The sequence below is a fragment of the Maniola hyperantus genome, chromosome 7 (genome assembly GCF_902806685.2).
Source record: "Maniola hyperantus chromosome 7, iAphHyp1.2, whole genome shotgun sequence".
NCBI classification, from domain to species: domain Eukaryota; kingdom Metazoa; phylum Arthropoda; class Insecta; order Lepidoptera; family Nymphalidae; genus Maniola; species Maniola hyperantus.
The window spans coordinates 4,501,658-4,950,243 of record NC_048542.1 but is presented as its reverse complement, the minus strand read 5'-3'; the positions used below and the strand labels follow the sequence as shown (position 1 = coordinate 4,950,243).

Sequence of the window (448,586 nt, the reverse complement as noted above, 5' to 3'; positions counted from 1 at the left end):
ATACTAATGAAGCGAATTACTTCTACATTTAGTCGAGTTTAAAATAAAATAAATTGTGATTTAATTAGCCAGTATTCACTTAATTTTACATGTTTTGTATGAAACAATTATCGGCATCAAATTAGGTTAAGCATTACAGAAGATTTATTTCTCTAGATCCGTAATAGCCTAGTGATTAAGACGTCCGCCTCATATTCGGGACTCTGGAGGTCGGTGGCTGAAACCCGGGCACGCTACACTTTTCGGAGTTATGTGCGTTTCAACTTTCAACCAATTAAACATCACTAGCTTTAACGGTGAAGGAAAATGTCGTGAGGAAACCAGCATGCTTGAGAGTCCAGAATGTTCTTAAAAGTGTGTGAAGCCCGCCAATCTGCACTGGGCGCCAGCGTGGCAGACTATGGCCACTTCCCAATCTGAACGGACAGCAGAGGCTGGAGATCACTCCAAATGCGAATGACTACAGTGAGATGTTAAGGTCAAGTATTACCTATAAGAATAATCATTAGTAGATAACACCAAATGGATAGAGAAAAACTCAAAGGAGAAAAGGAATTAGTACTTATGTTAGGTATACCTAGTATGTATACTATGTAAAGACTCAATCGTATACTTGAACCTCTGGCGCAGAATCGCAAGAGTTCGATTTCCTGTTGGGTCAAATTGTAAATTCATACTTAATTATTGTTTTTTTAGGTTTAGTCTAGTGGGAGCTCTCTAGCTATGGCTAGTTAGCGTACCTGCAAATATACTTATTAGGTAATATTAAGTACTATGCCAATCATATTTTGGTTTATATCACATAATATTCAAAATTAAAAACCGGACAAACCAATCGTTAAAATGTAGTAACAATTAATCACGATCCAATTACCTTCGTAGCGTAAATAAGGTGTTTAACATTCTTTATTATATTATTTTATCCTCCATTATGAAGATTTTTTCATCAGATAAAAATTAAATGCGTAAAATCAAGGGTTACACCGCTAATTTATTTTGTTATGTGACGCATTACAATGTTTGTTCAAAAATATTTTACACCGTTAAGATAAATCTAATTGATAGGCAAATTAATAAAAATTAATAAAATTACTTTTGTAACATGCGAATAGGTTCTGCAGAACGCTTCTGAAAATAATTTTTAAGGTTTTTTCTTTTTTTCAGGAAGGAAATGAGGAAAGCTAACAGTGAGAAAATTCCGAACTGTATTTAACTTACACTCTCGCACATAATTTGTTCTATAGATAACTACTTATATTTCTTTTCCTGAATAATATGTGGCCCCGCATTACAGTAAATGTGTTGAATCTATCTTCTTACACATTGAAAAGAGTACCAAGACTGACTGGGGGTCATAAGACAACATGAAACAGGCAGCAAGCGAACCGTGGCTTAGTGGTCAGAGCGTTGGGCGCGACCCCAGGAGACGCAGTTTAGAATCCTGCCGGTTCCGCAATTTTGGATATGCGTTTAAAATTATTTAGAAGTTTCCTTGAAGTGTAGTTAAAACACTATCTTAAAAATTATGAAATAAGATCTAAATTTTGCATTTACTTAGGTTTTCTAGAAGACAGGACTATTTTAAGAAAGGATTTTAAAAAACTCTTACAGGATCCTTGTAAAACTAAATTCATGCGGATGACTTAATGGGAATCAACAATTTTTTTTTAAATATTACAATCAAACTTAAAGCTAGCCTTATCTAATTACTATATAAATCATGACCGCGTGGAATGGTGCCTAGAATACTGGCTGCATTTCCGCGCTGGACAGCCAGGCTGATCCGTTGCGCAAAAAATGAGCCAGCCCTTCTGTCACCAGATGAGGCTATTAATCGCGGTGATTTTTTTTTGACAATTTAATTGAGTTTGTTTCAACAAATTCTCAAGGATTATTTTTCTGCTAAGATACCCAAAATTTTGGAGACAATCAAAGCCATTAGCGTCAAACAGTCACCATGAAGGCTCAGATTACGATGACGCAAATTGCGATAGTATCTAAATAGACACTCATTAATTAAGCGGCTTAATTTCCTTTATCTAAACATTAATTAAAATATTTTTTTATCTCAGGTTTACTTGGCTTTTAGGAGTGCCGATAACTGCTTAGTATGATACATTCATCCACATTGTAATATAATATTATAGAGATAAAGTTTGGGAGATTGGATAGGTTATTCCCGAAACTAATGATCTGATTTTAAAAATTATTTAAATTATATAAATAGCTACATTATTTCCAAAGGTTGAATTTATATCACGCGGACGAAGTCGAGGACAGAATCTAGTATTATTATAATAAAAAGCATTAAGATATTCTAGGAGTTTTTAAAATGACTGTTTAATTCGGGTACCTACGCACGCATTATGAGACCTTAAGAATTCCTGAACTCGCTTACCTAGGTATATATTTACTACAATTAAGTAGTATTTTAGTGTAACAAAACTTTATTTTGAGGATCAGTACGGTTTACAAATGCCTACTTATATGTAAAAAAATGGTTTTTAAAACATTTCTGAGAGAAGTATGCAAATAAATGTTAAGGTCATTATAACTCAATGTGTCAACTGTCATGTCAAAAGTACATTTTTAGTCCTTATTATAAGGTACGTACTTTTGACGTAAACAGTTGGCACATAGAATTAAAAAAACGAGTGAGAACTTAAAATGTACGGACTATATTCTATGTATGTCGGACATAAAAGTAAAATTGTATTCGGTGATCGGTCATACAAAAGACATCAACGAGCTTCAATTTTTCACGTCCCAAAATATTGTATACCTACAAATTGAAAAATAAGTACTAAACTTTATATGTAGCTTACGGCTATTTTAGGTCCTAAATAACTGTTTATCTGCATTTTCTGTCGGTAGATTGTGCTTTTTTTTTTTTTTTTTTTAAATTTGTTCGAATTTAAACAGCTCTATGACTGCTCTAGTGCTCTTACATGAAAATGCTTACCGTAAATCATCACTACTAATAATATTACTTATAGTTTGTTTAATGGTTTGTTGATTTATTGGTTTGTCCCCCAATCTCGTCGCAACAGACCTACGGATCGACGCGATTTTTGCATGGGTATTAGAAGTCCCTACAAGAGACCTATGTCCAGCAGAGGACGTCTATCGGTTAATGCTGATGATGATGATGATTAGTAAAAACCTGGAGGCCAACATAGGCTACTTTTTATCTCGGAAAATCAAAGAGTTTTCCCAAGATTTTTAAAACTTGTATCCACGCGGGCGAAGTCGCAGGCATCGGCTAGTATTTTATAAATAATTACAAAATATAATAATGATTGTATACAATAAAAATATTATGAATAGTGTTAATCAATCAATTATCTATTCTCTTTGTTATTTATTGCCAATTTATGTTAAATTTATATATTGTGCGTGTCATTTCAAGCCCATTCCTCATATTTATGTCATAACAATTTTATAATTATTGATTTATACAGTAAAGCTGTATATACACTATATTGATAAAACAAATCTAGTATCACACTCATGACCATTATCTATAATGGTCGAAAAATGCAATAATAACCATTTTTTAAACCTAATAAAAACCTTTTTATTATCCCACTTCTGATGGTGATTGTACTGTTTGTTTTAAATCCTTTATTGCACATTAAAAATAGATTTTTTTTAGGTGAATTTAATGCCTAGAGATGTTCTCTTCTAGTTAGCCTTTGGTAATATCTAATGGGGAAAGAGTGATAGAAATAGTGCCTAAATCGAGTGAATTAATTTTATGGGCAAGAAAATACCATAGGCAGCATTTTGTACAATTTTACTAACCAAGCTTATACATTGAGTAAAGAAGATGGTAGGCACATTTTCTTTCATTACCCACGGATAAAAAACAAGTTCCTACGATCTCATAAGCATTGGGAAATTAATAATTACATAGAGGAAATAGATGGCGTTATATATAGAGTTCTCAGGTCGACAAGAAGTGCAACAATAACACTTTCATTCAGTTATCAGAAAGGAAGGAAAGAACACGCCATAGCAAGAAAATGTATTATAAGAAAAACACTTTCTTTGTTAAAAACGCTAATACCAATATTTTACTTTATAATATCCTTGCATGTTCATTGTTCACCCTTATAATAAAGTAATGATTTTTCAGTCATATCATATAAAAATTCAACCTCAGATCAAATTTCTATTCATGTTACTTAGTATGGTGGCAAACCCCTGCCAGACATCTTTAAAGTTTAATAAATTATTAACGTTTGAGGGTATGTGGCGGAGGTTCCCACGACACGAAGTCTGGCAATGCATTATGTGATTTCTAATACTATGCTGAACAAAATATAAAAAAATTGACTTTATACTTTGACGTAAGATTTTTTACATCTTTATTGCCTGTTATCTCCCAAAGCCAACATGTTTCAAACAAACATCCAAACAAACGGTCCTCCCAGTGTTGGGGGCAATACGCAGAGAAACTTTCGGTTTTTATAAAATAACGAAGGCGGCCTGGCACGCGCTGACTGTTAGGCCATAACATAAATAAGTAAAAGGCGCTTTTTTTTTGCAAATATACTTACAACTAAACCATAATCTTTATCGAAGTAGACTCTACCTTCGCCGCCCTTAATAAAATCTTTGCCAATAATTAATAACAAAATGTAAATATAATAAAGCTCCTAAGTGTGACTTGTGAAACCGAAAAATTAACTTCTCGGCTACAGATTCGAATCTGCAATCAAAAACACAAGTTCACAAATAAAGATAAAATCGCAATGGACACGTAACCCGCAATGCAACAGTATTCTTAGTACGAGTTTTTTACAACTTGATAACGTTGACAGTTTTAACGTCACAAGTATTTCAGTTCAGTTGAACTTCAAAACAAAGTAAGTAGTCAAAGTCCATTTTACTTTATCGCTAACGTGTTTCGACACCCGAATTATATAAATTGTGAGATATAAAATCAACAAACTAAGCAACAAAGCTACTTACCTCGTCGGAAAAACCTCTTGGAGGTCCGCGATAGATGTGAACAGTTAAAGAAAACTCGATGTAAAAGAGAGAAACCTGAATTGTACCTACAAAAGAACTTTAATAAACTTAATTGCTGGACTTGTGTTATTTTTATGTTACCCGAGTGTTGATACTAACAGTAGGTACATACTTACTGACCATTAAGGCCACCTAAGTATTTCTATTTTCAAAATACATCTAAACTACATGCCACATGAGTAGTCTGTGGTCGAGCTGTGCAAACTCATACTAAAACAAAAGTACTGATAGAAGATTACGCGGGCTCGCGTGCCAGGCGTGACCACAGCAGAACTGGGTCGACACGATCGGTCAGACGAAATAATTTCAACTCCACATATTTAACACGCAAAACCTAAATATTGACGAAACAATGCGATATGTGTATGCACATACTTATTCAATTTTTTGTTAATAAAGGTCGTTTGCAGCATGATTTAGCGTAGCTAAATTCTTTTGTTCTTTGTTACACTGCTAAACCTTCGTTCTGAACCTTTGCTGAATATTATACTAGTTCAGTGCAAGCCGGACTATGTACGTCCTTGAAATAAATATCTCATATACTTACTTAGTATTATCCATACTAATCTATACTAAAATAATCATAAATCCAGAAGTGACGTGTCTGTTACCTTTTCAGGCACATCCGCTTAGATCCGTACAGCAATACTACGCGATCTAATCTACGCGGGCGGAGTCGTGGACATCTGAAAAAAAAAATACAGTCGAATTTTTTTGAAGTCAAAAAAATTCGACTGTAGTTTTTTTGAAGGCGGTTAAAAATTCAATCAAGTGATGGAAAAACTTTATTATCAATCGAGTTTCTTTTAAAATGAATAATAATATATTTAATAGAATCTTATCGGATGTTTTTCTATCTTAAATATGGCCTTGTATTTTTTTAAAGTAAAAATCCAACAGTAGATTTATAAAATATATGTGTTTTTTCAGACATTCACGTTTTTTCAAATTTGAATATAAGTATTTCAGTAGTAAACGCTTTTTCTAATGAGAAAAACATTTTTAATAAAACTACTTGAAAAGGTATCCACGTAGTAATGGTGTTATTTCACGTCCAGCCAGCGGTTTCTTGAGCGACCTCGGAATCTACTCCATGGACGGCGATGATGAGAGTTGTCCAGTTGACAAATAGAAAACATAGGGTGGTATGGTGGGTTCCTATATTATTATTTGATAGAATTAACAAGAGTCAAGAACCATAGTTAAGTGTAAGTTAGTTGAAGTTACAAGCTTTTTAGTTTTACACGACTACTCAAAAAATTAGTGTAATGTTTTCAGGTGTATATCATATATAGGTATGTATGTAATATAAGAGTTTCACCCACAAATAACTTTTAATATGTATATATATATATATTTAAATAATGCGTCACTTTGCATACGAGTGATAATTACCTACCAATATAATATTATAGACAATTTATAATGTAAGGTATGTGATGTCAACAGCAGCCATAATTATGTACCTATTTCCTGTACAATATTAAACGATTTTAATATTACAACTCTGTATATTATTAAGTACTTACCTATAAGTATACACTATACATATACGTTGATGGTTTTACTAGTTAGCTATTTCTTTTTAGTTATATTATATACCTACTTAGGTCTTAGAACATTATATATAATATAATATAATATTTCGTTATTAGACATGTCATGCATGTCACAGATATGCACCCAGGCGTATTGTGTTTAGGCTATGTCTACATGGACCGCTGGGCACAAACTATGTATAAATTACTAACATTACTTTATACCAATTATGAGGCGCGACTTCGCTCGGTAAATTCAATCAATTTTCTTTCGAAAGAAGGAGCATGAGGGCTTTGCTTATATGACTTGTATTGATGTAATTTTAAATTTTCAATCCAAGATTAGTGTTGTATATAAAAGGGGAGAAATTGAGATACAGAATAGTATAATTAATTAAACCATTGCTTTCATGATTAGGTAAAATTCTAGTAAAATATTTGTAAAATATTTGACTATGTACCTGAGATACAAAAGTTTTTCAAAATACAGTAAGTAAGTAATATTGATTTGATCCAGCCAAACCGTAAAACGAGCATTAGTGGCGTTCCAAAATGCTCGTATTACAGTTTTACAATTAAACTTATTGAACAACCTTACAAGATAACTACATCATAGTGTTTTAGTTGACAAAAAATGTAAATACATTGTACCTTTTTATATAGTTACATAGGTCGACTACATCGAAAGCTAGTTACCTACCTACTTCCGTCGCACTACCTTGAGTTTATTATTGCCATAAGTTGTAACGCGAAATATTATACTGTGTTATTGTTAAGAGACTCTTCCTAAGACTTAAATCATTCCAAGGTACATATAAACATAGTTTAACGTAGTACGCTCATTAAAAATAATATTATTCATGGTCGTTTTTATTTATATTCTGTGACAATCTATTGTGTGAAAATTGCTTTAAAGTTGCTTGAAATTTTGAATGCACCTTGATACAAAATAATGTGAGATTTAGGAATAAGGTAGTCAAGTCAATACAAAAGAAAAATCCAATATTTCTATTTGTCTAATATATTTGTATCCAAAAACCTTATCTATTGAGAATCAGACTCAATCCAGTGTATTTATTTCTATACCCTACTAGCATTCAGATTACGCCTAGGATTCAGAACCGAAAGTGTAACATTCATAAAAAAATTATGTAGGTAAGTATATATTAAAATTATAATTGAAACTCCATCATATAAATAATATAAAAATAATTTACTATGTATTTAATATCTATCAGCTAGCGGCATCTACTACCAAACGATACTGTCGTAATTAAGCTATAAACATATAATAATAAATCTGTAAAACATAACCCATTTAACATGGGCATATAAATATTGAAGAAACTATGCGATCATGCCAATTACACAGAATTACTATATATAAAAATGTCAGCACTTATCACAATTCTACAGGATTCCAGCATTCTTAGTGCGAGTTCAATACATTTGGAAACCAAACTCGGCGTTGAGTTAGTCAATACATTTACAACCAGCGCACGTAGGACTAGTGGAATCAGTGTCAGCCTTCTCAATTCCCTCAAAAATATAATATGGCAGCCGTTCAAGGTAAGATACACAAATCCGTCAATAGCGCAATACGTCGAGACGCCAATGTGTAGAGCAATTATAGAGGGATCTATTTGGACAGGTTTTCGCACTTATACGTTTTGATCTATTGTGCTTGCAGTGCAACTTCCCGCCGAAGTCCTCATTCCAGCCATCTAATCTTGCCGAGCGAGGGCTTCCCGTAGCGAGGCTGATGGATATCTCAAATAGCGCTCGCGCTAGCAGCATGTGCGTCGGTATTTCATCTGCTTCCATGCAGGCTCTGCAGTTCTGCGCAGAGGACTGTCGAGAACACCTATAACGATAAGGTGTTTGTTTTATGCGCTATGATGGGCAATGCCCATAGTTCATACACATTTGCCTGCTCATTTTCTCGCTACTACTATAAGAAAACAGTAAGTAAAAGTACTTACAGTGTTTACTGCTAATAGTCATGAAAACTATCTAAGTTTTCGAGATGTACCAACTGCCAACTCGCACTAGAGATGCTGCTGTATGCCTACTTGCATCTGGTGATGTAATGATGAGTTTCGTTAACGGATCTTGGCCGACAATTTATCTGGAAACTGTAGTAGGTAAATTTTTAAAAACCGCAAATGTCAAACTCCGGATCATTAAAGGCTACATTTTCGGCCTAATTTATTTATTTATCTACTGGAGAAGTTCAGAACAATAAATAAATGTAAGTACAAAAATGGTAAGTATGAGGTTTCAACAAGATTTAAATTTATTGATTTAATTACTATAAGAGTCCCCGCAGACCACAAACTTTTTATCTGCCGATAGTTTGGTCGGTTTCTTAATCAGTATGAAGATGTACCTAATCGTTATAATTTGCGCACTTACATACGTCATCTTCATACTGATTAAGAAACCGATCAAACTATCAGCCGATAAAAAGTTTGTGGTCTGCGGGGACTCTTAGTGTTGCAACGGATACTATATTACTATACACTAATAAACTACTAAAATACCTACCTACCTAATTACCTACAAATTTTCGGCCATGGGGCGTGGCTCTAGAATATATCTACAAAAATAATTAGATAAGGCTAACTATGTTAGTTAAATAAGTTTTTTTTTGTGTAATTTATTTGGATTTGGCTTTTTAAAAATTTTTAGTTATGGAATATTCTACAAAAATGGATTTCGCAATAATGAAATTTCCTAACAATATTAGATTAGATAGTTAGTAAGTAGGTATGTAATGAATAAGTATTTACTACATATTTGCAACATAAACTCTACAGTGCGCGGCCGAAAGTGATGAACATCGGCCTTTAGAATGACATTTCAGGTTTGTAGAGCGTTGTCCTGTCACTCATACCCATATGACGTGATGTCGTTCTCAACGACCGAGACAGTGCTCTACAAATCTGCTATCTCCTCCTAAAGATCGATGTTCATCACTTTTGGCCGCGTACTGTACTAAGTAGCTAGGTAATCTAACAAAATTAAAAGTTAACCTACTCCACTCCTGATCTGCTTACATATTATGCCTAGCTACTAAAAAATAATGAATTTACTGACACGTATCACAAAAACAAAATTATATAATAATAGATTTACAACATTTAGTTAGAATACATACCTCCAGCTACTAATTGTTAAACCATGTAAAACTCGTGTTTCAACTTCAAATTCACATCCTTACCCTATATTAAATGAAGCGTGTTTAATTATTCAAGTTCTACCCATAATGAGCCTTTATTATAATAAAAAAATGACGGTCAAGTGCAAAAAGGGCCCGCGCCTTGAGAGGGTTCCTATCATAAAATCATTAAAATCGAGATGTTTTGTGCGATTTCAACTTTCATGTTTTAGTGATAAATACTGTCAAGACTCAAGATACCTATCAGCTATTACCTACTGCATGAAATTACCTATGTTGCTATCAGTGGCGTAGCTACCTAGGGGCTAGACGGGGCAGTGCCCCGGGGCCCTAAAGCTTAGGGGGCCCTCGAATCCTTACCAGGAAATCTCGATAGAACTAAAGTTTTGAAAATTTCTCCCATTTTCAAAATAAATATGATATGTAATTCGAAAGTTACTAGGGAATTCCCTTAAATTCTTTCTGTGAATATATTTGTATATTTAATATTTTTACTTGATAAAACCTAACCAGTTTAGATAGCAGTGGGGCCCCATTTTTGATTTGCCCCAGGGCCCTTGGTTACCTAGTTACGCCACTGGTTGCTATCATTTAGAAATTACTGGCTGAAGCCCGCGACTTCGTCCGCGTGGAATTAGGTTTTTTAAAAATCCCGTGGGAATTTCCGGGATAATAAGTAGCCTATGTCACTCTCCAGGTCTTTATCTATGCCCATGCAAAAAATCACGTCAATCCGTTGCACCGTTGCGACGTGATTGAAGGACAAACCAACAAACAAACACACTTTCGCATTTATAATAAGGGTACTGATTTCCAGCATAGTACCACGCACGGCTTCGCTCCGCGAAAATATAGGTTTTATTCCTTGTCCCGTGGGAACTATTAACTTAGTAGATAGCTTAAATTTTAAGTTCGCGTGATAACAATTATCATCACTATATATATAATATCATCTTACAAATCCAACACCCGACCATCAGAAAGTGTAATTTAGTACCTATGTTGAAAAAATTATTTGTTTTAGCTTTGGTACTTACTTTAAGGATTTAAAGTTTCAACCTCAACCCATAAAATACCTTTGATACACGAGCAGAGCAGAATAAAGTGATGCTATAGGGGTTCCTTCTTCCGTTGAGATACGGAACCCTAAAAATATACATGTATGTATTTCGTAACACTTACTCGCATTGTTACATAGGCCGGATCAAATGGAGCGAAGTGCTTGCAGTTTAGGTAATAGGTGCCTAGGTAGGTACAGGTAGAGGTACTCGTACACCGGAATGCTATAATTGCTGTCCAATCAGCACTTGCGTAAGTATTATGTTGTATTGTATCATCAACATCATCATTATCAACCGATAGAAGATAGAACCAAATAGCTGTCTTTTGTATGGACTTCCACTCGCCACGGTATTGCGCCGCCTGAATCCGGCGTCTTCCTGCGACTTCTTGATGTCGTCTGTCACATAGTGGAGGGTCCCGGAGACAACACTATGCTCCCTCCACTGTTTGACAGACGACATCTAGCTACTTTACTTATTTATTTATGTTTGAACACTTGCACGTGTCTTACGTACACGTAAATGTGCAATAAATAAATTATTAGCATCTCTTGACGAGATAAAACTAAATTCTATTTACACCATCAAGTTGTTTAGGAATCTTGCAATTCACGATTTGACCTATCGTGCCTTCCGTGCGTTCAATTATAGAACGAAAGACATTTCGCTTCTGAATTCTGATATTTTGATACAAAGTACTAAAAACTAAAAAAGCTGTGATAGCCTAGTGGTTAGGACGTCCACCTTCTAATCGGAGGTCGGGGGTTCGATCCCGGGCACGCACCTCTAGCTTTTCGGAGTTATGTGCGTTTTAAGTAATTAAATATCACTTGCTTTAACGGTGAAGGAAAACATCGTGAGGAAACCTGCATGCCCGAGAGTTCTCCATAATGTTCTCAAAGGTGTGTGAAGTCTACCATTCCGCACATGGCCAGCGTGGTAGACTATGGCCAAACCCTTCTCACTCTGAGAGGAGACCCGTGCTCTGTAGTGAGCCGGGGAATGGGTTGATCATGATGATGATGACTAAAAACTTAGATACCTATTACCTTTTATCGTCATCCTCATCAACCCGTCGTCGTCCCACTATTGAGTACGTACTGGGTCTCCTCTCAGAATGAGAAATGTTTTGGCCATAGTCCACCAAGCTGCCCAAGTGCGCATTGGCAAACTTTACACACATTTGAGTAAACGTCAACGTAACGTAAGGGGTTTTTTGGGGTAGTAATGCGGTGGGCTCCCAAATCCTTCCACATTTCCCCTATTTACCTATTGAAATCAGTACCCTTATTATAAATGCGAAAGTGTGTTTGTTTGTTAGTTTGTTGGTTTGTCCTTCAATCACGTCGCAACGGTGCAACGGATTGACGTGATTTTTTGGATGGGTATAGATAAAGACCTGGAGAGTGACATAGGCTAGACTTTTTATCCTGGAAAATCAAAGAGTTCCCACGGGATTTTTGAAAATCCTAATTCCACGCGGACGAAGTCGCGGGCATCAGCTAGTTCCTATTAAATATTGAATACGGTATTCAATAACTGTTCCATAACATGAAGAGTGCTGATGCATCGTTCATCGGATGTCTATTGTTCTTCCGATGCTATTGTATTGAAAGTGAACTATTCTTCGCGACCAACTGATAATGATCTAAAGTCCATTCCACATTATCAAGGTTCGTGATATGAAACGTGAAAACCTAAACGACAATAACTTTCACGACACAGCTGCAGTAGAGAAGAGGCGTAATGACGTAGGTATAAGCTTTTTGCATGCAAAAAATCACGTCCATCGTTGCCCCATTCGTGATTGAAGGGCATTACCAACAAACAAACACACGTTCGCACATCCATACTAATATTATTAATGCGAAAGTCTGTCTGTCTGTCTGTTAGCTTTTCACGGCCCAACAGTTCAACCGATTTCGATGAAATTAGCTTACATCCCGGGGAACATAGGCTACTTTTTATCCCCGAAAATTAAAGAGTTTCCACGGGATTTTTAAAAAACCTAAATTCACGCGGATGAAGTCACGGGCATCATCTAGTTTATAATTGGGTACTAGTGATCGTAGATGATGCCCGTGACTTCGTCCGCGTGGATTTAGGTTTTTTTAAAATTCCATAATAACTCTTTGATTTTTCGGAATAACTAGTAAGGTACTTGATACAAATAAGGCCTATGCTCGAAAAAGGCCTACTCTCCCGAAAACCCGGTTAAATAAATGTAACATAAAAGATTCTTCACGCACATACACACTACGGCCCTATGATTAGGTACGAACTGCTCAGGCGCCCTGCGCCTATTCCCTGAGCTTGTTGCGCCGCCTTCTTTGTAGAACTTAGGTGTTTCGCGGCGCACTATAAAATTTTCGTAATAACAAGGCAAGTTATTACGTTTTATATTGACATTTTATATAAACTAATAAGTAGTTATAGTACCTTAGCCATTATATTAGATAATTATTGCTTTCATTTTCATAATTTGAATAATGGAACGAATTATGGAACTTTATATTTTATCTGGTACGGTACCAAATAAGGCACAAGGCCTTAATTGTAACCCTAGGCCTTAATATAAATCCCGCATTTTAATACGCATTTTGATGTCTAGCTCTCAAATACTACGAATAACTAAATCTAAAAAGGCTCCTAAACGTGTTACTTGGTCGGAAGAAAGCTTAGCAGCGTGCAGCGACAGTTTAGTGCCTTGTATACAGGAGTGCAATTTAATAAGGCCTATATTTTTTATAGTTTATTCATATTATTGTTAATATGAGAGCTTAAGTCTGACAAGCCATCTGTGTTTATAAATGTTTAATTACTGTAATAAAAAGCTTAGTTATCAAAATATAAAAGGTATATAAAAGCTGTGAAATAGTTATTTTTTAAATAAATAGATTTTTAACAAGATTTTATGACTTTAAAGTTTACAGGCCTTATTTGGTAGACGTAACTTATTATGGCCACTAGCTAAGGTTTTTGTATTGTTGATTTTGCCTTCATTTTATTAGATGTTATTAATGTTTTTCTCCATTAATTTGATATTAATAAACATCTAATAATAATTTATTGAAGTTTTTTTGATACGCAACTATATTTATTTTGTAATCAACGATTTAAATAAGGTAGGCCTTATTTGTATCAGTTACCTTAGATATCCATCTCCGAGATGCAAACAAGCTATCTCTGTACCGAATTTCATAAATATTGGTTAAGCTCAAGATCCAAAAATTACTTGGGAATTGGGACTCTTTAATTTTCCGGGTTATAAGCCTTCGTTGTCCTACGGGATGCAAGCTATATGTGTACCAAATTACCAGTCAAACTTTCATATTTTTACTATTAGTATGGATAAGTCTGTCTAGTTTTCTCTTCTTTTGAGCAAAAACAAAATATACTCTAGGATAGATTTCAGTCTAAGATATAGTAAGGGTACCTACTCATGACCATACCCACAAGCTTTGCACTTAATTGGAGGAGGTAATCAGAAGGTCGTCAGATTATAGCTGCTGTGGCAGAAAACAGGGATGGCGGAAGGAAATTCCACACGTTAGCGGTATATGAATTAGAAAGGAGGAAGCATCGCGCTTACGCATTGGTGTAATGTCAATCACATGAGGGTGAAAATCTTCACAGTTCACAGTGCCTTATGACATGCTAGTTGGAAGTAGGTGAAACTGGAACATATTGTCATTCCTTAGCATAGATGATCTCTGAAATACACCTCTGTATGTGCTAGATATAATCGAAGGATTCTGAACCAATGGTAGATGCATTTGACGATTCAATAGTATACTTGTAAAAGTTTAATTGAATCAATATCAGTTTTATTTATTTATTTACAGCAAGCAATATAATATGCCTATGCAATATTAATATTACATTACTATATTGCTTGGCATGCTAGTAGGTAATACTTATTGGCGAAACGTGTTGATCTCTGATAACCATCTGATAACCTGTGACATCTAATAATTATCTTGGTTCATGCTAGGTTCACGCACAATATTATGTATTTCATAAACTTCAGAATCTTCGTTGATAAATCTAGGTAATCGAGACTAAGTTTGTTAGATAGCTACCTACTCATTATGAGGACTGTTGACAGATGTGAAAACTTAAAACTATGAAATACCTAAATGTTTTTTTATTTAACTAATTGTAATTAGTATTAATTGTAGTATCAAAAATTAACATTTCATAAATTGCTAGTTTTTATACACAGACCACCACTATAGACCCCTAATAGCCGGACAACCCCTATCGCCAAGCTTGGACGGTAAGTAATTACTTAGCATAAGTCGGCCCTCGCCCGTCCGGTACCTTCATTCCGCACATTGTCTTGATTACGTGACTTTTGAGTCCACCAAACACACAAAAACGATTTTGTTGTCATGCAAAACCTTGTATGCGTACTATTGAGGTTGAATTCTCTGTTTTATATCTATCGGCACTCCAAGCCCTACAATATCATGCAACCTACATTATCATGTCGGTGACGCGATCTTCAAGTTTTTGCCCATCCTAAAATCGCCCAACGCGCCTAAATTAGATTTTACTTCCTATTTTAGCGTTATGACTATCGTGGGTAATTGTCCCATATAAATAATTATAAAATATAGCGTGATTAGTCGGAGTATGCCCGACCAGCCCCTAGGACTAGATACCAGGACGTATCCTGGACCGTATAAGATATTTACATTCGTATAAAGATACTTAAGTAGTTAGGTACTTTTGTATCTTTATGCCAAAAACCGCGTTAGCGTTTCTTCGTTGCAGCAACTTAGACTTCTTTCATCATTATCATGATCAAGTAATCGCCGGCTCACTACAGAACGCGGGTCTCTTCTCAGAGTGAGAAGGGTTTGGCCATAGTCTACCACGATGGCCAAGTGCGGATTGGTAGACTTCACACACCTTTGAGAACATTATGAAGAACTCGCAGGCATGAAGGTTTCCTCACGATGTTTTACTTCACCGTTAAAGCAAGTGATATTTAATTTCTTAAAACGCACATAACTCGCAAAATTTAGAGGTGTGTGCGAGGTAGACTTCTTTACATCTGTAAAAAAAGTACGTAAAGAAAAGTCTAATTTGATAAAGTTTGTTTGTGGGTGAAGCTTTACATCCTAATTGGCAATGTTCAAGTCATTCAAACTTGTTACTCATAAACGAACGTCTTACATACTAATAACAGAGGAAAAGCTGCGAAGAACGTACCTATGCCTAGGTGTGGACTAAAAAGTGACGACCGAGGCAGGTTATTTACATTGACCATCGCAGATCGCACCTCGGTCGTGGTCGTAGAGGTCATTACTGATTTCTTCGTGCAAAAAAAGCTTTGCGTTAGTCATCACTCATCATACTTGTTCATCAATGCCTTCTGTCGATCCCAAATCCAAAGATTTCATCATTTTAAAAAAATCATTTATTTTTTTATTGAGTTACAAGTTAGCCCTTGACTGCAATCTCATCTGGTGGTAAGTATGGCAGTTTTTATTAAACCCATGCCCCTTTGGTTTCTACACGGCATCATACCGGAACGCTAATTGCGCTTGGCAGCACGGCTTTACGGTAGGTTAGTAAGTAGCCACGGGCGAAGCCTCCCACCAGACCAAATCATCATCATGATCAACCCATCGCTGGCTCACTACAGAGCACGGATCTTCTCTCAGGAAGGAAGGGTTTTGGCTATAGTCTACCAAGCTGGCCAAGTGTGGATGGGCAGACTTCACACACCTTTGAGAACATTATGGAGAAACCTCAGGTATGCAGGTTTCCTCACGATGTTTTCCTTCACCGTTAAAGCAAATGATTTAAACGCACATAACTCCGAAAAGATAGATTTGCGTGCCTGGGATCGAACCCCCGACCTCCGATTATGAGGCGGACGTCCTAACCACTAGGCTAAAGCACAGCTAAGGCACAGCTGTTAAAAAATTTATACCTATCATATTATTATTTTTATATTAATTTTACACTTACATTAAAGTAGATAACATAAGTAGGTATAAATTAATTTGCTATTAGCACATGTTACAATATTGTTTACTGCATTAGGTCAAGATTGCTAACAAACAATTATATTTCATTAACCATTTAGCAAACACTCGACTCGAACTAATTACGCATTAATTGATCAGTCCAAAATGCCTTTTCGACACAATTGTTTAAAAACTTTATTCCTCAGTAGAACTATATGCTCGACACTTCTAATAATAGAGTTCATTATTGATAGCCAATAATTCCGGCGTCTTCACCCACTGTACTTAGTGAACCCACTAATTTCGTACAGTTTTCAACGTGGATAATTATAACTGGCTTGCGCTTGCGTAACCCCCCAGTCGCTTCTGTAGTCACGATCAAATCGCGAAACAATATAAACTTTACCGTTCATATCGAAGTTTCATTGAAATTTAAATTCTACGGTTTTTGTAATAAAGTCGCGGTTAATAAAGCAATTGATTCCAAGGATATTTCATAAAGTTTTTAGACACAAAGCAGCAAAAATTATATCAAAACTTCAAAGGCAGTGGTTGCATAACCTCGTCCCCAATATAATAATAATGGATGTCGCAGAAAAAAAACGAAAGTGCAAGAATTGGAGCGGACAATGGACACAATGGCACGGCAGACACGATTTATCTCAAAAAGATAACTTTACTGTCCTTTACACACCTGATAAGTATACTTCCATACTAATAAAGTGTGTCTGTCTATCTGTCTGTCTGCTAGCTTTTCACGGCCCAACCCTTCAACAGATTTGGATGAAATTTGGTACAGAGTTAGCTTATATCCCGGGGAAGGATATAGGCTTTTTATCCCGGAAAATTGAAGAGTTCCCACGGGATTTTAAAAACCTAAATTCACGCGGACGAAGTCGCGGGCATCATCTAGTAAGTAATAATACTTAGTCAGTGTAGGTATCTAAGTATTCTAAGTTAACATTAACTTTGCACAAATCGGCCAAAATTGGATGAAGATGCCATTTTTAGGGTGCCAACAGAACCCTATTTATAAGCTTCCGCTGCCCGTACTCTGTCCGTCCGTCTGTTTCTCAGCGGGCTAGATCTCGTAAACCGTATTAGGCAGGTAGTTGAAATTTTCACACAAATGTGTATTTCTATTGCCGCCATGCTATAACAACAAATACTAAGTTTTTTAAAAGGCCGCCATGAAAAAAAGTGCTATTTGTTGTACTATGTAGGTACAGTACGGTGCGGTGCGTTGCGCCGCGCTGCGTAGCGGTGCGGTACGCTGTGTTGCGGTACGCTGTGGTGCGGTGTGTTGCGGTGCGCTGTGGTGCGGTACAGTGCGCTGCGGAGCGGTGCAGTGCCGTGCGGTACGCTGCGGTGCGGTGCGTTGCGCTGCGGCTATCACAGTTTTAAATGTGTGGGTCGGGCTTATACTATTGGCTACAAGATACAATGTAGATATTTTTCTTGTCAAATAGGTTCTACGACGTAACCGGTAACAGATAATCTTCTGTCTCGCATTACCAGTTAAACCACAGCGCTGCCTGGCGTGACACAGCCTGTCCGATGGCCTGTTCAATTGCCTGTTCAGTCAATAATCAACAAGCTTCCTACCAGTTCGTTATATAACAAGCAGGGCCACGTAAATTGCCGTACCTAATGAATTCTTCAAATTAAAAGAAATTTCAATATCTGTTGAAAATGTAAAAAAAATCAGGTTTTAGAAAAACATGATTGATTCCTTTGCCTATATTTGTGATATTCCTTTTTGTGCTTCAGTTACGATTTACAAAACCCAATAGTTACCTACGAATTAAGTACGATCCGGGTACCCTATCTGATTATTGATATTAGATTCGATCGATAGGCAAAGGCGAGTGATCCTAAGCATCAACATCACTTTCCATAAAGTGTTATTGTGGTCAAGGGTGTTTATATAATGTAGTTTCAAAGAAATTACTAATTATATTAAATCGGTCAAGTGCGAGTCGGACTCGCACACGAGGGGTTCTGTACCATCGTACAAGGTATTTAAACACTATGTAGTAAGTACTAAATTATAATTTGCAAGGCGGACATGTTGAAATGTTTATTATTTTGTTGTTTTAAGGCAATATTAGGCCGCTATTGGGCAAAAATAAGTGCAAAATTTCTCAGTGCTTGAAGACCAAAGTCTTCGAACAGTGCGTGTTGCCAGTGATGACATATGGATACGAGACATGGTCGTTAACTATGGGCCTCATAAGAAAGCTCAGAGTCACTCAGCGGACGATGAAGAGAGCTATGCTTGGGGTTTCTCTACGTGATCAAATCAGAAATGAGGAGATCTGTAGGACTAGAGTAACCGACATAGCTCAACGGGCTGCGAAGCTGAAGTGGCAATGGGCTGGGCACATAGTTCGTACAACCGATAGACGTTGGGGTCCCAAGGTGCTGGAATGGCGACCTCGCACCGGAAGACGCAGAGTTGGAAGACCAGCCACTAGCTAGACGGACGACATCAGACGAGTCGCAGGGAGCCGCAGGATCCAGGCGGCGCAAGACCGTGGCATGTGGAAGTCCCTACAAGAGACTTATGTCCAGCAGTGGACGTCTATTGGTTGATGATGATGATGAGGTGCACACTGTGAAAATTTCAACTCTTCCTACATACCTGCTCATGTGCTTTACAGTTCATGAGATAGGTACAGCGCGCTGTAAAAATGTTATGGAGTGGTGATAATAAAAAGAATACCCAGCTGAGTTTGTTGTGGGCTCTTCTCAGACCTGGGCGCGTTTGGAACCCTCGTAGCTTTAGTTTCCGCGTAAAAATTATCAGCACTATATCATCTTACAAATGTAACAACCGACTATTAAAAGGTGTAATTTATTACCTGCTAGCTGCCCTGGCGAACTTCGTTCCGCCTAGCAGTCGATTCAAATTTTTAAAAAATTTCTCTCCGTAAGACCCATCCCCTTACTTCAAGGAATATTATAAAAAAAGAATTAGCGAAATCGGTTCAGGGGGTCTCGAGATTTGCGATGAGCAACACATTTATTTAGTGATTCATTTTTATATTATAGAAGATAGAGATTTTGAATACACCATTTGACAGTTCACAAACGCCCTAAAGGTCGATGTATAATATTTCTTGCCGGCTACGGTAGGTATAATATGTAGGTACCTATTATGCGTCTATTCACTTTGCGCTTGCCCTAGTAGGTAAATAGGTAGGTAGGCAACACTGTTCCACTTTCGCAATTTTTATGAGTGAAAACTTAATTGGTTTATGACATAATAAAGCGTGTTACCAATTATTATTATGGTCTATTGTTAAGCTTGTTTTCCAAATAAATTGGTCCAGTGACGGAAAGAGATCGAAACAGCTATTCACATTAATAATTTAATCAATTCGGATATCTCTAATGTGTCGATAAGTTACATTACCTACCTACCCGGCAGGAAATATTGCATATCGAACTTTAGAAAGAGATTTCAGCTTCGTAGAGCGTCGTCTCTGTCACTCATACCTACGTGACGTTTCATCGGTCTCAACGACAGAGACGGCGCTCTACGAAACCGTTATCACTTTCTAAAGTTCGATGTGCAATATTTTCAGCCGGGTACTGTAGCAACGTTTTTATTTGACAAGACTAGTTACCTGTGTATACAAATTTTTGGCAAATGCCAACTATAGTTACATAGGTATATACTGTATATAGGTAATATAATTATAGACGGGTTATAAAATATAGGTCAAACCTATACCTTCCAAACTCAATGGTAGGTACCTACTCTCGTACTTCCTAGGATTGGATTATTAATTTCGGCTAGTAGCGCATTCCCAAATCCTAGTTAAGTACGGTAGTTATTTAGTAACTTAAGGCATACTATTATATTATTCTGTGCTTAAGTTACGGTAGACGTTTAGGTGTATCCACTTCATATACTTAGGTAGTACTTACATAATATTATCATCATCATCTTGATCAACCCATCGCCGGCTCACTACAGAGCACGGGTCTCCTTTCAGAGTGAGAAACGTTTTGGCCATAGTCTACCACACTGGCCATTGTGCGGATTGGTAGACTTCACACACCTTAGAGAACATTATGGAGAACTCTCAGGCATGCAGGTTTCCTCACGATGTTTTCCTTCACCGTTAAAGCAAGTGATACGTCTTATTAATTAATTAAAACGCACATAACTCCGAAAAGTCAGAGGTGCGTGCCCGGGATCGAACCCCCGATCTCCGATTAGAAGGCGGACGTCCTAACCACTAGGCTATCACAGCATAATGTTATTATTATATTGTTATAATCTTAGCATGGCGTAATAAGTACCTTTAACCCTATTATAGTGAAAAACTTACATCATCTAAATATTCGCGATTTAATATAATTATGCTTTGATGGTGCATGAAATAAGATGTCCGACTTCCTCTAACGTAAAGAGTAAGTAGGTAAAGCCTTACATAAGAGCTTTCAATACTTAGATGCTTTTCGTAATTATTAAGCCAACAGCTAAACCAAGTGTAAAGTGTAAAGTGTAAGTGATTAGTTGTAAATAACAAGTTGTAATTTACATACAACTAGTCGGTAAACATAATGATAATACTTGTAATTAAGTTTCTTCTCAGAATGAGTTCTTGGGTTTTGGCCATAGTCTACCACGCTAGCCAAGTGTGAGGCTGAGGTGAGAGCATACCCGTGCTCTGTAGTGAGCCGGCGATAGGTTGATCATGATGATGATGAGAGAATAAAAGTCTATTTTAATTAATTAAGAGACTTAAAACAGTTGTAACTTCAAAGAGATTCGGAACCGAAGTTTAGTTACAAATCAATAAGAGTAACATGTTAGTTACCTATTTTGAATAAATCATATTTTGACTTTTGACGTTTAATAGTTTATTAATCAACTCTCTCCAGAGTACCCAGACCTCGGTTCAAGTGTCCCTACTCCCTGATGGTGGAAAAAGTTGACTCGTAACTCATTTTTTGTTAAAATCAGTTTAAAAGGTTCATGAGTTACAGCCCGCTGACAGACAGACAGACGGACGGACGTACAACGGAGGCTTAGCAATAGGGTCCCGACTCCCGTAGGGTACGGAACCCTAATACATAATAATGAATTAATGACTCCTGATTTTTGCCTGCAGAAAAGTAAATAGCAACACTACAATCAACTATATTGCTTCGCTTAACTTGTATGCAATCCCAAGGCGCAAAAATATAAGAATATAGGTAATGTACTATCTAGGCTAGGCACATTATGAACTTTGTCTAGGCTTTTCCGTTTTAACAATACTACATACAAGAAAAAAATTATGATAAAGTAACAACGGCTTTCAGCATCATACAGCAGCAAACACTCATGTGCTGCAGGCGCCTGCAGCCCGCAAGACCAAATCGCACCTTAAAGTTAGAATAATTTGAAAATCGATAAGGACGGGCGGGTCCAGTCCAGTCACGCGCCACCGCTGAGCGACTCGAATGTGAATGAACTCGCCCCGCCCTCGGCACGGACCGACAGCATGAGTCGACCGGTCGTTCACGGTTCATTCAGACGTCGATATTTTGTTGAGACCGAAGAGAATTCCAGTTTTTTATTGAAATCAGGCAAAATTCTGTTTTGTTTTGTAGTTCTCTGTTCGAATAGAAATGGAGACCGAAAACTGCTGGACTTTCGAAAAAGGTAACTAGGCAATAGCAGTAGATAAAATAAAATAAAAAATAAAAATCGAGATTACTTACCTATAAAAATGCCAATAAAATAAATAGTATCCCGCAAATTGCTATTGCGCTGGAACCACGTCTCATTAACAATTGGAATGACGTCAGCCGAAATAAAATATACCATCAACTCGAAACTTCAGTCTAGTGCTGACGTCACTAAAATGGCGGCCTTTAAAAAACTTATACTTTTTATCAAAGACATTTGTTATGCCTTTTTCAGATGAAATGCTAATCGAACTAGTGAAACAGAGGCCTGGTTTATACAGCATACAGTCATCTCACTATAGTGACCATGCATATAAGAAAAAAACGTGGAATGAAATTGAACAAGTGATACAACTGCCTTGTAAGTAATTCTCGACACGAAAGTTGAAAATAAGTACCTGCTAAAACTAAACCCTATTGTGGTGTGTGTTGCAAGTTGCAGCACATCGATTCCGGAAAACCTGCATCAATCATTATTACAATCGCAATTGTCGTGATTGGTTTGTGGTAACGAGCGAGCGTCAACCAATCCAGAGGTACATAATTGCGATCGTCACACTGTAGCTGTCATTTTACCGTAATAGAGCCCCAGTTGCAATCTGGCGAGACAGAGAGCGACGCCTCTAGGTAGGTATAGCAACTAGCAAGTAGATTCACCCGGTTAGTCTAGGATCTAACATAAAATTTTAGGACTCTGGATTCACTAGCTTGATCACCTTGAAGGTAAGAGGCTCTTGCTTTTGACGAGGTAGGTGCTTAACAAGACCACCCGGTTGCGTGTGGTAACGATAGATCCCATAAAAATTCTTTATCCAATATATGTAATAATATTTTATTTTATTTTATTCATTACAGCACCGAAAAACCGCTGGGAATCACTCAGAGGTCAATATAGAAAATATCTCGGAAAAATCAAAAAGAGCGGCCAAAAAGGTTTCAAAATTAGCAAATGGCGATACTTGGACCAGATGCAGTTCATAAATGATCATATAAACGTCGAAATACCACAACTACCTTTCACCGATGAAGAAACAAGTGTTGAGAATACTTGGTTTGGAGACAGAGCATCATTAAATTTTCCTACAGATAACAGTATGGAAGATCAGGTCATGCCAGAAGCTAATGATAGTGATTTGGTCAACGAACAAGTCAGTGATCCAGTCCAAACTTCTACTAAAACACCAGGAACAAGAAAAAGAAAAATTGGGTCAGCATCAATAAAGGAAAACACTTCAGCACTGATGAAATATTTACTAGAAAACCAGCAACAGGAGCGTTTAGTTCATCCGTTGGATCATTTCTTCAAATTAATGGCTGCAACTGTCAAAAATTTTAGCCCTACTGACCAGTATGTAGTTAAAACAACTGTATTCAATCTTGTCAGTCGACTGGAAGAGAAATATCTAAAGCAATCACAGCAAATGTCTAGTTTACGTCATTTTGATGCACATAATTCACATGACAGAGATGCCAATGTACAGCAAAATACTACGATAAGAAATCCTTCACAAACTGGAACTTCTGCAATGTCAGATGAAAATTTGAATGCTTATTCACCAAAGTACATGCCAACATCACCACAATATTCAGCAGTCAATCCTCGGTCACCAATCTACAGGTCATCATCACCAGAATATTCAACAGTCAAAGTAGAGTATCAATCAAATGATGAGTTGTAATATTAGTTGGTAGATTTATTTCAATGTCATACTGAGCTGAATACTGAAACAACAAACACTAGTAGCACAAAGTATTTATTAGTGTCTGATTTTTGATCTCCAAACAACTAATGTAAAAAAAAAAACCGGCCAAGTGAGAGTCAGGCTCGCGCAATGATGGTTCCGTAGTACAGTCGTATTTTTTCGACATTTTGCACGATTATTCAAAACTATGATACATAAAAATCTGTTTTAGAATGTACAGGTGAAGACCTTTCGTATGATACCACACTTGGTGAGAAGATGTAGTAAGAGTTAAGTCTGCATACAATCCTGCTTCATCAAGTTTAGTTAAATTTTGTATCTCTGTCATTTTCTTGATATGTAATTTTTTTTTTTTTTTTATTTCCACACAAACAGAAAAAACACTTACAATGTTAGTTTCTTCGTGCTTGTAAGCTCGTAATTGTAATCCCAGATCTTATTGAAAGTGTTTTGGTGCACTTATTTGTAATAATAATTATTGTTTTAGTTTGTGTAATAATAAATAATACAGTGACTGCAAAAACATTTTTAATAAGTAAATCAAATTTTTAGAGAATTATATTTCATCTTTTACATCCCACATCATTTCATCATACATGTCAATAAAGTGAGATAGATGTATTTTTCCACTTGTTTTTTTTAAACAGTTTTTGCTATTGACTGAATTTCAGACTATAATAATTTGCAAAATTAGTGTAAATTTGCCAATAGGTACTGGAAAAGTGACAATCACTATAATCTAAATATATAAAAGGAAAAGGTGACTGCCTAACTGAATTTGGCATGCAGATAGCTATTATGACATAGGCATCCGCTAAGAAAGGATTTTTGAACATTCAACCCCTAAGCGGGTGAAATAGGGATTTGAAATTTGTGTAGTCCACACGGACGAACTTGCGAGCATAAGCTAGTACACTATAGACTTCAAATTATGTTGCGTCAATAGCATCAAATTAAAGAGAAGCAAGACCAATCAATGATTGACAGCACATACTGCTGTGCATAAAATTGTGCATTACAACTCACATTGAAAAATATTAGCAAACAACAATAAGTAATATTATGATAAACATAAATCAATTTCCAAAAGCATGTTTCTAGTTTTATCATCTCTGCATAGTGGAGACTTGTTCGCTGATTTCTGTTAGCATTTGAGCGGACTTTAGAATGTTTTCATATTGGTAGCCCATGTGAACTGCAATTAGTTGCATTTTCTTTAAGTTCTCTTCGCTACCTAGAACTTCGTTAAGTCTGCATACAATCCTGCTTCATCAAGTTTAGTTAAATTTTGTATCTCTGTCATTTTCTTGATATGTAATTTTTTTTTTTTTTTTATTTCCACACAAACAGAAAAAACACTTACAATGTTAGTTTCTTCGTGCTTGTAAGCTCGTAATTGTAATCCCAGATCTTATTGAAAGTGTTTTGGTGCACTTATTTGTAATAATAATTATTGTTTTAGTTTGTGTAATAATAAATAATACAGTGACTGCAAAAACATTTTTAATAAGTAAATCAAATTTTTAGAGAATTATATTTCATCTTTTACATCCCACATCATTTCATCATACATGTCAATAAAGTGAGATAGATGTATTTTTCCACTTGTTTTTTTTAAACAGTTTTTGCTATTGACTGAATTTCAGACTATAATAATTTGCAAAATTAGTGTAAATTTGCCAATAGGTACTGGAAAAGTGACAATCACTATAATCTAAATATATAAAAGGAAAAGGTGACTGCCTAACTGAATTTGGCATGCAGATAGCTATTATGACATAGGCATCCGCTAAGAAAGGATTTTTGAACATTCAACCCCTAAGCGGGTGAAATAGGGATTTGAAATTTGTGTAGTCCACACGGACGAACTTGCGAGCATAAGCTAGTACACTATAGACTTCAAATTATGTTGCGTCAATAGCATCAAATTAAAGAGAAGCAAGACCAATCAATGATTGACAGCACATACTGCTGTGCATAAAATTGTGCATTACAACTCACATTGAAAAATATTAGCAAACAACAATAAGTAATATTATGATAAACATAAATCAATTTCCAAAAGCATGTTTCTAGTTTTATCATCTCTGCATAGTGGAGACTTGTTCGCTGATTTCTGTTAGCATTTGAGCGGACTTTAGAATGTTTTCATATTGGTAGCCCATGTGAACTGCAATTAGTTGCATTTTCTTTAAGTTCTCTTCGCTACCTTCTGTAAGGTGTTCTGTGGCAGCCATCTCTCTAGCTGACTTCATCAGGAGCTGTAAGTAAGTAATAATAATTTTTAACTGCATAGTTATCTCAAAACTTTACAATCATAGAGCTTCCACTCAGCCTAGGACAACACTAGATCTGCAGGGTTAGAACCATTGAGCTAGACCTCTAAATTGCAAAACATTGATTATTATCTATATAATATATATCAGTACATAAAAGGAAAAGCTGACTGACTAACTGATCCATAACGCACAGCTCTAACTACTGGACGGACTGGGGTGAAATTTGGCATGCATAAAGCTACTATGATGTAGACATCCACTAAGAAAGGTTTTTTGTAAATTCAACCCCTAAGGGGGTAAAATAGGGATTTAAAATTTGTGTCGTCTAAAGCTAGTAATTATATTTATACATATTTTAAATCTTTTAAGTGTTAGCGACATTGCTTTGCCTACAGTTGAATTTAAAAAAAGAATTAGGAGGGGAGGTAAAAATGGCGGCAATAAGAGCGGGAGCTATTGATTTGAAGCAGGGAAAATTAGAATTTATAATTATGTCTTGAAGAAGTTAATAGTTTAGAACTAAGATTGAAGTTTATTAAGTATTGTCTAAATGGAATAAAGTCAGTTCCTATAAGTTGAGGATATTTTTATTAGTTCCGAAGTGAAGATTACTCATCGCCCACAATTTTGTGAGTACCTATTTTTATTCGTTTATTAAAGTACCTATGTACTTTGAGTGTTAAATTGAGTTTTGATTTTGTCTCGACTAAAATGCAGAACATAGATATTATAATAATTTATATTTTAAAATATTCAAATGGACTTTAGGAAAAGTCCGGAATCATAAACAATAGAGTAGTATTATATTAGGGTATAGAGTTATCACTCGCGGAAAATATTATACCTACGAAACCATCAAGGAAATCAGCGCTCCTAGTAGTTGGTGTACGAACTAATTTTCTTAGATATACCCATAACTATGGTTCTGTTGTTCTGCTATATATACTTAGCCCTTATCCTACACCTATTGTTGTTATAATTTTTCGAGGTTATTTTGATACAAGTTTATCTCTTTCATTGTTGTTGCTTAATATTTAACATAGTAACAATGAAAGAGGTAAAACTTGTGTCTAAGTTGAGTGTGAACTATTTAAAACAAAAGTAATATCATCACAATATCTTTGTTTTATTAAACTTAATAAAGTATAACATAGCACTTTAAATTAAAAAAAAAAACCAGTAACGTCGTGTCTAGTGTTTACTGTCCAAATTCTGGACGAATCCGAATGAAAAATGTAGTAAAACACACCGACCAAAAAAAAGGGTAAAAAAAAAACTGGGTGAAACATAAAATAAAGGTTTATTTATTTATTTATTTTAGTTTACGGCCCTGGATAACAGTCCTTTAAGGCCTTTATTTATTAACTACACTTCATTGACCACAGATCGATAACTTTTTTTTACTGGTTTTACGGCTCTGGGTTCTAGCTCTTTTGAGCCTACCAATAACTTATAGGATAACAATATACTTAGTAGATAATCTATGGGATAACCTAACCCGGGAGAATCGGGAAGTGAGAAAAGTTGTATGATGTCAAACTAATTAATGTCGATTTATTATTTCATCAAAATGTAGAAATTTAATAATTTTAAAATGAATAGGGCATTAGGAGGCAATCAATCAGTTTATTGATTTATAAAATGTTTATAAGAATTTATATTACAGTCGAAATTATTAAAATAATACACTAGGTATATTTTGATTATTTTAACAAAAAAAAAATACATTTGCGTATAACGAAACGTGTAACGATTCTAGAGAAAAAGTATGCCGGCATTAAAAATAATCTTTGGTATTGCTACTACAAATATTATTAGCTGTTGATGTACAAACTACCTATATCAGTTCATATTTCCATAGTTTTGTTCGAAGTAAAAAGCACCGTGACATAAACGTCGTTAACACTTTTCCCGATGATAAAACAGTTTAAAACACTCACTAACGCCTTGTGGTCCACGAACAACATATCAAATATACCTACACGTAAAATTCATTCTTTTTATCCATGATTTAAGCAAAATTTTTATTAAAAATGAAATGAAAACAAAATTAAGATCCACAGAGTAAACTAAAATGCTAGTTTGACGTTTCGCATTCTTTAATTTCTTTAGACATTGCAACCACAGACGAAAAATGTATGAATGTTAGGGACCGTACACATCGATAATTCGTTCAGAATCGAAAATTGATCGAGTTATTTAAATCAAATTATTTTAATATAGCATTGTGTACAACAGAATCGGCCCCATTGTTTACGAACCATCAATAGATATATAAAGTTATTTTATATTGCGTTCTCGTAATAATGTTTACGGACTTATAAGTTTTGCAAGTACATAAAATGAAAATATAGGTAATTCTTTACATCAGAGTTAATTCATTCAAACGTCCACATTCCAATATAGTTAGTTCAGCAATAGCGCATCACTAGAGGTCAAGTCAAAATAAAGTCACGTGATCAGTATCGCCATTTTGTTATCTTTTTGGATCAATCATAAATTGGAATGCAGCTGTATAGGTGTAGTATGCATATTTCGATTCGTTCCTCGAAAAGGCAAAGGTCGTAGACCATGCAGCCTGGTGAATCGTAGATGACTTAAAATATTTTAATTGTGATATAATTTTTTGTAAAATTAAAAAAAAAATTACTAAACAGCACATTAAAAAAAATCTGAAAAAATATATATTTGCGCGAAAAATTATGCGCGGGAATCGTAATAAAAAAATTAATCTTTTACTCTTGAAAGTTAAACGTTTTTAAAACACGACAATTAACAATAATAAATTATGTACCACCTTTTAATGGTGATTTTGTTGCTGCTTTGTTTTTATTTCTGTTTCAGCAAGAATCTGTAATGATGATCAAGATGTAAATGCGGTACAATTTAAAGATCATAGTTTGATAAAGAGATTGATGTCATACAAGAAACAAAATTTATAAGCTATTGAAATATGCAGAAGATATTACTTATAGCAAAATGTGCCATGTTATTGCCAGGACGTTGTGGATAATATGATGACGATCACGATAAGACAATGAGACTATTAGTTTGCGGCCATCAGGTTGGTGAGCGGGCTACCATGGCGTAAATGATATAATTAATTAAGATGATGATTAAGATGATGATTAAAATGATGATTAAGATGATAAGAGAAAGAGACTATTAAGTTTGCGACCATAGGCTAGTGAGCGGGCTGCCATGGCGTAAATGATATAGTTAGTTAAAGATGACAATTAATAATAAGTGAGTATATCTCTTAAGTTACACTGCATTTACACATTTAAAGAACTCAGATACTGCTTAATTGTTTTTATTTTGTTCCTTTCAGGCATCATTGACGTAACGATCGTGGATATTTTACTGATGTCATGACGTTGTGGATATGATGACGATCACCATAAGAGAATGAGACTATTAGTTTGCGGCCATCAGGATGGTGAGCGGGCCACCATGGCGTAAATGATATAGTTAATTAAGATGATGATTAAGATGATGATTAAGATGACGATTAAAATAATGATTAAAATGATGATTAAGATGATAAGAGAATGAGACTATTAAGTTTGCGACCATAGGCTAGTGAGCGGGCTGCCATGGCGTAAATGATATAGTTAGTTAAAGATGACAATTAATAATAAGTGAGTATATCTCTTAAGTTACACTGCATTTACACATTTAAAGAACTCAGATACTGCTTAATTGTTTTTATTTTGTTCCTTTCAGGCATCATTGACGTAACGATCGTGGATATTTTACTGATGTCATGACGTTGTGGATATGATGACGATCACCATAAGAGAATGAGACTATTAGTTTGCGGCCATCAGGATGGTGAGCGGGCCACCATGGCGTAAATGATATAGTTAATTAAGATGATGATTAAAATAATGATTAAAATGATGATTAAGATGATAAGAGAATGAGACTATTAAGTTTGCGACCATAGGCTAGTGAGCGGGCTGCCATGGCGTAAATGATATAGTTAGTTAAAGATGCCAATTAATAATAAGTGAGTATATCTCTTAAGTTACACTGCATTTACACATTTAAAGAACTCAGATACTGCTTAATTGTTTTTATTTTGTTCCTTTCAGGCATCATTGACGTAACGATCGTGGATATTTTACTGATGTCATGACGTTGTGGATATGATGACGATCACCATAAGAGAATGAGACTATTAGTTTGCGGCCATCAGGATGGTGAGCGGGCCACCATGGCGTAAATGATATAGTTAATTAAGATGATGATTAAGATGATGATTAAGATGACGATTAAAATAATGATTAAAATGATGATTAAGATGATAAGAGAATGAGACTATTAAGTTTGCGACCATAGGCTAGTGAGCGGGCTGCCATGGCGTAAATGATATAGTTAGTTAAAGATGACAATTAATAATAAGTGAGTATATCTCTTAAGTTACACTGCATTTACACATTTAAAGAACTCAGATACTGCTTAATTGTTTTTATTTTGTTCCTTTCAGGCATCATTGACGTAACGATCGTGGATATTTTACTGATGTCATGACGTTGTGGATATGATGACGATCACCATAAGAGAATGAGACTATTAGTTTGCGGCCATCAGGATGGTGAGCGGGCCACCATGGCGTAAATGATATAGTTAATTAAGATGATGATTAAAATAATGATTAAAATGATGATTAAGATGATAAGAGAATGAGACTATTAAGTTTGCGACCATAGGCTAGTGAGCGGGCTGCCATGGCGTAAATGATATAGTTAGTTAAAGATGACAAGTAATAATAAGTGAGTATATCTCTTAAGTTACACTGCATATTTTACACATTTAAAGAACTCAGATACTGCTTAATTGTTTTTATTTTGTTCCTTTCAGGCATCATTGACGTAACGATCGTGGATATTTTACTGATGTCATGACGTTGTGGATATGATGACGATCACCATAAGAGAATGAGACTATTAGTTTGCGGCCATCAGGATGGTGAGCGGGCCACCATGGCGTAAATGATATAGTTAATTAAGGTGACAAGTAATAATAAGCATTATTGACGAACGATCATGGATGTTTTACTGATGTCATGACGTTGGGGATATGATGACGATCATAATAAGAGACTGAGACTATTAGTTTGCGGCCATTAGGCATCATTGACAATGATCATGAATATTAAACTGATGTCTATGTCTGTCTGATGTGTGAATGAGGACATTCTAAGAAAAGGATGGCCGAAACGAAATAATTGTTCGAATGTAACAATCATCCAAAGAAGTGGTTTGGTTTAAACAAAGATGGTGATTATGAGATTAAGATATAAGTATGAGTTTGATCAAATGAGAACCCCTGCCAAGAAAAGATGAAATTCTTCGAATGCATCAATCAACCAAAGAAACGGTTTAGTTTAAGCAAAGGTGATGATTATGAGATTAAGATAAAACTATGAGTTTGATGGAATGAGAACCCTTGTCAAGAAAAGATGAAATACTTCGAATGCAACAATCAACCAAAGAAATAGTTTGGTTTAAGTAATTATGTTTAGGTGATTATGAAATTAATATAAAGTTTGATAAAATAAGAAACCCTGACAAGAAAAGATGAAATTTTTCGAATTCAACCAAAGAAGTGGTTTGATTAATGAAAAGTTAGTGATCATGAAATCAAGATAAAACTATGAGTTTGATAGAATGAGAATCTCTTTCAATTGAGCCTGAATGTCTGAGGACAGACATGAAGTCAGAATGGCCGATTGTTAGCGACATTGCTTTGCCTACAGTTGAATTTAAAAAAAGAATTAGGAGGGGAGGTAAAAATGGCGGCAATAAGAGCGGGAGCTATTGATTTGAAGCAGGGAAAATTAGAATTTATAATTATGTCTTGAAGAAGTTAATAGTTTAGAACTAAGATTGAAGTTTATTAAGTATTGTCTAAATGGAATAAAGTCAGTTCCTATAAGTTGAGGATATTTTTATTATAAGTGAGAGCAAAATGTAGGTTGATAACATAACAGCTATGCTATTTGCAATAAACTATGTTACCTGAGAAAAAATATGACATATGTAACACCTTTCCTGCCTCCCAAGCTATCAGATAACAATAGAAACTATCAAAACAAGCAGCAAGTATTTATACCTCGTTAGATTTTGATCCTCGCTGAATTTGTCTAGCTAGTGAGGATATGTTATTCATATTCACTTGGACTCTCTCTGCCAACCGCTGCTTCGACTCTGCGAATAGGGACCGCGCACTGCTTGACGAAGCAGATGTCATTTTAGTAAATAAATATTAAATAACAAGATTAGTACATTAAATTGTTAATCTGATAGTATTATTTATTATTTATAATTATTTTAGAATTTATATTTTGAAAATTTTGACAAATGACACTTTCATTTTTTTACAACAAAGAACATGACTTGCATCACCGACCAGAAATAAAAGACTTGCATGTAGAATACTACTAGGCCAAAACCAAAACCACAGATTAATAGGGATCCTACGTATACCAAAACCCAAAGGCCAAATCATTCATAGACAAGTTTGTTATAATCAAAATTTTAAGTTGCTCTGTCTAAAAGCCAATAATTGGGAATTGAATTGAAGTTGCTCTGTGCATACATTTTGACAGCTTTCCATTACAAAAATTGCCAAAACGTACGATTTATTAGGATTTATTCACAGGGTTTATTGGATTTATCAGTGGATTTATCATAAATATTTTATTTGCTGATTGAAAAACCGGCTCATTAACTTTTAATCAAGAGTTAAAAATGGATATCATGAGATTTCTCTTTTTTAGTTTTTCTATAAACCGTTCTTTACAGATAATAAAAGCATGATAAAAGCAAATATTTGAGTGCACTGCTGTTTAGAAATTAGTCAATTAGGTAGATTAACTACTCTGTCTGTGATTTGTCTTTGGATCTGACATTTTCGCTCGTCACGGAACGTTTTGTGTTGGAAATTTCTGTAAATTTAATTAAATTATCACCCTATATTCAAAATGTGGCCCTTTAATCTTCTCTATCTATGTGTATTCAATTGCTTTGCACTTTCTCTAATCGCTAAAATTTAAGAAATGATTGTTTGTGAGACTTCTATGATTCAGTAGATTCTTGTTGGTATTTACGTATTTCCTTAGCTACAAAAGTGAATTTTTCGCAATGGACAAAGGCGTGACGTGTGAGCATCTAAACAGACTTGTTGATCATCTCGGAAAGGATCTATGGCAGTCGAAGGAGGTAAGGGTCCCCAATTTAATAACACATAACCTCGAAACGCAACACCAGTGTAATTGGTAATTAACATTCCTTACTTGTGTTCTCATTATGCAATGCATTGCCCGATGCCTTGCGAGTTGCTTAGATAGACGTTATCACTTGAACTGCTTATATACTATTATCATGTTCTCCTTGTACATAGTTAATTCCTTTTTCTTTTGAAGAGTTTCCTATGTTCAATAGGTATATTTATAAGACAACAACATTACTATGCTTTATGCATAAGTAAAATGCATTAATAATTAATTAATACAGTGGACACACTATTGACTTTAACAATACATATTTACACTTAAACATAAATTTATGTGAAGTGTGCTGTGTAAAATATATTTAAAATTTTAAACAATGCAAAAAGGCAATTCAGTTCAGTATTGATGTTTACTAAATGTATAGTAGAAGCATTTATGTTACTGTGGTCTGTATGTTACTGTACATACAGACCATAGTATTGTTAAGATTCAACACATATATTTATATATAAATGACTTTTGCTGTCAGAAATGTGTATTATAATTTATAATAGGCTTCTACCATCAATAATATTTAGACTTGTCAGTTTAGTTTAGTGATTGTGTACATTACCTACTCTGTTTTGATCTCAATATAATTTATAGACAAAGAAGCTTATGCTCGCGACTTCGTCCGCGTGGACAACACAAATTTCAAACACCTATTTCAACCCCTTAGGGGTTGAATTTCCAAAAAACCTTTCTTAGCAGATGCCTACGTAATAATAGCTATCTGCATGCCAAATTTCAGCCCGTCCAGTAGTTTGAGCTGTGCATTGATAGATCAGTCAGTCAGTTAGTCACCTTTTCCTTTTATATATTTAGATGTTTCTAAATGTAACAACATATATATTAGAATATATATTATTATATTTTTTATCATACTAGTATGTTACACCCAACTTACTTAACTTCATCGTCAGCATGATCAACCCATCGCCGGCTCACTACAAAGCACTCCTCTCAGAGTGTCCTCACTCTGGTTTTGGCCACAGTCTACCATGCTGGCCATGTGGGGTAGACTTCACACACCTTTGAGAACATTATGGAGAACCCTCAAGCAATGCAGGTTTTCTCACAATGTTTTCCTTCACTGTTAAAGCAAGTGATATTTAATTACTTAAAATGCATATATAACTCCAAAAAGTTATAGATGCGTGCCCTGGATCGAACCACTGACCTCCGATTAGGAGGCAGACATCCTAACCACTAGGCTACCAAAGCTTTTTTACTTATACTTACTAGATACTTTATATATCTGTATTAAATTGAAGTTACCAAAGACTGCATTCATTGTGGAATGTGATCTGTAGAGTCAATCGATTACAGATTTTTTTTAAAAACTTAAGCACCCTCTTCTTCTTCTTCATTCTGGGCTGGTTTCCGCACTTAAACGTTTCCGTCTGTTGTGCGTGCATCGCCCCTCCCCGCCGAAGTCCCTCTTCAGTTGATCAGATTTTGGTTAATGTGCAGCCAGCCTCCAACAAATCCATACTTATACAATATGTGAAAGTGCCTGTCTTTGTTTCAGACATAGCTAGTGCAATACTTGTTTACAAGCAAATGTTATTTTTCAGAGCCTGAGCTGCTTCGACTGCGGGTGTCTAGGGCCCAACCTCTGGATCTGCTTACAACCTGACTGCCATCATGTGGGCTGCTCCGAAGTTAAAAATGACCATAGCACTATACACCAAAAGGTAACTACAATAGATTTCATTTGTAACAAGCTTGGTTGTAACATCTTTTTAGTTATAGCGTTGGTGTTAATTCAAGTCCCTTGAATTTAAAAAATCTTATTAAATCAAAATCTTCTTCTTGTTTACACACAAGGTGGTCAGCATTTGTAATGATAAGCTTTTGTTTAAATAGGTTTAGGTAGGTAAAGTTAAATCTAAGAAGCAGAACAGATTTTTTTTAAATAATCATGGATTTTTAAGTCTGTAGACCTTAGCACCCTTATTAATAAAAAATGCTTACTTCAAGCATTATCCTAAGCTACACTTGGACTAGTTACTTCCAGGACCAACGTAGTATTAGCTTCGTTTTAACAATCTTATTAATAAACATGGAATAAGCCCGATTTAACAATGCCAGCCTTACGTCAGAATGACAGCGTGCACGTGTGGCAGCCCCTTTATTAAAAAGTAAAAGAGAGAGTCAGCGAACGGACTGAATGCTGTGTGACAGTGACAGACGATATAGACCAGCGGACCTATAACTGTGACAGTATTTTTTGTTGACATTGACTTCACAGCTGATAACTTGCACCGCCATTTTTGTTTGGGAATTTGGAAGTATTGATGGCAATTAATTACTCAGAAAACGCTTCAGTTTCACTTTATATTATCAATGAAATAATCTGAATTGATCTTGTAGGTAAGTACATTTCTAATTTGCGTTACAAACTTATGATATGAAAACACAAATATCATTAATCAAAAATAATTTTATTGATTATTATCATACACAACAAACATAAACGCTATGGCTGATGGTCAAAATATGCATACTTAGTGCGTAGATTATGCTTAGTCAGTCGTTAAACCATGTGGCACCGAGGAGTAAATTTTACACCGAGAGTAGAGTCGCATTATTTTACTTCCTCCTTACTCTATGTTTATTAATACGAAATGTAGCTACTGCAGACTTACAACTTGGAATAAAGTTAATACCGCTCTAGTCTATGTTTATTAATAAGAGTGTAGCAGTGTTAACTGATTTATGGGCTATAATTTATGAACATTTCGCGGAAATAAGCTGATGATAATTATGTATGTGCTCTTACAGATATGGGGTGAAGTATATTATGTAAAACTATTTATAATGGAATGACTTGTGACAATTTATATGAACGTTATATTTAAACTAACTCAAAAGATTTAGAAGTAGATAAGTGACCTAGCATAATTCTGTTTTCCTTGACATGATGCAATATTAAGTAAAATTGAGGCATCAGAGAAAGAACTGGTTATTTATTTTAAAAAAATGTAATAGAACAGGATTTATTTGTTAATTACTTGACGTTAGTAAATTAACATTCACTAGCATAATGTTTACATAGCCGGTCCACTACTGAGCATGGATCTTCTCTCAGATTGAGAAGGCCGGATGTGCAGACTTAAACGACTTTGAGAACATTATGGGGAATTCTTAAGCATGTCGGATTTCTCACGAGTTTCCTTCAGCATGAAAGCAAGTGACATTTCATTGCTTAAAATGCACGTAAAAAATTTGGTGGTGCGTACTGGGGATCGTACCCTAGACCCCCAAAAAGGAGACCAAGGTCTTAACCACTGTCCACTGGTTTATCACCGCTTAAGATTAAAATTAAATACACACACATCTAAGCAATATCTTCAATCATCTACTATAAATAAAATCTATGAACTTTTTAGATTCTTGTGTATTATTATTTGTTTTATCCTTGTTTTCTGACATTATTTATTATTATCATCTCCAAAGTGTTTTTGTAATAGTTTTAATCAAGTTATTAACACATACCTACTTGTATCCAAGAATTAATTTTCAATGTAAAATCTTTGTTATAATCTCGTAATTATAATCATAAATAGTGAACATAATAAACACATTTTTTTTTTTTTAGGGAAGTCAACATGGCTCCTATTTATATAAAGATTGGTTTAAGAGGTTAGGCATGATGCCAAGTGTAAGCATAATTGTGTTGGGAAAGGATATAGTAAATTGTAATATGACTTTACAAGTTTATAACAAACTTGTAAAGTCATATTACATGACAAATACATGTCAAATACAATTTTCCATTTACAAATGTGAAGAATAATTTATTATCAAAATTATAGGAGGTGTTCTCTTTGTAACATTACCTTACACTCTTAGATTGTCCCTGACAAAAGCATTTTTTTGTCCATGACTACATTAAATCTGTGATGCATTTGATGCATTTTCAGTAAGTACCTAGGTTTTAAATGTTGTCCTATTACCTTTTGTCCACATCTACGGATTGGAGCGGATTTAGGTTTCTTAAAAATCCTGTAGTAGTTCATCTTCCTTGAATAAAAAAAAACAACCTATGTTTAACAGTCAGCAGTTTAAAATCAATTGCAGAACAGACAAACAAATGAACAATCAGACTGACAAGTAAGCAAGTTAATAAAGCATGCTAGAAAACAAACAATTTCATACTTATGATACTATGATATTAAGTATTAATAGATGTTTTTTTGCTGCAGAATTACGCATCGCATTGTGTTCACATGAATGTGTCGACGGAGCGAATATGGTGTTATTTGTGCGAAAAGGAGGTCCACATCAGAGCAGCACTCGCACAGGCGAACGTAAGAGACCTCTCCAGTTTTTATCACATTAATATTTTCTTTTTCTGTTAATAGCATGTTCTTGAATGGCATTAAAACTAGAGGATGCCCGCGACTTCCGTGAATTTAGGTTGTTTTAAAATCCCGTGGGAACTCTTTAATTTTTTGGGATAAAAAGTTGCATAAATGTCAATTGCCGGGATGCAAGCTACATCTGTACCAAATTTCATATAAATTGGTTAAACGGATGGGCCTTTAAAAATCCCGTGGGAACTCTTTCATTTTCCAGGATAAAAAGTAACCTATGTCCTTCCCTGGGATGTAAGCTAACTATATACCAAATTTCATCAGAATCGGTTAAACTGTTGGGCTGTGAAAAGCAAGCAGACAGACAAACAGACACTTTCGCATTTATAATATTAGTATGGATTTAGTGTGCAAATTATATTTTGTTTGAGAAATCAATCTTTTATTGTCTTTGGTCTATGAAGTCTTTCTTGTAGAGTTGATATATTGGCTATAAACACGCACACAAGCAGCTAGATTGCCTTAAATAGCATATTGACTGTGAAATGGCAACCAGTATACTATCTCACTTTTCAGCATGAAGGAAAACACCTTCATCTAAATAGTGACAGCCTGCCAGTGTAGGTAAAGCCTCACTTGTGTATGCACTTTTTAAAATTTTTGTTCAATTCCAGTCTTGAACTGTAACACTGTGGAGTATGAAATAGTGTAAAGTGAAATCGTCAAAATTTTTAGATAGGAAATGTCGCCAGTTCATAGGCGAACTATGTACTATATAGGCGAATTATGTACTGGGAACTAGCAACATTTCTGAACCATAATAACTACTATTATGACATAATCTATACTTATAATATAAGTAATATTTCAGTTGGGGTCCGACTCGTCAATCGTGGAAGAGATGTCTGTGAGTATGCGGCTGGGTTCGGTCGGGATCAGCGTCAACTCGGACGAGGATCTCGATCCAGATGACATGGACTATGATGACGAGCAACGCCCTAGAGGTTGGACTATTACATTATTACGACAATATAAAGTAATATTTTAGTTGGGGTCAGACGCGTCAATCGGGTGAAGAAATGTCTGTAAGCACGCTGCTGGGCTCGTTCAGGAGCAGCGTCAACTCGGACGAGGATCTCGATCCAGATGACATGGACTATGATGATGAACAACAACCCTAGAAGTTGGACTATTAGATTATTACCACAGTGTAAATACATACCGTGTGACGACGCCCTTTATATTTAACGACCCGGCGGCGTTACCTCAATATTATGTCCGAGCAACCGATTCACTACTAAGGCAAATAATAAATAAAAAAATCTGTCGACTTCTGCTGGTCAGTACTATCCATCCTCATCTCCTCCCTGTCACCCTGTAAGATTGCTCTTATCTATACGCCTCCACCGATCGACTGTATGAAATGTCTCATGCTGTGCTATTACCATACCTTAGCGATTACTATACCTAACTGTAAAAGTTGGCTTTCCAAATTATTTGCTATTTAATAAAGGCATATTTTCCAGGTCTAGTGGGCCTACAAAATATGGGCAACACATGCTACATGAACGCGGCGCTGCAAGCGCTGAGCAACACGCAGCCGCTGACGTCATACTTCCTGGAGTGCGCCGCCGCGGTCGCTGTGCTGGCAGGGGACAAGAAACCTGGCCTTAGTCGGTAAGCGATTTGCCACTGTCATAGAGACATTTATTAATAACTAGCTTATGCTCGCGACTTCGTCCACGTGGACTACACAAATTTCAAACCCCTGTTTCACCCCCTTAGAGGTTGAATTTTCTAAAATACTTTCTTAGCGGATGCCTACGTCATAATAGCTTAGCTGCATGCCAAACAGCCCGATCCGTCCTGTAGTTTGAGCTGTCCGTCGATAGATCAGTCGGTCACCTTTTCCTTTTATATATGTATTTAGACTAGCTCTGTTACAAAGTGTTTGTTGGTACAACCAATAAACCAAAAAACCTGTTATGATACGTCAACGAAGTTTCACTTCTTCATTTTTGGTTGTTTCAGAGCATACCAAAAATTAATTAAAGAAATGTGGAGTCGGAGGACGAGAGGCTACGTTGTACCTAACAGTATTCTTTACGGGATACGAAATGTGAGTACTACACACTTCTAAACTTTCCCTTCTTTATACATACTATTTCCAATTGGGTATTTGACTCCAATTTTTTATTACTTTATTATAAACTAGGATAAAAATAATGACGAAAACTGAAAAAACTAATTAAATCGATCAAATAACAAAAAAGTTATAAACATATTTCTGATTAGACAGAGATAGCGATATAGAATTATGACGTCATTTTGACTAATGCCATAGTAGCTTCGTGTAGTTTCATACAAATTTTCGTTTCGCGAGAAAGGGATAGAAGACCCTCCCACTCCAAAATTAAAATGCCTGTAACTTTGTAAATCTTTGTTGGATTTTAATATTTTTTTCAGTTTACGTCATTATTTTTGTCCTAGTTTATAATAAAGTAATAATATTTATCAAATTCAAAAGTAGTAAAATACCAAAACTTTTATCCTAGTTTATAATAAAGTAATAAAAAAATGTAGTCAAATACCCAATTTATCTTTTTGCAGGTTCACCCAATGTTCCGCGGCTACCATCAACACGATACGCAGGAGTTCCTCAGGTGTTTTATGGACCAGCTTCACGAAGAGCTCAAAGAACCGGTATGTGAACATAGAAACACAGTTATAATAATAGGGGTGATGACTGTTACTCAAATCAGCGACCTTTTATCAAACGTCAAATCGCTCGCTTAGAAAGGGAGCTTGTTTAAAATACATACATGTGACGTCGTAATTTTTGACGTAATTTGACGTTATTTTAATTATCTAGTTGCTATCTGTCATTAGCTAGTTGTCAAATAAATCTGTATGTTGTAGGTGTGGGACAGCACATCAGACGATAAGCTGGCTTCAGAGGCTGAAGCGGAACAGAACAATCAGAACATCCACATACGGCGGAGAGCTGCTTCATCCGGAGGTACGTATCTTTTTATATTTTATTCGGATACAAGTTAGCCCTTGCCTAGCCTCACCTGATGGTAAGTGACGATGCAGTCTAAGGCGGGCTAACCTGGAAGGAGTATGGCAGTTTTTATGAAACCCATACACCTTTGGTTTCTACACGGCATCATACCGGAACGCTCAATCGCTTGGCGGCACAGCTTTGCCGGTAGGGTAGTAACTAGCCACGGCCGAGGCCTCCCACCAGACCAGACCAGAAATTTAGAAATGATAAAATTCCAAATCCCTGTCAGAAATCGAACCCGGGACCTCCCACTAATAAGACCACAGCGCTTACCACTGCGCCAGCGAGGTCGTCGAATATCTGCCATATTTCCTTTACTCTTTGAAACTTGCAATCCATAGACCATACTCCATACCAATATTATAAATGCGAAACTGTGTCTGTCTGCCTGCTATTACCTTTCACGGCCCATCCGTTCAACCGATTTTGACGAAATTTGGTACAGAGATAGCTTGGATCCTGGGAAAGAACATAGTCTACTTTTTATCCCGGAAAATCAAAGAGTTCCCGTGGGATTTTTAAAAACCTAAATCCACGCGGATAAAGTCGCAGGCATCATCTAGTTAGAAATATGTAATTCTTTCTCATACGGATCTGCTAACTAGATAATAAACATGGAGAGTTGGGCCTAGTTGCATGACAGGCATTTAAAGTTCATTACGGTTACTGTTAAATACTACTTCATCATCATTATTAACCAACGGATTTCCAGTGCTAGACATAGGTCTCTTGTAGGGACTTCCACACGCCACGGTCTTGCGCCACCTAATCCAGCGGCTCCATGCGACTCGTTTGATGTCCAACTCCCTGACTCCCTGTCACGTAGGGCTACACAAGTCAACCTCTTCAAAGTCAGCCTCGGGGGCGTACGGACTAACCAGTACCTAGTCCAACTCCACCCATCCCAACGTCATCCTAAGCCGTGGTCCGAGCCTCACAGGAGGCGCCCTTAGGAGGACGTTGCCCCCCGAGTTAGTGTTTATCTTGTAAATAAAGGAATCGTTTGTCGGCAGCCAGTGACGCGCCATATTTCGCTCGCATGCGACGGAAATCGCCCGCGCCGTCGTCCTACAGTGAAGCCAGGACCGACGGCTATTTGAGGTAAATACCTACTATGAGTACAGCTGTACGCGGCAGAAAGTAATGTACATCGGCCTTAAGAATGACATTTCGGCTTTGTAGAGCGTTGTCGCTGTCATTCATACCTATATGACGTTTTGTCGGTCTCAACAACATAGACAATATTCTACAAATCTGCTATCTCCTTCTAAAGGTCTTCTCGGCCAAGAAAGCGCTTGGAACCGTCGTAGTTTTAGTTTTGAGGTACGGTATCCATAAAAAAACCGGCCAAGTGCGAGTCAGGCTCGCGCAATGAGGGTTCCGTACTACAGTCGTATTTTTTTCGACATTTTGCACGATAATTCAAAAACTATGATGCATAAAAATAAATAAAAATCAGTTTTAGAATGCACAGGTGAAGACCTTTCATATGATACCCCACTTGATATAGTTATCTCACTTCGAAAGTTGAAAATACTAATTATTAGTTCAAGACCACAATTTAATTTTTTTTTTGTGTGATCTAACCCTAAATTCACGGTTTTCAGATTTTTTCCCAAATGTTATAAGATAGAAAGCTGTAAGATGTACCTACCTGCCAAATTTCATGATTCTAGGTCAACGGGAAGTACCCTGTAGGTTTCTTGACAGACGGACAGACAGACAACAAAGTGATCCTATAAGGGACACGTTTTTCCTTTTGAGGTAGGGAACCCTAAAAATTTATTCCAAGGCTAAACTTTAAATTATCAATATATTTATTATATTTGCAACTGATATACATATTGGTTTTAAATATAAAATTGTTTGATTCGATAGGGTGCAGTCCCCATCAGAGGGGGTGTCGCGACATCGGCGGTCGGCCAGTTTCGCGGGAACACACTTCGCCTATAATGTGATCACACATCAAATTAACGGTAAAAAACAATGCACTCATTAAAAGGCTCGGTATCCACCAAAGCGGAGATGGACGGAGGTGTGTTTAGCAGACCAATCAGTTTATTGATAGACTAGCTTATGCTCGCGACTTCGTCCGCGTGAACTACACAAATTTCAAACCCCTATTTCACCCTCTTAGGGGTTGAATTTTCAAAAATCCTTTCTTAGCGGATGCCTACGTCATAATAGCTATCTCCTTAACTTTCAGCCCGATTCAGTGCGTTAATAGATTAGTCAGTCAGTCAGTCAGTCGGTCACCTTTTCCTTTTATATGTCATTTAGATGACGTGATAATTTTTTCACGGACTCTGCTCCGCTTGCGAATACTGGGCCTTATGATTGTAGTTTTTATTGGCATATCTGCAGACTATCGGGGTTTGCTTTTTTTTATTTGAACTAGTCTACCCGCCCCGGCTCCGTTTGAAATTTGCAGCAGTTTAAACTAGGTGCTCGATTGCGGTAGAATAACAGCTACAATGTCAGATACTGTATTGACTAAGAATAGAAATCTAGCCAATCAAAAAAACAGCAACTGTGGTTGTAGCAATGTAATAACCATAAATTTTGGTTTAAGGAAGTCAGGTTAGTAAAACATGTGTTTTTAAAGGTAATCCAGAAACAGCACAGCGCGACGTCGGATCAGAGTCGGAGCTGTCTTGTTCGAGTGAGGCCGAGGAGAGATATGAGACTTGTTCTAGCGGAGCCAGCGACGCGCCCGACCCTAGGCCTGAGCCCGCGCCGTGAGTTTGACTTATAGCACTTATTAGATCCCCTTTTATAGGTTTTGGAGAGAAGAGAGAGTTCTTTACATACTACCCTCTCCAGTTACTGCTGAGAGGAGGCCGCGCCTTTTTCCGAAATTGACACCAACCAACCAAATTTTATTTGCTGAGTTGTTTTATGTACTTATACATAGCTATAACTACCAACATTATCCAGAGCCAATTGTGAAATTAGTATATTATTACGCCTGGCACTGTAAAATCTAAAACCCTCAGCGTATAATGGGAAGCTCCGCATTCTCCGAAAAATTCGCTAGTTGCTCCCTTGCACTATGCTTTCTACAAAAAGAAAAAAGATTCCGACGAATTGAGAACCTCTTCCTTTTTTTGAAGTCGGTTAAAAAGAAAGATAACGGGCGTTAGAACGCACGTTGGGTTCGTCCCAAAATGATATTCTTCTTCACCATGAAACTATCTTTTTTCTGCCTGACTGCTTCGTCCAATATGATGTCTTTAGTGACACTAGATAGGTCATTCTGAAAAAGATTTTTTGCGGCGTGCAACTGGTTTTTGCTTATGTGTCTTACTTATATTGCCAGCTTCTTCGAACACGATTTTTAATATGCGGAACTAGCTGACGCTCGCGATTTTCGCGAAAATGATAGTTGACACATAGAGCAATTTTATGTGTAGACCCCCCTCCACTGTCGTGTCGACACCTACCTTCTCCCGACCCTTTTTCAACAGACTCTTTTTACCTGAAACCAAGTTTAAGCATCCCGGGCACGCACCTCTGACTTTTCGGAGTTATGTGAGTTTTAATTAATTAAATACCACATGCTTTAACGGTGAAGGAAAACATCGTGCGGAAATCTGCATGCCTGAGAGTTCTCCATAATGTTTTCAAAGGTGTGTGAACTGTGAAGTCTACCAATCCGCACATGGCCAGCGTGGTAGACTATGGCCAAAACCCTTCTCACTCTGAGAGGAGACCCGTGCTCTGTAGTGAGCCGGCGATGGGTTGATAATGATGATGATGATGAAGCATTGTTTTAGCAACAACACATGGAGTGCGGGCGGTTCCGGCGGCGGCGGCGACGGCGGCAGCGGCGCGCGCTACCGCAGTATTATATCCGACGTGTTCGACGGGAAGCTGCTCTCGTCCGTGCAGTGTCTCATCTGTGATAGGGTGAGATCTATGTCTTATTGAGATACTTATTCGTTTGTTCATGCTTAACCCATTAAACTATAAACTTATTACAGTGAATATACCTGGCAGTGAGTATTACACATCTAACTTTAGAAAGAGGTGATCACCAGCTTCTGTCTGTATCTGTCACTCTGTAACGTAGCAAGGAGGTTGAGACTTGCAACTTTCTTACTACGTACATAAGACAGGAATTTCTACATGAACTATCAGCTAATTCGGAAGTTTCTTAAAAGAAACACTGATCGCACACGAATAAATGTTTATGCACCCATGCTTTAAATCCTCTATAAAAGGTTCTGAAATAGTTAGCTTATTGCTAACATTAAAACATCCAATGTCCTAATTACCATTATGTTATCATCCAAACGGGTGATGTAATGGCGGTTCCTATACACGCAGGAACTAATAACTTAATATGTTTGTTAAATTGTCTAATGATCCCAGGTGTCGACTCGAGTGGAAACGTTCCAGGACCTGTCTCTGCCCATACCCTCCAGAGAACACCTGGCCATGCTGCGGTGCCAGCAGCCTCCGCTCAATCACCACGCGCCGCACGGCTCGCAGGAGTCCTGGGTAATATGGTATTTTACCCCTTTTTTGAAGATCCTAAGTAATAAACTACCAAAAAAATTACACAAATTTTATTTGATCGATAAGTGCAATAAAAATTCATTTAAATTTTGTGTTTCAAATTTCCTCGTGAAAAAGCTAACCGCTATTTTGCTTAGGTTCATGAGCTGTCATGACGTCACACGGATTGGTAAACAACGAACGGCATTTTCTGAAATACATTACAACTACAATCCATGTGACGTCACAGTAAGAGTTCACCATGGCGGCTACAGTTTCGTTCGTTTCGAATATTTGTAGAACTGTCTTAATCTTTTGATTGCCCACTGACACTTCTAGCTTTAAATACCTTATGCTGGTTGGTCATTACCAGATCTGGTGGCTCCTAAGCTGGCTGCGGTCGTGGTTCTACGGACCAATAGTTTCTCTACAGGATTGTCTGGCCGCATTCTTCAGTGCTGACGAACTCAAAGGCGATAATATGTACAGGTGGGCACCAATATCTCAACTGTCTAGATGGTAATCCCTCAGGAAAATTTTACCTGACATTTTAAACTTTAGTATTTTCAAATCCCTCGTTTGTAATCGAATTAGGAATTTTTAGAATATAATCAAAACAGCACATCAGATTTTTTACATTAGCGCTCATACGCATTAGCGGTTAACCGCGTGGCTAGCCACTTTTATATTTTTATATGAAACAGCTCATTTTGTACGCACTAAACCGCGACGAAATTCCAACCGCGGCGGTTGAACGGGATGCGGCGGCCCGATTCGCGGCTGGCCGCCATCTTGCCTATGCGCACTAGGCGGTAAACCCCTAAGACGAACCGCCTGGGCGGCTGACCGCTAGTTCGTATGAGCACTTATTGGTAAATAAGAACCTGTGAAACCTCCCAACAATATGTCATTTGCCATACAAATTGTAAAAGTAAAATTCATCCTTAATATGTGTCACAACACAAATGATATCTACAAAAGTGCGTTCAGAACCCTAAAAATTTACAAGTTGTTTTACTTTCAGTTGTTCCCGGTGCAATAAGCTGCGGAACGGTATAAAGATGTCAGGCGTGATCCGTCTGCCGGAGGTCCTTTGCGTGCACCTCAAGCGCTTCCGCCACGAGCTCATGTCCAGTGCCAAGGTCGCCGCGCGCGTGTCCTTCCCCATCGTGGATCTGAATATGGCGCCTTATACGCATAAAGGTAAACTGATCACATACTGTGTACCACATTAAGTTCGTACGCAGTTCCTTTACGGCACCGTCCGGAACATGAAATCATTTGACAGAAGTGAAGTAACATTTTTTTTCATAATTATAGCTAGCAAACGAGCAGGCGGGTCACCTGATGTTAATTGATTACCGCCGCCCATGAACATTTGCAGTACCAGAGGAACCTCCAATGTGTGCCTTTCAGGAATTTGTACCATATTCTACTTGAACTGCTGAATCACCAAAGTAGTAATCTTTAATGGGTCAATTTGTACTACTCATACCAAAATTTTTGTGGAGGATTGTGATCGTCACATTATAGCCGGCTTTGGGACTTCTGCCACAGTTTTGTTGTCATTAAATTAAAATAAAACTTTTGTCAACAGAATGCACGTCAAAAATCACCCGCTACTCCCTATGTGCTGTGATATGCCATGCCGGCACTGCGGGGGGAGGTCACTACACGTGCATGGCGAAGGCGCCTGACGGCCGCTGGTTCGCGTTCGACGACGCGGCCGTCACTCCCCTGCCTCCCCACCACCTGGCGACGTGTGAGGCCTACGTGCTGTTCTACAGGTAACTGTCTTCATCGTGACGTCACATCACGCGGGCTCAGCGGGGGAGATGCATGACGACGAACATTATAAATACTGACCCTCTCATTATACTGTTTCTTCTTTGCTCCTATTATGGATCCTTGAGGATAGACCGTACATCTGCTGCTGCTTTCATGTTCTGTTGTGTTCTAGTTGTGAAATGAAACTGTTCATTCGTAGTTTATGTTTACTCAAGTGACTCTCATTTTGTTTATCACTTTTGATTCATTTTGTGTTCATACATTTCGTTTCGAGTGAAAGATGCCAAATCAAAGACAGAAAAAAATACCGTCTGATATCACCATTATCAAAAACTTCTGGCTAGCTTATACTCCTGATTATTATTCTGTGAAAATTATAAATGCACCTTCGCTACATTTGAACATTTGAAAATCTGTGCATATTTTAATGTAACTTGTTTACAGTTTAATCTTTCGATTAAACTGCCAACACACATGCAACTCAAGTGTTTGTGTTACAGAAAAGTAAATCCTCAGATGACAATCCTACGGCAGAAAGCGGCGGAAATTTTAGAATCAGCCAGCTCCGAGCCTAACGATATCAAGTTTTACATCTCCAAACAGTGGATCAATAAGTAAGTTATTTTATCTTGTTAATTTTTTTCCTACATATTATGTTCTCAATATATTTCTTATCCACTCTCGATTGGCATTTCGATATTTTAAATCGAAACACAAAGTAAGGTAACAATTTAAAACTTCATTCGAACTCTATTATGGATGGCAAATGAAAAAAATGCGAGGTAGGTTTTTAGTTCAGTTTTACGAAACATTCTTTTTTTTCAGTTTATTGAAAATTTCCATGTTTTAGACAATCGCAAAAACTACATTTTGCTTTTTAGAAATAAGACGGCAAAATACTGGATTGTTCATCTAATTGCTGCCTAAAAACATTTTGCAACTAGTTAGCTACGCTCAAATGATTAATTATTGTTGATCAGATTCAACACGTGGGCAGAGCCGGGGCCCATAGACAACAGCGACTTCGTGTGCATCCACGGCGGCGTGCGGCCCGAGCGCGTGCCGCACCTGCCCGCGCTCGCCGCGCGCCTGCCGCAACCGCTGTGGGACTTTCTACATCGACAGTGAGTTGTACAGCTATTAATTTTTATTTTTTATTTTTAATGTGTCATCATCATCATGATCAACCCATCGCCGACTCACTACAGAGCCCGTATCTCCTTTCAGAATGAGAAGGGTTTTGGCCATAGTCTACCGTGCCGGCCATGTGCGGATTGGTAGACTTCACACACCTTTGAGAACATTATGGAAAACTCTCAGGCATGCAGGTTTCCTCTCGATGTTTTCCTTCACCGTTAAAGCAAGTGATATTTAATTAATTAAAACGCACATAACTCCGAAAAGTTAGAGGTGCGTGCCCGGGATCGAACCCCCAACCTCTGATTAGAAGGCGGACGTCCTAACCACTAGGCTATCACAGCTGCTGTGTATTAATGTGTATACTAATACATTTCTTGGTGGCTTTTCTGATTATACAAACGTACGGAACCCTAAAAATGTAAATGCAGATGACCTTCCCACGAACATCCGAATTATTCAGAAAAAAAGTTAATTAGCAAGAAACCTTATTCTTTTTTTTTAATCTAAATATATGAAAGGAAAAGATGACTGATTGATTTATCAACGCACAGCTCAAACTACTGGACGGATCGGGTTGAAATTTGGCATTAAGATAGATAGCTATCCGCTAAGAAAGGATTTTTGAAAATTCAATCCCTAAGGGAGTAAAATAGGGGTTTGAAGTTTGTGTAGTCCACGCGGACGAAGTCGCGGGCGTAAGCTAGTTTTCACTATCGTCACGTCGTATTTCACGTCGTTTCAGTTTCGGCGGCGGCCCGGCGGTGTCGCACGCGCACGAGTGCGGCGTGTGCGCGCGCGCGGCGCAGCGCATGCGTGCGCGGCGGGCGCGGGAACTGGCTGCCTTCGCCGACTTGCACGCTCTCTTCCAGGTAAAGCAGGAGTATTACTCCCGAATATTCAAAAGCATCTTGAATCTTTGTTTGCCGAGTTTGTTGTTGGTTATGTTGTATTTTGTCGCTTACGTTCCAGGAGCAAGAGCGCCCCCTGGCAGTATACGCCATCAGTATGGCGTGGTTCCGGCAGTGGCAGGCCTTCGTGCGCAACAAGGCGCGCCGCCCGCCGCCGCCCGTCGACAACCGCAGCATTATCACTGAACAGGTAACGTGCCAGGAGCGAGAGCGCCCTCTGGCGGTGTACGCCATCAGTATGGCGTGGGTTCCCCTTCAATTTGTATCAACAATTTAATCGTTTCGCTCACTGCGCAGGTTCAAGGCAGTTAGGTGCATTTTGAGTGATACCACCGTGCAATAGTACTCGTCATGAAAGTAAAAAGTTCTAGGCGACTGCGTCCACGAAGATTTAAGTTTAATTGCAAATCTCGTAGAAAGCTTTGTGTTTTCTCAGGGTAAAAATTTATATACCCGTCCTTGCGTACCCAGAACGTATCTGATATGCACGCATATTTTCAGTAAGCTAATACAAAAAGCGCTTACTAAAAATGACATTTTACAGGAGATCGACGGTAAAACAACGTACATGCTAAAACCTGGTTCCGATCACGCCCAACTCAGCGAAGAACTGTGGAGGTTCTTCACAGATATATATGGGGGAGGTCCAGAGGTGCGCCTCAAGTCTCCCGCCTCGCCCCTTCCCGACTCCACGCAACCTGCCTTCACTAACACTAGGAAACTGTCCCGGAAATACTCCGAGTCCGATAGAGAGGACTACTGTACCAAGTCGACATCAGAAATGAACATCCGAGATTCGATCCCAGGGTCTCTCCAAAAGAACCAGTCCCTACAAAACATCAACCGAAGATTCAAACCGGCCAAAGCTGACTCTGACGAAGAAATAACCTACAGACACTTCCAATACAAACGGCACGAGCCTAACGGAAACTACGACTCGGACGAAGACATGGACATCAGCCCCACCCAAAGTTACACCAACACGGTACGCATGGAGAACGGAATAGACAGCTCCGATCACGATGCCAACGATAACCTCGTGTTCGTTAAAGATAAAACCGGACACACGGACACGGAATTACCAAATTTAGATAGTATATCCCTCAAAAATAAGGCCTCGAAAGGGGGTAAAGTGAGAAAAATTAAAAGACGGACAGTGAAATGATTCTATCTGGCCCTCCAGTTTGTTCACAGACTGACGCAGAGGTCCGCGGCCGCGGCCGAGGCCGGACACTCCTTGACCGGTGACTGGTGTTAATACAATGCATTTATCGGGTTGTTTCTAACCTAAAAACATTGGTGTTCTTATCTTGTATGGAAAATTTTAATATTTTTCTATAGATATTATTATACGTTGGGCCCCATTCGCGTTTCGCCGTTCAGTTGCCACACTCGGCCCTGACTCCCTGTGACATCGCGTGAATAATGCATTTGTGACGTCATACTTGACAATGTGGCTAATTCTCTTGTACACAATCTACAATCTCCAAACTAAATTGATAAGTTTATATATAGTGCTATCCTTTACCGCAGGGAGCATTATGAAAGGGATAGCAATATATTTAGACCTCTCATTTTGGTTTAGTTTAGACTTTAGAGATTGTGTACAACAGAATTAATTGACAGGTCTAAACAGTGGCGTGCACAGTTGAAGCCAGGGTAGGCATTAGTTAGGTAGGAACTTGTTTACTGACAGGTCATAATGAAAAATATGCATTGAGCTATTACAACTGGGGTAAGCAGTGCATTTATGTCCCCTAGGGTAGGCATTAGTCAGTTAGGTTACCTATTTAGAGGCTGTCATGATGAAAAATGACCATTGAGCCATTCCAACTTGGGTAAGCAGTGCTTTTATGCCTCTATGACCTGCACGCCACTTAAAGTAATGCTATCCTTTTCCGCACGGTGCGTTGTTCAAAGGATAGTACTATACCCTATCCGCGGAGTGAAGATAATATAGAGTTCTCTCTGTTTAGCGCTATCATTTGTGTGGGTACGTAACAGAGAGAGTGCTATACTAACTTATCCGTGGAAAGAAGTTTAGCGCTCACTCTGTTTTTATATGGGACTAGCTTATGCTCACGACTTCGTCCACGTGGACTACCCAAATTTCAAACCCCTATTTTACTCCCTTCACAAGTCAGTCACCTTTTCCTTTTATATATTAAAATTAGTACTTACTTTCCAAAGTTTCCACAAACTCAAGTTAGACGTCATCATAAATTGCTGTTATAACCAGCGCTAATAAAGAAATAAATTGAAATTGACGGCTTGTAATGGCAATTCTTTTTTGTGTATAATACGGACGTGGGCGAGTAAAGACAGGTATAGTGTGCGAGTGAGAGGGCATGAGCGCCGCCATTTAAAATTCGTTTCTATAGTGGTGCGGGTTATACACATTACGATTTGAATGTCATAGTGACAATGGGCCCCGATCCTAAGCAACAAATGTTGATTATGACATTGCGATCGTCGCATTCTGAATATATATCTTTAAAACAAGAGTGAATAGGCATCTTCTAGGTAAACGCGTACATCTTAGGCCACATCATCACTTTTCATCAGGTGTGATTGTGGTCAAGCGTATACCTATGATGAATTAAAAAAAAATGTTAAAGAGAATATGGTACTTTTGTTGCAACTGTATATGTTGCCAATAGAGAGAATATCAGTAGTTGACTCTGACACAGTTCACGACAAAGGGAACTTCTAACACAAAGTTGAGGCTTCGACGTCTCTGGCAGGCGTCAAATGTTAGTACATTTGACGCAGGTAGCCCTAAAGTAGCCTTATTTTTTCTTTGATTTTACGTCACCATATTTGATATACCGTCGATTCAGGATCAAACTGCGATCAAACTCTAGTTGACTCTGGTATCACAATGTCGTTATCAAAGTTTAGTGCTAGGGGTACTCTTTGTCTATGATTGCTTACCGAGCCATTAATGACTTGAACCGACTAGGATGCTAATACAATGGAGTGTAGAGGTAAGTCCAGTTATAAACACTAAATAATAGTTCCAAAACTCGAAATGGCGCTAGCGTGGGCAGAGGTATTGGTATGAATGTACAGTGCGACAAGGCTATCTTGGCGCGTGGCGAAAATCGGAACTCACGATGCCTTATAATGCCTGATAATGCCTGATAAGTGTCCTTGTTTGAATCCTAAGCTTGTGTCCTAAGTATTCTTGTTTGAATATTCTAAGCCTTTGTTCTCCAACAGCGCCCCCCTGTCAATGTCATTCAAGTGCTTAGAGAGCCTTGTCGCACTGTAGCAGTTGTTAACGGAGTGAAGTATGCCGAGCTAGAAAATTTAACGGATTGAAGTTTGCCAAGTCAGGAAATTTAATATTTTTAGTGACTACAGTACTTAGTTAGTCCAGTTTATCATACCTCAACGATTTACGTAGTTATTAACGTAGTTTATTTATCTATTTAAAACTTAGCGTTGTTTTTAAAATTTACCCGCTGGCTACTGTAGCGCCAACCTTAGGACGTTTGTGCACTCATCCGTGAAATCACGGATTCCGTAAAAATACGAATCGAATGAGTACATACTTGTATGACGGCCACTTCAAAGAATCACGGATACGAACCGAATACGGATGAGTGCACAAAGACCCTTATTTAGCACATTTTACACGGAGATCGTGATCCTTACCTCTTCACCCCATAGCTAATACAAAATAGCATATTGACAGGTCTAAGAGCAGTGCCGTCCCTGTCCGCAGGGAAGATTGTGAAAGAAATGCCACTAGTATAACGCGTAAAATTTAACTCCTCACGCGCCATTTTAACTTTTTATGTCTAATTTCATGTCAAAAATACGATTTTAGTCCTTGTTTTAAAGGTAAACCGTACTTTTGACTTGAAAGTTGAGCCATAGAGTTAAAATGGCGCCTGAGGAGTCATTTTGTTCGGACTATATTTTCAAACCTGTCAATTTAGAGTTTAGAGGTTTGCATAACCTAATGAGCAACCTTTTCGTTCATAACACATACCAAAAACCTTTAGAGTAAAATTTAGAAAATTAGTAGGTACTCTACGGGTGTGTAAATATGATTGTTACTGTATTTTCACAGTTTCTACGATAGAGTAATTCTATTTATATTAGTATTTATTACGAAATAAATGTGCATGTTTATATTTTTTAATTTTATTTAAATCTATTATTGATTAATCTCTTAATAATAATAATCTATTATTGATTATTGTTATATATTTAAATATAATATCTAATATTTATATATTTAAATTTTGAGGAACATTCCATGAAAGCTTGGCAAACTCTATACAAAAATGTTTACTCTGTTAGCAATGTTATAGATAAAAAAATCTATAACATTACTAACAGAGTTTAGAATACGATCTTTTTGTTGAAGGTGTTTGAACCTAAAATATTATAATATAATAAATATGCAATGCGAATTTAGCCTTTAAAGTTGGTCGCACACTTAACATGCACCGAACGCAACGCAAAATTCTAATTACGACAAATAATAATTTATGTAAGTCGTTCACTAGGTTTAGTACAGCACATCTCGACAACGTTGATCACATTTCGATTCTATAAAATTTATAAATTCAAAGTAAAATGGACCTAAATCTAGTCGGTATAAGGTTTGAATTCATATGCATCCATCGCTAGCGCCAAGCGTTAAACAAAAATTTGGTAGTATTGAAAAAACTACTTTTAAGACAATCTGCAATACGTCCATTTTACTCTGATATACCGTATAGAGCTTCGATGTATGTTCTATTAGCGCCCGGTGAAATGTGCGTAGTTGTTCTAAGCGTGCAGAAGTCGGTTGCAATTATCATTCAAAACTGCAAAATGTTTTCATTCCAAGACCACTGAAAATGCTTCCTGGCAATAGCAAAGTCCAAAAACAAGTTGATTCAGTAGTGCATTACGATACGTGTGACTTAGAAATCAATAATATTGCGCGGCGTATGCTATACGTCGTGAATTAATAGACTCCCTCAACTCAAGTCACGAGTATCGCATCTTATAGTTCGTCTGACCTAAACCCACAACGTTTATCCGTGACTTTTGAGGTACTTACTTAAATTATTTTAAACAGCGCTGGGTTTTATTGTCTATGAATTTCGTACATCTTCCTTTACTTGCATTGTTTATATTATGTGAATGGGGCCTTAACCTGCGGTCTCACACCGCTCGGGGAGGTATTAGTATTTTAGTACAATTTTAGTTCAAATTCAGGTATAGCAATAGGTACCTACTGCTGCGTTCGGAGTAAATTAGGCTGCTTCAAATCAAAACCTTATTCAAACTAATCAAGCCTTTACTTTTACTATTATTGTTAGGCCGCCATTACACCTGTAAGTTTTACTCACCTAAGTAGCTTACGTAATTAATTGACGCCAAATTTAGTGACTAACTGATTGACTGACTGATCTATCAAAGCACAGCTTAAACTACTGGACTGATCGAGAAGAAATTTAGTTAGCTATTATGACGTGGACATCTTGTAAGATGTCTTGAAAATTCAACCCCTAAGGAGGTAAACTAGGGGTTTGAAATTTGTGTAGTCCACGCGGGCGAAGCAGCTGTGCGATTGCGGGAGAATGACAGCTACAATGTCACGATCGCAATCATCTCTGATTGGTTTACGTTCGCTCACTATTGGCTACAATGCATTGTTGCAACAAGAATCGCACAAATTCAGCCAATCAGAACAATTGAGATTGTAATAATGATTGATGCAGGTTTCCTGCAATCGATGTGCTGGTTTATTTATAAATTTGATGAGTCCTATACAAATAAGTCAATTATGTTTTATTCAAAATCATATTTTTATTTTATTTTAACTAATTAACACTAGTAGCAAGATGCGATTTTTGCTTTTTTTTGATGCGATGAAGCCCATTTTTGAATTATATAATAGATAACTAAGTACCTGATAGTTATTTTAAACTTTGTAGGTACCCAGTGCTTACAAGTCGCAAAGTTATTGTTGTCAGGTAAAATAATACTAGTAAATATTAAAATAGTTTTGATTTGATGCAGCTAATCTGTATATTTACATAAATGTATATCTGTCTAAAACTTTATGATATTATAACGTTGTATAAAAATTGAATGTTTATAGTCTTGTATTTCCACCTGCATTTGTTTCATGTACCATGGATGGGTTAGGTATTTATTTTGTTATTACTGGTTCTAAGTCTACGTGTTATTTGTTAATGAATTGATCAGCAATAAAAATATATTTCATCAAATTTGCGGTCTTCTTTCTTAAAAAAAACCCGACCAAGTGCGAGCTAGAGTCGCCCACCGAAAGTTCCGTAGCTTGGAAAGAAACTTCCACCTCAAAAACAAATCACTTGTTTTGGGGTCGCATAACTAAGTTTTTTTTGTAAAGGTAATTTTTAGGGTTCCGTACCCAAAGGGTAAAACGGGACCCTATTACTAAGACTTTGCTGTCCGTCTATCACCAGGCTGTATCTCATGAACCGTGATAGACAGTACAGATGATGTATTTTTGCTGTCGCTATAACTGCCGTGTCAAAAGTACGGTTCACCTACCAGCGATACCTAGCGAGTCAATACTCGCAGCAGTGCCTGCAGTGCAGTTTACAGAATTGCAGTGGCACACGACCAACTTCGCACGCACCTCTTTACGTGTGCAAAGTAGGTAGGTACGATAAATAAACCGTCATATTTTTGACTTGACAGTTGACGAAGCAAATACAGCGAGTCCTTAGATTCCGAGACGGTCAAGCGACTTGACGTCAAGCAAGAATGATTAATAAGCAAACGGCACTTTTCTCATATCTAGAACACTGTCCGAAGTCGCGTCAAGCAAAAATATAAAATCGCATTAGTCACGCGTAAAGCAAGTAAATGCTTGACTCAAGCATCAAGCAAACATTGTAAACGGTCAAAATGCTTGACTCAAGCAAATATCTTGACCGTCTCCGAAGTCCATTAGGCGAGTCCTTTCTCAAAACGCAATAAACACAACTCACAAGGCCCGTTCTAAGCGGTTATCAGTGATGACCTTTCCAGAACGGGCCGTGCACTTGCCGATCAACTATTCTGCTAGATCTGCGTAGACGAGGGACTATTGCCCGCGGAGGACTATAGTCCCTCCTCTTTGAGTACGGTGTTCCGCCCATAGATAACAGCTATGGTTCTATATCATGTGTATAATATTATGATCTAAGGTTTTGCCGTACTATTAATCCATCGTGTAGAATAAGTTATGCGATGCAATTCAGTCACAGAGTAAGGATACTAGTACACATCTACTCATGTGGTTCAGTAATGCATTTTGTCACGTTTGCGCAGGCCGTTACCTGCCCGAGCTATCTATGTATGGCGGCTCTAAGGACCGGTTTCCACCTAAGCGGTGATAATTCTATTCACGTCATTTAATAAGAATGTGTTTGGTCGACTGAACGCATCTCCGCTCCGCTTAAATGGAAACCGGACCTTAGTCAAAGAAAACAATTTTTTAAGAACAAAAAAAACAGTACGATGTCCAAAATATTTATTACAATGAAGACCAAAAATTATTACATTATAAACCAGGTACAATGTTTATAATTATATTTATTTCATTTTCCTGCGAGGGTACTTTCGGTTTACATGTTCAAAGGTTCTTTAAATATTTTTGTTAGTAAGTACCTACTTTAATGTGAAGCTATAATGAATATATTTTTACATTCGTGTTTTTTTATCTCCAATTTGTTATAAAATCTAACATTTTTTTATATAAATATAAGGCCCCACAAACTTGGCTGCGTCCAATCATTACCTCAGAGTGATTCTTTTAACGTTAATTGTTGAAAAAAATGTGATCTTTGTATTGAAGCAGGCGTTACTTTGCGAAAGTCCATGATATACAAAGAGCCATAATTTGCTATAATCCGCTAAAACTTAGTTTGAGCTTATGGTTTCTTGTTATATAAATGTTTTAAACTTATAGGTAGATAGAAAGGTAACCTACCTAAAGCTACCTACCTACCTTAAAGCAGTTCTCAAGCAAAGTTTACTTTAGTTTCACTGGTTTAAAATTTGTTATTGGCTACTTACCAAGTATTTATTATTTATTTAATTAAGAATTTAGATTTTTTGATGAATTAAGTACATACTTAACTTTGTACTTTATATTAGAATAGTTACGACCTTAATAAGGCCAATTCAATTAATTTAATCAATTCAATCTCTTTCAAATTTTTTTCTAATTTATTTGAACAATTCGCGCGCCTCCATTATGCACGTACCTACCTACGTATACCTGCGGCGGCGGCTTGGGGCCCTGCGCCGTTTGGAAGGCCTGCGTGAACGCCGGCAACCGCTGCTGCACGCGGCCCTCCTCGCCCGCGAACGGCTCGCTGTCTTCCAGCAAGCCCAGCATCTGACTCGACAGCCCTGATGGCCCCTCGCCCGGGTCCATCAGGATAGACTGCACGTTGCCCGAACTCAGCAGATGCACGTTCAGCGGATCCGCTATGGGCTGCGTCGTCATGTAAGGCAAGTCGGAGGGCGTCGGTGAATAAGGAGGTGGAACTATATATACAACAGGGTAGTCGAGGATTTCACAAGTGGGTGATGGTGGAGCCTCTAGTTTTATTTCTTTAACTGGCTCTATCTTCTCTGGTATTTCAACAATTAGATCAGGATCCGGCACATCCTCCTGAACCTCCTGCAATTCTTGTTTGGTACTATGTTAGCCAAGGGTTGCTTTTTTCCATAAATATTTACTTTATAAAACCTTTCTTATTGAGTCACAAATTAGGCAATTGCGTCTCACAAATTATTTATTTAATAATTTGCATCTATTAATGTTTAATAATTAATAATTTATAATATACAACAAAGGTATTGGTAGTAAATTTGTTTAATATCTATAATGATTACATAAAGGATCTGAAGAGAAAGTGTATGGAGGCTGTGAGGGCCCGGACGCAATGTATGTGAAGCTGGTGTCCTCGGATGGCCACGAGTTCATTGTTAAGAGGGAGCATGCCCTGACATCAGGCACTATTAAAGCTATGTTGAGTGGCCCCGGACAGTTTGCAGAGAATGAGGCTAATGAAGTCAACTTTAGGGAAATTCCGTAAGTTGCTATGTTTACTTACATTTGATTACATTGTTCATATATATTACGAACAAAAAGTCTACAAAAGACGAAAAATCTTAATTTATAGGTTCAATTTTTCGAAATTTCCACTGGACAGGGAATAAAGAGGGTTTATATTTTAATCTTAACTCATTCTCAAGGCCTACCTCTGCAGGCCTCGAGAATGATTTATGAACTGGATTATAAATCTTGCTATAGTTTATGGGAGTGCCTTAATATTACAGAGAGTCAACAAAAATTTTGCACTAAGGCTTGAGAGTTGTTATTTCTCATTGTTAGGAGTTGTTGTTTCCTGTGAGGATGCAATAAATCAAAAGCCTGTTTTTATATACTTTGCAGATCACACGTCCTTCAAAAGGTATGCATGTACTTCACATACAAGGTGCGTTACACAAACTCTTCCACTGAGATCCCAGAGTTTCCCATCGCCCCAGAGATCGCCCTCGAACTTCTCATGGCTGCCAACTTCCTCGACTGTTAGTTGATATTAAACAGAAAATGTGTTACAACTGAATCCTCATGTATCTTTTTTGGCTGCTGACTTGTTTCAATCTCTGTGAATTGTTAAATAAAATCACGATCACACAAATAAAATGAATTAGTAACTAATAAATTTTGGTGGTATGTCCCACCAATTTCAACATTTTGTACAAAAAATAGGTAAGGCTGTGGATACACCTGTAAGTTTTAATCACGTAAGTAGCTTACATGATTAACGTACGACAAATTTACGAATGTGATATATGTATAAATTTACTAATGTAAACACTCTTATAAGTAAATTTACATTAGTAAATATTTTGACGTGAGTAAAACTTACAGGTGTAATCGCGGCCTAAAATGTTGGTGTTACTGTGTTACACAACAACTCCAAAAATTGTCTAATACAAAATACTTTAAGTTAATTATTATAATACTATGTAGTTCTTGAATAGGTATTTTTTCATTTATAAAAAATAAGCATTTTCTGCTGAGCTTTTTTGCAATAAAAATATTAATGCATCCAACATCATCTTGGTTAACCTATCGCCTCTCAGAATAACAGTACGCGGCCGAAAGTAATGTACATCAGCCTTTAGAATGACATTTCGGCTTTGTAGAGCGTTTTCTCTGTCACTCGTACCCATATGACGTTTTGTCAGTCTCAACGTCAGGGACAACACTACAAATCTGCTATCTCCTTCTATAGGTCGATGTACATTACTATCGGCCGCGTACTGTAAAAGGATTTGGGTATAGTCCACCACGCTGGTCAAGTGTAGATTGGCAGACTTCACGTATCTTTTAGAACATTATGGAGAATTCTCAGGCATGCAGGTCGCCTCAGGACGTTTCCCTTCACTGTTAAAGCAAGTGATATATTTTGATTGTTTAAATTAAAACACATAGCTCCGAAAAGTTGAATGCGTGTTCGGGGTCGAAACCCGGAGCCCTAGGAGGCCGACGCGACGATTAGGCTATCACCGCTGTTTTTATATTAAGTAATCACTAATAAAGTGTTCGTCCACAAAGCTTTCAAACAGCGCGAGTTTCGCCGACCTTCGGACAAAATTATTATTATAGTTTAGCCAATTTAGACAAATTACACCTCAACCTTAAAGAATCCATCTATCCGTTGGTGAAAGCTACATTAAAATCCAGGCAGTAGTTTCCGAGTTTAGCGCGAAACAAACTCGGTTAATAATAAGTACCTAGCTAGTGATATATTTTTTACTACGAGTCAACATAATTACAGTCCTTTAACAGCGAATTAGTTTTGTCACTAATGTTTGTAACTAGAGATTTTTTTAAATAAATTATAAACTTGACTGTTGATAGTTTTTTTTCATTTCTTAATTACTTACCTACCTTTTTACCGCCGCCCTACCGCTTTATTACATTTTAACTTTAAGCTTGGCGTCGTGAATCAATTGGATGAGTTATAGGTATTTAGAATGTCCAAATAAAACGAAAAATTTAGACCTGTCCTTTATTCAGTTTAATGCATAAACAAAATCCGGTCCACGTCATATAGGATATTTAAAATAATCTCGGGCAGCTCAACTACGATACATGGACGACACTACGAGCCTGCTTACATACCATACACTTTGGAATGAATCCTGCTTACTCTAAACACATTACTAAAACAACTTTACAAATCAATGAAAACTCATCAAATAAATAAATTCTGATATAATAATTAAATTGTACAACTAATCAAATCAATCTATCTCTACAAAATTCCATCTTGAGATCTACGCTTATAATAAAACTTTGGATAAAAATTAAAATAATTAATTATGGACAATCGATTAGTTTTGTACATTTTTACAAAGAAAATATTATATTTCAGCACTGATTGTTTATGTACAAACAAACTATGAGTCATCTAAAAGTAAAAAAAAAAAAAAAATTCCACAAATATTAATTACTTATAAGTACCTAGGTATATTGTTACTGCCTTCAATATTGAAGTCAGTGAAATGAACGGATGAGCGAAATTATCGATGCAAATTTTAAAATGAATTACTGTGAATTTTATAGTTTGTTAGTACATAAATACTCAATGTATTTTCACTAAATACTGAGTACGAATTTGTCGAGAAACTTAAATGCACAGTTGTGACAATTGTACGCAGTTAACTAAAATATTATATACCTTTAATACAGTAAGATTACAAAATAATACTTTTATGATAAACATTAAATAAATATAAGTAATACGATTATATTAATTGTTTTGAGGCAGATTTGATTCTGTTTCCAACAACAACCTATCTTTCTGGATAGCAAGGAGAGCTATTAAAATAATATGTTATTAAACTTTTTTGATATTCTGCTAAATTTTACTGCACCTAGTGAAGAACATTTTTAATGCAAAATAATTCAAAACTTTTAAAATTCTTTTAAAATATTTTCAAAAATTGCAGTTCAAACTTACAGTAATTATTTTTAGTTAAAGCATTGACTTTATCCAGAAAGATCAGTTTACCATACATGAACATTTACACATTATGCCAAAAATATAAAATTTGTATGAAAATAATTGCGTAACCTACATTATTAGGTGCAAATCGTGGAATGCGTTTATGCTTTACACGTGCGATCGAGAAAATCTTAACGAGTAAACGGTACTAAGTATACTAATAACTGCTTGGATAAAATCTAGCCGAAATTCGGCACCGCGGAATTTTGCGAGCGGAATCCTACTCCAACCACGCTGCGACAAATCTGAGCGGAAATTCCGCTTCAGTTCTAAGACGTTGACTAAAGAAGTAACAGTTGCACTAGGTTGGTAAACTTAGCGAATTTTCGCGCCAACCGGCAGTTTTGCGGACGTGCGAAAAAACGCATGCCGACGGGCGTCTTGTTCGCCCAGATATGGTGCAGTTAGTCTTAACCAGGGTTGGCATTGTAACTTGTTTTTAAATATGAAAACTTTTTCAACCCTGATTTTAAACGACATGTACACGTAGAACTCCGCGTGCGCCTTTCCTCTCGGGAAGATCCGCGTGCGCCTTTCCTCTCGGGAAGATCCACCAGTTTGTCCCCTGGCCTAAGGTCATTTATTGGCAATAATATCACAAATCAATATTATTATTATCAATCGGTTACGAGGCAGTCTGAGAATGATGATGAATATAGTCGATATTTAATGTGATTTAATTAAAAATTAAATGTTTGATGATACTTAGACGTTCCAACCTTGTATGAAATAAGGACTGAATTAATCCTTATTTTTCTAAATAGCGGAAATGAAGATATGATGCAAAATAAAATATCACTTTTGTGACATTAATCTCGAAAATTTGACTTGGTAATTTGCGCTAGTGTATTATATATTGCGCAATATATTGAACATGAAGATAAACAATCAAAAATTCTTCTTTAATGTTATGTTTAAAGAACTTTAAACTGGAACCAATTTTTGAATAATTGAACTTTAGCTGTTCCTCAATTCCCTTAAGCAAGAATTTCCATTAAGCAACAAGGGAGTTATTGAATACTCGTAGATAGTTTGCAAAAAAGTTGAGTTTGTAACGGTAACCAACCAATGAGGGTTCAAATTCGCTAAAACTTTTTGTTTTATCTGAGAAACATTGTAGAAGTAGATGCCTAACGTCTTTGCCATCTATAGCTTCAACGACATAATTAAATATTTAGATATGTAGAACATCTGGACACGAAGCAAGAGCTACACTACAATAATAATATTATAATGATTTATTATGGATTTATTCGAAGCGAAACAATGCCGATGATATGTTAGGATTTATATTATGTATCAATAAAATGTTACTAATTTTGCACTGGGAGCATTGCAGAGCATGGAAATTATTATACTTGCATCCTAGAAAAGATGTACGAAAATGCAATATGAATCAATGAGTATCTTTGAAGTGATTCTACATAAAGGTCAAGCCGTTGCAATGCGCCCAAATTTACGTTGATTTTGTGTGAATCTTTTGTAGGGAATGTAATACAAAAAATTGTAATCATCTTTGTAAAAGTTCAGTTAAATTTTCTATGTAATTTATGGAAGACAAGATTCGGACCGGATATTGCAATTTGAATTTTAAGATTTCTGCCACTAATGCATCGAGTATCAAACTACCTAGAAACTATGTTGTTTTGTTCGAAATAAACTAACAGATTTACACAAAATCAACGTCGACCAATATAACATACACGAATAAACTCCGAAAGTCCAATAAATAAATACACAACAGATATAAAGTTAGAGATTTGGCTCTTTAAATTATTATCAAAATTTCGCTACAGAACATTGAGCAATCGAATGTCTTTTAAAAAGCTAAGATTGCCTACGGTAAAAAAATGGAAGCGACTTGTTACAGTAAAATAAATGCTTTCCGGTAAGTACTAAATACTAAAGATGCAAGCACATCGCTGTGTTGTGGTGTGTCGTCACGCGACACGAGGTGATCGCGTCGTGCATTTTATGTGAAGACGTGCACACTTGCCTCTCGTGGTGCTCTAGCTTGCTGAGGCTAGAAGCACTGTCCGACTGGTCGAACGCACCACGACACAGTATTGTGTCTGCAGTTTAACACCTCATAGCCTTGCCACAGTAAAGCTTTTCAGAAAAATATAGGCGTAGCTAGATTACTTCCGTCACAGTTCTTTTTAAGAGTTTTCTAAGATCTTCATTCTTTACCAACCGAAGAAAGTTGTGGGACAATGAATGTAAAATGTTTCAGATAATAACCATGTCTATTGAAAAGAGGTTTCTAAAGCAAACTCTGACCTTGTTTAAGTAATTAAGCAAAACGACCTTGGCAAATATAGGAATACTATCCCAGCTACGCCTATTCCAAGAACACCGTCAAATCAACACTTACTACAAGCGAAAACAAAACTCCAAAACTGTTTCGACATTCATCCTTGATCGTGTCCAATATTCTGATCGACTGGAACCATCTTCTTGGTCACCGAATAAATCGTTGGCGAATCGATTTTCCCCGATATCGCTTGAACGCGACTTTTTACCGACTCGATGGGTGCTAAATCGACTTTCGAATCATCGCAGGATTGCGAGTGTTGGAAGGAAACTCCTTCGTTTCCATATATGTGCTGAGGTTCTCGGACGTTTCCGTATAAGTTGTAATTGTGGATGAGAGTCGATACTCGATTCGTTGGTAAGCTGTTGTGTTCTTTAGGAACGTGGTCGGAGAGATTGAGTTGGGTTGTCACTGTGGTCACTGGTTGGTTGATTTTGAAGTCGGGCTTCGGCGGCGCTTCGGTTTCTTGGGAAGACTGGGTGCTGAGAACTGGGTTTTGTGGTGTTAGTGGTTGGGAGGGGAATACCTGGGTTTGTGAGTCGAGGTTGTGGGGCGGTGAGGGCGAGGAGGTTTGAGGCTCGTCGTCGAGCTGGAGCGCGGATTTCCAGTCGATATGAGGATGTCTCTCGCGGATGCAATCCACGACGTCCAGTAAGTTCTTCGCATCCATTGCTAACACGTGCGCAGCGGCTAGCATGCTCCTGGAAAGTAAAATTGTTTGATAACGCGCGGTGCTCCTTTTATAATTTTATTAACTAGCTGACTAGCTCCAAGTTCGCTCAGGTAGAATTTCTGAGTCTACTTTATGAAGAAAACCTGCTACAAAATCTTAAGTTTTTAGACCCAGTGGTTTGAGCTGTATGTTGAATTATGTCAGTTCTTCTAAAAATAAGGTATTTTTCAATATGGGTTATGTCGTATGCGGTACTCACTTGGTGTAGTCGTGGTGTAGCGTGGTGCGGCAGTAGTGTATGGCGAGGCGCATCGCTTCCACCAGAGCAGCCATGTCTTTGCTCAAAACCTGGTGCGCCATTTCTACCTCCCTGCAAAGAAAAATTTAAATCAATAATTGGAACTTCATTTCGGCTTCATTTCACATCGGAACCTTTTAATGTATTATATAATTTGGACGACTAGCTGACTCCCCGGATTTGCACGTGTTATGCTGACCAGGTGCATCACGCAGTGGATCACTGGTGTAGTAGCTCCATATACTACCTCTTGGGTTGTGAAAGCCTAGTTACCTTTTGGCCTTACACTAAAAGTAGGTGGCATATTATATTACAGCACTTGCCGCACGCGCCGAACATTTCCATACTAAGAATGACGCCACGAGTTTTATTTCTTTCCGATGACAGTTTCAGTAGTGAAGCTAGTCGCGTATTGTCAGCATACCGCTGGCACCATAAACTATGGTACATTGAACTTACCTCTGTGCATTGGGCGGGTAGACGCGCACTAGGCTGTCCACGGTCGCGCACAGGCCGCGGAGCGCGGCGCCGACCGCCCGCACCGCCTCCAGCAGGTCGGGCGGCGCGGGCGATGCGGTCGTGGCCACGCCGGCCAACCGCATCACGCAGCGGACTACCGACGTCGTCGCTACGTACACTGGCTCTTGGTTCGTGGAACCCTGGGTAATTCGGTACACTGGTGAGAAAAAGATCTGAAACCCTAGTATAGCTTTTAAGCTTTGGTTCGTGGAACCCTGGATGATTCAGTAGACTGGTAAGGAAAACATCTGGAACCCTAGTGTAACTTTTAAACATAAGGCAGCGATCACACCTTTAAGTTTTACTCACGTAAGTAGCTTACGTAATTGATTGACAAAAATAATTTACTAATGTTAATGTACTTATAAGAGTGTTTACATTAGTAAAGTCTTGAGTTTGAGTTTGAACCAAAAATATATGTATTTTCTTACCTTATCTTCACTGTGTGTCCTGCTTTCTTTGGGTTTAACTGTATTCGCCGGACTTGTTTCCGCCGAATTTGCCGCTACGGACAAAAACATAGCAGAAATTTAAACTAAGCAGAAATAATCTTTTTAAACACGTCTAAAAACAAATTTATTTTTTATCATCTACTTTCGCCATTTCCATCAAGAGGCATCATAAAATAGGCATAAATAACCTTTTGGGAAGAAGGTCATAAAAAATCATAGTTGCTTACCGGAATGCGGTTGACTAGAAGATTTGTTTTCTTGCGTGCTGGTAGTTTGTGTGACGTCGGGTTTGTCTGCGTTATCCGCGTCGGTAGGAGGCGCTAGCTGCACGTTCGATAGACGTTTCTGTAAGGTAATCTAAAGATATTCCAGCAAGAAAATAGATAACCTAAGTAATAGCATATACAGATTATACAGTTAGAAAGCTAAGATGGCTTCCCCTAATGATTAAACTGCTTAGCTTGATACGTCCGTCCAGCAACATGAGCCAGCAAACGGCACATTACTCGAACGCCACCAAACAAAAATATAAAGTCGCATCGATTACCATCAAATAGGTAAATGCTTGACTCAAGCATCAAGCATAATTATGGCTCAAGCAAAAATCTACGTGCTTGAGCAATCATCAAGCCGCTTGATCGGCTAGGTAACCCTTTAGGTACCTATAACGAGTGATGTGTAGCAGAACTTACAAAATAAACGGTTTCCTTTCTTTCTTTTTCTACTGACTTTAAAAAACTAGGTTATGTATGTGATCCGTACGTAATGTGTACCTATGCATGGATGGCCGCGATTATCTCCAAGACTAATAAACTGATTTTTTAAAAATAAGTCTGTTCTAAATTGGTACAATAAAACTTTTCACTCGTGAAATATTTATCTCATTCTTTTTTTGGTTCATATTTTTCATGTCTACCTAACTAGAACTAGAAGATAACTAACTGTTTAACATACATTAGGTATATCAAAATCGGATTAAATTGATGGGTCATGAACGATGTCCTCGGAAAGGACTTACCAAATTGTCCTCTTGCATTTGCAACCATCTTCTGTCCTCCTCACTCTGGTGTTGCTGTCTCGCCAATTCGGCCAACAACCTCCTCTCCACCGCTTGTTCCGTATCGAACTCCGGACTCTATCGTGATATACATAAGGATTAATATTGTGTAAACTAACGTCGCAGTTAGTAAAACTGTCACCGTTTTATACACAAGTTTGTACAAACATTCATACCAGTACATTGCATAGATCGGTTGTTGCAGTTAATTTTTACCCACTGTTAACATTTGCACAAATATTTGTCACCAAGATTGTATCACAGTAATTATTTTGTCCCTCTATTACCAATATTTGGAAACATTTTTACCAACCACAAAGTTAGTTCAATATAATGGAAATACTAAAATGAAGAAATCACACTTGAAATTGCTCACACCCAAACCTATCAACGCTTTTTATTTATAGCAAAACTAGAAAAAAACAGTCGCAAAAACAATAACATCTTTTTAGACAACAGAGCATACTTTCAAATATACTTAGCGCCAAATAAAACAAAACTTGCCTCATGATCTTTGCTAAAATTATAATAATACTGTCACAATATTATAAATAAGGTACCAATGAATACTTCTGCTGAATATGATGCAAAGCTCAGAAACAAAAATAATAACTCGAAAATGCTATTTCATATGTGATTTCTGAATATAAAAAAAATATAAAATTTAACCAATTCTACCGGAGTACCCAATGGACACAATTATTCTGGAAAAAAAAAATAGGCACTTATACTATAAAATTGGAACCATGGGATGTGGACAGTAATAGGAACCGGAATAGGGAAGTTTATTTACATTATATCTTTTTGTTTAAAAGTTCAGTTAGGGGAGATCTCAGGTATTAACCGTCTTTTGGGAGCCATATTTAGGTTTCTATGGTTATTTTCCATAATAAAAAACGTGACCGTCGGAAACGGCGCAGTTATCCATACAGCCCATCGAGCTCCACCAGCGAGTGAGAGGATACTTATATACAAAAAAAGAAACTCAATGACCACAACAATTCCGGGAGATATTTGAGCATGCGCAAAACAAGAATCTATCTACTGAACCATTTGCAAAACAAAAAATAATAATTTCGAAACGAAAATTGCCAATTCATGCTGGTGCAATATGATCAAGTCACCTGCTTCGCTATAGGCGGCGCGGGCGAGCATTCTTGGCGAGATACGTATATCGGCGCGTCCGTTGCGGGCGCGGGCGAGGCGGGCGCGCGCGCCTGCGCTGGCGAGCCGGCGACGGACGCGCACTGCGCCGACACTTGCGGCCGACACGTCGCCTGCGCGCCTTGCGAGCTGTGCGAGTACGCTTGCTGCACGAACATGGGCTGCACGACGCCCATCGGGGACGAAACCTGCAGCGGACTCGCCGAGCGGAAGCCTCCCGGAATTTTGGACACCTGGCCCGATTTCGAAGTGGGAGAATACGGGACGCCCTGAACGACCCCTACGGGAACCCCGTAGGCGGACGGATGGGACGCGGCCATCCCGGATACGACCGGGCGATACGGCTGAGATTTCGATAGACCGGCCTTCTGGGCGGCGATAGCGGCGCAGCTCTTGACGTTATCGCCGCCGAAGTCGTATATCTCCTCCACGAGGGGAGGTTCGGGCTGCTGGCGCATTTTGTTCATGACGCTCATGGCGAGCTGGGCGTTGATGCCGCCCTGGACTGAGAACTGGCCCACGTCCTGGTCGCGGCGCGCGCGCGGCGGCGGGGAGGCGGGCACCGAGTGCTGGCGCGTGAAGGGCGGGATGGGGACGGGCGAGCCGCGCTGGGACAGGCCGCCGCGGTTGCGCTCGAGCGAGCCCATGCGGAGTGGGCCACGCTCGACGGGCGCGCGCGGGTTGCGCTCGAGGGAGCGCACGCGGCTGGGATAGGGCTCGGCGTCGGGCTCGGGCGCGGGCGGCGCGGCGCACAGGTTGTCGCAGCTGTCGGGCGCGGCGACGGTGCCGCTGATGGCGGGGGCGGGCGGGTCGAGGCGCTGCAGCTGCGTGGCGGGGATGGGGCGGGTGTGCAGGGGCGGGTCGGGCGCAGAGGGGTCGGCCAAGTCGACGGCGAGCGTGTTGAATACCGAGGCGGGCGTGGTGTAGGCGTGCGGGTCGGCGCGCGCGGGGTTGTCGCGCAGCAGCTGCGCCAGCACCGCGGGGCTCTGCGCCACGATGTACGTCTGCGGCCCGCCGGACTCCACCGCTGCCAACATACAAAATCTACATCAACAAGAATCTTTCTGATAAAAGACAGTTACAGGAAAGTAGCTTGCAGGATTTATTGCACATATGAAGTAATGAAATGCTAGCATACCGGCAGTGAGGTTGGTGGAGGGCCGCGACGGCTTGGGCGGCGGCTCATCGCCCCACGAGGCGGCCGCCACGCGCCTGTTCTCGCGCCGCATCGTGTCCCACGCCGTGTTGCGCTCCTCTTGCAGGATCTCACTGAAATAAACAATAGTTCATTACCGTCCAGGTCGGAAATAAAGCAATTTAGGGCCACCCCGTCATTCCGCAGTGATTTTAAAACGACGAGGCGCTAGCCGAGGTCTTTTAAACTAAACAAGATTGTTGATTGCTATTTCGGCCGAGACTTGTATAGGTATGGTCCGCGACAGGTCAAGATGACAATCGAGGTATGAGGCGGGGGGAATGCCTTGCACACCCGCACAGCCCCCGCGTTATCCCGGTGCGGGCGAGCGCGAGTGACGTGCGGGCATGCGGGCCGTCCCCTCTTGACCAGTCGCGTACTATATAGTACTTTTATTTCATTGCAAAGAAACAATAAACAAATGAATAGGCTACTTGACTCATATCTAATTTCGTCCAATAAATGATTATTTATTATAGTATTTTGCTTAAGACAACGAAATATATCAATAACAATTATTAAAAACGCAGGATGGATATATAAATCCAATTTAAAAAAATACAGTTTTTATTTTTATTTGAAACGCAGAAAACGCTGTCAGCCATGATGTGACGTCATTAAATATGTAAACAAAGAAATGTCATCCCTATGTCACGCGGGGACTAACGTAGTATCCATATATATAAAATTTCAAGTCCTGACTAACTTATATATCAACGCACAGCCTAAACATCTAAACAGCTGGTCCTAGATACATGAAATTTGGTGGGTGTGTTCTTTGTAGGTAAAGAGAAGGTATCCACTAGGTAAGGATTTTTTGAAATTCCACCCCTGAGTGGGTTAAATGGGGGTTTGAAATTTATGAAGTCCACGCGGGCGAAGTCACGAGCATAAGCTAGTTTTTATATATTTCTAAAAACTCATAGTAAACGTAAAAAAATATCGTTTTCACTTTATAAATTGAATAAGTTATTAAGTAAGACTTACAACAAAGTGATCTTTGCAAAAATAAATTTGGTTTGCAGTCGTTAGTGATATAGGATCCCTTTAAGCAAGTCTTCGCGTGTTACGTATATTTATTTCACTGGGCACTCTAATCCACAACTTTCCTGTGGTCTTTATCGATGCGTTTTTACATTCTCGGATGATACAATAACGATAATTACTATATTTTTCATGTAAACTAGTATAGAAGTCATGTTTATTAAACTTTGGGAGGTTATACTGTTGTTTACAAATGCATGACGTCAGAGCACAGATAATCTATCGGCCAAACATGGCCGACAGTGTTTTCACCTGTCTAAGAAAAATATATTTTTAAATTAAAGTTTTACGGTTTTTAGGGCGCAAAAAAATATAGTGTTAATTTTTTTGATCTAATAGGACAAATATTAACTATTTAAGACCTACTTAAAAAAAATGTCAACTAGCCTATTCAAGAAAAACTTACATTACAGTTTTCGTGTTGGAAATCCATCATCCGTGGGTCTTTACAATTGATTCGTATCAGAACAAGGATTTACGGAAATAGAATGAGGCTATTTTTTGTAAAATTAAAACGAACATAATCTTCTATATTCTGTACTGGGGAGCAGAAAACCTTAATTTGGAAGGCAGAAACAGGCCTTTCAAATTACTGACGGGACATATAAAATACTTACAAGAGTGTTTCTTTCAACTGGTGGGCAGTGGGTCTCTGGGACGGTTCATACGCCCAACACCGCGACATGACGGAGTAGAGCCGCGGGGGACAGCGGGGAGGCAGCGCTAGTCTTTCCCCATTCTCCAGTTTGCCGATCACATCGTTATTCTTTACTCCACTGAATGGTTTTACACCCAGCATTAATATCTCCCACATGCAGACGCCTACAAAGAATAAAATTAAGTAATTATGTAATTAGAAATATTATGTTTTATCGATGTCAATAACATATTTTTTTGCGCGTTTTTGGGATATATCCGGTGGCAAATATGCTGCAAGATTGCAGGAAATTACGAGGAACTTTTGCAATGGGGACCCACAGGCAAAACTGATACTGGCCCTCAATATGGTGACCTGTGCAAGTTGAAAAATTTGCGCGAGTCAGATTTTTTTTTTAATAGAGATAGCGAGCAAACGAGCAGGCGGGTCACCTGATGTTAAGTGATTACCGCCGCCCATGAACATTTGCAGCAAGCACCAGAGGAACCGCCGATGCGTTGCCGGCCTTTTAGGAAATTGTTGGTCCACCCCTTGAATAACCCCATGTTGTAATCTAAAGGGAACACCGCCGAAGGGAGTTGATTCCACAGTTTGCATGTGCGTGGAAAAATGGATCTGGCACAACGGGTGGTCGAAGTGCTCCAGAAACCCAGGTGGTGAGGGTGGAATTGATTGCGGTGGCGTGCGGTGCGGTTGTAGAAAAATGATTAAAGATAAATGATTAAAGATTCTTTGAATGCACAGCACATTCTTCTTAATTTTATATTAATAAAATAATGGTGGGCTAAATAGGGCTATTTATAAAAAGAAGGCAGGGGTGTGATTGAGATCTGTTTTCGCAATCCAAAAATCTCAAGGTTAGATAGTGACTTTGTATAATATGTATGTAGTGCATTTTGCCTAAGGATGTGGTTATGTCAAGTTCTGTTAACCAGTTCAAGAATAAATTGGACAAACATTTGGAAAACTCGAAACACTTCTGAAATAGACGCATCAGCGTAAGCTGCTTAGTCTATTAAAAATAATAATAATCTAATTAATTTACCAAACATCCAGCAATCCGATGCGGAAGTGAATCGCCGGAAGTTGATAGATTCTGGCGCCATCCATTTTATGGGCAACTTTCCCCTTGACGCTTTGTAGTAAGATTTATCTTCCACCATCTTTGATAGACCGAAGTCTGCCAACTGGAAACAAATTATACCAATGTTCTTAAAGGTGTTTGTGCACTCATTCGATTCGTATTACAAAATACAGTTAATAATAATAAAAATAAAGTTTAAAAGATTAAGGGTATCTGCCAGGGGGTTGCCATGATACTAAATGTCTGGCAATGCATGACACGATTTTAATACTATTCTGAAGAAAAATAAAGCCCTTTATACTTTTACGTAAATACACCTTTGTTACCTTCCAAAGCCACCATGATACAAATTTCATAGACCTGATCGTTGTGCCCTGTGACAATACGCAGATAAACGTTCAGCTTTAATAAACTAACGAAGGTCCGGCCCTCCTCGTTAGTCCATAAGCTTTGAATATCTCTAGTACTGATAAACTAATCAGCAGAGCACACAACACTTATGAGCGTGCGTACGATGCATGCAGTTAAGTTGACGTACAATTTGTATGATTAATCGAAGCGGGTCACTTTACCGACCGTGCGTTTCGACCCTACTTAAAATAAAATCTAAAGAACCTATTTTAATAGCCTACTTGATTTCAGGGAAAAAGAAAGAAAGAAAAGCTGTGCCACAAATTACCAGTTATATCTACGGGTTTGGTATCCCGCTATATAGAAAATGGTATAGTTTTCCTCAAGAACAAATATTAAGTTACCTTGACACAAGTGGGAGTGGAGACGAGCACGTTTCTTGCGGCGATGTCTCGATGCACGAATTTCTTGCTCTCCAAGTAGCTCAGCGCGGTTGACAGCTGGTAGATGTACAACACTAGCGTGCACGTCTCTAATCTGGAAATAACACGGATCCACTGAGTCCGGAGCTTTGTAATAGGCTTTAGTAGTAAGAATCTCAGAAAAATTATAAAAGAGAGGTCGATAAATTAAAAAAAAAGTGTTCACTGATTTTTCAGAGGTTTCTGGGCTGACTTGCAGTGATTCTGATATTTCTTCAAATGAAGTAAACCTGAAGTAGGCCATTTAAAAAAACCGGCCATGTGCGAGTAAGGTGTCGCGCATTAAGGGTTCCGTACTCGGGTAATTTTTGATGACATGCGGGTGCGAGAACTGATGCATGATGTCTGGAAATGATGATAAGTAGGTATATGCACGTTACCTGTGTGAGTTCTGCTGCAAGTACGCCCTCATCTCGCCGAGCGTGGCCAGCTCCATGACGATCCAGATCGGCGGCGAGCTGCACACGCCCACCAGCCCGATGATGTGCGGGTGCGAGAACTGTTGCATGATGTCTGGAAAATAATAACAAAGTGTTCACTAAAAGGCTTTAAAATCGTTCGCACTTTGTTCGTGATGGACAAAATTTGCCCCAGGCCCATATGCCTATCATGAACTTAATGCTACGACTGCAAAACAACATGCGACTTTTTTTTTTTTTTTAAATAGAAGATTTTTACTATTAAATGGTAGATATATCATCTCTGTACATCCATACAATTTTTGTCCATCTCCATCATCAATTTGTGTCAGTAATTTTACAGTGTTTTCTTCACTCCAGCGACACATCATTTTACGCGTGAAACTCTCGACTAAAACGAAACGTTCAGACTTGTAACAGGTGAACCAGTGTGAAATACGCGTGGTGGCAAAAATAGAACTTTTGGTGTTCAGACACATTTAGTTACTAAATTACTCGCTACTCGACCAAAATACTAATGTATTCCGAACTAGGCATAAGCGGACGATGTAGAGAGCTATACTTGGTGTTACTCTACGTGATCAAATCAGAAATAAGGAGATCACTTTAGGCTTCACACTACGGCGTGCATCCGCGTGTTACTTTTGTATCTGACGCCGCAAAGACGACAGGTTTGCTGACGTCACAATACACCATTTCATCAGTAAAAACCAAAGAAAGAGACTCACAAGCTTCTTCCAGAAACTTTTCCGCGGTATCGAGATCAGCATCAAGCTTGCACGTCTTCACGGCTACGGGCAATACGCACTCGCCTCCCGCGTTGCTTTTGCCTTGTTGCCTTTGTAGTGCCAACTGACGTCGCAATGAGGGGTGGTTTGCTGACGTCACTTTGCATGTACCTAGACAGAAAATATTACACTAGATGATGTCCGCGACTTCGTTCGCGTGGATTTAGTTTTTAGCCATGGGAACTCTTTGATTTTCCGGGATAAAAAGTAGCCTATGACCTTTCCCGGGATGTGAGCTAACTCTGTACTAGATTTTCAAAATCAGTTAACCTGTTGGGCCGTGAAAAGCTAGCAGACAAACAGACAGACAGATAGACACACTATTGTGTGTCATATATATATATATATATATATATATATAGTGATTATAAAACGAGTAGTCCAATCCAAACACGAGGCATATGACTTGGTTGTATATGCGCAGATCGCCATGTTGCAACTTCAGATCGGACGACTTGTTTTGCGATCACTGTACCGTTCAAGTTTTCCTATTATGTTTCATATTGAATTAAGGTGGATAAGATTAAGTTGGTAAGGTGAATCTGTAATATTCTACTCTTCAAATGGTGAAAAAATGTATTAAATAGGTGCAACAGTTCCAGAGATTACCCTCCACATATAATATATGTTATATAAATTCATCCTCCATTATATAAACTCAGAAAATTCGTACTCTTTCTTTATCATATTAGTACACAAGTATTGATATTCTATACTTAATATACAATATATTACGAATTAATATTACGAATGCAATGCAACTAACCTTTATGCACGTCTCCAAACTGTCCTTCTCCAATGATACCGGTCAGTTCAATTTGATTACGCACCAATTCGTAGTCACGAACTGCAAAACACATGAATTATTTTTTGATTGCTTTACGTACATTTCTGTAAATTCCTCAGGACAGACATTTTATACTTGTATAATTTTTTTTTAAACTAATCACAACTTACAAACAAACAAGGTTTAGGGAAGGTACAAGCTACGCATTTTTTGAAAATGCGTGCGGGTGACACTTTTGTGACAAATTCATATTATTTACGACTACCTTATGCTCCCGACTTTGTCCGCGTGGACTACACAAATTTCAACCCTTATTTCACCCCCTTGGGGGTTGAATTTTCAAAAATCTATATAATAGCTAGCTGTATACCAAATTTCAGCCTGATCCGTCCAGTAGTTTGAGCTATGCGTTGCGTTGATAGATCAGTCAGTCAGTCAGTCAGCTTTTCCTTTTATATATTTTGAATCAGTACTCGTACCTGCTGGTGTTGAGTAGTCCGCATCGTCGTCGACGATTTCCGCGTAGTCCTCCGACAGAATCGTGGCGGTGTTGGCTTCCCACGAGCTCGTCTTGCCTTCCGACGAGCTGCTGCTCATCTCCGCTGCAATATCAGTACAAACATGAATTTTATTTTATTTTATTCTGATACAAGTTAGCCCTTGACTGTGACCTCATCTGATGGTAAGTAATGATGCAGTCTAAGATGGAAGTGGGCTAACTTGGAAGGGGTATGGCAGTTTCATTAAACCCATACCCCTGATCGGTTTCCCCACGGCATCGTACCAGAACGCTAAATCGATTGGCGGCACGGCTTTGCCGATATGGTCGTGCTACGGCCGAAGCTTCCCACCAGACCAGACGAGGGACAATTTAGAAAATATAAATTCCCAAATTGCCCCTGCTGGCAATCGAACCCGGGACCTTCCACTTATAGGACCACAGCGCTCACCACTGCGCCACAAATGTCGTCAAACATGAATTGTTAAGAATATTTAACGCCTGCCGTATAAATCAAATGGTTTTTGAGGTAAATGCGCGGGAGGGGTGGCAGTTGATGTTAATATAGTTGTGACAGTTGATGTTATAGTCGTGACAGTTGATGTTATAGTTGTGACAGTTGATGTTATAGTTGTGACAGTTGATGTTATAGTTAAGTCACCGTCACTGCACCGCGCAGCTATCTCGGGAACCATCTCAGTTAAACGGTAGGCCTATAAAACAACGTTTCATAATTTTCGTACAAACTAAATTATAAAGATAGCAAGCTGGCCTAACTGATGCTGGTTAAACTAAATGTGTACGATACAGTTACTGGGTTCATTATTATTAACCGATCTGGACATCTGTCCACTGCTGGACATAGCTGTCCTGTTGCCAAAAGTCACGGTCTTGCGCCGCTTAAATCGGGCGGCTCCCTACGACTTATATTCTTATCTATAACAAACTTATATACCTAAATACGATTTTAATCTTTTTTGAAGAGAACTTACTTTTACACTGACAGTTCAGTGTCTTCCAAATGGTTGCTTGGAAATAAATTAATAAAAATTACCATGTGACAAAATAATCAAGTAAATCAAATTACATCTTTTCATTGGATATACAACCCCAATAATGTATAAAAAAGTCAAAGATAATAATGATACTAATTCGGTTGTAGTCAAATCTGTAAAATAATTAATCTGATTGGTTTACAATAATTATTAGAGTTATCTATCTTTTTTACAACTTTCCCTGCGGAAAAAGATAGAACTATTTTAGACCTATGAATTTTGTGTGGGTCTTTTTCGTTTGGCCGCTACGGCCAGACGGGGGTACGGGCTTCGAGGCTTGGCCTCCTTACGCGGCTTTGTTTAGTTAAGAGATTAGTGCACAATAAAATAACCACCATTGGCTTGGCTAATAATAAAAGTGATATAGGTACTTACTCGTTCTATTCCAAAGCGAGGTTTGTGAATCTGTCACTAATCTACAATAGCCGTCTACTAAATCTGCTAAGCTTTCTGCAGCCTGAAATAAAAAAAAACATTGTTACCATTTGATAAAGTTCTTAGGAATTTTCAGATGAAAATATTTATCAAATAACAGCTTACCTCTACACTGCTGCACGTAATAGTTAACGTTTCCGTAGCGCCTTTCACTCTCAACTGTAGCGCCGCTTTTCCACATGAGCTCGTCTGAAATAAACATTTTAATTTTCATTTGAATATAATCAAATATCTATAGGTATAACTAGTATATCTATAAGTAGGTATAAAGAAGAAAGATGTCAGTACCAAGCTGACTTGCCTGCTTAATGCACTGGAAATGTTTTTAAATATGTCGATATTCTTGTTTTTATTTAACAAAGTAAAATAAAACTAATCGCACAATGGGGCCGATTCTTAACAGGTCTAAATCTAGTGCTAACAACGATGATTAACAGGTCTAAATCTAGTGCTATCCCTTTCTCGCAAGCAACATTATAAAAGGGATAGCAATAGATTTAGACGTGCCATTTTAGTTTAGTTTAAAGATTGTGTACACCGGAATTAGCCACAATATTTTAATATATAATATTTAAGCAAAAAGCACAAGGTTTGTTATGGTGTACATAGTCAAAAGCTTTACCTAATCCGAGAGTAACAAATAAGTATTATATTTGATAGGTACATTTTTTACCTGCGAATTTGACTGCTGCGTGCAATTGGATTTTAAGGTTTGAACCGCTACGATATCACTGAAAGACGCGATCTTCGTGTAGGTGGGAGGCTCGCCTGCTTTGTGCGATACGTATGATATATCTGCAATACAAGAATTGGCCATTAGTTATGAAGTTACGTTAGCATTTGATCTGTTATTAAATTTATTCTGGAAAGTGTGACATTAAATTAAAAACTAGCACGTTCACAAATGACTTAGAATATCAAGGACATGGTTGAATACCGAATTGCTATAAAGAAATTAGGTTACAAGGAGTTCGATTTCCCCTAATGAAGCCGTAAGCCGGAGATTTTTCGTATCGCTCTCAAAGTCTACAGCCACAGCGTGAAGTCAGTTGTGATTTGCCCTTTTTCGACAAATAAAACATAATAAACACGGTCTGTGTTTAAGCGTTTTCCCTAGAGACCTTTCCTGCATAATGTGGGGCATCCTTCAGCACGATAGAACGACGATATAACGATATAAGTCTGACAACCGGGTATAGTGACGCGGGAAGACCTATGTCCAACAGCGGATGTCTAAGGTTGACAAGCATTTGTGTTATACCTATTACTGTAGTAATCCTGCGACTCTAAAAAGGTTTCTTCTTTTTGACAAAGATTTGTCACTAAGGAAAGAAGAAACCTTTTTAGAACCGGGCGCGGAAGCAACCGGCTGAGCTTTCAGTTGCCCACAAGATGGTATGTTATTGGTGCATATTATAACTTTTTACGATAAAAAAAATAATTAAGGGGTTATTCAAGGGGCGGACAACAAATTCCTGAAAGGCCGGCAACGCATCGGCAGTTGTGGTGCGAATGCTCATGGGCGGCGGTAATCACTTAACATCAGGTGACCCGCCTGCTCGTTTGCTATATCTATAAGAAAAAGCAACTGGTGAATTTCTTGTCGGCTCTTCTCAGTAGAATCTTCATTTCGTACCGGTGGTAGAGACATTAGTTGTTGTCCTACATTAAATAAGTGAATTTTGATGTTGACTTTCACAGCCTTACCTATATCGGGTCCTATCGCCAGCTCGACAGGTATCGCCCAGCCGGAGCCGAGCGCGCCCGTGAACGTCTCGCGATCGTATCCGTAATGCGTGTGCATCGTTTCCAGGTACTTCAGCATGCAGTCAGTGTCACTTAAGTTGGCCACCTAAAAATAGATACATACCTATTGCGTTTTAATGTAATTTCCAATCGTATTTTTTACTACACAATGATAAGGAGTTTCTTGAATAAGTATATAAGAAATCGGAAAAAATAAAATGAGAATATTTTACTTAATCTTCCTCTGCAGTTCTCAAATTATACTGTAACCAAAGATATAGGTAGACAATGGGGCCGATTCTCTCGTACACAATCTCTAAACTAAACGAAATTAACAGATATAAATCTAGTGCTATCCTTTTCCGCAAGCAACATTATGAAAGGGATAGCAATAGATTTAGACCTGTCATTTTAGTTTAGTTTAGAGATTGTGTACAACGGAATTAGCCACAATGGCACCGATTCTAAGCACAACCTAATTTTAGAGTATTCGCACACCTCTTCTTACTATTGTAATATGAAAAGGACAGAAGCAGTTTGACATTTCTAAATTTAATTTTTAGATGGTAAAACCCGTGATTTTAGCACGCACTCGCGAACCTACTGTTTAAATTTTTATTGTGCACTAAAATTTAGAGTCTATAAATGTGAAAGTCATGTTCCGTTCCTTTTTTAGCATTAGTAAAAAGAAAAAGATGCAGATACTCTAAATTTAGTTTAGAGAGAGACTAGAGAATCGGGGCTAGTGGTGTGTAGTCAATTTTGCTTTTCCAAACAACATGCTTGTTAATTTTTTGGAAAAAGTGAAGAGGATAAATAACTCTCAATAGCTGTTAAGGTTTAGAGAGTAGGTAAGGGTAGATTGAAAGGTTTAATTTCCTATGTTGAACTACCGTCATACCAGTTCCTGGTACAAGCTTTTTTTTAGTTGTAGAGTAAAATGAGTATGTCAAACAGTCTTCTGTATATTCTTTGAAGAAATAAGGTACCTTTTTGAACTGCTGTTGTATCGCCTTCTTGAGCACTTTAGGCTTGATCGCGTCGAGCACGGACTTGGGTAGGAACTTGTGCAAACCAAACTCTTTCTCCAGGTACTCTATGTTGGACTTCTTGTCCAATGATATCTGCATATCTTTGCAGAAGTACCTGTAAAAGAAGAACCTAATGATTACAGTACTACCAATTTTATAAGTTAAGCCGATGCACCTGCGCAGAAATTTTATTTTTGAATGGCGCGAAAATATCTCAGCCATCATAGCACGCGTCCGTCCGCTATTGGTTGATGACTACACGCCATGTTTATGAGCGAATTACGAGCGAGATAGCACGAGTCTCTGTTGTTCTTATGTTTAAAATCCTAACGTCAAGCAATAAGGTCTGTATTTCATTGATGTAGCTTCATTCGGTTTTTGTCGGCGTTAAGTTGCGCTTTTTTGCGCAAACGAAATTTTTCCGATCAGACTCATAAAAATGGTAATGATGCAATTTGATAGCATAGAGTATTTGGAGTAGAAATACTTACTTTATTTCTAAACAACATATCTGTATCGCCAAATCTTGATCAACCATTTGGTGATTGGCATTGAGGTAGTCGTGTCGAACCTGAAAATAAGACCAATATTAGTTAACGAATAGCCTAATGAATATGGCAAAGGTGTCTGTAATTTGCCATTGGGTTTAATTAAAGTTGGAAATATAGACCATAGAATTAATGCAAAAATAATGCAAAATAAGAAGGGAGTTGTTAGGGACGAGGATATTCTAAAAAAAATTAACAACTGCCTATACAAATATTTTCCAGTACCCCTTCGTTTTCGCTCAGGCCTCTGTAATTTCATACTTCCGAGTCGAGCTCTCAAAACATTTAATTTGATAAAAGTGGGCAATTTTTGAAAAGCAAAAATGTAAGGTCTATTGTGTTTGTGTATCAATGATTTGATAGATTTCTACGACTAAACTATCATTATCTAACACTACATATCTATTTCTAAGGAGGCTAATCTCATCGCATCGTGTGAACAGGCCCATAACTAATCAAGAATACTTACTCCGACAAAAACCGTGAGTTTAGCTGCCTTATATAGAGTTGCTCCGACATAGCTAAGCGGGTTGTGAAGCTTAAGTGGCATTTGGGCAGATCACAAAATACGAACAGCCGATAGACATTGGGATCCCAAGATGCTGGAATGGCGACCTCGCACCGAAAAGCGCAGCTTTGGAAGACGCCCCACTGGACGGACCGACGACATGAAAAGAGTCGCAGGGAGCCGCTGTATTCAGGCGGCGCAAGGCCGTGGCGTGTGGAAGTCCAGCAGTGGATGTCTACCGGATGACGATTACGATGATATATAGATTACCTAGATATTTACCTGATCGTAATAATAATGGAAGGTGACGCGGTCCGAGTCGCAGAGGTCGCGCAGGTTGGCGGGCAGGTAGCGCACGCGCAGCTCCAAGCGCCATTCACTCGCCGGCCACTTCGCCAGCAGCTCGGATACTGGCGTGTCCTGGTGTATCCAACGGATCTAAAAAATATATCTATATTATTAATCCGTGTGGATTTATGTTTTACAAGATCTCGTAGGAATTTCTCAAAATTATTGCTTATTGCACCCCTTTTTTGTAAACGGGGGAGGGATGGGAAATCCAAAATCCTATATCGGATTTTTACCGATTGAAATATCTCAGTGGCCACCCTTAGCCCTTTTAAACTTAAAAAAGATTTTGGAGCGTGACTGGGAAAGTAGGTCAAATACCATCCGTTGGACTTTTGATGCACCTACTCCTATGTCCTAGCACAATTTTAACACTTAACTGGAGGGGAAAGGGTATATATATTTGTATGGAACCATACTCGTACCTATCCCCCCTATCGGCCTCGGGGGCGTACGGACTAACCAGTAGTCCAACAACTCCAACCATCCTAACGTCATCCTAAGCCGTGGTCCGAGCCTCACAGGAGGCGCCCGTAGGAGGACGTTGCCCCCCCGACCTCTCAAATTATTTCTTCGAGCCTTAGGGCTCACCCCCAGGCGGAGCTTCGCGTTCGCCACCCTCCCCGGTAACGCTGTAGCGGCCAGTAGGGCCTACGCAGCCTAGTCAATCCGAAACAACACAAAACTCGTACCTTGCCAGTAGTGAGCCTCCTCGCCCTGAGAGCGTAGCACGAAGTGTACACCCGGTCGCCCGCCGCAAGCCTGGCAGCGAGGCACCGTAGCACGGAGCGCACGTCCTCGTCGGCTGATGCCCTCACAACGTTAAAGCCTCCGTTCGGAAGGTGGACCTTTAACATTGACGGGTCTGTTGCCGCTCCTGCGGAATGAGCAAGATTGTTTAATCATTTATCTGCCACCACGGCAACTTCCTCTGTTGATTAAAAAAAATACAAATCGGACAAGAAACCTCGAAATAATCGGTATTGAGACCCACCTCCTTTTTGGAAGTCTGTTAAAAATATGATATCCGTGTTTAAGGTATTCCTATTCCATATCAATATTGGGGGTATGCCATTTAATATTAGATTTCATCTCACTAATTTGTAACGAAAAGTGTAATATTGTAGGTAGGTGTATGTAGGGTAGCTGCATAAAAAGTTACAGGTTTCAATAACAATTAAATCTGAATTCTGAATATATATAAGTAAAAGGTGACTTACTGACTGACTGACTGACTGATCTATCAACGCACAGCTCAAACTACTGGACGGATTCAGCTGAAACTTGGCATGCAGATAGCTATAAGGTATGACGTAGGCATCCGCTAAGAAAGGATTTTTGAAAATTCAACCCTTAAGGAGGTGAAATAGGGATTTGAAATTTGTGTAGTCCACGCGGACGAAGTCGCGAGCATAAGCAAGTTTATTATATAAATAACAGAGACCACATAGTAAAATGGTAAAACGCAATTGTCAATACAGCGTTACAGTTTTAATTATGCAACGTTGTCATGGCGGTAATCAAAGCGGTAATTAATTATGTACATCGTTAAAATGACGTCCTCATGCCTTATGTAGTTAATGCTTCTATTTCTACTGATAAGGATAACGTCACTGGGTAACGGAATTTTGTTATTCTCTATTAAGAGAGGAACCCTATATGGAATGCTAAACTTGTTTTGATAAATTTTAATATGCTTGATAATTTATTTTATTATTAATGAGACGTTAACTAACAAGGAAAATATATCATTAGGAAAAATCGCTTCACGGATATTTTATGCAAGTCATCTATACGAAACTGATGACGAAATTGAGACTGATTAAGAGATGAAAAACAGAATGGAGACCACGTACCGGAAGGAGAAACTTGGAAGACAACCATGCCGTTGGTCCGACGACATTATCAAGCTTGCGGAAAAACTTGGAGGAGGCTCGCTCAACACCGGGAAAAATGGCGTGAAGCGCGTGAAGAGTCTTATGTCCAACAATGGATAAATAAGGTCTAACAAAGAATAAGAACAGGAGATGAAACAAAATTATTCTTAGTCAATTATAGAGTTTGAGATTTTGATAGACATCCGTACCGAGTTTAATCATCAGTTTCGCCTAAGTGAAATGACGGGTCAAGCTCTAGTTATATTGGTCTACGATCGGTAAGACGGTAACGGTACAGTACAACAGTTTTTGAATTCTACTAACATATTTTGTATGCCTCCGATTTCAATCTGCTAAAGTTTTGGACTCGATCGGTTTCGTGACTTTGGATCCTAATCCTAATAATATTACAAATGTGAAAACCTGAATGTTTGTTACTCCTTCACGCCACAATGACTGAACTGATTTAGGGGGGAGACACAGGTTTATACCTTTTTTTTCGCTGGGAAAAGCTTTTACGCATCCTCCCCGGTAGAAACGCAGTTAACCACGTTTCTTCCGGGGAGGTATGTGGGACTCACTGTAAACAGGTTTATACCCTGAATTAGCACAAAGGCTGCTTTTTACCCCGGAAAATGAGTTTCAACGGGATTTTTAAAGAAACCTATACCTATCTACACGGACGTAGTAGTCGCGGGCATCATCTAGTAACTAATTAATGGATAAACTTCTGTAATAGTGTCTCGAGATCCTATAGGTACCAACTGCTACTTATTACTTGAAGTACAATTATAAACTACTAGCTTATGCTCGCGACTTCGTCCGCGTGGACTACACAAATTTCAAACCCCTATTTCACCCCTTAGGGGTTGAATTTAAAAAAAATCATTTCTTAGCGGATGCCTACGTCATAATAGCTATCTGCATGCTAAATTTCAGCCTGATACTTACCGTAGTTTGAGCTGTGCGTTGATAGAATAGTCACTCAGTCAGTCAGTCACTTTTTCCTTTCATATATTTAGATTAAAATGTATTGTGTCATAAGCACAACTCATTGACGAAATCCAAATATAAAGACACCGTCTTCCAAACTTGCGTAACTATTGTCCGGACAGTATTGTTGGAACTTTGAACTGTTACGATATTGCATCAAGTCTATAGCTCTTAGCTATGTAAATAAAAGGCGTGCCTATTTTCGCATACCGAGGTTCTTGGAACGTCGTCTCGTCGGCGTCAACTGTCGAGTCAACAAAAAAACTCAATTATCATTCAGCACCCACTTCAGCTATCCCGCGAACAAATTGTCTTGGAAGTATTTAAATGTCTTATTTATCACTATCTGGAAGCACATGATTCAAATACTCTACATGCAAAATACGAAGCTCGTTGAATAATCAAGCAGCCGTTTGTAAGTAGAACTCGGCTAAATAATGCACGGAAGGATTTAATGTGACACTTGGTAAGCGGAAAATCTTGTTGGGCGAATTTTACATGTTGTCGGAAAATGTGAGCAGTTGGGTTTCTTTGAAGAAATTAAAACGGCGACCTTACTGGTGAAACATAGTCGAATCAATTTCCTCCAACTCTTTACCAGTTCCGGAATGTGATACTTAATGAATATAAAAAAATTGACTAGAAAAGGTCCTTACTGCTCAAATTATTATTATTGAGCTGCAATTTATTAAAGCTCTTATACTCGTAGAGCATTAGAGTTGAGTATCACTACCCAGTACCCATAATATATATGCGAATTGCGAATGTGTATTTGTTTGTTGGTTTGTCCTTCAATCACGTCACAACGGAGCAACTGATCGTCATGATTTTTGTGTGGATATAGATAAAGCTTTAGGAGTGACACAGGCTACTTTTTATCTCGGAAAATCAAAGAGACATGAACTTCCATGGCAACTAATTTATTAAAAACCTAAACCCACAATGCCTGAAATCTTTTAGCAATAGGTAAGGTAGGCTTGAAAAGCACATTAAATAAGAGGGCTGATAAAGTGACAATTTTTAGAGGAAAATTATACTGAGCAATTCCAAAACTCCAAAACTTCACGCTGTCTGTCAGTCAGTTGTAAGAATTTTATAAAGTAGATGCAAGACATGATTAGAAAATTAATTCACATAGTTTTCCTTGGTATTATGGAAGTATGATAATTGAATGTGAATGAATTTTACCGATGACGTGCTGATAACGGGTAAAATGTTCTGGGAGTCCCTTCATTTTATTAAAATAATCTATATATATAAAAGGAAAAGGTGACTGACTGACTGACTGACTGACTGACTGACTGACTGAATGACTGACTGACTGACTGACTGATCTATCAACGCACAGCTCAAACTACTGGACGGATCGGGCTGAAATTTGGCATGCAGATAGCTATTATGACGTAGGCATCCGCTAAGAAAGGATTTTTGAAAATTCAACTCCTAAGGGGGTGAAATAGGGTTTTGAAATTTTGTAGTCCACGCGGACGAAGTCGCGAGCATAAGCTAGTTAAAGTATATATTATGAGCAATTAAGAAAAATTTGTATACAAAAAGCTTAAGCAAGTTGAGTTGGGTTGCGATTTCAGGCTGAATGTTGTAAGTAGAGCATTTCGTAGTCCGTATAACAAGCAATTAGTGTAATGATGGAAATTCTTTTCCGGCCATTTTTATGTTTTACACGACTTTGTAAGTAGCGCAAACATTTCTAAGGACACGAGAGCACGTAAATCGCGTCCAGAAATTTATCATATACCGATTTTAGGTTGTCGTACCTAATGCCTTTAAATATACCTACTATATAGTTCCAAATGTAGCAATCCAACTTTCGGCAAAAATCGAGCCTTTGCCGCCTGCGTAAGTAAGTTGTTCTGCAGTCGGATCAATATTATTTTTCAAAAGCAATATTAATTCATTAATTTCAAACAGATTGAGATCTATTTTTTACTGATTACCTAATCAATCTCTCCTCAAACCATATTCTGGTTCATCATTATTATCATCTACAAAAGATTTCGAAATCAAACGGTTGTGGTAATATCCTTAAACAAAAATGAGGTGATCCGTAGAAGAACCAGAGTAACTAACATAGCTCAGCAGATTGCGAAGATGAAGTGGCAATTGGCAGAACAAATAGTTCGAAAATCCGGTAGATGCTGGGCTCCCAAGGTGCTGGAATGGCAACCTCGCACTGGAACGCGCAGCGTTGGAAGACCCCTCCACTAGGTGGATGGACTACATCAATCGAGTCAGATCAGTTCAAGCGGCACAAGACCGTGGCGTGTGGAAGTCTCTACAAGAGTTCTATGTCCAGCAGTGCACGTCTATCGGTTTATGATGATGAATTTCCTTAAACTTCACGTTAGATCTTTACCTGGTAAAAACTAAAAAGCTCGAAAGCGAGAGGCGTAATACGAGATACTTTATGTGTAGTTCATGCAGGCAAAGCCAGACCGGGTTGATAGGCCATAAATTATGGCTATCAGTGCAGCACACCACCATGATTCGCTCATATTATGCATTCCGTCAGAATTATTCATGAGCATGTCCTTTTAGTGGACAGACGTAATCTAATATCAATCTTCTGTTTACAAAATAACTATTATAGAAAACTGTTGCGTTACTGTATGATTAAAAGGCAGACAACGCATAGCTTAAACAGTTGAAAATAGAAACTTGCGAGGATATATTTTAAGATTAAGTTGATTCATAATATTTAAAACTAGAAGGACATGTTATGACGCGATTAAAGTGATCTCAAGATTTTCTTCACCATCATCATTATGATCAATCCATAGCCGGCTCACTACAGTGCACGAGTCTAATCTCAGTATAAGAAGGGTTTAGCCATACTAGGCCACTACGCTGGGCTAGTGCAGATTGGCTGACTTCACACAACTTTGAGAACATTATGGAGAACTCTCAGGAATTTTCTTATGTTTAGAGATTATTAGAGATAGCTTGCATCCCGGAAAAGGACATACACTTAATCTCGGAAATTCAAAGAGTTTCCATGGGATTTTAAAAATCTAAATCCACGCGCACGGAGTCGCGGGCATCATCTAGTCTTCTAATATAATTGGTTTAAGAAAACAGCTAACCAATTTTCAACCCATTCCAATTCTTTTATTCAGATAGGTACATCCTTTTAAAACCTCATGTTTTGAGATCGTATAAAAGGCACATCTAGATTCTAGATTAATCTCCGCCAGAGCAAACGGAAAGTAAATAAAAAGGCCTTGAAGTGAAAGTGAAACTTCCCCGCGCCCACTTGATAAATCCACGTCGAGTTTTAATGAAGGCGCACTTGTCACTTTAATTTTCATGTCAAAGGTAATTTGATGACACTTTTTAGGGTTCCGTACCCGAAGGATGCCACCTATTACTAAGACTCCGTCTGTCCGGCTGTATGAAAATGAAAATGAAATGAAAATGAAAATCTTTTTTATTCGTATAAACTTTTACAAGTGCTTACGAATAGTCGGATGCATCTACCACTGGTTCGGAATGCATTTCCTCATGAAATTGTATCTCAGCGGGCTGTATCTCGAGAACCGTACCTAATAGGTAGAGAGTTGAAATTTTTATAGAATGTGTTGCCGCTATAACAACAAATAAATACTAAAAATTTCAAAATGGGCACCATGAAAATGAAAAAAACTGAAAGTGTTATTTCTTGTACGGAACAGTTCGTGTGAGAGTTCAACTCGCACTTGAACGATTTTTTGCTCACAATATCCTGGAGCGTGGTGTCAGGTACGCCGTGTGACCTAGATGCGGAAAGCGTAAACATTTAACGAGTGTTTTAAAAGCGACGTTGCTACGATCGGAAACTAGGTAATTACTCGTACCTTGTAGTTTGCTATCAAGTCTTCAAATCGGAATAGCTCTAAGGTTTTATTTGGGGACTTCCTTTAAGTTATTCTATCGGCAAAATGTACCGTCAAGTTTTAAGACTTCCGGTAAATGGCCCTAAATAAATTGCTAATAACGTATCAATCAATAGTCATTTGTTTAAAGTGAAATCTCTTAAGTTTATAACATACTCATTTCTCGGCGGATGTTTTTTTTTTTAATTTAAGCGGTTTCCTTTTTTATAATTGCAGGTAATTCCAGGTATCAATTTTAAAAGGATTCGACACAATATCAAGTCCAAAAGCAGCAGGCATTACTCACCATGCGCCGGCGCCGGTGTCGCATGCCGCTTGGGCGAGCCGCCCTGCGGCGTGGACTGCATCGCGCGAGCTAGCGGCCCCTCGCCGCACCGCCCGCCGCCTTCCGGCTCATGGCTGCAAACAACAAAAAATATATTATATAACTATTAAGTATCCTAGTGTAGGGTCCACTGGTAAAAGTTTATGAAATGTGCAAGCAAGTATAATATACCTACACTTAGTTACATATTATTATCACCACTTGTAATCTGTAATTGTAATTAATACTTATATGTACTTGTACCAATACTTTTGAGAAATAAACGATTTATTTATTATTATTATAGTATACTTCGATTCAGCATTTTTTTTGGTAGCTGAAAAGGGGCTGCGAGAGCGGGCCAGAGGCGAAGACAGTTACACCAGTGATCCTAACGCCTCCCGATCGCGACCATGGTCACAGTGGTCAACGCTTTACGTTATATTATATTCAACAATGCACACTACGCGACTGCAGCCAGGTTGGAAAGCTAGGGTCGCGATGACCCAGTGCGCGGGAGTCGAAACCGTCTTGCAACGCGCTGGCAACGCGACTTGTCAGCCGCCAATAAGTTTGGCCTATGACGAATTAACCACTTTTCACACACTCTACAAAGTGGAAATATTATGCTACGACAGTTCAAGGGGTGAGGACTGAACCTATCAAAATTCAGTCCGTGCTTATAGCTGAAGGCATCGACCCTACAGAACAAGGTTTTACTATTTTTCTATATCAGTAGGTAAGTTCAGTGGTTAGTTATGTTTGCGAGGAATGTTATATGGTTACTGGCATTTAGTATTTTCAGAACATAATATTATTTCAGTAGCAAATCCAGGTTAAGAATCATCAATCCTATATGTCAAGAATAGTTCAACTCTAGAAACTAATGCCCTTTGCGTATTCTTAAGAGTATAAAAGTGGAGATGCTCTAGATTATATTACCTTTGAGAGTTAAATCGCACGAAGCACAGAAGGAAATCAAACAAGAATTGCTAATTTTAGGAACATTTATGAGGCCATAAACCTGCTATTTTTATCACTTTACGCTTCCGTTTTAAGTGTCACTTTAATAAAAGTTGTGTCACTGCCAGGCTATTAGCTACTTGGCTTGGCTAGCAAACAATTCAGATCTTAAGCATGTTCTTTACGGCGCGAAACAATAAAGACGTGGATGCCGACAGTGTCGTGCAGAGGGTTTGAAGCCAGGAGAGGCATTAAATAAATCATATTTCTATTTCTGAAGTTACTAATAAACTACGATAAGCAGTGCTTTTATGCCTCTATGAGATATGAGCTGTATGCCACTCATGCGATGATGATGCCGTTCACGGAGTGATCTCCATCTTTCGCATGCCAGTGAGTGGCGGGCTTTAGAGAAACTTTGCTTTCGCAGATTTTGGAAAAGGTAGGTACAACAAGTCCTTGTAACACAACCCAATACCCAATCTAACTCTTAGGTTAGGTTGGTGGAAGATTTAGAAACATTGTCAAACGCTTTTGAGGTGATTGGATACACCTTCCAGGGCCGCAGTGCCAAGAGGTTTCTGATACGAGAAATGAAAATCAATACAGATCATGCAGAGTATAATATTTCATCGAAATTTTGTATGTATTTTATGCATTTAATACTATTGTATTAAATGCATAAAATACATACAAAATTTCACACATAAACGCCATTGTTCTGGTCAATACTCAATATATAGGCTTCGTTTTAATTATCCACAGACCAGTGGCTATGTGCACTGTGCAGCCACAAGTAAGGGATACGAGGGTGAACTCCCTCTCTCCCTGCTTACCCTTCTCCCGCCGCTGAAGGGGTAGCCCCCGGTCATCGATTGCTAGCATTCGGCGCATGCAAATGCACACGTGCATGTGAAACGACTGACAGCCCTTTTAGTGGTTTTTGTTAAAAAATGCCGCTATTGTGCGAAATGGACGCCGATAGTTAAATATTGGATGTCGGAACGATGCATCAGTAGGTACCTACCCCGATCGGTTTTACATAATCGATGTTACGGATTTGGATATATCATCTAAAAATCAGATGTCTTAATATCCTATATCTTCTATATATGTACATACATATAAAAACGGATTATACCTGATACCTATATATATCTTTAAAATATTATAGACCAGCGCATGGCTGCAATCAGACCTGGTGGCAAGTGATGATGCAGCCCAAGATGGAGCGCGCTTGCTTAGAAGATGCCTATTCACGGTTGACTTGATGGTACCCATATTATAATTGGAGGGAAAAACTGATGCTGGAAGGGTGTTCCAAATCTTAGCGGTTCGAATTAGAAATGAGGAGGTAAATCGCTTCGTACGTATCCGTGTAATTTCGACTACGTACGAGTGCAGACCTTGGCGATGCCTTGCGGTACGATAGTAAAAAGGTGAAGGAGGAACCAGGTCGAAAAGTTCTTCGGCACACTCCGAAATATAATATTTACTAGAATTGCATAAATGAGAAACTACAAAGGCACGCAAGAAGATAATAATATGGAATAACTTTTATCTGAATACAAATCGAGTAAATAACACATAATAATACAATGAATCAAGATTCAAAACTAAGAAAAAAAAGTGAAACTTATCATTTTTTAATGAATCAATATTCAAACTCAATACAACATTCACAATAAAAACTAATTTTATCCTGCTATAGAAAGAATGCGTCACTTACAAAAAGGAAATGGTTTGTATCTTGTTACAAACGTGAATTAAAACACGTAGGCAAGCTCACTCGAGAGAATCCGATTTATTTTATCGGATCAATGCTATACAATTTAAAAAAGTAAACAAACAGCGAAATACCGAAGGCGTAGGAGTGAGAGAGGTGAGCCGTGTTATAAGTAATTTGTAGCGCAAGCTTATACTTCTTAGATATGCAATGAATCAATAAACTTGGTAATGAGCTGATGAATGAGCGTGATTTTGTAACTATTGCACATTTAATGATCAACAGCAAAAATTGTAAAGTTGCTTCGCTTCTAAATGAAATAATATCACGTTTATCGGAAGAATAATCGGTAATTAGTTTAGCTATTGTGTGTTAGTGGTTAATTACTTTAGAATAGTTTTAGCTTTACAATTGTGTACCTACCTCATGTCGACGGCACTACGATGGTGTACAGAAAAACTTAAGCGAGTTTATGTTTACACCATAATCGTGATAAACATTGTAAATATATTATTTGTAAACAAAAAAAAAATAGAGCTTTCATATCATCATCAACCCACTGACGGCTCACTACAGAACACGAGTCTCGTCATAGTCTACAATGCTGGCCAAGTGTGAGTTGGCAGACTTTACACACCTTTGAAAACAGTATGGAGAACTCTCACGCTTGCAGGTTTCCTCACGATGTTTTCCTTCACCGTTAAAGCAAGTGATATTTAATTTCTTGAAACGCAGATAACTCCGATAAGTAAGAGGAATTCTAGAAAAGCTTTAATATAGAGAATCGAACGAAAAGAAAAAATACTAACTTACTAAGGTATAGTACGTGACAGGTTGAGATGCCTATCGGGGTATCAATCAATCAATCGGATAGTCCGGTACGGGATAGCACGGGTGATGAAGTGCGGGTGTGCGGGACATACCTCCGCCTCATACCCCTCATAAGCAAGAACAGTAGATGCAAATTTCAAACCTAACGTAGGTATTATGTAAACGATATCTGAGAACTACTTACGAGTACCTATTTCAGTTTAGTGGACTTAGTTAACGTTGTTTATCATAATAAGATCAGCACAAAGGTCGCAAAGGATAACAGGCATTAAGATTTCGATTGAAATTAGCACATGTGTCGTGGGTTGAGGACCTCAATATAGATCGCAGTGGAGATGATAACGCTATCGTGCCTACGACATGATGCGAGTAGGTAGTGTATAATGATGCAATTAGTATGAAACTATTGTTGGATTCATGTTGCACAAAAGCATGTCCTACTTTTTAATCTATTAATATTCAATGAGAATTAAGCTCAGATTACTTTATAGCGCTACAATAATAACAGGCATTAAATAATATAAAACAACTGTAGCAGTGTATATTGGTGTATCAGCATAGTTCGGATTAAATGCATTAGAATTTTTCTTCAGCATGTTGTAAGTGCTGGTCCTACCATTTCAATAGGTACGAATATGTTACATTCGTCCGCGACTATCCGTATGGGAAACCTGCTAGATTTGTTAAATTGCTTCCATTCCATAAATACATAGAGCGGAAAATGATATCGTAAAGTTAAATGCATTTTTATATGTATGTTTATCTAATATATGTAATAGGTATAGCTACAAAAAGATCAACAACGAAAATACGAAGCATACAAAAATTGCTTAAACTTCTACTTAAAGTTAAATTACAACTGGTCCCAGTACGTTGAACAAACAACCCCAAAACTAAAAATTACTGGTAGTGGAATGTTGAATGTGCTATTTCCCAGGACATTGTAACGCACTACGTTAGACCGCTGCTGTTACTGACATGGACATGTTATACACGCTGGAAGTGGTCTGCCATAAAAACCACAGTTATTTTATATGCCGATTCGAAGCGCGCCTTCGCGCGTACCGGGTATTAAAATAACACTTTGTTTCAAAATATGGTCTTCATGGTGACACTAAGTTGACAAATATCTCATCACTAACATTTAGTTCCGAGTACGCTCGCATGACGCTCACGCAGCTATCAGCGCGCAAATGGCGAAAATCAAGTTACCTACTACAAAAACAGGTCGGCAATCGCACGTCCAGCGTACTTCAGTAGAGGTCAGTGCTGTTGTACGCGTGTAATGCTATTTATCAGCCAATCTGATACGATTACGTAGATCCTGAACGAGTTTATATTGACAAATGTCCACAATCTGTGCGTCAGTATCGAAATTATTACCTTAGATTACAACCCATTAATCTGAACTACATACTTTGCTTATCAGTAAACCTATCGAAACTTTTGAATGAATTTATCGAATGCTTTATGCAGATCTAGGAAGTAAATAAATTAGAAGTGGTAGACCAATGGTTTGTCTTAACTTTAAGACGGTCTGTGTTGGCAAGAACCATAATGTTGAAATTCAATACAAGAAGTTCAGTTCAGTATCGACTAGCTAAACATAATTTTGATATTTAGGAAGTAGGGCATAGCACGAAAAAGCAAAAGTGTCCTTCCTTGTTTTTGATAAATTTTGATAATAAACAAAAATTATTGCTAAGAGCATCCAATGTAAACCAATTTGTAATTCCAAGAGGGAGCCGACGCTGTAGCAGACTATCAGAGTCTTTATTTTTAATTGGTTTGCATAAAGCTTCGCAATAATCGCTGTCACTGAATATTCATGATGCGATGTTGGTGCTTGGAGCTCGTCAATATGGCGGAGTTTGTGTATGCATAACCGCCACAGGCCGTGTCAGTGTAATAAATAGATACAACTAGTCCACCTGATTCAGGTAAGGACAAACCTATAGAGGACATTATCCTATACTACAGTACGCGACAGGTCGAGATGGTAATCGGGGAGGGAACGCCCCGCAAACCCACACAGCCCCCGCGCTAACTCGATGGTCCCTTCAGGGATTTGTGAGTTTCTTCTTTTCATGGAGCGTATTTGTCATGGTCTTTAAAAGCAATCTATTCCCGCAAGGCTACTATCGTCAGATTTTAGTTTTTGATATTTGAATAAGTTATGAATTTCGTGATGAAACAATTGTATTTCAAATATTTCTAACGAAAAAAGAACACGCATGAGAGCTTTTTTAGTCCTTCCGCATAATAGTTACATGGCAACGACGTTACAGCTAAAACGCATGATTCATAGCACTTTGATGTAATTTTAAATGTGAAATATGTTTTGAACTGATATATTTTGGAAAGTGTGTCAACGTTTGAGAGCTACAGAAAGCATATTTCGTATGATTCATTACATATATAAGTTGATCACATTAAGAGACGGGATGCACCATTTTTCAGTATTGAAAATGCAAATGACGACTTCAGCACGCGTAGCCCACGCTAAAGAAATTAAGAAATGTTGGCAGTAACATAAGCACTAAGCAGCCGTATTTCTTCGACGCATGGTAGGCAACAGGCATATCTATTGATAACGTCATTCCGAAGTTTTCAGTATGGGAAATGCGTTTCGTGCCAACGTAATGTGTGATCAGCATTAAAACATAAAGAGAGACGTGCCGCCGAATTGTTAGTACTGGTTAATTGCGTACAGTGACTTCCATTTTCCGTAAGTAGGTGCTGGTGGCGATTAATAGCGGTAACTACAGAGTCGTTAAGCTTTCATAATGAGGCTTATACTGACGCTTTTACTAAGTAAGTACTCATAAACTTTAAAGTGGGTAATATTATAATATCATAATCGTTAACTTTAAAACTTAATTATTATATTTATTATTCAAATACAAATAATCTTAAGTCGTTTAATGTATTCTGACGATAATAATAATTATCAAAAATCGTACCTACGTTTGATACAGGATACCTACTAGAGTTTACTGGAAAACTTTAAGCTTTTGAACGTAACACAAAATGTAGATACAGAAATCGCTATGGCAAAAAAAAACAAAAAATATCTTAAGTATTTAAAAATGTTGATGATGAACTGTATTAAGAATTTCAAATAACCAACATGTTTACAAAATCATCATGAATACAAATTGGCGACCTTAAAAAACAAACCATAAATAAAATTACGCCAGAGATAATGCGTATTCAAATGGAACACAATATTCGACAAAACTAACGAATTCCTTTACGGATGATCAATGGTCGAAGGCTTTAATTCCACCATGCAACCTTCGTAACGCCGCCCACTGCCGCCCACGGAGTTACGCAAGGTGGAGACATTTACGAGTGTTAAGGGAAAGTATCAGAATTAATTATATCCAGCCATCTGTAGCTTGATTGCGATACACTGTAATTAAATTATAAGTAATCGCTGCCGTATTTATAAGCGTTAGACGCGGGACCTATTCATAATCCCTGGTTTACGCCCACAAACAATTGTTTATCCTAGTTTCTATCGAAATATACTTAAATGCTAGTGTACAGACAAAACTGGTAAAATACATGTTTAGTACTTGTTACTCCAAGCACGGCGTAAGTAAGCCGATACAGATTCCATTTGCTACAGGCAGCCAATGTACTTCGAAATGTTTCTTACGTTATCGATGTTTTTAATTTGTACCTACTGTAAAATTATAGAACGTTTATTTTCTAATTTTTTCTAATTTATCGCATAATATCTATAAAATCATTTATCAATATCTTGGTCTTCAATTTCTAAAATAAGAAAAGAACTATCGTCCAAGTCAGATAATATTTTTTTTAATGCATGGAACTCACGCTGGGTTTAAAACATTAAATTGCTAGTTTTATTTTAAAAATAATTCACGACGTCGAATGAAATTTATTAAAATATGCATTATTCGAACGCCTGACACTTTTGCAGCCAAGATCAATTAATCAGATTACCTCTCATTTCTTACGGATCGGTTCAGTGGCTTAAGACGTAAAAATATCGGCTCTTGAAAGAATCTGCACATATAAGATTCAAAGTCCTGACTGACTTACATATCAACTCACAGCTTTAACCGTTGGTCCTAGAGACACGTAATTTCGAGGGTGTGTTCTTTGTAAAGAGTAGGTATCCACTAAGAAAGAATTTTTCGAAATTCCACTCCTAAATGGGGGTTTGAAATTTATGTAGCTCACGTGGACAAAGTCGCGAGCATAAGCTAGTACAAAATAAAATCACAAACCTCTTCGATCGGACTCTAGTGTATCTCCACGTGTTGCTGCTGTAGTGTCCAGAACTCGACGGACACAATAACAACTGAAGACTGTTTGGCCTTGGCTGCCTTTGTTTCTTTGATCTCAATTTAACCACTTCTTCTTTTTCTTTTTTCGTCTCTTTCACAGGTGGCTTCTTCGAGTCGACACTCCACCGGTACTTCTCATTTATGTTTTGTTTTCTCAATTCTACTTCATCATCCAGATCCAAATGACCTAGCTTATCATTAATGAAACTTCTAGATCGTAACAGATCTGGTGTTTCGTCAATTCTATCATGCTTCCGTATCTCGATCGGTGAGATCGGCGGTCGTCTCGGTTCAAAAACGACTTTTGAGTATTCGTTGCTTCGACGCCACAGCCGAGGCGATAACGGCCAAAAACGCCCAGCGGGCTGTGCGGACTCCATAACCATTTTCTGAACACTTGTGACAACTTTCTTATTTTTTGTCGACTTCACTTTGCGCACGTAATTACAACTTCCAATTAGCACTGACTTTATCGATGTTTATCACTGTTTAAACCTTAAAGTGTTACCAGCGATTAAAATAAGATCTTTAAATAATTTAAGCATAAATGATTGTAATGCAACACTTATCGCAAATACTGTCTCAGTTATTATTACACATTTAAAAGATAAAGGTATAAAAGATAAACGTGCGCGACATCCGAAAGCGATTGGTTGACTACATAAAGAAACAAGTAACGACATGTGCATAACAATCCCCCTCTACGATCAATCATGCGTTACGCCTTCGAATTCTAGATAAAGCAATGATACGAGAACCGAGTGATAGCACGCGCGTAAGGCATCGCAATAAGGCTATACCTACGCGTTCCGATGAATGGAAATAATGGCTTATCTGATACATGGAGCTACCGGAATTGCTGTTTGACGGCGGATATTGTTGTCGCTTTATTATAATATTTATTTTATGTACGTAGGTTTGTCCGGTTTATATTATTCAGTGCTCTACAACATAAAACGAGGGACGTGTGGCCTAGTTGTGAAAACGCATATCTTTAGATTGCTATTGTTAAGCATTGTTGACATATCGATAACTGGATAGGTGACTGACATTGAAGGTCTGAATTTGTGTCCTCCGTGCCTTGGAGAGCAAGTTGAACCGTAGGTCCCAGTTATTATCACTAACATTTGATAATTGTAAATTAACCTAAGAGTCGAAATCTCGTTATTTTAGTCGAGGAAGGAATTAGGACTCTCCGCATTATTATCCTTAGAGAGTTCCTATCATTATGTATATTGTGATTAATAGAAAGGGGTCACAATTCTCAGCAATGAGGAATACAACTATAAAGAAGAACAAAAAGACATAGTTTATAATTTTTTCAGAGGTGCATGAATCTCCGCAATTAGCGTTCTTATAGCGTCTTTTCTATAGTGGGTAAGTTTCATCTCAAGCGTAAGACATAATTTTTGAAATTGCTGAAACATTATTTTTGGAATAATTTCAGCCATACTTAATTACCAGAATAATTTATACATGAAAGTAGAAATTTGGGAATCGTAAGGCACCGGCACTTTTAATAAACTTACCTACTAAGTAAGGTAAAAGAAATTTATAAATCGGCGACATTCTGTAAGACGAGGAAAGTAGCAAGTATTAGCTAGTTTCAAACATTATTCCTATAAGTACCTGGCACATATTATTAATATACCGTACGGGTATATTACGTCCTGTCGTACGCTGCTTCCTGAGCGGCCGTTTAGTATGCGACGTTATTCGTATACATCCTACGGTGAGGCATAACATATCGCAGCGATTTTATGGTTATCCTTTTTTGATGCAGATGCCTTGGTTGATTGTGGGAAAGCAGCAACTCATTGCGCAGAAGAATAAATATATCGATGACATTCTTTAAAACAATACAATGCCGAAAAATTGGAAGCAGAACCACTGCTTCTTCCAATTGTTTGGCACTGCTGCAGTGGTGAAATCACTATCAATGTGTAAAATACAGTGATGATAATTATGTAGATGGTCTTGCTTAATTATGAAGATCAAAATACTCCATATGACCAAATAAGTGCGTAAGTATTATATCCTTTACGCTCGAATAAGTTTCAATGAGGTAAAAATGTAGCATCTACTTACCGTCCAAAACAACACATCCCTACAGAACAGTCAGTGAAATCACACATTCAAGATTTTTGTTGTCAACGTATGTTCACAAAAGAGCTGTTAAAAGCCACTAAAGTCAATCAACAACACTATCACATATTAGTGCATAGAACAATAATCCGATGATAAATGACCAACAAAAAAGACTACCTAATGTGGCGAGGGAAGCGGCTGAATCACAGGAAGTTATACCTATTGTATATAGAAATTATCATTTCGATGAGCTCCCTGACTCAGGCGACTCAGTTCTCGAAATCGATGGAGACATTATATGGAGACCTACGCAAGCATCGAAACATAATAGATAAATAACCGATTGCTAAATATTTTGTACCCACGAAGATAACGATATCATTTTAAATGCAAATATATATTACGTAACACCTACTTTAACAATTTCTATTGTTATGTATGATACGATATGAAGTGAACATTCTCATCATACAATAATTATAGTACGCGATAGGTCGAAATGGCAATCGGGGAGGGAACACCCCGCACACCTCGCACAACCCTCGCGCTAACCTGGTGCGGGCGAGTGCGGGTGACGTGCGGGTGTGCGAGGTGTGTCGCCTCATACCCTGATTGCCATCTCGACCTGTCGCGGAATATGCATTACATATCATATGATATAAAGATTAAATCGCGTTGAATAAGACGAAAACTAAGAACTTAAGGATTAGTCAAGGAACTTTTTTCTATGATTTATTTACCTATAGAGAAATATGAACTTCTTCATTTCCAAAGGATATGAACAATAGAAGTATATGAAAAAGTTCATGGGTTAGCTTTAAATTCGAAGAGCAGTATTCTCTCGAGGAATATACAAAAGCACAATATTTGAGATCCATCGTAGCCACTATTTGCCATTTTGTATTCCTTATTCATAATATGAAACTTAGGATAAATTACAGATATTTTACATATCCATAAAATGTAGGATAATAATTATCTTTGAAGTTTTATGAATCAGCATTTCACGAAATCCACGTCAACGTCGGAGACAGTATGGAGACCTACGGCCAAACAGATAAGGACAATTGAAACGTAAAAATTACACTTGATAAGGGCAAACTATGCTACGGATAAAAGCAAATTCTCTTGAAAATGAAACTAATCACAAAAATGCATTCTTATAAAAGAACTGAGAATAAAGTTTCATACTGAAAGTGATATAAACCTAAAGCCTACGAGACACGCAGTGCGACGGCAACTGCAATTTATCCACGGAAAGAAGTTAATATAGAGCTCTCTCCGTGGATAGATTATAATATTTTTTGAAAGGAAATAGAATTTACAGAAACTTTTTAGTAGAGGAAATCTCCGTACCTCATTTACAAAAGTTAGGAAAGATAATGTGGTAATTTTGACGCGTAATCTTGCTTGTGAAACTGTAATTCACAAAGCTACTTCAGAGTTCGTAAACCTCATAAACTGGAAATTATGTGGTTCAATTACTGCTTATACACGTGAGCCTGAACATAATAGCGCGTCACGTTTGTTTGATGACGACTCCACCGCACTTTTATGGCTTCAGTGTTTCGGTAGACATTCTCAGTAATCAATCAATGATATTTTTGTCTCGGCATCAGAACAAGGGAGGTACTTGCACACAATAGCCGGAACAGACGGTGAAGACAACCATACTGAATACGTCGGTACTCGGTATACCAGTTCCAAATTAAGTGCCAAGCCACTTTGGATCCTTCAACTACCATTTTACAGATCATATTACTTTGGAAACAATATGCTGATAATATATTGCACGCGTGGGACTCGGGAGGCGCTTAAAATGGCACACCTAATATTGTATGCAATGTGCTCGAATAACAGTTGCCTGGAAATTGGAAGACGGTACACATTTGCTTATACATGGAGAGTTGAGTTGAATTGAATTTTAATTTTGTTGACATTATAAGGAAAGCATATCACGAAGCATTTCCAGGGCCCAATTTCGAAAGTTTCTAATGCCAATGATGCAAACAAAATATAATGCAAAATATGCTTTTGAGTGCTTATCCTGGAGCCTAAGCTTGATGTCAGAATAAGTTACAAACAATTATATGAAGCGGTGCGTGTAATGATTGGAACGAAAAAGGAAACGGTTAATATTCTGATTATCATAATGGGTTCCTGATTTGTTCTTGAAGCTGAATGTTAAACGGCCATAAATGATAAATAGTTTTGTATTTAAAGCCTTCATTCCGCAAAACCATTTTTCACTTCCAAAATCCGTAACGGGCAACGAATTTAATGGATTATCCGATACAAATGTTGGATTGGCTGACGAATGTGCCAAAAGCTGAATGATTGTGCACGTCAATCATTTCGGAGCAGGATTTAGCTTTTCACTGCTGGCCCGACTGTTTGTGATAAAAGGATATTCCCTGATGTAATCCAAGTTATATTTTTCGCTATTTCGTCAACTTTTATAAGTGCATAAAAGTTGGAATGATGGTATAGTTTCAATTTAATACGACATCCAGAAATAAGTTTCCACGAAACAAAAGAAGATAATCACAATAGAAACAGAAAAGTAAGACAAGAAAACACATTGCATTCTAATCTAATAACAAAACTTTATTCTTCAGTTGTTGGAAAACTAGTAGTGTTTTTACAGGCAGTATTTCGCGCTGCAAAGTTTGTTTTCGATTTTGTAAAGTAAACTGGGAGCAAAAGCAAATAAGTTTCGCCCGGGACTTGTCTGTCTAGGAATTGTTACAGGATTTACGTCGAGACGACGAGAGAGAGTAGAGACGTCTGTTCGGATTTTTTTTTTGGATTTGTTTAACTTCGTAGAGAAATTCTATGTATTCAAAGGTATATTAACAATGTTAGGTAAAATAAAATTGAATATAACTCTTTGTGTATCAGATTATTGTGATATTTATGTTTTAGATACAACAGATGGAAACACAAACAACAATCATCTTGATCAAATCCCTGAGTTGAAATATGAATTTATTATAGCAATGTAAAAGGCACATGGCTTTCTTCAGATGTATGACGATTTAAAAATAAGAAATAAACTGCCAAAATCATAATGCCCTTCCTTTTGGTTTTGCCGTAGTCGGGTAAAAAAGCCAGTGGGCTGACTGAACTTATTATTTGTAAGAAATTAATTTATCTGTTATTATTTCTGAGAAATTAATGTTTGAAGTTATTGAAACGTAGGAGAAAAACCTTTATAATTTTATTATTAACATCACAGTGGTTTTGTGGAGCAGCGAGAATTTAAATGAAGTCAACTTGCGTATAAGTCGGGAAAAAACGGGTCGGTTAATTAAAAAGTTTTGTGAGATTTCATTCTCGGAAACTTTGCCGTTCTCTTAAGGATTTTTCAGTTAATTAGAACAGAATCATTGCTGCAGGCGGATTCATTAAGCAATGCATCTTGTAGTGCTGTTCGGTATTGTATTGTATTCTCACCATTCAGATTTATCGGAATGAATTTAAATTCATAATTCGCTTTATCATTTCTGCACTGTCAAACATTTTCCTTTGCGATGGATTTAAATGGTCTGGAAACACCGATAAAACATTTTTGTCAATATCCCAGGCCATAAAGAGACTTTCTGAAATACACATATAATAAAATTTTCTCGATTAAAAAGCTATAATAATGTTAATCTAGCCGTTAACCTACAGCGCTATTTTTACATCGACTTTTAGTAAAAGTATTTCCGCAGTGTGGGAAAGAAGAGTTACTCAAGGGCTATGCCACACATTAGTAAATTTCTAAAAAGTGATTATTCAAACTCAACGTTTACAAGTTTTATTTTGCTATAAACATAATATTTTTATTAATATTTTCCTTTTCTCGTAAAAGCAATGGTTGCTGACAGGCTTGACCGGACTAGTATAGTAAAACCTGTAAAGTAGATAGAGTTACGAAACCTTGAACTTTGGTTAATAGTACATTGCCTATAACAGAAATAAAATATAATTGACTAAGCACAAGTACTGAAAACACCGTTTTTATTTGTATGAAGAATTCTTCTGCGGTTACTGACGTCTAACCGACCAGTAAACATTTTAAACAAGTTAGTAGTGAAGCAAGGTAAATTCAGGTTATGCATAACTATGTGCGTTGTAAATGACATTATTTCAACCAAAAGCATTAATCATTTGGGACAGCCAACCGCAAGTTTCACTTACGTATTAACATTTCTCGAACTTACGTTAGTACCAATTTCCGTATAAATTATTTGGAGTGGCTATAAATATTTACTAGCCGACCCGCCCTGGCTTTACTCGAGTGGAATTTTAAAAGCGGGAAGATGAAATTTCCAAAAATTGGGAGTCTAAATAACAATTTTCAAGGATATAACTGGATAATTGATGGACTTTCATAAAAATATCATCCGCTATTTAGCCCCCTTAGGGGTGCAATATCCAAAATGCAATATCCAATATTTTCTTAGAGTGCCTAATGCCTATTGTTAAGAAATCTACTGTGAAAAGTTTCTAACTCCAGCAGCTTAGGGTGTGCGTTGTTAGGTCTGTCAGTCAGTCAGAAGTTCGGTAGAAGTCATTTTATATTACATAATAATATATAGACAGTTGTTTACAAAATAACTCTAGTTTTATTTGAAAACAGTATTTTTTTCTTAAGCCAAGTTTGTCCATTTAGTAGAAGTTTTAGTTAACGTTATTACCTAAGCGCAGCCTGTCGCCCTATTTGACAAGCTGTATATATTGATTAACATATTGTATAGTAATAAATATATTGTATAAAAACATGTGTTGCACCCATCGATCACAGGAAAACACCTGTCAGGGTGGGCCAATATTTTGAAATATATTCAACCGCAAGAGATCATTAAAGCAGGCGTAGTGTATATTATTTATTGTCGTTATTAGGCCCATTGGAGCCGCGCCAAAGGACTCCGATGAGTCAGGGATACAGGGAACTTCTGTGTCGCTGGCGACATTGATATTTTAGCTTCCGCGGTTTCAAGCCTTTTGTTTTGTTTCAATAAATCATCTTTGTTTGTATTTTTAATAAATTTTCTGACTGGTGAATATAAATACCAGTACACGATAAGTCTGAGATCAGGCTAAATTAAATAGGTACTAATGGAATAAAAATCAGTCAATCATGTTTCCAAGGATATTTTTGCCAAATGGCACTCTTTTTAATAAGGTTCGTTAATATTTTGCTGGTAAAAGAAATAGTTTTAATTTTTGGCGGAGCTATTTTTAACTCTTTAACTCTACAAAAGTGACTTCATCTTTTAACTATTCGACAGCCTTTGCAAATCCTAATATTTCACAAGTATTTTCATGATGACGTCATGTTCTCTTCCTTGATATATTAGGTATATAACTCATCCTCATCAATAGCGTTATGATCCTTATTGATACTCGTATCATAGATTATAGGTTCCGGCCTACTCTAGATTATTTCTCGAAGAATTTCGATATACCATTTTGGTTAACCCTCTACCCTCTCATTTGCCTACAGTTATTTCTCTAAATTAGTACCTACTAAGAATTCAAGCGCCCTTCAGCTTTCAGTCTGCCCACAGTCAGTTAGTAATATTTTTGAGATATTATTAGAGTCATCCATCTGCATGGTCTGTATAAAGCTGGCTCCATTATAATAATTAATATATATTGCAATTTACATAAATCAATTATTCATAAAATCGTTATTACGTCATGAGCCGAGACAGATTGTTGACCCCTGTAATGTCGGGTCAGAGGCGTGTCACAGATGTGGGCCACTTGGTTATATTGTGATATGACTAAGGCCTAAACCTTTGAATGATATTCACTTTAATGGACACGTAAATTGTGCCAATTCAATCTAAATTAAAGTAAGTCAATACGGTTACCCTGCCATATTGAATTTCAAATTTATACCCAGTGTCACTCGGGATGATGATGTAAGGATATCCCATCCAAATATGTCCAAGCATTCAGAAGTTATGGTAGAATAAGGAACTTTACACATACACATACCTACCTACCAGTGGCGTGCAGGTCATAGAGGCATAAATGCAGTGCTTACCCCAGTTGTAATAGCTCAATGCATCTTTTTCATTGTGACCTGCCAGTAAACAGGTTCCTACTTAACTAATGCATACCCGGGCTTCAAACCCTGTGCACGCCACTGCTACCTACTCGTAAATTAACCATGAAAACCTTACACTCCTTTTTTTGGCAGTCGTCTAACAAACTAGCTTTTTAAACCAGCTAATTTCAATTTCACGCTGAAATCCTTTTGTTTTTATAGCATAAGGAAGGGCTTTAAGCCTAGTTGGACTTGAATAGAATCTGTTCGAATATGCATGTGCACAGTAAACGTACAATGTGTTAATCATTTTATTAAGGTAAAGGCCATAATTACGAGGTTCACTGAAGTGAAATTAAGTATTTTTATGACACTTCGAGTGCTTAATTGGCCTGCCTGACATTTGTTTAAATAATAACCAATTTCTTGTCTGAGTTTAATTGTAAGTATGGAATATTTATATTAAAACGTGTATATATCAATTAGTAATAAAAAATAAAATAAAATCACGATTGCTTTTCCATATTATTTTTTCAATTTTGCCAGTGATGACTAAGAATTCTAACAATACCTACCCCATACATACAAATCTGTTCAGGCCTTTAGTAGTTAAGGTAAAGCAAAGCAACTGTCATGCATACATACCTACATACATGAACCCTGAAAACATTACACTCCTTTTTTTGGGCAGTCGCACAAACACGTAGTAAAAATAGGACATAGGTATAAAGTAAACAAGGGAACGAAACGGCAAAAATTCCGTTAAAGGCAATTTAGCTAATGGACGGGTCACTCCCCGAAATGGGAGTAACGACACTAACTACGGCAAATAGCACAAATTAGACACTATAAATACCATATACCTACTTACAGATGGAAAGCGTAATTGAACCAATAATGTTCAACCTTGTTGTAAATAGGCTACAATTTTTTTTTGTGACGTACGAATAGGAAGAGAATAGACATGCAGACTATACTGACGTGACGACCATAATCTTAAACAGGAACTGAATATGTTAAAACCCTTTGTTAAGTTTTTTTTTTTACCAAATTCAATAGATATAATCTGACAAAAGTTAGCTCTTAGCTGCAGTGTCACTTGATGGTAAGAAATGTTGCAGTCTAAGATGGAATCATCTAACCTGACAGGGCGATGGCAGATTTTTACTAAACCCATAACCCGAATTGGTTTCTACGATGCATCGTACCACAGCAAAGCACAGCACAGCTTTTGCCAGTAGAGCGATAACTAACCACGGCCGAAGCGTCCTACCAGACAAAGAGAAAATTCGTTAGAAGTGCTGCTCATTTCACCATATTCTCGCTGATTCTGACACTTTATGATTTTGTATGGGATAAAACCCATACGAAATATATTGATTCAATTTATACAGATATTTCTAGTTAGGAGACGTCACAATATGGCGGAAACTATTTCCCTTTGGTTAGTTTGGACGCGTTCTGAGTATGTCTACTGGTATTTAATAAAGAACAACTCGGCTAGACGTTGCTTCTTAACCTGTATTTTCTTAATTTACACTGTTGTAGGTACCTTAACCCGTGCATCTGGTAAGTATACCTATCCATCATGGTTTATTAGTTTTTGTTGCGCGTCAAAGTAATTAAGATAGCTCACGGTGATAAAAAACCTATATAATTGTTGGCATACCACGGTCCCTCGTAGAAAGTTATTCCAAACTGGTCAGACTTGATGCAAGGCCGTAAAGCTTCCCATGCACTGTCATCCTTCGTAACTACCATCGAAATAGCCTCTATTGTGGCGGCTGGCTTTTGAAGCATGTTTATTTTTAACTAGCTAATACATACAGCTTCAGAACCACTTTACTCTAATTTTAAGCACAGATTTTAACTGACTGACTGAGAAAATCTTTTCTGTAACGTGATAGGTATCATGCAAACTTAGGACTTTCGATCCTGCATTTCATTCTTGGTTTTGTTTTAGGAATAGCAATTTCTGCTAAATTCACTCTACTGATATAGATTAGGTTAGGTTACAATCGCTGAGATAGAATTCTTGAGATATTTAAATAGTTTAATCGCCACTCAAATTTTGAATTTGTTTCGAACCGCTCAGCATTAAGCATATTCCTTACCCGTTCATGATACCGGCAACCGGATATTAATCTTAAATTCATCATTACTTGCCAACCGCGGAGATTGCAAGAGTAAAACCTGCCGATTTAAAAAATAGATCGTTTTGCAACAAAACCGTCGATATTATATTTTTGCCATTTGCATATAAAACCGTTTATAATAAGTGGTTGTCCTCTGCAACAGCCTGACTGGCTGCCATTACCTTTCACTGCAGTTTTTGTTTTAAATCTTAGTTTAAATGTAAAGTGAAAGTACATTGCCATTTATACATATGGAACTAGCGTCTTTCTCGAATTTTGAGTGAGGTCAATTTTAATATTATCTTTTTATGCATTAGTCGCGCGTAGTTACCGGTAACGCTGAATCACCAATCTATTCAGCTTTTATTATGATACGCCTCTTTGGATATTATGCCTCAACCTTTCCATGTTCGTAATATCGACGGCCTCTTTGGCGCATTGGTAACTGTGTTCTTATAGTAAGAGATCTCGGGTCCGGTGCCGAGCTGAGTCAATTTGTGAATTAATAATTTCTAAAATATCTCTAGTATAGTCTGGTGGGAGCGTACACTGAAGGGAGGCTTCGTCCATGGCTACCACCCTATCGACAAGATCGTGCCGCCAAGCTACTTAACGTTTAGGTACGATGCTGCGTATAAGGTAGAAACCGATTAAAGGTATGGGTTTAATTAAACTTGCCAATTTCCAAGTTAGCCTGCTACGCTATATGTAAGACTGCATCATCATTTACCTCCAGGTGAGATCGCAGTCAAGTGCTAACTTGTTGAATAAAAAATCCAACGTACTGAGACCAGACAAGCAACAGTTCTATTGTTTGTATTCTGCCTTATACCTTTAAAAGAACCACTAGTTTCCACGAGTTTTATATTACCCACTATACTTAGTACTTAGACCACAAAAAACTGTTTTCCAATAAGTCCTGCCTACATTAGTGACTGACTACGACTGCATCGGCCACTTACCTTTACGGTGGCATCGCAGTAACGGGCTAACTAGTCGTCGAATAAAACTGAGAGCAGAAAAGCAATAGTTCTATTGTTTGTATCCGCCCTTATGGCTTCAAGAGAACCGCTAGTTTCAACGAGTTCCACATTACCCAGTACTAGAGCATAAAAACTGTTTGCCAACAAGTTCTACATACATTAGTGACTAAAAACTGCATCAGCCACTTACCTTTACGGTGGCATCGCAGTCAAGGGCTAACTAGTCGTAGAATAAAACTGAGAGCAGAAAAGCAATAGTTTCTTGCTGGTTCTTCTCGGCAGGAAAGGCATTCCGAACCAGTGGTAGATGCATCCGACTATCCGTAAGCACTTGTAAAAGTTTATACGAATAAAAAAGATTTTCATTTTCATTTTCATTTTCATTTTCAATAGTTCTATTGTTTGTATCCGCCCTTATGCCTTTAAGAGAACCGCTAGTTTCAACGAGTTCCACATTACTCGGTACTAGATCACAAAAAACTGTTTGCCAACAAGTTCTGCATACATTAGCGACTGACCTTACATGCTTTGCGTATATTTATTTATCAAAACTAAACCGTACGACCTTGAAAATACTAACAAAGATCATCTCCAGTGTTATTTTGGGTCAACAAGTACCAGATAATACGATTTACATAACAAGAGATTTAAATGTATAACAATTGTTACTTTTAAGTACATACTAATTTATTTTGGTACTTTACAAATTCAATTGCGTAATTAGTAGAGCTCAATATAAATTCATCTGTGTATGTCTTAGATATAGTTCGAACTGTTGTGTGGTACATGCATTGTTAGGAATATTGAGCAATCATAAATGAACGTCAAGTACCAAAAATCAAACTGAATAATTAAATCTTAACCAATTTAAAGAATCAACAATTTATACTATGTTTTAGTAGTTTGCAGGTATAGATAGTGCTTGGATACAAATAACACCAGTAGTAATACAGATACATGGCTGATTCATTAAGATATACCTACGTTTAACTTGCCTTGTCTGTGAATGTTAAAGGCAGGCAGGCATATAAGTCTAAGCGGCAAAAGCTTTAACTGGCGATCTCTCGCAGCTTTGCTCCCATGGGAACTTAGAAAAATCTTGCCTTATACCTTGTCTGCATCAAAGGAAACCTCTTGGAAAAATTGAAGCTTTCTAGGTCTAAAAATTTGGGCTGGGCGTTGATGAGTCAGTTAGTGAGTGAGTCAAGAGTATTCCTTTTACATGTATTGATTAAGGTTTTGGTTGTGCTACAGCAAAATACTCGTTTAAATAGCACAGGAAAAGAGGAGGCAAGAAAACTAGTGATTGACAGGACAACCTTGGGAAATAATGCGGAAATATGCAGAAAAAAGGGAGTAAGAAGTTAATGTGCGTCGCGTCCGTATCATTAAGCGCAGTGAAATTAGTGAGACGGATCAGCTCCTCCCCATTGACAGACATGGTTAATCACCTCACTTCCATATCATTCTTGTTCATGGCAAAGTTAATCACAATCAACGAAACTCAGGGTCCATTGGTTTTTTTAATAATAGGGAGGTGGTTATCAAGTTGTCGTATTTTGTTTACTTTTGGTGATATTACCTTACAATATTTGTTCAGAGTTACTCAATTGATTAAAATGTTATCTCCAACAAATGTTGGAGATAACATTTTAATCAATTGAGTTGGGTTAATTTCAAATGGAAAAAGATCTGATGAAAATCTTTGGAGACTGCTTGACAAAAGTCTTTATGGAAGTGAACAGTTCAATATATCAGTGCAATAGATTAGTAAACGACTTTTTAAGATTAGTATTATGAGTAGATATGACACATTAAACATCTGCGCCTAAAGTTTGGTAGGACTGGGAACTTGTATGATGAAAAGACCAAATAAAAGCTTTGAAGAATGAAATAAGTAATTTACTCGGTTATCAGGTCGTAAAGAAGTTCTGTCAGTCAGTTTTTATGAAAACACCAATTATTGTAATCGCGTCGATAAACCAGTTAAGTATTTTGTCCCAGCGAGTAGCGGTGACGTTATAAATAAATTTGTAAATATTAACATAAAAAATATCGTACAACAGGAAATACAACCATTTAATTTACGACTTAATTATATATATAAACGGTAGCAAAGTGTTTAAGTAAATAATACTATCTAAATTGACAACGTTGCAATAAAGTGAGTCTTTGCTGCGGAAAACTTTGTAACAATGAATAACAGCAAACTTCTAGGTGCTATATGAATGTTAAAAGTTTAAAAAATTATTAAATATTCGATATATTCCTCAGCAAAAATAAAATAAGATAGTGACATTGTAAATAATAATGGCTACTTACTAAGAGAAAAAAGTAAAATATGTTAAAAGTAGAGATTTAAGATGTATTTAAAGGCGTAGGTAAGTCTACTTGGTCTTATTGAAGACCTATGAAAAGGGTATTTCTTAATATACCAATCTAGAGGAAATAGAGTTAGTATAAATATAATCTGTGCTTTACGAGCGAAGTCGCAGGAATAACACGGTTATAAATAATATAGTATAATTAGGTGTCATAAAAATACAAGTATTTTTATTTCCTCTTTTTGCACCTACTTTACTTTCGAATAAATAACATATTGAATCATAAGGAAGCACACACTTTATCGATTTATATTTACCATTAATACCATAACATGTGAATTTGTAAATAAGACCAGTAAATAATAACTTTCCTATCTGCCCACTTACATGACGTATTAACTAAAGCAGATAAATAAAAAGATTCTGAATATCTCTACCTATTGCCAGTTGGCCTATATTATACAAGCCATCTCTGTATTTCAAATACAAGCAAACATTTTGCACATAAGAGTAAATGAGTAACGAATAGGTGAATCTGAAGCTCCAGAGATCTTTGATAAAACCTGTGAAGATGTGCCTAAAAAAGAACGAAAGATTTTGAGTTAGTGAAAGTACAGTGAGTGATAGTGTTTGTGCTACTTAACAAGAACATAAGAATCGAGTTTTTTTTTAAATTTTATTTGTACACATTGTCGAAGAGTATTGGCGACATTGTTGAATACACAAAGTATTACCAAGACCAGAGCCACACAAACAAGACAAGAAAGTAAATTTAAGTACATAAAACAGTAGGAGTTTACGTTATTCTTCAAAATACAGAAGAACATATGTACTAACAAATAGAAAGTTTGATCAAGTTTCAAAGTTTCAACGAAATAAATATAATCTAAGATTTTGAAACTAGTCCATTAATCGGTTACCTACTTAAAAAACTCGAATTTCTAATTTCATATTTTCCCTTTTCAACTCTCAAAGCATGTCTCCCTAATAAGACAGAAGTCAGAAACGACATCACTTCAGAAACTCGACACTTAACTAAATATACTCCAGAAAGCTGTTGAAGTTTGAACTGGATCCATGAATCAGCATGCGCCTATTTGTATAGGCGTATGTTTAACAACAGCCGCTGGCTGTCATGCGTATACGCACACTCGTAAATATCTTATGAGACGACTTGCCTATTCCTTTCGCGTTCACATTCCAACCGAGTATAACATCAAAGATAATTAGCGGCAGAAACGCTTTAACATTGCAAATATGGACGGAGTGAAGAACTGAGTAAGCTAAGTCGACCAAGGAGAACTTGATAGCACTAAAGCGAACTAGAAAATATAAACCAGACGTTCAGGTTCAACCTAAATCGTACGCAAAGTTTAACACAAAAATTTAAACGGGAGGCAATGATAATGGCAACTTGTTTGTGTAGAGATGGAGGAAACTAGGTCACTAGTACGTGCATATATTCAAATGAAATATGTACACAATGAAATGCCGTATGTAAACAACGAAAAAAATTTCATCCAATGCAAAAAGGTATTTGAGAAATTCAGAGCACATTCCAAGATTAATCTTTGTTCGTTCCCCTCGAGCTCTTTGCGGATCGTAGTAAATGGGTTATTACGACCGAACCCATAATTTCTGGTCGCTTGCGTAAAATATCTAGTATTATAGACGAGCGGGGATATATTACGACAGACATGTCTTTAAGCTTATATTACTGCATCGCGTATGTGGTCGTGTTTTCCGGGTATTATATTGTTACTAAGTACTACGTTTAGTACAACTGCTAATGATTGTGGTAATATATCTACTATTAATACCGTTATAATATTCAGCACAGCTAGGGTATATTTAGATATGCTAGATTTTGTTTAGTGAGAGCTGTATATTTTGAGAATGATTAATATTTTATCTTTTCCGTCACTTTGCACTAAGTCATCTACTTGTACATCTGGGTTAGTAAAAACTTTCATAACTATATCATGTAAACTTTGTGTCATTCCCGCCCACGAGTTAAACTTGATTAATAGGGGTAGCACTACAAAAAATATTTGCAAGTGGTTTTTGATGTTCTCCCAAAAACTTGGAACGTGAGTGACTATTGTCTCAGTCAGAATATATTTTCTCTAGCAAAATCATGGGTGACAAAACCACTGTCTATTTTGGATTAACTGATTCAGAGGTGGTTTACGGATGTATCAGTATTCAGGAGATATCTAGTTTCGTTGACTCAACTTTTTACCATTTTTTGAAGTGTCTTAATTTGATACTAAATGAAAGTGATAATAAACTACCAAAAAAAAATAGAAAAATGCATTTAAGTTTTGCATTTCCGCCGCGAGAATGCTACCCGCCATCTTTTTAGATTCATGAGCTGTCATGACGTCACACGGATTGGTAACGAACGGTCTTTTCTTACTGAAATTCATTACAACTTCAATCCATGTGATGTCACAACTGTGAAATCACAAGTTAATTCCAACTGGAATTAACATTGCGGGAGTATCATGCGTTTTGGATATTTGTAGAACAGACAAAAAAGTTAAATCTTATAAATTCATTCTATAATTTTATAAACTGAAATAAACACTTTTCGATTGCTTATTGCTAAATACTATCTTGTTTATACATTGAATGAAGTTGATTTTCTGTTTTTGTAAAGTTTGTTTTCATTTGAAAAACATTGTATTGAACTTTTATGAGGCTTTTGTGTTTACAGCAGGAAACATAAACCTTTTCTAAAATTTCTACCATATAGAGCAAACTCTATTTCCTGAAACTGCACCCAAACGCCGCCGTTCCATTAAATGAACTTTTACGGTGATTTTGAAACATTTAATTTCTTTGCGGCGAGTTCAACCGGTTTTTACAGCCGCTGCCGTGTCATGTTTAGGTTCACTTATAATTTGGCTATTGTTTTATAGGAATACAATGAAACTATCAGGCCAATTTTGAATGTTGGAGCGATTCCAAGTCTCAGCTAACAGTTCAATCGTCCCGTTGTCGAGAGCTATTCGGCATTCAGATTCAACGCCAGAAAGTTTTGCTACCTCTGGACATGTTTTCATTTCGAAATTTGTACTACTGAATAAATTTATATATTTTTGTTTTAATAGACATTTGGCACAGTGTTTGAATATTACGTTAATTTATTTGCTGTCCTATGGCTGTCCTACTTTTCCTTGACTATATTTTTAATAAACTTCATATTTATTTAAAACAATATTAACAATATTAGGGATTAATAGTAAGGATTTCTAAGTTTATAATTAAAATTCATAAATCCATAGTAATTTATGTTTACTTAATGGTAATATAATGAGGAAATATATAAACAAATGCGAGGTTGTTATTATTTGTTCATACAATTAAGTAGTTCTAGCTTTTCCTAGTAAATAGGTATGTTCCTTGAATTACAGAATAATTTACTGCTATTTATAGAACACTTATTATTTGTTTAATAGATAATTTGATAAAATAATGTCTTAATAGGTAAAGCATTTAAGTATTTGATCGGCATGTGCAAAACTATACTTTACGAATTATTTACTGCATTCATATTAACAAAAGAATTTGAAAGATTAGGTATGACTGATCATTAAATAGCAGAAAAATTTTAACTGATTATATTCGACATTAAATTTGACAATTTAGCAGATTTCCAATATAAAAACCATGAAAACTGTTACAGCATTAAATTCATTCCTCAGTTAAATATGTTTTAGCGAATGAAAATTCAGACTAAAATAACAACATATAGGTACGAATATTCTCTCTAAAATAATCATATACCTAAGTAAATTATATTTTAGAGCACACGCAGAACCCGTTATGTAAAGTTATATAACAATAAATAAATACTATTAAGCAGACGGTTGTAGTAAATTACTAAAGATTAATATTTTCATCACTGGTAACTCAAAAATATAAAATAAATAAACCACCATAAATCGTAACACTAGCAACACAATGGCAGCAAAAATTGAAAATAAAACATCGATAAACTTCAAATTTAAAATTTCGAATTCAGAACGCGTCAAACTCAATTCGACGAATTGGATAACGCGTTGTAACCGCGCGAACGGCAGCGTGCGCGCATCGAGACTGACCGGAGACTAAGTCAAGCATCACATCATTCACCTTTCAACTGCCATTCCATTTTAATTAACAATAATTCCTATATGTGTGAAAGAGAGAGCATGCATTTAACGATTTTTACAGATGATCTCCAGGTGTGCCACGCCATTGTTGATTCGCAAAGATTCGGGTAATGCTGATCGCAAATAACAAAACCGCACGTACATGACGTTTTACAAGCATTTTTCAGTGCTGCAAATGCAAACAACGCGCTAGCCTTTCCTCTCGCTTAGCGGGTTGTGTTGGGTCTCCTCAAGGGGCGACTCTCCATTCACAACGAGAAAATTCGTCGAAGAACCAATGTAAATGACATAGCTCTGAGGATTAGCGAGCTGAAGTGGCAGTGGGCCATGATTATAGCAGAAGCGTTAGAACAGACAGGAGTTCTGGAGTGGAGTTTCTTGCTGGAAGCCAGTATGGGATGACCTCCAATCCGTCGGAAAGGCAATTTTAAATAGATAGCAAGAAGTGGGCGGCAGAGGAAGGCGGAGGTCTATGTGTGGTGGCGCTCTCTCCAAAAAGCCTGTCTTGGACAAGGTGCATATGCGTAATATGGACTGATTTTTTGCTGTTCGTCATTCGCGTCGATTCGTTTCAGCGAAAAATGCATTGCTTAATCCGAATAGGTGTGTGCTAATTTTGCGGTGCTTGCTGTATGTGTGATCAACTTTATATATTTAAGACTTTAAGTCAAGGCCGATATCCATTCAGTTAAAACAACGTTGTTTGTGAAATATCAGATGCGCCTACATGGCACTTTACGGCGCGTAACAGCTGTAGGCATCGGTTTTATTTATAGCTCATATTAACACACACGTCGTATGAGATAATAGTGCTGCGAAAGTTTACGATCGAAATATTTAAGCTTTTGAACTATTAACATACACAAATTACGAGAATGCTTAACATCGATTACGTAATTTGGTTTTTACAAAATGAGTTATTTTTATGCCTATTCGAAGCGCCCCACCGAGCGAGAATTTAAACTGATACTTCGTGTCAAATTGTCTTCGTTTTGATACTATGTTAGCAGATTTCTCATCAGAATCACTTAAATTTAGTTCCGAGTGTGCCCATATGACTCTCACTACTGCGGATATCACTACTGCGAAAAGCAAAAATCAAGGTGCATTCGGTCAGCATTCGCCAAAAGTCCAGCCTAAGAAGTCAGTGGTTTGATATAAATCAAGACAGACACAAGATTCTACCAACTTTAAAGAAAAACGTTAATTTAACTGATCAACATAATTATTCTTGTTCTTATTATTTTGTTGTTGATGTTCTAAAATTATCCGCGTAGAATTTGTAACTAACTTAAACATTAACGAGAGGCACGGTATTATGTTTGGGAGATGACTGAATTAATTAGGGAGTTTTAATTGCTTTTTGCTGATCGTCGACGCATAAAATAAACATTTGTTTAATGTTTGCTGTATTTTCTGTTTATCTGTAAGGTAACCGGGGATTATGGACCCGCCTTTGCGAAAAGTTGCGGACATGAACCAGAATAGTTTTAAATTAAAGATAATATTGTAACCTTTCTGTAAGCATATATAAATATTTGATTCAAAATGGAATGGGGAGAAATATTATTGTATAAGTAAGGGTAAGCAGGTACCTACTAAGTGGTAGCATAAACATAAACGCATTATTAATTTTTATTGAAGTATACGAAGACAATGCGGAACAATCAGCGACGCGGAGGTCGTTGTACAAGCGGGCGCACGATCATGACTCATGTAAACAGTCTGTGCCAGTTTACGATGTGTACAGAGTAGGAGATCCAGGAGAAATTGGCATTTATGATTAACTAGCTGATAAAATCCCGTGGGAACTCTTTGATTTTCCTGTATAAAAAGTAGCCTATGCCACTCTCCAGATCTTTAACTACCATGCAAAAAATCACGTCAATATGTTGTTCCGTTGCGACGTGATTGAAGGACAAACCAACAAACCAACAAACAAACATACTTTCGCATTTATAATATAGGTAGTGATTGGTGCAGTAAGTGGTATTTTTTATTTATTTTTTATAGACTAACGCTTGGCTGCAATTAGACCTGTTGGTAAGTGATGATGGCATCAGTTTTCCTTTCCACTTATAATATAGCTTACTCAAGAGTGAATTCGCGACACGGTATTGATAGTGTGACACACCCCATTACCACTAGCCTTAGATAGTCATTAGTCAAAAAACTTCGCTGCACCACCTTATCATTCTCTCTTTCGTTTTCGATTTAACAGATAAATACTTTAAATGTACAAATTTTACCAATATCTTGACTTATGTAGATCTACTTGGCTTTGCTTGCTGTGAAGAATGATGTAGGATCAAAATGTTTGATCCAAACAATTTTATTGTAGCTAAAAGTTTTCGTAACACAATCTGTTATCAAGTTACACTGCACACTTCTTTCATTAGGGCCGGGTGCCGCGCGGACAGATCGTGAAGCTCGTTTTATTGAAAACATCAACACGATTAGAAGACCCAACCGAATTGAAACAAATAGTAGCAATGACATTCTAAATAGAGCCCTACTCTATTTCCTCTCAATTGGAGAAACTTGACTATGGTTGCGGTCGCTTAATTCATATTTAAACTAAAATATAAGTTCCCAGGACTACATCCGCGTGTATTTAAGTCTTTGAAAATCTCAAGAGAACTGTTTCCTTTTCCGTGATAAAAAGTAGTCTGTGTCCGTATCCAGGATGCAAGTTATCTCTGCACCAAATAGATGATGCCCTGCCCACGACATCGCCCACGTAAATTTAAGTTTTTTAAAAAGTCCGTCTAACTCTTTGATTTTCCGGAACAAAAAGTAGTCTACGTCCTTTCCCGGCATACAAACTCTGTAGGTACCTTTCGTCAAAATTGATTAGACGTATGGGCCGTGAAAACCTAACAAGATAAAGACATATTAGTTACTAGGACATATAGCAGGTATTAAACATGCATACTCATTACTCGTACATTACTGGTCATTTTCTAAAACTTATTTATATTTTATGCCATATGACAGACCTCAATATCGCCCATAAAATAGCGAAATATAATTATTACGATATCGATAATCGTAACAACAACGCCTCAGTCAATAATTGCGAATCAGGTACATAAACTTGGTATTTTATTGCACCGCTCTGAATCAGTATCTTTGCTGTTAACATTACCGCGTGCTGTTGCAACTTACAAGGTATCGAGAAATGTTTGACTGCTTCTTATCGCCCATTAGCGGCAAGCTTATATATGGGCGGCCTTGACCCATTATGGGCTTGAAAGTAGCTTAATGCTGCCGCCACACACGGATATTTTTTTTATTTTTTTTTTATTGCTTGATGCCTACTGGGCGATATGCCTGGTGCAGTTAAGCGATTTATTGCTTGCAGAAAAGTCCCCAGGCGGGCGACCGGCGATGCCGTATATATCTGCTTTATATTCAAGGAACTCATTTTCATTTGATTTCTGGAATGTGTATGGGTACCTACTGCTTGGCCCGATTGGCCGTTACAGCGGTACCGGGTGAGTTGGGTAAGCAAAAAGTTTTGCTAGATCTAGCATTACCTCGCGAGCTTCTGCGGTCACCACAACCTGAGGCCAACGCAGGCATCAGTGGCGACGAACAGGACGACACAAGGGACTGACGACACCACCGGATTCAACACTACACGGAATGAATTAATGATTTATTTATTCGATTCAAAAGAGGACATTACAATAAAATTTACGCCATAGAAAGCAGAAACCTTGGCCTTCAAGGTCAAAAATAAAGGGATCCAGGTAGCAAGGCGTTACCCGTAAGGGAATGCCCGGAGAAGGAGCCCCAACCTCGAGGGCCGCAGCCAGACTGATTTAGGTGCATCGAGAAGACCCATCTTAATATGCAGCTTGTACCTTGGCGATAGGTCCGCATAGGTTTGTTAAATCCGACTAGTCCGTATGCTTCCGAGACCGTGGTACGACTAATGACCCACGTCCGGGTGACGTTGAAATCGTGGACCCCGTAAGATTTTCTTTTACGAGGCCTGAGTTATTTAGAAATCGTTTAATATCTTTGCTTTATTTCCAAATCTGATTGTCCATATAACCTTATTACGTTTCGTTTCGACCATTAATGCAACAGGGAATATGCCTGACTATCTTTATTTCTCAAATTAATCATTTACATAATTAATCGTGTTCTTTAATACCAATTTATGGAGCTCTTGATGACGAGTTCATCAATTATCACGCTTTATTATCAATCAAGTGGTTCATCACATTGGCGTGTGATGAACCAGGTACATTCTCATAAAGCAATTCGGTAAAATCGAAAGTAACTACTTTAGTCGGCTTTCTTTTAGACAAGTTGGCTATAATCAAGACTGCTTTTTAATCAGCTTTATTTATAGAAGCCAATTAAAATAAAACAATCTTTCTTTTAGCTACATTAAATGTCTATGTAATTATGTAAACTCAAATACCAGTACATCTACTATCTATCTATCTATATCTGTAAATCTCGAGCGCTACGAGTAGTGAGTAGTGATCTAACAAATGCTTGTTTCGCGTACACTCCGCGTACATCGGGCGCAAGATCCGCAAGACCCACGGGAGGCGCAAAAGCCGCAATTTTAGGATACTGTCCCCGAAGGGTGTCAACGAGGCCCTATTACTTGAGCCTCCGCTGTTCGTCCGTTCGACTGTCTATCAGCAGGTTGTATCTCGTGAACCGTAATAAGCAGAGAGTTGATTTTTTCACAGAATTTGTATTTCTTTTGTTACTATGATAAAAAATTATAAATATCGAAATGACCGCCATGAAAATTAAAAAAAGGTTTATTTCCTGTACGATGGTACGGATCTCTTCGTGTGCGAGTTCGACTGGCACTTAACTGATATATTTTTTTTTAAATATTATGTAGACTAACGTTTGGATCCAAACACACATGTTGATAGATACTTGGTAGACAATTATAGAGCCAAGATGGAGAAGAATTAGGTGCCTACTCACTTTGGATCGAAGGTAACTGGTATGTTATAGGGAGTATTTTTGATACTTCAAGTAACGTCAACAGCATCGCGCGTGCCAAAATGCGTGAGCAAAGGTCATTTCAGCACCAACACATTCTGTTGACATCATAAGCGATAATGCCTGTTGCGACTTACCCTTTGTAGCTCACGAGTCTCAGCCACGCGCAGAGGTTGAACGTTTATATCGCTTGAACAGAGATCATTTCAGCGACAACATCAGCTCATGATATCATAAGCGATGAGCCCTTTGCGAATTACCCTTGTAGCTCACTAGTCTCAACCACGCACAGACGTAGAACGTTTATATCACTCGGGCAGAGGTCGTTTGAGCGCCCAACATCAGCTGTTGACATCATTAGCGATGCACCCTTTACGACTTACCCTTGTTGCTAACTAGTCTCAACCACGCTCAGACGTAGAACGTTTATATCACTTGGGCAGAACTCATTTCAGCGCCAACATCAGCTGCTGACATCATAGGCGATGCACCCTTTGCGACTTACCCTTTTTGCTTACTAGTCACGCCCATCCACAGACGTAGAACATTTATATATCGCTGTTCAGACGCAGTTCCAGTTTTTTTTTTATTCAGATACAAGTTAGCCCTTCACTGCAATCTCACCTGGTGGTAAGTGATGATGCAGTCTAAGATCGAAGCGGGCTAACCTGGAAGGGGTATATCAGTTTTGAAATACGAGTTGCGCGCGTCTTTTGCGTTCCTTGCGGGTCGTATCGTGGTGTGAAATTAACTTAAATAGTTATCGACTGATCAGATAAACGCTGGTAGGTATCACTTAAACGTAAAGGGACCACCGTTGTACCGTTCTGGCGCATGATGTAATGCCTCGCAGATATGCAAGGCTGTGAGAATTAGGTACGTTCAATGTACGCCGCGCCAGAGCAGGCTTTTATTTGTCTTAGAATATGAGCTAATAAATGCATTTAAGCCACCAAAATCCGTTATAAATTCGAAACGGTTCTTTTTACGTGTTCACGGAACTAGATACGTATAATCGCAAACAAAATGCAACGTATAGTCCGCGACAGGTCAAGTTGCAATCGAGGTATGAGGCGGGGGGACGCGCCGCACACCCGCATGTTACCCATGCTCGCCCGCAGAGGGTTAGCACGGGGGCTGTACTGGTGTGCGGGGCGCGTTCCCTCCCCGATTGCTATCTCGAACTGTCGCGTCCTATAGGTACGTTAGTATTATTATATCTTCTGTGCTATAGATATGTATAATCGCAAAGAAAATTTAACGTAGTTATTCAACGTACTGTACTAATAGGTACTTATTCATAGTCTATTTTCGGCACAAAGAAGACTTTTTTAATGAAGTAAAAGTTCTTTAGGCGCGATTTGAGAGATTGTTTCTCAGATATTTTTTCGGTGGTTGTGACGTACTCGGTACTACCTACAATCTACAAGTCACTTCAGCTGACAATGGTCGCCAAATAGATCAGAAAAAGAGGAAAAAGATAGAAAATCTATCTTTTTCCTAACATTACATAGCAGGAAAAAACATTTTTCGTTGGTCCGTCCATCGTTGGACGTAGCCGTTGGGTATAGCATGGCAAACTCATGTACACCAATTCTTCTGATGTTATGCTGGTCTCAGCAAAGTCTTGCCTACAAGTAAGCTGTCGTCGGACCAGCGGAATGTACCTATTGGTTGTCTAATATAAAAGAAAGTCGAAATAGAACAGTATTACAAGATTAGACTGACTCTTTGTACCTTTTGCATACTTTAACGGCGGCGGACTGGCTGATCGAATTCCATGCAATTTTTTCTCTCTACTAACCGCTACATATTTTATACCTAAAATAAACCACTCCAGCTATCGTTCTATGACTAAGTAATTAAAATAAAACTGCACTGTAACTCCCATATTGGGTCTAGTCGTGATGATTACAAAACCTATTAACCGCAATTTGCATACTAAAGGGCGTGACCGGCCTATAAATAATCGATATCGAACGAGACATCTATATCGAGAGACGGCTGGCGCAAATCGATTAATTAAAATTTATTAAAACGATCATCTAACCATATAAAGAGTAAGGTAAATAAAGTTCACGTCAGAGGTAACTTTTTTGAATTCCTGGAGCGGAACGTCACTCGATGAATTAATTGACAGTGGAAATGTTCTTCTTGTTCACTTTTGATTTAATGGCTTTCATATTATGTATGATCATTGGTGTGCAAAAATAATTGCGATTGTTACCTTTTGATAGCCATTCAATAAGAAAAACCAGCCAAGACAAATTTTATTTGTCAGGTGCTAAAATATTAACGCTTGTCAAATAATATAATTCGCGACCGTATACTGTGGTGTAGCTGTACTACACTCTGGACTTGAAGTTGTATGTAAAAATTACAGTTTTTGAAACAACGTTGAAAAATTGCATCTTATTTTTTATATTGTATGAGGGAAAAAAAACCTTGGAGTTTTAATTTCTGTGAAAATTTAAACTGACTACATTTTGCGGTTTAACCTGGGACCCCTATGGCGAATGAGTAGACGAATGGACGGATGGACAGACAGACAGAGGAGGCTCAGTAATAGTATTCGATTGGCAACTTTTGTGTATGGAGCCCTAAAAATTGATGATAGTCAAATAAAATTATTTTATAACATCTATTAAAACAATCACTACTCATCAGTACCCTTTTTATAAATGCGAAAGTGTGTTTGTTTGTTGGTTTGTCCTTCAATCACGCTGCAACGGAGCATCGGATTGACCTGATTTTTTACATGAATATAGTTGACTATCGTATGATGTAAATCTACGTGGATGAAGTCGCGGGCATCACTATGTTTAAAAGATTCCGATAGCCAAAAAACTGAATAATCCAGGAAAGATGTTTGTACAATCTCTTTATCCGCGAAAAAAGCAAAGCATATATGTGAATGAACTGGTAGCTTAGCTACATAGGAAAGCACTTTTCACGCCTTTGAGCTTAAAAGAAAACAATGCCTTTCTTTTACCAACAGGTATACATAGAGTTTTCACGGCTTAACTTTGACTGTAACATCTAATTTAACTCGAACCGTCCTAGAGCTCTGTAATGGCTTACCGTGGTCCAAACTATTCACAAATCGCTATTTTATGTCTCTGCAGGCCATTTGGCTGAGCTGTTATCGTGTCGCCATTCGTCGTGTTGGCCAATTCTTTCTGCGATGGAGATAGTTACTTGGATCCAAAAGATGTGCATCAAACATTTTTAGGTGTAGAGGTTTTGCAACTCTTACTCTTCACAACTGTTCAACTTATCAGCTTTAATCATAATCAAGAATTTATAATATTTCATGATCTAGAGCAAATGCCTGACTTAAGTTAATGTCTGGAATTACAGGAAAAACTTATCTTGAGATTTTATTAATAGCTGAAATAAAATACGAAAGTCAATGATAAATACTTGTCAGCGTACTTAAAGCGTAGAATACACTGTGTAGGATTAAATTTATTGCAGTAAGCTTTTAAAAGTTTATTCAAACTCCATGAGTCTGTTTATAGGTAAAGAATTTACTAACGGATTGGAATGTCTAAACTCTAAACTATTGAAGACAAGGATAAAAAAAAACAGAAGCCAAATTGTACATATACCTACTTTGTTTTGCTGTTTATGTTTTATTCTATGTACTGATTCATGTGGTATACAATAAAAGAATATTCATTCATTATTAAATTCATTTAACTGGAACTCTGTATGGCTTCATAGTTATCACAGAATGAAATAAAATTCTTCGCCGTTAGGTTGTCAGACGATGCAGTCCACTTAGCTCGTCGTAGTCGTTAATCGAATCAGCGTATTCAAAAACTGAATTAAGTTTTTTGGTTTTTCTGTTTTTCACTTGAACGATTTTATTGAGGGTTCACAGAAAGAACTTCATAAGCGCCGTGCATAGCATCGCTTACGCGTTTCAGCGATTTGTGAACTATTGGAAGGTGATATGTGTAACCTAATTACATCTTAAGTTAAGAAACAAAAAATAGCGTTCCATATTTTGTAAGTCTCTGTCACTCTCACGATTTGTTGTTATCGTTGTAAAAACTTAATGTCTTCTGGTAAACAATAAATTATATTTATTATTGATTGAGTTTGTTGGGTGATCCACCTCCTAATTATCATTATGTACCCATTATCGTAGCCAAGGAAAACTAAACCACATAAGTGCATACTAAGCTTTAATAACAGCCAATCATATTTCTAGCAAGTCTCTATTCCAGTTTCCATATACGGTTGTTTGATAACCGTGTGTTAATCATATTCGCATTGCCCTTAACAAGGTTACTTGATGACATATGATGGCGACAATATTAATATTTGACGAATACATTAATATTTGAATTAAATTACGGAAAGCGACTGATGCAGATGGATAGCCGCTTGCCTATTGAATGTCTAATAGCAATTCCGCAGTTCGTAATAACAGAAAATTGACAGGCTATCGGTTAATCAACCGATAGCCTAGAGGCAGTCTTTTTGCGGAATTCTACAATAATTAAATCTATAAGAATAAGATTTTTTTAATTCATTACAGGTAAACGCCTGACCATCATATATGTATGATATAAAGTACACACCGTGCAGCACACGTATGCACCATCCGCAGGTATTTCATTTTACATACTCGTAGAACACAATATTAGTATACGCCGAAAAATAATCACGTCACAATGGTGCAAGGGATCGACGTATTTTTTGCATGGAATGACTTGGGAGAGTGGCATAGGCTACTTTTATTCCAGGAATCAAAAAAATTTACACGGGGTTTTTAAAAATCTAAATCGCGGGTAACGTGTGTCTGTGCGGGGCGTACCCCGGCTATCTCGGCCTGTCGCGTACTATAATCTCTATATACAATTTCCTTCTTCCTACTTTACACTGACAAAGTTGTAGTAGTTTCCATGGTTTTAATAAGACTTCAATTTCAACTTTCATCAAGTCGACAACTAATCCCACATAAGATAATATAACAGTCGCAATTTATAGAAATGAAAGTGTACCAACGTCTGTGGCCTAGAGTCAGACATAATTATACGCCTACAAAATAGGAAGCGCTTGCTAGTTTCAAATAACTTTTTAAGGCTTTTCACTCGATTATTATTACTCTGAAGACGTTAAATCATGCATCATAATAAAAAAACGGTCCTATTAAGGTGCTTTTTTTCCTTTTGAGGGACGCAACCGCAGTATTATTTTAAGCGCTACTATCTGTCGATACATTTGCAACATTAGATAATAATTGTAGTAAATCATGATTATAAAGATAACGGGAAGTTCATTCACACCAATTTGTATCTACTCGTATCTAAACATACACTTAGCGAGAAGCACTTACAATAACAATGTTTACTTTAAACACAATGTTACGCAATATCTGATACCGTGGTTTCTATTTTTCTATGTCAATCCATTATGAACACACTAGATGATGCCCGCGACTTCGTACCCGTGGATTTAGGTTTTCAAAATCCCGTGGGAAATCTTTGAATTTCCGGAACTCTAGTAAGAACATAGGCTGCTTTTTATTTGAATAATAAAAAGTAGCCTGTCCTTCCCCGGGATGCAAGCTATCTCTGTACCAAATTTCGTCAAAATGGGTTGAACGGATGGGCCGTGAAAAGCTGCCAGACAGACTTTCACATTTATAATATTAGTATGGATAGTAGTGATATTAGTATGGAGAGAGTGCTCATAAAATTGTAAAGTTTTAGGGCCTGGACAAAGTAAACATACCATGCAACGGAACGACGTGCGACGCCAACGTATGCAACGCAACTCCAGCAGTTGTAAATAATATAAGGAACTGAAGATCATCATCATCATGAACAACCCATGGCCGGCTTACTACTGAGCTAGCGTCTACGGGTCTTCTCTCGAAATAAGAAAAGTCTAGCCATAGTCCGACACGCTGGCCAAGTGTGAATTGGCTGACTTCACCTACCTTTTCACGCAACCTTCACCACCTCGACGGTTTTTATTTGTGAACCAGAGAACCACCCGCAGACCGCAGAGCTGGGTCACCAAAACTAAATAAGGACATCAAAAAGTTGACTTAGTTTTTTTTTGTAAAAAATCATTCATTCATCGTCCAAACATGAATTATATTGAGCTAGCTACTGAGACGTATCAATAGATACATCTGGATTCTGGATTCTAGAGCAGGGTCAAAGCCCGATCAGGGTTATAGAGTATGGGATAGACTACAAAGCATGCAGTTTATTGGCTAGGTCTGTACAGCAGATGTTAACAATGGCGCGGAATAAAGTTTTTAATAAAATTGCCCGCTGGCTCCGCGCCAGTGATGCAACGCTATTAGTGCTATTGCTATTACGGAACAGGACTTGGCCCTTAGGAATACTTCGATGACCGAAGGATATTATGAATTGCTAATTGCTACGGTAATCGATTAGGTTTATTAACTGGAAGAGTATAGGGTAGACCGGCTTGGTCATAATCTGAACAAGGACAATATTAATATGAATGAAGTCTGATTGTACCAAGTTCAGTTTAAGTTGGAGAAATATCAGAAACTGATGAAACGATGAAGAGTGCCTTATAAACAAAATTTATAAAAATAGTAGTTATAAAAGGACTCAGTTTGTGCGTACATGCGTGCATTCGTGCGTGCGTGCCTGTATTTAAAAAAGTTATAACTATGAGAAATCATAGTTTGAAAGCCATCAATATCGTATTACGACTTACGTTTTTAATTTTATAGTTGATCCTTCAAACCGGATCACATGGTTTTCGAATCGATTCCTTAAGGACACCGCCTACACACGAATTCGCCTCCATCTCTGTCATATTATTTTTATTTATTATTCTTTTTAATAGCTTGCGATACAATTGTTGAATGCTTGGATTCCGCCACAGCGCAGCGTAGGCGTATCCCAGACGGCATGCATTGCCACAATATGCGAATATGTATGTACTTAAAAATAATGTTTTTAAAACAAAACCTGCAACTTAAAAGGTAAAGTTTTATATTTTTATAGCTTCTCAGTAAAAGCTTTTAAACAAGATATAAAAGTCATGATTTTATGTCAATTTTAACGACAGGTAAAATATGACTTAATTTGACTCTTACATTTAGAGCAGGTAGTCAAAATTTTCACCGGAAATTTAACATTTTGAATTAAGTGCCTACCTTCTTATTTATATTTCCTCATATAAAATAATAAAGCGATATTACTGTGTTAAGTGGACTGTACAAGGTAACAAACTAAATCGATTAAACAAATTATATAACTGTAGAAGAAACTGGCTTTACTCACGTATTGGATGGGTTCGAAACTAGTCGTGTTAACGTCGACTAAATACGTGAGTAAAGCCGGTTTTTTCTACATTTAGAATGGAAATCACTCACAATAGTTAAATTAAAACGCTAAAATTATATTAAACATAACGAGGGGAAGAGACTTAATATTTTCTTATTGCAGTACCTATGTTATACTTAATTTTCTGGCTCCTAAGATATGGGATGTTTTGTTTTGGGGTCAGGATTTTAATGTGTGGTATAAAGTGATGTAATGAGTTTCACTAATAAATCACTTAGGCCACAAAATCGATAGAAAAAGGAAAATGATAAATAATAATCAGTCAGTTTGATTCATTGACTGATTTTTTTTTTAAATACAATAAAGTAATTTATTTATTAATAATCAGTCAGTAATTTATTTATCCTAATATTATAAATGCCTAAATGTATGTCTGTTTGTAACCTTTTTAGTACTTAACTCCATTGCCAATCTATATCTTTTACATATAAGTACTAGAGACTACTTTTCCGCGCAAAAATTTGGGTCGCCCGCGAACGAAGTCGCAAGGTACTCGTAGGTCCTAGTATTTTATATAACACTTGTATAATAATAATATAAGTAACCGTACCTAATTTTTAATGGCTCATTAAAGCAAAAGTGGAAAAGATAATTTCTTTAATTAATATCATATAATTTTTTAATGATTGTAAGTAATTATTTATTTATATAGTATTAACTATCTCCTTGCTAATATTTTAAGATAAGCTGACATAAATGGCGCATTTAGCGGCGACTACAGAACTTAATGAGGCACAAAGTGTTGCTAAGTTACAACTTACAAGATGGTGTTCGAGTTTGAGCACAGTTTGCGGCTATACGGAATCGCTTTGATGTTTCCGGCATGAACTACTTAATCGACAAACAGATCTTGGACCGATCAGTGATCATATTAATATATTAGCAATCTGCATAGGTATCAACTTCTCGGAGTTATGTGCTTTTTACCCGACTACGGCAAAGCTAAAAGGAAGGGTTAGGATTTTAGCAGTCCATGTAGGTTTATATTTATGTGTGTAACACCGTAGCGCCTAAACTACTGAACCGATTTTGATGAATGAGGTGTCAATCGATTTGTTATTACAGTCCGGGTGGCATAGGCTACATTTTAAATGAACAAAATTAATATGGCGGATGTTGCAGTCATAAATAAGATGTGGGGGTCTCAAAAATTTTTTTTTGCTATCGAATCGAGTGTGGTGGCAAATTAAAAAAGAGAAAAATGTTGAGGTCATAAATATTAATATAGATACTACAATATTAAAATATACCGAGCGACAGAAATATAATTTTACTATAGGCATTCCGAACCAGTGGTAGATGCATCCGACTATTCGTAAGTACTTGTAAAAGTTTATTCGAATAAAAAGATTTTTATTTTTTTATTTTGTATAATACTTATTTCATTTTAGTCGGGTTTTAGTTGTCAACGTTATGACTAGTTAACTATTTAAGCAATTAAATATCACTTGCTTTAACGGTGAAGGAAAACCTCGTGACGAAATCTGCATACCTGAGAGTTTTCCATAATGTTCTCAAATGTGCGTGAAGTGTACTAATCCACACTTAGCCAGCGTGGTGGTCGACACTTACCAAACCCTTCTCATTCTGAGAGGAGACCCGTGCCCAGCAGTGTGCCGGCGATGGGTCGATCATGATGAATCTGCAAAGGTATATAAAAAGAGAAACTGACTGACTGACATTTTAACATGTAGCTAAAATTGCTGGGTTTAGAAACATCATTTGGATTCGTTCTGTGTAACGTAGACCCCCCGCTAAGGAAGGCTTTTCAGAAATTCCACCTGATCGAAGTAAGATACCTACTCTTATTCTGGAAAATCAAAAAATTTCGAAAGGATTTGCTAGTGTTAACGAGTGTGATGCCTAACTAACGACCTAATATGTACAGGAAACTGTATATATTAGGTACAAGTAATGCGCAGTCATATGCCTCGTGCTCTGATTGGACTACTTGTTTTGCGCGCACTAAACACTATTGACACATTTCCGTCCTGCATTGTGTCCGTCAAAGTCTTAAGATCTCATGGAAAAGGTTAACAATTCCACGAGAAGAGAAGGTAAATAGTTTATTTGAGGTTGTCACGCACTGAAACGGTCAATGGACTTTTAAGAACCTTCCTATAAAATTTAATGATTAAAGTGCTGCGAAGTAGTAAGTTGGCTTTCATGTGTGTGGCGATATTGCATTGCCTTGGTGCTTCCTGAATGTACTAAGCGACATTTAACGACACTGTAAAGATAGGCGCACACTGATACAGTTACGAGTGAAAAGGGTCATAAAAACAGTCATAAAATTTTGAGTGCAAAGTATGTTTCATTTAATTTATTATTTTTTAATCATTTTCGCACACTGTGTCCGACTACAAGAAATTTCGACATTATAATTTACTTCTCACAGCTTCATTTGTTCAGCTTGTGTTGAATATCTTTAAAATGTTCGTATCAAGTAGACTTCTAGAACATCAGGTCTTCTTGATATTCTGTATCTGCTTGTGTACTCTCTGTAGCCTGCATAGACTAGGTAAATAAAGATACACCAGAACTGTTGTCCCACTGTATATCCCAAGTATGCGACATGCTTCGCCCAGATATTTCTTAGTGCAAAATGCAAATCATAAACGACGTAGCGTTAAAGATAACCGCACGTGGTCGCAAGTGACAATTAAGCTTCAATAGCCCATAAAGAGGCAGGACAATTTGTGAGTGAACGTCCACGCTAAGTATTCGGTCGTTTACTCGTGTAGATTACGCGACAAATGACGCAGTCAAGTTAACGATGTTTTGTCGCCTCTCGACCGAACCATTTCACGTGTTATGTGACTAGAACTGTAGAACGCGACAAGTCGAGATGGCAATCGGGGTATGAAGCGGGGGGACGCCCCGCCCACCCGCACGTCACCCGCGCTCGCCCGCACCGGTTTAGCGCAGGGGATGTGCGGGTGTCCGGGGCGTCCCCCCGCTTCATAGAGTAAAAATGGCGCGTGAGGAGTCATTTTGTACGGTCTATTCATATAATATCGACATAGTAAACGTTGTCGAAGACAAGACTGTCCTACTCCTACATGACAGCAGTTAACAATGACATTTCAAGTCGATTCAATAGTCAATACCCCATTATAATATGTTTGGCTTTCGAGACAGCCTTTCAGTTGTGTAAACATAGGTGGTAGGTACACATTTACAACATGGAACGGAACTTATCTGCGAATCTTATATCTTACTTATACCTAGATGTTATTTTTTTGGAAGTTACGAGTTATTAGAAGATTCTTGGCGAGTTTCGTTGTATCATTAGAGTTTAAAGGAAGATGTAACATCAGATTTTTTAAATTACTTGAAAATTTTACAAAGATGTAGATACGGTGATGTGAGACTTGCGAAGGATAGAAGAGCACCCTATCTATCTTATAAAAATAGATTGATTTCTGGTAAAAACTGGAAGAAAATAATGAAGGCTTTTCTTTGAAATTGAAGTTATATCAGTTTATCAAACAACTATGTGATAAATGTTATGATAAAACGGCGATGGCTATCAGTATCACCAGAATCATTATATTTACTAGCTGATGCCCGCGACTTCGTCCGCGTGGATTTAGGTTTTGAAAATCCCGTGGGAACTATTTGATTTTCAGGGATAAAAAGTAGCCTATGTCCTTCCCCGGGATGCAAGCTATCGCTGTACCAAATTTCGTCAAAATCGGTTGAACGGATGAGCCATGAAAGACTAGCAGACAGACAGACAGACACACTTTCGCATTTATAATATTAGTATGGATGACATCACACTCTGATGTAAAGAAAACTCATAGACCTCAGTGTAAGATGGTCTTTACGTGGTCGTAACGAGCAAGATTATGATCAGCGATGTAGCGGTTACGAAATACCAACGCAATGAGGCTGAGCAGACAGACGGGCGGCTTCTCAATGATTATATTAATATTAACGACTAGCTGATCCCCGCGGCTTCGCCCGCGTAGATTTAGGTTTTTAAAGATCCCGTATAGCCTATGTCACTCAGGAATAATGTAGCTTTCTACTGGTGAAAGAATTTTTAAAATCGGTTCAGTAGTTCTAAAGATTACCCCCTACAAACAAACTTAACGACATTACCTCTTTATATAATACAACGGGCCGTGCAGCAGAAATCGTAATATTTTAATTTCGCCATAACTTCAAAACCAAACGTCCAATTTTAATCATTCAAAGACCAAATATTATCTCCATAAACTGTTCTTAGTGATGAAATCATTTATTTTGATAAGGCTTAATAGCATGAGTAAAATAAACGCGTTTAAATGTAGTCCAAAAAAAATTCAAGATTTTTAAATAAAAAAATGGTTACTGTGCCTCACTCGACATAGATGGGTGTGTCGCGGACTTTTTTGTAGATATTTATAAGATCTACAATTAATTAGAACATTTTATGGTTCTATCTTTTATAGTTTAGGCAGCGTACGCAAAATAAGTAACTTTTCTGGTTGATTTTTTACACCTTGTGTCCGAAAAACCCAAATATCTTACGGAACCATATTTTTTTCCAAAATAAAATATAGCCTATGTTACTCGTGGATAATGTAGCTTTCGAATGGTGAAAGAATTTTTAAAATCGGTCCAGTAGTTTTTGAGCCTATTCAGTACAAACAAACAAAGTTTTCCTCTTTATAATATTAGTGTAGATTGGAAATTCGATTCAGTTCCTTCATGTAAACATCTGTTCTTGCTTTCGTGGGCGAAATTTTCTTTGCACTAAATATAGTTTACGCATTGATTGCATACGGCAGCTAAACCTTGTAGGCGCACTCGTGCGGGGAGCATTTTTATACGACTACCTACAATAAGGAGTGTAATGTTTTCAGCCTAGAATAATCTTTCTCTTCCAACATCAATGTTTTCAGGGTTCATGTATAGTACTTGACAGGTTGAGATGGCATTCGGGGAGGGGACGCCCCGCACACCCGCACAGCCGCGCTAACCCGGTGTGAGAGAACACGTGTGACGGGCGTGTGTGCGGAACATCGGCCCCGCCTCATACTCTGATTGCCATCTTACCCTGTCGCGGACTATATGTATGTACAGTACGCGACGGAAAGTAATGTACACCGACCTTTAGCAGATTTGTAGAGCATTGTCTCCGTCGTCGAGACCGATAAAAAGTCATATAGGTATGAGTGACAGAGACAACGCTCTACAAAGCCGAAATGTCATTCTAAAGGCCGATGTATATTACTTTCTACCGCGTACTGTATGTGAGTTTCTTTGGTCCACTATAAGAACTAAATACCTGAACAGATTTAGATGTATCGGTTATCGTTGGAATCTTTTTTTTGAAAAAAATATATAGCGGCTTTATGGCACCATTTTCTAATGTGATTTTTTTACTTTTTAAGTAGTAACTACTGAAAATGCAAATATCGTCAGCAGCATCAGGAGCGCCGTTTAAAAGTGTGAGCAGAGTTGGATGTACCAACTGCCAAGTGCCAAATCGATGCAAGACTCGATAAATCTCCGCACCCGAAGATTTATTGGCCATCAATCACCAACGCAGGCGAAATTGCTCAATTTATAGCAAAATGCGCTTGATACGAACCGCTAAAGTGTGGAACGCCTTTCTGGCGTCCGTATTCCCTGCCACGTACACATAACTTACTGGAGTTCTTCAAATTTCAAAGCAGACGTGCTCCAACGTAGACCTCATCATTGCTTTATGCATAAGTTTATCCTGGCTACTGACGTTACACAGATTTTCAGTAATGAAAAATGCGTGATGCACGCTGCGATTTTTGTGGGTCGACTCATAGTATGCGACCCTGTTTAGAAACATATTATTGACAATATACGGGTCGGCGCGACGCATACAGACGGAATGTAGGGAATCCAAGCCTTTTTGATATCAACTTAAGCTTTATTTACTTCCGCATACGGATAAATTTGGTATACTGAAAGTAGGTATGGTCTAGCACGCTTCCAATCGGTATGAAAAAGTTAATAATACTTGCGAGTTTGAATTTTTTATCAAGAAATCTACGACTTCACTCCACTCCACTCGATTCTGCGGATGTACGTCACGCCTTATTAGTACTCTATATTATTATGTAGGCTTGCTTTCTTCTTGTAGTGGGAGGCTTTGCCTAAATAATGAGCGAAATATTCATTGTATACCTACCTACGTACGTACCTACAAAGGAATATATTGCCAAATGGGAACAGTATATTATATGACAATAGAGCTACTGTAGGCTTGCTTTCTTTTGGTGGGCGGGTTTGCCTGCATAATATTGCCATAGTTATGACTTGTAAATATCAAAAAAAAAAGTTTTTCTAACGGTTCATGGAAACGAAAGCCCTGTTGAAATATGAATATAGGGCATTTTGAAACATCTAAGGTATTAATTTACTAAGCCTATTAGCTACAGTATCTATGTACTTAATTACAATATATTTTCAACTTGCTTTGTGCATCATCCTCTTGTATTCTTAGTTTCATAAGCTAGAGTTGTCTTTAGCAAATCATTTTTAGTGATAAGGCCACCTTTGCACCCTAGCATAGTTGTCCTTCTTCTTGTTTTTATGCTCGGAATATGCATAATTGTATAAGTATGTTTCTCTGTGTATAGTCTAACTAGCTTATGCTCGCAACTTCGTCCGCGTGGACTACTCCTTTCTTAGCGGGTGCCTACGTCATAATAGCTATCTGCGTGCCAAATTTCAGCCCGATCAGTCCAGTAGTTTGAGCTGTGCGTTGATAGATCAGTCAGTCAGTCAGTCAGTCAGTCACCTTTTCCTTTCATATATTTAGATATAGAAAATAGCACAACATACCAAATAAATAATTACAATCTAACACCGTTACTAAAGAGACTGCTTGACCCTTTTAGAACGCAGTAAGCATAACATGTAACTCGATACAAGGGCATTTAATGCACGGTTTTAGAGGCAGTTAATCAAAGTGCCCTTGTAAATACCTTTAAAATTAATTCAGATATATATTTTACAGAGCCCTTAGTATAAATTTAATACAAAAGCCACCAATAAAAGGCTAATGATGGCACCGTACGATCGAACCGTATTCGCGTGGGCGATCATAGGGATGCTTGTTTTATCGATATCGTGGTAACACAAGCAGATACCTACATATTATCGTAACACAAGCAGATTAATATTGACATAACATAATGAAATACGTAAATAACGTAAATTCTAAGATCAATAATTGTGATGAAAACAAATAAAAAACATTATTTACATTCGATACTTGCGTTACATAATATTATACGACGTACCTACTTTAGAAAGATCGCGCATGGAAATTCGAAAACAAGAACTAGTTATTGGTGTTTTAGGTTTTGTTACAGAAATATCAAAGTAAGCGCAAATCATAACGTGAATCGTCTACAAAATCGCTACCTACATAAATGCGAAGGTATGTTTGCTTGTCCTTCAATAACGCCGTAACGGAGCAACAGATCGACGTATTTTTTTGCATAGATATACATATAGTTAAGGACCTGGAGAATGATATAGGCTACTTTTTATCCCGGAAAATCAGGATTCCTACGGGATTTTAAAAACATAAATCCACGCAGACGAAGTCGCAGGAGTTATAATATAACATATACAATCTATATATATAAAAGGAAAAGGTGACTGACTGACTGACTGATCTATCAACGCACAGCTCAAACTACTGGACGGATCGGGCTAAAATTTGGCATGCAGACAGCTATTATGACATCCGCTTAGAAAGGATTTTTGAAAATTCAACCCCTAACGGGGTGAAATAGGGGTTTGAAGTTCGTATAGTCCACGCGGACGAAGTCGCGAGCATAAGCTAGTTACCTATATAGGATACCTAGCTTATTAACGCGACGGACTACTACGTGGACTACACGCATTTCAAACACTTATTTTATCCCCTTAGGGATTGAACTTTCAAAAATTCTTTCTTAGCGGATGTCTACGTCATAATAGTTATCTATATGCGAAACTACAGCCCGATCCATCCAGTAGTTAGAGCTGTGCGTTGATAGATCAGTAAGTCAGTCAGTCAGCTTTTCCTTTTATACATATATACACATAGATATAAGTTAGATGATGAAATTAATCAAAACATCGAGAGCATCGATAAATTCCACGGACATCCCTATATTTACGCTATCAGCACCGCCCCAGGCCGTTCGTATCGAATGTATATCTCAATCTATCGAGGACGTATGATAATTGACGGCCTCTTGTTTATGGTGGCTGTTCAATTTTACAATTTATTGCTTACCATTACTTATTGAAGCTTTTGAAGCGTTTACAAAATCGATACATTCGTCTATCGTAAAAGCTAGTGATGTGTGGCCTAGAATCTAACGGTCTTATCAATTAAACACGATTTGAGGCAATAGCCTAAAGCTTAAGTAATTACAAGTCCATCATCTTTGTGATTTGATTTTTTATTTTTGGTAGCTTTTTTTTGCAATTTTTTATTGACTAACATAAATTTTTACGAGCAAATTCCAATATTGTGGCAATAGCTTAGGGCTATGGTAAATTAGGGCCGACGCATACACACAGAGTGGAGTATAGCCAATCGAGTCTTTTTAATATTAACATAATCTCAACTCTAATTACTTTGACAATCGGTTTCAATAATCTAGGTACAGTGAAAACAAACCACGGAGGAGACTCAAAAGACTCTTTTTTAGTAAAAAAAAAAGAAAAGCCGCCACTTTTAAGCCAAAGCAAATACAGCTCAGTGGGAGTTATTATCTCCCAGTGAGATAATAACTCGCGCAAAGCACACTCTGCGAGTGTGCTTTACGCCTTAGGGTCAAGGAATGTAATAGCATAGAAATATTATTTTTATTTAATTTAAATTTTTCAAGCACTTTTGTATCATCAAATGCATCTACCATTGGTTTGGAATGTTTTTCCTACCGAGTAGAACCAGCAAGAAATTCAGCGGTTGCTCATTTAGGTAGGTATAATAATATATATATAATGTTATTTTATTCTTGAGTGGATTCGGGGAATGAAACCAAGACTTAATTGCGTTTCTATACAATTACAGAAACAACATTTAAAGCCTTTATTTACGGTTTTAACAAATCTTTTCTAATTATAAACACAAAATATCCGTTTACTTCAAAACACCGACAAAACTTCAGTAGGGCGATTGTCTAAAACCTGCATCAATCATTATTACAATCTCAATTGTTCTGATTGGCTGAATTTGTGCGATTCTTGTTGCAACAATGCATTGTGGCCAATAGTGAGCGAGCATTAACCAATCAGAAATGATTGCGATCGTGACATTGTAGCTGTCAAACAACCGCGGTAGGGCCACTGATTCAATTGACACAACTGTCAGTAGTGACATTTGACAAGCTAAGTCCACAGACTTCAGGATATGTCTTTTATGCACCAAAGACAAAGTAATAAATTAAAGAAAAGCACTGAATAGGTGTCCATGGGTAAAGTGGTTTTCTTTACATATACATTATACATATTATGTACTTAGTGATTTTAATACTGCCATCGAACGCAGAAAGTCTTCAAAACGCGATGCAGGATCGATCCAGTCGTTTAATCGCCGATCATGAGAACAGAGCATCGTGTCTGATACGGCCCAAATGCCTTAAGCAAATGTCAACACAGCAAACTAGAACTAATAAGCTGTGTTTCTAACTAGTTTACCAAAAGCTCATTCTCTGTTTTGTACCAACGCCTTACCTAAATCCCTCCACCTCGATTTGTGTACTCATGCATTTCGGATTAATTTAGTCTTAGACTAAGCTGAAATCTTGTTCCTGTCTGGGATTGTCGAAGGCGCGCCGACTCAGCGTTCCGGAATAATATCCATCAAAGGCTAAGTCGATGAACCATTTACCACCGGAGAAGCCAAATAGAATAATATTGGCACCGATTCCGTTGTCTTTCTCTAAACTAAATTTAGAGTATCTGCATCCTTTTCTTTTTAACAATGCTAAAAAGGGACAGAACATGAACTTTACATTTAAAGACTGTAAATTTTAGTGCACGCTACAAATTTAAACAGTATGCTCGCGACTGTGCGCTAAAATCACGGGCTTTACCATATAAAAATTAAATTTAAAACTGTCAAACTGCGTCTGTCCTTTTCACATTACATTAGTAAAAAGAGGATGCGAATACTCTAAAATTAGGTTGTTCTCAGAATCAGTACCATTGTCTAAGATTTAGTTGGAAATTCTGATGAGGTTTGATAATAATTAGCTCTAACACAGATATGTAATTACACGGCCGGGCGGTGGTCTGAATAATCACGACGTCTCTCAAAACTCTGATTAGTCGACTAGACACCCTTTATCTCTGGTAAGCTCCTCATTTGACAGTTGCTTCAGCTAGGCTGTCTTTTCAAACGAAAAAATCGCTGCTGCTTTTTTATAAATACCCGAACCCATAGTATAATATACTAAGCAGTGATAGCCTAGTGGTTAGGACGTCCGCCTTCTAATCGGAGGTCGGGGGTTCGATCCCGGACACGCACCTCTAACTTTTCGAATTATGTGCGTTTTAATTAATTAAATATCACTTGCTTTAACGGTGAAGGAAAACATCGTGAGGAAACCTGCATGCCTGAGAGTTATCCATAATGTTCTCAAAGGTGTGTGAAGTCTACCAATCCGTACATGGCCAGCGTGGTAGACTATGGCCAAAACTTTTCCCACTCTTAGAGGAGACCCGCGCTCTGTAGTGAGCCGGTGATGGGTTGATCATGATGATGATCATCATGAACCCATAGTCAATATTTCAATAATCATTTACTCACTTCAGAGTTCAGGAGCTACGTTTCGATAATATGTCTGAGGCCTGAATGACTTTATTCCATTGTCCAGCCTCCACGAACGGAACAATGCTCGGTTTGCCCTCAATCACAAAGGCTTGTACACATAACTTATCAATTCGGATAACATTTTCGGGACTCAGTCCATTGATGGAGAAATTGGATGGCATCGAATTGGTCTAAGTAGGGCTACCAGTATTTTTGTAACATATTCGGGAAAGACCTGAAATCTTAACCTGATAACCTTAGTGACCTTCAGCAACGAAGCATACTACATAGAGATACTTCATTTATTTAATATAGGAAAACTAGTACAACTTATGCTACATTTGTGATTCTACCACTGCACCAGTTCGAAAAGTGGATTCAAAAGAGCTGATTTTATTGATTTATTGATTTATTAGGAAATATCCTCGGGATGCTTACAGCAATGCCAAATCGCATACCGAGTCAGAAGTTACATATAAGTACATAGTTTATAAGTAACTCAGCAATAGCTTTTTCCAAAAATAAATATATATATATCAATGTAACAATTCACTACACCACCTTGCGAGCAAATGAAAGCTATCAAATAGGTTTAACTTAAAACGTGTGTTTTTTTATTTACAATATTAATATGTTTTTATTCAGATACAAGTTATATCTTGACTGCAATCTTACCTGGTGGTAAGTGATGATGCATCTAAGATGGTAGCGGGCAAAACTGGTAGGGTTTCTAGTTCTTACACTTCAGGACACTGTAGACGCTGTATTGCCACTGTATTGGTACTAAGTAGTTACGTCTTTCATTCAGCCAATCCGCTTAAGTGGAAACAAGATCAAAATGAACCCTAACCTAGACATAAAAAGCTGAGTGAGCGTGGGGGAGTTATCGATTTTAATGCAATTACAGTTGCACTCCGTTACCCCTGTACCTAACGAGATATTGTATTTCCCCCAATTTCCCCCTCTTAGCCGCAGAATGTACACCTACCCATAAATGCATATTATTTCTATCACCAACTGGGGATGGATATGTTATATCCACAATAATTTGTTTTGATTTTTTATTACGGACAAGCCCCGGCTTTGTAATTTACTAGTGAAGAAAATGAGAACACTCCTCTTAGTGTATTGAGATTCTCGTACAAATATACAATCCAAATTTCAGACGTTTCTGGTGGATTTTCATAAAAAAATCTTTCATACAAACCTTGTCCTGATGGTTACGAACACAACAAAAAAGCAGCCACATCGGTCGAGCCATTCTAAGTGATGATCTTCATACACTCGGCAATTATGATTTTTTTATATAGATGAGATTAAAGGTAGTTATTTTGAAATCGAACGAATGTTTCAAAACGCATTTCGATGAAATTACCATAGAGACAGATAACCTGTCTTCGAATTAAACATAGCATACATCTATAAAGGAAGTTTATATGCTGTCATGAGCCGGTTTGTCAATAAATTCAAAATTACCATACCTATCAAGCAAATTTTTGATCATAAATCAATCAAATTCAATTACAACTTATTACAGCGAGCATATAAATAATCTCGTCGAATCGTGACAAAGTTTCACAGTCGGCCCTTAAAGGAAGAGAACAATTTCCTTGATATATTGAACACGACAACTTCTATGATATACGCAGACTTTCAACTATAAAAATAACTCTATTACAACGTGGTGAAGTTGTTATTTCAAGCGCACCAGTTTCAAGTATAGTTTTGTAATTCAATGTGAGTAAGATATTATAAGCACACTCATGTGTTATAACTAAGAGACAAATCTACAACATAATGTGTGATTCAACTTGACAGCTGGTTTGATAACATAAGCACAAATGCACACTGTTACCTATACCTACCTAATTTATTACATATATTAAATGCACACTGTTGTACCTGATAATATAAGTAAACTAGCTTATGGTCGCGAGTTCGTCCGCGTGGACTACACAAATCCCTATTTCACCCCCATAAGAGGTGAATTTTCAAAAATACTTTCTTAACGGATGCCTACGTCATAATAGCTACCTGCATGCCAAATTTCAGCCCGATCCGTCCAGTAGTTTAAGCTGTGCGTTGATAGATCAGTCAGTCACTTTTTCCTTTTATATATTTAAAATTATTAGGTACTACACTTTGACGATGTTTATCAATAAGCTCACGTCACGTATGTTGAAGATATCTTCACACCAAATCAAATATGCGTCATATTTATATGTTGCTGCTTCAGGCAGCGCAAGAACGTGTGGAAGTTCTTACAAGAGATCTACACGTATTTCCTGCAAAAATTGACAATCGGTTGATAACGACCATGTTTAACTGTGAACGCTGCATCTATCGAGACTTTTAGACATATTCTAGACACTTGCACTATCGTAAATATGTCAACCGCAAATCACAGTTTTTCTATCTAAAGACCACACCCATCAAAAACACCACTGACCAGACCATACTATACTAAAGAAAATTAAAACACATTTTATTCGGCCCAATTTTTTTAGGCATGACAACATTTGATGAGAAGTGATAGCCTAAGATTGAACGCGATTTTTGCTGAAAATGACCCACTACGCAAACTTTTATTGATGTGGAAATAGGTGCCATAATACGAAATAGGCGTACTGCCCGTATCAGTAGGAAAATGCAGAATTTTCAATTTTCACGACCTATGCATATACCGATATCAATCTTTAACGAAGAGTTGATTCAACGACGTATTTAACGATTACAAATCCATAATTAATTTATATTTCTACGTAAAAAAAATCCTATTTTCTGTGTAGGTAAAAGGAGGCTAATACTTTCCCACGTATGTCATTGTTGCCATACGAATGACATAATGTCCTAGAAACCATGTAGTCATCGCAATCATATGGCTTCGCTATGAAAATGAAGCTCATGGTGCAATAAAATGATTAGAAAACTCACGTAGAGTAATGACACTTTTCCCAGTTATATTTTTAGGGTGCCATACCTCAAAAGGAAAAAAGGAACGCTTATAGGATCACTTTGATGTCTGTCTGCCTGTCCATATGTCGTGTCTGTCAAGAATACCTACAGGGACCTAGAATCATAAAATTTGGCAGGCAGGTAGGTCTTATAGCACAAGTAAAGGAAAAAAATGGTGTTCATAATAGTTTTTGTTTAATAGGCTACTTGACAATTTTTTTAAGTTGGTCTTAAATGGTTAATATTTGTCCTATTATATCAAAAAAATTAACACTATATTTTTTTGCGCCCTAAAAACCGTAAAACTTTAATTTAAAAAAATATTTTTCTTAGACAGGTGAAAACACTGTCGGCCATGTTTGGCCGATAGATTATCTGTGCTCTGACGTCATGCATTTGTAAACAACAGTATAACCACACAGGGTTATACTGTTGTTTACAAATGCATGACGTCAGAGCACAGATAATCTATCGGCCAAACATGGCCGACAGTGTTTTCACCTGTCTAAGAAAAATATTTTTTTAAATTAAAGTTTTACGGTTTTTAGGGCGCAAAAAAATATAGTGTTAATTTTTTTGATATAATAGGACAAATATTAACCATTTAAGACCAACTTAAAAAAATTGTCAAGTAGCCTATTGTGCAAAATGTCGAAAAATACGATACTCATACCCCGATTGCCATCTCGACCTGTCGCGGACTATACATACCAAGTTTATATTATTATGTTAACACTAGGTACGTCTAATATTATGTGGGTCACGTAAAAGCTACCAAGAAGAAATTGATGGGTTATTCATGTACCATAAAACCACGCTTTAACACGTTATCATCCCTTGAGAGACATACATCTAGAAGTATAACAAGCGGAGGGAAAATCATGGCTGAATTTCTTATGTTGATACAATTTGGTATCTTTTATTAGATAGTTCTTTTCTACGTTTTGTGTTTGAGAGATAAGTACAAATTGAGGCAAAGACATGAGGTCACCAGTTTTTCGTTTCTCAACAATAATGTCGGGTCGCAAAAAACAATGTGGAAAAGTAGTGTCCCTAATTATCGAAAAAGAAACGCTATTACAGAGTTGGACTGATCTAGAACTCTTGACATACAGACAACGAAGTTATCCTATAAGGGCTCCTTTTTTCTCAGGAGATACAGAATCCTAAAAAGGGCAGCGATTTTCAGTTGAAACACTCTATTACTCTTTTTTTTACCTGAAGTAGAATAATAATTTGTTAAACAGCCCACCACCATTGTTAATAAGAATAGGCTTACCGATGGAAAGGCAGTACAAAAGTGACACGTCTACTTATCATGGCATGCAGTTAACAGCGGCGCCTTACCTGAAAGGAAAAAGACATTAATTAATTTGTATCCACAATGAGGATTAAAATAATTACTACATACATCATCGTGGAAAGAACGGATAAACGTAGATAAATAAATGAATAAAAATATTTTTTATTCAATTAAACTTTTACAAGTATTTTTGAATCGTCAGAGGCATCTACCACTCGGAGTACTACTGATTCGGAATGCCTTTCCTACCGAGAAGAACCAGCAAGAAACTCGGCGGTAGAGGTTCCATGGTGTAAGAACGGCAAGCTCACTGGAAAGCGCAGTGTTACCAGGCCGCATGCTAGATAGAGAGACGACCCCAAGCAAGTACCTAGCAGAGACACGTTAAATATAAGACTGAGGCCATACGATGCATATTTCCGGTGCGTTGCGGCGCTGTCGATTTGATTGTCGCTCCGGCAGATAGTATGGCATTGCAACGCACCACCCCTGACAGACAGACACACTTTCGCATTTATAATATTAGTATGGATAGTACCTAATGCTTGATGTTACGTTCACAAAGAATTAAGCATCGAGCATGTATGCAGGTGTAGATTTAGCACGCAAAAACTGAACCCATTCGCTCGGAAACGGTTGCACCAACAACGATGAGAAACAAAGCCATAAGTCAGTCTAACTTTTGGTTGTGTTCCACCGCGTTGGAAATGGTCCCGACCGCGTATATGGGTCCCAGTTAACTCAGACGTGATATATTTTCGTACAAAACAAACACTTTAATCGAGAGACTCGAAAAAAATGGGAAGTTCACTAAAGTTGTACAAAAAGAACTCTGACTTAAACAGGAGCTAGACAGAATTCAATTGTCAAGTTAAATATAGGCTTTATAAAAAACTAGACTGGACTTGCACTGATGGACGGGGCTACGTCTGCGTGGGTTTAGTTTTTTTAAATCTCGCAGAAACTCGTTGATTTTCCAGGACCAAGTGTTCCGGAATGCAAGCTATCTCTGTACCAAATTTCGTCAAAATCGGTTAAACGGATGGGCCGTGAAAAGTTGACAGACAGACATACTTTCGGATTTATAATAATATTAGTATGTATGTATGTTTTTCATTGAATCTAGCTCAGACCATTGTAACATGTAGCTACTTGTACTGTAATAGAGAAACAAAGTCATAACTTTTATTTTAAATAATAAAATGTATCATAACAATACATATTATTCTGTAATTATGTATATTCAAGTCATTTTAAATAAATACATAAATGAAACTTTTATTTTCAATCATCTTGTTACACACATACGAGTACATGGATTTGATTTGCGTGCTTGTTGGCGTAAGCATATACAAAAAAAATGTTACAAGATCAAGAACTGGCTATCGTAGCTAGATTTTTAGATCTGTGTTAAGGGTAAGAACTGCAAATTTTGCCGGTGCAACATTTGCAAATGCAAAATAAGCTCATATTTTTTAATACATTTTTCACGTAGCGTAAGCAGCTTTAACTTATTCACACAAACAAGTCACTCGACGAAAATCAACAGTTGTGAGAGAGCAGCTTCGGACTTCACAAAAAGAGCGCCCAAATCAGCTACAAAACAGAATTTTTGATTAACTTGAAAACGTGAAACGTAATTTTGTAAAACACTGAATTTTTTATGTTAGTTCTTCAGTGTTTAGTCGAATTGTATACTTTGTGTAATAAGGGCCTATACCGACACTATAGTAATATTATAATTATGCGAAAGTGTGTGTCTGCTAGCTTTTCACGGCCGATCCATTCAACCAATTTTGACGAAATTTTGTACGAAGAACTTCCATCCCGGTGCACAAATAAGGTATTTTCTATCCCAGAAAATAAAAAAGTTTCCACGGGATTTTAAAACACAAATTCACATACACTAACTCACGGGCATCATCTATTTTTCATTCTGGACACTGATAAAGGTTACCTATACTTTAAATCGAAGAGAAGTAGAGTAATAATAAAAGAAACAACTAAATTCGAAATCTTCATTTTAATTTAATTAATTTTTAATAAATTATTTGATTTTAAATACATATTATAAAATAAGATGTGTTAACAGCTATGAAGTCGCACTTAAATAGCTGAAGTGCGCACTAGGCTTTAGGGTGCGTCCACATCTGGCGAATGTGCCGCGAATGTGCAGCTCGCGAGCCGTTTGCGAGCTGCCCGCGAGCTGCCCGCGAGCTGCACGCGAGCAGTCACGGCAATGGTTTGGTGCGCCTCTAGCGCAACTCATGCAAGGCTCGTAAAAGGCGAGCGCGCGGCGCGCGATCTGCGCGCACTCAATTCTCGCGCTTACAGTTCCGTTTACTGGCTCAGTACTTCCGAAGATGTCGGACGACACTAGTGCTTTTAATATAATTGCTGCATCATTAGCTATTATATTACTGATAAAAAGGAAAAAAAAGAGACAACGGCGTTGGTGGCAAAATCCTATTTTTAAAAGAAAACAGAATATAGTAGCGGAGTTGAAAAGCCATCAATTAAGCGGACACTATGCCAATTTTTTAAAATTGTCACCAGAATTATATCAAAATCTTCTACATATGGTTAGTTTCAAGATTGCTAAAAAGGAAACGCATAGGCTACCAATTTCAGTTGAAAATAAATTAAGTTTGACATTACGATTCTTGGCCACTGGAGATTCCTACACAAGCTTGCAGTACCTTTTTAGAATTTCTAAGCAAAGTATAAGTATTATTATTCCTGAAGTGTGTTTGGCGATTATCAAGTGTTTAAAGGAAAACGTACGTGTGAGTATTTTTCCAATTATTTTTATTTAAAAATCAAATAGCCTTTTTTATAAGCAACATACAAGTTTACGAAAAGAAAGTATTAATATTGAAACAAATCATCGAGGCTGTCATTCGTATCTTCTGTCGAATAATTACTTTCCTGACTGTGCGGTCTGGACGTAGAAGCACTTTGAGAATAAGTTGTATAACCTTGCACATCTGGTTGATAATTATAGTACCCAGAATCGGCTTTCATTATGACATCAAATATTGCCTTTTGAACCATATTTTTTGTTAAACGTGAATAAGATTCCATTTTGGCTCCAATAAAATTTATAAATGAATGGACTTCTTGTGACAACTTGGAATTATCGCTCAATTTTTCTGTAGCAGTCTTTAAAACTTGTAGGGCTTCAGTTACGATTTTATCATCCGTCGATTTTTTCTTTTTGGGCGGCGGAGGTTCAATAAAAGACAGGTTGCTTTCGGTGTCAGTATTTATTCCATCATCTTGTACCTGTTCCTCATCCACTTTATCTTGTTCTGTATCTGCTTGTTCCTGTAATAATGTTTTTATATTTATATTATTATTATTCAGGTGCCAAGGAGACCAGATATATGGCTAGAAGTGAGTAAAGGATTCGAAGATAAATGGCATTTGCCCCATTGCATTGGCGCAATAGACGGTAAACATATAGTCATACAGGCACCTCCGAAAAGTGGAACTGAATATCATAATTACAAATCTACTTTTAGTATTGTTCTGTTTGCACTGGTAGACTCAGATTATAAATTTATGTTTGCTGATGTTGGTTGCCAGGGGCGTATATCTGATGGAGGGATATTCAAAGATACAGAGTTCTACAAGATGATGCAAAATGGCACCTTAAATTTACCACAAGAAAAAGCATTACCTTATAGGACTAAAGCGATACCCTACTTCTTTGTTGCTGACAGCGCTTTTGCTCTAGATAAACATGTGATGAAACCATACTCCGGTAACCACAGTAAAGGCACTCCGGAACGTATTTTTAACTATAGATTAAGCAGAGCTCGCAGAATTGTTGAAAGTGCATTTGGCATTGCATCATCCATTTTTAGGGTACTTAGAAAACCCATGATATTAAAACCAGAAGTTGCTGAAGTGGTCGTTATGAGTATTATTCACTTGCATAATTATTTGAAACTGAACGCCACCAATACTTATACTACTAATTCTAATATGTACATCAATCAATCCGTACCTAATTTCACATCTCTTTCAAATATTCAAACACCACAAATAAGATATTCCAGAGAAATAAACGAAATAAGAGATGAGATTGCTTCTTATTGTGTAAATGAAGGCCGTATTGCATTTCAAGATAAATATTGTTGATTTAATTACTTACAGTATTTAAACGTTTCCTTGGTTTATCCCGATCAGCTAAAAAGGAAAAAGCGTCGTAGGCAAACCATCTACTTTTGTAAGTCTCGGATGCACCTAAAAATATATGTAGAATAATATTAGTTACATAGTCAATTTAATTAATAAAATAAGACACAAAAAGTAACAAGTAGTTTTTACTCACCTTTCCCTGTCCCTTTACTTTTTTGACTTTTTCCTTTCTCTCTTCTAAAAGAAGATAAAAGACTTAACAGTTTGCTACGGCATTGTTCATAATCGCTTCCCATTATAGCACCTATTTCTTTCCACGCATCATTTTTTAGATTTTTTCTATAGTAATATTGATCTTTGGGATCCCACAAAACTGGAAATCTTTTATATGTTTCAATTAAGCGTAAACAATTTTCCTCCGTCCACTCCATGACAACACGTACTTAGCCTCCAGTAATCAGAAACGAACTGAGCGGAGGGGTGCGGGCCGCGGGGCTTGAGGCGCGGGCGGAAGGAAGACGCGAGCCGCTAGCGCGCCGCCCGCTCGCTGATCGCGTACGGCGCATAGGTTGCGCGCGAACTGCGCGCGGGCGGCGCAGGAGCGGCTCACGAACAAAAATGCACGCGCGCAGCTCGCGGGCAGCTCGCAAACGGCTCGCGAGCTGCACATTCGCGGCACATTCGCCAGATGTGGACGCACCCTTACATTTTTCAATGTCAGTCAAACTTCGCACACAAAAAGAAAAAATAAAGGGGAGTGCACCCTCGGATTTCACAAAAAGAGCGTCATTAAAACCGCCCTGAAACCGAATAGACGACAAACATTGGAACGTCAAAGGTAAATTTGATGTGCTGCCAAAAAGGGTGTAAAAATAATATGGGAAAGTTGAATTGGAATAGGAGCGGTGGCGTTTATACGGGTTTTAATTACTTTCATATCGCTCTTTATTTTTTTGCAGAATGCGAAATGTATGACTGAACCTTACACACAGGTAAGTAGAGGGTATATTATATGCTGAAGAGAATTTCACTTGTAAAAGCTTAGTAAGCTTTTTGTTTTACACTCATTTCTTCTTCAACTGAAGTAAAAATTTTAGCGTTTAAACTATCGTGAGTGATTTCCATTATACATAGTATAATTCTACGCGCGCAGTCTTAAACGCGACGCGACGCATGCACGAACTGAGCCCCTTGATAAAGGACCCCGGATGGGTTCGAAACTAGTCGGGCTAACGTCGACTGGATACGTGAGTATAGCCGTATAAATATACTATATATAATGATAATATGTAAAAATTGTACAAAATTTCGATTTTCATCTGATAGTATCGCAAAGAAAGAGTTCTCAAGGACATTTTTGTCTTCGTGCTTGACTCTACTTTATAACAGATAGGTATAGATTCAAATCTGACGTATGTAACTCCTCTTCCAGGTTAAAATAGGAGTTTAGAAACTTTGTAAACTATGCACAGGCGTTGGTACCTACTCTTAATGACAAGCCAACAATACTATTGCCTTAGGGATATCCTTCCCGCCCATTGTTCAAATAAAGTAAATGAGCACAGCCAGAGTTCATACTGCTGTGAAAATGTATGCAGATTGCAGAGTACTCTCACTTTGGTATATTATTATACTCTGAATATTCTTGTAGATCGTAAGAGCGATCACGCACTCATCCGATCCGAGTCCGTGAAAATACGGATATAAAAAACTCAGACCGAACTCAGTATTGCTTACGCACTAATCCGATCTCCGATCAATTCCAAGCTATTCATATGACATCTTTGGCATATTTACGTCCGTCATTCCTACGCAGAGCTTATAGAGAGAGCCAGCGCGTGCCAGACCTTCGTTATTTTATAAAAGCTGACAGTTTCTCTGCGTATTGTCCTCAACACTGGGAGGAACGTTTGTTTTGTATTGAAGAAAGTAGTTTATAAGATTAGCCCGAACAAACAGTACTCAACGCAGCGGGGAGTTTGATTCATAATAAACGCAGTGATTTTCACTGAATTGTCAATTAAAGCAAGAAAGGACCAACTTGACATCCAATTAAAAAACTATTAAAAATTCATGTGTATAGCAGGCACACGCCGTGTGCGCGAGCTTTAACAAACGGCAGTGCGACATCGACAGAGTGACATTCCAGGCAAAGAATAGTCGACAATACCATTGCCCCGAGGTATTTGCTTCCCCCGTTGTCCGTACAGTAACAGTATGATATATGAGTTTCATGTCCGAGTGTCTAGAAGATAACATGAATGGAATACCAAGCGTATCCAGTGTCTATTGCCCATGCGTTATTAGGGCTTAAAGAACTACTTTACTGTTCCCTCAGGCACGTAGCGAAACACAGCAGCCTTTATAATATAGCATCGAATAACGTAACTAAAACGTCTATTGCAAAAAAAATCCGACGTTGTCAAGGGATGTCCGACAGAAGCAATGATTCTACCAATCCAGTCCAAGATTAAGTCACCGATATTGGCGTCTTTTCTTATTTTATGATATAGGGCCTTTAATTATTTTTTACGGATAGGCGTATATATACATATATATATATATATATATATATATATATATATATATATGCTATAACTTGTAAATTAGGTAACTACATGCGTTTACTAAACATGATAATATAATATGTCTGGTCCCTTTCCATGAACCAGCTAATCCTAGAATTATTCAAATTCAAACTTGCGCAGTGCAGATAATTTTGTTCTTCTTATAATATAAGTTTAGTACATCTGGGTTAAACTCGGCTTAAACTTAATTCGACATTAAAGTGTCTTGCATGGCATGTTTAATATTATAATTGTCAATTAAATTAGCTGAGTTTAGCATTTAAGCTCGATATCACGAATTCTAATTTTAAGGAAAAATAATATAAGTGCCTGTTTGGTTTGATAATTTTTTTATAATATACAGCAAGTACAATTTTTTTTAACATTTCGGTGAAATAGCACCATAATTATTGGTTGTAAGTCGAAACGTGCGGCATTAATTAATATTTAAAATGAAGGTATAAAAAAGAGTATCTATAGGTGTAATGGGAACATTCCTAGCATGCTAGGAATCAGCAGTTATTACCGCTAGCACCAAACTCCAAAATTTAATATAAAATGTCCTTACGAATAGTTAGAAGAGTAAATCTTTGCTTCCTTAAAAAAGGTGAAGAATAAATAAAAATAGAATTAAAACTGTATAAAGCACCCAATCTTCTTAAACAAGTACTCCATAGCGCAGTCTTCGAGATGCCGGCAAAGGTCGGATGAAATATTGAAAACTTCGTGGATTTTGAAATTTCTTAGCGCACTACGGGAATGCAAACTAGGGAAATGGAAAACTGTTGGCACCAACTCGGTACAAATCAATACCATCCCTCTAAAATATTGAACACTTGAATAATGGCGTGGGCTCGTAACAGTTTTCTGGAATTGAATGGAGAATCTATAAATAATTCTTAAACGAGGAACTTATATCTATGGATCTTCCAAATCAGTTCATGCAAAATTAATTCTAATGCTATCATTATCCTTAGAAATGAGGCCCATGTTCAGAAGGACATTAACCGTCTTGATAACCAAATTTTACGCACTTCAAGTAGGTATGTGCATAAGTGTGCCCAATATCACTACTACGTAAATGTCCTTAGGCTGAACAGATTAATTTAACGTCGAACCTAACTATGCTCAATCTATTCAATAAAAAGACTTGTCCAGACTGACAGATTGATCTATCAACGCACAGCCTAAACCGCTGGGGTTAGAAACGTGAAGTTTAACCAGTAGGTTTGGCACCCACTAAGGATGGATTTTTGGAAATTCAACCCCTAAGAGGGCTTGCAGTTTGTATGAAAGTCCGTCATTTTTAAAGTTGTATCGATGAAAATTGGTATGCGAGCTTTCGGTTAAAATTAACAAATACAAGATTTTTGAAAATTCTACTCCCAAGGGGATGAAAGTTTGTATGAAAATCCGTCATTTTTCAAGTTATTTCCATAAAAATTGGTATTTGGGTTTTCGGTTACAAATGAAGACATACGTGTTTCAGGATTATTGGAAATTCCACCCCTACTAAGCTGATTTCTAAATTCCACCTGAGCGAAGCTGGGGCGGGTCAGCTTGTAATTCTATAAAATTGATGCTAGCTCGTCAAGCCTGTATCTGCCTTGAAACTTGACTCTAGATAGTTTGAGAATATTTTATAAGTGTTCCTCATAGCCGCTCTACGATTACGTAAATCTCCTCGGTCTGAACAGATTTAATAACTGAAAGAGTAAACCTAGCTCCGCAAACAGCTGGCAGCGGTCTCCGGTCCCCGCTACACAGGCAGAAGTAGTAAATTTTTAAAAAACTTTTATTACTACTTTCGCAAACTTGGCTTAAGGTGACGCAGGACGCTCGACCAAAATTGGCAGCGCACGTGGGTAACATGTTTGCTTTTCACTTGACATTGTATGAGAAAGTTGAGAGGCACGATGATTTTCACTGAAATCAAGCGCGCGAAAAGGGTTTAGGAAAAGTATTTTTGAGAAAAAACTGCTGAATTTATGTTTGCAAAGTAAAGTTATTTCAACTAATGAATAAATAAACAACGTCTAATGATAAATTGTTTTAGAATTTTCATATCCCTAATCTTATTTATTTACGCCCAAAGTTGTCATTAATTAAGTGATAAAATAGGAATCTTTTGAGCCTCGTAACTTTTAAATCAATATTTTATTCAATATTTTATATATCAATAAACCTAGATAATGACGAGATAAATCGATATAATTCTTAGTTTTGTGCGTACAATATCGAATATTGTTGTATTTTCCCTCCTACGTTTGTATGGAGAAAGCACCGAACTGAGCTACCTTAACTGGGACAGCTACTGAGTTTGCGAAGGATTCATTTACTGTTTTATGATTTTTTTAACTGGCTTATGTCGGTTACACTGTTTGTTAATAAATGGGCAATTAGGAAGGCAAGATACGAGTCGGTTTTTCACCTATACAAACAATGGCATACTGACAAGCTATTTAAAGCAAACATATAAGATGCAACGTGTAGTGTATCAAATCAAATCGTGGTATTCTAAGATCAGGATACTACCAAAACCCAGTACCAGTAGTTTGATAATTGATTATTTTTGTTCCCATAGCGTTCAGGGACGACGCCGTGTAGAGAAAAAAACATAAATACACAGTATACTCATGTCTACCATCCATCGCTGACATGCCACTACACCATAGTTATAGACATGAACATTTCTATAAAGTTGATTTTGTTACACATATTAGAAAAAAATGTAACTGAAGTAGCTACAGGAACTTGGGTAGCAAGCAATACAGATTTGAAATAGAACTTTACCACCATGTAATGTGCTGTTTCTAGACTTCCATCCCAAGTTCTCGCAGCCACATTTGGCAAAATGAAGTCCCTAATTAATGCATTCAAAGCAGTCACGTGGCGCAAATAGTTCGTGGCGTAGCCGCGAGCCAGACCGCTATTAGCTGAATGTTTGCCGACTAACGTTTGCTCTTAACTTATTAAATCTCCTTCTATACTATGAACGATAAGAGCATTTTATGTAGTCTAATAGTGGCATAATGGCAGTTATATTTCGTCCCGAAAGTTCTCGACAATTAACACAATTCCACAAAAGGCGTTTATACAATTTAAAGTAATTAGGTCATCATCATCATCATGATCAACCCATCGCCGGCTCATTACTGAGGACGCATCTCCTCTCAGAATGAGAAGAGTTTGGCCATAGTAGGTATATGAATTTTAAACAGAGCTTGAACTTCTGAACAGTAATATAGGAGCTCGCCTAATAAGCTATGAACGTAAAGATATAAACTACAAATAGAATAAAATTGATAATGTCTCAAATGATATAAAAATGCTGAAACAGAGAAGACCGTAAGAAACGTGAATAACAACAATAGCGATGACAATAAAAACGATTGCGTCATAACGAGAATGTTCCCCGTTTTTCCTTAATCGAAAAATGTCACAACAATAACTTCCTCGGTGGCACTCTAGCCTCTCCGAGAATTCTTAAACACAAAACCTCACACATCGGCATTGTAGGCATTGTGGTGCCATTGTGCTGGCAGTTTGGCAGTCGACAATGGAGGACTAACCGGTGTTACTGGCGAACCAGATGCATTGTTTCAGTGTTTATCGGGACACTTAAGTACAGTTACCTACACATACTCGTATATTGTGTATGTTGATTTTCTATTGAAGGTATATTCTGTAGGTGTGGTGTGTGCGTAACATTAATTCAATTGTATTCTAAGGGCCTGTTTCACAATCGCCAGATAAATTTTATAGAGAGAGAGCCAGCGCGTACCAAACCTTCCTTATTTTATAAAAGCTAAAAATTTCTCTGCGTATTGTCCCCAACACTAGGAGGAACGTTTGTTTGGATCTGTTTTGGATTTAAACATTTTCGCAAGACGTGATCTCAAGTTTCGTTTTCCAAAATACGTGAATCGGTGAATTCGTTGGTATTTCACAAATCGATCTGTGCTCAGAGGATAGGTATAGGTCCATACTCGACTCCAGCTAAGTTGGCCTTACAGAATCTGGTGACTTCCCCCTGCCATATCCAATGCATATGAATGAGCGAAGATTTGTCAAGTTATATTGGCTGATATAACTATATTATAAAACCTCAGTACGATTATTAGAAATGAATCTCCTATATCACTAAAGTCGGTAGCTGAATACAACGACTTTTATGGCTCGAATGTGTACTCATGCCATCCAGTAAACGGGTACTTGATTTTGAATGCACGAACACAGCTTGGTCTTAAATTATATTATGATAGTAAGCATAGCGGTAAATTGGAAGATAAGCTATCTAAATAATGCTATTGCTAAACATTAAAGCAGATTTTACTAAACACAAACTAAAACATATTCAGAATTTAAAAAATTGCAGCTGAAAATGTTCTTCGCAAAAGTAGGCTTTTGCTGACTTTACACTGACTAAAAAAAGATTCAATTTAAATATTCTGTCGATTTGTATAGATTTTTCGGCGAATCAATAAAAAACTTCTTTTTCTATTTCTAATATTTAGGTGAGTTCGCTTACTGTTTTGACTTATACACTTACTCCTAAATCTGTGGTTACTTTATCTACCATCTTTTAACTTTTTTATTCTTATACGCTTTTTTCCCTATCAATTTTTATTGTGTATTTTTATGTTAATTAGAAATAAACACGGTAAATCATTGTTCCTATAAAAACACTTTTTTGGGATGAAACTCTTGTTTCAAAACATCTGATCGCGATTTTGAGGCGAAAACTCTCTAACATAATATTGTTGTGATGTAAATTTGAATTTACTTTGTTATTACCAAATTATCCTTTCTTTCTAACGTATTTGGGGTGCATAAATCAGAGGGCGTGCCAACATTCGATTACTCGCGCTCCTTCGATGCCCACTGACCGTGCCGTTTCGTGGGCCGCGAATTCTTCTGCTCTATCGTACAAGAATTGCAGGCGTTCATGTGCTATTAATTTGAAATTTATGTGACAGAGTTTGATGTGGGTCTAAAATTTTTAAGTTTTCGATGTTGATACAAAACAACAGATTCAAGAATTTCATATTCCGATTTACGTAAATCACAAATATTTGCTGGAAAATGTTAATCAACCTTAATTGAACCCTATATATTTATATCGGCTTGTCTGGTGCTCTGGTTATAAAAACAAATAAAATTGAGACAAAATATTTTACAAATTGCAGTTTTAATAACTACAAAGTACGTTTACAATCGTACATAGGTACCTATATATAAAGAACTTCAATGTTGATAAAATCAAAATAACATTTGCTATCTTTAGGCAACAATAGGTTTATTTCTTTTATTCGAGAGGTTCTGAAAGAGCTGTGTGAGGAGGGATTCAATAGGATTCAATACATGAGTTCGTTGCAAAAGCATCCTTGCTATTCTATATTTACGACGGACCTTCGCCCAAACAGTTAGAGATGCCCTTTAGGATTATGTTTTAGAAAAGTCAGCAAAAATATTGTGAAAATTCACTGCAGCAAACGTTAAATCTACTAATGCAACTGATTCTTATGCAGATTTGCTAGTGACTATTTGCCAAGTTTTGGCAAAAAATAATTTTGCAATATTAAGAAAATGTTGAATTATAAAGCATAAGAGTTATGAGAAAAATTTGAAAAAAGTTCGCTATTAAACAACTCAACGCTTTTAGAAATATGAGACAGTTTTATGTATATTCAGAACGAATAACAGTAAACACAAATATTCGGTAAGTCTTCGTGAAAATTAGCAAGATCAAGAGAAATTAACGTAAGGATTACAGTTTAGGTGGATGACAAAGAATATAAAAAGATATATAATACTTATTTTCAACCAACAACGACGTTTTACAGTACCGTTTTATTTCATCGTTGTTGTGTGTTTGGAAACCTTTCGGTCGTATTCCCTCTTCAACTTTTAAAGTCTGTAAGACTTTGAATACGTATAGGTACACGTCTTTATTCCTAATACGCATGGCTACGATTTAGAATACCTTTCCGAGATCAGCTGTTTCCTGTCAATTACAATCTTAGCCCGATAATTAACAAATAACAAATAACATCTTCTAGGAAAAGGTGTCACATTTTCAGCCACATCATCACTTTCTATTAGCTATAATTATGGTCAAAAAGAAAGTCTTCAGAATCAATGCAACAACGTACGACGACGTGAATTTAGCATGCATGGAGTACCCATGCATTTGCCAAGCTTTCATAAAAGATTAGTAATATAGCAAGGAAGCCTCGACAAAGGGATAACAATGTTGGTGAATACTAAAGCAAGTTAAGATGAGATTAAACTAATTTCCCCTCTGCCAGCGTTTTGTTACGATCGGTCCGTGACGGTTGGACAACTTTAGAACTTCGAAGATTTAAACATTTGCTTACAAATTTTCCGGCTTCAGGAACAGGCTGTTTCGGCACAAGCGAAGCATCTTATTATCGTCACAGTTAAGATGGTATGAAAAGTCTAAATTCTAATAAAATAGAAGTTATGCTGAAAGAAATGAAGCACTTATCCTACCTTTGTGAATTGAAGGCGAAAATTTTTACAGTATTCATAATAGATGAGCAATTAATTAGAAAGTTGACGCAGGGCTTTTCCATTGTCGGCGGATAAGGAATTAAAACGGGATTATATGAATTTCCTCCGTCAACATTCTGTTAGAATGGTGCTGTGATTTAACTTTGGAGCTTGGACGGTTTAATGCTTGTTACAAAGTTTCATTGCGAAGGCCGTTTTATATAGTATACATTATTTTTTTTATAAAATAATAATCCCAGACCCTCGACTTACTTGGCTGTCAAGACATACTTTCTCAACAACTAGGTGTCAATCAGCATCGCTATTTATTGTCATTTTTATACATACAGAATAATAAGGTCTTCTTTTTAAAAACACAGTTTGTTACTAATATGTTTAAAAACCTAACGATGAGTAGCTTTCTGTTACTCAGATAGAAAATATTTCATAAGTTTATAGTGTTATATACCGTCTTCATTCCTATAGCGCAATACACCGAACTCCGAAGAACACTTTTCTCTCAGTTAATCTATATCGCGCGTATACGAGTAGTTTTCCTTAAAACTCAAGTCACATTTTATGCGCACTTAAGAGCTCTACTGCGTCTTAACCCTGCGAAGTCTCCACTTGCACACAGGTGTTTTGTATTCCATGAAAAGGAAAAAAGGTGTTGCTAGTACACAAAAGACATAGTTGGAGACTGCTATCGAGCGAAGGAAAAGGTGCGACGCAAAGGACTTTATCACGATGCTAAACATGCAAGGATGGATGTGAAAATAAAAGAAAAAATGTAACATGAGTGAAAATACATATAGAAATGTCTATTTTTATTTGTTGTAGAAGATAAAATATATCGAATCTGTCTATTTTAATATGATCCAATGGAATAGAGCCGCTTTTAAATATCAATTTGGCTCAAGCATCCATTAAATTAGACGATTATGGGTGATTTACTTAGCAGCGAATTATCCAGATATTTGTCATGCAAACATCCGCCACCGCATTAGACTGTAGATACGTCAGTTATCAGTAAATGTGGTAAATAGAGCTCAACCTAAGGTATGAAACATTATTTCCCAAAACGCCTTAAATCGTCATTAGTGACAAAGGGATGTGAAAAGTCGTGTTTTTACTTTTTAGTCATTCACTAATTGTACATACTTTTATTCGGTTAGTCGAGAATTCTGCAATTATAGAGTCTAAAATATAACACAGTGATGTACCGTAACTATACAAGCGAAAATATACTAAACTTATACAAAGAGTTTTGAAGCAGAGTGGCCGAAGAAGGGTGTGGTATAACAGGCTCTATCGCGATGTGGATATGCACTGCGAGTGTTGCCAGAAGATTAATGTCTCGGAAAATATTACCCGGGAAATGTACAGAGGAGAGGTATTTTAAGCGCACGCTTTTACAAATACGTGTTCAGTAAAACTTATTTTCATACAAGCGACTACGTCAAAGTTGCTGCATTAGGAGGATTGCGTGAAATTATATTGTATAGAGGTGAGAAATGTTACAAAATTAGTATTAAAGAACATAAGCTTTTTTCCCGGAAAATCAAAGAGTTCCCGCGAGGTTTTTAAAAACCTAGTTCAACTGGATGTGGTAGCGGGATAATCTCTTTGTACAGTGATAACATGCATCCCAGACTCAGATATAATCGGCTACTTTTTATCCCGGAAAATTTAAGAGTTCCTACGCAGTTTTGAAAACCTAAACGACGAAGGAAGAATATAATCCCTGTAACTATGATTCGATGATTTCATGACAACATTTTAGACAATTTGAATTTGGCCCTAGGAAATTAGGATTAACTGGCCTAAACAACTGTGTCTAGAAACATGAGATTTTACATACGTACCTAAGTACATTTTTCTTTAGCGTAAAGACCCACTAAGAAGGGATTTTCATAAATTGTACCCAAGCGACCCCAGGGCGGGTCAGGCCATATTATATTATGTGAAAGATTGCATCGGAAAATGTCGAGTACAAACAGCCGTCACGGGCTTGCATTTAATGGTGATCGTACAGTAGGTGCAATATACTTGCATTATAGGTAACAACTCCCATACATATTATTTAGGATTTACGAAGTGCGATAGCCTTAAGCAGCATTCAGCCCTGTAGCATGCTGTTTTGTAGCATGCTATAGGGCTGGATTGTGGCTGAATGCTACAATATAGCATGCTTCAATGTCGAACTGTATGGATCTGGCGTAAAGTCTGACATCAACAAAGGTCACATTTAAAGGTACACATGTTTACGTCGCGCCCACTGCTGCTGACGGCACTGAAGATTTTGTGTCTCCCGAGTCCTGCATGTCTTACGGCCGTGTGCGATCTCCTTAAAGGAGCGGCTCAGTCCTAGATAAACACTGAAATATTGAAATGTTAAAGCTCTGCGAATGTAGGACAATATTTTTCATGGAAAATTTTCCTTGAAAACATTTTGTGTGCGGAATCTTCAATATCACGAGAGTTTGGCAAATATTGTAATATTTTAGCATAGTTGACAAAACTAGCGTTGTCTGTGACTTTATACGTATGGTTTCTCTAATCCTTAAATTCCGTGAAATGAAAAGATGACATTCCGTCATCAGACACATTAAGCTTATTTTGCTACAATTCACTAAAACTAGAAAAAAATAGAGGATCATAGGAAAATAACCGCAAAGAAACGCCTACTTCTTTCGGCGAACATCGTGAAAACATTATGTCGGTACAAAAGAAGAGAAAAACTAATTTTGATGGCGAGAACATCAAGAAAAAACTTATTACAAAAGACTTTTTACCGGATACTGTGTTTGAAGACAAGTGTAACAGACATTTATCAACAAAAAGATCCGAAACGATCGCCCGAGGCCAGAGCCATTTTTCATTAATGCCAGTATAAGCAAAATGAGAAAAACTTTATCGAGACCTGTGGGAGACACTCACCCCCCATCGATCTATATGGAAGGGGTGACTCAATCTACATAGATGGTAAAATATTTAAATTGTCTGCCGCTAAATACTTAGCGATGTCATCAACACACATCCAAGCTTCCATTTGCGGAATGCAGCCTCCATACCGCTATTTAGATTTGCAGAATTTCAATTATTGTTGTGAAGTTTGTGAAGCTGAGGAGTTTTCAAGTCTTTAGGGCTTTTTCATTCGTTTTACGAGATGAAATCATGATAATAATATTTTTTCTGAAATGAGTAGGTACAGATTAAGATACTTACTTTACAAAAAGTTAAGAAAACAGATTTTCTATGGAACTATGTATAAGCAGAATTTCTCTGGCGCTTTGAATATATCAAACGCAGGTCAAAACCTAAGGGGTTATTTAGGAAATAGACCTCTCTTTTGGTTTAGCGGTTAGCCTAATAAAATAACCTATCATTGAATGTTCAAACGTGCCTACAAAAATTTCATTAAGTCTACTTAATATTCAAATATGAAACAAACTTCATTTGTATGGGGTGCGCTTGGAGAGAACTCCTCTTTCATATCTATTTAAGCAACCTCGACTTAAGACAACCGACATAACTCAACAGGTTGCGAAGCTGCAGTGGCAATGGGCAGGTCATATAGTTCGTACAACCGATAGCCGTTGGGGCCCCAGGGTGCTGGAATGGCGACCTCGCAACGGAAGACGCAGCGTTGGAAGACCCCCCACTAGGTGGATGGACGACATCAGACGAGTCGCAGGGAGCCGCTGTATTCAGGAAGCGCAAGACCGTGGCGTGTGGAAGTCCCTACAAGAGACCTATGTCCAGCAGTGGACATCTATTGGTTGATGATGATGATGACGATGATGACTTAAGACAATGAGGCTGACCAAATACGATTGCCGTCTAAATTAGCTTTCAAGTTACACGTATTTAGGTACACCTATTCGCACGATACTAAGCTCGGAAACTTTGATGCTAAGCATAAATCTAAAAATGACCGGCGTTGAAACGAAGCAAGCTAGCTGCTAGAGTTACGAGCAGTTTTTCATTAATTCTAGGATAAACAGGATAAAAAATCTGCAGGACCTGTCGGGGACAACCCACCCCTTTAGCACCTTCCATGAAAGGGGTAGCCTAGTCCAGTACACTTAGTACAAGTTTGTACATCTCGACAACGTTGACAGATTTCGATTCTCGTAACACTTTTACTTCAGAGTAAAATACACCTTAAACCGTTATTTAAAGCTACCATTATACAGTACCATTTTTATGAGTATATCACAAAATCTTTCTGTCAGTAGCATTGGCAGTAGATGTACGAATGACCTTAAAATAAAGGTATTAGGTAGGTAAACTTAACTTTGATTAGACGTTAATAACGTCATAGTTTTTTTTTAATAAAAATGGCGAGCAAACGAACAGGCGGGTCACCTGATGTTAAGTGATTACGTTATAGTGTTTCTACTCGCAATTTATTGATGTTGTCGTGAGGTGCAAACTCGTACTAAGCCTACTGATAGACGCTGAAATATTTAAATAGTCTGGTTTTAAACACTTCGTAATGCCTTGCCCATACGGAAGCTTTTATTCCCGGAATGCAGCTGCGAAATTTAATTCAATCTTCCGTATTTTCTATTTGCATTTCTGTGTGCGAGATAAAGATTTAATGTTGAATTTTTTACACAACCGCTGTCTTTTTCCTTTGATAGGATTCTACGTCTCTACGTGTTACGAAAAAGTAAAAAAATACATCGTTTCATTTTCCACATTATGCACGCTAACGAATCTGTGTGTACTTTGCACATAGTACTTAGCACACGCAGTCTAAAAAACTTTAAATCTATAATAACTAGGTATAGATAGAGGAGAGAAAGAGAGAGAAGAATTACTCATGTCTACCTCTATGCAAAGAATAGTACAATTTTGTAATTTTCGTTGCCAAGGTTAGTGATGGGAGGGAAAATTTTAAGCAGTTCTCCAGGTCGACAAAAACGCTTATTTTTGGAGGATATCTATAAGGGAGTGAATATGGTTTGAAAATTATACAATGCGGATCTTAACAGCTTTTCGCATAATATTGACCGCCAAACTAAAGTATGGCAACCGATGATGATGGAATGAGAAATGCTTGGTGCTCAGTAAAAAAGTACTGTCCGAAAATTTAATGGAATCAAGAAAAAGTTTGAGTTTTAAGAAGTCATTGCAATAAAAATGACATTTTATTAATATTGTCATATCTCATGATGAGATATGAAGTGCATGTGTGCTGCGAAGAAATCTGGAGGAAGTTAGGCGCCATAATTTATTTTAAAAACCACATGCAATATCATAAAAGTCATTTTTATAGCTTTATTAAGTCCAGTTACATAACGCAACCAAACATAATAAATAATTAGATCCGCGACTTCACCCGTTTGGATTTTATGTCTTTATGTAGGATTCGTCGTCCGCGATAAAAAGGTAGATGAAGCTTTAAAGACCATGTTGATAGTAGATATTAGTAGAACTACTGAAATAAGCAGCTCAGACAGACTTGATAGGTAGGTACGATATTGCTAAAGTAGCACTTTATAAAGCAAGCGTCCTGGGCGCGGACAAGATGCTGCGAAAACAAAACGTATGGTGATCTATGAACTGAAACAGGTGCGGGGCGGGTGCTTGCTGTATTTCAATCCATAGATTGCCTAGCGCCTATAGAGATTAGAAAAATACATTTTGATTTTTTGGACTAGTTATAACAAGCGCCCGCGGCGCACGTCTAGTGCGTTGCGTTTTGGGTACTTTTTATAACTGTATCAAGAACGGCAGCGTTTGATGTAATCCGTTTCATAGATACAATTTTAAGTCAATAAAAGTGGCCAAAATGCAGTGCACTCGGCGCGCTTTGACTAGTCCCTTTGTCTTCGCAGAGTTCCGTCCGGCCGCGTGCCCGCGGCGCTTGCTATATCAAATCCCAGTTTTTTTTAACATTTTGGTACGGAACCCTAAAACATATCGCAATAGTAGGAGGGGAGAGGCCAGTGGCGATGACTCTCATACAAAACGTTTTAAATGCTTCCGTACCTTCAATCGCGAGAACGGAATTGCTGGTATTTAATAAAAACGAAAGTTAGGCACCCGAAAATTTAATAACACGACACCCTATAAAAAGTTACCCAGAATTTCACGAAAACAGCGCAGTAAAAATAACCTTTTAGCGTAATCTTGTCGCATTTCGTCATGAAATATGAAGAAAATGTATTCTTCGCGAAGAATCTCGGAGGTTCGAGACTTTGTTATTTACTTTAAGGCGTGTACGGGATATGAGACATTTCTGTAACTTTTCGAGTCTACGTCCAATTTACGGAGCTCCTCATTGTTCGGTTTGTACAGGAACCTTAATTTAATAAGGAAGTTGATTACTGAGATCCATTTGTTTTGAGAAGTAAAAATTTTCCGACCATATTGCATATCTCTACAAAGCTCATTGACACGATTGGATGGACATCATGGTCGGCAAAAAGGTGCTTGTTGTGGACTCACCCTAAACCTCTTTTCGCACTGCCAGAGTGAACTAGAGTGAGGGAACTCTCGGTTTGATCCTGATTTAACGATATGTTAAATATTAGGTGACGTGAAATCAAAGAGTGAAATGTAGGAACATTTGACGCCTGCCAGTGACGTCGAAGCTTCGACGTTTTGTTACAAGTTCCCTAACTGTCGTGAACTGTGGCACTACATCCGATTCAAATCCGAGAATACGAGTTCGAAACTCTAAAAAGCTCTCACGGTGACACAATTTTACAATTTCAAAAATTTACCGAACTAAAATAAGGAATCGAACCCATGAGCTCACATTTACACCAGGAGGATCGTTAAAACATAATCGTATCGTGACCGTAAGCTATAAAGAGCATATCTGGGTTGCAATAACAGGTGTTAGATGTCAATTAGTGTTTGATACGGCTGGTCGGTTCGCAATCAACGAGGCGGTTGGATTAGCTGTGATATTCATATTGTGCACTCATTTATTACAATTAGCTGTGAAAAGGTGTTTCTGTTGTATTAATTATTATTAAGCATAGCGTATACCTACTGTATATATAAAATTCAAAGTCCTGACTGACTGACTGACATATATCAACGCACAGCCTAAACCGCTGGTCCTAGAGACATGAAATTTGGAGGGTGTGTTCTTTGTAAAGAGTAGGTATCCACTAAGAAAGGATTTTTTGAAATTCCACCCCTAAGTGGGTTAAATGGGGGATGGAAGTTTGTATGAAAGTGTCATTTTTGAAGTTACATCGATGAAACTTGGTATTTAAGCTTTCGGTTAAAAATAAAAAAATACGTATTTCACGATTTTTGGAAATTCTACCACCGAGGCGAGGGGGTTAAATAGGGGATGGAAGTTTGTATGAAAGTCCGTCATTTTTCTAGTTATTTGCATGAAAATTGGTATTTGGGTTTTCGGCAACAAATGAAGAAATATGTATTTCAGAATTTTTGGAAATTCAACCCCCACCTAGATTTTCTAAATTCCACCCGAGCGAAGCCGGGGCGGGTCAGCTAGTACTGTATAAATAGCCCAATGTTAATACAGTTCAGTTAATACTGTTGCAACCATTATTGTTCTTATATTGTTATTTAGGCTTATACATAATATAGTAATTGAAATAATTCAACATGAACAAATAAATTGTAATTGTAATATTGTACTTACCAATTTACAAGTTGAATAAGCCTTAATGATTGCCAACCTCCTCCGGTAGGAGATGGCACTTGAAGAAGAGAAGAAGTTGAATAAATTGAAATGCCTAGTAGTTAATGACTTCGGGAGGTTCAGGCTTTGATCCTAGACACCGGGCACGCACTGTATAACTTTTCAGTCATGTGCATTTTAAGCAATTAAAAATTACTTATTTTAACGGTGAAGGTAAACATCGTGAGGAAACCTGCAAACCTGGAAATTCTCCAACGGTGTCCTGTCCTGCATCCGTCATAGACTCTGGAACCATCTAGCCGATGTGTCCCAAAGCGATCGAAAGGCAATAATGCGAAGATGGTTTTAGTTGCATTAGTCAAGTTTTCTTTTAGCGTAGTAGCACAAGCCGGGTGTTCTCTAGTGTGTTATATAGCAGTCAAATATTCATGTGATGCATAACAAACACACATAAGAGCAGACGTATATAAATAAAATCTCTAAAAGTGAGTTTTATTCTTTTTATGGGTCACGTTACGAGCGACCTTGCGGACCTTCTGGGAATGGATGCCCAAAAAGTTCAACCGACCAAAGTCTGCAATATTAATAAGGATACGCTTCACTATGCAAATCATAAGGGCGAATAAGTCAAACAAAAAATGTTTAATAATATGATTTCTGCAATTTTTATCTAAATATATAAAAAGGAAAAGGTGACTGACTGAATGACTGACTGATGTACCAACACACAGCTCAAACTAGTGGACGGATCGGGCTAAAATTTGGCATGCCTATAGCTATTATGACGTAGGCATCCACTAAGAAAGTATTTTTGAAAATTCAACTCCTAAGGAGATGAAATAGGGGTTTAAAATTTGTGTAGTCCGCGCGGACGAAGTCGCGGCCGTAAGTAAGTTTATTCATAAATACACAATGTGGCTAATTCCGTTGTACACAATCTCTAAGCTAAACTAAAATTGCACGTCTAAATCTATTGCTATCCCTTTCATAATGTTGCTTGCGGAAAAAGATAGCACTAGATTTACACTTGTTAATTTAGTTTAGAGATTGTGTACAAGAGAATCAGCCCCATTATAAGTCAATTACAATAATTAAATTTCATTTTCTTAATACTTAATAACACAGTGTTACAATAATAAATTTTGTTAAAAATAAAAAATAAAATTAATTAAATGTTAATAATTTAGTCTTGGATATAAACTCATGTCGACAATTTTTAATATGATTTCCGCCTTATCAAATTTCGTGCAAGCGTATGTTAATGCTGTCAAAATGAAACTAATTAACATCTCATTAAATTACTTCAGCTCAGTGATTGTCTATTTAATTAGTACTTCCAACAGAATTTAATTATATTACTTTTGACCTCCCACTAATAAGATTGTGATCTTCACCACTGTGCGAGGGAGTTACGATAGCGGGCTGTTCATTTTTGCTTACAACTTGATGTCTAGTGCCCCGTTCTTAAAAATGAAGAAACGATTCTTCTCCGTCGATAAGTCACGTCCAGTGGCGTCCACAGACATTTAAGCCAGGGTAGGCAGGGTAGGGCAGGGTAGGTAAGGTAGGGTTAGGTAGGAACCTGTTTACTGGCAGGTCATCATGAAAAATATGCTGAGCTATTACAACTGGGGTACGCAGTGCATGTATGCCTCTATGACCTGCACGCCACAGGTCGCGTCTTATAAGAAGTTCTTTTGATTGAAGGAGCCCTTAATGCTGATGTGATTGTCGATTGTATTCGTGCATTAAATTGACCATAAACCCAAGCACCAGCGCCTATAACTACAAAAGCGTGACTATTGATAGAGTAGTACAAAGAACTAATTCCAACAATTCAGCTGCCAGGGAAAGGTGATGTTGGTCAGACATGAAGTGTTGCGTGAGATACGACAATAACTCGTTTATTCGTATTCCCAACTGCGTATAGTTCAGATCAACTCAGACATACGACGAGACCCCTGCTTACAACTTTCGTTTTGAAAATACGGAAAATAATAATTAACAAGATATTAGAGACCTGACATGGAAATAGCTTGAACAAACCGTAGATTATTTAATACTATTAGGTTGAAACGCTTAGCACCGAAATAAATTAAAACTTCAATTGCAACTCATGCGATCAAGAGTCAAGACGTCACTGCACGGAAAGTTAACCAAAGAATTGATAGACAGTCAATATAGGCACTTTCTGGCTCACGAAACTCCATGTAATAGGTGCCAAAAGATCATTATTATTACTCCGCCAAGTAGAAGAGCAGAAGACACCTTATAATATAGTACTATGATTAGGAGGAAGGATATTTATTTCCGATGTCTTAAGACAATCTTGTGGCGAGTATGCGTCAACCAAAATTTACTGACACTTGTTAACTCAACTTCCCCTCGATTCGCCGTAAAGCCCGATCTGGAGATAAAACCCAACGTTTTATTATCTTAGATAGCGGGGCAATATTAATTGCTCTGATTAGAAACACGATTACACTCTCTAATGTCAAGTACTGTTTGGATTTAATTGAATAATAAAAATTATTGTAATACAATTGTTGTGTGTTCTTAACTTCTTAACAATTTGGTTTAATATTTAATACTTTTATTTTATTTTATTCAGAAACAAGTTAGCCCTTGCAGTCTAAGACGGAAGTGGACTAACCTGGAAGAGGTAGACTGACAGACAGACAAACAGTAAAGGCAGACAGACAGACAACAAAGTGATCCTATAAGGGTTCCGTTTTTCCTTTTGAGGTACGAAACCCTAAAAACTGTAAAGGTCACCCAGAGCAAGCAATTTTATTTGATTTAAGGGTTAGCTGTGGTGTTAAACTCCACCCTTTTTGCATCTAGCTTAAGGCTAAAAGAAGAATAAAGCGTTTTTCTTAATAAAACAAGATTGTGTAACGCTGCTTGTGTAAATTGGAAGTGATGAGAAAAACTGTAGCGCTAAACAAAATTAATTTGAACTGTACAACTTTCATACTCAGTAGAAAAACGCTTATTTTGAAGACAAGAAGATTTGGATTCAAAGTCTGATTTACGAAACTCATGGTTATTGCATTGAGCTCATCATATTATCATCATCATCGTCAACCGGTAGACGTTCACTGTGGACATAGGTCTCTTGTAGGAACTTCCACACGCCATGTGTCGTGTGATTTCAAGGGACCTCAAGGACTAACCTATCAGTTAGTTGCACTGCTGGATATAGGTATCTTGTAGGGATCTTCACACGCCACGGTCTTGCACCACCTTATTCCATCGGCTCCGCGACTCGCCTGATGTCGTCTGTCCACATAGTGAGGGGTCTTCCAACGCTGCGCTTTCCGGTGCGAGATCGCCATTCCAGCACCTGCCAGCATCGCGTGCTTAAATCGCACAGAACTCCGCAAAGTTAACAGCTTCAAAAGCTTGATAATATGTAGGTAATATTTAAGTACTACCAGGTATTAGTGTGAACTGACTTAAAGCTGCCCGGCTAATTTGAATCAGCACTTAGTCAGTTTAGGAAAATCTAGATACCATTGTAAACTAAAATACTACATACTCGTTCTTAAGGACAGGACTGCATTCAAGTTCGACATACCCTGCTATAACATACGGGCAAGTATAAAAGCTCCTAATGGATAAAACTAAAATAAAAATACGGTAGAGCCCCATATAACTTGCTCCGGAAACTGAATGCATTCGAATAAGTTTCTAACTTTATTAAATCGAGCTTTTCGAGCTTTAAATTTAAATCACTTGACTGTAGTGTTTAATCCAATTTCAGTCGAAACATACGTTGCAACTCGCGTGAAATTGTATTTCGTGCAAACATACTGCACACGTTGAGGATAGTTAGACTTTAGTTGTGATGAATCTAGATTCTAGACTTTCCTGAGTTTCAGGATCCACTTTTCCTTGCGCATCTTGAAGAAGTCGATGGTCCTGGCTGGATGGAATAGAAAACAAAAATATTTGGAGACCTCCACTTTTTTGGTTGTAACATCTGTCGGATCTATCTTATCCGCATAAAATGTAGTCTATGTCATCCGGATCATAGTAACGAATCGATTGACACCTCATTCAGCACAATCAACTCTGTAGTTTAGGCGCTACGGTGGAACACACAAAGATACAAACATACATACATAGACTGCTAAAATCATAACTCTTCCATTTGGCTTTGCCGTAGTCGGGTAAAGAAAACTTCTCCTTATATCTTAGCGTCGCGTCGTCGTAATCTTAATTTCTGACGAGTGTGATCCTTTCCAGTAATCACATACAAGTAGGGGGAAATTTTTGGTTAGTGGGTAGTAAATAACAATACCAGGCAAACTTAAACTTTAAATTTTAGTAATAATAATAATAAACAGCGGAAAGCAAAGCACTTCTTTATCCTGCCCAATATAGCTTAGATAATAATAAATAGACCCTAATAAGGCGCTACGAACAAAAACATCCCTTTTATATCAGCGGTTAAAACAGCGTACGGCACTAAAGTATGGAGAGAGAAAGAATTATGGATCATTTTTCACAGTTACGAGGTCGTGACCCGCGAACTAAAGGCACACTTAAGGGTGCACCTACACAAATTCGCCCCGGCAATATTCGACATATCCAGGCACGTGAGGCAGGCAAGTATAAATGGAGTACATCAAAAGTCGACATCTGCTCTAACGCGAACTTTAACGACGAAAAAGAAGCACGCCTTGCAATGCAGATGAACTATGTATTAATACTGGCTCCATATGATTTGCCTCAATAACTGAAACATTATTAAAATCGGTTCGACTGTTCGTCATTGAAATTTTTAAATGCAAGTAAAACAGAACAGAAGACTCTAATGTAAATAGCCGATCGTAAATGGAGTTTTTCTGTTTTGTTTTAACCTGATATTTTGCGTGGCTTTTATATGTGACCTATATACCAACGCCATCGTTCGCGCCAGTCCGGATATGTGTGGAGGGACCCTAACGTTGTTTGTGGCGCGAATTGAAAGAGCGGCCTGAAACGAAATTAATGTCACCGTAATAGGCTTTGCGGATAATACTACGTTTGCGGAAGCGGCACAATGACTTTATGTTGCGTGACTTAGGAGGTAGAGTACTTCCTCACTTCAAAGTTTGGAACATCGGCGCAAAGGTGCCTATTCATCGATATTTTACAGGATATATTTCGGAGAGTGTGCCGAAGAACTTTTCGACCTGGTTCCTCCTTTACCGTTCTCCTATCGTACTGCAAGGCACCGCCAAGGTCTGCACCCGTATACGTAGTCGAAATTACACGAATACGTACGAAGCGATTTGCATCATTTCTAATTCGAACCGCTAAGATTTGGAACACCCTTCCAACATCAGTTTTCCCCTCCAATAATATGGGTACCTTCAAGTCAAGATTGAATAGGCATCTTCTAGGGCCTAGAATCTAGGCAAGCGCGCTCCATCTTAGGCTACATCATCACTTGCCACCAGGTCTGATTGCAGCCAAGCGCTAGTCTATAATTTTTCTACCACGATGACCACCTCGAGGCACGTCCACATTGACCAAGCATTGGCCCGCAAGGATGTCACGCGAGCACGTGTGCTCGGTATAGAAACATCCACAACTTCTCAAGAGTCAAAATAACACAGAGTATGAATCATTTTTCGTTTACTAACTTTATCATCATCATGACCAACTCATCGCCAGTCTACTACTTAGCACGGGTCTACTCTCAGAATGGGTTTATGGCATAGTTCGGCCAAGTGCGGATTGGCAGACGTGAGACGTCATACACCTTTGACCTTTGAGAACATTATGGAGAACTCTCAGACATGCGGTCCTCGTAATGTTTTACTTCGCCGTTAAGGCAAGTGATATTTAATTTTTAAAACACACAAAAATACGAAAGTTAAGAGGTGCCTGCTCGGGATCGAACCCTCACCCTTCCGATAAGAAGACGGACGTCTTAACCACTAGGCTATACCACCGTACACTAACTTACTTTCACGTTCTATTATAAAAGTTCTCAATTTCAAAAATATTTTCAGTAGATACAAAAGTAAATAGGATATATCTATATGATAAATCCTTCGTCCCTTTATCTCGTAATCCGAATATAAGCATGCCACTAAGTAATTACTTAGTAAACTTGGAGGAAATTTGGCAAAACGTAGCACCAAATATAGCTAATAGCTCATCTTCGTAACTGTGGGGCAATTTATATAATTGAGGCGCCATACGAAATAGGACGTACATAGGTTGTAGAATAGGTACAGTTAAGTAACTATGTAAGAGCTATTAGCGAAATTAATCTGTAGGTATATCGGAATACAAAGAGAAAAACAATAAAAGCATAAAATATTACTTTGTTAGTCTCAAAAACCGGTCAAGTGCAAGTCGGACTTGTACACGAAGGGTTCCCTATCATTGTACAAGATATACGTACCTAAAACTTTTATGTAGAACACTGCAAGTTAACGTGATTTAGTATGTAAATTAATTTTCGTGAACACATTTTAATATTTTTTTTGTTATGTAAATTCACGGTTGGTCATGAACTAATAATTAGTATTTTCAATTTTCTAAGCAAGATAACTATATCAAGTGGGAAATCATATGAAAGGTCTTCACCTGGGTCATTCTAAAACAGATTTTTATTTATTTTTATGTATCAAAATTTTTGAATTATCCTGCAAAATGTCGAAAAAATACGATTGTAGTACGGAACCCTCATTGCGCGAGCCTGACTCGCACTTGGCCGGTTTTTATTATTGGTAGAAACTTTTACATCTTCTTTGAACTTTATTAGGTACCACATAATTGGTTATAGTTTTGCCTTCGCAGTCTCCGGTAAATCGTTGACTTCCTCGCGTCGAATAACCTCAAATGAACCTTTCCTCAAATCTAAATATATAAAAGGAAAAGTTGAGTGACTGATCTATCAACACACAGCTCAAACTACTGGCCGGATTGGGCTGAAGTTTGGCAAGTTTGTAGGTAGCTATTATGACGTAAACAACCGCTAAGAAAGGATTTTTGAAAATTCAACCCTTAAGGTGACGCAGGACGCTCGACCGAAATTGGCAGCGCACGTGGGTAACATGTTTGCTTTTCACTTGACATTGTATGAGAAAGTTGAGAGGCACGATGATTTTCACTGAAATCAAGCGCGCGAAAAGGCTTTAGGAAAAGTATTTTTGAGAAAAAACTGCTGAATTTATGTTTGCAAAGTAAAGTTATTTCAACTAATGAATAAATAAACAACGTCTAATGATAAATTGTTTTAGAATTTTCATATCTCTAATCTTATTTATTTACGCCCAAAGTTGTCATTATTTTAGTGTTAAAATAGGAATCTTTTGAGCCTCGTAACTTTTAAATCAATTTTTTTTTCAATATTTTATATATCAATAAACCTAGATAATGACGAGATAAATCGATATAATTCTTAGTTTTGTGCGTACAATATCGAATATTGTTGTATTTTCCCTCCTACGTTTGTATGGAGAAAGTACCGAACTGAGCTACCTTAAGTGGGTAAAATAGGGGTTTGAAATTTGTATAGTCTACGCGGACAAAATCGCGGGCACAAGCTAGTATTGTTACGCGATCCAAAATTTTAATGATTTCAAACTTTGATGTTAAGTATTTAACAACATAATTAATTAATTTTACGCTGGTAGGTACTTACTACAAAGGTTGTTTGAGTTCATGATTTGTTAATATTTAGGTACAGAAATTAATTAATACTCCGTGTTGATTATTACCTATAAATTAATTTCGAGCACTAAATTAATATTTTATGAATAACGTGAAATAGGTCGTTAATGTAATTTGTGGTATACTTTAACTATACAATTATTTATTATTCCATACTAATACTATAAATGCGAAAGTGTGTCTGTTTTTGGGCGCCATTTTTCCAAGATGGCGGCGCGAGAGGCAAAGATACGAGGTGGCAAAATGAAAATTCGGAAAGAGCACGTCGAAATCTATGAAATCACAAATTTTCAAATCTCCCGGAAAACTTTCCAGGTGGGTTACCTTTTTGAGCACCAAATGACTGTACTAATATTAGAAGACCAAATTGCAAGAGATGCCCTGAACAGTATCTACTTTTAAGATCCGTCCGATACCTTTTAAGATTCGTCATTTGTCTAATTTTTCGATATGAACATCTATAACTTTTATGTACTACTTTACTACACAAGTTTTTCCTTCTTGTTTTTCTGTATTTTGCTGTAATAAAACTTTATACTACTACTTTTATTGTCTTTGAATGATCTTTACACCAATGCTTGAGAATGCCTCAAAGAATTGAATGTTTTTTTATCACCGACGTGGTCGCAGTCACCCAATAACCGAAACACCCATAAAATCACGCAACAAATCACCCGTGAAACCTGTCAAATGCCCCTCGTATCGCGCCACCCCCAGTTTATTTATTCTCACCCCTTGTACTGTTAATGGACTTGATACTTTCCATAGCGATTGTTTATACGAATAATATTTCATACCGAGCGACCCCTCGTACGGCCATATTGTGTCATGGTGTAAATTAATTAAGCTTGTTAGGGCAGATGTTTAATACTTACGTGTGTAAGCTGATAATTTTAGGGAGTGAGTAGATTTTACATGCAAATAAAATATTATATTATAAGCTTACAATGTATTGTAATGTTGTGCTGCCGCCATAAGACATATAGCTATAAAAGCATTATGAAAAGGCATGTCCTGACTGACTGACTGATCTATATTCTATACTGATTTACAAAGCACAACTTACACCGCTAGAGTTAAAATTTGATATCTTGACAGTAGGTTTCTTGTATATCCTAGGCACTTACCACTTACTTACTTGAAAATATCCTTAATGGGGTCAACGAGGGGATAAGATTGTTTGAAAATCCGTCATTTTTCAAGCTATATCCATAAAACTTAGCATTCGGTTAAAAATTAAGGAATTCGTATTTCACGATTTTCGGAAATTCCACCTCTTATAGGGGATTAATTTGGGGATGAAACTTTGTATGTAAATCCGTCTGTAACCAAGTCCGTCATTTGTAATAGTTATATTGAAAATTAGCATTTGGGCTTTCCGGTCAAAAATAAAGCACATGTTTCAGGATTTTTGGAAATTTAACGTTAACGATTTTCAAAAATTCCACTCAAGCGAAACTGAGGCGGGTCAACTAGCCGGTCAGTATTTGACAAGTTGGCAAAATTGTATAAAAAGTTATTTTATACATGATTTATGATGATTTTGTAGACGCATTTACTATAAAGTACATGACCACCTTATTCAACTTGATTCAGCGATATACATGCGATGCAATTACTTGACTTTTATAACGTGTGACGTATCAGTAATCATTACCCCTTGGGAAACCTCCCACGTGACCATACCGTAATTGAGAAAATTAATTAGTTCAAGGGTCAGAAGCAAAACTGTATAAGGCACTTATTGAATTAAGGTGTCGATTGTTATTGTTATAGGCCGACCATATGTATAACGTGGGGCGTTTTAGTTGATTGAATTCTAGAATGAGGGGAAAAAGGCTTTTTCAGTGAAACGATTTTTATTTGGAGATTTTACTTTTCTACTTTTGAGAAAAAGTCAAATCAGACTTGATACCTGTTCAATCTCTCATTTTAAATCTAATTAAAGTAAATACGCGAAAGTAGCCACTCTGGAAGTCAATCAGGAAGAAACAGCTGGACAGATTTTATTACGACGATTAGTGATAAACTAGTTGAGCTAGGAACTAGAAACATGTTGGCGAGCAACGAGAAGCGAGTGTATAGTTGGGATAGTTATTGAACGGAAATCATATATCAAATTGTATGTTTCTCAAGCGAAAAAATAGTCGATAGCTAGTCGCTTCCTCGTCGGCAGTGGGACAAGTGCCTTTTACCTAATAAAACCACCGTGGAAATCCTCAGCGCATATTGGGAAGCTCTTAATCGGCTCTAATGGTGTTGCCATTTCAAGCAAAGAAAGACAATAACTGTTTCGCACTGGCATGGAACTCTGTATCGACGTCTATATGCCTTCGACATTATATGACGCTCACAATAAGCTAGCGAGTTTCATAGATTATATCATCACTTTCCGGCAGGAAATTAAATTTGCGCCTTTATCGAATAAAGTCGTGTGCGGCGATAACAACAAAACTTTTTTGCATAAGTTTATTTATTCGACAACACAATAAAGTATTAATCTATGATTAATCATAGTGGATATAGTTTTATTTTAATTTTTGACATTTGTAACATTATCATTTAAATTTGTATTTTTTTGTGACTAAGTAGGTATTTAATTTGACTAATTTTATCAAAACTATGTACACGTTGTTCGGTATATCATAAGTCATAACATATTGCATGCTAATAGGCAGAATTTGGCTGTACCTTTTTGTTTTGTAATATCTGCACTCTTTACCCAATTCGCAATAAAGAAATTTGAATTTGAATTTGAATTTGAATTTGGATAATAAAACCTACTGTAGTAAACAAGACTACCTAGCTGTAAACTATAAGATATAAGCCGTAAACTAAGAAAAATACTATGCACCTGCCAGCCTGCCACCAGTCACTACCGTCCTTTCTCCAATGGTCTTCATTTCAAATTGGACAAACCTGTAGGACAACCATTTTGGAATCTACAATATTAATAACGGAAATATTTACTAAGCGCTATGAAAAACAACACCGTATAATACTATCCCATACATATCGTTAAATAATATTGAAAAATGTGACGAAGAAGAAAATTCAATTTTCTATACAAAGTACGACTAGGAAAAGTAAAACGGGTTAAAAAAGCCATTACGGAATCGTTCGTTTTTCTATTGCACACAACTCTTCACAAAGGAGTCAATTACGTCCCACCCCTTACTTTTTGAATAGCACATCAAAGTATTTTTGATGGTTGCAGCTCGCGACACCCGGGGGCACCCCATACATTGTACCGAACTAAAACATTAGCGACTGCGGCAGTGAAATGAGATATTTTATGAGATGAAATGTAAGTACCTAGGTACTTACTCTAATATAATGAACGATAATAAAGTTTTTTATTTCCAACAAAAAATACACATACTTATTGGTTTCTTCGTGCTCGTGCATATTTGTTAAAATATGGTTTACATTTACGAGTCCATCATACAAAAATAATCCATACAGGGATTGTATATCTTTACTTCTGTAAGTGTGTTTGTTTGTTAGCCTATGTTACTCTCCAGATCTATAACTATAACCATCACGCAAAAAATCACGCTAATGTGTTGCTTCGCTGCGGCGTGTTCGAAGGACAAACCAATAAACCAACAAACAAACAAACACACTTTCGCATTTGTAATAATATGGGTACTATGGGTAGTGATATTCGAGTGATCGTTACATAACGCAATCGTACATCGTTCATCCAAATGAGTGGTAACTTTGTACAATTATTGTTGTTAGCCCTTACGTGCGGGTTTCTGGCACAGCACCATCAAAACTTGCCAGACACTAGCCAGTTACCTATAAACCCTTTCAGTTTTGCCAATGATTTTCATCATTTACCTCTACACTTTACGAACAACAGTGTTACCTATTTTCTGAGAGTTGTTTGCCTGTAAACCCCCGGGGTAGATCGCATCTATCGATTATTCCCATAAATACACCCCGGCCCGGAACATTAGCGTCCCGCGGTGCTAACCACAAATTTAGGTATATAGAGAAAGGAAAAACATAAGGTACCTCGGTATTTTCTTTTGTAATTAGATTAGCTAACCCTCCCTCTTACCCGGTTTCCTTAATGTGGAATTTCTGAAAATCCACTCTTAGTCTACTTGATAAAGAGAACCTATAGTACGCGACAGGTTGAAATTATTTATACGTTTCGCGTTAATAATATTAGTATTATAGCATACCATATAGAAATGATACTACTACACAATATTACGTCACTTTTACTGTAGCTGCAGGTACAATAAATGTAGAGGAGTGACGTTTTGAGAGTACGGTAAAGAAATTACAGGGAAGCTCTATCAAAATGTTTGCGCGCAGCGAGCTCGGGTAAAGACCTTTTATTATGTTACCTTGGACCATTCTCGAAAGTATAAAATTTCGATGTTTCTAAAGAGAATGTGACGGAATTCTTAAAGCAATTTTCATGGATCATATTACGCTTAAAAGGAAAGCAAAAATGATGGATATTTTGAAGAACATTAAATTATAAATTTATTCTCAAAAACCAGACTTCCAAAGTAAAAAAAAGTTGTTTCTAGTATAGTACGCGACAGGTTGAGATGAAAATCAGGGTATGAGGCGGGGGGACGCCCCGCACACCCACACGTCACCCGCGCTCGCCCGCACCGGGTTAGCGCGGGGGCTGTCCGGGTGTGCATGGCGTTCCCTTCCCGATTGCTATCTCGACCTGTCCCGTACTATACGTATGTATGAAGTCGGGCGAGCATAGAATAAACAAGAAATCAAAGCATTACGTTCACCCGACTTCAACATAAGTTTCATACGGGATCGTACGTGTTTCAAATTCGTACGCAAACGCGTCCGAAGTGCGGTTAGCCTAAGTGATTCTCATGTGAAGCCACATGTACGAATATAGTGTGAAGCGCCCTACAGCTTGTTAAAGTGGCTGGATGAGAAAAGGTGAGGATCAGGGCTACTGCTGGTCATCCAACAGTGGATGTCCACAGTTTGACATGATGAGGAAAGTTATTTAGGGTTCAAGTGTGGCACGTCCAACAATTTACGTAACAGACTCAGAATACTCACACAAACGCAAAACTTAAGTTGTCTCGTCAAGTCAAGGACACACGTTAATATGTAGAAGGAGAAGAGAATGACTAGAATTGGCTAGATGAGCAATTAAGCTGAGTAAGAGTGACTCTCATCATTAAAGAAAGTCATCCAATAATGGATGACCACAGTCTGGCATGATGTGGAAAGTTACATGTTTACAGTACGAGGCAGAAAATAATGTACATCGGCCTTTAGAATGACGTTTCGGTTTTGTAGAGCGTTGTCTCTGTCACTCATACCTATGTGACGTTTTGCCGGTCTCAACGACAAAGACAATGCTCTACAAAACCGCCATTTCTTTCTAAAGATCGATGTACATTACTTTCTGCCACGTGCTGTAGGTATGTACTTAGGATTCAAACGCGGTACGTCCGACAATTTACGTAACGGACTCAGGATACGTACTCACACATAATCAAAACTCAAGTCTACTCAAGTCAACTGTACACATGTACTACTTCAACTGACGAATGTTTACATCATTTGTTTAAATCCAAAGAATAACAAATTAGTGAGCGCGTTAGAAAACACTTAACTCCCCTTTTGTGTGCTATATTTGAAACTGCGTAATGAAAACATCCTACCCCTTCTGGTTTATAAAAAGCACAATTGTGCTTATAAGCGCATCACTTGTTCAACAAGAATATGAAATTAACGACTGAAAAATATATATATTTAACTAGAACTAGATGATGCCGCGACTTCGTCCGCGTGGATATAATTATTATGTTTAAAAAATCTCGAGGTGACCATTTTACCGGGATAAAAAGTTGCCTATGTCAATTTTCGGGACGCAAGCTAACTCTGTACTGAATTTGATAAAAATTGGTTAAGAAGAGAGAATTTAAGAATCCCGTGGGAAATCTTTGATTTTCCGGGAAAAAGTAGCCTATGTACGTCCCCGGAATGTAAGCTAATTCTGTACCAAATTTCATCAAAATCGGATAACCTGTTTGGCCGTGAAAAGATAGAAGATAGACAGACTGACACTTTCGCATTTATAATATTAATATGAATTAGTAAAGATTAAGTTTCTTGCTGGTAATTCTCGGTAGGAAGGGAATTCCGAACCAAGTCCGCACTCCGCACCAGTGGTAGATTTACTTGACGAATAGAAATCACATTCGTAAAAGTTTATTTGAATAAAAACTTTTCTATAGAGTGAAAATAAGACGGATTTTATAGTGGTGTACAATAAAGAATAAACAGCAACAAAGAATAGTCACTCTATATCTAGGCTCTATATCTAGTACTTATATACATACTCGTCTATAAAAGCAATCTAAGTTTAGATCTACAATAAAGAGAGTAACGTTTGGGGACAGAAGCAGAGGGTCGAGCACTAATGTCTTTGTTCTGTCCGTTTTCATCAAACTTGCAGGACATTTAGCAGTGTTCGTTCGCTATTCACCCTCATATTTACTTCATACCGTAATTTCGCTGAGTTATTCATTTTAAATTTTTAGAGAACAGAAATCTGATAAAAGTAACAAAGCTTTCACAAAACCGGTCAAGTACGAGTCAGACTCGCACACGAAGGGCTCCATACCATCGTACAGACCTCGTACTTTTAAATTTTATTTAATTTACATGGCTGCAATTTTGAATTTTTTTTATAATGTGTTGTTATAGCAGCAATAGAAATACACATTCTGTTAAAATTTTAACTCTCTACCTATGGATTATCTACTACTTAAGAGTTCTTACAGGATTCCTTTTTTACTATTTCAGTACGGAACACTAAATAAAAAGAAGCGGCTTTATACAGAGAAGCTTTTCTAAAATGAACCCCAAGTTTCACTTTGAGGATGGTATGTGGGTAGTACCTAATAGGTCATATTATAGGTTCGATTATAACGCAGACATCCGATACGAGGGCGGAATCCCAGGCTATCTGTTGGTGATAAGTAATAAGTATCCCTTAAATTGGATGCGGGCATTTCGGCTAAATTGGATTTCGTCAAGGTTGCCGCGAGATCAAGTTCAAGAAATGAAGGTAAAACGACCTTGTTATGACTGACGTTTTATCTGACAGCTACTTTTATGGTGGTTAACGATAATTACAGTGTTGTTTTGATTAAACTGTCTTGTTAACCGCTTGTCATAATTTCTGATAGTGTGAAGGCGATCCTAAAATCAATGCCCACAGTAAAAAAAGGGAACAACTCAAATTCAACACTTTTCGGAAGTGACAGAAAATATAAATAATTTAGTTATAATATTACTAGCATATTCTCCCGCAATTTCGTTCGCGTGGACTACATACAATTCAAACCCCTATTTTACCTTTTTAGGGGTTGAATTTTACAAAATTAGCGGATGTCTACGTCATAATAGCTATGTGCATAACAAATTTTAGCCCGATCCGTCCAGTAGTTTTAGCAGTGCGTTGATATACCTATAAGTCAGTCAGTCAGTCAGTCAGCGGGAGTTTTATGCAATTCTATCTCACTAATATTATAAAGGCGAAAGTATGTGTGTGTGTGTGTGTGTGTGTGTATGTGTGTGTGTGTGTGTGTGTGTGTATGTGTATGTGTATGTTTGTTACTCCTTCACGCAAAAACTACTGGACGGATTTGGCTGAAATTTGGAATGGAGATACATAACACCCTGGATTAAGACATAGGCTACTTTTTATCCCGGAAAATCAAAGAGTTCCCGCGGGATTTTGAAAAACGTAAATCCACGCAGACGAAGTCGCGGGCATCAGCTAGTTAGTTAATATTTGCACAGCTCCGCTCCGCTCCTTTCTTCTCCACATTAGTAGACAGGCAGCCTTAAAATCTTTTGTTTAACATACCAAAGTCCCTTGAATAGATTGTGACAGCAAATTGCATCAAATTACACAATTTTACCTAGAACGTTATCCTGTTACTCAGTTCAAGTCAGAATTAGTTAATGCCTTGACTACAAACTATTCCGAAGTTTAACTGTTTCTGACACGCGACGTTACCAAAGCGAGTAACCAGGATGGAGTTTAATTCTTCAATCAACAGAATTAAGGTGACTACTTCTATAGGCACTTCCGCAATTTAAAGAGATTCGGGGTCATGTCTGTACAAAAATGAGTTAAACCCTACTTGTTAATAATATGTACACTCCTTTGCAAAAAAACGGGCACCTGTGCAAATTACGACGACCTCCCTGGCGCAATGATGAGCGCTGTGGTCTTATTAGTGAGCGGTCCCGGGTGCGATTCCCGGCAAGGGAAATTTGGAATGTTACAATTTCTAAATTATTTCTGGTCTGGTCTGGTGGAGGTGTCAGCCGTGGCTGACACCGTACCGGCAAAGCCCTGCCGCCAAGCGATTTAGCGTACCGGTGCGATGTCGCGTAGAAACCGCGATATGGGCTTTAATGAAACTGCCATACCCCTTCCAGGTTAGCTTACTACCATCTATTATAATATCATTAGACTGCATTTTCAGTTACCACCAGGTAAGATCGCAGTCAAGGGCTAACTTGTATTTGTACAGGAATAAAAAAAGTCCCCTACCATAAGAAGCGATTTTTTCAGTACGCACACTTTCGCATTTATAATATTAGTAGGATACAGGAGGCGATGGCACTGCTATCCTCGGACTTTCTCTACATGATCAAATTATAAATAAGGAGATGAAGAAGAACCAGAGTAACCGACGTCGAGTAGAGGAGTGTTTATAAATTAGAAGTAATTTTTTTTTCAAAGTTCCTACTTAAAACTGCAGTATAGGGAATACTTACGTTTCTAAATACTGGAACACCCTATAGACCGGCTTCCGAAACACCAGGAATCCGTCGCAGCGCTCCATGGTGCAAACTCAGCTCCTCACGAAATCCAAAACCTCTTCGAGTCACTCCCTACGAAACACTTGACACGCCATTTCGAGTAAAAAATTCGCACCACTATAACTATCTAGACACTAATCGGTAAAAAATTAAGGCGTTCGTACACTAATAAAACGGTTATAAAATTTTTGGTCCTTTAAGGTGAATTTCGTTCAGTTTAAGGCTTTCGGGTTACCCAGTTTGTGGTAAAGCACTTTAGTTCACTTCACCATGATTTTAACGCCAGGAGGCGATCACAGTTCAGTTTTTACTTCGAGCTTTTGGCAGATTCACTTCGTTGGATTCTTCTGGAAGAAAATTAATCTAATTTATTAAAGCACCATTTATTTTAATTAAATAATTGCACTTTTTCGAATAACAACTCATGCTTCCACACTTGTAATAAGCAATTTCACAAGACACCAGACCCGAAAATGCGCGCGATAATAATTCGACGTCCACAATTTTCTGCTGCAATAAATTATGACCGGGCACTTTGATAATAAATTGCCAGATAACGATATTAAAATTAATTTTTTCGAGCATCTGCCGCATCCGGCGATGGAATGTACTTCCGGTAGCGATAAAAAAAAGAGCAAAACCGAAATGCACTACCAGCGACAATAATGATGTTCACTATTCAAGGGTTCGTGATTAAATATCCGCTTGGACTGGCCGCGTAAGCACCATAGCCCACTAGCGCGGCAGTTCGCGCGCGACCTGTCGCAGACCGTCGCGCGTGTTCATACCTAATAGAATAGAATATATAATTATAAATAAAAAATTGAATATATTTTTATTCAAGTAAACTTTTACAAGTGCTTTTGAACCGTCAAATAATTTACCACTGGTTCAGAATGTCGCTCCTACCCAAAATAACTAGCAAGAAACTCGGCGGTTGCTCTTTTCAAGTGTTCAATTCACAATAATATTATAGCGTACTGTACAAGCAATTACAGCCACGTTTTTATTAACTCGTTTTCGTGTCGTTCTGTTTGTTTATTGGTCTGTCCGAAACAAATCTTGTAATCGATTTTAATTCTATGTATAAACCCTTGGCCCCTATTACCGCGGCATGGTCGACACGGTCATGGTTCACGGCCATGTTGCGGGCGGCTCGTATTTGAATGAGATAACGCGCAGGACTTCTCATTGTGCTGGCTCGAGTATTTGTATAGCATATATTGAAATCACCTTTTGTAGGATGTTCTAATATAGGTGTACCCAGTATCTATTTTTAGCTTGTTTGCGCCGGCGAAAGTAATAAAACAATAGTGCAGTACATAGTAGATCTCTTGATCTTCATTGACTGTTTTTTGCCGCGTCCTATCGCGTCTGTTGTCTCGACTCGTAAAAAACGCGCGGCTTGCAACACGCGACGTACCGCGCTAGTGGGCTATGGCTATAAAACATGCGTCAAATTAGGGCTGCCACATAGAAAAAGAACCTAATCTATCGGCTTGCCTCGTGTGACCGCCCACACACTGATGTCTCCACAATGCAAACTCTTTTGTATGTATTGCAGTGGGTATAAAACCGGAGTGATAAGTGATAACGAACAGTAGTACATTGATATTTTCATAAATATAAACATCCACAATGAAGTGCTTTTTTATTTTATGCCCGCTTTTTATGTAATTAGTATGTTAATTTATATATTTACTAGCATATGCCCGCAACTTCATCCGCCGTGGATTTAGGTATATAAAAATCCCGTGGGAACTCTTTGATTTACCGGGATAAAAAGTAGCCTATGTCACTCTCCAGGTCTTTAACTATACCCATGCAAAAAATCACGTCGATCCATAGCTCCGTTGCGACGTGATTGAAAGACAAACCAACAAACCAACAAATTCGCATTTATAATATTATGGGTAGTGATCACGTAGCGAGGTCGAGGGCATGACTACTAATGAATAAACAATACTAAGTATCAATATTATTATATGCATCAGTAAGCATACCGAATTATACTAATATGCGATACATCTATCGAGTCGTGCATTCAGTATCCCAAATATGCGCAGGCGCACGCGGCGGAAGGCGGGCGTCACGCGCGCCACCTGTCGCGTCGCGAATACCAACCACACGGAACAATGACCCGCCAGGCCGCCACAACAGTTACACGAGCTACACATGGTAGGTGGTACAAATAGCAACTCACCTGCTGCCGTATAGTATGGATACATTTGAAGATAGTTATAGGGGCTCACCTGTAGTAACAGGTCAAAATTATGGCAATCGGGGAGGGAACGCCCCGCACACCCGCAGGTGTGCGAATTTTTTTTTGGTGAAAATTGGTTATGAAGAACCTGAGTTATGTCTTAATCTGAAATTGAATATCTTGTACTCGAAGCTGAGCATAAGCTGTTATACTTATGAAAAAGATGTACTTCTTTATAAGCCTATATCTTGGTCAAAAAATATCATAGGTAGTATATATTAATTACTAATCTGTTAAGAGTTTAAATTTGATTAACGGTAAATTGACCACACTAAAGTTTCCAACAAAGTAGGTTCAAGAAAAAACATTTTAATAAAATTCTTATTTATTTATAAGTGTAGGCGGTGAAGTTATTTAAAGAATACGCAGTTAAAGAATAATTAGACAATGATAATTCTTTTCACACTACAACAATAGGTGTCTCTCGATTATGGTAATAACTCATTGTATCTTTTGGCTGCATACTTGAACGTTTTGTTTATGAATACATATGCGTATGAAACTGCATCATGTATTAAACATCCTACATTAGACATGAATATTCATTGGGCATGTACAAGTTTGACATCTTTGTCTGAGGCAAGTAATTCGTAGAGGAATACAACAGCTTACAGTACGCGCGGCGAGAGTTTGGCTTTGACCGTTATTGCGCAGAAATCAGAAATTGGGTATCAACGGGCAATTAGTGGGGTGCGGGGCGGGTGTGTAGGCGCACGCGGTGCTCTGATTGGCGCTCCACTGCTCCAGTCGTTCCCTGCCTCTCGCATCGATACGACGTACCGCGCACTCGTGTTGTACAATCACGTTCACAAGTGAATTGCTATTTTCGTTAATTGTTTATTGTTGTCGACAGCACCACTGGACCATGCGGTGATTTCATAGAAGGCGTTAAACCTTTAACTGATTCAGAATCTGAATAGCACTGCTGCTAAGACTTTTTTTTAATGTTAACTTTTGTATTTAATAATTATTTTAAGTTTTCTTTTGTTTGTATGTACCAATTTTACATGTATCTTGGAATAAATAATTTTATTAAAAAACAATTATTTAGAATTTTCATCGCTGTCTCTGTAAACTTTAAAAGGAAATAAACATTTTATATAAGTAAAATAACTATCAATAGTTTTAATAAATGAAGAAGTTTATCTATTTCGTATTATTTTCTAGCATTATTACCACTGTACATGAATTTTGACCCACTCAAATATCCAACCTGGTACATAAAAAAGGAAAAGTATTGTGTGCGTGACAGTACCCATGCGCAGTAATCCCCTCCACCCGAAGGTCAAAGCCAAACTCTCGCCGCGCGATCTGTACCTAATATTAAAATTTTGATTTTCATCATCAAGAGCATTCGCTTTCTGCTAAAATCGTAATTTTATCGAGAATTAGCTAACTCATCCGATATAGTATACATGAGCTTATACATAGACGCTATAGGATAAAATATATGAATGTGTCGTATCTTATACCTAGTGAAATTTCCTAAATGATAGTTAAAACCGCACTGACAACTACTTAAAAGCTCAGGAGTCATAAGCGAATACTCAGACAATTAATGTGGGATAGCTACAAAAAAGTTTCAGCTAATCGGAAAGGATGCGATCACATTGTCGTTGTCAATGTTCGGTACTAACAGTGCTGGGAATATGTATGAAAAATGAGGATAAGCTTTAAAAATTTGAGGCGTGCAATAATGATTTACGACAAGACTTAATCATAGATTGGAATACCAATGATACCGACAGCTTACAACATAGCCCTAACTTTGAGCACTCAAAATGCACAGTATTTTAAACACCAGTCACGAACACACGAATTTGCAAATCTTAATAAAATCAAGCCGCGCCAGGCAAGCGAAAACAAATTTATTCCGCTAGACACATCGAGTCATATTGCAGACTGAATTTATGTACGAAATTTTCGAAGTTAACGTTTAATGCAGAGTTTAAAACGTTGTAAGCCGAAGCTGTTACACAATATTATCTTAAAATGTAGGTTATAGTTCCCGAATGATGACATAGTACTGATACCTTTAATTCTTTCAGAAAATCTAAACAAACCAATTTCCTATAAAATAATCTAGGTACATACATACCTAGGATTAGAGCATTCATATGCTATGGAATCTGGATGCCAAAACTTCTTTGCTTTATTTGTCCTGGTGCAAATATCTTACTTTAAACCAATCCAATAGTGTAAGTAGCATGTTTTATCATTTCTCTTGAGTTTTGGCAAGCCATCTATCAGCTGTCTACGATCAGTAAGCACCAGACTAGTCTGACATGGAAGAAATTGGAAAAGTTGAAAGAACACGAATGTAACCAAAAAAACAGGAAAAAGACGTACCCGGAAAAGCTCATCATCTAAGTATTTCGTCCTATGAAAACGCAAAAGCTACAGTAACTTTTTATGGTATGTACTTTAAAAAAATCTGGATGGGGTAAATAAAAATATACCATAAACATACAGCCCATAAATTACAATTTCAGTTATTAGAACTACTATAATTGCAAAGAGTGAAAGATAAAAAAAATCCCCATATTTTACACTGGCTGTGTTCCAAATATTGAAAGAGCTGTCAAAATAAACAAAAATATAGGAAATTCATATTAGTAAAGGGGTATTGCTATTCTTCTTGGATTCCTGAATCTTAAGATTTTGTAAAAAACCAAGATGAAGTGCTTTAACCAAAATCTTGAATATCTAGCAAAACTCTAACCCTCTAACAAATAAACCTGGAATAGCGGTGGAATAGTTATACTCTGTTTTGTCTTTCTCTGTCATCAGTAATTTGACATTTGAAGGAAAAAGACAAAACAGAGTATAACTATTCCACCGCTATTCCAGGTTTATTTGTTAGAGGGTAAGTAGATTAAAAAGAAAATTGAAATAAAGCAAGAGTAAAAGTAAAGTAGAAACAAAATAATGATTTTTAGTGAAAAAAAATAGAAATACCTACTCAAGGAAGTAAAGACTTGTGAATTATTACCCATAACCACGCGAAAAAAATGCAAACGAAAATCAAACATTAAAATTATTGGATCGATTTTGTATCGATCCCATAATTTAAATGTTAACGAAACTTTGTGAATTGCAACAACGTCGAGGATACAGATAAAAATATATAGTAACAAATAAACTGTTTAACATCGCCATTGTAATAATAATTCTGAATGCTAATTATACTGATAACATGAACCCGGTGAGGTCATAAACTAGCCCAAATCGAGGCAATTAGACCAGTATAACTGCGAGAGAAAACTAACAATAAAAGCAAAGTTTCCCTATTGGCGGCGTTCCAACAATTGTTAGGTATAGTTGAAGAAATAGCTGATACAAGTACAAACTAGGAAAATATTAACATTCTCACGCGATCGCTGGTATGATTGACTATAGATTCAGTAAAATAACATTTTCGTTACTTGTGGAATATATAAGTTATCTTCTTTCTAAGCCATTAATCCACCGTTACACATGGCCTATGGTCACACCCACTGGTCACACCATATTTTCGTCGTTGTCGTGATGTCGAAAAAAATCGATTGACGTTTTTTTTATATGATTACAAGATAACCCTTGACTTCTCACCTGGTTGTAAGTGAAAATGCTAAATAACATGGAATGGCCTAGCTTAGAAGGGGTATGGCAGTTAATTCAATTTACCCCTAACGATGATGATATCAGACCATCGCTCGAGACGGTTAGTAAGACAGTTACAAACGCTAAGACACCGAAATCGGCTAGTTTAACCAATTTTTTAGTAAATTTAACTAAAGATTTTAACAACGATTATGATGCATAAGCAGAAATCAAGTCGGATGACAGACATAACATCACAGAAATCAATAATACAAACATAACCTTGCATGATGTTGTTACAACTGTATAATGTTATTGATGAGTTTATTATGTAGTTAAATCTAATTACGGATATGAATAAACACATCGCATGTCTATGTTTAAAGTATATAGACGTTGTAGAATAACAATAGCTAAAACTGAAATAATAGATCAAACATAAGCAAGTGCAGACGTGCAAAATATTACTCGTTAGCACGCGATCTCGTGACTTGACTGACGGTAGCTTATGATAATGAAAAGACTTAAAACACTCCAGTTATATTGATTTTATGAGCTTTTTACTACTTTGCTTTTTACTATTTACATATTACAAACTAGATGATGCCCGCGACTTCATCCGCGTGGATTTAGGTTCTTGAAACTCTTTGATTTTCCAGGATAAAAAGTAGTGTGCTTTCCCGGGATGCAAGCTATCTCTGTACCAAATTTCATTAAAATCGCATTAGTGGATGGGCCGTGTAAAACTAGCTAATTATTATTAGCTAGAAAGTGACATTTCAAAGTAAATTAATGTTATGATATTTAATTGAATTTGTCAGAATCCAGCATCAATCTTGATTTGACAATGTAGTTTATGTACTCATCTCAACCAAGCAATGGCTCAAATTGCTTTGACAGCCTACATCCTACGGTAATTTAAACAAGTCTAGTCAGTAAATCATCCCATGATGCGATGGGCGTGGATGATACGGTCAAAAGGATGTACTGGATGATTAACTGATTTATGAATCTAGAGTTTATAGGGTCACTCGTAATTCGTAAATATTTTGAATACATATATCATATAGAAAACACCACCCAAATCTTCCAAAACTTATTAAACGTATGCTTCACTTCGATTCCGGAGCATCTTCAGGAGATGTAGACTCCACAATGCACATTCAAGTATCGTAAACTTCTATCCAACAAAAGACTAAAAGAAAATTCATTGAGAGTGACGTTTGCGACGTCCCTTTAATTTGCAGCCAATCAAACTCCTCGCATTAATTAACGACTATTCGACCCCATTAACGTGAGTCGATGTAAACAAGACCCGCTGTCTGTCTAGTAATTAGGGTTCATTGAACTTTGGGCTAAATACTCGCTACAAAATTGCTACTTGTTAAGGAACCGCTACATTTACTTTTCTGGTCTTAAAGTGACATTTCACAAGGTCAAAGAATTGATGAAAATCTTTGTACTTATCAATTTTATGTAACTGTAAATTGTTCTACTATTAAGTACGTACGATACATTCTTTCCTTTCTTCCAGGTACTCATAACTTAAAGTCACTGGAAAAAATCTTTTTGATGCTTTAGTTGTGTCCTTGTTTGTTCCTTTATTCATTTTCTATAGTTCAAAAATAATCAACTATTCCGTACTTTATATTAATTATTATTCAAATGCATCTTAAAAGAAAGACTTAAACGATTGATTTAGACGAAATATGGTACAGAAACAGCTCGCATCCCGGACAGGGACATAGGCTACTTCCGAACATCAATGAATTCCCACGGAATTATCAAAACCTAAATCCAAGCGAAAAAAGTAGAATAATTTGCATTATTTATAAATGTATATTACATTGTACCTGATTATTGTTACAATGTTCAACTTATCCTGTTGATTACAAAAGTTCTCTAATATTTTGATGTAGGTAACAATGAGGTAAAACGTCTATAATCGTGTATTCTTTAACTTGAGTAGTTGTAAAATCACAGAAATTCTAAAAACAAGGAAAAAAAATAAGCATTGTACCTACTTAAATTGTGTTTCAACTAAGTACTTTAAATGTAAAATAATGTGTGAGTACCTTCCTAGCTACTAGAAAAATAGAATCTGTATATTATGTTTATTATTATTTTTCAGTCAATAAAAGGCTTATTTATTATCAAAAAATCCACGCGGACGAAATCGCGGGTATCATTTAAATAATACAAACATTCCACATCATTATATATTTATGTAGTTAACAATATAACATAACAATTCACGACAGCTAGAGAACTTCTAACAAAACGTCGACGCTTCGACGTCACTGGCAGGCGTCAAATGTTAGCAGTTAGCACATTTGACGCAGGTAGCACTAAGGTACAGTCCGTTCACCGTTATTTTACCTCTGACGTTATATTGGCACCATTGCTTTGTTTACTTTATTCCTTAGAGCTTAGGGTTTATTATTGTGGGATTTGCAATGGTGCCAAATATAACGTCAGAGGTATAATAACTGTGAACGGACTGTAGCTCTAGATTTCACGTTACCATAGCCGAATATTTGACATATCGTCGATTCAGGATCAAACAGAGAGTTCCCTCACTCTAGTTCCGTTGCGTAGTTCCGTTTGCGTAAACGAAATTATATTAAGCTCGTACATAGCAACCGATATCAAAATTGTTTGAAAGCTAATTACGAAACGGTAGACCATTAATTAACGCCAATTTTCTCTGCATTCAACTTCCCCGCCGAGTCGTGCGACGGACAAATCGATATTAGATGGCGACCCAACTGAACCCACTGATAACGAGATGGCCAATTTATACAACTCATCATTTTGTTACTACTTTGTGCCAGAACTTCGTTATTTTATACAAGCTGAAAGTTTCTCTACTTATTGTCCTCAACACTAGGAGGAACGTTTGTTTGGATGTTTGTTTAAATCATGGCGGCTTTGGGTGATAACAGGTAATAAAGGTGTAAAAAAAATTACGTCAAATTATGTTTATGTTTTTATATTTTCTTCGAAATAGTAGGTATCTATTAGAAATCACGTCATGCATTGCGAGACACGTGTCGTGGCAAACCCCTGCCAGACGCCTTTAAAGTTTAAAAGTTTAACAGCCGTACTCAGAGTCGTGTGACAGATATAGCTCTGTCTCGTTTAACTCAATCTTAAGTAACGATTAAGCGACTCTGAGTGCGACTGTAAGAGTATCTGGTAGGGTGTTGGCATGATACTTAGTACAATGCATGACGTGATTTCTAATACTAATCCAAAGAAAAAAAAATAGACTTTATACAGTAATGTATGTTCTTACTTATAGTACGGAATGACTGCACCAAATGGGACGGATATTTTTTTTACTAACCGACCTCAAAAAAGGAGGAGGTTCTCAATTCGTCGGAATCTTTGTTTAGTGTTCGCTATTGTCAGGACAAGGTTTGTATGAAATAATTGTTTTGGAAAATCCACAGCAACAGTTAATATGTCCTGCGAGACGCGGACGAAGTCGCGGGCAACCGCTAGTAAATAATAATATTTCATTTACAGTCGGTTAGGTAGTGGGTACCTTCTTAGAAAATTACACGAAAATACAAGATATCATGTGATAACAACCACAGCAAATGAGGCATCCGTTCACGTTAAAGACACGGTTTAATTACCCCCTACCTCAAGTTAAGCAATCCGATATGTGCCATAAAACGAGGTCGTTATTTTGCTTCTGCTTTTCACAATGTAACTTTAGGATTTTCTTTGCATTCTAGCTAAGCTTGCCATAGCACGAATCTCTTACCGGCTACACTACAAAATAACTTCTATGAGAGGTATTCCAATTATTTTTCACAAAACCACAGGTGCTTAACTTGGAAAACTTTCTTACCAGATGTACTATTTCAATGTTGTGAATAAGTAAATGAACAGCGAATCTAGCGAATCATTTAAAAATTCTAAATCAAATTGACGGATTAGTGCCAACTGTAGTTGTATCCACTCATAAAACAATTTTTTTCCTCTTTAACAGGCTAATGCCAGGATCCACTTCACTGTTAAATCGTTAATCCTTTGCACGGTATGTACATCAACTAGTTCAGACTTATCAATTGAAGGCACGTCGATGCCAACATGTCCGTTTACCGTGTGTGCGGCTATCTACGCTCTGGGTAGTGAATAGTCCACATTACTCATTCAAGCAGAGAAATCGATAGGTACCACATAAGATCGCATCATGGTCTGTGCACGTACAGTCCAATGGTATAGATATGTAGAACCCACCCGCGACTTCATCCGCGTAAAATTTCTGGTTTCTCATGAGATCTGAAATTTTCCCGCTGCAAAAGGCCTCACTTACCTACTCACTCAGTCTCACCTTAAGGCACGGAACCCAAAATACCTAAATGCCAATTTTCATATCTCTAACTTCAAAAACGTAGAACTCTCATACAACCTTCGACCCCCCCTTTCACACCTTTAGGGGGGGAATTTTTCAAAAAACGTTTCTTAGCTGACCCCTACGTCCTAGAAAGATCCTGATTACTCAGTCAGTCAGTGAGTGAGTGGTATTTCGCTTTTATATATTTAGATTTTTGATATTGGAAACGGCTGGTCTTTCTCCATTGTCTAAGAGAGCGCACGCACTGCGTCCGTAAATTTGAATTTAAATCTATTAAAATCTGGTGCGCAATCAATTCCGAAGTGGGTGCGCTTCTATGTATGTAGTTGTTAGTTGTATAGTGCACAGATTTTGCGGGGGGGGGGGGGGGGGGGGGGGGGTGTACGGAAATTTACCGCGTAATTTATTTTAATTTAAAAGTAAACAAACACACGCGCTGGTCTTAGATGATAATGATAATATCAATCGCATCATAGTTGATGGTGAAGTGATGAAAATAAAATAAACACTGATATAAAATTACCGGGTTTATGTTCTCTCAGGCCATTTTTACTATCAAGTCACTGTAGCAAGCAAAAGCCATTAACTCCTGTTTAGCAATTCAAATGCAGCCCGTCTGCCTTAGAATGACATGTCGTCTGTTCCTGACAGCCATTACATCCAGGTTCGGACGTAATTGCTCGAGTTCAACCGAGAGATAAAACAGAATAAAATGCTCTAGAACTTTATTCCATTGAAGTAAAAATCAAAACTAAACGATATTTTTTTAAAGCGGTCAGATGGAAGCGAAATAATCCAACAACTGTGGAATTTAAGGCATTCCCATTGTAATACAAACGTGTAGGGAAATCAAACATTGAATCGCCCTAAAACAATACAATAAATAAATCAAATCAACAATGAAAACCAACAATATGCCGTGGTTTACTTTATAGAAAATACCAACACACAATTATTATTTGATGATGCGATGTACATTCACACTATGACAATGGGCCGTATTTAAAAATCAATGATCACTATTATGAAAATGCAATTCACAACGGCAAATCAAATGTTTTGAAAGTATTGATTTAATCATAATTTCTGAGTAGTGAGTACTCTTAAGATATTTTGATTAAAAATAATACAAGCGCCTTTAAAAATACCACACAATATAAATAACATAATATACAGAATAGTATACATCAGTACCCTTATTATAAATGCGAAAGTGTGTTTGTTTGTTGGTTTGTTGGTTTGTCCTTCAACCACGTCACAACGGCGCAACGGATTGACGTGATTTTTTTGTAAGGGTATAGATAAAGACCAGGAGAGTGACATAAGCTACTTTACTACTTTATCTCGGAACACCAAAGAGTTCCCACGGGATTTTTAAAAACCTAATTCCACGAAGTCGCGGGCATCAGCTAGTAATATTAAAATAATAAAATCTATCGAAAATTCTATATTATAAAATCTATATTAAAGAAAAGCATTTCGAATATAACAACAGCTAGTAGTATCTAAGCGAATAGTAACAATGAAACATTCAGAAAAAAACATGCAGTCACTATAATATGAAACGGTACGAGTAAACGAGAACAATAAAATAAAATAGCATTGACAATAAAGAAAGAGCGCAGAACAGCGGGGACTGTTTTATCGAAAATATCAACACAATTACTTGGTGATGAAATCGGAACAAAAACTGAGCATTCACACAATGCCAAAGGACCGCTTTATAAAATTACTGATGATTATTACGAAAATGCAATTCAAAGAGGCGATGACGAATTAAAAGTTTTTGTAAATGGTTCTCCTTCCTCAAAGTTCTTAACGTCGCGCGTCGTCGAATAATGGACGTTGTATCGGCAGTAGAATTTCAATTTCAATTAGGTAAAGGTTTCTACAACGCGAATCTTTGCATATAATATGATAACTACAGATCGATACCTATATTTAACACTAATTACCGAGAAAAAATGTCATTTCAGTACGGGAAAATAGATTAAAACTTGTTTGTACCTACGCCGCTTTTAATCAACGAACGCTAGAAAATTACTTTTGATTTATTGTTTGTTTAAAAAATAACTTTCAAGTCGGCTTGACGCAATACTACTTAAGAATAGTGATTTCAGAGCGCGCTCCATACAAACCAAGTTAGATTATTATTCGAATATTAACCAAATAAAGCTGAATGAAATTATGTAGAGGTACTCTAGAAACTAATATGTTTGTCGTGGTCTGTCGGATTACCGCAAAAAAGTGTAATTTCAAAGCTACACGCATTCAAAGATTTGTATGTAAATATCAAACTTGAATTCGTTTACATGGGACGTGCTCAGGAGCATTCGAAGGAGACTACTCTTAACATTACCTACTCATTGAATTTATGTTCGAACTTCGAAGCACTTATTTATATCATATTTTGCAGATGAAATCACTTTTAAGTACATACATTAGTACGTAATATATAATTACTTTAGTACCTATATAACTAAAATATATAAAGCCGATGATCATTTCTTGCGAATCGGCAGTTATTGAGGCAAAGAGAGGTATAAAATTATACTCATTTTGTGAAGTTATCGAACATCCGCCGCGGGCTATGGTTTTATTGAAACCGAAGAAACTTTTGAAATAAATTAGATATCCGATACCAACAAAATACAATTTAATCAAAATGTAGAGATAAATCTGTACACATAAAAAGGTGTCAGAGCACACATACGGTAGAGTATAGCAGCCTAGTTTCTAAAATGTTTGACAGTCATTATTTCGAAAACGAATTTTTTACCAAAAATTGAGACACCTCATAATGCTTTTCAAATACCTATTTAACGAGGTATCATCGAAGGAGTAAACCGAAAAAAATCGGCTTCATGGTCAGGAGGTATTTAAGGTTTTTCGGTTCGGTTTAAAGAATTTTATTCTCATAAAAAAAAAGAACATACTGTTCACTTACATTAAGATTAATTATATATACATTTTTCTTTTCCAAAACTTTAATATGCTTCTGTGCAACAGTAACAGGATTTAATTAGACAACTGTAACAAAACAAAAATGTTTAAAGAGCTAAAATAAACTAAAAGATTTCGTACATAATACCCTAATTCCATAAAACATATAAAGCCAACGCGATACGGCACGCTGCTACATTTGTTACCAACATAATCCGACAGACGTAGATAACTAACACGAAACACGACGGGAAAGCAAATTATTTGATATATGAAAACTATTGGCGAAACACGAGTTAAAGCAGTCAGCCCAAAAGTTTTAGTAAGTATCGAAGAATCTCTTCGATTCAGGATTTAAAACCTTCCAGGCAAGTACGGCCATCATAGCCAAAGGCACTTTTCATGTGAATAGAAAATTCAGTAGCTCGTTTATATACGAGAACATTCTGAGAGTGCGAAGCCACTGAAATATTCGTAAGTTATATTACAGAAGCAGATAATAAATAAGATATAAATATATAAGATTCGAGGACATTTGTTGGATACTAAATTTTTTTGCCAGACGGAAACACATGAATGAACAAGTAATTTTTGATGTGGATATAGGTTTCATTTCAATAAGCCTTTGACAAGCGTTTTTTGTACTGGTGCTGAATGTATTGAATTCCTCTTCAGGTTCACGCGAAACGTCAATATTATATTATTGATAATAGGACTCTGAAAATGGGACCAGTTGTGTCCAATGAACACTTCACATTTTGAATTGATACAAGATATTGGACATGTTTAATGAAGTGGTAGATACGTTATCTAGTATATTTTATTTAACTTAGTTTGCTTAAAAGATAAATTAATCGATGAAACCGTCTCGGAGAAATGCGTAAGCGACGCGATTTGTCCGGTGTTTTAGACCTTCTTGAGTTAGGCTTTTCACTCGTATAATGATTTCATTGCCAGTTCGCGGTAACAAGGTCGTATGGGCCGCGTATAATGCGTGCCTCTTACGCAAGAAGATGCTTGTTTACTTTTTAAGTAAACTAAGGAAAACTAAAGTATAATTGGCAAATTGACACTATTAAAATTGATATTATACTTAAACATACTGATTCATTCATAAAGACCAGTAGGGCGATTGTCTAAAACCTGCATCAATCATTATTACAATCTCAATTGTTCTGATTGGCTGAATTTGTGCGATTCTTGTTGCAACAATGCATTGTGGCCAATAGTGAGCGAGCATTAACCAATCAGAGATGATTGCGATCGTGACATTGTAGCTGTCAAACAACCGCGGTAGGGCCACAGTTCATGGCTTTTACATTAAAGCTGGTGATAATGACTATCTCATGTTGGATAGAGAAGTTGTTATCAATTACTACTCTGATTGATGAAAAGTCAAGAGAGCAATGAAAAGTGCAATTAAGGACAACAATGGCAGCGCGCTCGGTTGTGAATTAAAAAGGCTCATCGTTATGTCTGTACTTTGTAGGCAACATTTCAGTGGAATTTTTAATCCACGACTAAACGAAATTCACACGACAAGCAAGTTTGTTTAAAAAATTTCAGACATCTGTTTGTTTAATTGTGGCAATGTAGTTTTCGAACGGTTGGTGGAATAGTTTGGAAGCAAATCCATAGAAAATATGCAATCTGAAAACTAGCTTATTTGATTTTTTTTTAAATAAAAATAGCGAGCAAACAAGCAGGCGGGTCACCTGATGTCAAGTGATTAAACGCCTCCCATAAACATTTGCAGTACCAGATGAATCGCCAATGCGTTGCCGGCCTTTCAAGAATTTGTTAGTCCGCCCCTTAAAGAACCCCATGTTGTTTTTAAAACACAAAATTTACGATATGAAACTTAAAAATCAGGGGAAAAGTGTAGTTAAGCATTTGAGGATAAAATAAAAACTATTTTAGCGTTTAAACTACCGTGAGTGATTTCCATTATAAATACTATCTGTCCCGGCTTACTCACGTGTGTAGTCGACGTTAGCCCGACTAGTTTCGTTTCGGGCTAACGTCGACTACACACGTGAGTAAGCCGGGACAGATAGTATTTAAAATAAAAACTATTAAAAAAATCTACGTCTAAAATTTTGTTATGCAATTTACTAAAATACAAACTACCAAACTCCTTGCATTTCAAATATGATGTTTCAGTATTGACTGAGACTATTCAGATTGCAGGTATATAAAACGTTCTTAAATGAATAAAGCATTAAATTGGACGTGATGAACGGAGCAAGTTTTTCAAAATGGCGCAATTGGCGCTGGAAGAACAATGGTAGCAATTTGTTGAAATTACCACCGACCGAGCAAATTGGCCTTTCGCACCAGGAGTCCCGCGGGAACAAATTAGAATGTCGTATGTCTATGCTTCATCCAGAAAATATAGTCTTGCCTGCTGACATTATCGGGATGTTATTATCTAATCTTTTCCGGGCGAGCTGCAATTTGTGTGGTTAAACGATATTATTTTGTTAGCCTTATCATGCCCGTGTGGAATGATGCAACGAATATGAATAATCAAGAATGATGATGGATGATGGAAGAAGGATAAGATATGGATAGGATGATAATGATTGAATCCTTTTAGTTCCCCGTGGAACTTGGGATGAAGCAGTAGTTTCACATGTTCTCCTGCCTTTGGCTACTTGCCTTGACATGGTTCTACGATTGTCTTACTCGTTTTAAGATCTGCTTCAATAGACCTCCTCTAGTGTTGGTTGTTGGTCGATTAGAGTCTTTCGACCGACAAGTTGCAATTGGAACGCCATTTGAGCAGCGTATCGCTCTCATATACACTTCAAATAATTGATCAAAAATTTAGATATCAAGTAACATAAGCAATTTTAATCAGGGTTTATTGTCATCATCATCTTCAAACCATTGCCGGCTCACTACTGAGCACGGGTCTCCTCTCAGAATTAAAAGGGTTTGGCCATATTTTACCACGCTGCTGGCCAAGTGCGGATTGGGAGACTTCACACACCTTTGAGAACATTATGGAGAACTCTCAGGCATGCAGTGTTTATTGTAAGTCGTGTAAATTAAAGCTCGACGAAGGGTTAAATAAGGTAGTGTAAAGTCTGTCCCAGCAAGGCTAGCACATCGCTCACATTCTAAAGGAATTAATTTCTCGAGAGACACCGCTGCAGTGCTCATTTGCCGTAGCGATGAGGTATAGAGCAAAAAGAAAGGGACTTTACTGTCTACACTTTGAATAATAAAGAAAGAAGTATTTTAAGACTTCATCCCTGTTATTAGCTTATATTGGCATCAATACTGTACAAATATGATTTCTTTTTACCGTATAATAATTTAATACTTGTAAGGATTCCGTGCTTCAAAAGGAAAAAGGAACCCTTCAAGGATCACTTTGTTGTCTGTGTGCCTGTCTGTTTGTCCGTCTGTCTGTTGTGTCTGTCAAGAAAACCTATAGGGTACTTCCCGTTGACCTAGAATGGCACGTAGGTAGATCTAATAGCACAGGTAAAGCAAAAAATGCTAAAACCGTGAATTTTTATGACTAATAGTTTTTGATTTATCGTACAAAATGTCGAAAAAATTACCCGAGTACGGAACCATCGTCGGTGCGCGAGTTTGACTCGCACTTGGCCTTTTTTTAAATATAATGTAACTTATCTGTGTAATTGTGTGGGCGGTTCCATAGCAAGTAAAGTAAATAAAATAAGCCAAAATTGTCGTTTGAGACCACACTTGTTAATAATATTGTCATAGAAAAATCCTGATAAAAACTTTTCCAAGTCGTTTGCAGAAGGGCCATAGCCATGCAATCAAGTCTCGACACGTCCGCTCTTTTGAATATGTATTTCGTCTGGTAAATGTCCATATAAAAACTTTTCAAGCCGTTAGCCAGAAGAGTATAGACTCGTATCCCGCCGGGTCCATAATTTTGAAATGTATTTCGTCTTATAAAACTCTTTATCGAAACTTTTCGAGCCATCGCTTAGCGTTTCTTAAATTTAATAAAATGGAGAGAATTTTAAACTTATATCATTTCAAATATTAAATTCAAGAGGTACGCCGAAAGAGTTAAAGTAAGATCCGAGCCATTCTTCAGATAACCGGAGTGTTCTCAACGGGTAACTCGATTCGCGACATCGAGTGGAACACCCTTAAACTCATTTCCTGAAACGATTCTGAGCCGTTACGAATCGAATACTTCTGAATCTGAAGCCAACTGAAAGGGAAAATAGATAACACTATCTGATACCCACTACTTCATCGGCGTTGATGTAGGTTTTTAGATAATCCCGTGGGAACTGTTTAGTTTTTTGGGATAAAAAGTTTCAAAGGAAATTCTATTTCCAACTTCAGGATGCAGCTGGTAGCCTAGCCTATCTCTGTACCTACCAAAATTTTCTCAAGATCGATTTTGCGGTTGAGCTCTGAAAAGGTAACTGACAAACAGATACCTAGATTTTCGCATTTATAATATTAGTATGGATAGTATGGATTTCGAATGAATCAAAAAGACATGTTCTTCGCTAAAACTAAGATTTTTAAACCAAAAACCTAATCGCGAATTGGGGTTCGCTAAATGTTAATAATAATGTGAGTGTTGTTACATTGTGATTATAAAAATTTACACTGGAGATATAAATTAATTTTTTTCAAAAGCTACAAAAGTCCAGGCGCAAACTGAGAAGCCGAACAAAATCGAAACTCTTAAAACCCACACCGCAGAGGCAACTACCGCAAACTACCCTCCCTCACTTGAAGTGAACACGTCACGAGCCAGCTAATGTTGCCCCAGCTGACCCGTTCGGAAAACTTGGCAGCCGAGAAAGTTGGAAAGCCAGGAGTGCCTTACGTAACACAAATATTTTACTGTATCTCCAAGGCTTTAACTAAATAAAATGCAGTGAAAAAAGAAAATGCAGTAACGGCGTCTTTAAAACCGCCGCAATTTGTGAACTGGATATTTCTATATTGAACATGATTTTTCAATCAATTCAAGCCAATGAAATGAAATACGTTCTACTGAATTTATCAGAGGTTGTATCTAGTTTCAACAACGTGCAATGGGTATCCTATAAAATGTTCTCGGTAGCATATTGTGCCAAGTGACACGATGATCGTTAAAGTTTCAAAGCCAAGTAAGGCTAGCTAAACAAGATTATGTAACAGCAGTAATATTGCTACGTACTACAACATTTACACGTACAGAGATTGCGCTTGGAAGATGTTTTATAGTTTTAGAAATAAAACACCGGCTGGACGGTAACAAAACTTTTATACGAAATAAAGGACCTGTAGTCTGAAGAAATAAATAACAATATGCCCGTAATAACATCATCTACTATACATCATCAAATATTGCAAAACCATTTCTAAAACGCGGAAGGCACTGGAGGCGGCGGTATCTACTTTATCATATTAATAAAGTTGCGTGAACATATTGTGACGGGATTAATCAAGGAGATAGACGTTCCCTCGTGGCTGAAGTTTATTCACCTCTTCGGTTCTGTGGTGTAATAGTGACGGAATTACGTTTATTATAATGTTCCGTAATCTTTCCTTGACATCATCTCAGCAAAATTAAACGTTTGACTCAAACATTAGGGCTATTTTTGATAAAGAACTAATTTCCATAGATTACCAAACTAATAACGCTTACTCAAAAGCAAACTATAAATAAAATCATCTAAGTGATAATATTTTATTTCAAAAAACGAATACCTACCTATCCCCAAATCAAATAAGCTGATTCCCTGTTCTGTTTCAAATACATAATTATATTTTGTTGTTTGTCCATTCTGACTCTGTATCGTACCTCTTTTCTGAGGGTTTCCTAACCTCCTTCCGCACGCGAATCGACTCTTATGATTTCAGGATTTAACAATTTTGTTAATATTAGATATTAGGCCATTTTAAATAATTATTTATATGAAAAAGGATCACATAATGAAAGATCATTCTGAAATTACATAGCGAAATTAACCTCAGTGAGAAATAAAAAGTAAAGCATAGTGTACAGTAAAATCAAGTATAAAACAATAGCCGATCAACTGGCGTTAACAACGCTTTTAGCTTTCGAGGCACAAGAAGAAATGGAAAATTATTATATTCCGACATTACTGCGTTATTATACTGAAAGCTTTGTTAACGTCCCGGCGGCTTGTACCCTTAATAAATCATTTCCTGTTCAGAAATACAATTTACATAATGCCCCACCGTGTTATGTTCAATCATTTGTTTTCTTTTATATTAACTTCCATTGTCATGATAAAAATCCGGGAGTTTTGTCAAGAGCTATTGTATTATTAAGTGGATATTCAAAAAAAAACTGTCGAAAAGATTAAATTTTCACTTGCTTTCCAATTTTTTTTAAATCAGCTATGACCATAGCTGATCCTTACGTCCTTTAATTATTTTTATTGTCGAGATGGCAATCGGGGAGGGAACGCCTCGCACATCCGCATTTCCCCCGCGCTAACCTAGTGCGGATGACGTGCGGGTGTGCGGGGTGTCCCCCTGCATCGTACCCCGATTGCCATCTTGACCTGTAGCGGACTATACTAAAATACTAAAGAATGAATCATTTAATTTAGCTAGTTAATAGAATGCCCGTGAATAGGATGATCAACAACAAACTGTACCTACCATTAACCTTTTTCATACAATATCGAATCCAGACGAAAATACCAAAATCATATTTATATTCCGCACCAAGCCTGTCTCCTGATACGAGCTTGGAACGGCACATAATACTCACGCTCGATATGATCGCCAAAGTACTGGGCGACGCGACGGCTTCACGTGGGAATGGAAGGCGACACAATTGTGGTAGATTGTATCGTTTGCGGACCAGCCACCAGATTTACTGGTCGATAAAACTGTTGTTCAGCTCGTTAGCTCCGTTTCTGGCCATCGATTCTCTTATTGCCAGCTCTAATGTTATTAGGATGTTATCGGTTCACTAATTAGAGTTGGGACCACACGAATGTATGTCTGTGCCGACTGCCGCATCTAGCAAGAGATCTACAGTGAAATATTCACTGTATGTTATGTAAGCCATAAATTTTATGGGACAGAAGATAAAATAACGGATGCACCTTACGAAATAAGCGTCTAGGGCTACTAGGTGGATTGTAGAAATTCCGCCATAATCATTTGTATCAACTAGTTGAACCGCCCCGGCTGCGCTAGGGTGGAATTCAGAAAATCTGCGTGGGGGTGGAATTTCCAAAAATTCTGAAATACGTATTTCTTTATTAATTGTAACTGAAAAGCAAAATACCAATTTTCAAGGAAATAACTTGAAAAATGACGGACTTTCATACATACTTTCATTCCCTATTTAATCCTCTTGGGAGTAGAATTTTTAAAAATCGTGAAATAAGTATTTTTTTTAATCGAAAGACTAAATACCAATTTTCATCCATGTAACTTTAAAAATTACGGGATTTCAAAAAACTTCCATCCCCTATTTGACACCCTTAGGGGTTGAAATTCCAAAAATTATTTCTTAGTCGGTGCAAAATTTTATGTTTCTAACCCCAGCGGTTTGGGCTGTGCGTTGACAGATCAGTCTGTCAGTCAGTTTATTTGGAAAGCCAAGTAAAAATAAATTTAAATCTTTTGGTACAGGTACTCATTTTAAGCAAATTGAGGCAATATAGGAAAACATTTTTTATCGTTAAAGTATAATATGTGCATGTTATTACACGCGTATCATTAAATAAAATCTGATCCAACATCCTGTCGTAGCCGCTCCAAGTCCAAAGGAATTATATCAAAACATTGTTTGAGAAGCGAATTATTTTAATGAGCTCAAGGGAACTCGGGATAATTAAATCGCAAAAGAATTGCATGGGGTCGTTGTTATTTATAACAAAAAAAAATACTTTATGTTAACGACAAAGAAAATTACTTGAAGATATACTAAGGCCTCATTTAGTGGTGACTGGTGGCAGTGGATGATGTACATAACATGGCAAATGATGCAAAACGATAGAGTTTTGCTCATAGTTATGTATATAGAACTTTTATTTCGATACGGTAGACTGGAGCTAATTTAGAAAATACGATTCTGTTCTGTGTTCTAAACATCCACTAACAGAATTTGGATAATCTTTTGCATAAGTTATTTTTCGTAATATTTTCATTAAAAAAAAAAGATATCTTATATTTTAATGAAAAATAATAATTTTTATCAAAGATATAAAAAGCGTACAGTTAATTTCGACATGTATATTATAAATCCAATTACGAGTAAAAATGTATGAATCTTTAGAGCCAAATTTTAGGAAGGAACACCCTCATTTAATTTAAAGCCATTAAAGCAAATTATTCAAACAACCTTAAGGGAATTTCGCACGAGCATAATTAACAAATCTCAAAGGAGAGAAGGACAAGCGGACTCATTAAGGGAATCGTTAGAGGACGGTGCAATAAACAAGATGGACGTTCCGGAACTGCCAAACAATCCTTTGTGAGAACGGAAAATGAGCTTAAGTAATTCTCACCTGCTATTGAAAAGAATAGTCGTTCAAAAAATGGTCTCCAATAAGCGTAAAACCTGCGTTCGCCTATTTCCTTTTGTGATGTCGATTTCGTTTGAAGTTTAATTTGGAAAGCTGGGAAATTGAAAAAACGGTTTGTCTATTTGTTCCTTTTGTTGCTCTCCCATCTTTTGTTATCGGCGGTGACTAGAAAATCCCTGTAGTGTACAAGTTTTGAAGTAGAGGTTTCACCTACGAGTGTAAAGAATAATGAAACTTTTAGTTTCGTCAGTAGTATACTTATTTTCATTCGACTCTTCTGGTAGAAAGAGAGTAATATATTTCTGCTATAACTTCGGAGAGATTTTTCACAAAATATAAATAACTCTTACGGTGCATCCTTTTTACAGAGTATATAAAATACACCATGTTATAATTTAAATAAACCATGATGTTACAACATGCGTCATGGTTTTATAACATTTTTCAGTAGTATGGATTGTGGACACGTGTTATGGGTAGGTATAACACAAACGTCGTCGGAGTTACAATGAATAGTTTAATATTATCATTACCTGCTACGCTAAACTTAGTTTTCGATTTAAATGTTTTAAGTAAGTAGACGTACTACAATTTAATCCCCTCCCGTCCAGAAACTGTACCTACCTAGTTCATTCAATATAAATATTCGATTCTGATTACTGTATACTCGAATTGGATACTGTAGGATTAGTATAAGGTTTTACATTCCACCAACGTTGATAGAATTCGAGCGCCGAAACATTTAAGCGTTTAAGTCAAATGGACCTTAACTGAACTGTTTTAAACTTAAGTACGTCCCTACTCCCTACAGCCAGCGCTTTGATCGGAAACTTTGCGAAGGTAAATCGGTGGTACCCACTAATTTTCCACTTTAATTCTTGTTTAGTTCCAATTCACTCTGACCTTATTGTGTTTCGATCCTCAAATACTATCACCTTTGGTGAGATGTAAAATCTCGTAAATATTGCAAATCGAGCTAAAGAAAGAGATAACGGTTTTGTAGAGCGTTGTTTCTGTTGTTGTGACCGACGAAACGTTACAGGTGTAATATCGATGTGCCATATTTACTGCCGGTACCTGTACTAAGCACAGTGGTTCCAAATACGTGCGGCATGCGGTTCGGTAAGTATTGCGTTTTATGTAACAATTTGCATGACAAGGGGCTACACGACTGTACGGACCAGCGTGGAATGCCGTTGAAAATGTGGAAATTTGATCTCAGTCGTTTTTAAGCCGTAGAGTTGTTTCAATTGGTAAATTAATGAGCATGACCATTTATATAAGACTCGTAAAAAATTACCTTACAAGAGATTTTATAAAATAACTGCACTGTAAATTTCATGAAGAATTCTGCCTGTAACCATCACAAAAAGCGGTGATAGCCTAGTGGTAACCTTAGCCTCCTATTCGGGGAATTCGCGGTTCGATCCCGGGCAAGCATGTCTAACTTTTCGGAATGATGTGTATTCTAAGCAATTAACTATCATTTGCTTTAACGGTGTAGGAAAACATCTAGAGGAAACCTGCATGCCTGAGATTTCTCCATAATGTTCTCAAAGGTGTCTCAAGGCTACCAATCTGCACTTGGCCAGCGTGGTAGACTATAGCCAAACTGTCCTCTTTTTGAGAGGAGACCTGTCTCAATAGAGAACCAGGCGATGGGTTTACCATGATGAACCATCAGACCTTTAAAATAAGCTCGCTTATCTCTTTGTCCATGTCTAAATTAGACCCTCAATAGCTCAACCGGTATAGGAGTGGACTGAAAACTGAGAGGTCGACGGTTCAAACCCCGCCCGTTGCACTATTGTCGTACCTACTCCTAGCACAAGCCTGACGCTTAATTGGAGAGGAAAGGGGAATATTAGTCATTTAACATGACTAATATTCTCTTCAAAAAAAAAAAAAAAAATATGATAATAATAGATTTTAATAATACAAACGATTTATCAGTAGGCGATCTAGGAGCTTTAAAAAAATGATTATATTTATCATTTACATAAGATGATATCTAGATGCAAACAATTTGCATGACAACGCAGGGACAAGCCCGTTGAATGGAATGCTGTTGTAATTGAAATTTGGTTGCCCTTCGGTGGCCAATTTTAGAATGAACGTGACATCATCCGCTAAATGCACCCATTACACTCATTTTGTCATATTAATGTTCTTTTTTAATCTATATACATAAAAGGAAAAGGTGACTGACTGACTGACTGACTGACTGTCTGACTGACTGTCTGACTGACTGACTGATCTATCAACGCACAGCTCAAACTACTGGACGGCTCACGCTGAAATTCGGCATGCAGATGCTATTATAAGTAGGCGTACGCTAAGAAAGGATTCTTTAAAATGCAACCCCTAAAGGGATAAAATAGGGGTTTGAAGTTTGTATGAAAGTCTGTCAGTTTTGAAGTGTCTATAAAGAAGTTTTGTAGTTAATATTTTGACATATTTTATTAAACTCATATGTTAAAATCTCATAGTTAAAGATCAACCCTAAGGGTGTAAAATAGGGGTTCAAAATTTGTGTAGTCCACGCGGACGAAGTCGCGGGCATAAGCTAGTTTTTCAATACGAGAACAACGAATAGGCTTGTTCGGCAGGCAATTTACATTTTTTTAAATTTGTGTTTCTTTTTCACAGCTTACGTGCTTCCATGCTGTATGTTGACTTGACGCCATAGCGACAATGCTAATCCAGAAGATACGTCAATAATTAAAGCTTACATGAAGATCTGATGGGGCTGGGGGTGTTCGTGTTGGACAAAAGTCCCATAAAAATTTAGATAATAAAAAAAAATCTTAGCGACTTACTAACTCACCCGCGCTAACTTTTGTATTAGTTTTTCTTGTCGCATTAAATATATGCTCAGTTTGATATTTTGTTGTGCACAGTTAGTATTTTTGGTCCATCATTAGAATATTTAGTTAAGCAATTAGTAGTATAGTATTTACAAAAGCGGAATTTACTGGCAAGCAGTTAAATATGGCCCCTTAAGTAATTTTCTCAGTCATAAAAATTACGAGACATGAAATGCAATTTTAATTCCCTCCCATAAAAAAGTATGATTACCTTAAACCCAGTCTATTTATATGCACAAGTATCAGCCAGCGCGAGCGCAAATGTTTACCGCGCGACAGCGTCCCATCAAAGCAGACGATAACTTTGTTTTTTTATTGCGTATAGCGTATTGACACGACTAGTTTAGAGATCTTTCACCGTAGAGTCTAGTGTGCTTTCGAAGAAACTTTCCAATAAGACACTTATACGTATAGGCCCATTACCCTTTTACGAAGTAATTTGACACAAATCATCAGCTTGCATTTATCCACAAATGGAAACGAGCCATTTCTGACTTGCCTTCTGCGATATTTTGTGGTAATTTTAAGATGCATTTTGTATTAATATAAACTTTACACTTACGCTTCTTTACTTTACTTACACTACTTCAAACTTTCATTCCCATGCCCTTCATGTTTCGTCATATTATAATAATGGGGCTGATTCTTTTGTACACAATCTATAAACTAAATTAACAAGTCAAAATCTAGTGCTATCCTTTTCCGCGAGCAACATTATGAAAGGGATAGATTTAGACGTGCCATTTTAGTTTAGTTTAGAGATTGTGTACAACGGAATTTTTCGAGATACATACCACATATAAGGTCATCATGATAATATTATTAAAAAAATTATAATATCGTTCTCGTCTTCTTCGTCGTAGCATACTCCCTAGATTGAACCAACCAGTTTTTTGTTATACACTGATCTTTGAGTCACGGAGAACAAGCAAAGCCAAATTTTTGACCACCACAATTAGTCTAGTAACCGACTTGTTTAAACTGATTGGCGCTGTAGCAGCTAAGATCAATGTCACCAAATCAAGTTTAGAAACAAAAAGGTACAGCTCCGATTTAAAGCTTAGAGTACATAAACTCTTTCATTTATGACTATGAGTTTAATCTCGCCGAACGAATTTGAAAGTACAACAAAAAGTATGACTAATTTAACCGGCGTCTATTTTTATACAATCATCTGCATGCGCCGGCGCAACTGTTTACGAGACTCTACTCGATAACATCCCATCATGGCGGTCAATAACATTCTGTGCAAGTGTATAATACGCAATGTTATTCGTGTTTACTACTGTTTTACTGCTATGAATGATGAAATATCTAGGGAACATCCAGGAAAAGCGTCGAAAGATACCTAAAACAAATAGTGATGTTATTAGTGATTTTGTGTAAAAACCCGTGAAATTCCTTCAGAACAACTACACCACAGTTTCCTCGTTACCACGATATGTGAAACTGGGTTAAAATTCGAAATATTTTTATTCAAATTTCATGTCAAAAGTTTTATCCTTTTTTTTAGTCCTTATTTTAAAGGTGGAGCCGTACTTTTGACATGACAGTTGACCCATAGAGTTAAAATGGCGCGTGAGGAGTTATGTTTTACGAACTATAATTACATTTTGTGAATGATTACTTAATTACAAAGACTTCAATAGCATAGAAATTATGTTCCTAGAAAGGGCAGTAACTAAGATCCAAATGACAATACCACTGGAAAAGTCAATACGTAATACGTATTACGTATATACTATAACTAACTATGCGTAAGAATAAGAATATTAATATAAGTGCTTTATAAAACGTGTTTACTCTTCACACAACCATTTAAAAAAAAACTTTCATAAAAAAGCTGTCCAATCAAATTATAATGTCAATACGACCGTATTTCTATTCGATGATCGTGATGGAAATGGAATATATATTCTACTACAAAATAACATCAAATCCAATACAAATAAATCCAATTAGTTTTTGTGGAGTATCACTGAACAACTACTGAACGAATTTTATAAGGTTTCTACTCGAATGAAAACGTTTAATATGAAAACGAAAGATAACTTATCGTAATTGATTCACGATAGAGACTGAATCAATTTTGCACAGAAATTGTAAGAAAACTATTTCGCCAGTGGATTCCAGTTACGAACAATAGGTTGAAGTATTTTCCAATCTTCTGTTAAGTTTACGAAGTCTTAACAGAAACTAATGATTTTAAACTGGAGTGTTCGTGAAGTTTAACGACTTAATTTTACATTATCTTTCATACTATAAGTTTTTCTGGTACGCTGCAGGTATATCTTACTAATTAAATATACAATTTTATAGTTATTTAATTATATATTTCGATTTGCGAACCGATAACATGGACTACATGTCGAGTCGAGAATAATTAGAGTCTTAAATTCTGGACATACACAAAGCGTCCAAAGTACGACGGCAGAATGTTACGCAAGTTACTGAAGAAGTACAGCACACTGCGAAGTGTGGTTGGATTTCTAAGCACACTCCAAAATGTGAACCTTCACACAGTTCTTGTTTTACAACTTCCAGCATGCGCGATGAGCATGGCAGTCGCACATGTGTCTGCTAAAGCTAAAGTGGTCAATAAATTACTTAGGCAGATCTTGTTGAAATTGATACAGTGAAACCGATTTCGATTATCGAATTACAATTGCATCGCTGCACCGCCGCCGGCCCCGTGGTTTTACAGCTCAAGAGAAAGCAGTTCCAATAATTGATTTGGCATAATGTACGTAATTAGTATGCACAACCAGGTGTGCTGTGGCTATATGTTCACTTGAATTAATTTTGACAACCTGGTTATAATGGTACCTTTTTCGAGTTTTTCGAAGTTATTCTTGACCTTAACTTTACATTTTATATGCTTGATAATGGATTTTTCAACTTCATTTTCTGCCTGTTCAGTGCCCGTATCATAAACAGTACGGTGAAAGAAAAAACTGTCCAAGTGCGAGTGAGACTCGCGCACCGAGAGTTCCGGGCTATAGTCGTATTTTTTCGACATTTTTCTCGATAAGTCAAAACTATTATGCATAAAAATAAATAAAAAATATTTTAGAAATGTACAAGTAAAGCCATTTCATATTATGATACCCCACTTGGTATAGTAATCTTACTTTGAAAGTTGAAAATACTAGTTAAGTAAGTATTTGTTCATGATCACATATTTTTGTAATGTAATCACAAAATCACGGTTTTCGGATTTTTCCCTTTACGTGTGCTATTACCTACTAACCTGCCAAATTTCATAATTCTAGGTCAACGAGAAGTATCCCCCCATAGGTTTCTTGACAGACAACGTCGTGATCCTACAAGGGTTCCTTTTTTCCTTTTGAGGTAAGGAACCCTAAAACACAAAAAATAACTATTTTTAATTATTCTTAATTTTGCTTTACGGTAAGCCGTTTGTCGGTTTCGAGCAAAAAAGATAAGGAAAACAGATTATAGTTCTTGACTAGCTTATGCTCGCGACTTCATCGGCGTGGACTACACAAATTTCAAACCCCTATTTCATCGCCTTAGGGGTTGAATTTTCAAAAATGCTTTCTTAGCGGATGCCTACGTCATAATAGCTATCTGCATGCCGAATTTCAGTCTGATCCGTCCAGTAGTTTGAGCTGTGCTTTGATAGATCAGTCAGTCACCTTTTCCTTTTATATATTTTTTACATTGGACGAATACCGTCTTAAGTTTTAAAATACTTACTTAGAGCTAATGAGAACAATCGACAATCCCAAACAATAGCGGGCAGGCACTACACCCTGGCCGCTGAGTGAATGATTCATACCACAATTGCAAACAAAGTTCACCTACTCCACTACTCTAGACTTGTGTGTGAGCAAGACATTTCCAACAATAGGTTTCGCAAATCAAAGTCATCATAATCATATCAAATCATATTTTTCGTAGTCCCACTACGAAAAATATGATCGAAAGCTTATTAGAAGAATGCATGTTAAAAAACTGTAAGCACGAAGAAGTTTTTAAATCTATACTAGAATATTATAAAGAGGTTAAGTTTGTAAGTTTGTTTGTAGGAAGTAATCTCTGGAACTACTAAACCGATTTTGAATTTTTTTTACCAGTATAGAAAGCTACTCTTGAGTGACATGGGCTATATTTTATTTTCAAAAAATTAGACATCTCTACGAAAATTGCAATAAACTACCCGTGCAAGCTGGGGAGGACGTATAGTATTAAACCATTTATTTAATACTATACGCTCGTCAAAGTATCAAAGGACATAAAGTTTTATTAAAATTTAAAAGCATGAAAAATCTATTTAATCTAACAATAGCAAAGTTCAAAGCCCCCCCAGCAGGGGTTAAGATAGCGAACATGATATCAGTTCATTAAAATTCAAACACGATGATGTATTAACTTTTTAAAGTGGACTTGTGCTGTGAATATTAATTATTATTTTACGATATGCTAGCTGATGCCCACGAATTCGTCCGCGTGGATCAGCTGGCGGTGGTGGTGGTCGTGGTTTTAAAAATCCTGTGGGAACTCTTTGATTTTCCGGGATAACAAGTAGCCTATGTCACCCTCCAGGTCTTTAACTATACCCATGAAAAAAATCACATCGTTCCGTTTCTCTGTTGCGACGTGATTGAAGGACAAACCAACAAACTAACCCACTTTCAATTTTTTATAATATGGGTAGTGATTTTATAAAAGTTTAAGCGAGACCAGTAGACGTACCTATCACCTGATTTAAAAGCCGATTAGAAACCAAATTGCCGGAATAAAACGGATCATATTACAGAAATCTGGGAGCAAAAAGACAGTGTTTTTCTGGAAAATTCGGTAAAATAATGTTAAGTGACCAAGCTTGTATTACACAGGAGAGACATCACATCAAATTCTACTTTTCCCATAAACGCAAATTAGTTAAATTGAGTTTGGTTTCAATTGTTATCAAAAATTAGTAAAGTTAAGAGACCAGACTAGCAGATCCTTTTATAGCAAAAGACTTGTAAGAATGCATGAAACAAATCAAAGATTCCTGGAAAAAATTACTGCATAAATGACAGACCAGCAGATACAAATCATACCAAAATCTTAACTATATCTTTTGTAGAAAGGGCAAATTACCAATACAAAACAATCCAAAGCTGGATACAATCATAACTCAGTTATAATTGACGCATTGTCATTGCACAATTATATCGCTAGTCTATATTTAGACTAACTGACCCACTGTATGACCGTATAACTGAGATAGGGCTGAGTGACACATGGATTTACAAAACGTGGGAATTACTGGCCTGTGGGATTCTGTACAATGTGTATGGTTGTTAGTGTTAGCGCTTTACTCTAGTCTGATGATAACATCGACCATAAAATTGCTTTACCACCCTTAGATTGAATGTAGTTTCTAACACAGAAACATAGAAATTAGTTTAGAAACCTGAACCGAAAAAGAAAACAACCGTCCCAGCAACAATCTAACAGGAAATCAAACGGTCACGGATTGTACAATGTTAAATATGAATAAAATGAAAATGAATAAACTCAAGAACCCTAGGTGAAATCACGATTTTCATAGAAAAGACATGAAAAGGCAATATAACAGCTGGCACTTTTGAAAGCAATGACAACTTTGTATAGTGAAGATCCAAGCTTTTGCAGTTATCTGCTTCGAATATACTTTTTATACATCTTTAGCTGGGGTTATCGCTGATGGCGATCTTCTCTGCAAAAATTATGTCCCCGAGATACTCTCAGACCTTTTCTGTGGGCGGCTATTGATGTGTACATTCTTTTCATCGCCATAACAACTTAGGCTGGGTTTACACTGAAAAGTATAGCGTCAGGTAACGTTGAGATCTATAGAGCGTAATTTGACTTCACTTAACTTAAGTTTCAGTTAAAACGAGGCGACTCCCTGCGACTCGCCTGATGAAATAAGTATAGAGGAACATTGTATATGTAAAATGTGCATCAGCCATTCTGACTATAGTCGTAAGTTTTCCCAAGAAAGAAAGGTTAGTTTTGAAATGTTGCATCGACTATATACTTACTTCTTCTTCTTCTTCTACTTCTTCTTATTCACTATATATATATATATATATATATATATATATATATATATATATATATATATATATATATATATATATATATAGTGAATAGTCGTAGCCTTATCAAAAATATATACTAGTACAAATTTTCAGTAATTTGTGAAGCCTTCACTAAATCTTCTTCTTGAACGAAGAAAATTTAGTGGAATACTTACTTTATATTTCGTTGTAAACCCATCCTATCATTTCTGACATCAGATAAATTGCCTAAACGCCCTGTATGTAGACGATACCTTAGTCACGACTCACGATCAATACGAGAATATGGGACTAAGGAAAAAATATCTTTAACCGATATTAGGTGCGAGGAAATGAAATTGACTAAATTGGCTATATTCAATAAGTAATGACTGGCGATGCGCTTTTTTACCTGGAAGGTATCATAACCTCCACTTACTCAACAGTGCATTGTTTCTCCTCCACCTTTCTACTGTCGTACCGCAAGACTTCGTCTAGATCTGCACCCGTACGTAGTCGAAATTCCACCGACACGTAAGATGCGATTTGCCTCCTCGTTTTTAATTCGAACCGCTAGGAAATGGAACGCTATTTACGGCATCAGTTTTCCTTTCCACTTTTAATACAGGTACATGCAACTCATGAGTAAAAGGCGTATTTTAGGCAAACACGCTCCATCTTCGGCTGCATCATCACTTGCCAGCAGGTCTGATTGCAGTTAAGCGCTAGTCACAAATTAAAAAAATGTAACGAAAAACTTAGTACCTAGTACAGATTTTCCCGTAATGCCTATTGCTCGTCTTCTACATTTTAAGAGAACCTCTTTTTTCAGTCATTCATTTTTTCATTTCATACCAAAAGTTTTGGACTGGGCGTCGATGACTCAGTCAGTAAGTAAGTTTCGGTGCGTTTTTATATGCACCTATTGATTATACTTTGAAGTACTTAAGTATATCCCTACCCATATTATAAATACGAAAGTGTGTTTGTTTGTTGGTTTATTGGATTGTCCTTCAATCACGTCGCAACGGAGCAACGGATCGACGGGATTTTTTGCACGGGTATAGTTAAATACCTGGAGAGCGACCCCAAGAGCTCCCACAGGACTTTTGAAAAACCTAAATCCACGCGAACGAAGTCCCGGGTATCAGCTAGTGTACATATAAAACAGATTTTCGTGTCGCTGAAGATTTATCGACGCAAATTAATTCATAACTTATAATTAAATAACGATGTCTGATAGGTACATCATTCAGATTTCCACTCAATTAAATATTTCCCAGTCACATCCGAACAAACCCAACCGTAGGAGATTCCACGAAGTGTCATGACCGGGGATCCTCCGTCAAATAAGCAATTAATTAAGAAAATACCGACGCTATACAGATCCCTGATATCGATGTGCTTGAAAATTTGATTTCGATTCCAGATAGAATAAGAGACGATGGTCCTTGGATGATCCAAAAAGTTGATTTGACTATAAATTAAATATGCTCTACATCTGTATATATAAAATTCAAAGTCCTGACTGACTGACTAAGTTATCAACGCACAGCCTAAACCGCTGGTCCTACAGACATAAAATTTACAAGGTGTGTTCTTTGTAAAGAGTAGGTATCCACTAAGAAAGGATTTTTCGAAACTCCACCCCTAAGTGAATTAAATGGGGTTTTTCATAGCCGTAACGATTACACAGGTTATTGGGCCTCCTGAAAAATAACCAATTTTATTTAATTTTTAATTCCATATTCGGTTGTGACTGTGAGTCAAAATTCTACACCAATAATGTAAATTTCAGATATGTAACGTATTCAATCTACGAGCTAAAGATCCGTGACATATGGACTGACAGACATACAGACTTAGCGACTTTTTACATTTTGGTATGAAACCCTAAAAACGCGTTAATACTTTGGATAACTTAATGCACATTTGACACTCCAGAAATAAACGTATGAGAATATCGGTGTTTCAGAGGAGTGATTCGCTAACTCAACGATCATCACAAAATGAAAGTCATCAAATGAAAAATGAAAGCCTCTGAAGTGCTTTCAGTTTCATGATTTGGCTGAACTATCCAAGAACAACCCAAATTGTGTAACCAGCAAAACTGTTTATAATAAAAGTATATTTTACCGTTCGTTACACCCTAGGATATTATGGTGCGCAATTGTTTTGTTCTCAAATAAATGGAGTTATAGCAAATTAGGTTTGCCATTTAGGACTCCTGGGAAACCGTAGTGAACTTTAAATTGTGGCTTAGATTTTCCTGTTATTGTAGCAAATGTTCCTTGTAACATTAACGTCGCATATAGGCGCTATGTGATAGCTCACATTGACATTGATTAATACAAGAGCGACGAAACCACTCATGTAAAGCTACGACATCTATCAAAACCGTCCATTAAGTGCACTCGTACCAATTTAGTTAAAAAACTGAATATTAAATTATGTATTTGAACGTCGAAGTAGTGGAAACACAAGTTGTTATTACGTTTACTTTAAATTTGGAAGCACAAACAAGACCTACAAAAACCACAAGGGGATTCATCAACAACACATTCAAGTTGAACACACTAAACAATTCTATTTACAAAAAGCACTAGGACACTCCCATTATCATATTCGGTAAAAAAACACACACTTCTACGCGAACGATCGCAATCGTAAACCTACCGCAACGCGTAGCACGTTATCAAAATACTGGCGTATAAAGACTGTATGACGCGGGCGTAAAAGCCGGCGACCGGCGCGGCACTGCGGGTACCGGCCGGCCGCGTGGATCCCGGACGCACCGAAAACCTTACGACATAACTCCATGTCCTGAAACCGAAACTCCTTCCTTAAAACGAGGACACATAAGAACTATTTTCGTTAGAACAGCGTCGAGAACGCCAATCGATGCTCCTGAAACAGGACAACAGATCTTTCCGCCTCCGCTCCTGTCCGCAGATACGATTTTTCGCTAACGCTTGGCTTGTAAAACAAAAATGTAATTTTATAAACAAATCGCCTGTATAAAAGCGTCAGTCGACCCGGGCTTCTCGAATTTCATTAGTGACTACGTAAATTGCGGATTCCTTTGCGGTCCGAAATAATAAACCGACGATGTTCATTACGAGCGGTTCACAAATAGGGTTACCCACACCTCAGTATTTGTCCTGACACGTTTGTCAAAGTGTCTGTAGCTTGATTGCGGAAAAGTGACAGCTACAATGTCACGATCGCAATCACCTTGGTTGACGCTCACTCACTTTTGGCTACAATGCAATGTTGCACCAAGGATAGCATAAAAGCCAATGACAACAATTGCGATTGTAATAGTGATTGATGTAGGTTTTTCGGAATCGACCTAAAGGATTGAGAATCCTTAAGTATTCAATGAAAACCTGGATCATTATTTATTACACGACTGCCCAAAAAAAGACCTAATGTTTTCAGGGTTCATGCAAACATAATATGTAAGCTTCTTTAGTCCACCATAACTTCTAAACGCCTGAACCGACTTGAATGTATTGGAAATCGTTAGAATCCTTACATCATCTCGAGTGATACTTAAAAAATGTGTTTTACATTTTAGTTCGTTTTTAGCAGGCCTATTGTTTTTTTTAATTAAATTTTTAGCTTGTTTAAAGGCATTTAAATTACTTTCTTAAAAATCACCTAAACAAAATAAGAATCAAGACACATATCTATCTTTCAGCAAAATATCAAAACTTTGCAGCAGAAATAAGGATTTCTGTCAGAACTTTAATTTTTACATTCTGGTTACCCTATTGCGGGTGACATTTTTGTCACTTTATGCCTAACGTTGCGCATAAAGTCGATTGAAATAATAAAGTAATATATTTGTACTTACTCGTATAAAATAAATACTCGTATAAAGAATACGTTAAGCCGACTTTTATTATGAAAGCAACTTAATACTTACATTGGAGCGTTGTTTAACAAACACGCCCTAACGAATATGATTCAGAGACGCTTCTCGAAAAACAAAGACATGAAACGTATAAAATCGGTGATATCTTTAAAATTCACATCGTTTTCAAAAGTATAACAGAGACTTAAATGTGGCATCATCAAAATCCAGGTTTACAACAACTCCGAATAAGGTACTGCGCAAAAGCGGCGATAGCATAGTGATTAAGACGTCGGCCTTCCAGTCTGGGGCCCTAGGGTCGATCCCGGTCACGTATATCTAATCATTTCGGAGTTGCATTTTTTGAGTAATTAAATATCACTTGCTTTACTGAAGGAAAACATCGTGAGGAAACCAGCATGCCTGAGAGTTCTACATAATGTTCTCGAAGGTGTGTGAAGTGTACCAATCCGCACATGACTATGGCCAAACCCTTCTCACTCTGAGAGGAGACCCGTGCTCTGCAGTGTGCGGTCGATGGGTTGACCATGACGACGATGATGATACGAAAAAGGGAATTTGTTAGGTACTAATTTATTTTTTTGCCAATTTATGGGTTGGTTCATTTTAGCATAGCTAGGTGTAATTGGAGCATATAAATCTGATACGCAGACACTGCATACACATTGCAAAATACATTAAAGCACCTATTCTGTTACCGGCAGTTGCTTGGAAGATGGTAATTGCATAACTCTAACTGCAGTATGTAATTAGCGAACGATTGGAGGACCATTCACTCTAGAACCCACTTGGCAAGCTAATCCCCCCGTAAGATCTCAAACTATTAAGGCTTAGTTCACACTAACCCGATAGATGCAAAGTCCTTTGAAAGATATCATCTTACTCGGCAAAGGATCATTAAGTAATCTGCATTATGCATACTTACCAAGAAAGAACTTCTTAGATGATTTAGCCCAAGATTTTGAAGTAAAGTTTCATAGTAATTTATGATTGTACATATTGTTGTAATGTCTATATACAGGGTTATTACAGGAAAATATGACACGATCCTGTTAAGGGGTTATAGTAGGGACATTAGCTATCAAACGAACCCTAAAGTGCTTATGCAAAAGTGTATCATTTTCGAGTTATTCATTTATTTTCTAGGTGGCAAACACCCCTTTAAAAAGTAAAAAAAGAAACAATGTACTTCATCAGATTTTTTTTTCCGAACGACTGCGCCAAGTTTTTGTTGCGCTTGTTATCAAGACAAGTACTCGTAATGTACAAGTTGCATATTATACAGGATGTAACCGGAACGCTGCAAAACCGAAGACAGGTACGATATGATACCTACCACAAAAAAACGCGGAAATGAAATATAAAAAATCCTATAAAATTTTGTAAGTTTCCGATATATTGCAAATAAAACATCTGACTGACGCTAGAGATCAACGAACTTTGCGTAAGTAGGCCACTCAGAGTCAATGCCAAGTCGTAGGCGGGGTATTGGCCCCAGTTTTGCATGAGTTTTGCATGAGTTTTGCATTGCGGGTTTGAAAAATACTAAATCACTAAAACTACAAAATGATGCAAATGGTTACTGGTATTGGATTGTGTTTAGGTAGTATAACAATAACGCTAAATTTTTGCTAGCGTTCTGGTTACACCCTGCATATTTACGCAAAAAATAACTCTTGACGGACTGTTCTACCTATTGTTTAGCAGTGTGTACCAGACTTTACTGAACGTCATAATATCTCGCGCGCACAACCCACCTAAATTAATAAACGGGTTTCAGACCGAGATAAACCGCCAATTTATTGACTTACTTAACCGCTTAAGCTAAAAGACGAAGACATTCGGTCTATTCACGGATTATGAACATTAAAGGGACGCTTTATACCCATTTGTTTCACTTCAAAGAACATTGCTTTCCTTTATGAGTGACGACTTGGTCCGCGTGGATTTTAAAAGTTTTTAAAAATCCCGTGGGAACTCTTTGCTTTTCTGGAATAAAAAGTAGTTTTAAACGTAAATTATAGAATCATCATCATCACCGGCCCACTACTGAGAACGAGTCTCATCTGAGTAGGGTTTAGGCCATAGTCTACCACGCCGACCCAGTGCGGATTGGCGGACTTCAAACACCTCTGAGAACATTATGAAGAACTCTCAGGCATGCAGGTTACTTCCCGATGTTTTTCTTCACCGTTAAAGCAAGCTTAAAAGGCACATAATTCAGAAAAGTTACCTAGAGGTGCGTGACCGGGATAGAACCCCCGACCTCTCCAATAGAGGCGACGACGTCTTAACCACTAGGTTATCACCAGCTACTTAGTATGTTAATAAAACTCTTTTTGCTTGTTGTCAAGCTGTCTCAGTAGCTGGAAGTCGTCTCATATTCGATGTCATATGATCCAAACGTTCCGATTGGTTGCTGTCATGGAACGCTTCGAGCTCCGGTCGCACCCATTACACTACACCCGACTCGCTATTCGATACTCGATAGGAGAAATAAATATCGATATAAATATCAACAATTATGTGATATGGGTCAATTTTGTTTCGCCGCGACGGCCTTCCTATTCGGGAGGTAGGGGACTCGATCACGGGCACGCACCATGTGCCTATTAAACAATTAAATATCACTTGCTCTAACGGTGAAGGAAAACGTCATGAGAAAACATGCATAACTGAGAGTTCCTCATAATGTTCTCAATGTTGTGTGAAGCCTAACACACCATATAGATCAGGCTTTCACAGGCCAGGCTTAGAGGAACAGTTCACACAATTTCCATCCTCGATCCATCCTGTTTCTCATAAGTATATATATTACACGTTATTCTATTGTTAAATCTGTTTCGACTGCGAATTCAGCGGCGAGCACAACGCTGGAATAACAGGACTGCAGCTGTGAGCTGATCCGTTGCATTCCCACGGCAGCAAAGTGCGTGAAGCGGAACGCAGTACGGTTGTTCTTTCAGCGAAGCTGCAATTGATTCGTTTCCCGGATGGAACCATTTACTTAGCATAAACTGCGACCGTTTACGTAATGACTATATTTCATTGTTGGTGAAATTGCAATAATTTGGTAGTTACAGAGAAATGAAGTCACAGGTCACTGACTTAAGTAAGGAACACGCACAGAAATGCTTTAAGTACTTGTGTAGGTACGACTTGATTTCTCAATTTCCGTATGTAATAAACCTTATTGAGCAATTATAGCTATATAACATTAGATATCAGGTACCAGATAGATTAAAAAAAACGGGCTGAATTGAGGACCACCTCCTTTTTGGAAGTCAGTTAATTAAACGCATTTTAGCCAGGTCAGCTGATAGCACTCAACATCATCTCAACCAATCGCTGGCCCACTAATGAACAGGGGTCTTCTCTCAGAATGAGAAGGATTTAGACCTTAGGCCGTAGTACACCGCGATGGCCAAGTCGGATTTATTCAAGCAAATGTTAACCTCAATATTTTATTCGTACCTATTTGGTATTTTCCCATTTTATATATATGTACTATACATAATATCTATACACCAAATGTCGACCCTGGCAGAAAACTAGTGCCACCAAAACTGATAATATGTAAACAATAAAAAAAGATTCCGACGAATTGAGAACCTCCTCCTTTTTTTGAAGTCGGTTAACAAGTAGAAGATGCCTGCTATCTACGCATAGTTCTAAGAACAACACGGAAAGGTTTTGAAAAACTTGCTTTGCATCCTGAGATAAATCAAGGCTAAAATACTGATGATATTATTACGTCTTACCGTAATTCGAGCAAAAAGTAGTCAAACAATTTAACACTAACTCTAGTAGAGGTCACTGGGAAAGGGGTATCTAAAATCTCACTAAACGGCATGGAGATACGGGCGCCGATCCTTAACATAATTAGTTTATCTAGCCCCCGTTAGATAAGAATCAAACGTTAATTATTAGCTCCCACATTGCGGCGGTAACACAATCACGTCATTTTGTTACTTTAACATTATGTACCGCAAACGTGTGAAATGAGACGCTCAGTTATAATATGATGATTATATCGTATGAAGGCAAAAAGCATGAGTCTCTCCTCGAGAGAAAGAAAGAGCGCGAGAAGCTATACGCAACGCTCCCCTTGGCAAAGTACCACACCACTGGGTCCAAAAATGGAGGTTTAAGTCACTACACTGCGACGGTAACACAATCATGTCGTTTTGTTACTCTTACATCTCGTACCGCTAAGATGTATTAAGTATGACGCTCAGTTATAATGATATTATAGCATTTGAGACCAAAAACATGATTTTTCTTTACTATATGGAGATAAGCTTATACAACGCTCCGTCGCATTCAGAAATAGAGGCCCATACTTCCATATTATATTGCGGTCGTCATTTTTATCGCAAAGACGTGTATAGTGGTAAAGCTTAGTCATATTTTAGCAGCTGTATACCTAGTAAAATAGTTTATTAAACTCATAAATCAGTTCCATTTTAAAATCTGGCTTTGCGGCAAGGCTATGCCGTTAAGATTGTTACTAGCTATGGCCAAAGCATATTATCAAACCTAATCGGAGTTACTTTAAAAATAGTAAATTTCCAAACTAACCCAGCTGGCATATTTTTTTCCCTCGCGTCTATCTCCCTTACCAATTCTTTCCAAGAGTTATTTTACCTTATTAGAACGTGTCTTCTCCCAGGCGAGCTACTTGATGTTTGCGGCTAACTGTTTCGATTTCAAAGCGGCTCGCGATACTATTATGGTACACAATAGATATACTGAAGTATCGAATAAATACACTTTATAACAAAGGCGATCGTAAATAGAAGCTGAACTTACCTACTGTTAGTTAATCATGCTTGTTAGTTGTTAACAATTATTGACTCCCCAGTACTTACCTTGTGTAGGTATACATACCTACTCGCACAGTTCACAGTCTTTTGACTTTACTGCTCAAGTATTAGAGGCGCCGGGATAACCTAACCCGTAGATTACTGGTAATGTTTGGCACAGCTTTAAAGTCAACGTTTTTTCTTTCTTTTCTTTATTTCTTCACTCTGACACTCGTATGGAGGAACAAAAGCCCATATATTTTTTTAGAAAATAAACCCAAAACTACACTGCTAGAGCCCAATGATTTCATGTGATGGTAACACTAGCACAGCGTCTTGGAAATATGCAAACGGCAAAAGTCTTTCGTTTAAATAATAAAATAATGAAAATTTACATAACCGTTTCGAAATCTATATCCGGACGGTAATGACGATAGATAGTACAAACTACCGTGATAAATCGTAGGTAGGTACAGTGTAAACTCTATATTGCAAACTTCTATTTAACGAAAATATTGTAAGGTTCGTTTGATTTACATCATTACTTTACTTATTTTTTTTTTTTAATTCAGATACAAGTTAGCCCTTGACTGCAATGGCAGTTTTTATTAAACCCATACCCCTTTGGTTTCTACACGGCATCGTACCGGAACGCTAAATCGCTTGGCGGCACGGCTGTGCCGGTAGAGTGGTAACTAGCCACGGCCGAAGCCTCCCACCAGAAAAAATCTTACTTTCCGCTTAGCGAAATCCATAGTCCATACTAATATTATAAATGCGAAAGTGTGTCTGTCTGTCTGTCTATTTGTCTGTCTGCTAGCTTTTCACGGCCCAACAGTTCAACCGATTTTGATGAAATTTGGTACAGAGTTAGCTTACATCCCGGGGAAGGATATAGGCTACTTATCTCTCTTATTTATCTCGGAAAGTTAAACACTTCTCACGGGATCTTTAAAAAACCTAAAACGACAAAGTTTCGTGCATCATCTACTTAGTCTTTTTATAACGCAACCCGATCCCTTCAATTTCGCTATATATATATCGCTATTATATATAAGTTGACGTGTGCACATGCCCTAAAAGTTTTATACATAAAACATTGCAAAGATTTTTCTAGTTATCAGCGTGAAATAGATACAATTAGAGAAAACTTCTCGTATGCAAAGGTTGTACCTACACAAGTTCCTGCTCGTTGGGGCTACTAAGTGTTTTTGACCTAGAAAGTCTATATCGACTGGTTTTCTGCGTAACTGCCCATACTTAGAATAACTAGCATTGAAGAGGTTGGCCGCACGATTTGCTCTTGGTCATGCGTATCCAACAAGTAGATAATTAGGTAAACGGCCACTTTTGATGAGCTATTTTTTAAATTATCAACATAAAGAATGTTTAACAAGTCCGCTACGGCAAAAAAAACCCACGAAGGTTTAGATGAAGTGTGTCATTCCGTCTACTTATCAATACATAATATATCAATATATAAATAATTTACTTTGTTTATAGAAGCACTTATTACGATTTTTATATCCAGGCAGCCATTACATTACAGAACCAAAGATATTATTAACCACAAGATAGACAAAGCTCGTACACTAACTAATAACCTATGCAGCGCAAGCTATGGACGTCCGCCTTCTAATCGGAGTTCAGGGGTTCGATCCCGGGCACGCAACTCTAACTTTTCGGAGTTATATGCGTTTTAACTAATTAAATATCACTTGCTTTAACGATGAAGGAAAACCACATACATGCCTGACAGCCTGAGAGTTCTCCATAATGTTCTCAAAGGTGTATGCAGTCTACCAATCCGGACATGGCCAGCGTGGTAGACTATGGCCAAAACCCTACTCACTCTGAGAGAAGACCCGTGCTCTGTAAAGAACCGTCGATGGGTTGATCATGATGATAAGCATAGATAGTAAATAATAAGATTATAACGAACAACCGTAACTTGTCTATTGGTTGAACTGAAAATCGAAATAGATTCAGGTTAATGACGGACGGACTAATAAATTAAATGCCAGCCTAACACAATTTAATTTGGTCTGTATTTAGTGTGATTAATTCAACCGCAATGGAAATCGATTGCGTAAATAGGCCTTGTTTATCTAATAAACTGGTATATTTAGTACATATTTAGATACCAGTTAGCATGGTAACATTGGAAGTAGGAAGATATTCGAAAGTTACTCGTATGTTTGGTTTGGGCTATTCAGGGAATCCGGGTTTCAAGTCAAATCAAATGGTTTATTCAAAATAGGTAATATATTACACTTTTGAAAGTCAGTTGTTGCATGTTGTTCAATCCCGACGCCCTAAAACTTACTTTCGGAATCCAGTGTGTTAGCAAATAGCAAAGCAATTAGATATCACGGATCGCCTGTTTTAACACGAACAGTACAAGAAAACATTGTAAGGAAAATTGCATGCCTAAGAATTCACCATATAGTTCTCAAAGGCGTGGAAAGTCTGCTATCTGCACTTGGCCACTATAGCCTAGCCTATCTCATTTTGAGAAGAGTCCCGTGCTCATTGGTGTGCCAGTGATTGGTAGAGAATAGAGATAGATGATGATGATTAAACGACAATCAGTAAAATTGAAAGAAAAGGTTTCCGACGGTAATTTCACGTAGAAATTACGTATTGTTTTAAAAAAGCTGTCAAGTGCGAGTCGGACTCGCACACGAGGGGTTCCGTACCATCATAAAAGAAATAACGCTTTTTAATTTTTTTAATGTTTATGGTGGCTATTGTGAAATTTTTATTATTTGTTGTTATAGCGGCAATAGAAATAAATCAAATCAAATCTAATCAAATGGTTATTCAAAATAGGTAATAAATTACACTTTTTGAAAGTCCGTTGTTCCATTTGTAAGATGATGATGATTTTAACGGTAGGTACTTACCACTAGGTGCAACTGGTGTATCCAAATGGATTGATAATCTGAAAGCATAAATCGATTTTATTTATTACAAGCTTATGCTCGCGACTTCATCCGCGTGGACTACACAAATTTCAAACCCCTATTTTACACCCTTAGGGTTGATCTTTAACTATGAGATTTTAACATATGAGCTTAATAAAATATGTCATACTGCTAATTGCAAAAATATTAACTACAAAACTTCTTTATAGACACTTCAAAACTGACAGACTTTCATACAAACTTCAAACCCCTATTTTATCCCTTTAGGGGTTGCATTTTAAAAAATCCTTTCTTAGCGTACGCCTACTTTATAATAGCTATCTGCATGCCGAATTTCAGCGTGATCCGTCCAGTAGTTTGAGCTGTGCGTTGATAGATCAGTCAGTCAGTCAGACAGTCAGTCAGTCAGTCAGTCACCTTTTCCTTTTATGTATATAGATTAAAAAAGAACATTAATATGACAAAATGGGGTCCTTGACAAAATACCCCCTTAGGGGTTGAATTTTCAAATATCGTGAATGTTTTTAAATAGTTAATGTCGTGAATAGTATTTTTATACCGTTTAGGTGTAGGAACCTTAAGCAACACAGACAAGCACAAATAAAATACTCTACGTCACTGTTTAGGTATATAGATATGAAAACGTAGCGTAAGCAACAATGCAACGCCCGAGACCGCCGGAAGTTTCGCGCGGGCGACAGTAGTGCCGCTTCCTGCGCTCTGAAAATGGGGTTGCCCATTCAATGTTTAGATATATCTCCTATATTTCTATATATTTTGCCACTATTGAATAAAGCTAGTATTTATAAACTTTTCACATAACATAATATAGAAAATATTAATTAATAATTATACTTATCATTATCTTACAAATTGAAGACGACAATCTTATTTATTTCTCCTTAAGTACGTTTATAGAGTATATATTAGTCTATTTTATTAGTATATTGGTATTATACATATTATTTAATTTTATTTTATTTTATTTTACTTTATTTTATTATAAAGGCACACAAAACAGGTTTCAGCTATAAATGGTCCAAATAAAAATAAAAAACAATAGATTAAATCTAAGCGGTAACCCTAAATATGTGTACACAACAATTCTTAAATAAATATATGCACTAACTAACTGATAAGATACAATTTATAAAAACACAGAAAAAAGAAATACAAGAAAATTAACTATGAAAAATATACTTAAAGTGGAGAAGATGCAAAATACATGTATTAGTGGTTTATGTATTAGTATGTATCAGTTATTTGAATGTATGTTTATTAGTATAATATTACACACCACCTGCAGTCTAATTTTCCTTTTACTTTCCAATCTTTAAGGTTGCCTGGTAGAGATCGCTAATTAGCGATAAGGCCGCCTTTTGTATCTTCCTTCTGTCTGTTTTTTATTCTTTAATGTAATCCTTCTTGTGGTTGTGCAAATAAAGTGTATTTATTATGTCGGCGCGAAGGCGTTAATAGTTAATCGTAGTCAATCAAAAGTTAAATATTACCTTGTTAACCAAGTACTAAAATAGCCTCAGAGTTTGTAAAGTTCATTAATCATAGTGAACAATTGAAAGTGATGACGAATTGTTATTGTGTGCGAGTGATTACGCATGTTTTGGTATAAATACAGGCGGGCGACGTCTCAGGAAGCATTATTGCTTGAGACGTCGTGCTGCTCGAACCTCTCGAGATTTGCAATGAAAGTAAAGTTCAAACGAGTATTGTGGTTTCATTCATAATGGATGAAGATACTGAACACAGTGACGTCAGCAATGCTGACGTCACGCTTTTTAAATATGGCTCTGAAACTCTTTAGCCGTCATCAGAAGTGGGATCGACCGCTATTCCACCAGGTCGATCATTAGATTTGCTGCAGCAAAACAACCTTGACGTCGAACCTCGAAATGAAGTAAACTGTCAGTCTATTGGTTGGGGTTCCGCCTCAGTTCTACATGCAAATGATGCAGATGATGCAGACAATGTCGGAACGTATGTGTGCCCCACCTACTGAATCAAAGATCAGGCAACAGAATAAAAACGGTGTGCTACCATAATCTAAAAACTTATTATCCAAAACCCTGTGCATGACACTACTCCTTCCCCATCCTCTACGAGATCCACGAGTTCTATCCACGAGTTTATCCACGAGATTATCCACGAGACTATCCACGAGACTATCCACGAGAATATCCACGAGACTATCCACGAGACTATCCACGAGACTATCCACGAGACTATCCACGAGACTATCCACGAGACTATCCACGAGACTATCCACGAGACTATCCACGAGACTATCCACGAGACTATCCACGAGATTATCCACGAGTTTTATCCACGAGATTATCCACGAGTCTATCCACTTGTTTATCCACATCCACAAATATCCACAATAAGTGAAATCTTTCACTTATTACCCAAAGACCAGAAACATAAAAGATGTGCTGGTTTACTAAAAACATAACTAAGCATCATCTGATGCTCACAGATACCAATCTCAAAAGAAAAATAATTGTTTCAGAATCAATATCAATCGTCAGGCTGGTGCAGAGCGCGCACCGCCTGTCAGTATGGCCGTGTCGGCGCGAAGGCGTTAATAGTTAATCGTAGTCAATCAAAAGTTAAATATTACCTTGTTAACAAAGTACTAAAATAGCCTCAGAGTTTGTAAAGTTCATTAATCATAGTGAACAATTGAAAGTGATGACGAATTGTTATTGTGTGCGAGTGATTACGCATGTTTTGGTATAAATACAGGCGGGCGACGTCTCAGGAAGCATTATTGCTTGAGACGTCGTGCTGCTTGAACCTCTCGAGATTTGCAATGAAAGTAAAGTTCAAACGAGTATTGTGGTTTCATTCATAATGGATGAAGATACTGAACACAGTGACGTCAGCAATACTGACGTCACGCTTTTTAAATATGGCTCTGAAACTCTTCAGCCGTCAATTATTATTATTATTATACTTTGGAAACTGTCAAAAGTAAATGGGAGCAAAGCAAGACTCAAGAACTCAAGAAAAAAGAAAAAGATGTGTTAATAATCTAAATATATAAAAGGAAAAGGTGACTGACTGACTGACTGACTGATCTATCAACGCACAGCTCAAAGTACTGGACAGATCGGGTTGAAATTTGGCATGCAGATAGCTATTATGACGCAGGCAACTGCTAAGAAAGGATTTTTGAAAATTCAACCCCTAAGGGGGTGAAATAGGGGTTTGAAATTTGTGTAGTCCACGCGGACGAAGTCGCGAGCATAAGCTAGTCAGTACTAAAATAGGCTAAAATGATTCTTGCTTTAGTACCTGAAGGCTATAGCTACTTACTAACCAATACTACTACTACTACTTCTGGTCCTTGGAGTACTACAGAAGGTATGATATTTATCTAAACTTCTAAACAGTTTTTATTATATAGATAGCAATAGTTAACTATGGTATGCAAAAGTAAAATTAACAGACTGCAGCAAGTGAAGGCGAAGGATAGCAGCAAGATTTATTAAAATACTTCTACACAAACTCCATTGTAGGCAATCTTATCCTTTACTCATGACATTGATGAGTAAGTATTTAATTAACTATACAAATAAATATGATGATGTCTGTGAGGCAATCAGTGTGATAATTGGACATCATTGATGTCACAATTGATATAACCTTGAATGAAAATATAATCGAATAGAACTCTTTTACCTTACAGTAAATATTTATTTTTATTATTAGCACACATTTTAATGCACAGATATGGACCTATATACAAGCACAAGTGCGCTAGATAAGCTGTGCCATACAAAATGGTGATAGTTAAGTTGCTTCAAAAACAGGTTGGCAATAGCAAGTCCTGCATACTTATATTAGTAGAAGTCTGTGTACCTAATGCTGTGAACTTTGTCAGTGTTATGTTTTCCTTGGTCCACAATTTTTCAATAGCAATCTATTACCCAATCCATCACAGGCAGGTTAACATGGAAGTTATATTAATCGCAATAATTGTGATTGACTCAGTTAAGGGACTATTCTAGACAATTATTCTAGAATCTAGATTATAACACATATTATCCTCTATTACACAATCCATCCATTTTTTTTGTTCTTCCTCTTTTCTTTTACCTTCCAGTTGCATATTTAACATTCTTCTAGTGAAATGAAGTTCTTTCCTCCATATGCCCATACGTTATGTGGCTAGTTCTGTTGTACACAATTTAGTAGTGTGTTTTAGTTTTAGTTTGTTAGTACAGTTTTGTAGCAATACATTTAGACCTGTCATTTCAATTTAGAGATTATTTATAACTGAATTAAGTTTAGTTAGGTATTTACATTATATGAAAATATTATACCTTAAAAATAGTATGTACTTAACTTATTATTAACGTAATATAATACCATTACACTTTATAAATAAGCCTTATTTCAGCGCATAATTTTAAATCAAAGACGTTACTGTCTGCCTTCTCTTCTATGCTAAAACTGGCAATAATTATGGTAGGTACCAAAGAAACCTTGGTTTATTTGATATCGCAAACTAAGGAATAATGTATTGACTATGTACGTGAGCTTTTGAATTTAAAAGTAGTTAGAAATACAAGTATTTCGATGACAATATATAAATTTCTTCGTGTTAGCATTTCGGAAACCGGTCATAGAAAGCTGCTGAGTGTTTACAATTTTAAATTTCAAACTAACCAAATTTAAGAGATAATGTAGTCTAGTTAAATTAAGCAGCAGATAAGACATTAAAAATTATGCTTTGAGGTCAAATAATCATACAAAATTCCATCTTAAAATTCTTCGTAAGGAAGACATTCAGAACAACAAGTTTTACATGATTTAAATATATTATTACTACATGGATAACTTTTATATAGCGGCATACCTTTTGTAACAGTCTACTTGCTTTGTCTTCTATTACAGGAAACTACTGATAACACTTTCCAATTTCACGATAATAACAACAAACATAAAATCGAAACAATAATCGAAACTATTGACACGATTGACACCCATTAGATACCATAGACAAAAAATGTTATAAAACCATAGGCTATGGTCTAACTTTAAATTTTAAAACCATTGTAATTTTAGTTGAAACGAGCGACGATGTTTTAATTTTGTTATTAAATGAATTAGAAAATAGAAAGGTATAGTTAGTAAGCAAAGTAGGTACAGCATAATGTTAGCCTCAGGCAGTGTTTCCATATGTAAATTGAGAATTACCGTGTTCAAGGGTTAAAATTACGGTGTTTCTAGATTAAATTACGGTGGATTAGCTAAAAGAATACCGTGTAAATTACCGTGTCATTTTTAAAAGAAAAAACGTCACGAATTAGCTTTTTAATCAGCTATTAATATTATTCTGAATCTGACTCTCCTAGCATAGCAATATCTTTTTCCTATACGGATTTATTCATATTAATATTTTGTTAAATCTCATTAGTTTTACATTTTACTCCTTCCTAATTGCTTGAATAAGGACGAAATACTACTATTACGCAGTATATTATGAATTTTTAACGTGATTTTGTATTACGGTGACACGGTCAAGGTAATGGCCATATTACCTTGACGGTAGATTAGGGCTGAATTACGGTGCATCTACGGTAATTACCGTGTACATGGAAACACTGGCCTCAGGTGTTGTTTTAATAGCATTTTTATTATTTTTCTTTTTTCAATATCCATAAACTAGGGAATGTGTCAATGTCATGATGACATTGATAATTGATATTATTGACGAAAGCCATAAAGCAAATTAAGAAGAAGAAGACATACCTATTTTTCCATTGTCGTTGATTCTTGTTAAAAGTTTGTCGAATTTGTGTCAAAAAAATTGTTTTCCTTTCCAATTTAATACAACGAGATTACATTAAGTCGCAATCGCAAACGCAAACAATCGTAGATAGGTAAAGTCGTGTGGTCGTGTGTACAGTTACTTTTCTCGAAAAGCAAAGTTTTCCTGTTACAAATTGGCATTGTGTATTTGTGTAACCCCAGAAAGCCCCAGAATGACTGTGAGAATGAAGTTGATTTTAGCAGTAAACGTGAACTTTTTACACGGAAAGTTTAGATAAAAACTTGCAAGTGTAAATTGGTGTACTTATCAAGTAGAATGAGTGAGCCAATGAAAATATTTGACGTGAACTCTGACCACAGCTTATCAAATGCTGGCGTAATGGGTTCGGGAGATGTGCCTTCATTCAGAAATCCTATACCTAGTGTATCCGGTATTAATAATGGTTTAGGACCACCTATGTTACCACCACGACCCGATATAGCGGTGCAACCAAGTTATGGGCTGAATAATGGAATGTCTTATGGTGGTATAGGAGGATATGGGATGGGTTATGGGGGGATGCCGGGGTATGGAGGGTACAGTGGGTATGGTATGGGAGGGATGGGGATGGGGATGAGTCCGTATGGAGGATACAACAGATATGGCCCAATGCATGGAGATATTGAAAACAGGTAAAGTTACAATTTACCTATGATTCATACTGTGAGGATAGGATTTATTATGTAGTGGATTTGAGTTTGAATTTCCTTGTTATTAGTTACCACATTAGTTAAATTATAAGAAACAAGTTTCAGTTTGTTATTTATTGTCCACTGGAATGATATTATATTATACTTATGATATCCATAGTAAAAAGTATCCTGTCCTCTACTATGTAGCACTTAGGTTCTAGTTTCAAACCTATTGAAATATGTTGAAGTTTTTGAAAAAGTTATTTCTTTTTGCTTCAGGCATAAAGTACTCAATTAAAATGTTACAATAACACTTACAGCTAACTTAAATAAAGGAAAAAGAGGAACTGCAAACTTTCTTGTAGGGTCCTCTCAGCATTCTGCTTTGCAACTTTGACTACCTGACATTAACTAGTAGAACTTGATAGAAATAGCAATGATTTTTGCTCAAATATACTCCCAAATTTTTTGCCAACTGTCGCATTTAAATATATATCTACCACTGGTTCAGAATGCCCTTTTTACTTATAAGAACCATCTAAATTGTAAAGTAACCATTAACCAAATATGATTTAAGAACTCATCTGAAGTGACAATGGGAAACTTCAGTTTAGTACAAATGGCCACTTTGGAAGAACCTATAGACCTTGAGGTTTTGGGATCCCAATTTGCTGAATGACTGCCTCACACTGGAAAGTGCGGCATTGACAGACCCCCCCACTAGATGGACAGATGATATAAAGTTAGTTATAGGAAATTGCTGGAAACAGGTGGCGCAAGATCATGGGGTGTGGAAGCCTTTAAATGAGACCTATGACTAAGCAGTAGACATAACTACTAAATTGTACATTTTTAATTTCAGATTTATTCAGATGGCAGAAGAGAACTCAAGACCAGCATTTGACTCTATACAGAGTGTAGTGAATGCAGTGGGCAGTGTGGCAATGATGCTTGAAAGCACTTTCTTTGCTCTGACTAGCTCATTTAGAGCTATTCTAGGTAAGTACATAAAACTTTCCAGCAGAGTTGTTCACATCTCTATATATAAAAATGAATCGCTGAATGTGTTGCTGATCACAAATCTCGAGAACATTTTAGGTTTTAAAAATCCTGTGGAAACTCTTTAATTTTCCAGAATAAAAAGTAGCCTTTGTCACTCTCCAGGTCTTAAATTATACCCATGCAAAAATCACTTGTATCTGTTGCTCCGTTATGGCGTGATTGAAGGACAAACCAACAAACCAGTAAACCAACAAACCAATAAACCAATAAACCAACAAACAAACACACTTTCTTATTTATATTAATGTACAGTACAGTACAGTAGTATGTTGAAATGAAATGATGTTTAATGTTTTCAGGCGTAGCAGAAAACTTTGGACGTTTGAGATCATTATTTGCACAGTTCTGGTCTACATTCGCTGTGGTTCGCAGCTTGAACTGGCTTGTGAGAAAACTGCTTGTTATGCTAGGAATTAGAACAGAATGTGAATTCAAGGTAAGTAAATCTTAAGGTAGTTTTACCTTATAAATTCCTTTACCAGCAATTTACCTCACATGGCCTTAAAACCTGAAACATACACAAAGCACGATGCAAATCTATCTATTTGCTGCACCTATAAGGAATTGTTTGAAGGTGTATAAACTTAATCATAAAATCTATTAATTACCACTAATTTAAAAAAATCTGCACTTTTTGAGATAACACAAGATCAACAAACAAAGTGTAATAGTAACTAGATGTATACGCATATAGAGATTTATGTACCTGCTCATATTTTTGATACCCAGTACATATATTTTGCTGAATAAATTACCATAATGTTAATATCTATTGTTTATATTCTTACTACACTTAATTATTATTCGAACAACTAGCAAGTACAATCAAAAGGTTATTGACAGCCCACCAGAAAAATCTAGAGTATAGTTGGGGATCAAACCAGGGTCCTAGATGAACAAAGGAGTCTCATAGACTCCATCAAAAAGTTCCATTGTAGTTTATTTGTGATTTACTTTCAGTAGTAAATCTTATCAAATTGATATAATATGGTAAAAAATAAGTGTATTTAATACTTATCTTGAAGTTGTTTGGAGATAATTTGCATACCTAACAAATTAATCTGACAAAGAGTTCTTATCACGAAGGAACGAACGAATATTATGTGATTTGTTTTAATCCATACTTCCATACTATTAATATTATAAATGCGTCTGTCTCTCTGTCTGTCTGCTAGCCTTTCACGGCCCAACCGTTCAACCGATTTGACGCAATTTGGTACAGAGATAGCTTTTATGCGGGGGAAGGACATAGGCTACTTTTTATCCCGGAAAATCAAAGAGTTCCCACGGGATTTTCAGAAGCATAAATCCACGCGTACGAAGTCGCGGGCATCAGCTAGTAATACTATAAAGAGGTAAAGTTTGTTTGTAGGAGGTAATCTCTGGAACTACTGAAAACTGGATTTTGAAAATTCTTTGGCCTCTTGAAGGCTACATTATTCCTGAGTAACATAGGCCAAATTTTATTTAAAAAAAATTGTAGTCTAGTTCAATGATAAATTAGCCCTTGCCTGTGATCTCAACTGGTAGTAGACATTAAGACTAAGGCTGAGATCTATAGAGCGTAGGTACTTTGACTTTGCTCAGACTTAAGTTTCTGTTAAAACGAGACAAATTTATGCCAGCTATACAGGGTGTAACCAGAACACTAGCAAAAACAGCTTTGGCTTCTCAACCCATTGAGTTATGTCGGTTACTCTAGTTCTCCTACGGATCTCCTCATTTCTGATTTGATCACGTAGAGAACTCCAAGCATAGCTCTCTCCATTGCCCGCTAAGTGACTCTGTATGTCGTGGTCTGTATTAGTACAACTTAAATTCTTTTTGCAGGCATGGGCTGAAGCAGTACAAGCCACTCAAGCTGGTTCCGCCAGTCCCGAGCAAAAGGCGAAGGGTTCCAGCTGGCCCATACTTTTATTCTTTGGAGTCATCGCAGCCGCGCCTTATATTGTTTTGAAGATGTTGAACGGACTTTCTACGAGTATAAATGAAAGATGTGAGTATTTTAAGAACAATGATGATTCATTGTATGGCTATAAAGTAGGTTTAAGCAGAAAATAAGTGTATGTCACGTCACGTAAAATAAGTTACGTCTTCAATAGAAATTCCATTTTAACAACATTTTAATGAATAAGTACATTATCACGCATTTATAATTTTCACTAATCAGGAGTATAAGCTAGCCAGAAGTTTTTGATAATGGTGATATCAGACGGTATTTTTTTCTGTCTTTGATTTGGCATCTTTCACTCGAAACGAAATGTATGAACACAAAATGAATCAAAAGTGATAAACAAAATGAGACGGTCACTTGAGTGAACATAAACTACGAATGAACAGTTTCATTTCACAACTAGAACACAACAGAACATGAAAGCAGCAGCAGATGTACGGTCTATCCTCAACGATCCATAATAGGAGCAAAGAAGAAACAGTATAATCAGAGGGTCAGTATTTATAATGTTCGTCGTCATGCATCTCCCCCGCTGAGCCCGCGTGATGTGACGTCACGATGAAGGCAGTTACCTGTAGAACAGCACGTAGGCCTCACACGTCGCCAGGTGGTGGGGAGGCAGGGGAGTGACGGCCGCGTCGTCGAACGCGTACCAGCGGCCGTCAGGCGCCTTCGCCATGCACGTGTAGTGACCTCCAAGTTTTACATCTCCAAACAGTGGATCAATAAGTAAGTTACTTTATCTTGTTAATTTTTTTCCTACATATTATGTTCTCAATATATTTCTTATCCACTCCCGATTGGCATTTCGATATTTTAAATCGAAACACAAAGTAAGGTTACAATTTAAAACTTCATTCGAACTCTATTATGGATGGCAAATGAAAAAAATGCGAGGTAAGTTTTTAGTTCAGTTTTACGAAACATTCTTTTTTTTCAGTTTATTGAAAATTTCCATGTTTTAGACAATCGCAAAAACTACATTTTGCTTTTTAGAAATAAGACGGCAAAATACTGGATTGTTCATCTAATTGCTGCCTAAAAACATTTTGCAACTAGTTAGCTACGCTCAAATGATTAATTATTGTTGATCAGATTCAACACGTGGGCAGAGCCGGGGCCCATAGACAACAGCGACTTCGTGTGCATCCACGGCGGCGTGCGGCCCGAGCGCGTGCCGCACCTGCCCGCGCTCGCCGCGCGCCTGCCGCAACCGCTGTGGGACTTTCTACATCGACAGTGAGTTGTACAGCTATTAATTTTTATTTTTTATTTTTAATGTGTCATCATCATCATGATCAACCCATCGCCGACTCACTACAGAGCCCGTATCTCCTTTCAGAATGAGAAGGGTTTTGGCCATAGTCTACCGTGCCGGCCATGTGCGGATTGGTAGACTTCACACACCTTTGAGAACATTATGGAAAACTCTCAGGCATGCAGGTTTCCTCTCGATGTTTTCCTTCACCGTTAAAGCAAGTGATATTTAATTAATTAAAACGCACATAACTCCGAAAAGTTAGAGGTGCGTGCCCGGGATCGAACCCCCGACCTCTGATTAGAAGGCGGACGTCCTAACCACTAGGCTATCACAGCTGCTGTGTATTAATGTGTATACTAATACATTTCTTGGTGGCTTTTCTGATTATACAAACGTACGGAACCCTAAAAATGTAAATGCAGATGACCTTCCCACGAACATCCGAATTATTCAGAAAAAAAGTTAATTAGCAAGAAACCTTATTCTTTTTTTTTAATCTAAATATATGAAAGGAAAAGATGACTGATTGATTTATCAACGCACAGCTCAAACTACTGGACGGATCGGGTTGAAATTTGGCATTAAGATAGATAGCTATCCGCTAAGAAAGGATTTTTGAAAATTCAATCCCTAAGGGAGTAAAATAGGGGTTTGAAGTTTGTGTAGTCCACGCGGACGAAGTCGCGGGCGTAAGCTAGTTTTCACTATCGTCACGTCGTATTTCACGTCGTTTCAGTTTCGGCGGCCGCCCGGCGGTGTCGCACGCGCACGAGTGCGGCGTGTGCGCGCGCGCGGCGCAGCGCATGCGTGCGCGGCGGGCGCGGGAACTGGCTGCCTTCGCCGACTTGCACGCTCTCTTCCAGGTAAAGCAGGAGTATTACTCCCGAATATTCAAAAGCATCTTGAATCTTTGTTTGCCGAGTTTGTTGTTGGTTATGTTGTATTTTGTCGCTTACGTTCCAGGAGCAAGAGCGCCCCCTGGCAGTATACGCCATCAGTATGGCGTGGTTCCGGCAGTGGCAGGCCTTCGTGCGCAACAAGGCGCGCCGCCCGCCGCCGCCCGTCGACAACCGCAGCATTATCACTGAACAGGTAACGTGCCAGGAGCGAGAGCGCCCTCTGGCGGTGTACGCCATCAGTATGGCGTGGGTTCCCCTTCAATTTGTATCAACAATTTAATCGTTTCGCTCACTGTGCAGGTTCAAGGCAGTTAGGTGCATTTTGAGTGATACCACCGTGCAATAGTACTCGTCATGAAAGTAAAAAGTTCTAGGCGACTGCGTCCACGAAGATTTAAGTTTAATTGCAAATCTCGTAGAAAGCTTTGTGTTTTCTCAGGGTAAAAATTTATATGCCCGTCCTTGCGTACCCAGAACGTATCTGATATGCACGCATATTTTCAGTAAGCTAATACAAAAAGCGCTTACTAAAAATGACATTTTACAGGAGATCGACGGTAAAACAACGTACATGCTAAAACCTGGTTCCGATCACGCCCAACTCAGCGAAGAACTGTGGAGGTTCTTCACAGATATATATGGGGGAGGTCCAGAGGTGCGCCTCAAGTCTCCCGCCTCGCCCCTTCCCGACTCCACGCAACCTGCCTTCACTAACACTAGGAAACTGTCCCGGAAATACTCCGAGTCCGATAGAGAGGACTACTGTACCAAGTCGACATCAGAAATGAACATCCGAGATTCGATCCCAGGGTCTCTCCAAAAGAACCAGTCCCTACAAAACATCAACCGAAGATTCAAACCGGCCAAAGCTGACTCTGACGAAGAAATAACCTACAGACACTTCCAATACAAACGGCACGAGCCTAACGGAAACTACGACTCGGACGAAGACATGGACATCAGCCCCACCCAAAGTTACACTAACACGGTACGCATGGAGAACGGAATAGACAGCTCCGATCACGATGCCAACGATAACCTCGTGTTCGTTAAAGATAAAACCGGACACACGGACACGGAATTATCAAATTTAGATAGTATATCCCTCAAAAATAAGGCCTCGAAAGGGGGTAAAGTGAGAAAAATTAAAAGACGGACAGTGAAATGATTCTATCTGGCCCTCCAGTTTGTTCACAGACTGACGCAGAGGTCCGCGGCCGCGGCCGAGGCCGGACACTCCTTGACCGGTGACTGGTGTTAATACAATGCATTTATCGGGTTGTTTCTAACCTAAAAACATTGGTGTTCTTATCTTGTATGGAAAATTTTAATATTTTTCTATAGATATTATTATACGTTGGGCCCCATTCGCGTTTCGCCGTTCAGTTGCCACACTCGGCCCTGACTCCCTGTGACATCGCGTGAATAATGCATTTGTGACGTCATACTTGACAATGTGGCTAATTCTCTTGTACACAATCTACAATCTCCAAACTAAATTGATAAGTTTATATATAGTGCTATCCTTTACCGCAGGGAGCATTATGAAAGGGATAGCAATATATTTAGACCTCTCATTTTGGTTTAGTTTAGACTTTAGAGATTGTGTACAACAGAATTAATTGACAGGTCTAAACAGTGGCGTGCACAGTTGAAGCCAGGGTAGGCATTAGTTAGGTAGGAACTTGTTTACTGACAGGTCATAATGAAAAATATGCATTGAGCTATTACAACTGGGGTAAGCAGTGCATTTATGTCCCTATGACCTGCACGCCACTGCCGCAGTGGCGTGCATAGGGTTCCAAGCTAGGGTAGGCATTAGTCAGTTAGGTTACCTATTTAGAGGCTGTCATGATGAAAAATGACCATTGAGCCATTCCGACTTGGGTAAGCAGTGCTTTTATGCCTCTATGACCTGCACGCCACTTAAAGTAATGCTATCCTTTTCCGCACGGTGCGTTGTTCAAAGGATAGTACTATACCCTATCCGCGGAGTGAAGATAATATAGAGTTCTCTCTGTTTAGCGCTATCATTTGTGTGGGTACGTAACAGAGAGAGTGCTATACTAACTTATCCGTGGAAAGAAGTTTAGCGCTCACTCTGTTTTATATGGGACTAGCTTATGCTCACGACTTCGTCCACGTGGACTACCCAAATTTAGAACCCCTATTTTACTCCCTTCACAAGTCAGTCACCTTTTCCTTTTATATATTAAAATTAGTACTTACTTTCCAAAGTTTCCACAAACTCAAGTTAGACGTCATCATAAATTGCTGTTATAACCAGCGCTAATAAAGAAATAAATTGAAATTGACGGCTTGTAATGGCAATTCTTTTTTGTGTATAATACGGACGTGGGCGAGTAAAGACAGGTATAGTGTGCGAGTGAGAGGGCATGAGCGCCGCCATTTAAAATTCGTTTCTATAGTGGTGCGGGTTATACACATTACGATTTGAATGTCATAGTGACAATGGGCCCCGATCCCAAGCAACAAATGTTGATTATGACATTGCGATCGTCGCATTCTGAATATATATCTTTAAAACAAGAGTGAATAGGCATCTTCTAGGTAAACGCGTCCCATCTTAGGCCACATCATCACTTTTCATCAGGTGTGATTGTGGTCAAGCGTATACCTATGATGAATTTTAAAAAAATGTTAAAGAGAATATGGTACTTTTGTTGCAAGTGTATATGTTGCCAATAGAGAGAGTATCAGTAGTTGACTCTGACACAGTTCACGACAAAGGGAACTTCTAACACAAAGTTGAGGCTTCGACGTCTCTGGCAGGCGTCAAATGTTAGTACATTTGACGCACGTAGCCCTAAAGTAGCCTTATTTTTTCTTTGATTTTACGTCACCATATTTGATATACCGTCGATTCAGGATCAAACTGCGATCAAACTCTAGTTGACTCTGGTATCACAATGTCGTTATTAAAGTTTAGTGCTAGGGGTACTCTTTGTCTATGATTGCTTACCGAGCCATTAATGACTTGAACCGACTAGGATGCCAATACAATGGAGTGTAGAGGTAAGTCCAGTTATAAACACTAAATAATAGTTCCAAAACTCGAAATGGCGCTAGCGTGGGCAGAGGTATTGGTATGAATGTACAGTGCGACAAGGCTATCTTGGCGCGTGGCGAAAATCGGAACTCACGATGCCGTCAAGTGTCCTTGTTTGAATCCTAAGCTTGTGTCCTAAGTATTCTTGTTTGAATATTCTAAGCCTTTGTTCTCCAACAGCGCCCCCCTGTCAATGTCATTCAAGTGCTTAGAGAGCCTTGTCGCACTGTAGCAGTTGTTAACGGAGTGAAGTATGCCGAGCTAGAAAATTTAACGGATTGAAATTTGCCAAGTCAGGAAATTTAATATTTTTAGTAACTACAGTACTTAGTTAGTGATAGTCCGGTTTATCATACCTCAACGATTTACGTAGTTATTAACGTAGTTTATTTATCTATTTAAAACTTAGCGTTGTTTTTAAAATTTACCCGCTGGCTACTGTAGCGCCAACCTTAGGACGTTTGTGCACTCATCCGTGAAATCACGGATTCCGTAAAAATACGAATCGAATGAGTACATACTTGTATGACGGCCACTTCAAAGAATCACGGATACGAACCGAATACGGATGAGTGCACAAAGACCCTTATTTAGCACATTTTACACGGAGATCGTGATCCTTACCTCTTCACCCCATAGCTAATACAAAATAGCATATTGACAGGTCTAAGAGCAGTGCCGTCCCTGTCCGCAGGGAAGATTGTGAAAGAAATGCCACTAGTATAACGCGTAAAATTTAACTCCTCACGCGCCATTTTAACTTTTTATGTCTAATTTCATGTCAAAAATACGATTTTAGTCCTTGTTTTAAAGGTAAACCGTACTTTTCACTTGAAAGTTGAGCCATAGAGTTAAAATGGCGCCTGAGGAGTCATTTTGTTCGGACTATATTTTCAAACCTGTCAATTTAGAGTTTAGAGGTTTGCATAACCTAATGAGCAACCTTTTCGTTCATAACACATACCAAAAACCTTTAGAGTAAAATTTAGAAAATTAGTAGGTACTCTACGGGTATGTAAATATGATTGTTACTGTATTTTTACAGTTTCTACGATAGAGTTATTCTATTTATATTAGTATTTATTACGAAATAAATGTGCATGTTTATATTTTTTAATTTTATTTAAATCTATTATTGATTATTGTTATATATTTAAATATAATATCTAATATTTATATATTTAAATTTTGAGGAACATTCCATGAAAGCTTGGCAAACTCTATACAAAAATGTTTACTCTGTTAGCAATGTTATAGATAAAAAAATCTATAACATTACTAACAGAGTTTAGAATACGATCTTTTTGTTGAAGGTGTTTGAACCTAAAATATTATAATATAATAAATATGCAATGCGAATTTAGCCTTTAAAGTTGGTCGCACACTTAACATGCACCGAACGCAACGCAAAATTCTAATTACGACAAATAATAATTTATGTAAGTCGTTCACTAGGTTTAGTACAGCACATCTCGACAACGTTGATCACATTTCGATTCTATAAAATTTATAAATTCAAAGTAAAATGGACCTAAATCTAGTCGGTATAAGGTTTGAATTCATATGCATCCATCGCTAGCGCCAAGCGTTAAACAAAAATTTGGTAGTATTGAAAAAACTACTTTTAAGACAATCTGCAATACGTCCATTTTACTCTGATATACCGTATAGAGCTTCGATGTATGTTCTATTAGCGCCCGGTGAAATGTGCGTAGTTGTTCTAAGCGTGCAGAAGTCGGTTGCAATTATCATTCAAAACTGCAAAATTTTTTCATTCCAAGACCACTGAAAATGCTACCTGGCAATAGCAAAGTCCAAAAACAAGTTGATTCAGTAGTGCATTACGATACGTGTGACTTAGAAATCAATAATATTGCGCGGCGTATGCTATACGTCGTGAATTAATAGACTCCCTCAACTCAAGTCACGAGTATCGCATCTTATAGTTCGTCTGACCTAAACCCACAACGTTTATCCGTGACTTTTGAGGTACTAACTTAAATTATTTTAAACAGCGCTGGGTTTTATTGTCTATGAATTTCGTACATCTTCCTTTACTTGCATTGTTTATATTATGTGAATGGGGCCTAACCTGCGGTCTCACACCGCTCGGGGAGGTATTAGTATTTTAGTACAATTTTAGTTCAAATTCAGGTATAGCAATAGGTACCTACTGCTGCGTTCGGAGTAAATTAGGCTGCTTCAAATCAAAACCTTATTCAAACTAATCAAGCCTTTACTTTTACCTACTATTATTGTTAGGCCGCCATTTACACCTGTAAGTTTTACTCACGTAAGTAGCTTACGTGATTAATTGACGCCAAATTTAGTGACTAACTGATTGACTGACTGATCTATCAAAGCACAGCTTAAACTACTGGACTGATCGAGAAGAAATTTAGTTAGCTATTATGACGTGGACATCTTGTAAGATGTCTTGAAAATTCAACCCCTAAGGAGGTAAACTAGGGGTTTGAAATTTGTGTAGTCCACGCGGGCGAAGCAGCTGTGCGATTGCGGGAGAATGACAGCTACAATGTCACGATCGCAATCATCTCTGATTGGTTTACGTTCGCTCACTATTGGCTACAATGCATTGTTGCAACAAGAATCGCACAAATTCAGCCAATCAGAACAATTGAGATTGTAATAATGATTGATGCAGGTTTCCCGCAATCGAGGTGCTGGTTTATTTATAAATTTGATGAGTCCTATACAAATAAGTCAATTATGTTTTATTCAAAATCATATTTTTATTTTATTTTAACTAATTAACACTAGTAGCAAGATGCGATTTTTAAAGCCCATTTTTGAATTATATAATAGATAACTAAGTAGGTACCTGATAGTTATTTTAAACTTTGTAGGTACCCAGTGCTTACAAGTCTCAAAGTTATTGTTGTCAGGTAAAATAATACTAGTAAATATTAAAATAGTTTTGATTTGATGCAGCTAATCTGTATATTTACATAAATGTATATCTGTCTAAAACTTTATGATATTATAACGTTGTATAAAAATTGAATGTTTATAGTCTTGTATTTCCACCTGCATTTGTTTCATGTACCATGGATGGGTTAGGTATTTATTTTGTTATTACTGGTTCTAAGTCTACGTGTTATTTGTTAATGAATTGATCAGCAATAAAAATATATTTCAACAAATTTGCGGTCTTCTTTCTTAAAAAAAACCCGACCAAGTGCGAGCTAGAGTCGCCCACCGAAAGTTCCGTAGCTTGGAAAGAAACTTCCACCTCAAAAACAAATCACTTGTTTTGGGGTCGCATAACTAAGTTTTTTTTTGTAAAGGTAATTTTTAGGGTTCTGTACCCAAAGGGTAAAACGGGACCCTATTACTAAGATTTTGCTGTCCGTCTATCACCAGGCTGTATCTCATGAACCGTGATAGACAGTACAGATGATATATTTTTGCTGTCGCTATAACTGCCGTGTCAAAAGTACGGTTCACCTACCAGCGATACCTAGCGAGTCAATACTCGCAGCAGTGCCTGCAGTGCAGTTTACAGAATTGCAGTGGCACACGACCAACTTCGCACGCACCTCTTTACGTGTGCAAAGGAGGTAGGTACGATAAATAAACCGTCAAATTTTTTACTTGACAGTTGACGAAGCAAATACAGCGAGTCCTTAGATTCCGAGACGGTCAAGCGACTTGACGTCAAGCAAGAATGATTAATAAGCAAACGGCACTTTTCTCATATCTAGAACACTGTCCGAAGTCGCGTCAAGCAAAAATATAAAATCGCATTAGTCACGCGTAAAGCAAGTAAATGCTTGACTCAAGCATCAAGCAAACATTGTAAACGGTCAAAATGCTTGACTCAAGCAAATATCTTGACCGTGTCCGAAGTCCATTAGGCGAGTCCTTTCTCAAAACGCAATAAACACAACTCACAAGGCCCGTTCTAAGCGGTTATCAGTGATGACCTTTCCAGAACGGGCCGTGCACTTGCCGATCAACTATTCTGCTAGATCTGCGTAGACGAGGGACTATTGCCCGCGGAGGACTATAGTCCCTCCTCTTTGAGTACGGTGTTTCGCCCATAGATAACTATGGTTCTATATCATGTGTATAATATTATGATCTAAGGTTTTGCCGTACTATTAATCCATCGTGTATAATAAGTTATGCGATGCAATTCAGTCGCAGAGTAAGGATACTAGTACACATCTACTCGTGTGGTTCAGTAATGCATTTTGTCACGTTTGCGCAGGCCGTTACCTGCCCGAGCTATCTATGTATGGCGGCTCTAAGGACCGGTTTCCACCTAAGCGGTGATAATTCTATTCACGTCATTTAATAAGAATGTTTTTGGTCGACTGAACGCATCTCCGCTCCGCTTAAATGGAAACCGGACCTTAGTCAAAGAAATCAATTTTTTAAGAACAAAAAAAAACAGTACGATGTCCAAAATATTTATTACAATGAAGACCAAAAATTATTACATTATAAACCAGGTACAATGTTTATAATTATATTTATTTCATTTTCCTGCGAGGGTACTTTCGGTTTACATGTTCAAAGGTTCTTTAAATATTTTTGTTAGTAAGTACCTACTTTAATGTGAAGCTATAATGAATATATTTTTACATTCGTGTTTTTTTATCTCCAATTTGTTATAAAATCTAACATTTTTTTTATATAAATATAAGGCCCCACAAACTTGGCTGCGTCCAATCATTACCTCAGAGTGATTCTTTTAACGTTAATTGTTGAAAAAAATGTGATCTTTGTATTGAAGCAGGCGTTACTTTGCGAAAGTCCATGATATACAAAGAGCCATAATTTGCTATAATCCGCTAAAACTTAGTTTGAGCTTATGGTTCCTTGTTATATAAATGTTTTAAACTTATAGGTAGATAGAAAGGTAACCTACCTAAAGCTACCTACCTACCTTAAAGCAGTTCTCAAGCAAAGTTTACTTTAGTTTCACTGGTTTGAAATTTGTTATTGGCTACTTACCAAGTATTTATTATTTATTTAATTAAGAATTTAGATTTTTTGATGAATTAAGTACATACTTAACTTTGTACTTTATATTAGAATAGTTACGACCTTAATAAGGCCAATTCAATTAATTTAATCAATTCAATCTCTTTCAAATTTTTTTCTAATTTATTTGAACAATTCGCGCGCCTCCATTATGCACGTACCTACCTACGTATGCCAGAAACTTTTGTGTAAGTGCCAACAACAACTGAACAAAGTTTCAACTTAATCGTATTAACAATGCGCGAATCCACAAAGACGGCGAATATAAAAACAATAAAAAATAATTAATTATAAAAAACTTAAGTAGGTAGTAAGTATCCAAAAATTGTCTTGTCATGTATCTACTGAGTTTTGAATTGGAGCAGCCAACTTTTTAACTGTAAAATAATTGACATAAATATTTTTGTTTGAATTTACTTAATATTTAATAAAAATGCCTTATCGAAAAAGCGTAACAAAATAGATTCTTTGTATTAAAATATCGTATTTTATAAAAATATTTTTTTTTGTTACGTTTCAAATTAGATTTTTATAAGGCCCCTATGTTATGTTTATGTACCATAATTACGTATAACTATGAATCCATGTCACTTTTTGTTCTACGAGTAAAAACGATTGTATAAGAAATATTAAGTAGGTATATATAAATATCGTCAACGGTGGATGGTAGGTAATTATTATAAAATCATTAATTTATGTAACCAACAATATTACGTTTTCGTCATCGGAAAAAAATGCATAGTTTCATACAAATTACGTCTTTTTAGGTTTATTGCGTTTATTCACCTTAAAACAGCTACCCTAGGACGTATACCTACTGTACTCGGAAACGTACGTGACCATCTATTCACCTCTATATTGTATATACACCCTAGTCTGTTAAACAGTTTTGGGGTGGATAAACAGAATAAGCCATTTTTTACATCAATTAATATTTACATTAACAATGCTGTCGATTACAATTTTAAAATATTTAATCAACGAGTTCTATGTGATTTTAGTCGATTATGTTTATTACCAAGATTTATCTAAAAATAATAATTCTTACTCGTAGGATTTTCGTTGCAGTTAACCAATCTTACATTTAATAAAGTTACATAAATAAAAAAATATTCGAACTCTTACAAGTGTAAACACAAAATAGAATTGTGTAATTATTTGCTATTACACAACATATTTTTAATTTAAAAAATGTATAATTATAACGAGTCACACTCATTAGCTGATCAAAAAACAAAAAAAACCTGGGATATTAAAGTAATAACAATAATTACGCGTAAAAATATTTAAAACAGAAAACTGAACACTTTGTGTTACAATAAAAACGAAATATATACATTTTTTTATCTGCTGCTCAATAAATAAATGCCAACTATTATGTACTCTAATATTACATATTGAAGAACAACGTCATCGGCGAACAACACAAGGTTATACAAGTCTTTGATATGTTAACATTATGATATATTTTTAATCTAAAACATACAAAAATATATTGCATATATCATGGTGTCTAGCTACCTATAGATGGGGAGCTAATTTCACAATATTAAAATTATCAACACAGTAAATTATTATGAAGAGTAAGAGTGGTGGAGTGTTTTTTGATAACGTATATACATTGAAAACAAAATATTTGTCAAGAAAGGCGGCGCATCTCGGCTCTGCCGATGTGCCTTGTTCTTTAAGTCATTTTTAGAACGTTTTAGTCATTGCTCAATCTAAAGCTCATTGACTTCTAAATAGTTTCAGCTGTAACTTACTATTTCAATATCAAAAATAAAAAAGGTTCATTTTAAGGGTCAGCAAAAAATCATTTTGTAATAAAATTTCATTTCATATAATTTATAAGTTCATTTTTTGTATCTACTATGTACCATCGCCACTGTACTCATTGGGCTCTAAGTGCCTAAAAGTAAAAATATCTTGTAAAGAACTTTTAGGCACTTAGAGGTCCGAATCAGTAGTACAAAGTACAGTAGCTATGGTACAGAAACGATTTCAGTAAGGATATAAAAATAAATTTCGGGGGACCCTTTTTTATTTCTGGTCTGTATTTATCAATAATAATTAATTATAAGCTCTATTGTAATTTTTAACAATATAAACAAAAAATATATCCTGCTAGATGATGCCCGCGACTTCATCCGCGTGGATTTAGATTTTTTAAATCCCAAGGGAACTCTTCGATTTTCCGGGATAAAAAGTAGCATGCGTCCTTCCCCGGGATGCAAGCTATCTCTGTATCAAATTTCGTCAAAATCGGTTGAACGTATAGGTCGTGAAATGCTAGCAGACAGACAGACACACTTTCACATTTATAATATTACTTAGATATATCTGAAGACCAACCAGCTCACCATCTAATAAGTATTTCTGATTCAATACTAAAAATATATTATAGATACTTAAGTTTAAAATTACATATTATCCTGCTGTGTAGTAATTAATATTTGTACTCTGTGTAGATCTGCACCTATTGTTCTGCTACTATGTCAAATATATTTTTTTTTAAATATCGATTTGTAAAATATCACTTCTTATTATTTGCCTATTAGAGAAATTATTATGTACTGCTGTAGAATGACTAGCGGTTAGACTGTTACGGAAAAACAAAAAGTTGGGCACCTGTTGAACTACTTACTTTTAAATAATAAAAAGACTACGAGGTTAAGGCTGACCGCATATTATCAGAAATTGAATATTGAACCACGCCAGATAGTACTGTGAAATCCCGAAGACTGTCAGAACTTTTCCGAACTTCTGCTTATGCTGCGCGAATGTTCGCGACAGAAAATTTATAGCATTATGGGATACTACTATAATTAAATTATCGAAATAACAAATTGCGTAAGAAAAGGATACGTGGAAAGATAAACCTCAGAGATATGGTGCATACTGGTCGACTCGCGACTTGGAATGGATCAATCCACCTCCCGTTTACAATCCCCGCAATGCAAAAATGTGCCTGTACGCGTATTCAACATACCTAGATTACGTACATTGGAAATTGGAACGCTAAGTCCGTACAAGTTTTAACAATTTCTGATAATATTATACTTAGAGCCAGTTTAATAAGTGTCCGCACCGCAGGGACAACACTTGGAAGTTATAATGTATCCAGGACATTATAACATCCAAGTGTTCCCTTTACATGATGTAGGAAAGAACCTGATTCTACGAATATGAGTAGGATTCAGGCGGTACAATACCGTGGCGTGTAAAGGTTCCTACAAAGGATCCTACATCCAACTGTGAACGTCTTTCGGTCGACGTCGACGACGAGTAAGTAGAGTTGGTTTAATTTGAAGGTATCAATGTTACTTTTACAAATATATATTTTTGTTAAAATATTAGCAAACAACTTTAAATATATATGTAATAATAATAATAGATTTATTTTTATTTATAAAATAATATACCTACTCTACATACTCGTAGTGTCTGTTTTTTCCTATAAGACTCCCAGTGCAATAGGTGTTTTACTTATTAGTTAAAGAAGTCAACAGTACCAGAATGTACAGTACGCGGCAGAAAATAATGTGCATCTACCTTTAAAATGAGATTTATGCTTTGTAGAGCGTTGTTTCTGTCACTCATACCTATGTGACGTTTTGTCGGTTTCAATGACAGATACAGTGCTTTAAAAAACCGCTATCTCTTTCTAAAGGTCGATGTACATTATTTTCTGCCGCGTACTGTAATTTTATTGTTCTTTGATGAATATCTATGAAGTACAACAGGATGCCAGTATCTTAAACAAGGTCTGTATGACGGTATTTTATGTACCAACTACTGTACACCCTACAATTTACCGCGTACTGGCCAACATCCGTACCTACCGGTCTGAGATAGTTGTTAGTTTCGGACTTTTACTAGTATTCACTCGGAAATTCCTAGGTTTTACCTCAAAGACACGCAAAAGTCTGAATAATAACTACTGTTTTTATAATAGGCTACCACAAGATTCGCTTTGTCTCGCCTCCATTCAGCTTCACCTACTCAACCTTTGTTTCGCGCCTCGTAGGCTCGCTTCACTCAGGACCTCTTTCGCCAGCTTAGGCTTTACAAAAATACTTGAGATGGAGGGAGGCGGCTTTGATTTAATTCTGGTTTAGTTATTATTCGGACTTTTATATTTCTCTTAGGATTTACCGAGTGATATGAATAGTTCGAACTTTTACTGTAACATCCTGATACACAAATATTTTAAATATTGTTTATATACAGATTTTTTTATATGGACATGGACAAATATGTCTAAAATATAATATTATACTTTCCGTATATTTTCTGTACTTCAAAATATTATCATTACCTATTACATAAACCTTTTTAATATGAATAAAATGAACACAATTATATCTTTAATTAAATTATACAAAATTAGCAATGGAATGGCCTAATCTATGAAAATATTTTTGTTTTTTCATTTTTATTTTAACAATTTATTTAAATTAATACGTATCCGATTGAAAATAGAACTCTGTTTGCTAAGCTCTCTCGCCATAAAGACGATTTCTAAATAAGCTTATAAAAAGCAGTGCTTTACGAATATTTTAAAAAATTATTCCGATACTGCACAATACACACAAACACTAGTGTAGGTACATGCAACTAAAAAGAAACAGAACATAGAAAAATAGAACGAATAGAAGTCGTGCATTAAATCGCAAGTTTGCAACTGTTTCGATTACTTTATGTGACACCAACAAAACTCGTTAGGTACGACATAAGAAGCTCCCGAAATTGCTCTCCAAAAAAAAATTATTTCAAACAATATAAAAAACTTATTTTATATTTTTTTTCTTCGTAAAAAAAGATTTTAGGTTCAATATGTTCCACAAAGCCGATCTCAATCGGCTGTTGTCAGTTACTTAAAATATACAGTAGTCACTGTTATTCTTCTCTGTGAGCTCTGTCCCTCATAGTTGACCAGACATTCGCACTAATGAATCGCTAGTGTTAAACATAAAACATAAACCAACCTGTGGTCGTCATATATATAGTTCTCAAATAGAAAAAAAAACGTTTCTTTTTCTCACTAACCTAGTATAGTAATTAAATTTCTAGACGTAAGAATAAGTTGCAATTGAGGTAGATTAAATTTTTTACAATCCTATTAACCTAAAAGATTAGAATTATTTACATATTCTATAATATGAAGCTTGTACAACATGGGATCTTTTTATTCTTTCCTGTTCACATGTCGCTATTACTAGACGCCCAACATTGATAATGATAAAAGTAATTGTTCAAAAAGAAACATTTTAACAATATTACGTATAAAGTAGGGTATCTAACAATTCGATCATTGTTATTTATAATTTTGTTCGCGTTATACAAAATTGGTGACCCCCTCATTCTGAAATAATTTTCATTTTTAATTACGATTAAGTGAAAATTGATTTATAGAAATGATGTAAATATCACAAAAATATTTCAGTTTAATGCAATAATTATTTATTAATTATATTAAAGCAGAAAAACGCCACCACACCAACTTTGATCTAAAAGGCGAGAAATTTAAAGTAAACTTCTGTTACCAATCCCATTTACGAAAAATCTTAATTTTGCGATGCTTTTCGTAACTTATGAAGTTATGAATAAATATGATACTAAATAAAGAAACTACCTACTGTTCCAAAAACACTTTTTGTAGTAAGTAAAGTATTTCATGCAAATGATAAATCCCCAAGAAAATCACTTTCATAATATTATACTGATGAAATATAGATAAATGTAAGGCATCTAATAATGCTGTAAACCTTTCTTGCAATTCAATCACACTAAAGTCGTTTGAATTCCTACTACATTTTTTACACACTTCTTGACACACTCACCTAGTCTCAAAGTGAAACTTACAACAAATTAAATAATTTGGCTCATACTCCTAAAATATGCTGAGACTATTCTTAAAGTTTCTCTTTTTTTTTTCGTGTAATACCAGTTTATGTAGTTAAAATTTAAATTGCCAACATCAATATCAGATTCTTTTGTTCGTTTGAGCAAAAGAATTATTATTGTTTAGCATTCAATCACATTTTTTTCTGTTGATAGTCCACAATCAAGTAATTTTGGCACATTATTTTCATGACCCTAATTTCAAACGCTGCACACATCGTTCAGCCACAGGCCCAACAGTCGATAGTCTTAATGCTAAGGAAGCACCTGGTGCTTCTGAGGTAAATTTATTGAAATGTTAATTAAACGGTTTCCAAAACCAATCTGTAAAATAGAATGATCCTGAATCCAGTATTAGATTAGTCTCAGTGGTTATTTATGATAATCGTTTTATTATTTACAGCAGATCTGATCTTGACACCATCCACAATATTGGATACACTTCCAACAGGAATATGCTCTTTCTTTTACTAGCTTCGCGTGGAAAAGCAGTACGCCTCTCTAAAACATATTATACAGCCTACTGCTTTCAAGAGCCACAAACCTTAACACAATTCCAGCACACTTAAATAACAGCCCTACAAAAATAATAGAATGCAACGAATGCACCGTGGACTATGCGCGCAAATGTTTCCCATCTAACAGCTTACAGAGTTGGTCCCATCTATACTCTATAAACGTCATACTTAAATGCTATAAATAAACAATTTACAATTCCGAAAGTACATACATGACTAGATAAAATATTCATGTAGAATTCGGAAAAATTTTGGTATACCTGAGACATACAATTTGGCAACTACAATCTGGAGTGCACTATTCTAGTATCCTAAAAATGCCATAGATATGCCAAAAACATCGCTACTGCACTGCCAGACTATACTTTACACTTAGACCAACCTTACATAATGAGGTAGCTCGGTATCGACGTAAGGTAGATGCGGCCCACGTGTCGCTAGTGGGGCGGCGGCGGCTGCGGCAGCGGCTTGGGGCCCTGCGCCGTTTGGAAGGCCTGCGTGAACGCCGGCAACCGCTGCTGCACGCGGCCCTCCTCGCCCGCGAACGGCTCGCTGTCTTCCAGCAAGCCCAGCATCTGACTCGACAGCCCTGATGGCCCCTCGCCCGGGTCCATCAGGATAGACTGCACGTTGCCCGAACTCAGCAGATGCACGTTCAGCGGATCCGCTATGGGCTGCGTCGTCATGTAAGGCAAGTCGGAGGGCGTCGGTGAATAAGGAGGTGGAACTATATATACAACAGGGTAGTCGAGGATTTCACAAGTGGGTGATGGTGGAGCCTCTAGTTTTATTTCTTTAACTGGCTCTATCTTCTCTGGTATTTCAACAATTAGATCAGGATCCGGCACATCCTCCTGAACCTCCTGCAATTCTTGTTTGGGAGTTTTCCATATATCAAAATCTGCACTTTCTATGGAAAATTCTGAATAAGTCTCCTCAAATGAAGACGTCTCAAGAGGAGGGTCCTTAGAAGTACCCACCGCTGCAGAAGTCCACGATTCTTCTGGATGGGCATTTTTAACATGTCGGACTAAATGGTCTTTACGTCCAAATTTTTGGGGGCAATGCGGACATAAGAAATCTCTTCTTCCTGTGTGTACGACTAGGTGCCTACGAACATCCTTAGCGGTGAAAAATCTTCTGTCACAATGATCACAGGTAAATTTCTTATCAGTCTCACTTTTAGGCGCACGACTCCCTGTATGTACTTTAAGGTGATTCACGATATCCTGTTTAGTACTGAATACCTCATTACAAATCTTACACTGCAAGTTTCCTTCCTCCGCAGAATGTAAAGCGGCATGTTTGCGATAGCTCAGAAGAGATGTGTATGATTTCCTACAGTCGGGCCGTTCGCACGTGTAAAGATTCTTGACAGGATTGTGTACCCTTATGTGATTAGTGAGATGATCTTTACGATTAAACGTCTTACCGCAAACCGTGCACGCGAAGGCCCTGGCCTCACTGTGGATGAGGTTGTGGCGCACCAGCTTGAACTTGGAGTTGAAGCCCTTGTCGCACAGGTCGCACAGGAAGGGCAGCTCGCCGGTGTGCGACAGTACGTGCTGGCTGAGCTTGCCGGGGCTGGAGAAGCGCTTGTCGCAGGTGGCGCAGACGTGGCGCTTGCCACGGTCGCGGCGCGGCCGGCGCTCGGGCGCGGCGGGGCCCGCGGACGGGCCCGCGTCCGCGTCGCGTCGGGGCGGCAGCGTGGGCACGCGCCGCGCGAACTTGACCGTGCGGAACGTGTGTTTGATACTGCGGCCCGAGCCTCCGCGCGCCACGTACTCCAGCTTCGACGGCAGCTCGGAGGCGGGCGGCGCTATGAACGTCTTCGGCGGGGAGGCCGCGCGTTGCCCGCCCGTCTCCTCCGGGAACTCGGGATCGCCCTCCGCGCCTTCACTAGGGTTCGGTGGTTGATTGGACATCTCGCGCTCATCTTTGACGCGATTGCCCTATATCTCGGTTCGTGTATGGCGCGTCGTCGCAGGGTTGGCTTCGCGGCAGCGCTGGCCCGTCGCGATGGCAGAAAACATTTCTGTCACATTGACGGTCTGGAAGCCCTTTTTCGTATTCGTGTCACATGGTTCTCGCGGAATTTCTGGAGTTCATCCTCGATTCTTACTCGCGCACGTGTCTCTGTAATACCCCTACAATATTATCCGAGCGAAAAAAGCGTAGGGGTGAAGGAAAACTATGAAAATATGACTTTTTTTTCAAAGTAGTTGACATCGAAATGTCAAAATAATGAAATGAAGCCAAAAAGCTATGCCTGGCTATGTCAAAAATTCCGCTGAATCGTCGACGGACGACGGCAGCTGTCGACAGTGATACCATAGGTAGAAAAATTATTATAGTTAGGTAGCATTGTTCTTCGATGCAAAAACTATTTACATGGTTCTAAAGTTACCCCTCGCCACTTTAATTCCATAACTAATACCTGTGACTAATACCGAAAGTACGATAGAAATGGATAACATTGGTAATTGGTCATAGTAATTGGTATTATAATAATAGATACTGAGAGTGGGGTATTTGTCTCACTGCCACACCACCACCACCTTTACTCTATGCACACCACGGAGTACAAACTATGGGAATACCGAGTAGTTACCCACTATTTTTGAAAAACTGGTCAAGTGCGAGTCGGATCTTCACACAAAAGGGTTCCGCACCATCGTACAAGATATTATATATTTTTTTAATTTAACTGACATGGCAGCCAATTTGAAATTTTTAATACTTTTGGTTATAGCGGCAACTCACCTCTCTAGGTCAGATTTCTACCTTCTCCGGTTTATGAGGTACAGCACGCTGACAAACAGACAGACGAACAGCGGAGTTATATATATCTATTATATCTACTTGTTTGAATAGTCAAGGTTTTAATACGTCTTATACCACAGATCATGGATCTAATATACATTCGTGCCACTGATATATTGTTCTGCTGAGACTTATACAACAAATTATCAACTCTGCAATTGACATTGACAGTTTTTAAAATAACCTTACTCATCTTTTATTATCGTGAAATCAATTTTCTTTATTAAATATAGCTATAATAAGTACATTAGTACAGTAAACATTTAAATTCGAAGTCACTGTTGTCGTTATCAGTGTATTTGATAAAGTAACTTCTGTGGTAAGTTTTCATTTTAAATCAGAAAATTCTAGCTTTTCTCGTTAAACACTAAAATGAAGCATGAATGCCGAATGCAGCTTCGTGCAGGCTTCCCGATTAAAGATAACAGCAATTTGCAAAGTACCCCTAAACCTAAGTAAACCTGCCTCATTCAAGCTATATTGGCTTGTCACTAGAACACCACACTGGCAAATCGTAGCTACTGTGAAGCAAAATCGTGTTCATGCGAATGCTGTGTAATTAGGAGTATTTCATAAACTGCCATTGCCACATCCAGGTGAATTTAGTCAACACTTTGTCAGTTCTCTGTTAACATACATAATATGCAAAATTAAGTACTTACAGTAATTAGCGACCCACCCTTGTTTTGCATTGCAATTTGTGTAATTTTTCAAAAAAAATATTTTGTACAAACCTTGTCTTGGAAATTATTAAAAAAAATCAGCAAATCTGTCAAGCTCTCCTCATTTCTCAAGTGATCTTTCATACATGCGGCAATTGATTTTTATTTAAGTACTTATATAGATTAAATACTTGGTTCCTATATTGTATACTAACTGACCCGGCGAACTTCCGCCTAAACACGTCACTCAATTGTTTTGCCTTCCCGGAACCCCTCCACTAACACCTAAACTTTTTGGACTTTTTCAGGCAATTTTTTAAATTTTTCTCCGTACGAACCATCCTCGTAATTCAAGGAATTATAAAAAAAGAATTAGCGAAATCGGTTCAGCTGTTCTCGAGATTTGCGCTTAGCAACACGTTCAGCGATTCATTTATTATTTGAAAGACTTAAAGAACAATAAGTAGGTAACAAAAAAATACAAAAATAATTCACCTAAGGAATTTTTCAATACTATATTTATAAAACAAAACACATAAATAGAAAGTCAGCCCATACTTATTTCATTTGAATATAAATTATTTTCAACATATTTTGTTGTCTCATACACATCTGACAAGAAACAAATATGTCCTATATATCTATCTAATATATCCTACAAATATTTAACGGTAAGTAGCACCACATCACTATTAAAGAGCTGTAAAAAACAGGCAACACTCAAATATCATTTTTGTCTCTGGGATAAAAAAAATTACTATGTTGTATTTTAGATATTTTTATGAAAGAGCACAGTAATTGTTTTCTGGTACAGAAACAGTTGAAACAGTTTTATTTTTAACTGAAGACCTTTATTTAGATTACAAATATAAAATTCTTTTGAGACTGTCTTCTCGAACTGTGGTTTCGTACAGTATTTTTCATTGCTAGTGGAGAGTAGTGGACAGTAAAGCAATTTTTATTGCTGCTGCAGTGGGGAGCAGTGGATGAAACCACATGTATTATTACTACAATTATTATTAAAATATTTTATTTAATGTAATATTTTTTAAACAGAACCATGTCAGAGCAGAATGTTGGATCAGCTCCTTCTGCCACAAGTGTGGCTGAGGAGCAGAGATCTGCCAGCATCACTGCAGGCTCTGGTGGTAAGTCAGTCAAACTTATTTATGGAAAAATAATCTATATATATAAAAGAAAAAGGTGACTGACTGACTGACTGACTGATCTATCAACGCACAGCTCAAACTACTGGACGGATCGGGCTGAAATTTGGCATGCAGACAGCTATTATGACGTAGGCATCTCCTAAGAAAGGATTTTTTAAAATTCAACCCCTAACGGTGTGAAATAGGGGTTTGAAGTTTGTGTAGTCCACGCGGACGAAGTCGCGAGCATAAGCTAGTCAAAATAATAAAAGGGAAAGGTGACTGGCTGACTGACTGATCTATCAACTCACAGCTCAAACTACTGAACGGATCGGGCTGAAATTTGGCATGCAGATAGCTATTATGATGAAGGCATCCGCTAAGAAAGGATTTTTGAAAATTCAACCCCTAAGGGAGTGAAATATTTTTTGAGCTATTGATGTAGCTTGTGATTATGTACTATGTTAGCCAAGGGTTGCTTTTTTCCACAAATATTTACTTTATAAAACCTTTCTTATTGAGTCACAAATTAGGCAAATGCGTCTCACAAATTATTTATTTAATAATTTGCATCTAATAATGTTTAATAATTAATAATTTATAATATACAACAAAGGTCTTTGTAGTAAATATGTTTAATATCTATAATGATTACATAAAGGATCTGAAGAGAAAGTGTATGGAGGCTGTGAGGGCCCGGACGCAATGTATGTGAAGCTGGTGTCCTCGGATGGCCACGAGTTCATTGTTAAGAGGGAGCATGCCCTGACATCAGGCACTATTAAAGCTATGTTGAGTGGCCCTGGACAGTTTGCAGAGAATGAGGCTAATGAAGTCAACTTTAGGGAAATTCCGTAAGTTGCTGTTTACTTACATTTGATTACATTTGATTACATTGTTCATATATATTATGAACAAAAGTCTACAAAAGACGAAAAATCTTAATTTATAGGTTCAATTTTTCGAAATTTCCACTGGACAGGGAATAAAGAGGGTTTATATTTTAATCTTAACTCATTCTCAAGGCCTACCTCTGCAGGCCTCGAGAATGATTTATGAACTGGATTATAAATCTTGCTATAGTTTATGGGAGTGCCTTAATATTACAGAGAGTCAACAAAAATTTTGCACTAAGGCTTGAGAGTTGTTATTTCTCATTGTTAGGAGTTGTTGTTTCCTGTGAGGATGCAATAAATCAAAAGCCTGTTTTTATATACTTTGCAGATCACACGTCCTTCAAAAGGTATGCATGTACTTCACATACAAGGTGCGTTACACAAACTCTTCCACTGAGATCCCAGAGTTTCCCATCGCCCCAGAGATCGCCCTCGAACTTCTCATGGCTGCCAACTTCCTCGACTGTTAGTTGATATTAAACAGAAAATGTGTTACAACTGAATCCTCATGTATCTTTTTTGGCTGCTGACTTGTTTCAATCTCTGTGAATTGTTAAATAAAATCACGATCACACAAATAAAATGAATTAGTAACTAATAAATTTTGGTGGTATGTCCCACCAATTTCAACATTTTGTACAAAAAATAGGTAAGGCTGTGGATACACCTGTAAGTTTTAATCACGTAAGTAGCATACATGATTAACTTACGACAAATTTACGAATGTGATATATGTATAAATTTACTAATGTAAACACTCTTATAAGTAAATTTACATTAGTAAATATGTTGTCAAATAATCACGTAAGCTACTTACGTGAGTAAAACTTACAGGTGTAATCGCGGCCTAAAATGTTGGTGTTACTGTGTTACACAACAACTCCAAAAATTGTCTAATACAAAATACTTTAAGTTCATTATTATAATACTATGTAGTTCTTGAATAGGTATTTTTTTCATTTATAAAAAATAAGCATTTTCCGCTGAGCTTTTTTTCAATAAAAATATTAATGCATCCAACATCATCTTGATTAACCTATCGCCTCTCAGAATTACAGTACGCGGCCGACAGTAATGTACATCAGCCTTTAGAATGACATTCCGGCTTTGTAGAGCGTTTTCTCTGTCACTCGTACCCATATGACGTTTTGTCGGTCTCAACGTCAGGGACAACACTACAAATCTGCTATCTCCTATAGGTCGATGTACATTACTATCGGCCGCGTACTGTAAAAGGATTTGGGTATAGTCCACCACGCTGGTCAAGTGTAGATTGGCAGACTTCACGTATCTTTTAGAACATTATGGAGAATTCTCAGGCATGCAGGTTGCCTCAGGACGTTTCCCTTCACTGTTAAAGCAAGTGATATATTTTGATTGTTTAAATTAAAACACATAGCTCCGAAAAGTTGAATGCGTGTTCGGGGTCGAAACCCGGAGCCCTAGGAGGCCGACGCGACGATTAGGCTATCACCGCTGTTTTTATATTAAGTAATCACTAATAAAGTGTTCGTCCACAAAGCTTTCAAACAGCGCGAGTTTCGCCGACCTTCGGACAAAATTATTATTATAGTTTAGCCAATTTAGACAAATTACACCTCAACCTTAAAGAATCCATCTATCCGTTGGTGAAAGCTACATTAAAATCCAGGCAGTAGTTTCCGAGTTTAGCGCGAAACAAACTCGGTTAATAATAAGTACCTAGCTAGTGATATATTTTTTAATACGAGTCAACATAATTACAGTCCTTTAACAGCGAATTAGTTTTGTCACTAATGTTTGTAACTAGAGATTTTTTTAAATAAATTATAAACTTGACTGTTGATAGTTTTTTTTCATTTCTTAATTACTTGCCTACCTTTTTACCGCCGCCCTACCGCTTTATTACATTTTAACTTTAAGCTTGGCGTCGTGAATCAATTGGATGAGTTATAGGTATTTAGAATGTCCAAATAAAACGAAAAATTTAGACCTGTCCTTTATTCAGTTTAATGCATAAACAAAATCTGGTCCACGTCATATAGGATATTTAAAATAATCTCGGGCAGCTCAACTACGATACATGGACGACACTACGAGCCTGCTTACATACCATACACTTTGGAATGAATCCTGCTTACTCTAAACACATTACTAAAACAACTTTACAAATCAATGAAAACTCATCAAATAAATAAATTCTGATATAATAATTAAATTGTACAACTAATCAAATCAATCTATCTCTACAAAATTCCATCTTGAGATCTACGCTTATAATAAAACTTTGGATAAAAATTAAAATAATTAATTATGGACAATCGATTAGTTTTGTACATTTTTACAAAGAAAATATTATATTTCAGCACTGATTGTTTATGTACAAACAAACTATGAGTCATCTAAAAGTAAAAAAAATAATAAAATTACACAAATATTAATTACTTATAAGTAGGTATATTGTTACTGCCTTCAATATTGAAGTCAGTGAAATGAACGGATGAGCGAAAATTATCGATGTAAATTTTAAAATGAATTACTGTGAATTTTATAGTTCGTTAGTACATAAATACTCAATGTATTTTCACTAAATACTGAGTACGAATTTGTCGAGAAACTTAAATGCACAGTTGTGACAATTGTACGCAGTTAACTAAAATATTATATACCTTTAATACAGTAAGATTACAAAATAATATTTTTATGATAAACATTAAATAATTATAAGTAATACGATTATATTAATTGTTTTGAGGCAGATTTGATTCTGTTTCCAACAACAACCTATCTTTCTGGATAGCAAGGAGAGCTATAAAAATAATATGTTATTAAACTTTTTTAATATTCTGCTAAATTTTACTGCACCTAGTGAAGAACATTTTTAATGCAAATTATTCAAAACTTTTAAAATTCTTTTAAAATATTTTCAAAAATTGCAGTTCAAACTTACAGTAATTATTTTTAGTTAAAGCATTGACTTTATCCAGAAAGATCAGTTTACCATACATGAACATTTACACATTATGCCAAAAATATAAAATTTGTATGAAAATAATTGCGTAACCTACATTATTAGGTGCAAATCGTGGAATGCGTTTATGCTTTACACGTGCGATCGAGAAAATCTTAACGAGTAAACGGTACAAAGTATACTAATAACTGCTTGGATAAAATCTAGCCGAAATTCGGCACCGCGGAATTTTGCGAGCGGAATCCTACTCCAACCACGCTGCGACAAATCTGAGCGGAAATTCCGCTTCAGTTCTAAGACGTTGACTAAAGAAGTAACAGTTGCACTAGGTTGGTAAACTTAGCGAATTTTCGCGCCAACCGGCAGTTTTGCGGACGTGCGAAAAAACGCATGTCGACGGGCGTCTTGTTCACCCAGATATGGTGCAGTTAGTCTTAACCAGGGTTGGCATTGTAACTTGTTTTTAAATATGAAAACTTTTTCAACCCTGATTTTAAACGACATGTACACGTAGAACTCCGCGTGCGCCTTTCCTCTCGGGAAGATCCACCAGTTTGTCCCCTGGCCTAAGGTCATTTATTGGCAATAATATCACTAATCAATATTATTATTATCAATCGGTTACGAGGCAGTCTGAGGAAATGTTTTATCTACAAGGAGGGACTTAGAAACAGATGATGGGCGGGAGGTAAGGGTTACCAAGTATCTATTTAACCACTCTCAGGGAGAGAAAATGAAACGTACAGGTGGTAGGGGAGATGCAGCAGATATTGTAAGATATGCGTTAACTTTAGCTCTATTTTTATCAAATATTGGTTTTGTTGTGCTTCACATTTTTCGTCGTTTAAAGTGGCAGACTTTACCAGATAAGGCATTAGACCTGTCATTATTACCTCAAGCAGAAGATAATGCTAATGTGCGTGAAGTACTTTGTGAGGTAAATGTCCAGGGTCATCTGGAAGTGGCTTCTGCAAAGAAATTCGAATCACTATATGCTTACTCATATTCTCATACTGAAGGTACTTTCACAGGAGGATTTTCAGAACAAATGGGTAACGTTAGCAACTTACATCAATTTGCAGATGAATTGATGAATGCTGAGCCTAATTTTGGTAATGATGGTAATGTTAATGGTGGGTACAGGGCTAGGTATGAAGCTTTATTTAATGAGATTTCTCGTCTGTTGTCTCCGTTATTAAATGGAAACCGTCTACTCTTGAACAATGAAGCTAAATTTCAGGCTTTGTTGCGTGGGATATTTCAAAGTTGCGATAATCCTGCCAAGGTAATTATTGAGTTCCAGCTACAGAGAGGAAGGAAAATAGACCTAGTATTATCAAAATCTGCGGAAAATGATGATACTCACCCAATTGGAATAGAGTTGAAGTATGCTAACACCGCAGGGCAAGTTGGACGAAAAGTGAGGAGGCAGATCAACAGTTAGGTGAATATGAATCTTGCAGAGGATGCAAGCGTATTACTGGGGGAGATGCGATGGTTTTATTGTACGCTATATTGAATACTGCAGCGCAAGAAGGGAATAATCTTATATCGATAGGAGGATTTCGTCAAGCATCTGGGTTTTCTAGGTAACCTTATAACTAATATAAGTACTAAAGATAAAGTGGCTTATGAGTAAAATTATGTATCAAGCTCTGATGTACAGTCCCAGAGTGTGATGGTATAATAAAATGTGAGAAAAAAATACCATCAAGGAAGGAATTATGGGACAAATATTACATGGATGCGCCAAAACAACAGAGACGATTCGTAGAGCAATACAAAATAGTAAAGAGAGCATAGCAAAGCTCTCTAAATACTATAACCTCAACCCCAAAATTATTGTGAAGTGGAAAAAGCGCTTATTTGCCAGAGATGCTGATATGGGTCCAAAGCATGCAAGATCAACTGTTTTAACTTTAGAAGAGGAGGCTATAATCGTCGCATTCCGTCTCTATTAGATGCCTGTCTCTACGCTTTGCAAACCTCAATCCCACACTTAACTCGCTCTAGTCTACATCGTTGTTTACAGAGGCACAGCATTAGCAGACTACCAGATGTTGATGGTGAAGTTAAACCAAAAAAGACATTTAAACAATATCCTATAGGCTATTTCCATATTGATATTGCTGAAGTTAGAACTGAGGAGGGCAAATTACATTTGTTTGTTGCTATTGATAGGACATCCAAATTTACCTATGTTGAGTTGCGTAACAGTGCTACAAAACCCATAGCTGCTGAGTTCTTACGTAATTTGATTAGAATTTTACCGTATAAAATCCATACTATTTTGACAGATAACGGTATACAATTTACAAACCAGAAGCGTCATAAGTATGCTTTCCAACATATATTTGATAGTTTGCGAAGATAATGTTATTGAACATCGTTTGACAAAAGTTAGCCATCCTTGGACGAATGGGCAAGTCGAGCGTATGAATAAAACTTTAAAGGATGCTACAGTTAAGAAGTATTACTATCAATCGCACCAGCAACTTAAAGAACACCTTTATAACTTTGTTATGGCTTATAATTATGCAAAGAGACTCAAAACTCTTAAGGGTCTTACTCCTTATGAATTTATATGTTATCAGTGGACACAGTCTCCAGAATTATTTATACTAAATCCACACCATCACACTCTGGGACCATACACCTAGGTCAAGAAAAAGGTAGACTAGAAGGTATCCAAATCGGTCATGAAAAAGGCAGAGCTGAAGGTAAGCAGGAAGGTAGGGAAGAGGGCAAAAAACAGGCTAAAATAGCTGTAATTAGAAACTTACTTAAAGCCGGCTTATCTGTTGACTTGATAGCCCAATCTATTGGACTTTCTAAAGCTGAAATTTTAAAACTCAAGAAAGAAATAGCTTAAAAATTTGGTGATCTTGTTAATTGATTATCTATTGTTGTATCACTTAAATAAGTTTCAGGATTATCGTCTATTACGTCATCAGTTTCTTGCCCGTTTTCGCTCCAGTTTACGGTACTCTTTCCGGGTTTTTCTCTTAATTTTAGAATCACCTTGTTGTAAACTACCCAAGTTTTGTTCTTGCTCCGTTTTACCGGATGAATTACTCGATGCATTAGTTACTTTGTCTCCTTTACTAATATTCTGTTTATCTAAGAAAATAGGAGAAGCTTTTTTAACTTGTTCATGTAATATATCAGATATCTTATAACGACCATTTTTGATGAGATTGTTTAAATATTTTGTTTTGTTTCCCTCTTTATCAAAACAAAGGTCATGCAATCTTTCAAAAATAGAACAAACATCAATTCCTACTCCATGTAGTATTCTAGATAAATCTTTCGGCGTAAAAAGCTTTTTCTCGGCCAAGAAGTGATTTAAATAATTTTCTTCATTAAAACAAACTTTATGAAAGTTTCTTAAAACAAATGTGGCATTATTTCCCGACATGGATAATATATTAGATAAATCACTTGGCGTAAAACCTGCCTTACGAAAGTTACCTAAAAGCTGTGTTTCGTTTCCTTTCTCATCAAAACAAACATCATGAAAATTTTTTAAAGCAGGGCAAATATTAGCTCCTGCTCCATGTAATATCTTAGATAAGTTACTCAGCGTAAAACTTTCTTTCTTGCTTAAGAAACGATTTAAGTATCTTTTTGTGTCTCCTATAAAACAAAAATCATGAAACCTCTTCAGACTCTTTTCTAGATTATTCTTTGCTCCACTCAACATACTACATAAATTACCCGGCCTAAAACCTACCTTACAGAAATCATCTAAAAGTTTTGTTCTTTTTCCTTCATCATTAAAACAGACATTATGCAATCTTTTTAAGATAGAAGAAGCACGAGCTCCTGTTCCACATAATGCAGAGGATAAGTTACTTGGCCTAAAGCCTGCTTTATAGAAATCATCTAAAAGTTTTGTTCTTTTTCCTTCATCATTAAAACAGACATTATGCAATTTTTCAAAGGCATATCTAGCTCTAGTTCCTGCTTTACTTAAAATACTGGATAAGTTTCTTGGCTTAAAGCTTTTTTCTCCACCTTTTTCCTCAATACAAAAGTGCTTTAAATGCTGTTTTCTATTTCCTTGCTCATCAAAAAAAGTATCAAATAGTTCTTTAAAAGCTTTAGAAGCATTAGCTCCTGCTCCATGCAAAATACTGGATATATTAGTTAGACTCATTCCGTCTTTTTCTAAAAATTTTAAATATTGAGTTTTATTTCCTTCTTCATCAAACCACAGATCATACAAACTTTTGAAAGCTGCTGCAGCATTAACTCCTGCTCCATTCAAAATACTAGACATATTAGTTAGGTTTATCCCTTTTTCTTCTAGAGTTTTTAAGTATTGAGTTTTATTTCCTTCTTCATCAAACCACAGACCATATAAGTCTTTGAAAGCTGTTACAGCATTAGTACCTACTCCATGCAAAATACTGGATATATTAGCTAGATTTATTCCCTCTTTTTCTAGGGTTTTTAAATATTGAGTTTTATTTCCTTCTTCACCAAACCATAGGTAATATAAATTTTTAAAAGCTGTTGCAGCATTAGCTCCTGCTCCGCCTAAAATATTGGACATATTAGTTAGACTTACTCCTTCTTTGTCTAGAGTTTTTAAACATTGAGTTTTATTTCCTTCTTCATCAAGCCAAAGGTCATATAAGTCTTTGAAAGCTGTTGCAATATTAGTTCCTGATCCACCTAAAATACTGGACATATTAGTTAGATCTATTCCTTTTTCTTCCAGAATTTTCAGATGTTGAGTTTTATTTCCTTTCACGTCAAACCATAGATTATATAAGTTTTTAAAAGCTGTTGCAGCATTAGTTCCTACTCCATGCAAGATATTAGACATATTAGTTAGACTTATTCCTTCTTCTTCTAGAGTTTTCAGATATTGAGTTTTATTCCTGTCTTCATCAAACCACAGATCATATAAGCCTTTAAATGCTTTTGTAGCATTAGCTCCTACTCCATGCAAAATACTGGACATATTAGTTAGACTTATTCCTTCTTCTTCTAGAGTTTTCAGATATTGAGTTTTATTCCCGTCTTCATCAAACCACAGATCATATAAGCCTTTAAATGCTTTTGTAGCATTAGCTCCTACTCCATGCAAAATACTGGACATATTAGTTAGATCTATTCCTTCCTCTTCTAGAGTTTTTAGATATTGAGTTTTATTCCCATCTTCATCAAACCACAGATCATATAAGCCTTTAAATGCTGTTGCAGCATTAGCCCCAGCCCCACTTAAAATACTGGACATATTAGTTAAATTTATTTTTTCTTCTCCTAGAGTTTTTAAATATTGAGTTTTATTCCCATCTTCATCAAACCACAGATCATACAAGCCTTTAAATGCTGTTGCAGCATTAGCCCCAGCCCCACTTAAAATACTGGACATATTAGTTAAATTTATTTTTTCTTCTCCTAGAGTTTTTAAATATTGAGTTTCATTCCCATCTTTATCAAACCATAGATCATGTAAGTCTTTAAATGCCGTAGAAGCTTTAGCTCTTGCTCCACTTAAAATACTAGACGTGCTAGCCAAATTTACTCCTTTTCTTTCTAGAGTTTTTAAATATTGAGTTTTATTTCCTTCTTCATCAAACCACAGATCATATAAGTCTTTAAACGCTGTGGGAGCTTTACCTCTTGCTCTATTCAAAATACTAGATATATTAGCTAGATTTATTCCCTCTTTTTCTAGGGTTTTTAAATATTGAGTTTTGTTTCCCTCTTTGTCAAACCATAGACCATATAAGCCTTTAAATGCTGTAGGAGCTTTACCTCTCGCTCCGCCTAAGATACTGGACACATTAGTTAAGCTTATTCCTTCTTTTTTCATGACTTTCAGATATTTTTTTCCTTCTCCTTTAATTAAAAAACTTAAGAACTGATTAAATGCAGGTGTTCCTTTTTTACCAACCACACTTTTAGCAAATTTAATTTCTTCATCAGTGTTTTTATTTTGAATTTTCTGATAACTAGATCTATTATTTTTTATATCTTCCAAAAGCTTTTCCATTATTCCTTTCGTAACAGGGTCAAATTCATGAGATTCTGACCAACGTAACGCTACTTCATGTAATTTCTCGTAATTATATGGAATATCAGACTTACCTATCTCATTTCTAATAACACTATTCAAATTTTCCCTATTAGGTTGGTTAACTGCAAGTATTAGTTTATCTAAAAATTTCTCTTTTATTTCTATTTCATTCTCATCAGAGAGTCTTCCTTTCTCTTCTTCTTTATGCAAAGAAGGTGGAAGCTTTAATAGACTTAAAAGTTTCTCTCTTGTTGTTCCTTCTTGCACAAATTGATAAAGACCATTCCCATTTATACACGAATAATTTCTTAAAATTTTATATCTTTTTTCTCGAATATCTATACTATCAAAGTTTAAAGGATAAGAATCTTTAGATTGCCCTTTTTTTAATTTTTTTTCTTCTGTAAGGTCTAGATCTGCATCAGTATAGATAATAAAATATTTTATATCCTTATCATTTTCTAATTTTTCAATGAAAAGAGTAAAACATTTATTAATAGAAAACGTATTCTTTCTTTCCTGTCTTTTGGAGGGAAATAACTGATCATAACCAATATTACTATCTGCATTATGAGCTTTTACATAAGTAACTCTATCTTTATAATTAATAGTAATATTATTAGATGTATCACGGCTTTTTTCCTCAAAACTCATGGAAAGCATGTTTTTATTCAAGAACATTTCATGCAAGAAGAGTATTAATAAATTGAATTCATATATAACTCCAGATATATAATTCTTAAGTTTTTTATCCTTTTCTGGAGCTGTTAAATCACACAATATTCTTTCTTGTAATGCTATATAATCGTCTTGAACTTTACTATTTTTTTTTATTTCGTTTTTAACGATGTTGCTCAGTTCTTCTCTATTAGGCTGATTAACTGCAAGTACTAATTTATCCAAAAATGCTTCTTTTGTTTCTTTTTCAAACTCTTGAGAAAGTTTTCTCCCTTTTATTGCTTTTCGCATAGCAGGAGAAAATCCTAATTGTCCTAAAAGTTCTTCTCTTGTTGCCTCATCCTGCAAAAATTGATAAAAACCACTCCCTTGCGTATTATCATTTGTAAACAAAAAGTCTTTTAAAATGTCACATTCCTCTGTATTTATGCTATCAAATTTAAAAGGATAAAAATTTCTCAACTGTCCTTTTTTTAATTCCTTTTTTTCTGTAAGATCCAAGCCTGAATTAGTATAGACAATAAGATATTCTACATTATTTGATAAACTACCTGATTTAGAGATTAGATGTTTAACAAAACTACCAAAGTAACTATTAATAGAAGAACTTCGTCTTTCTTTAGTAAATAATTTAGCATAGCTAATATCATTATCTATACAATATTCGTCTACATTTTCAATTCGTATATGAATAGACTTCTTTTCGTAACGAAGAACAATATTACTAAACATATCAATTTCAGAATCTTCAAACGCTAATGACAATGAAGGATATTTATGTTCATACGTAGACTTTCTAAGTGAGCAAAGCACTGACAAGTCTAATCGATACATAAGCCCTATCAAATGATGAGGAATGTATTGCTTAGTTTGACAAGTATTATCTAATTCATTCTGTTTAGGTTCATCTTGTAAATCACTAGGGAATTCTAAATCTTCATTACTAGTAACATTGACATCCATGCGCACCCTTTTTGGTGCTTTATTATCTTTGTCTGTGACAGAACGTCCACGTTTTTTACTCGTTTTATGATTTTCCTTACTTGGACTTCTTGAGCAACCACTTTGTTTGTATGTGGGGTTTTCAATATCTTGTAATGGTGTAGAAATGTAAGATTGAGAAATATTGTTTGAATTTGAACCTACCACATTACCGTAAGCTTGCTCTCTAGAAACTTTTATGCTTCTCCTTATATCTTTTTCAATATTACTAAGAAGTGGTACAAAATGGTTCCTGTAATTCACTATGTAAATAATATTATTACCTGTACCTACCTTACCTTTAGTAACATATAATCCATCTATCTCTTTATCTCTCAATTCTATAGTCCTAACTTTCACGCCATACTTTTCGCATATCATTTTTCCTTCAATTTCAGGTCTTCCCCATATAGCGTTTTCCAACTTTAGAATTTTTATTTCTGAATCAGAGCTTGTATTTTCAATGTCTTCTGCAGTAAATTCAATACGCGGAATATATTCACAAAGTTTTTCACCTTCTCCTTTTAAAGCACTACCCAGCCATGAACCTTTTTTTGATTGACTAACTTGTTGTGCATATTGCTTAAAATTTTCCCGCAAAGACTTTACACTAAATCCTTTACTACCTGCAATCAGACCTTTATCCTTTAGCTCGTTCAATCCTTGAGCTATGGAATCAAAGAAACAATCCCCTTCACCTATAGCAGCTCCTATCTTAAAGCCCTCAGGCAATTTCTTCCTTAGTGTCTCTAAAAGTTGATTAAGCTTCTTTTTTTCCTCTTCATTCTTTGCATTTTTTATCCCATTGAAAATGGAAATAGGTTCTCTAGTAACAAAATCTGACTTTTCTAGAGTGCTCTTACTATTAGGTGATTTACCGGACTCTTCATTCCCTGCTAACATATTGAATCGCTATACTAAACTATTTACATGATAGTTGAAAAAATCAACAAAGTAAAGTTATCTTTTTATGATTAATAACATTATTTCAATAGGTATATATTTCAATATTTTTTGTCATTAAATTAATAATATGGTCGCTTTTGTTTAATTAAAAATAATAACCGTGAGAACATTTTTCTTTGGGATGGGATGGTCTATCACTCAATACGTGCGAACTTTTCTATATAATAATTCTACTATACCATAAAAGCAGCTATATTAGCCTACTTTTACTACATTTACATATGAACTAACTTACCTAACTTTGTTGCAAAGATTGCAAGTTCCTATTTTCATAACCCTACTTTTACGTAGCTTGTTCTCACAAAGATACGATCTTTTTGGGATCTTTGAAGAAGTAAATAATTGAAATCTTTGTAATACTTGGTTGCAATGTTTTTTAGAGACAAAAGGTATTTTCCTATATCTGAATACAATAAATTTGTAATTCTGAATTTAATTAAACTGTTAAAATGTTAACAGTTTAATTAAATTCAGAATTACAAATTCTGATTCTTAAATTTTTTGATAAAATTTTTCGCATCGCTCTCAAAGTCTACAGCCACAGCGTGAAGTCAGTTGTGATTTGCCCTTTTTCGACAAATAATAGACCGTGTTTAAGCGTTTTCTCTAGAGACCTTTCCTGCATAAAGTGGGGCGTCCTTCAGCACGATGGAACGACGATATAACGATATAAGTCTGACAACCGGGTATAGTGGCGCGGGAAGACCTATGTCCAACAGCGGATGTCCAAGGTTGACAAGCATTTGTGTTATACCTATTACTGTAGTAATCCTGTGACTCTAAAAAGGTTACTTCTTTTTGACAAAGATTTGTCACTAAGAAAAGAAGAAACCTTTTTAGAACCGGGCGCGGAAGCAACCGGCTGAGCTTTCAGTTGCCCACAAGATGGTATGTTATTGGTGCATATTGTAACTTTTTACGATTAAATACGAAAAAAAAATTAAGGGGTTATTCAAGGGGCGGACAACAAATTCCTGAAAGGCCGGCAACGCATCGGCAGTTGTGGTGCGAATGCCCATGGGCGGCGGTAATCACTTAACATCAGGTTACCCGCCTGCTCGTTTGCTATATCTATAAGAAAAAGCAACTGGTGAATTTCTTGTCGGCTCTTCTCAGTAGAATCTTCATTTCGTACCGGTGGTAGAGACATTAGTTGTTGTCCTACATTAAATAAGTAAATTTTGATGTTGACTTTCACAGCCTTACCTATATCGGGTCCTATCGCCAGCTCGACAGGTATCGCCCAGCCGGAGCCGAGCGCGCCCGTGAACGTCTCGCGATCGTATCCGTAATGCGTGTGCATCGTTTCCAGGTACTTCAGCATGCAGTCAGTGTCACTTAAGTTGGCCACCTAAAAATAGATACATACCTATTGCGTTTTAATGTAATTTCCAATCGTATTTTTTACTACACAATGATAAGGAGTTTCTTGAATAAGTATATAAGAAATCGGTCCCGGTGTGAGCCAAGATGGCAGTGAATCTCCGTTCGGGGATCTTCTAGGGTATGTGAAAAGTTTTTCGTGCGGAGTAGCGTTTGTTGCCGTACACAGGAGAGAGCGGACACAATGCAATGCGTCCTTCATTCAGTACTATTTCCCAATTTTCAACCGATAATCCCTTTGACCGAAGGCTGAGTTGAATAGTTCGCCAGAGCGTTCCGTTAAGTCGTTCCACTTGGCCATTACCCTGGGGGTTATAGGGCGTCGTTCTGGACGAGGCTATGTTTGACTGCCGTAGAAATGATTTGACCTCTTCGGACATGAATGACGACCCTCTATCACTATGAATGTAGAGAGGTTGGCCAAATGTCAGAAAAAGATCTTTCAGGCAAGTAATGACGGTGGCTGAGGTCATATCCTTACATGCGTAAGCAAAAGGAAACCGACTGTACTCATCAATAATCGTAAGTATGTACTTGTTGGCTGTTTTAGAAGGCAGTGGTCCTTTAAAATCTATGTTGATCCGTTCAAACGGCGACGTAGCTTTTATCAATTGACCCTTGACCTTTAGAAACCTCGGTTTTATTTCGGCGCAGGTAGGGCACGAAGCGGTCATCTCCTTGACATCATTAGCTGAATAGGGCAAGTTTTTAGATCTTACCCAGTGATACATTCTGGTTACTCCCGGGTGGCAGAGTGCGTTATGTAGTTCTTTCAACTTGTTTATATTCATGTAGGCGCATACGCGAGATAGAGCGTCCGCAGCAGCGTTTTCAGCGCCTGGTCTATAAACTATATCGTACTTGAAGCAAGACAGTTCTAATCGCCAACGTTGGATCTTCTCATTTTTTATTTTACTGTTATGATTTTGATTGAACATGAAAGCTACCGATTGTTGGTCTGTTATAAGAAGAAAATGTCTACCAATCAGGAAGTGTCTCCATTTCTTTAGGCTCTCTACTATCGCACAAGCCTCTTTCTCGATTGAGGATTGTTTGCATTCCAAGTTATTCAACGTCCGAGAGAAAAAAGCAACTGGTCTTCCATGTTGAGTCAGCGTAGCCCCTAGCGCGAATTCCGAAGCGTCTGTTTCGACTGTAAACATTTCATTGTCGTTAATGGCTACTAGAGCGGCTGCCTTAATATCTTGCTTGAGTTCTTCAAAGCACTTGAGCGCATCAGGTGGCAACGGGAAAGTAGTCACATATGTAAGTGGCTTTATTTTTTCGGAGAAACGCGCAATCCATTTAGCGTAATGAGCTAGCATCCCTAGGACTCGTTTTAGTTTACTTGTTTTAGTTGGAGCGGGAAGCTCTAGAAGAGGTTTTAGTCTTTCCGGGTCAGGACTGATTGTATTATTTTCAACAGTATATCCAAGCAAGTTGATTTTAGTCTTATTGAAAACACTCTTCTGTTCGTTTAGAGTTAAATGAAATTTATTGGCGGCGTCCATAAAGCGTTTTAGATTGTGGTCATGATCCCTTTGATCTTTGCCGCAGACGGTTACATCGTCTAAGTAGGCGAACGTTCCTCCTAATTTCTCTTCTGTTATGATGAAGTCCAGAGTTCGTTGAAAAGCTGCAACGCCATTAGTCACGCCAAATGGAATGCGTGTAAATTGGTACAATTTGCCGCATGCTTCGAAAGCTGTATATATCTTTTCATTTTCTAAGATGGGCACTTGATGATATGCGCTCTTTAAGTCGATTTGACTGAACACTTTAAATCTTGATACGTTGCTCACGACTGATTCTATGCTTGGCAAGGGGAAGGCATCCAGTTCGGTGAATTTGTTTATTGTCCTGGAGTAATCAATGACAAGTCGTTTTCGATGAACTCCTCCTCCCGCTACGAGGACTTGAGCATATAAATTTCTTCGTGTTAGCATTTCGGAAACCGGTCATAGAAAGCTGCTGAGTGTTTACAATTTTAAATTTCAAACTAACCAAATTTAAGAGATAATGTAGTCTAGTTAAATTAAGCAGCAGATAAGACATTAAAAATTATGCTTTGAGGTCAAATAATCATACAAAATTCCATCTTAAAATTCTTCGTAAGGAAGACATTCAGAACAACAAGTTTTACATGATTTAAATATATTATTACTACATGGATAACTTTTATATAGCGGCATACCTTTTGTAAGTCTACTTGCTTTGTCTTCTATTACAGGAAACTACTGATAACACTTTCCAATTTCACGATAATAACAACAAACAAACAAACATAAAATCGAAACAATAATCGAAACTATTGACACGATTGACACCCATTAGATACCATAGACAAAAAATGTTATAAAACCATAGGCTATGGTCAAACTTTAAATTTTAAAACCATTGTAAGTTGAAACGAGCGACGATGTTTTAATTTTGTTATTAAATGAATTAGAAAATAGATAGGTATAGTTAGTAAGCAAAGTACAGCATAATGTTAGCCTCAGGTGTTGTTTTAATAGCATTTTTATTATTTTTCTTTTTTCAATATCCATAAACTAGGGATTGTGTCAATGTCATGATGACATTGATAATTGATATTATTGACGAAAGCCATAAAGCAAATTAAGAAGAAGAAGACATACCTATTTTTCCATTGTCGTTGATTCTTGTTAAAAGTTTGTCGAATTTGTGTCAAAAAAATTGTTTTCCTTTCCAATTTAATACAACGAGATTACATTAATAAGTCGCAATCGCAAACGCAAACAATCGTAGATAGGTAAAGTCGTGTGGTCGTGTGTACAGTTACTTTTCTCGAAAAGCAAAGTTTTCCTGTTACAAATTGGCATTGTGTATTTGTGTAACCCCAGAAAGCCCCAGAATGACTGTGTGAATGAAGTTGATTTTAGCAGTAAACGTGAACTTTTTACACGGAAAGATTAGATAAAAACTTGCAAGTGTAAATTGGTGTACTTATCAAGTAGAATGAGTGAGCCAATGAAAATATTTGACGTGAACTCTGACCACAGCTTATCAAATGCTGGCGTAATGGCTTCGGGAGATGTGCCTTCATTCAGAAATCCTATACCTAGTGTATCCGGTATTAATAATGGTTTAGGACCACCTATGTTACCACCACGACCCGATATAGCGGTGCAACCAAGTTATGGGCTGAATAATGGAATGTCTTATGGTGGTATAGGAGGATATGGGATGGGTTATGGGGGGATGCAGGGGTATGGAGGGTACAGTGGGTATGGTATGGGAGGGATGGGGATGGGGATGAGTCCGTATGGAGGATACAACAGATATGGCCCAATGCATGGAGATATTGAAAACAGGTAAAGTTACAATTTACCTATGATTCATACTGTGAGGATAGGATTTATTATGTAGTGGATTTGAGTTTGAATTTCCTTGTTATTAGTTACCACATTAGTTAAATTAGAAGAAACAAGTTTCAGTTTGTTATTTATTGTCCACTGGAATGATATTATATTATACTTATGATATCTATAGTAAAAAGTATCCTGTCCTCTACTATGTAGCACTTAGGTTCTAGTTTCAAACCTATTGAAATATGTTGAAGTTTTTGAAAAAGTTATTTCTTTTTGCTTCAGGCATAAAGTACTCAATTAAAATGTTACAATAACACTTACAGCTAACTTAAATAAAGGAAAAAGAGGAACTGCAAACTTTCTTGTAGGGTCCTCTCAGCATTCTGCTTTGCAACTTTGACTACCTGACATTAACTAGTAGAACTTGATAGAAATAGCAATGATTTTTGCTCAAATATACTCCCAAATTTTTTGCCAACTGTCGCATTTAAATATATATCTACCACTGGTTCAGAATGCCCTTTTTACTTATAAGAACCATCTAAATTGTAAAGTAACCATTAACCAAATATGATTTAAGAACTCATCTGAAGTGACAATGGGAAACTTCAGTTTAGTAGAAATGGCCACTTTGGAAGAACCTATAGACCTTGAGGTTTTGGGATCCCAATTTGCTGAATGACTGCCTCACACTGGAAAGTGCGGCATTGACAGACCCCCCCACTAGATGGACAGATGATATAAAGTTAGTTATAGGAAATTGCTGGAAACAGGTGGCGCAAGATCATGGGGTGTGGAAGCCTTTAAATGAGACCTATGACTAAGCAGTAGACATAACTACTAAATTGTACATTTTTAATTTCAGATTTATTCAGATGGCAGAAGAGAACTCAAGACCAGCATTTGACTCTATACAGAGTGTAGTGAATGCAGTGGGCAGTGTGGCAATGATGCTTGAAAGCACTTTCTTTGCTCTGACTAGCTCATTTAGAGCTATTCTAGGTAAGTACATAAAACTTTCCAGCAGAGTTGTTCACATCTCTATATATAAAATGAATCGCTGAATGTGTTGCTGATCACAAATCTCGAGAACATTTTAGGTTTTAAAAATCCTGTGGAAACTCTTTAATTTTCCAGAATAAAAAGTAGCCTTTGTCACTCTCCAGGTCTTAAATTATACCCATGCAAAAATCACTTGTATCTGTTGCTCCGTTATGGCGTGATTGAAGGACAAACCAACAAACCAGTAAACCAACAAACCAATAAACCAATAAACCAACAAACAAACACACTTTCTTATTTATATTAATGTACAGTACAGTACAGTAGTATGTTGAAATGAAATGATGTTTAATGTTTTCAGGCGTAGCAGAAAACTTTGGACGTTTGAGATCATTATTTGCACAGTTCTGGTCTACATTGGCTGTGGTTCGCAGCTTGAACTGGCTTGTGAGAAAACTGCTTGTTATGCTAGGAATTAGAACAGAATGTGAATTCAAGGTAAGTAAATCTTAAGGTAGTTTTACCTTATAAATTCCTTTACCAGCAATTTACCTCACATGGCCTTAAAACCTGAAACATACACAAAGCACGATGCAAATCTATCTATTTGCGGCACCTATAAGGAATTGTTTGAAGGTGTATAAACTTAATCATAAAATCTATTAATTACCACTAATTTAAAAAAATCTGCACTTTTTGAGATTACACAAGATCACAAACAAAGTGTAAAAGTAACTAGATGTATACGCATATAGAGATTTATGTACCTGCTCATATGTACCAGTACATAATATTATGCTGAATAAATTACCATAATGGTAATATCTATTGTTTATATTCTTACTACACTTAATTATTATTCGAACAACTAGCAAGTACAATCAAAAGGTTATAGACAGCCCACCAGAAAAATCTAGAGTATAGTTGGGGATCAAACCAGGGTCCTAGATGAACAAAGGAGTCTCATAGACTCCATCAAAAAGTTCCATTGTAGTTTATTTGTGATTTACTTTCAGTAGTAAATCTTATCAAATTGATATAATATGGTAAAAAATAAGTGTATTTAATACTTATCTTGAAGTTGTTTGGAGATAATTTGCATAACAAATTAATCTGACAAAGAGTTCTTATCACGAAGGAACGAACGAATATTATGTGATTTGTTTTAATCCATACTTCCATACTATTAATATTATAAATGCGTCTGTCTCTCTGTCTATCTGCTAGCCTTTCACGGCCCAACCGTTCAACCGATTTGACGCAATTTGGTACAGAGATAGCTTTTATGCGGGGGAAGGACATAGGCTACTTTTTATCCCGGAAAATAAAAGAGTTCCCACGGGATTTTCAGAAGCATAAATCCACGCGTACGAAGTCGCGGGCATCAGCTAGTAATACTATAAAGAGGTAAAGTTTGTTTGTAGGAGGTAATCTCTGGAACTACTGAAAACTGGATTTTGAAAATTCTTTGGCCTCTTGAAGGCTACATTATTCCTGAGTAACATAGGCCAAATTTTATTTAAAAAAAATTGTAGTCTAGTTCAATGATAAATTAGCCCTTGCCTGTGATCTCAACTGGTAGTAGACATTAAGACTAAGGCTGAGATCTATAGAGCGTAGGTACTTTGACTTTGCTCAGACTTAAGTTTCTGTTAAAACGAGACTAATTTATGCCAGCTATACAGGGTGTAACCAGAACACTAGCAAAAACAGCTTTGGCTTCTCAACCCATTGAGTTATGTCGGTTACTCTAGTTCTCCTACTGATCTCCTCATTTCTGATTTGATCACGTAGAGAACTCCAAGCATAGCTCTCTCCATTGCCCGCTAAGTGACTCTGTATGTCGTGGTCTGTATTAGTACAACTTAAATTCGTTTTGCAGGCATGGGCTGAAGCAGTACAAGCCACTCAAGCTGGTTCCGCCAGTCCCGAGCAAAAGGCGAAGGGTTCCAGCTGGCCCATACTTTTATTCTTTGGAGTCATCGCAGCCGCGCCTTATATTGTTTTGAAGATGTTGAACGGACTTTCTACGAGTATAAATGAAAGATGTGAGTATTTTAAGAACAATGATGATTCATTGTATGGCTATAAAGTAGGTTTAAGCAGAAAATAAGTGTATGTCACGTCACGTAAAATAAGTTACGTCTTCAATAGAAATTCCATTTTAACAACATTTTAATGAATAAGGTATCAACCAAACATATAAAACAAAACTTATCAGTACCTACCCATATTATAAATGCGAAAGTGTGTTGGTTTGTCCTTCAATCACATCGCACTGGAGCAACGGATAGACGTGTCATTTGCATGGGTAAAGTTAAAGACCTGAAGAGTGACATAGGTTACTTTTTATCCCGGAAAATCGTAGAGCTCCCACGGGGTTTTAAATACCTAAATCCACGCGGACGAAGTCGTGGGCATCAGCTAGTAAATAATAAATTACAACGTGGTAGTACAGGAACTATAATTTGTATGGTTGCATGGCTTTACAGCTAAGGAATTTCATCGTTAGCGAATAGCCCGAGTTAAGATGTGAAGCAAAAACCTTTGATTTACAGAATTATAAGCTTACAATTAAGTTATCATTTACCTTTTATTCTTTTTTATCAAATCTAGTAGCAACTGACAACTTTACAGATAACAGGAGATATTTATCAGTCATTCGCGCGTATGCAATAAGCGTGTCAGGTCACAAATACACAAATATTATATATTATTTAAAAGTAGGTATAAAGAAAGTGCTATTTTTAAACTAACCAGAAAGTCACACCGACGCGAAATATCAAGGATTGTCCTTGACACACTCTTTGTTTTTGTAGCATTAATTGTCTCGTCGATCTAGCGATTAGCATGTTCGACTGCAAATTACGGAGTCCTGGGTTTGATTCCCAGGTCAGGTCAAAAAATAGGTATTGGGTTTTGCTGTCAAGAAATTTTCAGTACTAGCCTCAACTAGGCCGGCTTTACCCTCATGAGACTATGAGAATAAGGGAATAGAGAGTGCACATGTGTCTGTGCATATCGTAGTGCACTATAATATCTCTGGCGCAGATGGCTAATCTCTGTAGAGATAGGCTGCCGTGGCCGCAATTTGGTCGGGAGGATTTTTGTTGCACTATTATAGGTCTCATCAACAAAACACTTTTTTTAAGCGAAGCTTGGGGATATTCGCAAAAAGAATCAGTTTTTGGGCAATATTACTAGCAAAATCTGTAGTATCTAAATAATATTTTGTATTTCGCAGTGCAAGATCCATCAACCTGGCAAAATCCCCTTCGTGCGGTCGCCCACCACGACTTCCAAGCAACATCCCCCCAAGAGATCAGCTTCAGCGCCAACCAAGTCCTCACCATCGCTCCACAACATCTTCAGGGTCACCTTTGGAACTCAGGGTGGTTGATGGCATCCACAGACAGACAGATAGCCGGTCTCGTCCCAGTTAACTATATAAAAGTTGTGAAACCTACTAACCAGATTGAGAATAATGTAGCAAATACAAATGTAAACAGTCTTTCAAATCCAAGTCCCTCAAACAGCAAACCTACAGAAAGTGTGTCAGATCCAGCGGTTGCAGCTGAATTGGAGAAAATTTATAGTAGTCAAGAACTTTGAAATGTTTACCAATTAATGAATCTTCGGGGTTGGCAATATAATTTTTTGCTACTTTTGCAATCTTCATGAATGAACACACTGTGTTAGAAATAGTCAAAAATAATGGGACTTACGTATAGGTGTAAATTATTATTATAGGTGTCAGCATGAAACTAGAGATATGACCTTGAATGTGCAGAATACCTTTGATCTGTATATACACCTTATCAAAGCAGAATACATTATGGGTCTTATGAGCGAGGCGCGACGGGCGCAGTCTGTGATTGGTTGGCTGTCATATCGTGTTATTATCTGCATCTATGGGAAACCGCACGTCTTCGTCTCTATACCGCGCACCCCAATCCTTTGAGCTAATGGGCGAGAGTACACGTGCGGAAGTATCCAAGCTCATACGATTTGTGCTGTTTAATTATTATAACTTGAATACAAGAGTGAATACGCATCTTCTGGGCAAGCATTGCTCTGTTTCTCAGGCATGATTGTCGTATCAGCATATCTCATATATATTTATATCTCACAATAAAAATACTTTTATTTCTGTTGCACACTTACCACAATACTGCTCTCTCTCTCTCTCACACACACAGACAGCTTAACATGCCAGTGCCAATGCAGAGTGCAGACTGCAGACCCTATTTTAAGATAAATATCTCCTAGTTTTGTAGCACTAGATAAACCACCTTTCAGATTTTGCAGTTTAGTGATTTGCCAGATTAAAAAAATATCAGTAAAGGTATACTACTGCATAGTCAATTAAGCATTTTTATAATCACAGTTTGTATATAAGATTTAGGGGAATAACTCTTGTTGGATAAACAACATTTTTCGCGACTACTTATTTAGGTATTAGATAGAATAATTTTACATGAATGCGCGAGACTATATAATATATTACATAGTCTTACTATTCCTAATACATCCTGTTCCACTTCTGTTTTTATTTACAAAAAGATTGATAACAAAGGATATCTGATTAAATATACAAGTCCTAGTTTTAGGATACGATAGAAGTAGGTAGGTACCAGGTTTGACACTTATAAATATTGGTATTGGGTTAGTTAGTTATCATTAATCACAAAATTATAGTTTTCAAAAACTAAAGAAAAACGCTCTTTTTTGAGTAGTACCCACTATAAGTTTAGAAAATGTCTGAAATCACCATTAACTTTAAGTAAAGTCAAACTAGGCTCTACAAATCCTAGTGGTACTGTTTGGTCGCAAATTAATAATTATTATCAATAAAATAATTATATTATTGCATATAGATTAGATTGTATATTAATGAGATTTTATTTGATTTTATTATTATTATATTAATTTTTAATGCATTTATTGTTTCTTACTTTGCCTTATTGTGAACACTGGATATTTTATGAAACTATCTTGACTTGTGATCGATTGACTGAATTTTTCTACAATAAAGGTCTGGAAACCAATATCATTTTTTGTTTTATTGTTTGAGGATTATTTTCGCAGTCATTAACTGCATAAAATAACTTTAACCTTGAACCTGCGCAGTGGGAGATTATTTTTTACGTCGTCGTCATCATCATCATCAGCCGATAAACGTCCCCTGCTGGACCTAGGTCTCTTGTAGGGACTTCCACACGCCACGGTATTATGCCGCCTGAATCCAAAAGCTCCCTGCGACTCTTCTGATATCGTCCGTCCACCAGTGGGGAGTCGCAATTCCAGCACTATAAGACCCCAACGCCGTCTATCGGTTTTTCGAACTATGTGCCCTGCCACCCGCTGAGCTATGTCGGTTACTCTGGTTCTCCTCATTTCTGATCTGATCACGTAGAGTAACTGCAAGCATATCTCTCTCCATAGCTTGCTGAATGACTCTTGAGCTTTCTAATGAGGCCCATAGATCACGACACCGGCCGATCTCGGATCCATGTTATTACCATATCATTGTGGGGCGTTTGTGCACTCATTCGTTTTCGTAAAAATACGATTCGTAGTGGCAGTCATCATACAAAATATACGTACAAATACGGATAAAATAGTGCAAAACATTATTTTATCCATATTTATAAGGATCCATCAAAATACGAAGCTGAGATTTGTTTTTAGGATTCCGTAACCGATGCTAACAGGACCTATAATAAGCCTTCACTCTCCAGTGTCCATCCCTCCGCCTGTCTTTTTAGCAAGCTGTGATGTATCTCGTGAACCGTAATAGAGTTGAAATTCCACAATATGTATATCTATTGCCACTATTACAAATCGAAATAGCTGCCATGAAGATCGAAGTTATTTGTTGTTCTATGGTACGGAATCCTTCGTGTGCGAGTCCGACTCGCACTTGACCGATTTTTCTACTTTACGCACCAGCTCACAGTATTTCGACTTTCGTAAAGATTTATTTATTTGCTTTCATGTACATTTACATTAATTGATGGTGGGTGCTTAAGGTGACGCAGGACGCTCGACCGAAATTGGCAGCGCACGTGGGCAACATATTTGCTTTTCACTTGACATTGTATGAGAAAGTTGAGAGGCACGATGATTTTCACTGAAATCAAGCGCGCGAAAAGGGTTTAGGAAAAGTATTTTTGAGAAAAAACTGCTGAATTTATGTTTGCAAAGTAAAGTTATTTCAAGTAGTGAATAAATAAACTACGTCTAATGATAAATTTATTTAGAATTTTCATATCCCTAATCTTATTTATTTACATCCAAAGTTGTCATTAATTTAGTGTTAAAATAGGAATCTTTTGAGCCTCGTACTTTTAATTCAATATTTTTTTCAATGTTTTATATATCAATAAACCTAGATAATCACGAGATAAATCGATATAAATCTTAGTTTTGTGCGCACAATAACGAATATTGTTGTAATTTCCCTCCTACGTTTGTATGAAGAAAGCACTGAACTGAGTCCTCTTAAAGCTAAATATAAGCAGTACATGAGATCCTGTCAGGGTAATTAATTACCTGTATGAGTTGCGTTTGGTAGGCATCAAAGAAAACCACTACCCTCAGTTCATGATCAACCCATCACTGGCTCACTACAGAGCACGGGTCTCTCAGAATGAGAAGGGTTTTGGCCAAAGTTCTATGTGTGCGTAATCCCAGCAAAATAATGTCGAATTTCTGGATTTGAGTTGGATAGATTTTTAGTGCGTAACGTCGTGTAATTGTGCGTGAAAGTTTGTGCGTCCAACCAATAAGTAGATATTCGAAAAAAACGCGTTTTGCCAGGAATACGTCATCCCAGCTACACATTTTTTTCCCAATGGACGTACGAGAAAAAAAATAGGTCCATGAATTAGTGCGTTTTAAGAAGTAAATGTGCGTGCTAAAATTAAATTTGTGCGTCATAACACTTCGAAGATATTCAGCAGGCCGATTGCGAATCGACTGCATCTATCATTTAATGACAGCATCAATGTCAAAATATGGTTTTCCTATCACGGTTCATTGAGACAGTCCACAAAGGATAGATGTGGACAAAAAAATGTTTTGACAGTTCATTTACACTATCGATAAAATTTATTGTATGAAAAATGCTATTGCGGACGCGTTTTGAAGTTTGATGTCATATAAGAATCTCGACAAATGTTACGTCAAATGAGGTTTTCATTGAATCAACTCGAGGGGTGTTTTTATCAGTGACATAAGCTATCCGCAAATCGTTTTACTACTCATATTAATTAAAATAAAGTTATTAAAGGGATTTAAAAAGGCTATAGTAATTCTTCTGCTAAATAAGAAATCAATTATTAATTTTAGAAGCTAGTATAATAGTATAAAAGCATTTTTAGATTAATATAAGTCTCATAAGTACTTTTAAAAGAATATGTGATGACTCTTTCATTAGTAGGTTTGATGCACAGAGTACATTAAATATAGAGGTATACTAACACTGAGAAATGAGAATCACAGAATACTTTTTCACACACCTATAACTTCTTGGAGTTATGTGCATTTTAAGTAAATAATTAAATATCATTGCTTTAACGGTGATGTAAAACATCGTGTGGAAACCTGCATGCCTGAGAGTTCTCCAAAATGTTATCAAAGGTGTGTGAAGTCTACCAATCCGCATTTGGCCAGCATGGTAGACTATGGCCAAAACTCTTCTCACACTCAAGAGACCCGTACTCTATAGTGAGCCAGCGACAGGCTGACCATAATAGTATACCTTTGACTCCTTTGAGAACAATATGGAGAACTCTCAGGCATGCAGATTTCCTCATGATGTTTCCTTCACCGCTAAATCAAGTTAAGTATAATTAATTGTTTAAAACGGACATAACTCTTAGAGATGCGTACCTAGGATTGAACCCCCAACCTTCAATTATTCAGAGGTGGACATCCTAACCACTAGGCTCTTCGGGGGACTTCTTCTAAAATTATTCCCCAAAGTAATGTCCAAAAGTCGAATCATTTTCTGATTTAATTGATTTAGCTTTGGAAATTACTTTGGAATTTAAATTATTTAGGCAAATAAAACAACAGTTTGATAATTTTTTATGTTTTCTTTTATTAAAGTAGATTAGATTCTGACATTTTAATTATATCACCATCTGCTTCTTATAAATCTAATCTGGCACCGTTCATTATTTTATTTGTCTCTGCACGGGGTCCAAGAGCTCGAGTTCACAACATATCCCAATCCATATCTTTGTCAGGATGAAGAAATGAATGCAGCACTGTATCACCTTTGCCTGAAAAAAAATTATGATAACTGAGTAAGTGACCACTGACTGTGTTGCTTAATCTATACCACTAGGCACTACCAGCTTCTGTTTAGGTATGACGTTGTCTGCGAAGACTTTAGAATCAGTGTATATGGTATCTTTGTTACTAATTTAGCTAATCCAAATTGTTTCTTTAAATATTTGTGGTGCGAAGGAGTAAGAAACATCCAAACTTTCATATGAAGAGCAACGTTTTAGGCAGCTCTAGATACATAAGGAAACATACTCGAGAAAGCACTTGTAGTGTGGAGGTACTTACTATGAAGTCATAACCACCAGTAGCAATGGACTCAATTTGTATAATAGGTACCTACTTTATGAAACGCTGTTAAAACACCTCTAACTTTTCGGAGTTTAATACCATTGTAACAACTAAATATCACTTGCTTAGCTGTGAAGGAAAAGGAAGATCGTGAGGAAACCCGCATGAGAGCCTTTACTTGTATTGAATGATAACGTTTGTTAACTTACGAGTTCTAACTTCTACCACACCTCGTCACACAACAACTTCTCGAAGCAGCCACAGTCCGTCAATAAGGGTCCCAATACTTAGGCAAATCAGTGCCCAGGCATTTGCGTATAAGTTCAGTGAGAAAAACTAAGTCTCCGGAGTCCGAGGAGCAAGCAAAGTTGCAGAATTAATCACAAAAAACAAACGGGTAAACTAAGGAAAAACAACAAAAATTGTACTCTGTGGTCTGGGGTTCTAAATAGTTAGGTACCACAGACTAACTACTTATTTGTAATAAGTAACGTAGCCAAATTTAGGAGACTGTTATGTCCATCTAAATTGCTAGATTACCAAGTGATTACCATAGATATTCGATTTAGTCGGGTTATAAATAGGTCCGTGCTACCAATACGTCATCAAAATGTCGATAATGACCAATTGCGATATAGTGCATTAGTCGTCCGCGATAGCAAATTTATCAACTGTAACGATCACGATTCTTAAGGATATTTCTATTGAGATGTCACATGTCAGTTTACGGCAATCGGCCTGCAGTTTTTTGCTGGGATGACGTTTAACCATTTCTTATATCTCTTAAACGGTTAAACGTATAGACGTGATTTTTTTTACACATATTGCTATGAATTTGTGCGTAATGTTTGTAAAAACAGAATTTTAAAAAAAATTACCGTTCAGTTTTTATAATTAAAAAAAAAATAACGTTATTAGGTCCTAGTACTTTAAATATGACCTCTAAAGATAAACTTATACCGTTGATTTGTCCCTTATAACGGCCCACAGTATCTTATCAAGTTTCATTGGAGTATTTTAAGTATTTATTGAATTATGAAGAAAATTACTACGACAGGACACGATATTTTTAGACATTTAATTGGTCGAGTTTTTTATGAGTTGGCTAATTAAAATTTTTACCAATAATTAGTGCGTCAGCTCATTTATCCATCTGCAAAAATATAGCCCAATACACAGATAAATTATAGAGATATAATCAAAAACCTATAAGATGCGCAATACAATGATAAACCGACAAAGTTTGAATAGCCACAAAAAAGCGACCGTGTCATATATCGTGCTAACCTTCCAAAATTGATAGTATTGTAAATTTAAAACTACTAACTAATTTAAAACCTTAACTAAGGCGTACGTCCTAACCACTAGACTATATCACATCTTTCACCCTCAGTTGCCTATCAATAAATCAAACAAACATATTTACGGTTTTTGTTTTATTGTAAAGTCATAGTCTAATTTTACAAGTAGGGTTCGGGGAACTCAAAGGTGACTTCGCGCCCCGTTAACTTCTTGTACACTGATTGGAAGGTGTCCACCTGTAAACAAACCAAAACTAGGAATTAGTCAACAGTAAGCTAATAATTATTATTACCCTTAGCTAGCACCACGTCTAGTGTATCCCGACAGGATCATAAGCGAACAGTACCCGTAGTACAAGATTTTACGTCTCACCAAACCAAACCAAATTCGAGAGTCGAAATACTTCCGCGTTACAGTAAAATGGACCTAAACAGCCTTGAATTGAAGTCAAATATTTAATGCCACTGATTTTAATTTCGCAATGTTTCCGCTTGGAGCGCTGGCTGTAGAAGTGTAGACAAACTTGAGCTTTAAAACAAGGCAGTTAAGATCCAGTTTACTGTAACGCGTTTGGTTTGGTGAGACGTAAAATCTTGTACAACGTGTACTGGCCATAGAGGTAAGTAATATCATAACATCAGTACCCTTATTATATATGTAAGTGTGTTTATTTGTTGGTTTATTGGTTTGTCCTTCAATCACGTCGCAACGGTGCAACAAATTGATGTGGGTATAGATAAAGACCTGGAGAGTGACATAGGCTACTTTTTATCCCGGAAAATCAAAGAGTTCCCAAGGGATTTTTAAAAACCTAATCCCACGGGGAAGTCGCGGGCATACTGATTCTGAGCACAACTAAATTTTAGAGTATTCGCATCCTCTTCCGACTAATGTAATATGAAAAGGTCAGACACAGTTTCGACGGTTTTAAATTTAATTTTGAGCTGTCAAATCCCATTGATATGATCTGTGCTTAAGCACCTTTAAAACTTATTATTTATTACTACCTTGTGTTCAATAGTTGTCTGTTGGTTCTTGTCAAGGTGCACTTTGATGAGCTGTGAGCCGTCCAGTTTCACCCTGATGCGCTTGCCGACTATCTCTGCAGGGAATACCAGGTCCTCCAGAATAGCATCATACACTGATGTCAATGTTCTAGAAAAGAGAAAAAAAATTATCATCATCCCATCACCATGATTAACCCATCGCTGGCCCACTACTGAGCATGGGTGTCCTCTCAGAATAAGAAGGGTTTAGGCCAATGTCCGCCACGGATACCCGCTACGGATTGGCAGACTTCACACACCTTTAAGAGCATTATGGAGAACTCTTAGGATGTGATAGTTTCTTTACGACGTTTTCCATTACCATTAAAGCAATTGATATTTAATTGTGTAAAATGTATAACTCTGTTAAGTTAGCCCTGCATCACAGTTCACAACAGAGGAACTTCTAACAAAACGTCGATGCTTCGACGTCACTGGCAGGCGTCAAATGTACTTGACACAGATAGCCGTAAAGTAGCCCTATTTTTTCTTTGATTTTACGTCACCATAACCTAATATTTGACATATCGTCGATTCAGGATCCTCTATCTAGTTTACTCTGCCAGGGTCGCGTTTGCATTGAAATAAGATTTCTGCACAGGTACATAGACCTATCTTATAAAAGTACAGTCATAGAAGTAAAACCAAAGTGTACCTAGATCTGGGCCTTTTCTGTTTGTTGGCGACGCGCGTCTTGTGGCTGGGCTTGGGCAGGATCTTGCGGTCTCCGATGAACACTACGTGCTTGCCGCTAAACTTCTTCTCCAGCTCACGGACCAGTCTGATTTGGATCTTCTGGAACGCCTTCAGCTTTGGCATCGGCACATAGATGATGATTGACTGGAAATTCATATAATAAAATTAAGGATTCATCCTTGATAACTTGAATACTAGAAATCTCGAAAGATTAGTTTTGTGCAGATTACCTAGAACTGCTAGTTATTTAAAAAGTAGTCATGCTATGTGTATCAAAATATTTAATTTGTTGCCTAGTGATATAAAAATGTTAACTCTTAAACGATTTAAGCGTGCAGGTGTGCGGAACGTCCCCACCCCAATTGACATCTCGATCTGTCGCATTCTATACTTGCATTGCAAAATTACAAAATGGTGAAGTTTGTTCATAATATTATGTAGGTATCTCAACTTTGACTAGATCATGGATTAGAACTTGTCACCTTTTCCTTTTATATAGTTAGATTGGTGAATGGTGATAAATCACTTATCCTAAACTGGAAAGGGAGCATATTTTCAGCAGGAAGCATGTCTATTCATTTAATCTAACTTTTATATTAACACCTTTACTATGTAAACAAACTACATAGAGCAAAATAAACTTCATTATTGGATTTTCATTTGGACACTTGATTTATCAAACATTCTGTACTTCAACCTTTGTATTGGTAAGTATCAAATTATGACTAGGTTTTAAATACTTCAGTTTTGCTAAATAATCTATACAAAACGCATTATACTGAGCTCTAGTACATACTTAAACCTTACTTTTTTATTGTGGAGTTCAATTTCTTTAGCCTTTGTTATATACAACTCCCTCAGTTGAGCCTTCAGGTCGGAGTTCGTCTCCAACTCCACCAACGCCTGCGAGATCGACGTCTCGAAGGGGTCAGGCTCCACAGCGCTCGCTTTGATAATCTTCGTACTCATCTGCGAACACACTCAATTTTTATAACTTGATCGTAATAGGTTGGAATCCAACCACTTTTCTCCTTTTCATAACCAAGTATTTATAACTAAAACACTGAAAACCATAACACTTTATACACAATTTTCACCAAATTAACGGAAACTACTCATTTTGCACACTTTTATCAATAAAAATAATGTTGGACACGGAGTATTAGAATTTGTCACCGAAAAATATCATGGTGATCTTTACCCTTAAAAAATATTTATGACAAATATATAATTGTCTGGTAATTGATTTACGTTGCGGAGGTAATATTTAGCAACCGAAACATTAAATTCAATATTTTTTCCAAAAACATTCGTAAAAATAACCACCTTGAACACTGAGCGGGAGCAAAAGAGACAGCAAAATGATAGCCAAAAGTAGAAAATGAAATGTCAAATTGTCATGCAAATGTCTAATAGCACTTTTTTAAAGTGGTTTTACAGCTCTGGGTTCTAGACTGTAAGACCCTACACTTAGATATGGATGAAGTATAAATCCAGACTGACCCTACACAAAATGGCAAACTTCCTCAGACTAAGTATGAAGGAGACTTGACATTAAAATAATAATACCTTGTTAAAGCAAGCTAGGTGTACAGAAAAGCTCTGAAGAGTGATAGAGACATAAACACAGTTTTTTGTCTTTGTCATAGTTTAGCTTTTTTTTGTTGGTTTTGTTTGTGCCCAAAAAACCACTGTGTTAGTAATTTATTGCGAATATTACGAGTTTTTATTTAGTTTTCTGTTTTAAATTTAGTATTGAAGGTGTGTAGAAGCCATTTATGGTGCATTGCTGTGTAAAAGTTGTAGCGAACGCAAATTATGAAACATAACCTTTCATACGTGAGTATTATTTCTTTTGTTGTTTTGTCCCTTTCGGGTATACGCGTCTGACAAGTCTCTTGATACTTAGTCTGAGCAAACTTCTAACGTTATGCTATAAGTCACGCAAATTGCTAATTCGCGTGACCACCATTTTAGTAACGTCAGCACTAGACTGAAGTTTCGAGCTGATGTGTTTTCGTGTACGACACCGGAGCATCCTCAGGAGATGTAGACCTTACAATGCACAATTGTCAAGACTTTGCAAATGTACATGAATGATACGTAGTGACATAGACTACAGTGTTTGGTCTGTGTTTGGCAAAGAACTTGGAAGGCCTTAAAAGACTGTTATCCAGGGCCGTAAAATAAATTAAAAAAAAAGAACTTAGATGTACTACTCATAGATAATATAAAAATACGTGTAGTGTAGTGGTACTAGTACTTGGTATTTTCTGTGGTTCTACGGCTTTTGAGATTGTTTAGGCCTTAAAGGACTGTTATCCAGGGCCTTAAAAAAAAATGAGATTGTTTTTGTTATTTAATTTAGAATATTAGGATATTTTCAGTTTATTAAATACCAATCAATTTTTTAAATGCAGTGTTTCGTGCCCGTCTGTAGTAATACGTCAAGAACACAGTCCGATTCTTCTGGAATTACTTTTCACAGGTACCATTATAATATGTTACAATTGCAAGTTGCATGCATCATGTTACTGTGAGTAAGAACTTTGGTAAATCTGTGATTTAAAATCACGTTGCATGCGTTGCGCAACTGATACATTGTAAAACTGTGCGTATATGTAACAATATGTATTGTAATAATGTACCTTTATGTACCTACATTCATAATTTTTGGAATAGGAAAGCCCACTCTTGTGAAGCCTGTGGGTCAACTATTATTAGGTAACTAGATGATACCCGTGGGCCGTGACTTTAAGACGTGACCACGTGAATTTAAGTTTTTTTAATCCAGATGGAACTCTTTCAGCGTTAAAAATTAAAAATGTCGGTTCCCAGGATGCCAACTACCTCTGTTAAATTTTGTCAAAATCGGTTACACTGATAATGGGCTGTGAAAACCAAGCATACAGATCTGATACACTTTTGCATTTATAATATTAAGTATTGACATGGACCTTTACTTTATTTTAAGTATTTGATTATTGTCATTGATAGCGTTTTTTTTGAAAAAATTAATTTGAATCTATATCATAATTATATGTAGTTGAATATAAAAATGAATAATGCATACTGTACTCATATTTTCTACACTATGACCGTTACAGGTTTCCCACCACACCCGGCGTCCGCGCGGCCTGGCTCCAAGCTGTCGGTAAACAAGGATCACCTTTGCCACGTGGCGCCGTAGTTTGCTCACAGCATTTCCTGACCGATGACTTCTGTGAAACAAGGAGTGGGTTGAAGAAAATTCGACTTGAAGCTATTCCTTTTGTGATAAATGATACAGAATCGACTGGTGAAAATCAGAAACCAACAGATGAACACAAACAGGCAGAAATAGACATTGCACATGGAGCACCAGACATTATTAAAATAAAAAATGAACAATCAGATGAGGCTATTTTTGCTATGGATAGTGATACACTTTTTAAACGGGAACCTTTAGATCAGGAAGTTATGGAACTACAGTTTGATAATATCTACGACGCAAACTTTGATGTGCTAAAGAATGAGGTATATGACAATTGTTTAGAAATAAAAAATAGTGACAGAAAAGATACACTATCTGCACTAAATTCAAGTCCAAGGACAGAGATGCTGGAATTACAAGAAAGGGACAAAAAAGGTAATAGTTTGGAAACTCCCTCAACTGCACATAGTGATAAAGAGGAACTAAAAAATGTAACTGCATTAAAAGATTGTAATGAAAACAAAAATCTAGCATTTCAATTTATTAGCAGGAATAGTAAAAGAAATCTGTTTGTTTGTGATATTTGTCAAAGGACTAGTAAAATTAGAAGTAGTTTAGTTTATCATATCATGAGAGCTCACACTGGGGAAAAGCCATATTCCTGTGCGCACTGTCAATACAAATGTGTGGATAAGGGGTCCTTAAGATCGCACTTGAGGATGCACACTGGTGAAAAATCTTTTACTTGTAATATTTGTGATAAAAAGTTTGCACACCAATCGAATTTGGTCACTCATAAGAGGACACACACTGGTGAGAAACCCTATGCATGTGAGCTATGTGATTTAAAAACTGGAAGTAGCAGTTCTATAATCAAGCACATGCAATGTCACAATGTTGAAAAACGTTACCATTGCGATGTGTGCCAGGCTCAATTAAAAACGAAATCTACTTTAAACAGGCACAAGAGAATTCACACTGGGGTCAAACCCTTTTCTTGTGATTATTGTGAATATAAATGTATAAAGAAATGGTCCTTGACTACACACTTAAGGAAACATACTGGAGAGAAACCATACTCATGTAAGATTTGTTCCTATAAATTTTCGAGTAACGCTGGTTTATTTTTGCACATGCGTACTCACACTGGGGAGAAAGCTTACTCGTGTCAGCATTGTCATTCAAAATTTTCGAGAAACAGTTCTTTGGTTATACACATGCGTGTTCACACTGGCGAAAAACTATATCCTTGTAAATATTGTGACTTACGATGTACAACAATAAGTGGACTCAAAATTCATACAAGGATTCATACTGGTGAAAAACCCTATTGCTGTAAGCTTTGTGAATATAAATGCTCAAGCTCAAGTTCCTTAAGAAGCCATATGAGTGTACATACAAAACACAAGCCAATTGCTTGTCAACATTGTCCAGCAAGATTCGTGCAAAAATATGGACTAAAGACTCACATGATGGTTCACACTGGGGAGAAACCTCATTCTTGTGAAATGTGTGGTTATAAGAGTTCATCTAAGTCCGGTTTAAAGAATCACATTAAGTGTGTGCATGAAAGAGAGAAACCTTTTTGCTGTAACTATTGTCAGTATAAAACAACAAACAATCATACTTTACTGTATCATATACGGACTCACACTGGAGAGAAACCGTATTCGTGTCAGCTTTGTGACTTTAAAAGTTCTTCTAAAAAAGGTGTAGAACTCCACACCAGGACGCACACTGGCGAGAAACCTTATCTTTGCAATATTTGTCATTATAAATTTGCGTCGAATTCTGGTTTAAAGAGGCATATGACAACTCATACTGGGGCAAAACCTTACACTTGTGACATGTGTCAAAGTAAATTTTCAAGGAAAAGCGATGTTAGAACACACATTATGATGGCTCACGATGGCAAGAAACCTTATTGTTGCAATGTTTGTCATAATGAGTTTACAATAAACGCATCTTTAAAGAAGCATATGCTGATTCACACTAGGATGGAACTTTACTGTTGCGACATTTGTCCAAAACAATTTACAAAGAAAATCAATATAAGAATGCATATGAGGACTCACACGTTTTAGTACCTATCTGAGTTTTCCTTTTGAGGTACGGAACACTAAAAACACCCGCTGAAACCCTTATCACTTTCACTTTGTTGTGTGTTTCTCTGTCAGTTTGTCTCGGGAATTATTAATATAATTACCTACCTACCTGCCAAATTTCGTGATTCTAGGTCAACGGGAAGTAAGTACCCTATAGGGTTTCTTGACAGACAGACAGACAACAAAGTGATCCTATAAGGGTTCCGTTTTTCCTTTTGAGGTACAGAACCCTAAAAAGGGGCCCCGGATGGGTTTGAAACGACTCTGCAAAACATCGACTTACACATGAGTAAAGCCGGGTGCAATATATGTACAAATTATGTTTATTTGAAAGCTGTATTTATACCTTACGTGATAAGTACCTTGAGTAGGTAAGTCTTTAGTTACTGAATGAAGTCTTATAATTATAAATAAAAACAATTTTCTCTGTTTATTTTATTTTAAACCTATTGAATTTCAAAGAAAAAAAGTAAGGAAGAAACTTAGGCTAAGATCTATAGAGCGCACTTCACTTTGAGTTTGCTCAGACTTAAAACGAGACAGATTTATAGCTATGTCTCGTTTTAAGTCTTAAGTCAGAGTGCGCTCATGGATGGCTCCAAGATACTCACCCTATATATTATAATACTCTTTGTACTCACCAGCGCGGCGAGTACCTAGAGTGGAGTAGAGCTACGAGCTACTTGTTTGGTTATGTTGGCAGTACTGTCTTTCTGTTCGTGTTATAATGTTGGTATTGAAGCATGCATTCCAGGCACATTTCCGGTTTTGTATGAAAGGGTCTAACCATCGACATAGGCAAAGAGAATATAATCACTACGTGGACATAGGAATACTGGTACCTAGTACTTCTAACTTCTTTGGGTCTAACGTAGTGATTACATACATACTCTTTGGTGCTTCGTACTCCGGTAGGTGGGTAAGAGTGTTCTGTGTCTGTGGCTTTCTGCTTCATTTTGATCACAGACCAATAACATATAGGATTTGATTTTGATTTGATGTGAGATATCGGCCGTAAAAAAAGATGTTGTGGTTTTGATATAAATACATATGAATTTTAATTATGCAGTGTTTCGTGCCTGTCTGTAGTAATAATACGTCAAGAATACAGTTCGAATCTCCTGGAATTACTTTTCACAGGTACAGGCTGAAGGCTCCGACTTACACTGGACAGCAAAATAAACTGGGCGACCCGCTACCTTGGAACTCTGATCCGATTCTCTCAAGTATAAAACTTACAACTATGAAAATTATACTTACAAAAAGTACGTTTCATGATGACTAAAATTAATAGAAACTCATTGGATGAATCCATTAAGTAAGTGTTTATTAAGGATTTTACAAAGAACAGTCGTTTCCCGCCGTGGTAATCGTTGGTAATCATGAAATGATAAACAAAATTAAAGCCAGAAACAAAAAAAAATTCAAAAAGTTTTTGGTCAGTATTCCCTCCCCTTGCTCGGATAACTGCCAGCATCTTATTCATCCACCTCACGATCCTGACAATGAAATCTTGAGGGATTGCATTACACTCCTCTTCAATTGCGAACACAGGTCTGGAAGCCTTGTTCGAGCAGGTACCCTGGGTCGAACCCGACGTTTCAGCTCATCCCATAAGTGTTCTATCGTATTCACGTCCGGACTTTGAGCTGGCCATGTACGAATTCCGTCATCTGATATCCAACTTAGTGTTCTGCGAAATCGCCGCATCAACACAGATCAAGACCAATAAAGTCTGCGTGATGAATGCGAAGTGGTCATAAGTTTAGATACCGTCAGGAGACTTGTTGAACGGAACCTGACATCAAAGAGAGTTGCAAGAGGCCAACCATTAATGGTAGCCTACCATCAAGCATGACTTGAATTTGCTAGAGAGCATAGGGACTGGACGTTAGGTCAGTGGGGTAATGTGCTCTTCACTGATGAGACCAGGGTGAGTCTTCATGTAAGTGATCAATGTCAGAGAGAATACCGTCGCCCTGGAGTGTTTCTCAGTGTTGCATCGAGGAAACTTGCATATGGAGGAGGATCTGTAATGGTCTGGGGCGGCATCTCGTTAACCGCATGTACGGCGTTAGTTTTCATCGAACCGACGGGCCCTACATGTGGATTGACATCTCCACATTGCTACATTGCTGAAATCCTCGCAGATCATGTGGTACCTTGCGCAGGATATATTGGGCAGAATATGCAGTTGATGCATAATAATGCACAGCCTCACGTTGCTCATGTGGTAACCCGGCCTTCGTACAATTGACTGGCCAGCTCGAAGCCTGGAGTTGTGTCTGATAAAACACTTATGGGATGAGCTGAAACAACAGGTTCAAGCCCGGGTACCTGCTCCAACAAGGCTTCCAGAGCTGCAAATCGCAATTTAAGAGAAGTGGAATGCAATTCCGCAAGATTTCATTGTTAGGCTTGTGAGGTGGATGAATACGAGGATGATGGCAGTTATCCGAGCAAGGGGAGGGAATACTGAATACTGACAAAAAACTTTTTTGAATTTTTTCTTTGTTTCTGGCTTTAATTTGTTTTTTCACTTCATGATTACTAACGAATAACACTGCTGGAAAATGATTCTTCTTTGTAAAATCCTTAATAAAGACATAAATTCCAATGAATTTCCATTCATTTAGCATCATGAAATGCACTTTCTGCAGGTAACAATTTTGATAGTTGTAAGTTTTATGCTTTTTGAGAAAATCAAATCAGAGTTCCAAGGTAGCGGGTGGCCCGGTTTATTTGCTGTCCAGTGTATTAAAATAATGCATGATTACAATGTCATGATGTTAGATAGATAGAAAGACTTTATTGCACACAAAACATGAAATAAACAAGACAAAAGCAAAGTAACTAAAAACAATTGTATGCAAAGGCGGCCTTATTGCTCAGAGCAATCTCCACCTGGCAGCCTTTGGTGAAAGGAGAAACTATTGGATAGTACTTACAGTGTTGAGTTGATACACCTAAACAAATAAAACTGTTTGAAAGGCTTTTTCATAGGCTTTTTGGGATTCCTGTATCTTTGAAAAGAACTTTTTGGGCTGAGCATAAAACTATTTTATTTTTTAGTTTACTTGCCTACTTACTTAGAAAATTGATGATTTGGGGGACTGTCAAATTCGCTATTTTTGGACGAGGACACTTTGAAACGTGCCGCACCGACAGGGGGGACGTAAGTCATCCCCTCTCTCACTCTCTCCCCTCACTCCCTTTGCCAGAAACATGATTTTTAAAATATTGAAATTGATATTGGTCCGTAAAACATTTAAAAAACGTGTCGCCTCGATAGGAGGACGGGAAAGGGTAGGTCTCAGCCCTCACTCCCTCCGCCAGAAACTTACATTTTTTAGGGTTCCGTACCTCAAAAGGAAAAACGGAACCCTTATAGGATCACTTTGTTGTCTGTCATAATTTTTATATTTCGCGCGCCAAGAAAGACTAATCGGGAGGCCGCATTGACCCCCACACCACCGCGCTTTACTTAACAACAAATAGATTGATAAATCTCTCACTGCGCAGGTTCAAGCTTAAAGCTCGCTTTCGTTACGCCAATTATAGGTGCTATGCATTTTTTATTGTGTGTACACACTACACACTGAATTAAATTGAAAAAATGAAAACAATTTTTTCAAATAAATAAATAAAACGTTTATTTTTCAATCATCTAGTTACACACATACATCGATTTGATCTTGAACAAATTTGCGTGCTTGTTGACATAAGCATATTATACAATATTGAAAATGGTACAAGATCAAGAACTGGCTATCCTAGCTAGATTTTTAGATCTGTGTTAAAGATAGCCAGCCCTCTCCCTCGGTTAACTAAAAAGTAAATAGATTTTTTAGATAAAGCCTTATCGAAAAATTGTTATCAAAACAATTTATAAAGAACTAATCCAGTTTCAATTTAATCTATTACATTGATCTGCAATTAATAAACATGAACTAGCTTAGCATAGCAGGTACTTTCGAAAAAGAATATAGCAAATGTACCTATAGAAAAGAAGCACTTGATGTTTGTCCGCCGCTTCCAACAACAAGGAAACAATCGGTCAAGCGCATATCAACATAAGCTAATATTCATCACTCCACCGAGCTTGTCTGCCTGTACACGCTTATCTTAATAACTACCTAGTACCTACCTACTGACGGGATTTTTATCTGGTTTTCAGCGATATGGATAGATTGACTAAGTTTTCTAAACTGTGTTTAAAATTTTTATGGTAAAACAGAGCATATATCCATACTTCCATACTAATATTATAAATGCGAAAGTGTGTCTGTCTGTCTGTCTGCTAGCATTTCACGGCCCAGCCGTTCCACCGATTTTGACGAAATTTGGTTCAGGGATAGCTGGCATCCCGGGGAAGGACAGGCTACTTTTTATCCCGGAAAATCAAAGAGTTCCCACGGGATTTTTAAAAACTAAATCCACGCGTACGAAGTCGCGGGCTAGTCTTTGAATAAGATAAACTCACAGATCAAAAATACAACCTGTCTGTGGAATTTTGGCTACCAAGAAAATCGGAAAGTCATATTTAAGACCTACGTATTCACAAGTTTAAAAATCTGTTAAAAGTAGACTCTTAAAAAAAGCGTCTTATACTTACAATCGATTATGTGCTTAAATGATAAAAAAGCGTAAGTAGATTTGACTAGCTCCAATAATTTGCGGAGCATGGGGGGGTTGCAATTGCTTATTCAATATGGCATAATATTGTTGAAATTGAAACATTTGAAAAGAGTCACCGCCAAGTTTCTTGCTGTTTCTTCTCGGTAGGAATGGCATTCTGAACCAGTGGTAAATTTTTTCGACGATTCAAAAGCACTAATTGTCAAAAGTTTATTTGAATGGAAATCTATTCTATTCTACCCGTGCGAATCCCGATTCGCACGGGTAGAATAGGGTATACTAGTATGTATCACAAAGGTCGGGCTAGTATCACGAATGACAGAACTATAATGTAGCACTCGACGACTTTGATACAAGCTGTGATAATGTAATCTCCTCGTAATACATTTTGATAACTCTGAACTCGGCAGGCGGCAGTGACCCGGCGGGCATTGGCAGTGACGCGCGCCTAACAAGTCAGTATTCCACATATATACATGCACAATTTTATCATTTCTTTTTAATTAAGTTTTATATTTTATTCTTGTATACCTTTTTAGTTATGTGATAGGTAGGTACACAGCTAAGCTGATTCAAAGTTCCGTAGGTAGGTAACTAAGTGCAGGATTTCGTATTGGCGTAGGTACATGCTATAAGTATTCTAAACTTACCAATTTTGTCTTTTAACCAACTAATCTGGGCTACGAACTAAAAGGCTAACTTCTAACAATTGTAGGGAAAAGAAACTGATTTTTTTTAATCTACCTACGTGAGTACTTTCTTTACTCTTCGATAAAAAAAATATGCTTTTACTACTTACTACATATATATATTTAAAATATCAATAATTTCAACCAGCCTTTTTATCGTGAACTTTACTCGTACTGTTGTAATCTATTTCCATACCTAGCTGTTACAATTTATAATAGCTGTTATGACGTCAGTATTCATTCCTTTCATCATACCTTTCAGCGAAGAGTGAAGACCAATATTTGTAAATGCCACTTTTAAATGTCCATTGCGAAAAAAATGATTAAGAGGATTAGTAGACTAGGTTTACTAATCCTCTATGTTTACTAGGACTAGGTCTATTTATGCCCTTTATTTTTATTTTTAGACTTACTTTTTCAGAATCTTAAATCTATAGAAATAAAAGGTGACTGACTGGCTGACTGATCTCAAACTACTGGACGGATCGGGCTGGGCATGCAGATAGCTATTATGAAAGAATTTTTGAAAATTCAAGCCCCAAGGGGGTGAAATAGGGATTTGAAATATGTGTAGTCCACGCGGGCGAAGTCGCGAGCATAAGCTAGTTCACTATATAGCGACAATGGAGCTAGTAACGAGATAATTAATTGTCTCTAAACTAATGACAGATCTAAAAATCATGATATTATCCTTTTCTGTGGGAACCATCATGATAAGGATAGCGCTAGTCTAGATCTGTCAATTTAGTTTAGTTTAGAGACTGCGTACAAACCTTATTAGCACCAATTGACTTATTACGCGACTGCTAAAAGGTCACCATGTCCATCCGTTGGCGGGGTCCATCCAATCTTCTAAATATACGCCACCAAAGGGAATATTTTGTCAATGGTCATGTCCGAAAATAATTTAGATTTTCTTTTCTTTTCGCGGTTTCTCCTGATAAAATTTGTCATGAAATTTTATTTTTCACGTGTAGCATTTTGTCTGGTCAACTTTTTTCGTATGAAATGTGTCACTCGGACCATAACAATGAATCAATTGACACCTCATTCATCAAAATCGGCCTAGTAGTTTAGGCGCTACGGTGGAACATACAGAATCTGATACAAAATGTGGATACAAACATACATACATAGACTGCTAAAATCATAACCCTTCCTTTTGACTTTGCCGTAGTCGGGTAAAAAGTGTTACATTTGTACCCAGTGTGACCCGGTATTCAATAAGAATGCAGTTTTTCAATAACCCACATTAGGGCTATACTGCAAGCCGATTGCAAAATTAGAGTTTTGATACCTATGAAACGGTAGCTAAGCAGTAAAATAATGAAGCCATATATTTTTATCATACTCGTAAAGTATTTTAATCAATGATTGCAACACTAATATAATTACAACCTATCATAAAGTTAACAAAATAGGTATACCTACTTACCTGTTTTTTATTGTAAAGTTATAAATATTTTTGAAACAATAGCAGCTATCTATATCCTTCCATTTATCATCATCATCATCATCATGATCAACCCATCGCCGGATCAGTACAGAGCACGAGTCTCCTCTCAGAGTGTAAAGGGTTTTGGCTATAGTCTACCACGCTGGCCAAGTACGGATTTGCAGACTTCACACACCTTTGAGAACATTACGGAGAACTCTTAAGGCATGGCGGTTTCCTCACAATGTTTTCCTTCACCGTAAAAGCAAGTGATATGTGATATATAAGAGTGCCCGGGGTCTTAACTAGGCTGTCACAGCTTCTAGCTTCCTTTCATTAGTAGTTGTTACCAACAATTTCTTGTTGAAAAGATAATAGAAATTGGCAGAGCACTTAAAATAAATCAACCCAATAAAATAGATATCTATTGAATAATTTAAAAGACTTTAAAGTGAAATAAAAAATAATATCCATGATATGGAATATTGAAGCTCTTTTATACATAGGTACTAGGTATAAAGGAATTAAAATATTTTGAAATATATAAGCTGATGCATTTTGTTTGAATTAATAAATACCTATCTACTAAAGTGTTAATACTATTATCTATGTGCTATTTAAGTATGATAAGTCGCGCAGGGACGTTACATAACTTAATGTGTTGACAGAGCATTTGTGAGCCTCAATAGTTCAACCGGTATAGGAGTGGACTGAAAACCGAAAGGTCGACGGTTCAAACCCCGCCCGTTGCACTATTGTCGTACCTACTCCTAGCACAAGCCTGGCGCCTAATTGGAGAGGAAAGGGGAATATTAGTCATTTAACATGGCTAATATTTAAAAAAAAAAAAAACAATAAAATAGATATTAAATTTACTTGAAAGTGAAAATAATTTCCATGTAAGTACCAACCCAGGCAGGTAACAATGCTGAAAGTGTAGGCTCGGTATTAGTATCAACATTACCGTGGTGTAGGTGAGTCAAGATAAGAAACTAGTGCTATCGCTCTAAATTTTTAATTAAGTAAGTAACAAAGTGTTATTGGACTGTTATTTAATTAACGAGTTATAATAATGCTATTAAAACATTAAACATTGCATTTATAACTCGTACCTAACTACCTACTTTAAAAAACCGTGTTAAAGAATAAACAATAATAATAATTAATATAGTTCTACCTACCTACAAAAGACACTTACCTACCTACTACTTAGTACTTACATAATATTGTTTCTAAACTCAACAATGTGCAGGCCACAGCAGTAAATTCCTGTGTATTTTATGGTTTAAACCATGAAATTATGCAACAAATTACATACTAAGCAAAACATGGTAAGCAATTTTCAGCTCTCTAGCGCTTGTAATAGAATTTAGATTACAAATTTTTCCTCCAGATTTATATGAAACGCTTGTTGTGTTTTCAAGACATAAACTGAAAATGTTTTCTAAACACAGACTTCGCAATTCCGCAGCCCGGCTTCGCACGGGTCTTACAGTACGCGATAGAAAATATTGTACATCGACCTTTAGAAAGAGATAGCGGTTTCGTAGAGCGTAATTGTCTGTCGTTGAGACCGACAAAACGTCACATAGGTATCGTGCAAAATGTCGAAGAAAATACCGTTCCTCCCCCCCTATTTTTCTGAAGTTTGCCAGTCCACAAATCTGAAATAATTATGGTCAATCAATAGAAGATTATGTAGGTATATTTTACAGAAAAAATAAAACTAACCCTATCATAGTTTTTTTGATATTAATATAAGTCTCTACAAACCAAGTCAGTTGTGCGGTTCGTTAACAAAAGTGATTCTTGCCGTTTTACTTCTTCTGTAGTACGGAACCCTCGGTGCACGAGACCAACTCGCACTTGGCCGGTTTTTGAGGGTCGTGACACTTTTCCATTAATCCCATGTGGAAAAGTCCTAGCTCCTAGGCTGTAGAGTTATGGAATTACACAACAATACACACGACACTATACTATACTGTATATTGTCTGTAAAACTCGGACGATAAAACAGTAGTATACACATACTAGGTACCTACATGTAATTGTGCACTTAAAACAAATAGGTCATAATATTACGTTACCTGTTACTGTAAACAGTTTGCTGACGTAAAATTATGTTTGTTGTATGACTGAAGTGTTTTTCAATCGCAAACAAGACAATACAGTAGTTACCTACTTTTTATTTCGAGAAATCAAAGAGTTTCCGCGGGATTCTTATAACAATCTGAAACCATACGGACGAAGTCGTGGACATCAGCTACTTGTTTGTAATTTTTTATGAATTTAAATCTGCAAAGTACGTAAGTAGTAGTAGTAGTACACAGTACTAAAAAAACGAATTGAGTACCTCCTCCTTTTTTGAAAAACGCTAGTCTAGTGTACATATTATTTGGTCTGGTGGTATTGTCTTCGGTCACATCAATCTACGCACCGGCTAGTCATGGTAGCGTTTGTACCGAGGTACTCGTATAAAGGAAAGAATGTATTGAACGATCTATAAAATAGCTGGAATAACCCTTCCTTGTTACAGAACAATCATGGCACCGGCGATATTAGTGACGGGAGGCGCGGGGTACGTCGGCTCACACACTGTCATGGCGCTGCTAGAGCGAGAAGACACCACGCACGAGGTCGTGGTGATCGACAACCTCATCAACGCTTATAGGTAAAACTCTTGCATGTGACCAATTAGACTATTATATCTTCTGTGACTGAGGGACTAGGTCTCAACTAGTACCTTTTTTGTGAATGATTTGATTACAGAGCTGACGGTGAAAAGAAACCGGAGCCACTGAAGAGGATAGAAGAGATGACAGGCAGAAGTATTCACTTTTATGACGTCGACATCAGAGATCGCGAGGGACTGAATAGAATTTTCGAAAATGTGAGTTTTGTATCAATTATTTCGTCCTCGAAACCATAATTGATAATTGATCCAACGATTTTGTTAAAGGTCATGACAGATTTTTGTTGGCCACTGCCATAGTATTTAAAATTGATTGATAGATTTTATTTAAAATGCATTAATCATGTGCACGGACGCCACACGTTGCAGCATAACCTGCTTCATCTAAATATATAAAAGGGAAAGCTGATTGACTGACTGACTGTTCTATCCACGCACAGCTCAAACTACTGGACGGATCGGGCTGAAATAGGGGTTTGAAATTTGTGTAGTCCACGCGGACAAATTCGCGAGCATAAGCTAGCGTAAAATATTCGTGATATTTTGTATCCGTTCTTCGTCCGCGCCTTGTACGTGGCACGGCCTGCGCCCGCCACGTGTGTATTTACAATATAATACAATACAATACAATATTTATATTTATTTATTTATTGGCATCCAAAACAGATTACAATAATAATTATAACCTAATTCCATAATACAAAGTTTCGTCCTTATTGTAATCCTAAATGGTTGCACAGCATAACCAAAGTTTAAAAAGCACGCAAATTGTAAATAACAATAAAAATAAATAATAGCCTAATAATTAATTATGTAAGTAGAAATATGTTACTAAATTAATTTAATTAATTTTCTAAAGATTGGAAATCTGTGATCAAAAATATCTATATCTACATCCAGCTTAACAAATTCATTATAAGAGCGACACATTCTTATGACAGGATTGTAATATGAGGTATTATTTTTAAAAATTTCAAGAGCAAAAGTTTTAGATACAATACAATAAATTACTGTGTTTTATTGTATATGTCAAGAGCAAATAATGTGTTTGTTCCAGCACAGCATAGACTGTGTGATCCACTTCGCCGCGCTGAAGGCGGTGGGGGAGTCGGTGCAGAAGCCGCTGGAGTACTACCAGGCCAACATCGCTGGAACCTGCACACTTTTTGAGGTGAAACCTTTAACCACTACATTAAGGTTTGATTTATTATTCAATCTTTAGCTAAACTGATTAAAGAAAAATAATATTAAAATTCCTCAATATATATATTTGGCGACTGAAAAATTAGTATTATTGAGATCACATCACATTATAGTTATATCCTTTTGGTTTGGTTTCCATAAGAAAGTTACTTTCAGAATAGAATAGAATAGAATGTTTTTTTATTTATGTAAACTTTTTACAAGTACTTATGAATAGTCAGGTAGTTTTAATTTACTACTGGTTCGGAATGCCGTTAAACGTTAACGTTTCACCATTTAGACATTCAATTTTTGTGTTGAGACTGAAGAAATATTCAGATTTTTAAAAATGTAAAAGAAGTATTACCTACAAAAGAACTTACACTTGTAAAATGGTCCTATTTTAATGTTTACTCCAAGGCGATGCGCAAACACGGGGTGTACAAGCTAGTGTACAGCTCGTCGTGCACCGTGTACGGGGAGCCAGAGAAACTGCCCTTAGACGAAGGCCACCCCACCGGGCAGGGCATCGCGAGCCCTTACGGCCGGTCCAAGTTCTTCTGTGAAGAGATCATGAAGGATCTGTGCAGGAGCGATCAGGTACGTGATAGATCATGTCTTTAACGTTCCGTATCTCAAAAGGAAAAAGGAAAAGCGAACTTTTCAATTGATGAAGTTGATTCGGCAAAATCGTAATTATGTATTCTTAAATCATTACCAACCGATAGATGTTCATTGCTGGCCATATGTCTCTTGTAGGGACTTCCACACGCCACGGTGTTGCGCTACCTGAATCCAGCGGCTTTCTGCAACTCGTTTGATGTCGTCTGTCCACCTAGTCTTCCAACGCTGCGCCTTCGGGTGCGGCGCTATTCTACCACCTTGAAACCCCAACGTCTACCGGTGTTTCGACCTATGTGTCTTGCTCATTGCCACTTCAGCTTCGCAACCCGTTGAGCTATGTCGGTTACTCCTGTTCTCCTACGGATCTCCTCATTTCTGATTTGATCACGTAGAGAAACTCCAAGCATAGCTCTCTCCATCGCCCGCTGAGTGACTCTGAGCTTTCTTATGAGGCCCATAGTTAGCGACCATGTCTCGGATCCATATGTCATCACTGGCAACACGCATTGTTCGAAGACTTTGGTCTTCAAGCACTGAGGAATTTTAGACAAGAAGAAGCTTCGTGAACGCTGCCCAACCGAGTTGGATTGCGCAGCTGACCTTTTTCTCGAAATTGGACCTACCCAATTGGATTGTGTGTCCTAGTATACTTGTCTACAATTTTGAGCTATTTATATAAATATTATGATTACAGAAATGGATGGTGATATCGCTCCGATATTTCAACCCGGTTGGCGCGCACCGCAGCGGACGCATTGGGGAGGACCCCTCCGGTCTGCCCAACAATCTCATGCCGTTCATAGCACAGGTTCGATTATCTTCTTTTTTAAGTCAATAATGCGGCTAGTTCTGCAGCTCGATTACGGTAGAGTGTCAGCTATAATATCACGATCGCAAAATCACCTCGGATTGGTCGATACTCGCTCACCATTGGCTACAATGTACTGTCGCAACAGGATTACCATAAATTCAGCCAATTACAATTGCGATTGTAATAATGATTGAGAACTTTGAGAACATCACGGAGAACTCTCAGGCATTCAGGTTTCCTCATACTACTTAAAACTAATACTAATATACTTAATTACTTACGCAATTAACTCTGAAAAGTAAGAGGTGCGTGAAAGTCACCACTAGGCTATCAGAGCTTCACTTCACATCAGCTGTAACTTTCCTATTCTATAAATTTTTATTATTTCAGGTAGCGGTAGGTCGTCTAAAGGAACTGATGGTTTTCGGCAACGACTATCCCACAGCCGACGGGACGGGGGTGAGGGACTACATACACGTGCAAGACCTCGCTGACGGACACGTCAAAGCGATCAAGCTATTCCAACAACCGGGCTTCAGCGGATTTCATGCTGTTAACTTAGGTAAGAAAAACTCCGTAGGAGCGGTGACAGGTAGTGACAGTTGCAGTGGACAGCATGGGAGTGAGGGACACTACATACACGTCAAGGCGATCAAGCTGCCGAATACACGGAACACCCGCTTAATGTGTAAAAGATTTTATTCGAATTTTGACATAAAAACGTTAAACCTAATGTTTCGTTGTTTGCAGAAAGGCGATCCTTAAGATTAATTGTTATGATACCTAGTAGAGCAATATTTAAAACAGTCCTCCGAAAATATTCTCGTCAGTGCCTTGCTGATTGGCGTGTCTCATGTATTCTTTTTTAAATTACCTCCAGGTACAGGCACGGGCTACTCCGTGCTCCAAATGGTAAAGGCATTCGAAAAGGCTAGCGGGCGCAAAATCCCATATAAAATAGTAGGCCGTCGGGCGGGTGATATCGCGGCGAACTACGCAGACGTCTCGCTCTCGCACCGGCTTCTTGGCTGGCGAGCGACAAGGACGCTAGACGACATGTGCCAAGACACGTGGCGGTGGCAAAGTGCTAATCCTGAGGGGTTCCAGAAGAGTTAATGCCTGATAATGGGAGGCAATTTGTTTGTAAATTTTTATGGTTGTATAAATAAAACTTGTTAAGTTTTATTAAATTCTATCCGATACCATGTGGTCGTATTAGGAGTAAATGAACCTTAAGTTTACACTTATCACGCGCTTCGCCATATAAACGTATTACGCTGATTATTCTATTTTTGTTATTCAACATCCAAAACTAAACCAAATATCGATTTGATAATAATTTTAAATATGTTTAGTTGGTTTAAAATACTAGTTAGTTTTGCAAGAATTAACGTATTATATAGCATGTGACTATCACGACTTGGAGCTATCGAACAGAGCCTTATTAATGTAGCTCAGAAACAGGCTAATAAGTATTATTGTAATTTGTAATAATTTTCTGAAAACGAGCCATGCAAGACCATAAATGTTATTCCTAGATTCTATTTAGAAATGGTAATGTATTAATAAGATTTATTTATACGACCTTTTTTACGACCTGTTTATAGAATTACTGTAAAGTTACAAAAAAAGTCAACTTGTTAAGTTGATTACTGGCAACTGTTTAGTCTTAGTAGCACGATGGATGTTGTAAATTAACGCAGGATAGGTTTTTTTTACCAAATAGTCTTGTTACCAAATTCTAGTTTAAAAAAGTTATATTTACAAAGTAGTTTTAAAAAAATTGTTAACTCCCGCTAGTTTTAGTATTTATATTTTATTTTTCAAAGGGTCTTTTTGAATATCGACTGTACTGGCAAAATGTCCTCTCATCTCAAAATTATAACGATTTCACTTTATGCTATTTCGTACTCCGCAGTGCCACAAAAATTTGAAAGAGCACACATACCCTAGCGAGGCTCCACCTACACTGGCAGTTGTATACAATCACTATTTAGCTGAAGGAAACAAGTTATTTCCTTCGTCCTGTAAAGTTCAAAGGCCATCTAGTAAAGTTGGTAAAATTTAGATTGTACCGGTTGCCAGTTCACTGTCGATATTTAAAATCGACATTTAAAACTGAGTTACATTTTATAGAAGCGACTAAATTTGGTTTTGTCAAAGTAATAATTTTATTAAAATTGTATTATTTTAAATAACTCGAAAATTAAAAATCCCTTTTACAGCAAAAAATGTTATAAACTTTTTACAAACAATCTAATGAAAAGCTACTTTCATTGTTCCTATTATTTTTGTGTTGCCATATTTTTTTATATTTTACTATGTACTAAGTATTTTAGTAATTTACTATACACGACCAAAGCAATTTCCAAAAAGTAGTTAAGTGATATTCAGTGATTACTTTATTTTATTAGTAAATTCACTGTAAGTATATTCAACTGTTGAATTTTAAATTATTGTCGTCGAACGACTTGGGTTATAATATAGTTACATCATATTGAAGTTCAAAGTATTTCACAATATGGCACTGGTGGAGTGCCAGATGTAAAAAGTCACTCCGAAAGTTATTATTTATCAAAGGCTATTAAAGCAAGTTTATTAGGCCTAATAACAAAATAATTATTGTATTTTTACAATATTGCCATTCCAAAAAATGCATTTTACTACCAAAAAATTCCAATTTTTTATTATATTTTAGGTTTTTATTCAATTATTATTAAAGTTATAAGTGTGGCTAATTCCATTGTACACAATCTCTAAACTAAACTAAAATGTCGCGCCTAAATCTATTGCTATCCCTTTCATAATGTTGCTTGCGGAAAAGGATGGCACTAGATTTAGACCTGTTAATTTAGTTTAGTTTAGAGATTGTGTACAAGAGAATCAGCCCCATTATTCTATTTATGTGGTGCTATTTATTATTATTATTTTTATATGTAATAGAAAACAATTCGAATATGTATATTATAAGTCAAATTGTTACGGTGATAGAAATAAACATCGTTTATTTATATGTCATTGTTTTATTTATGGTCTATTGGATGATGCCCGCGACTTCGTCCGCGTGGATTTAGGTTTCGTGAGAACTCTTTGATTTTCTGGGATAAAAAGTAACATTTGTCCTTCACCGGGATCAGAGCTATCTCTCTACCAAAATCGGTTGAACGGATGGGCAGTAAAAGGCTAGCAGGCAAACAGACACACTTTCGCATTTATAATATTAGTATGGATTATTAAATGTCTTATTCTTTCGGAAACAGCTGGAACGATGTGGCTGTGATTCAACGACTTCTATAGACAGATAGGTAACGGCATATTTTAAAGCATGCTCGTATGCCGTTTTGCCAGAGTTTCCTCGGGAATTCAGGGGTAACTCAATCGAATCGACAGACGATCGCGCCGGTACTAAAACTGATCAAAATAAACACTGTATACCGTAATTATAATTTTTTTATTTTTATTATTATTATCTAAAATTACAAATCTTTCATATTCTTTCAATCATTACAAACTAGTTCACGTGATTACTAAGTTTTTATTCAGCGCATTCAGTTACTCTGCCTAAAAATATCAGATTTACATTTATACAACTATCATTACGGTTTAAAGCCTGGGTCAAACACAACGCGCGACGGGACGTCACACTGAACGAGTGACAGCAGCGACGCGTCGTCGCAGTAACTAACTCTAGAGATTATAGCATCATTACTAGATAATGACTGCGGCGAGTCAAAAAGTGACTTGTCCGTCCCCGGGATGCAAGCTATCTCTGTACCTCGTTGTAATCGGTTAAGCGGATGGGCCGTGAAAAGCTAGCAGACAAACAGACAGATACATTTTCGCATTCAGTATTTACCTATTCGTATGGATCCAAGGACGCATACTACGGGGTGGAGTAGAGCCGAGGCAAGCGTGTATTGATAACAACTTAAACTCAGCTTTATTTGCTTTAATATACGGTTGAAGTTTGTAAAATGAAAACAAAACATGGCGGATACTCAAAGGCGCCGCTGCCACTATGATAAAGTAAATACAGGCAAGTTTAACAACTGTAATGATGATGATGAGATGTTGCGTTGCGTCATTGCCTCCACCACACTCAGCGTTGCGCCTATGAAATAAGTTATATCGCGGAGCACGACAACAGCAGCGCAGCTACACAGAGCGAAAGCCTCCATTCATTTCGTAAGAAATCTATATGAGCACCTTAAAAGTCGTCAATACTGTCGCGCGTTGTATGACCAGGCCCTAACATGAAGGAAGCTGGCTAAAACAAGACGAATAATGTAAGATTGAATCAATGAAATACACTAATATACTTATATTCACTAAATTAATTCACTAAAGAAAGGAAAGAAATAAAAAATCCACGTGTTGAACAAAGTAAACCGCATACAGAACGCGACAGGTCTAAATAGTAATCGGGGAGGGAACGGCCCGCACACCCGCACATCCCCCGCGCTAACCCAGTACGGGCGAGCGCAGGTGCGCAGGGCGTCCCCCCGCCTCATACACCGATTGCCATCTCAACCTGTCGCGGACTATAGGTAGGTACCTACTAATAAAAAAAATCCGGTATATTACGGTCTAGTGCGCGGAAAAGAAGCGCATCTGAACATGAGGCGTATGGTATGACTGCGCATTATACAAAAAAACCGGCCAAGTGCGAGTCAGGCTCGCGCAATGAGGGTTCCATACTACAGTCGTATTTTTTCGACATTTTGCACGATAATTCAAAAACTATGATGCATAAAAATAAAATAAAAACCGGTTTAGAATGCACAGGTGAAGACCTTTCATATGATACCCCACTTGATATAGTTATCTCACTTTGAATGTTGAAAATACTAATTATTAGTTCTTGACCACAATTTTTTTTTGTGTGATCTAACCCTAATACACGGTTTTCAGATTTTTCCCCAAATGTCAGCTATAAGATCTACCTACCTGCCAAATTTCACGATTCTAGGTCAACGGGAAGTACCCTGTAGGTTTCTTGACTGACAGACAGACAGACAACAAAGTGATCCTATAAGGGTACCGTTTTTCCTTTTGAGGTACGGAACCCTAAAAACTCTCAGCCGGGCTTGTGTATTGATTAATCTTTAGTGTATGAACTGTGCAAACTGCAAACCGCCATGATGCGACTTCGGATTGTACTCCTCGTTTTACGTGCACTATACTAACTTAATTATTTAATTACATTTAGATTTTTGATGATGATGCAATATTTTAGTTTACTTGAAAATTGATGAAAGTTTCGATCTCATATAAATTAGTTTTAAAATGTCATTGCACCATAATAAGTAAAAAATAAAGAAATTATTGAGAGCATTTTCAAGGTTAAAAAAAAGTTGAATACAATTTGTACTAAGTAAGTTTGCATTTTAATTTCACATTTCTTTTTGATATTATAATAATAATGTGCTAATGCCATTATGGAAGTTTGTATTGAGATCTATAATGGCGGCAGTGGATACGTATAAGTCCCGCAAATTGCTAATGCGCGTGGCCACCATTTTAGTGACGTCAGCAGTGACTGAAGTTTCGAAGTGAGGGTATATTTTTATTTCAGCTGACGTCATTTCGATGTTAATGAGACATGATTCCAGCGCAATAGCAATTTGCGTGACGTATAAAATTGCATATTTTATTTAAAAGTAAGTACTACGCGTTTCAAATAAGAAGAGTTCCGCTATACTTAAATGTTAAACCGTAAACATGTTATTCAATTCACATTATTAAATTGACATATATTTATTTTATTGTTCTACACAATTTTTCGTAACCCATATTGAAAACACTTAAAAAAAATTTATTTTTTTTGCTTTAGAAGCAAACATTTTAGTTGCTGGTGGTACAAGTTTGATTAGTATCACAATCGCAAGGATTAGTATCTGAGCTTCGAAATATCTAGCTGATGTTCTTATTTGAATCGCATAGTAATGGTAAGTAATATTTATCATTTCACTTCGTCTTAGATTTTTTATTATTTATAAAATATTATCATAAATTCCTCTGACGCCACAGCAGGCCTCCTTAAAAAAGTAATTACATAATATTATTATAGGTTTCATAATAAGAACTGGCACATACTCAAGCAATCAACATAAATCGAAAGTTTCACCTTACTCGAGGCTCTGTACTCTGTATGCTGGGGGGCCTCCAGCATTCTGGGCCCTTACGATCTAGAGGCTAAAAACGTTTGAACTAGCTCTCATTATATGACCTACATCTAAAACTAAGAAAATATTATAATTTTGACATAAAAACTTAAGCTTAAAAAATCAAAAGATACTACAGAAAGTAAAGTATAAAAAAAGTATTATGCTTTTCTTGAGCACGAAAGTTAAAATAAAAAAAATGAGTCTTATAGACATACGTCGTAATTAAATTGAAATGTAAACTATACACAGACAACAACACCTTACAATGATAACAGATATAGTTATTAAAACATTCCAATACAAACAGTCGTTCGCCTCGAAGGATCAGATATCATGTTGAAGATTATTGTAATGGAATGATAGATTGAATACTACATTTATTTCTCTGGGAAATTCTTAATTTAAGAAGAAATAAGTGTTTGTGAGAAAAGTTAACTAAATAGATCTTTTCTAAATAGAATTTATAGAATCAACATTTGTATTGGAAAGTATCATAAGGCATCCGTTGGTGGAGTAATCTCTAACAGACGTATATAAAACATGCTGGTTTTTAAAATTATTGGTTACCTAATAGTAAGTAACTTAACCAAAATTAAATATTGGTAGGTACTATAAGTTAATTAAACAAACAGATATATTATATTTTGTTTTTATGAACAAATTATATGCCAATCAAATGTTTGGTATATTTTTTCAAAATTGAAGTACCAGCAAGCATATTGTCTGTAGACATTTTGATGTGATTGCGAAGCAGACTTTAGTTCAAAGGTCCGGAGGTTATAAGCTAATACTTTGGTCATAAGGTAACTAAGATTGGAAGTCTAAAGTGTGCTGGCAACCACATCCGTCAGGGCCCTGATTCTCTAAATCATAATTATGCGCGAAATTAGTTTTTGACATCTTTTCACATAAGAACTGTCAAGTTATTGTTACAAATCAGATACAATTTGGATGTCATAGTGAAACAGGGCCCTGTATTAATCAGAGCGTAGTGATAAAACTTTTCTGTATACAAGTCACACAACGCTTTTACATTTAACGACAACGCAACAATGCATGTCGCAGGTGCCATACATTAATATTATTGCCATTTCATTCTATTATAATTAAATATAATATGAAACATAAGATAGGAAGGGATGGAGCGGCCCCCTATTTTAGGGCCCTGGTTTAGTTAGTAGGTACGAATTTCTCATACATTTATAAAAAACCATCTTAATGCCTGTGAGGCCCTTTTTAAAGATTTTAGGGGCCTCACGTAACTTGTTACGCAACTGTGTAAAATCTTTTTGTACATGGTATAAATATTATACTCAATGTAATAATTGTTTAGTACTTCATTGTATATACGATTGTTTTAATCTTAGATATGTGATGATGGATCTAAAATAATTTATACGGAGTCAACACTTAATCTAAGAATTTTGATAAGAAATCTCGTAAAAGTATTGTCTCCTTTAGTCTCCTTTTTCATGACGAATGATATATATTGATACATGAATTATTCCGAAACTCAATACTAGATAATGGCGCTGATTCTGTTGTTTTTCGCGAAACTAGATTTAGAGTATCTGCATCCTTTTCTTTTTAATATTGCTAAAAGAGGGCGGAACATGAATGACGAAACGGAACATTTAAATACTCTAAATTTTAGAGCACGCTACAAATTCAAACGATACGTTCGCGACTCGCAGCTAAAGTCACGAGCTTTGACGGCTCTGAATTAAACTTAAAACTGTCAAACTGTCTGTCCTTTTCATATTATATTAGTAAGAAGAGGATGTGAATGCTCTAAAATTTAGTTGTGCTCAGAACCAGTACCAATGCTTGCGACTTCGTTCGGTTTTAGATTGCTAAAAACCCTGTGGGACCTTCATAGTTGTACGAGATAAAAATAGTCTTTATGCGAGCGTCGCTGGGATCCAAGCTATCCCTGTAACATTGGTCAAAATCGGTCCAGCAGATCAGCTGCGAAAAGGTTACAGGAAGACAGACCCATTCTCGCTTTTATAATATTAGAATGGATATTGGAGAACGAAGGAGCGGTTCATTCTGCTTTAGAGATTCGCTATTAATTTAAAATCTATTTATTATTATTGCCTTAATATTTTTTAATATCCGCCAAGTTAGCATTCTACTGCCAACATATTATCGACAAACATTTTTTAAAAATAAAAAACCTAAAGTTTTTCGCCAAAGTGGTCACAATTATTGCCAAACTAATAAAAAAAGAGTGAAGCCCTAGTGTGAATCAGCCCTAATTAAGACAGGGGTGTCGAAAACATTGTCATACAAAAATACGTGTGTGGGTGTAACTATTGTTATTTTTACATTGGTGTTTGCGTTCACTAGAGTCTTTGACACTGGGCTACCCTTCCCGCTTGATGCTCGGCATCTGTGGTGGCGGTTCAGCTAGGCCTTTTACCTGGTACCAAGAAAAGAGGTTCGATTAAGATTTTCACGTACAACAGTCAGCAATGTCTAAGTTGTTTTTTTATTCAGACAGAAGTTAGCCCTTGACTGCAATTTCACTTGGTGGTAAGAAATTATGCATTTTAACATGGAAGCCGGCTAATCTGGAAGGGGGTATGGCAGTTTTTTACTAATTTTGCTTTGGTTTCTACACGCTAAATCGCTTGGCAGCAAGGCTTTGCCGGTAGGGTGGTAACTAGCTACGGCTGAAGCCTCCCACCAGACCAGACCAGAGCAAAAGAAATTATAAAATTCCAAATTTCCCCTACCAGGAATCGAACTCGGGACTTCCCTCTAATAAGACCACGGTGCCACGGAAGTTGTCAAAGTGCGGAAAGGAATCTCAGGAAGAGAAGGTTAGATAAGGCTAGGTTTAAGCTTAGCTAGTAATACTAGCTTATGACTTCGTCCGCGTGGACTACACAAATTTCAAACCCCTATTTCACCCCCCTAAGGGTTGAATTTTCAAAAATCCTTTCTTAGCAGATGCCTACGTCATAATAGCTATCTACATGCCAAATTTCAGTCCAATCCGCCCAGGAGTTTGAACTGTGCGTTGATAGATCAGTCAGTCAGTCAGTCAGTTAGTCACCTTCTATTCTTCCTTTTATACATTTAGATTTCATTTTACAAAAAAGAAGCAAAATGAAGTTACCTTAAGGCGGGCAGCAGTCTTGAGGAATGCGGGCAGTTGTTCCTGAGACACATTGACTTCTCCGGCGTACATGAATTCTAATATTGCCTGCAGGTGCAAGTATGACACATCTTTCAGGATTATGATCGGGTGCTTTGATGGGTTCTCCTGGAAATAAACGTGGAATTGACTCAGTCCATCAATTACTTATACAATATGGCATATTATCGCAAGCTGAACATTTGAAAAAGAGCAACCGCCGAGTTTCGAATTGGTTCTTCTCGGTAGTGATGACATTCTGAACTTGACATCATCAACCGATAGACGTCCACTCCTGGACAGCGGTCTCTTGTAGAGACTTCCACACACCAAGGTCTTGTGCCACCTGAATCCAGCAGTTCCCTGCAACTCGTCTGATATCGTCCGTTTATCTAGTGGGGGGTCTTCCAACACTGCGCCTTCCGGTGCGAGGTTGCCATTCCAGCACCTTGGGACCCATTGGGGAAAGTAAGTAGTCCTCACAAAATAACTTCTCACGGGCCATTTTAACTCTATGGGTCAACTGTCATGTCAAAAGTATGGTTCCTCCATGGTTCGCCTTTAAAATAAGGACTAAAATCATACTTTTGACATGAAATTTGACACATAAAGTTAAAATGGCATGTGAGAAGTAATTTTTTCACATTATATTAAGAACATTGTATAGACTTGCCTCTAATAAGCTTTTGAAGTAGGGACTACACGCTGATAGTACCATTTTATGTGCTTTACAGGTCTGTCCCTCACACGCCAATGTTACCTGAAACCGTGTATTTTTAACACTTGACATATGATTGATAGTTTCATTTTTCAATATTGCAATTCAAATTTATGAAAACAGCAATTGCAGCATTTATTTGCTGATTCTGAGAACAGTAGGAACATCATAATGAACCAGTGATTAGAATTCACTTGACAATCCATACTAATATTATAAATGCAAAAGTGCGTCTGTCTGTCTGCTAGCTTTTCACGGCCCAACCGTTCAACCGATTTTGATGAAATTTGGTACAGAGTTAGCTTATATCCGGGGAAGGACATAAGCTACTTTTTATCAAGGAAAATTAAAGAGTTCCCACGGGATTTTAAAAAACGTAAATCCACATGGATGAAGTCGCGGGCATCATCTAGTTCAAAATAATTTATAAAGTATTTGTGGATAAAAAAATCCTTTCTACAGTACGCGGCCGAAAGTAATATACATCGACCTTTAGAAGGAGATAGCAGATTTGTAGAGCGCTGTTCCTGTCGTTGAGACTGACAAAACTTCATATGGGTATGAGTGACAGACAACGCTCTACAAAACCCGAAATGTCATTCTAAAGGCCGATGTACAAAACTTTCGACCGCATACTGTACGTCTATTGCATATTTTCATGAAGCAGTATCGAAAGTGCAGATAGTCCTAATGGTTGCCAACCTCCAATAGGAGATGGCACTTCAAGTAGATGTCTATTGCAAAATGCTTTATAGATTATGTACAAGAGTAGCTTTTGTGTGAAAACCTTGTGGAAACTGCTGTTAACAGTAAGATACAATTCAAACCTCACAGAAAGGCCAGAGTTTAAAAAAAAAATTGTTTGACATACAAACCGACAGACGGCTCAAGCTCCTATTCAAAAAAATAAAGTAGAATAGACAGTAATAATATGCCATACGCCAAGCGCCAATATCTACTTCATATTTACCTATTCAATACAAGCTGATGCCCGCACCTTTGTCTGTGTGGATTTAGGGTTTTAAAATTCTTTGGGAACTTTTTGTTTTCCAGGATAACATACCCTATATCACCCTCCAGGTTTTTAACTAAGTATGCCCATGCAAAAAGTCACATCAATCCATTGTTCCGTTTCAACATGACTAGAAACCAAGGTTTTTTCAAGGATTACTTACTATTGTCATTGCTTTTATCCTTTGGTTAGTAACATGGGTATCAGAAAAATGTATAGCTGTTAGCTTTTAGAATAATAACTCGGTCTTATTTTGTACATGAAAACTACGCCTAGCATTCTAATGGAAGGGCCCGCCGTCCGAGAATTAAAAAATTACAAGAGGTTATAACCCTACATGAACTGTTTACTAATAAATAATAATAAACAACACATACTCACGTCTGTAAAACTTTTTTCGTCCCTCAAATGCCTAAAAGAAGTTACCATATTCGTCTGAAAGTCGTTCCATTTCAGAAAGAATTGTTGATCACCCATATTGAGTTTTTTATTCCTGCAACGGTTATAAATATAAACAAATGAATTTATCACCACTTCAAATTAACTTCACTATGTTAAACTGCTAATTGAGTGTCCCGTTACACAAAACAAAACATTATATTAATATGTCAGAAGAGTATGTAGTGCATTAGTTTTCTTTTTATGTACGTCACTATTTAATGGATTGCATAGAAAACAAGCTAAATTAGACACTTCTAAATTCAAATAAATAAACAATTTATGCATACCCCAGCTAACTTCGTTAATTGTTTAAGTACAACACGTATTATTTTATAATTCTCACTTTAATTATGGCAATCGCATCTGAAAATAAAGACGCCGTCTTGCAATTCTTTCCTATTTCTTCAAATTCCTTAATTCGACTATTCTGGGTTGCTATATTGAAATTCAATATTTCTCACAATGTTTTTATTTTTCTTAAACACCGTTTATTACCTATTACTTCATTCAAACTTTAGACTTAGCATTGTTTGAACTTGGGTTATTGAAAAATTGGTTGGGATTTTACTGTCTATTGCTATAATTTGATCTGCATTTGAAAGTTATTCAGATTTTCTTAATTTTTTCCCCTAAAAGTGTGGTATCTTTAGTAGCTGGTATCCCCAAAACAGGTACATAATTCGTTCAGTAAAAGTCTAAAGTCATGAGTTCGTGTGGCTAAAGTTGGAATTATTTTTTATCTAAATTGCTTATACCTATATGTCAGAATACTTACAAAATATCAATTATCGATAGTTATTAATCTTTAATAAATCAATTCATTTGTTTGTCTGTGGCCAAGATTTTAAAGGGGCGATATCTCCTTCATGAGCTACTGCCATCTAGCGGTGGATGGCAGTAGCTCATTTGAGAATGTATTTTATCTGAAATGGTTTGAATATCCTCTTTGATTGGCTAAACTAAAAGTACAGAGTTGTTTAATTCTAAAACCAATAAAAGAAGAATCTAAGGGTTTGTGGTTAATAAAAGCAAAATAGGTCAACTTAGATTAGTCGGTTATTCCGTGGACCCAATATTATTTATAATATTAATTATAACAACATATTAATGGAAGATAACTGTAGGTACAACATAATATATTTAACTGTCTTTGGGGAATTTTTTTTTTGACGCGTTGAATGAATCACAGATTCCGCAGTTGATTTCAAGCTCCTTGCAAGGGTTATCCTTGTTAAATTAAAACCATAAATATTAAAAGCAGTATCTCTTTATTAATCCACCATAATATAATATTTCACAAAAACGTTTTTAAAACGACACTCGTATTGCAAAAAAAGTAAGAGAGGCAAAAGTGAAACATTCAATACACATTCTATGATAATAATGAATAATAATAATTGTAATTACTACCATTTATCATGCATATACTTAATATTGGTAAATTTTAATTTATTTTAAACTGTAAACTTCTTAAATAACAGTAATATATTAAGACACACGAACTACTTTTGAAAGGCCAAGCGGTGTTGCCACATCTTATAAATATATCTTAATCTAAATAAGTACGAGATAATTTAATATCTAAACTTATGCTTTAAAAGTAATAATACGTTGACAATAATTATATTATATCTTAAGCACAGGTATCGTATATTTTTTCATCCGTTCGACGTTATTACTGACCGTAAAAGTAGGTACAGCAAATAAAACACGAAAATTGGAAAGAATAATTTACATAATTTGAAACATTTCCATTCCGTCTAACTATAATTGACATTAAGCAGGATATCGAAATTTAAAATAGCAATACTAATTATTTTTTATTACTTAACTATGTTATTAATAAAAATTAAACTTTATACTTCAGTGACACAATACAAACTCGTTGAATAACGACGATTTATTATCTAATTACAATATTATTGCTTATGCAAGAGACATTACATGTATAATATTATACTGACTTAATTAAAAATATGTAATGATAATATTAAGTCTGTATACATCATCAAAGTTATATTTTATATTTTGTATTTGGTATATAGTGTAGCGTCTTTTATGATACAAAGCGAAATTCGAACTTAGGTATATTCTAGCGTATGATTCGTCAATCCATAACAGGAGACTGAATTTAACTAAAACTAATTTTATTATATCGAGTTTTAAACCCATAACACAATAATAATGCACCGAAATATACTTAAAACTGAAATAAAATAACTTTAACTCTTCGAATATATCTAACAAACACATATTTATTTAAAAATATCAAAAACTACTTCGTTCTCGGTAAACAAAAATTTACCGACTCCTTTGGTTTATATTATTTTTTATTAGCTATACAAGTTTATAATAAAAGAGATCCTAAACTTTCTTACAAGCAATTAGTCTTTGTCATAAAGAAATGCCATGGATTTGAGCAAACAAAAGTTACCCTAATACGCAACCTATTTATTTATATTTTATTTACACAAAGGTATTAAGAAAAATATTTAGTATGTATATGAATATTTTATTAAATACATGCATTGACTTGAGTGAATTAGAAAGAACACCCGAAAACCGCTATTATACGAGCACAAAGAAATAATTTAGGTGCATTTTTGCAAGATTTATTACTTACGGTGGAAATAGAAAAATGAAAAGTTTAATACTTGCCAACCTAATTTTTTCGGAAGTAGGTCCGGTCCATCTATTTGATTTTTAATGACAAAAGAAAATGTGTAGAAAATTATGATATTGGAAAAGAATAGAAAACGTGTTTCTTTTATTCCTATCAAATCAATGCATTATAAAATAACTAATGCAGACAAGAATACTTAGTATACTACTCATTACTGCAATACAATAATTACAAAGTATCATATTGGGGCCGATTCTCTTGTACACAATCTCTAAACTAAACTAAATTAACAGGTCTAAATCTAGTGCTATCCTTTTCCACAAGCAACATTATAAAAGGGATAGCAATAGATTTAGACGTGCCATTTTAGTTTAGTTAAGAGATAGTGTACAACGGAATTAGCCACAACATGATATCAGGCTTATTAAATATCTATCGAACACTAAAGAACCCTATACTTAATTAGTGATTTGAAACTGACATAATGGTAATATTTAGGTCAATATTTTAAAACATTTTAAGAGAAAATTGACTAGAAAATTTTGGATTTGCGAAAAGTTTTTGGCTGAAATTCACAACTATGAAAATACGAAATGGGATAACGTGAATGAGTCATAAAACGTGAATACAATGGGACTAGATGAAAATGCAAACGTGTTATAGCTATTAATATTTATCTAGTTTAAATATTAGGTACCGACTACCGATGCATATTTTCGTCACCTATTAACTATAGAATTTATTGACACACCACAAGAAAATCGTTATTTAGACGTCATATTTTAAAAGTGACGGTGTACTTATAAAACTGGCACTAAAATATTCGTTGCTTACACCCACATTTTTTTCATAATATACAATACCTAAAAATAAGGCAGAATAGGACGGTTTACACTATATGAAGGCAGCTAAAGGCACCTATGTATCTTAAAAATAAATCTTATTTACAAAAACATTTTGTAGAATAAAATAGTATAATTTTAAATTTATGCGTTTAAAGTACATCAATTCGTTGGTAGACAGCGCTAAGCGGAAATACAATATTATCTATTCGTTGATAGATGGCGCTGTTTGTTCAATATAGTTAATAGTATTATCATGTATTGATAAAAATAAAAAATACAGAGCATAACTTTTATGCCTAAAAGACGTACTCAAATTGTACAAAACTAAGAATAGGAAAGTCTTTATCTATCAACTGTCACTTGGAAATAACGGTTTGCAAGGAAAATAATTATGTTGAATACAAAACGAGTTTTCATTACGGGTTTCTTACATTAAATACTAAGATATTGAAAATTTTGTGAAAAATAATATATTTCCAGCTAAGACATCACAATAACATGGCGGGAAATTCCTATTCTTAATTTGGACGCATTATTATTAATATAATATCTATTCATTGGTAGATAGCGGGTAGCAGCACAAAACTAAATTATTAACTTTTAATACAGCTATTCGTTGGTAGATGGCGTTGTACATGTCTTGTTTTCTTCAGTGTTAGGTTTTGTAATGGGAATTTTTAGTCCTCGCGGCGCTAAGATGAACCTAGCTGGTGCGACGAGGACTAAAGCGTACTCTCATTTTTTTACCCCAAGAAATTTGGCCGCTTCGTCAGCGGATGACAGGAGCTTGTTAATGATGGTCTTATCTGGGATGCCGAGGAGTTTCCCGATGAGGTCGCCGCCATTTTCGGGGTCATTTTCTGCCTCAGAGGAGTATTTGCGTGACGTCATATGTAGCTTGAGCTTCTTGTCGTACGGAGCCGCGGGGGGTGAGTTGTTATTGTTCACGTTGTTTGGGATCTCGTTACCGGAGTCATCTTCTTGGTAGCGGTACCTAGAAAAAAAATTATAAATTAATTGTTGACAATATTACGACAGCAAGTTTGCTTCTGGATCGGGACATCCCAGAATATAGGTGCGTTTACCTCAAGTCGACCCAATATCTCTTAAAATTCAATATAATATTGATGAACTTTAATATAGAAATTCCAATTTATTGGGTTGAGTCGATAATAATAGAATAGAATATAATAGAATAGAATAGAATGAGTCGATAATAATATGGTATGCGTAGGCTTTTACGTTGGTATACCTACTGAAAATTTTACAAGGGGCTCTGACTACAAGACAAGTCGATAAGTTTATATCCCTTACCCATTGGTAGCAGTATCCTCTCTGGGCGAGGATTCCTCGTCGTCGGTATCCTCGCGGTGCTTCTTCCGGTGCCGCAGCATGCTGTGTTTGAGGGTGAAGCGACGCCTGCAGAGGTCGCACGCGAAGGGCCGCTCTCCGGAGTGAGTCCGCATGTGGCGACGAAGGTCCTCGGCTGACCAGAAGCGGCGGACGCAGAAGGCGCAAACGACCTACGAAAACATCAGAAATATTTAATAGTTTAATGGTTGACTACTTACTTGCCTACTATATTATAAAAAGATAAAAATACCAGCGGACCCAGCCTGGTATCATGGAATCATCTCGCATGGAATTTCCCAAAATCTTTTCTTAATGGGGACATGCCAAATCTCCAGATCCCAGACCCAGCGGTATGTTGTAAAAACCAAAGAAAAAAACAGGGTTAGAGAACGTTCGTCAGGGGATATGAGAAAAATAATTTTATAAAAATATAACTCTAGTCGGTATACTTTGTCAAATTCCTAAAAAACTTAACTATGTATCTAACAAATACTGAAACTGTTACAGTTAGGTAAGTACTGAAACGGGTTTTTACTGAAACTTCTTGTATGGAGTCAACCTAATAGAATTCTTTACAACGGTAGCCTTTACGTAATAAAACCTACCTTTCTATTAGCGTGATCCGGAAACTTCCCTCTCTCGTCATCATCTGCACTCTCGCTGCGGTCACTGGGCGCGTCTAGAGCACCCTTGCTCACCAACTGCTCATATTCAGCCGAATGCGCCGAGGCCAAGTGCCCCAACGCACCAGTTCTGTCTCCAAAGGCAGCCTCGCACAAATGACACTTGAATACCAAACTCGCATCAGCTTCTTCAATTTCTGGGTTCGGGGAACTTGGCTGCGAATCGCCTGACCCGTGTCGAGATGACATGTGCTTCTTCAACGTCTCCATGGAAGAAAATGTGCTGGTAGGACACGAGGCACATTTGAAAGGCCGCTCAGGCACTGATCTGTCATTCTGAGGCGGATTCATATCTTGGATTGGCTCAGCTAATATGGCTTTTGCTGATCCCCCATGTTTTCTTAACAAGTGACGATCGCAGTTGGATTTGGTGGTGAACAGAAGAGGACAGTGAGGACATTTGAAGGGCTTTTGTCCGGTGTGCGTGAGGACATGTCGTCGAAGGGATGAGGACCAGGGGAATTTGCGGTGGCAATAAGGGCAGGATACTCGGTTTGGTGCTAGACTGTATGCGGACTTCTTTTTCGGTGGCTGGGTGCCGGTATCGGATTCTGATCTGCAAGAGACAGGCACAATATTTATAATAAGTTACTCGATAAAGAAATTTTCTAAAAATTAGTTCTGTTGTTTAGATAATTTTGTTTACTTACTTATTTTCATCGCTTCCGGAGATATTGCCTTCACTAGTTGACGCAACCAAGCCTTCCTCGTCTTCCTCTTCATCACTGCGTGTGGGCACAACAGATAAAAGAGGTTCCTGGCTTGGCACAGGATCCGTTCCTGTATCAGTCTTTTCGGTGGTGATTGGGATCGGCTTGTTTATAAGGTTTCCCGCAATTTTGAGATCGAAGTCCTTATAGAGTTCTTGCTGGCGTGAAGCCATGAGAATTTCCGCTGCAGCTCGATGGGCGGCTGAATTTTCATCTGGTTTTCGATCTTCCGGCTCCTCGTCAATGACCAAAGCGTCTTCTTCATCTTCCTCATTATCGGCCACTTCGTCTGAATCTCTTCTGATTGGAGACCGATCGGATTGTATCGGCCTTTCTAAATGACGAGCCAACAGGGCGTACTTGACTCGATCGGCTAAAGTGTCGGTTGAAGGGTAAGGTGGAGGAGGTCTCGGTGCTGGACGTCTCACGCTCCAGTGCTGAGGATGCTGCTGTTTGACATGACGTTCCATGTTTGATCTTAATGTAAACCGCGCCGAACACTGGGAGCAAGAAAACGGCCGTTCAGTGCGGTACCGCCTTTGTTTCTGTTTTGGCATGAGAACGCCGTTTTTTATAACCATTTTTACGGAATCGTTTTGAGGCACCAGGTTGTTGTTTAAAGGGCGTGGAGATTCAGGATGGGGCGACGGAGTCGGTGACGTGTCGACTTGAATAGGCTTTATGTCCTCTTCTTCTGGCTCCTGCTTAGGCTGAGCTTCAAGTTCATTCGTTACAATTCTACCACCAGACATACTTAAGCCACGTATTATTTCTTTCTGTATCCGTTGCTTTATTTCTGCTATTTCTTGTGAGTCAGTTGGGTGGGGGAAAAAAGAAGTTTGAAGAAAATAAGGGTTGATAGGAAATGAAGGTGGCAATGGCAAACTTGGTAGTCCAGGTACAGCACTGGCATAAAGATGAGATAATTGAGTAGCATAGTATGCAGGATCGATTTTAGGTAGAGAAGATTCGAAAAGTCTTTGTTGGGCTAGCAATAACCTAGTCTTTTCAAATGCTGAAGCAGCAGCCGTCGCAGCAGCAGCACTGTCAAATGCAGGACGTGGTGGGATTTTGGGCTCATCATCATCAGTATCACGTTTTTTCTTACTAAGATCCAAGACATCACAACTATTGTTGTCACTCGTGCTGAGATCTACTGGGGCTTCTTCGTTATAGCTTTCCAAAGGAATATCATTGGGTTTATATGATAGATCGGGCGGTCTGAACTCTGGTATTTGCGTAAGCTGCCCTATACCTTTAACCTTTATTCTGGGCATGGCTTGTTCAGCTTCTCTTGGGGTTAAAGTAGGCGTGTCTGGCAAAGCTTTTGTAAGAGATGTTACTGGATGTCTTTCAGTTATGAACGTGGGATTATAATGAGTCAGTGGAGTATTTCGACCGGTAGGTTCAATGCGCCTTTCAAGCTCCGGCGTGTGGAATGCCAGCGATCTTTTGACTTCTTCCCGTGCAAGTTTAGAATTGACTTCATCGTTATTTGGATCTTCGGATGGATGATAAATTATTGAGCGTTTGACATCTTCCCTCGTCACTTTGGCATGTCTATTCCGCAAATGGCGTTCACAGTTTGCTTTTGTGGTAAATGCATAATTGCACACAGCACATTCGTACGGTCTATCTCCATTGTGCGTACGCATATGCCGAACTAGAGCTGCTTTATCTAAAGATGCATGGGGACACATGTTGCACTGGTAAGGGCCAGGTCCGGTACCACTGAGATGCACTCTATTATGCCCTTTTAATGCTCTCAGGTTTGGAAATTTGGCAGGACAAAGTCTACACGGAAATTCACCACGCAGCTTCATACGTCTAAACTCTGCCGCGAAGTTATCCTGAGTTTCTTCTTGATCACGATCCTTTACTATGGTATCAGGTGGAGTAAGTACGGTACCTTCTAGGGCAACTCTAGTTCCTGTTAATCTCTCTAAGAGACTTCCAGCAGATGTTACATTTAAAATGGATTGTATGTCAGCTAAATCTCTGGCTGCATCGATATGTCTTATTCCATTTGAGAGGTGTCCATCATCGAATTTAGGTGTAAACCGATCCATCGGCGGTGTTAACGTTCCGGGGATGCCCAAAGATCTATTTCTAAGATCAAGTTTCGCGAAGAAATCCTCTCGGCGATCGCGGTCTGGGCTGGATATTCTCGATGCTGCAGTGCATGTTTTTCTGTGGATGTCTAAGATCTGTCCTGATGGGAAATCTCGCAAACAGTGCTCGCATCGAAACCGATGCTCCGATATTGAGATATGGGGACTGTGTATATCTCTGTATTTCTTCCCAGAGTAATCGATGTAATCGTCAAACCTGGTTCTGTTGTCGTCACCGTGCGCTGTGAATCGATGGAGATCGAAGGCGTTGATAGAGTCGAAACGCTGAAAGCACTTCGGGCACTCAAACCGCGCCGTTCTCTTATCCAATGGAATGGGAGAAGGCGATGTCGATGCCGCCCTTTTTCGGGCTCTTCTGCAATCTTCCTCCTCGCTCCTGTCCGAGCGGTTGTCGCTGTCGATGCTCGTCGTCCGCGTCGCTCGTGTCTCATGGTGATCGATCTTCATGTCTTCTCGGTCGGTGTCAACTTTGGCCTCGCTGATGTCCTCTGTTTTGATTTCTGCAACAACAAAGGAGCGTGTTACGATCCGCGGATCATGTTTGAATAACGCAGGGTGCTTTCATTTTCCTATTCCAAGAAAACCCGACAATAGGTGAGTCAGACGATTCACTTGTACCAATGTAGTTTTATTAGAATTTATATAATGAGATGTCGCTTATTGTGAATCAGTTACAATCAGCTAATAGATTACAGAAATGAAAACGTGATGTAAGCGATTTTACGCCGTAATTAATTACGCAGAATATCAATGTCGGCAATGCAGGAGTGGGTTGCAAAATTTTGTTAGTAAAGATTAATATTCCGTAGCAATATCGAATATTATGAGGTCTCTTGGCCGCAGAGATTTCCGAGTATGAATCAGCCGTCATCTATTGTCTCAAGAGCGGTAAACGTAAGGCACGTATCAAAACTTAAAAAGGATGCCGATAACAATCCTGTGACATGGTCTCCTTGAACAAGGAATTGCCATTACCTTACCATTTTATTCAAGTTTCATTACTTCTAATAGATCACATTCCTACCATACACTTATTACATAAATATCTGAACGATTGTGTTAATAACAACCTAATAAATCGCAATCAATTAGGTAGGTAGGTATATGTATCTACTCTTTCAAAAGTAAGAGATAATAGAGGTTTATGTAAAAAAACAATGTGATTTCGTGTAATAACAGGATAAAGGCTTTCACGTTGGTTCAGTGATGCTATATTGGATCGCGTTAGGTAGGTATGAGGTGTTTTCGTCGGCCGCTGGTTGGCTAGAGGAAAATCAATACTGACATCTAGTCCGCAAACGCATAGATGTACCTACCTAGTGGTATAGATGTAGCTTTGTGGTGGGCAGACTGCCTTTTTATTGATGTTTTCAACGAGCATTATTAAAAAACTGCTTATAGTCAGAAAAGGCAGATGAAAATATAGCCTATAAGTACGCGACAGGTTGAGATGGCGGTAATTGGGGTATGGGGCGGGGACGTCACCCGCACCGGGTTAGTGCGGCTGTGCGGAGCGTTCCCTCCCCGATTGCCATCTTGACCTGTCGCGTACTATAGGTATGTCCAGCAGTGAACGTCTGTAAGTTGAATCTGTAGCGGCTAATAGGTACCTACTCGAAGTTATACCTATGAATATTTAAAAACAAGTTTTAGATTCTAATAATCACCTTATATATATTTTGACGATTTAATAAATCTTTAACAGCTACTAATTACAAATATGTAGTATAGGTACTTGATAATATTCCTTCCTAAGACTATTCACTGAAGCGAAGATAGACTGAAATGTGATTTGCAACCATACAGATTATGTATTCATTTGTCGATAAAGCTGATTGGTCGTGGCTCATCGCGTTATTAATAATTAATCTGATTGGGAGAAACGCGGTTGAAAGCACACGTCTCCACTCCGATTCAATGGAAACACACCATACAGTTGTTACACCATACATCATACATACGGACAGTGGCGTGCAGGTCATAGAGGCATAAATGCATTGCTTACCCCAGTTGTAATAGCTCAATGCATATTTTTCATTATGACCTGCCAGTATACAGGTTCCTACCTAACTAATGCCTACCCTGGCTTCAAACACTGTGCACGCCACTGCATACGGAAATAATACGTTGTTTTATTATTCAATTAAAAATGAATTAGCCTTTGACTGCAATCTCACCTGGTGGTAAGTGACAATACAGTCTAAGATAAAAGCGGGCTAAGTTGGAAGGGGTGTGGCAATCTTATTAAACACATACCCCTTATCGGTTTCTACACGGCGTCGTACGTATATACCTACTATAAACGTACAGTGCGGTTGTGATGACAGGTTTACAGGTTTCGAATACTTTATTAATTCCTGATAGGTATAAGCACATACCCAATTATTTTTAATGAGGTAACTAGGGTACCTACGCAATAGATGATGCATGCTCTCAAAGCACGTTACAGTAAATCCCAAATGCTTCATTGAGTCATGTCCTACGTTTCGTCTACGTCATACAGATCAATGTGTTGTTAACAATATTATTATTGTTACTATTTAATAACTAGTTACCTACATACTTATTAAAATACTGTTTTAGAATTGTATAAATAAATAATTATTATAATAGGTAATTGTACAGACATGATAATAGCTGTCAGGGGAAATACCTACTATAGACAACATTAATTAGACAAAACAGTTTTTTTATTGATCTGTACTCTAAATGAAAACGGTATACCTACCTTATGATGGAATCACCTTGAAGTACTGTAATGTCTGTCAATGACGCTAGCTATACCTCATCATCAGCATCATCATCAACCATCTAACCATCAATAGGTCTCTTGTAGGGACTTCCACACGCCACGGTCTTGCGCCGACTGATTCAGCGCTGCGACTCGTCCACCTAGCGGGGGGTCTTCCAACACTGCGTCTTCCGGTGCGAGGTCGCCATTCTAGCACCTTGGGACCCCAACGCGTCTATCGGTTTTAAGAACTATGTGCCCTGCCCATTGCCACTTCAGCTTCGCAACCCGTTGAGCTATATCGGTTACTCTAGTTCTCCTACGGACCTCCTCATTTCTGATTTGAACACGTAGAGAAACTCCAAGCATAGCTCTCTCCATCGCCCGCTGAGTGACTCTGAGCTTTCTTATGAGCCCCATAGTTATAAATATTAATATTATATTTCATTTTTATAATAAGTTTATGTTTTTCGTTATGTTATGAATTTCAAAACCCTAAAAATATAACTGAAAATGCACGTATTACTAATCATTTCAAGGTATTGTTTTCAGTGAAAATAATAGGTACCTATACCTATAAAAATTATTATGCATCAAAATCATACACATACAAAAAGTTTTAAGTTTTAGAATTTCACAATTTCGTTACAACACGCGACCCAATTTTACAATATTCATAATATAGGTATAGGTACTAGGTAGATAGGTACATTATATTGTGTACGTCAGTACATTTCCTATGAAAAAGTTTCAATTTTCGATGACGAGCCACTACAGTGCTTAGGTATCTCAATAATTGGAAATTACAGACACCACAAAATAATATATTATGTATCCGTTTTTACGCTAGTTTAGATAAAAACATCCGGTCTTGGGTTAAGCGTCGAATTTCATTCAATTGGATGTAAAACAATTTATGATACATACCTACCTATCAAAGAAGAAAAACTTTGGTACAACAAAGAAGGTAAATTAAACTTGACTATTCATAAGCACTTTTAAAAAGTTTACATGAATAAAAAAACATTCTATTCTATTCTATTCTATTCTATTTGACACCAATAATTAATAAAGATTTCGGGCATCATCGGTATTATCAGATACTGATGCCCGCGACTTCGTCCGCGCGGTTTTAGGTTTTTGAAAATCCCGTGGGAACCCCTTTAATCTTCAGTTTTTTCCTTCAATTATAATATAGGTTACCTACCTTCAAGTCGACAGTGAATAGACATCTTCTAGGCAAGCGCGCTCATCTTATGCTGCATCATCACTTGCCACCCTGATTGCTGCCGAGCGCTGCGCGCTGGTCTATAAATTAAAAAAAAAAGTGTTCTCTACTTTGAATAAAATAAATTTAGACAAAACGATTCCTATCCGTTTGAACGCGATCATGCCAACTCAGTATAGTCTGTTGATTATAGTTCGGTGCCTATCGGATGTAGCAATTTATAATATTGTATTTGGCCACGTTGCAAAGGTTATTCCAGAGCAAAGTACAGAAATAATCAAAATATGTTATGTTCTGAGAAATATTTGTACCATCACGCAATCTGAAATTCGATGCGTTGATGAATCGACCGATGTCACACCGTGTTGCAACGACTTTCAGTTTCGATTATAAATAATATTATTATGTATACGCAAATCTACGTGATCAAATCAGAAATCAGGAGATCCGTATAACCAGAGCTACCTACATAGCTCAACGGGTTGCAAAGCTGAAGTGTGGGCAGGGCACCTAGTCCAAAAAACCGATAGACGTTGAGATCCCAAAGTGCTAGAATGGCGACCTTGCACCGGAAAGCGCAGCGTTGGAAGACCCTACCCCCCACTAAGTGGACAGAGACGACATCAAACGAATCACAGGGAACCACTGGATTCAGGCGGCGCAGGATTCAGGTGGCATGTGGAAATGCATACAAGAGACCTATGTCCAGAAATGCACGTCTATCGTTTGATAATGATGATGATGATATACTTTGGCTGAGAAAACAACTGATAATCTTCAAACGGTGTAATAGATTTTCATCAAACATAGTTCTTCGAATAAAAGAGGTTTCTTTCAAATCTTCGCATTCAAATCGGTTTAGAATAGCATATATCTTGGTTCGGAAATGGAATGCAGTTCCAACCGAAAAGAACCAGCAAGAAACTCAGCGGTTGCTCTTTTCGAGTGTTCAATTTACAATAATATTATGCCATCTATCTGTTTGACTTATCGGACATAATATTATCAACATACAGCTCAAAACCGTTGGGTCTTTAAACTTGAGATTTTACCAGAAGGTCCTATGACCTCTCCACTTAGAAAGACTACCTAAGTGTGTGTAAGTGTGGAAGATTTTGAAAAAATCCAAGACGACAAAACGAAGATGTAGTCGTGGGGCAAAGCTTGTTGACAATAATATTCTTTAAGAATTTAAGATAACAAAAACAAATTACGCAAATTAAGTAATTTTGTTGTACGTGGAAGTTGCGCATTCAAATTAGGCAGTCTGAATTCTGAGTAGATATTTATTCAATGAGTTTGGGAATGCATAATGAAAGAAATAAGAATTGATTAAGTTTTGTAAGCGATTTGGAGTTTTTCGGAATAAGAATGTGTGATACCTACTGATAACTGATGATAAGCATTGACGCAATTTACAAAAGAAAATTGATTATAATATGTACACCAGAATTTTGATTAAGTTATAATTATACGTTTACTTATACATGATGATGATAATAATTGTGTGGCACAAAGATGGTATAGTATTTTCTTTTTTCTTACGAACAAGGTCGTACGCTTCGGTGTAATAACGGAATCGTTTACGCAAACTAATTATTTCGTCGTACGCGGAAACTGTCCATTATTAAAAATATCGAAATCGGTCATTTAATTCATTCGTAGAATTATCTTGAAATGCACATTTCGGAAGAATCAATGAACTTTGGTAAGTAAGCGATATGCTGTAAAATTATCGGAACTAAACTGCGAATATTGTCTTGTAGGGCATTTTTTAAAAATTATTTTGTCAATTCAATCGATATGAAATAATGGCGAATACACTCGCAGCAGGCGTGACGTCACCTTTTTCGATACTGAAAACGCCGACCTTTGCTGACCATATCAGCATCCCTTCGATGAGCCTAATGAGGCCCACTCTTTTGCTTCAGACTTCATACGCATTTTCATTATTTATCCAATAGTGCGTTTCGTGCAGGTGTTATTTGTCGTGTGCAATCAGTGTGCAATAATCGAATAACCCATGAGGTTGGGTTATTCGATTATTTATTAATAGCTCTAATTAATAAAATTATTATTGACTAGCGACCCGCCCCGGCTTCGCATGGGTGCAACGTAGATACTAATGTAGGGTCATTGAGGTGTCATTCCCTCGGAAACTCTCAAATGAGACGATTTTTTTCCGACCTAATTCACATTATTTCAATTTCTCTAGGGATCTCTAATTTTTTAAGAATTAAACTATAGCTATAAACCTTCCTCTTGAATCACTCTATCTATTGGTGAAAACCGGATTAAAATCCGTTGCGTAGTTTAAAAGATCTACGCGTTCATACATACATACAGACGCGGGAAGCGACTTCATTTTGTACTAGGTAGAGATAGAGATGGACAAGTCAATGACAATGTATTGTGTGACTAATTCAGGACATTACGCGGCAGAAAGTAATGTATATATCGGCCTTTAGAATGACATTTCGGCTTCGCAAAGCGTTGTCTCTTACCTATATATGACGTTTTGTCGGTCTCAACGACAGAGACAATGCTCTACAAATCCGCTATCTCCTTCTAAAGGTCGACGTACTTTATTTTCTGCCGCGTACTGCACACAATCTTTAAAGTCTAAAGTCTGAACTAAACTAGAACTATATAGGTTTTAATCATAGTGTAGGTATAACAGTTCAATGGTTCTATGCCTTTCGTAAGTGCCTGCGGAAAAGTATAGCGCTAGATTTAGCCATGTCAATTTAGTTTAGAGATTGTGTACCTGTAACAGAATTAATCACATTTTCTGCCACTATCCTCGCTACGGGCGTCTTTTAGCAACGAAACCATGATTCGCCTAGAAATATGCTATCTGTAATTTTTTTTGGATATTTTTGATAGATCACTGCCCAGTCCGGGTTTCGAGTAGGTATACCTTCGCGAAAGTAGCAGCTCTCGTGAGGAATAAGATACATATTTTGGCTTTTTTGATTGTTTTTCATCTTATTTCAGGCCAACAGAAGTAGTTACAGTCATTAAATTCTCAGCAGAGTTCACTCAAGTTCATATACGGAGAAAAGGTGTGACATACATGCCTGCGCCGTGACTTCCTCCTTCCCGCTTATTCGGAATTTAAATAGACCTATCACCATCCAGACAATATCAGCTCCTTAGATTGCCACTACACGGCGTTTTGGCTCTTATTGCCACAGGTATAAGCGGTAACGCTATGAGTTTTGTAACGGTAATATTATAATTTGATTGATATGGTAGGGACGTCGCCAATACCGCTTTCTGCCACACTCCAACGAGCTCAACGGTACTGAATTACACCATGTATCTATGGGTGTCACCCGTGTCACCATAGACACTATCCGGCGATTTCAAAATTGCATCGGCAAAGGAATTTGCGTCCTACACTACATTATAGGAGCACTAGATGGTGCCCGCGACTTCGTCCGCGTGCCAAACGGCACAAAAAGTAGGCTATGTCAATCCCCGGGATGTATGCTATCTCTGTATCAAATTTCGGTTATTAAAATTGGTGAAAAACTAGCAGACAGGCAGACACAATTTAGCATATATAATATCAGTATGGAATATGGGTTAAGTAACTAATAAAACCTTTAAATAGAATTCACATTATTCATTAGGTACCTACTCTTTCGGCACAAAAATAAAATTTTCTTAGTTAGGTAGTCATCCAGACGAAAATTCGAACGCAATATTTTTTCTAGGTATTTATTATAGGTAGCTATGTATATTTTTTTAGTTTTGTGAGACGATATCTCGAAAAGTGTTAACGTTTAGACATTTTTATTTAAATAAACCTGAAATTGATAAACAGAAAATAACGAATTCGTGGTTTAATATGTCTCGTGGTACTTCTGATTAGGTACCTACTTGGGTAGGTAATTCACACGATACAATTAATGATTCGACGTGAACTTTTTATCTAAATCGAGATTGAGAGAATTAACGACGTTTCAAAAATAAATAATTTAATTTTTAATTTTTTTTGTTTGGATTTTTTTAATGGAATTTGGCGAAATTTGGTTGGCGAAAGCATTTTATGGTGGAATAATGAATGCAAGTCAGGAGGGCGTCTTCCGCGACAGTTTAACGGTTCCTTTGCTCCTACCATGCTGCCACCTGGTTATGATGCCGTGCCCACCATCGTTGGAGAAAGGGTGTCATGTTACAGCCAAAACTATTTTTAATTGAAAAAAGCCCGGCCAAGTCCGAGTCAGATTCGCGCATTAAGTACCCATCTATTTAATACGGAGATAAATTGCAACCTGGAAATGGATATGGCTACTTTTTAGGGTTCCGTACCTCAAAAGGAAAAACGGAACCCTTTGTTGTCTGTCTGTCCGTCTGTCTGTCAAGTAACCTACAGGGTACCTACTTCCCGTTGACCTAGAATCATGAAATTTGGTAGGTAGGTGGGTCTTATAGCTGGTATTAGGAGAAAAATCTGAAAACCGTGAATTTGTGGTTATATTACACAAAAAAAAATTGTGGTCATGAACTAATAATTAGGATTTTCATATTTCGAAGTAAGATAACTATATCAAGTGGGGTATTACCTCCGATTAACCACTAGGCTATCACAGCTTTTTTTTAATTTCGCGTGGAAAAAATCAGGACAAATATAAAAAGTCGCGGGAAACAGCCAGCAGTATAGCAGGCAGTCTGCTGTACATAAACGTCATGCATTTTATATAACCTATACCTACTGCCACCAAATCGAGTCGATGAAGTGCCAATAGCTTTCTCTCAACGGAAAACCGTTTCAATTAGTGCAGGCGCGAGTGTAGATGTGATAGAATGCTAATCACATAATAATATGCTGAGGGCTTCGGTAGGGTTGCCACAAACTTGTAACTTAGCAAAGTCCGAAGAGCTATTAACAAGGTACATTCAAAATTCAAAACTCTAAATAGAAGATTTGTAAATTTCACTGAAGTGTGGTGATTCGCTAACTCAGTGCCCATGAGTCCATCCGTCAGTCTGTCTGTCAGCAGGCTGTATCTCGTGAAACATCATAGGTAGGGACATGATATTTTCACAGAATATGTATTTCCATTGCCACTATAACAACAAATACTTACTAAAAATTTCAATATTACCACTACATAATTTAAAAAAAATAATTAAAAGTGTTATTTCCTCTAAGATGGTACGGAACCCTTTCTGTGCGAGTCCGACTCACACTTGATGGATTTTTTTATTGATTTATTTATTTACTTATGCTTTAGTAGTTGTGTGAAAAAATCATGTAAAATTCAACTAGATTTTTTCCCCATTTTCATCCATTTTATCGCTGAACATTTAAAAAATACTGCGGGTGACAGCCCTTCTCGAGAGATGGCAGGCGGTAAGAGGACGCGCGTGTGTACAATGCCTAATGATATGACACCTCTGGGTTTTAACTTTTAAGATAGTCCCATCGGACCATCGAAACCAAGTTGAATGACCGAGACGAATTTTTTCTTTTGTTTTACTTTTTTTGTCGTTTTTTGTTCCAAACACTAGATAAATGCAATGCGAAGTAGACCGATAGATACCGCTTCATTGTGAAACCCGAAACCTAAGTACCTAATTATAAAAATTGAATACCTATACCAGTATACCTACCTAGGTAGTAGGTAATAAGAACAGAGCCTGTTTGTTGTATGTTTTTTGCGACATACCCAGCGACATTATACCTTAGACCGCATGTCAATTATATTTCATTAGAATAGAATATAAAGATTTTCATCGAATAAACTTCGCTTTTGTATCGTCAAATGATTCTACCACTGGATCGGAATACCCTTCTAAAAAGACCGGCAAGAAACTCGGCGGTAGCTCCTTCTATTTGAAAGTCTTTGAACAAAGGTGGGAGATGAGTAGAATTTGGAGACGATTCATTAACAAATCCCGCACGTACTTCGTACTTAAGGTACTTTTACACGCATCGGGAAGGTTGTTTACCTTTCATGGGTCGAGAAACCTATTAATATGACCACATTTTTTATAAGGTGTCTCAAATATATTTATGACTAGCTGATGTCCGCGACTTCGTTCGCGTGGAATTAGGTTTTTTAAAAATCCCGTGGGAACTCTTTGATTTTCCGGGATAAAAAGTAGCCTATGTCACTCTCCAGGTCTTCAGGATCTATACCCATGCAAAAAATCACGTCAATCCGTTCCACAGTTGCGACGTGATTGAAGGACAAACCAACTAACAAACACACTTTCGCATTTACAATAAGGGATGACGAGTGGACGACTTTCATCCCAATTTACCTATTTATTTTAAAATACATAGACAGCTTTATCAATACAACTTGACGACCTCCCTGGCGCAGTGGTAAGCGCTGTGGTCTTATTAGTGGGAAGTCCCGGGTTCGAATCCTGGCAGGGTTTGGAATTTTATAATTTCTAAATGCCTGGTCTGGTCAGGTGGAAGCCTTCGGCCGTGGCTAGTTACCACCCTACCGGCAAGGCCGTTCCACCAAGCGATTAAGCGTTCCGCTACGATGCCGTGTAGTTCTTTCCGTTTGCTTCTCCTTCAGCCCACAATGACTGAACCGATTAGAGTTCCGTACCTCAAAACTTCAAAAGGAACCCTAATTTTTTTCATACCTTTCTATAGTTACTAAGCATTAGTTATTAAACTCAATACAGAATTTCTTTAAAGGTCCCCGTATCGTTAATCTTATCCGGCGGAAGTGACGTCATCCAACGTGACAGATACCTTTACTCATCTCGCCTATCGCGGTCCAATTGCCCAAATTTGCCGAAGCCCAAACAGGGCCCGGCGCGGCTTTGCCCCCTTATCTGATAAAATTCACAGTTACATTCCCTAATGAGTGATAAATTTTTTATAAGAGTCCTTACACACTAGCGTTTCTCTAGCGTAGACGTTCGTCAAACGTAGGTATATATGCGCAGCGAAAACGCCGACACAAGTCACAACACACGAGAAGCACTATAGTACGCGACAGGCTGAGATGGCAATGGGGGTATGAGCCGGGAGGACGCCCAGCACGTCACCCGCGCACTCTCGCACCGGGTTAGCGCGGGAGCTGTGCGGGTGTGCGGGGCGTTCATTTATCTCTTACATAACTCAATCTTATGTCTAAGCAAAGTCAAAGTGCGCTTTATAGAACTCAGCCTTAGAATGGGAGTAGGTCTGTATGCAAAGAAATTCAGAATTTTTCCTTCAATTTTACGATGCTAATGTTTTCCTACATCAAAGAGTGCGCGGAAGTTAAGTTATTGTAAAATTCAAAGATATTAAAAAAATTGCGTTGCGCACGATCAATTTTCGCGGTAGGTATGCGATTAATATCATGCAGCATGCCTCCTCAAATAAAATAATACGACCTGACGACCTTCCTGGCGCAATGTCTTATTAGCGGGAGGTCCTGGGTTCAATTCATAGCAAGGGAAATTTGAAATTCTATAATTTCTAAATTTTCTCTGGTCTGGTCTGGCGGGAGACTTCGTCATGCGATATGCCGCCAAGCGATTTAACGTTCCAGTACGATGCCGTGTATAGAAACCAAAGGGGTATGGGTGTAGAAAAGACTGCCATAGCCCTTCCTGGTTAGGCCGTTTCCATCTTAGACTACATCTTCACTTACCACCATGTGAGATTGCAGTCAAGGGCTAACTTGTATCTGAATACCTATACCCATATTATAAATGCAAAAGTGTGTTTGTTTGTTGGTTTGTCTTTCAATTACGTTTTTTTGTTGTTAAAGACCTAGTGACATAGGCTACTTTTTATCCCGGAAAATCAAAGAGTTCCCTCGGCGATTTAAGAACCTAAATCCACGCGAAGCGGGCATCAGCTAGTAAAAAATAAAAATAAAAATTCGTCTAGAAGCGTCTCAAAATATACTATACCTAGTGTATATAGGTAGGTGTAGGTACATAGGTAAATATGAGAGCGTGCGTAATCCTCCAAGATATGTGTGCACAAGTGCGCTGAGCACAAAAGGATGTTGTTCGCTCCCGAGAGATAGATCCTCAGCGGGCGGCTGAGCAAACCGAATTCCGATTGTCTTAATGAGGCTCTGATGAGGTATTCTTTTGAACAAACATTTGGTAAGTAATATTTGTTGTTATGGTAGGTACGAATACGTCAATATTTCACGGTTCTATGTAATTTTTTGTATAATAAAATCTAAAGTTTCTAGTAAAGTGAATCTGAGTTTGTTGTGGGCTCTTTTCAGTCCTGGGCGCGTTTGGAACCCTCGTAGCTTTAGTTTTAAGTTTGCGTAATAATTATCACAACTATATCTTACAAATCCAACAACTGGCAATCGAAAAGAGTAATTTATTACCTACCTATGTTGAATAAATCATTTGACTTTGACTTTGACTAAATATTATACCTGCCTAGTATGTAGTAAGTACCTATCATCAACTCATCGCCGGCCCACAATTAAGCATGGGTCTCCTCTCAGAATGAGAAAGGTTTAGGCCACAGTCCAACACGCTAAAAAGTGCGGATTGGCAGACTTCACACAACTTTGAGAACATTATGGAGAATTCTCAGGCATGCAGGTTTTCTTCACCATTAAAGCAAGTAATATTTAATTTCTTAAAAGCACATAACTTCTTCCGACCCCATGTATTCAGGGGGCCGTAGGTTCGACGGCCGTTTTGGCCACTAGTGACTAGACTATCCCCGCAGGTAGTAGTAGCAGGTTAGGTACTTCACCTGAAATTTTACATTTCCCTTAAAAAGAAGTCTTGTAAGCAGATATTTGTCTCCGCGTCCTTTTTTTCTCTGTATAGTACCTACCACGGGTACCTACCGTTTACTAAAAGATTGGAATTGGCGTCGATTAAAAATTAAAAAAAAGTAAAAACTCAACAAGTGGCAGACTAAAATTCGTAGTAGATACGTGTATCAGTGACAAAGATGCGAACATACACGTACTACGAATTTTTGTCTGCCACTTGTTTTTTAAATTTTTAATCGACGGCAGGTCCAAATTTTCAGTAAACGGGTTGTACCTATTCCTCATTACTGAGTGACCTTTCTTGGCTAATAGTGCGGTGGGTTTCCACTTCCTAGATCTTTCTCGTTAGTCGACTAAGAGTAGGTACTATTTCAATTCTTAGCTTTATGGATAAACAAAAGTCAGAGATCTGTGCTCTCCGAGGCACAGGGTAAACGAAAAGGCCAAAGTTGGGAATCCATCCCGTTACCGACTTTGGTTGCTTAAGCAGCGCGCAATCGACTGATATGCGATGTCGCAACTAGGCCACACGTGCCTCCGCGTCCACGAGAACTTAAATTCTTGAAAAATATAAAGAATGGATACGGTTTTTATAAAAATATATTTGTCAACCCTACAAACGATGCAGTAAAAATGGCTTAGTAAATTGTGTGTCAATTAGATTTAGATTTAAAACGCTTCTTCCAGTCAACGAGTTTCGCTTATGCAATAAGTTACATTTGGTTCAGCTACTTTTCAGATCATACCATGTAATAAACTGGTAGGTTATAGGTAAGTACTGGTTACACCTGTGGGCTACAATTTATAACTTAGGCACACCACTCATCGCAACATAGTATTAAAGCACGTAAGTACATACATACATCCATACTAATATTATAAATGCGAAAGTGTGTCTGTCCGTCTGTCTGTCTGTCGGTCTATCTGTCTGTCTGCTAGCCTTTCACGGCCCATTCGTTCAACCGATTTTACCGAAATTTTGTACAGCGATAGCTTGCATCCCGGGGAAGGACATAGGCTACTTTTTATCCCGGAAAATCAAAGAGTTCCCACGGGATTTTCAAAAACCTAAATCCACGCGGACGAAGTCGCGAGCATCAGCTAGTAATTAATATAAAGACAGCCCGTTTATTAATTAATACTTTTATTTTTTGCAGTTTACTTTTGACCTGAGACATAATATACGAGGTATACGCTAGCAAAAACTTAGCATTATTCTTTTACTACGTGAACACAATCCAATACCAGTAACGAGCCTTATACTAGTTTTATTATGATTAGTATTTTTCAAACCCGCAATCATCTCAGAGTGAGAAGGGTAGCCATAGTCTGCCACGCTGACCCAATGCTGAATGGCAGACTTCACACAACTTTGAGAACATTAAGAACTCTCAGGCATGCAAATGAAGAACTCTCACGACGTTTTCCTTCACTGATGTTAATTTTTTTTAAACGCACCTAACTCCGAAAAGTTAGTTGTGCGTGCGCGGGATCAAACCCCCGACCTCCCGAAAAGAAAGCGGACGTAGTACTAATCACTAGGCTATCACCGCTTCGTCTGCAATGTACCTATAGCTGTAACTCGCCCACTTACGTCGCAGCATTGACCCCGCAGCATCTATCTACGCAAAGTTCGTTGACCTCTAGCGTCAGTCAGATGTTTTATTTGCAATCGGCGCCACTATTGGCTTAAAATAATTGCGCATTAGCCAATACCGTTTACCTGGGCGAATCCGTGGCAGATAAAATCATACTTCATTTACTTTACAATGTTATCAATAAAATATTTTTTATCACTTTACTTTAAACGAGAATTTCAAAGATAAAACTCAAATAAACATGACACATCAATTACTTTGGCATGTATGAACAATTATTTTTATGTATATTCTTCTTATTGGCTGGCGGATAATAACTTAGTTATCAGCAAGGTAGGTACTTATAGAATTTACTGTAGGTATGTTGAAATTCTGCGGTAAAATCTCAAGTAGTTTTTATACATATGACTATAACTCCATAGAATCACTCACTAAAATGTAAGTGGATAGGTATATTACGTAAGCAAGTTTCAAACTTACTTTTTTGAGAAAAAAATATTTATCAGGATTAATTATACATAGTGAATATAGATAATAGTTTGAAAAAGTTTGGATGTTTGTTACTTCTTCACCTCACAATGATTAACCGATTTGGCTGTTAGGATTCGAGATAACTTACACTACAACAACTTACCTAACACATGGGTTACTTTTAATCCCAGAGAAGTTCCGGCGAGATTTAAAAAAAACCGGCCAAGTGCGAGACAGGTTCGCGCAATGAGGGTTCCGTACTACAGTCGTATTTTTTCGACATTTTGCACGATAATTCAAAAACTATGATGCATAAAAATAAATAAAAATCTGTTTTAGAATGTACAGGTGAAGACCTTTCATATGATACCCCACTTGATATAGTCACTCATTTCGAAAGTTGAAAATACTAATTATTAGTTCATGACCACAATTTAATTTTTTTGTGTGATCTAACCCTAAATTCACAGACTCAGACAGACAGACAGACAGACAGTCTGTCTGTCTGTCTCTCTCTCTCTAAAACTCTCGTCTAAAGCTGAATTAAGAGATTTCCCTAACTTCATGAACGCTACTACCTAGTACCTACCTACTTCCTATGAAATCGAAACTGGGACCATTTATACGTCTTCTTAGAATAACATACGTCTTATACTTATCAAGAAATGTTATTTTCACAGTAGGTATAAAGGAAAAGATAGACAGTAAATAAGAATACCTAACGAACTGAACTGTTCATGAACTAATAATTAGTATTTTCAACTTACAAGGTAAGATTACTATACCAAGTGAGGTTATCATATGAAAGGGCTGTACATTCTAAACCAGACTTTTATTTATTCTTAAGCATAATAGTTTTTGTTATCGTGCAAAATGTCGAAAAAATACAACTGTAGTACGGAACCCTTGGTGCGCGAGTCTGACACACACTTGGCCAGTTTTTTTCCTTTGGATATACTATCGCTCTATGGTTAGGAGTATGTAGGTATGACGCGTGTTTATCACCAGTCATCCTATTACCAGCGCTCGTGGCACGTGTCATCTTGCGGGATGGCTCCATTACGATCATGGCTAATAGCTTATGGGCATGGCTCATTGTCCGGAGTCGTATTCACATCCTCTGCTTGATGGTGTTTACTGTATGGTGCGCAGATGAACTTCGCGGGTAACATAATAGGCTATTATGTTACATTACATTTTTATCATAATCATAATCATTTAAACCCCGTATCCCGTATGTCCCGTATGATACCGTATCTTAGGGGTATTGAACCCAGCATCTCATTTCACCTTAAAATATTATTATGTCATCATGTAAAAGTTATTAAATAATTCAAATATCTATTTCTATGCATTATTTAAAATTTGTTATTCAAAAAGTCATCAACACTATAATAGATTTTAATTAAATAAATAACTGCTGCAAGATGAAAGGTTCATTACATTACTGTGTGACGGTAAATGGATACGTATTGTGGTACAGTACCTACACATTCTGGATATCTGGATTAAACTTGCGCAAAATCCATATGTGCAATCTATACCTACTTCTATACTAATATTATGAATGCGAAAGTCTGTCTGTCTGTCTGCTAGCTTTTCACGCCGATTGTGATGAAATTCGGTACAGAGTTAACTTACATCCCGGGGAAAAACTTAGGCTACTTTTTATCCCGGAAAATCAGAGTTCCCACGGGATTCTTAAAGACACAACCGTTTAACCGATTTATGTTTGGTATAGAGGTAGCTTGCATCCCGGAAACTCCTGCGAAAACGCCACCTACGAACATGCTTCAAAAATAGTGGCCATTTCTAGTCTAATAGAAGTCGGCATTATTAAGGTAGGCTCTACTCACGTTGTGACGTAGGCGGCTCGGCCGCGGGGGGCGCAGGCGCAGTGGCGGCTCCCTGCATTGCCCGCGACGCGCGACCGCGGCGGCGCCTGAAACAAAAGAAAAGCCTGTGAGACTCCAAACTACAGCGGAGCAATCAGCACTTTCAGAAATCTTCAGACATTCAAATTGAAAAGTAAGTAATGTTAAATCAATGAAGAGAAAGTCTTGCTACTAAACACAGTATTTCTAGACAAATCTTATTAGGAAAATATCTCCGGATAATATTAATAGGATTAAAGCTTTATCATACCAGTGGTACTAATCTAAGGTGATTGACGCATCACAGCTAAATCTATAGACTTATTTCGGAAACGTTTGCTTGTAAGTCTATAAGGTATCTATCTACTACTTCTATTTATGCACCATTAAACACCCCGCAACAACACACCCGCACAGTCCCCGCACTAGCCCGGTGCGGGCGAGCACAGGTGTGCGGGGCGTCCCGCCACCTCATACCTCGATTGCTGCGGATTGTCGCGGACTACGCTTACATAATAATCGTGAGGAAACCTTCATGCCAGAGAATTCTTCATAATTTTTCAAAGTTGTGTGAAGTCTAGTGGTAAATTAAAACTACCTGACTATTCATAAGCACTTTTAAAAAGTTTACATGAATAAAAAAAACATTCTATTCTATTCTATTCTATTCTACCAATCCATACTGGGCCAGCGTGGTAAACTATGGCCAAATCTCTCATTTTGAGGAGACCAGTGCTGTGTAGGGAGCCGGCGATAGATTTTTTTTTTTTTTTATAAAGAATATTAGCCATGTTAAATGACTAATATTCCCCTTTCCTCTCCAATGGGAGAGGAAAGGGGACCTACTCCTAGCACAAGCCTGACGCTTAATGAAGCGTCAGGCTTGTGCTAGGAGTAGGTACGACAATAGTGCAACGGGCGGGGTTTGAACCGTCGACCTTTCGGTTTTCAGTCCACTCCTATACCGATTGATCACAATGATGACAAATTATTCAACTAGCTTCTGCTCGCGACTTCGTCCGCGTGGACAACATAAAGTTCAAACCGCTATTTTACCCCCACCTTACTTTTTCAAGGTACAGAGTACATTTCGAGAAAGGACATAGGCTACTTTTTGTCAGTTAAAAATTCTTATAGTACGCGGCCAAAGGTGATGAACATCGATCTTTAGAAGGAGATAGCAGATGTGTAGAGCAATGTCTCGGTCGTTGAGTCCGACAAAACGTCATAATATGGGTATGAGTGACGGAGACAATGCTCTACAAAGCTGAAATGTCATTCTAAAGGCATCGGTTCATCACTTTCGGCCGCGTACTGTACGAGATTAAACCCAAATACGGACGAAGTCACGGGTATCATTTAGATTCAAGTAGGTATAATATAGCTAACTTGAAAAGTATTGTTGAAGGCATAATATATAATCGACGTATTGTGTCTGTTACCAATAAATACGACGTGATTAATGTGATAGTGTGTTTTATTAGACAAAGAGGCGCGTGAGTCACTAGTAGGGTAGGTACATAATTATTACTTACTAGAGGATGCCCGCGACTTCGTCCGCGTGGATTTAGGTTTTTAAAAATCCCGTGGGAACTCTTTGATTTTCCGGGATAAAAAGTAGCCTATGTCTTTCCCCGGGATGCAAGCTATCGCTGTACCAAGTTTCGTCAAAACCGGTTCAACGGATGGGCTGTGAAAGGCTAGCAGACAGACAGACAGACAGACAGACACACTTTCGCATTTATAATATTAGATGGATTATTAGATAGGTAATTGTTACTTCTTAGTCCTTTATTATCTGTTTCATGTCAACATTATAACGTAAAGAAAGAAAGTTCGAAATAAATCGATCGATAGCCTCAATAGCTCAACCGGTAAAGGAGTGGACTGAAAACAGAAAGGTCGCCGGTTCAAACCCCACCCGTTGCACTATTGTCGTACCTACTCCTAGCACAAGCCTGACGCTTAGTTGGAGAGGAAAGGGGAATATTAGTCATTTAACATGGCTAATATTCTTTATAAGTATATAAAAAAAAATACCTACTTAGTTCATACCAAAAACTTCTTTTTGATTGAAAGCAAAATGTTACATTTAAATTTCCATCGAAATCATTCAATAAAATATTAGATAGGTAAGATCTGGTAATAAATACCAATATACCTATTTACTTAGTACTTACTCATTTATATATAGATTGAAAACAATACAAATCTAAAACAGTTTGCTTGATAAAACGTATAATAATCCGACATACATTCATTGATGCACTAACCATAGACTAAAAGAAATAGACGATAAACGGGCCAAAAATATAATTAAAACATAAATACCTAGCACCTACAACCAATCGAAACAAAATATGCTAAAATGCGCAATTTCAGTAAGAAGAGCATCGCAATAACGCATTAGGCATACTCGTTACTAACTAGACAATTGGTACTGATTCTGAACTAAATTTTAGAGCATTCGCATCCTCTTCTTACTAATATAATATGAAAAGGACAGACATAGTTTGACAGTTTTAAGTTTAATTTTGAGCCGTCAAACCTCGTGATTTTACCAGTCACGAACGTACACTAAAATTTAGTCTTCAAATATAAAATTCATGTTCCGTACTTTTTTAGCAATATAAAAAGAAAGGGATGCAGATACTCTAAATTTAGTTTAGCGAAAAACAACAGAATCAGCGCCATTGCTAGACTTGCTGAATTTGAATTCAGCAAGTTGTCGATTACAACTCGTGATGCCACGCTTTTTACGTTGTGTGTGACACATAACTAGCTTCACGTTTACGAAAAAGTTCATTCGGATCCATCTACATTTCCCCTTAGTCCGGGCCCTAAGTATGAATCGAAAGCCTGTATGATAATGCAACAAGCAGACCGACTACCGAGCATATGCCGTGCACTTTGAGCGACCTATTACGGAGCAGACAATGCGTGCTAATAACCTGCCTGTGGTATGCGACTTGCTACGAATACCATAAACTTACAAAGTATACTAAGATGTGTCGCGTTTGGCATAGAGGATTAAATCAGCCAGAGAGTACAATTCAAAGTTATCATACCCCGACTCATTCAAAGTTGTCTATCGGTCTGTCCGTCTCTCGTGTCTGTCAAGGAACCCTATATAGAGTATTTCCCGTTAACCTAGAATCATGAAATTTGGCAGGTAGGTAGGTCTTAAAAGGAATAAACGGCTTTCGGAAAACTGAGAACCGACACACAGACAGACAGACAACAAGTGATCCTATAAGGGTTCCTTATTTCCTTTTGAGTTGCGGAACCCTAAAAATCCGTTTAATTTAATAAACTAGTTTTAACTGTGGTTTTACTTTTAAGGATAGGGTATCTATCTCTAAATTGTAAACTATAAACTCAACCCTTATAATATAAGGTTACTGACGTGTACATCCTGACACCAGCCAATTTTCTCAGAAGCGCATGCGACGTAGAACATTATATTTGGCACAGTATGATCAATTCATCATTGTTCTCTCAATACGGCACCGAGCCTGGATCTTTGAAGCTTGCATCAAGCTATAGCTTGATAAGCACCCTGACCGCTATAGCTATAAGGAAAGTTTTGCAATCGAAGCAACGGATCCTCGTGAATTTTTGCATGGATACTTATAGTTATAAACTGGAGAGTGACATATGCTACTTCTATCCCGGAAAATCAAAGAGTCCCCACAAGATATAAGTATATATAGAAAAATCTAAATCCATGGAGAGTGACATAATTGCTACTTCTATCCCGGAAAATCAAAGTCCCCACAAGATATAGTATATATAGAAAAATCTAAATCCACGCGAATGAAGTCGCGGGCATAAGCTAGTTTGACAATAATTTGGATACGAATTTTTTAAACGCGTTTAACTGTGAGTTTTGGGACAACAAGTAATTGCCTTATGGCACAATACATACCTACTCACCGTAAAATGTTTTTTTAGGGTTCCGTACCTCAAAAGGAAAAACGGAACCCTTATAGGATCACTTTGTTGTCTGTTTGTCTGTCTGTCCGTTTGTCGGTCTGTCAAGAAACCTACGGGGTACTTCCCGTAGACCTAGAATCATGAAATTTGGCAGGTAGGTAGGTCTTATAGCAGACATTCGGGGAAAAATCTGAAAAACGTGAATTTGTGGTTACATCACACAAAAAAATTTAAATTGTGGTCACGAACAAATATTGCTATTTTCAACTTTCAAAGTAAGATTACTATAGCAAGTGGGGTATCATATGAAACTTGGACTTGTACATTCTAAAACAGATTTTTATTTATTTTTAGGCATATGTAATAGTTTTTGATTTATCGTGCAAAATGTCGATAAAATACGATTGCAGTACCTACGGAACCCTCAGTGCGCGAGTCTGACCCGCACTTGGCCGGTTTTTTTTTCAATGCAGCAACCGCAGTTTCTTTTACCGATCTCCTCATCTCTGATTTGATCACGTACAGGAACTCCAAGCGTAGTTCTCTGCAACCGCCGAGTGACTCTGAGCTTTCTTATGAGGTCCAGTGCCCAGTAAAGATAATTCGATTAATTTCGATGCATAATACGGATACGCGGCAATGCATGAGATCATCAAGTACAAATCACAGTCATAAAATATATAACTCACGGCCTCTCAAACGGCTTATCGACAATGCTAAGATAGTAATAAATATTGTATTACAATTCTTACACGATTCTAAGTAAAGTGTAAGGCTTCAAACGAGCCGCTGAGCCGGTCCCCTTTGTCTTTGTTTGCGAGTTTAGCGTAAACTTACACGGGAAAAACTGAGATATGGAGTACGTTATAGGTAAGTCTTGGCCTATACCTATATTATTTAGGCCCACTTTCACAAGGACACTTGAGACTAGTTCAGTATTTTTTTACCCATTAGGCATATTCTCTCCAAAAAGTGATAGCACTACAAAATTTAACTAAATCAATTAGTGTCTTTGTGCAAGTGGGCCAGTTGATACATTTACGGTATAATTAACTCTAGCCACAGTTCAATCTGCTCTAGCCTTGGGGTAGGAACTTCACACGACAGAATAAATACTTAGGACGAGATTCAATAAGCTTGCTCTTAGGATTCCGTAACCGAAGGGTGCCCTATTATCAAGCCCCCACTGACTGTCCATCCGTCCGTCTTCTGTCAGCGGGCTGTACCTATCTCATGAACCGTAATGGGTAGAGGGCTGAAATTTTCACAGAATGTGTATTTCTATTGCCGCTATGACAACAAATAATAAGAATTCCAATATGAAAATTATAAAACCACCGCCGCCACCGCCATGAAAATTAAAAAAAAATATACCTATTATAAAACTACTATTATACATTAAGATTCTAACAAGGTATCTAATAAGAAATACCAGCCTAGCTTGTCTGTTGCTACAAGGCGCAGATTGAAGTATTCGATTACGCCTGAAAAAAATCCACAGTCAACGGTCGACCCTCATGCTTATCACCTACCGACCTAGTAGGTATCTACCTACTCTTTTTGTACTTTGCCCTGGATGGTTCCTGCATCAATGTAGACATATAAATTTTAAATAACTAATGAAGAATTTAATAAAAAAAAATTTGGGGAACCCCACTTTTTTGGATGTAACATCTGACAGATCAAGACACGCGGCAGCGTGTCAAAAGCCAAGTTCTTATAAGAAAAAAATTCTAACAAGAACGGCGACACGCTGACTGCGTGTATTTTACACGAACCATTTCATGGCGCTTTCGACCCCCCCCCATAACTGAGAAACTATCAGACTTACGCATTTACAAATTTGCATATCTGTTAAGACCCTTTTGAACATTTAGAATCCTAAATTTTATGAAAATCACTATTATAGTTCTTGAGTTATCCGTATGAAATGTAATAATAATATCACCCGGACCATAATAACGAATCGATTGAAATCGGTTTAGTAGTTTAGCCGCTACAGTGGAACACACAAAATAGTTACAAACATACATACATACATTCCTACATAGACTGCTAAAATCATAACCCTTCCTTTTGGCTTTGCCGTAATCGGGTAAAAATCAAAATCTACGATATCTAACTACGCTAACAACGACCTCTATAATAATAATGCCCTCCCGACCGAATTTTGGCCACGGCGGCCAATCTCTATAGATACTAGCCAACTGCGCGGGAGATATTACCGAGCACTAGTGTGTGCGCAAACACAGGTGCAATCTCTATTCCCTCAGTTCCATAGCCCAGTGGGACGGAAATGCGACACGACCGGAGATCAGGCGTTTGCATGACGTAGATACCTATTTTAAGCAGATCGCTTTTCTCAGACAAACTTTAAAGAATTTCGGTGAAAAACTTGTAAGTTGTAACTCACCACTCAGCGTGTGAACGTTTAAGATTTCTGAGAGATTTTCCTCAACACAATGCATGATAAGTTACAAGCGCAATGCTTGCAAAAACACGCACAAGTTCTTTCGCGGTTTTCCGAATCGGGTATGGGACACAGGGAGTTAGTGCAAGAGTTGTCATATTATTTTACTGTTTAAACTAGTAGTTATAAACATGTATTTTTTAATGATTTCGGATGTTTTCCTCTACTTGGGCCCTTCGTACCAAATTTTAAGTTCAACGGGAAGTACCTACCTATAGGTACCCTCATCATGATCAACCCATTACCCGGCTCACTACTGAGCCGGGTCTCCTCTCAGAGTGAGAAGGGCTTAGGTCATAGTCTGCCACGCTGCTGGTCCAATGCGGATTGGCAGACTTCACACACCTTTGAGAACATTATCGAGAACTCTCAGGCATGCAGGTTTCTGCCTATAAGGGTTCAGTTACTTACTGCCCATAAGGGTTCAGTTTTTCCATTATGAGGTACGGAACCCTAAAAACTCTATAAGAAGTGATGATTAGCAATTTAATTCCTTATCTTGTCGAGAGGAGTATGTAAGAGACTTGACAAATTCATATAAAGTGTAATGTAACTATAGATTAGGTATTGTCGACCGATCACGTCTGCACTGATAACAGGTGAAATCCTTGTCTCTTATCACTGATAATGAGACTAATTGATTCTGTTTGTAGCACTTTGGTCTTTACGAGTATGAGTTTTAACCATGGTCAGTTTTGTAAGCTTTTCTTACTTATTTATTTCACTGCGTATCTATAATACGCGACAGGTCGAGATGGCAATCGGGAAAGGGAACGGCCCGCACACCCACACAGCCTCAACGCTAACCCGGTGCGCGCGAGCGCGGGTGTGCGGGGCGTCCCCCCGCCTCACACCCCGATCGCCATCTCGACCTGTCGCGGCCTATATCTACCTGTGACTATACCAACTACCACTAGTTCACTCTGGGATACCTACACTCTGTTGTCTATTCAGATTATAGTAGGTCACATAGTTTCTTATATTCCAGAATATTGTACTAGCATGACGTGCTGAATTATTACAAATGCGAAAGTGGTATGTCTGTACTCTGTATGTCTGCTAGCTTTTCTAGGCCCAGTATGGTACAGATTTAGCTTGCATGACGTGGAAGGTCATTATAGGCTACTTTTGTCCCTACATGGATAGATATCTATTATTGGAATCCATACATCACCCGATGGCCGATGGGGCAGACGTGTTCTGGAGTGAAGACCGCGTATCAGCAAGCGCAGTGTGGGACGACCTCCAACCCGCTGGACTGACGACCTTAAGAAGATAGCGGGAAGTGGAAGAGGAACGCAGAGGATCGTGTGTGGTGGCGTGCTCTTGGGAAGGCCTATGTCCAGCAGTGGACGCAAACAGGCTGATTGATTGATTGATACATCACCCCAAATGAATCTGGCAATACTTATCACTTCGTAAACACCAGACCTGACAATGAAAACCGCAGTCGGGTTTTTGAAAACTTTTGAATCTTTAAGTTAATATTACAAAAAGGTAAAGTTTGTTTGCAGGAAGTAATCTCTATGGAACTACTGGACCGATTTTAAAAATTATTTCACCAGTATAAAGCTACATTATTCCTGAGTGACATAGGCTATACTTTATTTTCAAAAAAAATAGAGATCCCTACGAAAATTGTAATAAGCTACCCGTGCGAAGTCGGGGCGGTTCGTAGTTAGGTACTAATAAAATCATTAGCTCAACTCGTTTCTAGCTATCGTCGGCGGTGGGACGAGTGTCTTAAAAAGGCATATTTTCCTCTGAGTTTCTTGCTGGTTCTTCTCGGCAGGAAAGGCATTCCGAACCAGTGGTAGATGCATCCGACTATTCGTAAGCACTTGTAAAAGTTTATACGAATAAAAAAGATTTTCATTTTTCATTTTCATTTTCTGATGCAATAGTGGAGTATAATGTTGATGCCCCTATATCCATAGTTCCTGGTGTGTGGTTTCTGGGATTTGCGGTCAGTAAAGCCCAAAGTGACGAAAACAATACCATTACCTACAATTTGACGAAACACTCTTTGTCTCCTGGCGTCATTGATTGCTCATTAACTTTAGAATACGTTTGTAATTAGTTACATTTTCTTTGCTACAGGATGCGTATTGAAACTATTGGTATCTTGTCAAGGTTGATAACTTCAGTCTTCAGTCAAGTCATGGTCAACTTAACGGTACGTTTTAGACCGAGGTGGTATCATATGAAAAAAAAACCCGGTCAAGTGCGAGTCGGACTGGAACACGAAGGGTTCCGTACCTTCATACAAGATACGTAAACACTTTTATGTTGAACACTAAAAGTTAATGACGGACTGCGCCATCTACATGTGTGATTTAGTAAATTAATTTTTTCTTGAACATTTAATTTTTTTTGTGATGTAACCACTTACGGTTTTCGGAATTTTTTCTTTACATACTTTTATTTTTATTTATTAGGTTTACAAACAGCTAATAACATTTGTAGATATGGCACTACCTATACACGGTTTTCGGAATTTTTCCTTTACTTTTATTTTTATTTAATTATTTTCTTTTCTTTATTAGGTTTACCAACAGCTTCTAACATTTAGGTACATAAATGGCACTACGTATAACCTACTTCGGTGGCTGGATGGAGTTAACTAAGACGTCAATCAACTTGGAATGAGGAGCTGGAAAACGAGAGCTAAGATACAGAAGAATCTTCTGGAGTAGGCTCGGGCTCTGATGCTGATGATGACCGTTGTGCCCGATTTTTTCCCCTCGCATATGCAAATAGTGGAATCAACTACCTTTGCCGGTGTTACCATTAGATATCAACCCGGGGTTATTCAAGGAGTGGATCAACAAATTTCCGATAAGCCAGAAATGCATTGGCGGTTCCTCTGGTCCTCAAAATATTCATGAGCGGCTGTAATCACTTAACAGCAGGTGACCCACCTACTCGTTTTCTCGCTATTGATATTTTTTTTAATTACAGACTGGCTTCTAATAGATAAGTAGGTAATGTAATTACTAATTACTAACCTAAATATTAGGTAACTATTAAAGGTAACAGGTACCTAAATATATTTCGATGATTAAAATTATTACGTGATCATGTCATTATCATTCGCCAGCAGGTGGGATCGTGGTCAAGCACAACCAGTCTTAACTTCCACCTTTGACTGCATCATCACCTACCACCAAATGAGATCACAGTCAAAGACCAACGTGTATCTATATGTTTTCTTTTCTATTTAAGTTTAAGTAATGAAATATCACTTGCTCTAACGGTGAAGGAAAACATCCCGAGGAAACCTGCATGCCTGAGAGTTTTCCATAATGTTCTCTAGGATGTGTGAAGTCTGAAGGTAGACTATGGCCAAAACCCTTCCCACTCTGAAAGGAGACCCGTGATCTGTAATGAGCCGGCGATGGGTTGATCATGATGATGACGATGATAAGTACAGTACCTACCCGGCGATAGAGACAACGCTCTACGAAAACGAACCTGCCAATTTATCTCTTTCTAAAGTTCGATGTGTAATCTTTCCTGCCGAAGTAACTATAATTACTGGAAAAAGTATTAGGTAACTATTAAAGGTAACAGGTACCTAATTAGATTTCGATGATTAAAATTATTACGTGATCATGTCATCACCATTTGACAGCAGGTGGAATCGTGGTCAAGCGCAATCAGTCTTATCAATAAAGAAACAACTTGAGAAACAACAATCATAGCGGCACAGATAGCGGTAATCTGTATTCATCTCGAAGTTATCTCGTAATTGTTCTCATATCTCAAGTGTATGAGATAGAGATACGGGATGTTCACAAGTCACAACGTCGGATTTGAATGTTACAAAATACTTAAACAGGTTTTGTAATATTCAATTCAATATTTTTAGGGTTCCGTACCTCAAAAGGAAAAACGGAACCCTTATAGGATCACTTTGTTGTCTGTCTGTCTGTCTGTCAAGAAACCTACAGGGTACTTCCCGTTGACCTAGAATCATGAAATTTGGTAGGTAGGTAGATCTTATAGCTGGGGATTTAGGGAAAAATCTGAAAACCGTGAATTTAGGGTTAGATCACACAATAATAAATAAAAAAATTGTGGTCATGAACTAATAATTAGTATTTTCAACTTTCGAAGTGAGTGACTATATCAAGTGGGGTATCATATAAAAGGTCTTCACCTGTACATTCTAAAACAGATTTTTATTTATTTTTATGCATCATAGTTTTTGAATTATCGTGCAAAATGTCGAAAAAATACGACTGTAGTACGGAATCCTCATAGCGCGAGCCTGACTCGCACTTGGCCGGTTTTTTTTATTTACAGACTAACACTCAATCAATCAATCAATCAGGCCTTCCCAAGAGCGCCACCACACACGATCCTCCGCCTTCTACATCCACCCACTTCCCGCTGCCTTCTTAATATCGTCAGTCCAGCGGGTTGGAGGTCGTCTCACACTGTGCTTGCTGATACGCAGTCTCCACTCCAGAATACGTCTGCTGGGGCATAAGTTCTGCGACAGACGTGGCCTGCCCACTGCTACTTCAGCTGGCTAATTCGTTGAGCTACGTGGGTCACTCTGGTTCTCCTACGGATTTCCTCGTTACGGATTTTGTTCCTCAGAGAGATACCCAACATAGTCCGCTCCATAGCATGCTAAGCGACTTCGAACTTGTGGACAAGGCCAACTAGTGTCCACGTTTCAGCGCCATACGTCATCACAGGTAGGACACACTAATTAAAGACTTTCGTCTTTAGATACTTCATTATAGACTAACGCTTGGCAATCAGACCTGCTGGCAAGTGATGATACAGCCAAAGATGGAGCGCGTTTGCCTAGAAGATGTCCGACTCTTGACTTGAAGGCACTTAGATATATTAAAAGTGGAGGGCAAACTGTTTTGTTCTCGTATTTGGGGATCTCCGGTGCGATCCCAGGCACACACCTCTGACTTTTCGGAGTTACCTATGCGTGTTTTCTGTAAACCTACTTTAATATCACTCGCTTTAACAGCGAAGGGAAATATCGTGGGGAAACTCGCATGAGAGTTCTCCATAATGTTTTGAAAGGTGTGTGAAGTCTGCCAATTCGCACTATGACCTAAACCTTTCTCATTCTGAGAAGAGACCTGTGCTGAATAGTGGGCCTGCAATGGGTTTATCAAAATAATGATGATAATATGTTACTACTATATACATATTCTATATACTATACCTACTACAGTTCAAGACCCTATTTTGTTGCTTTTGGCACATACCGTAGACCTACTTAGTTGAAACCTGCTATGTAAGTTATTAGCTAATGGGTCCTACCAGCTTATAGCTACAGATAAATAAACTACTTTAACGACGTGACATTGCGTCATTAAAAGCTCTTAAATAAAGAGCAGTCATCATCAAGAGGAGAATCGTCTACCAACATTATTAGTGCGACTGTAACGAAATTGAGACACGTTCGCGACAGGTCGACATGGCAATCGGGGTATGAGCAAAGCCTCCGCTGCGGGATAGCACGGGTATGCAGGCATCACCCTGCCTCATACACCGAGTGCTACGTCAACTTGTCGCGAACTATAGGTAGTACCTACAGCACTTAGGTAGGTAGGTGCACCATTATTTTTTTTTAAAGCATATTAGCCATATTAAATGACTAATATTCCCCTTTCCTCTCCAATTAAGCGTCAGGCTTGTGCTAGGAGTAGGTAGGTACGTCAATAGTGCAACGGGCGGGGTTTGAACCATCGACCTTTCGGTTTTCAGTCCACTCCTATACCGGTTGAGCTATTGAGGCTCATTATTTTATTTAACAGATTTTTAATTAAGTAGTTTTGATAACACAGCCATTTTGTCGGATGTTATAATGTTGCTAATTCAATTATTGTACTTACACAATCTCGAAACTTACCTAACTGAATTGAGTGGTCAAGAAACAGTGCGCTATTATTTTCACAATGTTTAACTGAAGAAAAGGATAGATGGCGTTACTTTTAAAACTGTCAATTTAGTTTAGAGCATCGAATTTGTAGACGTTTAAGAGATGGTAGGGCCGAATTAGCACCCTACATAGAATAGCGCGATCTTATAATGACTTATTATTAGGTATTTTATTTAGGTACGTGGAAATAATAAATTAAGATTAATTGATGACAAATTTAACACGATTCAACAAAAGTGTCAAATATTTTTAAATCTCGTCTTTCTTGTTTAAAATTAAAAGCTCTAAGGAGGTCTTTAGAAATCTTTTTATTATTACGTACCTACCTATTTACTTATATGAATCAGTATTTTCGCTAATAGGTTATTAGGTATAGGTAAGTACCTACTACCTACTTATTTTAACTTCGTATATAGAATAACATTAGATATTTAAAAAAACTAAGTGTACCTACCTGTATTTACCTATAATAACTTAGTTTTAGATTTTAAACTTCCGACCTGCCTACGCCTAGGTAGGTAGTACTGTGCCACTGAATAATAAATAAGTTAGATGGGATTGATTATTATTATACAAATAATTCTTACCAGAATCTTATTAGAAATTCTTTAGATTATTCTTAAGAGTACCTACCTAGATGGAGGAATCTAAGTTAATAGGCTATACCTACCTAGTAATAAAAATCATATTATTTTTATTTGGCTTTTGTAAAATTAAATAGATTCTTAGAGATAATATACATAATACATTATATTCATATAGGAAGGTACCCAAAACAGAACTTTCTGTAGGAACGACTTACTTCATCCAGTAGATAGGTAGAGTGGAGCACTACTTTAAAAACCTACTTTAAAATATCTAAAAATCACAAGGGTTATATACCTAAATAGGTATTAGGTAGGTACCAATTTGTTCTATCCATGCAAAATAGTTTTTCCTGGGAAGACATTAAAAATCCTTTTAATTCTAAATAATATCTGTCCCGGCTGTACTCACGTGTGTAGTCGACGTTAGCCCGACTAGTTTCGAACCCATACGGGGTCCTTTTTCAAGGGAGTCCGTTCGCGCACGCGCCGCGGTTTTGACTCAAACGATTGAGCGCGAACGGACCCCGTATGGGTTCGAAACTAGTCGGGCTAACGTCGACTACACACGTGAGTACAGCCGGGACAGATATTATTTAGAATGGAAATCACTCACGGTAGTTTAAATGCTAAAAATCCTTTTAATGTCTTCCCAGGATAAAAAAACGGATAAAAAATTCCGTCGGCGAAAAAAGGTTTAGAAAATAATTATCAAACTACGATCTTAAACTGATATCGATGGCGAGTCTCGTCTAGCTACGCTTTAAAAGCTTTTCTAAGGAAATTAGGTGCACACAATGAACATTCAATAAAAAATATTTTACGATTGTCAATAAAGAAATTATTACTGTAGAAATTTTACACAAATAGTAGGCAGGCTGAACTTATAACCATCGATGCTTGTAACTGGCTTGAAATTTACTGAAAATCATTTAAGATAAGTATTTTACCAAACAATTAAAAATAAAATAAGCGCAATTGTGCTCCGAGTCGTAAAACCAGCTTTTTATCACAAGTTATACACAATATTATTGTTTAATTAATAATTACGGAAAAAATCAATTAAAATTATTTTTGCAACATCGTTTAAAATTTGAACTCAACGTCAGAGTTCAAGAAACGACAAAGTCATGGCTTGCCGCTAAAAGCACTGCGCTACTCGGTTTATAAGGAACCTATAGGCACCCAAATATAAACATAGGACAGCGCCAGCCGTAACAAACGATAATTTGCATTGTAATCTAATCAGAATGGCACTTACCCAATCGTGGATAATTTTCACGCTATCGGACAGCAGGTGAAATAATTGTAACAAAAGTCCAATTTCCGTACTCTCCTTCCAGTCTCTCACTTATCACGATAACTTGAATTGAGCACAGATTGTTTTTCTTATAAAATAGTCTCATAAACACATAAAAGTTCTAAGGCACTTGTAATTTGTATGTATCGGTCACTCGTGTTTGATGCGCATCTTTCGCGGGAACGACAACCTCGCACGGCGAGATGTCGTCTCCTTGTGATCGTGATGAGAGTACGCACTGTCGCTCTGCTCTCGGGGGAGCAGAAGATGGCCGCCGATTGGTCGAGAGCGACGGACGGGCCGGGCGCGCGCGGGGAGAAGGAGAAAGCGCATCTCAAGCGGGACGGGAAAGAGTGAGATAGATAGCGTTGATCGTTTCGTCGTCCTGCTACAGATTGTCCGGCGGCGGGCGAGCTCAGGTGGATCATTGAGAGTGCGTAATCATAATATGGAGATGCCCAAAGCACTCGTTTTATTTTAATCAATCGTTATTTAGGACGCATTATCTTTAATTTATATTAAATATTTTATTGAATTATATGTGCCGCTGTGTGCCTTTTAATTTTGTTCATATTATTTAGATTAGAGATTATCTTAAGGCATATTTATGATCCTAGCCTCTAGGTAAAGATTAGTGAAAACAAACAAAAGTCCTACCTACCGATTTCATTTAAATTGTATGGCTACCTAGATAAACCTTTAAGTAGGTACCTACCCATGATATAACTTATACTTAATTCATTATGGAGATATTAGGTAGGTAAACTGTAGGTCCTGTATAAAAATATTATATAGGTGTACGTAGGTATATACCTAGGTACCTACTTGAAAATCTTTTATACGCCACTTAATACGAAAAAAATATAGACGAACAGCTAGCTTTGCCCGCGACTTCGTCCGCGTGGACTACACAAATTTCAATCCCCTAATTTACCCCCTTAGTCGTTGAATTTTCAAAAATCCTTTCTTAGCGGATGTATACGTCATAATAGCTATCTGCATGCAAAATTTCAGCCCAATCCGTCGAGTGGTTTGAGCTTTACGTTACGTTGATGGATCAGCAGTCAGTCAGTCAGATTTTCCTTTTATAGGTAGATAAGTAGGTATAGGTATAAAGAATGATATTCACGAATGCTCAGAAAATTTAACTTGTTTATTGAAGAGTAGATAGGCAGTTTATGTACCCTTTCCGGCAATGTTTACTGACGCGTACAATCGTCAATTGATTCGGTCCATCTCAGGAGTCTGACCTTTGGTAATCGGTCAAAATGGTGTTGAATAAACATGACACCCTTCGAGCTGTAAACACGTGGTCAACGTTTGTGCTTCGCTATGATCTCTTATCTCCAAAACATTCACAGTCATATTAATATTAACCTACCTACAATCTACGTAAGGTACCTTCCTACCTATACTATTATTATTCAATTATTCGGTTTATAATAATAGGAAATAGATAGTTAATTACTTAAAAGATAATTAATCGTTAGTCACCTAGGTCATAATAATTAGGTACCTATATAAGTTATTAAAATATGAAAGGAGCCTGAAAATGATTGCCTTATCTCAATTGCAATTTGATTTGAAACCCTAAGGTTTTACACATTACCTACCTATCTACTGTTACAGTTGAAATTCTTTCTTCATGAAACACACCGATTGGTCTTATCAAATCGAAGTAAGATATCTATTAATAAGCACCTATACCTAGCATTAATTCCAAATCAAGCTCTAAAATTATTATTATCTTTTGCCATGACATTAATCGATATTTGATAAATTTAAAGATAGTAAGGTGGTAAATATTCAAAAATAATATTTTTTTTGAACCAACGAACACATATTATATACCTAAGTACCTAGTAATGTCATGCTTATAGCAGGATGGTTATAGTTAACGGTTTTACAGATATTATCGTGAAAAGGTGTTAGTCTGTATAGGAAACTATACCTAATTATTATCAGATAACAATAATATTATGACCGATGTTGTGTAAACAACAGTACCAATACCTAGGAAGGAATATTATCTTTACGTTTTACTATCTATTGGGGTCTTGAAGGCAATTATTTAGATATTTGTATAACATCAATTTCAAGATAGGAATAAAGAATACGTATAGAGTAAGTAAATAATAGTTTTAGAGGTACCTACCTCATAAATAAAATCGTAACTAAATTAAGATCTACTTAGAATTAAGAACGACAAAAAGTAGGTAGATTAGATAATAAAGAAGATTAAAAATCTAATAAGCACTTGTTTTTAAAAATTACTTATAAGTAAGTAGGTAGACTTGTTTTAAAATCTTATTTGTGGATGAATTTTACAAAATAATATGATAGGCCGGTAGGTTATATTATTAAATAGTTACACTAATTAAAATAGGTATAATATTATATTACAGTTAAACATATTACAAATTATTTAAAATGATCTTGTTATTTTATAGAACACATTAGTGTATCAGTCTATAAATGTTTAATAACAGAAAATCTAGGCGACTAAACAAAAAATGAAAATGAAAAATGAAAAAATATTTATTTAACAAAACAGTTTTGTCAAATTTAAACATTTAATTGACAATTGAATTTCATTTAAACATTTTTAAAAGACTGAACTAGGCTAATATTTTAGTTATTTTTCAAAATTCAAACTTTTTAAACTTGAATAATGTTATTTATTATATTAATTCGATATCGGCTATAAAGTTGATATCTACATATCTGGATACAAACAAGTTCTCGTGCCAAATCGCGGAAACCGCGCGAAATTCATTCACCAACCGGCAGCGACATTTACAAACATGGCGTCGTTAACGGAAAAAATAGATGGACGGGATATGTGTAGCGATTAGTTTACAAAATATAGACAAGGGTGGTTGTGGATAAATCCAATCACTAGGTATCCTATCTAATGTTTACATCCTCAACGATTTAATAAATATGAATGGGAATGTAGGAGTTAAAAAGTGAAAAATATAATGGTTGATTTATTAAAACCCCTCATTTATTATTTAAATAAATATTTTTAGTACTTACGTTGTTACATGTTTTGATCCTTATCGTATTTGCATAATCTCAGAAATAATGGGAATTAATTATTATTATTTTGAACTGTCTTTATTTATTAATAAATTCGAGTTTTCGATATATTATTGTTATATTTAAATATTTATTTTTTAAAATGTGTGTTTACTATTCCCGTATCGTACTCTACATCCAAACTAATTAATTATTATCACATCACGTAATCAAAGTCTCGCATGTCCACCAAGTGGTGTATAATCACGATAGTCCATTTTTTCTCAATGGAGCCAGCGGTAACTGACACTGGCCGGTAGGAATGTCTATTCGCGCTTGTAAGAAAAAAGTTGAGATTCTTTTTCGCTTATGCTTCCGCTATGTTCGCGTGATGAAAATGATGTATTGGTCAAACGACTTTCTTTCACTTTCATTAAGAATAAATCGAGTTTTCTTCCACAATAGCGTTCTTCCTCGTCCATTCATATCAATGATATAAACAATTGCTTACAAATTAAATATTAAGGTAGGTTTACCCACCTATTGATGCCTAAGAGGGATAGATTTGGGACGGTCTCTTTTTGAAACGAACTAGAGTTTGTTTATTTTAGAGTGCAATATTATTTTAAGGGTTTGGAATTGGAATAAGTACTTAGTAATTTTTTATATTGACACTTAAAATAAAAGTCTTTCTGTTAATAAAATGAAAAAGATATCTTACAAATGTAAGTAGGTAAGTATATACATAGAGACTTCTTAGGTACCTACTTACATTTTTAAATAAGAGTATTTAAAAAAATATATAGCTTATTCCACTGATAAGGTGTGCCCCTACCTATAAAAAGTCATTAAGTAAATTATTTTGGATAAGTAACAATAATATTCATTATCCGCGTATAAAAAGTCATTATGTTAATGATTTTCGATCTAATATCCCATATCCGCCACTAAGCTTCCATACAACGACGCATTAAAACGTCCCCTGTACACATCTATCGTATTTGGCTACAATATTTGTATGCGGCGATATCGACTCCTCTTGCTCGTGTCAATATTGTTAGACGGGCCATTGACCTTTCATTGCATCGTACATGATGAGAATAACGTCTCTTACGTGTTAAGACTCTATTTACAAGTCGAATAGCTTATCTTATGCACATAGAAAATTTATCCATTATAGGAATTATTATTTTCTTAACGGCTAAGATAGTCATGTCCATACTTTTACTAGCGTAAAAAGTAAAAACGGATTCCAGATTTAATTTTTTTCAAATGAAAGGTCATAAACCTTTTTGAACTCGTAACCATTGAGTGCACATGGAATCCAAAAATACTTTTGGGAAATGGAATTTAGTATTTTTAAATTTAATTTTTTCCTAAGAAAAATAATATTTTTTATTAAAAATTATTAAAAACCTAATTATTGTAATTTATTTTTAATTATTGTAAATTATGACAGAAAGTCTAGTACCGGGAAAATCGCGTCGTTTACGCATTTCTCCGAGAAGGTTTCTGCCATTTGTTTATCTTTTGAGTCGGCTAAGGAAAACTGATTACAATAAAGTTGATAAGCAAACAAAGCTGTTAACTGCAAAAAATAGTTTGAGTCGCCAAAAACGTGGGTATTTTCAAAAATCTAATTTTCTAAAAATAATGCTAAGTACTATTAGAATGAAAACCACTTTGATATACTTTAGTAGCCTTTTATTCACTGTTCACATAGTAATTATTATTTATATCAGCACAAGACCAAACTACTCTTTTTACGCCCATTTCAGAGTGACGTTTCCCATAGATTCGCTACTCCGCAGAGCACACCACAGATAATACAATCACCTCGTTTTTATCCGTCTAACAGTACCTACGTAGGACCAAAGTTTCTAGGTAGGTAGATTTTAGTATGGTCCTGCGTAGCAAACATTTCAGTTTTTCTCAAATCCCATATTTTTGGCGATAACTCCTCATACCTAAACTTTTTTGCAGTTAACGACCTTTTAAATACCTAATGGAGCGCAGTATAGTTACATTAAATCATAATAATTAGTACCTAAGGCATTTTACAGAAAATAATGTATACCTACTACTTAGATAAGTAATTTATCTTTTACAATAATATTCTTATAAAAAAAAAGAAAAAATTGTAACAGAGCAGATGTTAGCACAATCTACCGATTGTGTTTGCCGAGGAGTTTATTTGTTTTCGAACGTCGTTAACCTGAAACAAAAGTGACGTTCTCTGAGGGCAAAGGCCTCTTTTCTCTATAAGTACTTACTTAATAATCAAATGTGCAGGCTCTACTATAAGTACTACCTATCTATCTGTAGGTACTAGGTAGCTAGTCACTATTAACCTGTGAGGCGATTGTCTAAAACCTGCATCAATCATTATTACAATCTCAATTGTTCTGATTGGCTGAATTTGTGCGATTCTTGTTGCAACAATGCATTGTAGCCAATAGTGAGCGAGCATTAACCAATCAGAGATGATTGCGATCGTGACATTGTAGCTGTCTAACAACCGCGGTAGAGCCACAGAGTCTATGTTCCACTAGATGCAGCGCTACTTCTGTAATCACGTTAATTGGGTATTTGCCTGCTTTTAAATTTGATAAATATTATTACTTTATTATAAACTAGGATAAAAATAATGACGTACTTACACTGAAAAAAATATTAAAATCCAACGTAGATTTACAAAGTGGTACTTTTAGGTACCTGTATTTAAAGCAGTGTACCTACTGGATTTTCCCATTCTGGATATACAGGCTGTGGACTGTGGACCGTTCTAAGTAGGTATAGAATTATTGCAAATTGCAATGGTTCCGTAGGTATTTGACTTTACTGCATAGAGGTCAGTTGCAACTTTATACGGGCAAGATAACTCAAATTTGAGACACCATGTCCGGTGTGCGGCCACCAGGCCAAAATAAACGGAGGCAATTGCCGAAACTGATCCAAATAGTTCTTAATTACAAAATATTTTAATTTAATATACCTACCTACCTACGGGCCAACGCAATCGTGCCACATCTAAATAATTTGAGATTAGGAAATATTTCGCTAGTTTTAACTGCTAGTAACGAAATCGAAAGAGGTCAGCGCAATGTTTGACATTCAGAAATTATAATAAGTTTCGCAAAAACACTGAGATGAGTTTAAAAATTAATGCTATATTTCTCTCAGACCTTGGTGCTACTATACGCAGGACTGAGCACTGTGTGGACATAAAGCGACTAGAAGTGGCTTTATTATTTTGCGTTAGTACATAAAAATTAAAATTTAATTGTTGAAAAAGGTAGGCAAATGTAAGGTGATACAGTACCTAAGTAAAACTATTTCATGCCGTCATTGTACCTACTATCATGTACTAGCTGATACCCGCGACTTCATATGCGTATATTTAGGTTTTTTTCATTTTCCGGGATAAAAAGTAGCCTTTGTCACTCTCCAGGTCTTTAATTGTACCTATACAAAAAATCATCAACAAATCACGTCAGCGGACGTCTACGTCATAATAGCCTATCTGCATGTCAAATTTCAGCCCAAAATTTTGAGCTGCGCGTTGATAGATCAGTCAGTCAGTCAAGTCAGCTTTTCCTTTTATGTATATAGAAGATTTTGGGTGCAACCGCATAGACTCATCCAGTAAAGCTGTAAGTAATTATGCTGATAGCGGAGGCGAGCGTCGCAATGGAGCCATTACAAAATGTGAACATTTCGCAAGTGTTATCACTTATCTGCTACGCTAACTATCATGACGTCACGTTCTACTCACTAGTCGCTATACACACCTTGCTACTCGCAGAATTTTATTTTATTTGTTTTATTTTATTTAACAAGATCATACCGAAATACAAACGAAGATGGGAAAAATCGAGTGCTAGTAGGTAGGTAAGTATTTAAAGGAAATATTGACGGACTGTTTGATATCAACGTCGGCTGTACATTACAGCTCTAATCGTCAGTCGTTACGCGACTGCCTAAAAAAGAAACCTACCTATAAGTACGCGACAGGTCGAGATGTCAATCGGGGTATGAGGCGAAGGGACGCCCGGCACACCCGCACGTTATCCGTGCTATCCAGCTCTGGGTTAGCGCGGGGGCTGTGCCCAACCCGATTGCCATCTCGACCTGTAGCGTACTGTAGATAGGTATAGTAGGTACAAAATTATATAATGAATAGGCTCATCCAGTAAAACTGTATGTAATTATGTTGATGGCGGAGGCAGGCGTCGCAATGGAACCATTACAATTATTATAATGTGAACATTTCGCAAGTGTTATCTGCTACGCTATCTATCAATGCGCTACGTTCTACTCGCTAGTCGCTATACACACCTTGCTACTCGCAGAATAACTGTTTTATTTCATTTAACAAGAACATACTGAAATACAAACGAAGACGTGAGAAAAAAAACCAGCCAAATACGAGTCGGACTCGCGCACCGAGCGTTCGGTACTTGAGTGTTTTTTTTCGACAATTAAATCCAAAACATATTATCCATAAAAATAAATAAAAATCTGTTTTAGAATGTACATGTAAAACTTTTTCATATGATACCCCACTTGGTATACTTACTATCTTACTTTGAAAATTGAAAATACTAATTATTTGTTCATTGAACACATTTTAATTTTTTTTGTTATGTAACCACAAATTCACAAATTTCTAGCTGCTCCATTTCATGACTCTAGGTCAATGGGAAGTACCCTATAGGTTTTTTTGACACGACAGGACAGACAGACGAACAGACGGACAGACAGACAGACAATAAAGTGATCCTATAACGGTTCCATTTTCCTTTTGAGGTACGGAACTAAAAACTTAGGGAACAAGCTAGTAATACATACTTTTTTTGCTTAAGGTTTTTTTATTTTGTACTCAATATACTCGTATTATCTGGCAAGGTGTCGACCTTCAGAGCAAAACTAGCAATATAAAGTGTACCTTTCAGTTGTATAGCGACTTTTAATCTGAAGCTAAGTTTGAACCCAAAGACTGATAGCTATTACCATTTATACGATAGATACCTATTAGATGGCTGCAATCAAATCTGCTGGCAAGCGATGATGTAAGTAAATGAAAATGTATTTAAGTATATTAAAAGTGGAGAGGAAAACTGATACCGGAAGCATGCCGTTCCTAGCGGTCCGAATTAGAAAAGAGGAGCCAAATAGCTTATACGTCAGTGGAATTTTGACTACGCACGAGTGCAGACCTTGGCGATGCCTTGCGGTACGCTAGTAGAAAGGTGAAGGAACTAGGTAAAAAAGTTCTTGGGCACAATCTCCGAAATATATCCTGTAGTATACCGATAGCCGGACAACTTTCGATCATGGAACTTTCCGGTCGATGTTCCAAACTTTGATGTTTAGAATTGACCAGCGCTTCGTCACCAATAATTTCTCGATCGATGCAAACCGTAGCTCCCTGCCGGAACAGTTATAGAACATACACCTACTTGTCTGTAAGATGGCGTCGCGAAAGCGGATGGCTGCGCGTACGCATCCCGAGCCGAGTCGCATGCGTAATGCCCTGTCAAACTTTTCTCTAGAAGAATTTTCGATCAGTCATCTTTGGAGGCACGTAGCGGTATTGTTGTGGTCGCTGAATCATTTTGCCGTGTTCATATTATGACTGCAGTATGATAATTGCTCAATGTGTTTATTATGTCATAGTAGAGAGATACCAAGTACATATCTGCAAGCCATGGTAAATCATCATTATCAACAGTAATAGACATCCTCAGCTAGTTATTGGTCTTTTGTAGTGAATACCACACGGTATTGGGCAGCCCGAATCCAACGGCTCTCTATGACTTGTTTGAGATCGTCTGTCCACCTAGTGGGAGGTCCAACGCTGCCTTTTCTGGTGCGCGGTTGCCATTCTAGCACCTTGGGACCGTTTATTTATACTATGTGCCCTGCCTATTGCCACTTCAGCTTCGCAACCTGTTTAGCTATGTCATAGATAGGTAGATAGAAAAAGCTAGTCACAGAATATAATACGAGACCAACAGACTCCTTTTCTTAATAGTCTTATACCACGTTAAAAATTACTTCCAAGTGTCCAAAGCCAAATGCTCTTTTGATTTTCTCAAAGCCAAGACCTTATCGGTTTCTCAACACGCATCTTAGGTATCTTCGCTTGTATAGATTCCAATCGATTTGCATTACAATACATAGATTGTGCAATCGACTAGAATCCCTCTTTAACACGTCCGCTAAGTGACTTTCTATCACCTTTATCAGCTGATTTCATAATGATTTGAGCATCCTGTAATGTGTAATCATTAGTCAGTCTCGATGATATTTAGATTTAGGAGTAAGTAGTTACTTACTTGGAAAATTTTAATGTTCTGATTATAATGGAATTTGTGGGAAACAATTTACTGATTAGAGTAAGGGACGACCTTTTTTGACACGGATGTTTAGTATACACGTCATTCATCTGCACTTTACTGATACTGGTAGCCAGAGCCTCTACTTTGTGACTTATTCAAAATCACTAACGCACAAAATCCCGTAAGAACCCTTGATAAAAAGTACCTAACCTAAGTTAATGCAAAAAATCACGTTAATCACGTGATTGAAGGATAAGCCGAGAAAACATCAAACAAACACTTTCGCATTTATGATAGGTAAGTAGTATACCTACTTAGTGCCTCGTTCTATGAAACTGTATCAGGCACCTCTGCCAAATTAGCATGTACAGTACCTACTTTACCATCTTTTGCCAGTCTGATTAAAATTGTTCTCACCAAAAGAACAGTTAATTAATACAAACTTGGTCGGATTTGTTTCGAAATGTCACCTTCGGATATATATTTTATCTATACGAGCATTCAGCATGTATAAATACGCATGGAAGGATCACGAAAGACGTAATAAAGATCACGCATGCATATTCATGCGGACCTGCACCGTTCGAGTCGCCTATGACCCGACATCCGTTATTGGAACAATATGCTCAAAGAAAACTGAAGGAACAGACACTCAAGTCCCTTGGCAACGCAAAAATGGTTTTATAATACTGAGTGCAGACAGAATCTAGGTGGCCCTCCATGGCTTCCTAGCTCTCAAACGGATGGACCGATTTAAATGCGTTTTTTAGACATACCTATTCTATGTTCTATATAGGTAGCTGAAAAGTTTCTGCTTAGATATTATACGGAAATCATAGATCTATAATACATGCGAGAAAGTAAATGGTCGTTTATAGGATAGGAAGATTTTAGATACAGGTGTAAGGGTACAATGGAATGGAATGAAACAAAATTGATAATTATTATCAGAGTTGGGCATTTGTTATCTTTAGTCATTACTGATAATTGTGAATATCCCATTATCTCTAGTCTATACCGATTTATTTTAATCCCCACTTAAATTGTTATTGTCACAAAATGTTAACAAATATGGATGCAGCTAAGATTCGACACTGCATCTAGTAGAGAGACATGAACATACACAGTTCTCGCCGTTTTAAGCAATTAAACTATCACTCCGGTCAATCTTTAACGGTAAAGGAAGTTGAGGAAAACTATTTATTTATTTTATTTATTTACACTTTATTGCACACAACACAAAGTAAACATTGAAAAAACACAATACAGGATCTTTATCTAATAGCTGTAGCATGCAAAGGCGGCCTTATCGCTAAAGCGATCTCTTCCAGGCAACCTTTGACGAAAGGAATCACGAAAGCACGGGTTGGTGCGGCAGCCGAAAATGGCCCTAGGTATATTATATTATTATAAATTAGACTACATACACAGTACATTCTAATAATACACAAATATATATAAATAAAATATATATGCAGGACAGTTCTCTATAATGATCTCAAAGGTGTGTGAAGTCTACCAGTCCGACTTAGCCAGCGTGGTTGATTATAGCCAAACCCTTCTCATTCTGATAGGAGTCCCGTCACCTATCGCCGGCTTACTAGTGAGAGTGATCCATACGATCGATCCATATGATCGATGGGTTGATAGAATTGTTCTACTGAATTATAAGTCCCGCAAATTGCTAATGCGCGTGGCCGCCATTTTAGTGACGTCAGCACTAGACTGAAGTTTCGAGCTGTTTTCGATGTTAATGGGGCATGGTTCCAGCGCAATAGCAATTTGCGGGACTTATAATTGATACGAATTTAAAATTTGTATGACGTTATTGGTAAACCTATAGGTACCTACATCTGGAAGGTACTGTTTAACAGTAAGTATTCTATGATACGACGAAGTCTCCAAAGAAACGACGGCGTAATTTACGTATCTACCGCTAGATAAGGAATCTGGTTTATACCTATCTTCCTGTCTACGAAAAAGATATAATCTTTGCCACTTCATTATTATTGGCTTGGTTATTTTTTTTTTCTTGTTGTTATTGTATTTTCCCTGTCGTCAATGACCCTTGTATGTTGATTGGTTCTCGGGCATTTCAAGTACTTAGCATTTTCTTGAACAATAAAACATTATCATCATCATCATCTATCACACTTTAATATTTTAAAAAAATGTAGTAGGTATGTAATAGGGTCTTGGGTCTGTACTCTGTAGTAATAAAATGAAGTGACTTTTGTATACCGGTAGTTTATGGGGCTAGAATTCATTATTAAAGAGAATAATTTTAAAAATCATGATTTATATTTATTTTTAAAAATGAATGCCTTATGAAAAAATCTTTGATAAGACAGAGATCATCGGCATAGAAAAAACTTTTTTAACTTACTTTGATTAACAGACTACCTTCTTACTTTACCTTCCTAAAGATAAATATTATTGTAAGCATAATAACGACAAATACCTACAATTGACCATTTGACGAGACAATTTCCCACGATGCGACGTGGTTTACGAGAACAAGTGCCCAGCGAGATGATTCTATTGCTTAGGGTTGCTGCTTTCGCTTGGCTATTTATATTGTTTTTTTTTAATTTATGCCCGCGATTACGTCCAGATAGGTTTTTTAAAACCCCGTGGGAACTCTTTGATTTTCCGGGATAAATGGTAGCCTAGTAGTGTCACTCTACCTATATTACACGTAAACTTTCGCACCGTTTTTACGACCAATGCTGAATATAGGTACCTTGTAGAAACTTTCATACGCCACGTTCTTGCTCCACCCGAAACCAAGTGCTGGAGATACTCATAGTTAGCGACCGTGCCTCAGACCTATATAATATTTATAGTACGCGACAGGTCGAGATGGCAATCGAGATATGAGATGAGGCGGGCGGACGCGGCACTGCGCACACCCACACGTCTCACGCACTCGCCCATACAGGGTTAGCGCGGGTGCTGTGCGGGTGTGTGGGGCGTTCCCTACCTGATTGCTATCTCGATCTGTCGTGGACTATATGTTATACTTATCACTGGCAAATGGCAATACGCACATTTTTTGAAGTGGGTTCAGTTTTGTGTAACATGTAATGTCATCATGTATCGTGAAATGTAATGCGAATTCTGCGTTTGTGCGAACAATATGTAGGTACAGTGACGATCGCGTACGCGCTCGCGCTGATTCGTCGGCTATCGGTTAAACCGAGTGAAACGGTTAAACCGGATACCAAATTCGCGATATACATTTGTGTTTAGTTCGGGTGTAGTGTAGCCCACACTATTCGCGTTACATTTCACGATACATTACATTACACGTTACTCAAATCTGATAATGATGTACTTAGTTATTTAATTGAGCGTTGACAGCCCTAACGTAATGCATAATCTAAACCTAGCGTTCCCAGGAACACCTGAGCTCGCAATTGAGTAAACATATATGAGAAGCTTACGTACTAGATACTCATCTTCTTAAATAGTTCCATTTTTGAGATGTTTTTGCCTATGCCTATGCCTAGCCTATGCCTAGGTAGCGTAACTTTATAACATTAGCACAGAATATATTATAAGACAATACAATACAACCTTACAATCTATATATATAAAAGGAAAAGGTGACTAACTGACTAACTAACTGACTGACTGGTCTATCAACGCACAGTTCAAACTACTGGACGGATCGGGCTGAAATTTGGCATGCAGATAGCTAACTTCACAGACTAAATTAGCAATAAAACTGTTCCAAATGCCATTTTCGGTTTCAAATCTCTGTCATGCTGCTCATGTGCTGCTCAGTGCTCATGCTCATACCGTTCGGCGACGACGTTCCAATTTTAAAATCAAAATCGAACAAAGATGGATGGCAGTGAAAGCGCGGTCATTGGTCGACGAAGACACTGCGTGCGCATTGATTCACGCTTGCAAACTTATTACGTCGCTTTATGTAGCTCTTAGCTTGTTTAATTGAAGGTTTAATTTGGAATGGCTGGAGGTGTGAGATAAATTTTTCGTACACTACCGCCGTGGTGCATGCGAAGACGCATCATGAGATGTAATTGCCCTTTTGTTTATTATTATTAGTTTATACTTTACGGTAACTTAATTGAGTCTTCGTGAGATTTGTTTGATGGTATCTATGATCTTGTCTAACACAGATGTGTTTTGTTTCAATTAAGTAGCTATGATGTTTTTTTTTAAATTTTGTTTTTTATATTACTACCCTTATCACTACCCTACCCTTTATTATAAATGCGAAAGTATGTTTGTTTGTTGGTTTGTTGGTTTGTCCTTCAATCACGTCACAACGGTGCAACGGATAGACGTGATTTTTTGCATCGGTAAGTATACCTAGTTAAAGACCTGGAGAGTGACATAGGCTGCGTTTTTATCCCAGAAAATGAAAGAGTACCAACCCACGGGATTTTTTTAAACTCGGACGAAGTCGCGGGAATCAGCTATTTAAAATTATATTTAAAATCAGAAACTTTTCGAAGTGGGAAATAATTTTTATATTTTTTTAAACCATGTGTGTGATATTTATACATGACGTCTAGTAAAACGTTACGTTCTTTTGGAGAGGTTGTAGAGGTGGTCAAATGCTATATACCTAATGACCTCTAAACACCTATGTGCAAAAAGGGCTCGTTTTTGAATTATTTATCGTTTTGTCTTTTTCAGAAAAAATACGTATTTGTTTCTTTAAAAATTACTTTATTAAAAAAAAGAAAGGCCTATTGCCAACTTTTTCCTAAGTTTCTAAGAGGTAGGTATCTTTATTAATAATTGTGAGTACTAAAATTTAAATAATTCTTATATGTTCTCCAGTTAAGGCTCCGAAAATGTATGTTTCATAATTTCTATTTGGTTACTTTACCAAAAATGCTATTTTCCTTCAAAAATTCTGAGAAGTTCTTGGCCTGCAGTTTATCTCCAAAGCTTCTACATATTTTTCGAAGAAACGCAAAAGTATGAGCACAACGGAGAATTTCCTTAACCCTGAATTTTCAAAAATCGTTCTTTCCATGTTTAGAGGTAGTCTTAACTTAGAGCTAGGTAACAGCTGTATAGTACTATTAAAATGTGACCTGGTCAAGTATGATCATGAAAGTGACTACGGGATAGGTCAATCGATCAATAGGAACGATTTTTTGACGATTAAGACGAATCACATCCGAAAGAAGCGTACCTATTACTAGTTGTAGGTAAGTAATTTCAGTAGAAGGTACTATTATATTTTTTTGATCTGAACTGCTCTCTTACCTGTCAATTAACTGGAAATACCTGCACATAAACCAGAACAAATACTCTATTATTTGCCACCATAAAACATCCTCATTAACTAAATTAAAAAAAAGCTATAAACTATCGCTTTCCATATACCCAACTAGCCGTGAACGGTAAATAAATACGTGAACGTCACGTTACGTTAACGCGTGGTTTCAATTTCACGCCTAGGACCGTGAAGCGTCAATAGTATTGTTTTTTTGCTGATTATATTATTATTTATTCAGTGTCTACATGATAATAATAGCTAATGATAATTTTGATAACAATCTGGTGAGATTATATTTTCTCTAGATTCTACTATGTGGTGTGGGTAATTGATATAAAATGATAACTTCGCGCTTAAAGTATTTACCTAGTAAGTTTAATTAACATAAAAACACCGTAAAAAGCCTTAATTGATGTATATTTAAATCAAGCCTAACTTATGTCTTCGCTTCTTGAAATAATAACTACAGATTCGGATCTATGATAATGTTGTTCTCTTGACCGAATAACGATCTCAGCAGATAATCTCAACCCTATAAAACTATCTCAATCACTTCCTATCTTGAAAACTAAAAACCAGCATTGTTTTTTTCAGTTAATCTATATTTTTATCTATCTGTCGTTTATTACTTATTACCTACTCATTGAAATTTTTCCATTCCTAGTCATATTTCTGTGTTTAATACATTAGTTATTTACCTTATTTTAGTACACCCCTTTAGTATACAGGTCTCTTGTAGGGACTTCCCTACCATACCTAATGTCCAGCAGTAAACGCCTATCGGTTGGTAATGATAATTATGATGATGATGATCGATAAAGATACCTACGTTGCATCTCGAAAAAATTTCTACAATTTTATTTTAGGACTAAATATCTGCGTAGCACTACTGTAGAGATAAATCTCTGCGTAGAGCCGGTACCGTAGACCGCCGCGAAATCTACGGTCTTCCAACCAGTGTTTGTATTGGAACTATCTATTCAGGCCGAGCAGCCTTGACTCTCAAATTAAGGCAAGTTGAGGCTGTCAAAATTCAAATGGACATTGTAAGTATTATTATTGCCTTGTCTGCTCATTAACATAATATTAGCTACTTACCTATAGGATTTTTTTTTCTCATAGCAGGCCTCTAGGTAAAGGGCTCCAGCCCATAAAGCTAAGTTCAAAATGCCTTCTTTTAACTCTTTCAACTAACGAGTATTTTACAAGGCATTCCAAAAATTTTCCTAAATTTGTTTCCTTTACTGAAAAACACAGGACAGGTATGGATTCTACAACATTACAGCTAACTCTATACCATGAAAGCACGTAGGGCACGAACCCGGGACACTGGCTTGCGGCGGCGCTTAAATGACGAAACTCAGTAGGCTGTGATGTATTTTTTATCCAATAAATAACAATCCAGCACCTCGGTCCCCGAATTCAAAGTTTCCTCAGCATAAGTTCCCTTTTTTGAGACAAATTGCTACCAATTACTGAAGACTTCCCAACTTTTCACTGAATAAAAGTACCTAATCTACATTCTGATGTGTTTATTCATAATTCACATTTTCTTGACCGTTCAAAAGCGTCCCAAACTGTGTGTGCCTAAGAATCCCTGCATATTCTAAGACGACCCCGTAGGGCGATTGTCTAAAACCTGCATCAATCATTATTACAATCTCAATTGTTCTGATTGGCTGAATTTGTGCAATTCTTGTTGCAACAATCCATTGTAGCCAATAGTGAGCGAGCATTAACCAATCAGAGATGATTGCGATCGTGACATTGTAGCTGTCAAACAACCGCGGTAGGGCCCCTGGTCCCTGGCTACTGCCTGTACCTAACCTATATACTGTACAGTAAAATAATATCCTTCGGAATTTCAAAGATAAAAACTTATTATTTCCTTTGTGTTTTTACTTTACATAATTATTTTCTAAAGCCAAAGCATACACCGTCCACGTCCAAGATTTCAAAACCGAAATTCTTTTGCACGTCCGCGGCGTACCGGGCGTTGTGCGCGCGCATTTCTCGGCATTGTATTCTAATGACCACTGACCCCTCTCAGACTTATGTGACCACTGTGTGACTTTCTGATCCGTACTTACCGACGCCGCCGGAGAGCAGAATCAACACGTACTTATTTCATGTATATTTTAAGACACAATTGTATAAATCACTGAAATCTGAACTACTTAACTGACATTTATCTAAATAGGGCTATATCAGACTTTCGCCATTTCACGCTGATATATCAGGATTCTTTAATATAATAAAAACCATAGGTACCTACGTAAGTAATCTTAGATACCTAAATAATAAATATTATAAAGACGTAAAGTTTGTAAGTTTGTTTGTAGGAAGTAATCTTCACCAGTCGAAAGCTACATTATTCCTGCGTGACATAGGCTATATTTTATTTTCTAAAAATTAGAGATCCCTACGAAAATTGTAATAAGCTACCCGTGCGAAGCCGGGGTGGGGCGGTCGTCTTAGATAAAACTAGGCAGCAACTTCGTTTTTACGTTAAATACCTAGTTTTTATATCTAGTTTTATACATATTTTATATATAGAATAAAAACTATTTAACTTAGTGAAAATTCGGAAATTCTTTTCCGAGTCCACCAATAGGTATAGGTCTGATCAAAAGACTTGTAGGTCTTGTGATAATATGTACTGTATACCTGCTGAGTTTTCAGGTAATATGTCTACGAACGAGTAGATATGTTTTTACTTTCTTCTAAGATTCTTCGGTCGGTTTTAAACCGCCGACCTTTCGGAATTCAGTCCGCTCCTCAACCGTTGAACTATTGAGGTATTGGGTGTTATTTCAATTCACTTGATAGCATCTCGACTATCTTATAAGTTATACAAACTTGACCACAGAATCGTATGTGGTTACTCACAAGTCGTACATCATAATATTCACGGTCTATTTGTGATATTTGCTCGAAAAATCCTTACCTAACGTTCGTAGGCGGGAGTAGGAGGGTATCTTCAGAATTTTGTCATTCAATTCTACCTCTTACGCCTCGGGTGTTAAGGTGTACGGTCCAGATGAGTAGATCTGGTGAGACAAGGACGCAAGAGCCGCGAGATTAGACTATTGATCGGTTGGAAGCCATTCCGGTAATCTTGACGTCTACGGAGCGGATTTCCAATGGCTTTTCTTTTTGAGATAGGTGGAATATACCTAGGTGTGGTTGAAACGCTACACTAATCTTTTAATGATTATTATCCTATTCCAACATCAATGATTATTATTTATTATTCTTTTGTTATCTAGGTGTAGGTGCCTATATAATAAATAAGCTACTAAATTGAATTTACTTAGAGAATTAAGATTCTTTGTCTGTGACTGCAAACTTTTAGATTAGGGGGGGACTCATGCCAGGATACCCACTAAAACCCAGCGGTACAGTCCACGTCATGACTGAGGGATCTCAGGATTCTGGGCATCGGATGCATCCAGGCGTTGAACCGGCACAGGATTGCACCTATTTTGTAAGACAGGAGAATAGGTGAGCAGAGCATACGTCTCCTTCTTCTCGCGTCTTCTTCTGCGGAGCGGGTGAGCGTCAGCGTCCACAGCCTCGTTCAGTGTTAAAGCTATTAAATGACCCTATGTCTTCCTAAAATGTGCCTCAGGCAAGTGGCTACGTAACAGAATATGTAGTCGTAGCCACGCAAATTTTCAGCGTTACAAATTCGCAACCAGATTGTTAACAGTCGAGCAGTTCTCGAGTTTATCTTGACCAATCGGCGAGATATCGCAACGCATACCAATAACACATTTGGCAACAAATCAAAGTTTATTAGATCGTAATAATAATGCCGTTGGGCAGGATACGCACGCAACGGACGGCCTGATGTGCTCGTGCTACTAGTTTTTGTAACGTTTTTCAGGTTTTCGATGTTGTAATCGTATCTGTAGCGTGGATGGATTGATTGGAAATGGTCTTACTCTGATTGTGGTACAGGTAGGTAGTACAGGTACCTAGTACCTACCTACCTAATAGCGATGTTCTGTGCAAACTCATCGCGAACGCCGCGCCGATATGAAAAGAATTATATTATGAAACTAGTTGCCTAGGCGAACTTCGTACCGCCTAACAGTCGATTCTTTTTCAGGATTTTTTAAATTTTTCTCTCCGTAAGAACCATCCTCGTACTTCAAGGAATATTATAAAAAAAGGATTAGTGAAATCGGTTCAGCTGTTCTCGAGAGTTGCGATGAGCAACACATTTAGATGATTCATTTTTATATTATAGAAGAAGATAGACAAGAGAGATAGAGATTTACATAGGTCCCTACTTTAGTTCGTTAGTTTTCATCAAAAATATTAACTTTTAACCTCATTTCTAGGGTTCCGTACCCGAAGGGTGCCAACTCTAAAAAATACCTATTACTAAGACCCCGCTGTCCGTCCGTCCATCTGTCTGTCAGCGGGCTGTATCTCGTGAACCATAATAGGTAGACACCTGAAATTTTCATAGAATATGTATTCTATTGCCGATTTAACAAGTAATAATAAGAATTTCATAAATAGTCGCCATGAAAATTAAAAAATCCGGCCAAGTACGAATCAGGCTCGCGCAACGAGGGTTCCGTAATACAGTCCTATTTTTTCGACATTTTGCACGATAATTCATAAACTATGATGCATAAAAATAAATAAAAATCTGTTTTAGAATGTACAGGTGAAGACCTTTCATATGATACCCCACTTAATATAGTTATCTTACTTCGAAAATGGAAAATACTAATTATTAGTTTATGACCACAATTGAAATTTTTTTGTGTGATGTATAACCACAAATTCACAGTTTTCAGATTTTTCCCTTATATTGTCAGCTATAAGACCTACCTACCTGCCAAATTTCATGATTCTAGGTCAACGGGAAGTACCCTGTAGGTTTCTTGACAGACACACAGACAGACAGACAGACAACAAAGTGATCCTATAAGGGTTACGTTTTTCCTTTTGAGGTACGGAACCCTAAAAATTAAAAAAATGTTATTTCTTGTACTACGATGGTAGGTACATAAGAATTACCTACTTCAACAGCAATCGAAAACCAAAATTCAGTTGATTCAGTGAAACGAAATACCTATGGAAAATATTTTTTTTTGTTGTGTCCGTTAAATCAACAAAGAGGCACGGAAGCGCAGCGAAGGCTCCAATATTAATTATCACCCTCCCCCAACTACCCCCTACCACTATTTCAGGGGTGTCCCCGTACGATAGCGCCTGGTACCGAAACATCTTAGTACAAGAGATGTTGAACTCTATTGTAATTCTTTAAAAACCTGCGATTTAATTATTTTATTTACTGTCAATAATTTTCCCATCTATAAATAGTTAAGGTTATAATATTATAGCTTGTCTTCGACTAAGATCTCACTTGATGGACACTTTTTAAGGAGGCGTTGTAAAATAAATGTATATACCTAATACAATTTTCTTGTTTAGATTTGCTAAGAAGTTTGAATTTTCCTGTTAGATTTTAAGCCAAAGTGAAGGGAGATCCCTTAATTAATTATATTATAAATTTATTATTAAATTTTGCGCTTCTAAATGATTTTTGGGAATTACCTCCCACATCCAAACTTACAAACAGTTCCTCTTTGTGTAGAAAAGTTAACCCTCGGCAGCAATTTCAAAATATGATGCGGTTTAGATGAAATAGCGGGTTAACCCAAAAAGGTTTTCTGACAGTTTTTATTTAACTTATATAACTATACCTAATAGATTTTTACGCCACATCATACTGGAACGCTTTACTTAGTATTTTTTATTATTTAAGTAATGGTTTCCTCTGCAGGCTCTATTATTTAAGATCTCACGTAGGTATTATGCCAAACTAAAATTAATTTTGTAAAGATCAATTTCTCTATGTACTTAAGTATTTACTTTCAAGCGAGAATTGAATCTACAACCGTTTGATTACGAAGCAAGTAGGTTATCGGGAGATTCAGTTTATTGATATTAATATCACCCTCTCTTGGACTATTTTTTTAAGATTTCTAAAGCGACAGACAAAGGCTTTGTGAATAAAGGTGTTCAAAGGCTTTTATGGGAGCTCCGAATACGCCTTTTGTACATTCATATAATAATTCTCCCCTTTTCCTTTATTTAGGGTAAAAAATATTTTTCATTAAACTCTGGGTACACCCAGGGTACCTACTTTAGAAGATTAATGGAGATTTTGCATAAGAAAAAAATTTGAAAGGATATTATGTAAGTATCAATCAATCATAATATTTTGTTTACCTATTTGGAAAATCGTGTGTCGTTAACATGACGTGAAAAATTGGCTAAAATCTGAAATATAGACTATTTCTTCAGTTTAGTACCTATGTACTAGACTGAAGAAAAGCTTCACGTAAGTTCAAAAAACTGTTATATTTTCAACGAGGGCGGATTATAATTTAAATAAAAGGCAGCAAAAAAACTTGATACCTTTGGGTATTGGGTATTGGGTAGAGTGAACATTAGGTATTTATCTTGTGGAATTTGTTCCACAAGATAAATACCTAATGTTCACTCTAAAATACGGGTTTCTCTCATTTCAGCCCTCGGAAAATCTTCCACCAATGGCACCTCCCTGCCAAATAGAATACGATCATACGATCTTTCCTTGCAGAGATACTACATTACTCCCTGTGTTCGCACCTCCAAGCCAAATTGACATCAATCTCACTACAGTTATCACTTTTAAAGTCCATAATTATTTAACAGGAATCATTTGCGCTTAGGACTTTTTAGAATACTAAGCAGAACGAGATCGATTCTCTTAGAATGAACAAATTTATTTAAATTCAAGCTTTATGCCCTTAATTTAAGGTTCGGTTTTGCCCGTGGTTTCGACAATGATAGACCAATTTAAATATGGAACATTCAAAGATGGTTCTCTAGGGAAAAACTGGGGGGAGCGTGTAAACAATTTTAAACCTTTTTATTAAGGGTGGTCATGAATTTAGGGTTGAAATTCCTTTGAAGTGTTCTGAGGTATAACGTTGTAGTTATGGGTCAGTTTTCCAGATCGATTTGCTCTGGGGAGAACGCGCCACGTCAGATAGTGGTGTTTCCACAGGCTAAGGCTATGTATTCTGAAATTATGTTGAGGATTACGTAATTCTTTGGCGTAACTATTCATTAGTTTCCTTTTTTCTTGAAATAAAACCTGCAAACATGCAATAAGCAGGTGTGGTAATAGGTATATGAGTAGGTGTTATTTTTCTGGTTAAAATAGGATTCGAAGGATACTTACATGAAGGATCAGTCAGATCTGTAACAAAACAGCAATTGATTTTTAAAAAAAAATATGAGCGGAACTGTATGAAAATGGAAAAATAAATAAAAATCTGTTTCAGAATGTACAGGTAAAGCCCTTTCATATGATACCCCACTTGCTATAGTTATCTTACTTTGAAAGTTGAAAATACTAATTATTTGTTCATGAACACATTTTAATTATTTCTTGTGATTTTTTACCCACAAATTCACGGTTATCGGATTTTTCCTTTACGTGTGCTACCTACCTGCCAAATTTCATGATTCTAGGTCAACGGGAAGTACCCTATAGGTTTCTTGACAAACAGACAGGCAGACAGACAGACAACAGATCCTATATGGGTTCTGTTTTCCTTTTGAGGTGCGGAACCCTTAAAACCATCTCCATTTTAACTGACGGAGAAGTCGAAGACGGAAAGCAACTGTCACAAAAACATAGGTGGGTAGATAGGTACCTACCTACTGCATTCTTTTAAAGAAAATGCATCAGGAAGCAATCGAAAAATAAATTCCTTTCGCCGACAACATAGTTGTTCTAAGTACTTGAAAGTACTTCAGAAGACAACAATGTATCTATTCTTCATATTTCATCAATTCTTCATTTACAATTGAACTCTATAACTAGAAAGATATGGCTTAAAATACTTTGAACTAGGTGTTTGTACGCAGGTTCTCTGGAACTCCGGAACCCGCATGGAGGCAGGCGCGGCCCTGACTCAACTTATCAGTAGGGCTATTCCGTGAAAAGTTGCTATTTATGCATTTTCTATACGATTTCTATTGTAAAGAAAAGTACCTAACATTTTATAGAAAGAAAGAAGAAACGTGTCAAGTGCGAGTCGGACTTGCATAAGAAGGGTTCCGTAACCATCGTTCAAGAGATAACACTTTTTAATATTTTTTAGGGTTCCGTACCTCAAAAGGAAAAACGGAACTCTTATAGGATCACTTTGTTGTCTGTCTATCTGCCAAGAAATCTATAGGGTAGGTAGGTACTACTTCCCATTCACCCATAGAATCATGAAATTTGGCAGGTAGGTAGGTCTTATAGCACACGTAAGGGAAACAATCTGAAAACCTTGAATTTATGGTTACATCACAAGAAACAAAAATTAAAATGTGTTCATGAACAAATAATTATTATTTTCAACTTTCATAGTAAGATTAATATACCAAGTGGGGTATAATATGAAAGGGCTTTACTTGTAAATTCTAAAACAGATTTTTATTTATTTTTACGCATAATAATTTTTGATTTATCATGCAAACTATCAGAAAAATTCGACAGTAATACGAAACCCTCGGTGCGCGAGTCTGACTCGCACTTGGCCGGATTTTTCATTGAAACAATTTCGACTTTCGACTACGAGTATTACATTTTCGACTTACTAGCATAGAATAACTCTGCTCTTATCACAAACTGTTACCGCTACATTTCCACGTTCTCCGCCGCCCGCCGCGCCCGCCGCCCGCCCGCCGCCCGCCGGCTGCTATCTCCACGAATCCTTTATGTTAGCCTTTGCATCTATCTGCTCTTGCCTAGCCTTTGTTTGACCTATTTTACAGCTAATCGCATAGTAGGTATAGATCATACACGTATAGTCCGTACAAAATGACACCTCACGCGCCATTTTAACTCTATGGGTCAACTGTCAGGTCAAAAGTACGGTTCATCTTTATAATCCACACCTACTTAATATTATAAATGCGAAAGTGTGTCTGTCTGTCTGTCTGCTAGCCTTTCACGGCCCATCCGTTCAACCTATTTTGACGAAATTTGGTACAGAGATAGCGTACATCCCGGGGAAGGACATACTTAGGCTACTTTTTATCCCGGAAAATCAAAGAGTTCCCACGGGATTTTTAAAAACCGAAATCCACGCGGACGAAATCGCGGGCATCATCTAGCATTACAATAAAACTTAAAGCTAGCCTTATCTAATTACTGTACAAATAATATTTACATTTAGTTGAAATGAGCACGGAATAAGGCTGCCTGTCCATCGGAGCGGAGAAAAGCGGACCGGTTCTTCGATCAATACCGTCATCTTTCATTATTCTTTGGCGTTTTAAGCAATAAAATATCACTTTCTGTAACGGTGAAGGAAACCATCATGAGGAAACCTGCATGCCTGAGAGTTCTCCGTAATGTTCTGAAAAATGCGTGAAATCTGCCGATCCGCCCTTGGCCTGCGTATTAGACTATGGCCAAACCCTTCACATTCTGAGTAGAGACCCATGCTCAGTAGTGAGCCGGCAATGGGTTGTTGTTGATGATGATGATGATTTCCTAATCACTTAGAAGATAATAAATAAGACAGATAGACGTAGGAATATCGTTCATCCTCAAGGCTTTAAGATAAAATCGTCTCCGACGATGAAAAACAACGTTATCAATTAAAAAATAAATAATGATTAATGACTTACCTAGATTATTATTTATTGTTGCTAGGGATGTATGTATGTACCTAACAAGTTAATTGATTCAAATCAGATTCTGCAAGAGAGGAAGGAACTGAACTGAAATGGTAACTTCGATTTATTTGTAACTAGATGGTGCTCGCGAATTCGTCCACGTGGATTTAGGTTTTTAAAAATCCCGTGGGAACTCTTTGATTTTCCGGGACAAAAAGTATTTTATGTCCATCCCCGGAATGCAAGCTATCGCTCTACCGAATTTCGTAATTTATATTAGTGATACATTTTAATATTAAGAGCATACAAGTAGGTAGCATAAGATCAAGGAAAAAAGAAAGCATTTTCATAATGATTAGAATACAGTACCCGTAGTATAAGATTTTACGTCTCACCAAACGTTTCTAGAATTCGAGAATCGAAACAAAATAACATCAATGTAAAATGGACCTAAAGAGCCTTGAATTGAAGTCAAAAATTCAATGCCACTGATTTTAATTTCGCAACGTTTCCACTTGGAGCGCTGGCTTTAGATGTGTAGACAAACTTGAGCTTTAAAGCAAGGCATTTAAGATCCAGTTTACTATAACGCGGAAGTGTTTCGAATCTCGAATTCTAGCAACGTTTGGTGAGACGTAAAATCTTATACTACGGGTACAGTACGCGACAGGTCGAGGACGCAACCGGGGAGTTCGCCCCCGCACAGCCCCCGCGTTAACCCGGTGCGGGCGAGCGCGGGTGACGTGCGGGTGCACTGCGTCCCTCTGTCTCATACCTTAATTGCCATCTCGACCTGTCGCGGACTATAGATTATGGATTGAATTAAAACTATCTTTGAAACGGACTTTGGACTCCATTTATTTACGAAAAATCAATAATCAAAGGCCGCTACATTGACCAAGGGTGAGAGGCGATAAAGAATCATAGAAAATTCGACTGACACTTATGGAAACTCCATTTCTGTAACAGCTGTAATAACTCCTCACCAAGTTTAGTAACATCCCTATTGCTACCTACTGAGATAGCCCCAGCAGGTAGCAGTGATAACATATCAAGTAAAGATTCGCCAAAACCAATATCTAAATGTTTTCTGAGCGGAGCACTTGACACGTCTCAATTTGATACTTATCTATCAGATAAGTTTAAATGGATCGAAATATTTTCATTTTGGTGAAATTATTTGATAAACGGCTCATAAAAATGGATTATAGGTACAAACTACAAACATCTTATAATCTGACTGTTCTAGATCTTTTCCCTGGTTACCTTTATGCTAGAAATAAAATTAAGTATTAAGTATTTCAATCCAATCCATCAGCCTGTTTGCGTCCACTGCTGGACATAGGTCATAGGCCTTTCCAAGAGCGCGCCACCAAACACGGTCCTCCGCCTTCCTCATTCGTCCGCTCTTCACCACCTTCTTCAGGTCATCGGTCCAGCGGGCTGGGGGTCGTCCCACACTGCCCTTACCGGTACGCGCACTCCAGACCACGTCTGCCCCATCAGCCGTCGGTTCTGCGACAGACATGACCTGCCCATTAAGCATTTATAGATTCTTAATTGTTTTAAAGAATTTTCTGTTTCGTTCAAATTAAAGCTGTATTAAACTCAAACTTTCAAATAATCAATTAAGGATAAGAAGAAATACATAATAATAACAAAAACAACAAACAGAAATATACAGTTAATTTAGGAAAACCTACTCCAAAAATCCCATCCAATAAAAGGATGATTTACATAAATGGAACAATCAACTAATCCGAGAAAATTGTGAAGACTTTAAAAAAATCAAAAAGGCATATTTACTAAGATGTTAGGCCGCATCATCACTTTCCATCAGGTGTGATTGCGGGCAAGCGTTTGCCTTTAATGAATTTAAAAAAAAAATAGGTAGGTATGAGTGACAGAGACAACGCTCTACAAAGCCGAAATGTCATTCTAAGGGTCGATGTACATTACTTTCGGCTGCGTACTGTTTAGTGCTTACCGTAGAAGCATTTTGTGTTTTTGGCATACATACCAGATGTAAAAAAATCTTTTGGTTCGAAAATCTTAGATATTGCAATATGGTTAAGGAAAATCAGAAGTACAGAGTCATAATCCCAAAGTCCATTGTTCGAAAGTCGAAACTCACTGTAAGTAATTTGAAGATATTGAATAGATAGTGTCGATTTCTACGTACCCTCACTTCCATGAAGAAATCGTTGACGGGAGTGTGTCACTTGTTTGATTCGTATCTTTAGGGTTACGTAGGCAAATGGCTGAAGGAATCTCATAGTTTTCCTTAAGCCTAAAGCCTTAGTACTCAAAACTTTTCATGACCACAGACGTTTACTCGGTGGGGATAACTAACAAGTTATCCTAACGTAGTCACCCGAACGTAGTCAAAGTTCCACGGACATATTGTATGAAGCGATTTGCCTCCTCGTTTCTTATTCGAACCGCTAGGATATGAAAAACCCTTCCAGCATCAGTTTTCAAGTTAAGAGTAAATAGACATCTTCTAAGCAAGCGTGCTCCTTCATCTTAGGCTGCGCCATTACTTCCCAAAAAACTTCTGATTGCAGCCAAGCGCTAATCTATTTGAAATAAAAAAAGAACCATTCTAAACTGTTATAGAATTCTGAATGTCTTAGAAAGGTGGGTACTGGGAAGGTATATAATTACTACGCTGGCATAGAAAACCATCGAAGTGTGCTGTCACCTGCTTCTAGACTCCATAAGTACCTGCGCAGCAAGTAGTGGAGTACCATGTGATTAGGAAATCATCAACAGAAACCAATGATTACGTGTAAAGATCTCCAGATAAGATTCGTACGTGTTCCGCATCTTAAGTGCTGGACAAATAGAGGAATTATCTTCGAAAGGAATTATCGGCACATTATCTTGATAAACTAACCCAGTTTCGGAGATATGGGCGTGTTTGTCGAGTGACCGGTTGGATTTGTCATACTTTTTATTATTTAGCGCCTAGGATCTAGGTATATTTGAAGAAAACTAGGTGATGCTCGCAACTTCGTATGCGTGGATTTAGGGTATTTAAAAATGTCTGGGAACTCTTTGATTTTGATAACAGAATCCTTCGTCTGTTTTCAGGATACAAGCTATCTCTGTAATAAGCTTCGTGAAGATTAGTTTACAGTTACTGATTAGGTAACAAACAAACCGACAAAAAGATACACCTTCGCATTTATAATATTTGTATGGAGTATTTATCAGTATCAATACCAGAGACAATGCTCTACGAAACTCCTATCTCTTTCTAAAGGCCGATGTACACAGTACAATATTTCCTGACGGGTAATGTACCTAAATGTCTATCTTGGTTCAAAACCTATGCACGCCACTGATTATATTATCAGTATGCATAGTACGCGATAGGTCGAGATGGCAATCGGGGAGGGAACACCGCACACACCCGCACAGCACCTGCGCTAACCCGGTGCGGGCAAGCGTGGGTGACGTGCGGGTGTGCGGAGTGTCTCATACCTTGATTGTGACCTCGACCTGTCGCGAACATCGGATGAAGCGCCAACGCGCTAATAATAGAAAACAGTGGGACCATTACTATCATTCATGACTCTCAAGTCTCATGAGCCACACTTAGGTACTCTCCCAAGAATTAGCATCTAATCCTCCACGAAGCCGGTACTCATACATTAACCAAACAATTTCCAAACCTATACAGTTGTTGATTCTAAGGCTCATTCCGTATTACATCCACTTCGCGGAAGCCGCCGCGGACGGCTGCTGAATCAAAATATCCTCTTATACCGGCCAACTTACACTGACCCCCCTCCCCCCTCGGGGCCATTAATGAATCGGAGAAGGTGTATGCGTTTGTCAAGCTCGAGGTAGTCTGGTCCTGGTTGATAGACAAGGAATACCGTTACATGAGTCGATCACCGTGTGTGAATGAACAGTGTCCATTCAATTGTTTCGAGGAAGCATGCATGAATATGTTTTGATTGTAAGATCGCGTTGGATCTCTTGGTCGGTGGAATGTCCATGCTTAGCGGCGGTTACACACTCATCCGATCCGAGTCCGTGAAAATACGTTCCTTTTTGTTTTGTATGGGAGCTTATGACATACCTATATGTCGTAGATAATCGCTGGTATTCTCACGGATGACGGATATAACTCGGATGACGGAAGTGCAGTGGAGAAGTCCCTTAGGATGCGTTGAGTCGATCAATCAGATTTTTATAACATGACGTGATAATTTTTCCACGTGGTCTATTAAAATGTGATCGATAACGGATTAAGGTGGAAACTGAGCCTTATCCTGGAGTTTAGATGAGGGTTATGGCAGGCTGTCAATTTATTCCTAAAACTGGTCAAATTTATTCCTAACGATACTACTAAGATCAGGGACTAGTTAACCGTTACTCATATTTTCCCAGATTTTCACCTGTTCTGACCACATGACATCGTAATTCTTCTTATCCGTTCACCTAATTTAGGTCGATGACCTCTTTTACAAGTTGTCTTAAATTTCCTAAGTACGTATTTTATTGCGGTGAGCGGTTTTTATAATGATTCATTTAGGTACTTGAATCATTTAAATACATTTTCCTAATATTTTCCTTCTACGGGAATTTAGTTGAATTAATCATTAATTTTAGGATAATTTATTTAATAATCAGGATTTTCAACTATATCTAAGTAATGTTAGCAATGCAGTTTAAAATAATGGATAGATAATATACTGAAATACCAAGAAATCGCTTTAAAATACCCCAAAAGGCCAAAACCCTTCATTAAAATGGGTACTGCATCTTTGCTTTCGCTCCAGCAGCTGCTTATATTTACAAATTAAGCACTAAATTAAGTTAATTTAGTCTACATCTGGAAATGAAGCCTTAGTTTGGTATGCTTGATACCATGTAAGTAGATACGTATCAAGATTATACCTAACGAAGAACGCTTGGCATATAAAAAAGTCGAAGGGTCCGGTAGAGGATATCTCTTTAAAATTGGATGAAGTCTTCTTCTTCGAGTGACTTGGATGGAATGAGTAAGTATTCTCCTACATTATCTAGTTTTCCGAAAATCCAGCAGTTATGCTCGCATTCGGTCATATTATTTGGTAATGATATTGCATTAAAAAAAAATCGCAGGCTGTAGACGTACCTATGGAAAAACTTCGCTTTCGAGTTTGGTGGAAAACTATGAAAATATCTGGTACGGTACAGTTCTGTGGTAGGCTGGATTTTCAGCGATTAATCTTTTGAGTTGAAACACTGCCCGCCGAAAATCCTTTTTTATGTTTGAGTAATTTACCTACTTGTTTTTAAAATGACTAAAGAAGAGGCGTTGGTCGCAGAAAAAAGTTCTGGCTATGTAACATCCGAGAGTGAATGCCGAGACAGGAACCTACTGTTATGTATACAGATTCCTGTACTAACCTTGCTTAGCTGAAGAGGCACCCAAAAAACGAAGAAGGAAATGTCCGTAAAGTTCGTAAAAAAAGCGTCTATTTACATTAATTGGAGTATGCCTTAAAATTTCACTCTTCGGGATATACGATAAAGCTAAAGAAGCTTGCTAATAATGACCTTGATAAATAACAGTAGTATTTAGTAGTACTATTTAGTAGGTATTTTTTTATTCGATTGAAAGCACCTTAAAATTTCTTGAACCAAAAATAGTACAAACAAGTGAAGTGGGTACAAATTAGTTTCGAAGTAGAAAGATCTGTAAGTGCGGAAGCTCCGGGCGTTGGCTCGGGTGTGGAGATGCGTCCAACATACTGATGAGGCTACGACGAGCTTTGGGTAAATAGCGAGATGAAGTTTTGAATACTACATCGACTATGGTGTTAGCTTACCAAATGATCTTTATAAATCATACTTAGTCGGTAATTTTGAAGGTATGCTATTTTTAAGTATTGCTTTTAATTCGACAACAAGTAACCCTTCACTGTGATCTCACCTAATGATAATCGTACTCTAGGTAAGTGACAATGTTAATGACCAGTCTTTGAACAGTGCATGTTGCAAGTGATGGCATAAATGGATCAAGACATGGTCGCTACCTATGGGCCTCATGAGAAAGCTCAGAGTCACTCAGTGGGCGATGGAGCGAAATTTCTGTACGTTATCAAATCAGAAATGAGAAGATCTGTATGAGAATTGTATCCAATTGAAACCTGCATGCCTGAGAGTTTTCCGTAATGTTCTCAAAATGTGTGTCAAGTCTGCCAATCTGCACTTGGTGAGGTAGGTAATCAAATCAGAAGTGAGTTTCTAATTCTGAGAGTAGACTCGTGCTCAGTTGTGGGCCAGTGATGGGTTGAGGAGATAAGAATATATAACTTTACAACAATTTATAAGAAGAATCAGATGGGTTTTGCTCTGTGGTTTTGCTGTATTAGTATTGTACCCAAGCAACGTCAATTTATTCCACTGTCCTCACCAACGTAAGTATTACCAATTATAATAACAACAATAAACTATTTCCTCAACAATAAATCTTCGCCTCAGCAACACATCTGAATTATCTATAGGTACATATCACTGAGAAAACATTACGTCCACTTAGAATGTCCGTCACATTCACTTAAATTCCGATGTACACTTTTAGTGACCACTCGAAGGCGATTTGAATTTGAACCAACAGTGATTGTTGACTATTCTGGTGTCATACGAATATTTTTTCATATTATCTTTCTTTTTAATTTGCCATAGATATGCAGAGCAGAAGAAGAAGAAGAAGAATTGCCTATAGTTCCTTTATCTAAAAAAAATATATTTGTTTTTTTAGTAAGAATCCAAATTTAAAAAAAAACCTAAGACATGCAACCTAGACCTACATTATTATTTGACACTAGCTTATGCTCGCGACTTCGTCCGCGTGGACTACACAAAATTTCGAACCCCTATTTCACACCCTCAAGAGTTGAATTTTCAAAAATCCTTTCTTAGCGGATGCCTACGTCATAATAGCTATCTGCATGCCAAATTTCAGCACGATCCGTCCAGTAGTTTGAGCTGTGCGTTGATAGATTAGTCAGTCAGTCAGTCAGTCACCTTTTCCTTTTATATATTTAGATGACGTCAGGGACGTTTCTCTTTGAGACTTGCTTTGAGATGATACATGATGGTACATGAGACCTGTACCCAGCAGTGGTTGACGATGATAATGATGATGAAAACTTAAGCTAGCCTTATCTAATTAATGTACAAATCACGCTTCCCGTGGAATGGTGTTAAAATAAAAGCTAATGGAAGTGAGTATAGAGTGCTTTCAGAATAAGCCCCAAATACCCAAGATGCAAACAAGATAAGAATTCGCAATGCTCGCAAACTCGAACAGCGTCAGCGACATCTCAGAGCAGATATAATCTCAATCGAATCTCTGTGTTCACTTACTTACCTCTTCATAAAACTACATGGACGTTCAGAGAATACTGAAACTACATGAACGTTCAGAGAATACTGAGTATTAAAGGGCATTGTTTCGCGTGAAGCTGTCTTCTTCGACTTTTTTCTCAGTACTCAGGTAATTTTTTTTGAGACCTCACATGAAGCCAAGTTTGCATATGACTGACTCTATTGATTTCGTATGAAGGTAAGGTTAAATATGAGATCGATAAAATTAATATCGATAGTTATTATGACGCATCGAATGATTCGTCTCAAGCATTTAATTAATTATTATTGAAATTGGTTCAGTTCTCAAGAACTCATCAAAAATACAGAACTTATAAACCTCAGATCAGATCAATGACACATTGAGAGTTAAAATAAGAAATGATTTTTAAGCAATTGCTGTAGTTCTTGCAAAATACCTTGGAAACTTAAATGAAAACAGTTTCTATACTTTTATATATTAATCAATCTATAGATTCTTATAGACGTGTACCCAGCCATGCGTTAAATTAAATATCTTCTCCCTCTTTGAAGTTGTTTAATTAATCTATCTTCTATCTAAATATGTAAAAGCAAAAGCTGACTGACTGACTGATCTATCAGCTCAAACTACTAGACGGTTCGGGCTGCAGACAGCTATTATGACATAGACATCCGCTAAGAAAGGGTTTTTGGAAATTCAACCCCTAAAATAGGGGTTTGAAATTTATGTAGTCCAGGCGGATGAAGTCGCGGACATAAGCTAGTAAATATTTATATCATCCTAGTTAAATACCAGGAACACGTTAGATCGTAGAATTTATCAGTTGCTCTCTGTTCATGACTGATAAGAGTTATTGATAACAGATGAACGGTACAAAATCAATATTTGATCTATATAGATTTATTTTAAACCCGTTCTCAGGAACAGTGTATCGACGGTTTATTCCGTTTAACACCTTAAAAATGAGTGATCTAATAATATATCTTTTTTTGGTTCATCACTTACTTACTACGTAGAAAAAAATGTTTTTCTATTTCTGAGTAAGGTGGTAAGAACTAAACCTCTATAATTTCAGGGAGTTGGCAATACCTAGTGAACCTACTAATATTATAAAAACGAAAGTGTGTCTGTATTTTAACTTTAAAAAATCCATAATTAATTTTATCGTTTGGCAGAGATAGCTTGCACATCGGACGGATTTGTAGATTACTTTTTATGCCGGAAAATGAATTTAAAACCTAAATGCACGTGGTTGAAATTGTGGGCATCATCTTAAATATCGAAATATTTCGAAATATTTTTTAAATACATAAGTAGTAAGATCAAAAATTGCAGAACCGGCGGAATTAGAAGCCACATTTCTCTGGGTATCGCGCCTTGAGTGGTGTGGCCGTTTGGAACACGGTTCACGCCTTCACTTAGGCTAAGCGTATTCTGAGACCTGAGACGCAGGCGAAACAGTTCAGAGCCGTGCATAGCAGAGCAGATTTTGTAATGCATGAACGTACTGAGAGCTGCGTATGCTGCGGCGCAGGCACGTGCGACGCAGACATGGGTCTGTGCTGCTCTGCGTCATATTGTAGTGCCAGAACATATTTCTGCGCGAAGCGTGCAACTCAGAGACGTCTATCCTTTGTATAACTATAACGAATCCGTGTCATTCAGCTTCGTCGCAGCATACGCTCGTGCCCTATTCCTGCCTCAACTGCCCTGCCCTGCAAAATTTGTACTGTGCTGTGCTACGCCGGCTGCATCTCAGCATACGCTTAGACTTACCGTCGATGCTGAAACGTATGATATGTTTCTTTGTCAGAGTGATTTTTTTAATGTGTTATGTGACAAGAATCGTAGTCGACCAATGGAATAAGTTTGACTTGCTCAGACTTCACACGTACTACGTTCTTTCTACGAAAAACATCATAAAGCCACTCGCACAGTATTTTCCCTGACGCATTTTTTCAAGGAAGTATTAACTATCTTATTGCCCGATGATGCACTCTACACTCTAGAAAGAACCTAAAAGCAAATCTGAAGTTTTTAGACATAGTGCGCGATTTGAACAAAATTCGTACTTATCTATACTCTTTATCAGTACCCTTATTATAAATGCTTGGTTTGTCCTTCAATCACGTCGCAACGGTGCAATGGATTGACGTGATTTTTTGCATGGGTATTATAGATAAAGACCTGGAGAGTGACATAGGCTACTTTTTATCCCGGAAAATCAAAGAGTTCCCACGGGATTTGTAAAAACCTAATTTCACGTGGATGAAGTAGCGGGCATCAGCTAGTAAGTAATATTATAGAGTTCTTATTGTGGAGTTAGCTAGTGGTATCCAAGTGGAACAAAGTTTGTCTGTATCTGCAAACACGCTGTTCTGAGTAAAGCATATAATGCTGCATTGTTACATCTCCCTTATCACACGCGAATACGATAGCCGTTGGAATCATCCCACAGTGGAAGTAAACTGAGATTGACTGATACTTGGATTGTGTTTACCTCGTTCAGTCTCGTTCGTCTAGTGGCTAACTTTCGGCTGTACATCATTCGCCTGCCGATTAGCTAACTCAGTGTTTAGCAGAGAATGATAGTCGCCGAGCTCACTTGACATTTATATTTAATCCATTGACGGTTTTATACGATTTTTTTTTTCAAATCACTCAGTGAAATATCAATGTAGAACCAGCCAATGTCAAATGAGCTCAGTGGCTATTATTCAGTGTTAGACACTGAGTTAGCAAGATGGTATGCTGGTCCCAGTTTCAAATCTCTCGGTCGGGCCATATAAAGTTATTGGGATTTTTATCAATACAATTTCGATAGCAGCCTGGAGTTGGGAAGTTAGCGGTGTTACTCTATGCTATGCCTCAGAGAGTAAGGGCTTGTTGAAACACAGGCGGTTACCGTTAACGTTAAATTTGACCACCAAACATTTTGTGCAAGTCCACCATTCATTTTGTGCAAGTCAGGATTCTTTAATTTTTTACAAAGATACAGACATACATATTATGAAAGTAAAAATTTGGTTTTTCAATCTACTCTGCTTGTTTTTGATGGTTAAGTTTAACTTTGACAGTAACTTCCTGTGGTGCAAGTGGCCCTCAATACGACCTTTGGTAGTGCGCCAGATCTTCCAACGGTCGAGTCGGGTTGCCGTATACTTACCATAGGACTACTGCAAGAAAGAGGGAATAGAGAGTACACCTATGCTGCTGCTCTAGGCTCTTGCTGATAGTCATTGCCAGAACTTCTCTATTTCTATAAAATTCAGAAGTTCATTACGCACAACGACATCAACGATACAAGGATTTGAACGCTCTCAATAAGAGCATGGTATCTTCGTGCAACTTCTTACCTTCTTCACATTCTTCACTGTCTATCGTGTTCTACGAGAAGGTACCTACATACTAACAACATAAATATTAAAACGACTGATGCATGCGAATAAAAAATGCAATATAAACGAAGTTGAAAAAGGTTAAAGGAATCGAATAATAAAAAATGCACACAATAATCAACCACTTTTAAATTAACATTCATGCAACCGCGTCACCTGCATTGTCCGATGAATTAACAATTCAACTTCTTGCAAGTTACGTAGGTATTTACACCAGAAATTCGGATTACTGTTTGGTTAAAAGGAAAACAGATGGAAATTCCGGATTAAGGCTCTTAACGCACTGCATTCTTCAAAGTCCAAGTCAAATTGGGTATCATTGTACACTTTTTGGTGTACTTATTGTAATGGTGCTATGCTTAATTACGTAAAATTAAAACTAAAGCTACCAGGGTTCCAAACGCACCCTGGTCTGAGCCCACAACAAACTCAGCCGGGTATTCTTTTTATTATTAACACTTTACAAAATCACCTACATCCCAGATCTATCAAAGCTGTTAAGCAACTCATTCCCAAGCTTTCTTATCATTTTAATAATTTTTTACATTTTTCTTATTTATATTTTTTACATCTATCTTCTTTGTCTTTAACCTGGGTTTCTTTTTAGACGGTAATCCGACAACTACGTCTAAGTGTGGAAAACAAAACTCAATATCCCAATATCAATAACCAATAAGAAGAAAATATCTTAAACTTTTCGTCTCTATGTCTGTCCGTCTATGAGTCATATTATACATTTTTATATGCATCGCATATCGCAATTTATAATCAGAATGGGAAAATTGCTCTTGAATCCTCTATAATATGCTACTGTCCTCTATAATATGCTACGGATGCTACGTTTATCAAAATGTCCACTTCTAAGGCTGAGTGCACGTGCAACACAAAAACAATCCAACCCAAGAATTCGCTATAGAAGTAGCAGGTATTTTTCCTTGGAAAAGTTTGAACCATTTTATAGGGCTCACAGACGTGAAGATTTTCCAAGGGTTTTATGAACCACTTGTGCTATACAGGACGGTGATCGAGTAGTTCCCTCCTTTAAATATCAATGGTATAACAGAGCGAATCAATCCGGAGAGCCGATCGTTTAGTCTGTGGGGTAAAGTGTCAAAGCGAATTAGTATGCGCGGGCGCAACGCGGTGATCTCTCGATACGCAGAATCCGCATACAATGGGCGCTTGCGCTGGTGAAATCGAACCTCGATAGGTGAGTAGATTCTCTGGAACCGGACTTATTTTTTAAATTTAATATCTTAAAAGATGTTTTTAACTGCAAGATTTGGTTACATGGAGCTTTATATTAGCAAGTATTTTTTTAAAACATAGTTACTTGAATCCTGGAGACGGACATAAACTAATTTTTATCCCGGAAAACAAAAGGGAATTTCATAAAACCTAAATCCAAGCAGAAAAAGTCGCGGGCATCACCTAGTATGATATAAAACAACAGTTTTTGTACCGAAGTACAGACAAAGAAAGATGTTGCGCGGGCGCACAAAGGCATCTCGTTTATGAGGTCACACGGACCCTCGGCGCAGCAGACCGTGAACACATCTCCGTTCCCAGCTGAGCGTATCATCTCGATCTTTTACCCTCCTGTATAATCTACATTAAAGGGTACGGCCTGAGGCGTCACACTTCCAACGGTCAACCATTCTGCGTTAGGAAGGGAAAGGGGAATTTTAGACCCTGTAAATAATTAACATGGTTAATAGACTATTATTTCAAAATGCTTTGTCCCAAATTGTCTCGATACATAGGTGTGACGTGCCCATACCTACACTGGACGTATACATACGTACGTAATTTTCAGAGGTTTTTTTAATTTTACTAATAAGCATTTTTGCATATTGCTCATTGTTTACGGAACTGATTGCTTTTAATAACGGTTATTTATATTATGTACCTATGTAGGTATTCGAAGGTTTGTTATGTGTTCGTCACATGCCGGAAAAAGACACGCTACGTTTTAAAGGGCTCCTGAAACCATTAGACCGTGGCGGGACATCTTGTAGATACAGTCGTTTTGAGCTAGGGTTGACTCTAAGAAATTTTATATTTGAGATAAGATCTCATCAGAGATTGGCGAAGATATGTATAGACTAATCAGGTTATTGATAGATATATAGGCTGTTAGACATAAGCTTTCCCTCATATCGAGCGCAATTAAGTACAACCAGTCCACAAATTTTCTCATCTAGCCATTTCTCATTATACTCGTGTCTTGTCCTCGGATTAGCTGAAATATTTGTTTTTATATTTGTAGTAGGCTCGTTAGCTACTACCAAACAACACTGTTTTAGAGAATAGATAGGTATATTTTTTTTTTTTTTTCTTTTTTTTTTTTTTTGGGTTCGTATCATTATACACTGTAGTCTGTGGTATCATTACCCAATCTGCTTGTTTCCGGAATGTCTCCTCTCATTCGCTTTTTAGTGCTGCCACTCAACACAACTCAGTTCAGTTATGCCTAAGAGAAAAAATAACGAACTGGAGTATATTAGTAAGAAGATAAGGAAATTAGAAGAGAAATTACGCCGAGCACGAAGAATGGAAGAGTCTTCAGACTCCTCTTCATCATCGGAATTGCTAGACTTGCAAAACGATGCAGGTAAACCTAGTTTCAAAATGGCGCCACGTGGCGTCTACGCTAACCTAAAACATAACCGAATTGCTCAAAGGAGCTTTTCACAGTGTTTAATGGTTAACATCATACGGATAAATAATTACCATAGGCTAAGGTACATCGAATTACTCAATGGAGTCTTTCATAGGACCATAAATAAAAAATCGGTAACCAAACATATTCGAATTGCTCAAAGGAGCCTTTCAACATGTCTATCGGTCACCGCATTACACTGAGTACATCGAATTACTCAACGGAGTCTTTCATAGTACCTACCTACTAAGATTAAACTTAACAATGTGTGATCGATTTAAAGAAAATATTACTTACTAAAGTAATTATTGTTAATCTGTCAGTTCCAAATCAATGGAATTAAGACTAAACCCTCCGGTTTCAGGCGACGAATTCAGCATATGTTCCAGGCCACCCAGCCCAATAGAGGAGGTAGAAATAATCTCCATGGACAATGAACCGCTGCTGGCAGATGTACCGCCCGCGCCGCCAGAAATACCTGCTGAGAGTACCGAGGTACCTAATGGAGATCAAGCTTTGCCGGACGAGATTTTGGAGATTTTGGGAGAGGACCCATCATCTGTTTCGCAATTGGGACCGGAAATACGGAAGGAGTTGGCTAACAGATTAAATCACATCGCTATCTCCGGCCTGGATAAAGATGTCCGAAAAGAATTATTCCAAAATAAAAAGTACATGGTTCCTACCAACAGCGAACGCATCGCCGCGCCATTACTTAACTTAGAAATAAGGGCCGCATTGCCAGATACCATATTAAAACGGGACAAGGGCATGGAAACGAGACAAAAGCAGATTTCTGCGGTTATTTCTTGTATTGCTCGGGTTATAGATAATCAAATAAAAAATAATAATGCTGACAGCAAAGTAACCAAGGAACTGATGGACGGCATTCGTATGCTCTGTGACATCCAGTATTCCGACTCTATGAGAAGAAGATATTTTATTTTATCTTGCGTAAAAAGGGACGTGTTAGAACACCTAAAACTGACAAAGGTTGACAAGTACTTGTTTGGTGAAAACATATCAGAGACTTTAAAAACGGCAAAAACGGTGTCAAAATCGAGAGCCGAGATTATAAAAATTCAGGACAGTAATAATAGAGGAGCCATCCGCCTGCTCCAGCGCGGAAGCCCGAATTCTCATCGAGAGGATCGCGGCATCATCAACAGCAATACAGGAATCCACGTCGCGATTAAGCGAGGTAACATACGCCGGTCGACTTTCACTTTTTGCCCAACAATGGGCGATGATTACAAATGATCAGACAATTAATTCTTGGATCGAGGGTTATAAGTTGCCATTTTCACGAAGGGTTATACAAATGCATCCCCCCAACTTTCCTGAATATACACCTAAAGAAAGAGCAGCTTATGAATCCACAATAAATGAGCTCTTGTGCATAGGTGCAGTTTCAGAGTGTGAACCGTGTGCTGATCAATACCTATCAAGTATATTCCTAATACCAAAACCTAACGGCAAAAACCGTTTCATATTAAATTTAAAAAATCTAAATAAACACATAACCACACAGCATTTCAAGTTAGAGGATCTACGCACAGCTATAAAATTAATAACAAGAGATTCATTTATGGCTACCCTGGATTTAAAGGATGCATATTTTCTATTGAAAGTTCATCATGATTATAGAAAATACCTTCGTTTTATGTTCAGTGGGAAAACATATGAATTTAATGTCCTACCCTTTGGGTTAAACACAGCCCCATACGTATTTACAAAAATAATGAAACCTGTTATTAGATTACTACGTCAAGCGGGTTTCATATCTAGTATATATCTTGATGATATGCTGCTGATAGGACGGTCCTTTAATGAGAGCAATAGGAATATTAATATAACTATAAAACTTCTAACAGCATTAGGCTTCATAATTAATTATAACAAAAGTAATCTCTCCCCGTCCCATTCTTGTAAATTCCTTGGCTTTATAATTGACTCGCATAACCTAGAAATCAGTTTACCTAAAGATAAGAGAACACATATTCGTAGAGAGTTAGTAAAAATTAAAAATATGCGTCAATGTAAGATTCAAATGTTTGCAAAATTAATAGGTTTATTAGTCTCTGCTTGCATCGCCATAGAGTATGGTTGGTTGTATACAAAGGCATTTGAAAGATGTAAATATCTTAACTTGCTAGGCCATGATGACTACAATAGGATAATGCATATCCCAGATTCTCTAAATGAGGATTTTTCCGGGTGGTTAAAGAACATTGATAGGTCGGTTCACAAAATTAGAAGTGACAATTATGAAAAAGAGATTTACTCTGATGCCTCAACTACGGGATGGGGTGCAGCTTGTGGGTCAGAATCAACAGGGGGACAGTGGTCTGAGTGGGAAAGTACTCAACATATTAATTATCTAGAATTACTGGCTGCTTTCCTAGCTCTCAAAGCTTTTGCCTCCAGACTTCACCACTGTCAAGTTCTGCTACGGATTGATAACACCACTGCCATCAGTTATATTAACCGTATGGGGGGCATCCAATATCCACACTTAACAGCGGTGACTAAGGATATATGGCAATGGTGTGAGACACGAAGCATTTTTATATATGCCTATTATATTCGATCATCCGAAAACACAGTTGCTGACGCCGAATCGAGGCGCACGCACCCAGACATTGAATGGGAGCTTAGCGATTCAGCTTTCACTCAAATTGTTAAGACCTTTGGTCAACCTCAAATTGATCTTTTTGCTACTCGCATTAATAAGAAGTGCGATAGATTTGTGTCCTGGCATAGAGACCCAGATGCCTTTGCTATAAATGCTTTTACGATTAATTGGTCTAACTTTTATTTTTACGCTTTTCCCCCATTTTCAATCATACTAAAAAGTCTTCAGAAAATGATTTATGATAGAGCGACAGGAATTATAGTTGTACCAAGGTGGCCAACTCAACCTTGGTACCCTCTCTTTCAATCTCTTTTGATTTCAGATATGTTACTTCTAGAACCGCATAAAAACATCAAGATTTCCTTTTTTAGCAAACGCAACATACAGTCACAACTTACCCTGGTTGCTGGGATATTATACGGCGGTCATTACTACGAAGAGACGCCCCACCAGCCTCAATCGACATAATGCTATCATCCCTGGCAGAAAGCTCCATCAAACAGTACGATGTTTGCTTGAAGAAATGGTTTACACATTGTAACAGGAATTCAATAAATATGTTGGAAGCACCAGTCCCAGAGGTATTACAATTCTTGACATCACTTTACAGTAGTGGAGCTAAATATGGAACTCTCAATAGCTGTAGAGCCGCATTATCTCTAATACTAGGTTCAAATATATCTAAAGATGAGAGAATTGTAAGATTTTTTAAGGGTGTCTTTAGACTAAGACCACCTCTTCCCAAATATAACATTACATGGGACACCTCTTGTGTTCTGGATTATTTGTCTAGGTATTACCCTTATGAAGACCTATCCTTAGAAACATTAACAATGAAATGTGTTACTTTGCTAGCTTTAGTGACAACACACAGATTACAAACTTTATCAAAAATTAAAGTAATCAACATAGAAATTGTATCTTCACAAATAATAATTAAAATCCCTGATTTAATCAAAACTTCTAAACCAGGCTCTAATCAACCTGCTCTTATATTGCCTTTCTTTCCAGAGAGACCTGCTATATGTCCAGCACAAGCTCTTACAGCTTATATAAGTAGAACCTCTACATTACGTAGTCAAGATGATTTATTTATTAGTTATAAAAAACCTTTCAAAGTAGTTTCAACCCAAACATTAAGTCGCTGGATAAAAACCGTACTGAAAGAGAGCGGTATTGATGTATCCATATTCTCTGCCCACAGCACCAGACATGCTGCAACTTCTAAAGCTTATAGAGCAGGCATCAACATAGATATTATTCGCAAAACTGCGGGCTGGAGCCAAAACTCCAGCACGTTTTGGAAATATTATAATAGAGATTTGATTTGTAATCAGGAAAATTCCTCTATAGCCAAAGCAATCATAGGAAAATAGAACAAATTACATTAAAATTGTTGGGAAATTGAATGATTAATGGATAATAATTGATTATATAGATAAGTGATTTATGAATAATAAAACAATCTTTAGGTATTTAGTTTACTTTATTGGACGTGTATATATACATAACCAATGAATTTTGAATCTCCTTTGTTAATAAAGATTATTAAAAAAGAATGCAAGTAATGTAACTTGATAACATTAATAATTAAGGTTGTATTGTTTTCATAATAATTATATGCAGTTCATACAGAAAACAACTTTATTAATTTTCATTATTACCCATTTTTTCTTGGTGCAGGAAGGTTAATGGTATTACCACCTGCTAGTATTTTCGGAACTTACTCTAAAAGTCTACAAATATAAAAACAAATATTTCAGCTAATCCGAGGACAAGACACGAGTATAATTGATGATTAAATGAGCTTACCTGTAAGTGAAATTCAATCATAATTATACGAAGTGTCTTGTCCGAAGGATTAGCTCCCTCCCACCCACAAGCGGTACCCAAACAATGTTCCGAAAATACATTAAATAACTCTGAAATAAATGAGAGGAGACATTCCGGAAACAAGCAGATTGGGTAATGATACCACAGACTACAGTGTATAATGATACGAACCCAAAAAAAAAAAAAAAAGAAAAAAAAAAAAAAATATATACCTATCTATTCTCTAAAACAGTGTTGTTTGGTAGTAGCTAACGAGCCTACTACAAATATAAAAACAAATATTTCAGCTAATCCTTCGGACAAGACACTTCGTATAATTATGATTGAATTTCACTTACAGGTAAGCTCATTTAATCATCAATTAACTTGGTTAATACTACACTACACTACACTAAGTTAAACTGATGGACATTTTGCGCGAAAAATATCCGTTAGTAATAGGTTCGATTAGGCGTTGAACTATTTATTAAAAAAAACATGTACTTAACGGCTTTTAAAACGTTACAAAGTATTCCTTTATTTTTCCATCCATATTGTTGCGCGACTTTTTTAGTATTTGTACACGGCTCCAACTCAACTTTCGCTCAAAAAGCTTGAATTATTATATCTCAAAGGTACAGTACGCGGCAGAAAATATTCATCGACCTTTAGAAAGAGCTATATTGCTAAATACAAACAGAGATAATTAAACTTGCCAACCCTGCTCCGCCGGTCCCATGGTATTACGAATATCGTAGAGGAAATGTCACAGAGGGGAACGTCGCGTAATTAAACTGGTGTTTAGATAACTAAGTATTAAAGGAGTACTCACTTGTAAATAGGTATTGCTGGCAAAGCTGGCTGAAAAAGCAAACGCAGTGATTGGACATCTCCATTGAATTTTTACAGAATATGTAATTCCAGTAACGTTTTTTTAACTGACAGAAAGCCTGTTAAAAAGGTTTCTACATTTATACGTGGAGTCGTGAGCATCATCTAGGTAAAATTATAATAAAATACGAATTAGTGATATTCTCAATTAATCTCAAAAATAAATTAATTCATTCAATGTGCCGCATATTTTTAGGGTTCCGTACCTCAAAAGGAAAAACGGTACCCTTATAGGATCACTTTGTTGTGTGTCTGTCTGTCGGTCTCTCAAGAAACCTACAGGGTACTTCCCGTTGACCTAGTATCACGAAATTTGGCATGTAGGTAGGTCTTTTAGCTGACATTCGGGGAAAACTCTGAAAACCGTGAATTTGTGGTTACATCACATACAAAAAAAAATTGTGGTCATGATCTAATAATTAGTATTTTCAATTATCAAAGCAAGATAACTATATCAAGTAGGGTATTATATGAAGGGGTTTCACCTGTGGATTCTAAAACAGATTTTTATTTATTTTTATGCATCATAGTTTTTTAATTATCGTGCAAAATGTCGAAAAAATACGACTGTAGTACGGAACCCTCGGTGCGCGAGCCTGACTCGTACTTGGCCGGTTTTTTTTATAACTAGGTAGGTAATTACGCCACAACGCCACTTGGAACCATAAAAATATGTTCTGAGTTAACATTAATACTTACAAAGTTTTCTTCTTCAATTCGTGTCTCAGTCAAGTCACCCATCTTCATTAATATTCAAACGGAAACAGGCTAAGAGATAACATACACGTTTCTTTAATGGTTCAGACGGTTTCGCATATAAACTGGCAGGGCAAGATGCGGGGGCATTCGGTTTTTTCTCGTCCCGACATGCCCAAGACTTGTGCCCAGTCGTCCATGAAGACATGTAGGGACATCCTTCTCTTAACGAACTAAATTACCAAGAATAATACCTAAAAACGACACAACTTCTACCCACAGAAAAGCTCAAATTCAAACTCTATTCTAAAGATTATAGAGTTCAGTTTGAAATGAGGGTTTCTTTTATCGGTGAGGATATGAAGGCACACGAGCTCGTGAGAAACGGTGTTTAGGTAGAATAAATTATAGTGCGGCTGTCCATACGGACAATAAATAAGAAGAGGACGAGTCATGTCTGTATACTGAAGAGTACTTATATTAATACTAGCTGATGCCCCCGACTTCGTCCGCGTGGAATTAGGTTTTTTTAGCCTATGTCACTCTCCAGGTCTTTATCATGCAAAAAATCACGTCAATCCGTTGCACCATTGCGACGCGATTGAAGGACAAACCAACAAACCAACAAACCAACAAACCAACAAACCAATAAACCAACAAACAAACACACTTTCGCATCTATAATAAGGGTACTGATACTGATGCAATAGAATTCAATAGACATATTATGCAAAAGGTAGATTGCTTAATAAGTTTACATAAGTTTAAATTATTGAACGGCCGAATAAGTATTGAAACTGATACCTTCTCTGTTAAGTTTTTATTTCATTTAATCCGTAATACATACAGTAAAATATGAGAAACAAAAACAAACACAGCTATCATTTAGAACGTTGAATTAAGATCCGTTCAGTAGGTAGGTATGTCTGAACCTTAGTTCAAATTAGGTTCAGAAATACCTATACTTTTCTTATTACATTATCAATATTATGACGCGCGAGGTAGGGGCATGATATCGTGGAAATGATGATGATGATGATGATGACGATAATTTTTTCACGTCATCTTTTTTAGGGTTCCGTATCTCAAAAGTAAAAAAGGAACCCTTACATGATCACTTTGTTGTCTGTCTGTCTGTCTGTCCGTCTGTCTGTCAAGAAACCTACAGGGTACCTACTTCCCGTTGACCTAGAATCATGAAAGGCAGGTAGGTAGATCTTTTACCTAGCTGACATTTGGGGAAAAATCTGAAAACCGTGAATTTAGGGTCAGATCACACAAAAATTAGTTAATTAGTATTTTCAATTTTCGAAGTAAGATAACTATATCAAGTGGGGTATTATATGAAAGGTCTTCACCTGTGCATTCTAAAACAGATTTTTATTTATTTTTATGCATCATAGTTTTTGAATTATCGTGCAAAATGTCGAAAAATTACGACTGTAGTACGGAACGCTCGGTGCGCGAGTCTGACTCGCGCTTGGCCGGTTTTTTTGATTGGTCGATTGACACATCTCTTCGCTCCGCTTAGCTGGATACTCTGTGTCTGTAGTCTATATGGTGGTTAGAACAGGTTCGAGAGCAGCGCACAGAGCGTACTGATAAGAACACTTGTAAATGCTAATCACCTGCGGATGTCGTTATCGTAATGTATCCCCGCGACACACTCCACTGCATCTGTTATCGATTCACTTCACAGTTCACTCTACTGAGGTGAACCTACTGTGTGCTGAATTTTAAACACAGTTTTTAGTGTTCCGTACCCAAAGGGTGCCAACCACGGACGGTCAGTGGAGGCTTAGTAAGCCGACCGTCCGTCCGTCTGTCTGTCTTTCTGTCAGTGGGCTATATATCATGAACCGTGATAGGTAGAGAATTGAATTTTTAACAGAATGTTTATTTCTATTGCCGCTATCACAATCCATACTAATATTATAAAGGTTAAAGTGTCTGTCTGTCTGTCTGCTAGCCTTTTACGGCCCATCAAGGGCCCATCCGTTCAACCGATTTTGACGAAATTTGGTACAGAGATCGCTTGCATACCGGCACGGATACCGGGGAAGGACATATGCTACTTTTTATCTCGGAAAACCAAAGAGTTCCCAAGGGCTTTTAGTTGTTCCCAAAGGCTTTTAAAAAACCTAAATCCACGCGGACGAAGTCGCGGGCATCATCTACTTAGTAAATAATTTAAAAAAAAAATGGCCGGTATGAAAAGAAGAAAATAGTAAAATTGTTATTTCTGATACGATGGTACCTACGTGCGCGAGCATGACCCACACTTGACCGATTTTTTTATCATCATCATCAACTCATCGCCAGCTCACTACTAAGGATCGGTCTCCTCTCAGACTTAGAAGGGTATGTCCAATTACGGGTTGGCAGAGTTCACACACCCTTGAGATTATGGAGAACTCTCAGGCATACAAAACCCTCACGATGTTTTTCTTCACCGTCAAAGCAAGTGATACCTAGGTAGGTACCTACTTAATTACCTACTTAAAACGCACGCACGTAGGTACCTACCTCTAACTTCGAAAAGTTAGCGGTGTGTGCCCGGGATCAAACTCCAGATCTCCCGATCGGCTACTAACTCTCTAGGCTTAGATACAATACCTATTAGATATTAGTTATGTTCAATATGTAATGTGGGTAGGTACCTACATCTTGAACATATAACGTAAGTAAAATGAGGTATGTTAGTCAAATTAACGAGAAAAAAATCACTTCAAGTAAAAAGTTTTCAAGGCATATCCATACTTACCTTACGAGACTTCAATTCAGAAAACAAAAAGCGACAATAAAACAAAACTTGAAAATCGAACGTCCGCCGTCCGGCGATTGGTGGACGCGACGTTGCCGCTCCGGAACCCTGCTGAGATGTTAATTATCCGTCCCTATCACACTTTAACGCTTTTACTCTCCATCCCTTTCTAGCAGGATCGTCTCGCTTCAAGGCCCAACTGAGATAATTTTATCTTCGAAGTTCGAACGTGACTTTTTTTAAAAAAGCTCAATCGAAGCGCCAATGAAATGAAAGCAGGCAATTTAAATTCTGAGTGAAAACTTTTTTAAAGGAGAAAAATCGTTTTAGACTTAGAGGCGAAAGCTCAAAAAGCTTGATTTTCCTTTGGTCTCTGGTTTTGAAGTTTTTGGGCTTTATAGAACGAAAACTCGATGTAGAGTATCTATTTAGTATTTTCTAATTAAATATCCGGTTAAGTGCGAGTCAGACTCGCGCACGAATGGTTCCGTATTCGGGTATTTTTTTCGACATATTGCAGGATAAATCACAAACTATTGTGAAAAATTGAAAATACTAATTATCACGTCGATCCGTTGCTCCGTTGCGAGGTGATTGAAGGACAAACCAACAAGCCAATAGACCAACAAACAAACGTATTACCTAATTTCGCAATTTATATGGGTAGTGAGGTATTGATAAAGTTCAATTCAGTCCAAAAAAGTCCTTCAAAATTCGTTTAAGTACTTTTGAAAGAAACAGTTTTATTGATTCCTGAAAATTTCTAATTGAGCGACTAATGCAGTTTTTGAAATGATCGGTACGTAGGTAGGTACAGCACGCGGCCGAAAGTGATGAACATCGGCCTTAAGAATGACATTTCATCTTTGAAGAGCGTTGTCTCTGTCACTCGTACCCATATGACGCTTTGTCGGTCTAAACGACCGAGACAGTGCTCTACAAATTTGCTGTCTCCTTCTAAAGGTCGATGGTCATAACTTTTGGCCGCGTAGGTAGGACCTAATGACTGTTAATACAGACCGCAATCCAAAGGTCTGAATTTCTTTTCTTTTAAAAGCTTTAGTTTTTCATGTTGCGAATACTGTAATTTACATTCCTAATAGAGCTATCAATAACTGTTCAATAAATACAAGGCATTGATAAGGCGGGCCACAAACATGTCACAACCACCCACCTATCTGTACCGTGAACATCTGCAAGTAGATATTTAAACTTGCACAAAGGAAAAGCCTTCTTTATTGCGTCGATAGTGCGTAAATTGCTAAAAGTAATAAAATTAAGGCTACCACACACACGATACTCAAGGCGCTACAATACGCGGCCGACGTACTGTACATCGATCTTTAGAAAGAGATAGCAGATTTGTAGAGCGCTGTCCCTGTCGCTGAGTCTGACAAAACGTCATAGGTATGAGTGACAAAGACAACGACGAACTATGTGACGTTTTGTCGGTCTCAACGACAGACACAATGCTCTACAAAACCGCTATCTTTTTCTAAAGGTCGTTGTACATTATTTTCTGCTGGGTAGACCGTAGTACAGTCGCGGTATCGCCGTCATGCGTCGCTTCAGTCGCGTATTGTCTGGTCTAGCCTTAGAAGTGAGTATCGTGTGTGTTTTAGCTCTAAGTAGGCATAAGCAAAGATAAGAGCGCGTTAACGGTCAACTCCAACTGTCTGGAGAAAGGGTCGCGTGCGCAAGGTTCGTCGCTATGTTCATAGAAACGAATAGAAGTGGCACTGAAATAATTTCAGCTAAACAGTTGCGATCAAATGGATCCTCAAGTTGCAAAAGAAACTAGGCGGACACGTGTCATGTTAGGTTCATGTCGTCACATGAAACGAGTCGCAGAGAGCCGCTAGATTCAGGGAGCCCAAGATTGGGCGTATGGAAGTTCCTTAGGAAGTTCCTACAAGAGATCTGAAGTCCAGCGATGAACTTTTATCGATTGACAATGATGAAAATGACGAATTATCTAAATTTACCGAATTATTTATAACTTTTATTTATTTTTATGCATAATAGATTTTGATTTATCGTGCAAAATGTCTAAAAAATACGACTGTAGTACGGAGCCTTTGGTGCGCGAGTCTGACTCGTACTTGGCCGGTTTTTGCAAGTTTGAACCTAGCTAGTAGGTTAACCTAGAACTTGAAGAAAATTGCCCAGGGGAGATCCAGGTACGAATCCTGCCAGTTCTGCTAAATCTTTTCTGTAGTTTTTGGCGTGAAAGAGTAACAAACATACACACACATACATCAAATTTTCGTTTTTAAATAATATAGCTGTCAAACTTTGGTGCAAGGCCTACTGATTGATTTTGATATTGTGGTTCGCTAATCGCCACACGAATTAATTTTTTTTCACCTCTACTAAGTTTCAACTCTTCAACGGCAGGTGCGCAGGCGTCACCTTTAAGAAAAAATGGCGTGCGTGGGGGAGAGCGACCCTTCACTATAAACTTTATCCACGAGGAATCGTTCGCTCGGCATTGTGTAATTTTCATAAGAGATAACTTATGACCCGCAAACATAATGTATTAGGAACCTACTAAAAACAATTGGCAATCAAAAAGTGCCCAGTCACAGTATAAAGAGAGACAGTCCAACGCCTCTGATCTCGTGGTAGGTAAATGAGTACCATAAAATGGCGACCGCGAGGGCCTTTCAACATGGGCCTCCCGCACTTACCACACGAGTCACTTGCTCTATCTACACTAGACGGCTTCATCGAACCTCGGTTTGTGATATTATATCCTTACTACTGATAGTAAAATACATACGGTGGTGCCCACTTTGAATAAATCAGGGACTAACTAACCTAATCTTACCTTGCATGATATTCCCATTGAATTCCTCATAAAAATTACTAATCTGTGGAAGAAGCAGAAGAAAAACTACATAGCATGTTCATAGCACACTCAAAAAAGTTCCTACCTATCGTATTAGACTATCGACCCGCTATACTGACGACCTTAAGAAGGCAGCGGGGGTGGTCAGAAAGGGCTAAATATATCCAGCAGTAGACGCAAACAAGGCTGATTTATGTATTATACAAAGAAACAAAAATAAAACCATGCAAACACGATCTTATTTCTATCACTAGTCTTTACGAAATTGTTACAATTTTTTTGCCTCGTTTTGCTGATGTAAGTAGAATCATCCACTATGTAGGTTCATTGTCAGAGTTCGCGCTTTGCCTTACCCCAATCGGAGAAGTCCTAGCCATCGTCAGAGATTGTAGTTATTACAAGTACTTACCTAATTACTTATCTCTGCCATCATATAACGTGGTACATGTATGGAACGCCGATCGCAGAACTGTAGACATCTGGCAGTGGGATCGACGTCTCGCCATTGTTAACCTTAATCCAAGACATCTGTTATGATATCTGGATCCATTATTTATGCAACGGTCGAGAAATAAAGTTATTCATCAGGGCCTTGTTTAAATGATGGCACGAGTGTAAAACAAAACACGACGAGAAGTAACTCAACTTTAAATCAAGCAAGATGATGCACATCTTTATAATTTTTTTTTTCTGTCGTCACTCGTCAGTTCTTAATGTATGCTAAATTGACCTCAGAGGACAACATTTTTTGAGTTTGTGGATCAAAACTCAAAAGACCCTAACTAGTATATTAGTATAGCTGAAGTTAAGTAAACCAGATAGGACAAAGCTGATGTTGCAAACTAAAAAATTCTGGAAGCGGAATTTTGGAAGCTTTTCTATTTCTTAGGAAAATTACCTAGTGCCTTTCTGTGATTGCTCTAACTGGAAATAGCAGGTCTATTTCCATGAATGTTAAGACCTGCTGCATATTTAATGGCGATGCTTCATAAATCTTGCATTTTGGTAACATTTGATTTGTTGGTGTTAAGTTGTCATAAACCAAATTAATCATCATCATAAATCTGTGAGGTCCAAATACGGAAAACTTGATGCTCGCAAATTCGTCTGCTTGTATTTAGGTTTTAAAAATCCCGTGGGTACTCTTTGCGGGATTTCCAGGATCAAAAGTAGCCAATGTCCTACCCCGGGATACAACCTACCTATCTCTGTTCGAAATTTCATCAAATACAAACAGACAGACAGACAGACAGATACTCTTAGTTAGATAATATTAGTATGGATATGGATGTAGAATCTGAGGACCTAAGCACACGAGTAGATCTAAATATAAATTTTAAGGTGCGAGCATCGAAAATCGTGAAAATTTCTGACTGCTCCAAAATTGGCAACGAAGTATTTGGTGTGAGGTGGTGTGTGGATATTGAACAAATGTCGAAAACGCCAAAATTCATGACAGATTTGATAACTTGCATTCACAGCTGCAACTGATCACTGATCCATCGAGACAATAGACGGATGCACCAGTACCAGAGTCACGATAACCCAATAAAACTACCGCTCACAAACAAACCGATCATTTGTATTCTGATCGCGATGATGGTAAGGGTTCGATCACGACGTTCAAGTAATTATGATAATGTAGCTGCTTTAGTTTTAGAGAGAAACTGGCGATACAGTTTTGGGGTGGTCGGTGTTGAACTTAAGAAGATGGTCAATTGAAAAAAAATTGTATAGAAAAGCAAAACTGCGACAGTATACCTACCTACGTCAAAAGAGAAAAAACTAACTAAGCATGCTAATAGGGCGAATTTGTCTGTACCCGTAGTACAAGATTTTACGTCTCACCAAACGTTGCTAGAATTCGAGAGTCGAAACACAATAACATCAAAGTAAAATGGACCTTAGGAGCCTTGAATTGAAGTCAAATATTCAATGCCACTGATTTTAACTTCGCAATGTTTCCGCTTGGAGCGCTGGCTGTAGAAGTGTAGACAAACTTGAGCTTTAAAACAAGGCAATTAAGATCCAGTTTACTGTAACGCGGAAGTATTTCGAGACTTCGACTCTCGAATTTGGTTTGGTTTGGTGAGACGTAAAATCTTGTACTACGGGTACTGTACCTTTTTGTTTTTGTAATATCTCCACTGTTTACTCAGATTCGCAATAAAGAAATTTGTATATTTGTATTTATTTGTATTTGCAAACTTGTGGTTGATTATTTTAAAGTGATCTTTAAGCGAACTTTAAACTAAGTATCTCTATAATATAGGTACATTAGCGCCCCGTCCCGGTTTCGCACGGATGCAACAATTTTCGTAGGGATCTCTATAATATAGCCTATGTCACTTAGGAATAAAATATAATAATGCAGCTTTCTACTGGTATAAGAATTTTCAAAATAGGTTCAGTAGTTCCGGAGATTACCTACTTCCTACAAACTTTACCTCTTTATAATATTAGTGTAGATTCATCTGGTTTTAAGGGATATCTCTGGAAATCCTATTCCAGGTTTGTAAGCCGAAATACCTAAGTAGTCACCTATCTCCTCAAATGATCCCCCGTCCAGCCGAGAAACGAATTAAACCTACGCGGTATAAGACAGTCCGCAGGTATCCCCACTTCCGGTTAGGGAACAAACCTCATTTCCGGCGTACCCTTCCGTAGGGCGCGGGTGTACTGTTACTATGGTAATGCCCACCCTACGTCCGCGGCTCGTGTCTGCGAGAGTAGCGCCATATTGAGATAGATAGGTACCACAAAATAAGAAGGGTATGTATATTAGTACACTACAGGTCGAGACGGCAACCAGAGTGGGGACGCCTCGCATATCCACACGTGCGGGTGTGCGGGGCGTCCCTCGCCTCATACCCCGATTGTCCTCTCGACCTGTCGCGGACTATAGATACATTCAAACGAGTAGTGTATATATTATATTTCCAAAACAGGCAGCATGCTGGTAGCTTCCTCCTCCTCCTTTTTGGAAGTCGGTTAAAAATAAGATGTGCCTTCTAGGTTTTAACCGATCAAATCAAATAATTTATTCAAAATAGGTAATAAATTACACTTTTTGATGGTCGGTTGTTGGCAGTGGCGTGCAGGTCATAGAGGCATAAATGCACTGCTTACCCCAGTTGGAATAGCTTAATGCTTATTTTTCATTATAGCCTGCCAGTAAACAGGTACCAACTTATGCCTACCCTGGCCTCAAACTCTATGCACGCCACTGGTTGTTGGATTTGTAAGATAGTGGTGATAATTTTTACGCGAACTTAAAACTAAAGCTACGAGGTTCCCAAATGCGCCCAGGGGTCCGAAAAGAATCGCCTCAAGATCATTGCATTTAACCATCAATTTATAGCAAAGACTAACTTATTCACAAGCGGCTTTTAATCACAATTAGTTTATACCGCCCCCAAATCAGTCTATTTATAAATTACATCATTACACTGCATTAAATCGGCATAATATTATAAGCAAAACACGAGGGGCGCAATTGACTTTTCCGATCGCTTTCACATCTGCGGTGTGGTGGGGTGTAGCGGTACAACAATAGACAAATCTGATCACCCTCCGCCACAATGGATACAGGTGGTAAAGCCAAAAAGTAACTGTTAAATGCATACAAACATTATTATACGAAATTTTTTATAATTTTTATTTAGTTTTGATTTTTCTGGTGGCAAGAATGACGTGGAACACTCAATTTTATTTGTAGACATTTTTAAGTATTTTTTTTTTAATTTATAAGACTAGCGCTTGGTTACAATCAGACTTTAATGGCAAGTGATGATGAAGTTCGAATGCGTTAGCCTAGAATATGTCTATTTACTCTTGATTTGCCACTCAATCGTTTATGAACAACTGAAGGAGCGATATATATTTTATGAACCCTACATTTTTTAAAGTTTTAGATATTTAGGATGAATCCTAAATACCGCTGAGAACTCCTACTATAATAATTAAGCCCGGTATCAAACAGTGCGGAGATGGGTGGAGATGTGTTTAGCACACCAATCAAACTATTGTTGAATGATGTGATAATTTTTTCGCGTCAACTATCAGTAAAGTAATTGTTCTGTTAAACCTAATCTCCGCCCTGGTGGACACCGGGCCATACTTTGAATAATAGAAAGGGGTCATGACTCTTAGCAATAAAGAAAAAAACTGTAGAGAAAAATTCAAACTCGTAGCTCCTACGGGCGAGGAAAATATCACCATGTACCTTTCCTAGTCCTTTGTATTATTCAATTTACCGTTAAATTACCGCGACAAACATAAAAGCTTTTCTTTCAAAAGAAAACACCCCGTTTCATGTTTCAGCAGAAAGCCAAGTTGAATAAGTTGGTAGATGGTTGGTAGGTATTGTGTACATATATCTATGTTATCTTCTGAGAAGTCGTGCGGCGGTCGCCATGGCAACGTGCCGCATCAACACCACACAGACACGTGTGAATATCCAGGTGACCTCAATAAGATTGATATACAATGAGAGAATTTTTAAACCAATCTTTCTGGCGCAACTTTATAAGCTGTCACCGCCAGAGATTCGTCAAAATGTGACGCAAAACTTACGAGTTACGACTTTTTCAATTTGGTTAAGACAAGCTAGCCCTGAGCTACGATCTTAGTTGGTACTAAGTGATGCTGCCGTCGAAGATGGAAGCGAGATAATACTGGGAGGCTAACTAAATTTACTACTAGTTACTACTAGTTTAATGTATGCTGCTATTTTTTACCACCGCTGACGCTGAGCTGCTGTATTCAGGCGGCGTAAGACCGTGAGGTATGGAAATCCCTACAAGAGATTTATGTGCAGCCGTGGACGTATATCGGTTGATGATGACGATAACAATACTCTTAATTTTTTTTCTACGTGGGATCTCCTATGACAGAAATTGATTAGGGGCATACGTTTAATAAATAGACATATCCCATAGAGGTTAAGCTGTTTCCATATTAGACTGCATCGCCACTTACAACCATATTCACGTGGACGAAGTTGCGGGCATCATAAATTAATAGTCATTTAAAATACCCTCATGTGAAAACAAAACATTCAAGACCCAGTCCAATAAAGTCAATTTTATTTTTTCACTCGGTGTATCACCAACTTTATTTATCTTTCCGTGTGTGCGTATTTATCCGCCACGTCAGCGATGTCATACGCGATAGAGAGCCATTACGTATCAACCTATCACAGAGAGAGAGCCAGTGCGTGCCACACCTTCGTTATTTTATAAAAGTTGAAAGTTTCTCTGCGTATTGACCGCAACACAGGCAGGAACGATCTGAGACTATGAAGCCGCAAGGGTGGCTTTGGGAGATAACAGGTAGTGTGTAAAAAATCTTACGTCAAAGTATACAATCTAATCCATACTAATATTACAAATGCGAAAGTGTGTCTGTCTGTGTCTGTCTGTCTGCTAGCTTTACACAGCCCAACAGCTTAACCGATTTTGATGAAATTTTGTACAGAGTTAGCTTACGTACTTTTTTACCCGGAAAATCAAAGAGTTCCCGCGGGATTTTTAAAAACCTAAACCTAACCGAAGTCGCGGGCGTCAGCTAGTATTTTTATATTTTCTTCGGAATAGTTATGAAAAATCACGTCATGCATTGGAGCATCAAGGCAACCTCCTGCCCTTAAACTTTAACAATTTATTAAACTGATCGTTCCTCCCTGTCTTAGGGACAATACGCAGAGAAACTTTCAACTTTTATAAAATAACGAAGGTCTGGCATGCGCTGGCTCTTAGTCTATTTACTATCCACCATCAACAGCTTATCAACAGACATGTCCATGGTGTCCATGCCAATATAGAGCTCAATTATTTCGATGGCTAAATTAAATGTCTATCTTTATACAATCGTGCGGATAGGATTTATAAATTGAAGCCTCAATTATTGTTCGACGGTTATCTGTAATGCAGTAACGCTTAGTTTGTGGAACATTAAGCGATATGAGTCTATTACATCCAGTGGCTTATGCTCGCGACTTCGTCCGCGTGGACTATACAAATTTCAAACCCCTATTTTCACCCTCTTAGTGTTATATATCTGTGTACGAACTAAAATGTTATTGGTTATCTGTGGTTGTAAATTCTGTCTATAAAATTTTTGGTCTGTGACATAGAAAATAAATTTGTAACGTTTTCACATTTTGGGCCATATTTTAAGTATAGTATAATAAAGAAATAAAGATAAAGGAATATTTAATAAGTGGTGTGGTTTAATTTATAACACTTAGGGGTTGAATTTTCAAAAATCTTTTCTTAACGGATGCCTACCTACGTCATAATTGCTATCTGCATGCCAAATTTCAGCCCGATCCGTCCAGTAGTTTGAGCTGTGCGTTGATAGATCTGTCAGTCAGTCAGTCAGTCAGTCAGTCACCTTTTCCTTTTATATATTAAGATTTTTACTACTTCTCTTTGCGTCATATTCCTCAGGCTTTCTCTGCCGAAGCGGTGATAGCCTAGTAGTTAAGACTTCGACCTATTCAGGAGATCGGGGTTCAATCCCGGGTACAAACAATCAACTTCCGTGAATTCCACGCACTACCAAGTACCTGAGTTCAACTATGTTGTCCCATTAGTTCAAATCTTAAAAGGATTTAGATGCAGTTGCACTACTGGGAAAAAATCGGCCAAGTGCGAGTCAGGCTCGCGCAATGAGGGTTCCGTACTACAGTCGTATTTTTTCAACATTTTGCACGATAATTCAAAAACTATGATGCATAAAAATAAATAAAAATCTGTTTTAGAATGTACAGGTGAAGACCTTTATCATAATATGATACCCCACTTGATATAGTCACTCACTTCGAAAGTTGAAAATACTAATTATTAGTTCATGACCACAATTTAATTTTTTTTGTGTGATCTAACCATACACTCTTATAGCGAAGTATAGGCCTATAATAAAATCATCGAGAAAAAAATCCAATTAACATTTTGACATTTACGATGACATCATTAAATGTCAGTGTTGCCAGATAACGTAACTTCACCCCCGAGATGTGGTATTTAGGCGACCCTCTGATTGTCAATCCCACCCTGGGCGCCATGGCGACCGAAGTCTAAACATGGTACCCTATTAATCTCAATGTTGGGGCGTGTCGAATTCAGCGGGTAGCCAAGCGTTTTGAAAGTTTTTTTGTCACTTCTAATGCTAAAGCGGACTAAAACTGCTTTTTAAGCTCTTGGACATAAAAGTGTTGTATGGAAATTTCTATGGTGCCTGAGCCTAGCCGACTATGCTGGTACCTATGCTCTTCTGGTATTTTATTCATGTAAATTGTAAGCTATAATGGGTGTCACTGTCACGTGAAAAGGTCTCCAACCTTGAACTTGCGCAGTGAGTGATATAACGTTTACATATTTGGCACCTTATTAAAAGATCTCTGACCTTGTACCTGCGCTGTAGGTGATTTATCGATGCATGTAATGTATGTATAGACTAAAGAGGATACGTAATGACCAGAAGAAGCGACGCGACGCTATGAGAGCGAGCACACCCACAGCTGAGAGCTGAAATGAAGCTCGGTGGCTATCATTCAGCGTTAAAAACTGAGTTAATGAATCACCCCGCTGCTTCTTCTTCTTAGGCGTTTCAGTCTTGGCAGACTGGTCGTGGTCCTCGACATGTCAGCTGTGGCTCTTCGGACAGTTTCTTGCACACTAGTGTAGTGAGATTTCCATTAAGCTATATCCATCCATACTAATATTATAAATGCGAAAGTGTGTCTCTTTGTCTGGCTGTCTATCTGCTAGCTTTTCACGGCTCATCCTTTCAAGCGATTTTGACGAAATTTGGTTTAAAGATAGCTTACATCCCGGGGAAGGATATAGGCTACATTTTATCCCGGAAAATAAAAGAGCTCCCACGGGATTTTAAAAACCTTAATCCACGCGGGCAAAGCACCGGGCATCACCGGGTAGATAATATTATGATGATTTTATTTCAAGTCAAGTTTGTATCTATGTTCCATGGTCACCCTGCAGGGCGCGAGGGCGCGAATCGAAACCAAATTGGCGGGAAAGCTGCTCGTTTGACAGATCATTTTTTATTCCGTTCGGAAATTTGGCAGCCATTGTTCCACAAATTACCAGCTGGCCAGGAAGTGAATTACATTAATCCATTTTAAAGGTGTTTTTTAATAGTAATTTAATCACGTTGATTTATTTTGTTTACCTTTTCTCTACAGGTACTAGGTAGGTATATACCTACCTACTTACATAAATGCGAAAGTGCAGTGTCTATCTGCCTTCCTTTTCACGGCCCATCCGCCAAACGCTAAGCCGATGTTGACAAACTTTGGTACAAAGGTAGCTTATATCGTGGAAACGGACAAGGCTACTTTTATCCCAGAAAAAAAATTCAATCCAAGCCAGGGCCCACCCAGGGCAGTAGTGCTTTGTGAAACCCACGCAGACGACGCGAAGTCACAAGCAGCATCTTCTTACAGCATTCTTTTTTTTTGTACCTAGATATATTATGTAGTTTGCATGCCAAAATAATGGATGATTGATACGAAACTTTCGTCCAATTTTAATCCATCGGTAATAAATTAGAATCGGTAGGTAGGTATGTATACTTACCAACTTGTACTATGTACCTACCACCAAGCGGCTTAGCGCTCCAGCACAATGTCGAATGTAACCAATTAGGGGTACCTAGGTACTATACCTAGATTACCTAGTACGCGACAGGTCGAAATGGCAATCGGGGGAGGAACCGCACAGCCCCCGCGCTAATCTGGTGCTGGCGAGCGTGGGTGACGTGCGGGTGTGCGGGGCGTCCCCCCGCCTCATACCCCGATTGCCGACTTATCGCGGACTATAGGTACCTTTTAATTATTTCATCCCCTTTCTGAGAGGAAGCCCGGCGTGCTCAACTACCTAGTGGGCTGACAATGGATTAAGATGCTGATGATGAACAAACTGACTGAAAAACCACAAGACAAGACCTATTAGAATTTACAACACTAGATTGTATCTGTCTGCACTATCTGTGTTCTAACTTCTAAGTTGTTATTATTACTTAATAATAATTTCATCGCCAATTTATTTAGGAACCAAAAAATCAATATTCCAAATTGGATTTATTCTTGGATGCTAGTACAAGAGATAGTCTTAACAATGTACGTAGAATTGTGTGGAAGGCACTATGTATGGGAATGCACTGGCCCCTAACATCGATACGGGAACTCCTAGTTTAGGGGCCAGGACTCTATTTATGTCAAATGTAAGAATTTTAGTAATAAATAATTATTCGTATTCATATTCAAATTAGTAGCGTAAGTATAGAACTGTCTATTAGGTACAATTTAATTTAATTTAATTTAAAACAACTTTATTGTTAATAAATTTACAGAGAGTAAGAATACAGGATACACTTAAAAAACAAAGGGCGACCTTATCACTAAAGGGGGTTTACAAGTGCGAGAAACAATAGTGCAACTGGATGGGTGACCAACTTCGGAGGTCCAAAATTCTTCGGAGAAAACGTAAACCGTCGGTGCCGGTTATTATCACTAACATCTGATAATAACTGTAAAACCGAGTCAAAATCTCGTTCTCTTATTCGAGTTGAATGTGGAAGGATCAGGGAACCCACCGTACCAAGAGAAATCCTACCATTATATTATGACACATTTCACACGACACATTTTAGACGCTGCACTGTTTAAGTTACGGTACTTAAATGTAGTAAGTTAACTATAATATATACTTGACAATATAATTGATACAAATTAAAAGTTAATTAATTAATAATTTAAACTAAAACTAAAACCCTAAAAAATATAATATAACTAAAATATATTATTAAAAGGAGTCCCTTTAGGCAAGGTTCCGAAAATACTGGCAGCGTTCCCCCTTTGAATAGCTAGGCTAATTCTTTGTCCGAGGTAGCTGCCAGCTCTTCGGTCTCCTGTGATGTCGACTAACCTTTTTGCTATTTCCTTAAAAAGTCTTATAGCGCTAGGACCCCACGGACCCAGAGTCTCGACACCGAATGGGATACTATACTTACTATAATATTATGTTTATTAGGTATATTGTGTTGGATCAACAAATAAAACAAATTTTATTCTAATCTGATTAATGGAAAGGGGTAATACTCCTCAGTAATGAGTTAAACACTATAAAGAAGATAAGTTATTATGCATTCGTTCCATGGGAGAAATGGCGTCTGCCTCTTAGCCTATAATATAGTTCGCTGGGTAATTGAATTTCTCTAATCACGTAATTGGCTTTAGCTCTTAATTAAGTCAAACGTGATAATTCTGGGAAGACGTATCAAAAAGATTTACTATCTATCTACTAAGCGCTTTTATCTGCAAACTTCTTAGGTAGATATACCTATAATATATACCTACCTCTACCTAACTACCTAGTACCTAAATCGTAACCACAGAACACTGAATATAAGCTAAGCTGATTCATAGTTCCATGGTCGCAACCGACGATCTCCTAAGTACCTAAATATTTTGTTCCTTTCGTTAACACTTGCCTGATTCATCATCAAAATCATATTCACCCATCGCCAGACCACTACTGAGAACTGGCCTCCTCTCAGAGCGGATTGGCTCGGCGTTTGATAACATTATGGAGAACTCTCAGGCATACAGGTTTCCTTACGAAGTTTTTCGAAAAGTTAGAGGCGCGTGCCCGGGATCGAATCCTCCACCTCCCAAATAGAAGGCCGATGTTAAGTAATATATAAGTATCACCGCTAGTTAAGAATTAATTAATTAGCTATTAATAATCCAACAAAAAATCACTAAATAGGATTAATCCAAGGCATATTATCAACATCAAGCTATCCCTTATCACGCGCATAAAAATGGCAAAAAAAATTAATTAAACTTGTCTATGGACTCGATGGTTATAATATTACAAGAGGGGACTAGGGAGGTAAGGCCAGCGTTTTTAATTCTCGTAAAACGCAACGTATCTCGGGGGAGAGTGGGCAAACATCATTATAACTCCCACTTCGCTGTTAAAAACAAGGTAAGGTTGCTCTAGGTACAATTTTCAGAAATTGTTTGGAATGTTATTACTATTAATTGTCTTACCATTTTAACCATAATTATTATATATTTATTATTATCGTACTGCGCTAGCTAAAATAATAAACATACATTTGACTTCCAAAAATGAGAAGGGTCTCAACTTGACTGGGCGCGTAGGGTCTATGTTTTATTATGATTATCAAGTGCAGATGCTCTCAATAATAATAATGCTTATTATTTTTAAAACGTAAGTTATACCTACCTAACCTTCGAATCATAAAAATCTCTCCCCTACCATGGACCGTATGTCGATAATTACGGCTGATTAGAGCGCGGTATCACGGCATCCTCCCTGTCTACAATCAGTAAATTGGTTTACATCAACAGAAACGCGGGCAAATTGAGGGGTTGGATGCGTTACTAGAGAAACTCGAAATATTATTATCATACCACACCTACCTACTAAGTTTTACGTAAAATTTATCAATTTAAAATTTAACAGATTAAACTTTAAAGTATTTCTCATTATTTACTATACTTATAATATTTCATTGGTTAATTATTTTACCTTACATTATTGTCATATATGTACTTACTTATTATTTATGTACTTACCTATCCACTTATTTACACTACTACATGCGGATAATTTAATATTTTCCCTCAGTTGTAGAGATAAGGCTTCGTAACGAGATAGATACATAATCTGCACTTGGTCAGCTTTTCTCATTCTGAGAGAAGACCTGTACTCAGTAGTTAGCCGGCGATGGTTTGACAATGATGATGATGAGATATCTATAAACACTGCGGAAAATCGGCAAAATTGTCTGACAGATTTCAAGATTAACTTGAAATGTCAAACAAGTTCCTCCATTAATACAAACTCAGTTCGATACATTAACTATAATAAAGTTTCCAACATGTTTTTATGTAAATGTTTCGTCATTGCAAACTCACGGTAACACCATCGAGTTTCATTAGTAGTGGCAAAGTAAGGCAAACTGTTCCCTGACACGCGAGCTCCGTGAGATGGTATCACTCCACGACGCGACGGGATAAAACGTGTGCACTATCGGGCGTGGCGGTGTGCTCGGGAATGGAGAAAAAATGAGATCACCTCGTTTATTAAATGGTTTGATACAGAAGGGGGAGCTTTTTAATTTGTTTGCGTACGAAATTGTTTGGATATTATTGGATTCGGTTTAATTACTTACAGTACTCGGCAGGAAATATTGTACATTGTAGAAAGAGATTTTCTACGGTTTTGCAGAGCATTGTCTCTGTCGTTGAGACTGACAAAACTTCACATAGGTATGAGTGACAGAGACGACACTCTACAAAACCGAAATGTCATTCTAAAGGCCGATATACATTACTTTCGACCAATTTAGAGCCTCAATAGCTCAACCGGTATAGGAGTGGACTGAAAACCGAAAGGTCGACGGTTCAAACCCCGCCCGTTGCACTATTGTCGTACCTACTCCTAGCACAAGCTTGACGCTTAATTGGAGAGGAAAGGGGAATATTAGTCATTTAAAATGGCTAATATTCATTCTTGAAAAAAAAAAAAAAAAATTTCATCAGAGCGATACTAGGTATAGGCCAATCTGCACAGGGCGATAGGTACTATCGCCGACGATACTAGTAGTAGGTGGGACTCGTTGCAATTTCCTCGCCCTACGATGACGCCTAATTCAAAATCCAACCTTTCAGTAGTTGAGTAATTAGAAAGGAACCTAAAGGGCGAAAAAGGTAAATATTTGAGTAATGTAGAGTGTAGACGCGTGCGCAGCGTCATCTCGCTAATGTTCCCACCGCACCTTTGTTTACACGATGCTGTGGGATCCCATATTGTTTGTAGTTTTTTGCTTTTTAACCCCCGACGCAAAAAACGGTGTTAAAACTTTTAAGTTAGACCGCTCCAGTGATACATATCTAAGGCTGCCTGTCCACTGGTGCGGAGAAGAGGGGAGCGGAGCGGAGCTGCGTAAATATTAACCAATAGAATTACATAAAACCCCCGCTCCGCTTCAGTGGACAAGGATTTGCGGACTAGTTTAAAAAAAACTCAATTATTTTAACGTGGAGCGGGGAAGCGCAGCGGAGAAACGGAGCAAAGCGGAGAAACCTACCTACAGATGGCTACAGACAGGCAGTTAAATAGTCGCATCTGACCTACGATGCAAGTGCGAGCTCGTGTACTGTGTACGAATGTAGCACTCGCACTAATGCAGATGGTGTAGTACGGCGCGGCACGCGGGCTGGTGTGTGCCGCTCCCTCGCTTCGCGCGCCCCACTGTCGCATAAAAAATGCTATTTGCGACGCATCTTGCGGTTAACTTCAAGTACGACTATTTAATTGGCGCGGACTATACCTTTAGCGTAAGAAAATTGTATACCGGCAATTTACTTAATAAAAGAAATCCGTTTCCGTGATGCCCGGCGCACGCGTCACTCCGCACGCGCCGTCGCGCGGCGTCACGATGACACGGCCGTCGTGAGCGCCCACGACGACGTGTGATATGAATATATGAATACTCTACAGCAATATAACTGATATTCTGACCTACTTTGAGGTTAAATTGTCTTGACCGTTCGACTCGTACACAGTAGCCGGTTAGTATCTTGCTTTAGTCTTCTCGTTTGGGCTTGATTGTTAGTGATTATAAAACCTTTGGACCTTTAGTGACTATGAAGACTTTGTTTAGACTTTGTTGCGTCGCAGGGGCGAATATCGAACAAAATAGGCAATAAATAGAATGGGTAGATTATACATACTTTCATTATATTATATATTATGTATTTGTGGTATTTGTAACATGGTGCTAAAATATTTTGGCTGTATCAAAATGCAGAAAACTCAAACCGGATATCCTACTTTTCATAATCATCCATCATTGTTTCTCGCTGTTACCATGTTGCCTACTAAAAAAATATGTCAACATTTGCATATAGGCAAGCCGCTATGGGTGCGAAAAATAATTTACCTATATTTCTTCAAGTGTTTTTTTACTTACTTAGGTATTTTTAACTACCTTTTGCCCGCAACTTTTATAGCCTAGCACTAGGGGATCTATCAGTGGATTTTTTTATTTCGGAAGAGTAGTATCGGAGATCACCCTCTACATCGAAACTTTCAAACTTTCCCTCTTATTTATTAATTTAGGTACGGTCTACTTTGTAACCTATTTAAATCTAAATAATATTCGTAGTAGGTACCCACCTACATTTGTGTGACCAAGAAAATAAACAAATAAATCACTATACCACATACCTATGTGACTGTATCTTTCTTACCATGTAGGAATAGTTCAATGTAATATGTATACTAAAGTTCAATAATATAAATGACTAATGTGCAGTGACAAAATATGTAAATCAATACACTATCCCGTCCATCAATACCTAATACGAATAATGAGCATGTACCAGCGATGTGGCGATACATAGGCACAAGATAATTATGTTTTCGATATACAGGACACACATTCTTAGGGCGTTGCCTCTTGACTTGATACTTTAAATAAGCAAGCTTGTATCATCCAATAAGAAAAACAATACCTAATAGACTCTGCCATTATAAAGCTTACTAATGCAGTTCGCATACTACACTCGCTGAGGCATGTATTTTTAGAACTGAAAATGTGAATATAGACATTAGCCATCAACCCATTTCTCCGATGCAGTCAACGCGCACTGATGTTCGCATTGTCAGTAATAAATGAAATAATTTTTCTGAGAGCGTCATTGTATACGAAACTGTCCTGTTGACAAGTGATCAGGGCCGTTTTGTTCGGGAAGGGAACTCGCAACTCTTGCGCAAGAATCGCAATGAATAGTTTAAGGACTATTTCAAGAAAGAAAGTGAATTTTGTGAGTTTGTGTGTATGTAGAGGGTAATCTCCGGAACCACTGCACCTATTTGAAAAATTCTTTACAGTTTACAATTTCTTTAAAGTTACACCATTCTAGATAACGATAGGCTACAATGCTACATTATATCATTATGTTTTTAAATCAGGCGAAGTTGGTATGACATATAGTACGCGACAGAAATGGTAATCGGGGAGAGAACACCCTGCACACCCGCACAGGCCCCGCGCTAACCCGGTGCGGTCGTGCGTGGGTGACTTGCGGGCGTGTGGGGCATCCCCCACCTCATACCCCGATTGCCATTTCGACCTGTCGTGGACTATACTTAATTACATATAAGTAATACTGCGGTAAGTATAGAAAAAAATACGTCGCTTGCGCCACGTGCGGCATGTCTCGTAATGAGCGATCAACTTTAGTATTCTCTAGCCTAAGTATGTTATATGATCCGTTGCCAAGTTTAATGGCTGCTTAATCGTGTCTCATTATAATACATTTTATTCTTTCGCTATGAAAAAAAGTTAGCTACGAAAATGGCTGACTCCTTTTTGGTGATGTTTATTTAGGACGCGTACCTATGAATGTGGTGATGACTTGATAAGAGTTGAATGATAGTTGATAGTTGTACTTGTCTCGTCATAGATATCCCAATGGGCAAGCTTTTTAATTTAAAACAACATTATAGTCTACGAGCTGCCTCCTTTTTTTGTCAACTGGTTGGAAAAGACATCGGGTTACGTACGTACATACTACTTCGTGGCTATTCATGAAAAGTTGAAAACTGATATGTGGGCTTGCATGTCGCTATCGCTGAAGATGTTTTCTATAATATTTATATTTTCATTATAAATTTTAAAACAATCCTATATCTTCTACTCACGTTCCAATTGATCGCTTTTCCAGTTTCTAGCATGTAGGTAGGTTCTACTTATTACCGATTTGCTAACTCAGTGTCTAACACCCATTGAAGGTTTACTACGAGAAATTATTTTGATATCACTTAGTGAAGCAGCAATATACATAGAACCAACCAATGTCAAATGAACTCGATGTACTTACATGTCATTAATTAGTGTTAGAAACTGAGTTAGCGAGACGTATTGGTAAACTGGTCGCAACTCCAAGACTATAAATATTGATATTCAGGGTGCGTATTGTGATTGAGCAAACGCTTCTGCGAACATATCAGCAAATAATGCAGCTGCGCGTAACTGCATCGGCACGACATTTGCATGGCGCTTAGGCCAGGAGCAACGACATTAATGTGCTAAAGCTTTTGGACTATTAAGTATAATAATGCATCGTTTTGAGATCTCACTCGCCATTTTAGCTCTGTGTGTTTTGTCATGGCAAAGGCACGATTTTACTAGTAGTCCTTAAGTTAAAGGCAAACCGTACTTTTGACATGACAATAATTGACACAGCTAAAATGGTGAGTGAGATCTCAAAATGTACGTAAGCCCGGATCCCGCTAGGAATCGAATCCGTGACCTCTCATTTTGTAAGGCCACAGTGCATATCACCCGCCGGAGAAGGCGACAATATTAAACATTGTATTTTTAATACTAATCAGGTGAATTTGTGATAATAATATCTATATGTTTATAAGTTTTTCTATTTTATATAGATCTAACCACATGGAAGTCATTGGATCTAACTTTAAATATTTTCATTTTCATCTCCGCTGCTCACTTACCTGCTGGCTGCTACCTGCTTTTGTTTCAACATAAGCAATCACTTTGTTTAAACAATTTTTAAAATACAACAGACAACCACAACAAACATTAAAAATAACAATAGAAACATCTCAATACAATTTGACGAAATCGTTCCAAATAATCTCAATTTACAACACAACACCTCTCTACTACATGCATATCCATCGACGTTATGTAAAGGGAAAATTAAACTACAACTCATACATAGGCATCAATGTATTTTAAAACTTTACTGTCAAACATGTTTGTCGTACTTCGGTACTTGGAGTAGGAATTGTTATCTAAAGGTGTGGAGGAAACGTTTTAGCGGTTATCTGTGAGCACGCAGGCTCTCTGGACGTTTGACGCCGTAATCTGCTGCGCACGCGCCTGGTAAACGCTTTAACAGGGGATAGACAGGGCAAAGACAAAAAGAAACAAAACTACTTACGATTGATATAAATTCCAAAGCGACATAGTTCGTTAATATTGTACTTATATTAGAATTGAATAGAATAGAATATATTTTATTCAAGTAGACTTATTAAAAGTGCTTTTGAATCGTTAACTAGTTTACCACTGGTTCGCTATTTACACTATTATAAATGCGAAAGTGCCGCCGCAGCGCACCGCACCGCAGCGCACCACACCACAGCACAGCGTACCGCACCGCACCGCCCCGCACTGCACCGCAGCGCACCGTACCTCACCGCACCGCACCACAGCGCACCGCACCGCAGCGCACCGCAGCGGTGCGGCGGTATTTATTAATTTACTTATACCTAAAGGCAGGTACTTATCGTTGGATTAAAAATCATATTTTGCCACTTCTATTTATTTATCTACTTACACTAATTGTTAACAGTTCTACCATGGATGTTGGATTCATCTCCCGAGTATGCGGAGGGTCGTGTTATCTGCAGATACCTACGTCTCCACGGTCAAAACAGATAGGCACCCTAAACTATTTGGTGCCACTGTTTTAAAAGGACAGCATTGTTCGAATAGTTTGAGATTTTACTCATCACACGTGAGACGTCATTGGCATTTTGTTAAAGCGGTTCCGACCATGGAGCTATGTAGTATGCTTAGCTTATTAGTTCTTACTGTGCTTATACTACACTTCCATCTTAGACTGCATCATACAAAGTGTACCACCAGGTGAGACCGCAGTCAAGGGCTAATTTGTAATACTAACTGCGCAAGGGAGACAGATCAGCATGGCTCATAAATTAACTGAGCTTTATTTTCTTAGGCATAACCTGACTGAGAATGATTTAGGCGATAGTTTAGCACGCTAGTCAAGTGCGGATTAGCAGACTCACTCATGTTTGATAACATTACAGAGAACAGACTTCTCTCATACAACGCGTAGGCATGCAGGTTTCCTTACGCAGTTTTTGTTCATAGTTCACCGTTTAAAGCAATGCAACGCTTAAAAGTCAAAGTCAAAGTCAAAGTCAAATGATTTATTCAAAATAGGTAATAAATTACTCGTATTGATTGTCTGGTATGGTGTTAGATTTGTAAGATATAGTGGTGATAATTATTACGCAAACTTAAAACTAAAGCTACGAGGCTTAAAATGCACATAACTTTCAAAAATGTCCATAGAACTGCGTGGCCTGGATGGTTGATCAACCAGTCATTATTGCTATTGCGCTGGAACCATGTCATTAACATCGAAGTGACGTCATTTTGACGTCAGCTGAAATAAAAATATACCATCAGCTCGAAACTTCAGTCTAGTGCTGAGTGCTGACGTCACTAAAATGGCGGCCACGCACATTAGCAATTTGCGGCACTTATAATCACAGCTTATTTAGGTACATTGCTCTTAAATAAGTCACTTGAAAATGCTCTTAGAAAGTTTCCTCCTTGTGAAAGCTCCGCCTTCCGAACTGCGTCTATTGTAGTTACGCTAATTTGACATCTATTAGAAGGTAATAACACCATAATCGGAGGTAGGTACGGGCAACGTGGGACCCTCTCGTCTTATTCTATTATCTAGGATTTCACTGCAGATCCGTGGTACTGAGTCGTTGGCCACAGGTGACGACACATTTTTACTTACCTAATGGTAGACCGCACTAAAACACAAGCGATATCTTTATACATCTGCCTATACCAAGGTAAGTAAGAGCTTTTAGGTACACAAGGAATTCTGTACTAGCTCAGTTATATACGTCAAAAAGCTTAATATACTTATATGAAGGACGATTGTTAATTTTTAAGAAGATATTTTTGATATAATTGAGGCAGTGGTGCGCATAATATCTGCTTACCTAATCAACCTCATGGTCTTGATTGGCGGATAAGATCCTCATCCCAAAGTCCCCTCAGTGACAGATTCGAATGGCAATCGGGGAAAGAACACCCCGCACATCCGCACAGCCCCCGCGCTAACCCGGTGCGGGTGAGCGCAGGTTACATGCGGATATGCAGCGCCCCCTCCCCGGTCCCCCTGCCTCATACCTTGATTGCCATCTTGACCTGTTGCGTTATGTGCGTAATTATACCTATGTTCATACAAAAATCACGTCGATCCGTTGCTGAAAGAAGGAAAAACAAAAAATACACTGGCGGGTCCTGCAAGGATCGTTTTTTGGTATGCGAACACCTTTACGGAACCTTAAAAAAAAACGTCCCGCCACCTCATACCCCGATTGCCTTTTCGACCTGTCGCAGACTATACTTTATCTACCCATTGAATAATTAAAGTCATAGAAAATACTACGTCGAGTAAGTTTTACTCATGTCGTTAACATTGGAAAACACCAACAATAAATAATGATCAGGTATGTAGGTACTTTACGTAAGCTCAGTGTGTCACTGGTCGTCACTATCATTCTTTTGTTGTAACAGAATGAACTCCTGAGAGTTGCGGATACAATAAGTGAATATGTTTTAAATTGTGCACAAAGACATACTCGTATCTTTTAGGTACCTAATTACTACCTTTACAGATTTCATTCGCAATATTTTCAAATTCTATTTTTTATTCCAGGTGACGTAAAACTGCGGCGTGTGCCAATCCTTACAAGACTATAGAGAGCTATAAGAGAAAGTCAGCGCGTGCCAGACCTTCCTTATTTTTAACCGACTTCTAAAAAAGGAGGAGGTTCTCAATTCGTCGGAATCTTTTTTTTTTTTTTTTTATTTTTTTTTTTTTTATGTATGTTCCCCGATTACTCGAAAACGCCTGGACCGATTTTGAAAATTCTTTTTTTGTTTGAAAGGATATACTTTAAAGTTGGTCCCATTTCAATTTGGTGAAGATCTGATGAACATCTTCGAAGATAGATACTGGAACTCCTCAACGAATAAGAGTAAATTGCTCGCGATCAGTGTAATAGCTTAGTAAACAGTAGATTTTTAACCAGTCATAGCATAATTCCATGGAGCCACTAAAAATTGTGAAATAAAAAAATTTTAAAAAAAAAATAAAAACCGACTTCGTTACACAAACACTAAAAATTGAAAAATAATTTAATTTATTACCGAATATATTATGTATACAAGAGTTAATATAGTTCCATAATAATATTTTTTGGGGTCGGTGCCAATGAGGTGCCATTGTGGAGTCCCATAAAAATATGAAGTCTAGACGATTCGCGCAGCTAAAGCTAATTGGCACCGGCACCAAAAAGTATTATTATGGAACTATATTAACTCTTGTATACATAATATATTCGGTAATAAATTAAATTATTTTTCAATTTTTAGTGTTTGTGTAACGAAGTCGGTTTTTATTTTTTTTGTAAATTTTTTTTATAAAAGCTGAAAGTTTCTCTGCGTGTTGTCCCCAACACTGAGGAACGTTTGTTTGGATCATGGTGGCTTTGGGAGATAACAGGTTTTTTATCGTTATTGGGATATTTTCAAATTCTATTTTTTATTCCAGGTGGTGCAAAACTGCAGGATGTGGAAATTCTTACAAGAGAGCTATGTGCAGCAGACAGCAGAGGACATTAATTTATCGATTGACGTTGACGACAATTTTTTTTATCCAATAACAAATTAGATCACAGCCAAAAGGCTGTGGACCTCGGCGATTTTGACGAAGATAGGCACTAAAATAGCTTGCATCATGAGCTACTTTTTATTCCGGAAAATCAAAAACTTCCACGCTACTTTTAAAACAACTAAATCGACGTGGGCGAAGTCGTGAGGACTGAGGATCATGTTTTTGGTACAGAGATCGCATGCATCTCGGAGAAGGACGTAGGCTATTTATTATTCATCCCGGTAAAATCATACAGTTCTCACGAGATTTAACAAAACCCTAAATCTACGCGGACGAAGTCGCGGGCATCATCTAGTAAAAAATACCTAAATGCCAAACATTACAAAGAGTTGCTCTAGCTGCCAATTCAGAAATGGGTATTTCCCACCCCCGTATATTTCTCGGAAGTCGGAGCCGCATTTATCCGGCTTTTTAGCTGAACATAAAAAGAGCAAACTCCCCCGTTCCTCCCCGTAACCGGGAGGGAGAGCGAATCGATATGCAAGTATAATGTACCTGCGTGACCATGATTTCTTTGATTTCAGGATCTTTCCTGGTCCACGTCGTCGTACCCGGAAGAAGGAAAGCTTGCAAATCGAACTTTAGAAAGAGATAACGATTTCGTTGTCTCTGAGACTCTGTCGTTGAGACCGACAAAACGTCACATAGGCATGAGTGACAGAGACGACGCTTTGCGACGCCAAAATCTCTTTCTAATGTTCGATGGGCAAACTTTGCTTCAGATTTGGGCAGGAAAAATTACAGTTATGTACATTATAATATTTTATTTAATAAAGAGAGCAACTACTTAGTTTCTCGCAGGCTCTTTTCTCAGTAGAATCTTCATTCCGAACCGGAGGTAGACTAATAACTTATCATAAAGATGCCCTGTATGAAATAAATTAATTTCATTATATCGAATTTTAGAAAGAGATAATTCGTAGCCAGCGGTTCCGTAGAACGTTGTTTCTGTCGAAAAAAGTTCGCATTATAATAATCAGGTTGTTCAAACGTTGTAAGGAGCTCGTGGCTCTTATGGATGGGGAATGGACTTACTATGAATTGATGGCTCTTATTACAATAATCAGAAAATGTAGGAGAGATCTTGTCCGTGGTCCTCCCCCGTAACCCGTGGAGTCCCTACACACACCCTCAGGTGAGTCACTCGCTATCTGTTGGTCTGTGTGCGCGCTGTGCGTGTGTGCGGCGAGACTGGCTGGCGGCGCCACACGGAATGGACTAACTATGAATTGGTTGCTTTTATTATAAATTTCTTTTAATTTAATCCTTTTAGAATTTTCATGTCTAATCCAGACTAAGTACTACGGGATTAATGGAATGTTCTATCGAACTATGATAGTGAGTAGAGAGTGCAACTGCATCTACGCCCACACTAATTTGTATACAATATTTACAGTAGTCGGCAAGAAATATTGTACATCGACCTTTAGAATGAGGTTTCGGTTTTGTAGAACGTTGTCTCTGTCACTTATACCTGTGTGACGTTTTGTCGGTCTCGCATCGGAAAAAGAAATTTTGGGAGAAAGCCTCAATAGCTCAACGGTTAAAGGAGCGGACTGAATTCCGAAAGGCCGGCGTTGTCGTACCTACTCCTAAGTAGTTGGTGAGGAAATGTGAATATAAGTCATTAAAAAAATCTCACTAAGTGGATGGACTATGGACTGGAAGTGGATCACTAACTAGGTAGGAGCTGCTGAAGACAAGGGGCACAATACTGTATTAAGTACCTATGTACAAATCGTAAGCTATATCCAACGATGACAGCATCGCTGAAAAAATAGTGAAAAGGGGTGTTTATAGTAGGAAAAATATGGAAAACTGCCAACACAATACACGCCGACTACGTCGCAAAGGAGGCGCGTTTGTTTTTAATATTTCACCGCTCAGCACGCGCCTCTCGTGGGAGTACGCTGCAAGATAACCCCATAACAAATCCTATTACACATTATAACCCTTATCTATAAAAGAATAAAGGTTAAAATCGCACGAAAAATTATAATAACGCTTGGCAAACTTAAATGTCCAGTTTCGACACACCCTTTGTTTGGTTTGTGTTTTTATAAAGGTGATTATTAAATTATTTAGCCAGTTAGGCATTAGAAAGGTAGGTACTTATTTGCGACTTTGCCACGTTGGAAGCTAAACTATATAGGTAGCTGAATGACCACTGCGAATTCGTCCGTGTGGAAATAGGTTTTTGAAAATCCCATGGGAACCAACTCTTTGGTTTTTGCGAGATAAAAAGTAGCCTATGTCAGTTTCCAGGTCTTTAACTATACCTATGCAAAAAATCACGTCAATCTCTTTCTCCGTTGCGACGTGATTGAAGGACAAAGCAAGAAACAAACACACTTTCGCATTTGTAATAAAGGTTGTGAAATAAGGGTAGTGATACTACTAGGGTACTAGAGTCATTCAGAATTAGCTCAGAGTAACTCAGCGGGCGATGATGGAGAAAGCTACATATTTGAGACCGGGGTTTGTCTACGTGAAGAACCAGAGTAACTGATACCCATTGCCATAACGAGTAAGGTGAAACGATTGCCATTTGAATAGACGTGGAATATACATATTTCGAAAAACCGATCGACGTTGGGGTCCCAAGGTCCTGGAATGGCCACCTGGCACCGGAAAGCGCAGTGTTGGCAGACCCCCCACCCTCCCTCTGCCTGCAGACCCTAGCAGATGGACGACTTCATCTCGAGCTGCTAAAGCGCAACATCGTGTGTGGACGTTCCTAAAAGTCTATCTTGGTCCAGCAGCGGACGGACATCTATCAGTTGATGACGGCGACGATGAATAATAAGAGAGTATTCCTAGGTATTTATGTACGTTCTGACTTGTGATAACAATAAGAGAGCACGTAGAAATAATATTCTCAATTTCTCACTGTCTCACTCTCACTAAGTACCCATGAGACGTCTGATGATTTCCTTCAGGTAGGTATAAGTAATTAGACCCAAACAGTTAACAAATCTCCTATCGTGGTTCAAAGCCCTAAAAATATTATTGTTCTTAAAAAATCAATATAATTTTTTGAATATCTACAGCATGAACAGAGCACGATAAAAAATCTTAATAAAGCTTATAACAAACAACCATAAAGAACGTCTTTCAAGCAACCCTATTAATCGTTTATCCGTTACACCTCTAATCTAACCCTTCAATACGACCCTCCATGACAAACACTCGCTACAAAAGGTCAAGCTAAAATTGTACCCTTAATTCGTAGGGTCAGAATACCTTTTGTTAAGGAGCGCCAATCCGTACTTTTTGTTATGTCCACTTTTGTCCACTGCCGCCGGGAATGGTCCAGATGACCCCAGGGTCATATTTCTGTATTAAGGGTCAGTTTGGAATGAGTGGTCAAATGCCCCAGGATAGTAATTTCGTTAATTTTATGCTATATGAATCTCTTTAACAATGAATAAATATTCAGGGTACGTTGGCTGGTTCTTTTGGTTTTTATTTATTTACAAAAACATGCTTACATAGTAACATGCAACAGCTTACTTGACTTACAAAAACATGGACAATTTTGAAACGTTTGTCTTTTTCAATATGTTCAGTTGTTGAATTTTAGCAGATTCACGTATAAATTCGCTTTAAATGCAATTTTCCGGTAAATGATCCATTATATTTGCTCGCCATTTTTATTAAAAAGAAATATTTTTTAATTTTTTACTTCATGGTTGATCAACTTATTGTTTACAGTACGATTATGTACCTTAATAAAGCTCTTTTGACTTTGATTCTCATCGAAATCACAAACAATATTTTTAGCGTGTTTAGCAATAACTGTGTCTTTTATTCTCAATACTGAATTACTTACATAACTATTTTACACTTCTCTCTAAGTAAACACATAACAAAATGAATAACGGGATGCACTTGAGAACTCCTGACATTATAATGCTCTTCCTGGCTCATCTATACTAATATTTTTCTAAGTCCAGCTGCAGGCCAGTACAAAAGATTCGCAAGGGCCGTTACGCGAAGAAACTTAATTGCTAAAATTTGCATAAACACCTCGAGGGACATCGCAAAAAATTAACAAAAAGGGCTATGAAGGGATGCTACCGTGATTGATTGCAACTAGTTTGCAGTGGTTTGTAGTGTTAGGACTATACACAATAGAGAAAGTGTAGCTGTATACAATTTGAATAGCTGAAATGGGCATTTAGACATGACATGATGATGAGACAATACAATTTTAGTCAGATTTTCATAATAAGTTAAATAAAGTACTTAGGTAGGTAGATTTTCTCGAGTTCATTGATTGCACATGCGACAGTAAAATAGTAAAAACACATAGTTTAAAAAAATTTAGTGTTTTACTAATAAACCCTGAGCTGGCAGTACCTAACAATTAACCGCCATAAATGATAAAGCTTGCGTTAGCATCATAATATCAAATTTCTTGAAGAAGCAGATGCAGCAGCAGTGTTGAAGAATTTATGAGTACCAACATACCTATTAAGAATTTTTTATACCACAATGTAAGTCAGGAAACCCAAGGCAAACTCAAGCTTTATTGACAAAAAGCATCCAAAAGTCTAGAATCTAGAAAATCAATAAAATACTGTTGCTGTATCTCCTCCGGAATAAAACTCTTCCATTGTAATTAAAAGTTACACTAAAGCTTTTATTGTCACCGCTTAAACAAACAATAACATATCACAAAGACCACTAATCCTATAAGGGACAGCATCCAAGATCCGAGATCCCACGTATGCAAAAAGTAGACATAAAGCCAAATTACCATAAACAACGCATTATGAGATGGCGGTTGACGGAAACCGGTCGTAACCGGTTCAGTCCGGAAATTATCAGTTCCGACACCGTTTTACAATCGTCTTATTGTTTTTTTCGGTATGGAGTACAATAGGCACAGGCCAGGCCGGTAGTTCGGTTGGTGTTAGGCGATTAAGCTCTACGGAACGATTGTTATCTGACGATCGGAATCGATATTGTTTTAACATTTTTATGAAAGATATTTAATTATCTTGTGTTTCATTCAAATATGCGTGTTTTAATTTACTTAACCATTTTATTCGTACATAGAGGCAAACCTTACATAACTAACTACACGAAAAAAGCATCGTAATATTTTTAGGGTTCATGTAGGAACCTATACCTTGATATAACCTTGATTACATTTGCATGTATGTGGTATCGTTAGAATTCTTACATCATCCCGAGTGACACTGGCTATAATTTTTTTGAAACAAAATTCAAGGTGGTGGCTATAAGCATACTTAATAGCCCCGCCATATTCCAATGTGAATTTTTTAACTTTTTGCTCGTTTTATGGCAGGACAGTCGTGTTTTTAATTTTTGTAAATTGTCTTGTTTCTTCTTGTTTCAGAACTTTTATATCAGAGATTTTAAGTTTGCTGTAGTTTTGTTGACAGTAGTCTCGATCCCGATTGAATTTTTCCAAATACAATTCCCCTGCAAGTCAAGAATGGGATGGACAAATTGAAAAGGTGAAATCAGAGACGTAAGCGGGGTTGTAATCATAGAGTTATGATATTTTGCCCATAAGTTATAGTTCCCGTAGTAGAAAAGATTTTTGATTCTTTCTTCAAGTTCGTGGTTCTATCATTGAAGATTTGACTATGTGGAAATTCTGCACTATGTAGATCTTTTGCCGGTGCTTTGTAATTTGGGCATTTTAGCTCATTGTTCAAGTAGCGGAGTTGCCTGGATAATATTATAATGTGCGCCACATGTATCTATCTTAAATGTCTTTGGTGGCACAGCTTGTATTATATTATGCTAGCTGATGCCCGCGACTTCGTCCGCGTGGAATTAGGGTTTATTCAAAATCCCGTGGGAACTCTTTGATTTTTCTTTTGAAAAGTAGCCTATGCCACTCTACAGGTCTTTATCTATACCCATGCAAAAAATCACGTCAATCCGTTGCACCTTTGCGACGTGATTGAAGGACAAACCAACAAACAAACACACTTTCGCAATTGTAATAAAGGTCTTAATACATAGGTATACATATTTTCTTTTTTTTACTATCCGAGTAACATACGACTTCGTTCTCGTGGATGTAGATTATCAAGAATCCCGTGGGAACTCTTTGATTTTCCGGGATAAATAAAATAAAAATCTTATATATTCAAATAAACTTTTACAAGTACTTTCGAATAGTCGGATGCATCTACCACTGTAAAAATTAGTTTACATATATCACTCTCCAGGTCTTCAATTATATCGGCCAATAAAAATAGGTCAATCCAAATTGCTCCGTTGCGGTATGATTGAAGGACAAACCAACAAACACACTTTGGCATTCGCAACGGAGCCACGGATTTTTTGCATGGATAGATACCGTGATAAGTATACATAGTTAAAGACATAAGAGTCATAATATGCAGCTTTTTAAAGAGTTCGCAGAGGATTTTTATAAACTTAAATCAAAGCGGATGAAGTCACGGACGTCAGTTAGCATTATACAGTTATATGGATATACCTTTAAGTGTAGGTATTGTTGATTTATTAAGCTCCTGCATACGCGGCAAGTTGTTAAAGGAATTTATTCCAAAAACTAAGATGGCTAACGCCGGTAGCGGCCAGCCTGGGAACTGTCAAAGGTCAAAACACATCTCAGTTCTCACTCGTCAGTGACTCACTTTAGGTGATTGGCACACTGGCGTTTTTAAAGATGTTCTATTTCACGATGACCATGTGGTTATGTTTGTGTTTGTGCACACGTACACATTGTTATATTGTGCGTGGCCCTCACACTCGACCGCGACGCGATTTATGTTACGCACACAAATTTTATCCATAAATATGTGACGTGCATTGTGTTTTGCAATTGTTATCCAAATACAAGAGTAGAGGTGTAACTGCTGTTTAATTTATCTACTACCTACGTCATCACGTTACTGCGTCATTCCACCAATGCATCATAGGTCCAGACGGCCACCTGAAGTTACCAGAAAAACATACAGTCAAATTCAGAACCTCCTCCTTTTTTTTAAGTCGGTTAAAATATGCTATACCTGGTTAAAACCCTGCTGTTTACAAAGCTATTACACTGATAGCGAGCAATTTACTTTTATCCATTAAGGAAACTCCGTTCTCCATCTCCGGAGATATTCATCAAATCTTTTCCAAATTGAAATGGGACTGAAGTATGTCATACAAAACAAAAAAAGAATCATCAAAATCGGTTCATAATTGACGGAGTAATCGCGTAACAAACATACCAAAAACATACCGTCGAATCGAGAACCTCCTCCTTTTTTGAAGTCGGTTAAAAAGAGACTGACCAAAACACGCTCGTGTGTAACAGTCTCTTATTACCAAGAAACAAGAAATGCGCTCTAACTTACATTTTCTTGTTATTACTTAGAATGAGATCATATACGAAATCTCCAGAGATAATAAAGCTTGGCTCGGGTTTCGGTAATTGTTGAGTTTAATCATAAAAACAACAAGCTCCTTTAACGACTTTAACCGTGTCACTATATTACAGGGTCTAAATTACCCTACTATCGATGAAATCTCTTTTATTGCATTTTTATGTATTTTCTTCAATAGTTAAATTAACATTAAGTAGAATAATGTATAAATTAAAGTATTTAATAGGTAAGTATAACATTAATAAAAGGATTTTTGCTATTTAAGTATCATAAACTAAGTATATAATAGGTAAGTACCTACTTAAGAATTCTACAAGACTTTTTATTTGTAATTGAGTTTGCGCTTGCGGATCTACCTATCTGCAATTTGATAATAATATTCTAGTCGACAAAAAAAAACATTTCTGTGTGCATACCTATTATTATTAATGCGTTAAATAATTTTCAAGTAAATAAACGTTGGGCCCATACGTAATAAGATAGAGTTAGACTATAATATTATGTAGATTATTAATTTATTTTATTTTATTCTGATACCTACAAGTTAGCAAGTGATTGCAATCCCACCTGGTGGTAAGTGATGATGCGGTCTAAGATAGAAGCGGGCTAACCTGGAAGGTGTATGGCAGTTTTTATTAAACCCATGCCCGTTCGGTTTCTACACGGCATCGTACCGGAACGCTAAATCGCTTGTGCCGGCATTGCCGGTAGGGTGGTAACTAGCTACGGCCGAAGCCTCCAGACCAGACCAGAAATTTATAAATTATTAAATACCAAACCCCTGCCAGGAATCGAACCCGGAACCTCCCACTAATAAGACCACAGTGCTTTCCACTGCGCCATGGAGGTCGTCGTTACTTTGAGCTGTAGACGTAGGTAACCTACCTGTTAATCATCACTTTTTTGTGTGTTGTTTCGGATTGACTATGCTGCGTAGGCCCTACTGGCCGCTACAGCGTCACCGGGGGGGGTATGGCGAGCGCGAAGCTCCGCCTAGGGCTCGAAGAAATAATTCGAGAGGTCGGGGGGCAACGTCCTCCTAAGGGCGCCTCCTGTGAGGCTCGGACCACGGCTTAGGATGACGTTGGGATGGGTGGAGTTGTTGGACTACTGGTTAGTCCGTAACTAGTTTTTCTAATTTATATTCTAGCTTTACCAAAATTATATGATCACCGCAGTACCTACCTATATTTTTTACAAGAAAATTATTCAATTCACTTACCTAAGAATGAACAAGTATCCATTAGATGTAATCGAGGCATCGCTGATAAGAAACGCGTTTGTAAACGATAGTCAGCCAGTTAAAAACACAAGAACTTCCAATAACCTAATCTACACCAAACTCACTCTTACTCCATACAAAATAAAAGCTAATATAACTGTAAATATCAATTTGTGCAGACGTTAAAGCATGCTAATAGTTATGTATTTTGTGTGCTCTTCTTACGTGAAACAGTTTTAATTCTGCGGCCAAAATAGTGATGTATCACTCTTATTTCTATGACATAAGGAAAATTATTAGAAGAAAACAATTTTATCAATTGGGTAAAAAGTTGGTAATTTTCTGTTAGTAGGGTCAACGTTTCGCACCTTGGATTGGAAGCTCGTTTTGTCAGTTGTAAAAAAGTTGTCTTTCTTTTTTGCAACTTTTTTTTGAAAATAATGTAGAGCTGTGTAACGCGTAAATTTAACTCCTCACGCGCCATTTTAACTTTTTGCGTCAAATTTCGTGTCGAAAGTACGATTTTAGTCCTTATTTTAAGATAAACCGAACTTTTAACATGACAGTTGACCCATAGAGACCCAAAATGTGTTACAAAATGGCGCGTGAGGAGTCATTTTTTACGGACTATACTTCCATGTATTTATTGCATAGTTATTATGCCACGGTATTTAAGACACACGAAGATGAGAAAAATGTTTTGTAAATTATTAAGAACTAACTGATGCCCGCGACTTCGTACGCGTGAATTTAGGTTTTTAAAAATCCTTCAATTTTCCGACATAAAAAGTAGCCTATGTCCTTCCCCGGGATGCAAGCTATCCCTGTACCAAATTTCGTCAAGATCGGTTAAAACGGTTGAGCCGTGAAAAGCTAGCAGACAGACAGACAGACAGACAGACAGATACACTTTCGCATTTATAATATTAGTATGGATAATAAAATTCTTAAATAACAGAATGTTAGAGTTCTGTTCAAGAATTCGTAAAGATACGGCTGACGATTTTACTTTAAAAAGTAGGTAGGTAGTGTTAATACCTACGTAATTCGTCTCTTCTCTTAAATAAATAAAGAACAAAGAATATCTCAAAAGCGGTAAAATTCAACGTTCGCATCACTCTTACTTAATCTTCAAACGCATCTCAGGTACAAGATGCATTGTTCCTAACTCAATTTGCATAACCCTGCGATGCGAGCGGGGACAAAGAACCCAGTATCTCACCCGACGGGCCTAACTGACCCATTTCGCAGACGGCCTTTCAAACAACGCAAAATTTCCCACTGTCCACACAACAAAGACGTCTATGACCAAACCCTTTGCTACAATTTTTATGGGAAATAGCTTTCTATGCTCCATTTTTTTGCATTGTCCGAACTCCTTCAATAGACCAACGGATTCGCCTTTGGCGAATGTTTATGTGATTTTAATATAATGTAATAGAGCGGCCTTTTGCACCTGAAGTGTTCGGGTAAAATATACGACCGTTATACGTCAAAGTTAACGGTATATACCTATACAAAACTTGTTATCATTTTAGTCTATAATAAATTATTGTAGAAATAAATAGAAAACTAGATTTGGTGTATTCGCTGATGTATTCATATCGATTATAAAATTAGGTACCGATATACAGAAGTTTACCATAATATTATTTGCAAGGCTTTGTTTTTCAGATCATGAAAACATGCGTACAGAAATTTTGTAAACACATGATATTAAATTACCTACTATTTTTTGTTGATTAAGTACATACTTATGTTAGTTTCAATCATCTTGTTTTATTTTACACGATAAACCTTATCTTATAAATAGAATTTTCCTACACAATGCGTTACAAATAGCACCGTTTAAATACAAAATAAATACCGCCAAAGGTTAACTCGATTTTCCGTCCAACCGTTGATGCACCGGTCTCGTTTTAATTGTCTATTCACTGGGCAGGGTCACTTCGACCCGTATATCTCAGGTAGCCAACCCGTGCTGACCTGAGAACACAATACATGGGTCACGACAACCCTTTATGCCAGTTTAAACACCCCGAAATCGGTGCAGCGTGAGTGATAGGGTCATCTAGCGGCCCGAATGACCGTACTGACCTTTTCTTTAGAAATCCACCCCTTTCTTACAAGGCATTATTTGTAATCCCTTTCGCGAATCTATTTTATTGTTCATCATCTATTCAGTTCCTATTTTGGACGTTCGTTTATCGAAATTTTTGCGTTCGTGAGAACGATCTAGTTTCTTTGCAAAACTGTAACGTACACAGGACAAAGGTTTAAAAAGCTTGGTCGTTTATGGGAAAGTTCGCCGTTGTCTACTAGACAAAGGAGTGGTCTCTTTTTAATGATTCGCCTTTGTATTTAGGCAGTGCATTGATACAGTTTTTGTGTGGTCATTTCGACCGTTGGGCAACGGATTTGCCGATACTATATAAGTCGGCATTTGACGGTTAGGCGTCGCATAATTTGTCTGATGCAACGCGTGTATGCATGCGGCCCGGGTCTGGGATCATTTTGTGCCCACTCGCTGAGAAATAAATTAGAAGTTTATTCAAATAAAACAGTGTTGATCTAAATAAACAATGCTGATGTCGCATCGGGAATTTTATCAGGCTTTTATTATTGAACTTAGGCATGCAGATCATAGATAGGTACGTTCAAATAAAATAATCACTTTAGTATAAAAATAAAAAGTGCGCGATGTACAATTTAAAGTCTACAGGATCCCTCACTTATGAGCCTTCTACTCTCGAGGAAGTACTATGGAACTTAATTAGTAGATACTCGTAGCTTTTGCTTTTTAGTCTACCTTTCCTTGGTAAGAAAAAAGTATCAAAATCTACTTTTCGCAGAAATTATCATAGATATTCATAGGTGCGACGCACTAAAAGCCTTCTATTGTGACATGAAATATCGGTCACTTGATTTTACTTTTTGCACAAAGGTCGATCTCGGCTAACTGTGTCGCCGAAAGTGTGTTTTCTGTCCATCGAAATTTTGACGAAATTTAGTACAGAGATATCTTGCTAACCGGGGACAGACACAAGCATTGATTTATTAATAAATCAATGGACACAAGCTAATTTTTATCTCGGAAAATCAGAGTTACCGCGGGATTTTTAAAGTTATGACAGTTAAACCGATTTTGACGATGTACAAAGATAGTTTGCGCCCCGGAGACGAATATAGGCTACTTTCAAAAATGATCGAACTAAATCGAAGAGTTCCCACGGGATTTTTAAAACCCTAAATCCACGCAGGCATCATCTAAGTAGTTTAAAGTTTAAAAGACGAATCCAAAACGGATCTACGCTCTAATCGAAGACATAACAGAGAAAGTTCATGCCCTCGCAGTCTCTTCACAACAACAATGGGGTAAAAAATTGAAAAAAAGGTAAAAAACGTTGGAACTGGACAGTCCCCGGATGCAGGGGTAGGTAGCAGTTGGCACGTGCGCCCGGCAGGTGTGCTCGGAACTTTAGATGCAGAAGCTTGCAACCTTTCATCTGTGCTTTAAAATTATGGTGATCTGACATATAAAATCCAGGTTAAAGAATTATTTATTTCTCTCAAAGAATTACAAAATTCACTTACAGAGAAAACATATTTACAATAGGTAGGTACTTATTCGTTTGTTCAGCAATCATTATAACTTACTTGATCTACAACTCACATTACATATTTTACTTTAACAATTTGTTATTTTAATTAAGTAGTTGATATAATTTCAAATCTACCCACACAATTCACTATATTTTAATATCGCTCCGCCTTGGAAGAATGCGAGATCGTTGCCACAGTGTAGTTCATACAGTATAGTAACAAAATTTAATTAAGTAGGTTTATATCATAAAGTATGTGTTTTTTGAGTTTGTTTTTAAATATATTGAACGAGCTCGCATTCTTCACCTCCTTCGGTAATTTATTATACACTTGTACACCTGCAAATTTTATGTTTCTTCTTCCTTGAGAAGTACGTGTTTGTGGGAGTAAGATGTGATCTCCTCTACGACTGCTCTCTACTCTACTCTGCACTTGATGTATTTTGGTGAAAATGATATGCGTGTGAATAGATTTGTTGAGTATTTTCCTTATTAGTATGCAAGTGTGATATGAATGGAGCTGTTTGATGTTCATGAGTTTTGTTTCTTTATACAATTTGGTTGTGGGTGTTAGGTAGTCATAATGAAATAGCATTTTTATAATTTTGTTTTGGGCAATTTGTAGGTCTTTTAGGTGTGTTTTTGGTGCGAATCCCCAAACTTCAATTAGATATAGTAGATGTGGTTTAACTAAAGAATTATATATTGTCTGACGTACTCGACGAGGTAGGCAATGGATTATGTTACGCAGGAAAATCGTTCCTCAAAACATGCAAAGTGTTTTGCAAAATGCATGTTTCTTCTATTATGGTCGTGCAATATTTTTTTTCAAGTAGGTACTACCTATTTGAAACTATAACACCTAAATAAATATCAAACAAAAACATTTTTATCGAAAAAGAAAAAAAAATAGTTTTTTGTCTTTTAATTTAATTTTTTTTTTTTTTTAGATAAGTAGGTACTATATGTAGGTATAGGTAAGACGTAACGCTAAATCGCTTGGCGGCACGGCTTTGCCAGTAGGGTGGTAACTAGCCACGGCCGAAGCCTCCCACCAGACCAGACCAGAAATTTAGAAATTATAAAATTCCAAACCCCTGCCAGGAATCGAACCCGGGACCTCCCACTATTAAGACCACAGCGCTCACCACTGCGCCAGGGAGGTCGTCGTGTTCAAGAAAAATAACATTAAATGAATTTGTGGAGTATCAAGACGAGTGTAGCACGCTATACACAGGTGGTCCGGTCGCACCCCTATCTCCCACGCCACTTCCTTTGTCGCGCTCGTTCCTATTGAACTCTATAAATAAAATAAATTCAAAATTTAAGAAATATTTTAGCTTTTATCATTATCATCATGATCACCCCATTGTTGGCTCACTACAGAGCACGGGTCTACTCTCAGAGTGAGAAGGGTTTTCGCCATAGTCTACCACGCACACCAAGTACGGATCGGCCGACTTCACACACCTTTGAGAACATTATGGAGAACTCACAGGCATGCAAGTTTCCTCACGATGTTTTCACCGTTAAAGCAAATGATATTTAAATTACTTAAAAGTGAAACGCACATAACTCTGAAAAGTTAGAGGTGCGTGCCCAGAATCGAACCTCCGACCTCCAATTAGGAGGTGAACGTCCTAACCACTAGGCTAACACAGCTTTTTAGCTGTAGGAAGGATAAATGCGAAAGTCTTGTCTGTCTGTGTGTTTGTTTGTTACCTTTTCACGGGACATGAAAATGCAAAACCGGAATGCAAGCTATCTCTGTAAATAGATGATGCCCCGACTTATTCGGTATAGATTTAGGTTTTTAAAAATCTCGTGGAAACTCTTTGATTATCCGGAACAAAAGTAGATTTCTTTCCTAGGGCTGCAAGCTATCTCTATGCCAAATGTCAAAATCGGTGAAAAGCTAGCAGACCATAGCAGACAAACAGAGAGACACACTTTCACATTTTATAAAAACTGGTCAAGTGCGAGTCGAACTCGCACACGAAGGGTTCCCCACCATCATACGAGAAATCTCAAGCAAGTTATCGACGTACAGCGCCACTTTGATGTATTTTATGAACTACATAATTACTTCAGGAACACGAATCTTAAATTTTTTTTGTGATTGAGAACCACAAATTCACGGTTTTCGGATTGTTCCCTTTGCTTGTGCTATAAGACAATTACTACCTGCCAAATTTCATGATTCTATAGGTCAACGAGAAGTACCACGGAGTAGAAAACTAAACAGACGTCTTTGCATAGTGTTACCTATAGTTTAATTTACGTTCGTTAAAGATACGTTATAAGATAAGAGGTTTTTCTAATCTAAATATCGGTGACATGCCGCTATCCGGGTAAGTATTAAATATTGTATATAGATAGGTACTTATGATAATATAATATGATGTAGGGAGGTTATCGTAAGACGTTAGGAGCAACGGCGCGTATCGGCAGATGTCCACACATCTGGTCTGGATCTAGGCAGAGGCACCCTCGGCGCGAGCGTCGCCCCCGACCGGCCAATCACCCGACCTTAGGAATTCGCCTTTTACGGAGGGAGGGTTCTGGGAACTAAGGTAACGCTTATCTTAACATCGCCATCGCGCGGAAAACGCTTCACTTTTAACCGACTGCGACTTACAAAGTGTACCTAGAAAGGAAGGTACAGGTATGTGCTATTATTTTATACTACTTAGATTATGGCCATGACTTCGTCCGCGTGTATTTAGCTTTTTAAAATGACGTGGGAACTCTTTGATTTTCCCCGGGTTGCAAGCTATCGCTGTAACAAATTTTGTCAAAATTGATTGAACGGATGGGCCGTGAAAGGCTAGCAGACAGACGGACAGACAGACACTTTCGCATTTATAGGATCAATGACTATATACCATCCACTCTATATCAATGAGTATTATAATATACCTACGTATACCTAACGACCATACATTTGAATGTATGGTCAGGAAATTAATAGAACTTCTGTTGTAGGTATAAACAATATACATAGAAGCAGGCGTTACTTTGCGGAAGCCCTTTTAGTTAGTTTATCTTACACTTTTCAATTGTAAGATAAACTAACTAGTGAACGACAAAAGTTCCTTCTGACCACAGTATATATAGTCAGATACTCGTTAAATGGTACAAGAGTCGTTTCCCACAAGTTGACAAGTACCTACAAACAATAGCTCGGACAGTTCGTCCGGTCGGAAGGTAACCCGAGACGGGGAAGCCCTGTACGCCACTTCCACTGTCCTCCGCCTCACTACGTAGATATATCTACCTATTACCTACCCAATAGTATCCTATAACTACTTTACTCATCCATCATCATCATCATCATCATCGACCGATAGACGTCCACTGCTAGAGATAGGTCTCTTGTCTCGGTCTTGCACCGCCTGAATCAAGCGACTCCCTGCGACTCGTCTGATGTCATCCGTCCACCTAATGGGGGGGGTCTTCCAACACTGCATCTTCCGATGCGAGGTCGCCATTCCAGCACCTTGAGACCCCAACGTCTATCGGTTTTACGAACTGTGTGCCCTGCCCATTGCCACTTCAGCTTCGCAACTCATCCACACTTTCATACTAATATTATAATGTCTGTTTGATAACTTTTTGGCGAAATTTGGTACAGAGACAGCTTGCATCCCGGGGATGGACGTAGGCTACTTTTCGTCCCGGAAAATAAAGGAGTTCCCACGGGATTCAAAATAAAATTAAATCCACAAGGATGAAGTTTAGAAGTACAGAGACAGCTTGCATCCTGGAGCCAACCATTTTCGGCTAGAGTACCTAGGGGGGATTTATTGGACACTTTCGAAGTTTCAACTAATACTAAATAATATACCAATGAGATACCTACTACGGTATATCTACAGGTGATATCTAGTCGACATCAGCGTCCAGACTAAGAGAGCAAGACGAAATTCGCAGCATCGCCTTCACCTAATTACCTGTTGAGTAGGTAACATCGGTTCCTCTGGTTCATAGTATACGGATCTGCTCATTTCTGCGGAGAGAAACTCCGAGCATAGCTCCTCCAACGCCCGCAAAAATTCATATATGTAATATATAAAAAAAATGATATGGCCAAATCCGATATACGCGTTACATTAACCCAGCTCGCGGGCACGTGCGCGACAGGTGCGCGCGCAGCCGGCGCGTTGCGTAACGACGCACGAGACGAGCTTATAAGATACCCGCTCTTGTAAGAAACTTTTATCTTACCCTTTTAGAAAACTTTTTAACAACTAGCAATCGGCATCATTCTTTCTCAAACTTGTCATGTGTAAAATAAAACTAAGTACTTATTTAGTAGGTATAGGTAGGTAGGTACTTGCGAATGCTAATTTTGCAGCTTTAGTAAACACTAAAGAGTCTTCTGAGATTATGTTTATAGCATCTATAGTGCCTAACAGAACCTTCGGCTTTGGCTGAAGCCAAAAACCGCTTATGGCTAAAAGTTCGGTTTCGACCAAAGTGAGTGAGTCTGGCCGAAGTCGAAGCTTTCTAAGCTAGCGCCGAAATTGAACGAAGTGTTACAAATGCGTGAATGAGAGAGATAAGATTATCGGTGGATTATCGAAACAATATGTTCCTATTTATTTATGACAACTTCAATAAGACTATAGCATAAAATTAAAAAAAGACATTATTTTATCGGCTTTTATGTGCTTTTAGCCCAAACAATCTTGAACTTTTCTTAAGGTTATTAGGTAAATCAACCTGAACTAAAAGCACAGTTTTATAGTATAGCAAATAACCCTCAAGGATATATTACCCGAGTTATATATTATGTTATATATTTTTATCTGTTTTTATTCCAAATTTTTACCTACTTAGCTAAATTGCTCTCGATCATATTTTTAATGATTTTTAGCAAATCAATAAATGACATAACACAAAGTTATCAGTTCTCACCGCACTCAATCAGTCATGTGAACGATATTTATCAATGTCGTTGTGGCGCACCACAGCTTCCCTCTTCCGCTGGGAACACCGTTCCGGACAATCTTCATGAGATAAACTGCTTTTTGTATCGTGCGCACACTTGTTAATTGTTATTGTTATGGATAGGTAAATAGAATTTTTTGCATGCAAACTGATGTTTGACGAATCAAAACAGTTAGGTAGGTTCCTAGTGTCTACATATTATTTACCTCTTATCGGTTAAAATCATGTCATAATAATCATAATCATAATTTATTTATTGCGAATACACGTTTTATAGGTGGTACAGCAGTCAGGCAGTCATGTAGGTAAATAAAATATGAGTGATGATGCAGTTCATCCTATTAGATTCACATAATATTATACTGACCTAATCTCAATTACCGAAAGCTAATATGAGAGAGTGAAAAAGAATGATTCTGTGATGAACGAAGATTTAAAAGAAAATAAATGTGGGAAAAAAAGATTTGTAAAGTTCAATTTTATAAAGCCTAAAGTGACGAAAATATATGTCAGTTTTTAACCGACTTCAAAAAAAGGAGGAGGTTCTCAATTCGTCGGAATCTTTTTTTTATTTTTTTTATTTTTTTTATGTATGTTCCCCATCGGGGATAATAATAATAATATTTTTTGGGCTCGGTGCCAATGAGGTGCCATTGTGGAGTCTCATAAAAATTCGAAGTCTAGACGATTCGGGCAGCTGAAGCTAATTGGCACCGGCACCAAAAAATACTATTATGGAACTATATCAATTCTTGTATACATAATATATTCGGTAATAAATTAAATTATTTTTCAATTTTTAGTGTTTGTGTATCGAAGTCGGTTTTTTATTTTTTTTGTAATTTTTTTTATATTTGTTGAGGCTTGCCACCTTTTGGAAAAAACTTGGATGCTAGGCTTGACAAATGCTAGATTTGATTGAATGTTAGATTTTAATTGGAAGAGTTTTATTAAAACCTGTGATTCAAAACCTCTTCCAACTTTTAATTTTAATTAAGAAGAGGTTATAAAATTCTACGATGAATTAGCTCATCTAAACGTTAGCAGAAACCTGTCCGTTATATCCAATGATCTCGATATATTGATTAAACATAATAAGTGACTAGTGATATGTTATTTTTCGCTCAGTGAGTAGCGCTGGACCCGGGTTCGAACTCTCCTCACGTGCAGTTCCATTGTTTGATACATCACGTCACAATCTCTTTAATCGCGTCTGTCATCAGTAATTTGACATTTGAAGGAAAAAGACAAAACAGAGTATTACTATTCCACCGCTATTCCAGGTTTATTTGTTAGAGGGTTAGTGTTTTTCGACACTAGGCTAAGGGCATGCCAACCGCCAGATAAACTTTATCTAACGGATAAATTTGTCATTTTGACAATTTCCCTATACAAAAACTGTCATAAAGTCAAATTTAATCGTTAGATATAATATAAATAAAACCGGCCAAGTGCGAGTCAGGCTCGTTGAACGAGGGTTCCGTACTTCAGTCGTATTTTTTCGACATTTTGTATGATAACTCAAAAACTATGATGCATAAAAATAAATAAAAATCAGCTTTAGAATGCACAGGTGAAGACCTTTCATATGATACCCCACTTGATATAGTTATCTTACTTCGAAAATTGAAAAAACTAATTATTAGTTTATGACCACAAATTATTTCTTTTTGTGTGATGTAACCACACGGTTTCACGGTTTTCAGATTTTTCCCCTTATGCCAGCTATAAGACCCACCTTCCTGCCAAATTTCATGATTCTAGGTCAACGGGAAGTACCCTGTAGGTTTCTTGACAGACAGACAGACAGACAGACAGACAACAAAGTGATCCTATAAGGGTTCCGTTTTCCCTTTTGAGGTACGGAACCTAAAAAAAAAAACATGTTTTTTGGTAAATTATTCTCTTTAAATGCATTCTATAGCCCCATAAACTGCCGCTACACAAAAAATCACGTCATTTAACTGACTTCCAAAAAGGAGGTGGTTCTCAATTCGGACCGTTTTTTAATACTACAGTCCAAGACCTAATTATCGTACGATATATAATAGTCATTCTATTTCCACTGTGGAAACGCGCAACTAGGTATAGGTAAGAGGTAGAGTAGCAATTTGTCGCCAAGCCAAGAAAGGCTGCAATGTCACGATCCGATAGACACGTTCTCTTCGTTGCATACTTTTAGCACAACTACCCGCAGCACAATAAGTAATAGGTATTTATATTAACTAGGTAAGTACCTAGGTACCTACTCTACAATCTTTAGTTAGTAAATATTTCAAACTTGCCTTTACACAAGGGTTTTACCAAAGAATATAATATTAGTACTGGTTTTACTCACAGCGCACTCCAACAATGCGCGGACGGCGGCGGTACTAAAGATTAAACTGAATAAGAGCAATAAAACCCGAATTTCTTGCTAGTTCTTTTCGATAGGAAGGGTAGGTACTCCGATTCATTTATCATTCATTGACGATTTAGGAACACTTTATATTTCTAGGTATTTCGAGTAGGTACCTATCAAATTGATTATGTAAATATGTCTGTTCACATCTTGCCATAATAAACTTCAACTTAACGAACCTACCAAGCAACGGCAATTTTATTTTTCTACAAATCATCAGATTAGCATCAATACACCCCATCAAAAAACGACGCGGCGCGCGGCGACGGTAATCATTACAAATGAAAATTAGCGATTCCTATACAAAATTATTCCGAAATAATATAATCTGTGCTCATAACGGAAATCCTCGTATTTGAAGAAAATGCAAATGGCGGATAACTTACGTTAATATTAAAGGATCATTAGACATCATTGTCCCTTATTAGAAATCTTAGTTTTTAATTGTGCGGCAAAATAACCGTAAGGCCTAGCCCTCACAGCGATTTTTATTCTAAGTAGTAGCCGATTTATTTTCCGCGTACGGAATTGCTGTGGATGGCGTGAGCGCAATACAACTCCATAGGTAGGTACTTACTGCACAAAATATTCGCGCGAATTTTACATCGCATCGCGTGAAATTTGCATCAAATCACAGATTTTTCCCCGCGCGAATTTTATATAATTTATATCGCAAGTGCGAGTATCTCCATATGATTGCAATTTGCAAATGTTACAGAATTGCGTTTTGTTCGCTGTGCGGGCTAGCTCTAAAGGCTCGAGTCCAAGACCGACGGCAAGCAGCAGCGACTGGTGACAGCGATAAGATTCCGAATAGGTACAGCGACACTACTACCCCGCGACTTCGGAATACATCTTCGTACAAATTCATAGTAAATGTATCAGAACAGAACCAGTAGTGTCACTTGCGGTTGGCGGCACGGTCGCTTCTCGCTGTCGCCAGTCGCTGCCACTTGCCGCCAGTCGTCTATCCCTATCCCATTTGGAATTTTATAACTATATGTTTGCCAAAACCATTATCCAAAATTCAATAAATACAAGAAACGCATAAAATTGGATATATTTACCTATAAGTGGTATTTTAAAGCGAAAACCTAATACTTAACGGTCATAGAACACCTAATTTAAAAGCAAAACAAAATAGAAGTTAATTTTATTGTAATCGTTTCCGATCTCTTTTGTTTCCGTCCTTTTGATGCGCCTCCATTTTGATGTACAATTTATGTTAAATAATGTAAATATCCGCATTATGCAATAAGCTTTTGGCGCCAAAGCCTAATATTACAATGATTAGATGCATCTCTTTATTCTATTGAACAATAATTTTTAATATGACTTTTATTTAAAAAAAAAATTAATGTAATAATACTTGTATAGTTTCGGTGTAACATTATCTAAGTATTTTTTTTGACAGATTCAATACGCAGAGAAACTTTCAGATTTTATTTTTCTATTTCTCTTTATTAGTAGAACACGATTTTTGTTCGCAATGCGCCATATTTATTTATAGTGCATATTACTAGTAGATACTATTATATTTACAATGTTATTGCGAAATATTTTTATATTGATAATGACAGAAAATAGGAATTTAGCGCCCTGCCGAGTCTCGTACCAGGTGTTCTGTTTTATTCATTAATTTGTCTAAATATTATCGCCCGTACAAATTACAATGTTGCCAAATAAAATGCAACGTGACGAAAAAATATTTAATTCATTTCCGTAAGATAAATACAACGGGAATTCTGGAATTTTCAAAACGGTTATCCCTTTCATAGTATGAGAGACGATAGTGATAGAGCTGTAAGCTATAATGTATTTTTCCTTAACTAACTTAAAAGGTAAACCAGTATGTATATTCTCGCTGAAATGCATCAGAGGCGCACTATACGCGGCCTAGGACCTTGTAATTGCGAATTGACCATAAAATCATGATACGAGTCATAAAGCTAACTCTAAAGTCTAAGGTCCAAAGTAACTCTACCAGAGATAAGTAAGTAGATACCTACTTGTAAACTTGTAACTCTGCCTCTACTAAGACAACGAGATTTCATTTCTTAGGTTTAACAATTAAGTAATTATTAACAGAATCTAGTAGAATTATCATAAGATCCTGTTTATAGCAGAATGTGTATTAGATGCAATTATATTATCAGCATTTTTAGGGTTCCGTACCTCAAAAGGAAAAAGGATCACTTTGTTGTCTGTCTGTCTGTCTGTCTGTCAAGAAACCTACAGGGTACTTCCCGTTGACCTAGAATCACGAAATTTGGTAGGCAGGTAGATCTTATAGCTGACATTTGGGGAAAAATCTAAAAACCGTGAATTTAGGGTTAGATCACACAAAAAAAATTAAATTGTGGTCATGAACTAATAATTAGTATTTTCAACTTTCGAAGTGAGTGACTATATCAAGTGGGGTACCTATCATATGAAAGGTCCTCACCTGTACATTCTAAAACAGATTTTTATTTATTTTTATGCATCATAGTTTTTGAATTATCGTGCAAAATGTTAGAAATACGACTGTAGTACGGAACCCTCATTGCGCGAGCCTGACTCGCACTTGGCCGGTTTTTTTATTGAATTATCGCTACTCTCAGTTACCTACTTTTCCGATAAGAGAGAATCTACTGAGTAGATTCTACTCTCTTTACTTTTCAGACTTTCAGCACTTTCAGTGTGCCGGTAATTTGAAAACGTGAAAATAGATGTCGCTATTATGAAATAACGTCGCGCGCTACTTTGTAAGCTGCACAGCTTGAAGTTACTACAATACGTTGTAACATGAACTTACCGCCATGCTGGTCTGTTACGCTTGTAGATATTTTTGGAATATTCTCGCATAGTGACAATATTATGTGAGATATTATAATCATTATTTCAGATAGGTGTGATATAAGGATTCTAATTTCTAACAATACCCCATACGTCCAAAGTCCAAACCTGTAGGAGCATTTCAATGTTATGTTGGAACATACATACTTACCTATATATTATGAACGGAAAACATTACATACACTCCTTTTTTGGGTATTCGTGTAAAAATAGGCATGGTTGGTTTCCATACTATTCAATGAACATGCTGGCTGACATGAATTTCAATCGTGAAGATGGCTTCAAGCTAGAGTAAGTGTATGGAATCCAGTGGTAGAATTATGCTAAGTACCTATGCAAACCAGGACAGTATCGTACGACATCCAAAGTTAATAGTGACGTTGTGAGTGTATTTTGCCGGACAACTCGTGAAGTTCCAGCGAAAAGAACAAGAAATAGGGTAGATCGGTACCTACTACCTACTGCCCATGACCTTCACTTCACCTCTCGCAGCACTGCAGTCCCATCGTGATCACGACTCGGCAGTTGAAATCACCTAATGAATCGTGGTATGTACCCGTTTTATACAATGGCTACATTATACTGGCACTATCTTACAAGTCCGTGGTAATGACCTGAATTCTAAAACACATCACTATCATAGTGATGTGTTTAAGAGATCCCCCATGATTTCCCAACTGGTGGGGATTCATAAGGTATACTAGTTTATACTCGGAGAAACGCGTAAGTGACGACATTTTTCCTGCTCTTTGGATCTTCTAGAGTTAGGCTTTTCACTCGTATCATAATTTCATTGTCAGTAAGGAAAAGGACTACACACGTTAGCCAGGTTAAAGCTACCTTAACTTACCATACCTACTCAACCTATAACTCTACGATTATCTTAATGGGTCATTGGCTTGTATGATGATGATCAACCCATCGCCGCCTGGTCTCCTCTCAGAGTGAGAAGGGTTTGGCCATAGTCTACCACGCTGGCCATGTGCGGATTGGTAGACTTCACACGCCTTTGAGAACATTATGGAGAACTCTCAGGCATGCAGGTTTCCTCACGATGTTTTCCTTCACCGTTAAAGCAATGATATTTAATTACTTAAAAAGCACATAACTCCTAAAAGTTAGAGGTGCGTGCCTGGGATCGATCCCCCGACCTACGATTAGAAGGCGGACGTCCTAACCACTAGGCTATCACAGCTTCGGCTTGTATAAGGACTTTTAATGACGCCAGCTCTCGGACTAACGAGTCGCCAGTTAAAATAATGAGCAAAAACTGTATAGAATCGAATCTGCTGTCGTTGACACAGCAGGTGTGGACTTGCCACCTTGCGCTGGACCAGAGATTATTATGACCAATAGATAGACTTATACATAAGATGTTACTGAAAACTATCTACTGAGTACACTTGTTGGCTGTCGGGCCCGAATTTTAATCGGATATTCCAGTGGCAGAACATTTCATATGAAGCTATTCACACTCGTCTAAAACCGATTTTGTGTCTAAAAATGTTCTTCCACTGTAACGTCCAATTAAAATTCGGACCCGACAAACGACAAGTCGGAACGGGGGTAAGACTTTAACGCTGAAGTATTGGTGAGGTAGGTGAGGACACTTCAGCGTTAAAGTCTTACCCCCGAGATTTTTGCATTTAGTTCCGTATAGATTCCCCAAATGGTCCCGACTGGAAATCGAACCTATGACCACTCACTTTTACGACTACAAGATCGAGGTTGTCTTCACTTTAACAATAATTAGTTTCCCACAAACCTATCAACAAATCCTTTTATTCTATTTGAATAGTAAGTACCTACCTACTTACAAGTACTTTTTTTAACCGACTTCCAAAAAGGAGGAAGTTCTCAACTCGGCCCGTTTTTAGGGTTCCGTATTTTTTATGTATGTATGTACAATGTACATCGATTTTTTCGAGTTTTCTGGACCGATTTGCAAATATGTTTTTTTTAGCAACAGGGGAAATTTCCGTGGTGGTCCCATAATTTTTTTTAAATCTTTTATTAACATCTATGTATGTCATCCTACAAGTACTTAGGTATGTCTGCTTCATCGGTCTAGACAGCATGAACCAATATAGCAAAGAGTTAAAAATGCATGAGTCAACATGCGGCAATACGAAACATGTGAACTATGGCTATGACGTCGAGGTCGGTCGGCAGTCGTTGACTCATGACTACTGAATCATTAGTGTCTGGATCAAAACAAAGAGTAAAGTTTACTAAGATAATATCTATAGGTAACTACGATTTAAGCACTTTCTAAGTAGTAAACCGTATTTTGGTAAATCTTTGACTTTTTTTTTGTCGTAAAGTACTTGACACCAGTACTTTACTACCATTACAATCTAGCCTATGAGAGAGGCTAATAAGCAATATTATATTAACCTAAACTTATAAACGTACTTATACCTAAGAATTGGTCCATTGACTTAGCTTAGTTTATAGTTAAGATACCTACCTTATTGGAAGACACTTTGTTCTTGTGTTCTTTAAATTGCACTAGCATTATAATATGCTTTCACTTTGTTCGTGTAATCTTTGATTTGCACTAGCACTACACTTTCACTAATATTTGACTTTGAAGTTATAAAATCTCATCATCAACCCATCACCGGCTCACTACAGAGTACGGGTCTTCTCTCAGAGTGAGAAGGGGTTTGACCATAGTCTACCACGCTGGCCATGTGCGGATTGGTAGACTTCATAAACCTTTGAGAACTCTCAGGCATCCAGGTTTCCTCACGAAGTTTTCCTTCACCGTTAAAGCAAGTGATATTCAATTAATTAAAACGCACATAACATCGAAAAATTAAAGGCGCGTACCTCGGATCCAGCCCCGACCTCCCATATAGGAGGTCGACGTCTTAACCACTAGGCTATCACAGCATTATAAAATCTACTAAGTAGTTATTGTACGGTAGAGCGCAGGGGAACAAAGATCACCGGCATAGTTCAAGTCATTAGCAAGCTGAACGGGCAAGCCATGCCTGTCGTAGACGCGATGTCTGGTAGAGCTGGAAAGTCCTAGAAGGGCCCTCCAGCACGATGGACTGACGATATAAAGAGGCAAGAGGCTGGTGGGAAGTGGCAGGATGAGGATGGCTGAGGTCTATGTCCAAAGGCCGATGATGACGATGATGAATTGGTGATAGCCTGTGGTTAAGACATCGGCCTCTTGATTGAGGAGTCCAAGGTTATGTACGGTAGTTTAGGAGTTATGCTCATCCGCGTGGAATCAGGTTTTCTTTAAATCCTGTAGGATATTCCGGGATAGAAACAAGCCTATGTCCTTCTCCGGAATGTAACCTAACTCTGTACCAAATTTCATAAAAACGTGTTAAACTATTGGGCTTTAAAAGCTAGCGATCAGACAGACAGACGAATTTCAAATGAAAAACACGTAAGTACGAAATACGTAGGTACGTTTACGTTTCAAATAGTACGAAAAATTAAGATATGCGCTTGATAAAAATTAATTAGGTAACACGGAAATATAATACCATAATATCGAAACAGAATAACGCCTATGATTATGAATATGCATAGATCTAATAGTCAATAACAGATAGGAATTAATCTAGTAGCCACAAGCGTCAGCTGCCCCTCACCTGTCGCTCTTATACGGATTTCCCGAACGATGACATTTATATGCTAAAATAATGCTAAACTAATTGCAAATTCTAAAGAAGAAATACGAATCTTAATTAATTTTTTTTTGTTATTTTGTCCACCGCAAATATGGCAGAGTATAATTTACTAGGGTTATGGTTTCGAATTCTGTATGGTTCCGCATATAAACTAATTACTTAGGTATGAGGAGGTAACTGGGCCGTCCCGGCTGCCTGAAGTTCTGAAAACCCACTTTTTAGGGGAACGAAAACCTAAATACCTAATCTTGAGTATCAAGACCCAACGATTCGAGCATTACGTTGCAATATAATATGTCAGTCAGTTCATTTTCCCTTTTATGTAAATAAAAAAAAGAATTACGTATATAAATAAAATAGACTTTCTTTTACAGTCTTTTACAATTTTCAAAAAAAGAAATATTTGTCAAATAAAGTAAATGAAAACAAATGATTTTCAGCTCATTTCGTGGTTAACGGCATACCTAATATTAGTAGATATATTGTTATTGATGTTATGTTAGGTATTGTTTTGAAATATCGTCAAACAATAATCAAACTTGTGTTTTGATATTTTTACATACATACCTATTACAAGCCCTACCCTACCTACTACAAGCTTACCAAATTTTATTACTTATGGATTGTAAAATTTCAATTTTTTTCTTTTCTCAAAGAATATTAGCCACGTTTATCATGATGACTATGATATTCCCCTTTCCCCTACAACTAAGCGTAACGATTGTGCTAGGAGTAGGTAAGACAATAGTGCAACGGTGGGGCTGAGGGTGGGGTTTGAACCGGCGAACTCTCGGATTTCAGTCGGCTCCTTTAACCGTTGAGCTTTCGAGGCTCTAATAAATAATTACCATGACAATCCCCATTGCCGTAATAATTTAGTTTAGTAAGAAATGGAAACTATATATCATCCCAAGTGTATTCAAGTAAGTGTATTCAAATGAGTATCAATCGGCACTGATTAAGTCTGATTAGCGATTAACGAAAATGTATTTAATGAAGCCACAGTGTGAACTCAGCAGCTGACTCGTAATCAGCTGTCGCCGTCCCGTAATCCGGCCCAAAGACCTCTATCCGGCTATAAATGAACGCATTTTTTGAAAATCGATAGTGATAAAATGATAATCTGAGCTAATTTTTAGGGTGATCGATGGATTGCGGTAACGATCATATTATTCTCCTAGTCTCATACTACTGATAGCCTGGCCAGGAATATAAAAATCTAGCTCTGGGGGCGCCACTCGTATATTGTTTATGGGAAATAAGTATATGGTCTTGTCGAAATTCGTTCCACGGGTTTGCCGCAATATGGCGAGGTGTTTTATTTTTCTGGTCAGGCTTTACTTAGGAACACTGCAAACATACATCATTACACACACGCTGGTGTGCTACAATAGGAATAGGAATGCTACATAGGCTGGCATGAAAGTCAAATCTAATCATGTGGTCAAAGGCCCCAACTTGAAGATAACACATAGGGATCTATTATTATACCAGTGGTAGATGCATCCGACTATTAGAATAGAATAGAATAGAATAGAAGGTTTTTTTATTCATGTAAACTTTTTACAAATACTTATGAATAGTCAGGTAGTTTTAATTTACCAATTTATTCGAAAGTACTTGTAAAAGTTTATTTGAATAAAAAAGATTTTTATTTTATTTTAATTTTATATACATACGTATTGTCTGCAAGACAGCAGTGAGTAACAGCATGTTGTAGCCTTTCTCTCCAAGACACGCGACGTTAACCAGATCAGCTGATCAGCGTCATTATGTAATGATGAATATCTCTGATGCTACACTACACCACGCTATACTGGGTCGTAATCGTAATTTTCTCACAACACCGGTATAATTGCGGCTCAAGATTACGCGGTCAATGTCGGCATGACTCATGTTGAGGTGTGGCCTAAGTGATAAGCGAAGATCTGGTTTCATTAGACGCGATCTCATTTATTATTAAACTAGCTTATGCTCGCAACTTCGTCTGCGTGGACTACACAATTTTCAAACCCCTATTTAACCTCCTTAGGGATTTAATTTTCAAAAATCCTTTCTTAGCGGATGCCTACGTCATAATAGCTATTTGCATGCCAATTTTCAGCCCTATCCGTCAAGAAGCTTGAGCTGTGCGTTGATAGATAAGTCAGTCAGTCAGTCACCTTTTCCTTTTATATATTTAGACTAAAGTAAAAGTAACTGCTGAGTTTCTTGCCGGCTCTTCTATTGAGATCAGCTTTGACATATCATAAGTGGCGCATGTCCTACATGAAATAAACTACATTTAATTTCATTTCCTGCACTTGAAGGACATCTCTGAATAACTTAGGCGGAACCTGCATCTGTTTGGGAAACACGCGGTAAGACTCAATTAGGTAGTAGGTACACATACGCGACGATGCATTTCTTTCTTCGAAAATTTCTTTTCTTAAATTATGGATATGTAGAGAACAAAAGAACAAAACCTTTCGAATTGGTGTAAAAGTGCATAAGAGCAATGTCAGTGTAATAGTGCTTGTGCTTCTTAGCTAGGTCACATAATGAACTAAGCACCTAAACTAAGGACAGTCATTGGACTGTAAATTATATCTAGGAATTAATCATAACGAGAAGTTTAAGCTCATTAGCTTAAACTTCTCGTTACATTAATATACTCATATTAGCTTACAGGATAGATGGTAATAGGGAAAAACTATCATTGTATACTGGTGCTTTATAAAAAGAAGAATGGTGGTAGAAAAAAGTTTGTATTGGTAACCGTCGTCACCTATATTTTGTACCACGCACTGTTTAAGAGTTCGACGCACATCAACAGACAGGCGGGCGCGAGATGCGCTGAGCAGCTGACCGATGGCGTACTGCGATTTAGATAGTTTGATACTTGGAGACAACACATGTTAAGGAAATATTTTTAAGGTACTATATAGGGCAAGATTTGCAATTTGGGTTACCTGGCCCTAAAATACAAAAGACTCGGCGCTAAATTAGGCCGGAATATTGGCCTAAAAGCATGGACATATATTTTTTAATATCCAAATACCTATTTTGTGCTTTATCTTTTAAACTTCTTTTTAAAGTATCTTTTTAAAATATGCGTGAGGCTGCGCCGGGCTAGGGAGGGCGCTGTGCGGGTGTGCGGGACGTTTCCTCTCGGATTTGCCATATCG

At 37.3% G+C, this 448,586-nt stretch overlaps 17 protein-coding genes across 45 annotated transcripts; 9 read left to right on the top strand and 8 right to left on the bottom strand.

Moving 5' to 3' along the window:
• Positions 1-22,338: 22,338 nt before the first annotated feature.
• On the top strand, positions 22,339-24,800 carry LOC117983765 (uncharacterized). The gene is made up of 3 exons (XM_034970384.2): positions 22,339-22,466; positions 22,728-22,853; positions 23,348-24,800. The coding sequence occupies exons 1-3, from the start codon at positions 22,433-22,435 to the stop codon at positions 24,169-24,171; spliced, it is 984 nt and encodes a 327-aa protein (XP_034826275.1). The 5' UTR covers positions 22,339-22,432; the 3' UTR covers positions 24,172-24,800.
• Positions 24,801-25,683: 883 nt separating this feature from the next.
• On the bottom strand, positions 25,684-32,898 carry BORCS7 (BLOC-1 related complex subunit 7). The gene is made up of 2 exons (XM_034970385.2): positions 32,595-32,898; positions 25,684-26,456 (listed from the first exon to the last, which is right to left on the bottom strand). The coding sequence occupies exons 1-2, from the start codon at positions 32,730-32,732 to the stop codon at positions 26,277-26,279; spliced, it is 318 nt and encodes a 105-aa protein (XP_034826276.1). The 5' UTR covers positions 32,733-32,898; the 3' UTR covers positions 25,684-26,276.
• A 341-nt stretch (positions 32,899-33,239) lies between these two features.
• Usp20-33 (Ubiquitin specific protease 20/33) lies at positions 33,240-52,593 on the top strand. 2 transcript variants are annotated; one of them, XR_011236960.1, is made up of 22 exons: positions 33,240-33,703; positions 35,331-35,450; positions 37,965-38,069; positions 38,947-39,079; positions 39,602-39,752; positions 40,107-40,194; positions 40,686-40,778; positions 40,995-41,094; positions 42,156-42,243; positions 43,021-43,118; positions 43,748-43,880; positions 44,919-45,051; positions 45,517-45,645; positions 46,016-46,131; positions 46,667-46,845; positions 47,240-47,429; positions 47,931-48,044; positions 48,411-48,554; positions 49,313-49,439; positions 49,540-49,668; positions 50,023-51,113; positions 51,362-52,593. XR_011236960.1 is itself a non-coding variant. In XM_034970290.2 (21 exons), exons 1-21 carry the CDS (start codon positions 33,626-33,628, stop codon positions 50,641-50,643), a joined length of 3,069 nt encoding a protein of 1,022 aa, XP_034826181.1. In that variant the 5' UTR covers positions 33,240-33,625; the 3' UTR covers positions 50,644-52,593. The 2 variants fall into 2 exon arrangements, 1 of the variants encoding a protein (XP_034826181.1); XM_034970290.2 differs by having other exon boundaries at positions 50,023-52,593.
• Positions 52,594-58,354: 5,761 nt separating this feature from the next.
• Positions 58,355-59,298, top strand: EloC (elongin C). The gene is made up of 2 exons (XM_034969921.2): positions 58,355-58,566; positions 58,930-59,298. Exons 1-2 carry the CDS (start codon positions 58,418-58,420, stop codon positions 59,069-59,071), a joined length of 291 nt encoding a protein of 96 aa, XP_034825812.1. The 5' UTR covers positions 58,355-58,417; the 3' UTR covers positions 59,072-59,298.
• A 2,787-nt stretch (positions 59,299-62,085) lies between these two features.
• Fak (protein tyrosine kinase 2 Fak) lies at positions 62,086-225,680 on the bottom strand. Of its 14 annotated transcripts, XM_069499864.1 has the most exons (28): positions 225,553-225,680; positions 220,650-220,687; positions 141,026-141,093; positions 88,060-88,172; positions 81,706-81,890; positions 80,948-81,103; positions 80,101-80,180; positions 79,568-79,724; positions 78,540-78,684; positions 77,506-77,627; positions 76,938-77,021; positions 76,773-76,854; positions 76,335-76,370; positions 75,323-75,445; positions 74,823-74,903; positions 73,997-74,167; positions 73,230-73,362; positions 72,772-72,904; positions 71,978-72,119; positions 70,892-71,096; positions 69,174-69,304; positions 67,996-69,062; positions 66,833-66,949; positions 66,042-66,159; positions 65,794-65,867; positions 65,303-65,502; positions 64,805-64,915; positions 62,086-64,573 (listed from the first exon to the last, which is right to left on the bottom strand). In XM_069499864.1, the coding sequence occupies exons 3-28, from the start codon at positions 141,064-141,066 to the stop codon at positions 63,970-63,972; spliced, it is 4,611 nt and encodes a 1,536-aa protein (XP_069355965.1). In that variant the 5' UTR covers positions 141,067-141,093; positions 220,650-220,687; positions 225,553-225,680; the 3' UTR covers positions 62,086-63,969. The 14 variants fall into 14 exon arrangements, with proteins under 14 accessions (XP_069355965.1, XP_069355966.1, XP_069355963.1 ...); XM_069499865.1 differs by lacking the exon at positions 141,026-141,093; XM_069499862.1 differs by lacking the exons at positions 141,026-141,093; positions 220,650-220,687; positions 225,553-225,680 and adding exons at positions 178,412-178,803; positions 211,585-211,805.
• Positions 142,578-145,844, bottom strand: LOC138402577 (uncharacterized). The gene is made up of 5 exons (XM_069499709.1): positions 145,389-145,844; positions 145,209-145,300; positions 144,180-144,376; positions 143,285-143,469; positions 142,578-142,645 (listed from the first exon to the last, which is right to left on the bottom strand). Exons 1-5 carry the CDS (start codon positions 145,624-145,626, stop codon positions 142,578-142,580), a joined length of 780 nt encoding a protein of 259 aa, XP_069355810.1. The 5' UTR covers positions 145,627-145,844.
• Positions 225,681-230,230: 4,550 nt separating the features above from the next.
• LOC117983965 (uncharacterized) lies at positions 230,231-238,545 on the top strand. 3 transcript variants are annotated; one of them, XR_011236966.1, is made up of 6 exons: positions 230,231-230,886; positions 231,253-231,396; positions 232,155-232,281; positions 232,382-232,510; positions 232,865-233,955; positions 234,250-238,545. XR_011236966.1 is itself a non-coding variant. In XM_069499910.1 (5 exons), the coding sequence occupies exons 3-5, from the start codon at positions 232,222-232,224 to the stop codon at positions 233,483-233,485; spliced, it is 810 nt and encodes a 269-aa protein (XP_069356011.1). In that variant the 5' UTR covers positions 230,231-230,650; positions 231,253-231,396; positions 232,155-232,221; the 3' UTR covers positions 233,486-238,545. The 3 variants fall into 3 exon arrangements, 2 of the variants coding, with proteins under 2 accessions (XP_069356011.1, XP_069356010.1); XM_069499910.1 differs by having other exon boundaries at positions 230,231-230,650; positions 232,865-238,545; XM_069499909.1 differs by having other exon boundaries at positions 232,865-238,545.
• A 1,262-nt stretch (positions 238,546-239,807) lies between these two features.
• On the bottom strand, positions 239,808-249,119 carry LOC117983849 (zinc finger and BTB domain-containing protein 24-like). The gene has a single exon (XM_034970471.2). It carries the CDS (start codon positions 248,745-248,747, stop codon positions 247,260-247,262), a length of 1,488 nt encoding a protein of 495 aa, XP_034826362.1. The 5' UTR covers positions 248,748-249,119; the 3' UTR covers positions 239,808-247,259.
• A 680-nt stretch (positions 249,120-249,799) lies between these two features.
• On the top strand, positions 249,800-254,174 carry LOC117983407 (elongin-C-like). Of its 3 annotated transcripts, none has more exons than XM_069499915.1 (4): positions 249,800-249,964; positions 251,364-251,452; positions 252,117-252,309; positions 252,680-254,174. In XM_069499915.1, the coding sequence occupies exons 2-4, from the start codon at positions 251,368-251,370 to the stop codon at positions 252,819-252,821; spliced, it is 420 nt and encodes a 139-aa protein (XP_069356016.1). In that variant the 5' UTR covers positions 249,800-249,964; positions 251,364-251,367; the 3' UTR covers positions 252,822-254,174. The 3 variants fall into 3 exon arrangements, with proteins under 3 accessions (XP_069356016.1, XP_069356015.1, XP_034825838.1); XM_069499914.1 differs by having other exon boundaries at positions 249,802-249,968; positions 251,364-251,455; XM_034969947.2 differs by having other exon boundaries at positions 249,804-249,964; positions 251,364-251,455.
• On the bottom strand, positions 254,163-433,681 carry LOC138402606 (uncharacterized). 5 transcript variants are annotated; one of them, XM_069499852.1, is made up of 3 exons: positions 267,983-268,114; positions 265,167-265,311; positions 254,163-263,890 (listed from the first exon to the last, which is right to left on the bottom strand). In XM_069499852.1, exons 2-3 carry the CDS (start codon positions 265,282-265,284, stop codon positions 258,252-258,254), a joined length of 5,757 nt encoding a protein of 1,918 aa, XP_069355953.1. In that variant the 5' UTR covers positions 265,285-265,311; positions 267,983-268,114; the 3' UTR covers positions 254,163-258,251. The 5 variants fall into 5 exon arrangements, with proteins under 5 accessions (XP_069355953.1, XP_069355955.1, XP_069355952.1 ...); XM_069499854.1 differs by lacking the exon at positions 267,983-268,114 and adding an exon at positions 267,538-267,666 and having other exon boundaries at positions 254,163-265,031; XM_069499851.1 differs by lacking the exon at positions 267,983-268,114 and adding an exon at positions 267,538-267,666.
• Positions 268,186-274,725, top strand: Pex13 (peroxin 13). Its single transcript, XM_034970513.2, has 5 exons — positions 268,186-268,678; positions 269,541-269,677; positions 270,039-270,175; positions 271,560-271,725; positions 272,922-274,725. Exons 1-5 carry the CDS (start codon positions 268,323-268,325, stop codon positions 273,287-273,289), a joined length of 1,164 nt encoding a protein of 387 aa, XP_034826404.1. The 5' UTR covers positions 268,186-268,322; the 3' UTR covers positions 273,290-274,725.
• On the bottom strand, positions 279,685-282,786 carry RpS7 (ribosomal protein S7). 2 transcript variants are annotated; one of them, XM_034970515.2, is made up of 5 exons: positions 282,634-282,786; positions 282,115-282,276; positions 281,267-281,451; positions 280,573-280,720; positions 279,685-279,801 (listed from the first exon to the last, which is right to left on the bottom strand). In XM_034970515.2, the coding sequence occupies exons 2-5, from the start codon at positions 282,274-282,276 to the stop codon at positions 279,724-279,726; spliced, it is 573 nt and encodes a 190-aa protein (XP_034826406.1). In that variant the 5' UTR covers positions 282,634-282,786; the 3' UTR covers positions 279,685-279,723. The 2 variants fall into 2 exon arrangements, with proteins under 2 accessions (XP_034826406.1, XP_034826407.1); XM_034970516.2 differs by having other exon boundaries at positions 282,509-282,651.
• On the top strand, positions 283,618-287,036 carry LOC117983958 (zinc finger protein 271-like). The gene is made up of 2 exons (XM_034970600.2): positions 283,618-283,795; positions 284,415-287,036. Exons 1-2 carry the CDS (start codon positions 283,722-283,724, stop codon positions 286,582-286,584), a joined length of 2,244 nt encoding a protein of 747 aa, XP_034826491.2. The 5' UTR covers positions 283,618-283,721; the 3' UTR covers positions 286,585-287,036.
• On the top strand, positions 287,591-301,689 carry LOC117983884 (UDP-glucose 4-epimerase-like). 6 transcript variants are annotated; one of them, XM_034970514.2, is made up of 9 exons: positions 287,606-287,745; positions 291,654-291,698; positions 295,904-296,038; positions 296,137-296,257; positions 297,117-297,230; positions 297,662-297,841; positions 298,560-298,673; positions 299,067-299,238; positions 299,557-301,689. In XM_034970514.2, exons 3-9 carry the CDS (start codon positions 295,911-295,913, stop codon positions 299,790-299,792), a joined length of 1,065 nt encoding a protein of 354 aa, XP_034826405.1. In that variant the 5' UTR covers positions 287,606-287,745; positions 291,654-291,698; positions 295,904-295,910; the 3' UTR covers positions 299,793-301,689. The 6 variants fall into 6 exon arrangements, with proteins under 6 accessions (XP_069355637.1, XP_034826405.1, XP_069355640.1 ...); XM_069499536.1 differs by lacking the exon at positions 291,654-291,698 and having other exon boundaries at positions 287,591-287,745; XM_069499539.1 differs by lacking the exons at positions 287,606-287,745; positions 291,654-291,698 and adding an exon at positions 294,299-294,389.
• On the bottom strand, positions 302,109-310,590 carry lolal (lola like). The gene is made up of 5 exons (XM_034970517.2): positions 310,447-310,590; positions 310,100-310,211; positions 308,662-308,748; positions 307,971-308,117; positions 302,109-307,268 (listed from the first exon to the last, which is right to left on the bottom strand). Exons 2-5 carry the CDS (start codon positions 310,193-310,195, stop codon positions 307,212-307,214), a joined length of 387 nt encoding a protein of 128 aa, XP_034826408.1. The 5' UTR covers positions 310,196-310,211; positions 310,447-310,590; the 3' UTR covers positions 302,109-307,211.
• LOC117983882 (ras-responsive element-binding protein 1-like) lies at positions 311,409-349,467 on the bottom strand. Its single transcript, XM_034970512.2, has 6 exons — positions 349,311-349,467; positions 335,122-335,207; positions 316,314-319,005; positions 315,586-316,219; positions 314,942-315,150; positions 311,409-314,621 (listed from the first exon to the last, which is right to left on the bottom strand). Exons 2-6 carry the CDS (start codon positions 335,177-335,179, stop codon positions 314,363-314,365), a joined length of 3,852 nt encoding a protein of 1,283 aa, XP_034826403.1. The 5' UTR covers positions 335,180-335,207; positions 349,311-349,467; the 3' UTR covers positions 311,409-314,362.
• Positions 386,856-391,895, top strand: LOC117983957 (uncharacterized). Its single transcript, XM_069499840.1, has 4 exons — positions 386,856-387,045; positions 387,458-388,094; positions 388,180-388,294; positions 390,100-391,895. The coding sequence occupies exons 1-4, from the start codon at positions 386,901-386,903 to the stop codon at positions 391,102-391,104; spliced, it is 1,902 nt and encodes a 633-aa protein (XP_069355941.1). The 5' UTR covers positions 386,856-386,900; the 3' UTR covers positions 391,105-391,895.
• Positions 433,682-448,586: the final 14,905 nt, after the last annotated feature.

Bases quoted from the DNA above. Each gene is read 5' to 3' on its own strand.
- LOC117983958 (XM_034970600.2), top strand. From the start codon at position 283,722: ATGCAGTGTTTCGTGCCCGTCTGTAGTAATACGTCAAGAACACAGTCC. The intron at 283,796-284,414 runs GTACCATTATAA...TGACCGTTACAG, and splicing joins TCTGGAATTACTTTTCACAG to GTTTCCCACCACACCCGGCG.
- LOC117983884 (XM_069499536.1), top strand. From the start codon at position 287,669: ATGCAGTGTTTCGTGCCTGTCTGTAGTAATAATACGTCAAGAATACAG. The intron at 297,231-297,661 runs GTGAAACCTTTA...GTTTACTCCAAG, and splicing joins GAACCTGCACACTTTTTGAG to GCGATGCGCAAACACGGGGT. The intron at 299,239-299,556 runs GTAAGAAAAACT...AATTACCTCCAG, and splicing joins ATTTCATGCTGTTAACTTAG to GTACAGGCACGGGCTACTCC.
- Pex13 (XM_034970513.2), top strand. From the start codon at position 268,323: ATGAGTGAGCCAATGAAAATATTTGACGTGAACTCTGACCACAGCTTA. The intron at 269,678-270,038 runs GTAAGTACATAA...TAATGTTTTCAG, and splicing joins CTCATTTAGAGCTATTCTAG to GCGTAGCAGAAAACTTTGGA. The intron at 271,726-272,921 runs GTGAGTATTTTA...TGTATTTCGCAG, and splicing joins TACGAGTATAAATGAAAGAT to TGCAAGATCCATCAACCTGG.
- LOC138402606 (XM_069499852.1), bottom strand. From the start codon at position 265,284: ATGCTGAAGTACCTGGAAACGATGCACACGCATTACGGATACGATCGC. The intron at 263,891-265,166 runs GTAAGGCTGTGA...TCAATATGTTAG, and splicing joins GGCGATAGGACCCGATATAG to CAGGGAATGAAGAGTCCGGT.
- LOC117983765 (XM_034970384.2), top strand. From the start codon at position 22,433: ATGGAGACCGAAAACTGCTGGACTTTCGAAAAAG. The intron at 22,467-22,727 runs GTAACTAGGCAA...TGCCTTTTTCAG, and splicing joins CTGCTGGACTTTCGAAAAAG to ATGAAATGCTAATCGAACTA. The intron at 22,854-23,347 runs GTAAGTAATTCT...TATTCATTACAG, and splicing joins ACAAGTGATACAACTGCCTT to CACCGAAAAACCGCTGGGAA.
- lolal (XM_034970517.2), bottom strand. From the start codon at position 310,195: ATGGGTGATCAACAATTCTTTCTGAAATGGAACGACTTTCAGACGAAT. The intron at 308,749-310,099 runs GTGAGTATGTGT...ACACGGTTTCAG, and splicing joins ACGAAAAAAGTTTTACAGAC to GTAACATTGGCGTGTGAGGG. The intron at 308,118-308,661 runs GCAAGTCTATAC...GTTTATTTCCAG, and splicing joins ACTTCAAAAGCTTATTAGAG to GAGAACCCATCAAAGCACCC.
- BORCS7 (XM_034970385.2), bottom strand. From the start codon at position 32,732: ATGACATCTGCTTCGTCAAGCAGTGCGCGGTCCCTATTCGCAGAGTCG. The intron at 26,457-32,594 runs GTATAAATACTT...ACTTACTTACAG, and splicing joins GAGGATCAAAATCTAACGAG to CTCCTGATGAAGTCAGCTAG.
- Usp20-33 (XM_034970290.2), top strand. From the start codon at position 33,626: ATGGACAAAGGCGTGACGTGTGAGCATCTAAACAGACTTGTTGATCAT. The intron at 43,119-43,747 runs GTAAAAAACAAT...GTGTTTTTAAAG, and splicing joins GATCACACATCAAATTAACG to GTAATCCAGAAACAGCACAG. The intron at 43,881-44,918 runs GTGAGTTTGACT...GCATTGTTTTAG, and splicing joins CCTAGGCCTGAGCCCGCGCC to CAACAACACATGGAGTGCGG.
- LOC117983407 (XM_069499914.1), top strand. From the start codon at position 251,368: ATGTCAGAGCAGAATGTTGGATCAGCTCCTTCTGCCACAAGTGTGGCT. The intron at 251,456-252,116 runs GTAAGTCAGTCA...GATTACATAAAG, and splicing joins CATCACTGCAGGCTCTGGTG to GATCTGAAGAGAAAGTGTAT. The intron at 252,310-252,679 runs GTAAGTTGCTGT...TATACTTTGCAG, and splicing joins GTCAACTTTAGGGAAATTCC to ATCACACGTCCTTCAAAAGG.
- EloC (XM_034969921.2), top strand. From the start codon at position 58,418: ATGTATGTGAAGCTGGTGTCCTCGGATGGCCACGAGTTCATTGTTAAG. The intron at 58,567-58,929 runs GTAAGTTGCTAT...TATACTTTGCAG, and splicing joins GTCAACTTTAGGGAAATTCC to ATCACACGTCCTTCAAAAGG.
- LOC138402577 (XM_069499709.1), bottom strand. From the start codon at position 145,626: ATGGAGTGGACGGAGGAAAATTGTTTACGCTTAATTGAAACATATAAA. The intron at 144,377-145,208 runs GTAAGTAATTAA...ACATTATTACAG, and splicing joins CAAGGAAACGTTTAAATACT to GAACAAGCAGATACAGAACA. The intron at 143,470-144,179 runs GTTGTCACAAGA...CCTTTTTATCAG, and splicing joins AAATTGAGCGATAATTCCAA to TAATATAATAGCTAATGATG.
- LOC117983849 (XM_034970471.2), bottom strand. From the start codon at position 248,747: ATGTCCAATCAACCACCGAACCCTAGTGAAGGCGCGGAGGGCGATCCC.
- LOC117983965 (XM_069499910.1), top strand. From the start codon at position 232,222: ATGCGTGCGCGGCGGGCGCGGGAACTGGCTGCCTTCGCCGACTTGCAC. The intron at 232,282-232,381 runs GTAAAGCAGGAG...CTTACGTTCCAG, and splicing joins ACTTGCACGCTCTCTTCCAG to GAGCAAGAGCGCCCCCTGGC. The intron at 232,511-232,864 runs GTAACGTGCCAG...GACATTTTACAG, and splicing joins GCAGCATTATCACTGAACAG to GAGATCGACGGTAAAACAAC.
- RpS7 (XM_034970515.2), bottom strand. From the start codon at position 282,276: ATGAGTACGAAGATTATCAAAGCGAGCGCTGTGGAGCCTGACCCCTTC. The intron at 281,452-282,114 runs GTAAGGTTTAAG...ATGAATTTCCAG, and splicing joins TTGAACTCCACAATAAAAAA to TCAATCATCATCTATGTGCC. The intron at 280,721-281,266 runs GTACACTTTGGT...TCTCTTTTCTAG, and splicing joins CAGAAAAGGCCCAGATCTAG to AACATTGACATCAGTGTATG.
- Fak (XM_069499857.1), bottom strand. From the start codon at position 96,305: ATGGTTATGGAGTCCGCACAGCCCGCTGGGCGTTTTTGGCCGTTATCG. The intron at 80,181-80,947 runs GTAAATATCTAG...TCTTATTTTCAG, and splicing joins TCCATTATTATTACGATCAG to GTTCGACACGACTACCTCAA. The intron at 69,305-70,891 runs GTAAGTATTTTA...TGTTTATTTCAG, and splicing joins CAGTTGAAAGAAACACTCTT to TGAGATCCTGCAAGAGGAGC.
- LOC117983882 (XM_034970512.2), bottom strand. From the start codon at position 335,179: ATGCAGGGAGCCGCCACTGCGCCTGCGCCCCCCGCGGCCGAGCCGCCT. The intron at 316,220-316,313 runs GTAAGTAAACAA...TGTCTCTTGCAG, and splicing joins TCCGGAAGCGATGAAAATAA to ATCAGAATCCGATACCGGCA. The intron at 315,151-315,585 runs GTAGGTTTTATT...ATGTTTTCGTAG, and splicing joins CGGATCACGCTAATAGAAAG to GTCGTTTGCGCCTTCTGCGT.
- LOC117983957 (XM_069499840.1), top strand. From the start codon at position 386,901: ATGCCTAAGAGAAAAAATAACGAACTGGAGTATATTAGTAAGAAGATA. The intron at 388,095-388,179 runs GTACTTGTTTGG...ATAAAAATTCAG, and splicing joins AAACTGACAAAGGTTGACAA to GACAGTAATAATAGAGGAGC. The intron at 388,295-390,099 runs GTAACATACGCC...TTCCTTTTTTAG, and splicing joins CCACGTCGCGATTAAGCGAG to CAAACGCAACATACAGTCAC.